Raw genomic sequence first — 540,449 nt, forward strand, 5'->3', positions numbered from 1 at the left:
CTGCATTTTAAAAAGAAGTCTCTGTAGAATATAGAATATTATAATAGCACATAAAATTTCATCACATTTGACAGGAACAAAAAGCCTTACATATACATCTAACTTTCAGGAAAAGTGACTCACCTCCCTTTTTTGCCATACTCTGATTTAAATGTCTATCTAAGTAACAGTAATGTTAAACTAGATCTTACATTTAAAAAGGTAGTCCCCTGTGCAAGCACTGGGTTGTTACCGATGGGGTGACATCACATCAGGACGTTTTCTTGGTAGACTTTTACGGGGTGGTTTGCCATTGCCTTCCCCAGTCATCTACACTTTACCCCCAGCAAGCTGGGCACTAAGTAAAATAACGCAAGCAACATTATAGTTTTCTCTCTTATCAAGCTAAACTTCATTATGAACAATTATGTCAACAATACTTAGTGGTCCCTGTTATTGTAACTTAGATGAGTCTATACACAGATATTGTTGTATTTATATCATTATGTTGCTAAAAATCATGTAAATTGACTTTCCTAATTTGTGCCAGATTTGGGACATTTGTTCACTATAACCAGGGCTTTTTTTGAGCAGGAACACACAGGAATGCAGTTCCGGCTGGCTTGATGTCAGGGTGTGTGGCCTGAAATACAAATGAGTTTCTGCTGGCCTTTTTTTTTTTTTAACAAAAAAAAGCCCTGTGTGAAACAACAGTGATGCCAGGGGGTGTGGCCTATTATGCAAATGAGTTCCTGCCAGGCCTTTTCTACAAATAAAGCCCTTACTATATTCAGCTGTGATTAACCTATTGAAATAAAACTTTAAAATCTGCAAAAGAAAGAAAGAAAGAATCCTCTGTTTGAGAGAACTGATGTACGAATCAGTGGGTGATTTTAAACTTAACCATCCAGCCTCTTGGCCTAACTTGAAGAGTCTGATCAGTGACTTCCCCTCCCAATGGGCACAGTGTTCCCAAGTTGTCTTTCTCTCCTCTCCTTGGTGTGTTGCTTTAAGAGCAGGTGGCCTGGAGAGAATAACTGTCAGAGAAGCTTCCCAGTGCTTCCCCACCCTGCAGTCTAAATATACACACATTAGTTGTCATTACTCTACATCTGTCAACTAAAACTCCTCTCAGAGTAATTCTCTCCTCTCAGATTAAGGCAAACTGCTGTTTAGGAATTTTTGCTGATCAAACTGGTTGATTGGATGTAAGAAATTAACAAGGTAAGATTTGCTCGGTTGTGATTTCTGGCAGGGTAGAGGGCACAGTGTGTGTGTGTGTGTGTAAACATCTAAACTGAATTTGTGGGATGAGGACTGTTACATTTGGAAGGAGAATGGCAATTAATGAGTTGTGAGACAACTCAATTGCAAAGGTCTCTAGCAAATAGTACCAATGAAGATCTATAAATGTAACAAGAAGTTACATTGAGGAAAATTTCCTGGATGTACTTCATGGAACAAAGGAGTGAATATACCAACTAACTAAAATGAGGAAAGAACTGCTAACATTTTTGTTGAGGGGTTTAATACTGGCTGTATTTTGCTGTTTAATATAACATTGGTGTCTACAAGCCCATTTCAGGTCAGACCTTATAGAACATTAAGGAGCAGAGAGGGGAAAGCAAGGAAACAAAGATTCTCCTTCCAATTTCCATGCTGATACTTTTACAAATAACACTCATGATAGAGCAGGAGGGCTACCACAAACCATGCTATTTTATTCTCATACATGAAGGGCTGTCTGCATATCACAATTCTATGTAAGCACAAGAAAGTACAGTATTTTTGCATTAAGTGCAGAATTCTGTATAGCAGGGGTGGCCAACAGTAGCTCTCCAGATGATTTTTGCCTACAACTACCATCAGCACCAGCCAGCATGGCCAATGGCTGGGGCTGATGGGAGTTGTAGGCAAAAAACATCTGGAGGGCTACCGTTGGCCACCCCTGCTGTATAGTCTTGAGAAGTTCAGCTTTCGTTAAAAACAAAAAAAGAATATAAAACTGAGCTTGAAAATTGATTTGCTGCTGCTCCAAAGATTTTTGTTTGGGAGATGGAGATCTTGTAAGATCCTGCTCTCTTTATCCCAAAAGATTCTTTATTGGTTATTATAATATCAGGAAACTCATAACAGTTGACACTCGTTATACTTGTGTCTAGGAAGCAAAGTTTATAGCTAGAATTAGAGATTTGGAGGTATCAGGAACAGACCAAGTAAGCTACAGTTCAGCATTCCTGGTTGTGCGGTGCTTCTAAATACAAAAAGAAGGCTAAAAATACGCCCAAATGACTAAATTGCTAAAATTTTTTGGTAATTCTATGGGGCTTCTTAAATTTGACATAGTTCAGGGCCTCAGCATGTCTTAATTCAGCCCTAGTCAGGACCCATAAGAACACACTTATTTGAAGCAATCTCTAAGGGCTGATTTAATTTTAAATCTCTTAACTGAGATATTTCTTATCTAAAGCATGAGATCTGTTCCCTTCTCTTCTGTAACTAGGATTGAAGAGAGGTTTTCTGTTCATCTAAGGAATCCAAGACTGGAACTTTGTAGAGAACACCACCATGGTGAGGAATGTTGATGACTTCAATTTCAGTCTTCCATCCCATCCTCAGTCCATTCTGGAAGGATTACAGGCCCTGCGCTCTAACCCCAAACTCTCAGATGTTACCTTAATAGTCGGGGGACTTGAATTCCCTTGCCATCGCAGCATCCTGGCCCTTTGCAGTCATTACTTCAAGGCTATGTTTGCTGGTGACTTTCTGGAAAGCTTTTCGGCTCGTGTAGAGATAAAAGAAGTGGACCCCATTGTTATGAAGTATTTGCTTGACTTTGCTTACACTGGAAAAGTTACCATCAACCAAGGGAACGTAGAGGGCTTAATTCAGGCATCAAACCAGCTTCATTTCCCTGTTATCCGGAAAGTCTGTAGCCGGTACCTGAGGCAGCAGATGGATGCAACCAACTGCTTGGGTATTTGTGAGTTTGGGGAAATGCATGGCTGTCCGGAAGTGTCATCCAAGGCTTGGTCTTTTCTGCAGGAGAATTTTGAGCTTGTGTCTCAGCAAGAGGAATTTCTTCAGTTATCCAAAGAGAGGTTGGTTACTTACCTGTCTAACAACCTACTCCAAGTTCAGGAAGATAAGAGTCTGGTTGAAGCTGTGCTTCGGTGGGTGAAGTATGAAAAATCTGCCAGAGCCATGCACCTTCCAGAGCTCCTTGACTTGGTACATCTAGTCACATTGCCAGATCAATATCTGCAGAACCTCTTGTCATCAGAACCATTGATTCAAGAATCGGATGCTTGCAAGACCATTATCACCAAACATCGCAGCACGGTCAGTGCTTAGAGGTATCATCAGGGCTTTTTTTGTAGAAAAAGCCCAGCAGGAATTTATTTGCATATCAGGTGACAGCCCCGGATGCCAAGCCAGCCGGAACTGCGTTCCTGAGCATTCCTGCTAACCCCCCCCCAACAACCCTGGGTATCATAGCAACCTCTTCTTCCTCTCCCTTCAGTCTCAAATCTAAGTGACTATATGGTTCAAGGAATTCTTCCTCTCATTCTCTCTCACATATATCTATGGCTCAAGAGTGTAATAGTATCCCAAAATGTTTTAGATATGCAGCCATTTGCATGTTTGGCTATTGGTCTGAACTGAGAAGCCTTTGAATCTATGTTGGCAAGGAAGTGGCATGCCTGTTTTGAGTCCAATATAAGTGTTTCAAAATTAATCATTTAGCTATAACCTCCTACATTTGATAGGGTCAGGGATGCACTGTATTTGCTGTATTGGCCTCTTTCTGCTCCTCCATCCAACCCATTTATCCATTACCTCAGGCCAAGTAAGGATGGGGCCAGACTTAGACTGATTTTGCACTAGACTTGTTCTGGGTGGAGAGCCCTTTTACTCCTGGTGCTTTTCTCCGTTTTCACACAAGCTGCAGTGGAGCTGCAAGTTGGTACGCCACTTTCCCATGGCAAGCAAGATCCTCTTACAAGCGGTTTCTGCTTGCCATGGGAGAATGGCACGCCAACTCGCAGCTCTGTGGCAGCTTGTGCAAAAACGGAGAGAAGCACCAGGGGCAAAAGGGCTCTCCAACCAGAACAAGCCCTAGTGCAAAATTAGTACTACTTTTTCAGACATGATCATGTCCAGTTTTCCCAAGCTGAAGAGACTCTGAAATCTAAAAATGAATTAACAAATGTTTCCCTCCACCCAAAGTAGAAACTGTATTCCTTCTCCCCAATTTGGCACTTGTTTTATGTGAGAAGTATCAGAAATACACACTGGCCCTTGGAGACTACCCTGGAACTGCCTTCAGAAGAGGTATAACCTCCCTCCCCCAAGAGGGACAGGCATATTTTGGCCCACTACAATGTTGGTTCCAAATACAGAACTTTATTCCTTGCCATAGGAATGGCTAACAGCCATACACTTTTATGGGTGAAGGTATGTACTCATGTACTAAAATATGATGCTCAGTCACACAAATGCTTTCCTTATTTGTTTCTCTATCAGTTGCTGTAAATTCCAATCTGAAGTGGAATATGAATGACTGAGGAGCTTCCTTGTGGGTCACTTTTACCCTAAAATATGTCCACCAGGCTTTTCCCCTCTATGAAGCAGTGGTTTGACCCTCATGGACAGTTGTGAGGATGGGGATTGGATCTGCCATCTTCTGCTGTGCATAGAGAGAGAAGGAGTTTTGTCCATTATATCCCAGACACAGCCTACTGACTGTGCCCAAAAGAACTCAAAGGGAGCTTCAGAGAATGAAGCCACCACTGTTTTCACAGCTTGGTCCTGAATTTTATGTTTGGACATGTCAATAACATTGCTTCAGGCAACAGACTTTCTCAACAGGACATTTTAAACGTACAGTTTTAGCTTTATATTTTAAGAAGTACCCAACTCTAATCAAAGTGCATCTATGTAAAATGGAGGTAAAAAGAACCATGTTAGGGTTGCCAAGTTCAATTCAAGAAATATCTGGGGACTTTGGGGGTGGAGCCAGAGGACTTTGGGGGTGGAGCCAGGACACATTGGGGGTAGGGCCAAGAACAAGGTTGTGACAAGCATAATTGAACTCCAAAGGGAGTTCTGGCCGTCACATTTAAAGGGACTGCACAACTTTTAAAAGCCTTCCCTCCATTGGAAATAATGAAGGATAGGGGCACCTTATTTTGGAGCTCATAGAATTGAACCCCCTGGTCCAATCCTTTTGAAACTTTGAGGATGTTTTGAGGAGAGGCACTGGATGCTATGCTAAAATTTGGTGCCTCTATCTCAAAAACAGCCCCCAGAGCCCCAGATAACCACGGATGAATTCTGTATTATATCCTGTGGGAATCGGTCTCCATAGGGAATAATGGAGTGCCCAGCAGACATTTCCCTCCCCTCCCCCGCTTTCTGATGACCCTGAAGCAGGGGGAGGGCCTCCAAACCAGGGGATCCCCTGCTGCCACCTGGGGATTGGCAACCCTATCCTTGGTGGAACTTTAGGATAAAAATGTGTGTTTGCAGGAGGGAGGGGGAGAGAGAGAGAGAAGCCAGTGTGCCGCTCTAGACTACTTTAGGTTCCCTGCATGCACATGAACCCTTCAAGAGCATTTGGAATTTATACATTGCTGAATTATGTCATACAAGATCAAAGTATTTTATATAAACTGGTGAAAATTAGATAGATAAAGAGGACAAGGCTATTTATTTATTTAATTTAATTTTGATTTTATTTAATTTGATTTTATACTGCCCATTCCCTGTAAACAGGGCACACGTACAACAATAAATAAACAATATATTTTATAGGTTAAAACATTGCAATTAGAATAAATATCAGTCAAATGGTGATCTACATTTCCAGTTATGGTACCATCTTGCAGGGGTGTGTGTGGGAGTGCCAGCCAGATAAACACCGCTGCTGTTCTCAACAGAATGCCTGGCAGAACATCCCTGCCTTACAAGCCCTGAGGAACTGCATCAAGTCCTGCAGGGCATGGATGTTACTCGGCAGAGAGTTTTACCAGGTTGTGGTCAGGGCAGTAAAAGCTGGGTATCACTTGGGTCAGGAATCACAAGCAAGTTCTTATCAGTGGAGCGTAATGCTCTTTGGGGGCTATACTAGGAGAGGCGGTCCCAAAGATAAGTGGATCCCAGATTCCCAGACCATTAAGGGTTTTAAAGGTAAGCATCAAAACCATGAACCTGAGCTAGTGCTCAACTGGTATATGTTCTGAACTTAGTGATATTGTTCTTTCCTCTTTCCAAAGGTGGAGAACAGGCCATTTGTCCAACAGAGACTTCAGGCCCTTCCACAAAAGCTAGAAGAGGTGCTGGTAGTGGTGGGAGGCAGAGCCCTGGAAGACAATGAAGAAGAGGATGGAGAAGCACAACCACCACCAATCTCCAGGAACTTTGCCTTTTATAACACAAAGACAAGTAAGTGTCTTGCCCAAATAATGCCAAAACTGCATGCACATACAGGGAATGTGATTAGTTCAAGGGACACAAGCAGGTGTCAAGTGGCACCTTCAAAGCAAACAGATTTTTATTCCAGTATCAGATTGATGAGGTACACCCTAATCCTCAAATGCTTATCAATTAAAAAAATGTGATAGTTTTGAAGTTGTGACTCCGGCTTGTTTTTGCTGAAACAGACTGACATACAGGGCTGGTTTGCCATCCAAGCAGTCGCTTTGGGCACCTGATTGGCAGTGGGGCACAATGAGGGAGAAAATGAATAGATGTGACTTGAATCTATCATTGCCTCTTGGCTATAATGGGCTACAGAGAGACCTTGTGCTAGAGTGGCACAGGGTGAGGAAACACACATTCTTCTCCACGTGTGCCTCCTGAGTTGGTGGAGCACACAGGAGCAGGCATGGCCCCCCCTAGTGTTAATATAGGGTTTCCATTTACCCCCTTGTGGCAGGTAAACTCCCCTATTAGCCTTGATCTCTTGTTTTGGAGAGACTGGGGAGTGGGGAAAAAAATGGCTACTGTGAAAGCAATGCTGTATGATTTTTTCCTTTTATCACCTGGAGCCAGATGGTCACAACAGGAGAATGATGGAGGTACACCAGTTCCTGTGCATGTCCACTGCTTGGGGTGGCAAAACACATTAAGTGAGCATTGATGACCCAGCTGCCCTTTCAGCTTAATTAGCAAGTTATGAGGATCAGAACACTATGCATTGTAGTGGAATGATCAGTGTGCTCTTGTAGCATTTTTGAGGTGAAAGGAAAAAAATCTACAGCAGGCTCTGAAATAAATTAGCCTTTGCAGGGAAGATGCTTACCTCACTGGTAATAACATTCATCTAGAATGTATTTGAAAGAAATTGTTACCCATTGTGTTAGTATCCTTCCATTCTTCTGTCATGCAACTGAAGGCAATATAGGGAAATATGCAAAACCATCAAAAGGGGAAACTTGGGAGGAGGGCAAAATTCCAGGGCTCTTGGAGCCAAGCAAATAATATGATTTGTTTTCATATGATTGAGTTGTATCTGTGTGGTGTGAGGGGGTTCCAGAGGGAATCTTTATGTGAAGGCCCATCATAACTGGCAGCAGTGTTATTTCCAGAATGTATCTGTCTAAGCATTGACCAGAGACTGGGCTAGTTTCAGGCTGTTACTTCACAAGCTTTCCAGCTGTATTCTGAGAAAATACATGTTTCTTGTCCTTCTTGTTGTGCATAGGAAAGATGATACCCAAACTCTCAAGAACTAGAGAAAGAATGAAAAGAAACAATGTAATTTTAAAAATTATTCTTTAAACTTCAGTTTAATAGTTTTTGAAAATGATGTTGGTGCCAGCAACCTTCTCTACAGAAGAGTTACAACTGGAGGATTGTTCCAAACAGCTCCTATTTCCTTTTGTGAACTTCCTCTGAAATTTGTTGTAAAATCTCCTTTACCATCTTCAGAGTTGCCTTGGTGTTAGCAAATTTATTTGATGCGTTGAATGGCCAATTGCATCTAATCACTTGCTCTGTACCTTATATAGGAAGTGAAAGAGGTATAATACAGGTATATAATCTATCATTTAAATCTACAATAACAAAATAGCTGTTATTATATAAACCCAGCCTGTGAAACAGACACACTCATATAGGCAGAAGTAACTGTACCCTGGACTTCAGCCTAGAATGGTGCAGTCATTGGGAAAGAAGGGATTTCAAGATGATCTAACTGCTCTGTGTCTCTTTGGCATTTGTCACCGCTCAGCAGCTGCATTTCTCCCAGGCTATTGACATAGAAAGCTGTTATGCAGGTCTACAACAGACAGATTGTGTTGAAAAAAGTGTTTTCTAGGAAGGGATGGAACTTGAGAGAGATTTTCTGTAGTCTGAGCATAACCTGAGCACAATGATAGCATCAGAGTGTGTTTTGACTATACTGTGAATGCAGAACACAGAAACCCAGTGTCAATAAAGAGTCTCCTGAATGTCCTTAATTTTCCTTTTTGGGGGGTGGGGATTACTGACATGGAGTTTAATTGATTTATTACCTCTTTTTTAACCCCTGGCCTGCGTCAACTTGAAATCTAATTAGGGTTGCCAGGTCTGTGTTAGAAAATACCTGGAGACTTTGGGGGTGGATCCAGGAGAGGGCAGGGCTTGAGGAGGGGAAGGACCCCAGCATGGTACAAAGCAGCCATTTTTCTCCAGGGGAGCTGATCTCTACCAGCTGGAGACCAGTTGTAAAAGCGGGAGATCTCCAGGCCCCACCTGGAGGCTGGCACCTGATTCTTCTCTTCCTGCTAGGGGATTCACCATATATTGGCATGATGGTCTTGAAATCATGACGTGAAAATTTTGCTTGTACACTTATGTGGTATTGGGCTGATCCTAATAAAATGTAGCATATTCTCAAAGCAGGATCCCAGGAAGAATACTGCTTGCTGGTTTTAACTATTTGATGGCTTCTTACACTTGTGTTTCTCATTTTAGAAGAATGGATTGCTCTTCCTGATTTTCCAGATTACAATAAATGGGGATTTTCTATGATTGCACTAAATAACAATGTTTATATCACAGGTAAGTAGTTCTCTTTTTTATGTAGATCTCCCATGCTTTGATATTCAGGTGGGTCTGTGGGGGTATTTGTTTCCCCACTTTTCAGATATTAAAAAGATAAATTGAATTATGGAAATTATTTTAAAAGAAAACCTTTTAACTATTATTGTAAGCTGTCCTTGAATCATGAGGAAATGTGGGATCTAATTGTTTAAATAAGATAAATAAATAATATTTTAACTTATAATACTGCAAACGCTAGAAAGGTTAAAAAAAAAACTAGGAGCCCTCAGCAAAATGTTATGAAGGTGAGTGGGCCTGAATTCTGTGTTTTAAGTTGGTATAAGGAAAGAACCCCTAACCTTCCATTTGTGATGGATATTTCTGTTTTCAGGTGGCTCCAGGGGTTCACAGAATGACACGTGGTCCACAACCCAGTCATGGTGCTTCTGCTTCAAAAAATGTGCCTGGAAGCCCACTGCTCCAATGCTAAAGCCTCGAACAAACCATGCTACTGCTGTCCTCAATGGAGAGATCTATGCCATTGGTGGTAAGGAATGGGATCTGTCAGACCTCACTCTTCAGGCATGGCATCAGGAAGCATGAGTGGGCATTCACCTGATCCATACAAAAATGTGCCACCTCCTTTTTCCAGAAATGGCTTCTCCACAGGTCAAAAGGGGCAGCAACCAAGAGGCACCTAGAGATATATGGACTACCCCTGGGGAAAGGCAGAAAAGCATGTTACTGGAGATGGCTGATGATGAGTTAAGCAGCTTCTGTTGTGGTTGTACAGACTGCTGAAGGTGCTATAGATCTAGTGGCTCTCTACCTTCTGTCCAAAAGTTAGGGATGGGGAGAAAGATCTGTGACTGGACAGCTGTCAGTGATTAAGAGTAGGCTGGTACAGTATAAAACCCTCAGTGATATCCTAATCAGAACTTTACGCTCTTCAGAGTCCATTGAAGTCATATAGACTTGTGGAATTCATGAAGTGTTGTGACATCATTTCTGGATACACTGGATGCAACATTGATTCTCCCCCCCCCCAATTTTTGCTCCCATTCGAGCTAAGAACTTGGAGCCCAGGAGTAGATGGCATCCTTAGGGCCCAGCCCAGTCTTGCAGCCACTATGCTGTGGCTTAGCTAAAGTTTTCCCAAAGGAGACTCTGCCATAAGGAGAGAAGGAGAGAAAGCTGAAGATGTCAACTGAAGGGTGACAAATGTCAACTGAGGGGAGGCATGATAGAGGTTTACAAGATTATGCATGGGATAGAGAAAGTAGAGAAAGAAGTAGAATCATAGAATAATAGAATCATAGAATCATAGAATTGGAAGGGACCTCCATGCCCATCTAGTCCAACCCCCTGCACAATGCAGGAAACTCACAAATACCTCCCCCTAAATTCACAGGATCTTCGTTGCTGTCAGATGGCCATCTAGCCTCTCTTTAAAAACCTCCAAGGAAGGAGAGCCCACCACCTCCCGAGGAAGCCTGTTCCACTGAGGAACTGCTCTAACGGTCAGGAAGTTCTTCTTAATGTTGAGCCGGAAACTCTTTTGATTTAATTTCAACCCATTGGTTCTGGTCCTACCTTCTGGGGCCACAGAAAACAATTCTACACCATCCTCTATATCAGGGGTTGCCAACGGTAGCTCTCCAGATGTTTTTTGCCTACAACTCCCATCAGCCCCAGCCATTAGCCATTCTGGCCTGGGCTGATGGGAGTTGTAGGCAAAACACATCTAGAGAGCTACCGTTGGCCACCCCTGCTCTATACGACAGCTCTTCAAGTACTTGAAGATGGTAATCATATCACCTCTCAGCTGCCTTCTCTCTTTTTTCCCTTTCTCACAATATGAGAACTCATGGACCTTCAATGAAATTGCTGAGCAGTTGGGTTAGAATGGATAAAAGGAAGTACTTCTTCACCCAAAGGGTGATTAACACATGGAATTCACTGCCACAGGAGGTGGCGGCAGCTACAAGCATAGACAGCTTCAAGAGGGGATTTGATAAACATGGAGCAGAGGTCCATCAGTGGCTATTAGCCACAGCTTATTTTTGGAACTCTCTGTCTGGGGTAGTGATACTCTATATTCTTGGTGCTTGGGGAGGGGCACAGTGGGAGGGCTTCTAGTGTCCTGGCCCCACTGGTGGACCTCCTGATGGCACTTGGGTTTTTTGGCCACTGTGTGACACAGAGTGTTGGAATGGATGGGCCATTGGCCTGATCCAACATGGCTTCTCTTATGTTCTTACAGGGGAGCAGATAAAGGTAGATTGGCAGGTGGTAGAAAGTAGAGAACGAGGCAGGGAAAGAGAAGAAGCTATGAGGGCTGCCTGGGAAGAGAAAGAAGAAACAGCAGCAGAGACGATAGAGAAGAAATGAGATGTCTCCCACAAATCCAAGCTGTGGGTCCCCTGCTTGTAGCAATATAATTCTTTATATGTCAGGTATTGATTTAAAAAAAAACTCAGAAAAATCCTTCCCGCTTACAGTTGTATGTGGAGGAATGGCTTCCATGGGGATTGGAGCAGGAAAAATGTGAGGAAACCCACCATGAGGATGTCCCATTGCAGCAGCACTGCACTAGTAGTCACAGCAACAATGGGGAAACTCCTGAGTGTTAGTGCCATGTGGAACAGACCATATACCCATGTTGCTCAGTGCACATGCTTCATTCCATAGCTGTCTGCTTTACCGAGACAGACTCCTATTCTCTTTTGTAAATCTCCCATTTCATCTATAGGTACTTCTGTGGACATAGTGGAGGTGGAGTGCTATGATCCATATAATGACAGTTGGTGTTTTGTCAGCCCTGCCCTGAAGTATGTCAGCAACTTTTCCATAGCTGGATGCCTTGGGAAGCTGTACCTCATAGGCTCTTGTGCTGTCAAATACAATGCATTAACTCTGCAGTGTTACAACCCAGCTACAGGTAAGAAGGAAGAGAAAAGGCCTTGCTCAATGAAATGTGTGTGGTAAAGTAGCTAAGCCTTGGCTCACTAAGCTGCTGTGCAAAGGGGCAGTCCTTTTTGTTGTGTAAAGCTGAAATGGGTCACTTGAGGAAACAGAATAAGTTCTATGGCTGGTAGTGGTACAGCTGGAAGATCAAAGGTCACAGATAGGGGGGCTGTATTGGTGCGTGAGAGTGGGGAATGGAAGGCCATGGAAGGTTTTTGAAGACAACGATGAATTGTTGTGACCCCAGCCATTGAGAAGCAAGCCACTGAGAACCACTGCCTCTGTTTACAAGAAAGACCTATCCTTGGGTTATGTATCTTGGCCAAATTAAAGTGTCATGGATGGAATGCTGGGAACCAGCTTTTAGATAGTAATCACAGGTCTTGCTCTGAATTGCCTGTGACCTGTTTAACATATTTAGACCCTGTTGTATTGGTATGGCTTTTAATTTTATTTGTGATGCATAAAGAGTAAAAGTTATGAGGTGGAGGGAGAAGGAGTTTATGGTGTGTGACTTCCTGCACTGGCACACAGCCCAGAGGTTTCTTCTTGTTAGCATTACAAATGGTTTGCCTATTTCTGTAGAAGCCACAGACTATCACCTTCCTTATTTTAGCTCTCATGGTTGCTCGAAATGTTTGTTTACCCAGTTGCCTATACCTACACATGATGTCACCATTTAATGACAAAGCTTTCAATTTGAGAAACTCTCAGCTACTGTCAGATTGCTTCTTGTAGTCTTAAGTGCATGTGACTCATGTCTGGACCATCTGAAGACCTTGAATAGGAGTTTTGGGATAGCTGCATGCAGTTGGCTAAACTGCGACACCGCCTGTTTTCATCTCATGTGATGCTATGTTGGAGGAATCATATTCATCAGTATACCATGCAGGACAACCCCCTCCCCCTAATCTCACTGTGGTACATTCCACAACTGATCATACTTCAGGACTTCTGGCATCTCTGACTCTTTACATTAGAGTTTCACACAGTGCCTCTTTAAACCTGTTAGCTGCCAGGCAGCTGCCTATTCTTGTTTCTGTTGCTATCAATGGAAAATACTGAATTACATATAGGGATCTATCATCTGCTTTTCTTATTGATTTCTGGTGGGAGAAGGTAGCGGTGGGAATGGGAATGATGCAACAGCTGTACTAGTTATTTGCTTGAGGAATTATAGTTCATTCATGTCCTGGCTCTTTGCCAGAGCAACTTCCGGCTTGGTATCCTTTGAAAATGCTGGATTCCAGCTGCAGATAGCATGCAATGTAGTGATCATGTTTATAAAATTATGCATGGTGTAGAGAAAGAGCTAGAGGGAATTTTTTCTCCTATAACACAGGAACTCAGGGTACCTCAGGGGACATTGGTGGGCAAAAAATTTAGAATGGACAAAAGAAAGTACTACTTTACTCAGCATCACTGGCTTTAAAAGGAGATTAGACAGATTCCTGGAGGATAACTCCATCGATGACTTCTAGCCTGGTGACTAAAGGTAATCTCCAGATTCAGAGGCAAAGACCCTCTGGATTTCAATGCTAGGAGGTAGCATCAGGAGAAGGCTAGTCTTTAAGGTGCCATTGGGCCCCTGCTTGTTTTGTTGCTACAGACTAACATAGCTATGCATCTGGAATTGCCTTCAAGCAACTGTGATTGAAAAGCTCTTCCAAATCCACCCCAAATCCTTCTCCATTTTCTATGAAATTATTCTGCTGTGCTAAAAATAAATATTTTAAATATGTGACAATGTCATCCTTGCTTAAGGATGGTAAGGCTTTTCATGAAAACAATTTACCTTTTTTTTTAACAGATGTCTGGAGTGTCATTGCCTCTCCTTTTATCCCCAAATACCTCTCTGCTCCCCGATGTGTCTCTTTGCATGGTGTCATCTATCTTATTGGAGACAACACGAAGAAAGTCTATGTGTATGATCCAGATGCTAACATATGGCAGAAGGTAGGTATGACTGGGTAAACTAAAAATGATTTTAATTCAAAATAAAGGGTTGGAGGATCAGGCAGGGGTTCAGATATCCAGCCAGTCACTGGATGGCCTTGAGACACTCATGTTAATCACACACTTCTTCAGCCTAACACTTTTGTAAGGAATTTGTATATTTTAAACAATTTTATTTTGCTTCTCTGTAGCTTGAGGTAGCTTACATAAAAATAAAGGCAAGTACTTCAATATACTAAAAGAGTAAATATTAAAGCAAATTAACAATTGAGTACAAAATAATGAAAACAGAGTTAAAATGGGGGGGGGGGGAGATCATGTACATTTGCCCTGATCATGTACATTTTAACCAAAGAACTTTTTGTTAAAAGGCAGCATAAACATATGATTAAACACACCAACTTTAGTATGAAAAAGTTAAACATAAAATTGAGATTATGCCTGATATGATATGTGTGGCTGTGAATAGTCACATTTCTCTGTTGTATGTTCTTCCCCCTCAAAATACACAAACAACATTTATGTTTCCAAGTAGGTGGTAAGAGACCACAGTATGGGGGAAATTACTGCACAGCTGTACCCCATGGGATGATTGGGGGGAAGGGTTAAAAACCTCATCTCTCCCTTTTCTACTATACTTTCAAAGAAATGTAACAAAATGTGAAATATGAGCAATGTCTTTGTTCACAAGAATAGTCTTTAGTCACCAAAGCAGTCCTTATGGTTTTTGAGGCAGAGACCAATGATCATGTCCCAGAATGGCATGGAGCCCATACCATTGTGAGGGTATCCCAGACAGTGGCACAGCACAGCTCTGCTCCCCTGGCCCTCTTGGCTTTAGCAACAATGTGTGTAATGTTGTTGGAGGGTTGGGTTACGCAGCATCATTCTCAAATCTTGCTGCAGCTGTTCCCATGGCGTCAGTGCTCAGCTGACTGTGTAGCACCCACTCCAGTCCTCAGAACAGGTGCAGAGTGATTCCTGCCAGTATCTCCATCTCCGTAGATTTATGACTCATGGTCAGTGTGCAGTCACTATCCAACCATCCATTGGACACGCTTTCACTGGTGCCCTCTAATGCTTTCATTGTAATTTCTAATTATGAAATGCTTTCTCTGCAGGCAAGTTTTTTTTTTAGGGGGGGGGGGGAGATGCCTGGAGAGGAGGTTGCCTCCAGTTAGAGAGTAGCTCAGTGATAGAATACATGCCTTGCATGCAGAAAGCCCAAATTTTGGTCCTCGGCAGTTGGTGGGAAAAGGTTTTCTGCACTTGAGACCCTGGACAGCCATGAGCTAGATGGATCAACGTTCAGGTTCATAAGATTTCCCACCCAAGTCCACTCACTGATATTTTCATTGTATTCTCTAGGAGAGGTAATATGGACTATACAGGGTCCTATAAATGTTACTATACATTATGGTGAGCTGGTATATAAAGAAAGGACCTTGATTTTTCCAGTTCTTGGGGCTATACCAGTGGAGGACTGTCTTTTTAGCAAGGCTAGTTTTCTTCTAGTGTTCATTGCAGTAATGCTTTGAAATGGGTTTGCCTTTAGTCTATTTAGCTGGGGGAAAAGCAGCAGTGTAGTTATAGAAAAGCAACCTGGGATGCAGAGTGGAGTTGCTTCAGTGCCACCTGCTCCTGTCCAGATGCATCACAGCTGGCTGCTGCAGTGCCATTTGGTGGTACATGTGACTGAGCCACAGGCACCCAAGGGCTACACTATAGCTAGGCTTGAATGCCCCTAGCATTTGAGGACAGGGTTTATGAAAGTGACAGCCTAGTCTATGAGCATTTCTTTCCAATTTGCTAGGCTTAGAAGCTAGAAAACTCTGCTATTTTAGTTTCCTGGGTGCTCAGCTCAAGCTTCTTGTTTTGTGTGCCTGCTCCAGGTATAAAATAGTTTAGCATAACAGTGGATATCCAGATGTTAGGTACTGGTGTTCTGCTAAGGCAGCTGAGTGCACAGTTCCAGCACCATGGCTAGGAGTCAGAAGTCCCAAGTGTCTCTGCATCAATGCTACTCCTGTTGCCTTTTGCGGCACAGTGCCACACTAGGGTGCCCTTTTTCAGGGAAGGATGGGCCTAGGCTAGCCTCCTCCAGCCTAGCAGTATCCTCTAGGCCAGTGTTTCCCAGCCTGTGGCTCCTGAGACTCAAAAGTGGGTTGCAAAGGCTGTGAAAGCGGTCCTAGGACTTTACTGTTGTTTTGATTTGTGCATGCTCTGTTCTTCAGGTGGGTCACTGTACCGACTGAATTTAATCTTGTGAGTCTCCATGCCATATAAAGGGTGGGAACCACTGCTCTTGACTATCCATTGCTGTTTCTTTACAACAGTGCTATTTCTGTGGCTTCCAGTCCTCTGCTTTATTTCACTGTGATCCATGCAGCAACTCAGCTAGAAAATACTGTTTGTATGGATGGGGTAGAACATACCAATCCAGCCCTCAATTATTAATTACTTCAGTCCTGCTGAAAGCTTTCCTTTGATTATTTGTAAGTAAACTGTAAACCTTCTAGAGAGTGTTGTAGTCACAAGGGGGAAGTTACTCTAGAATGCTCCAGTTTAGTTCCCAGTACGCACTTGCAATCCAGGGCTGTGAGTTAAAGCCCAGTACCTCCTCCCTCACCTCATGCAATATCCTCAATTCAACATCACAGATGCCAAGCCTGCTGCTGTCCCTGTTTTTAGCAGTTACACACAAATGCAATTCCTATAAGAACCTGGTTTCAACAACAATAAAATCTTTGCCCCAATGATCAGTTTGTAATTAGAGCTCTAAGTTGGACAGTGTTATCTTTTATTTACTGATACCCCAGTTTTCTTCCCAATGCAGACCCAAAGTGGCTTATAACATTCTCCCCTCCATCATATTATATTTACAACATTCCCATTAGGTAGATTAGGCTGAGATTGTGTGACTGGCTCAACATCACCCAGCAAGCTTCCAGAACAGAGTGGGGATTCAGACCCCCTCCCCTCCAATCCTAGTTTTACACTCTAGCCACAGCGGCTCTCAAGATATTCTTTGACACTTTTCTCCACAGTGGCTTTCAAGATAATTAAGATAGTAACAAGAATACACACTCTGTTCATTGCCACTGCAAAGGCTCTCTTTCAATATGAGAATGGTTCAAGGGTAAGAGAAAACGGTCACACCCCTGTGTTTTATCACATATATGGCCCCATGGCTTGTTCTCTGCTAGAATGGTGGCTGCCAGCGTGAGTAGATTTCACATCCCATGTAGTAAGAAACAGAAGGAAAAATACCCATTTTCAGACACATTGATAAACAGAGTATCAAGAATCAGATGTGTTCCAAATCAAGCTTTCTGTCTCTTATGGAAGTACCCTTATGATCTCATATTCCTGTCAACAGGTTAGTGGGAACCAAAATGCTTGATGATAGTTACATCTTTCCACCACTAGATAGCAGCATCGAGTTTTACAGCCATCATTTGAGTGCTCAAGCAGTGAATAAATGCAAACAATTGTATTCAAAATCGTATGCCAGCCAGGGTAGGCTCATACATACCCAAAAGTGAACAATTAATTAATTAATTCAATAAAACGTTTATATCCCACCTTTTCTTGTGGCTCAAGACAACATATGAATAATAATATAAAACCCCACAATCTGCCTACAGTTTATACTCCATTAAAAGCCCTGGCAAATAAAATAGCCTTGTAATGGTTCCTAAAATTTTCTAAAGACGGTGTCTCCCTTACCTCCACAGGGAGCCCATTCATAGGGTAGGAGATACACTGGAGAAGGTATCAGTTCAATTTTATTAGAGTCAGTGACCAAATCCAACTGACAAGGTATATATACTCCGGCTGATGCCAGGTGGGCTACCTTAACGAGGGCCAGTAGGTGGCAACCTGAGGACCATAGCTGGCAAAGAGGAATACACAATTAGGGGAACTGCAAGGACTTGCAGGGGGCATCTCATTTCCCCTTTCCCACTATTTCTCCTTTTTCTCCCCTGAAAGCTCCCTTATCTTCTGTCCTTTTCTTGCTTCTTTGTGTCATTCCCATCAGCCAGCCAGTCTATTTTATCTGCCCTCCTGTCTTCAGCTTTGCCTCCTACTAGCATCCTCTGCCTGGGGAAGCTATGCCAGGGCTTTTTTTGTAGCAGAAACTCCTTTGCATATTAGGCCACACACCCCTGATGTAGCCAATCCTCCTGGAGCTTAAAGGGCTCTTAGTATAGGGCCTACTGTAAGCTCCAGGAGGACTGGCTACATCAGGGCTGTATGGCCTAATATGCAAAGGAGTTTCTGCTATAAAAGAAGCCCTGGCTATGGCCCGGTTGCACAGTGCCTGCTGCCAGGTTGGGCACACTTGAGTACTGGTGAACCTGTGAGGATTTATGGGAGGCACCTCATCCCTGTTTCCTGTTTCACTCTCCACACTGTTTCCTCTTTCCTTCTTCTTGGCAACTCCCAATAGCCTCACGTTTCCTATTTCCTTCTCTTCTTCCCACCCATCAACTATCCTACCATTATCTGCCCCTCATCTTCAGCTATATTTACTTCACTTATACCTTGCCACTACTTCTTTTCTCCACAATGGAGACCCAAAACAGTTTACATTATTCTCCTCTACTCCATTTTATCCTCACAACAACCCTTTGAGGTTGAGAATGTATGACTGGCTAAAGATCACTCAGTGAGCACTGTGGCAGAATGGGGATTTGAATCTGGGTCTCCCAGACCCTAGTCTGAAACTCTAATCACTACACCATGTGGCTTTCATGGAGTGGCTGCTGTTGAACAGTAGTGAAAACAATGTACTTAATATCTCCAACACACAAGTAATACACAAAACACTAGCATTTAGTGTTTTGTGTATTATGTATGTGTTAAAGATATTAAGTACATTGTTTTCATTATACGAGATAGCTGGTGTTTCCTGGTTGTTTAGTCTTTCTTCCCATCCCTGTTTTTTCATTGTTGAATAGTAGTGAGCAGCTGGGCCTTTGTGAGCCAGACCCCCTTCCTCAGTGGGGGAGCTTTCAGGCCCCACTTCTCTGATGCTGGCAGGTCCAAGGGTCCTGGCAATCCTAGTGAGTCATGAAACTCACAAGGTGTCAACTCAAGTCATTCAGTGATTGCAGCTGGGATGAATATTCCCTCAAAGGCCAAAACAACCCTGGAAAGGGCCTTGCCCCCTTCCCCTGACTTTTACTGACATAAACCAAGGCTTCAATTGGTAAACAATGTGGTTGCCCATCAACAGCCACAGATGCCATTTGTTTCTTAAAGCTAAAGGTACTACTTTTGTTATTAGAGGAGGGTTAACCTCCCAGCATGTGTGTGTGTGTTTTAAAGTTCAAATTTTTCTGCAAACCTCAGGCTTTTCTCAGGTCTGTAGAAAGGTCTGTCTTGTCTATTCATGATCCCAGTCTCCAGAATTAAGTAATAAAACAGATTTGGCCATATTAAAAATTAGATATGTTGATGGATGGAAATGGTCCTTTAGATATATTGGTTCAAAGGCTGTGGTTTTAAGGGTCATAACGATTTATTTCATTTCATTTCATTTCATTGAATGGGACTAAGAAACAATGTAGCTGCTTTAAAGATAGCCAAGATATGTTTCCATTGGCAGTAAGTAGGCTGTGGCCTTCTGAACCAGCTGATATTTATGTGTCTTCAAGAGCAGCAGAGACCAGTCCAACAATAAGATTACAGAAGCTTGGATAAGTCTGGTCAGATCCGCTGTGTGTAAGAAGGGTGAGAGTGTGCAAACTGAATGCAGGTGATAGAAGGCATTCTTGATGATGTCACATCTTTGTTGGCAGGTGCAACAGCTCCACACCCTGCACGAAAATGGAGGGATGGTGTCTCTTGGAAGTAAACTGTTTGTTACAGGTGGACACTGGAAGGGCATGGATGGTGACTATCAGGTGGAGATGGAAATTTATGACTGTTCCAAGGATATCTGGACAAGGGAAGGCCCTCTTCCATGCTTATGGCTTTACCACACTGCCTCTTCTATCTTCATGGACACTTCAAAGTGGAGAGAATCATTCTTGGGAAACTGAGTGTGACAGGGAATATGGGATAAGGCCTCAGAGCTCAGCTGCTCCTTTGAAAAGGACAGAATATTTTCTAGCATCACACTTTTACACTTTCTTTTACATACACCTTCTTGTTTGGACTTTGTTTTCCTACTTCATCCATGTCTGGGATAAACCAATTTGCACAGAGATATAGGATAAATAATACTAACCATAGCTGCTGCATTAAAAAAAATAGTGGTGATTGGAGATGAAGATTTATAAAGCTAGTGAGAAGGAGAGGGCAGTTGGAGTGGAGTTAAAATAATTACCCTACAATAGCGTATAGTCAAAACAAAATGTTTGTATTAACACTAGATTACTAAAGGTAAAGCAATAGAAAACAACACTACCACGGATACATATCACTTGCAACCACTGTCTTCTTGCACGAGAGTATCTACTAACACCAGCAGTAAAATGTGTAAAGCTCAAAAACTTCTTCAGTTTCTAAAATTGCACAATGCACCTTCCAAAAAAAAAAAATTGCTACAGCTAAAATAGGTGAACTTTCAGTATGAACATGGTGCTTATTGTGAAAATGATGCTCTCAGGTAGATGCGTCCTACGGACAAAGTGAAGTATATTTAAGAATATTGATTTCTGGGAGTTTGAGAATTATTCTGAGTTGGATGATGTCCAGCCCTAAGTCAAAACTAGAAGTTTTGAGATGCTTATCGGAGGTCATGGTGAGTAACTTTAATGAATGACATTTGTTATCTAGGCCGAAATTCCTGTTTCTATGCCTATTTTTAATGGTGCTCAGAATATTTCTGTTCTTCATGAAGCATATTTTTACGTTACCTTGTATATTAAATTACCTTGCAGATTAAAGTACTTTACATCTGGCTTTGACGTATTTCATATCCTTCTTCCTGTTCGTCATTGTAACTAGTCACTATAATGGGGGGGGGGTGGACTGAGAATAGTCCCATCTTTCTATAATAAATTATATAATGATTTTAATTGCAGTTGGTGTTTGCTCAAATAATTGTATTTTCTTTTCAGTGCCGAACCTCCACTCCCTTCCCATCCTGATGAACATTATATATACATGAATATTTCTCAACAGATTTGTGACATCACAACTTGCATTAAATGTGTTTTTTCTTAGAAATTATTTTGGGAAGCTGTTGTGTATTCAGGGATAAATACACATAGCAGCTTCTGGATTCAGGCACCATTAGCTAAAATTAGTCTTCTTAATCTCATCTGTTCAAGGTAAGCTTAGTTTGTTAACTGCCCTTGCTGTACATTGGAGCTTGGAAAATCTCTGTTAAAACAGCGACATGTTTGGAGCTGATCTGACATAAACCTGGTTTAAGTTATTTGCTTACCAGACAAGAACTCACCGATTTTACTTCTAACAAGCCAACAGACATAACATTTTCTAGCAAGCCAGCAGAGAAACATTTGATTTTATTAAATTACAGTTTCATTTTGCTTTATTTCGGTCCATGACCAAATACACAGCACAATGCAGGCCAACAACAACCACATTAAAATTGTAAAAATCAAGATGGACCTAAATAGGTGAAACGTAAGATATTTAAAAAATAAATGTGAAAATAAAATATAGGACATTAGTATGAATAACGAGATATGACAAATAATACAGTAGTGGTCAAACATCTTCTAGCTTAATAAATATAGTACATATAATAAAAAAATTAAAAATTATACAGCTCCAGAAAAAATATTAACTAGAATACACTGGTTAAAATTACAATCTGTTACCTCGACATTAACTTGTAAGAACCATAAAATGCAATTTGATTGCAAGGGAACAAAATTTGCCAACTTTATGCATGGTCTCGGTATTTGTATCAGTTTCAGTAGCATTTGTGATGGTATACAGCGTACTCAGGCATTTAAGAAAAGATAAAATACAAGCTTGGAAATATTAAAAAAACAGTCAGTTCAAGACCCCTTCTTTACATAATCCTCACAAATTCTCCTAGCTGGCGCCATAAATTTGGCACAATTAATTGTGAATTGGGGGTTAAAATCTGATAACAGCATATTTCTGATTTTGAAATCAGAAAACCCGAGACATCCCTCCAACAAAGAATAAATGTACCTGGCTTGTATGCCAGGGTATAGGCCACACCCAAACAAAACATGGTCAATCGTTTCAACTTTATCTGCACCACAAGGACAAACCCGCTCAGCCATAGGCACCTTTCTAAAGCGGCCCTCAACGACTGCTGAAGGAAAGATATTGCAACGGGCCATAGAAAAGGCCCTTCTGTGGGATGGTATTGTTAGAGTTGAGAGATAGGGGGCTGGAGCTAACACATATCTCCTTTGAGGGGGAGCTAGATAATCCTGGACCTTGGCAATATCATTCTTCTCTCAATGTCTTGTAGTCTCTGTTTGACTATGGCCCTGGCTTGATCCAGGGCCATTATCTGGAGAGATTCAGGTGAAAAGCCAAGCGTAAACAATTTCTGATGGATGGCTCTAACCCAAGAGGAACAATAACTATCCTTTGAAATCAACGATGTGATATTCGTGGGGCAATGGCTGAGATTAAGCCAAGTGGTGTTTGAAAGTAGGCTCACCCTAGCCTCTATCCTTAGCAAGCCAGTTTCCAAGCGTAGTACTGCATTGGAAACGCAGGTTGGAAAGTGGAAAATGGCTCTCAAGAATTTGGACTGAATTTTCTCAAGGGGTTCAAAACTTGATAAGGATGGACCCAACATAGTTCCATAAGTGAGTTGGGGTATTGTTTTGGCCAAGTAGAGTTTTAATGCAACTGGTATAAAATGCCCCCCTTTCGTGAGAAAAAACCTAATGGTGGCCTGGGTCGATTTGCGACCAGAATTGGCAGCATATTTGTGGTGAGCCTTCTTTGACCCTGAGGACTGAATCATGACCCCCAAATATTTGTAAATTGTTACCTGTTGTAGACTATGGCCATTTATATTCCATCTCCTTAGCCTGGGTTTTGGGCCAAAAGGCATTACTTTTGTTTTCTGATAATTAATCTCTAAGAGGTTATGATCACAATAAAGACCAAATTGAGCTAATGCCCTTCTAAGGCCTACTAGTGTTCTAGACAGCAAGATTGTGTCATCTGCAAAGAGTAAGGCTACCAGTTGCCTATCTGCCAGGGAGGGGGGATGAGTATCGACTAGATGGAGGTTGCTGATCATATCATTAATAAAGATGGCAAAAAGGGAAGAGGCCAGCACGCAGCCTCGCTCGACTCCTTTTAAAGTTGGAATAGGGTCAGTAAGAAGACCTTGCTTATTGCACCTGACCCTAATAGACGTATTGGTATATAATGCCTGGATGAGGAATAAAAGTCCCCTGTCAATTGAGGTGGCACTTAACTTCTCCCATAATTTCCCTCTGGGAATGGAGTCAAAAGCAGATTTTAAGTCAATAAAGGCTGCATAAAGAGAAACCGTTCTGCTGCTTGCATATTTTTCTATCAAATGTGATAGAATCAAATTATGTCCCAACGTGGATCGTCCTTCCCTAAACCCAGCCTGCTCATCTACCAAATACCTTTCTTGTATCAGCCAGCACTGCAATTTCTCTAGAAGATGGCTAGCATATAGTTTGCCCAGAATACTCAAGAGGCTGATTGGCCTATAATTGGCTGGATTATCCTTCTGCCCGGACTTAAAAAAAGGAATGATGATAGCCTCTCTCCAGGCCTCAAGTAAACCCCCTGTCAAATCTATATATGTAAACAATGGGGCCAAGAGAGAGGACCACCAGTCTATATTATCTTTCAATAGATCTGGGGGAATAAAATCAGGGCCTGGAGCTTTGCCTCTCTTGAGTTTACTGATCAAAGATCTAACTTCTCCAGCCATCACTGGAGCCCATGGTGGCAGGTCTGAAAGGGCCTCATGAATCTGGGGAACTGCAGAATGGTGGGGATCAGAGTACAGCACTTGAAAAAATGATTTCCAATTCTTGGGGGTGACAAATGAGTCAATGGGGGAGATGTCTCTGCAGGAGTGGCTTGAGATCAATTTCCAAAAACCTGACAAGATCTTCTCCTTGGATGACTGTATAATGCTATTCCACAGCACTTTCATGGCCTCACGCTTCTTTGTGGCAACGAAATATGGGCCCATCGTAATACTATGAAAAGTCTCTGGAACTAAAGGAACTAGAGTGAGTAATAGAGGAAGATGATCGCTTTCTAGTTCGGGTAGAACTTGTAGGTGAAGAACCTTCGAAAGTAATCTTGGGCTGGCTAGAAAATAGTCGATAGTACTGCATCTAGTGCCGGCTAGAAAGGTGATCTCCCCAGGATAATCACCTACTATGGAGCCATTCAATATGGAGAGGTCAAACCTTCTAGCCATCCTTGCTAAGCAAGCCCCTGCAAAATTTACCCTGGGGTCTTTTGAAAGGCGTCAAAGGAGAGTGGGATGGCAACTCGCCTCATTGATGAAAGTAGGAAATCCAAACTTTCCAATAAGGATCTCATCATGAGGGCCTAGTCGAGCATTAAAGTCCCCTCCCATTAGGATCATATCAGCTGGAGTATCATTCAGAAGATCCTCTAAATGAGATTCTAAATCATTCCAGATTGCAAGAATGTCTGATTGTCTTTGACGGGGAGGTAAATAGATGTTGATTAATAAAATAGTCTCTGTGTTAAAATGAAGGAGAACTGCCAATGTCAATGGGTTTGCATTATTTAAATGTATGCATTTACCTTTAATTGTTGAGGAGATTAGAATTCCCAACCCCCCTTTGAGCCTTCCAGTGCCTTCACCAGGGGTAGCCTTGTTAGTAAAACCATAGTAACCATCCAATAAAAGCTCCCCAGATGTCCAGGTCTCTTGAAGAAATAAAATGTCATATGTCTTAAAAAGTGAGGAATGATCTAGGCTTCTCAGGCAGGCCCAGCCAGCTATGTTCCAGGGGATTATTTTAAAATGGTTTGGCTTCTCTGTTTTACGCTGAATTGGCTGTCATATGTTTGAAGCTTCTGCCAGGGAAACAGGGTCAGTGATTCCTTCGACTCCAGTAGGTTCATCTAAGATCTTATGTAAGACTGGGTTGTCTGGAGGGATAATCAGATTGGTGTTGTTGCCCCTTTTCTTGATTGTTATGATTGGTTCCAGTGGAATGCATCTCAATGGTGCTGGCACTAGAGAACCATCTATGGCAGAGGGGGGGGGGTCCATTAGGTTAATTTTTTTCTGCCAGGGGCTGTCTTAAACCCTTCAGGGTGGATACCAAGAGCTCCAGACGACCAAGTATACAATCTTGTTCTTGAGTTGGTAACATCCTAAAGGAGGTGAGAAGCCTTGCCTCTATCACATCCTCTGCACCTGGGGAATCCGCAGTCTCCATGTGGATCTGACTCCTTTCTGGGATCTTAGGGACAGAGATATCAGTAGGGGGCTGCTGTCCTGAATGGCTGTTGTAAGTTGGAGGGAATAGGCAGGTCTAGGATAATTAGCAGATCCCAAGGGTTGATAGGCGCCTTTTGGGTCCCTGTTGCCCTTGCATTTAAATCTTGAATGGATCTTTCAGATTTTATTGTAGCAAATTCGGGGGCTAGCTCCTGAATTAAGGTGGTTTTGAAATGTCTCTGTACCTGAATGCCCAGAGCAGTTAATTTGGTGGATTGGACAAACAGTCGTGATGGTATTGTCTTAGAGCGAAAATGCAAAAGGAAACGTTCAAACCTGATTGGGCTGCTTAGTCTCTCAATCCAAATAAGATCAATACCTTTATGGTGAAGCTTAAAAATATCAGCCAGATGACCTATTGCTCTGCTTCTCTGGCTCCAATCAATGTGTCTCCCTCTCCATGGGAACACATTAACAAATTACAGTAATAGATTGATGGTGATCAGCATTGAGTTGGCAACTGAAAATTTCTATTAAGTAAGGTCCTCATTACTTAATAGAAATGTGCGACATAAGTGTGGGGGGGTCATTTAATTACAGGGCGCATGGTCCCCAGCAGTGGGACAAACTCATGGCCATTTTTGCTTGTGAAAACTGTGGGGAAAGGGAAGGATGATGCTCCTCCTCCCACCATACCATGTTCTAGAGCAGAACAGGACCACACTGTTTTTAAGATGAGTCACCTATCATATGTGCAGGGCCGGCTCGCCCACTTGGCAAATTAGGCCTAATTGCCGCCCCCCCCCCAGTGCCCAAGACAAATTCCTAATTTTCTCCCCCCCACTGCCACCACCATCCGCTCCCTCCCTTCCCTTCTGCAGTGCAGTGCAGCACTGTGCTGTACCCCCCTCCCCCAGTGCACTCAGAGGAGCGGTACTAGGATCAGCCCTACCCCTTCAACAGGGCTGGGCATCTGAGCATTCTCTTAAGAGAGCACCAGCAGAGGCTTTGTTCCCCCTCCCTTCCGGTTCTGGAAAGGAGGGGGAGAAGTCTCCTCCAGTGCTCCCTTAAAAGAACACTCAGATGCCTGGGACCTGTCGAAGCTGGTAGGGCTGAGCCTAGGCTGGGGGAAGGCCAGCAGGGTGCAAGGTGGTGGGCAGAGAGTTTGCCTGGAGCACCACACACCCTAGGGGTGGTACTGCATATGTGTCACTGCAAGTCAAGCTGAAGAACCCATGATCTGATTTGCATCACATGGACCGAACATGACTAGGGAAACCTATATGGCACAACAAATGTTTCAAAGTCAATCATTCCTGTAACTCTGATTGCATAATAGAGTTGCCAGCTCCAGATTGGAAATTTCTGGAGATTTGGTAGTATCCAGGGAGGGCAGGGTTTCGGGAAGGGAGGGATAGAAATTGCTGCTGTTTAACTGTTAATCTGATTGCATAGGTTTTTATTGAAATGTTTTTATCAAGATGTTATTCACCACCCTGAGCCCTGTGTGCAGGGGAGGGCAGTCTATAAATCAAACAACGACAACAACTCAGCAGGGATGTGATGCCAAATCAGGGCTTTTTTTGTAGCAGGAACTCATTTGCATATTAGGCCACACACGCCTGATGTAGCCAATCCTCCAAGAGCTTATAGGGCTCTTAGTACAGGGCCTACTGTAAGCTCTTGGAGGATTGGCTATATCAGGGGTGCGTGGCCTAATATGCAAATGAGTTCTTGCTACAACCCCCCCCCCTGGATGCCATAAAGTCTGTCCTCCAAAGCTGCTGTTTCCTCTAGGTGAACTGATTTCTGTGGTCTGGAATTGAGAGATCAGTTGTAATTCTGGGAGAATGCCAGGCCCTACATGGAAGTTGTTAGCCCTAATAGTCTTGTGCAGCATGAAGCTATGAAAATTTACACGGTAGTAACTGAGATTAAACTCAATGGGACTTAATTTTTTATGCACATTCAAGCACAGTAAATTTATCAAGAGTTTATAAGTGTACTGGGTTTTAGCATTATGGCTACAATTCAGCAAATGTCAGAGACAAAACAATCAAGATTTTTTTTTTTTTTAGCAAGACAAGTCTGGGGAACCTGGACCCAACTTGTTTCCCACACAGCTTTACAGCAGGTGTAGAGGCCTTGTTCAGCTTGAACTGCAGTGCAGGAGGAGCAAGGGCTTGGGGGTGCTTTCACACATGCTGAATAATGCACTTTCATTCCACATTCATTGCACATTAGTGATTGTTTGCAAGTGGATTTTGCTATTTTACAGTAAAATCCAGTTGCAAAACACATTGAAAGCGAATTGAAAATGCATTACCCAACAGTGGAAAGGGAAATAGTCATGGCTAAAGCGCTATCAGTTTCAGGATAACTGCACTGCAACTAAATGGAATTTGGATCTTCAAATTGCAATTCATACGTAGATCTTAGTGATTTCATTAGGACCTATGTGTAAATGTAGTTGTATTGACAGGATTACATGCTATTGGTTTAATAGCACTTGTTTTTTTCTGGAAAAAGTTTGTAACTAGTACAAAATTATTATTGCTTTAGTACACTTTTTGTTATTTATGTCTACATGTAAGTACAATCTCTATCAGGATGGATAAGCAGGTTGTCATGCAAAAAAGCTAAGCTAATTGCCTGCTTGCATTTAATAGAGGATACATAATAACAATAATAATAATAGATTTTATTTATATCCCACTCTCCCCGCCTAGGCGGCTCAGGGCGGCTAACAACATTTCACACGATTAACATAAATAGATAAAACTTTAAATTTAACAATTAAAAAGAAATTAAACATAAAAACCAGTTAATTAAGTTAGGATACATAATTCAAATTACATTAAATATATCTGGCAGCAATAAAATTGTTTGGCGCTGGTTCTGCCAGTTTAGATAGTTCCGTGATCGTATACAAGATCAGACTTTAACATCATGGCCTGAAAATACTATATCTTAAAATTTTGTAACAGCAAGCCTGACAAAGAGTTCTGATGAGTTTGGAAGCTTGCACAATATCTTGTGTCAATTTGGTTGGTACTAATAAAAGGTATTGAATGGTTTTCATTCTTGTTGGTTATGTCACCATCTGCCTTTGGTTGGTACTAATAAAAGGTTGGTACTAATCAAATTGGTTGGTACTAATAAAAGGTATTGAATGGTTTTCATTCTTGTTGGTTATGTCACCATCTGCCTTTATTAATCAAAAGATTAACCAAGCATTTTTATTTGCCCATCCAGCTCTTGGACTCTGTTGTGGGTAGGAAAATATGACAGTCTGGGCTGCTTGCATTAAACCATATAAGCCTCTTCTGACACAATGTTTGGCACCTTTTTGACCTTTTTGAAGTGGAAAAATTGAGAGCTACTTCACATGTTATGGGGAGGAGGAGTAATCTGAAGCCCATGAATGTAACCAATTGTGGCCCTCAAGTACATGTTTACCACATTTTGACAGAGGAGAATGACCTTCATACATTAAAAAGACCTACTAGAATCCCATGCTAGAATATTGGGCTCCTCTTTTCCATATAAAGTAGCTCTAAGTGGCCAAGTTTGTTTTATTTTCTTCTTTTATTTATATCTTACCTTGCTCTGTAATGGGAACCCAAAGTGGCTTACATGGCTGTCCTCTCCATTTTATCCTATGAAGCAGATTAGGCTAAAAGTATTTTAACTAGCTTCCATAGCAGGGTTTTAATTTAAAACTGGATCACCCAGAGCTAAGCTAACCCTAGCCATTATATCACATTGGCTTTCTAATTCTGTTAGGGAAAACCTTTTTAAGATCCAAAACTTATATCTACACATAGGGATCATTTAATAGAAAAAGAGATGCCGGAACACATCAGCACAGCTCATTTGCATATGCCACACACCCCTGACATCACCAGAAGGTATACTAAATTATATCAGCTCAGCATCTACCTTAACATGATTCTTGAATTATAATTGCCATAAGAAAACCTTATTCCCATCATACTTTTAAAATTATTTTCTCCTATGTGACCACAGTGGCATGATGAAGATTTCCACTTGTCTGCTTTATATGTTTAGGTTATTTTCCAATTTTTTTGTGGGAAAAAATATTAGAAAGTTTGTCAAATCTTAGAGTTCAGCAAAATTCTCACCAGGGGTTTGAACAATGGAGCCCAGAAGCAAGGGATTTTTTTTTGGGGGGGGGGAGGTAAGGAAGAAAGAGCATGGTAAAATTTAGAAGTTCCAGAGCTCTGCTCTTGTGAATTCCTACCCAAAATGAGGCTTGGTTTTAGCCTTCAGGAAGAACATATACCATCCGTTGAACGCATGCACACACAGCCTTCTACCATATGAACCTCAAATGAAACCTGGTCATAACACACACTATTCTATGTAACACAGGTGTGTGTTACATAGAATGAAGGACTCATTCCTATGAAATAAATTAACTTAAAATGGGAAATGATTGAAATTGGGTGGAAAGCACCATAAAATTAATATTGGAATTTCACAAATACTAAGTAAAAATATTCAGGAATAATTTCCAAGAACATTGAGGTCCAGAACAATTCATTTAAGCTCATTCCACTGTTGAAGATGTTATAATACTGAAACGGAGATAATAAATCCTGGGGTCTTCATCTGGAATGGACCTTGAGCTGAACCACTGCTTGGCATCTTTATTCATAATTGCCTAGTGTCGGGTTACTGTTTAAATTTAATCTTTACCGTCACTCCAGTATTTTTTGGCCACTTTCTTCAGAGCCATATATCAGTAAAAGAGCAATGGAGGAGGAAAGCAGAGCTCAGGCTACAGTTGAAAAATCTGTATCCATTCCTGTTTCTAGCTATATCTGAACCTATCAGAGAGAGCCAGTTTGGTGTAGTGGTTAAGTGCATGGACTCTTATCTGGAAGAACCGGGTTTGATTCCTCACTCCTCCACTTGCACCTGCTGGAATGGCCTTGGATTAGCCATGAATTCTGGCAAAGGTTGTCCTTGAATGGGCAGCTGCTGTGAGAGCCCTCTCAGCCCCACCCACCTCACAGGGTGTCTGTTGTGGGGGAGAAGATATAGGAGATTGTAAGTCTCTGATTCAGAGAGAAAGGCGGGGTATAAATCTGCAATTCTTCTTCTTCTTCATCATTCTCATGGGGTCAGTCCAATCCCCTGCCACATCTTTCCTTCATCTTTTACATGAAGCTCTCCATACAGGAGATCCCTTCTGCTGACTCCCCTTTCTCAGCTGGTAGTCTTCCTATGTTTGTAAGAGAATAATTGTGCCTAATTGTGCATGTGGGAGATCCTGGGTCATCCCTTTCAACCAAGAAAAAATACTGTTCTTCCTTTCATGTTCCACTCATCAGCGACTGAGCCCTCTGATCAAGCTGTATGAGATAAGTTAACCGATGTTTCCCTCAAACAGTTTCCAAGTGGTTTTGAAACAGCTGGTGCCCTTTGATAACAGCCCTTGGCAGCCACCTGCCAGCAGCTGCCTTCCAGAGTACCTGGTTGTTGCTGAGTTCTTCCTACAGAAAAGGAAGGGCCAACAGCTCTTGAAGTTTCTGATAGGGAGGAGGCCTGGTATGTCATTCTCTTTTCTCCTGCTATCAAAGGAGAATCAGTTGGATGGACTAGACCTCTTGCTCTGTTGCACTCCACCCTATCTATGCATTTCCAAGTTTAAAATAATACAATGTACCCGAGGAAGAAATGAAGATTCTGTCCATATGTAGAATGTTAAAGGCGGACAGCAACAAAACTATTGAGGCATCATCAAGTTAAAGTTTGATTTTTACTCACTGTTCAGTACCACTGATAGCCAGCTGAGCACTACAAAAAGAGGACACAACATACTGAAACACCACAGCTTACAACTGACTGACATGAATGCAGTGGTTGCTAGGACAAACAATTTCCACCATGCAGGATGGATGCAGGGTCTGTAGGACATACCGCCAAGTATATGGATGAAGTCAGGAAAACTCCCATCCACACAGATCCATTAGCTCCTCTCCCCCCCCCCCCCCTCTGAGGCAACAGTATAGAAATTGTATGGGCCATCTTAGAAATTGTATTGCTGGATTTGTTTTTAATTAATATATTTTAATTTTATTTCTGTTCTTATTTATTATATGTTGGAACCCACTCTAAGCCAGACATTAGTGGGGGAAAGTGGAATATAAACCGAATATAACAACAACAACAACACAATCAATTTTTGAATGGCTGCAATAAAACAATTGAGAGGTTTCTCTATAAGGGAAGGCTAAAAAATTCCAATGTTAAGAAAAATCACAGGGAAATTATGGGATTGTGTAAATTATGCAAAGTATGGGGAAAGTGGCAAAAGATAATATCGTTCTCCCTTTCCCAAAATTCCTGAACTCATGGGCACCAGTGAAATTGACGGGCAGTACAGTCAGGGGAAAAAAGCAAAGAAAACACCAGTGTGTAATTGTGGAACTCAGTGCCACAGCAGGCAATGATGGCCACTAGTACAGGTAGCTTTAAAAGGTGATTAGACAAATTAATGGAACTATGTCTATAACCCATGATGGCTAAATGAAACCTCCATGTATGGAGATACTATACCTCTGAATACTGGCGGTGGAGGAAAGGGCTGTCAAACTACATCAGACTTATAGTGACCTCATAGGGTCTTCAAGGTGAGAGATGAATAGAGGTTGTTTGCCTCTTTGTTGCAACCCTGGATTTTGTTGATGGTTTCCCACCTGCTTAATTTCTGAGAAGGCTGAGCTAGCCTGGGCCATCCAGGTCAAGGACCTCAGAACACTAGTTGCTGACAAAAGGGGGGAAGGCTTTGGCCTCTGGAACCTGCTTGCAAGCCTTCTGAGGAATCTGATTCGCCACTATGGGAATGAGGATGGCTGAGTGCTCTGACCCAGCAGAGTTCTCCTTATGTTCTTAACTTCTTATTGCCTTTAGCTGTTTGATTACTGACAATATCAGTTGCCTGGAGCTTTGGATAAGGCAGGGTATACACTTAAAAATAAGTGAATTAACCAGCTATGCTAGTGGTGGGTTTTAAAAAATTTATTTTGGTTTATGAATTTAACACAACAGAGTGCTTTAATTCAGGAGGGAAGCCATACACAGTGACAGCACTTCTACACTGGTTTGTTTTCAACAACAGATGGGGTTTTTATTCCCATGACTTCATCTACATGGTTCTTCCCTTTGAGGAAATGGGAATGGGTGTGTGTGTGGGGAGGGGGGAGGCGGAGAACAGCTTGGTTGCATCACTCTGCTGCGAACAGTGGGCCAAGGCAATGACATGACAGCACAAACACGAGGCTTAAATTTCACTGGCACATGAAGGAGAGAGGAGTGGAAGAGCTCAATTTTCTTCCCTCTCTTCTCCACTTTGGTTCTGCACATATAGTCATAGATACCCTCATATGTTACTAAAATCTGGTCCCAATATAAAAAGGACACCTCAGGAAAGTAATGAGTATTTCTAGGTACTATACACTATTTACCTTCGTAAGTAAATGCATGTGATGGATAGAGCGAGAGGCCTTGGACTGGGGAGATCTGGATCTTTACTCATATATAAATTTCATTGAATGACTTTGGGCCTGTTAATAATCCTATGAACAATTTATGTCACAGATGTTGTGAGGATAAAGGGAATGTGCAGTAAAAGTATATACACTACCCTAAGCACTTTTGAGAGAAGGTGGCATGAAAATGGAATAAAATACTATAAGTGATTCTCATAACAACCTTAATAGACATATTGTTACTTGCCTCAAATTACCTTATGAACTTTTTTGGATTAGCAGGTATATACATATTTCAAACAATCTTGTCTTGCTCTTTGAACAGCAATAGGATTACTGCTAGATGTACAGAGAGCAAAGACAACCAGGTCACAAGGGGAATTTATACTAGAGTAACAACACTCTTGTACAAATAGGAACTGCCTTATTCTGGCAAAATACTGTTGATGCAAAGGGCAGGCGTGGAACTGAGAGGAACAGGGACATAGAAGGGGAGGAACAGAGCTTGGCAAGAATGCTGTGTTCTTCCAAAGGTTATTCCTGCCTTCTGTAATGGTATATACTTCTGCTAGCAAAACATGTAACATAAATTAGACAGCCTCATATTGACTTTTGGCAAAGGGCAATGCCAGATGATTGTTTCAGTGGTGACTCTCTTGTAAGGACAGTTTGCAAACAGAAACTCACCATAGCAGTCCATGATGGTCCTTGCAGTAAGTGGCAGAGCAGTCTCTGCTACAATACTCAGCCAGGGTTAAGATTCATGCTCTTGCAACCCGTTCTAGCAAGAGTGATGGAGCTGGCTCATTGTCCTCCTGGCTGTATGGTATGCTGAGTCCTTCTGGTGCAATAAAATTAGAATCTGAATGTGGGGCTCAAGAAGAGCACATTGTGAATGGGGGCAGGAGGGTTCTTCATAGGCTGCTTCTTTTTCCTGTTCTGTTCCTAGTTCTGTTTGGACTGCCAAGGGATCCCTAATCCTATGTCTTTTGGAATTTTGAGAAAAAGGAGCAGCACCATAAATTTGGTGTGATAAGGGGCTGTGGCCAATCCCAATATGGCTGCCATGGAGCACCGAGGCCAGTCACAAAATATTGAAAGTCTGCAAGCCAAGTTTCCTCCTATGGTGGGGGTGTCTGTTTCTGGATGGGGTACAAACACAAAGGTGATGCCTCTTGAGCTTTTCTGCCACTTGGGGGCAGGGTCACTCCTGGACAGTTTGTTGCCTCCCCAGTCAGTCACTGGTTGCTGCTTTTCTGTTGAGCAGACCATGGGTGTTTCTTGTTGATGGATACTAAAGATCAGCTCATGTTGGCTGGTGTCTTCCATTCATGGTTAATATGTGAGCATCATTAACCTCCATCAAGACCAGTGAGTGATAGCAGAGTTGCCAAGGATTCCGTGTCTGCCAGTGCTCTTGTATCGTAGTATGTTTCTGTGGCTATTCTTGCACTTCCTGCTTTGCTGCTTGGGAGTGCATGGGATGAAGTGTATGTTACTATAAACTTTGACTCAATAGCTGCTGCCCTAGCAGGATAGTAGGGTTAACCTGCCTATTACTCAAGTCAGTGCACCACACTCCTTGATAACCTCATAGCAGTATTCTTTCATAATAAATATGGGCCTCTATGATGTTTTTGTTTTGACCCCCAGCAAATAGAGGACAACTTCACATTTTCATGGGCTTTCTGAACTCAGAGCAGCTGACCCTTTTGTTGATGCTTCATCCTTGTCTAGGTCTCATTACACATGAATTTGCTGAAGGACTAAACCGATTTGATCTGGCTTGCTGGCAACCTCTATGAAATCATCAGGATCTCGCACTTTTGGAAAGTAATTTTTTCCCCACATGGCACCAAGCCCATGATGTCCACATGAGCTTACATAACAGGCTCTGACTAACTCTTCATTTTGTGACAGTGTCATAGCTGATAAGGCCTGGCATTTTACTCCACCCTTTAGCTGCTAACCAGAAGGAATTGTTTGTTTTTTGACAAACATTATTTATAGTCTGTCTTTCTCACTAGAACTTAAGACAAATTACATGGAATAAAAAAGCACACCAGTAAAATCAAGAGAGTAGGACAATACAATAAGAATTTGACTTGTAGAGATCTGGAAAACCAAACCAACCAGAGGTAAAGTATAAACGAAAACCAACCAGAGGTAAAGTACAATGTTAAACGAACATGTTAAATGAAAACAAACAAGACAGTACAAACAATACACAGTGGTATGGCCTATAGTCTCCAACCCGTTACCCTAAACCTCTCTCTGAATTACATAAATCCATCTCTCCCCACCTCATCAAATTATGGACAATTTATGGTGACCCTGTAGGGCAGGGGTGTCAAACTCATTTGTTATGAGGGCTGGATCTGACATAAATGAGACCTTGTTGAGCCAGGCCATGTCGGGTTGGGCCGAACTATGTCGGACTGGGCCATGACAGTTCAGGTCATGTGTGTATCTATTTAAGATTAGGTAGCAGAGATATAAACTTTGTAAAGGATACAGACAAACACAATTAAATATATATTTTTTAAAAACTCAAAACATGCTTAAAATGTTAGCATGCATTGGTCTTAAAGGTGCTTTCTTTGTATTTCTCCCATGGGAACCAGGGAACTGGGCAAAGCAAGCTGTGGCTCTTTCCTTCCTTTCCCGGGGACTCAGGGGGAGCCTCAGCCAATAGAATGAAGAGGCTTAGTTCAGTAGCTTTGCTGTGTGATTGAGAGAGCCTGGAAAAGCAAGCTCTACCTCCCCGCTTCCTCCCCAAGGGAGGAGCCTCAGCCAATGGAGAAAACAGAGGTTTTGCTCTGTAGCTCCTGTGCAACTGAACAAGCCTTGCAAAGCAAACTGTTATGCAGAACGAAGCAAGATATAGAGAGAAGAAAGCAGCTGACAGCCAGTTGCTCGGGGGCCTGATAGGAGCCCTTTGGAGGCCTGATTCGGCCCCTGAACTGCATGTTTGGCACCCCCGCATAGGGTATTCAACACAAGAGATGTTCAGAGGTGATTTGTCATTATATGCTTCTGTGTAGTGACCCAGGTATTCCTTGGAGGTCTCCCATCCAAATAGGGTTGCCAAGCCCAATTCAAGAAATATCTGGGGACTTTGGGGGCAGAGCCAGGATACTTTGGGGGTGGAGCCAGGAGCAAGGCACTGACAAGCATGATTGAACTCCAAAAGGAGTTCTGGCTATCACATTTAAAGGGACCGCACACCTTTTAAATGCCTTCCCTCCACTGGAAATAATGAAGGATAGGGCACCTTTTGGGGGGGCTCACAGAATTGGACCCCCTGGTCTAATCTTTTTGAAACTTGGAGGGTATTTTGGGGAGAGGCACTGGATGCTATAATGCAAATTTGGTTCCTCTATCTCAAAAAACAGCCTCCCTGGAGCCCCAAATGCCCACGGATCAATTCTCCATTATACCCTATGGAAATCGATCTTCATAGGGAATACTGGAGTGCCCAGCAGACATCCCCCCCCCCCGTTTTCTGATGACTCTGAAGCAAGGGGGAGGGCCTCCAAACTGGGGGATCCTCTGCCCCAACTGGGGATTGCCAGCCCTACATCCAAACACTGACCAGGGCTGACCTGCTGGGTAAGGGCATACTTGTGCAAAAAGCTCTCTTGAATAATTCAGCTTTGCATACCTTGTTGCAGCAAAGAAAACAGGAAAATTGCTTTCTTTGCAAAAAGTGTTGCATCAGTGATAACTGGGAAATAAACGTGTGCATCAGAAAGATATTTAATCAAAAGATTATTTCCATAAGAGACACCAAACGTAAATATCCATATTTTCAGCAGAACGAAGTTTGGGTCCAGTGGCACCTTTAAGATCAATAAAGTTTTATTGAGGGTGTAAGCTTTGGTGTGCATGCACACTTCTGCAAATAATTTGATCAACAAAAATTTATTCTAGGTATAAGCTTTGGTATGAATGCACACTTCATATAATTTGACCAACAAAGTTTATTCTGGGTATAAAATTTCGTGTGCATACACTCTTCTTCAGATAACTCAGTGCATGCACACTCCAGACTTTTCTGCTGCTTCAGACCAACATAGCTAACCCACTTGAATCCATGTTTTGAGCAGTGGAACTCTCTCTAGCGTTCTGACTTGGAACACAAGAACTTCTGAGCAGCAAAATACAGTCGTTTGAGGGTAAGAAGTGAATAACAAATGCACATATATTGATTTTGGAGATATGACCATTGCTAGCATTGCATTAAATCAAGAGCAATACAGGATGAGTCCACACACTCTCTCCGGCTCTTGTGGACAATTTGCATGGGAGAATGAAGCGCTGCACTCTGTTTTGCGCCTGCCTCTCATCACTTTAAACTTGCCCATGCCACATTCTGCCTGTGTGGGTCTCGCACGCTGCCACAGGCTCTCGCATTTCAACATGGGCTAGAAGCCTGAGGTTGTTACAGTTTGCTGCCGCTGCCGGTAGGTGGATCTTCAAACTCGCTTCGACCCGTTGGCTTCCGTAACTTTTCCGTCTGTCACAGCTGTGGATAAAGAATTACATCAGCTGGATACCCAGAAGGAGCGCCTACGAAGGCGGGGAATTCAAGCTTATTAAAGGAAGGGAAGCCGGCAGGGAGAGCAGGCAAGGAGAGAAGGAGACGGTGGCGCATCCCGTTCGGAGGGGTTCCCCTCCGCCCCGCCCCCCGGAACCCCGAGTCCTAGCGCACAAAAAAGGGCACTGCAAAGAGGGGTCCTCAGGCGGCCAAACCGGTGGATGAAAGGAGCCAGTGGAGGATTTTTTGCATTCTTTAAAAAAGATAAAAGTTGGCACTGCATCAACTGGACACTGCTGGGTTTTTTCCTCCAGGATCCCCGACCTTCTCTGACTAAGCTTCCTGAGTTATAAGGGTTTGTCGGTGAGGCCATATTCGGTGCTTATTCCCATCTTTGCCATCCCTTCTCCCCAGCTAAGCCTTACATTTTTTTCATCGCTCTTATGAGCTTAACTAGGAAGGCTTAATTTTTTTTTTATCCCACCTTCCCCTTCTTCCTTTATTATATATATATATATATATATATATATATATATATATATATATATATATATATATATATATATTGCACAACTGTCTTGATTTGGGCTATTATGAAATAGATGCATTGGGTCTTGTTGGATTCTCTCCTTTCCCAGCCCTGCAGTTAATTATCTTTTGTGGAATCTCTTCAGGAATCTTGTCTGTGGAACTCACTCACACTGCCTGTTTGAACATCTATATCCTGCTTTTCTTTTCTGCTTTTGAGAGATCCCTCGCAATGCCTAAACCTGGGGCTCTGTCTCTATAGAAATTTCAGTGCAGTTGTGTGCCAGAGGATGGCAGGACCTCGTCTATCCAGCTGTCCCCTTCTATTCTTGGCCATGGGGCTGCTAGAAATGGCTTCTTGTGCGGGTTCTGTGACAACTGAGAAAAATGGAAGCAGAAGGAGCCATGAGAAGAAATCCCAGTGGAATGAATATCCCACAGGACAAAGAGCAGGCAGCAACCTCCCCTTAGCATCATCCAATGATCCCGTAAGTACACATACTACTCTGTAGATCTGGTTTCGGTGTATCTGATGAAGTGTGCGTGCACATGAAAGCTTATACCTAGAATTAAACTTCATTGGTCTTACAGGTGCCACTGAATTCAAACTTTGTTATACTACTCTGCAACTGGCTTACTTAGGGCTTCAGTCCATCCCTTGGTAATGGTTGAAGTGCACTAATCAAATGTAGCTGTTTTCTGATTCATTCTCCCAATAAGTGTGGCACAAAACTAACACTTGGGTGTGTAGAGAAGTGAAAGCAGTGCCCTATGAGGGGGCTAGAATGTACTTTGGGATGTTATTTAGAAAAAAATATTTGCATGAGGAAGTGTATGTTTCCAACTACAATATCAAATATCCATAGTATAACTATGGGAGGTTCATTGGGCTCATTGCGTTTTATTTCTGAGTGCAATAAACATTGCACAGATCTGTTGTAAATTTAGCTGTAACTCATTTTACTTAAGCACTGTTTACACTGCAATTTTGGTATGGGTCTATTCTGACTACTGTTTTTTTGTAATGCTACTGTCCCACATTCCCTTGTACTGAATAAAGAAGTATGGGAAATGCCATTTGGAAAGGACATGCTATCTAGTTACTTGTGTCAAATAACAGAAGTCATGCTTTGAACTCCCACATGCAAATATTTTGAAGTATAGACTGAGGAATCTGAACACATGTTTTTCAGTACAAAGTAGTTTGGCTGACGGCAATGTGAAGTTAGGGCTGCAGTCTTACACACACTGATGTGCACCCATCAAGTATAATAGGCCTTAGTTCTAAGTAGACCTTGTTTGGGGCAGGAGCTTACAGGAGTGGAGCTCTGGAACCTCTAAATTTTATTGTGATCTTTCTTCCTTAGCCACCCCCCCTAAAACTTGCTTCTGAGCCCCATTGTGAGAATTTTGCTGAATTCTTAAGGTTTGCAAAACTTTCTAATATTTTTCCCCACAAAAAATGGCAAAGTAACCAAAACATATAAATCAGACAGATGGAAATCTTCATCATGCCGCTGTGGGCACAAAGGAGAAAGTAATTTTAGAAGTATGATGGGAATAAGGTTTTATTAAGGACAATTATAATTCAAGAAGCATTTTTAAGGTAGATGCTGATATAATTTAGTACACCTTCTGGTGATGTCAGGGATGTGTGGCATATGCAAATGAGTTATGCAAATGAGTTGTGTTAATGAGCTCTGGCATTTCTTTTTCTACTAAATGACCCCTGGTTCTAAGTAAGCATGCATGACATTGGGCTGTGCATCACTGAAAGCATATGCTAATTTATTTTACTTAAGGCGGAAGCTGGTGTTTGATTTTAACTAAGTTATATCTATCTTTCCATTCACATAAACCTCTGAGGCAGTTTTCATAATTTAAAAACAGTATATGCTTGTTATAACAATCCACAGTGATCAAATAAAAGCAAGTAGCAGTTATAGCAGTTATGATGTAACTTTTAAATCTGTTTATTGTATCTTGCCAATGTCCTTAATAAAATAGTTTTTACCTGCCACCTAAAAGGTACAGGGAAAGTGATTGACAAAAATTCAGGGGGGGGGATATTCCATAAATTGTGTCGTGACAGCAAAAGCTCTTTTAGAAACCCACCTAACCTTTGAAGAAGTATGCACCCAAAGCAAGGGTTCAGATAAAGACCTTAACAAACAGGCAAGTTTATGTGGGAGGAAGTAGTCTTTCAGATTTGTAGTAATTCCTCTGGTAAGAAAAGGCTGAACTGTGAAGTTCACCAGAATCTGCAAAAAGTATACAGTGGGTCCATGAAAAGCTTTACAGATCTTGCAAACTATATAGTGCATCTACGTGGATCTTCACCACTGATGTGACGTGAAGAGGTCATCTTACAAAGTCAGTGCAGTTACAACGTATGTGATGACTGCATCTACCTTTTGTAGCCATCTTGGTATTATCAGTTTGCAATACTTGTGCTTTCAACTCAGTGGACAGAATTCTGAGCAGAGGGTGTGAGTTGAACAACTAACATTTCAGTTTGCTTCCAATTGTTTGACTCAGTGGTCTATTCCATAGCATCTATTGTATGCTACAGCACCAACCCCAAATCAGACTTTTCCCTGCAGCCACTGTGGCCGGATCTGCCTGTCCCGCATTGGTCTTGTCAGCCACCAGCGAGCCTGCAGCAGACGTGGACTACTGCACCCTTCTTAAATCTTCGTTCGCGAAGTCAAGCCGAGAGAGAGAGAGAGAGAGATTGTATTATCAGATTCCTTCATTACTCTTCATTTTGTGATTTTGAAAGGTGTCACATATGTGATGTAAAAGTTCTAACTGGGGCATTAGATCCATGATGGTTTCATTCAGACACCATCATGATGTTGCAGTCCTCAAGTTAAATAAAGATCTATCTGTGAACCAAGTCCAAGATTGTAGTAAAACAAAATTATAGACAATATTCCATTCATGTCCTCCACATACTTCTCTTTTCTCTCAAAATCCCATCAAAACAGCGTTTTTTATAAGATGCTGAAGGTAAATAAGTCAATGCTCTTTTGGATCATAAAGCACTTCCACCGAGAGATGAATTCTGCTTTTCAGTCTAACAGAATTCCTATATCTTGAAGGCACTCCAGCTTTGTCTATACTAATTGTGGGAAACTAGCTATGGAAGATAGTTGAATTTCACTAGCAAGGAAGCAAATAACTATACCATTGCAAGAAGCAAAATCATAATGGCCATTTCAAAACAGAGCTGATCCATCTCCCTCAGATATTTAGGAAATTTCTAGTATTTCTTAATTGGCTTGTATGGCAATTGTATAAAGTATGAGAGCTGTATAAACTAGAGAATATATTTTAAAGGGTTTTTGGCCTTCTCTTCACTGTGTTTTTTTTAAAATAAAACCACTAAGTAGGGGATGCTTGCAAAGTTTGAGGATATCGTTTAGCATATGCCAGCATAAAAAACATTTGGCAAAGCATGCTTCCTGCTTAAGTAATATGCGAAATTGGATGCTTGGAGGCTTTCCCAGGCTTTGTTATCCCAACATTCTGGGTTTTGTGGATGTATTCCTCAGTAGAGCTACTTGTATAATTGAACAGATAAGAGCATCATGTTTGTGGTATGGGGTTTGCAAATCCCTCTTGAATAATGGTAGAGTCCCAAGACAAGATGGTATAGAGGTAAGGCCTGAGTGAGGTAGTAGGCCAGTTGCTGGAAGAAATCCAGTGTACCACATCTACGTTTGGCTGTTGCTTTTCTTAACTGGTTCTGTTGGAGAGAGGGAGAGATAATCCTGTTGGGTTCAGTAGGTAGTGAGTACTTTCTTAAAGGATAGAATATAGTTGGTGTCTTGAAGAAGGCATTTGTGAAATCAGCCTTGAATAAGCTGTCCTTGGATGCAGTTAGCCTTAACTACTGGTAAGTAGGTACTTGAGAATGTGTTGGTGGACCTCCTCCAGTCAGTGAATGAAATTAATTATACAGACCCATTCTGGCCTGTTTTGAGTGTTGAAACTGTTTGATTATCCTAAGTGAACTCAATGGGAAGAATGGAGAAGGCAGTTTCAGTGGGGCACCTCAGTTGCAGAATGGCCCTCACCACAGAGTATTTTTAAAAACCCTTTCTCAAGTATTTTGTTAGAGAATAGTGGGCTAAAAATCTCTCAACTAAAAATATGGCTATTGCTGTGGTTTTATGGTCATTTCTTTTAGGTCTGATGCCACAAAAAATTTCTGTGAACAAAAGGTGGAGCAATTTCACAGACTGTCTTCTTGCTGTTTCAGGGCATGCTTTAAGTTACAGCCCAAGCGGGGAGAAGATCTGCTCCACTGACAGGTCCCTTCTGTTTGCAGAAATGTTCCACTGGATCCAAGTCTCTGTTCAGAATATTTTTATATCCTGCATCTAACTTGAAACAGCTTACAAAATATCTTAACTTACTGTAATAAAATATAAAACGATATAACATTTTCAAAAAGACAGCAGAAGTGTAGTCTAAACATTGGAACAGCAGTATTTAAAGCTGAATCAACATCCCAAATATAGCAGGTATTTCCCAATATAAAAAGGGTCCAGGCAAGTAGGTGTGAAAAACCTCAGCTTGAGACCCTGGAGAGCCGCTGCCAGTCTGAGTAGACAATACTGACTTTGATGGACCAAGGGTCTGATTCAGTATAAGGCAGTTTCATATGTTCCATATCAGAGCATGTTCCAAAGTCCCAAGGCTAGAAAAGGCTCACTGATAGAATTTGTTATTCCCCAGGTTGAGGTACTATCACAGAAAATGCTGGATCTCTAACAGTCATTGCAGACCTCCTGAGGATACCTTACTTTCAGGAGGAAATGCTGGAATGGCCTAATTTGGAAGGCAGGTGTAAATAAAGAAACACTCCTTTATGGGCATAGAACGGTCTTGTGAAGTCAGCGAAATGACAAAGGGACAAAAGATTCTGAACTGGATGCAAAGGATAAAAGGGAGGGATTCCTAGAAACTATCCTAGTTTGTGCTTTGAAGAGCAGGGCTGGATCTAGAAACACCTCTAAGCTCTTTACTTAATCCAAGAGGGTCAATGTAACCCCATCTAGAAAGAGGTCCAACTTATGAGGAACATCATTTTCCCCAACAAATGACATCTCCATTGTATCTGGAATCAGCTACAGATTGTTTATCCTTATCTACTTTACCACAGATTCCAGAGATAGCTGAATCTGGAGGCTTAGATAAAGAAATGAATAATGGGGTATGATCAGCATAATGCAGATTCTCAACTCCAGATGTTCTTAAGATGTTGTTTCAGGTTTTTGAATCACAGTTTTTGTTTTTAATGTCTTGATTATTTTTTATTGTTTTAATTCACTTTCATTATGAGCTAATTTAAGGGGGAAAGCTCATAATAATAAACTAAAATTGAAGCGTGTGAAAGAATGTATGCATATAGAAGGCCTCATGAAGATGCTGAGCCAAGATCATCCTCAAGGAATACTTAAAAAAAAAAGTTAACATTTTGTTTCTGTGTTCTCTGGTTGTGCTTCCACATGTATACCTGAACCATTGATATCTTTATCTTTGTTTGTTTACTTCTCACCACAAAAAGGAAACTATTACAGGAAATGCTCACATTGACCCCCGGGATGCCTGGATGTTCTTTATGAAGCAATCAAATAAAGGGGCAAACAGCAGAAAGAGAAGCAAAAGCAAATCCCAAAAAATCAGGGTAATTCTATTTTATTTGATACTTTAATATAGCACTTTCCTGCCCCTGCATTCAGGGCAATTTACAGTACACAGTAATACCTGATGTGATATACCACAGAAAGGGAAAATGGAAAGTCCAGGTGATCCTATTAAACTATAAAATTATTCCAAAATGATCAGATGAAATGACCACTGCAGGAGATAGCTCTGGAAGGACACAGTGGCAAATAGCATTTGTTCCCAGGCTGATGGCAGAAGCTTGCTGTTTCATCTCTCTCTTCTGAGGTAGTCAGGTAGAATAACCACTGAGAGACACACACTTCTTCCCTTTTGATATTTAACTGTCCCTTTTGCATTGTTTGTTTGCCCATGAAAATCAACCCCTATGTGTGTCTAAGTTTCCCCCAGCAAGGGTAAAAGTAGCTTGTGGGAGGTAGCAGCGGCAGTGATTTTTAGTACAAAAACATCACAAGGGAAAATGCTTTTATAGCATTAGGGTAAGCAAAATAGAATCTGTCTAGACAGTGGGCTCTCAGATTTTGACATAGGAAGCTTCTCTAGCTCTTCATGAAGACTGGTAGAGCCTTCCTACATGTAACCAAAAGTGCATTGTTGGTCTAGCAGTAGATTGGAACCAGATGTGTGCTTTAATAAGTCTAGAAGAATTACAGCAGGGAATAACATTTTTTGTAAAAAAGTTGACCTCAGGTACATAGGATACACTTGAGAGATGAAATTTCTCTATTATCCAGACTGAAAAGGTGGGCTGTCTGTCTTTATATACCTGCAATCAATATATAGATCTCAAAGGCTATGAAATGTTGTGTTTAGAGTGTTGGGCTAGGACCAGGGAGATGCGCCTTCAAATATCCACTTAGATGACTGGGTGACTTTAAGGCAGCTGTGCATTGGGGATAAAATGGAAGAGGGGAGAACTACAAAGATCCCTGAAACTGAAACGCTTTCAGCAGGAAATACAGAAGTTTGGCTATGCAAAATGAGCAGAGCAAATCCACCAATGTAAAAGGAAAATAATTAAAGCGGAACAGTGGCAGGCGATTTGAAGACTCTAAAACTCTGTATCAAACTGAATAATAACTTGTTACTCTGGAACGTACATGTTACAGACAGGCTGAGTCACCAAGTTGTGTGCTTTTAGAAGACTATATATAATGTTTTAATCACTGATTGGTTTTAATGTGTTCTTAATGTTTTATTATTGTATTGTTCATTTTAAATGTTGTAAGCCGCCCTGAGCCTGCTCTGGCGGGGGAGGGCGGGATATAAATAAAATTTTACATTACATTACAACCCTAATAGCTGTTTGTTTTACAAAGATGGGATCAGGGATCAGTTGCACACATGTGTATAGCATGTAGTTAGCTCTTTAATGTACTTACACGATTCTTTCTACATACAAAATGACACCCAGTAAAGGACTAATACTTGTGTATCCACTTCTCAGAATCTTAGCATTCTTGTGTCAGATTGACCGCTAAACAGTCAGAGGAAAATTTGTTTTGACATATGTGCAGTTAATTTGCAAAAAGGCACATTACAGTGTAACACTAAAACTGGAATTTTCAGTTGGTTCAAAGTGCCACATTATTGTCAGCAGCTGGATACAGGGATCATATCTCCCTTGTGTTAAGATCTACATTGACTGCTTGTCTCTTTCCAGGCACAGTTCAAAATGATGGTTCTTATTTTTAAAGTCCTAAATGGCTAGGAGCCAAGGTACTTGAAGGACTCTGTCCACCTATATCGTCTAGCCTGGCAGTTAAGAACCTCGTCTTGAAGCTCTGATCACTGGGCCTGCAGAGGTGAAATGGGTGGTGACCAGAGACAGGGCTTTTTCAGTGGTGGTGCCTCACCTTTGGAATGACTTCCTTCTTCAAGCTCACCAGATGCCCACCTTTCTGTTTCACCCAGGCTTTTAACTAAGTGGCTTTTATCTTCCAAATATTTAATGGTCTGCTTCTGGCCATTTTAGGATGTTCAGCATGTATTTTATGTTGCTGCCTTGATTTGTTTTAATTTTTATAGGGTTCTAATGGTGTTGGCCTTTTTGTTTAATGGTTGAGTTTGAATGGTTGCATTTTAGTTGTAAGCAGCATCAAACAGGTTTCTGGAGAGGTGGCATATACATTTTCCAAATAAATATGTCACTTGGGGAAATATAAGCCATTTCCATTGCCATACTGAAAGACTTACAGAACCCTCTGCCAGCTGGCTTATTTAATGTGTAGCAAACTTATGGCTGATATAGAAGCAGGCTTTAGAGACCAAAGAGGTGGACCCTTGCAAAGTAAGCAATAGGTTTGCTATCTCATTCTATAAAAGGGCACTGATGTAAAATATTCTCCTGTACTTGGGTTCTAGTTTGGCATTCCTGGCCCTCCAGGACCAGCTGGTCCACCAGGACCTCCTGGAGCTGTGATCAGTCAGGAGGAGCTGCTACGGGAATTCCGATTGCTGCTTAAAGGTATGGAACAAACACTGTACACTTTGAGCAGCCTGATTCAGGCATTTATTATGTAATTTATTGTCTTAATGATCTTTCTGGATTCTGTGATGTTAGTTTTTGAGTTTTTACTTTTTTCTTCAGGACTCCAGTGTTTCTAAAAAAAAAATTTGAAATAATTTTTTTGTCCCTAAGTCTCATAAGTGAAGATTTTTCTAACTCCCAAACCTCAGTATACTTATAGTTAAATGTTGGCAAAGCTGACATCCCTCCAAGAATATGGAGTTTGAGATAGAAGGGTCCGTTCTGAGGAGATTCTGGGTAGAACGGTGGTGCATCACACAGTGTTCTTCACTGTTTTTTTCAGGTGGGAAAATATAGATCCATCTATGTAGCCGATTTTTACATCAGTTGGTAAAATTAATTCACCAATACAACTCAAGAATCAACATTCTCTTGAGTATGAGCCATTTCCCACCTATTGCTACCTTATTGGAGAGGTGATAGAAATATTATAAATGTGCAACAAAAATGTACTTATGAATAGATGAATGTCCCATTTTAGAGTGTTTGCCTGGGGCCAATCCCAATAACCTTAGTCTGGAGTACAAATTCAAATTGGTTCCGGGCAAAATTTTCACTTGCATAAATTGAAAAAACAAGAAACAAAAATATGGTGATAGCCACTTGCATCAAGTCAAATGTATTGTATGATCACTTGTGTTTTCACTTTTACAAGGTCTTGTACAATCAGTTTCTGGCACTACAATTTATAGGGAGGAAAGTGCTAGGTGTTGCACAAGATCTTATACTTGCGGAACTGTAATAAGGTAGTTTGTATTTCTTCATACACATTGCTGGATCCACACACATTGTTTTTCACATATAGACTTTCATTTATAACATTCCTCTGGGGTGGAAATCATGTTGGTATCCAAGTCACTGATGGTCATCTGGCAGCTGTCACATCCAAACCTCATTCTGATGCTAACCGTCTCGACATGCTGTTCTGGATTCATGTCTTAGTATCTTCCCACTGCTAAAGAAGAGGATGTGTCAGAGACCTCTGGGTTACTACAGCGGTATCTGGGGGTACAATTTTTTTTGGTACTAGGAGGGAGGCTGGTGAACTGGAGCAAACTTGAGTGTGGTCTGATTCAGTCAAAGCTAGATATGCACCTGGACTTTTCTCTCAGCTGACTGATGTTGCTCTCAGGAGAGTTCCCTGCATTATTTCAGAGATGTATGGCACTTTCTCTTCTCAACACTTTTTTCCATGGGTGACGTGGACCCCCCAGGTGCATTAGTCTGAGTGGATGGTACTAAGTAGTATCATTATTCTGGCACTCTAGCCTACAAGCTGCTTAACTGAAGGTCAGCCCCTCCCCCAAGCTTAACAGGTCAGGCATCCTTGCTGTCAGTGGTAATAAAATATTTTGTGCTGATCTGCCTTATGCTTGCTTGTTGTATGGTGGTGTTTCATTGTAATGATTAGCATTTGAAAACACTGAAGCAAGCTGGATGCTACAAGGATATCTGCCCATGTATCCTGGTTAGTAAATGAGACAGCATAGTGGAATGGCTAGTTGCCCTAGGACCTGGGAGACCTAGGTTCAAATGCCCACTGTGCCACAGATGTTTGCAGGGTAGCATTGGGCCAATCACTGTTTCTCAGGCTTACCAACCTCACAGGGTGGTTATGAGGATAAAATTGAGGGGGTAGAATTATGTTGTAAATTGCTTAGGATCTCCAGTAGAGAGAAAAGCAAGATATAAATATCTAAAATAAATGATGAAGCAAGCTTTGGCAGTGGAGTGAGGACACTCTGAGGATGAAGTTGTTGTATGATATGTTATCTTTTGCTAGAATGTTACCAAGGACAGGCAGGTTAGCAGAAGTCATATGTGTGTTTTAACATGTGGCTTTCACCTGAGGTATAGTTATCAGGAGGTCAAAATTCATTCCTTGCTCTCCTTTCCTTTCAGCTTCAGAAGTGGATACTTTTTCCATTGAACCTTGGTTGTGTAAAAGAGTCCAGATAGACCAACAATTGGGATGGCCTGTGTTAAGATAAAAGTAGTGAGATTACCTAGTCTGCCTAGGTTGACATTGCTATTGTCGAAAGCAAGTGGATTTTGATCTTTACTTCCACAGAAAGCATGATTAGACCTAGCCTTATTGTTTGTGTTTTGGCTGCCCAGGAATAATCAGGGAATGGGAAGAGTTTAATCTGAAAACCTGTGACAACTGCCAGGAAGAGGAGGAAAGGGACAGGAAAGAAGAGAACTTCTTGGCTCAGATAACTGGCTCACTGTTGGCAAGCAGGGAGCAGGGGCAAGTGAAGGCAGCCTTCCACTGCCGGACCCGGAAGAACATTTCCATTGAACGACGGTCCCTTAAAGAACTTCATCTCTACTACATAGTGAGTAGAAAGGGGGTGGGGGTTTTCTTGCAAACTTCAGTAAAAAGGAAGTTTTTACATTCTCAAAATCGCTAAAGCAGGACAGCCAGTAATGTAGACTTGCATGCCATAAGATAAGAGGAATTTTAATGACACTATATTCTAGGGTTGCCAGCCCCACAATGGGAGTGGGAGAACACCCGCTTTTTGCAGGCTCTTGCCTGCTGCCAGCCAGCTGGCCAGCGGGGGAGGGGGGAGAAACCCATCCCCAACTGAGTTTTTCGGGCCGCCTTCTGATTTCAGGCCTACTTCCAGTTGGGGGTGGTGCTCCGGTTTGAAGCCAGATTTATCATAGAGTTTTGCCCCAAAACCAGCATCCCCCAAGTAGAAGTAAATCTGAAACCAGGAGTAGGCCCCCAAATGCCCAACATCATATTTTATTTCTTATCTGAGTGTATGTTACTGAGTGACACAGTCACTTATTTCTCTGATGTAATTACATTCTTTGGGAAATCCTCTTTGGAATTTTACTTATAAACATAATATAGAAAGCTAGACTGATTTTTCTCTTCATTGTTCTTGAGCCTTTATTTTTGCTTGTAGCCTAAAGCAGGGGAGATATTCCATCGTGGCCTAGGACTAAACCTTACCAATGGTCAATACAAAGCACCTCTAAGTGGATACTACATCTTCTCTGCTACACTGCATATTGGTAAGGGCTTAAATTAAGTGGTATGCTAACCCAGGTTCTTCAGCATATAAATACTAGCAATGTGGAACTGTCAGATGATATAAATGAACTGAGTTTCTCCAAAATGTCTAATTCTTTCATGGAGGGGCGGGGAGAGGCCTTGGGGGAGAGCCGCCCCAGGAAAAAAATGTGTTTTCCCCAATGTTTTCTGCATTCTTCCCTTCACATCTTTTGTGAGTAATCTAAGTAAAGCCAGCTTCAAGAGGAGGTTAGATAAAAATATGGAGCAGAGGTCCATCAGTGGCTATTAGCCACAGTGTGTGTGTATAATTTTTTTGGCCACTGTGTGACACAGAGTGTTGGACTGGATGGGCCACTGGCCTGATCAAACCTGGCTTCTCTTATGTTCTTCTATAGGACAGGATCCAGTAAAAGCTAGATGTGCACCTGGACTTTTGTTTGTTTAAAAATGTATATTCCTCCATTGTAAGGACCTTCCCTGGATTTTATGGCACAGTACTGTTGGAGGGTTCAAATTTAGTCTCAATAGAATGTTGTCAATTTAATCTGGTCCTTTAAGCATTTTTGAAAATGATTGTTAAAGAGGTAATTTTTAAAAGATATTGCAGCCAAATCCTGGCATTTGAACTTAGATATCATTTTTTCAAGTGGGTCTTCTATGCTTCAGTTGTCCCTGGAGGGGCTACAGATGGCTGGAGGTGGGCCAAAAGACTGTTTTCATGTAGGGCTTTTAAACACTACGGTGTGAAATAGTTTAAGACAAAAATATAAAATGGAATTGTGCAGTTATTGTGGCCAAGGATTTATTTCTTGCTGCAGGTACCATGTTCTGTGCCTGATGTGTTTCTGCCTATTGCAGCTAACAGGAATCATTCAAACAAAAGCCAGTCACTCACCCAGGATCGCCTGCGCTTGCTTATCTGTGTTGAGTCACTCTGCCAGCAGAATATGTGAGTATGTGTAGCATAAATAGATCTCAGGCAAGAAAATGTAATATTTCTTCTTGACCTGCCCCAACAGTTGAGAGGGTAAAAACCTACAGCAATCCACTCTCAACAGTCCTGTGAGGCTGGTTAGCCTGAACTTGTCCCAGGATGTCTTGTGAATTTACAAGTAGACATTTTAATTGGGTTCTTCTATATCCAAGTCGTATACTCTGTGCTCAAGGACCAGAACCTGTTGTCACCTTGGCCAAGGCTAGAATCAGACTTGGTGACAGCTAAGAACAAAAGAAGGGAAATTTGTGCATAGCCACTGGCTACACTCTCTTCTTTGCAGTAACCTAGTTTCCCCTGCTCATTATAGACATGATGTACTTCACAGCAGCCCCTACTTAGTAACATATAGTAGGTGGGACATCTTAGACACACATGGAAAGTTAGAAGAAGTTTATTGTGTATGAAGGCTGTTCCACATAAGAACTGTAACTTTTGCAAGCCATGTACCATGTGAAGCAGCCATAGTCTCTCTCCATTAGTACAGAACATTGCTAGTGGGTGCCTGCTTAAAACTAGAGTTTCTTATTGTTTTGATAAGGCAGTTATCTCTAGCCCCACTACAAAAAAACATCTCTAATACTCCATGACCACATAACGTAAAAAATTATGACAGCACAACTGCATTCAGTCGGGTTACTGAATTTTATCTTCTGTCCTTGCCCTATACTTTAGGATGTTCCTATTCTGTAAATGATCCTTCCCTATCCAAAAACATGTCTGTCTTTAGCAGGGATGTAGGTAGAAGATAGATGGATATATAAGAGAGAGATGATGGATAAGAGAGAGAGGATAGGAGATAGAGTGAGAGAGATGAGAGAGAGAGGATAGAGGGATAGATAGAATCCAAAGGTCACGAAAATCACACCCTAGGGAAGAGATGGCCAGCAATAGCTCTCCAGATGTTTTTTGCCTACAACTCCCATCAGCCCCAGCCATTGGCCATGCTGGCTGGGGCTGATGGGAGTTGTAGGCAAAAAAACATCTGGCGAGCTACTGTTTGCCACCCCTGCCCTAGGGCATGGTTTGAGCCTCCCCATATTAGTTCGGTTTTGGTTCCCCTCCACATACATCATGACCATTTTGGATTGAAATCTGGTCACATCTCTGATCTTGTTGAAAATTATGGAAAGTCTTCAGGAACTGGTAGACCGTTTTTGCACTAGCGTTTAACTCAAGGTGGCATCCCATTTTTCTCTGGGGCATTTGCTGGATTTTGCACATGTTACTCCGCATCCTCCTTCTGATCTGCGGCTTAACCATTTCCACCGCGTGGTATCTGGGTGCTCATTTTTTGTGGAATTTCCAAAAACCTGTGGATCCAGTCCACAGAATTTGCAGTGGGAAAATCATCCCATTTCGCAGCGACTGCTTTTGGGGGCGTTACCCTCCATTGTCGGTTAGTCCTCCCTCCCACTGCCTCCCCCTTTGACGTCACATGCAAATCATCAGCCAACATGTGCCCATCCTTTTTTTTAGCATTTTTACTTGATTGCGTTACAATGATATTTCAAAGCAGCGGAATTCCACCATCCATTTTATCATAAGGGTTGATCCAAGTGGGCAGCTGTGTTGATCTGAAGCAACAGAATCAGGCGATAGACATTAACACCTTTAATCACGAACACCATTCTTATGCTGGCAGCCTTGCATGGGAGGGGGCGGGAATCTCACCCATTCTCTCCCACATCAGCCGTAGAACTGAGCAGTGCGTTCACGTAAGACTTCTGACATAAAGACCAATAATAAAAATTTCTTCAAATATATTAGAAGCAGGAAACCAGCCAGGGAGGCAGTGGGGCCCTTGGATGACCAAGGGGTCAAAGGATTACTGAAGGAGGATAGGGAAATGGCTGAGAAGCTGAATGCATTTTTTGCCTCTGTCTTCACTGTGGAAGATGAGAAGTGTTTGCCTGCAATAAAAAAGGCCAACGCCATGCTGGGAGTTTTTAGGAAGGGAATTGAAAACAGATCAGCCAGTATCATAATGCCCCTGTATAAATCGATGGTGTGGTCTCATTTGGAATACTGTGTGCAATTCTGGTCACTGCACCTCAAAAAGGATATTATAGCATTGGAAAAAATGCAGAAAAGGGCAACTAAAATGATTAAAGGTTTGGAACACTTTCCCTATGAAGAAAGGTTAAAACGCTTGGGGCTCTTTAGCTTGGAGAAATGTCGACTGCAGGGTGACATGATAGAGGTTTACAAGATTATGCATGGGATGGAGAAGGTAGAGAAAGAAGTCCTTTTCTCCCTTTCTCACAATACAAGAACTCGCGGGCATTCGATGAAATTGCTGAGCAGTCGGGTTAGAACGGATAAAAGGAGGTACTTCTTCACCCAAAGGGTGATTAACATGTGGAATTCACTGCCACAGGAGGTGGCGGTGGCTACAAGCATAGCCAGCTTCAAGAGGGGGTTAGATAAAAATATGGAGCAGAGGTCCATCAGTGGCTATTAGCCACACTGTGTATATATATAAATTTTTTGGCCACTGTGTGACAGAGTGTTGGACTGGATGGGCCATTGGCGTGATCCAACATGGCTTCTCTTATGGCATGTGCCCACCCTTTTAAAAACATTTTTATTTGATTGCGTTACTACGATATTTCAGTGGCGAAATGCCATCCATTAAATGCAACACGTTATCATACATAAGGGTTGATTCAAGTGGGCAGCCATGTTGGTCTGAAGCAATAGAACAAAGTGCTAGACGAGTGCACATTTAAGACCAACTAAGTTTTATACAGATTGTAGGCTTTCGTATGCTCTTAAGCAGACTGAGTTGCCTTGCTGCATGTAGGCAGAAAACCAGCACCTCCATCATGGATTAAAGGCATGCCACACTTTCGGTCTCAATATTCTCCATTGTGAATGCAGATATCACAATAGAAATGGCTGTGGGGGAGTGGGTGGGTTCGTCTTTCAAAACCCCGGCACAGGATGATAAAGCCAATAGTAAAGCTCAAACATCACACATGATGCAGTTAGCCCATGAAAAATGGGGGTTGTTATGTCGTTATGCAATAATGTAACCACGCATGCGCTTAAAAAAGGGGGGGGGGACTCAAATTTGATTGATATGACTTTGATGCCAATCCAACTTTAATGCGAAAACAGTTTGGCGCGGGGCTGCATGCAAAGTGACCTTGCAAAAGAGACTCTGGTGCGAAATCCGCGAAAATGATCTGGAAAGAGTCACTCCGTAGTCTTGGAGCGAGGAAAAGTTTCCCTTTATAGATTACATTTTGAAAGCAGGCAATAAATTTGTTTACTATGCTGGATACTGACTCTTCCATACTATGCACTTGACAAGTTCTAAATTGGCATGCCACCCTCCAAACATACCCAAGGTATCTTGACATATATGCGAATTCTTACCTATTTGCTCTTCTTTGGGCTAGCCAGTTGCCTTTCCAGTATGACATGTTCACTTAGACCAGTAAATTGTCTCCCAACATAAAATATTTGATATTTCTTTAAAAGTACAACAGGCAGAAACAGGCAGTGCCCAGTAGTTGCTGCTGCCACCCTTGAAAAACAGTAGGGACTACATTTTTCAAAAGGGAGGTGCCTGATGTTTTCTGGCAGCCATTACAGTTGTGGAAGATAATGGGTACTTTTTGCTTTCAGTTCATTGGAAACAGTGAGCGGTATGGACAAGCACAGCAAACTTTTCACTATTTCAGTCAATGGAATTCTCTTCCTGCAGGTAAGCATTTGCAAATGCACATTGCCAAAAGCCATAAACAGGGAGCTGGGTATTCCTGACTGCAAGGCTGACTTAGAAAACCTAAGAACTTCCAGTGCAGGGCATTTATCATAACATGAATACAGGAGTAGCTAATTGAATGACATGATTTTGGTCCAGCACTTTTCTCTCTGTATCTATCATGGAAATCAAGGGTCCAAGGGCATACATTGCTTTAAACCCCAGGCAACTAGCAGGTTTTTGGGATAAAAATGAACATTTACTAAGTGGTTCCTATACAGTAGTTTTAAGAGGGGCATATGTATGGGCATTTGTGTGTAATCCTTATGTAATTTAAGCACTATAGAAGGTTGAATTCATTTACTCACCTTTAGCTTCTTTGTTGCAGGCTGGCCAATATGCTTCAGTTTTTGTTGACAATGCAACAGGATCATCTCTCACAATACAAAGAGGGTCAGACTTCAGTGCTGTCTTTTTGGGTCTCTGACTGGCCCACAGGTGCCCATCATTAAGCTAGAACCCAGCCCTAAACTAAGTTTGTCTTCAGTTACATGAGTCTTGATTTCAGAGAGAAGTGTATAGCACCAGAACTATAAAGCAGCAAGATTTGTGTCCATGCAATGCAGGAATACCATACTGCTGCTCCTTGGTCAAGCATTTGAAGTGCAAGAAGAAATGCCCCTCCTGCCCAAAAAAGGAAGGGGCAAGTGTCATTAACCTAGAAATTCCTCGGTTGTTAACTATTGACCTTTTGATGTATGTTTTTCAAAGCGAGTTTATTCTTAAAACCGTATACATAGTCATGTTGAGACATTCCATACTAAAGTGATTCTGACCTATGTCCCAAAGGACTTTTGTTTTAGTATGAAATTTTCCATCTGCTCTTTTACCTCAAAAAGTCAGGAGTCTCTTACTGCCTTCTGTTGCATAGTGCCCAAATGGTCATCATTTGCAATTTTGGAAGTTTTGAGGTTAAGTACTAGGGTGCTTATAGATCCTCAGTGTTGCAGAAACCTTGAGGCCTTAAAAACATCTAACTCTAAACAAAGGAGAGGAATAAGATATTACCTTGTGCCACCCATTTTGAACTCGATTAAGGGTTTATCATAGCAGGTTAAGGGGCTCAGCCATCCAATGCTGACATGATGAAGGAAAGAGAGAATGTCTTATTTCTTAGTAATTTTTTGTTTGGCTGCCAGAATTGCAGAGCGATATCTAAGAATTCTGACATCACTGAGCACCACCCTCCCATGCTACAGTAACTGTGGCACGTAGGCAGGCAGTTGAAGTACTGTTGCATTTTGTTTAATTTTCAGAGGAAAAAAACCCACACCCTTATCTATTAAAGCCTGAAAATATACTTCAGTAACAGATTGCTGTGGCTACTGTTCCATGTATCTATGCTGCTACGTAAAACACAAGAACTTTCTATTAGAACAGCTTTCTTTCTGAAATTGTGCTTCTTGACCCCTGATGTTCTGCATTGCTACCACATAGGAAATCTTACTTCAAATACCAACAGATGTGCATCTGGATCTTTACATTCCACAAAAGAACTACATTTTTGAATATTTCCCCTTGAAAGACTCCCTGTACATAAGAATGCTAGCATGCTACTGTGACTTCCTGCCTTCTATGTGAAAGGGATTTTTGATGTAGGAGAATATTTGGGCAATTCCCCCTCCTTCCATGAAAGCTAAGGCAAATATTTTTGCCCAAAAACAAAAAAATCAATATTGTGTAGTTTGATAGCATGATGGAAAGAACACCAGCAGAAAATGGCTGTAGATTGCTGGCCCAAGCAGATACATTTCAGTTGCTGGGCCCTAACCTCATAGTCTGTGAACTGGGCCAATTCCCAGTAAGCTGAGCACCCACCCTTCTCTCTCTGGCAATACCCTCCAGCCTGATAAGCCCACATTGGTGCCCTGCCTCATGAGCACACTTACTCTTCACTCTTCAGCTGTTTTGTAATGCCTACATTAATATATGATATAGAGTATTTTATGAGAAGCTCTATTTATTGTACTATATTAAGAAATATATATTTATGTACCTAGCTTGTTAAATGCATTGTATTTTATTTTAAAAGGAATACCCTGATACAGGAAGGTGCATCCAAAAAAAGCTCTATATAGACTCTCAAAGACTATAACACAGATCACAAAGCACCATGCCTTTAGGGGCATATGGCACTAACTGTTTTAGACCTGCTGATAAATGAACAAGTAGTTTCATATCACCTTGACTTTTCTGCGTTGTCAGATCACTCATTAACAGGCCAAGTCACATATATACTTGCATGTAAACTATCCTTAAGTCTTAAATTCTCATGTTCATAATTCTAATTTGAAAATCTAATTGTAATATATATAGCCCACAAATTCCCCACATAAGTGCAACTTGTTAATTTTAATGATGCTGGGGTGGGAATGTTCATGTGAAACAGCTAGTTTTCACTTTGCATTCATGTTTTGAACTTTTAAAACGTTGCTTATGTGAAGTGATTCAGTACATCGATGCTTCCCTCTCCAGTCGAAAGTATGTTTTAAAATCAGCATTACTGCGCTCTTATGGATGTCAGAGTCAAAAGTGACCAAGATTCTTGTTTAGTTTCAATATCAATCAACCGTGGCCTATGCTCAATTTGCTATCAGCAACTTATTAGAAGACCCTAGTGGGCTACAGTACTACAAAATATACACTTAATGAGACTGGTTTAGGCTATCAGAACAACTGTTTTCTGTTGGTATCACTGGGACTCTCTTCAGGGAATTTACCTCCATGAACTGGTGTATCCATGCCTCTTAAATCTAACTGCTCTTTCTGTATTCCAGTGCTCATGTGTATTTTAACTAGGCATTTAAACATATGTACACCATTGATAAGTAACATCAGACGAACTTATTTTCTACTTTGGGGATATCAGAATCTAAGGGAACAGTAATTTATGAAAACCCATCAATCAACTTGGCTTCTATGATACAATGAGCTGAAATGAACAGTTTAGAAAAAAACCTCTTTATTTACAAATAATAGCATTCATGGGGAAAAACACAAACCCTTAGACACACACACACACTCACATACTAATTTGTTTCATTAAATTCACTGCATGCTGCTAAGGACACCACGTGCACAAGTTTTCCATTACTGTTCAACCCGGACTACCACAACTGTGACATTATCTGCTGATCCTCGCTGTACTGCTTTGTTGGCCAGCCTGTTACAGGCTGCTTCATACCTAGCATCAACTGTTGATTTGGCCTCTCTGGTTGGGATAGCGTTGTCCTGTGGAAAAGTGAGAAAGACAGAACAGGGTTATTCTCTCTGTTTACCTTAGGAATGATGAAAAATGCAAGTACAAGTAACTCAGGTTTTCAAGAAATTACTCCCATGGTCCCAGGAAACGTATTTCCCACTCACTCTGCAAGGCCAGAACAGTGCTGAACACACGAACACACACGCATAATCTTTCAATAAATTGTAAAATTAAGGTTTTCACTGCTAGAGTTTATGGCAGTGCAGAGGTAGTAACAAAGGCCATAGTGACAGAACAGATAAATCCAGTCTTAGGGCCAGTGCATGTAGAGGAATGTCTCTTTTCAAATTCCTGTCCTAAATGATTGTACTGGATTACACTCAAGTGGGTAAGCCTATGCCACAGTCAATTTCCCCTCACCTCCAGACAAGACATAATGAAGTTCACAGCTTCCTCTGGTGAGAAGACTTTGAAGAGACCATCACAAGCCAACAAGATAAACCTAGAAGAGAAATTGATCACCAGTTTTATCCAGAATCTTGGAAAGACTAGAGGATGATAAAGTCCCAGAGCATCTCTTTTGAGGCCCCTAACAGACATGCCACTGACATTCTTCACACTAGTGGGTCAGATTCAGTTTTACCTGTCATTCTGTGTAAGTTGGCAGCGTTTAATATCTGGCACAGAGATGACCCCAAAGCGCTTGTACTGTCCATCCCCAATGGAGCGAGAGACCTCCAGGACCCCCAGAACACGTCCTTCCCTAAGAGGGTGGGAAAAACTACATCAACATGCCATCAGATTAAACCTCAAATTGTTTTCTCTATCTTCAGAATAGCCAGGCCCAAGAAAGAACATATTTTGAGGAACCTTCCTCCATACAGCTTCATACTACATTCTGATTTAGAATCCTAACTACTAGGAAATAAACCAATTTGTTGATGTGCCCAAATTCAGACACTGCAATAAAATGGTTTGCAGATTTCCTAATCCAGGAATTTGTACTGGAGGAAGGAGGGAGTGCCCAATCCTGAGAATAAACTAAATTTATGCTTGTCACTAGTTCACGCCACCTCAACAGAACCTCAAACCTGATCTCTCTCTCACACACACACACACACCAGATACACTCGCACAACACCAATACATCCTCACAACCATAAGGATTCTAGGCTATATTTAAAATTATGGCTTCTACCAGCAAATCACAAACAATAACTCTAAACAAAGAACTCCAGCGTGCAAATACCAGGTACGTGACCCACTATGAATGAACACATGCACAGGGTGTGAGGGAACAGTGCCATCAACTGCTATTAAAAAACCCACTAGTGTTACCTCCCCACACCCAACAGATTAATCACTCATTCCAAACCCTTCCCTCTGTTCATTACCTGACGTTTCCCCCAGCCTTCTGGATTCTCATCCGCTCATCGTACTGGGTCGGATTATGTTCTTTACTGAGACTTAAGGCTGTATATTTCTGACTCTCTTCATTATAACGACACAGAATCGCCTGCACTGACAGGAGAACCCTTGTGAGCAAGTACTGCAAGCTCAACTGAGTCTCTTGATTTGAAGTATGCAGGATGCAACTGTTTTTGAAGCCAAGCCCTTCACAAATTCTAAGCAGTATACTGCACTGGCAGCTTCCAGCCTCATACACAGATGGCTAGGAGACCAGGGATCCATTCAGAATTAGTTTGGATTCAGAACGAACTTAATTTAACTGGATCCTACAGCTCCATCTAGAGTTCATTATGAAAATCCAGAGAGGGGCACCAAGCTGCTCAAAAGTACATTTTTTTCCTCATTGAGAGACCAAAGGGTTTGGGGAATGACAAAGGGGCATTTGGTGAACAGACTACAAAAAAATGCTTGTAGCTTGCCTGTGTCACGGTAACTTCTGATGAAAAGCATTACTCTTACTCTATGAAAAAGAACCATACCCAAGTTGGATGTATCTACTCAATATGGCTTACCCGGCTGTCTCCAAGGTTGGCAATATACAGAGTGTTATCAATCACCAGAACACAGGTTGCTGTGGAACCATCCTTCCATGCAGGTTTCCTGCAGGCATCAGAAGTTTTATGGCAATGTGTTAGAGGCAATATTCAAAATTCTATTGCACAGTTAATGGGAATCAAAAATACATTGAGAAAGGGGTGGCCAACGGTAGCTCTCCAGATGTTTTTTGCCTACAACTCCCATCAGCCCCAGCCAATGGCCATGCTGATGGGAGTTGTAGGCAAAAAAAAGATCTGGAGAACTGCCGTTGGCCACCCCTGCATTAAGAGATAACCTCCCTGTTCAGAAATACATGGGGTACTGTCCTTGAAATGGTACAGTCCATGTGAAAGACTGTATGTCTGAGTACCAGTCCTGGCCTCCATGTAATTCCTGGCCCATGGAAAGCTAGCATAGTGACTAGAACGCTATGCCAGAACTCTTCTTCATGTACCACATTTGAAAGTGCATATACACAGGAGAACATTCAAACAGGCAACTTCCTCCTTCCTAAAACGATGAGTTTGCAGGAGTGTTACTGCATGCTTTTTCTGAACATGCAGTCAGTTCTGTATATTTGCTGCACACAAACAGGTTTGGTATAGTTTCACTTACTGGCTGGAAGCCTGTCTGAGAAACTCCTCATCTGTGTGTTTGAAGGCATCCAGGAGACATCTTCTTATCGTTTTCTCCACACTGGGTATTTCTCCTGTTAAATAATACCCCCCCCCAAAAAAAAACAGATCACCCATCTTTCCCTCTTGCTGGCATGTATACTGTATACTGAACACATTTACATTCCGGTTCAGGAAAACTCCTTTTGCTCTCAGCACACATTAATTCCACAGTCAAAATAAGTTTTACAATTCAAATCCTATATCAGGCTCAGTCTTGCTTACCACTGGAGTCAGCACTGAAATCCACAACTTGCTGTCTCAGTAAGTAAATTTTCCCAAGTGGCAATAATTGGATCCCTTTCCCCTCTGAAATGCTTCCTTGGCTTAGAATGTAAAACAAAACTCTGCACCTGCAGCAGAAAAGGCTGCTGATGAAACTGCTTCTACTTCCTCCAAGTCCAGTCCCAGGTTTGTGAATACAGGGTAGTAGCCAATCATCAAGCAAAGTACTAGAATGTACGTGAAACATCAGGCAGCAACATTTGGCTGCTTAACCAAGATATCACTTTCCCACCCCTACATTATATTTCCTGAGCAGTACTATAAGAATGAACATGTGTCCCACAAGGGTAGCATGTGTGCAGCAACATTGTGCACCATAAGAGAATTCTGGGAAAAGACAACCTCTCCTACTTCTTGAAGGAAGCTTGTAACTTATGAACTGATTCTGAATCAAGTCAAAAACTTTCCTCACTACTCATTTCCCATATTCATGAATATACACTCAAGAACCAGTTTGCACATTTGAAGAAGCTACTGGATAGCCTTCACGTGCAAGTTCAGAGAATTCTGAGTAATATGCTTTAGGTCAGAAGTTGAGTTTGCAGTAACAGACTTCAAGAGAATGATGTGGATGTCTCTTATCCTCTTACCTTTAGGAAACTTTCTGATCAAATTTTGGTGCAGATTTTGTGCTGCATACTTTGAAGCTCTAACTCCTCCATGGCCATCAAAGACAGCAAAGTACGAGACGCGGGTACTATAAGAGAAGATAGATGAAGATAGATTATCTCTAGTGTGGAATTTGCCACAAAAATAAAGACAAACCAAGTTTACTTCTACTGCTCTTTTCAGTGAAGCAAAAAGCATAATATTAATTTTAACTGGGAAATAATGAAGCTTTCCACTGGTTTTGTAAATAGAGCTCTTCTGTTCCATGCCTGTGAACAAGAGAGGCAGTGAGAGATATCCAGCCTCAACATGACCAAGGATGCACACATAACTCATATTTTTCAGTTCCAGAATCACTCCCTGGAGACCAGCTATGAAATGACTTCAGCACTGAACCCCTTACTCCATTTCACTAGGCCTTCAAAAGATCTAGTACTTTCCCCAGCAAATATTACTAAATTCTGACACTAAAAAGGAATTTAAAAGAAAACCATGAATGTAATGCAAAATAATTCTACTTGCAAATTTTATGTTCTTCCACATGCGGGATCTTCCTGCAGGATCTTAACCAGTTCCATAGGGCTTGTAAAACTGCCCTCTTCCAACTTGCCTTCTAGGGTGGAATCTTGTAATGATATCCAGCCATCTTTATTTATATATGTACTGAAACTGTAGCACCATTAATTTATACCGGTTTTAAATTATTTACTTAACTTAAATTCATGAATTGTATTTTAACTGTATTTTATTGTATTAATTGTATTTTATTGTTATATCATGGTGTATGTATCATATCTTGTAAGCCGCCCTGAGCCTGCCTTGGCGGGGAGGGCGGGATATAAATAAAAATTTATTATTATTATGGAAGAATCTTCTACACAGAAATCTGTCATTGTGAGAAGCCGTATCAACATCAGAAATCCCAGCCAATAAAGAAAAAGTTGCTATTAAAAGCTAGTCTTGTTAGCCTACAAATTCCCAGATTCCTTTCCTCTTGTGGATTGTTGTTCATACCAATTTGGATTTGAGCCCATATCTTTAGTAAAAGGATTCTAAACAAAATCCACTTATTTCTAATGCCTTTTCTTAGATAGTTCAGATCCAATTTTCTGCTACACTTCTTGAAGCAGCACAATCTGGTAGAAACTGTATATTAGAGAGTATGTGTGCATTTGAGTGTGTGCAACTACAAAATTGCAAGGTAGAATCAATGAACAACAGTCCATTATCTAATCAACAGCAACTTCTACATTCTTGGCTACATGGGGCAGTAGAGGACATTCCAACAGAGCCACAGTGCAATCACACACACACACACACACACAAGAGTACAGCCAAATTAAAGACTTACATCTGAGCAGGCAGAGGGCTGCATTCCTCTGTTATATCATTCAGAATGACATGAGCATCCTGCATCTCTTCCCGTTCACCCTTCCTCTCTGCTACATAACCCTTCAGACCAAGAATACCTGAAGAGCCTGAAGGGAAAGAGCAAAGGAATATGCCTGATTAAATCCTTGATGTCCTTTAGTACAAAAATCATCAATGGCCATCTTACATAGGAGGCGACATTTATACAGACACTAACTAGTCCACATGGGGCACTTGCAAGTAGAAATTTAGCCTGTGACACAAATACCAGGAGTGTTTCTTTGATTTAATAAACAACATGTATAGCCTCCTTCAAGCTAATCAGAAGAATAACAAAAGAATTTGAGAACTGGCTAGCTCTAAGGTAGGCACATGTCCAAGAAACATTCATGAAGAGAAAAAGAGGAAGACAGAACACAAAGTACTGAAAATCTATTTGAGCGAGTTAAAACATGCCAGACCTATTCCCTCTGCACTGTTGGATTACAATGAAGTTGAGGCTATTCTATTATAGTTGCATTACAATTCAGGTGGGAAATTCAGATGCCGCTTTGTAGCTCTTGTGCTCCAAATAGGCTCGGATCAACTAAGAAGTCTTATAAAAACACAGTTCTTCTAAAACAGACAAGTAGATGAAATGGAGCCATGTGGCACAGAGAGGGTTGCCAGCCTCCAGGTGGTACCTGGAAATCCCCCCAAATTCCACCTGATCTCCAGACAACAAAAGATCAGTTCCCTTGGAGGAAATGGCTACTCTGGAGAGTGGACTCTGGCATGATATCCCACTGAGCATCTTCCCCTACCCTCCCAAGCTCCACCTTGCAAAATCTCCAGGAATTTCATAACTCAAAGATGGCAATCCTGGTGGCAGATAAAACTCCATGGCAGCTGATGCCAAAAATGAATGGCACAATCCAGAAGTGCAATACTCAGCTTGAGCCAGGAAGACCTGCATTCAAATCACTACTCAGCTGTGATCAATCTAGTTCACTTTTCCCTTCAGAATTTGCAATTACAGATATTATGTTATTCTAAAACATTTTGAATATCCAATTAATAATTTGTTTTTAAAAACAGTGTAGGAACACTTCCAGCCTAACATGATAGCTCTGAAGAGAAAAATGGAATGACCTCTGAGCTTAATAAATTCTGAAATTGATTAATAAAAGGGATGCAAAGTCATGTTTCTTAAGAAAGGAGGGAGCCCAGATATTACAGAAGTGATGAACTGAAGAAACACTCTGCCCACCAACAACTCCCTTTCCTAAATATGACCACAAAGGTAGGATGTCCTGAGGAACCCATTTAACCTGGATTTAAAGCAAAACTAAAGTAGAAATATTTGGCTTCAGATTGTCTGAAAACCTTTACAAACTTTCTTTTCCACAAGTTCTTCACTCCCATTCTTCTCTCCCTCCATGGATTTCCTCTTCACTCCCTTCCCATAGCTCGCTGGAGGAGAAACATACTCTGTGGGATGAGAAGCTGGGGAACAAAATGGCTATTGTTATTACAGGTGCTATTGCTCTCAAATGTATAAAGATTTCCCCCCTTTTCAAGCCCACTGCCTCTTATAGCCTTACTGTTCATGATGCTGCTATTAGGTGAAGACCTGTTCTCTCTGCCACTGCCCCAGTCCGAGTCTCCGTTTAAAGTAAAAGCCAAATGAGACCTTTATACTTTCTGAAATTTTAACCTTCACTCCTACAGCCCCTAAAATCTAGATGCAATTTTTTTCTTTAGAAGGCCTGTATGTTAATACAGGGAAAGCACCTTCAGGAAGAATCAGGATGTAGCATGTGGCCTCTACTAAGGCTATGTTTCTTTAAGACAGGCAATGTCAGAGTTCTGCTGTAGCATTTGCACATATCCTACAGTGAAGCCCATACTTGTGTATCAATCTCACAGAAATTGATAACACTTAAATCCAAATAAAAATATAAGCCAGAAATAGCAGCGAGAAGCTAAGCTCAATCAAAACTGAATTCACTTAGCAAAGTTTCTCTAGGATAACTTCAGAACTCAATGCAACTGTTTAATTTACATGGTTACAAATATGGAAGAAAACTGCATGCACTGATTTCTGGAAGCATATTTGTTTATTATTATATTTGGGAATCATGCCTAACATTTAGCTAATGATTGATTCAGGTGAGTAGCCATGTTGGTCTGAAGCAGCAGAACAAAATTTGAGTCCAGTGGCACCTTTGAGACCAACAGAGCTTTACTGAAGGCTTCCTCAGTGGGTAATGACAGTTCTCTTTCACAAGTACAGGGCAGGCCTTTTCTTGTAAACAGACAGTCCCCCAAACAACTCCTCACCCACAATAATACAACATCTAATTCAAACATGGACACTGGTACCAGTTTTCAATAAACCCAGGTGACAAGTTTGTTGCCACATACACCCAGACAACACAATCACTGGACCTAACAACATCAACTAATATCTTCTAATCATCTTCTAATATTGTTTATGCCATTAAATTCCAACAATACCCTTCAGTTCTCTACAAAGGACAAACAGGTCAAACTCTACAGCAAAGGATAAATGGAAATAAATCTGACATTAAGAATAACATATCTGAGAAACCTCCCAAGTCACTCAATGGGGGACTCAAAGAATTTAAGAAACAGACTGGACCAGGAGATTGCTAAATTACAAGTTACTACAACACTCAGGACAATGGAACCCCCAGGGCTTAACAGAGATATCAGCTTCTTATCTCACTATACATGCTAAGTCACTCCGTTCTCTCTTATACAAAGAAACCAAACTTTGTTAGTCTTCAAGGTGCCACTGGACTCAAACTTAGTTCTCAAATCTCTTGTTAACTCCTTTATTACCTGTATGCCAATTTGCTGCTATTTTCATGTCTTACTTAATGTGTTATTCCAATGTTAGCTGTATTTATTGCTCTATAATTACTATAATTAGCTTTTCCTGGCAACTAACTCCTGTCGGTCACTTCCGGGTTCCTGTCCTGCATCTCGACCTGTGTTATTAGTGACAGGCTGCTTCGGCGGGCCGCTGCGCCGGCCCCCTGGGTCCCACAATGATGGGACCGATGCCACAGGGATGGGCTCGAAACACTCTATAACCCCTCAAAAGAACAGCAGTCTAGCTCGCTTCCCCCGAGCCCTGCCGCCATAAGCCTCAAGGGGGCTCATTTTGCGGCATCTCCCGGCGGGAGGGTGGCACCCGCACGGGACACATATCAAATGAAAGAGGGGGCGCAGGGCTATCAGAAACAGCCGGCGGAGGGAGTCGGGAGACCACCCCACTGGGGGATCCACACCCTGAAAGTGATGAAGGTGGCGCAGATAGAGCCAACAGAGCAAACAGGACAAAATAAATAGGCTGCATTATGCAGCACAGTTGAGAAAGTGCCATATCCCATATACTGATGAAGTATATACAGGATTTGAGAACAAAATTGTTTCCGGCGGTGATATTTGGGGGATTTTTGGGGACGTCACAGGAAGTGCTGTGAAGTCACTTCCTGTTTCCGGCAGTGGCATTTGGGGGAAGTGATGTCACAGGAAGTGATGTCACTTCCCGTTTCCGGCAGGTGACGCGGGGAAATGATGTCACAGGAAGTGGTGTCACTTCCTGTTTCCGGCGGTGGCATGACATCACCGGAAGTGACGTCACTTCCTGTTTCCGGCAGCGCACACGCGCAAACCCCTGCCTCCCCCCTTCCCCCCCAAGGTGTCCCTGGCTGGCCTTCAGACATTATGGTCACCCTACCTTCCTGACAACCAACCTTCCACCTCCTCTCTCTTCCTATAGCTAATGGTTGAAGAAATTCTGTTTCACTGTATCTGAGGAAGTTTGCTTGCACATGAAAGCTTATACCTTGAATAAAACTTTGTTGGTCTTAAAGGTGCCAATGACTCAAACTTTGTTCATTTAGCAATTGATTTGTCAGAGAGGGAACACAATCCACAAAGTTCTGCAAGTCCTCAGGAATCACAGACTGTGAACACAGTCCAAAAAAAGTCAAAACAGTTTAAGTCCAATTGATTTCCAACTATGCTTATGGGCACAGTTAACACTGAACCAAAGAGCAATTTGCACTGAGACCTGTGTCAGCCACGGATTTTTCTGTCCCAGATGGGGATGGTAGAAAGTATGTACAGGATCATAAACATTTGTCCATTATGAACAATGATAGGAATCATTCCCCTCTCTCTGAATCAACTCTGTGAACTCTTGTGCAACCAAATGAGATGGCCAATGGGATGACGCAGCAACATCATGATGCCATCACACTGGCTACATGATGCCTAATCCTTGTATACTCTGGTTTCTCTTCAGATCACATAAATAATTAGCTGGGATGACATAAAGCAGCAGCAACCTTGTTTAAAAGCAACAAAACTGCTAACTACCAGATGGTGAACCACCATCAAGCAGAAGAACTGAGTGGAAGGATGGGGAAAAGATTTCACCTTCTGTACTATTTAAGCACTGAACACATTTGCATGTGAACTATTTGGTTTATCTAAAACTAGTGGGATCCAAGCACACATAAATCCGTTTCAACATAGCCCTAATGTGGCAGTGCATGCTGCAATTGCTCACCTAAGTTGCCACTGCTGGCAGGTGGGAGATCATCAAAAAGCAGAGAGCCTCCTGCACCTGAAACAGAAGAGAACATCTGTTCAGAACTTAGGTCACATCTCACTAATTCCACTCTCAGAGGTTGTAAAAGGTTTAAAAAAAAAAAAGACTTCAAAATGTTAAATGATGAGTTAAAGAAATATTAGTATTTCATAAAGATGTTTGCCAAGGAACATTTTACAGATAAAACAAAACAAAAGGAATAAAAAGATAAAACTTTCCAATTCCCTACTATTGTAGCTTCAGCCCTCAAAATCAGAAATGCCCAGAAATCTTGACCATTTTCTAATTTGATACATCTATTCCGGCTTGGGTGAGTTTTCAAGGGCACTGCTGACCAATCACAACAGACGACAGAGTTGGTAAAAAAATCCCTTTAAAATAGGGATGTCAAATGTCCAGCCTGCAGACCAGAACTGGCCCATCGAGGGCTTTAATCAGGCTCACAGGGCTCTTTTCTTCCCCCTCCTGTGCTGCCAAAGTTCCTTGTTCTTTCTGCCGTCTTTGTTGACTGCAGCAGGAAGCAAAGCTGCAAGAAAGACAGGGCCCAGAGACCTTAATGGAAAATCCATTCCATGTTTTCCTTGCAACTTTGTCTGTGCTGCAATGTGCTTCAATGGAGTGATCAGTTTCACTTTCAGCATTCTTATAGCCAGCTGAAGCTGATGCTTCCTGGTGTCTCTGCAAATAGAGTTGATGCTTTGAGCCAACTTGTCTCTGCTGAATGGATCTCACCTAGTGAGTACTGTAACCTAGGAACCCACAGCCAAAGGGGGATATTACACTGGAGAGCCATTGCCAATCTGAGTAGACCTTGGGGTAGGGGTGGGGGGAGAAGCTGGCAATGCTATTTTGTTGTTTTCCCAGGCTCAGAGCATTTTATATTTTTAGTTTCTGTGATCCTTGTGCTTTTTCTTGATGTTTTATTTTAAAAACTGCAATGCCAAATCCCACTATTCTCCCACCTTTCCATCTAAAACAAAATATTGCAAGCGTTTTAAGCATCTTTGTATTTTAATTTTTTTTAAATTAATACATTTAATTTTGTTTGTGTGTGTCCTTTATAAAGTTTATATCTCTACAACCTCACATTACATTTTATGATACACATGGCCTGGCCCCACAAAATCACATTTGTGTCAATCTGGCCCTCCTAACAAATGAGTTCAACACCCCTGCTTTAAAACTCTTGAGGAACAAGGCAGGCTCAATCCTCTGCCTTCTAACATCCAGTACCAACTTTTATATGATCAATTGTTTTTATGTAAGAAACAGCTTTAAAAACTTGAATGCTCTACAGAATGGATGCTTCTGAATGCAGCTGAAGAACCACAGCAAAAATGAAGTTAAGCCTGTACCCACACATTTTAAGGGAACGTTCACATTGCAAAAGTGTCAGAAATAAATATAATTTTTAAATACATGCAAAGGAAAGATATAGACAATAATCATACCCAAATCAGTACTGCTGGCAGGTGGAAGATCATCAAAAAGCACAGCCTCTCTCTCTCCTTTCTCTAAAACATACCAGAACATAAAGTTAAAAGGTACACTGACAATATGGGATAGGTTAGATGTAATAGCGGGGGGGGGGGGGGGATAGTCCCATAATCTCTGAATAAACTGTGCACTCCTAATGCTGGCAATCTAAATCTAAAGAAGTGCACTTCATACAAAAGCACATACCTTAAGTTGGGCTTAAAGATGCCACTGGACTCAAACTTTGTAATGCTGAGGGCAATCACTGTTAAGTTCATTATTGCACACACAGCATTTCACACGAATACAAAGCAAAGCCGTAACATCACAGCCTGAGGAACTCCCTTCCCTTTATTAGCTACCCAACCTAACAAAGAGTTCTGGAGTACTCGAAAGTGTGCACGTTATTCGTGTGTCATCTGTGTTTGCCCTAACAAAAGCAATTAGGAGGCTTTTGTTTTCAGCTCTTCAGGCGCTCAAGCAGCAGTGCCCATATCCTGCCTGCACGCACATGAATACGAGGACGCTATCCGTGCTGTGCGTGTCATGACCCCTGCTTTTGAACAGGGTCGCCTGCGCATGCGTGTTGACGGGGCGGCTGGCAGCGCGGGGATAATCCATTCCGTGCCCTCCGAGAACTGCAGCCGTCTGGAATCTGTTTTCCTCAGCACGGTCGTGCGAATGTCCCTGCGCGCACTCGTCCGCTCCCTTACGGCCAGGCACAAGCAGAACTCGTTACTTCACGGAAGTCGCATGAGCTCCGACACGGCTCTTTCCAAGCCCCTGAGGCCGACAGCCGAGGCCCAGCAGCGGGAGTCCTAGCGGCCGCTTACCTGTTGCTGCTGCTGTTGTTACCGCCGGAGGCGCCGGCTCCGGAAGGTCCCCGAAGAGATCCATCCGGCCTTAAGCTGGACGGCAGCTGCGGCCGGTTCTAGCCGCTTCCTCCTCCTCCTTTCGCAGAGGCCAATTTACCTGCCAATCATCCCGCCAGGCGGAACTAAGTCTCCTCTTCCGTAATGTGCTCGTCACTCACTTGGCGGTGTTCGGTCGCTCTGATGTATGACAATCACTTCCTAGTGGGGCGGCTACGGCAGCCGAGAAAGATCAAACAGTCATGCGTCTCTTATTGGCCAATCATCTAGGAGGGCGGAACGAAAACGTTCTCTGACCCGGCAGTTCCCGGTCGGAGGAACTCTTTGTGGGGGCGGGCGGAAGGTCTAGGTTACTTAAGTTCCGTGAAAATAAAAAGCGGTCTTGTGGCACGTTAGGGACTTAACTAGATTTTATTTCCAGCCCCATTTTATTATATGCATAGAACCTATAACCGGTTTTGCATTCAGCTGGGTCAGGGCAGCCACAGTTTTCGCAGAGCTATTCTCTCAAGAGCAGTTCTCTGAGAGTGCTCTCAGTCCCACCTACCTTAGAGGGGTCTGTTGTGGGAAAAGGAAGGGAAAGAGATTATAAACTGCTCTGAGACGAGTGAAGGGTGGGATATACATCCAGTTTCTTATTTTATAACCAAAATTGGGAGAGGGAAAGTTCTGACTGTTTTGGTGAAAGGGGTGGGAATGGGTAGTTGTTACATTACACTTCCTTGAAGCTGTAGATTACAAAAAAAGATAATCCCCCTAAGATGCAGGAGGCATATAGGCTGTGAAGACTGCTTTCCTTATATGGCAGTAAAACTTTTGAAAACAAAATTAACACATTGAGCCAGTAGTGGCTACAATCCTGACTTTCCCCAGAGATATCTGGGTTCAGACTATTGCTAAACCATTAAGTTTGCTTGGGCCTGACTTACCTTACAGCAAGTTATAATTGATTAGAACAATATCCTACAGTCATCCGGTAACTGCTACTGTAAATAAGCTTGTTCTGCACACTTAAACTTTGACTGCTTCAAGTTTCACTTAACTGGAAGTTTGGTAGACATCCCCCATTCAAATAAGAATGAAAGGTTGTCTGGTTGGGTTGCCTAAATGGTGGCCTCCCCCAGCAACTGTGTTGAGTTTCAGATGAAAAGGGTAGACAATAAATGAAGAAAAATTAACACTAAACTCTCATGAGACTTCTGAGAATCCTTGTGTTCATTCAGGGCTTCTACTTCTTGCAAAAATAATATAGCCAGGATCTCAGTATCTGTGTGTCACCAGGAACACACGTTTGTCTCCATTCCAGGAGCACTATGATGCTCTAGAGAGCCAGTTTGGTGTAGTGGTTAAGTGTACCATAGCTGATACCTGATGTGTGTGAGGGGGGAATTCATCTCTTACTTGGACCCATTTATTTTACTACTTTAGAGCCACAGCAGTGTGGATTCACAAACTAAGTAAACTACGGGTTATCAAGGGCTTCTAAATATAAAATAATTATTGACTTACTTTTTAAAATAGTCATGCTGTGGGGCCTCTTACACTTGACTTAATTTAGGGCATCAATATGTCTTAAACCAGCCTTGAGAATTACTTGGAATAAGGTAAGATGTTTTTGAGAGCTGTTCTGTTTTCTAGAAAATAGCCCAGGAGCCAGAAGTATATTTTGACACGCAGACTAATCCCTCCATAGTTCATGCCAAGCTTTTAAATAAGCTCAGTGCATTTCAGCAGTAACAACTCTACAATTGCAGAATATGTTTGCTGATTGGCTATGGTGTATGATGACCTAGCCCCATTCCCTCACAGAGGATTTTCCTTTTTTTCTTTCTTTCTTTCTGGCTGAGCAGCCCCTTTATTTTCTATTTTTGTGAAGGCTTATGATTGTCCCACCCTGTCACATAATTGTATTCTGATACTAGCTCAGCCCAGGAACTTGAGGAAAGAGACAAGATCACCCCCTTTTCTGACCCCAATGGGGGCCTTTGCTGATCTTTCTCCGTGCCAACCTTTCCAATACTCTGTCAGTATTAAAACTGTTCTTAGTCAGTGCTCAGTATGAGCTAAGCTCAAACTGAATTCTCTTCAGCAGTCAGTTCCCAAGTCTTTCTACTCAACTGACACTAACCAATCAAATCCCTTTGAGCAGCCTGTCACTCAAGGCACTCTGAGGCATTAACCCTTCATAGTCTTCACATGTTTACACAGCACTGATGCGCTTTTACAGTGCAGTCCGTCACAGGAGCATTTACATACAAAGTGATTATTAAAACATAGTCTCTTGCATGTAGTATTTGAAAACAGCTAGAGGGCAACATATTTCACACCTGAATATTTGGTGGATCAACATGGACAAGATAAAATGGGCTCGTGCATAATGGATAATCTAAAGGCTGACAGTTGACCATCCTTGATATAAGGGGGAAATTCTGATACATAAAATATTTTAGGAACAGCTGCTAATTATGGGCTGAAAAAAGTGTTAAGCTAAGATTTGGGTGACCCATATTTGACTCCTCTGCTACAGAAGCTCACTGACCTTGAATAACTTTATTTTAGTCTACCCTACCATACACCTTGACCTGTATGGCCCAGGCTAGCCCAATCATGTCAGATCTGGGAAACAAAGTGACGGTGGCTCTGGTTAGTGCTTAGATTGGAAACCACCAAAAAATCCAGGGTTGCTCTGCGGAGGCAGGTAATGTTCATCTCTCACTTTGAAAACCCTATGGATTACCACTGACTTTTATAACAGCACTTTCCACCATAAAAATGAAGGAGGGGAGAATGATACTGTAAGCCACTTTTGGGTCCATTTGGGGAGAAAAGAGGGGTATAAAGATCTAAATAAACTATCCATATTTTTTTAAACCCTATTTTGTATTATTTGTATATCAGAGAACTTTTGAAAAAATACTTTGTTTAAGAGAACAATGAAGAGGCCAGGGACGCACTGTCCAGTATTTGCATAAATGCCACATTTATTTCTTTAACTGAACAATGCCTTAAGTGTACACAAACAGTTTAAGACCCTAATTTCCAACACTCATTATTTTAAGACATCAAGAAAACTAGACTTGTTACTTCAGTATTGTTATTTATACAGTGGTAAAGGGTGTGCCCACAGCAATCACATATATACAAAGCAAGAGAATGGTCTCCCAGCATTTGGAGATGATGTCACAGGAAGAACTCATGTGGACAAACTAGACAATGGAAGCACAGGCAAAATAAGGTTAATTTAAACAAATAAAAAGTAACCACAACCTCCTTATACAGTTAAGATCTTGATAATGAGCCATAACTCATGAATGAGAAGAGATCCTTCATACAGATCATTAAATACACAACAGAAAGACAGTAAAAGCATATCAGACATTTCAATGTCTTGTGTTGCACAGTAGGGTTAAGCAAGCACCCCTGTCCCCAGCTAACTGCTGTTTCTACTCTTGTTCATCTGCGTGCATGGAGCTTTCAGTGATTTACAAGAATACTCATCATGCAAACAAAGATCTGCCATCCTTTTGGTAGAAGGCCATTTAGAGATGACCAGATGACCATTTAGAGACACTCTTGAGTGAATTCCTAGTTAACATTCATTAAATGGAATATAGTTGGGTGTAAACAAATGAATTTTGCCCCTTATTCAGTTATGGAACACCAGACTCTAGCCAATACATTTCTTCGATGGAACTTTATAATATTGATGTAAATCATGCTTCTCTTTTGTAAGACCATTTTGTTTCACCTGTCTGCTGAGAGCAACATGATGGTATTATGAAACAGTGCAGAGCTGAAAGTTCATTCTTTTGATATATCATGCTGAATTTAATAAGTGTCTTTATTTGCAGGATTTCCCCAAATATATGTAATTTAAAAACTCTATGAACCTTTTTCCTCCTGATGAAGACTTCAACTCATAATTAAACTAATGATTCCTGTATCAAAAATCTTTCTGTGTCAAATAAAGTAGAGAGGAACAATCAAATTTTTGGAGTCTCTTCCCAGGTATTGCCAGATTTGGTGCTTTAATATTGTGGCAATGAATGAATCAGTAATCTCAGCAATAAAGAGGCAAAGTAAAATGAAACGCAAGATTATAAAAATAACATTGCAATTTGCTAACTTCTGTAACCATTCTTCAAAAAGTATTAAGAGAAGAAATCCTTTAAGGATCTCAATAGTAGAAAGAATTTGTTTTTCTTAACGGTCTTTGGGTCAAGCCTTCGATCCCTACCCCAGTCATGTTGTCTGCAGGTTTGCTGGCCCCAGCAACATGGACCACTAAAATCAGATCAATCCCACAATGCATTACATCAGGAACATGGTCTTCAGGTTGGCTGACCTAAGCCATGCTCCACACAACACAGCCCTTTCAAACTCCTTTCTTATTTCCAATGCAGGAATTAGACACATTTTTTTGTTTTTTGTTCTAAACCAAATAAAAGCAGCCAAGGAAATATACTGACATTACTTTTTCATTCATTATCAACAATAAAGCTAAGAGACTTAAAATAGGTATAAATAAATAAAACATTTTAAAAGTCCTAATTTGGGCTGAAAATTAAAATTTTTATATATGCCTTTATTTTTGGAGCACGAATTGAAAACAGAGACAATATATTAAGAACACCAGCCTACAGGCATAGATCTTCAAAAGGTATAAATATCTCAGTGCCTGATATCCTATTGACCTTTGAAAGCTTTCCTGTATCCAGAGGGGAGTACAAATTAGATTCTTCTGATTATATCTAAAATGTATTTTACTACAGATAGAAATTCAGATACTTTCCTTAAATTGTCTACAGATTTACATGGAGCACATGAAAGCATATCATGGCAAATTACTTGGGACATTTTTAAAAACATGGATTTTGACTGTTAGTTGCTGAATGTCCATGAACGATGTTATAAAAGTGCTATGGTCAGCCAGTCTGATCTAGTGCTCAATGAGGTCAATGGAGCCATTTCCAATTATTTCAGGGAGTGCCAGATGTAAGTATAAAGCAAGAATCAACAGTGTATGTTCACTAGATGACATCTAAATCTTTGGCCTCAGGGTGGAAAGTTGAAATGAATTATGGTTGTCCACCAAGGCCTTTCCCCTCCATTTTGCAGATAGAAAGGGTAGATCAAAGGGATACAAAAAGGAATTAAAAACATTGACAAACTCTTATATGTTCATCTTGAAGATGGATATACAAGCAGGTCCCTCAGATTGTGAGCATTTAATTTGTTAACCTTGAGTTCTTGAAGGAGAAGCTAACAGCAGAAGATGAGTGCATAGGTTAGGTTTGCAACAGCTCATGGGAAGAGAAGAAAACACTCATTCCACCTTTTGATCTGTGAGACAAAATGGAAAAGGAGGAATGCCGTATACAAGAAAAAAGGAAATTGGCAGCCAAGAAATGTCTCCTGGCCAGGAATGAGATAAATGAGCTCGGGATCTTTTCTCTAGAGTTTCTAAATGACCCCCTTCTTTCCATGGTTCTTGCAGGATTATCTGAAGATTACATATATGAATATTGTACTTTGGTCAGCCCACTGAATCTTTGCAGAAGGGATTCTTGGGGCTCCCACCTTTTCACACATATTTCCTGACTACATCAGAAGTAATATGTAATTCAAAAGATAACCCTGCATAGACCATCTCATCTGGGCACTACATAGAGGTCCAAACAAACACAACTGATCAGATGGAAAAATGGAGAAACAACTGAACCAGAGTGCATCCATGCTGTGCAAAATCAGTGCAAGATATAAATTCTAGGCACATACACAGAGAGGACTCAAAATCCTCATGGGTCTGCCTAAGTTTGGATTTAGACACATAACCAAGTTAAAAATGTATAAAAGGAGGTCTGGAATTTAAAAGGGAAAAAAAACACTGGGGTATAAAACATAATTACAGACCTTTGCAGCTGAGGTTACTTTTTGATGCAAATATTGTCCTTAATGATTTGCTACTAGGGAAATTAGCTATTTTTAATTTTACCATGTTTCTGCTTTGGTCAATTTCACCCTCTGACTCTGCCATTCCACTTAGAATAGTACTATTCCACACAAATGAGGAGTGTTGAAGTGCCAGTGTTTTAATATTTGGAATGGCACCTAAAATAGCATTACCAGATACAACAAAGAAAGAATAGTCTATTAACAACTTACTCTTTCAGCTCTACACTAGAATCCTACCTATTCATTCTACATTCCTGTTATCTACTTCAAAGCTATCCTTCTCAATAAAAGAAAGCTATAAAGGGCCTTTTCAGCTGATCAGATTCAAGTGTTATGAACAGCAATTACTCATTTTTTAAGAAAAGTCCAGACCTTCCTTCTGCATTGTACGCAATTGTAGTAGTATTGTATTTTTCCAGTGCTAGATGTATTTATATTTAGTATTTAGAAAACACAGTTCTTCTCTCTGATAATGCAACCATTACAATTTCAATCATTCTGTGGATGGAGCTGTATGCCATAGGCATCTAACTGATACTGTGGGTTACTTGTCAGTAATTTGCAGCACCATTCATAATGCCCATGTCAGTCCCATTCTGCCAATATTTTTAATTTTTTAAAAATGTTTTTATTCTATATTTTAAAAAATTATTTGCAATGTTTTGAATCTTTTATGTTTTGTCTTATTCATTCTTGTTAAATATAAACTCCATTGATGGAGTGCACATTAAACAAATTTAAAACTAAGGACAAAGCTCTCCCTTCCCAGCAATAGGCAGCATGGTTGAAACCAACAAGGATTCCACACTTATATCTGAAACTGACAAATATTACAAATCCTCCCCTTTGCTCTGTCAGTAAGCATATCTTACCTATTTTGTTCCTTGCCTCTGCAAGGGATTGAATATTGTTCCTAGTCTCTCAAGAGACTCCTTGGCAAAAAAATAAAATGTAGGTAGGGTGGATATTAATTTATTGGGTAGAAAAACCTTGAATCATCTGATCACAGACAGGTCTTCACTAAACTATCCATACTAGACATAGTCTGAGAGATAAATGTCTCCCTCAAAAGTTTAATTTAGGATTTTTACAACAACCTACCAGCTGAGAAGAGACTACATCATCTGTGTACACAACCCTTCTATGTAAGTTCTTATCGAAAGAAATGTAGGTCATGATCTCAAGTACTACTCATTAGCCAGAGGGAATTCATACTTCGCATCTTGGGAGTCTACAAGAAATAATCATAGTGTGAATTCATGATACTGATGAATCCTCTGCAAGTTTGTCCAGCCCTGCAGGAAAGGACAAAAGAGTACGCAGCAGAAGAGACAGGTTGGTTCCCTATCTGCATCTGGTGACTAGGAATATAAAGATGGAGTCTTTTAAGGCTAAAGTAAATATGCTCAGGGAAGGAGAGATCTCTGTGGATTTGTTCATATGCCTGTCAGTTCAAATGGGAAATTGTAGGGTCTTTTTTAAAAAACAGGAAAAGCATTCTCCTCTCAGTTTAGATCCATTGCTTTGTGTTTTTTCTTCCAGCCTGGCTTGCTTTGCATTGGAACTGGCCTGGAAAAAGCAAGTTAGGAATGGGAAGTGGACAGCTTTAGCACACCTGCCATCCACATGTTACATTTTCTGTTAAAATCAGACATGGAAATAAATATACATGAATCCCCTTTTCATATCTAGTTTGGCCAGTTCCTCATTCTGAGTTTGTCTATAGCGTATCTAGAATATACATGCCTTTCCCAAACCCCGAAGTGTCTTTTAATAAAATATAATTAAAGTTTCCTTCTTTAAAAAGAATTATTTAGGCAATGACTGCTGTTACTTGGATTCAAGTACTGGGAAGAGTATGTGATTTTTCCTGACAAAAGTCCTCTACTGATTTAATACTGACTGCCAACTATACATAACTCACATATCCATGTAACAGTCCCCTGCTTTTTTAAAAAGTGAAAAACAGTTTGAGGCAGCTACAGGCATCAGAGAAAGAATGATGTGGGAGGGGTGTTTAACTTTTCCATCGCTGGCTATTTTTAAAATCAACCCCCTCACTCCAGCAACTTTGACTCCCATGGTAAAAAGATTTCCCCCACTCCCCAGAAAAGAAATACGTGACTTCACTCCAGATTATAGCCTCCTGAAGCTGCTTTTCTTTTTTTAAGAAAAGGTGGGGGAATGTTACATCTACAGTTGACCCAAGATTGAAATAAAACAGCAGCAGACTAGGTGATTAAAGCTGCAATCCTATGAACGCTTTCCTGGGAATAAGCCCCATTCAGTAACATGGGACTTACATCCAAATTGTGTGATTGCTCCTTAACAGAGCACTATTATGCTGAGTTTCTCCAGTTTAAAGCAAATTGACGTAGACTGGAATAATTCTGCAGAGGATTACACTATAAAAAACAAACAACCAAATGTAAACATCATAAAGGTAACATCTCAAAATGGCAGACAGGGCCCTTTCCTTTTGCTCCACTGGCTAGCTTTTTTCACCTTTTTTCTTTACCAAAAAAATGGGAAGCAGCACAATGTATGTGTGTAAATATGAGAAATAAATATAATGTACATTTTCAGTGACATAATACAAATAAATACTTTATAAATATAATCCCATACTACTCTTTCTTGCTCTAGTAAGTAATTTTGAAAATGTCAATAAGTTATGAATGATCAGTACACAATCCTATAGCTTCCATCTCCTTTCAATAATAATTCCACATGATTTGCACCCTTCAAGCTTAAACAAATTCCTGCCTCTTGAAAATGTTGCCTTAAAAATAAATAATAATAATTAAACAGCTCTTGCTTTGTTACTGGTCATATGTCACCTAGGTCACCCAATACAGAGATGGGTGGAAGATCACATGTGCAGAAGAATTCATCATAGCCAGGGTGTGCCAGGCTTCTAAAGGTACCATAGAATTAGTTTTGCCAATGAAGCTGTAACTTGAGATGGAGCTGTAACGCTGTGGAGCAGGTCTCTGGGAGGACAGGAGAGATCCAAATTTAAGATGGGGACCTTCAGAGAGCACCCATTATCTCAATCCTGTTTGAAAGTTGGGGCGGGGGCATTTTGAGGCTAAATTCTTGTCTGAGCTGTTCTCCGTCTAGACAGTTTGGATCTGTGGAAGCAAATGAGAGAAGAGGGGGAGGGGAAATTAATGTTGGTGGGGGAAGAATAAGATAAGAGGCAAAACTATTCTTCAGACCTCCAACCCATCTTCAGAGAGAGACCCAGAACAGGCCTCTGGGCCAAACCAGGAAGGCTCAGCCTTTTGGGAAGGGAAGTCCAAAGCTGTCTCTTGGTCTTGAATTTTCTCTTGCTACAGAAGAATGGCTGTTAAAATATTCATCTACCTTATTGATCCAGCCAGGAGTGGGTTAAATGCATACAGCCAGTCATGCATATCCTTGTCACTGCTTGCCTGCAACAGGATTCCACGATGCTCTGTGCACACTGCGAATGTGTTGGGTGTCTAAAATGGGGGGGGGGGGGATGGAATTGCAATTAATAGTAATATAGATAAAGGGTACAGTGAAGCATACAATATAAAAACACAATATAGAAATGTGGAGCATACAATATAGTAATACAGAAACAGAATACAGTGGGGCATACAAAATAATTTAATGAACGTAGATGTTACTGTCCAAATCAAATGTCCCCAAAATTTATGTTCAGTTCTGCTTCAAAGCTATACTCTGTGGCTGTTGAGATGTAACTTTATAAGGATGATAAAAGCAATATATACTGAACAAAGTGCAAGGTTGTATATAAACACAGATCTTACAGAAGATATGAAAATTAGCAAAGGCACTAGACAAGGCTGTCCGCTTTCACCATTGTTGTTTATAATGACTCTTGAAATATTATTGATGCAGATCCAAGAAGAAAAATAGAAGGATTAAGAATAAAAGGATTTACTTACAAATATAGAGCTTTTGCTGATGATATAACGTTTATAAATGAAAACCCCATACAAGTTACACCTTTGCTGCTAGCTAAAATACAAGAGTATGGGGAGTTGGCGGGACTTTGTATTAATAGAGAAAAATCAAAAATTCTGTGTAAAAATATGCGGATGAACAAGCAACAAGAATTACAGAGACTTACGGGTTGTGAAGTCACCTCTAAGGTAAAATACCTAGGGGTGGAGATATCAATGAAGAATATTGATCTGTTTAAAAATAATTATGAGAAGTTATGGCGTAAAATGGATGAAGACATGTTAAAATGGAATAAGCTTAATTTGTCATTGTTGGGTAGAATAGCTGCAATCAAAATGAATATCTTACCAAGAATAATGTATTTGTTTCAAACTATTCTGATTGTGAAGGATGGCAAATAATTTGATAAATGGCGAAGGAAAATCTCAGAATTTGTGTGGGCTGGGAAGAAACCAAGGATTAAAATGAAAATTTTGACGGATGCAAAAGAAAGAGGTGGGTTTCAACTGCCGAATTTAAAATTATATCAGGAAGCAGTTTGCTTAGTGTGGATGAAAGAATGGATAACGTTGTTAAACAAAAAACTTTTAGTGTTCGAAGGTCACGGAAATAAATTTGGCTAGCACACATATTTGTATTATGGAAAAAAGAAGATGGATGGTTTTTTCTCTCACCATTATATAAGAAATAATTTGCTAAATACATGGATTAAATACAAGAAATATGGAGATGAGAGAAGACAGTTATGGATAGTGCCAGCTGAAGTAATAAAAATAACAGCTGAGATAGGCGAAGAAAAGTGGTTGTCATATAATCAACTATTAAAAATACAAAGTGGCAAAATAGAACTGAAAACTGCTGAAGAGTTGAATTATAAATATGATTGGTTTCAAATGCAACAAATAAAGAGCTTGGTGGAGAATGATATTAAAACTGAAGGAATAAGGAAAGAGCAAACAGAATTGGAAAAAAGTTCTGCTTGGAGACTATGATAAATTAATTTCAAAAGTATATAAATTACTTCTACAATGGTCTACAGAAGATGAAGTAGTGAAATCTCAAATGATTAAATGGGCAATTAATGTAAATAAAGAAATACAGACGAAAACTTGGGAATATTTGTGGAAGAACTCTATGAAACTTTCAACATGTCAAAGTATTAAAGAAAACTGTTTTAAGATGATGTATAGAAGGTATATGACTCCTAAAAAATTGGCAAAGATAAATAACAAGATGCCAGACAGATGTTGGAAATGCAAAAAGCATGAAGGTTCTTTCTACCATATGTGGTGGACTTGTGAAAGAGCTAAAATCTTTTGGCAGATGATTTAGCAAGAGATTTCTAAGATCTTGGGATATGAGTTTTACAAAGTTGCAGAGACTTTTCTGTTGGGACTACAAATGGAAAAATTTCTAAAAGAAGATAGAACTTTAATCTGGTACTTGCTCTCAGCCGCTAGGACATTGTATGCACAGTTGTGGAAGCAAGAAAAAATACCAGAGAAATGGGATTGGATTATAAAAGTTATGACATGGAGTGAAATGGACAAATTAACAAGAATATTAAGAGGCTATGATTTAGAAGTTTTTAAGATGGAATGGAAAAAGTTTAGAAGATATGTATTAAAAGAGTGGAAAATAAAAGGACATTGGACAATCTTTAATAATGATTAAGTTTTAAAAAGAAGAATATAAATTTTTGTTTTAATAGTTAAGGGTACCTTTAAATATTTCCATTTTAAGTAAATAACACCGGTGGGGATCAAGTAACGGGGGGAGGGGTGGGTAGAAAGTAAATATGGGGTAGATAAAATAAGCTTTTTTAAAAGATGTAAGATATAGATTTATTACCATATGTTACCAATAAAATTGTTTTAAAAGAAATGTAACACTTTGCCTCCAGATCCTAAGTAGCTACACACACAATATTTTGCAAATATGGAACTCTGTGTCCCATTTTAACCAGAACAGCGCCAACCCTCTGCTCTCATCCTGGAGTAAAGGTGATTGCCATAATCATAGCTACTGAAAAAGAACAAAACTCATACAGGGCACACAGCCTGTACTGCTGCAAATACTTATAAAATGATTAAAAATAAATTTTATAAATAAATCAGTGTTTTAATCCATCGTGCTGTCTCAATGAAAATACTTGAAGCGGTACATGAAAAGCACTCGCTTCATTACATGAGGACTCTTAAGGATACATACAAATTAATGGCCATTTAATGATGGCTCCTTAGAGCTTCCAAGACTGAAGTCTTAGTCCAAAAGAATCTCAAAATCCAAAAGTCCCTTGTGTGGAGGTCTTGCGCAACAGGACACCGATAAGAACCCGTTTCCTGGAATCACTTCCTCAGGCACATGCATACTCCAAAATTACATACTTAGAGAGACAAAGCTGCCTTTATAACACTTTCATGAGCTCAGCACAAACCATTGGCGTCTTCAAATGGGGTCTTACCAGTGCCCTGTTGCGCAAGACCTCCACGCAAGTGTTTTCACTGAGACAGCATGATGGATTAAAACATTGATTTATTTATAAAATTAATTTATAAGCATTTTATAAGTATTTGCAGCACTACAGGCTGTGTGCCCTGTATGGGCTTTGTTCTTTTTCGGTGTCTCTTACACAGCCTTCTCTTGTGGTTTTGGAATGATCATAGCTACAGCATAGATGTGTGAGCTGCCTACAAAATTATCTCAGTTGTGTATGCACTCAGTTTTTCCTAAAGCTGCCAGATCTTCCAGTGCAGGCGGGGGGGGGGAGGAGAGGGCTCTGGTTTTGGGTGCTCTTCTCAACCCTCCAAATCACACACACACACCCAACAGGCAAGTAGCTGGAAATAAATGCAACATGCCTATGTGACCCAGAAGTGACACAGGCAAGTCAGAGATGTCAGGGGAATGCACAGGAACGCAGTTCTGGCTGGGGCATCAGGGTGTGTGACTTAATATGCAAATGAGTTCCTGCTGGGCTTTTTCTACAAAAAAACCCTGTGTGAGACAATGATGTCAGGGGGTGTGGCCTAATGTGCAAATGAGTTCCTGCTGGACTTTTTCTACAAAAAAGGTCCTGCTAAGGGCCAAACTAAAAGATACATTCTTCTCTTTATTGCCATTCCTTTCCCTGTACTTCTCATTCTCACTGGCCTTTAGCCATTGCAGTGGTCCCTTCTTTACTAAATCAGCCTTGGGCTCTAGCCATTGCTGTCTCTGAGCCATAATCTTCTTCTTACTTTCAGCATTGCCTGCTGGTCCTCGCTGTATTCCACCTGAGCTGACGAGAGGTTCAGGACAGCCCTTTCCACAGAGTCCTTGTCACTATTGTAGATGTAGACATAAGGGCGCCTCACAACCACATAGCGTTTCACCCAGCCATTTGTGTGGGGCTCCAGGAAATGTATGTAACCTTTTCTGGAGACAATGGGGCTGCAGAGGAGACAACACTGGCATTATACTTTGTAACAGTATAAACATTTTAAATAATATGATACCTTTGCCTTAGGTCCAGATCCACTAATCTATTCAGATTTCCAACACAAAAGTTAAATTCTGAATGGTGGCTTTTGCATTACAGCTCTTGCATAAAAGGTTTTGCATAAAAGGTTTTTGCTTGCTTTATTTCCTTTTGCATGGGAGACCCTGCCAATGCAGAGAGAGGTGCTCATAGGAAGTGAGATTCAGCCAACTTTTAGCAACCTGCTTTCATATGCTTCATCATGGCTGAGGATTCAAATCTCCTTCTTAAGACTCCTCCCACTTTGCTGCTGGTCCTTGGGCAATTTGGAAAGTAGAACTGAGGCCACATCTAGTGCTTCTGCTGTGATGTGAAAGAGCTGCCAATGTGATGTCAAACTAGGATTATTTGGAGTTCTCTTCAGATGTTCACTCAATGCATGCAGAGATGAATAAGATTATGGCTGCTGGCCTTGCCTCCTTATGTTGGTGCATTCAACAAAACATTTGCAGTAAGCCCTTGCATACATGCACAGACTCCTCTATGCAATCATGAATGTTGCAGAAAGTAGGTGCTAAATGTGTGACGACATCTATGTGTGTTAGTATGTATACACAAGGGTCCACTACCAATGTTTAGCTGAATGCATAGAGATGGGATGACAGCACCAGCAGGAATGATCCAACTCTCCTCTGCATGAATTTAATGAAAATAGAGAACAAACACTTGAAGAGAGCGAGAGTCAGATTTGCCTCTGTTGTACTGAGGAAATTCTTGAAAGAGACAAAATAATGGGGTGGGAGTAATTTCTAAAGGAAAACCTGCTGTAATTTGGATGACAACCACAGAATCTTGTGGGGAGGAGAGCAGTTTCCATTCAGGGACTTCACTGCCTAGACCAGAAATCTATGGAAGAGCTCTGGGACAAATAGACTGGAGATTGTGGCTATTTATCCCCTGAAAGCTCCCCATCCTCCCTCTGCACCTTTGTCTTTCAACACAAGGTTGCATGACAGTGGCAGTGAGAACATTAGACCTACCCTTCTATCCTAGCAGTGGGGAACTTTCCTATGCAGTCCCAGTCCAAATTGCAATGGGGTATGCAGGCAAATTATCTTTTAAAGACTGATGAAGATCCCTGAATCTTCATCACATGTTCCACTGTCCCAGTTTTGTTTCTGTGGGCAGTAGGTTCCTTGCTTGTTTCCTCTGAGGTTTATTCAAAATGGAGCTCCGGAAGGAGTTCACAGAGTCTTCATAGAAATGACAGGCATATTCAAGAGAATGTCTGCCCAAACCAGCTCTGGGGAATGACTGTAGAACAGGGCTTCTGTGAAGATCTCATTTACCACCTCCATTTCCAGGTGGATGATGTGGTATTAAGGTGTATAGTGGAATTCACCTGGTTGCACACTTCTATAAGGTTCAAACTAGATGTAACAGCATCCTCATGGCCATCATAGGGATGCTGCCACCTTTTAAAAGTGATTTTAAAATGCTGCGTGGCCGCAGCCTCATCCTGCCCCCTCCATAGCGATGCCTTATAAAGTACAGAAAAAGCTTCCCCACTGTTTTGGCAGTTGATAAGGTGCGGGGTGTGTGTAAAAGTGCCACGCTGTGGGCCCTAATTAGGCCCTCACAGTGTTTTAAAATAGCTTTAAAATTACTGATTTGGTTGTAAGTTCTTTTCTGGTATGCTTTCTCTTCTTCCTCCATAGCTACAAGTTTTTGGAAAGTGTATTGAGAGCCAGTTAGGTGTGGTTAAGTGCGTGGACTCTTATCTGGGAGAACCAGATTTGATTCCCCACTCCTCCACTTACAGCTGCTAGAATGGGTCAGCCATAGCTATCTCAGAGCTGTCCTTGAAAGGGCAGCTTCTATGAGAACTCTCTCAGCCTCACCCACCTCACAGGGTGTCTGTTGTGGGAGGGGGGGAGGTAAAGGAGATTGTAAGCCACTCTGATACTCTAAGATTCAGGATATAGGGTGGGGTATAAATCCAATTTCTTCTACTTCATTAGAGTGTGTGTCTTTTTCAGAGGCAGTAAGATGGGTAGTCTTCTGGGAGTTGGTTTTGACACTGTCTCCTTGGAAGGGACCTTCCTTAAGCAGACTGAAGTGTTGCCTCTGCGATAGAAGGATTCATGTGATTGGCCCTGCCCATGGGGTTCAGGGGGATCTCTTCACAGTGAAGCATACCCACATTGCTTGCAATATGTGTGAATATAGTCTTCTGGGTGTTTTCCCATAATCAGCAGCTTTACAATTTCTCAGAGAAAACTATGCTAAATTCTAAACTGCCACATGCTTCAGCACTGGAATGACTTCCTTCCCAAGGGAAGAGGTATCAAGGAACAGAAAAGCAGTAGTATCTCTGGTCTCTGAAAAGACACTGGACCATTGTCCAAATGCTCAGCTCTATGCCAAACACAGAAGCCTATTCAAAAGCCCATAGCTTGTACCTGACCCGAATCTCTTGAATATCAGGGACCAATAAGCGCTGAGTTTCTTTTTCATCCTCAAGTCCGCAGGTAGGAGATTTCTTCAATTCTCCTTCAATCATAGACTCAAGGTCAGGACTTTCCAACCTGGGAGAGAGCTGGACGGTTCTGCAGGGGAGAAGGCAGGTGCATAACTTCAATGAAACCTAGACAAGTCCCCGTCCCACCCCCCCCCCCGGTGAAGTTAGTACAGGCTCTCAAACTAGGCATATATGTAGGGATGAAAGCTAATTTGAACATCTTAGCTTTGCCACTTCACTTACCTGGCCTCTGTGGCATTGTACCGTCCTTCAACCAGTGACGGGCAGGTGGAGGAGGGGGTCAAAGTAGTACCTCCAAGGGCTGGCATGGAGGGGTCTCTCAACAGAGTCACAGACATTTCAGACAGCTATGTACACAAAAAGGAAAAACATAGCTCAAACTTTGCTTTACAATATACTCTCTACGCTATATAATGCAAGCTAACTGGCAGGATGAATATTGTGTTCAGATCGGGTGAGACTCCATTAATGTCAGGGAATGCTGGAGTTTGGTGCTTGGCTATGTGATCCTGTCTTGATCATGAAGCAGGCATGAACTACTCTTCTCTATTGCACAAAAAATACCACTTCTGTATCAAAAGATTACAGAACCCTCTCATCCCAATGACCTTCAATGGAGATTCCCAACATTTGTATCTAGAAAAACAGTATAAGGACAATAGAAAATGCAGTTCTTGGAAAGAATGTGCAATTAAGGTATCTGCATCCATTGGTTTTCCATGGGTGCCAACCTGGTAAATACTCAAGATTTATATGTACTTGAGCAAGTAGTCTTCAGGGAAAAAGACACTCAGAGAGTTCTCTTTCTTGCTGCAACTTTATTCCCAAGACATCTGGCCTTAACTAACTTTGGATCCAGCCTTCGAATAGTAAGAAACCTGTAGGCCAGGTTATTCTCTCCTCTCCATCCCCAACCAATCCCCATTTCAGCTTCTCTTTCTGAAATGATACACATTTTCATATGCAAATGAAAAAGATCTTACTGAATGAATGAATGAATGAATGAATGAATGAATGAAACTGCCTCTCTTCCTAAAAAAGACAACATCTCTTAGATCCATCCAGAATGAACATGGAGAAATTCAACACTTTGCACCTGTCTCTTCCTGAAGAAAAAGAGCTACGTGCCTGACTTCCAACTGGCTGCTCTAGTACAGTCACGCAGCATCCTTTCCTTCCTTTCTTACCTGTTTCTCTATTAACAGGGGACAGAAGGGAAGTGTGGAGTTTCTCATACCTTGCTCTCACTGGCGCTTACACAAACATGGCTGTGGCTGTACTCTCTGTTGAATGTGTGAGTAAGGAGGCGCAAGCACTGTAGAAAGAAGGGGAAAAAGGAAAAGATCTAGCTTGTGGAACAAATATTTGATCTCACTCAAGAGCCAGTAGCAGGGCAGAATTAACCATTGGCTATGTCTTTTCTTCTCTGAAAAAGCTTTTGCATGGAGAGGGCACCTATCAGGTTCCCCACATTAGGCTCCTTCAGGAATCTATTAATAACAACTTGTTGGCAGTTTTTTTGATCACATGCCAAGAAAACATCAGCCATGCTTGCATATATGAGGGAATTTTTAAACACTAGCAGCTTGATGGTGAGCATAGTCATATTTTTTGTATTTCAAAAACTGGAAAACCCAATATCCTATGTTTCTGTCTCTGCAACAGCATATTTTGTGTGCAAAAAAGCTTTAGCACAACACCCGCATCTTTTAAACCAGTGATTCTCAATAGCACATCCATAGGCATCAAGGTGTCCACTGATGTGTTTTGTGATGCTCAGTTGATTCTTCCTCAAAGTACCCTTTCCTCATATTGGAGAGCTAATCCTGGCATTCCTCCACTTCACTACAGCAGAAGAGGCTCCAAAAGAGCCTAAGAGGCATCCTTTATGTGTTTGCAAGCAGTGTCCTTTATAAAACAGCTGCTCCTATCTTAGAAGGAAGCTTTGGTTGAAACTTTCCAACAGTTGTGATTTCCCTGTCTTTGGCAGCCATTTTTAACTGGTCCTGCTTTCCATAACAACCATTTTGTGTTGGCTGGCAACCAGCAAGAAAAGTGGGGGAGCAGGAACAGAGAGAATGACATCATACCACCTGCATAAGAGATGTCATGGCACTGGGTTGGTGCTGTAGGATTCACCAAAACTCTATGATAAAACTATTTTTCCCCATGGCTCCACCAAGTGGCAGCAAGCAGAGGACAGGGAGCCTGAGAGGTCTCCCTATTCCCACTACCCATTCCAAAATTTCAAAAGACTCAACAAGGTTGGAGACCTCATGGTCTTTCATATGTAAAAGACATCTCTAGAAATGCTGCCATTTGCTTCAACAGAGCCTGGCAATCACAGTGCTGCCTTGTTAGTGATTCTAATGCTATTTGTCTAAAAATTCTGACAAATTGAAACCAACAGCAAGCTTAAAACCTCGTGCAGCTTTTGCTGTCATTCAGGGATGCCCATTTACTTCAGAGCAAAAGACAGTCTTGAGAACTGCTGCCAGTATCCTGCTGTCTCCAATACAGACACTGCAAGACTTACAGGTATAGGCTATCACATCACATACCTATGTTGAAAATGAAGCCAAATGCAACCTTCCCAGAGAATTACTTGATGCTATCCTAGATTCCATACCTTGACTGCAAGTTCTTTCTGCCTCTCACTGGGTGTGTCCAGTGGTAAAGCCCTTCCCTCTGGGGTCCCATCTGCTGAGATGGGAGATGAGACATAAGATGTACTACGGGAATCAGAGTCTTCACTGGAGCTTGGCGACAGGGAATCCAGTCCTGAGCGCTGAGTTGTTTCCAGCTTCTCACGCAGGAGCAGATAGTGTCTTGTTTTCTCAACCTTGAGAAAGAAACCACTGACAGGATTAGGTCACAGATAAAATATGTACAGAGTGAATCTTACACAGAAATTAATGTCTGTCTAAGAAATAAGCTATATATCACATTACAGGAAATGTTCTCTAAATCTATCCACCCTCAGGTCTTTACACCCTGACCCACTGTGGGTCTTGGGGCTTGAGTCTTACTTCCTGCAGAAGGCTGAGCTTCTCCAGTTCCCACTGGTGATCCAAGATAAGACTGTCACTGCGTGGTCTCCAGCCTGCCAGGTTCTCCTCGCCTCGCACGTATGCTACAGATGTGTCAAGTACACGCCTTCGCCTTCTTTGCATCCCTGCAGAGGGAAATATTTCAGCCTTTATAAAACATAGCTCATGCCCAGTCTATGCACCATGTTTAAGAAATTGGTTTTAGACATGTTCCTTCAATGGCTTTGTTAGTTGTGTCTTAGGATTTGCTTGTTTTATTAGAAAATAATATTCCTATGTAAACTGCACATACTGTGCCACTCTCATCCTCAATATGCATTCTTGGTAATGGTACATCATTGACTTTTGCATATTTAGTGGGCCAACATAAAATATCAGGTTATGTAAGAGCCAAGTAGAATAAATGTCAGATGTTTGAGAGCTGAAAGACATAGATATCAGATATTTGAGAGCCACAAGACAGGAAGGAAGGAAGGAAGGAAGAAAGGAAGGAAGGAAGATGGGGGAAGGAGGAGGGAGGGAGAGATGGAAAGAAAGCAACATTTAACTTGAAATGTGTTTTCCAAGCCACCGGCTGGCTTGGAGGAGTGATTTAAAGAGACAAATGTCTTCCCCATGCTGGTCAACAGGGCAGTGGAGGCTTTGAGAGCCATACAATACATACGAAAGAGCCACATGTGGCTCCTGAGCTGCAGTTTGGCTGCCCCTGTGCTATACCCTTTGGATGTTATATCTTCTTCTTTAAGCACAAACTCAACACTCTGTGTAGACCTGTCATGCTGACCAGGCTACCTGAAACCCTTCAGGTGAAGCAGAACACAAAGGATAGCTTCCTACCTGGGCTGCCAGCATCAGCCACCCTGCAAAGGCTGAGCTCATAGACACCAGTCACACGGTTACTGCAAGGAAAAAGAAAAGTTACTGTAAAGTTCAACACACATGACAGAATCAGTAGTATTTTATAACTACTGATATGAAAATCACTCTCCAATGACTTCCTAGTTGGTGATCTGAACACTGCTCCTTTAATGCTAATTCCAAAGTTTCACACCCCATCAATCAGCCCTGAATTAGGAATGTGAACTTCATACATATGAATGCTACTAATCATGTTAAAAGCCACATATGCAGTATAGTGTAGTAGTTAGAGGGCTGCACTAGTATCTGGAAGACCCATAATGATACCTCACTAGCAGTTGTTTTGTCCTCAGGTTTCTGCTTTCCTTGGAGCAAGCAACCAATTCTCCACTAGTCACTGCACGGCTGCATTTTGACTTGTGACTCCCTCTAATTTCCGCTGTGGTGATTTGGTCTTATTTTTTGGAGATCCAGAAGCTGCAAGGGAAATTGGAGGGAGCCGCAAGTCAAAATGTGGCCACGCAGCAACTAGTGGGGAATTGGTCACTTGCTCTGAGAAAAGCAGAAGCCCGGGGGAGCAACTGCTAGTGATGAATCGGTACCAGATTCAAATTCCCACTATGTCATGTAACCTCATTGGCCCTAATAAAAAACTTATACAGGAACACTAAGATCAGAGTGAGAACAGACCCCCAAGGCCATCTTACAGAAGCCATAAATGTAGAAAAAGGAGTCAAACAAGGCTGTATTTTGGCCCCTTCCCTATATAACCTTTTTATTAACTATCTGGGGAATCATCTAAACTGTCCAGAGGTGCACGCTCCTAAAATTACCGAGAAACATATCCCCTTTCTCTTACATGCTGACGATGCGGTGCTGATTTCTAGGACCCCTGTCGGTCTTAAACAAGCTATGAAAATATTAGCTTAGTACAGCCATTCCAATTATACTAAAATCAATTACCAGAAGTCGAAAGTTTTAGTCTTTGCTACCAAACCCAGAACATATCATTGGCGAATCAACTTAGTAGAAGTTGAACAAGTTCGCTGTTTCAAATATTTGGGAGTAGTTTTTCAGTCCTCTGGTTCCAGAAGGACGCATGTGATCATGTCATAATGAATGCGACTATAAGTACTGGGGCAACGGAGAAATTTTTCTGGAACTCAGGGGGACGGAATGTAGCTGCGGCAGTTAAGATCTTTAAGGCCTAATCTCTTGCCCAACTACTATATGGAGCCCCTTTGAGCATATCCCCACATAAGACACACTGGCAAGCATTAGAAAGAGTTCAATCTAAGTTTCTAAGGCATGTTCTTCAAGCCCCACCTGGTGCTTCAAATGCTTTCATACGAGTGGAAACTGGCATGGTCACCTTACAGGCCTGTTTATGGATTATTGTCTTTCTATATTGGTACAAACTAATGACTAACCCTACTGGGCTAACGAGCCTGATCATGAAAGACGCCTTGACACCTTATTGGGTTAGAGAAACCGAGTTTAAATTAGTTTATTATGGGTTCTCTAAACAGTTTATGATGCAGTTGGAAGGTAGTGCAGTTAAACCCTTCCTTAAACAAAGGATTCTAGATACCAAAAGACAACATGGTTTGTCCCAGATTAAATGTTATCCTTCAGGCACAGGAAACCTGAATCGAACAGTTCTGATGCCATACTTGCAGAATTTAGATAAACCTGATTATAGAAGAGCCTTCACACTCATGAGAGCAAATATGCTCCCTTCAGTGGTCACAGAAGGTAAATACAAAAGGCGCCCCTATGAGGAAAGGTTATGTATCTGCGGAGATGGGAGGATAGAGATGAGAGAGCACATTCTCTTTGAATGTAACCTTTATCAGAACATTCGTTCGATTTATATTACTCCTATTTGTGACTAGTTCCCGGGGAGAGATTTTAGCTTTTATCTAGATAAGATTTTAGCGGATAGGAACCAGGAAATTACTATGAAGGCTACAACATTTGCTGTACGAGCCATAAGACTCCGTAAACAACTAATGGATAAAAACATTTAAATGTCTATGAAATATTTTAATTTATGTTTTATAACTAGAAATGTTTTATAACTAGAAATGGAAACTGAAATTTTTATGTATAGTATTTTGTATTGTGCCCAAGTTCAATTGTATTCCTTGGTTTGGGTTTTTTTTCTTTTAATGCCACTTGTTACCTATTTTCTTTTTTTTGGTTGGGTCTCTGACCGTATTAAACTAAACTTGAGAAACCTTGCTGAGTGACCAAGGGCCAATTATTCTCTCTCAGTCTAACCAACCTCACAGAACTGTTGTGAGAATAAAATGGAGGAGAGGAGAACTATGTAAGCCAATTTTAGGGTTCCACAAAAGAGAAAGGCAGGGTACAAATGGAGTAAATAAAGATAAATATATATAAATGTGAAAATGAGTGGCTGCTTTTGTACCTTTCCGAGGCACGTAGACTTCCACTCCCAAAGAGGTTGCGGATGGATCGAGATGCAGGTAGTTTGGCATCTCTGGAGTAGAAAACCATGCAGAAGTCTTTGGTTATCACTGCTGGCTGAGTGCAGTTCTCCATCTGAAATGGAAGGATACTTGCTGTTACATAAACTTGAGATATTCATGGTTGCCAGTGTATGAGGAGCTGTTCTCTGTTGCAAGGTTCTCAGTATGCCTTAAAGCTGCTATCTAAAGCAGTTACCTTCACCTGGGACACAACAGAAGGAAAATCTGTGGGTATTACTCATCTCTGTTAAGAAATCATTTCTATGTCCTTGGTTATTGCCTAAACTCAGCATTCACTTCCTGCTGCCCCATAAAGGGAGGTGAAAACTAGCTCTAGTTGCTCTTTGTGAAGTTTTGTTTCTGCTCCATGAGATCTCCCAAAACACAAAAGATTTTACACAGAAGGAAGAAGAACTGTTTGCTCCAGCTCTATTTGCATGTCCTGTTAAAACATGGGAAGGAGAAGCATTTTCCTGGCTTGAAGATAACGAAATAGAAAGAACTGTGACTAGCCCAACTTCACCTAGGAGTGGGAAATTAAACCCAGTTCTCCAGATTAGAGTTCGCTGCTTTTAACCACACTAGCTCTAGGCCACCATGATTTATCCTTACAATTTACGTGGACATGATGCCACACGTTTAGGGCCCGTACATGCAATATGTGGTTCCATGCAACTTCACCCGAAAATGTCTTTAAATAAACAAACAAAAATGTTGCAGGAAGTTGTCATTTTTCACAAATGACCAGTGGATGGGTCAGAGTTGCTTAACCCTCTTGCCATAGACCATTTCTCTAATGAAAATCAAGTTCTTCTCATCTTCCTTTTTTCACCCATAGAGGAAAATAAACAAGGACCTTATTTCTTTCCTGATTAAAGAAAAACACCAGGAGGATGATCTGGAGTAGGAAACACTCAGAAGGCTGCTTTTCATTACACATGCCAAAAATGGTGGAAGTTACATGCAACTGTGGTTACACAGCAAAAATTCTCTGTTTTGCATTCATTGCTGCTGGAGTATGCAGGGACATGCATTGGCAACACGGTTTCCATATGGGAATTTCCCACACACTTTTCTCAGTCACCATTACTGCTTTCTTCACCTGCTGCACTACCACATAGCTTTTCAGGGCTCAAAATCAGGAATTGTTAGACCACTATTTTGCCCTTAGTAGAATATATGTCAAAAGGTTTGCTTCAGTGCTGTGTTTGTCCTTCAGTGCTATTCTAGTGTTCTATAAGGGTGTTAACTTTAGCTGAATTATACAAATCTCAAGGAAAAACTGGTTAAGACTAGTAGGGGCTGGAGAAGGTGAAGATGAAAGCCTCTGTACCAAGCCCAACTCTGTGGCATTTATGGATGGTGTTACGAAGGCACTGATGGTTCTTGCCTCAATGTATGCTGAGAGTGTCATGTAGATCTTCTCTCTGTATGGAGTCACTCGATTCAACAGAAGAGAGTTGTGCATGGAGCTATCCCATGCTGCTTCAAACTGATAAAATGTCCTGCAAAGAAACAGCAAGAGGCTCATTGAAAACACTCTTATCAACCAGCAAGCTACCTTGAGAGAATTATATCCACAGCAATATGCAAACATGCACACACACAAACATCTTTGTGCTGAATGGATGCAGCCATCCTGGAGTGCTTGGCTCAGAAACACTTGCTTGTTTGTCTCTTTGATGATTTCAGAGGATAGTGAAACCACCTGCAATAATTCTCATGGCAGGCACTTAAGCTATTAACTTCTTTTCAGATGTCACATAGACCGAAATTATTTTGGATATGCTTTCAGCTACCAAAGAGTATGGAATAAGAAGGGCTGGAAAGAGGTAGGAAGCAGCAGAAAAGGAAGTTAAATGCAAGTGACATTCAGCAACATTGATTCTGCAATAAGCAACCAATCAGGGCTTTTGGTTTGTTGAAGCTTGCCTGAAAAAGAAAAACTCATTTCTGTTTAAATAGTCCCAGTAATGGTAAAGCCATAGATCCATTGCCACTTCTTGGGCTGTAATTTAAATATGCCCTTTGAAAGAAAAAGTGGACAAGAAATGGAGCAGGATTGTGTGTATGTGTGTGATGAGGAGAGATCAGGAAAGCAATAAGAAAGAATGGATTTTCTATTGATTAAAAAGGAAATGCAGCTGGTCCTCTGCAAATTTTGCCTCAAGCACTCCAGGGCCATATCTTTTCAGTTGAATACAGTGCAACAGTCTATCCTCCTTCTGTCAGAAGGAGCTGCTAATTTTTGGCAAGCATGTTAAGAAAAGAAAACAAAGAGTGAGGATGCTCAGTGCTACAGTATGTTTGATCTCTCCAGAAGCACCTGGCATTTCACATCTTGAATATTACTTCACCAGATGTTTGCCCATACAAGTTGCTGTTTCAACTATTTATTCTACAGTTTACTTTCTACCTACAGCCAGAGTTGCCAAAATCAATATATCTAAAAGAAACCTATAAAATTTGATCATCTACATTTCCCCTACACCTCCAATTTCTGATTTCAAGGGCACTTTCCTAATCCACGATTACAAGGCAGTCTATTTTCCTCACCCCTAATGCTTTTCTGTTTGGGCACTGATATTCCAGAACCTCTTGCTAGGTGCACCAAGTATCTGGGTAGACTGGGAAGCAAAACACTCAGCAATTCACCTCTTTTGATATGAGATCAAAGCAGTTTTCAGATTCAAGCCAGTACTATGAAAAATACCCAACCTGTCTTCAGGCAACAAAACCCAATATCGTTTATGATGCCACAGCATCCTATGCCATTCCCAAAGTTAGGGTTGCCATAAAGAATATCACACTTGGAACAATCACATGGTCAGTGAATGGGAACTATTCTTTTAGAATGGAAGCCTCTAAAGCAGATATATGTTCTGATGAAATACAGATAACCGTATTTCCCACTTGTTCTTTCCACAGCTATTCTTACTACCCATTGAGGAGCCCACTGGCTTAGATTCAGTGTTTTGAATCCACTAAATTAAAGACTGTTTTAGAAGCTACATGAATAAACTGATTAAAATGTCAGGATTTTCTCTCATTTCTGTCTGAGCATCCTCATGCTTTAAAAAAAAAAATTTCACACGGACATTCCACTATCACAGCTCACTTTATCAACACAGTCAGAAGCCTCTTTTAAAGAGATGTCAGGCCTCTCTCTTGGGAGATTATGCATTACTCTATATTCACCTCTGAAAAACAGATGTTGGATTTTGTTGAAGAGGATCTGACTAGATGTTGATGCACAGTTACCATCCCATTCTAAACATTCCATTTTCACATTAAGAGAGAACTGATTTGGAGCATCTTGCAAAAATCAAAACTAAAAGAGTTGTGAGTAGGATCACCAAGACACAAGCCACTGGAGGACAAGTAACTCCGACAGAGAGGAAGCAAGATTAGGAAAGGAGGACTGTAAAGGGGGGGTGGGGAGAAGAAGAAACATTTCAGAGGAGAAAGAGAGAAAGGCAGAAGGGGAACAGAACAAGCAGGAGTGTGAGAGAAAAGTGAGATAGAAATACCTAGTGTCATTTCCAAGTGAAATGCTACAAGTGAAGGCAACCCAAGACAAACACATGTACACATACACAAAAAAATTAAAATGTCAGCAATCACGGTTTGAGTGGTGTCCTCTGGACAGCTACCTGGGGAGGCAGCTACAATGGGGTGCATAATTTAATGAAGTCCCACCATAGTCATTGTGAATTTGGTGCAGGTGAATAAGCAAATGAGAATCAACAGATATAATTCTCCCTTCATCTTCATGTTAGAAGGGCAGGGTCACAACATGAAATCCAGTATGAACTAGCACATATTGAACATTCCCCTCTTGTGCATTAGAAAAAAGTCCTTCCACTTGGGCTTCCTGTTCCCGCATTATCAGTGGGTAGAAGATCATCAGGAATTTGCAGATAGTGGAGCATGTAGTCTTATCAGGATATGATCCTCTGAATAAAAAAGCCATTACATTGCCCAAAGTGGGGAGGGTTTCTAGCTGAGATTTTAAAGTGCCAAACAGAAGTGCATAACTTAAAACACATTAAGTAGGTAATGTTTGGGCATGTTTTTTAGTTTAAGAGATGCAGGATTCTGGATAGCCAAGAGTTTCAGAGGAAATGCTTCTGAATATGGCTTTCACATTTGGAAGTGTGAGGAGTAGGCAGTGCTGCTTTGGGGAGCTTGTAGAGTTATGGTAATAGAATCTCATGCATGCCTGAACTGAGCACTCAAGCTTAAATATTTTGGTATTAATTCTCCCAGCATCTGCTAACACTGAGACAATCCACACAAAATCATAGCACACTCCATAAATGCTGGCTTCTCTGCACAGATACACAGGCCCTTTTGGCAATATCAGTCAAGGAAACCTATACCCAGCCCAACGATTGAATCCTAGCTCTTCACATGTGCATCTTCCTGGATATTCTATCTTTCTATTTATTAACAACACACTCGTGTTTTTTTTTTTCAAACCAGCTGGCATTATTAATATGTGGGGAAATATAGAAAATGGCAGTTTACACTTCAACTGACAAATTGGCTCATGCATCATATTGCTTAATGGGTCAGCATAAGTCTTTAAACTCTGGGATCAAGTCCAGAATTTGCACTTGAATTTGCACTATATGGAAAATCCTGCAATTGGATCTAGATATTCATTTCTTGCACTATTTGGCACATCTCACTTTCTCCCTTGCAATAAACTTTCTTGTTCTGCCCAGCTGCAAACTAATGAAGAGCTTTTACATACTGCTATCAAATAAGTCATCAGAGAGGCCTCATAACATCAGTATATAAGAAAAAGATAAGACATGAAGCATGATCCTAACTGTGTTTATTCAGAAGTAAATCTCATTGCATCCAATGGAACTAAGGGCCAGTTCCATGTTATGTGGCCACCACAAAGACTTTATATCAGACATGCAATGGAGGGTTTGCACTGCCCAGAATCATTCAGGCCCAGTTCTGATTACAACCACAGTGAACATGGAGACAGGGATTCAGCATCCCCCTCCCCACTGTTTAAGCATCCTGAAATGGCCCCAGAGAGCTGCTATTTGTTCCACTGCAAAAAGTATTTGTAGCCAGGTAAGTTGCATACACTTTGCAACAGAACAAACAACAAGTTAGATCCAGCCATTTCACTTGGCAAAGTAAGTCTTAAGCCTTACTCCAGCCTATGGAGTCTTCCTCTGACTTAAGTAACACTTCTTCTGGTGGAAGAGGAAAGCTCCTTAGGGTTGGGAGCAGGTGGGAGCAGGGGATCCCCCTGATTTTGCGGGCTCTTGCTCACTGCCAGCCAGCTGGTCAGCAGGGGGAAGCCCTGCCGCAACAGCCATCACTTGGTGCAGTGTCCCTGATGTGACTTCATGCAGAAATATTATCATCACACCAGGGGCATCACACTGTGACACTCTGGTATTTTGGGTAAAACTCTATGGTAACCATAGAATTTTGCCCCAAATGTCAGAGCATCACCACACAGTGTCCCCAGTAAGATGACATTTTGCATGACATCATCTTGTTGAGGGTGTTGTGTGCGACAATGTCACCTTGCTCCCCACTCCTGGAAAGCTTCCCCCACCCCTACTGGTGAGAGACTATGACCTGACAATCCTAATTGCCAAGTCCCCCCTGGCCACCTGTGAGGGATGAAGGGTGGGAGACTTTGCTGAACAGAATGGCTGGATCCACCCCAGCAGCTCCCCAGGGCAATTTCAGAACACAAAAGCTGTGCAAGAGGGAAGGCGGAAGCTGCTTCTCCTTACACACCAGAGTTGCAATCACAATGGGACAGCATGCATTAAAAGTGCAGTGCATTTCTGATACCAAGTGTACATGTAATATGTGAACTGGCCTTACTCCCTAACATGCTTAGGATTGCAGCGTTTGGGTGGTTCTTATGGTACCTTTGCTGCAAGGTTGCTGCTTCCACACTATCAACCCCATGCTGTATCAATAACGCTTGAAATGAAGATCTCCTCACTGTCTCCCAGGGAGCTTCAGTACATTTGGTATAGGCAGTGGTCAGATCATTTTCCCATTCCACACAGCTCCCTATTTCAAACTTCACCACTGTGAGTGTTAGCCATATGGAACCATCAGCCTTGCTGACCAGGTAATGCAAAATTCAACCTTTAGTCACCAGACTGAGCCTTTAGTCAATAAACTTTGTGCTTACTGAGCAACTGTGCTTATTTGGAAAAGATCAGCTCACAAGATATGTGTTTTGAACAGAAAGGAGAAGCATGCTAAACTGCCAATCTCAGAATGAGAAATAGGTGTAGTAAATAAGTAAATCCAGATGCCTCAGGAAAATGAGGTGATGTCACAGATTACATGGGAACGATAAACTAAATCTGATCTGGGGGAAATTCCTTCCTAACTTCTGATATGGTTGGTGGGTCAAGTAGTTCCACTGAGAATGCTGCCCAAGCTCATACCCTACAATAAAGCAACTGAAAGAGAACTGAAAAGGACAGAAAACTGTTGGCAGAGGAGCTGAGCTCTGGAACCATGGTGGAAAAGCAGAATCTGAAGATTATATCTACTGGTGACATCATTGTGTCTCTTTAGCACTTGCATCCTAACTGGAATATTGACCATTCTCCCTGACCAGCAGAAATACAGCTGTGATACTGACACCCCAAGAAGCAAATCCAGAATATGATCAGGTTTCATAAGAGAACCTGAAGGATAACTGCATCCCGGTTGCCAGTTTTCCAAGGGTGCGGTCACATGTCACATTAAAAGCGGGTGTGTAGCACTCAAATTTGAACCGCTGAATATTGATTCGATGCAGGGTCGTTCAGACAAGCATCCAAGAATGCTACTCATTCTGTTGTTGAGTGATCAGACATCCAATACTATCACGCTCTTTTCTTGGAGCATGCGTGATCAGGTGGTGATTTCTGGGAGGGGGGGGTCCATTGAACATGCGCCCAACTGTTTGGAGGTGGGAAATCAAACATTGCTTCAGAGGCAGGGGGGAAGGGGGAAAGTTTCCGGAATTAACGTTGCCGATTCAAACTAAGGAACTGCCAGCAATTACTTTCCTAGAAATTGGCAGTGACAATGATATCTGGAAATCCTCCATATTGAAAAAAAAAAAAAAATTTCCTATTCTGAATAGTGGGATAATGTCCCCCCCCACCTCCGATCCTGTGTTGATTGGAGAAGCAGAAGCGTCACCTCAAATTCCCAGATGATCTGGCAATGCGCATGTCTGCTGAGGCTTTTTTTTTTAAAAAAGGTGGGAGGGGCGGTAAACATTCCAAGGGGCAGTATCGTGCGTGAGCTGTCCAAACAGGAAAAAGCCGATATTGTGCTGCTTTTTTGAAAAAGGGTCGTACTTTCTGCGCTGTCAAATTAATGCGGCACTGATCCACAGCAAGTCAGAATGACCCTGGATGACACTCGATTGCCAGATGTGGATGTATGGACAAACATATTTAATCCGTCAGTGAGACAGAGCTGTGTTGCCACTAATGGTACGTGTGACCGTACCCCAAGTATTGAAATTACCATGCTTTTCTGTATCTAACAGGAAAACTGCATGCATTCTTGGGTTGTTCTAATATAAAGAGCATAAGGAATTTTCTGGCTTGCCATATTGCTATAACACATACCAACAAAAATCTGGCATAGCAGCCCAGACAGTGCCTTCATGGCACCTCCTGTTGTGGTAGCCTTAATAAAGGAAATGGTGAAAACAGCTACAGGCCCCAGTTTCTTCCTTGCAGTCCCTTTCTCCCAAATACATTTAAAACATGAAAGGGGTTGCGGGGTGTGCTTGTAAGCACAAACAGGCAAACATAAAACCAGAGCTTGGTACTATGATGTATGTGTACATGGAGGAAGTCACAGCAGCTTGTAAACTCTAGAATGTTTAGCATGTTTTGGCCTATTGTAGCAAATAAATATATGAAAGCAGACCAGACAAAAAGGTAAAACAGATAGTTTAATAGAGCCTAGCACAACGGAAACTGTGTGATGTCATAAGTACAAGCAGTTGAAGGGGAGTTTTATGGATCCCATGGACCACCACAAAGACCAATAAGTAGATCACATTGAACCTGAGTTCTCCCTAGAAATGAAAATGACTAAGCTGAAGTTATCATACTTTGGTCATATCATTAGAAGGCAGGATTCACTGGAAAGGATAATAATGCAAGGAAAAGCTGAAGGCAGTAGAAAAAGAGGAAGACCCAACATAAGATGGATTGACTCAATTAAAGAAGCCACAGCCTTCAGTTTCAAGACCTGAGCAAGACTTTCAATGACAGGATGTTTTTGTGGTCATTAATTTGTAGGGTTGCCGTGTCAGAAGTGACTTGACAGAACATGGCACATACATAAGCAGCAATGAGGTGCCCAAGTTAGAAGGATATTTGTACTGAAAGCCTAAACTAGATGTGATAGTCACAGATCCATGTGATTAAATTTGGATCTGCTCCAATCACATAGAAGGCCATGGATGGAGTCTGATTTAAAGAGCAAACAGGAAATGGGATGCTAAATATTCATACTTCAATTACCACTCTGCAGTTCCATCCGCCATCCCCCACATACTGAAGGCCAAATGAACTTGTGACTAACAAAGTCACATCAGCAGGTGCATGTGGAGGAGTGGGGAATCAAACCCGATTCTCCCACATAAGAGTCTGCACACTTAACCACTACACCAGACTGGCTCTCTTTTCTCTCATAGCCTTGGGGTATCAAAAGGAGTGGGCTTTGATCCCCCCCCCAGAAATATAAAACAATTTGGAACAGGAATAGCTGCTCAGGGTCCACGACACCTCTCACTTCTGCTTCTAGGATGCAGTTTTCTGTAGTGTATAAAAAATGTATAAACCTGTTTGACCAATGTTGACAGTGCACATTTGTATATGTCACAGGGAAGCAATTTTTCCTCTATCGTTTCAGCTATTGTCAAAACTCTGTTATGAAGTTGGATCAATAGTCTATCTATCCTCAACAGCAACCTTAATGGCTGCTCTACAGCAGAGATGGGCAAATTATAGATTGGGAGCCCACAGGAGCTTAACAATTTGATCTGACAGTGACCCACTGGAATATGGCCCTGGCTAAAGGCCTTCTGCTATCAAAAACTTGTTAAACACCCTGTGGGCAAAGTGCCACTAAAAGCCATTAATTGCAGCAGACAGAAAACAGTGCCACATCTGGTTCTTCACCTACTTTTCAGATTGGATGCTGCCTCTTCCTGTTTCACTGAGAAGAAGAATAGCTGCTGTTCAACTTGGAGCCCTCAAAAGCAGGTGAAGACCCAGTTATGGCTGAAATATTGTTCATCCCACTCTAGAGGAGCGAGGGCATTAAGAAAACTCCAGTTTGTCCATTTACTCTAATGCAATTTATTCCACAACCTATGTATACTTTCTTTGAAAAGCAGTTCCTGAGCCAAACCTGGAGATGTAGAAGTTCAAGGGCAGTGACTGTCATGTACTGGGACACAGCCACAGTCTCCACAAACAGCTTTGATTAGTCAAGCATTCATCATTGTACAGTGGCTTGAAATCACAGTAAGTGAGCCACAGCTCTCCCAATTAAAAAGGACACCATTTTACCCCCATGCTGTTTACACTGTTCCATTGTGTCCCCCAAGTTCAACACACTGAAGCAAACTTTAGAGTCTTGAAGATAATTTGTTAGAAAATTAGTACATTATAACCATTTAATGCTAGAAATTCACAATCCTGCTTCCTTAGCATCCTGTCAGTTGGATCTAAATATACAGGAAAAACTCAAGAAGGGTCTAAAAGCAAGAAGGAGCTATGTCTAGATGACAAAAAGGAGCAGAGAGGCAAAGAGGGTTGGATTTTAAAAAAATGGAAGAAGGGATGGAGGTGGTGTGCCACCTGAAGAGCAGCCAAGGCAACCAGGGTTTCAATTAAATTAACTAAAAAAAAGGTCTAAATTTCACATGTTCAGTGTGTATTCTGAACAAAGTACTGGCTCTTTGGCTACTGCTATGGTTATCTCTTTTTCAAATAGCCTGACCTCCTGAATGAGGCAAGCCAATGATTTCTTGTCAGTGGTTTGAGTCAGTACTTGGTGCTTGTCTTAGTCATGTATGGCTCACAGGTTTCCTATGACTGTCTACCATATTTCTCTGGAAGCTGTTCTAAATGTATAATCAGCATCACAGTTAAAATGCTGTGGGCATTCAGTACTTCCTTTCCACAGTATATATTAAATCAGATCTTTTTCCTTCTTTTCTTTCACGCAGTAGCATTTCCCACCACACTTCCCAGCTCAGCCAGCGCAACTTCTCATGCAGCCTGCATCAGCTCACAAACTGCTTTTGTGCCAAAGCTGGGGGTGGGGGGGAAGGGGCTCCAATATGGGCAAGAGTCAGCATGTTTTTGACAGATGTCATCAGAAAAATTACAACAGCAGCAAAAACAGAAAGAAAACCCCACCAAAAGAACAAAGGTTTGTAAAGGTGGAGCTGAGAGAAAGAAAGCTGGGGATTGGGGGGAGGGTATGAAAATAAGAAACCAAAACCCCAAGGAACAAAATAGAACAAAAAAAGAAGACCTGTGATGCAGAAGAGAAAGAGAAAGCCAGTGTACTAGAGCAGGTGAGGGACAGTCCATCTATAGCATTGGTAATTGCAATGCTAACTTGTGTGAGGGTGCGTCAGAAACAGGAGGAGGTCAAAGAAAACAGGGAGGGTAACAAATAATACCTAGGCATATCCGAATCAAGAAACTGCCTGCAAAAACACAAACAATCACATGGTTAGTGTGTGTTCCAATGGGTGGCAACAGCAGCGGCGGCAGCAGCAGCAACAGCAGCAGTTCCATAGTGCAGATCCCAAGGCCTACTACAAACAGCTCTTGCTGGCCCGTTGGCATGCCACTTCAAGCTGCAGCAGAAAATAGCAAAGCTTCAAGATCATTTAGATAAGGGCTGGATGGATCAGATGTTATTAGGGTTGCCAATCCCCAGGTGGGGGCAGGGGATTCCCCGGATGGGAGGCCCTCCCCCCGCTTCAGAGTCATCAGAAAGCAGGGGGAGGGGAAGGAAATGTCTGCTGGGAACTCTATTATTCCCTATGGAGACTTATCCAAGGGTATCTGGGGCTCTAGGGTGGGTCTGTCTTTTGAGACAGAGGTGCCAAATTTTCAATATAGCATCCAGTGCCTCTCCCCAAAATACCCCCCAAGTTTCATAAAGATTGGACCAGGGGGTCCCATTCTATGAGCCCCCAAAGAACGTGCCCCTATCCTTCATTGTTTCCTATGGAAGCAAGGCATTTAAAAAGGTGTGTGGTCTCTTTAAATGTGATGGCCAGAACTCCCTAAGGAGTTCAATTGTGCTTGTCACATCCTTGCTCCTGGTTCCACCCCCAAAGTCTCCTGGCTCCACCCCCAAAGTCCCTAGATATTTCTTGAATTGGACTTGGCAACCCTAGATGTTATGTTTGCTGATCAAATCCCTACATGCGGTGAGAAGCAAGGGAGGACTTGTCTTCTCCCACCTCACCTACTCTGTCTCTGAACACATTCTTCAGGGCTTAATATCTGAATTAGGCATACAGGTCATGTGGTCAATTTCCTAATAAAATGCAAGCATCTATTATGCCATACATACACCAGTTTGGATGCTAGTCCCCAGGCAGATCTTTGGAGGTAGAATAAGTGTCAGGTATGCTGGGCAGGTAGGTGAGCCCTTGCTCCCTACCTCATGTGAAGTGGTAATGAATGTGAGGACTAACACACTGAGAATTTCCATGGTGTAATGGATGAGGAACTGGACCTGCACTATGGAGACAGGAGTTCCGATCCCTGCTCAGTGATAATGCTCTCTGGGTCAAATTTTGCTTAGGCCTAACCTATCTCAAAAGGATCTTGTGAGGATAAAATGACCAAATCTGATATACACCACCTTCCTCACAAATGTGGAAAGTAACAGAACAGTCCTCATATACTGAGATCAAAAGATTGCAATGACAACTTGAATTCCTGGACTAAGTTCTGTCTCAGATCTTTACAACTGCCCAGACTTCAAAAGGTCGCCTTCGATGCAGAGACTATTCCATCAAATCTGAAGAAACCTTAATGTCCAATTTACAGCTGTGTGCTGCCACTGCAGGACTATGCAGGCTTAATGCTATGATAGTAAGGAATTCCAGAGATCTTCTCTTCATTTATAAGAATGAAACTAGTGGAAGTTCTTGTCATTGTCAATATGGGAATATAAAATAAGAGATCCCAAAAGATGGTTGCTTGGGGCTGGTTTCTGGGAAAGCCATAGGATCACACACAAAAGCAAAGCAGGGAGCTAAAGCAACAGGTTCAAAAGGCAGATGGCAAAGATTCCCACCCATAAGCCCTGCTCACTCCAGCAACATCAAGACCCAAAGCAATCCTCAAAAGCCCATGCAAAATTGAAGGATGGGGCATCTGGTAAACAGGGAATTTCCACCCCCTCCCCCTTAACTGCTGCAGTAGCTTTCCCCTTCTTCCTCCTCCTGACGATTACTGGCCATTTTTGATAACTCTGAAGTGTTGATCAAGAAGGAAGACAGTTTTCATTCATGAATGCAGCTAGGAATAATACTCATATACCAGGTAGAGATGCATACAAAGTTTCCTACCTCCCCTTTCCTTAATACAATCATTTTTATCCCCCTTGCTCTCAATGTTTTATAGCTTGACATATTTATTTTAATTGTATATTTTGCTATGGGTGTTTTGCAGAAAGTTTTAGCTAGTAAATGTCATGGATCAATTAAATAATAAAATGTAAACAAACCAATCTGTGCTAAACCCACTAATTCCTATAAAAGTCATGTTTAAATCTCCTGTTCACAGCTGGAGAGTGAGAAAGAACCGTATAAAACTATACCTAGAATATGCAGCTGAGCTTTACTCTAGTCACCAGGGTGAATCTGAGCATTCTGTAACTGGACTGCACAATAAGGGCAGTTTGCTTTCCATTCCTTTAGACCAATTCACCAACCCCCGTGTACTTCCCAGTCACATGGAAAATCTCTATGGACAGAATGGATTTCTGTCAGCAGGACTTCTTGGCCTCCTACCTCTTGCAACAGTGCAAAATACTCTGAAATATTGCTCCTGAGGCATGGGGAACTCCCATAAGCAACATAGGGGGAAGTTGGAGGTCTGCAGCTTCGGCAAAAAACTCCCCACCTATTGCTGTCAGCAGAAATTTTCCACTAGATCTAACCCATCAGCTTCCTTCATTCATCATATGTAAGACATTTTCAAGTAACCGGTATGCTGCTGTCCTGGATACTTGCAAACTAGTTGTTCTTATCCCCATTAGCCAAACACACTACCCAAGATCAAGACAGGAGAAACGCAACAGTTGAGCAACATCAGCAATAACAGCACTAAACATCTGTGTTGTGACAAGAGGTACTTTCCTTACAAGGTTTTTATATTTATTTGGTCAATTTATAGTCCGCCCTTTCCCATACGGGCTCAAAAATTATGTTCCTTTCCTTCCATATTAATCAATGCAACAGCCTCTTAGCTGATTAAAAAATAGTGTAGTTGTGAATAGAAGGTTTTTCTGCATCCTCATTTTACTCTCTGTTAAGTTACGAAGCGGTTTTCCTGTTCCACACATGCTTTGCTCCCTCTAGCGGTTGATTTGATATCAAAGAGTTTTATTTTCAGTATTTCAGAAAGGGCGTTTTCGCACTGACCTTAATCAGCAGCGACGCCCCTCTTCACCACGCAGGATCGGTGCGGATTTCGCACTAATTGCCGCGGAGCACCCGGAAGAGCCGGAAAGTCCCACGGCTTTTGCGGCGCAAACGGAATCCACCAAAAACCAGTTTCCATTTGCGCCGCAAAAGCCGCGGGACTTTCCGGCTCTTCCGGGTGCTCCGCGGCAATTAGTGCAAAATCCGCGCCGATCCTGCGGGGTGAAGAGGGGGTCGCTGCTGATTAAGGTCAGTGCGAAAATGCCCATTGAGAAGCCAGAAAGAAAGCTGTTTGATACTGAATTGGCTGCAAGAAGGAGCAGAACACATACAGAACAGGACACCAACCCGCCCCCCCCCCCCACAACCAAAGAAACAGGAACTTAACAGCAAATAAAATGAAAATGTGGGAAAGCCCAGAGTGACATAGCCTTGCTTTATGAGGTTCTTTGTTTTTATGTATATATTTCTTTATTAGTTTATTGGTTCTTCATTTGAGAGAGGAAAATCCTGTAGAAATTAATAGTAGTAGCAGCTCAGTGGGGGACAATTCTTGCTCCATTTAATACTGCCTCCCTGCAATCCATAATCCTTGGTCCAGGCCAACTCACTTCAAGACACTCCATCTTCCTTTTTAGCTCTTCTTCATCAGCTTCTGCTGTTTATCTCACACACTATCACTTTCCCTCATCCACCTTGCAACTGCCTCAACATTTTTACACTCACCTATATGTCTATAGGTTGTTCGGGTTTTTTTGCCAGAAGTTTGGACCAATGATGTATATTAAGTGTCTAATGAGAAACTAATGCTGAAGGGACAAGCCTGATAAGAGGTACTTGGCCATTTTACTAATGATAAAGTCAACTGTTTGTATATTTATGAGTTGTCTTGTTGTCTTCCTTTATTGCTATATTGGTCTTTGACTGTAATAAATATTGATTGATAATGATAAAGTAGACCTATACAGCAAGATACTTCTACATCCCAGCTTGGATCACACAGAAAATACCCACTGACTGAAAGGATTTCCATCAGCAGACTAGGACTTTTTCACCTTCCCCTCCTGCTTCATGTGAAATGCCCCCTGAAACACTGGTCCTGGGGGACAGTGGACTTCCACAAGCAGCATGGGGAAGCAATCAGAGATCTGCAGCAGGAGGGGGGAATCCTTTCCCTTGGTCCTCCAAAAGGTGAGACAAACCTTGAAATGGAATGCATGTGTGTTGTTGTTGTTATTATTATGCCATACATATTACTAAACTCAGTCTTCCATCTTCTGAATTGTAAATGCCACAACACAATACCATTTTCCAGGATTCATTTCCTGTCATACAGTGTTTGATGGAAGCACTACTACCGAAGTCCCAAGGAGCCTAGAAAAATCTCCAATCAGCTTCTGATATATCCTAGTTCTCTCACATTAACTTTCCCCAGAATATCAGTTCCAACTACATAAGACATGGAAGCAGTAACAGGCCTCTGAGACATCTGCACAAGCACCACTAAATTGTAGAACCATTGTTCAGTCACATTGCAATGATGGACCTGAGATGTATGAGGTTTGTTATTCTAGGCTGCACTGAAGCCTGGCTTTGGACTTACTCAGAAAGACGAGGAGAAACTACTTTGCTCATGCTATCATTTCAAAAGGCTTTTAAAATTCTGCCAGAGCCATTTTAATGTAACAAAAGAAAGTTAGAGTCCAGTGCCATCTTTAATATCAACAAAGTTCTGGTCAAGGTATGAGCTTTTGTGTGCATGCACACTTCTTCACATACACTTGTTCTACCTACCAGGATCTATCTTAATGCAACAAAGCAATTGTTGCCACATTACAAGAAGAGGAGTAATCCAAGAATCCTGTTCAAATGGGTATAGTCTCCTGGCCATTCAATGATAATGTGGCACATGTTCATGGCCGAGACTAAATGACATAAGGAAAATTAGCTTGTATGTCTGGAATATCTGCTACCAGCTTGGTCAGGGAGATGCCTAGAGAAAAAGGATTTAGGACCCAGTGGTCTTTCTCCTTGCTAGTCTAGACATTCAGCTAGTGGCAGCATGGCTTCAGCCTATTTGCTGCCTTGGCATAAGGGGGAGGGGCTTTGGGAATAAAGTCTCCTCCCTCATACTTAAAGCCAAATGACACATTACCTCTGATGTGTCAGGAAGCAAGGCAAATATGGGGGAACCAGTACAGGAGGGAAGGCTGAAGCCCATCCTCCTCCTGTGTCCCTCTCCTAAACCCTGGTATGGCTTGGGAAAGTTTGTTCCACAACATTCTGTTTGTCTGCAAAAAAGGACACAATCAGATTGGTATTCTTGGGATTCCCTTGTGTCACAGGTAACATGTAGTTTGGTTTACAGTCCTTGAAGACCTTCAAGGAGGCCTATTATGCCCCAGGTTATGTGAACATAGCATGCTGGGAGAATGAATGGTCAGACTCACCGATCATCCTGGGAAGGGGGGATGTATCCTGAAGACAGTATATTCAGAGAGAGGATGTTGGGGTCAATGAGGGATTCATCTCCTTCTGGGGTGTTTCTGATCCGACCTGCAAGGAGAAAATAATGCTGTTTATCTTTGCACTGCCTGACAGAAAGCTAGAAAGAGTACGTCTTTAAGCCTCTAAAGTGAAGTGACACCCCTTACACCGGTTTTCTCTTGTCAAACATTTTGAGGTCCAGACATGGCCACACACTACCAATGAATTTAAATGCTTCTCACCATATAGATCCATGCAGGTTGGGAACAAAGAGCAGCAGGAGTGGCCCTATCACATCATGACTATTTCTCATATAATTAGGCAACCTCTCAGAATTTGCCTGCATATGGCAAAGGTAATTACTTCAACCAAGCCTTCTAGCTCTGAGGTTTTAGGGCTAGACTAGCTCTTCATAATGTGCAATGCAGATGGCTTTCACTGTACTATATTCCAACATCACGTCTAAGTACTGCCTGCCTGAATTGACAACCTGAAGGAATTTTCTTACATTGTAGCCAGCAAGAATGCTTAAAACCCGACATCACCTAGGGACCATTGATGCTGTTTTTGACCAGCAGTTGTTAGCCTCTATATTAATATGGCAGCCTCTCAAGTTCTGGTAGAACTTAGGACTATGGCTGCTCTGTCCTGTTCAGGCAACTGTCTGACTTCAGCCATAGCTGAGATTCAGAAAACAGTAGAAACAAAAGGGAGTCAGGCACAGCTTTGCTTACCCACAACCAGCTCTCGTACTTCCTTCCAGCGGATGTGGCTGCCTGTCTCATGCACCAAGGTGACTGTGATTCTCCTTTGGATTCCCTGCCATCCATCATGCCCAGAGAGAAATGGGACAGTTGTTACAACTCTTGTGACTGTTGGTGGGGCTAACACCTTTCACCCTCACCCTCTTTTTGGTAATTTTGAAGAACAAAAATGTTTGTCTCTTTTCTAATGACTGCAAAGAAAGGGGGACGGATGCATTCGCCACTGCAGATCACATCTTTTCAAGTGGTCTTTCAAGGAGATGATCTACAGCATGGTCCATATTCTTCCTCCACTCTCAAATCTTTTTGTGGATTGCTTGCTTTGAAGTCCACCTTGTCAGAGAAGGGGAGGACTGTAGATCATTGTGCCAATCAACTCCAAAGGACCAGTTGTTTGGGGCAAAACATGTTTGTTTTTCATGAGGGATGGTGTTGCCTCCTACATCATCAATTTTCATGTAGAAAAAAACAAAATCCTGTGAAAATTTAGAGTAGCACTAGTGATGGGTCAGTGAGCTAAAGGGATGAGCCAGAAAATACCTGGTGTAACAGGAATGTTCCATGGCAAGGCATTCCTCCACGGTGATCCACAACAGCAGGGATATAGCTGGAAAAGAGAACTTCAGTAAGACCAAATATGGAATGTCTGCCTATATCCTCCAGCCCCAGAAACAGGACAAGCAAATTAGCAAGACTCATCTGGATTGATTCCCAACATTACCATGCTAGAGGCATGTTCACATATTAGTTTGGGATTTTTTTGCACAGGACAGTTGTGTGTTAGCTTTGCACTGATGTGTAATCACCACTGTGATTCCAAACCACAGTCCCATTAAGGGACCTAAATGTCAGAAAGGAATAATTACTACTGCATCACATCAGTATGGTCTGTATGCCTTCAGGCATAATGCTGGAATTGGGATGGATTGCAGCATCCATCCTTTGATTTCAAAGTACAGTAAAAGCTTTGCTATCTCACAGCCATTGGGGATGAAAGTGTTGTGGGTTAATCATATGTGTTGATACTTCACTCTCTTGCCCAAGGGACTGCACCACAACCACATCCCACTCCATTGGGAATGCCATGGTAACAGTCCTCCTGGTCTGGTGGGACCCTTCCCCTTCCTCCCATGCATTCAAACTTACTGAAATGTGAACAGTAAAATACCTTCTCAACTGCAAGGCATTCAGAGTTAAGAATCAGAGGGGAAGAGTTCCTGGTTCTAGAGAAACGTATCCCCAGATAAATTAGTATGATCATATTGTGCAGCACAAAGATAGTACACTGAATTATGCATGATCTCACCTGCTAAGAAATTTATTGATACCTCTTTTTCAGTGGGCAGTATTTCTGCCCCCCCCTCAAGTTTGACTTTTACATACTCAGTATTTATTCATTTAGAAAATTTCTATGCCAGCTCTCCAGCGAATCTGCTCAAAGGGACTTGCAAGGTAAAACATGATTTTTAAAAAGTGCACAATTAATTAAACATTAGTAAACTATTAAAATCCAGTATTAACATACCTTCCAAAATTTCTATGAACCATTTTGAATATGTGGCTTGCTTTCAGCTTGCATTTAAAACATTCATCATTGGATGGAAGGGAAGACTTGCAAATTAAATGTGTGTGTGTGTGTAGGAAACGTTCTGTCTGTGTCATACTTTATGGAGCAAATGGACCACTTGTGAGGTGTCTGGACCCCAATTTAGAACCCCAAGAGGGACAGAATCCCCATGTGTAGTTTAAAAGTGGCTATATTACTTCAACCATGGATTACCAAGGGCCTGATGTCAGTGCCTGAAGAGCTTTAGATCAAGAGAGAAAGAATTAAATCCCTCAGGGGTCCTCTCTTCACAACTAGAGTTGAACCTCACCTTCAGATTACTGGTGACATTTCTTCTTAAGCTTCCTGAAGGCCTGGTTTAAATAGTGAGGAAATAGCACTAGTGCCCTTTTGCACTTAGTTTCACAAGACATCAAGGTCCTGGGAGCCTAGTTGTATTGACAGTATTGCTATAACAACTGGCTGGAGCTCCATCAGCTGCGGCTCTTGCCTTGCTATAGCAGCAGCATGTCTTAAAAGGCTCACATCTGTATCAGCAGTATATGAGGGTGAGATACTGGGCTGTTAGCTTTGGCTCCCCCCACACAACTTCAGGATAGGGTGAGCAAATAACAATGGGGACAGAACTCTTATACCTTTCATATTCACATAGAAGGGGGGAAATGGCAGGAACAGTACCGTTGCATTGTGGAACAGGCTTCCTTAGGAAGTGATGGGCTCTCCTTTGGAAGATTTCAAACAGAGGCTAGATGGGCATCTGACAACAATGCTGATTCTGTGAACTTAGGCAGTTCATGAGAGGGAGGGAGGAAAGGTTGCATCAGTGCTTAGTTCTCATCACCCTTTGCCATTTTGGGGTTAGGAAAAGAGCCAGTTTGGAGTAGTGGTTAAGTGCACAAACTCTAATCTGGGAGAATCGAGTTTGATTCCCCAGTCCTCCACATACACATGCTGAGTGACCTTGAGTCAGTCACAGTCCTTGAAAGAGCTGCTCTCTCAAAAGCAGTTCTTGAAAGAGCTCTCTCAGAAATGAAAGGAGATTGTAACTGACTAAGACTCCAAGTGAAGGGCAGGGTATAAATCCAATCTCTCATCCTCTTCTTCTCCTCCTCCTGGCCAGCTTGGTCAGGGATCCTGGAGAGTTCCCCCCCTCTCTTCTGGGCATGGAGCAGGGGGCAACTGGGTGTGTGTGTGTGGTGGGGTTATTTGTGAATTTCCTGCATTGTGAGGGAGTTGGACTAGATGAGTCTGGAGGTCTCTTCCAGCTCTATGATTCTAAGAAGTATGTGCTAAAATTTCTTTGTCGATATGATTGTTAAAGGTACAGGTGATCAGTGCTTCTTTACCTTTAGTCACTCTACCTTTGAGTAAGAAATAATTTGGTGTAGAGTGCAGCTTTTCATCCCTACATGGGTCTTTCCCACCCCCTGAACCATCTCCAAAGTTTGTGCACAGCTTGCAATTTTCTGCTTTTGCTCAATGGACACATGAAAGCAGGTGAATTGTAGAAAGGCAAAAGGAGGCTTGCAGGGTTCTGAGTGCATTGAATAAATCTCAATCAGACTCCTGCAGAGCTGAATTTGCTTTAGAAGGTGTCATTTTGCCCCATGGTCTCAGACTGGGCCCCTGGGCCCCTATGGGAAGAGGCAGGCTCCCCAAGGTTCCTCCTAGGGATGTTACCAGTAACATGAATGTGAGCAGACTATGTCGACTGAACTTTTAGAACTGGTGTCCCTGCTTGCAAATGACTAAATAGTATTGGGAAACCATGATGCATTGGTTGCTATAACAACCTACAATTGAAAAAGGTGTGACTGAAACCGGTATTGTGGACTACCTTATTGTGGATTTATTTCTTGCTGCATTGATGGACCCTGGATTCAAGTCAAGGAATGACAGCCATTGAGGATTCCATTTTCTACTATTGACTTTTCCATGCATTGACAGTGGGAATTTTGTCTTTTGTGTGGTACTGTATCTTTAAGATTATATGTGTTTGTGCTACTCAGTTTTTGCTGTTTTTTTTCTCATCCATACTAAGTATATGTTTGCTTGTACCCCTATGGGAGGAAGCAGGCTCCCCAAGGTTCCTCCTTGGTCCAGGTGAGAGGGATCATTTTAGAATATTTCCCTCTTTTCTATTGTGGGTTGCTGTACCTCACTGTGGGCCCCTTTAAACCAATGTGTCCTCCTTCTGCGTGTAAGTATCATTTCCCCTTCACTGGTTCCTTCCTGGGCCAACCTTCTAGCCCTTCCCTTAGTCCTGGGTAGGGTTGCCAGGTCCCCCTTGATCACCGTCAGGGAATGGGGGGTAGAGGATAGGGTTGCTATATCCAGGTTGGGGAACTTCTGGAGATTTGGGGATGAAGCCTGAGGAGGACAGTGTAGTACAATGCCACATAGTCCAACTTTCAAAAAATCCATTTTCTCCAGGGGAACTGATCTCTGAAGTCTGGAGATGAGCTGTAATTCCTGGAGATCCCCAGGTCTCTCCTGGTGGCTGGCATTCATAGTCCTGGCAGCCTTTGCAGCTTCCTGATTTGCACCAGGATAGGGTTTATGGCTCTGCCTGAGGGTGCTTGCCACATCATTTGCCCAAGGCTTGCCCTTGCCCTGGATCTGTGTGCCTCTCCACAGAAAGCCTCTAAACCACTTTCTGCTGGCTGTTGGGGACTAGGGATGTGAAAAAAAAAAAATCGGTAGTACATGGATTTGGAAATATACAGGGGGAAAAATATGGAATCCCGTATATTTCTGAATTCCGTAGTCGGAATAGCCACATATACGGTAGATGCGTGGCTATTTCCGAATATATGGCCCCATTATAACCTATGGACCATTAAAATCAATGGCAAATAGGGTATATTTGAAGCCGCCTGGAGAGTAGGGGGTTTGAGGGAGAGCCCCCAAATTTGCAGGGGACCTACAGGGGACTCTCCCCTACAAACCCCCCAAGTCCCAAAAAGATTGGGCCAGGGGGTCTAATTCCTGGGGCACCCAAAGCCAAACCTAACTTCACACCAGAGAATCTCTATAGGACCCAAATGCACTATATACATCTATCTACTCTATGAACCCTGCCACACAAAACACAATCTGCTCAAGGTCTGCTCTGCAGACCTGGCTGCAGCAAACCCAGATGCCAGCTCTCCAGCCATGCCCCAAAGAATGTGGGGAGAGCTGGCCAAGCACAACAAGCCTTCTGGCTCTGGATCTCTCACCCAGGTGCCAGCTTCCCTGCCACAAAACACACAATCTACAGATGCCAGCTCTCCAGCCCTGCCCCAAACAACATGGGGAGAGCTGGCCAAGCACAACAAGCCTGCTGGTTCTGGGTCTCTCACCCAGGTGCCAGCTTCCCTGCCACAGAACACACAATCTACAGATGCCAGCTCTCCAGCCCTGCCCCAAACAACACGGGGAGAGTTGGCCAAGCACAACAAGCCTGCTGGTTCTGGGTCTCTCACCCAGATGCCAGCTTCCCTGCCACAGAACACACAATCTACAGATGCCAGCTCTCCAGCCCTGCCCCAAACACCATGGGGAGAGCTGACCAAGCACAACAAGCCTGCTGGCTCTGGGTCTCTCACCCAGGTGCCAGCTTCTCCCCCCAAAAAACCCCAGAACCAGGAAAAGGGACAACAGGAGAAGGCCAAGAAACTCAACTGTTTAAAAAGTGGCCTTTTCACCAATAAGAAACCTCAGGCCAAATCAGTCAACAACACCCCCCCCCCCCTAAAACCAGAACCAAGAAAAGGGGGACAACAGGACAGGAAGATGCAAAACCTGCAGCAATAGAGAATAGATCCAAACAGAAGGCCAACACAAACTCAACTGTTAAAAAGTGGCCTTTTAAACAATGAAAATTAGGCCAAACAGCACCCCCCCCCCAAGAACCAGAACCAGAAGAGAAAAGGAACAGCAGCAGCACAACACAGCAGCAACAAATCAAACACAGAATCCTTTTAAAACAGTAAAAAACTTAACTTTTAACAATACAGGAACTTTACCAACCCCTCCCCACCAAAAAACCCCCCTTCAACCTAACCCCAAGAAATCCAAGCCACCCAAATCAGGAAAAGTAAAAAGACACTGCACTTTTAAAAGTCCTCTCACTAAAGTAAGATATGGGCAAATTGGCAAAAACCTCCCACCCCAGGCCCCCTCCCCCAGCAGAACCCCCTAACCCCAAATAAGCTACCCACCACCCAAATCTGAATAAGTAAAGGGACTCCAAGTCTTAAAAAGTCCTTTTACCAACTAAAATAAAAACAAGAACCCCACGACTGTCTTACCTTAGACGTCTTCTCTACTCCAGGCAAGTCTGGTAAGGCTGAGAGAGAGCAGCAGCAGCTGAGGCCAAGGGCCAGCACAGCACAATCTCTCTCTCACACCAACACACACCATCACAGCAGCAATGGAGGAGTCCAGCCAGGCAGACTCCTTAAAAAGTTTCTCTGGCCCTACGGAGAGCAGTTTCAAAAAATAGCACTGCTCTGTAATTGGCCAGACAACAGTGCTTACTTGGATACCCAAGTAAGCAAAAGATCAAAAGAACAACAATGTTGCTGATGGCTGGGGGATCAGCTACACAACAGCCCTGCAAAGAATGCATTTGCAATGCATTTTGCAAATGCATGCTTTGGATTGGCTGCTGGGGCTCCTCTTCCCCCTCCCCCCCTCCCTGATCCCAGGGAGGCTATGGGAGAGGCGGGAAAAGGTACCAAAGACGGGAAAGGAGGCAAGCAGCTCCCCTGAGGCTGCAGAAGCCCCTTTCCCACCTTTTCCATGGATTTCCGTATACTTCCGAATATCTATACAGAAGTATACGGGGAGCCATACTTGGCTCCCACATAATGGGCCCCAATTGGATTTGGCTGTATGCGATTCCGTATACAGCCGAATCAGGGGTGATTCGGCAGTTGATTCGGTTCAGCTGAACCGAATGCACACCCCTATTGGGGACATCCTACCACCACCCAGGCCTCATAGTGGCTTTCAGCTGGCCGCACAAGAGCTTGTCATGTGAACCTCCACTTTAATCATTGGCAAAGATACCCTTAGCAAATTCACTAAAGCTTTGGTTAGAGCTGTCTGGTGGGTGAATTTATTAGTGATTGTTTCTGGAACCAAGAGTTAACCACCAACCTCTGCCCTCCCCTCTACAGGCAAAAAGAGTCACTTACTCGCCATTGGCCTCCAGCTCACAGATCTCAAAGAAGACCATCAGGTCGTACTTGCACTGGCAGGGCCCAATGCTGGGCCTTGTCATGGCACTCAGCTTTGTTGCAGGCACTGCAATGGAAAGACATTGGAATTACAGGGAAAAAATAAAGGGAAATGAGCCCTGCTATCTCAGATGGGAGCTTTGTTTTATGGTATCATGCAGAAAGGGTCAGGACAGCCAGATCCATCAGTAGTGGCTTTTTAAGATCAGAAGAGCCAGCGCTAAGATCCAGCCATGAGGCTTTTGGTTTCAAACATATGGCGAGAAAGAAGGATGAGGCTATACTACAACCTGCATCATCACAGAGAAGGTTACATTCTGAAAACACCTCCTCTTGCAGCTTTTGATAAAGTTCCTCATCAAAGGCTCCTAAGTAAGCTCAATAGTCATAGGGTGAAAGGACAAGTCATCTCATGGATCAAAAGCTGGCTAATTAATAGGAAACAGAGAGTGAGTATAAGTGGGCAATTTTCACAGTGGAGGGTGGTAAGCAGTGAGGTACTGCAGGGCTCAGTACTGGGTCCAATGCTTTTTAACTTGTTCATTAATGATTTGGAGTTGCGAGTTAGCAGTGAAATGGCTAAGCTTGTGGATGACACTGAATTGTCCAGGGTGGTGAGAACTAGGGAGGATTTTGAGGCACTCCAAAGGGATCTGTTGAGGCTGGGCGAGTGGGTGTTAACATGGCAAATGAGGTTCAATGTGGCCAAGTGCAAAGTAATACACATTAGGGCCAAAAATCCTAACTATAAAAACATGCTGACGGGGTCCTAACTGCCGGAGACTGACCAAGAGAGAGATCTTGGAGTTATGGTAGAGAACTCACTGAAAATGTCAAGACAGTGTGCCACTGCAATAAAAAAGGCCAATGCAATTCTGAGGATTATTAGGAAGGGAATTGAAAACAAATCAGCCAGTATCATAGTGCCCCTTTTATAAATCGATGGGGCAGCCTCATTTGGAATTCTGGTCATCACACCTCAAAAAAGGTATTCTAGCATTGGAAAAAGTCCAGAAAAGGGCAACTAGAATGATTAAAGGATTGGAACACTTTCCCTATGTAGAAAGATTAAAGTGCTTGGGGCTCTTTAGCTTGGAGAAACATCAACCGAGGGTGACATGATTGAGATTTACAAGATTATGCATGGTATAGAGAAGGCAGAGAAAGAAGTACTTCTCTCCCTTTCTCACAATACAAGAATTTGTGAGCAATCAATGAAATTGCTGAGCAGTTGGATTAGAACAGATAAAAGGAAGCACTTTTTCACCCAAAGGCTGATTAATACATGGAATTCGCTACCACAGGAGGTGGTGGCGGCTACAAGCATAGATGGCTTCAAGAGGGGATTGGATATACATATGGAGCAAAGGTCCATCAGTTGCTATTAGCCAAAGGGTATAGATGGAACTCTCTGTCTGGAGCAAGTGATGCTCTGTATTCTTGGTGCTGAGGGGAGGGGGTCAACAGTGGGAGGACTTCTACTGTCCTGGCTCCACTGATGGACCTCCTGGTGGCACCTGTTTTTTTGGTGACAGAGTGTTGGACTGGATGGACCATTGGCCTGATCCAACATGACTTCTGTTATGTTCTTATGCAGTGAAATGTATTAGGTCTATTAAAGTCAATAGCAACTAAAATCAACAGCACTGAATACTGTATTTCAGTGAGTGCTGAGACACCCTTACAAAAACAGGTCCCTAAAAGTTACTCATAGACAAACAATTTTTTTGTCTTGTCTGCTCGCACCCACATTAGCTGTCTGCTTTTTAAATGAAAGAAGACAATTTTCCTCACCATAGATGAGAAGCTGCTTGCAAGCACAGACTGAGAGAAGAAACATGTGAAGACTTGGAAGGTTATCAGAATTTCTTGGTGATGGAGGCAGACACTTTGGGATGACCCAAGAAGAGGCCAACCTGCCAACCACTTGAGAGTATATGCCAAGAGACTGGGTTATTGAAGCTGCACCCTTGTACTGCAGCTCTCAGGTTTTGTTTTTGTAAGACCTAGAGGATTTCTCTGTAGCAAAACCTGTAATATGTTTTAGTGCCATATTGTAGATAACAATAGAGACCTCATCCATGGTATACCAAAACACAATATTAAGGGGGGGGGGGGTCATTTTCTCTTCCCATCACTTTAAAATGTTTGTGTGTTTTTAAAAGGCTGAGACAAGAGTCCAAAAAGGGTTTAACTGGTTAAATCTCTGCCTATCCCTGCAGCTGAAGAGCCGCATTGGCACCTGACTCATTGTTAAACCTAGAGGGTTAGTGTAGTGAAGGCAGGCTGGGAACATGGCAGGGGAGCAGACAATTGGATGATTATTGGAAGGCTTTGGGCAGGCTTAAACCACCTGAGTGAAATATGAGTTATTTCTCTTCCTATTTTCTAGGGGCAGACAAATCAGTAAAGGTAAATTAATTGAGAGGGAATTGATTTAAGAGGATCTAATAGGAAAAAGCTTTGAGGAAAACAAGCTGAAGGGAATTAAGAAAAAAGGAATATACATTTCTCAAATTGAAAGAACTCAACATTGCTTTGCTAGGCAGGGGATGAATTTTACAGGGACCAATTAAAAGGTGCCCAAGATATTGTAGCCCCTTCCTATGCCAAAATGTAGAGGAATAGTTGATTTTGCTAGCATCAAGCAACTTCAAAATGTGATCTCAGTGCTGGGAAATCAATACAAGCAGTGTTAGCAGGGACACCAGAATTCGCAACTGGTGAATAATCCTCCCTATGAATCTCACTGTCTCTGGGAGCACCCACTCACAACAGCCTTAATTCTCTAACTCTGGAAGTATATACATTCCAGAACTGAAATGATCTTGCTCCAATCTACATGGGATTACAAGGGGACAGCTGCACTCTTTATGAGCACATTAGAATACTAAACCACAGCAGTCTTGTGGGGCCTGTCCTCCATCTCCTGCCCTTCCAGCTCTTAGACCATGCTAAATGAAGAGCAACCTCTTTCCTACCTGGTTTGGACAATGGCATGACCCGTGGAAAATGACGTCGGGATGGTCTTAGGGGGCTGTAAAAACAAAAGGAACACCAATTAAATAAAGGTGACACAAAGAGTATAAGGCTGAAGCAATCCCTGTGGGCCCAGTGTAGACCTCAGTGGCAGCTAGTGTCATTTGAAGGAAAGGGTGCTGGGCTTTGATCAGAGAAAACTGGGTTCAGGTTCTGGTATCTATGAAGCTCATTGGATGAGCTTAGGCCAGTCACTTCTCTCAGTCTAACCTCAGAAACAAGGTTGTTGTGAGGATAAAATCAGGATGAATGCCTCCCTGACACTGGAGAAAGGGCAGAATAAAGAGAGAAAGATAGCTTTCTATCAGCCAGACTTATAAGTGCCAGTTCCTAATCATGGACTGCGAACCCAAGGGGGACAGGGCAGTTACCTTTACCCATCCAAGAATCAAGACTAACCAAGGCTTTTGGTGGCTCATTCACATATAGTCCTGACTAACCACCTGACCAATTTACATCAGGCTCTCATGGTTGCCTTGGTCAGGACCTGCATAATTTTACCAATGTTAAAGCATTATGTGCCCATTACCTAAGTTACATTTAGCTGAACTAGAGCCAGTGAGAAAAGCAATTCTCTGTGGGTACCACTTGTCATGCAGATGATACATACCTGAGGACATCCTTGCAGAGAGGGGGGAAAGGATGCTGCTGGTAGTGTCCAAATACTTCAAAGACAATTGGCTGACTCTTAATGTACTCAATAAAAGATTTAGTCACTTCCACTGCAATCTGAATGACAAGGCAGAAGGTGTTTAAGAACACATCAAAGAAATGTAAGTTGAAACACTGACTAAATAGCCAAAGGTTCCTAGAACAAGTCACACACAACTTACCATTCACTTGAGTTCTAAACTTGAAAAACCAAACACTTAAGTTTGAGTATATGATTTTTATTAGGATGTTAACTGTAGGAAGAGTTATTACTGAATTGTTAATAAATAAGTACATTTATTAGCATCTTCTTCCATTGATTAATAATATTTTTGTACCTAACAGACTCATTTCCCCATTTCCAAATCAAAGCAACATGCCATTATAATCACAGATCTTAAAACAAGCCACTTTCTCTTTCTAAAGTCCTAAATGCAGCATTAAAAGTTTCTGGGCAGAAAACTGTACAGGTAACTGCATCAAGTAAAGGTCAATGTGGTCTTAGAAGAATCCAAACCTCAAACCTGCCACAGAATCAATGTGCAGCTTTAGGCAAGTCTTTCAGTATTACCTGCTTGATGGAAATAATATTGATCAGCTATTGAATGGATTTGTTGTGATGGTACCATAAATAAAAAACCAAATCAAGAAGAAAATAATCAGGTTTCAACAGAGCAAAAGCCTCTTCCAGGAAACCGATCATGAGGAAGGATAAAAGGCAACTCTAATAACACTGAATCAGCAACACTGACTCCTCCCCAACACTGCCTTGGACACATTAATAAATATCAGTATGGGGTGGATTGGTCATTAAGGCCACTGGGATGGCTGGGGGGGAGGGGGGGTTGTACATTCCACTGGGACAGCCCCATGTAAGGTTGCCAGTCTCTAATTAGGGCCTGAAGATTTCCAGAAATACAACTGTTCTCCAGACAACACAGATCAGTTCCCTTGGGGGAAAAATGTTTGTTTTAGAGGGTAGTCTCTATGGCACTATACCCTGCTGAAGTCCCTCTTCTCTCCAAATCCTTCCTTCCGCAGGATCTACCCCAACAAATCTACAGGAATTTCCCAACTTGAAGTTGGCAACCCTAGCCCTCTGTGAAGTAGGCAGAAGCCACTGTGAGCTGGTGGTCCCTGCAAAGGGGGTAGGAGCTGATGCTTCTGCAAGCCCGCAGCCCCAGCCTCATAGGAGCCAGAAGCCACTGCCCAAATCAAAGCAAACAAGTGCATGACAGGCAAGAACCTCCGCAGCCAAAAGCCAGCAGCCCCTGCCCCACGTAATGCAGGCAGGTGCAAGCTGGGTAGTAGTCATGGCAATTCTGCTCTCCAGGGGGCAGGCCCAGGGGCAGAAGGGGGTGTCTTTTCCAATGCTGCTTTTGCCTCCCTGTCCTCTCCTGCAACAGCTGTTAATGCACTTCATCCAGCAAACAATTCAGCACAGTTATGACAACAAAGCAAAAAGTTGAACATCAAGTGACGATCCTGCTGAGAGGACAGTGCCTGGTATATAGTATGAAACAGAAATAGTCAGTCCTTCATACATTTAGGCCTCAGTTTGTGAAGAGCTTTGGAGGTGGTACCAGCACTTTTATATCTATTAGACTATATTATGCATAGGGGCTATCATACAGTTAGCTTCAGAGACAACCATTAATGATGACACTTATTCATGCAGGGTGTATGTGTGTGTACTTGAGACCTATTGTGCCTAAAATTAGGAGTTTGCCAGGCCCCTAGCATAAGGAAGGCTCTTCAAACTCACAGAGATGCACTTTTCTTATCCTCATTACTCATCAAGCAGTTGCAAACACTAACAGTAACAGCCTCCATAGCTATCACAAAGCTGAGCTCCCAATATGGTATTTCTGTCCTGGGTCCAGGCCCTGCATAAGAAGTTATCAAAAATCAGCAGTTTGAGATGCTGTACTAACATTTTGAACATGGTAGAATCCAAGAGGTGGCCCTCGTCCTGTGTTCTTCAAGGGTTCTGTAGAGAAGGCCTCATCATGGCGGTGGATGAAACTGCAAGAAGATACAGATTCTCTTATTGTTGTTAAAGATATTATTCCTATTCCTCTGGTGTTAGATCTGTTTTGCAGATCTTCATTACATATAAAGATTGGTCCAGAATGTTGTTGTAGTCAGTTTCTAATACAGTGAGAACTATTTTCCCATTAGAGAATTTTTATTTATTCACAAAACTAATATCTCACCTTTCCATGTAATCAAACCAATAAAAATACTAAACTGAAACAGCACAAAATACAAAATGCATGACAAAACTGCTAAGACATTAAAACATCAGAGAAAAAACAAAAAGGACAAGATCTCAAAAACACTTAAAACACATCATAAAAGCAGAGAGTAAACCCTTAAAAACTGCGGGATAAAAAGAGGTGACTAATAACCTATCGATTTACAATCCTAGATCATCCAACAAAAATGTAGTCAATAGCACATAGCCTCATTAATTGAACTTTCATGAAACATGGATACTTAAAAAATATTTAACCAAATGCTTTCATATTAAACAGGCCAAAGCACAAAATCTGGCTATTTTAAGAGTGGTTTCATTGGAATAATCTGACAGGAGAATGCACATATAAAATTTGTCATATCTGCCTGGGAAATTGGATAAGACTGAGGCGATGTATCATGCACAAACATCCTTTGAGTTGCATTCAATTAGCAAGAACAAACATGCTGAGCATCAGGAATATGTAAGATGACTAAGAAAATTCCACAAGGCAGTAGAAGATAATTCATTCCAGGAGTACAAGGGAAGGGGATTTTAACCCTACATATCCTGCTCTGTTTTACCTAATTGAGAGTTCATTTCCCTTTTTATTGCCATTTTAAAAGAGAAAAAAATGGGGGTTTAATGTCTTTCCTCCCCTTTAAAATGATAACAGCAGTGCAGGGAGATCAATCTCCATTAGCAAAACCAAGCAGATGCTGGAGTGTTAAATATCATCTCCTCTTCCTTCATGATCACAGTCTAAATCATGGCTGCACATAGACTTTTTATGCCTAGACAGAGATTTGTGCTTATTGTTGTTTCTGAGTGCCACTGTAGCCATTGAAGTTATCCAGCACATTCTGAAGCTATCACATGAAAAACAATGTGAAATTGCATCAGTAGCTAGTCAAATATTACACCAACAAAGCAGGAGTAAAATCATAATAGAAGGTCAAAAGATTCAGTGTAACAGATTTCAGATTGGAATGAACAGGATCCTTGCAGCCATGTATGCTCAGGCATCTGTCTTTAGAGCAAGCAAGCACATGCTCTCTAAGGACAGAGCCAAAGCCTATTCAGTTTCCTCCAGGACCAAGGTTCCTGTTGAGTTTTCTTCCTATGCATAATTTAGGTAGTTTATGTTCCAGACTACACCTTTAAATATTAGAACAATTTTGATGGACCACAAGCCAGGGGAGGATGAGATAGACTAATGAACCATAAAAGGAGGAACAAACCCAGTCTCTTAAGCAACTTGTGTTTCCACCTTGAGATTCTCTGCCTGTCATGGGCCAGTCTGATCAAACTGGCCTCAATGGGAGTGAGGACAAGGAAAGTGATCAGGGAACACCAGATCCGGAGTTCTGCCTGCAACTCATTGACAATGAAAAGGTTTTGGAAATCATGGCTGCCTCTTCAGTGGAGGAGCTGTCACCTGAAGATAGTGTATCCACAACTCAGGCCCAAAGCTCTGGTGAACTCTCCCAGGCCACCTTGGCCTCTCCTTCCCTGGAACTGCAGGAGTGCCAGTGGTGAAGGGTGCAGTCTGAATTGCAGGAATGGAGGCACAGCACACATTTGGCAGCTCAGTAGCATCTGGAGCTAACAAGCCAGGGTGATCATCCACTCATGAGCTCAACACAATCCAGCTGTCCACTAAGCATTAATGCAGAAGTGGAGGGCGGAAACAACAAGTCACTAAACCTCTGACTCAGTAACCATAACTCTGGACTCTGCTCTGCTTCTGCAACCCTTGGACCGGCTCTTGATTCTGGCTGCAGACTCTCCCTCTCTGCATTCGTGAACAATTTCAGATGGTCTAACCTCGCTTCCTGGGCAATGCTCTGAACTGGACTCCACTTCTTTGGTACTGAACTTTGACTCTGAAACTTGGCTTGGACTGAACCTCAACTCTGACACTGCCCTTGATAAATTGCAAAAGAGAAAGAAGGACTGTGTCTTACTTGAACTGGCAGAAGATGTCTGCATATTCCGCTGAGATGCTAGATGCCTGCAGAACAGTCACTCTGAAAGTGAAGATGCTACCCAACTTCAGGTGATCCAAGACTGCCTCTAAAGTCCCATCCATAGCAGATTTTTCTGAACTGTCCAGAAGAAGATCCTCTGGAGTGGCTGAAGAAACATAATCACAAAGGTGTAAGCAATATACATAAGTGCCATGTTTTATATCCTGGGTGGCACAACACAGCACAGTAACCTGCACAGGAAATCCTGGGCACTGATGGGGGAAAACATTGCTCATTCTAACACCATTATATACCAAGTGCTGAACCTCATACTGGAAATACTGCTTTTATCTATATGCGCCCCCTTGCCCAGATTGCCAGGAGGTTTGGGCTGGGTTGCCATCAATATGCAGATGACACCCAGCTCTATCTGCTAATGGACGGCCGGCCCGCCTCCCCCCCGGAAGACCTGGACCGGGCGTTACAGGCTATTGCAACGTGGCTTAGGCTGAGTGGGCTGAAGTTGAATCCGGCAAAGACAGAGGTTCTCTGTGTGGGTCGCGGCGCTCCAGGGGGGGAAATATCTCTCCCGACCTTCGATGGTGTGCAGCTAAAGGCGGCGCAGCAGGTGAAGAGTCTGGGTGTCTTGCTGGAGCCTTCATTATCAATGGAGGCCCAGATAACAGCAACTGCCAAGTCAGCATTCTTCCATCTGAGGCGGGCAAAGCAGTTGGCCCCTTTTCTGGAGCGTCGGGACCTAGCAACGGTGATCCATGCGACGGTCACCTCACGATTGGACTACTGTAACGCCCTCTACATGGGGCTGCCTCTGTGCCGGACCCGGAAGTTGCAGCTAGTGCAGAACGCGGCGGCCAGGCTACTGCTCGGTCTCCCAAGATGGGAGCACGTACGGCCGGGGCTACGCGAACTGCACTGGTTGCCGATTGTATACCGGGTCCAGTACAAAGTGCTGGTTATCACCTTTAAAGCCCTATATGGCCGAGGACCAGCCTACCTGAAGGACCGTCTCTCCCCGTATGAACCCCAGAGAGCACTGAGGTCAATAGGAAAGAACAGACTGACTACCCCTGGGCCAAGACAAATTAAACTACAGAATACCCGCTCTCGGGCCTTCTCGGCCGCAGCCCCACATCTCTGGAACCAACTCCCAGAGGAGGTGCGGGCCCTGCGGAACCTTGCTCAGTTCCGCAGGGCCTGCAAGACCACCCTTTTTAAATTAGCTTTTATGAATGATTGAAGTATAAATCAACAACGAAGAAAATCCGCCATCAGTACTAATCAGATAGCGTCAATGATAGTATTATACTTGTTTTAGTTAATTGATTTAATGGGTTTTAAGGTTAATTAATGCTTAATTTTAATGTTTATAACGTAACTGTTCATAATGTAACTGTTTTATTGCTTGGTGCACCATTGGTCACCGCACTGTTAGCCGCCCTGAGCCTGCTTCGGCAGGGGAGGGCGGGGTACAAATAAAATTTATTATTATTATTATTATTATTATTTTGATAAGCACAATTGAGTTGCCACATCCTAACATTCTTATGTAAAGAAGTTATAAGGATAAAAAGAAACTAGGTAGTAGATTTCTCAGTGCTGAGGCCAGAGCCATATTGCTTTTATTAATATGGAAATCAATCCTCCTGCCTAGAAGCAGCATATAGAACATAATTCATTACTGGTCACAGATGTGCTGTCCCTTTCCCATTACACATACTGGGGAGCCAAAACATGTATTTTTTTTAAAGTAAAAAACTGTTTCCTCAGTCATTTGCTCCACTGCCTCACCATGTAGATAGGAACCAGTCAACAAAATCACATTTCCAGCTTCCACACAGGGAGATCCAGTTAGTGGCTCAAAATGTCTCTTTTCACTACTATGCACACAGCTCCCTATGCCCTTTATGGCCTCAATGACTCTTCACCTGCACAGGTGTTGTTGTTGACTTCGTCTGCTGATGGACCCATGTCAGTTATTTGCCCCTGACCCTCTACAATGCGCAACTCCTCCTGAGAGGTTCCAGAACGAGACATTCCCACTGCTGGACAGGACTCAGACTGAAACTATAAGGAATCAAAGAAAAGGGATAGAATACAAATGAAACCATTAAAGGTATGAATGACATTATTAGAATGGCATCTTTCAGTGGTGTATTTTCCACTTCTCCTTTTTTACCAGTAAATATGAACAATGCAAAGCCAACAGCTGATTCAAGGAGAGAGGATCTTGTATAGAGCTCTATCTACATTAGTGAACAAGAATGATACAGTTGTGCTGCTATATATTTTATTTAAAATGAAGTATCAGCTTCCCCCTGCCTTCTCCAACACAACTAGTGGCTATTCAAGACTGCAGATATTTTTAGAACTGGTTGCCACTTCACACAAATAAAACAAACTAACTCTTATTTCTATATGTTACATATAACCAGCTGCAAATTTAAACTATATATTGCTTAGCATTGGGGATGATCTACAAACAACTGGATTGATGCCAAATAAATGCTCATGGAAGTTTAGAATTGCAGAGATAGGAACACTTATTTTACTGAAAATAATCCCTCCCTGCATTTCACCATACTTCTAATCCTGAATTTGCATAACAAAGAGGTTAATTTATAAGCAGCTGTCATAAATATGCCATGTTAGCAACTCCAGGGGATGAGTTGCAGTCAGTGTTAACTTTCATTCCATACCTTCTCAAAGTGCTGGTCATCAAAGGAAATTTTTGCTGTTCCTGACTGCCGGACTCCAGAGCCATAATCTGGCGCTTCTTCATCCGCTGGAAACAAGAATTCAGTGAGGAATTATAGCTGGGAAAGAAAAGCTCACAGTTCCCAATAGGCTGAGAAGTAAAGTCACAGCCCCTTAGGGCCTGATGTTTTCCAGATGTACCAGTTTGTCTGGTTAGACCTACACCTGGTGCCACCATTGAATGTATATATTTATTTTATTCAAAATGTTTCTATTCCACCTTTCCACACAAACACGGTCTCCAGGGTAACAGACATCTAAACATTAAAATGTTTTAGCATTAAAACATTAAAACATGAAAACAGCAGTTAAAAATATAAGTGCATATAAAATATTTAAACCATTCAATAACACATATAAACATGCGAACACTCATAACAACACAACCAAGGAGCAGGACCAATAACAGGGAGGGAACACCAAACAAAACCAAAAAGTCTTTATTGGCTGGCAGAAGACAACAATAGAGGGAGACAGATTAATCTTCCTGGAAAGAAGATTAATCTTCCAACATTTCAGTGCCACAGCCAATAAGCTCCTTGCTTGGTTGGGTTCCCAGGTCCAAGTTGGGAAATTTGGAGATTTTGCGAGTGGAGCTTGAGGAGGGTGGGGTTTGGGGAAAGGGGTATAATGCCATAAAGCCCACCTTCCAAAGTGGCTATTTTCTCCAGCTGAACTGATTTCCATCACCTGGAGATCAGTTGTAATCCCAGATCTCCAGCTACCACTGGCAATTCTATCTCTTGAGTTGCCACCTATCTAGCCTCAGATGATGGGAGCACCCAAGCAGGGCCTCTAACAATGATCAGGGTGGATGGATAGGTTCTTTTGGAAGTAGGCAGTCCTTAAGGTAAGCTGGTTCCAAGCCATACAGGGCTTTAAAGGTCAACATCAGCATCTTGAATTGGGCTTGGAAGCCAGCACAGATGGAATAAGACTGGAGAAATATGGTCCCTATGACTCACTTCTGACATCAGCCCATAAAGTGAAGTTACATAGTGACTCTTTACCCTCTTGGATGTTAACTAGTAGAAGATGCACATTCAATGGCATCTTGTTGTCTGGTTTGCCCTTTGCTGTCATTGAATGTCCATCTTCTACTAAATATACCTACAAACACATAGTTACTACTGAAGGCCTAACAGACAACCTTTCCATATGCTACTGAGACAATAGGGCAGCACTGAGCAGCCATGCTGGATAAATACAGCCACCCACCATGATCTGGTAGCAGCAAGACTGATACTGACCTCAGATGAGTATGCACATGATTAAACTAATTATCCGGGTGGTTCACCTTGTGTCTAAAAGCATCAGCTGGGCTATGATGAAAGGAATTTAAAAACAGGTCTGTCTGGTGGTCTGTATGCATTTTGAATCATCCAGATAAGGAGGAAATCAGCAAAGGTACCACAAAAACTTATCTGTTTGCATCGTTCAAGTTGAGGGGAAATGCCTCTGCTAAAACTGAGCATGATACAGCAATGTATGGAGACTATAGGTGTGCATTTAGATATTTGCAAGCCAAAATTAAACCCCAAATTAGCTGTTTTTGGCTGGCTTGTGGGGATCCAAAATGACATAAAACATTCCTGAAATTCTGAAAGTGACAAAAAATTGTCTTCTGGAATTTCAGGAGAGATTTGATTCTAGGGAGATACAGGAGCAGGGAAGGAGAAAGAGGAAAATCCAAGCATAAGCTGTTAGTGACCTTCATGCCTTGCTTCAAATTTAAAATGCCATTATTTTCTGCCGGAAGACCTGGTTCCCACTCACTAACAGGTGATGTCTACTGATAGTGGAAGTCAGGTCTTCTGGCCATTATTCCCTATTCCCTTTTAGTTTAAAAGCTAAAGGATGGATTAAACCAGTCCTAGGCTTACCTGGCCAGCTTTGGCCTTGCTGGAGGCCCTGTCTCTCAGTTAGTCCCTGCTGCCAACACTGGAGGCAGCATAGCCTGTCCCCACCACAGGAAAACAGTGACCAAGGTGGACAGATGGGCTTTTAGATTTGTGGAGACTTGGCTATTTCCCAGCAATGAGGGCAGGCTCTGCCACCTTTGATGCCAGCAGCAGGGATTTTTAAAAGGTGAAAGAACTTCATTGTAGTTCAGGAACTGCCAGTGGGGCCAGCATCAGCCAGGTAAGACTGGGGCTGGTTTGGTCCTTCTTTTAGCTTTTAAACTAAAAGGGAGGGGGGCAGACCTAGCCTCCAAAGGCCACAATTGAAAATAACAGCCAAAGGGATGAGAGATACCCAATAACATCTGATGGTGGAGGGGCCACCACCCTCTCTCTCTCCCCTTTTCCTTCCCCATTCCTGCTGTATAAAGGTGGGAGGAAAACTATTTCAATTTGGGATTGGGTTCTTTTTTTAGGGCAAGGGTGCCAAAATTGCAATACCTCAAAGCTGCACCCCCTCAAATTATAAAAACCTCCAGAAATTTCAGCACATCAAAATTTAGGATTTTTTTTTTTTTAAAAACTGACCCAAGATTAAAATGGAGGCAGAAATTCTGCTAATCCAGGTCTTTGCCATCCTGTTGGCCAAGACAGTCTATCCTGGTTTTTCTCCCAACTCCCTATCCTGCCATTTAACTTGGCACAGGTGACTGCACACTCAGGAAATCCAGATGGCTCGAGTTTATTTTATTGTTTGACAGATAAATTCTGCAGCATATGCTTATACAATTGCACTATTCTAGTACAATGGAAATGTGAAAGTATGCATTTTACTAAAAGATACTTAGACAAAAATATAAACAGCAAATAAGCATCTTATAAAATATTAATAAAAAAGCAATCTAAAACCCCTAGCCTAAATATCCACGAAGCTGTCATTGAAAAGAAGACACTCCTAAAGGCTCAGGGCTATCTTTTGGGCATAGGACAACTATTTAGGCATGAGCTCTTTTCTAAAATAGTAGGCAAATGCTTTAATAGTCACACACATACTCAGTACAAGCTCTATGACCTAACAATGTTTAAGTAAGGGTTTTTGTAAACTGCAGCACAGACAAACATCTTTAGTCATTGAATGATACACTGATTGCTGACATCCATCCAGGTACCCATACCAATGGCAGGTTCCATTTATACTTGCCATGCTTGGCACAGAAAATGGAGACTGAATCATATGGACACCAGCTTTCACTATGGAGAAATTGTGGCTGTTGGGTGGAGAATAGATGTAGCAAGGTGAGCTGTGAGACAGCATGATGCCTGCTTGAAACACTTTCAGGAAGTATCAATTGGAGCATCAATTGGAAATCAAATTTGGAACTGTAACAATTCACAATTCCAAAGCATATATATTAATACATTCATTCCTCTAGTTCAAAACAGGTCCAGCTGATGCAAGAATGTAGGGGAAACAAATTCAGAGCAGTGGTTTGTACACTTAGAGAACAAACTGCATACACACCAGTTACATTACACAACTGTATAAGGATCATTTGTTGCAGTGGCTCAGCTGATGCCCAAAACCACTTCCATATTATTGAGAATCAATATGAGGGCAATACTTGTAAGTAACTTACCATCTGGATTGGTCCAATTGTGTGAAAACACCCATTAAAGCACAGAAGTTCTTGGAGGGCAATGGCATGGCTTATGTGGTAAGCTGTTTATAAATGTGCTACACCCCACTCCACTCTACCCCATGCCTGGCATGCAACCTGCATCATTCAGCAGCAGTTTTGGATGAAAATTGTGGCACCTACACTACATGCCACTTGGAACAGCCCCTGTGATAGCAACAAATGCAGAATAAGAACATGTGTGCAAGAGAAATCACTGGAGTGTTGCTAAAGGGAAAACTGATAGCCTAAGCATAGCCTTTTAGTTGTAGAGTATTTTACACATCCTGAAGTGATAAGTGGAGTGATAATATAAGTAGAAAAGGGTACCAGGCATGTCAAACTGCCTCCCAAGAACTTCTCAGCCCCTCAACATTAATTTTGGATCACAAGCATACCCAGTGTTGTATTTCAGATCCCACACACACATAAACAAGACTAGTTCACATGTGCACATTCATGGAAAGAGATGTGCATGTGTGAATAAGCCATCCAGTAATCAACTGTCAAAGACAAACTTTTCATACCACCTCTCCTCATATACAGTGCTATTCAACAGTCACATTCAGCTGTGATCTGTCCAGTGCTGACTAATCAGATACATGTGTTAGTCAATTGTTGATTCACACATCTTCTCTTTCTCTCTGCCATGATCAGTGACAGAAGTTTTGGTAGAGTTTTCCATTTATTATGCACTATAATTGTGTCTTCTGACAATATGTCAAAGGGCTCTCTTAGCTTCATATTAAAAATGAGTTTCTCACCAGGTGACATAGAGAATGCCGGTAGAGGAATGATCAGAACTTCACCTTTCACCACCTTCATCTCTTACCTGAAATAGCCTGAACAGCCACACGCAGGAATCCTTTAACTTCCCCCTTCTCACTGACAATGGCAACACGGTGGACCAGAGGCACAGGATACAACAAGTTGCTGAGATACACAAAGGCTCTGGAAGGAAAAGTAACATAGGAGAGTGGTCACTGCGCCTCATGAATGTGTTTCTCCAAACATACTCCATAGGCGATGGCAGCTGGGACCACAGTTCACCGCTCACATCACAACATGGCGCTGCAAAGCAAAACTAAAGAAAGGCAGCCACGGCCAGCCGGACAGAGAGGGGGACTCAGCGTGCTTAGAGCAGAGTTCCTGTACTGAGCAGTGAAGCGAAAGCATAGCAAGTTAGTGAGCGCTAGCAAAGCATACCTCTCATTCTGTCATCTCCCATGGCTGAAGGGGGGGGAGCTGTGCTGGTACAACAAGGAAACTAGAAAAAGGACCTCTAGCATGAGAGACTAGACAACTAGTACCCCAGGTGCTGTCATTCGTCCAAGGTCCTGCTGCTGAGTAATGGGGGGCAAACAGGACAGAAGAGAGAGGAAGCAAAGAGTAGGGGGTCATAGGATGGGAACAAAGACAAAAATAACGGGGTGGGAAAAGCAGAGGGAAGCAGAGGGAAGTGACCAAGACAGTTGTGTTATTCCTCAAGAATAACTTTCCAAGATTTGAAAGACAAAAGGAGCTGAATTTCAAGCCTGCTCCAAATGAAATGTTTTCTCATTAAACCAATATGTAAGGAATAAATATCCATAAAGATATATGGCAGAGTGCAGACACCTCCTTTCAATCAGATAACCTAAGGGCATGATTGGTATCCCATATGACTCTAATCCAAAACAAATATAATAACAAAACCAGTTACTTGGCGTCTTGTTAATGCAGAAACCAGAGTCACTCCAGCTCTCTCTTTCCCTCCCTTCCTGCCTTCTTAAAGATAAAAAGAGCAATCCTAAACAGGTTTTCTTAGAGTAAATTCCATTTTATTAGTTGGGGGTTATTCCCTGTCCTCCATTCCTCTTGTATAGATGTCTTTTAAATGTAACCTATATTAATGCATAATGTGGTATCATAGCTCCATAGCATGCATTTTAATGGGAATTATACCTGCTTTCTTTCCTTGCAAATCCCCCCCCCCATGTGTACAGATATATCTGCAGACTGAGAATTCACTGCATCTGATGAAACAGATTCTAAACATGAACGCTAAAACTACAATATGTCTGACATTTTTTATGGTGGCACAAGAACAAGAGTTGTTTCTGGTTTTGCCACAGCAGACTAACATGGCTACACATCTAGAATTTGTTTCTTCTAATTACTCAGTTTGTGCCAAGATTTTACTGGTGCTAAGCTCAAGAGTTTTGTTTTCAGAATAAGTTGAATTCTCGAAGAAAATATTTCTGCCTTTTCCTCAGTTTTGAAAAATTACAGTAGCCTTTCTTATCACACACTTTAACAACTCAGTATACTTAAATGTGCAGAGGAAACAATTGGATCACTGAAATATATATTTTAATCCCTCTGTAAATATGAAGGTAGGACAAATATGTGCCCAATTTACTTTTCATATAAATAAAAAAAAGAAGCTTCATGGATTACACCAGAGGTCTCTCTAGTCTAGTGCCCCATTTCCCAAGCTAGCCAGCCAGCTCTTCTGGGAAACCCAGGAGGAGGGAATAAAGAAAACAACTACCCACACAGTTGCCTCTCAAAACTGGCATTCAGGAGTACAGTGCCTCTGAACATGGAGGTTCTATTTGGCCATCATACCCTAAAGACCACTTGTGAGCCTGTCCATCTCTATTCATCAGTCTAATCCCTTTTTAGAGTCTTCTGCCAAACAAGTTCACTGGGGGTACAAAATTCAGGAGGCCCAAGTCAAATTCCTGCTGGATGTCTCCCACCAATCCACTCCCACCAACACTCAGCTGACCAGTGGGAGGAAAATGGCAGGCATAATGTGGAAGGGGGGGGGGCATGATCAGTGTCCCCAGTGTGATTATTCAACCCAGTAGTGACATCATCATGTTGGGGGATGCTCTATCATTTGCCCAAAACTCTATGGTTAAACTAGAGACTTTTGGGGGAATGCTAGACTATTACCCCTGGTGTGAAGAAGTCACTTTTGGCTTGCACCATAAGTTACATCATCATGTCAAGAATTTCTATTGTGCCCCCTCCCTTGTAAGTCCCCACCTCCAAGGTATAACTTCACTTTTCTCTCCCCTCCTTTGCATTCTAATTCTTCTGTATTCATCTCCCCCTTTTATTTTCTACACTCATTTCTTCTCATCCATATCCTAGGTCATGTGGAGTCAGAAAAAAACCTGGCAAAAACAGGGCAAGAGGGAAACTGGAAATTCCTCCCCCACCATCATCTCACATTGCCAAGAGTACAAGTGCCATTGAAGGTGATGTACATCTCACTGTGACTCCAATCATGCGCTGGTTACCTACCACATATTGGACGTATCATGTATTTGAGGAATACATGAAGCATCCCAAGAGGAAGCTTGGGATAGGGATATAATTGGTTAGTGTTCCATTCTAATGACACTCAATTATAACACATTATGAAGCAGGTTGAAATCCAAAAGACTGAAGAAAGAATCATTTGAGCGCTGGAGAGACTGAGAGACAGAAGCAGTAAGAAAGGAGAGGGGGAAAGTGAGTGAAGGGAGGTCAATGAAGTCGAGTACTGGAGAAAGGATTGCAGAAAGAGGCCATGTGTCATTAAAAGAACAGAGTAGGACAGAGGCACTAACCACAAGATTGGTGAGGTGCAAAGACGGCATGCTCAGACCAAAGAAAAGCCTTTTAAAAGGAAGACAAAAGTGAAATAACCCCCAATTTTGCTAAAGCTTTGGAGATAGAGCCAGCAGCTAAAAAAAGAAAAAAGAAAAAAAAATCAAAGACAGGGATCCAATCAAAGCACACTTCACGAGAAATGTGAACGGCACAGCTGCTGCATGGGGGAGTCAATTTTGTGTGATTCAAAAGACCCCCAAGAACAGTTCATAGGATTGGGGGAGAGGGCATTTCCTCATTGAGCTATTTGGTAGTTTGGCCTGTTTTAAAATCTCAAATCCCCCAAAAGGAGAAAAAAAAAAAAGGAAGAAGCCAGCTCTTTCGGTCTGAGACTGCAGGACTCTTTCCCTGTCTCCCTCACTGGCTTTTCTAAGCCCTTTTCCTCCCTCTCCTGCTCCTATTTTCCTGAATCCTACTTGAATGTTAGGGGTTACTACCTCTTGCCTGAATCCCAACGGAAGGAACTTACTGAAAATAAAATAAACTGCTTCTGAGCCATAAACTCTTGCATGTGACCCTGTGAAGGACAGAGGGTTAACAGGTAAGAAATATTTAGTCCTGCCTAAACAGAATGGATTAAACCAGGCCTCCAGCAGAGACAAAGAGCAGCCTGCAGGACAATGCCTCATTAGAGTATGTAGACATTGCCAGAACTGGCCGATTTTCTTCTTTTGTACATAAGGGGAAGGTGTTCTCAATGTATCACTTGTCATGTCAATTTTTCAGTCTCAAAACAGCCAGGATAAAGCCTTTAACTACCATATATGGAAATGGGGTGTGGCCAAATTTACCTTCCCGGAATAATTCATCTCTAAGGATCTCTGTTGAACTGCAGTGTGGCAGAAATATCACCATTCCCTTAGCAAGCAGGACAATTAGAACAATGAAGCTTGAAGGATGTACTAAGTGTCCTCTCAGTTCCGGTGTTCATCTTTGCAAACTAAGTCTCCATAAATGCTACACAAAATGTCCAAAATGCCAGTCTTGCACTGTATGCTATGTAAGTAAGAGATACTTGCCCTACTTCTTCTTGGATTTACTTCCTACTTGTAGGACACACCATCACTCAGTCGATGATACTTTGTACCTGCCCTTTCTCCTTTTTAAGAAGTAACTGTAATGTTCACTATCCTCATGAACTGTATGGTCTCAAAAAGCAACCACTAGCTTTGGTGGAAAGCTCAACAAATATGACATGAGGATATTATTGACCAGTTTATGAGGAAGTTCCTATACAATGTAGTAGGGGAAACTTATATCTGCAGAAACTGGTTCTGCTGACATCCACTTACAAGTGGTTGCCTTTCAAGAAACAAACTCTTGTGTTTACCTTACTGCTAATTATCTCACTGTTGGTTGATCCCCCCTTAGATGTGGTTAGACACATACTTTTTGTCCTCCTAGAATTCATCTGTCCCTGAGTGCCTTCACATGGGAATAGTGTCAGCAAGCAGGTCTCTTATACGAAAGAGCTAGTTCCTTCCCAGCATGCTCTCCTAAGACCTCACCAACCTTCCTACTAAACTGAACAGGGGGGAGCGGTCGTAAAATGGATCCCGGCCATCATACAGTGGGTACTCCGGAAAGATGTCTTCCTCCAGGTCCTCCTCCTCCTCCTCCTTCCCCATGTGCTGCTCGTCAGCAGGCTCGGTGATGTCGGAGTCAGGGTTCGAGAAGGTGGGGGAGGGGGTGAGATCAGCCATGCGCTCGCTCATGCATGTGTTGAAAATAGGAGAGCTGTTGCAGCCAGAGATATCTGAACTAAGGTTAGTACAACAAGATAGGAGACAGGTTAACACCAGCTATTCCAAACACACACAGAGACTAGGCTTGCTTTTCCTTTTCTGTTATACCAAGCAGCAGTGTTAATAAGGAGAGGAAGGGACAAAACCTTCCAGACCAAACACATCTAACAGACGAGCCACCAATGCCATCAGCTGAGAACAAGAAGGATTCAATGCACTCAGCAGGAATCCCCCAAAGATAACCACTGGAACAATTATGTATCTTTGTAAAGTAAGGTTCATCTGGTCCACTAGCATCACCTCACTGTAAATCTTGACAATGAGTCATATCTCAGTTACACCCAAATATGTTAAAATTCAGTGACATGCCCCATCAACCTGCCCTCTAACAATTCCCAACTGATGGCATCACTTTTTTCCAATAGTTGCATGGGAAGCACATGAGAACACACATTATATACTAGGCAGTATATAGGCAGATATTTACACTCCAAATCACACACACATACAGACACACAGAAAAGTACAAATCCTACATCAGAGTTTCTAATCATAACTAAAATATTTTTCCCAACATATTATTCACTCCAGACTAGCTAGGGGGATCTTCTACATGGTAATATGCTAGTAAGGACTACTTACTGGCATGTTACCACAGCATCTGTTGGTAATGGGTCCTAGTCCTACCAATATAAAATGTCATGGCTACAAGAAGTAGTCTTGCTTATAGGACTACAAGTCTGTAGAAGTTTATGCAATGTGGACTATGACAGTCCTCCTGGATCAGAGAGATTACAGGCTAAAACATCTCTTTTGACTTTGCTGTAGGAAATTCCGACCACTGGGGGCAGGGTTTTCAAGGGACTTTGTGTACTATGCAGTTAGACATGGCATAATTGCAAAAAGGTTCGTGTACGTGTCAGTCTGGCAGGTAATAAGCCACAACTCATGTTTTAAAAGGGCCCTTGCAATTATATAAATGGAAGTATGCCAACTCAAGTGTATAAATGTGGAGTGCAACGAAGCTCCTTACAAAGAGTAAGGTGCTATACAGTTGTCTTGATATATGATCTAGTCCTCCAGTTCACAGATATCTCTGCCCACTGAGGAAGCAGCAGTTTCCCTGCATGGAACCATGGAATTCAGCCATGCAGCATTTCCTTCCTTTTGTGTTTGTTTGGCTTAGCACAATATTTAGATGAAGGCAGATCAAAGCTCTCACCTGCCAACCAGCCTGAACCAAGGGAAGCGGTCATAAAAGGGATCTCCGCCTGTCACCACATTGTCACAGTCTTCTATAACACTAGAGGGTACTTCAGCTGCCCGGTCATACATCTCTCGCATCAGGTCCAACCTCTGTCTGTAGTGGTGGAATTGGGAGGGGGGGGGAGAGAAATCAACACAAAAAATGGTGGCCATGAATAATTCTTTTCAATGTACTTGCATCCACATCACTGTCTTACATGCATGCCATCAGAAGCTGATGGTCTGCTCACTAAGGACATACTAATAAAAAGAGAAATCTCCTCCATCCCTTGGTTAGGAAAGAACCCCCAAAATAATTAAGGCTAATTGTTCAGAATTTACAGCAAGGGACTTTCTTCACAGATTTTATACAGGTGCCTCTCATTCAGCATGCACACAAAAAGTATTCACGTGATTGTTCTGACATGTGCAGAAACTAGATTTCAGCCTGTTGTTATGTTAATCAAAACATGGAAACATCAGTGGTATTCCAGGGCTCAGCCTTGCTGTAGCATATGCCAGCATGATCATGTGAGATCTCTGCATAGGATTAAACACCAATGCGGAGAATTAAGGTGGCCATCCTGGCCCACAGAAACATAGGTTAAAACATATGTTTTGATTTTGCTGTAGAAAATACCAGCTATTTGTGGTGACACTGGCATATTTTGAACACTGTGCACAAAAGGCCAGTTTTGCAATCGTGCTAACAAGACTAAAAATATAATCCACACCTGTTTTTTCAAGTCACCAAAAACTGAAGCAGCCATGTGAACAGGCCCTCAAATAACCTACGCTGCAGGTTCCATCCCTCTTTGGCAATACGTCTGTATCAGAACAGTTATAACTTCTGTCAAGGTAAAGTTAAAAATGCTTCCAGCTAGGTGCTGCAATTAAAATATCGCAGTCTACCTGAGTTTCTCCAATGTCCAGTAATGTGTTGCTCCATTCTTCTGATCCTGCACCTCTACAGCCACAATGGTCCTTGGGAAAGGACGTTTCTCACGGTCTTTGGCAGCATCGGGAGGCAACAAGTCCGGAGGCAGAGGGGAGTACAGAGTGTCTGTGAGAAGCACGAATTGAAACTGAACCTGGAAGTGAACAACCATGATTAATATTGATTTATGCCAGAGGTCACAACTTGGGGCATCCTATTCTACTTCAGCTATTATATCAGGAACATCATAAAGTAAATAACAATCTTGAAAACTCATTTTTTGAGCCAGGCTAGTAGCAACTGCATTTGGCTGATCTCCAATCACAGCATTTCTTATTCAGCGTCCTTTAAAAAGACCCTCATTATTCATACAGAAGAACCTTTTACCAATACAAATGCGTTGTTTGAACAATATAGTGTTATGCGTCTTTGATCTTCCTTGCACCAAATTTTAAAGAAGGCAAATATTAGGCAGTTTAAATAACTCTGGCTGTTTTAAGGCCAATAATGCTATGCCAAAATGGTGATATGAGATCTCTTCATAGGATCACACAATAATGTGGAATGGGATGGTCATCCAGAAAGATTTTTTTGATCTTGCTGTAGAAATCCTATGCACATTTACTTGGGTGCAAGCCCTACTGCACACAGTTGAGATGACTTCTAAGTAAAAATGGATAGGATTGGGCTGCACATTCCTTGACACAGTCACACTACAGAATGCCTGTTTGACCTACCTGAAATTAGTTCTTTATTAAGAACAGAAGAATTCCTTTGTTGGGTCAGTCCAAAGTACATGCAAGTAGTGTTCTCATTTTACTTGCAAATCAGATGTCTCTGGACATTAGCAAACAGAGTGTGAAAGTGATGATTTCCCCCTATTTTTGCCCTGATTACATATATTTTGGCTTTATTATAATTACATATATTTTGGCTTTATAGACTAAGGCTCCATTTAATTGTCATGGCTATTTGCCACTGATAAAACTATCCTCCATGAATGCATTTTTTTTAAAAAAAGGATTAAATGGGAGAAGGGAGTTTTACATTATATGGTAACAAATTTTATCATTTAATACTGCATTGGGTGAGGCAATACACTTCCTTTTGTCTGTCCTGAACCCACTGCCAATCAGTTTTATGGGGCTTGGACACCAATCTGCTATTCCAATTTAATTACCTTTCATTGTTTTTTCAGCCCAGTTAACATAAACTAACAAACACCAGACCCCAACTTGTGACTCTTTTAATCTGCTAAAAACATTTCCATGACTCTGCATACTAACTCATTGCCCACTTTCTCTATATTTAGGACTAATTGCCATTCCATACTATTGTCTGATGAAGTTTGCTTCTAGCACACGAAAGCTTACATTCTGAATAAAACTTTGTTGGTCTTAAAGGTACCACTTGACTCTTGCTTTGTTCTATGGTTAGCTATGATACCTCCATCCAGGATCTAAAATTTTTCCTTTTAATAAATTCTTTATCATAAGAGTTGCCAATTTTCCTATAGCTCTAGCAAGTACCAAGCATCAAAGCTTCACAAATGCAACTGGCCCTCCTGGACAAAGACAATGAAATGACCCGTTTATACTAGGGATGTGCATTCGGTTCGGCCGAACCGTATTTACAGCCGAATCAGTGCTGATTCGGCTGTATGCGGAATAGGCTGCAGCCGATTTCCATAGGCGCCCATTATATGGCCGCCGAATACGGCTTGCCGTATACTTACTAATAGCTATTCGTAAGTACACGGCTGTCAATTCAAAAGGCGGCAAAGTAGCTTCTGCAGCTTCAAAGGAGCTGCTTGCCTACTTTGGCGCCTTTAGTGGCCTCTTCCCGCCTCTCCCTTAACCTCCCTGGGATCAGGGAGGGGGGGGGGAAGAGGAGCCCCAGCAGCCAATCCAAAGCATGCATTTGCAAAATGCATTGCAAATGCATGCTTTGAAGGGCTTTTTAAGGAGTCTTCCCTTCCTGGCTGGGCTGACTCCTCCATTGCTGCTGTGTGTGAGAGATTGTGCAAAGGGCTGGCAGTGGCTGGCCCTTAGTTTAAGCTGCTGCCTGCAGCTCTCTCACTCAGACTTCCCTGGACTAGAGAAGACAAGGTAAGACACTCTTGGGGTTCTTGTTTTTATTTATTGTTGGTAAAAGGACCTTTTTTTAAGACTTAGAGTCCCTTTACTTAACCAGATTTGGGTGGTGGTGGTGGTGGGGCTTATTTGGGGGTTTCTGCTTGGGGAGGGGGCCTGGGGTGGGGGGGTTTGCCAATTTGCCCATATCTTAATTTAGTGAGAGGACTTTTAAAAGTGCAGTGTCCTTTTACTTCTCCTGATTTGGGTGGCTTGGATTTCTTGGGGTTAGGGTGAAGGGTTTTTTTGGGGGGAGGGGGTGGCAAAGTTCCTGTATTGTTAAAAGTTATTTTTTTACTGTTTTAAAAAGTATTCAGTGTTTGATTTGTTGCTGCTGTGTTGTGCTGCTGCTGTTACTCTTTTCTTTGGGTTCTTGGGGGGGTGCTGTTTGGCCTAATTTCCATTGTTTAAAAGGCCACTTTTGTCCCCTTTTTCCTGGTTCTGGTTTTAGGGGGGGGGGTGTTGTTGACTTATTTGGCCTGAGCTTTCTTGTTGGTGAAAAGGCCACTTTTTTAACACTTGGCCTTTTGTGATTCTGCTGGTTTTGTTTTGGTTTTTTTAAATTGCCTCTGGTTGGTGTGGGGGTTGGTGAGGGTGTGTGTGGGCTGGGTCACTTTCTTGTTTTTATAGAGTAGATTGTGTGTTTTGTGGCAGGGAAGCTGGCACCTGGGTGAGAGACCCAGAACCAGCAGGTTTTTTGTGGTTGGCCAGCTCTCCCCATGTTGTTTGGGGCAGGGCTGGAGAGCTGGCATCTGTAGATTGTGTGTTCTGTGGCAGGAAAGCTGGCACCTGGGTGAGAGACCCAGAACCAGCAGGTTTGTTGTGGTTGGCCAGCTCTCCCCGTGTTGTTTGGGGCAGGGCTGGAGAGCTGGCATCTGTACATTGTGTGTTCTGTGGCAGGGAAGCTGGCACCTGGGTGAGAGACCCAGAACCAGCAGGTTTGTTGTGGCTGGCCAGGTCTCCCCGTGTTGTTTGGGGCAGGGCTGGAGAGCTGGCATCTGGGTTTGCTGCAGCCAGGTCTGCAGAGCAGACCTTGAGCAGATTGTGTTTTGTGTGGCAGTGACGTTGGCAACTGGGTTTTATATTGCTTCCAGGCCTGCCCTGCAGGGTTAGAGTAGATAGAGGGATGTAGTGCATTTGGGTCCTATGGAGATTCTCTGATGTGGTTAGGTTTGGCTTTGGGTGCCCCAGGAATTGGACCCCCTGGTCCAATTTTTTTTGGCCTTGTGGGTTTTGTGTGGGACAGTGCCCTGAAGCTGCACAGCAGTTTGGGGGGCTCTCCTCAAAACCCCCTGCTCCCCAGAGCCACTTTTCCCACGACAATTACAGTGAGGACGTGGCTAATTGGGCTTTCCCCATCATTGTTAGCAATGGGCCTTTTGGGGAGTCCAAAGACAGGGACCCCCTGGCCCAATCTTTTTGGGACTTGGGGGGGTTGGAGGGGAGAGTCCCCTGCAGGTCCCCTGCAAATTTGGGGGCTCTCCCTCAAACCCCCTGCCCCCCAGTAGCCTCTAATTATGCCCTATGTTGCCATTGATTTCAATGGCCCATAGGGTATAATGATGGAATAGGGGCACCCTCTTTGGGTGCCCCTGGAATGGGATCCCCTGGCCCAATCTTTTTGGGACTTGGGGGGCTTGGAGGGGAGAGTCCCCTGCAGGTCCCCTGCAAATTTGGGGGCTCTATCTCAAACCCCCTCCCCTCCATGCGGCTTCAAATATACCCTATTTGCCATTGATTTCAATGGCCCATAGGGTATAATAGGGCCGTATATTCGGTAATAGCCGTGCATCTACCGTATATGCGGCTATTCCGAATGCGGTATTCAGGAGTATACGGGGATTCCGAATTCCCCCCCCCCCGTATACTTCCGAATCCGTGTCAATCCGAATTTTTTTTTTTTTTGCACATCCCTAGTTTATACCTTAGCAGGAATCTGAAAACTAGAAGTGACACAGAGAGATTTGATGAGGGTGAGAAGCTAGCTGGCACCTTCCTAGAGATTTCAAGAAAAGATTCTTTGACCCATTAAGGGATGGAGAAACAGAAGAGATAAAATCCCTTGGCATAGAGGGAGAGGAGCAGTTTTGGCTAATTCCATCTGCAGGAAAAAGCTCTCACATTTCCATATTGATGGACACCATTGCCATGGGGAGCAGATAAAGGATTGGCTGTCCAAAAACTTCAAGGTAATGGGAAGCTTTTAGAACACTAACTTCTTAGTTAAAGAGGCAGCCTTAGAATAAGACCAGCTAGGGCATATATAGAGCCATGGAACAGAGGAATGTGTGTTTACTCATCTTCTTTGTCTTGCTTTGCTCAATCCTAAGAGGAGGACAGAGAACAGAGGAGAGGACTCATAGTAATGGGTTTAAATGAAGAGTGGGAAGGTACCAGCTGGATATTAGGAAAAACTTTTTTACAGTAAGAGTTGTTCAACAGTGGAATCAACTACTGAGGGAGGTGGTGAGCAATCACGGTTGGACAATCGCTTGTTGGGGATGCTCTAGGTTGATCCTGCATTGAGCAAGGGGTTGGACTAGATCAGGGGTGTCAAACTCATTTGTTATGAGGGCCAGATTTAACATAAATGAGACCTTGTTGGGCCATGTCGGTTTGGGCTGAGCCATGTTGAGCCGGACCATATGTGTATCTATATAAGATTAGGTAGCAGAGACATAAATTTTATAAAGAACACAGACAAACACAAATGTATTTTTTAAAAAAACATAAAACATGCTTAAAACGTTAGCACTCATTGGTCTTAAAGATGCTTTCTTTGTATTTCTCCCATGGGATCCAGGGAACTGGGCAAAGAAACTCTGGCTCTTTCCTTCCTTCCCCAGGGGACGGGGTGGTGGGGGGGGAACCTCAACCAATAGAAAGAAGAGGCTTGGCTCAATAGCTGTGCTATGCAATTGAGAGAGCCTGGCAAAGCAAGCTGTTATGTAGAAGGAAGCAAGAGAGAGGGAGAAGGAAGCAGACGACAGCCAGTTGCTCAGGGGCCTGATAGGAGGCCTCCAGGGGCCTAATTCAGCCCCTGAACTGCATGTTTGACACCCCTGGACTAGACAGTCTGTATGGCCCATTCCAATTCTATGATTTATTGCTGTGCAGAGCATGTGTCTGAAATTTTTCCTTTTAATAAATTCTTTATCATCTTAAGCACTGGTAGCTGTTCGCCAGCTTGTGTTTAATAGATTACAGCAAAGCTTTTGACTGTGTGAATCATGAAAAATAATGGTTGATTTTAAAGGAAATGGATGTGCCACAGCATCTGATTGTTTTGATATGCAACCTATACTCCAGACAATTCAGTTAGGACAGAATATAGAGAAACAGAATGGTTTCCAATTGGCAAAAGTGTCAGTCAAGGATGCATTTGATCTCCTTATGTCTTCATTCCATACCATAAGGAAAGCTAGATTAGATTTAGATGAAGGTGGAGTAAAAATTGGTGGAACAGTAACACTTTGAGATATGCAGATGATACCACATTACTTCCAGAAAACAGTGAATACTTGATATGACTACTGATGAGGGTTGAAACACGATTATAGCTGAACATCAAAAAGTAATAATTCCTGGGGAATTATCGAACTTTAAGGCTGAAAATGAAGAAATTGAAATTGTTAAAAATTTTCTATTCCTTGGGTTCATCATCAACCTAAAGGGAGACTGCACCAAAGAAATCAGGAGACTGAAACTGTGGAGGGCAGCCATGAAGGGGCTAAAAAAGATTCTTAAATGTAAGGATGTGTCATTGGTGACCAGGATCGTTAATTCACACCATAATATTCCCCATTGCTATGTATGAGTGTGAAAGTTGGACAATGAAGAAAGCTGACAGGAATAAAGCAGATTCTTTTGAAATGCTGTGTTGGAAGAGAGTTTTATGGATACCATGGATAGCCAAAAAGACAAATCAAGCCTAAATGCTCCCTAGAAGCTATAATGACTAACCAGAGGCCATTTTACTTATGAGAAGACAAGAGTCACTGGAAAAGACAATAATGCTAGGAAAAGTTGAAGGCAGCAGGAAAAGAGGAAGACCTAACAAGAGACGGATTGACTCAAATCAAGGAAACCACAGCTCTCAGTTTGCAAGACCTGAGAATGGCTAGTAACAATAGGTTGTTTGGGAAGACATTAATTCATAGGGTTGCCATAAGTTGGAAGTGTCAGGGCTCATGACAGGAAGCAACTTGACAGCACTTAACACACAGCTGTTCTCCATACCACTTAGACCTCCACTCTTTGAACATGCTTTTCAAAATGGGCACCAGACCAATTTCCCAAGAGTATGCAAGTGTCCCCCTGGTATCCAGTTGCTGGCTAACAGGAAATGCAGTCATTAAGTGCAGCCTTTAATCAGTACCACAGAATGGAAGCTAGGAGTGCTGGTCCTTTTGGCAAGTAATTGCCAAAATGACCAGCTGGTGGCAGTGCACCAAAGGAAAAGGGAGAGAAATAAAGCCCACTCAGCAGGCCCGTAACCACAGGGAAGGCCGGCCCCCGCATCCGACCCCCCCCTTGGGCCTTTATGGCCCCTCCTTTCCCTGGCCTGCTCTCTCCGCCACCACTTTTCTGGCGAACCCAGATCTCCCCGCAGCTCTGGCAGCCCCCACCCCATTCCACGGGTGCCTCCCTCTCCCTTCCTCCCTCCCACCCACCTGCTGAAGCAGTAAAGAGCGGGCGCTCCCCCCACCCATAGGAAAAAGCCATGGGAAAAGCCGCACCGTGTGGTCAGCTGAAGCAGCCGTGGCTGAGGAGGGCCAGACAGGTAGAAGGAGCCCTGGGGACAGAGGGGAGGAGTGGGAGAGGCTCTAGCGGAATCCGGCAGCAGCGGAGGAGTGTAGGGCTTGGAGAGACTGAGGGGGGCCGGCTCGCTGCATGTCCGCTGGAAGATGGCTCCACTTTGCTTCTTGTCCGGCCCCCTCCTGGGATGGTGGGGGGTTGTCCAGGAAGGGCTCTTTGGCTCCCATCTCTGCCACCCCCTCCCTGCCATCCCTGATGGGAAACAAACCCGCCCACCAGCTCTATGAGCCATGAGTTGGTGGCCGGGGCACTTGGCCCGGGCTGGCGCCAGCAGAAGACAACTTCCAGTCCTGGCCCATCTCTCTCCTTTCAACGTGTTGTCTCAGAAGTGCAGGCTTTGACCACCAGCCTCCCGCATTCTCCCAGTGCGCTCAGCACATTCAGCGGGAGGGTGGGTGGAAGGAAGGGGAAGGTGCCAGCGGAGTGGGGTGCAGGCTGCCAGAGCGGTGGGGAGATCCGGGGCCACCAGAAAAGTGGTGGCAGAGAGAGTGGGGGCTGCCAGAGGGGGGTCCCTCCACTCAAAAAAAATTTTCGTGGACCCCTCCAACTAAAATTTTTTGGCTACGGGCCTGCCTCCCAAGGTCCAGCAGGCTGAGCAAGGAGTTTATTACCGTTTGCAACATTGGGAAATTACTGGTGCCTATTTGCCTGGGAGGGCCAGAATGGAGAAGTGCTTGCAGGTCAGTGTTGCACCACACTGCACCACAACAGTGACAGGCTCCACCTCATCTGGCACTCCCCGCCCCCCCCATCTTCTGCCCACAAGGCTGTGGTGCAATCTGAACTTCTTAGTGCCATCTGGAAATACTGTGTATTATTTTATCTTTTCTGAATTGTTTTTATTAATTTATGAATGTGTTTTATTGTTGTTCACCACCCCAAGCCTTGGGTATACAGGGGAGGGTGGTCTAAAAATTTAATTTATAGATAAATCAAATAAATAAATAAAATGTTATAGTACAATCCGACCACCTTTACAGAAAAGCACTCCTGATGATTTCATATCATGTACAAATGGAATGAGCCCCTTATCCACAATGGCTGTGAAAGACAAAACTCACCTTCTTCTTCAGTTCCACACTGATAGCATTGGCCTCCTTCAAGAAAATGGCATTGCCCCAGAGCAGATCTCGCAAAGATGTAAACTGGTACCATTTCCACTTCCTGAAAGCCCAGAGTGCCAGTTCAAACTCCCGCTCACTCCATTGTACTGGTGACAGACAAAAATTCACAAGGTCACTGTCTTCAAAAAGAAAGTCACAGTACACAGCTCACATTTTCTGCTCAAAGAAAACAGGTACATTAGAAGAGAACAGAAATAAGATTGTCCCTTGGCTTTAAAACAGATATTATGAACTCCTATTTTGAAAAAAAAAATGCTCAAATGATTGGCCTAGACCCAGGCTAGATGTCTCCACAGGCACAAGGATTTCTGCTCATGGAGCACTATTTTTTTTTTGCCTCTTGTGGAAGCCTGAAATGCCCCCTGAACTATTTTTATGGAGAAGAGGGCCCTCCCCCAGATCAAGATTTCAGAGGACATTTCACAATCCTCGGGGAAGGGGGAGGCGGGAAAACCATGGTCTGAGCAGGAAACCTCAATAATAATTGAAAGAAACATCTCACATTAAATCAAAATAATTCATTCTGTGAACTTAGGCAGATCATGAGAGGGAGGGCAGAAAGAACTGCATCAGTGCTATCTTTTTGCCATCTTCTTGGGCATGGAGCGGGTGGGAGGGGAGATGTTTGTAAATTTCCTGCATTGTGCAGAAGCTTTGACACCTTGCTTGATCAACAGACCTTTACTCTGGCATCTGTCTGAGTCTCTGTATCACATATGTTCTTCTTGCTCTGATCTGACTAGCATTGCTTCTGTATTAATCTGTGGACAACACTCACAGCCTAGCTAGATGATTTGTGTCAGGCTCTCCCATCTTAAGCAAAAAGACATAGTTATGGTGTCTCACAGACACACTACAAGCAGCAATCAATGCACACCTTTTACATCACACAGTCACAAGCTATCTCATTCAAAAAATGTGAGGAATAACTAGTCTAACAAGGTAACCCATGAAGCAATGCAATGTGATTGTGATTCTTATATTTGTCTCAGGCAGAACATAAATGTAACTATGATGTACTGCAAAAAAACTACCAGCTCAGTAATCCTTCTCATTGCATCTTCACAGTATTCATCTTCAGGAGGTATTTACACAATGTAAGCTGCAGTGTTACCTGAGGGAGACATTGCTCTCTTACAAAACAGCATTAAAACATAGAGCAGCTTCTCACTCGGGATACCTCAGCACAAGATACGCAAACACTAAGGCAATTGTCAGGGTGTACATGTATATAGTTCATTGTTCATCCCTAAAATACATGGAAGCTAAGGCCTAGTCACTGCTCCCTCATATCTGAAGATACAAACAGCAACAAATATAGGAATGAACATTTCTTGACTATAACACAGTACATCTGTACTTAGATGTGTGCACTTTCTACCTGAACACAAATCATGACATGCCAAGACGTCAATAACAGAATTTTCCTCTTCATAGAATCCATACCTTCATCTTCAGGCTCTTCCTCTTCCTCATTAGCTTCAGGGTAATATCTTGAGTCCATCTGTTTCTGTAAAGCCTCCAATTTACTCTCATAATCCTAAAGGAATAAGAAGTTAAGCATTTTTACTGGCTTCTTTGTGGCTGCTGTGTTTTGATGTTTCATATTTTTGTTAGCATGAATTCATTCACAGAAGTAATCTAATCCTTTTATTTTGTTGGGCATAACCAGTTCAGTTTACTGGACTACCGAGTTGCATGGGATCGTTCTTCATACAGCCTGTGCCTCCTGGAGAGTTGACAAGCAGGCTTTCAAGGTTTCTTTCTCTGAGCTCACAGACAAGCAGGAGGGAGATAAGAAATTAGCCTATGGCATTCCAGAAGCACCTGGGCTACCTCTTAAGAAATGCTAATACATATGGCAGAAGAGATAGTGGAATGAGCCAGCTCCTCCTCCTCCTCCTCCTCCAGGCAGGAAACAGAAGAAAAAACCTGAAGACTGCAGATTTATACCCCACCCTTCTCTCTGAATCAGAGACTCAGAGCAGCTTACAATCTCCTAGAACTTCTCTCCCCGCAACAGACACCCTGTGAGGTGGGTGGGGCTGAGAGGGCTCTCACAGCAGCTGCCCTTTCAAGGACAACTCCTGCGATAGCTATGGCTAACCCAAGGCCATTCCAGCAGCTGTAAGTGCAGGAGTGGGGTATCAAACCCAGTTCTCCCAGATAAGTGTCTGCACATTTATCCACTACACCAAACTGGCTCTCAGAGTGGGGTGTGTATGGGGCTAGACCAGCCCCAGAGACAATCTCCAGGAGGCTCCTGGAGATTTCCCAGAATGCCTTTCAGGAGGGTTCCAGGATGCACCTGTGTGCCCCAGGATGCACCTGAGTGTCCCAGGCCCCACCTATGTGACCTGGATGGTCCAGGTCAAAAGGATTAGAGAGAATGATGTAAAATGGGTGGAGTCAGAGGTTTAATAAAAGTGCTTGCTCCAAGGAGGAAGGCTGTCTTGCAACTTTCTACAGTTTGTGAGAACCTTCTCAGATTTGTGACATCTATTTGGAGTAAGTTTTAGAACCAGGGAAAGAGGATGCTGGCAGTAGACCTCTATGTCACATAGTTCCCCAGTAGACCTCTATGTCACATAGTATGCCTTAGACCACGCTACTGTAAAAGGGGAGTACTGGGTGGGGGGAGGCAGGCAGTTAGCAATAGGCTATTCCCCCAAGGTCATCCAAAACTGTAAAAGTATTCTTGTGGTGACAGAAGACAAGGCCTCAGACTGGGAAGGAAAGCTGAGAGTCCTGCAACTTCCAGCATGCAATCCTTTGCAAACCAGCAGGTGATGGTGGCAGCTATTCTCGAGAGTAAAAGGAGGTGGTAACCCAAGGGACAGGGCAGGCAAAACAGGGCTGTGCAAGACAAAGCAGGCTTGTGCTATGACACAGCCTAGGGCAACACTTCCAGTCTTAAACTATGTGGGATGTTAATGGGGACTATGTAAGGTCCTTGCCCTTTGCTATGGTTCAGACTTATAAAACCATATAAGGATTTGCTTTTTACTCCTTTTTGAAATTAAGTGTAATGGGGCATTTGCAAGGTTTGCCCCATTTTGGAACTAATTATCTCTTCTAATATTTACAGGCATTGCTATCTGCATATTGCTGCTCTGATGAGCTACATTAAAAAGTATTCTCTGCTACATACAAGCCTTTGCTGCTCCAGAAGATAATTAGCCTCCTCTCTTTCCTTTCGATATTGATCTTCCAATTCTTGAAGCCTACATGGAAACAGAAATGAGAAAATAATAAGTCAGCATGGATAAATTACAGAAGTCTTCCACATTCTCTATTTGGTGCCATTTTATCGCAAACATCCTCTTAATTCTCCAACCTGGTCTTAGAATTCTTCTACATACCTCTGTTCCATCTCCTGCTTCATGTCGATGCCTTGTTTCTCCAGCAATTCTCTCTGTGCAAAAGCCCAATCCACTGGTTCAGCAGGAGTCTCTGCACAAGGGGTTCGCTCTCGCTCTTGCCGTGCTTGCTCAGGATGGTTAAATCGGAACACATGGCTCTTCCCCATGATTATACGATTTCCTGTGGGGGCAGACGAGTACACACAGCAGAGAAAATGTGTATATGAGATTTCTTGCTAAGCTGCTACAAAGATAACCCGCAGAAGAGTTTCTACTAAAGGTGTCCCAGATAAATAGAAACATAAAAGGTATCTAACCCTGATGACTTCAGTGTAAACAAAGCTTGACTGCCAGCCTATTCACAATGACAAACCTTTTCCTTAGATAATGGTTCCCATGGACTCCTTCCAATAGCACCTGTCTATATTCCTAAGTCTCCAGTCCTTTCTCCCGGAAACTTACCTGATCTCAAGATGCTAGGTTCTGTTACTTTCTTGCCATTGACATAGGTGTCAGCCCCCTCACAAGGTTCCAGGGTCACCACTGCTGCGGAAAGGGCACAAGTGGAATTGGGAGAGGTAGAGGACAAAACAGCAAGTGAGAGGCAGTATGTATACACAAGGAACAACCATCTTCCATTCACTGAAAATACTGGCTGGGGAACTAAGCTCTCAATCTCATGAGGACACCATTCCTTCTAAATACTGAATTAACTTCAATGGGCAAGGTTAGGCTTTCATTCTAAATATCAGTCTCCATTTGATATAACAGCTTGGTAAGTCATGAATTGCAGACAATAGGTTCCTAACTCACTAAGGCATGACTCACGGAGCAAGCAGGTTTTCTCCCCAGAAGGCAAATAAGAGATAACATCAGAACAGTAATAGATATTGTAGAATATTACGAAAAGCATCCAGAAAGAAAGGTACCATTGTTTTTTGCCGATGCAGAGAAAGCTTTTGACAATCTTAATTGGGACTTTATGTTTGTGGTGATGGAGAAATTGAAATTGGGAAGTGATTTTATAAGAATGGTCAAGGCAATTTATACAGAACAACAAGCTAAACTTTGTGTGAATGCAGACCTGACAGAGCAAATGACAATTAGCAAAGGAACAAGACAAGGTTGCCCTCTATCTCCATTGCTATTTATAATGCCTTTAGAGATTTTGCTGATGCAAATCAAAGAGGATAAAGAAATAGTGGGGCTGAAATTGAAAGGTTTCTCTTATAAATATAGGGCATTTGCAGATGATGTGATGTTTATTAATGAAAACCCATTACAAGTGACGCCTTTGTTGTTAAATAAAATTAAAGAGTACGGAGAGTTGGAGGGCTTCTATGTAAAAAAAAAATTAAAAATTCTAAGTAAGAATCTGCCATTGAGCAAACAGAAAGAACTACAGAGTATAACTGGATGTGAAGTTACCTCGAAGGTGTAGAGATTACGATGAGAATTATGTAATCTCTAGGTGTAGAGATTACGATGAGAAACATTGATTTATATAAAAATAATTATGAAAAGTTTTGGCATAAAATTGAAGAAGATATGTTAAAGTGGAATAAACTGAATATGTCTATGCTGGGTAGGATCTCTGCAATCAAAATGAATGTTCTACCAAGAATTATGTTTCTTTTTCAAACAATTCCAATAGTGAAAGATAACAAGCAATTTAACCATTGGCAAAAAAAGATTTCAGAATTTGTATGGGCGGGTAAAAAGCCAAGAATTAAAATGAAAATTCTGACGGATGCGAAAGAAAGGGGTGGTTTCCAGCTGCCTGACATTAAGTTACCGTATATCATGATGCAGTTTGTTTGGTATGGATTAAGGACTGGATAACTTTGCTTAACAGGAAATTATTGGTATTAGAAGGCCAAGGGAATGTTTTTGGTTGGCATGTTTATATGTATTATGGGAAGGAGAAGATGGATGAATTTTTCTCACATCATTACATAAGAAGGAATCTGTTGAATACTTGGAAAAAATATAATAAATATAGTGATGAGAGAAAGCCATGGATTGTGCCAACAGAAGTCATAAAGTTGTCTTTAGATCCACAGGAGGATAAATGGCTATCATACAAACAACTGCCAAATATACAGGGAGGCAAGGTGGAACTAAAACCGGTGGACAAACTTAATTGGTGTCAACTGCAACAAATTAAAAGCTTGGTGAGCAAGATGTTAGAAATACAGGAATAAGACAAGAGTAAGGACCTGCACACTGAAGAAATAATATGGGAAACGGCCTGCAGTCCTTGAGGATTGCCTGCAAGTACATACATAGGTGCGTCTTATGCTCAGGTGCGTCTTATGGAGCGAAAAATACGGTATTTAATGGAAGAGACTAGAATGTTTCCCCCCAGAATTTAAACCAATCGATCTGCAATATGATTTCACCAAAACCTATATGAAAATGTTTAGGTTTCCTGCTATCTAGGGCAGAAGTGTGTCCTCCATTCACACCTCTTTCCCTGCTGAATCCCCTGCTCCATTCATCCTCCGTCCTGCAGTCCAAAACATCTCTAACAAGAAGTCTGTAAGAGCAGCATCAGTATTTCATGTTTAATTGTGAAGCCATCTTCTTGGCTTCCTACATTGCCTTGTGAAATTTTTCATGTCAATTCGCACATCTCATAAAACTTCCAAGAAGGTGGGGTTATCTTCATATTTCCACTGCTATCGCAAAAGATAAATAGGAATGCTCTTGCTATATGCATCATTGTTAACAAAAAGCTAGAGAGCACTGTAGCAGAGAAATCCAATACTGCAGAACAGAGAGGCAGCTGTGACTGTATTTAAGGTCTGCACTGAGCTGATAAAAGTGGGAGAGGAGAAGGCACCATCTTGTCTGGCAACATTGCTAAATATTCCATATGGAAAGAAAGTGATGCTCTTCATACAGACTGGTAGGAATGGGGGGCATTGACTTAGACTGATTTCACACATGCCATTGAAAGCATTTCTTAGTCCTCCTTCTACTGGTCTGTTGAGCAAGTAGTGGATTGATCTGTGATCACTTTCAGCCTTCCTGACCTTTACAGTGTACATATGATTTGGGTAATTCAGAAGCTTGACCCCAGCTAAAAAGGGAAGGAAGCCTGCTCTATTCCAGCTAAGAAGAGAAAGAAGCCTGTAAGCCGTGAGGCTTTCTATATGGGGATACCTTCACTGCCAGCCTTGGTGTCACTTCGGAAAATGCAGTGCTCTTCTTTGATGAAGTGTCCACTTAGGACAATGTCCTGCCTCCTCTCAGCATCCTCTCGACCAACCCTGTTGGGGACAAAACACACTCATTCAGTGACAGAAAGCATTCTGAGTGTTCCTCCAAAGAGCCAATTAATAACAGCGTTCCCTGAACTCCCCAAACCATTAGGCTCCCCATAAGCAGGAAAACTGGTGGAACGCTGCTACAGGAAGCATAAAACACACATTTTCTTTTTTGCCATGTCTGCTCTTTGTTATATTTGTTTAGTCACATTTGCTGATATCCCCTTATTCCTTTCTTTTATTTTATTTATTTATTTATTTATTTATTTATTTCATTTCATTTATATCCCGCCCTCCCCCACCTTGGCAGGCTCAGGGCGGCTAACAGCAATCCATAAAAACACACCATAATAAATAAAACATTAGAATTACATTATAGAACAATAAAACATTAAAACATTAAATTAAAAACCAGTCTAGTTTTATATGCATCTTCACTGGTTTTACTTGTCATAAGAAAGTTATTTTAATTTGGTTTTGTTTAACAGCCTTATGGACAGCAGAAGTAAAAAAGTGGGATATGCATACTTTAATAATTAAAATACATTTCAGTTCAACCATATCAACTAACAGTTTGCTTCTAATCACAGTTCAAGCTTATATGACTCAAAAGGAGCTGAACATCCCACACCAAACCTATCTTAAAAAGAGCCTTCTCTCATATAGACTTTGGATCCAAAAAGATTATTACAAAAGGCCAAAAAGTAGTAAGCCTGGGAAAGGCTTTAGACTAGGGAGAGATTATACTATCTACTGCAGACCCATTGATTAATTGGCCACACAATGGGAAGGGAGCAGAATTGGCAGATGCTGGAGCATCTCTACTGCTAATGAATGGCACTGTGGGTTGCTGCATGTAGATAAAATTTGAGATGTTTTGCAATTTGGCTTGTGTGAGCTAAATATCCTAGATGGGCTGGATATCCCCATAAGCATGTCAAGGTGATTTCAACGAGGGATGTCTGAATGCACAAGTGTTGGAGTAAACCACATACTAATCACCAATCCTCATTCTTCAACCTGGCAAAACTGTTATGGGTATCATTACCTGGTTATCCCATCTTTAATGTAGTATAGAAGGCACTCAGACATCAGTGGGTCCTCATTTAGATTTACCAGATGTGGTGTCTAAGAGACAAACAAACAAAAGGGAGGTTAGCATTAGAAAAGACAATGTCTGGTATACAAAGAAGAAGATACTGAAGGGGGAGCAAGAAAACAATTATATAGGATAGTGAGGATAGCACCTTATCTCTGTTGTTAAGTGTCACTCTTTGTCTGTCTCTAGATTGCTACTGTTAGGGCAATTTTCTCTTTCTTCTCAGAACTCTCTTTCCCTCACCCCCTCTGCTAGAAATGTAGTTAAGGAACCCATCTCTGTCTCTCCTCTTTCCTATCAAGTATATTAGTTCCTAAATAAACCTTTATTTACTCTTTAATCAGGTTGTGCACCATTACTGAGTTAATTATTCTGCCAACAATTAGTCTTGTCTTCCAAATCAGAGGCCCAGGTATGCCCTTCCAACCCATCGGGTGCATTCATACTACATGAAATAATGCATTTTGCAGCTATCCACACTGTGATAGTTACCCAGCTGTGCCAGAATACTGACCCTACTACCTCCACTATGTCAACACATTCTGATACGCACTTCCAGACACAAACAGAAAGTCATACAGTTTATGCATCTACCACTTAATGCCAAGCCTTCTTTTCCTGATCTAACAAAATGTTTAAAATGAATGCTTAATTCTGAAAGGAAATGTGGTCTTGCCAAAGTTGGTAAAGCTGTTGGTTTACTTGAATATCTGCATAAGCCTAAGGACCTGGCTGGACCAAGAAATGATATTTGCTCACTGCAAAATTAGGATCCCTCACTCTATAGAGGTTTACAAGATAGTGCATGGGATGGAGAAAGTAGAGAAAGAAGTACTTTTCTCCCTTTCTCACAATACAAGAACTCGTGGGCATTCAATGAAATTGCTGAGCAGACAGGTTAAAACGGATAAAAGGAATTCACTGCCATAGGAGGTGGCGGCGGCCACAAGCATAGCCACCTTCAAGAGGGGTTTAGATAAAAATATGGAGCAGAGGTCCATCAGCGGCTATTAGCCACAGTGTGTGTGTTTGTGTGTGTATATATAAATTTTTGGGGCCCACTGTGTGACACAGAGTGTTGGACTGGATGGGCCATTGGCCTGATCCAACATGGCTTCTCTTATGTTCTTATGTTCTACACTGTTTTTTAAAAAACACCAGACAGTTTAAGAAACAACACAGGAGTTCTGATAACGAATTAAAAGATTAAGCCTCCTTTTAGTTGACTTGAAATGCCAGAACATAATGCTTTCAGACTGTCACATCCACTACCCCAACTTCTGTATATGGATAGTTCAATTATTCTTAGCTTTTTGATTCAAACTGTTTTATTGTTATTCTTATGCTTTTTATATATTTTTTTATTTTACCTTAAGTATGCCCAGTGGAAAAACAGTTCATACTTTATAAATAAGTAAAACAAACTAGCAAAACAGAGCAATTAACAGCACATTCAAGAAAGGGGGGGCAGAAAGTCTTTTGGGAGCAGACGAGCCTCTACGTGGGCGCAGGAAGGATTTGCGCTGAGGTATGACCGCCACAGCATGAGGGAGTAAAGTGGGCGGGGGACCGCCCAAGTGCCGCTCCGCCCGAGGGCAGCGGCGCCTGAGGGCTGCGCCTGAGCATGAGGCAGAGTGCGGTGTTCAGGCAGAGGAGAGAGTGAAGTTGGGGGCACGGGCAGTTTGGCTCACCTCCACCACTGCGGAAGCTCGCAAACCCCTTAGGGAGCGGCGTGATTGCCTCGCCAATCCCCTCACGCCTCGGGCTGATGAGCCTCCTCCCCAGCACCCAATCATGGTCTCCCCCCTCCTAGAAATACTTCCGCTCTGGCCTCGCACAACTCAGTTGTTAGGGAGAGGAGCGCGTGGCGGGAAGTTCTGCTGGCGAGCTCCCAGCCATATAGACTTAGAGTGAGGGACAGGCAGGCATGTTGGTGACGGGTTTTGCACCTCACGGTTGCTTTGACAGTATCTTTGACTTGCAAGGGATAAAGAGAGGTCTCTCCTTTGGGGCTAACTGCTCTTGTTTCCAGGTCTTCACAGGTTTCGGGCTCCCGGAGGCTCTGCATGCGAGGACTGTCACCCACAGCTGGGTAAGTTCCACTGTCCCCCCTCCCCCAGCCTCTCCCTCCCCTCGCTCTTGACCACTTGGTGTGTGAGCGTCTCTGGCACTTGAACCAGGCAGTGGGCTCCGGCAGGGGGTATTTGCTGACCCCACTCCCCTGTGCTGCTGCCTGCTCCCTTCCCTTGGTCTGTCCTCTGCTGCGTTCCCAACAGGACAGGGCACAGGGTGTGTGTGTGTGGCAGCTGCCCTATTGCGGGGAGGTGGGTCGGTGGCTGTCCCTTTAAGAGAGCACCTGGCTCAAATGCAGCCCACTCTTCCAGTCGCTGCCCCTGCAGGTGTTCTTGATCTCTAGCTCCATTTTGCAGGTGCGACTCCAACACAGAGGCTTCTGCGTGTGCCGCTCCACGCCCCCCCACTCACTCAGCTGTTTCTGCCTGTGACTCGGAATGCAGCCCCGCCCACGGTGAGACTGCCCAGTGCATGCCAGGGAGACTGTTGCACTCTGTTCCGGAAAAATAAAGTCTGAGCTGTGCGCTCTGTTGTTTCTCCCGCTTGGCATCTGCTGCACGTTCCCTGGGCAACCCCCCCCCCCCCGCTCTGTCAGTGGCCTCTCCAAGAGAATGCCTGGGAGGGTGGGCAGACTTGGGGTGTTTTGGGGGGGGAACCGTCTATGAGCCACCATGCTGCCACCCACATGGCTGGACAGGGGAGGGGAGTGCCGCCCGTCAGCCTGCCCAGGCTGACAGCCTACCCGACCCCACAGGGCTGTTGTGCGCAGGGCACTAAGAGGGGGCTAATGAAGTGGACTCAGAGTTCTGCGGCCCCCGGGGGAGGTGTTCCATGCATATGGCAGGGGGCGTCAGGGCAACACAGGGGGTCTCTGGGTGGGGGGTTGTCTGCTGCTGGGCTGTTCACTCCCAGACACACATTCCAGCTGCTGTCTACAATAGCCAACTCCCGCACTTGGTACTTCCTGCTTATCTGCCTGCCATTGGCAGAGTCTCTGACAGCGGGAGGGTGTGAGGGGATTGATGGCTTCTCCATGGTCCTGTGCGAGTCTGTCTCACCCCCACCCCCGCCTCGCCACCAAGCCACGCTTCTTGTGCACGCATGCCCAGCCTCACTCCTGTTCCCTCCCCGTGTTGATGGTCTGCCCATCATTGGCTTCGTTCTCTGTTTTGAGGCGGGTTGGGGACGGCTATCAGCCTCTCTGGGGCCACCTCTTCCCATCCCTGACTGCCATGAGCTGCGGTGCATGCACCAGGACTGGCCAATGGGGGTGGGGGGTGGGCTGGCCCTCCCCTCCGGCTGCCTCCACCTTCCTTCCATGCCTCCGCCAGTGGCGTTGCCATGGCGACCGTCTTCCTCACGGCAAGCTACGCCTCTCCTCTCCCCACGCTCCAACGTGCCGAAGTCCTCAGGACGTCTACTAGTGGATTGGGCTGTAAGTTACCTTTTCCCTTTGCCATAACAAAAGGGATTATGGTCCAGACCATGGGAAAATTCTTCTAATTTTTCTAATCACTTAGAAACTGGCTGAAGCACATTACCAAGGAAAAGTCTGGGTTCTAGTTTCTGTTTAAGCTTTGGAACAATTGTATTGCTCTAAGAGGTCTCTGAGGTGATCCAAGACTAGATCCCCAGAAATCCTTGGATTTTATTTTAAAGCAAACACTGGGCAGGGGACTATGATTGAGGTCACAATACTAAAGTAGAAACAGTTAGCCCCTTCTCTCATTCAATATACTGAATAGAAGTCCCTCCTCTTAATAATGCCACTTTTAGCCCCAGTACATACCAGGAAATTGCCCTTCCATTCAAAGTTCTAAAACGTGTATCATTCAAGGTGTATGGGAATAACAGTGGCATATTTTATTAAGGATTTTGTGTACTAAACTCAAATTTGAAATATAAAAGATGAATAGGCAAAATGATGCATCCTCCCGAACACAGTGGCCTTGATGACACGTGTAAGCTTTACGCAAGCCTAAAGCTTTTCTTTATTGAAAAAAATATTATTGGACCAAAGGACCATCGCCACACAGCCCGGAAAATCTACAACAATTATTTGATAACATTTATAAAAACATATTACCCTTTATATGATCTTCATTCTTGGTTTTAATACACTACAATTATAGATCAAATAGCTACATAAGGAACACTTCTGCCAACATTTTAATCTCATTTCAAAAGAGTTAATAGCATTGCAACTTTCACATCAATCAGAACACCATGCAAAGAGGACTGGAAATTATCTCATGCAAGTTAACACAGAAAACACTTAAAGGCCATAAGCGCCTGCAGTTTTGTAAAAGGGATGGTAAAAATCTCTGCCTTTGTCTCACAGGATATGTATAGGGTAATGGAATGATAGTGTATCGGATATCAGATATCAGTATCAGATATCATGTATTCTCGATTCAATGATGTATCCTGCATTTAAGGGAAGTGGGTCTCTAAAGTAGATACAAACAGAATACTGCTTCAAGTCTAAATATGCTGTCCCTTTTCTTGATTACTTAATCAACAGTATCTGTTTTAAATTATCACTTTCAATGTCAAAATGTAAGTATATTCTTTAAATACCAATCAATTACTTAGAGGTTAGTTGAAGAAGACACTGGAATTATATCCTGCCCTCCACTCTGAACCTCAGAGTGGCTCACAATCTTCTTTATCTTCCTCCCCCACAACACAGGTGGAATTGAGAGGTGGGTGGGGCTGAGAGAGCTCTTACAGCAGCTGCCCTTTCAAGGACAACCTCTGCGAGAGCTATGACTGACCTAAGGCCATTCCAGAAGCTGCAAGTGTAGGAGTGGGGAATAAAACCCAGTTCTCCCAGATAAGAGTCCACGCACTTAACCACTACATCAAACTGGCTCTTGATTGACAACTCCACTACAATAATGAATATTCAAAGGAGCAGAAACACCCATGACTGAGCTCTACTGTTATGCAGCATTCAAACTGTCAGCGTGAGTCCACTTGGTCAAGGGGAGGCAGTTATGATCAGGGGTCATTTTGTAGAAAACTAGGTGGTGGAGCTCATTAGCATAATTCATTAGCAAATGCTGCCCCCACCACCAGCCAAAAGCAAAAGGTCAGCAAGTCATCCACTGCCCAAAATCACATAAGAAGTGGAGAAAGGGTGTTACGGGCTTCTCCAGGGGTTAATGAGGGCTGCTGGGTGTGTGGCAAAGCTCCTGATGGCTGGCTGTCTGCCTTCTCTCCTAATCCAGGGACTGTTATGCAGCTGAACCTACTATTCAATGGGCAAGGTAGGCAGGGAGGAGGAGGGGGGCCATCAGAAAGGTTCAGGAGCTGTGTTCCTGTAAGCTCCTGCTGAATTCAAGGCCTGGTTATGATGCAGAAATCTCTCCACAAGTGAATAAGAGACAGAGAGACCTCGAAACTCATATGGCTTGTGACATCAGGCAGAATATACAGAGCGATATGATTGAATAAGCAAGATCATTACATCATCCTTGGGACTCATTCGGATTATGTAATTGAAAGAAAGCATGCAGAATGTTACTGTTTCTTCTCTTTTCTTGTATATTGAGGCCCTTGACTTTTAGCTTCTGTGTACAGTTCAGAAAGTTTCTTGACATAGGACAGTACAACCATTATTTGAAAAAAAAAAAAAAGACATGCACAGATCACTCCAAGACAACTATCTGGACAAACCTTCTTGGGAGAATATACTCCTATACTTTCTAGAAAAACATCATGGGGCTTAACTGGTCGTGGCTATATAGCAAAAGTGGAAAGAAAAATGACATGAATGTGCAATGTGCCCCACAAATATATCATTATCCAAACTACAGATTACTCCATTATAGAAGTAAGACTGGGTGTACCACTTGGTGGTGGTGAAAAGTGCAGTCAAGTCACAGCTGACTTATGGTGACCCCATGGGGTTTTCAAGGTAAGAGACGTCAGAGGTGGTTTGCCATTGCCTGCCTTCATATCACCACCCTGATAGTCCAAATACTAACCAGGCCAGCCTTACTTAGTTCTGAGATTCAAGGAGACTGAACTAGCCTGGACTATCCAGGTCAGGGCAGTGTACCACATAAGGTGCCATTTTAGAATTCTCCCCCATTGATAAAACTTCCTGCAATATAAAAACCCAGACCAGACCATTTCTAGCTATGCTCATTTTCAATGTGCAGCAATTTCTTTTGATGTTTTGCCCAAAATACCAGTGTTGCTGCATGACCTCTCCAGCATGATGACATCATTTCTGCACAACACCATCACGTCAGGGATGTCATGCTGGGTCATAGATGTTGGGGGCAAGGCTTCCCCCCACCAGCCACCAGTGGGCAGGAGCCCATGAAATCAAGGAATCCCCCACTCCCACCTGGGGACTGGCAAACCTATAATGCAGCCCACTTCATCCCCAGCCTGCTTCATCCTAAAGGGAGGGGTGCAGCCCCCTGCCTTGACGCCAATGTATCAGTAGTAGCTCGTGCATCCGGGGGATTGACAATGGTGGCCCACCTAAGGAGGCAGGGAGGCAACCACCTGCTGCTACTGGGTTCTACATCCTCATAGTGGCAGCAGTGGCTCCATGCATGCCCATCCAAAACAGTTCCTACAGTAAAAGAGTGGTGAAGTGCTCTTTACAATTCAATTCTGTAAAAGGTGCACCTCACTGACTGCAGTCTGAATGAAGGTTTTCATGGGGGGGGGGGGGGGGAATCATTTTCTGAAATCTCATTTAATTTAATAATATTATCATAAGTGCTAAAATATAATTTAAAAACAACAGTCCCGTGGTTCAGCCTGAAAATACTTAATCCCAATATAAAGACAAATGTCAATTTACATAAATTTTCATGTCCATTTACAAAAATACAGGTTTTCTGAAATCTCATTTCAGAAAAATGAAGAGATGTGTTCCAATCAACATTTACCTTTATTTATTTTTTTAAAAACTACATTAAGTTACGCATAGTGACAGTTGTCATCCACCAGGTGAAGCCTGGAAATCTCCTGGGATTACAATTGATCTCCAGCAACAAAGATCAGGTCACCTGAGAAAAATGATTGCTTCAGAAGGAGGACTCTATGGAACTATACCCTACTGAAGTCCCTCCCATCTCCAGACCTCGCAATCCTCAGTCTCCAGCCCCAGGTACTTACGTACTTGAGTACTCCATTGGAGTTTTGAGTATTTCTGATTGGACCTAAGAAGATCCATGGGCAAAGGAAATACTCTACATCTTGATGAGTTGTCCATGTTGTATCACACGAAAATCTGATACCACTTACTCCACAGGTGAACATTTTAGTGTGAATAAAATCCATTCTGTGTATGTTTGTTTTTATGTATGTTATTGTTAAATCAATGGAGTGCTCAGTTTGATTTATATCACTGAGGAAGGCCAGGTGCTGCAATGTATTTGGAATTGGTTTCTGCATGTGGAGACAATATGTACTTTTAAACCTGTATTTATGTAAATGGACATGAAAATGTATGTAAATTGACATTGTCTTTATATTGGGATTAGGTACTTTCAGGCTGAACCACAGAACTGTTTTTTTTAAATTATATTTTAGCACTTATGACAGTATTAGTAAATTATATACTGATGTTTTGTACATTGTGCATAGTTATATTTTACTTTCTTGTTCTTTGTTCCAACCTTTTTGGTTACCTGTCTTATGCAGGGTTGTACTTTTCTCATCTTTTTCAGTTGTACTCAAAGTCTGAAATAAAATGTGGCTTGAACAACTCCACAGCTTCATAAAGTAGAAGTGTAAAACATGAATTTCTAAATATTATACTGTGAACTATAGAGTTACAGTTTTACATCAACTGCACCAATTGCCCGTTTGATTCTAGGACATAATATATCATAGTTTGACTTTCAAAGCTTAGGACTAGCCAAGGTTGCTAGTCAATGGATGGCACCTAGTGGGAAATGGAGGGATATGAGGATTACCAGTGTTGCACATGATGTGACATCAGCACACATAGGTGAACTTATGGCTTAAACTCCACTTTTATCCAGGTACTGGTTCCCATTTTCATTTGTAAAGTGAGTGTAGATATTTTCATTTGTAAAGTGAGTGTAGATTGGCTGTTTCTCATAAACAGATTTATGCACATATATGCAGGATGTGCATTCTTTTACTGTAACTTTTGAGCAGGAGTAAAGGTGGGGTTGCTGATGTGTAGTACAGGCCTTTCCAGCCCTGTAGCCAGAATTTTTTGGGTGGGGGGGGGGGCCAGGACATAAAATTTCGGGGGGGGGGGGGGCGGGATGGAGTCTTCACTGCTTCTTCCAGCAGCCAGCCTCCAGGCCCCAGCTCTTGCTCTCTCACGCTCTTGGGGGTGGGAAGAAGAGCCCAGGGAGAGCGGCAGCGGTGAAAACAGGGCTGAGGAGAGAGCTTGGGAGGCAGGGAAGAGCCCGAGGAGAGTGGCGGCGGCGAAAACGAGGCTGTGGGGAGAGCGGGGGAGGCAGGGAAGAGCCTGGGGAGAGCGATGGTAGCAAAACGGGGCTGTGGGGAGAGCAGGGGAGGCAGGGAAGAGCTTGGGGAGAGTGGCGGCAGCAAAAACGGGGCTATGGGGAGAGCAGGGGAGGCAGGGAAGAGCCTGGGGAGAGGGTGGCAGCAAAAACGGGGCTGTGGGGAGAGTGGGGGAGGCAGGGATGGGGTGGGAAGAGCCTGGGGAGAGTGGCGACAGCGGCAAAAACAGGGCTGCAGGGAGAGCAGTGGGGAAAGGAGGGTCCACACAGGTGGGAGTGGGGGTTGGGTGGAGGGGCCATGCCCCCCTTGGGTCCCACCATGGCTATGAACCTGGGCCTTTTTCAGTTTCCCAAGACAGTGGAATCTCTACTCCAGAAAGTGCCTGCACACTCCTGGCCATTTGTCAAACACCCTTTAGTAGAGAGGGCTCATGACATTTATAACTCTTGATTTGATGCTTTTTAAATTTGTACTGATGGTTCTATTTTTGACTTCAGATTGACTGTTGCTCTTATTGTTTTTAACTACTGTTTTATCACTGCTCTTACTAAGGTATTTTTGCAGTTGCTAGGTTTCAGATTTCTTAGCTTTTTATATTATACTAATCTATTTTCATCTTCATTTCATGCTGCAAACTTCTTTGAGAGATTTTTAACAGTAGAAAATTGGGTTATAAATATCCTACACAAATAAAATTTAAAAAGAGATAATTTGTAAACTGGTATATGCTGCACAGCTGATATATTCTGAGAGGCATCTGAGTACTGAGTAGGGGAGGAACGGTGGCTCAGTGGTAGAGCATCTGCTTGGGAAGCAGAAGGTCCCAGGTTCAATCCCTGGCATCTCCAAAAAAAAGGGTCCAGGCAAATAGGTGTGAAAAACCTCAGCTTGAGACCCTGGAGAGGCGCTGCCAGTCTGAGAAGACAATACGGACTTTGATGGACCAAAGGTCTGATTCAGTATAAGGCAGCTTCATATGTTCATATGTACTATAAGTGAGGCAGAAAGAGAATCCTACCTTCTTAGGAGAGAACACCCCAAGAGTACCACCATCTTCTCTCATGGCTACTCCCATTTCAGCAAGCAAAGCTTCCCTGAAAAATATCAAAACAAAGAACTAAAACCATGAAAATTCTGCTGAGACCTGCTCTCTATTGTGGTAACAAATGAAGTACTCCAAAAGAGTACACACCATACTATCTGAACACAAATGATATTTCTATATAAGCAGGAATTCTGGGAATGCAGATATGGCAAAAGAAAGGACTAGGCTCAGTGACATATGCTATACCACAAAGATAAGCTAAAAGGTTTTAACAGCAGGTTTCAAGGAACAGAAAGAACTATGATTATAAAAATAGCATGTGGCAATGTGAGAACTGAACCTTCTAGTCTTAGCTTCTTGGTGACTATATTGGGAAAGAGGAAAAAATACATGTATTCACACATTTTACATGCTTTTTGTAGCCTGGGTTAAAGTAAAATAATTTGTGAAGTGCTTCTTATTGGTCCAATTGTTCCCAACCACTCAGGCTGCAAAAGTTGTCAAGAAGGCCATGTAAGGACTGTTTTACATGGCAATTTTAACATGGAACATACATGACTTTCCACCATTGCTTGGAGACTTTTTCTGTCACTACAAGCAAATGCCAGCTCATTCAAGCAGTGGTGTGAACACTCTCCCTGTGATGACATTCTTCCATATGGATTAGGGTTGCCAGCCTCCAGGTGGAGCCTGGAGATCTCCCACTTTTACAACTGATCTCCAGCTGGTAGAGATCAGCTCCCCTGGAGAAAATGGCTGCTTTGAAGGGTGGGCTATATGGCATTGCACCATGTTGAGGCCCCTCCCCTTCCCAAACCTCACCCTCTTCTTGATCCATAAAGACCAACAATAAATTTTTTTTCAAATATATTAGAAGCAGGAAACCAGCCAGGGAGGCAGTGGGGCCCTTGGATGACCAAGAGGTAAAAGGATTACTGAAGGAGGATAGGGAAATGGCTGAGAAGCTGAATGCATTTTTTGCCTCCATCTTCACTGTGGAAGGTGAGAAGTGTTTGCCCGCTCCAGAACCACTAATTTTAGAAGGGGTGTTGAAAGTCCTGAGTCAGATTAAGATGACAAGAGAGGAGGTCCTACAACTGATTGACATTTAAAAACTAATAAGTCACCAGGTCCGGATGGCATACATCCAAGAGTTCTGAAAGAACTCAAGGTTGAACTTGTGGATCTCCTGAAAAAAATATGTAATCTTTCATTGAACTCTGCCTCCGTTCCTGAAGACTGGAAGGTAGCAAATGACACCCCCATCTTTTAAAAGGGTTCCAGAGGAGATATGGGAAATTACAGGCCAGTCAGTCTGACTTCAATACTGGGAAAGTTGGTAGAAACCATTATCAAGGACAGAATGAGTAGGCACATTGATGAACACAAGTTATTGAGGAAGACTCAGCATGGGTTCTGTAAGGGAAGATCTTGCCTCACTAACCTGTTACAGTTCTTTGAGGGGGTGAACAAGCATGTGGACAAAGGGGACCCAATAGATGTTGTTTACCTTGACTTCCAGAAAGCTTTTGATAAAGTTCCTCATCAAAGGCTCCTTAGTACGCTCGAGAGACATGGAGTAAAAGGACAGGTCCTCTTGTGGATCAAAAACTGGCTAATTAATAGGAAGCAAAGAGTATAAATGGGCAGTCTTTGCATCCAAAGATGGTAAGCAGTGGGGTGCCGCAGGGCTCAGTACTGGGTCCCATGCTCTTTATCTTGTTCATTAATGATCTGGAGATGGGAGTAAGCAGTGAAGTGGCCAAGTTTGCAGATGACACTAAATTGTTCAGGGTGGTAAGAACCAGAGAGGATTGTGAGGGAGTCCAAATGGATCTGCTGAGGCTGAGTGAGTGGGCATCAACGTGGCAGATGAGGTTCAATGTGGCCAAGTGCAAAGTAATGCACATTGGGGCCAAGAATCCCAGCTACAAATACAAGTTGATGGGTTGTGAAATGGCAGAGACTGACCAAGAGAGAGATCTTGGGGTCATGGTAGATAACTCACTGAAAATATCAAGACAGTGTGTGACTGCAATAAAAAAGGCCAACACCATGCTGGGAATTATTAGGAAGGGAATTGAAAACAAATCAGCCAGTATCATAATGCCCCTGTATAAATCGATGGTGCGATCTCATTTGGAGTACTGTGTGCAATTCTGGTCACTGCACCTCAAAAAGGAAATTATAGCATTGGAAAAAGTGCAACTAGAATGATTAAAGGGGTTGGAACACTTTCCCTATGCGGAAAGGTTAAAACGCTTGGGCCTCTTTAGCTTGGAGAAACGTTGACTGCGGGGTGGGATGGAGAAAGTAGAGAAAGAAGTCCTTTTCTCCCTTTCTCACAATACAAGAACTCGCAGGCATTCAATGAAATTGCTGAGCAGTCAGGTTAAAACGGATAAAAGGAAGTACTTCTTCACCCAAAGGGTGATTAACATGTGGAATTCACTGCCACAGGAGGTGGCGGCGGCTACAAGCATAGCCAGCTTCAGAGGGGATTAGATAAAAATATGGAGCAGAGGTCCATCAGTGGCTATTAGCTACAGTGTGTGTGTGTGTATAATTTTTTTTGGCCACTGTGTGACACAAAGTGTTGGACTGGATGGGCCATTGGCCTGATCCAACATGGCTTCTCTTATGCTCATCCCCAAAGTCTCCAGATATTTTCCAACACAGACCTGGCAACCTTAATTTGGAAGATTTTTTTTTCCACATAGGGTATTTAACATGTTTTGTGGCCTTCACTCTCTGCCGAAAGAATGGCTAGAGATTCCGATCGGGGGGAGGGCTAAGGGAACAAAATTCTACGAGGCCTAGTCATTCTGCAGATCCATGGAGCTGGGCAAGTCATGTTTTGTTTTTATGTTTGATTGATGTTTAAGTCTTAGTGGTGTAGGGGCATGGTGGGATTTTGTTTGGGGCCTGTAGTAGCTCTTGGCAACCCTGCATAGCAAAACAAAAGGTTAAACCATGTGACATTCTGAAGTGAACTTGTGTTATAAACAACAGCTAGGTTCCTACCTCTCCATACGTATTGCTTCTGTCCTACGCAGTTTTTCTTCCCATGTTTCATTCAGCTCAGCAATGATCTTTTCAGTTTCCTACAAAGTATAAGGTAAACATTAGTGTTTCACAATGGTCACCTGGCTTGACTAAAAATATTTCACCTATAATACATTAGGCTCAATCTACTACTTTTTTTCTATAAGGTCACAATCAGAATGACCGTACTGTCAGTTCCTGATATTTGCATAACATCTATACACAAAATAAAGCTTTGCCTTTGTAGGATGCAGCTCAATTAATTCAGATTTTTTACCAGAATCACAGTATTTAAAGAACACATGTTGGAGACAAAAAATACTAGATTGGCTGCAGTCACCCCTAGGGGTGTGCATTCGGTTCGGATGAACCAAATCAACTGCCGAATCACCCCTGATTCAGCTGTATACGGAATCGCACACAGCCGAATCCAATTGGGGCCCATTATGCGGGAGCCAAGTATGGCTCCCTGTATACTTCCGTACAGATATTCGGAAGTATACGGAATTCAATGCAAAAGGCGGGAAAGGGGCTTCTGCAGCCTCAGGGGAGCTGCTTGCCTCCTTTCCCGCCTTTGGTAGCCTTTTCCCGCCTCTCCCATAGCCTCCCTGGGATCAGGGAGGGGGGGAGGGGGAAGAGGAGCCCCAGCAGCCAATCCAAAGCATGCATTTGCAAAATGCATTGCAAATGCATGCTTTGCAGGGCTGTTGTGTAGCTGATCCCCCAGCCATCAGCAACATTGTTGTTCTTTTGATCTTTTGCTTACTTGGATATCCAAGTAAGCACTGTTGTCTGGCCAATCACAGAGCAGTGCTATTTTTTGAAACTGCTCTCTGTAGGGCCAGAGAACCTTTTTAAGGAGTCTGCCTGGCTGGACTCCTCCATTGCTGCTGTGTTGGTGTGAGAGAGAGATTGTGCTGTGCTGGCCCTTGGCCTCAGCTGCTGCTGCTCTCTCTCAGCCTTACCAGACTTGCCTGGAGTAGAGAAGATATCTAAAGTAAGACAGTCTTGGGGTTCTTGTTTTTATTTTAGTTGGTAAAAGGACTTTTTAAGACTTGGAGTCCCTTTACTTATCCAGATTTGGGTGGTGGGTAGCTTATTTGGGGTTAGAGTTAGGGGGTTCTGCTGGGGGAGGGGGCCTGGGGTGGGGTGTTTTTTGCCAATTTGCCCATATCTTACTATAGTGAGAGGACTTTTAAAAGTGCAGTGTCCTTTTACTTTTCCTGATTTGGGTGGCTTGGATTTCTTGGGGTTAGGGTGAAGGGGTTTTTTGGGGGGGAGGGGTTGGTAAAGTTCCTGTATTGTTAAAAGTTAAGTTTTTTACTGTTTTAAAAGGATTCTGTGTTTGATTTGTTGCTGCTGTGTTGTGCTGCTGTTGTTCTTTTTCTCTTCTGGTTCTGGTTCTTGGGGGGGGGCTGTTTGGCCTAATTTTCATTGTTTAAAAGGCCACTTTTTTAACAGTTGAGTTTCTTGGCCTTCTCCTGTTGTCCCTTTTCCTGATTCTGGTTTTTTTTTTTGGGGGGGGGGGAAGCTGGCACCTGGGTGAGAGAGCCAGAACCAGCAGGCTTGTTGTGCTTGGCCAGCTCTCCCCATGTTGTTTGGGGCAGGGCTGGAGAGCTGGCATCTGTAGATTGTGTGTTCTCTGGCAGGGAAGCTGGCACCTGGGTGAGCGACCCAGAGCCAGCATGCTTGTTGTGCTTGGCCAGCTCTCCCCGCATTCTTTGGGGACAGGGCTGGAGAGCTGGCATCTGGGTTTGCTGCAGCCAGGTCTGCAGAGCAGACCTTGAGCAGACTGTGTTTTGTGTGGCAGGGTTCATAGAGTAGATAGATGTATATAGTACGTTTGGGTTCCATAGAGATTCTCTGGTGTGAAGTTAGGTTTGGCTTTGGGTGCCCCAGGAATTGGACCCCCTGGCGCAATCTTTTTGGGACTTGGGGGGTTTGTAGGGGAGAGTCTCCTGCAGGTCCCCTGCAAATTTGGGGGCTCTCCCTCAAACACCCTCCCCTCCAGGCAGCTTCAAATATACCCTATTTGCCATTGATTTCAATGGCTTATAGGGTATAATGGGGCCGTATATTCGGAAATAGCCGTGCATCTACTGTATAAGCGGCTATTCCGACTACAGAATTCAGAAATATACGGGATTCCGTATTCCCACCCCACCCCCCTGTATATTTTCGAATCCGTGTACTACCGAATTTTTTTTTCCCCATCCCTAGTCACCCCTTGCCAATTCCCTGTTGTGTAGTCACGAAATATACAAATACCCACAGTGGCAATGGAATGTTTAAATGGCTGTGTTCTTGGTGTCCTTTGAGCCCACAACCCCACTCAAGTTGGAGAGCTTTCTGCTGGATTTTTAGAAAACCATGAAGGGATACTGAGGGAAAACAGTACCAATGTGGGCAAAGATGCTTAAAAATCTGCGCCTTCCCACCCACATTATGGCCAAACCTACTCTGAATATGATCTTTTCAGAAAAATCATATTGAAGCAGGTTTGAGAAAGACTGCAGCAGAAGGGAATATGCAGACAGTGGGTGATTGCATGACAATGTTTTGTAGACACTCTTGGGGGAAGAAACCCTCCAGTTTGGGAGGCAAGACTGAGGGATCAGATTGATAGTCTCCATGCTCTCAAGTTGCTTCTCATGCCTCTACATCACAAATGTGGCCTGCAAGATCTTGGTTCTTACCTTCAGCCTCTCAATGGCCTCTTCACTACCCGGAGCAAACATGATCCGTTCATGAAGACTGGAGACTGAAGCAGCTCGGCTGGATAAGGCTGAGAGGGAGGAGGATGGGCTCATTCCTACCAAGGCATTGGTCACTGTGGAGAGATTGTCATGGCGATGACTCATATCTGCCACTCTACGATTATCATTATTGTTCTCAAAGTCGGATATGTCTATGAGGTCCAGGAGGGGAGAAAGAAGAGGAGGAAAGACACAAGACAAGAAGGAAGGAAGGAAGGAAAACATAGAGAAAAGAAATGCAGTTGGGAACAGCAACATGGTGCAATGAGGAGAAAGGTAGAAATTCAACAAAGAGATGCACAGATAATTCAGTAGCAATATATGTTAGGCAGTATCCTCATATCAGCAGAATCAGTCATACTACACCCTGCAGAATTTCTCTATGCAATGGCATAACAGCATCCAAGTGCTTTCAGGCAAATTGACAGCATATTAAAAATCTGGGCTACAAACAGTCAGTGATCTCCAGTAGCACCTCAGAAAGAGAAAAGGGAAATCAAGGCCATAAAGAAGGGAAAAGGGGATTTCAGGAGCTCAGCATCATTTACCCTAGGCATACCAAGTAGTGTGTTCTAAATGGGTCTGCCCTTGAAAAGTGTTCGGAAATTTCAGTTGGTGCAGGATACTGCAGCCAGGTTGTGGACTGGGATGGGTCAAAGGGATGATATCACTCCATTCTAGGCCAACTTACACTGGTTTCTAATGTGTTTCTGGGCACAATTCAAAGAACTGGTCTTGACATTCACAGCTCTATATGGTTTGGGACCAACATACATTAAGGACCACCTAATCCCTTATGAATATGCCCAATTACAGTCATTTCTGGAGGCCCTGCTTTTAGTGCTCCACCTTCTGAAATTAGTAGAGTTGCCAGGTCTGTGTTGGAAAATACCTGGAGACTTTGGGAGTGGATCTGGGAGAGGGAGGGGTTTAGGGAGGGGAGGGGCCTCAGCATGCTACAATGCTGAGAGTTAGGCTTAGAGTTAGGTGGAGAAGCCCCGCCCCAATAGCCATGATGTGCCTTTAAACCTTGGCAAGCTAAAAAGAACCTTGCAAACTGCTTGGGTTTTGGATTGTGCGTGTGCTTTTAAATCTCAGCAGGAGAAAAGCTGCATGGATTAGGCAAGCAAACAGAGCCATGTGGCTCTTCCCAGCAAGTGTGTGATCCATGTAAGAAAGGAAGAGAAATCAGTACAGTTCCTCTGTTTGTTTTGCATTGGTTTTAGAAGTTGTGTATATAGTAAAGTGGAGTTAACTAGAACCTGGTCGTGGGATGGAGGAAAATTTGACCCCCTAGGCTGCTCTCCTTTTATTTTCCTATTAGTTTGAAGAAGTTGGTTGAAATACAGCAGAAGGTTACATTCAGCAATTTCTGTGAATAAATTGCCCCAGTGAGATCACAAAAATGTATGCTTGCAAACTGTTTATTTTGGCTGATTTGTGAGTGTATTTTCACTTTCATTTAGTGGAACTGCAGCTGTGGAGGAGTGAGCAAATGAAGACTGTATTCAGGGAAACTGCACTGCCGTATGTTTATTTGTTTTAGGGACTGGGAAAGTTTCCTGGCTCCACTCCAAAGTCCCCAGGTATTTTCTGAGTTGGACCTGGTCAGTACAGTTCCTGTGTTTGTTTTGCATTGGTTACATAGACTGCCATTTTCTCCAGGCGAGCTGATCTCTGCCAGCTGGAGATCAGTTGTAAAAGCCAGAGATCTCCAGGCCCCACCTGCAGACTCGCAACCCTAGAAATTAGGCAGGTGATAATGCAGGAGAGGGCTTCTTGGTCATGGCATCAAAGCTCTGGAACTCTTTGCCCAGGAAGATTCATCTGTCCCCTTCTGTTGCCATCTTCTGCTGGTGGCTGAAGACTTTTTGGTTTGGTTTGGCATTTCCTCAGTGATCCCTGCTTTCTAACCATGATTTTTACATTTTGTGTGTTTTCACATTTTGTATGTACTCCTCTCCCGGTGTAGTGAACGCTGCGTGGTCACTGTCTGGCTATGCCTGGCAGATGGTCACTGCAATGGCCTCTCCTGCATTACTGCATCCGTAGCAAAAGAGTGTGGAGCAACAAGCATCTGAAAAAAGGCACAAAGATCAATGTTTACAAAGCGGTTGTGATTACAGCCCTCATCTACGGCTCCGAATCATGGGTTTTATACCGTCATCACCTGCGACTTCTTGAGCGCTTTCATCAGCGCTGCCTTCGCACCATCCTCAACATCCACTGGAGTGACTTTGTGACCAACACTGAAGTCCTCAAGCGGGCGGAGGTTACCAGCATCGAGGCACTGCTGTTGAAGACGCAGCTGCGCTGGGCAGGGCATATTTCTAGGATGGAAAACCACCGCCTTCCCAAGATTGCCCTGTATGGCGAACTCTCCACCGGCCATCGAAATAGAGGGGCACCAAAGAAGAGGTACAAGGACTCCTTGAAGAAATCCCTTAGCACCTGTCACATCAACCATCACCAGTGGTCTGACCTAGCCTCAGATCGCAAAGCATGGAGGCACACCATCCACCAGGCTGTCTCTTCCTTTGAGAACGCACGCATATCTGGTCTTGAGGACAAAAGAAGATTGAGGAAGAATCGCACTGCTACGGCGCCAGCCCTAAATCAGACTTTTCCCTGCAGCCGCTGCGGCCGGACCTGCCTGTCCCACATTGGTCTTGTCAGCCACCAGCGAGCCTGCAGCAGACGTGGACTATTGCACCCTTCTTGAATCTTCGTTCGCGAAGCCAAGCCGAGAGAGAGATGGATTTTAACTGTTTTTAACCTCTTTTAAAATTGTTTTAATGGTGGATGTTTTTTATTACAATAATTTTGTAATTTAATTTTATCATATATCTTTTAAACTGTTAGCTGCCTTGGTGGCCCTTGTAAGGGCAGAAAGGCAGGCTTTAAATTTTGTAAATAATAAATAATATAAGCTTCACATACAGAAATATACATAGTTTTTGACAACAGTTTAACATTTAGAGTATTATCTGTTAGCAAATCCTTACAACTTGAATTTAAAAATTATATCCAATGTCAAACTTCTGGGGAACATGACAACCTGATAAGGAGCACTTTAAAAGCTCCAGTCTTTTCTCGCAGTGGGACTAACAAAGCCAGGAAAGGAGGGTATTTACTTCTCTATTCTTACACAACTGACAGGTGAACCCGGCGGGGGGATGGCTTGATGTCAGGTTTCCACCTGGTTCTGGAAATATCAAAGGCAGTTGAGATAAAGAGGGCTTTTTGCCAATAAGATCAGCCAACCCCAACCAATCTTTTTCATTTTGTTCCTTTTTTTCTAAACCAATCTGGATTCAGTAATCTTTGCAATCTTTTGGACTCCCAGAATTATGATATTTTGAATGTTTTTGGACTCCCGGGACTGTGATTGTAATTGAATAGATTGGCCATGTTTGAAGACAGCTTCCAATATATAAAGCTAAGAGGGACCCTCTTCAAACATTGATGACTTTTAGAGCAAGGCTTCTGACAAATTTTGATTTTTAATTACAGCTGTACAACAAAATACTTATGTAATCAGTTTTAAATAACTTTATTGGCAGAACAGCACTTGGCTGCTTTCCAGGAAAATCTCAGTTTCAATAATAGAACAAAAATATTAAGTGAAGCTCTTTTTTATATTATTTACTCTAAGGAATTTATATTTGGTTATAATTCATTTTTTTATATTTTGGTTATTTTCATTCATTCTTATTATTATTTTGGTTATTTTCATTTTCTGTTCTAATGGACATATACTTTAGTTATTTAAATAGTACAGACTTTGATTGTTGTCCATCTGATATACGCATAGAAAACAATAATGTGGGAATAATATATAGAAAGTGTGTACAATATATTTTTTTGAAAGTAGAAGAGTGAAAAGGAAAAGGGCAACAGAAACACATCAAAGAGACAAAGAAAAAAGGAGTACAGGTGAAACAAATGAAAACCAGAGAATTGAAGAAATAGTAGAAAAATTATTGTGAACATTGGTACACCAAATGCAATGATTTAAAGAAAGAATTCAAAAGCCCATTCAAGACTCAGAGGAAAAAAAAACCTTAATGAATATCTTCATTCAAGAATCTGAGGAAAGAACCCAGAAATACATTCAAGAAGTGTGTCAAGAGATATTGACTGGACTATCAGAAATTAATTTGAAATTACAAACAAATACAAAAAAATCAAAGAGAAGCAAAAAGATAGAATTTAGATAGATTTAGAGAGTCGGGATCTTCAGACTAAGAAGGTAGAACTGAAATCCTGGAAATTCAATGCAGATCTAAAATCTGCATTTTAGAGGAATCTCAGAGAATTTTGGGTGGCCAAATGTGGAAAAAAAACATTCATGATTTACTTCAGAATTATGTGGAGCTAGAGGAAGGCTTTCTTAACATTGACCAGATTTTTAGAGTGAATTCAAGATTTGCATTCAAGAATAAGCTACCTCAAGATATACTGGTTCAATTCACCTACAAGAAAACAATAGATGCAATGCTAACAGAGAAATCCTGAAATGGGGGAGCACTCTGGGACCAAACTTACACCTACACTGACATAAATCTTAGATATATTGGTGTAACTGGCACTTATGTAAGTGCAGGCCCACCGAGGTGCCCCATTGTGCTGTCAGTGCAACTGAAGTGAGGGTTCCAATGCTGGCATGGTTGTGGGCAGTGTTGGGGGCACAACCAGAGTTAGCTCCCTGAGCCCTTTCAGCCTGGGAACACCCCTTGTCAGAGGCAGAAGGTTACACCAACAAAAATACATGGTGTAGTCCACAGGCACCCATGGCTATAAAATTAACAACAACAAAACCCCCCCACAAAAATGATAATGACATATTAACACAACAATAAGAAGATAACTCTATGAAGATCACATAGTGCTCAACAGCCACCAACCCTATTAAATATTTGGTAATAAACGTTACTGGGCAAAACTGTAATGTCAGAAAATTTGAAAATCAATTTAAACAGATTTATTAAGATAAAAAAATCCTAAAAATCTCATCTCTACAATTAAAACAAATGTGCTGCCAAAACTACACTTTTTGCTCAAAATGTTATCCATATACATAGAAGAAAAAATATTGAAAGCATAGCAAAGACAGACAAATGAATGTATATGAAATAAGGGGAAAAACAAGAATAAGCTTCAAAATATTACAAGATGAGAGGATGTTTAGCTGTTCCAAATATAAAATTAGATTACCAAACAGCAAGTTTGGTCTGGATTGTGGACTAGAAATGGAAGATGAACAAGTGAAAAAATGATTGAGTGGATATACAACTTTAAAGACCAGATATTTATGCAACAATGGGAATGACTATGGGGGGAAGATATCAAATTTACAGGCAGCTAGACACTAAGAGAAAACTGGTACAAAATGTTTTTAGATGGTATATAACTCTAAAGGTTGCTGAGAAAGCACATAACAACTACAAAGGAAAATGCTAGAAATGTCAAGATGGAATTTTCTTTTATATGTGGCAGACTTGTAAAAAAGCAAAAAGATATTGGAAAGAAATACACCCAAAAATGCAGAACATATTAAAGTTTAAATTCCCAACGGAAGCCAAGAGCATGCTATTAGGTGTTCTGCCTAACAAATTACCAAAACTTTTAGAAGCAAAATAGTAACTACTGTCCATATTTAGAGGAATGGAAAAATAAAACTGCTGAATATGCAAAATTAACAACCTTTTTGAGAAACAAGTCTATTATGAAATTTGAGGAAAGATGGAGTGTGTACTATTTGTATTATACTAGCAGAAGACAAACTTAAAGTGAGAAAATAACCTATACAAATGTATGGTAATAAAATAGAAGTGGAATTAAAATCTGTTTCAAATGTAATATCCTGAATATAAATGGGTTCTCTATACAAGATATAGTAACTTTCTTTTACAAAATAGTATACTGCTTATCTATTAAAGGTTCTAATGAATATGTAGAAGTGGTGAAAAATATGTTATGTTGAATATGTAATAATGATGAAACTAGTAGTCAAAACAAATTAGTTAGGAAGTTTGAAAGTTAAAACTTAAATGATGAATTGTACCCCAATAGAAATAAGAATTATTTTATTTTATAGATAATACCTTCAAATTATAACAAACGGTATTAAAATAGGGTTTCCAACCTTCCACTGGGGCAGGGTTTCCCCCAATTTTGAGGCTCCAACCCACCAGCACAGGATTGGCTAACGGGGAGCTCCACCCCAAAAGAGCTCTGTTGGCACCCGATGTGCCCAATGGCGATGATGTCACTCAGAAGTTAAGTAATCGGATCTAGCATGTCACACAAGGATGCTCTAGCATTTTGATTAAAAACCTATGGCACCCCGCCAGCAGCCAGGTAAAACCTGGCAACCCAAGATGAAAAGAAAATTATTCTCTGTCCTATACTTTATGTACTATATTATTGTCTTTGACAAATGTAATTATGTTGAATAACCCTTTTCCCCCCTTTTTCTCTTTTCTTTTTTGTACCTCACTGTTTGTCTAAAATAATAAACAAATAAATTCAAAAACCAACTATACGCAACCTCCAGTTGCTGGCCAAAGCCTGTTTGGAAGTGCTTAAGAATTCAGACTCTCTGAACTAAGTAATTAAACTATTTCAAATGCTTTTATAGACAATATTATTTTAATGTGAGTACTGGATAAGATCTCCTCACCGTATGTTAACTTCCTTTGGGACTTTTTATTACTTCTCAGTTCTATGAGAACAAAACTCTTCAATAAAAATAAAAAGTAATAAAATGCAAAGCTGTGGACATACAGTTTTCTCAATATGTACAAACACAGCCAACATATCATCATTTAATAGAAAAAGAGGTGCCAGAGCTCATTAGCATAATTTACATATGCCACACACCGCTGATATCGCCAGAAGGTATACTAAATTATATCAGCTCAGCATCTACCTTAAAATGCTTCTTGAATTGTAATTGCCATAATAAAACCTTACTCACATCATACGTTTTAAATTACTTTCTCTTATGTGGCCACAGTGGCATGATGAAGCTTTCTATCTGTCTGCTTTATATGTCTTGGTTATTTTCCCTTTTTTTGTGTAGAAAAATATTAGAAAGTTTGTCAGATCTTAGAGTTCAGCAAAATTTTCACAGGGAGCTTGAACAATGGAGCCCAAAAGCAAGTATTTTGGGGAGGGGGAAGAAAGAAAGAGCACAATAAAATTTAGAGATTCTGGAGTGCCTGAGGTCTGGACGTCAGTTATTTGGTTGAAAGCCATACAGAAGATCTGGGAAAGTGTCAGGCTGGCTATGAGGAACCATTTGAAGTGTGTGTGTGTATGCTAGCACAAGTGTGTGCAGCTTCTGTAGTCCAATACAATATGAACACATGAAGTTGTATTATACTGAATCAAACTCTTGGTCCATCAAGATTACTGTTATCTACTCAGGCAGCTGCTCTCCAGAGTTTCTGGTAGAGATCTTTCATATCACCTACTACCTGATCTTTGTAACTGGAGATGAAACTGGGACCTTTGGCATGCTGATCAGATGCTCTGCTACTAAGCCACAGCCTCTCTTCAATGTCTCTTTAGAAAATGGCATAAAGACCTGAAACTCCAAAATTGTAGCAAAACCTGAGAGGAAACCAGATTCTCTGAAACCCAAACTCTGAATGAGTGGCTTTCTTGCTTGATGAGAGTTCCTTCTAACATGACCTTTCCTTACTTGTCTTTTAAAAACTGGTAAGGAAACAAATAAAAAACAAGCATCTTTTTCATGTTAAGCACATCAGGCCTTTGTACATAATGTGTAAAATTCAAGAGAGAACTCTGAGAACTTTAAGACCTAACTTTTATTTTCTGACTGCTTTCCTAAAAGTTTTTTTTTTAACACAAAGGGACAACCAAGACAGCCCTCATACTCTCCTCGTAAATCTTTTCACAGCAATTAATAAACCCTAGCATTGCAAGAGAAGTGTAAGCCTGCATACAGAACTTGAATGTTGTCTTTCCCTTTGCTGCTTAATTATTCAGTGTCAGTTTTGCGGCTTGGCTGCAGCCTGGCAACGGGGCATTTCTCTCACCATAACAAAACCTTCTGTTTCAAAAAAGCCTTCCAATAATCCCTTGAGGGCCAAGGAGAGCTCTGTCTCTGCTTCCTCCATCACTAACCCTGAAAAAATCTCCTGGAGAATGAAAAACTTTGGCCACTAAGTAAAGCTCAAGGAAAGATTAACAGTTTCTTGGTGTTCAAGGTTTGTAAAAAGATATTAGCCTAACCAAATGGAAAGCCAGTACTACAGCAACTAAACTTAATTATTAAATATTCAGAAATAAAAGCAAATATGAGGTGAACATGATGGCAAACCACGTTAAGTCATCTGGAGTTAGGTAGGATTTCAATTCACTATATTATGCATCTAAAAGCTTTCAGCATCTCAGGCTACACTCTGCAAACTAAGAGGCACAGCCTATGCAGACCCCAAGAGGCAATATGGAACCAGCTGTGCCATGGTATTTGAGTGCTGAGTGACTTCTCTCTGAGAGCTGGATACAGTAAAGCATAACATCCACACTCTGGGCACTGCTGTTTCTCTGTTTGGAAGTGGGTGCTATCTATGTTACTGATTTAAAGAGCACAGGCTGAACCAATCACAAACAAGGCAGAGGCCGCAGGGCCTTCTTCATGCCAGCAAAAGCCAGACGATTTTGGCAAGCTCAACAGCAGATGGTTCTTCCAGCAGCATTCCTACCAGGTACCCATACAACCTACAGGAGAGCCAGGTGGGATCACAAGTACCATTTGTGCCACTTTGGGCCTGAAGCAGATACTTTAGTGCTTCTAGGCAGGCTTTTTCACCCACCCAGTTCCAGCAAATATTAATATTAATTAGAACCAGTCCCAGCAGAAGCAGAAGCAGCAGCAGCACAAAGAGCAGGAAACATAGTTACAGCATAGAGAAAGGAAACCTCAAGAGTGGACCCCACCATGAAGATTTTAGGAGAGCAGGCACCATGGCAAGATTCACCTGATTACTGAAAGGCAAACATCAGTTAAAAAAAAAGAACTGCAGACTTTGTGGAGGGGTAATTTGGCTTCCCTCTGCCAGGGCCTCCAACAAAAGACATAAGCCCAATGGCCTAGAACAGGCTTGCCTTGTGTAGATTACATGGGTATGCAACCTATGTCAATCAAGACCCAGTGAAGATCCCATTTACAGTAGTCTCACAAAGGATAGATAAAATTGGGAAGATCGCCTTGGATTATGAGAAAAAGGCGAACAGATGTATCAGTTTCACATCTGATCCACTTCATAGAGAAAATGGCCATTTTGTGCAAGGGGTTTCCAGTTAAGGTTAATAGCACTGGATCAGGAAATTCCTGGAGATCTGGAGGTGGAGCCTGGGGACTCGAGGTGGAGCCTGTGTGGTTTGGGGAGGGACCTTAGTGGGGTATAATGCCATAGAGTCTACCCTCCTAGCCATTTTCTCCAGGAGAAACAGATCTTTGTAGTCTGGAGATCAGCTGTAATTCTGGGAGATTTCCAGGCCCCACCCAGAGGTTGGCAATCCTAATTCTAGTGCAAGACTACAAACCAATCTCCTATTGTTGCTCCAAGGGTTCTTGAAAATAGTTAGCATCCCTGTTTGGCATTAGATTGGATTATGTCTAATGCTTCTGTTATTTTCTCCCCTCTTTGCATTTTTATGGAGATATTTGTGACTAGCTCAGCCCCTGTCCTGGGCAGCTAGGAAAACAAAGTTATTGCAAACAGCTTTTGCTGAATTGGCTCTTGGGTCTATTTCTCATGCTGTACTCATGTTCCTTTGCTATGACTGAGTCTGTGAGAAGCAGTGAAGCACACAAAATACCAGCAATGGAGAATACACACATTTAGGTCCTCCTGGTACAGCATTGGCTAAGAGAGATAGGAGAAGAATGAAGGGAAAAGACAAAGAAAATAAAAGTAGGTTCATCTTACAGGAATAAGGAAACAGCATCCAAGGGCCTTTCTATGTTTCCAGAAAATCTGGATTTCATTCTTAGCACTACACTAGCACTGCAGAAAGTTATCAGACACCTTCTAAAGAAATTAGGGGAGGGGAAAATTTTAAAAGGCTCTCACAATGGTGAGACTATTGCAGAGAGGAAGAAGCAGCCTTATTGGTGTGCAGTGATAACAATGCACTATCCAGTCCACCCATGAAACCCGTGCCAGCCACATTCCCCACAGTGCCTGCTTTCAGAATGTTGCTCTAGCTGGGAGTGGGGAGTAGATTATATCTTCCTAGGAATAAAATATTGTGTCTTGGGGGCAGGAAGAAGAAAAAGTCCGTAACAGATGTGCTAGAGAGAAAAGGTACTTGGATCCCCTGTAGCAATTGAGTATTATTTCACAGTAAAATCATTAAATAGAAAGGCCCCAAGATACATGTCCTTCAGGCCAAATTCTTTCTCCCCCAATATTGACAGAGGAAACACTCACAAGAAATACAAGATGCCAAGAAAATTCTCCACATTTTTCTGGAGAATCAAAATATTCCTGTGATTGTTCTACTCGTCCAGTAAATAACTCAGCAAATGAGATAAGGAATGCCCACAGCAAGATACAACAGGTAGTCAAGGTGGAGCAATGAGAGCTCTAGGAACATTTAACTATCATGTTCCACATTACAGAGGCACTTGCATGTGACCTTAAGTTGTTCTATGTAGTGATTATTATGGTTCAATGCATGGAGTAGGCAATTTTCACTCTTCTGTTGCAATTTTTTTTTAAGTTTGCGGAGGTGTGATGAAAATATCCTGACATGAGCTCGCATGTACCTAGAAAAGCTATTATGTGGAATAACTTAAAGCAGCTTCCACATGGTAACTATAACATGCAATGGGTCCTTTAGTATCATCCTCACTGTCATTTTTCAGTGGACTGGGAGGGCAGTGAAATAGACAGTGAAACAATGCAGAATGTAGACACTGTTCTGTTAAGGGAGGTGAGAATGACAAGGCATTGGCAAATGTCAACCCCAGCCCAAGGCACAAAGGAAACTTACTGTCAATGATGTCTCCCAAGCCCTGGGCGTACAGGAGGTCTCTCAGACGAGCCACTTCATCCTTCAGTTCTCTAATCAGCTTGTTGTTAGGATCTTCATTAATGACAGCATTGCACCTGATCTGTTTAGCACGGTCAGCATACCTAAGAAAGCAAGGCAGATTCTGGGGAAACTAGAAAGAGTTGCTAAATACCATGCAGTGGGGCACATATAGAAGGGGACCTCTGCATTAGAAAGGAAACATGCTGGGATTCAGCTGGACGGGAATTGCCAGGAGCCCTTCAATGGAAATGCAGAGTGTTTTCATTAGTGTTAAGGAAAATGCAAGCATCTCTTTTGTTCACTTGCTTCTGGACTAGACCTAGCCTCTTCTATAAGGCCAGTGAATCCAGCAATGTGAATGGGTGACAGAATTCAAAAGCAAATGATCAAAACAGTTTTCATCACTCTTACCTACACCAAGTTCATGATAGCTCAGTAAAAGACCTGAGATACTAAACTATATACAAAAAACTTGTTGTGGTACCATAAGATGTTCCAGTGACATAATCATTAGTCAACAGCAAGGAATACTGAAAGCCTTGTATAAGAAGGAAGTGTATTATATTATCACTAAGGAGTTATGGAGAAGTTACAATATGTAATGAAAGCTAGGCAGCTAGGAGAGGAGTGTATAAAGATATGTTTTCAATTAGTTCAATTTTTGTGGCACCTGCAATCAACTTAAGGGCAACTGTCACCATCAGAGAACTCTTCCAGTTTAATATCTCTATTTAAAATATATGGCAAATATGAATACTTTCCCCAAGCTGTCCATAAGATAATTTGCCACTGGAATTAGTGCAAACCCATTTGGGAATAACGCCAAACAGGCTACTAGATTATACAAGCCCAATACTTACTATGGAATTGTCTCACATGAATATTCAACAGAACTCAGGTTTCCAAGCTTAAATGATGCAGATTTTTTTTTCCTTTTTTCAATTTAATTCACTTTATAGGCAGCTTTGCTGCAGCATATCTCCAGTTGGTTCATTAACCAAACACTTTTATGCTTCTCAGAATATTTTGCAAAGAAAGGGTGCAGTCTATCCTTTCCTCATTTACAGTCTGAGAAGCTTTACACAGGTCGTACCTTAAGGTGCTGAGGGTCTCATCATAGTTGATGTCAGCAGGGCTGAGAGCAGCAACCATAGCAGTTCGAGAATTACCACCTGCCCAAAGAACACACAAAAAAATTGGTTGAAACCATGAAAACCACACTGCCTGGCTATCTTCATCATTTCTCTTAACACTCTTCCTCTATATCTTTTCTGTATGTTCACCATATCATTTGTCTTCTGACCTTAGGACATGGGCAGTACACAACCCAAACCCCAACACCACAGTCCCATCTGGATGACCTGAACAAAAGCAGCGTACAAGTATTAACTATTATTGGCTGGGATATGCTGTTACAATTAAAGCAGGCAGCCCTGCAGTTTATTGTATTGTGCAAAAGGGTTGTCATCATGAATACTAGGAAAAATCAAGAATCTGGTGGACCACTGACTATACGTGTGGTCGAATTAAAGGTAGAACTGAAAGGAACAAAGTACCTAGATTTTCTCGGAGAAGCCAAGTAAGTACAGAGTCTCTATATGGAATAAAGTCTGTCTTTTTCTTCTTTTTATTCTGCAGGGAGACAGAACAAAACAGTGGACCTCAGAGTGTGAAAGTATATGCTGATTCAAAGAGGACTATTATACAATTAAATCCCATCATACTTAGCCAATAACACACAGCTCACAGATATTCGTAACAATCACTAGGCAAAGACACATAAATTTTATAATATTGTAACAGACTTCTAAGTAACAGATACTGATCAATATTTGAGACCTAAGAAGAAAAAAAACAAGCTGTTTATGTTGCTGTAGCAAGAACAGTCATGATGTCATTTTATGGAGAAAGGATACGCAGAGCAAGAAAAGATGAAACCAGAGCTATCATGAAACAAGAAAATGCTTTCAGGCTTCAGGAAAAGCTTCATTTCATAATCAGGATTGTTCCAGTAAGAATGAAATAGTATTTTCCCTTAAGCACTATTCCACAGGCAGCTAATTCATGCGCGTGTTCTATTAACAACATTTTTTAAACATTATCCAAAATGTGAAACAGATTCTCAAAACCAAAATGCCATAAAATTTATATTCTGCAGTGGCTAGATGACAATCAAACCATTACTGTATATGCAAAGAAGTTAGTGGAGCTAAAGTTTAGAGATGTCAAGATAGGCAATTTTTATACAATCTAGTACAAAAACAGTGCAATCTTTTAACAGAGTAACACCATTCGATTGGAGGAGATCTGTCCCAGAGGCGCTTACTTAATTGTGGGGTGCCTCAGGGGGCAGTTCTCTCTCCGATGTTGTTTAACATCTTCATGCGCCCCCTTGCCCAGATTGCCTGAAGGTACGGCCTGGGTTGTCAACAGTATGCTGATTGATGGGCGGCCGGACTGGCGACATCCCTGTAAATCTGGACCGGGCGCTGCAAGCCGTGGCAGGGTGGATCAAGTCGAGTGGGCTGAAGTTGAATCCAGCGAAGACAGAGGTCCTTTGCGTGGGTTGCGGCGGGCCAGGAGAGGTGATCTCCCTACCAGCCTTTGACGGTGCGTCACTGATACCAGTGCGCAGGGTCAAGAACTTGGGAGTGCTACTGGAGCCTTCCTTGACAATGGAGGCACAGATAGCAGCCACTGCTAAAGCCACCTTTTTCCATTTTAGGAGGGCGAAGCAGTTGGCCCCCTTCCTGGAACGCGGTGACCTAGCAACAGTGATCCATGCAATGGTCACCTTGAGGTTGGACTACTGTAATGCCCTCTACATGGAGCTGCCCCTGTACCAAACTCGGAAAATGCAGCTAGTGCAGAATGCGGCGGCCAGGCTGTTAGTGGGACTACCTCGGTGGGAACACATGCAGCCTAGGTTGCGGGAGCTGCACTGGCTGCCAATTGTGTTCCGAGTTCGTTACAAGGTGCTGGTTATTAACTTTAAAGCCCTATATGGCCGAGGACCTGCCTACCTTAGGGACCGCCTCTCTCCATACATTCCCCAGAGAGCACTGAGATCAAGCTCCCAAAATCTCCTAAAAATCCCTGGACCAAGGGAGGCCAAACTGAAAACAACGCGAGAGCAGGCCTTCTCAATAATGGCTCCCCATTGGTGGAATCAACTACCAGCGGAGGTTCGAGCCCTGCGGGACCATAATCAGTTCCGCTGGGCCTGTAAAACTGTCCTTTTTCAAATGGCCTACAAGATGGAATCCTGAAGTGATACCTAGCCATCTGATATATACTGTGTTGTACTATAACACCTTTAACTGTTGTGGTTTTAATTACCTTATTTAAATGTATTTTATTGCATTTTATTGTATAATGTATTTATCAAAATCATGGCACATTCCATGTCTTGTGAGCCGCCCTGAGCCTGCCTCGGCGGGGAGGGCGGGATATAAATAAAAGTTTATTATTATTATTATTATTATTATTATTATTATTATTATTATTATTATTATTATTATTATTATTATTATTATTATTCTAAGCCCAATGAATTCTAAACCCATTTACTTCAGTGGGTTTAGGATGAAACTTTATTTAGAATGGCACTGAAATCTCACAGAATCCAAAATCTTATCCTATGATCTAGCACTGTTTATACCCTACTCGTGTTTTTCACAGGTATGGACTTTAGTGGACCTGACCTGGTTAACTCAGGCTAGCCTGATCCCACCAGATCTCAGAAGCTAAGCATGGTCAGCCCTGATTATTCCTTGGATGCAGGGCCAGATTGGGGGGGGGGGGCAGAGGGGGGTGCTTGCCCCGGGCGCCAACAGAATGGGGTGCCAAATTGGGTATGGAGTCCATGGTATTCTATGGGACCATAAGATAGAATGGCCCATAAGGGGGCATCATTTTTTAATTTTGCCCCCCCTCAAAAAACATGTAAATCTGGTCCCACTTGGATGGGAGATCACCAAGGAAGTCCACAGTTCCTATGCAAAGGCAGACAATGACAAACCATCTCGGTTCATCTCTTGCCTTGAAAACTCCACAGCACAACGATAACTCAGCTGTGACTCGATGACATTTTCCTTCATCACTATTTCTCTCAACTGGAGTCTCAAGCTATCCAGCTTTGGGATCATTGGGGCCTTCTTCCTCTTAGCACAACCTTGTTAATTTCACCTCATCATTTATTTTAGCAGAATCTCCAAACCTGGCTATTTTATGATCCCAGGGCCCTTCACTGTCTGCTAGCTAAATCATACCAAGTGGTTTCAGCTACTTAAAAGGCCTTCCTTTCCTAATGATTAAGATCCAAAACATAAACCATCAACACCTTTCTTCTGCTCAATCAAAGGTAATTACCTTATTTGGTCCTGAATCCTGAAACGAAAAGAGAAATAGTGATGAATTTCATTAGTGTGACCAGAAGAGGTTAAAGAAAAAAATTAAGAGACTGAAGAAATAAGAACATAGGACAATATCCTGATTTTTCATAACTCAAGACATTTCAGCTTGGGGAAAGGTATTCATAGGAAGTCTATAAAATAGTGAGGCGCCGCATATCTGTTGGCATAAGCAAACAAGTACGAGGGAATTTTGTCTGTATTAAAATGAAGTAAAAAGCGTTCAAATCTTATAGGACCTGGCAGCCTTTCCATCTGTATGAGGTCAACCAAAGGGGGAGCTATCCCAAGTAAGTTGGCTAAATGTCCTTTTGCTTTCCATTTGGCGCTCCAATCGATAAATCTCCCTTGCAATGGGAAAATATTTACAACAATACTTTTTGGATTGTATACCAATGAAAATAAATTTTCTTTAGCAACCTTTGGTTTCTTTGATGTCGAAGTAGCTTTAATCCCAGTACCTATTGGACCTCTTTTCTTAACAACGTTTGCTTTATTCCCCTCCTGTGCCTGTTCTTTATTTTCTTTTGCATAATCTCCACCCCTCTCCTTTATCAAGGATACTATTTCTCGTAAGTAAGTGAAAATTGTCTGTAAGGCTTCTGCCACCAGGGTTGTTTGCTGTGCTAGCAACTCCAGCCCCTCCGCATGCCTTTTTGATTGTTTGTCACTTAGTTGGCAAGGTATGTTATCATTCAGAGCTTCATTAGTGTTACAAAAGGGCTGGCCCACAGGACAAGCCTCTCTTCCATCTTCTCCTCCACTAGTCAGTTCACCAGTCAGTTCCTCCCTTTCTGCTGGCTCCAACACGTCCTCTAGAGGGGAAAAGCGATTTGATGTTTCAACAGCAAATGACGGCAGAGCAGACTTGGACTTGTTGTTTAAGGTAAAAAAGTCCTCTATCCTGAGCTGTTTGCAAACTGGCAAAGAAGCAGATTCCTCCTCCATTTCTCTTGGGATTAGATTACAAAGACATTTCAAAAATGCTATAATTTCAAAAATAGTTGCAAAAACAAAAGATGTTGGTTCTAAGAAGGACTATAAAAAACAGTCACTGGTGGCAGAACTGGAATCTACCAACACTGTATTGATCTTAGATCAACCAACTCCTTCTAATTTACCCCCTCCTTTGTTGGAATCAGCTCTGAAGCCCTCTATTACCTCTATTAACTCAGACAAAGAGGCACCCCTAACAGGAGATATTGGGATCGGACAGAAAAATCTGGATTCCAGTTGGCCAGAGGAGGAACTCGAGAAACAACTGCTTGCAAAATTTACGTTGTTACAAGACTGTGAGCAAGAGTCCTTGATAGACCGTTTTGAACAATTGACATCTACCCTGAAGGGTCTCAGAGGTTCTACTGATTGTAGGGAGATGGAAACAGAGGGAAGTACTAATGCCTGTGAGCTGAGGAAGAGTGAAGGTGAAGGGACCCATTCTGCAGAGGAGGCCCATCATTTCCCATTAGAACCAACTGTAATAATTAACAAAGGAAAGCATAATTCCAACCTGATTGTGGCAGCTGATGACCCTGAAATATGCGAAATAAGGGATGTCCCCCATGCACCTGATGGAGGAAAATGCAAATGACTGTCCTCAACGCAAGACATGGGGATCACCAACAAACCTGTTGAAATTTTGTCATGGAACGTGGCGGGATGGCTAAGATGTCTTCATTCGTACATAGAGGTTCCTTTTTTCCAGAGAGACTTTGATATTATTTTATTGCAGGAAACGTGGATGGCAGAAACTCTTTTGCTGGACGGTTATTCCTCCTATAGTTTACCAGCAGTTCCAGGAAAAGGTCCAGGGAGGTTAAGGGGAGGCTTGGGCATTTTTATTTCCAATGCCCTTAAGGTTCAATGCGAGTTGAAACCCTCGCTGTCCCATTTAGCTATGGCTATATTGGTGAGATGGGATAGGGGAATCCTGATTATTATAAATGTATACCTCCCACCTCTAACAAAACAGACATCTATAGAAGAAAACTGGGCGTCACTAGACCAATTTATAATAAATCTTTCCCTGGAACACCCGGAAGCTCAAATCTTACTGGCAGGGGATTTCAATGCCCGTATGGGAATGAATGATGCCTTCTTAGCAAATAAATTTAATTCCCTACTAAATGAGCAGGAGCAAGGCCAGAATGGACTTCCCTTCACAAGAGATTTTAAAGATTGTAAGGCAAACTTTGCCGGCCTATGTTTAGCTAAATTAGCAGGCAGAAGAGAGTTCCATATCCTAAATGGGGCATTCTATGGCGATCATCCAGGCGAATATACTTTTATGTCTGGGAATAGAATGAGCACTATTGATTATATGTTGGTATGCAATTCTCTATTACCTCTGATTAAAAATTTCCAAGTACTCCCATACTTGGAGGGTGACCATCTACCTCTATGTCTGCAGATAGCTCTCCCATTAAATTCTAACCAAAATGAGGTATGTTATACAACAAGGATAGGAATTATGGGGAAAAGAGTAAGGTGGGGTGGGGAATTGGATAAAAAAGTGAAAGAAATCTTAACTCCAGAAAATTTGCAGAAGCATGTGTTAGTGTTCACAGCTTTAGAGGAAAACCAAGATCCGTTAATAGTTTACCAAGATATAATCCAGGAGATTTACTCTATTATGACTGTGCCAGCAGGGAATAGATTACATCAGCATCATAGGAAAACAAAACGTTGGTTTGATTCTGAATGTGCCCAAGCAAAAAAAGAACTAAATCGTTTGTATTATCTTGCTATGAGAAGTAGCATAGAAAAAAGGGTAGAGACACAAAGTGCCCTAGTGAGCCATAAAAAAACCTATAAAGGCATTATTCAAAGGAAGAAGAAAGAGTATACTCGGAAACTATGGGAGGAACTTATACAGGCTGTAAAACTAAAAAATTCTGCGCTTTTCTGGAAATTAACAAAGATAGGGGGGTTTAAGATAGCCTCTCCCCTGGACATGTATATTCCAGCGGAAACATGGACTGTTTTCTTCCAGAATTTATATGATGACAATGTCCAACCCTCTTTTCCAGGTAACATAGAGAACTTCCCTCAGTGGCCACCAGTTAGTACGCAAGAAATAAAAGCCCATATAATGCAACTGGAAAATAGGAAGGCTCCAGGTATAGATGGCATACCAGCTGAGATGCTTAAAGAGAATGTAAATTGGTGGGCACAATTTCTGGCATCTTTTTTCACTTATGTTGATCAAACAGGCCGAATCCCAAAGCAGTGGGGGACAGCTATAGTTGTCCCTATTTTTAAAAAAGGCAATCGAAATAATCCCGCCAATTATAGGCCCATAAGTCTTTTAAATATAATAAGTAAGATCTATACAAGACATCTTTTAGAAAAACTAGAAATATGGACGGAACAAGAAGAAATTATTCCCCTGGAACAGGCTGGATTTAGGAAAGAAAGGTCGACAATCGAGCACTGCCTGATATTGCAACAGCTAATTGGGAAGTACTCTGCCAAAGGTACAACTGCTCTATATGCTGCTTTTATTGATTTAAAGGCAGCATTTGATTCCATTTCAAGGCAACGATTGTGGCAAAAACTAGCGGCTTCTAATATTGATAAAAGGCTGCTATTTCTTATTCGTGGACTCCATGAAGAATCATTTCTTAGAGTGAGATGTAATATGCAGGGATTACTTACAGAACCAATAAAAACTCAGAAGGGTGTAAGACAGGGTTGCCTTTTGGCCCCCATCCTATTTAACTACTATATCAGTGATATGGTGGAACATATGACTGATACTAAATTTCACCCCCCAAAGCTGGCTCTTCGCCATCTTTCAGTACTGCTATATGCAGACGATGTGGTACTGTTATCTAGAACACCTATTGGGTTGCGGAGAGCATTAGACAGCTTTGTTAAGTACTGCGAAAATGAACGGTTGGTAATAAACTTTGGAAAAACAAAAGTGATGGCATTTGGCAAAAAAGCCAAGAAGAGGTATTGGACTATGAAAGGGAAGAAAATAGAACAAGTAACAAAATTTACTTATTTGGGAATGGTAATTCAGAATACAGGTGCCTATACTGAACATTGTAATATGAGGGTGGAGAAAGCTGAGAAAACAATGTACGCTATCCTGAGATTTTTTCGCTCTAAGGGGGCCTTCTATGTTCCGGCAGCACTGAAACTGTTCCAATACAAAGTGTTAACACAATTGCTCTATGGTATTAACCTGGGCATTTCGGCTAAAAAACTGAAGGCTCTCGAGAAAGTGCAATCTAAATTTCTTCGTAATGTTTTGCAGCTTCCGCCAGGTGTGTCAAATGCCCTTTTGCGTTTAGAAACTGGGCAAATGAGAATTGAGGCCAGAATTATGTTATCATCGGCATATCAATGGCTAAGGATCCATAAAAACAAAAAAGGCCTCTTCCCTTTAATAACTCAAGACCCCTATAGGCCAAGGTGGCTGCAATTGGTCAGAAGCAACTTAGAAAGTATAGGATTCTCACTTGAAAACCTCTTGGCGCAGAGCTATGCCAAAGCAAAAAGTATTATCAAACAAAGAATCTGCGATATAGAGAGACAAAGGGATCTAGAACAGGCCCCCTCTTTTTTAGCATCTACTGAGACCAAATATGTTATGAGGATGGCCAAGTACTTTTTTTATTTGGAGGTACCAGCACACAGAAGAGCCTTTACGTTGGCTCGATGTGCAGCCATGCCCTCAAAGGTGCTAGAAGGGAAATATAGAAAAGTCCCGTATGAAGACCGATGCTGTCCTTGTGCTATGGGAGAGGTGGAGTCGATGACCCATATGTTTTTTCGATGCCCTTTCCACCAAGTACAGAGGGATAGGTTTGTTTCCCCGTTTGTAGTTAAACCAATGGCAGACGCGGATGAGGCATGTTTGGAGAAACTTTTGGTGGATGCAAGTCCAACTATCTCTAGACAAATAGCCAAATTTTGCCATTATCTTGTGAAGTTCCATACTAAGAAACAAGAAACTGCATGTCTTGTATGATCTCTTGGAATTTTAGTTTATAAATGTTTTTATATACTCTGATTTAAAGGATTTATATAAATTGGAACTGACTTGAATTTTAAAATTGGTTAAATTATATTTTAGTTATCTTGGATTGTATAGGTGGGGAAATGTTTAAGTATTTTATTGTATTTTATGTTTTTCTTAGGAGGGTATTTTATACTATCTTAGGTATTTTAGGAGGGTTTTATATGATGTGTTGTAGTTTTTATATTGGTCTATGACTGTAATAAAGTTCATTCATTCAAAATAGTGAGGGAAAAGAGTTAACCCCCTCCACTCCCATGCTGAAGGTCCATTCTAATGCATAACCTCCAGTGGTTGCTCTTTATTAAGGAGAAACATATGGGAAATCCGATCATGGGTCTTTCAGTACCTTCTCTGGTTTGACTGTGAGAATAACCTCAGTTTCTTGATTAAGCAAAAGGCAGAAAACAAAAAAAACCCCTCTCCATTTTATAACCAGTGTAATGTATCTCAGTGGTGATGGAGTAGATGTTTTTTTGTATGGTCCAATGTCCTTTTCTACCTTTAACTTCTAGGGACTGTGGCTGTGTATGACAGCCACACTGATAATTCCTCCAAAGACCCAGTCTGAAAGTGTTTCAGGCCTTCCAGAGCACATGTCAATCATATTAAATTCTAATTGGAGTTTTCAGAATATTTTTAAACAAAAATATTTTTTTAAAAAATAAAAAAATTGAAATGCAGCATTTAAAAATTATTTTTTTATTTACACAAACTGTGGATTGTTTTGTTTTTATAGCACATTTTTAGTCATTAGCTTAATTTGAGGAAACCAAATGTATTGCAAGACTCCAATTTTAATTCTCAAAACCCAGCCCTTTGGGGAAATGTTTCTACTCACATCAATGGAACTTACCATCTCAGCCAGAGCAGAAATCACCTTCCCCAGGGTTGTTAGTGATTTATTGATGTTTGCTCCCTCCTGTGTGAATGAGATAATTCCAATTCAATCAGTGACATATTTTTTAAAAAGAGAAATCATGTTTACAGCTCACTACATTCCACTTGATGCAACAGCCAGGATTCAGCATTACTCCTGTGTTAACTTCTATTCTCAGTAAGCTGGCTTACCTAAACAAAGACATGCCCCCAACGTTATATGGAAAGAAGATTATAGACATATGATACCCAGTGGTGACATATCTAACTGAACAAGATATTTTATCAAAAAATGTACTGTATCATAACCTGATCTACTTCTAGACGACTTTGTAAATAATTATTTGAGTTAGTTTGTATGTTGTTACAGGAACCATTTATACACGCTATTTTTGAAATAAATAAAAATTAAAAAAAAAACCTTCTATGACACACATTCCATAGTGACAGACAGTTGATTTCTCTCCCTAGAATGAATGAATGAATACTGGCAATATGGGCTGCCAAAACATAACAAGCTAGTATGAGCAAGGCTAGATGGCAGAAGAGGGAAAAAAATAAGAGCAACATAAATAAGAGGAACAAATGGTGAACAAACAACAATTACAAGGATACTTGTTCAAGTTGTCTGCTATACATAATTTTAAAAATCTTATGCTATAAGGTCAGGGCTTAGGGTCTACAATGAAGCTACATGTATAAATGCCTACTTTAATTTGGTCCCTTCTCTTACCTTCAGCCTTGTGCCTTTGGCTCCTGTAGAGTCAGCCCGTTCACTGCCAGCAAGATCCACCAAACTGATTTTGCTGACCTAAAATAGCACCAAAGAAATTAATTTTATATATTTGGTTTTAATAATTGCTTAATGTTTTTTATTATTTTATATCAATATTGTCTTATAATAGATTATTGCAGGCATGTCCAACTTCGAACAGGTCATGATTTATTTTTTTCCAGACAAAAGTGCTGGTGATCTACCACCATGAAAATTAAGTTTCAAATTAGTTTCAAATTAGATTTTAACCCACCAAAGTTGGGTTCCACCGCCCCCCCCTCATTTACAATGCACCTTCTGTCATTTACTGCAAAATAAGCAAAAACAAAACAGAGAGACGAAGATCCAGAAAGAACTGCGAACAGTTTTTCTTAAATTTTTATTTATAACTTTCTTTAACTGTCTTAATAACTTTAACTTTTATTGAGTAATTTGTGTCAAATGTAGGTCACGTATTGATCCAGGCTGATCTTGCGCAATCTTTAAAACTTCGCTCTTGCTTATTAGTGAGACGTCTGAGTCTGCATTTCACCCACCAGCTTTTTGAAGTTGGGTGATTATTGCATGAGAGCCAGTCTCAGGGAATCCTGGAGATGTTCATCTGTCATGTTGGAACGTTGTGTACTCTTTGTCATTTTCAGATGGGAAAACGCAGATTCACACAAATAAGTTGAACCGAAACAGGAGTGTACAGCTTCACTGCATCTTCTCAAGTTGGGAAATTTGTCTCTAGGCACTAGTTTCCAAAATGATTCTTGCTCAGCATGGGTCTTGAGAAATATGTCATTTTTAAGGGTTACTATTTCATTTTCAAGAGATGCCTTGTTCAATGAGTAATTTTTACTGATAGCAGCTGCAGTTTCCTTAATGTCCATATCTGCTTTGAATGGTATGACAAGTACTCCACAACTTTTTCAATTCTTTGGAAGTCACAGAATCTTTTTTCGAATTCCTGGATAACAGAGCAGATTTCTGTCACATACTTCTCGTTCTGTAAAACAAAATTTGGATATTGTCCCAGATGGTCCTGCATATTAGGAAAATTATCAAAAGTGTTGTTTGCAAGGTCAGTCATCATTAGCTCAAATTTGCTCTTGTAGGATGAAACTGTACTCATCATCTCCCCAATGCATTTGTTTTTACCTTGTAGTTCAATGTTCATATCACTTAGTTCGCCTGTAAAGTCAGCGAGAAATGCCAGATCACATAACCACTTCTCATCTTCCAACTCTGCTTTGTCATCTCCCCTCTCCTTCAAAAACCTTCATATTTCATTCAGCAAATCATGAAATCTTTGCAGAAATTTGTGCCTACTTAGCCACCTTACATCTGTGTGCAAAATGATTTCCACTGCCCCTTCTTCAAGAGTAAGATTGAAAAGCTGTCTTTGAAGTGATTTTCCATGAACTGAATTTACAATTTTGAAAGTGATGTCCATGACAGTCTTTGTATTGAATCTCTTGCTTGCCAAAACTTGCTGGTGAATGATGCAGTGGTAAGAAAGGAAATCTGGAAAGTCATCATGCTGTCTACAGAGGCCTATGAAACGGTTAACCTCACCTGCCATTGCTCTTGCTCCATCAGTAGTGATGGAAACAAGTTTATGCAATGGAAGGTTACACTTTGTCACAAAAGAATGGAAAGAGCTGAATATTTCCTGACTGGTAGTTCTCCCTTTTAAAGAAATCATTCCAAGTAGTTCTTCTTTAACACTGAAGTCTTCAAAAACCATCTGGATAAAGATTAGTAAGTGGACTATGTCTCTCATGTCTGTAGATTTATCCAGTTGGAGTGAGAAAGCAACACAAACTGAAACATCCTCCAACAATTGTTCAGTTGTCTCCACACATCTTTTCTATTCGCTGCATAACAGTGTTTCTTGACAACTGTACATCTTGAACAGCAGCTATGATCTTTCTTATTCTAAAATCCTTCAAAAAGATTATCTGTTGCTTCAGAAAACAATCTTTTACAAATTCTCCTTCATTGAAAGGTTTGCATTTCTTTGTGATTAGGTTGCTGACCTTGAAGGATGCCATGGTTGCATTGACAGAATGTGACCTTGGCTTTGCCATCAACTGTTGCTGTGCAGCCAATTTAGATTTAAGTTCTTTGAGCTTCAGTTTACAAATTTCACTTTTAAGTGGAAAATCAGCATCAAACTTATTGCTATGCAGAGCCTTATAATGATGCTCCACAACACCCTTTTTGGGCAAGGATACAGCGGCGTTTCAAAGTAGACAACAATATTTGTCTTTCACCATGATGAAGAAGTAGTCCATTTCCCATTCATCGTGAAAGTGGTAGGTTTTGCTCTTCTTTGGAACACTCATCTTCATTATACTGGGGTGACTGGGGTGCTAAGATAACACTGGCTGAATCTGGTCCAAAACTGTCACTGTCCCAAAGTATTAAAGATCAACAGGAACTGAAAACCACTGGATGATGCCAAAACCACACATGCAGTTCTAAAAGTAAAAATAAGAAATCATACTGGCACCTATAATCAAATACCACCACACCAAACAATCATCAAAAGAACCCAAACACCTGTCCAGCAAACCATGACACCAAGGGGGGCTGGTGATCTACCTCTGACCCCTCCGTGATCTACTGGCATGTTAGGGATTATGTTTGCAATCTACCTGTTGGACATACCCGGATTATTGTATTTTATCATATTACTATGCTGTACCCGCCCTGGCCCCATCACACCTTGGCAAATAGAAGGGGAAGATATGAAAATAGTGACAGACTTCACATTTCTGGGATCCAAGATCACTGCAGATAGTGACTGTAGCCATGAAATTTAAAGACGTTTGCTCCTTGGGAGGACAGCTATGGCGAACCTGGGCAGTATAATAAAAAAGTAGAGACATCACCCTGCTAACAAAAGTTCATATAGTCAAAGTGATGGTATTCCCAGTAGTAATGTATGGCTGTGAGAGCTGGACCATAAGGAAGGCTGAGTGCAGAAGAATAGATGCTTTTGAGATGTGGTGCTGGAGAAGACTCTTGAGAGTCTCTTGGACTGCAAGAAGATCAAATCAGTCAGTCCTAAGGGAAACCAACCCAGACTGTTCACTGGAAGGTCAGATGCTGAAGCTGAAGCTCAAATACTTTGGCTACCAAATGAGGAGGGAGCACTCCCTGGAGAAGTTCCTGATACTAGGAAAGACAGAAGGCAAAAGAAGAAGAGGACGGCAAAAGATGATATAGTTGGATAGTGTTACTGATGTAACAAACACGAATTTGAGCAAACTTCGGAGGATGGCGGAAGACAGGAGGGCCTGGCGTGACTTTGTTCATGGGGTCGCAAAGAGTCGGACTCGACTATGCAACTGAACAACAACAAAAAGTTGATTTATTAGGTGATGCTCACTGGGACAAAAAATTCAGCTTCAAATATAAGGTCTGATATTGCTGAAACTGAGAGGGGAAAAGATCTTGGAGTCATAGTGGATAACCCAATTAAAATGTTAACCCAGTGTGCTGCAGTGGTGATAAAGGCAAATTCTTTGGGTGTGTTCACATACACTAAATAATGTGCTTTGTAACTGGATTTTTTGCTGTGTAAGAACAGAAAAATCCACTTGCAAACAGTTGCTATGTGAGGGCACCCTTTGTTAGGGATTATTAGGAAAGGGACTGAGAATAAAATGGACTATATCAAGGGTGTCAAACATGTGGTTCAGAGGCTGAATCAGGCCCCTGGAGGGCTCCTATCAGGCCCCCGAGTGACTGGCTGTCATCTGCTTCCTTTTCCCTCTCTCTTGCTTCCTTCTACATTACAGCTACTGAGCCAAGCCTCTTTCCTTCTATTGGCTGAGGCTCCTCTCCCTCCTGGTCCCCTGGGGAAGGAAGGAAAAGCCAGAGCTTCTGTTGCCCAGTTCCCTGGATCCCGTGGGAGAAATACAAAGAAAGTACCTTTAAGACAAAGTGCTAAAGTTTTATGCATGTTTTAAGTGGGGTTTTAAAAAAAAATCTTTAATTGTGTTTGTTTGTGTTCTTTATAAAGTTTATATCTCTGTTACCCAATCTTAAATAGGTACACCCAAGGCCAGGCCCGACATGGCTTGGCCCAGCTCGACAAGGTCTTATTTATGTCAGATTCAGCCCTCATAACAAAATGAGTTTGACACCCCTGGTCTATATTGTAATGCTGCTGTATAGATCTATGGGGAGGCCTCATTTGGAATAGTGTACAGTTCTGACCATCATATCTCAAGAAGGACATTGCAGAACTAGGAAAAGTACGGAGGAGGGAAACCAAGATGATTAGGTGGCTGGAGCACCTTCTCTACGAAGAAAGGCTGAAGAGTCTGGGACTTTTCAGTGTAGAAAGCAGACGACCAAAGGGGGACATGATATAGGTTTATAAAATTATTCATGAGATGCAGAGAGTTGACAAAGAGATTTTTTTCTCTTTCTCCTAAATGCTAGAACTCAAGGACAAGCAGTGAAGCTGATGGGCAGTAGGTTTAGGATGGGCAAAAGGAAATAGCACTTTACACAGAGAGTGATTAAAATGTGAAATTAGCTGCCAGAGGATGTTATGATGACAACAGGAATAAATAGCTTTAGATTGATTCATGGAGGATAAGTCTATCAATAGCTACTAGCCAAGATGACTGAACCTCCACATTTAAAGGCACTAAGCCTCTGAATCCCAGAGCCAGGAGGCAACATCAGGCAGTCTCTATGCCCTGTTGCTGGTCATCCAGAGGAACTGTCTGGCCACTGCGTGAGACAGGATGCTGGACTAGATGGACCCTTCAGGGCTCTTCTTATGTTTGGTGTAGTGGTTAAGTGTGCGGACTCTTATCTGGGAGAACCGGGTTTGATTCCCCACTCCTCCACTTGCACCTGCTGAGATGGCCTTGGGTCAGCCATAGCTCTGGCAGAGGTTGTCCTTGAAAGGGCAGCTGCTGTGAGAGCCCTCTCCAGCCCCACCCACCTCACAGGGTGTCTGTTGTGGGGGAGGAAGGTAAAGGAGATTGTGAGCCTCTCTGAGACTCTTCGGAGTGGAGGGCGGGATATAAATCCAGTATCTTATTATTATTATTATTTTATTTGTAAAATCAATTAATCACTTTCCATGTCCAAAAAGAATCTCAAGGGAATGTACAATGAAATATCCAATAAACAATAGTGATATTTGGGTTGTTTGTGGAGTTTGGATGGTCCTGATGACAACAGAGAATAGGACTTTGTTCCAGCTCTGGCACTAATCCACAGAACATACCTTCAGTGGACATTTCCATTATTTATCAAAAATAATTCATCATTATTGGTGGAAACAGTGCTGATAGCACTAAAGCATTACAAGACCCCAATCTCCAGCTTCTATTCTTTTCATACACTCCTCAATGCATGTGAAAGCCAGAATATATGCAAAAGGTAGACTGTCTATGGATAAGCAGGGAAAGTGAATAACAGCAGGTTCATCTTTTAAGCAATTTTCAAAAGCTGTCTTCACCCTATTTGTTGTACAGTAATCATCCCATCAAGTTAGTCCATTCAGGTAAACTGCCACCTCTTAAATGATGCCAGAGGCCACATCAAAGTTCAGAGGGTGCCAGCTGAGCCCCATCCCAATCCCTTTGTTCAGCTGCCCTTACTCACCTTCTCAGTAGTGATGTCAGTTTCAGCATCATGCCGTTTCTGAGTGAAGATTATATTGAAGACAGCATGTGAGCGGCTGCTGGTTTCATTCATGTTGGTGGCAGCCACCGTCCTGTTGAGCAAGAACAGCAGGCAAGAGCTCATTTCTATTTCCCTTCAGACCTGGCAGAAAAATTCAGTGCTGTTGGAAGGCTTTTCTCCAGGAACTCAGTACTCCCACTCAGTTGGAAAGCCTAAGTACAAGCAGGCAACCCATACTCTAGAGCTAACAGTACTCGGGTACAGGAACAATCCTTTACAAGCACCATGGGAAGTGCAAATACACTGGCAGGCTACAAAATAGAAGGTACTAAAGTATTTTTTTTGCCAGCAGAAGAATAAGGCTATATGTGCTGTGCCTCCAGCTTCATGGCTAGAAGGGGACCATGAGGCAGACACTATGTACAAGCACTACAAACTAGATCCTCAAATGGAAGTCTAGATGAAAAATCGTATTTAAAATGTATCAGAAAATACAGAGGCTGTACAGCAAATGGGGGTAGAAGTGAACAATATTAGCATTCTATGCCTAAAGCCTCAACATAGAATTTTTAAATTTTCCGGGGCCAGAAATCATCCTCAGCTACTCCTTTGAACCTAATAATGTCCTCTCATCCACTTTTGGGTTCTTAGGAAGGAATGACTCCTTCATTCCATCCTTCTCAGGTCTTTTACACTTTGTTATATGATCAGAAGGACCAAAGTTCAACATGCTTCTCATTCCTGCAAAACCTTTGAGTCATGACTCCATGGGGAAGCACCATTCTGAGTGCCATTATAGCTGCATTAATAATGGCCATTCCTTGTCTCAATTCTGCTGGGCTCAGCCTTCCCCAAAGATTTTCTAGATCCCCCAGATATCTCAGCACCATCACTCGGCCCTTTTGTATTACATCTGCTCCCTGTCACAGAGAAATAAGGCTGATAGCAATACCTCTGACTGACAACCAAATCCATAATCCACTGGAATATAGGATATGCATTTCTTTTTTTACCTGGCTTTGTTTCCTGAGTCCATCAGGTCCTGGATGTCATTATAGGATGTGACAGCTAGTTTTGATAGATCTTCAACATATGGCCCAAGGAGTGGGTGCTCTCTCACCCTCAGATTTCCTTTATTCTTGGGGTTCAGGAGGTCACGTACACGTTCACAGTATATTTCCATGTAGCTTACCTATGGGAAACAATGTACAGAGTATGAGAATGACACAATAGGAAACCTGGAGCAAACAGCAGCACAGTAGACTTGTGGAGCAAACATAGCATCTTGTGGACACCTCCTTGTAGACACCTCCAGTCTACCACATTTTTAAGACAAAAAAAAAATCTACCACTGACTGTAGCTTGAGTTGCTCCTGAACCATTTTTGCTTCCCAGTCCCCTCTTGATCAATACCTACACATAAGGGTAAAGCAGTAGTCCTCTAAGGCAAGTACAGTTGCACCTGGGGCTAATCTAGCCTAGAAATTAATGCCACACTAATCCAGAGCACGGTTAGCACATTTTAAGTAGTTTTATGTCTCCATAAGTAGATCTTATTTCTATGCATGCTCAATAACTTTATCATAAATTCCCTCTTGTCCCCAGAATACTGTAGATTGTAGACAAGTATTCATTTATACCTCCACTGAGTAGGACATGTTGTCATTCGTTGTGTCATTTATTCGGGAAAAGAGGTCTTCACATAGCTGCAGAACAAAAAAGAAAGGAAGAGAAAAATTGTACATGTCATAACAATAACAAGTATTTATTTAAAGTCCAATACAAACTCCTGCAATCTGATCACTTAGTTTTGCCCATTAAAAAAGTATGTTAATCTGGCAGATCCCTCCCAGGGATCTCAGAGCAGAAATCGAACATCACTTTGGTTTTTTGAACTCAGCTCTTCTTTTATATACATACATACTGATAGTAGCGGACTGGGTCTAAAAATATTGGTTGCCAGGAGACATTGGGGGCCCACACACAACTATAAGGCTATCATTAAATTTTTGTAAGAAAGAAATAATTTTTTAAAAAAATACACAAGTGGGGCAAAGGTACAATTAAAGCTTTTGCAAAATAATTTTTTTTTTAGTAATTACAGTGTACATATACTGTACATATTACTGGCATTATACAGTAGATACTAAATGTAAATACAGATTGCATTTTCTCCAGTGGAGCTGATCACTGTCAGCTGGAGATCAGTTGTAAAAATGGGAGATCCCCAGGCCCCACCTGGAGGCTGGCAACCCTAAATACAATGTAAATTTTAGTTGCATTACAGTAATAATACTGGAACTTCTATTGTATTTTCAAGCTATTAAAAGGTCATTAACATTTTTAACATATTGTCTAATGTTTAAGGGGGCCAACTTGCCATTGGGCAAGCTGATGCCCTGGCCAGTCTGTCACTGCATACTGACAATTTATGGAGCTAGTGAATAGCTGTTTCTATTCAGCAAATTACATCAGCTCAAAGACCTCTTTGCCATTTCAGCACTTCCTGTTGGGACCTTCCTCTTCATTCCCTGCTCTCCATCTGTGTATTTTAGACACATTTCATAAATTGTTCTGACTTTCTATATGGTGATAGTGACTTTAACTCACCACACACTAGGTGGCACCACATCGTTCCCTTCCACCAACGAGTCACTGATTTTCATGCCCATTTTCACCCACCAATTTAACTACTTCGATCACTTCCTGTCTTTCATACAGCAATTACGGTCATGTTTCTGTTTCTCATACTTTGACTCTCTTTCACCCCAAAGGCATCCTTCTTGGTCCTGCATGTATACTGCCAGTTTCTTGTCACAATTACCTGGGGAATGATGCCTTGTTGGTCCTTCTCCTGCCTGCCCATCATTGTATAGGACTTGCCAGCCCCAGTCTGGCCATAAGCAAAGATGCAGACATTATAACCTTCAAATGCATGCTGCAGCATCTCTTCTCCAATATCCTGGTATACCTGCTTTTGAGAGGCATAGTTGATATCCTCAGGCTATAAAGAAAAAAGGAAATGGGGAAGAAAGTAAGGAACAGAAGGTGAGGGACGGAAAATGAAAGAAAACAATGCATTTTCTCCCCTTTCTATAGTACTATCTTCAACCAGAGATTATTCTAAAAGCACAATAAATACATGGATTAAGCTACTGTATACTTTCAACCATTGGACAACTAAATTCAGTATTGCCTGCTCTGATTCTCCAGGGTCTCAAATGGAGGTCTTTCGCATCACCTTTACCATACCATACCAGACCTTTAATGGCATAACAGTTGCAAATAAAAATACACAGAAGCACAGAATATAAAAATTTAAACATTGGAGATAAAATCAAAATGAAACATGGTCAGATTTAAGCATTCATACATGGTCAAATTTAAATTTAAGGATGTCAGCCAAAAATTTTGCTACAGCCTCGCTAACCTCCCCCTCAGAGTCGTTCAATAAATAACAACAGGGTGGCAGAATAGACAAATCTGAGGAGAAAGAAAGCTTGCAGAATAAATCTTTATGGAGATTATGATAAAAGGAACAATCAAGCAATATATACTGAATTGAGTTGGGAATATTCGCTCCACAGGAACAGTCTGTCGCCTAAAGGGAGTTGATGATATCTCCCTTGTAAAACTTTGGAGGGAAACGAATTTAGTCTAGCCAACATAAATGCCCTGCGATGACTTGGAATGGTTAAGTCTGATAGATAATGGGGCATTTTGCCGCAGAAAGCATAAAGACGTAAGAAAGCTGGGGAGGAAATATAAAGGTCTGTTGGATGTAGTTTCGTTTCCTCCAACGAAGTAAAAAAATCATCAACCTCTAACCCCAACTGGTTAAGTTTGGACGTAAGAACTGCTGACCAGGATGAAATATATGGGTCTCTTTTCATACAATCAAGAAGGTTGTTAGGATCTGTTCTAAAGTGAATTTTGCAATTCAGGCTTTTGTCTCCACCAAAGACTGACCCACTTCAGAGCAGAGAGCAAAGTAGGACACACTTTTTGGCATACCAAGAATTTGTCTAAAGAATGAGGCTTGAATGCCCTCCACTTTCCTAGTAAATGCTGAGATCCATATAGGGATACCATAGAGAATTTGGGCTAGCGTTTTAGCTTTGAATACCTTAATTGCTGCCGGAACTAATTGGTTGCCCCTTGCAAAAAAAAAAAAAACTGTTTAATTTGAGCAACTGAACATTTAGCCAAGTTGATTATATTTAGCCAAGATGTGAAACCTGGCTTAATTTGTGATCCCCAAGTATTTAAAAAAAATTGTTTGCTCAACTGTTGTGTTGCCAATAAACCATCTCTGTGGGTGCCATCAATCTGAAAAGACAACTACTTTAGATTTGGCATAATTGACAGAGAGTGAATTACAATTACAGTAGTCATAGAAGGCATTCAACTACCTTTGCAGGCCCACACTTGTGCAAGAGAGGATGGTAAAGTAATAAGGGGACCGCTTGGCCTGCTAGTTTAGGCGGATGACCATTAATAGAGTTCAAAAACTGTACCAGGTCAGTTAAAAATAAATTTAATAGATGCAGGGCCAGCACGCAACCTTGTTTAACCCCTTTTAACACTGGGATTTTGCTAGTCAAGTCACCACTAGAAAAAAATTTCACTTGGCAAAAAGTATTAGAATGAATTTTCCTCAAGAAAAACAGCAGACAAGGGTTCATTTCCAGGTAACCTAGTTTAATCCATAGTTGGGCTCTATCTGTTGAATCAAATGCGCCCTTCAAGTCGATGAAGGCAGCATATAATTTTTTTGTCCCGGTATGCATGTATTTTTCAGCAAGGCAGGTCAGAGTGCAGCAATGGTCCATAGCAGATTTGCCTTTGGAGAAGTCAATTTGTTCAGGACCTATGATGTTGCCTAGGTGTATCCAGTCAGTTAATCGGAGTTCTAAATGTTTGTCATACAATTTGCCCACTATAGATAATAAACTAATGGGACAGAAATTTTCTGGTAACTCCAATTCCCCCTTTTTGTAAATTGGGATAATTATAGAATCAAGCCAAGAGTCTAGGATGGAGCCATGCAGATCAATGAAAGAGAACAATTTTGCAAGGGGCAAGAGCCACCAATCCCCAAACTTTGTGAATACCTCAGCGGGAAGGCCATCAGGGCCTGGTGCTTTACCCGCCTTTCAATCCTTCAATAAATCACTTATTTCCTCTAGAGTTACTGGAGGCCAGACCGGCATATCAGTAACTGTGGGGTTTGTTAAGATAGGAGAGGATACACATGGAGCAGCAAAAATGTTAGAGAAGTAATCAACCCATGTTTGCGCAGAAATATTTGGGTCAGTAACAGAATTGTTTTTTAGATTACCCGAAATGATTCTCCAGAAAGCCTTATTATCATTAGATTTTATCGAGTGGTAAAGTTGGTCCCATTTATTCTAAAAGAAAACTTTCTTTTTGGATGTAATAAGTTCCAGGTAGGCTGTCTTACAAGTAATATAGGTCTTAATTTTTGTTGGGTCTTTGGAGTGACAGGCCTCTTTAAATAGTGCTCTCAGTTCTTGTTTCCAAGCTAAACAGTTTGTATCGAACCAGCTAGAGAAACTGGACCTAGACAAAATCGCAGGTTTAGCTTTAGCACTGCAGTAATCAATTAATAATGAGAATCCTGAAAGGATTGTATCGTCTGAATTGGAATTTATGATTGAATCCCTTAATCTGACCAGTGCTTCAGAGCCAAAGAGGGAAGAAAACTCCCTTTCTAGGGCCAGGGACCACTTGATTTTTTTTTAGAACATTCTCAGAGGCCTTCACAGATTGTGAAGATGATACCATATTAACCTCCAATCCAATCTTAAAGATAGAATTAGGGGCAAGTGGTCACTTTCCATGCGCGAATCAATGTAAAAGTTATCAATAGATGACAGAAGGTTGGGTGAACCCCCCAAAAAATCTATTACACTGCAACCCCATGTGGAAAAAAAAGTAAAATCAGTTGCAGCCGGAAATTTGGAGAGACCATTAAATATTATAGCATTGTGTGCTATGCAGAATTCAATTAATCTTAAGACCCGCTTTATTAGTTAAAGTATCTTTAGAACAATGGGGCAAACATAATTGAAGTGGAAGGGACTCCGCCGCTTCAAAGCCAAAATGAGAGATCCATTTCCGATTATTACTGCCTATCCGAGCATTAAAGTCACCAAAACTCATGAGCTGAGCAATACGGAATTTCCTAGACAAAGTCATCACATAATCAGAAAATTTCTCCCAGACAGCATCAAACTCCAGCTCTCCATTAGAAGGGGCTAAATAAACATTAATCATGATTAGAGTCCGTGCTGGAGAGGACAGCAATAAAGCCTGGGCAAATGGCAGGCAAGGATCCAAGAGGACCAGCTTAAATGGTAAACTGGATTTCACCAAAGCAGCCAGGCCTGCTTTACTGCGACCTTTAGAATGAGTTCTATAAGCAGGGAAATTAAAATTGTCTTTCCTCCACTATTAGAACAACAAAAGTGATAACGGGGAGAACATCTGTGAGAAAATACCAGCCATCTGGGAAATTTTCAGTTTAGAAAATTACAACTATAGGAAAACTGGAGAGAGGGTTATAAAATTATGCAAGTAATATCTATAAAAATTATGGTAAAGATATATTGTTTTTTCTCCTCTCTTACAACACTACAACTTGGTGAAACCCAATAAAATTGATGGGCAGTAGAGTCATGAGGACAAACAAAATAAAACATTTTCTCATACAAATGTAATTGACTTGTGCAATGCACTTCTACAAGATATAATGAGACCCATTTGTGCTGGTGATTTATACAACTGCCCTTATAGACGACCTTTGGAGACAGCTGGATCAAGGCAGGTCAGCACTGCTGTTACTTTTAGATCTTACAGTGGCATTTGACAACGTAAATCATGACCTGTTGACTCACTAGAAGTTTCCCAGAATAAATTTACATGTAGGCTTCTAGCGGTTCCCCCCTCTACACCTTCGCCAATGACTAGACTGGAGCTATCCCTCCCTCATGTTAGAATTTTAGTCCATAAATTGGCTATTAACTTCTGGCTGTAAATTATTTTCCATATGGCATCGGAACTGCTAATTTGGGCATATGGGGAAATGAAGGATAGATCGTGGCGTAGTTTTATTTTAGAAATAGTGGCTAAGCTTGGGTTTTCAGTTGATTCCCTAGGCTCCCTTGGGTTTGATATGGCTAAATCCTTGGTTAAGCAAAGGTTGATAGATCAATCTATCCAAGCCGACAGGGGAATTATAGGTGAACTGAAAACTTCTGTGATCTATAGCCAGCTGCCCTTGTCGCCTCTGTTACCTCTTCCATATTTTGTAAATTTGACAAATTTTAAGCACCGGAAAGCCTTCACGAGGGCTCGCTTTGATTTACTGCCATTACTGGCCAATGAAGGCAGATTTAGGCAGATTCCTTTTCGGAAAGAGTCTGCACTTGTGACTTAACATCCATTGAGGACCTCTACCATTCCCTGTTTTACTGTCCTGATTTTATCATTGAACGGAATAGGTTTCTGGATCGTATTTTGTCTTCTCTTTCTGGTACGTCAAATCAGGAGAAGCTAGTCTTCTTGCTGTCTGACAGAGATAGACACATTACCCTCCAAGTTGCAAGATTTATGACAGGTATTATGGAAAAGAAAATGAAGACGGTACCTCGTTAATTGTTCATTTTGGGTAGTTTTTTTCCCTTTTTCTCTGATGTTTTAAATTTTATATCTGGTTTTTAAAATTGGGTTTTAATGTATCTTATTGTATTAAGGCATGAGGTATTCTGTTTTTTTCCCTTGTACCTCTGTTTTATTGTTGAATTTGGTTGTTTGATGCTATGGCAGTATGTGCTAATGCAATAAATTGATAGACTGACTGACCTGTTGACCCACCACCATGTAGGGATTCGGGGGACTGCCTTAAAATGCCTCTTTCCTCCAAGGACAGGGACAGAGTAGGGTTGCCAAGTCCAATTTATGAAATATCTGGAGACTTTGGATGTGGAGCCAGGAGACATTGGGGGTAGATCCAGATGCAAGGATGTGACAAGCATAACTGAACTCCCAAGGGTGTTCTGGCCATCACATTTAAAGGGACTGCACACCTTTTAAATGCCTTCCTTCCACTGGAAATAATGAAGGATAGGGGCACCTTATTTTGGGGCTCATAGATTTGGACCCCCTTTTGAAACTTTGGGGGTGTTTTGAGGAGAGGTACTGGATGCTATGCTGCAAATTCTGTGCCTATACCTCAAAAAAACAGCCCCCACCCAGAGCCCCAGATAACAGCAGATCAATTCTCCATTATACCCTATGGGAATAATGGAGTGCCCAGCAGACATTTCCGTCCCCTCCCCCCTGCTTTCTAATGACCCTGAAGTGGGGGGAGGGCCTCCAGACTGGGAGATCCCCTGTACCCACCTGGGGATTTATAAACTGAGAGGGAGAAACACTAGAAAGTTGCAAACCATGAGAAAACCGTGTTCCTAAAGAAATACAAAGTCACTCAAAAAATCTAATAAGAAATTATAATTGCACTCACTATCAAGGAATAAGTTTACTCTGTGGAGTGCACTTAAAGTATCACTCATTTAAATAGAACTAATATTATTTCCTAAAATACATTAACAAAAGTTTAAATGATACAAAATTTAAAGTCCACCAGGATGCGTTACTCAAGTGTACCTATGTTGACACGCAGAGCTCTCCATAGAGAAACAACGTCTGTTCAAAGAACTTCCAAAAATGATATTTAGTAGCAAATGTAGTGTAGATTCGGTTGATGAAGAGAAGTATGTTTGATAACACGTATGTTTGATAACACATATGTTTGATAACACGTTTCCTAGGTAGAATTACGTGTTTCGACGCCAACTTTCTCTTGTGCTGCTTTGAGAATTGACTAACTGCGTGTATATTGCCTTTAAGCATTGGTTCCAGATTACTGAAGTATTTTGATCAAAAGAAGTTGCCATCAAAACACATAGTTCTACCTAGGAAATGTGTTATCAAACATATGTATTATCAAACATACTTCTCTCCATCAACCGAATCTACACTACACTTGCTACTAAATATTTAAACAGTTACATTTTTTCTCTACAGAGAGGTCTGCGTGTCAATATAGCTACACTTGAGTAGCACATCCTAGTGGACTTTAAACTGATGGACTCTCAAATTTTGTATCATTTAAACTTTTGTTAATGTATTTTGGGAAATAATATTACTTCTATTTAAATGTGTGATGCTTTAAGTGCACTCCACAGAGCTTTAATTAATTTTCAAGTAAACTTATTCCTTGATAGATAGTGAGGACCTGGGTGGGGAAATCTGACTTCCTAGTCTGGATGGGGTATCATTAGTGCCTGCACCCAGGGTTCAGAGCCTCAGTTGTTTGATGCCTCTTTATCTATGGAGGCCCAGGTCACAACGGTGGCCAAATCTGCATTTTTTCATCTTCAGCAAGTTTGGCCACGAGTTCCCTACCTTTCTTCCAATGACTTTGCTACAGTTACCCATGCAGTGGTCACTTCCAGATTAGACTATTGTGACTCGGTCTATGTGGGCCTACCCTTGCACCTGATTTGGAAGTTGCAGCTGGTGCAGAACGCAGCAACAGGCTTGCTATGATGCCTTTACAGTCACATATTCAGCCGGTCCTCTGTGTACCATACTGGTTGCCAATAGCCAAATCAAGTTCAAGGTTTTAACCTTTAAGGCCCTGAATGGCCAGGGACCGACATACCTCCAAGACCACCTCTCCCCAAATGTTCCATGAAGGCCTTATAATCAGCTGATCAACGTTGGCTAGTAGTCCTCGGTGCAAAAGAGGTCTGTTTGGTCTCTACAGGGGCCACGGCCTTCTTGGCTCTGGTCCCAGCTTGGTGGAATGAGCTCCCCATAGAGATCAGGACCCTGTGGGACCTATTACAGTTCCACAGGGCCTATAAGATGGAGTTCTTCCGCCTAAGGCCATGGACACTTAAATTGAATTAGAGCTAGAATAATGAGTCACAGGGACCTGGGTGGGGAAATCTGACTTCCTAGTCTGGATGGAGTATCATTAGTGACTGCACCTAGGGTTCAGAGCCTCAGCTGTTCAATGCCTCTTTATCTATGGAGGCCCAGGTCACAATGGTGGCCAAATCTGCATTTTTTCATCTTCAGCAAGTTTGGCACTAGTTCCCAACCTTTCTTCCCATGACTTTGCTACAGTGACCCATGCAATGGTCACTTCCAGATTAAAAGTTACTGGCTCTGGCTCCATGAATATCGGTAGAAGCACATGGTCCACACAGTTAGGAGTGTTGCACAGAACAGCTTCCATACAGCTGTATGATAAGGTACCATCTGTTTGCATGTGTGAAGTTCATAAAGCAATGCATGAGCAAGTGTTCTGATTATGGCCAATTTTCAGCAGCCAGGATGTATTGAATCAGTTCCCATCCATCTTGTGAGCCAAAGAACAGCAATATGAAATGGTTGGGAAGTAGCAATCCAAGGACAGCAACTGCAAGTAAGGCAGTAAGAGAAGAACTTCCTTCAGTGCACCATCAAGGACAGCTATCCCCTGGTCCTGAGCGTCCCTCCTCCATTCTGAAACAGTGACCGTATTCGATATCAGTGCCAAGCTGAACTATAGGAGGTGACTAGGATTTGCTAGATGCTGATACTTATTCAAAAGGCCTGCCAGTCTATATTTAGCAGAATTACACAGGATATTGTGTCCTAGATCCAATGAGCTTCAGAGCTTTCACTTTCTTTCATGATGAATTTATATTCTAATTGAAACAATCAAGGAATTTGAAATCCAACTAATACATCTCTGAGAAGCAGCTGTTATACTGAACTCAGCAACCTTTCCCAACTCTTACGTGATGAATAATACAAGGACTCACAAATACAGCTAAACAAATCCAGTTAATCAGCTGAGTCACTTTCTCTCTGTGATTGGCCCATGAACAGCTTTAAAATATTTCCTGTTTGAAATCATAAACTGAACAATTTCCTTGAATTATCTTCACCAGATATTCATTCAGCAGTATCTCACTGTAAATTAATAAATAAAATTCAGGTCTAATCTGTTCAGTGATGTCCCTCCATCAGAAAATACACCCATTCTTATGAGCTGATGTCCACTTACAGTTGTATGAGACCAATAGGAATAGTCAAAGCTGAAACTTTTGGGTGTCTCTTTGGGCTGCTTTGGATTAATGATAGCTGGAAAAAAACAAAAAAAAAATTGTTTTGATGTAGCAATTAAAACATTTACATAACACATTCATCATTTTTCTCCATCAGGCACCTCCTGCCATACAGTCACTGCTCTGGAAATGAGTATTATTTATGAAGATTCAGTCCCTTAATTAACTGGACTAATTTATGGCTTCTAGATCACTCACAGAATATATTGAAATTAGTTCTGAACGCCATCATTTCATTTTATCTTACTTATCATAGAGCGGAATTGCAGAATGGTAGTTAAATTATCATAGTTTTAAAACATCTATCTATCTATCTATCTATCTATCTATCTATCTATCTATCTATCTATCTATCTATCTATCTATCTATCTATCTATCTATCTATCTATCTATCTATCTATCTATCATCACTACATATATGGAATAAACATACTATATGCAATCCTCCCAATACATACAACCCCATTCCTTTAGAAAGGGTCAACACATGGATTTTCCATCTCAGTAATCTGGGATCTGGAATGCATGCTAGAATATATGTGTGCTGCCCAGGGCTCTTTTTGTAGAAAAAGTCCAGCAGGAACTCATTTGCACATTAGGTCACACCCCCTGACATCACCATTGTTTCACATGGGGCTTTTTCTACAAAAAAAGCCCAGCATGAACTCATGGGCATATTAGGTCACACCTCCTGACACCAAGCCAGCAGAAACTGCGTTTCTGTGCATTCCTGATAAAAAAAAACCTCTGGTGCTGCCCCTTTTAGAACAAATATTGTGTGCCTTGAAAGGACTACATATGTCATGTTGGTTTGTCAAGTATGCATGGTCACACATAATGAATGAAAACAGCTACAAAGAATCTTCAAAATATAGATTAGCTGAGAATTGTAGAGGAAGGTCTTTGCTTTTGGATTTAGAAATTAATATATACCTGACTATGAAACAAAGGCTGAAATGCTAAGGATTGCTTCCTTGCATCACCCAAAAACCCAAACCTACATTAATTTAATATATTCAGCAATCAAAGGATTTATAGCAATCCAAAGATCTCCATATTAATAGGTCCCAGGGTATGGTTGAGCCTGTTTTTGGAAAGGGCAGGATAGAAATGCAATGTAGTAAATTAAAATAAAATGGTCAAACAGAGCATTTCCATAACATGTCAACTGACCAATGCATGTCTGGTTTTAGCAGAATCATGTGCCAACTTTTAAACTGAGATATCTGAAGAAAATACTATAACACAAAACCAGAGGCTTCTTCTACCCTAGTAGTTCTAATATTTTCAAGTCTGGTGTTCTTTATGAAAACAGAGCTCTGCTATAAAGGGGCTTCAAAACATTATTACAAAATAACATATTTATGGAGTTGAAGGTGAGGCAAACACCACAGATTCAGCTATGATGTTCTCAAACTATCATTTTTTTTCCAGTTTCTTTTCACCATAAGGACATATAAACTGAGTATTAGAGCACTAACCCTAAAATGTCCTCTACAACTACTAATAGTTCCCATTGTTATTAAATAGTGGTGATTTGTTTGTTCTTTTAAAAGGCTTTGGTCACATGGTTGTCTTTGTATCAAGCCATACTCTCTCTTTAGGCAAGTGAAAGTAGGTGCATTCTGGCATTACAGAACATTAATAAATTATTTTTGTATTTATTTAACTGATTCCTATTCCACCCTTCACAATGAACAGGAAACATGTATACAGCCTCAACAGTGATCAGTACTGCCAACATTTTCATACCTTGGAATATTTGACAGGAAAAAAAAGTTTACTTAAGTAAGTAGACTACTTAATATAAGCAGCCCAGTCCTATGGACTTTAGGTCCATTGGGCTGTGTCCTAACAATTTTCTCACTGGCACAAGAAGGAGAATGGGAGCTCTCATCCGGTTCCCTTCCTCAGTCCAGAATCCTACAGCATAGTTCTTTGCGTATTCAGAAATAATGATCCCTGGCTTTGGGACCCCAGGCTGATAACAACAATAACATCAGTAGTAGTAGTAGTAGTACATGGTACATAATTCTAAAAATAACAGTATTAAAAAAGCAGCAGAAAAACTAAAAATAAAGTCCAACAGAGACCACTGCCTTTCAAGACACACACAGGGCAATCACCTTGAGGAACCAAAGGGCAGGGCTTTTTTTGAGTAGGAGCACACAGGAACGCAGTTCTGGCTGGCTTAGTGCCAGGGAGTCTAGCCTAATATATAAATGAGTTCCTACTGGGCTTTTTCTACAAAAAGCCCTGTGTGGAATGGTGATATCAGGGGTGTGGGCTAATAGGCAAATGAGTTCTTGCTGCGCTTTTCCTACAAAAAAAAAAAAAACCCTGCCAAAGGCTGTTTTACAAGTCCTCCAAAATTGCTAGGGAGATGTAGATGAAGGGTTGCAATGTCTGGGTTGGAAAATTCCTGGAGACTTTGGGGCGGATCAGGCAGAGGGCAGGGTTTGGGGAGGGACCCCCTTTGAAGTAGTTGAAGAGTTCACCCTTCAAAGTAGTCCTTTTCTCCAGGGGAGCTGATCTCTGCCAGCTGGAGATCAGTTGTCAAAGTGGGATATCTCCAGGTCCTGACAACCTGATATAGATATAATTTCCTCTGGGAAACTATTTCTCCTGGTGTGGTCAACAGTTGGAATATTAGTTACAATATTTATATCCCATCTTTTGTTTTCAAAATAAAAACACATCTGAGGTGTGTGTGTGTGTGTGTGTGTGTGTGTGTGTGAAGTAGAAGTAGCCTGTCATTTTAAAGATAGTAATATAAATTCTAGGACCAGCTGGGATTTCTTGGTCTGGAATTTTTATGCTCCCTGTGCCACTTTCACCTCCTTTGACCAAGACATTTCTGAAATCTTTTTAAAATAAATCTCTCTCTCTCTCTCTCTTATATGTGTGTGTGCGTGTGTGTGTGTGCGTAATATATGTGGGTGGGTGGATGGAGAGAGAGAGATGTATAAACACATACACACACACTGTATATACTGTTTGGCATTTTAATTATCCTGCTTTTAATTAGTTGCCTTGTGAGATACAAAAATGATACAATCATTTTAAATTAAAGATAAATTAATAAACCAAGACAGAGGTCCTTCTGACATACCTTGGTAACATGGGGATCATTTCAACACGGTCAATCCCATAACCAACTGATTACCTTGTGAATATTTTAACCATATGGACAGGGCTAGCTGTATGGATCTGTTTGATGCCAGTTCCATTAGATAGAAGCGGCCCCACCCACACACTTATGTTACTCACACCTATGATCCTATCACATGACACATGAGAGGGCTAGTGTATTTATCTTACTTAAATAATTTATATATCATTTTTCCACACTCAAAAATACCCAAATAAAAATCAGAAAAAGATGTTTTAAAATTTAAGCAATACAAAATTAATTAAAACATCCATTAAAATTATAGTTTCAAAGCAATTGTAACAATCTACCAATGAAAACATGACCAAATGCCATCCAGAACAGAAGGGTGTTACATTTCTTACAGAACGCAGAGAAGAAAAAGCAGTTCCTCCTGACCTTCACAGTCTCAAAGTGTAGTAGAAACTGAAGTCTCTATGAACACTTTTTCTACAGTATTAAATGCTGGTTCGTTGAAACTCCTGATTTTCTCGGTGGTTGATCCACAATGAAAGACGAGGACTCAGAGAACATGATTCATCTATCAGTACAACATTATGGGCTTTTCTGCCTTCCCATTTCCTCACTTGTGTGTTCTTTTTGCGTTGAGGTTTTTTTTCTGTTCCACATGTGTTTTGCTCCCTCTAATGGTCAATTCTATATTACAGTGCTTTATGTCTGGCATAAAAACCTGCAGTTTAAATCCACAGGGAGAAATGCTGGACATAATGCACTGTAATATTGAATCAACTACATGTTGGAGCAAAACACACACAGAAAATAAACAAACCCTGAAGCAACAGGAACTCACAGGTGAGGGGGGAAAAGAATGTGTAAAAGCCCTGTATCAATATACAGATATTTTAGTGCCTTCTTTTAAAACAACACAAGAGCACTGGAAAGGCCAGGGAATGGTCTGACTTTGACAACAGTCCAATCAGTGAAAAGTGGACTGGAGGTGAGTGGCTGTGAGCAGAACAAAGAATAGTGATAGAAACATTACACACAAGGAAAAAGATGACTCAAAATTGGCTTCCAGGAAAAAAAAAACTGGGGTAAAAGTGCTCTCAAAAGAATTGGGGGGAGGGAGAGAAAGGGGAACAAAAAAACTCAAAGTGAAAACTAAAGGTGCAAAAAAAATATATGCAGAAATCGGGATAAACAGAAGCAGTATGGGGCTAGAACTACTGCGGGGGGGGACCCATCTGGAAAAGTTTACAATGTTCTTAGTAAGATCACAACAAAACAGGAGTGGTTGCTATGTGGATGAAAAACTACAGATCATTCTTTGTCCCACTCAAAATGATTCCCTTTTTCCTGCCCTAGTGTCCTGTGCTTATTATTTTTTAAAAAATGTATAGCTTATCACATCATTCACCCATCCTCCACCTTATGTGCACAATGGCAACCTTCTGAAGCAGGTTAGGCCAAGAGATTGTGACAGCTGCATAGCTGTAATGCCAGACAATTTCACTGGAGAGTGGGAGCTTTTAAAGAAAACCATAACAGACGTGTTAACAGGTCAATTACAAAACAACAACAACAAAACAAAAGCCCAGTTGTGATGGAGAAAAACAGTCTCCCAGGACCTGGGCAGAAAAAATGTGGGGAAACCTGCCATGTGCAAGCCCTGTTGACTTTGTGCTCAATTAGAAGCCACAGTTGCAGCAGGGAAACCACTGAAAAATGTTCCCAAATGGAAGACCCCCTTCTCTGGAATGGCTCCAAATTCTAGTTGAACTATGCCAAAACAGAGGGTTTCTGAATTTTATATGAGCCATAGAGGCAACTTGCTACAGATAAATGAGGTAACCCTCTTTAGACATTTCCCTCTTTTAATACTTGGGGAGAAACACACAGAAACAATATAGGTCCAAAGGTCTTATGCAAAGCTAACTTTAATAGAAAGGAGTAGAATGAGGAAAAGAGAGCTTTGCTTTTCTAGCAAGATATCCTACCAATGTTAAATCAGGGTCCCTCTCTTCTCAATAGCGCTGCGAAACTCTTCTCTGATGGACTGAGATGTAACTATTGACCAAAGACTAGAAGTTCAGTGGACAACTGCATAAATTACTTGGGTTAGCAACAGACACAGCTATAATGAGTCTCTCACACGTCAGAAACAGCAAATGGCTAAGTGTCCTTAATTTGAGTTACTCATCCTTAATCTCATGGTGGAAAACTATCATGACTCATAGAAGTTTTCAACAATTAGGTAACAGCCCAACTCTCAAAGAAGGCCTGTAGCTCTGCAAAACATTACTACTCCTCTCTCTCTCTGACATGTGAGCACACACACAATATGCTAAAATAATGAGAGCAATGTTTTACCATATGTGTAACTTCATGGATTTAATTCACCTCACTTTCTTAATATGCCACTTTTGTCCTATTACCTGGTCCCGGGGGGATGATTTCGAACAAGGCACAGAGTTTGTACTGATGACACTTGAGTTTTGGATATAAAAAACATTAGCTAGGCCAAACAACCCAGAGCAGATACATTTACTAGCTCACAATGTGGTAATAGGGAAAGAATACTGGCTATTTATTGTCTATAGCCAGTTCAAATGCCCTAGCAAATTTAAAATGACTTGTAAGGCAGCAATTTTGTAGGGAGTCCAATGAAACAGTGCAGAATGTGTACTTCAAACTACTTTGTAATGTTATAAAAGATGCAAGTGTCAGTACAATTGTCAGAATTGTAGTACAATTGTCAGAAGACATTGTACAGTAGCTTGGGGTAGAAAAATCCTCCAGCTGGTCTTGGAAGTCACAAATTCACACATTTTTTTTTTCTTAGTTGAGAGACAGCTCTCTCTGAATCAAGTTGAGTGGAAGAAACACATCGTCTAGATAGGCTGCATCTTAACTCTATGTCAGGCATTTAAAGATCAGTGCATATATTTTCCTTGCCTCAAATGAATAAGGCAGCAAGCAGTGGATTAACACCAATGGGTACTTCTTGACTCAATGGCAGACCATTATAGTTTTCAAGCATATGGATCCAGGTCCAATCTCCACCATCTCCATTTAAAGGATATTGAGAAGCGTGGTTCAGAAGGATAAGTAGGAATACAATGGAACAATCTGAGAACCACTGAGGTGTAGTGGTTAGAATGTTGGCCCCCAGAGCTGGAGATAACCAGATTCCAATCACATCCATCTGTCTATCTATCCATCCATCCTGACAGATCACCAAAGCCCAACCCAAACCCCTGGATGTAGAAACCCAAAATTCCAGGAGTGCTTTCCTTCCATTACATCAATGTCCACTAAGAATGCCTAAGTGGGTGGAAAGGGGTAAAATGTGTTTAACCAACAGGGTAAAGCTTTGCTGTGTGCCTGGTAGACTGCTGCCTGCTTCCACCGCCTCCTCCCCCAATCTCTGATTGGTCAGGTGTGGAGCTCTGTGTTATGTTCTGAAGCGGCAATCAGTTAACAGAGACTGCAGACAGCTGAAGCACACCCCTCTCTCTGATTGCTCAATTGTCCAGCTCTGTTTTCTGAAGTAAAAATCAGTTAATGGAGACTGCAGACAGTTGAACAGGTATCCTGGCTGACATCAACATCCAGCCTAAACCCCTGGACCTGTGTAATAACACTGCTACTGCTGCTGGGAAGGACATAGGGTTGCCAGCTCCATGTTGGAAAATTCCTGGATATTTGAGGGGTGGAGCAACTTAAGGGTGGGGTTTGAGGAGGGGAGACCTCAGACAGCTACAATGCCATAGACTCCACCCTCCAAACCAGCTAGCCTCCTGGGGAACCACTGTTGCCACTTTTCAGGTGAGGACTGGAGATCACTCAAAATTACAACTGCTTTTCAGAACACTGTTACTGCTGGGAAAGAGATAGCAGTGCCAACTCCAGGTTGGAAAATCCCTGGAGATTTGAGGGATGAAGTATGGAAAGGGTGCGGTTTGAGGAGGGGTGGGACCTCAGACAATACAATGTCATAGACTCCACCCTCTAAACCAACCACTTCCTCTTGGGGAACCATTGTTGCCACTCTCCATGTGAGGGCTGGATATCACTCAGCATTACAACTTCTCTCCAGATGGCAGAGATAAGCTCCCCTGGAGAAAATAGCTGCTTTGCAGACTGGACTCTGTGTCATTACTCCCTGCAGAGGTTGCTTGCCTCCTGCTTTGGTCCACACGGTGAGTTCAGACCACTCGCAGACTTTCGGCTTAACCTACTTTACAGGGTTGTTGTGCAGACCAAAAAGGGAAGTCAGCTCTAAACCAGAATAGGCATCTTTTATAACAGTCTGTATGGCAATTGAGTTTCTAAATCTTCCAAAACAAAAACACTCTTCCTACCTAAAACTAGGGCTGCTAAGTCTTCTTCATCCCCCAGCGGGGGACATTCGTGTGCATGATGCACACGTACGATGAAATGACGTCACCTGGAAGTGATGTCATCAAAATGGCGGTGCCTGTGTGGAGCCGCTCTAGGTGTTTCCAGGAAAATTCTATGGTTTTCCTGGGCACTCTAGCCATTTGGGAGTTTTACCTCCCAAATGGCTAGAGCATGTGGGGAAACCATAGAGTTTTCCCGGAAACGCCTAGAGAGGCCCCACACGGGCACTACTATTTTGATGATGTCACTTCTGGGTGACATCATCGCACCAGCAATGCAGGCGGAGGTTCGCCCCGCCAGCCCAATGTGGGCCGGCAGGTTAAGAACCTCCCGGGTGGGAGATTCCCCGCCCAGACCAGGGCCTTGGCAGCCCTACCTAAAACAAACAAAAAAATGTAAAGGTAGTTAAATGCCATAACAAAGCATGGGTTTCAGGCCAATTCCTCTATAAAACTCATTGAGTGATTTTGGATCGGTCATTATCTCCTTGTCTAACATATGCAAACATTATACTTGGGGACAAATCAGCAACTTTGCACCGTATTGAAGAACTGAGATAGACTTGCTCTGTCATGATTCTCCTTTAATCGCTTATTGCATTTTAAAATAGGGGCATCACAGAAGAGAGAAGCACAAAAACAGAATAATGGTACACCTAAGAATAACAGTTACATAATTTTAGGAATCCTTCAATTTACCTTTCACAATAAGAAGTTAGCACTGAGTGGAAAATGAAATTCTTAACAGGCAACTGATGTGCTATGAAAATTACAGCAATTTAAGCATACAGGCTCCTCTGTGCCAATAGTTAATAGTTTGTTAGGTTATACAGAGAATTTAAAAAATGAGAGAGAATACAAAATAAAGGAAGGCTTGCAAAACTCTTCAAAACCTGAGACCTAAAGACAATTGTGGTGACAAGAAAACAGTCTGGTATATAATAACCCAGAAACAGTTTGCCATAGAAGAAGAGTACTGCAACGCAAAATGGCTGCCATTCGCCCAATTGTGTTTCTGTACTTGCTGGCTCTCAATTGCTTCTTTTTTCAGATGTTCTCACTATAACACATTACAGATAGCAACAGCATTCTCACAGCTGAAGATCACATTTTAAAAATCACAAGCACAGTATTCTTTAGCTTCACGTACCTCTGTGTTGGATCCTTATCCTCAAATTATCAGAAAAGGAAAATTGGCTAATTAGACCGTTACTCCAAATTTTAGTCAGATGGGCAGGAAAAGCATATAATTAACCAGTATGTTTGATGCTTTTGAAACCTTCATCAGATGTCACTTACTGCTAGCGCTGCCAAGCCCCCGGTCTGGGCAGGGGTTCCCCCACCCCAGAGGTTCCCAACCCGCCGACCCACATTGGGCCAACGGGGGGAACCTACCCCAGCATCATCGGAAGTGACATCATCATGCTGGCGATGTTGCGCGGTGGCTGCTCTAGGTGTTTCTGGAAAAACTCTATGATTTTCCTGGACACTCTAACCATTTGGGAGGGAAAACCCTATGGTACAATAGGTACCATAGAGTTTTTCCCTCCCAAATGGCTAGCACATCTGGGAAAACCATAGAGTTTTCACAGGAATGCCTAGAGTGGCCACGAGTGCCAGCATGATGATGTCACTTCCGGGTGATGTCACTGCATCGTGCACGCTTTGTGTGCACGCAAATGTCCCCCACCAGGGAGTGGACGGGACTTGGCAACCCTACTTGCTGCTCATGGCATAACATAATTATAACTTTACACATTCAAGGTACCTGGATGGTCCACTGGTCTGATCCAACATGGCTTCTCTTATGTTTTTATGTTCTTTCTTTCCATGTCTTTCTTTTCTTTTCTTTTCTTTTCTTTTCTTTTCTTTTCTTTTCTTTTCTTTTCTTTTCCTTTCCTTTCCTTTCCTTTCCTTTCCTTCCCTTTCTTTCTTTCCTTCCATTTTTACTGGATGAAACATTTCTGTTCATCATACTGTTGTTGCAGACATAGGAGCTCTGTCAATGAAAAATTGGCACACCCAATTGTAGCTGGCTGGCTTTTCTGTGAGATTTCTGTGTGAGTGAGTGAGAGTTAGAAGTGTGGGGCAGAAAGAGATTACTGCTGTATATCTCAACAGCACTGGAAGTGATGGTACTATGAACTTGGCACCATTTTACTGGTCCTGCTTCCCTAGCTAAATATCTGCACAACAGGTTGCTTTTAAAGGCATGGGAAACACAGCCATTAAAAAGCTGCAAGCCCCTCATAAATATCCTTTTTGGGATAACTGCAGAAAAGCTTCTATGAACTGTATATAACTTGAAATTAATTCATTAATTGCAATACAATTCTCTGCTACCTTTCACAGCAATTTCCCAGTGTTTTAGTCAAGGAAAAGTATGAAAAATAGCTGTCAAAAGATTTTCTTGAAACCAAGCAAGCTTGATTGCAGCTTGAGGAAGGGTTCCAGTAGTAGCACCTGAAGGAAGGGCCTACTAAATGTGTCAGCATATTTTGAGGTACAGTAGCTGCCAGGGCCCAGTGTGGGTGGTACACAGAACTGGCATTCCTGATGGCAATGGCAACAGCACTTCCAAATGCATACACTGGCTAGCGCTGTTGAGGAAGGGGTGTGTAGGTGGTGCAGACAATTGAACATGAGCATTAGGAGTACTTGCAAGTTGGAGAAGAACACACAAACAGATAGGTGCATGCAGTTGTGGGGGTGGAAAGAGAGGACCCTGGTAATGTATGAAAAAGTTGCAGACCACGCACTTTCCACCCCCATTTTGGCTTAGCATGAGTTTCAGAGAGATTTTTCTGAAAACAAAGTTACTTCAAAAGAAGAGGCAGGTTTGGGGGAGTGCCCTGGAAGTGCCATCACAGGAAAAGTTGGAGTTTTGGTTTTGGTGGAGTTTTGGTTCAGTGTGCCCTGGAAATGACATCACTTGGCCCTTGACCTGGAAGTGACACCACAGGAAATGACACAATTCCTGTCTCCCGGCTCCACCCCCAAAGTCTCCTAGCTCCACCCCCGAATTTTAGTGGGCCACGATGGAGAAGTGTAAAAATAACCGGGCCACGGGAAAGAAAAGTTTGGGAAACCCTACTTTAGAAAGTCAAACCCATAGGGTTACATAATTCTTTATTTAAAAGGTACACCAAGAAACTGTTGTGTTTGTGCTACAAAATTCATTACAGGAGTGCAGTAAAGAAAGGTAGAGTAAAAATAAATGTAAATAAACAAACTGATCATCTAGTAGTCTGGATCAATAACCCACTTGCAATTTGGGGTCACTGAGCTTTTTGCTTAATGGTGATGTATGTTTTTTTTTTAAACCTGGGTCAAGTTAAGCTATTTTTTTCCCAGTAAAGGAACCAATAAACAATGAGAGGCTTGTGCATTTGCCCTACACAATGCTTTCTTAATTTCATACACATCTATCCTGGATAAAGCAATCTCCCTCAAGCACACAGCTGTGCTACCAAAATACTTCTGCTTATAACAAAAAGTTCTGTAAAGGACAGAAGGAAGGAATCAAACAAACTCTTTCCTAATCTCTTTGTTCATCATCCCCAATATCTAAATTAATGATGAGCTTTCCTGTAAAGAATGACAGCTGGTAGCAAAAGTGCCTAGGGCACTTGAATTGGTGTGCATACCCTTCAAAGCAAAAGCAAACCAAATAGTAACTGAATAGCGTGGGTGCAAGAGACATAGAAGGTTGTGTTTACTCTTTCCTAGATCAAGTAACATTCAAAATGTGGGTTCCAGTTCCTTGAAAAACACAAGATGTTAGATCTGAGCTGTTTTCCTAACTAGAAATACTGGTGAAAATATGGTTCTAACTGTCCTTTCTCCCTTGAAAAACACAAGATGATGGATTTGAGCTGTTTTCTTGTGAAAATACCAAAAGATATCCAGCTGGCTTCAACCAGGGCCAGGGCCATCTCCGCACTGGCCCCAGCCTGGTGGAACTCTCTGCCAACTGACATCTGTGCCCTGCCTGATTTATTAAAATTTTGCATGGCAGACCCTGGAGGTCCCTTCCAACTCTATGATTCTATATAAAGCAGAGATGTTCTGCCAGGCCTTTGGATGAGGCCAGTGACAGTTTTCTACATCTGCCTGGCACCCTCTCACCATGACTGAATGCTAGCACTGCCATCTTGTTTTAAATATTGTGTTTTTATGGTTTTAACTTGTTTTTACATTGTATTGAAGCAAACTGAACAAGCAGGGAAGGGCAGTCAAAAAATCCATCATCAACATCATCATCATCATTTTGCTCAAATTCTAATTAGTTCCTTTGTCAGCAAAATTCAGAAATTTTGCTCTTTACCTTTACAATAATCCTGTAAAGTGGGGTAGGTCAAAAAGTAGAGAACTGTTCGAGGCCTCTCACTGGCATCATGCTAAGCAGGGATTTGAACCTCCATTTACCACATTTAAGTCCAACTGTCCAGTTACCACCATAGTAACCAAGCAGAACATACAGAACTCATAATCCACATAGATATTATGATCAACTTTAAAAAATGGCAAAAGGAGCACTCTATATTATTATTATTATTTTGTCAGGGGCAGACATTTGACTGGCAGATGGTGTTTGGTAATTCAAGATCTAGCCAAGTTCTTGGAAATTGCAACTGTATCTTCACAGGATACTGGCTGTTCCAAGCAACACTGTCTTCTGGAGCTGAGCTGGCATTATTTGTTCAATGGCATCATCATCATCATCATCATCATCATCATCATCATCATCATCATCATCCCTTTTACCATTCATTTAAGAAATTTTGGTACATGAATGCAAATACTTAAAATATCTGCTCTTGTTTGCTTCTCTTTGCCAACGCTATAACTGTGAAAACAAAAAAAGATAAAGACCTCAACATTAGGGGGAGAATCTTATGCCTCCTTTGTTTAGATTCTGAAAAGGCAACAGCTCCCCACTGGGAAACAGAGAGACTGGAATTCAGGAACAGACCAGGTCATAACATGCATCTCACATGGTTTTCCACATCACAGGTTATTCTTTTGCAACTACATCTGATGCAATCCTCCATTTCCCACGTATTTTTCTTAGCTGCAAGGTCCCCTAGGTGCCAAGTATATGAGCCCAAAATAATATATAATTTTATTTTGGTTGTAATTTAGTAGGCATCATGCCCTACACCATTAACAACAGATGTACAGTTTTCAAGATTTTTTTTAAAGGGATGATGCCATTATCACTGCAAACAATGCATTACAGCCAAGCCTCAAGTCAGCCAAGCTTTTTTTCTCCTGTCTCTTTGGCTGTTGGTGCAGCCCCTGAGATTTCATCCAGTAGTGATATTCTTCAACTGCTGTCAAGAAAAACGGAGAGTGGCACTAGATATTGTCTGTACTCTGAGACAGTAATTGTAATGTACTGAGTGACGAGACGTGTTGAAGGCAACATGCTTTATTAGCGAGTACATCACAAGGCAAGGCAACGCAGGCCGGGTCCCAATTATATACATACCCCCGAACAACCCTCAGTCTGGCAAGGTCCAATCCTGGCCAGTTAAACTTCCCGCCACAGATCTAGATTGGCGGAGCGTATTTGCGGAGCTGCATTCGGGGACCAGTGGACTTCCACTGGTCACCTCCGTAGTGTCCGCTGTGTTGTAATTTCAGGACTGAAATGCAAGACACAACACTCCTCCGCCCCTAGTTCAAGACACGAAGTCCTTCAAGTAGGCTGGTGTCCTGCGTTCCTGGGTCGACCTCCTCAGGGTTATTTGGGGAGTTGGAGCAGCCGCCGTGGCTGGCAGGGCAGCTGGTTCCTCATGGTGGGGTGACGCTGGAAAAGGGCTGTCTGTCGCCTGTTGCTGTTCCAGAATCTCCTCTCTGGGGTGGGGGGTGCTCCTTCCGCTGTGGTGCTCTTCCACCCACATAGTTGGTGCGGCTGGCATAGGCTGAGCAGCTTCCAGGGGTGTTGCTGTTACTACTCCCCCGCTCGTTGCGGTTCTTCCAGCAATGCGCGATGGCGCAGCTGGTCAATATGCCTCCTTAGAATCTGGCCCCCCTCCGACAAGACCTCGTAAGAGCAGGACCTGGTGACCCGCAGCACCCGGGCAGCTAACCACTTCGGCCTGCTTGCAAAGTTCTTTGCGTATACCGGATCCCCTGGAAAGGCGGCTTCCCTGGCTTCGGGGAAACTGCGGAGGTCCGTAGCCCAGTCAGGATGCAACCTGTCTAGCCTCGTGATCAACTTCCTCCCCATTAGTAACTCGGCAGGGCTTAACCCGGTGACAGGGTTGGGGGTGATTCTGTTATCAAATAGGAAGACTGCCAGGTGGCGATCCCAATTTCCCTGTACAATGCGACCCAGGGCCTCTTTAATGGTGCGCACCATGCACTCTGCTTGGCCGTTGGTGGCTGGATGGAAAGGGGCGGACTGAATGTGCTGGATGAGGTACTGATTCAAGAACTCCTGGAAATCCTGGGAGGTGAAAGCAGTCCCATTGTCCGTGACGAGGGTCTTGGGAATCCCATGAGTGCAAAAGACCCTTCGCAAGACTCTGACCACCACCGTGGTGGAGGTTGAAGCTACGGGAATCACTTCCAACCACTTGATGTATGCATCGACTAAGATAAAGAATATTTGGCCCTGGTATGGCCCCGCAAAGTCTAGATGTAACTGGGACCACGGCCTCCTGTTGGACTCCCAGCGGTGGACAGTGGCACTGGGCGGATCACGTCGGGACTCTTGGCAGGGTTGGCACCTTCGAACCCACCCTTCTATCTCCTCGTCCATCCCCGGCCACCATACATAGCTATGTGCCAGTGCCTTCATGCGCACTATCCCTGGGTGTGTTTTGTGTAGGGCTTCCAGCACTTGCTTCCGCAATGGGGGAGGGGGGAACCACCACCCTGCTACCCCAGAGAAGGCACCCCTTGTGCATGGACAGTTCTTCTCTGCGTGATGTGAATGCCCTGAATTCTGAGTCCAGTTTGCCTGTGGGCCACCCCCTTCCCACCCAGTTTAAAACGCGTGTGAGGATGCGGTCTCTACCTGTGGCCCTAGCTACCTCAGCGGCGTGGAGGGGCCTCTCTGGTAGAGTCTCTATCAGCATCACATGGTGGGCTGGGGCAGGATCCGGGTCCATAGAGAGCAGCGGCAGGTGGCTGAGGGCGTCCGCGTGTCCCATAGCTTTGCCAGGGCGGTGGACCAGGGTATATGTGTACGAGTTGAGGAACTGGTTCCATCGCAGAACGCACTGTGACAGAATTTTCAGTGTCTGGCGATCTGGGGTGAGGAGGCCCAGTAGTGGTTTATGGTCCGTGGCGATCGTGAAACGCCTACCGTACAGGTAGTCATTGAATTTATGCATACCCGCCACTATTGCCAAGGCCTCCTTGTCTATCTGGCCATAGTTGTGCTCCGCAGGGGTCAGGGTCCTCAAATAATAGGCCACGGGAACCTCCCTCCCGTCCGGGAGTTGCTGCCCCAGAACGGCGCCCACCCCATATGGGGAAGCATCGCAAGCCAGAATCACTGGTAAGGATTGTCAAAATAGTAGAGCACATCATTGGAAACTAGGAGGTCCTTGACTGCCTGAAAAGCGGCGGCCTGCTTCTTTTCCCAGACCCATGGGGTGTTTTTATTGAGGAGCCTATGAAGGGGTTCTGCGATGGCTGCTTTGTGGGGCAAAAATGAATGATAAAAATGTAATAATCCCAAGAAACTTTGTAACTCCATCTTGCACGTGGTGGCCGGGGCGTGGACAATAGCCCTGGTCTTGTCGGCCGTCGGGTAGATTCCCGCGGCGTCTACTGCAAACCCCAAGAACTCTACACTCAACACCCCAAGGGAACACTTCTCTCGCTTTACTTTAAGTCCCGCCGCCTGGAAACGGCAGAGTACCTCACGCAGACGGCTGCTGAACTCCTCAGCGTCCTGGGCGGAGATCAAAACGTCATCAAAAAACGGTGGCACTCCGGGGATCCCTTTGAGAAGAGAATCCATTATGCTCTGAAAAATCCCCGGAGCCACACTAACCACAAATTGCAACCACCGCACCCAAAAAGCTCCCCTGTGAGTCACAATGGTCTGGGCTTCTGCTGTCTCGGCATCCACCAGGAGTTGCTGGTACGCCTGGGCCAAGTCCAGTTTCCCAAAAGCCTTAGAGCCTGCTAGGGCTGCCAGTACGTGGCTGACCACCGGAACGGAGTATGGGTTGTCCTGAAGTGCCTTATTTATTGTGCACTTGTAATCAGCGCATATGCGCACATCTCCATTCGGCTTCATTGGAGTGACTATGGGTGTTTCCCATGCAGCATAGGTCCAGCTCCGCTTCTATTTTTGGTTTAAGAGCTAACAGAACTCGCCTGGCCTTCAGCCTTATTGGTCTCATGCTGGGATCGAGAGGTAAGGTGATGGGAGGCCCCTTGTAGCACCCCAGGGACCCATCAAACAGTTCTGGGAATTCCCGGCATACGTGCTCGAAATTTTGCATTCGCATCTGCTGCACCCCCAATATTTGAATACCCAACGGTCAAAACCAGGCCAGCCCCAGTAATGTGGTGAGCTGGCGTTTGACCACGAGAATGTCCAGCTTGCCCTTAAAGTTCTTAAACTCTAGCCTTTCAGTGGCCCAACCCAAAATCTGTACGGGGTTTTTTTGGAAGTCCCGCAGTATGAAGTTTGCCAGTCGCAGCCGGGGCCGGCCACGGGGACAAAGTTTTCTTAGAGACTCCTCCGAAATTATGGAGTTGGAGGAGCCTGAGTCCAGCTTTATTAGGCATGGAGCGCGCTCGATTAGCACCGACACCCTGACCTTATTTGGGGTGGTGAGGGGCAAGTTCATTACCTGCAGGCTAGTCAATGCGGTCGAGTAGGCATCGGTCGAGTCATGGTTGGTGAACTGGCATCTGCAGGTGGCCTTGGTCCGGCAAGCCCGCGCTATGTGGCCCACTCTTCCATTGTTCCTGCAGTCCACGTTGCGATAGGGGCAGTCCTGGCGCTTGTGTGGATCCCCACAGCTGGCGCACTTGGTGTTGGCTGGTCTCTCTGTCGCTCGTGGCTGTGTGGGCACTCTCAGCCCCATTCCTGGTTGGCGACATAGCTGGTTTGCCTCCTCCTCCTCTGGGTTGCCCGGTGCCATCTCCTCCTGGTGGACGGCTTCCGTTCGCGGGTTGTTGTAAGCTTTGGTTGCTCTCTCGAATGCGGTGGCTTCATTGAAGGTGAGTTGGGGGGTGAGTTCTTCCTTTACGAAGAGCTTTTGCTGCAGTCTTTCATCTCGGAGGCCCCAGTCGAAGCGATCCCTCAGGGCTTCATCCAGCTTGTCAAAGCTACAGTTCCCTGCGATTTGGCGGAGGATGGCCAGGTAGATGGCAGCTGTCTCTCCTACCCCTTGATCTCTCTTGTGGAAGAGGAATCGGCGGGCGATGATGGAAGGCTTGGGCAAGAAGTGCCGGTCAGGAGTCTGACTATCTTCTCGTACGTTTTCTCCGCGATCTTCGCAGGGGCTGAGAGACCCTATGCGAGCTCAAATGTGGCCTCCCCGCATACACTCAGGAGCATGGTCTCTCTTGCGGCTGTCATCTGTAATCATGTTCGCTCGTAGGTAGCAGTCGACCCACTCTGTTTAGGTCTCCCACCTATCGGGGTTGGCGGGGTCAAACTCTGCAAGGGGGCCCATCATCCCACTTGGGTTAGCCATGGTGGCGGCAGTGGTGGGCGCTTCCATCTCCCTTGAATGCGTGCCTTCCTTGTCTCCGGCCAGGTCAGCGAAGTACCGCTTGGGGAGTTACTTGGCTAGAATCCCATCCTCATCACCACTGTAATGTACTGAGTGATGAGACATGTTGAAGGCAACATGCTTTATTACCGAGTACATCACAAGGCAAGGCAACGTGGTCCGGGTCCCGATTATATACATACCCTGGAACAATCCTCAGTCTGGCCAGGTCCAATCCTGGCCAGTTAAACTTCCCGCCACAGATCGGCGGAGCGTATTTGCGGAGCTACATCTGGGGACCAGTGGACTTTCACTGGTCACCTCCATAGCATCCGTTGTGTTGTAATTTCGGGACTGAAATGCAAGACACAACAGTAATGTACAACGTGAAACCAGCTACTAGAATCTTTTTCCTTTTTCTACCAAAAATTGTCACCTCCATTCAGGAAATGTATGTGCATCCATATATTTTCCCTGGCAGGTGGGGAAAAAAAGACTGCTGGGTATGAGTGAATTTTTAGCAGGAAACCTAGGTAGGGCTGCCATTTCCAGGATGAAAAATTCCTGGAGATTTGGAGTGAAACCTGGGGAGGGAGGGAAGGGATCTTAGTAGGGTACAATGTCATAGAGTCCACCCTCCAAAACTTCCATTCTTCTCCAGGGGAACTGATTTTTAAGTAGTAGATTAACTGTAATTTTGAGAGATCTCCAGGCCCCACCTTGAGGATAGCAAACCTAGGAGAAAACAATTAAATAGCCTATCTCCACCATCATCCATTTTGGTCTACTTTTTTGAAACGCTGGGGGAAATAATCACAGAATTATTCTGCCCAAAGAAACAGCAATCAAATACAGACAGGCTTCCATTAATTTGTTTAATCCTTTTTTTAAAAGCCATAACCACATTCTATAGCACTGAAATCAATTTTTTTATGTTAACTGGGTAAGTAGGCATTTTGACTTAAGCTGCACTTTAAGAAATCTGGAATGGCTATTTAAAACTACAATCCTAGAAGCTCAGATAAAATATATACCACAAGTTAGGAAAGGCACAAACAGGTACAAGAGAAGGCCTACATGGTTAACAAACAAAGTAATGGAAGCTGTAAAAGGTAAGAAGGACTCCTTTAAATGGTGGAAAGCTAGTCAAAGTGAGATTAATAAAAGGGAATACAGGCTGTGGCAAATCAAATGCAAAACTGTGATCAGGCAGGCAAAAAGGGACTATGAGGAGCATATTGCAAAAAACATAAAGACCAACAATAAAAATTTCTTCAAATATATTAGAAGCAGGAAACCAGGCAGGGAGGCAGTGGGGCTCTTGGATGACCAAGGGGTCAAAGGATCACTGAAGGAGGATCGGGAAATGGCTGAGAAGCTGAATGCATTTTCTGCCTCCTTCTTCACTGTGGAAGACGAGAAGTGTTTGCCCGCTCCAGAACCACTAATTTTGGAAGGGGTGTTGAAAGACCTGAGTCAGATTAAGGTAAGAGACAAAGTCCTACAATTGATTGACGAATTAAAAACTAATAAGTCACCAGGTTCGGATGGCATACATCCAAGAGTTCTGAAAGAACTCAAGGTTGAACTTGTGGATCTCCTGACAAAAATATGTAATCTTTCATTGAAATCTGCCTCCGTTCCTGAGGACTAGAAGGTAGCAAATGACACCCCCATCTTTAAAAAGGGTTCCAGAGGAGATCCGGGAAATTACAGGCCAGTCAGTCTTACTTCAATACCAGGAAAGTTGGTAGAAACCATTATCAAGGACAGAATGAGTAGGCACATTGATGGACATGGGTTATTGAGGAAGATTCAGAATGGGTTCTGTAAGGGAAAATCTTGCCTCACTAACCTGCTACAGTTCTTTGAAGGGGTGAACAAAAATGTGGGTCCTGACTTCTTCCGGCAACTCATTCCACCATTGTGGAGCCACTACAGAGAAGGCTCTGGCTCAAGTTGTTATGAGCCTGGCCTCCTTAGGGCTGAGGATGGTAAGTAGATTTTGTGATCCAGACCAAAGGGCTCTCCAGGGAACATGTGGGGAAAGGCGGTCCCTAAAATATGCAGGCCTCTGGCCATATAGGGCCTTAAAGGGGAGAACCAACATCTTGAAACAAACCTGGTATGCGATAGGCAACCAGTGCAGCACTTTCAGCACAAGTTGAATGTGTTCCCGTAAAGGAAGTCCCATTAACAACCTGGCTGCTGCATTCTGCACTAGTTGAAGCTTCCAGGTTTAAGACAAGGGCAGCCCCATGTAGAGGTCATTGCAGTAATCCAATCTTGAGGTGACTGTGGCGTGAATCACTGTCACCAAGTCATTGCGTTTGAGGTAGGGGACCAATTGCCTTATCAGCCATAGATGATAGAAGGCTGATCTGGCGGTGGCTGCCACCTGGGCCTCCATAATTAAAGGGGGATCCAGGAGCACCCCTAAGCTTTTGACCTTGGGCACCATTGTAAGTAATGCTCTGTCAAAAGTCGGTAGCAAGACCTTGGTTCCAAGACCACCACGACTTAGGTACAGGACCTCTGTCTTCATCGGATTCAACTTCAGTGAACTCAGCCTGAGCCACCCTGCCACAGCTTGAAGCGCCATGGTAAGATCTTCTATAGAGGAGTTGGACTGGCCGCCCATCATGCTGTTTCCTGATCTTCCTAATAATTTCAGAATATTTTTTTCAGAACCATTTTCTTTGGTGCTGTGAAAAAATCCCATATATATTTGGGGTGCTGGATATACCCCCAAATACTGATAAAGTATTGTTGGGTATATTTTTTGGCTTGAGTGTATCCAAATGCACACCCCTTATTTGGACTAGATGGGTATCCAGATTCCATCATGTGATGAGAGACTCCTTTCAGAAGTGTTGCTAGGTTTCAGAATTACTGTATGAGATCAAAAGACATAGCTTTATATTTGCATGCATGAAATACACACACACATAGCATGGAACAGTCAAGAGAAAACGGAGTCAGAATGATCCTCTGATTTACTACTTTCCCAGAAATATCATTAGGGAGACTCAGCTGTTCTGCACAAAGTAGCCACCAGCTCTCTGATTATAGCATTGGGAGACAGAACAGCCATACAAAACAGCTAATTACAAAAATTACACAGATGGTCTTCACAAGAGCTGCCCAGAGCATTCTTTCTAGACAGCCAGCAAAGCGGGGCTAACATAAAGTCCTGCAACACATGCATTTACAAAAGCTAATCAGCACAGGTAAGTTATAGTAGTATTTTTCAAAAAAGGAAATTTTATTTTTTTACAAAACTCCAGCCTGTAAAGCGGCCGAAACCAGGGACAGCTTCTCCAGGCAAGAATTCCATCCTTCACCCAAAGGCAGACACCAGGAAAACCACTGTGCTTTAGGGCAGGGTTTGCTCATAACAGACTCCTCAGTTCATATGCCAATTTACAATTTAGCGCGCCAACTATTTTTACTGCATCTGCTTGCCACTATTCAGGGATCAGGTCCTGCTCCCAGGATTCTCCAACTGCTGCCACTAGAAACAAGTTGTCCTTCTCAGACCCATCTTCTCAGGATGGTTCGTGACAGATAATCTCAAAACAAATTCTACACATTTTATTCTGCACCCTATCAGGTCACAAAGAGACAGTAGCTGCTGGTGTTTTGAGTTTGCCTGTGGGAAACTCCTGATCAGATTCTCATTTTTCCAACCCACCAGCAGATTGACTACCAGGATCCCAAGAAAGAAAAAGGAAAATTTCATCAATTACAGCTTTTATCAACCCTGAAGAACAAGTTCACTTCCCCCTCTAGACATCATTTAAAGGTACAGAAGCCCCACCGTGGTTTGTGCCTGCTCACCCTGCCTTATGGGTGATGTGTTTGGAGGTATGCTACTACTTAGGTCTATCTAGGTCTCTCAAGTACTGAAAATCCAGCAGTTATAGACTGCTGCTTTCTCTGATTATTACTTTAAATGGCAATTGAGTGATCACCCTTGAACTAGAGAGGCTGTTAGCAGCTCTTTAAAGTTGTCATTAAACCATAGAAGGATTATCAGCATGTTTAGCATTATGCATGGCAAAGAACCTTGTTCAATCAGAGCCCACATTAAAGATTATCTTGAAAAAGTGTTGGAAAGCAGCTTTTTCAAGTGGCAAAAAGAATTAGGGACTGTCAAGTGGTCAAAGCTTCAGGCTTTCCGCTTGCTTGTGTGCTCAGCTATGGGCTTGCTCACTGTAGGGCCCTACCTATCATTTCAGAACAGTAGTCCTCAAAATGGTAAGGTTGCAGGCAAGAACCTGTTCTTTCAGCAGAAAGGAGTCTGGTGTCATCTCCATAGCAACTCTACACATTCCAAAAAACAAACCCTGTAGTAACAAGCAGTTAAACTATAGATCCCTGGAGAAATTCATTAAAAGCCTACCATATATTTGGGCTCCCTTTGTTGGTGTCATGTTTTGCATCATGCCTGCATGTGATGATAGCCACAGTTTTGGCTCTTGCAACAGCCATGTATTAACAATCCCCTACATTATGGAACATCAATTAATTTGAATAATGTTCAGGATCTTAAAAATCAAGTCCAAAGACAAGCAAAGTAAGGTATTTAAATGACAAAGACAACGAAAGACTGAATCAATAACACCAAGTGGCTAGAAGTTTGACACTTGCCAGCAGGACGCATATTCATGACTAGTCAAATGTATAACCCAGAGCACTGTTAACACTGAGAGTGTCTTTCAAAGATTCTGAATTCCTAAATGGTTAAATATTCTAAAAGCATATATAGTTATTTTGAATCATCATTTTAAAAATGACAATTATAAAGTCTTCTGACAAGGCCTGCATTTTTAAAATAGAAAATGTATTTGGGATGTCAGATATAATTGCCCCACATCATATTTTTTGTTTCCAGGGGGAGTGCTGCCTTTGGCTGTATCCTCACATAATTGGATATTGTGCTATGATTGCATTGGAGTGATCATTCACTACAATGTAATCACTGCCTCTTCTGACATGCAATGAAATGTATTCACTGCCTCTTCTGACAAGTCCCCCCCCCCCAAAAAAAAGTTGTGTTCTTCAATTTGCAATTCATTTGTGGTGCCTTGCCCCCAGGACATTCACTTGGCATCCACCAGGGCAAGGACCTTATTTGTGGTAGCCCCATCCTGGTGGAAGCAGATGTCAAACAATATGCAGAGACTTATCTAAGTTTCACAACATCTGCAAAACAGAACTCTTCTTGGCTTTTAGTTTGCTGGGTTTGTTTATATGAGCTGTTTTTTTAGTTTTATTTGTATTGTTTTAAACTGAGATTTCTAAATGTTTTAACTCTTGCTAGCTGCCTTCAAACCACAGGGTGGTCAGAAGTGGCATATACATTTAATAAATAAAATAAATGGATTTTTCTATGCAGACAAACCAAGTCAGTTGCAAATGAGGACTACAGTTCAACAGCCATGCAGGTTCCATTGCATGGGTACAGATTTTGGTACAAACCTGTCTCTATCTAAATTCATAGTTTTTGGTTGTTTAGTCCATCAAAAATTGTCCCAGACCAGCTTGAGAGATTTTTGTGCATTTACAATAGGGATTTATTAACTGGGGGGAGATGGAATACATGGTTTGAAGTTTTAAAAAAGCCAGAGACACAGATACTGACACCAAGTGAAAGGTTCTCTGTTACTTTGTGTGGCACCACTCGCCCACAGTTTTGAGAAAAAGTAACCAGAGCTATTAGCTGGCTGAAGGTGAAGGCCTTGGGTGTTGCAAGGACTTGTTATTGCCAGGATTCTTGCTGTCCTGTGACTAGTAGGGACAGGTATCTGAAAAAAATCAGTAATGCTTAGATTCAGATTTTAGGAAAAGCATAAATACTAGCATTCTGGGTTATTTGGTTCCCCATACTAGGATTTGGGAGAGTGGTTTTTTTGTTGGGGTTGTTTTTTAGAATCCTGAAAATTTTCAGGTCCATTATTCCCTATAAGTGAGTATCTATAGGGGTGGGTGGAGCTGCTGCTTTTTATGCAAATGACACCAAAATTCCAGACAACCTAGCCCACCTGTCCTCTAAAGCCCCCGCCCCCAAGTTTCAAACAGATTGAATCAAGAGGTGCAGTTCTATGGCCCCTGAACAAGGTCTCTATCACCAGCCATCCTACTTGTCTCCATTGATTTCTATGGGGGGGGGGGGGTCCCACACTTTCTCCAGGGCACAGAAGCCAATAGTAAAAGACACTAGCCAAATGCCTCCAAATGCAAACAGAACAAACAACCCTATCAAAATCAATGTCAAACCAGAGAATGTCTGCAGAATCACTAGTAAGCCTAATAGTGAAAAGTTCAAAACAAGCAGAAGACCTTCCAGAGGGGAGACCCACAACCACCTGGCATGAATAAAGGCAAGGAGACTAAGGGGAGGGATGGTGGCTCAGTGGTAGAGCATTTGCTTGGGAAGCGGAAGGTCCCAAGTTCAATTCCTGGCATCTCCAAAAAAGGGTCCAGGCAAATAGGTGTGAAAAAGCCTCAGCTTGAGACCCTGGAGAGCCGCTGCCAATCTGAGAAGACAATACTGACTTTGATGGACCAAAGATCTAATTCAGTATAAGGCAGCCTCAAATGTTCATATGTTCAATAGAACCAATATCAAACTAGAGAATCCAAGCCAAATCAAACTAGCAATACAAAGCGATACAAAGAAAGCACCTTTAAGACCAATGAGTGCTAATGTTTTAAACATGTTTTACATTTTCTTAAAAAAAAATCTTTAATTGTGTTTGTCTGTGTCCTTTATAAAATTTATAGATACACATATGGTCTCATTTATCTGGCCCTCATAACAAATGAGTTCGACACCCCTGCTGTAGTACATAGAAGGTACTTGAAATAGGAATTTATGTTCATCATATACTCTTATCCCACTTGGTAGTCAGGTGCTGTAGATAGTTTTGTTTTTTAAAAAATGAAATTATGCTACACGCACTGTTGGCCACAGGGGCCTTGGCAACCCTACATCTTTCCACGGTTTCAACCCCAAATCTGCAGGAATTTCTTTACCTGGCACTGGCAACCCTAACCAGGGGAACTGATCTCTGTAGTTGGGGATCTGTGTGATTCCAGGAGATCTCCAGGCCCCATTTAGAGGCTGGCAGCCCTAGAAAGAGAGACAGAAGCTAGAAAAGGCTATGGGTGCTTTCAGAAAAGGGAAATAGTGGAAGAGGGGGAAATGAGATGCCACTTGCAAGTGGTTCCCACTTGCTGCTTTCTAATATATAATTTCTTCTAAGTCTTTATTTCTTTTAAAACTTCTGGGTCTTTATGTTGAGTTTGTACTGAATAACAAAATCTATGAAGTCCAGTCTTCCTTGTCTGAATTTCATTTTATTTTTTGCCACTAACTGTAAAAATAATCCTTGTGTATAAGCTTTGAAAGAATCCCAAGCTATTTGCCAAAATACATGTCAGATAATTAAACTGAAAGAAATATTTTAATTTGTCCTTAAGATCTAATACTGCCTTTCCATCTTTAGAAAGTATTTAATTTCAACTGAAATAAAAAAGATCTTTATAAGCCTAAGACCTTTAAATGCTAGATAACCTGTAATTAGATAGTGTTGCATGTTTAAAAAACTGACAAATCTGATAGACTAGAGGCTGAAATGGGATAAAAGAAGCATATGTGTGTGCCCCATGGGCAGCTATTTTTTTTTCATACATTACTTGGTAATGATATCATTTCTAAAGCTTTAAAACAACACACCAGACAAACCTCGCAAACGAATATATTTTTATGGCTGTATTCACTGAGGGGGGGGGGGTCATGTTCTCAACAGAGTTTGCTATTGACCACCATGGGAAACAATTTTAGTGGCTCCAACCCAAGAATACAGTACTGCTAGAAAATAATAACAGACATTATATCTCATCATATTAAAAACTCAGCTCTTTGGATGCTCTTCTTACCTTGATCCAAGAGGAAAGGCAGGATATAAATGTTTCAATAAATAAATATGCAAACAAGAAAACTACAAGGTTGATTTGTTTGGTACAGAGGGAATTTAAGCAGTAGCTTTGTATTGGGAGTCCATAAAGAAGCTGTAATAGACCAGTTAGATTTTGCCTCTTCCAAAGAGTGACCAATGGGAGCTAATGGAATTTTGGTGAGAGGGATAATTGAAAATAGATATTAGTTCAGTTGAGGGAGAGTCAAACTGACTGATTGAAGTGTGTGGTGGTTTAACACTAACTGGGAAAAGAACATCATGTAACAAAGAAGCCCAAATGCCTGAACAGAGAATTAGTTCAAAAAGGTTGATTAAAAAGAAACTTTGGGTATAGTGAGGGGTGATTATTAAAGGGGACTTTGTCTGGTGTTAAGTGTGGAAAGGGTTGCTAGGTCATGCCTGCCAACTGGCAAGAGGCTTGGCGGGGGGGGGGGGGACATCATCTGAGCCACTATGTCACTTCCAGAAAAAAACTGGAAGTGATGTAGTGACACTCTAGCAAAAGCCAGTTTTACCGCAGAGTTTCCGGTGATTCCTAGAGGCACCTAACCTTTTTTTCTCAAGAAGTTATGTAGCAGCAGAGATGACTGCTGCTTTGATCAGTGGGAGGTAACTAGGGCTGCCAGCAGGAGGCCTCTTGCCTTAGCAGGAAGCCTAGCAGCCCTACTTGATGAGTACCAAGGAGTGACGGGGGAGGACATGCTTTTTCCTGGGTGCAAAATATTGTACTCCGGGTTCTTTGGAACCTCATTTCTTTAATAAAAGAGCTACCCTTGATGGAAAGCATCTGGATTTGGCACATCCAATGAATAGCAAAATATTTATTGAGAGAAAAACAGTTAAACAAGAGGGAGTTTCAAAGTTGTAGAGTTCCAGAACAGAGGGATCCAGAGTGAAAAGAAAAGGTTTCTACAGGATCCTCATAACATTCTGTTCCGTTGCATGCTTGCCCTAGCAAAGACCTCGCCCTGGGGAGAGAATGCTAATGCTCCTCTGGAAATAAGACAGTGGCCTTTTTCTGTCAAAGAAATAAAAGCATGCAACATGGAGTGATTGCTTCATGTGTGGTATTTAAAAGAAAAAAACAGCAAATGTGGGCTTGGAGGATGAAGACTATTCAAGTTTCTTTCAGAAGCTGATTGGAAAAGCTTAATTACAGTGTTTGTCCCAAAAATAACAGAAAGGGATGAAGTTGCAGGGATGCAGAAAGAGGCAATGAGTCTTAGAGAGAGTGATTATTCAATGGAAACAAAGGAGTGATGCTGAGAATCAACATGCTGCAGCAGAAACCAACTGGGCAGATAAACAAATTGGGAAGAAATGAATGCAGAAGTATTTACCTTTCCCTTTCCATTTAATTTTTCTTCCCTACTTGTACTTAGCAGTGTTTAATTGATTGTGATTTGTACTATCTATGACTAATTCAATAAAAGTGACACCTTATCCTCACTCACAGCATTGTTTTTGTTGTTGTTTGTTTTTTAAAATCTCTGTAGGAATTTATGATTGGACACTAAGAAATGTGGTCTGACAATTAGGGTTTTGCTGACTTTCCCTGGAAAATTCCCAGAGATATGCAGGTGGAGGGCAGGGTTTGGGGAGGCACTGGACTTCATAGATAGGGTTGCCAGCTCTGAGTTGGAAAATACCTGGAGATTTGGGGGATGGAGATTGGGAAAGGCAGGGTTTCAAGAGAAACCTCAGCAGGGTATAATACTATAGAATCCATCCTCCAATGAAGACATTTTTCCAGGAGACCTGATCTTCATCATCTGGAGATAAACTGTAATAGTGGGAGATCTCCACGTGCCACCTGGAGGTTGACATTCCATTCTCCAGTGCAGCCACTTGCTCCAGAGGAACTGATCTCTGTAGTCTGGGGGTCAATTGTAATTCCATGAGATCTTCAAGCTTCACCTGGAAGCAACCCTAATTTATATATTTGTAGTGGAAATTACTCAGGCCCAACCATATATACAGCACAGCCTATAAAGGGGGGAGAATTTCCATACAAATAAATTTAGAAGAAGCAGTGTGAGAAAAAAGAACAAAAAGAACAGGATGCTTTTCATATTGTAGTTTTTAATTAAAAGAGATTGGTTCAAAACAGGCAAGTGCCTTACTTTCAGAGGCTGGCTCAGCCAAACTCTGCTCTTAGGTTCAGAGGTAACCCAGGCAAAGGCAAATCATGTGTGTTCCAGATCGTGTTAATGAAAGATTACTTACGTTTCACAGGCAAGGTAATGATCACAAAATATAGCAAAAGCAAAGAAAGAACTTAAAACATTCCTTCAGCTCTCTGGAGACTCTTAATGATGGTGCATGGCTCCTGGAGCAGTTTTTTATTACCCAATATTCTTTCCCCATATCTGCACAGACTACTAGAACAATGTTTCATCATGATATTGTGCATAAGGTTGCCAGGCCACAAACCCAAAGATTTTTCTGTCCATTTAAAAATATTTAATAAGTGAAACTCAGCAGCTTCTTTCAGCTTTTCCTCCTCTAGTCTCTGTATCTGGTTCACTCCCCTACTTTTACACTGTTGAAAATGCTGATCTCAAGCCATATGGGAGTTTGGAAAGATCTCCTTTCCCTTGCTTCTGAGTTACCTACTTCTCTCCAGCTGCCGCTTTCTAGTTTCTTCTGCTTAAAGTGCTACTTAAAGGCTCATTGTTACCTCATCTCCTGCTTCACACTCTCCAGCTACTGCAGGAATAAACTAGCTACTAGCACACACTCTTGTGCACTACGGGGGTGAAGGGATCTACAGCCTAACTCTCCCCTTATATTAGTGTGGCTGACTTAGCTGTGCCATTAGTCCAGAGCTCAGGTACCAGCTTTCAAATTGTAAAGAAGTTTAATAAACCAATCAAAGTTCAAAGCAAGCTGAGCAAGGATCACAATGAAAAAATCCTCTTTTGCTGCTTGTGTACATGCCATCTGAGGTGCTTAGACTAAGGATAGGCTGCTTATTCTTGAAGCTGCCGTGTTCTTAGGTTGGAGTTCCTCATCATTGTTCAGCCACATGTGCTCATGATGGTTTCTGTGTCTTAATTAACTGAACAGAGTTTAACAGTAGAGCAGAACAGATCTAAAGACAGCTTCATTTCCATGTCCAAAGATTTTATAAACTTTAATCCAACCTTCCCATTGTGGGTCATTTCATCCCTTCCCAATCTAGCTGTGGGTTCCCAAACCTCTCTCTCCTAGGTATGACATTCTGGTTGAGGTATTCACTGGTAATCATGTATCTTCCTCCTGCCAGAGCCATGATCTGTACATCCATTGTACTGAATTGCCTTGTTCCTAGAGAACTGAATCATTGCCCCATAGCTTTCCCATCACCTGATGCTTACCTACAGAAAGGCCCTTTGAGTACAGACCCAATTATTGCAACTGTATGAATCCTGTGGTCTAGGGCATGTCTCCACACATAGCACTCCTGTAATTCTGCTCACTGAAGGAGACAGACAGTAGGACTGAGAAGAAGGTGGCAAGAGAAACCACAGTTGCCATGTATCCCACTTAATCAGATATTTTATAAGGACAAAATCCCTGAATGGCAAACTGATAGCTATGAAAAATAATGGCCTATGAATCAGCAAATCTTGTGATCACCATAATATTTCTTAATATGCAGGAGTCTTTTTTATACCAAGTATCAATGGGTAGCATTATAACGGCAGACAAGTCAGGTTTAGCAGGAATCACCAAGAAGCACTAAAAAGGCAGCAAATGATGATCAGAGGGACAGAGGTAGAGGGGCTCCACAGGCCCACTATGGCTCATGGTAACCAACTGAGAGATACAAACCAAAGTTCCAATTCAGACAAGAATTCTAAGAGCTGGATATCCAAGTCTAAGGATGCTCAAATACCTACCTGTTTGGCTTACCATTGTCCATCAGTTACAAATAGGGAACTATTTGTCCCTTTATCAGTTTGCTCTTCACAAGCAGTGTGAGCTTGTTCATCTGTTCACTTTTCAAGTATCCAAACAGTGCAGAATAGAATTGTCATTTTTTTCCACTCATGCACATTTTTACAGAGCCCAATGACCATTATAATTTCCCCAAGCCCATATCTTCAAATATATTTTAAATCCACCAATAACAGGACAAGCTATGTTTCTTTACTTGTTCTCTCCAACCTAAGGCCTCGACAGACAGAAATGCTGAGCTGTTATATGCTATACAATCCCGTGCAAATCTAAAAAGAAAAGCTTTCATGTCTAGCTGAGGGGATTAGCAACTCATTTGCTGTTTTGTGCTTCAGTCACTGCCTTTGTCCTACAGGCAATAAAAACCTCATGTCAGCAGGTGTCTGGGGATGTTAGCAGTCCTGACGCCTGCTTCCATTGGTAAAACACCAACAACAGCAGCACAGTCCAGAAAAAGAAGACATGCTCCCAGGAGACACACTGGGAGGACTAGAGCCTCACACCTCTTCAACCCACACCTTGCTGTTATACATTTGAATGCTTGTCAGGGCTAGATATTATGAGGAAAACACAGGGTTTCCAACATGAGTTGCTGTTCTGGCTGTCCATCTAGAATGTCATTGATGCTCTCGCCCTCTGTAGATGGAGGAGGTGAGTTCAAGCTATCAGGAATAGGTTTGCAATCCTTGACAAATCCATACCAAATGCTGTTTTTTTATTATGTTAACCAAATTTATTAAATTTTGCAATATATTGAAATGTATTTCAAATAATAAAAAAGAGAAAAAGAGGGGGAAAGCAATATTTCAATCCTTATCAATACATTATACATTTTCTTTTTTTTTCTCACTTCCCCCACCTCTTTTCTTTGACCTCCGTTGGTGCTTCAAGCTATTGAGAAAAACCAATTAAGGTACCATCCGTTTTAGAATCTTGCACTATAAAACTTACATAAAATCTAATAACATCTCTATATCTCTATTTATAATTCGGTCTTCTAGCTTTCCTTCAGGACATTGTTAGCACATCCTGAACTAATTTATCTCAATATACTAAATCATATCACCTTAACCTTTTAGTTCACCCATAGTATTACACTTATCTTTCATCTATTATCACACCAGTTATAGCTATCAATCTATTATCACATCAATTATAACTGTTTGTTGTAATTATCACTATATTTTCTAACAGCTAATAAAAGAAGCTATCGTATATTGATTCAAAAAATTCTTTCTAATCTTCTGTCTCCCCCATTTTCAGGTTACATTTTCAAAAACCACCAAATGTCTCTTAACTCTCCATTGCTTTTCAATATAGTCCTGAAACTTCTTCCATTCGTCTTTAAATTTTTCTGCATCACTGTCTTTCAAGATTCTACTAAGTCTATCTATTTCACTCCAATGTAAAGTTTTTAAAATCCAGACCCATTTATCTGGTATTTCAGCTTGCTTCCGCCTTTGTGCAAACAATGTTCTTGCAGCTGACAACATATACCACACCAAAGTCCTGTCTTGCTTCGGAAAACTTTCCATTTGTAATCCTACCAGAAAGGTATCTGGTGCCCTTTTAACTGCATATCCCAAAATCTTCGACAACTCTTGTTGAATCATTTGCCAAAATTGTCTCGCTTTTTCACATGTCCACCACATATGGTAAAAAGAGCCTTCATGCTTTTTACATTTCCAACACCGATCAGATACCTGCTTGTTCATTTTTGCTAACTTCTTAGGTATCATATACCACCTGTATTGCATTTTCACACAGTTTTCTTTTATATTATTACATGTCGATATTTTCATAGAATTCTTTCATAGGTGTTCCCATGTCTCCATTGAAATTTCTTTATTCATATTTATTGCCCATTTAATCATTTGAGATTTTACCACTTCATCTTCTGTAGACCATTTCAATAACAATTTATACATCTTTGCAATCAACTTTTCATCTTCCCCTAATCGCACTTTTTCCATTTCTGTCTGATCTTGCCTTATACCTGCAGTCCTGATATCTTTATCCACTTTTAGTTTGTAGCATCTGGAACCAATTAAATTTGTCTTGCAGTTCTTCCTCCGCTTTTAATTCTACTTTGCCACCCTTAATTTTTAGCAATTGTTTGTATGTAACCCATTTGTCTTCCTGTGAGTCAAAAATCCATTTTATAACTTCCATTGGTACAATCCACAGTGGTTTCCTCTCATCACCATATTTAAAATATTTTCCCAAGTATTCAACAAACTTCTTCTTATAAAATGATGCTGGAAGAAACCATCCATCTTCTCCTTCCCATAATACAAATATGCATGCCAACCAAATAGATTTCCATGACTTTCTAACACCAATAACTTCTAGTTGGATAAGGTTATCCAGTCCTTGAGCCATACTAAACATACTGCTTAATGATATAATTTAAGATCCGGCAGTTGAAAACCTCCTCGTTTTTTCGCATCAATTAGTATTTTCCTTTTAATTCTTGTTTTTTTTCCCGCCCTTACAAATTCAGAATTTTTTTTTTGCCATCTATTGAATTGTTTAACATCTTTCACAATTGGAATTGTTTGGAAGAGGAATAACATTCTTGGTAAGATATTCATTTTCACGGCAGCTATCCTGTCCAAAAGAGACAAGTTCAGTTTATTCCATTTCAACATATCAGCTTCAATTTTACGCCAAAGTTTATCGTAGTTATTTTTAAACAGATCTATATTTTTCATCGTGATCTCTACACCCAAATATCTTACTTTTGAGGTGACTTCACATCTAGTTGCATTTTGAAGTTCTTTCTGTTTGCACAATAATAAATTTTTACTTAAAATTTGCAATTTTTCTTTATTTATGTAAAACCCAGCAAGGTCACCATATTCTCTAATTTTTTCCAATAACTATGGTAATACTTGTATGGGATTTTCAGTAATAAACATCACATCATCTGCAAAGGCTCTAAATTTTTAAGTCCATTCTTTCAATTTTAGCCCCTCTGTTTCCTTATCTTCTGTTATTTGCAACAACAAAATCTCTAGAGTCATTATAAATAGCACTGGGGATAGGGGGCAACCTTGTCTTGTACCTTTGCTGATAACCATTTGCTCCGTTAAATCTGAATTAACACATAGCTTAGCTTCCTGTTCAGTATATATCGCCTTCACCATTCTTATAGTCTTTTCCCAATTCTTTTTCCATCACCGCAAACAAAAAGTCCCAATTAAGATTGTCAAAGGCTTTCGCCGCATCAGCAAAAAAGAGTGCCACTTCTTTTTCTGGATGCTTTTCATAATACTCTACAATGTCCACCACTATTCTGATATTGTCTCTAATTTGCCTCTTTGGGAGAATGCATGCTTGCTCCTCACAGATAAACCTATGCAGGTATTGTTTTAGCCTTTCTGCCAAATTTTTTGCAAAGATTTTATAGTCGTTGTTAAGCAATGAAATCGGTCTATAATTTTTCACATTTGTAGCATCTCTGTCTTCTTTTGGTAACAATGAAATAACTGCTTCTTTCCAAGTATTTGGCACTTGCCCAGCCAAACAGATATTATTTATCAATTTTTGGAGCATTGGAACTAATATATTTATAAGAACTTTGTAAAATTTTATTGAAAAGCCATCCAGTCCCGGTGCTTTCTCTATTTTCATTGAACTGATTGCAGCTTCTATTTCACCTTTTTCAATTGGATCATTCAATGTTTCTTTCATCATTTCTATTCTTGGATTTACCTTCACATTTTGTAAATAAGCTTCTATTCTTTCTTTATCAACTCGCTGGCCTTTAAATAAGTTAGCATAGTACTTGTAGAATTCCCTTTTGATGCCCTCCTGGTCTACAATTTCTTTGCCACCGGTTTTAATCTTGTTTATGTGTTTATTTTCCCTTCTTTTCTTCATTTGCCACACCAAATACTTTCCAGGTTTGTTTGCCACTTCAAAAGATTTTTGTTGAGTCTTTTCAAATTCCACTCCACTTCTTTATTCAGTAAATGACTTAACTGACTCTGTAAAATTGTAATTTCTCACAAAATTTTCTTTTTCCCCGGTCTCTTTCTTAATTCAATTTATTTTTTACTTATTTCCTTTTGTAAGTCCAACAATTGCTTTTCATTTGCCCTTCTGTCCTTATTATTCAATGTAATTAATGTTCCTCTCATCACAGCCTTATAGGCATCCCAAACCGTTTGAAATTGTACCTCTTGGTTGTCATTTATTTGGAAAAAATCCACACCAAATGTTGGAGGAGTAATGTTCAAAAACTCTTGAAATGAAGCAAGAGTGTCCCTGCAAATGACAGACAAGGTGTCTCCAAGCCTATCTATCAGCAGTCTGGACTGTGTAAAAATAATGTCTGTACTCTTGTGGGGGGGGGGCGGATTCAGGAGGTCCCTGGTTTGATAATTTCAGGCATACACACAACCCACAAAGATTATGCATGTGGAGTGGTAGATACCAAAGCAGGCTAACTCTTCCTCCTCTTTGAGCTGCAAGTCTCTTGAAAGGTCAAGGCTGACATAGTACAGGTATATCTTGAAAGAGCAACCCACTAGAAGTTCTGCTAGACTGCAACCTGTTATAGCTCCAAGAGTAACATGGCACAATGATTGCTAATGTGATTTTGTGGACCCTGGAGAGTACAGTTTTGACAGCTTAAAGTGTCTTGAGTTTGGCCTGGTTCAGGTCCAGCCATATTGAATGAAATAGTTATCATTCATTCAGTGGAAAATCCTGAGCTTGTGAAATTTTTTTAAAGTGCTGACTGAAAACGGATGAGATTAACATCCAGAAGATATAGGGCTGCCAAGTCTTACCTGGATCTTGGCAGAGGACTCTGTGTGTGCAAAATGCATGCGGCATGATGACATTGCCTGGAAGTGACATCATCATGCCAGGCACATCACACCAGAGACACTCTAGGATTCAGGTAAAGAACTCTACAGTACCATAGAGTTCCTAACCAAATGCTAGAGCATCCTCAGCATGATGGCATCACTTCCGGGTAATGTCATCACATCAGGCATGTCATGCGCTGATGGAGCTTTTGGGGGGTGGGGATTCCTCCACTGGCCAGCTCCATGCTAGCAGGTTGGGGGGTCCAAACTGGGGGAAACCCCACCCCCAGTGGGAGCTTGGCAGCCCTAAACAGATAGCCCAAACAATCTGGGATGAAAGAAAGTGCTCTTGGAGAGCAAGTGCATGCAGTGATTGAAGCTGTCAAGAAACAGAAAGGAAATTGTGGTTGAAGCTGTCAAGAAACAGAAAGGAAATTGCTTGGGAGCAAGACTATGAGGCTGAAAAAAAAATAGCATGGGGGAATGGCAGCAAAGGCAGAGAAAGAGATGTAGGGTTTTTCCCCGTCCTTCCACCTCTGACTGCAGCTCAGTGAGAACTGGTAAAGCCATTACATAGGGGGTGAAACCAAGCATCTGGCACTGCCACCACCACACCAAATGGTGACCATGAGCAGAGTTGGTGCAGAGCAGTGGTTTGTTGATGAAGGGATATCGCTGACGGAGGAGAAAGAAGAAGGAGGGCCAGTGCATGGATTGGGAGGCAACTGGAATGTCTTGTGCATGCCACTCTCAGGGGGAAGACATCCCAGCTTTGGAAGTGAATGGAGGAGCAAAGGGAAAAAGGGGTGCCACTGTTGCTACCACACACCTGAACAGCTATGGAGCTGGGAGGCAGACTGACAGGGAGGGTGGGGAATGGCAACCTCCCTTCTTCCCCACACCTCAGCCCATTAAGGAAAAGAGGTCACATGAAAATAAAAAGCACCATTTGGAGGTTTTGCAAACAGCCTCTCCATCAGGCCTTCCCCTCAGCCCCACAGCTTCTGTCAGAAATGCAGGAGGGATGAGAACTGGTGAGGGGATCTGGGACAGCCAGGTTCAGACCCTAGGGACAGTCACTCAGCCTGTAACACTTCACAGGGGTGGTGAAGTCAAGTCAAGTGTGCCTCCTCAAGATCTTCAGAGGTAGGATGGGAGAATGTCGTGTTTCAATAAACTTTTGGTTTCATTTCCGGAAGCTATTGAATCTGTGTGTTTCTTGACTGGTTCAGCATGGGTCAGTGGGGGACTATAGGACCTCAGTTAACAATGGTGGCAGTGTGAGTGATGCTGCAGCTGGCAAAAGCTTGGGGATCTCTGAAGATTAAGTCTCTGTTGTTCAAAGTGGTGGTGTTTGGCATTCTATGGGTTGCAAACAATAGACAGAGAGCAGCTGCTGAAGTTAGCTACTTCAAGCCATTTTGAGTAAGAATCCACAACAATTTAAAAGTCCTTACTCTGGATGGGGAAATACTAGTTCTTTATGGGGTTATGACACCATAGCTTGACAGATGGTGCATTCTCTCACAACCTTTTTTTTAATATCATTGGCATCACCAGCCAGAACATACAGTTTCTGTCCAGCATCTTAATCTGCCTGGTTATACCAAATACAAATGGTGCTCCATTTATGGATCAGAATTTTCCTGCCTTCCCTTACCACTGCAGACCACCACAGTCTGACAACACTTCCCCCCCCACACACACAGTTTCCAAGAACAGTATTGGGGGCGATGTGTTCATCTAAAGTGGGAGGATGAATTTGTTCAATCAGAAGAGATGGTTAAGGCACAGATTCTAATATAAGGACTTCTACTGGTAGTGGAGCAGCACATCAATTGGAGGCTGATTCAATGCATTGACATTAATAAACATTTTCCTAAGTTTGTTGATATACTCATAAGCATTATGCCCCAGTACTACGCATGCGGAGAGAGATTAAAGCTTTAGACTTATCTCTGGTAAAAAGACCAAGGAATAGCTTGTGATCAAGTCAAATTTCAGATATGCAACCGTAAACATAATTGTGTTCATGTTCTTTTACTAGATACAATGCTAGTAAAACTTTCTTTATCAATTTGGGCTCAGATCCTATTAGTGGACTGTCCTTAAGTAAAAGGCAATAGGTTTTAGTAAATGTGTGATCAATGATAGTTCTAATACCAAAGACACATCACATATAATGGATAGGGATGAGCACAAATCAGGAAAAATGTGGTTTGTTTTAGCTAGTGGTTTGTGGTATGCCTGGTTTGTGAGCCAGGAACTGTCATGAACTTTTAGGAGCTAAATTAACCAGCTCAAGAGGTCCATGATGTGGTAAAATAGGCCTCCCCCCAATGTGCTAGAGTCACCAAATTCACAGGTGATCTCTGACTGACTCTCCTCAACCTGTCCTCCAAGTCTGATGATGACTGGATTTACAGGGACCAAGTTACAGTGCCCCCAAAAAGTGCCCCCAGGAAAGTGCTTTCTGACGAAATAGCTGGTGCTGGTTAAGGAGTGTATAGAATGGATCTTCTGCAAGCTAGGGACACCAAATTCACAACAGATCTCGAGCTGACCTTCCTCAATGGAGGAAAAAATAGCAAAAATTGCAAGATCAACAGAAGCCCAGCTGAACAGAATCAAAGTCCCAGAGAATTTCTCCAGTAAAAACTGAAGGTAGTGAAGCATTTTTGCAAGCCCAGCAGAACCAGTACAATATGCCCAGCAGAACCAGTGCCACTGTGCCAGTGCAAACCCAACTGGACTAAGGTAAAACCAGAGAATCTCTGCAGTAGAAATGGAAGGGGTTTGTTTAAGCCCAGAAGAACTAGTGCACTGTAATAATTCCCTGTAGAACCTAGTGCCATTGTGGCACTATGCCTAGCACAAAATCATACTCCAGACAAGGTTTTCTTTTTTTGCAAGCCCAGCAGAACCTATGTCAAGTCTGCTTTAACTCTGGTCAGGCCTGCACTCAATCTTTGGTTCAGGAGAGAAGCATCCTGGGTAAAGCCATACTGTATGGCAATGCTGCTAGCTTGAACTCTCCTCACCCCCCTCCTTTCCTTTGTTATGTAGTTGTGCTTTGAAATGGGAATATGTGAAAGAGATTATCGGGCCTTCTCAGGCTCGGCATCGGGGGAGGTTGGAGCCGAAGAGATGCTCAAGGCCAAAGCAGGCCTGAGAACGAAATTGTAACATCAATGTGTGAATGTGCCCTGCATAGTACCCCTCCCTCAAGAATCCCTTTGAAGTGTACCTTATATGATTGCATTCTACTGTATGATCTTTAGTCTTTCAATCTCCTCATAGTCGAGAACCATGATATCAATAAACTAGCTACTTTGTTGCCAACGAAGACTCGTTATTGAATCTGCCAACTTGACATTTTGAAAGACTCCCCTTTGAAGCTCAGCCTTTCTGGCAACTTTAAAACCTGATGGCATAAAAGATTCCAAACAACGGAGAGCTTCCCAACGAAGAGGGGGAGACCGAGATGCCGTGGCACATCCTTGACTCCAGGAGAACCGCGGCGTCCCCTCCCCAGTTCCAGTTGGTGATTACGCCCCGGCAGTATCAACCGCGGACCTCAACCACTACCATGGACGAGGCACCGATCCGCCGGGAAGCCATCATGACTTGCCACACACGGAGGGTCTGCATGGCCGAGCAAGAGGCCACCGACCCAGGCACGATCGAGCCAGGGGAAGTGGACAGCATCATCGTCATCCAAGTGCCAGAGGACGAGAGCAAGGGTGCTGAGTGCATGGAAGGCAGCGGAGGGGAACCGCGGCCAAAAGACATGCACGATGAGGACTACCAAATGTTCCGTTCCATGGTGCGCCATGAGGTCGACGGCGCGATGCGGGGCCTGAAGGATGAAATGCAGACCTTAACGGCCCAACTGGGGAGACCGCTGGGGGTGACCGGGTCCCGGAGACCACCACTGGTCCAGCCAACGACCCGAGGCCGCCCGAGCCAACAGGTGCAGGCGACAGCCCCCGCAAGAGGCGCGGCTCCCACAATTCCCCCTGCCCCACACGACAGAGGAAGAGGGTGAGAGCTGGATGCCACCTTCGACGGGGACCCTGAGGAGGTGAACTACTTCGCCATCCAGGCAAACAGCTACATGTACTACTGGGGGAACTCCTTCCCCGACGAATTTAGCAGAGTGGACTACCTGGGGTCGAAGCTACGGGGGGCGGCAAGCGGTAGTACGTGAGCCTGTGCGAGGCGATGAGCCCCGATCTGGACTATGTGCACACTTTTCTGCAGGCCCTGCTGACCCAGTACGAGGACCCCCTTCAGGAGGCCCGCGTGCTGGCGGCCCTCCACAACATGCAACAGGGGGCACGATCCATCCACAAGTACGCGGCCGAGTTCAGGGCGAATGCGGCCAAGATCCGGGGCTGGAGCGAGTTGATGAAGATTGAGCACTTCACCCGGGGGCTCAACGCCAGCAGCCTGGACCCCCTGGTGGGGTGGATCCAGCTGGCGGGGGAGGTAGAGACCAACCTGAAGAGGGTAGCGATGCAGCGCAAACACCAGTCAGGCAAGGGCCAGCCGAAAGCCACCCTGGGGAAAGCCGAAAGCCAGAAATCCAAAAGGCCAGCTGGCGGGGTGCCGGTGGGGCCCTGCAGATGTTTCCGGTGTGGAGACCCGGGCCACCTCGCTTCCAACTGCCCCCAACCCCCGGTCGCCCAAACCTCCCAGGCGGCTCCTAAGCCCGGCACCCCGGGACCCAAGAAGACGACCGGCCGCCCTAAGGATGCGGCGAAGAGCAGTGCGGTCGTGGACGAGGAGTTGCTGGACGAGGAAGTGCTGCTGTCAGCGGAACTAGCCGACCTCGCCTGGGCGGACGAGTCGGCGGGAAACGAGACCGGCCTGCTCTAAACAGTGCCAGCCAGCAGGTGGAGCGAGAAGAGGCACCACTGATGGTGAGAGTAACGGGAATATGTGAAAGAGATTATTGGGCCTTCTCAGGCTGGGCATCGGGGGAGGTTGGAGCCGAAGAGACGCTCAAGGCCAAAGCAGGCCTGAGAACGAAATTGTAACATCAATGTGTGAATGTGCCCTGCATAGCACCCCTCCCTCAAGAATCTCTTTGAAGTGTACCTTATATGATTGCATTCTACTGTATGATCTTTAGTCTTTCAATCTCCTCGTAGTCGAGAACCATGATATCAATAAACTAGCTACTTTGTTATCAACGAAGACTCGTTATTGAATCCGCCGACTTGACAACCAGTGCAATTCACTAGTATCCAGCAGAACGCAGTTCCAAAGTGGCAAAGCCAGCTCAATCACGACCCAAGCAAGGGGGCATTTTTGCAAGCCCAGCAAAACCAGTACAGTGTACAGAGTGCCCAGCAGTATCAGTGCAATCCCAGAGTGCCCGGCAGAACTCAGTGCTACTCATATTGCAAACTTAAAAGGACTAATCTCAAAGCACAGAGTCAAAAATCTAAGCAAGGAGGGTGTGATTTTCCAAGCTCTGTTCAAGAAAATGGGAATTAAACATAAAGGTAGATTTGCAAAAGGGAGGGAACCCTCTTGAAACTGACATAACTGGTTTAAAACTGACAACAGTGTTTCCAAGGCTGGAAAATTCCACCTCCTTATTGGTTTGAAATGTGTTAAATGTTTTATTTGAGTGGAGATAGTTTGTCTGGAAATATATCCAGTCACAAACCAGCAGAAACCTCCATGAACTCCTTGAAAGTTCATGGAAAGGTCATGCCAGTTGACATGCCACAATTTCACCTCACAAGTCATGAACCATCTAAAATTTGTCATGAACTTTAGTTCATGAGCTGGTTTGTGACAATCCCTAGTTATGGTCTTGGTCCATCCCAGACTCCCTAGCTTCTTGATGTTCTTCATGCTAGCAAGTCTACTTCCACTGCACTCCTTTACACATCAATAGGTGAAAAAAAATTCTATGGGATTATATCTTTAAAAAATCTTTGATAAAAGGTGTCATCCTACAAATGCTTGAAGATGCAGCGTGTCTGTCAAACAGGGGCAGCATTTACTGTCCTTACCCTCAGTAGGGTGGATGCTGGATGCAATGTTTCAGTATCCTAGGAAAGCAATATTGGACGATCCAAACTGACATTTATCATTCTTAATTCTGATAGCCTGATTGATTAGAACTCTATAGAACTTCTCAGAGTTACTCTTCAGATAGATCTATGATGAATATACACTAGAAATTCCTGCTAGGAGAGCTACCATAAACTGCAGGAATATTCTAGATGCTGAAGGAATTCCAAACTGGAGATACTTGACAACCTCTGTCATTTGCTGATAAGACCTGAGTGAAGTTCAGTTTAGCAAAAAGCTATTCTCCTGGCACAGCAGACAATAAACTGGATAATGACAAGCTTGCTTCAATGCTTTTTCCATCTCAGGCGGGTGAGACAGTTGGTTACCTTCCTCGAGTGCAGCGACTTGGCAATGGTGATCCATGCAATGGTCACCTCAAGATTGGACTACTGTAATGCCCTCTACATGGGGCTGCCCCTGTCTCAAACCCAGAAACTGCAGCGAGTGCAGAGTGCGACGGCCAGGTTGTTATCGGGGCTCCCCAAATGGGAGCACATACAGCCGGGGCTGTGGGAACTGCACTGGCTGCCAATAGTATACCGAATTCACTAGAAGGTGCTTGTTATTACCTTTAAAGCCTTATATGGCTGAGGACCTGCCATATAAGGGATCGTCTCTCCCCACTCGCTCCCCAGAGGATACTTGGATCTGGGATGAAAAATCTATTAGCGATCCCCAGGCTGAGGGAGGCTAGATTAAAGTCCGCTAGAGAGAGGGCCTTCTCGAGCACTGCCCCCTATTGGTGGAATCAACTGCTGGAAGAAGTTAAGGCCTTGCGGGACCTTGCCCAGTTCCGCAAGGCCTCTAAAACAACTCTATTCCGGCAGGCCATTAATTAACACGGAAGGATTGATATGGTGTGACCGGTATACATCTAATATATACCGAACGCCATCTGAAGCGAGAAAACATCAAATATGATTAGCACCAGACTGTTTTAATTGTTAGGGTTTGTAGAATCTTTCGGGCTCAAGTGCCATGTTCTACTGGAGAAAGTTTTCCTTCCAGACGTTTCGTTCTCAGCTGCGGAGAACATCCTCAGTGGCGTTGCAGTGTTTTAATTGTTCTTAACTGTTTTTAATGTTTAATTTGCTTTAATTGTTTAACTATTTAATTGTTCAATTGTTATGATTTTACTGGTTGTGAGCCACCCTGAGCCTGCTTCAGTGGGGAGGGCGGGATATAAATCCAATAAACCTTAAACCTTTGTTTACTGTGCACTTGCAATCTCCATAGATAGGACAATAGGTATTGCGAAATTTGTACAGATGGCAGGCTCATAGGCTCCTCAAATAAGATTAATCTAGCTCTGGACCAGTCATTGGCTATAGAGAAAAGTGTACATTTTGGGTCTTCATAAAGGTGGTGCTATTGCAGGATCCATATGGAACATAATGGGCAGACATTTGAAAATTTCTAATTTCTCTAATTTCTCACAGGGTACATGAGAAAACTGCAAGCTTTTCCAGTGCAAACAGTATGCACATCTTCAGCAATCATTCCAAAGAGTGTGAATAGTTGTGCTAGTTATTGTCTGTAAGGGAAAATCAGGAACATATTGGGCAACCACATGACAAGTTCCAGTATTTTCAGCACTCTGCATATTGGCACCACAGATATAGTAAGCTAATTTCAGTCATTAGGGTTTGTAGAATCTTTCGGGCTCAAGTGCCGTGTTCTACTGGAGAAAGTTTTCCTTCCAGATGTTTCGTTCATCTGGAAGGAAAACTTTCTCCAGTAGAACATGGCACTTGAGCCCGAAAGATTCTGCAAACCCTAATGATGTTACCAGCCGTGGAAACCTGAAATCTTTGATAATTTCAGTCACATTCAAAGGATAATTCATAACACTAAACCAGAATGAGAGTCAACTTCCATTCTGCTTACATTGTCTTTTGACCTTGCCTAAAAAAACTAAACCTCTGAAGGCTAATAGGTGAGTTTGGGTAAAAGTAGGTCTTGAGGAAGACAGGCTCAGTAAAGGAGCAAAAAATGGTGACTGTTTCAGTCCAAAATACATTACTTAATTTTGTTCTGAACTTGCTATCTCCAAATACTGCCTGACTCATATTAAACTACTCTATGTGGTCCAATTAATCCATTTTAGACACAGCAGCAGCAGAAAACCAAACTTCCCCTTAGTGAAAACTAGAGAGTCTGGCCTCAAAAAATTATCCCGACAATTCCAAAGATTTATCAGCACCAAGCAACCTCTCTGCAACAAGATATATTGCCTTGTGGATACAGCGCAACAATATGACACTCATGCTTAAATGACAATCTATTTACAGTAAAACAAAATATATACAAATTCAGCTAATTTAAAGACAGTCAGGCAATAATAGAATCCAAAGGAGCTAGCTGAGCTCATCTCAGGAGCTGAGAAGGCTATTGTCAAACTGTCTGCAATTTTTAGGAAATAATTCAGTGAAAATGAACTGATCCCAGTATTGTTATGTTCATTCTGCACTCAAATTTAGCACCTCTTGGCAGTTTGAGGTTAGAATAATTTCATGCAAGAAGAAAAAGATATTGGATTTGTATTCCACCCTATACTCTCTAAATCTCAGTCTCAGAGCAGTCACAATCTCCTTTACCTTCCCCCTTTCCCCCACAACAGACACCCTGTGAGGCAGGTGGGGCTGAGAGAGCTCTTACAGCAGCTGCTCTTTCAAGGACAGCTCCTGTGAGAGCTATAGGTGACCCAAGGTCATGCTAGCAGGTGCAAGCGGAGGAGTGGGGAATCAAACCCGGTTCTCCAAGATAAGAGTCCGCACACTTAACCACTACACCATGCTGGCTCCACAAGATGCTAAATGTGGTTCCTTCATCTAATGCAATTATAAAACTTACATTGGCTAGAAAGTATTTACTTATTCAAATAGCATTATCTTCTACATTTCCTCCTGTATTCTATCACAATGACTGTGAAAAAAGGTTCAGATGCATTTTTAAATGTTGTGTGTAGAAAGAAGCACTGATTACTTACTTGTGGTGTTTCCTGTCATCTGTATTATACATTTGGAATCCTTTCCTATTTCTCGAGAGTTGAAAGGACGCACCCGCACCGCCACCTTTACAGAAGCTCCTGCCATCCTGCTGGTCTTGAGGCTTTTTCCTCTTGGTGGGATTTCAGTCCTGGAAATGCCCTGGAGGAGACAGGAAATGGATGTTAGGAATGGCTCTCATGCTGGTGCAGACTAACCAATGAGGGGCTGAAGACACTCCATTACACCTGCCTTGTTAATGGTGCATTCCTACACAAAGTTACTCCAGTTTACTCCCACTGATTTCAGCTTGTTAGGATTGTATTATAAACCTCTTGGTAAACTGCCATCTTTGCTTTAATGAAAAAGTCTCATTATTCCAAAATGGGAGCAATCCCATCATTTAACATTATTTTAATAACTGTCAATATACTACATGACCATTTAGATGCATTTGAATTCAGGGAAGGGCAGTATACAAATCTAAATTGCATCCTTGGAGCAATATTCCTAGCCATCTCTCCCTAGTTATGTAGTTGCAAATAATTCACATTTTTTTCAGAACCTGAGAAGCCACAAAAGCTATGGGATCAGGAGAGTCTTTCTGCAAATCAGGTTGCGGTAGACTTGGGCAATACCTGAAATAACAGATAACAATGGAGAATACAGATATGTTGGGATCCTTAATGAATTATGATTAGATAGTTTAAAGTAACTGCAGTGGTGGGCTGAAGGCTGTTAGGAATGGGCAGTGCTCAGTATGATAGTAGGGCCACAGCCACCCTATCTCATTAGTTGTAGATGCCACATTTCTAGCTAGGGTTTCAGAGAAATTAATGGGAAAATAGCAATTTCTTCTTCTAACCAAACCAACCAACATATGGTGATCTGACCCAATCAAACCCTAAAACACACCACAAAAGTTGACAGATGTGAACTGTAGGATGATGGAAAGGAAGTGGCTGCAATTCATGGGACAAATACTTCTCATGGTGGAACTCATTCCATTCCAGCTTACTCCGCTCTTGTTTTTTTTTTGTAAATATTTTTTTTAATATAACTCATGTTATTTCTCTATTTTACATTCCTACAGTATCTTACATTCATATTACAGATCCATCAATTACCTCCCCCCTCCCAAATTGACCATTATAGAACCCATTTATATTTTCAACCACATGCACACCCTTTGGAGTCTGAGCCTTATTTCATTATTTCTTCAATCTTGTCCTCTCCTTGCTTCCTTGTTTAGTATTGATAATATATCTGACTGAATCCATTCGTATAAATAACTGTTCCATTTATCCAAAGTCCATTTTGTGGCATCTTTCCAACCAAATGCTATGACAGCCTGGGCTGCCAAAATCATAGCCTTATATATCTCCTGGAAAGGCTTATCCACTTTAACGGTAACGGTAGACCCCTGTGCAAGAACCAGTCGTTTCCAACTCTGGGGTGACATTGCTTCAACCACATGCACACCCTTTGGAGTCTGAGCCTTATTTCATTATTTCTTCAATCTTGTCCTCTCCTTGCTTCCTTGTTTAGTATTAATAGTTTTATATACATCTAATTTTAATAAGGCAATTTTTTTTCTTATTATTCCCATGGTATAAAGCATTTATCACATTTCTGATAGGATGCCCTATATATATCTCTCTTTTACGAATTCATATTGGTCTTCTCCTATTAACTTTGGTAATACCTTCTAGGACCTTTGCAAAAATTTTATAATCTTGGTTTGCCAAACTTATTGGTCTATAAGAATTCGGATCTTCTGGATCCCTTTGCTGTTTTTAGATTGTAATAATCTCTGTCTTCCTCCAGGAGTCTGGGGCTTTCCCTTCATTCAAAATTTTATTAAACAACCTTTGTAATTCTGGGGCTATCAAATTTCCCACCAATTTATAAAATTCTGCTGTAAACCCATCTAATCCTGATGACTTCCCATTTTTAAAGTTTTTTATAACATTTAATATTTCTTGTTGTGTGACATCCTCATTTAATTCCATTAATTCCTCCCGACTAACTTCGTTGCTTATAATTTCAACAAATTGCTTACTTACTTCTACTTTAAATAAATTTTGATAGTATTTAGCAAGGACCTCCCTTATCTGATTATCATATATTTTCTCACCTTTTTCATTCTTCATTGACCCTATTCTTTGTTTTTCTCTTCTGTTTTTTTAAATAATTTGCCAATCTTTTCATTGCATTTATATTGGACCTTTGGTATTAATTTTTCACTATTATGTCTCTTTTCCACATGGTTACTAGATCCAGTTCCTGCAATTCCTTTTTCAGCTTAGTCTGGTTTTTTCTCTTATCTTGTCTCTATTTTGGTAGTAATTAAGTTTTATCTCGGTTTCCTTGAAGTGGTTGTATGAGGCATCTATCCTAAGTGATGCATGCGCAGGACTCCCGATTACTCAGCTCTAGTATTCTAACTGGAGATATATATTAAAACATTCAAAAAGATTCATAACAAGTACATCACTGGCTCTTGTTTTAAGACAGAACTGCCACACTGTAAATTTATGCTTGGATTCCCCATAATGTCTCACTAAAGCATTTCCAGCTCTCGAGTACAACTTTTTTACTCCCCCCACCTCCTTCTGCAGCCAAACTGCCCCCCATTCTTCTACTGGAGTACAAGGGATCCTCAGAAGCAACACCAGAGGGGATTTGGGGCAGCAGTGGGAAGGAGAGGCAAGAAAGTTGTGCTTCTTGAGTAGAAACCCTTCCATCTGTGCAAATACTCTAATGGAGTCAAGCCACATTGTTTACTGTATACACTACACCCATATACTGATAAAACACACAGATCAGGCAGTCCTTTGCTAAGTATGCAGCTGGCCACCTGTGTCTCCCAGCATGTCAGCCCAACCTATAAACAGTTGTGAATACATGTCTATGCCTCACTCAAACATTAAGCCTGCAAATAGCTGTCTAGAAGTGGGGCTGACATGGTAAAGAGAAGGATAGACTGGCAAGCCTTTTGTCTCTCTCCACCATGTGTAGAAAGCTACTGAGAAAGAACAGGCATCTTCTTAATAATCATATCTGGTTCCCTTCCATATTAATGAAATTAATGATGAATCACAAGAATTAGCAAGAACAGAATGATACTTTTTGACAAAAACAAGGTTCTGTCCTTGTTAACTGTGTTTCACTTGGATACAGAGAAAGTAACATGTTCTCTTTGCTTTTGTTTGTTTCTAGACACACTTTTTAAGATCCCCCTGGGGCTTGCCCAATATAGTAAAAGTCACCTTGAGGTTGTAGTCTAAGCTTGACAATGATCTTGCAGTTTTGAACTGAAACATCAATCCCAGAAAATTGCATTCACATCTTTATATGTTAGTTACCATAACCACAACTAACCACACCATTATCATCAGAGGAAAAAGAATTGTACACTTCCAAGAGAAATGAAGACTTACACCAGGGGTGGAGAATGTCAGGCCCGAGGGCCGGAAACAGCCCTCAAGATCACTTGGTCTGGCCCTTGGGGATTGCTGGGCCAAGCTGAGCCATGTGGCAGCCTCCCTGGGGCCCGCCTGGCCAGTGAGGATCATGTGGCCCAGCTGCACCATGCAGTGGCCTCCCCAGGGCCCAGCTGGCTGACAGGGATTGTGGGGCCCAGCCACACTGTGCAGCAGCCTCCTGCCAGGATCCCTGTGGAGCAGTGTTCCCTCTAAGCTGAGTTAATGCAAGCTAGCTCACAGATTTTTAGCCTCCAGCTCACAGATTTTTGTTTTAGCTCAGGAAGGATGATCCCAGAGCACACTAATTTATGCAATAGCAATAGCTCACAACTTTATTGCCAGTAGCTCACAACTTTAATGGCAGTAGCTCACGAAGTAGAACGTTTTGCTCATAAGATTCTGCAGCTTAGAGGGCACACTGCTGCAGGGCCTGGAAAAGTCACTGTCACAGTTCAGGTAAGTTTTCCCCTCATTTCTTTATTTCCCTTTTGTTCTATTTCTTCCCCCCATTTCTTTGGTTCCTTAATTCTCCTTTCTTCCCCCATTTCTTTATTTCCCTTTCTTCCAATTTCTTCTCTCCTTTCTCTCCCTTTCTTCCCCCATTTCTTTATTTCCCTTTTGTCCCCTTTCTTCCCCCATTTCTTTCTTCCCCTTTCTTTCCACCATTTCTTTATTTTCCTTTCTTCCCCTTTTCTTCCCTCATTTCTTTATTTCTGTTTATTTCCCTTTCTTCCCCTCATTATTTTCCTTTTTTACCCATTCTTTCCTCCATTTCATTTCCCTTTCCCCCCCCCCCTCATTTCTTTATTTCCATTCCTTCCTCTCTCTCTTTCTCTCTGTGGAGCCTGAGTGGTGGGCATTGTGAACAACTGCTGCTGGAGTATATGGGTGCCTTTAAAGGTCTGCTGAGAGCAGCTGCAGTTTCTGCATGAAGGGAGGGAGGGGTGGCAGGGGTGGGAGCCAGCTACCACCAGTTCAATTTGCAGTTGATTATCCCAGATGGTGTGGCCTAATATGTGGATGAGTGAGTGACCTAATAAGCTAATATTAGGGGATGTGGTCTAATATGCTAATGAGTTCCTGCTGGGCTTTTTCTACAAAAAAGCCCTGGATCTAGGCATTTGCCTAGGGCGGCAGGTCGGGGGGGGGGGGTTGAGCCAAATTAGACTTGCCCCAAGTGACTTCAAATAGAAAAACAATTATTTGCATTAATTTTGCTGGCCTGAATCGTTCTTCCTTGGCAGAGCACTGTTTTTTAAGTTGATAATTTTGTACGGCCTACGAATGATGTTATAAATATCCAAATGGCCCTTAGTAGAAAAAGGTTCCCCACCCTGACTTACACAGTTCATACATCACAATACAGTAGTATCTGGAACTACAATTAATGAATCAGAAAAGATGCATTAGAAGTGAGCTGTTCCACATTGTTGTTTTCAATGGACTGAAACTGATTGACAACTGATCTTCATCAGAAATACAATCAATATTATATGGTCTTTATAAACTCAATGTGATTATTAACAGATCTCGGTATAGTAGCTTCTGGCACTGTCACAGTTTTAAAAACAGGAATTCATAGATATGTAATATTAATGTTCAGAAAAGCTTTCATTGGAGATCCTGAAAAGAAAATATCCTTTAAGATCAAACAGGGTGATGCTTGGAAAGCCTAATGAACAATAGGAGGATAGACTACATAGTTCCTTTCTACTGTATACACATAAACTGTGTACTGACAGGTTTTGGAAAACAAGACTTGGACTCAACAGCTCCATTTAGCTGGTGCTTTCCTCTCACAAATGAAAGTTTTGCTGATACAAGATCTTTTGTATTGATGAAGGGCCCCTTATTTGTTTATTTCCTTCAAAGCCCACCTTGGTCTCAATGGATAGCCCAATCTCAACAGATCTCAGAAGCTAAGCATCATTGGTCCTGGATAATATTTGGATGAGAGACCACCAAGGAAGTCCAGGGTGGTTGTATCGAGGCAGTCAATGGCAAACCACCCCTGTTCATCTGCTGCCTTGTAAATTTTATTCATGACCCTACAGAGTTGCCATAAATTGTTTGCAAGCTGACAGCACTTTCCACCACTAGCCCACCTTTCTTGCTAAAACTTAAAGTGGATTACAAAATATAAAACAGCATAAAACATCCAACAAGCACTGCAATAGGACTGGGATAACAATTTTAGAAAACAATGCACACACAAAAAACCCCTATGAAGTATGACATACCATAATGCAGAAAGTGGGTTACAAAGAGAGAAGACAGTGCAGTACAAGCAAGATGATAAATATGGTAAAACACTGTCAAAACATTCTCCTGAGTGGTTCCCTTATATTACAATTCTATCCTCCTTATAAAAATGCCCTCCTGAACATTTCTGTTTTGCTTATTCTGCAAAGTGATCAATTTGTGGTCCAGAGAAAAACACCCCTGCAAATTCTGAAACACAAGATCAGTCTTTGCATTCCTTAAATTTCAAAAAGTATGCCGTATGATCATTTGTATATATTAACTATTGAACTAATCCAAAGCAAATGTTATGGGTCTTCTTAAAAAGGATGGCTACCAATGTCACTAGTGTGTTAAAAAGCTGGTGCCCGGGCTCATGCGTCTTTGGAAGCAATTTCTGCAAATAAATGGTGGGTGAGTCATTTAGCTGACTGTGATGCCTTAGTAGTAAAGGAAGGATACTTTCTTCATATTCAATTATCCTCTTCTTTCTAGGTGCCACAATTCCAGTTAATGAAGGATATAGAAGCCTCACATTATAGAAAATTTAAAAATGTGCATGTGTGGCATTATATCAAATGAACTGTGGTGGCAATGGTTTCTTTTTTTCCCTGGGAGGTATAGAGCTCTGTCCAATGCATGTGCACTTGTTTATATTCTGTTCTACAAAATTCTCCAGGCAAAAATAACGATACATTCTTCAGGGTTGGGCTCAGATATCAAGTACAGGTTCTAGGGCTGGGCTCAAGTAATCAGTGGCTCAGATGTGCTTTACGTAGGCCAATACAGCAGCACAAAAGTTTAATATGAAGGTGTGAATAGATTTAAATTAGTAAGTACTGATGTTTTACAGGTCTGATGCTAAAGCGAAGAAAGCCAATATGGTAACAGATAAGAATATTTGGCTTGGACTGGGGAAACCTACAGTAATATTCCCACTCCACTTTGACTCTCAATGGGTATCCCTGGGTCGGTCATTATTTCTCAGCCTTACAGTGCAATACAATGCAGAATAATTCCAGTATAAGCGGATTCATGCAACTCCACAAAGCACAGCATTGTAAGCTACCTCATAAGGCTGTTTTGATGAGATGACCTCATGTGGGTCACTGTGCACTTCTTAAACAGAGGAAAGAATATAAACATGATTAAAGAATAAAGTAGTTGAGGAAGTCTTTAAGCTGTCAGCCTCTGTATATGAAAATGCAAGAGAGCAGTAGATGTTCTTACATTTAAACTCCATTTCATTTTCTTCAACTTTAAACCATTTACCTTGGCAAAGGAGATTAGGTTAGTATAGAATTATCTGTTCTTAAATGTTACATTTCTAAAATGGTTAAGCTAGGCAAATTGGACAGTAGTTTCCCTGAAAGTCATCAGGACCTTTTCCTGGCAGATTTATCACAAAGAGACCAGAGACTCTGAAATGTTTTCCCATGGAAAGCTTGTCTGCCCTCATCTTTGCTGAATTTTGTTGGTAGTTTAAGACACTCCTCTTTCAGAGAGCATTAGTTTCTCATAATTGACTTTCTTCATAATTAAGATCATGAGACGGGGCGAAGTTCTTTTTCTTTTTGCCATCCATCTTTTGGGTTTGGAGCAGGGGTCATTGGGTGCGTGTGTAGGGGGAAGATACTTGTGAATTTCCTGCATTGTGCAGGGTTTTGGACTAGATGACCCTGGAGGTCCCTTCCGACTCTATGATTCTGACTTATGATACTATATAATGGTTTAACATCGGGTGTTATTAAATTGTAAACTGTCTGTTGGTTATAGTTGGAAATAAATATATGTGAGTGGGTGTGTACACTCAGGGGAGAAAAATAAATGTCACAGAATGGCCAACAGCCTGACAGCATGGAGTCAATTCTGGGATTAGATCTAGGGTTGTCAGCTCTGGGTTGAGAAATACCTGGAGATTTACAGGGTCAGTCCTGGGGAGGATGGAGTTTGGGAGGGGAGGGACCTCAGTAGGGTACAGTATACTACAGTCTACCCTCCAAAGCCGACATTTTCTCTCATTGGGCTTGCGGACACGCTACATAAAGAGGGAGAAGGACTTGCACACAGGCTACTGAAGAATATTATCTAAGGTGTGAGTATAGAAGTAAGGTTCTGGATAGCCCAAGGCAAAATGGGTAATCATAAACAGAAGAGAACATCAAAGCTAGAGACAATGTCAGGGCAGAGCAATGTTTATGAAGAAAGCTGCTATAACTGGCAAAGTAGGTAATGTGACTCAGTCTGAGAGAAAAGCAAAGCATTCTCCCACACAGCATCTGGCTTTCAATTCTAAATAATATCACCCAGGTTACTGCTCTGGGGGGCGGGGAAAGACCCACCCACCATCTTTCACAGGAGAAATCTAATTCTAGATACAGCTGTGTTGGCGACTTCCATGCCAATCAAAAACAAGCATTTTTGTTTCCTTTCAAATTGTAACAGAGTTTTTGTGAGGAAATAAGATAGCTCTTTCTAGTGGAAGTAATTAAGATTCAAGCTATGTGTTATAAAATACATGGAGCTACCCTCTCATCTCTTTAGGCTCTTTTTGGTAATGCAGAATACAAACAATGCATTATATGGCATGTTGCCCAAAATAATGACATAACACACAATTTGTTAAAGAAAGAGAAGAGACACAGAGCAGTAGCAGCTCAGGGGCTATCTACTGACATACATAATTTGTGTTTTGAACCTGCTGTTGCTCTGCAGTTCCACCTTTCTAAACAAATGTAGCACCTTTACAAGTTTATTGAGCCCAAAAATGATTAGTTCTTTTTGTTTGTAGAACTCAGTTCTGCAGAGCGTTTACTGGCAAGTTCTTTGGCAATGCAAAAACAACCATCTTTCCACATCCCCAGGGTGCTCATTGGTTCTCCCTTGTGACAATCAGAAGCCACACACTCCAATCCCAGAATTTTAAGAAAATAGTTTTTACAAAGGTGTCAGAAAAGTGCTTTTTTAAAAAAAGTGTCAGAAAAACAATTCAATGGATAAATAAGCTGAAAGTCTGGGAGAAAGGCCCACATATGTCTCAATAGGGTTGCCATGTCTGTGTTGGAAAATACCTGGAGACTTTGGGGGTGGATCCAGGAGAGGGAGGGGCCTCCGCATGGTGCAATGCCATATAGTCCACCCTTCAAAGTGGCCATTTTTTCCATGGGAGCTTATCGCTGCCAGCTTGAGATAAGCTGTAAAAGGGAGATCTCCGGGACCCACTTGGAGGCTGGCAATAGGTTTACATAAAAGGTTATACTTTTGTAAAATGAAACAAACTTTAATATGCAAAACAATATCTCTCTAAACCACAAAGAGATAAATCAGATTTGAGGGGGGGAAGTGTCTGTGATATGACTAGAGAGCATCAAGGAAGCTGGAAACACATTTTCAGCATCATGGTGAATTGTGCCATTTTATAGTGTGTGTGTAAAGTGCCAGTAAGCCACAGCCAACTTATGGTGACCCCAGCAGAGGTGGTTTGCCATTGCTTTCCTCTGCAGGATCTTCCTTGGTGGTCTCCCTTCCAAGTACCAACCTTGCTTAGCTTCTGAGATCTGACGAGATTGAGCCATACCATGCCACCTTCTCTCCCCAAGTTTTATCATATGCCTGCAAAACCACCAGCACACCATATGCGGCTCATTTATGATAGTATTTCACAGCTGGTAAATTTACAGGGCTCTCTCTCCTTTGACCATGAGAGCTGGTAATATTTCTCCCCAAGCTATGAATAGATCATTCTCATGTAGGAAGGTAGCTTTTACCAGTCAAAGAAACAAAAGGCCCATGAGAAAAATCACTGATTACTCCCATGGATAAAGTTAATTTAGCAAGGATTATTTAACAAGATTTTCCCTAAATCTATACTGTCTCCTTTGCACGTTTTCTGGGGAGAACTGAGCACTTGATGGCTGACCATCAGCCTCAACAAGTCACAAGTAGAAAGATTTCTAGGGCCAAAATAGATGTGGTGTGGGAGATCTGTGATTGCACACACCCCCTTTTCTTTTAATGCAAGAGCATGTGGGAGTTCTGAGGGGTTTTTTTTACCAAGATAGTTCTCTCTGTACTGATTTCACAATCTAACTCCCACTCCAATGAAAAGTGCTGTACCTGTACCATGTCTATATTTTTTCTGCTTCTGGGCTAATTGCTCCTGGGTGAGGTGATTAACATTAGTTAAATGGTAGAGCAAAAGGGTTAAACACCTACTCTCATAGTACCACTGTGCCCACCAAAATCAGAACCCATGTGGTTGCTTTTCAGTCTTCTTTTCAAAAAATGATGGGAGATCTAATCATAGATCTAAGAATACATGTCTGGTTTATTTATTCCATTTAATATCCTTTTAAAAAAAATCTCTCATGGAATCTGGTATACACAGAATTCCCAGGCACCTTAGAAAAGACCTGGGCAAATTACAGCCTGAAGTTCAAATCTAGCCTGTAAGTTTTTTATCTGCCTCTCAAACTGCTTAATTTGTCGAGCATTGTCTTATTGTACTGCAATATCAGCAAGGGGTAGGGTTGCCAATCCACAGGTGGGGGCAGGGGATTCCTCACTTTGGAGGCCCTCCCCCCACTTCAAGGTAATCAGAAAGCGGGTGGGGGGGGAGGGAAATGTCTGCTGGGCACTACATTATTCCCTATGGAGACCGATTTCCATAGGGTATAATGAAGAATTGATCAGCAAGTATCTAAAGACACCAAAAGAGCCAGTTTGGTGTAGTGGTTAAGTGTGCGGACTCTTATCTGGGAGAACCGGGTTTGATTCCCCACTCCTCCACTTGCACCTGCTAGCATGGCCTTGGGTCAGCCATAGCCCTGGCAGAGGTTGTCCTTGAAAGGGCAGCTGCTGTGAGAGCCCTCTCCAGCCCCACCCACCTCACAGGGTGTCTGTTGTGGGGGAGGAAGGTAAAGGAGATTGTGAGCCGCTCTGAGACTCTTCGGAGTGGAGGGCGGGATATAAATCCAATATCTTCTTCTTCAAATTTGCAGCATAGCATCCAGTGCCTCTTCTCAGAAGCCCCTCCATGTTTCAAAAAGATTGGATCAGGGGGTCCAATTTTATGAGCCCCAAAAGAAGGTGCCCTATACTTCATTATTTTTAATGGAGAGAAGGCATTTAAAAACTGTGCAGTCCCTTTAAACGTGACGGCCAGAACTCCCTTTGGAGTTCAGCTATGTTTGTCACACCCTTGCTCCTGGATCCACCCCCAATGTCTCCCGGCTCCACCCCCAAAGTCCCCAAATATTTCTCAAACTGGATTTGGCAACCCTAGTTAGTGGGATGATGCTTCAATCTAAAAAAAATATTAAACAGATTGAGACCCATTAAGCACATGAGAGTGGGAGAGGGGACCACAACTGGATCTTCACCTGTTTTTGAAGGTCTGTTGGGCAGTTTCCAACACATAAAAAATCCAACACAAACTTAGAATTTTGGCTCTTACAAGCCTCCACCAGAGCTTTTCTCAACCACTCATGATTCACAAAAATGATTGACAAAAAGGTCACTGTAGAGTAGCAGCCAACATTCTGTCTACACAAGGAATCCAACAGTCCTGTCTTTAATTTATTTTGATTGTAAATGTTGAGGGAATAACAGCCATGCTCCAAGTAATCAGAGCAACCAGTGCCTACTAGGCGAAATCCTTATTAAACATGCACATAATAGCCTTAGCTCCAATTCCCTTCTTCCTGCTGCATCATACAATATTACTGTATTCCTTACTGAGTTGAGATAGTTCAAAACGAAGGAAGGAAGGAATTCTGGAAGATTCAAAGTCAAACTGGGAGTGGGAAATTTCTCTCTTCTCATGGGTTCTAAACCTGCAAGCATCCCTTTCAGAGCAATATAAAATCAGTTCAATCTGGCTTCTTTGCACATCTGAGTAACTGGGTTACTCCTGGATCTCCCCCCACCCATCCCAGCATAAATAATTCAGAGAGCTAAGTGCACTGATCAGCTCAGCTATATCCAGGATACTCTGCTTACCCTGGAGGTAGGCTTCCCAAACCTCCCGCTCTGGCGGGAGACTTCTGGGTTCGCAACCTCATCTCCCGCTCTTCAAAACTCTGGAAGCGGGGGTGGGGGATGGAGGGGGGGAACATACCTTTAGGCTTCATGTTGTAGAGCTCCTGAGCCGTTTGCAAAATGTCTGCCCCTTTAAGGCTGGGCAGGAAGCAGGAAGCAGAAAGGGCTTCTGAGAACAGCCCCTCCCTTTCTTTTGCTTTCGTTTTCACAGGAAGTAGAGTTGTCTGGAGGAAGATCTGGTAAGTGTGTGTGTGTGAGAGGGAGGGGGCAGGGGATTCCCTAGTTTGGAGGCCCTCCCCCCCTTTAGAAAGCGTGGGGGGGAGGGAAATGTCTACTAGGCACTCTATTATTCCCTCTGGAGAACGATTCCCATAGGGAATAATAGGAAATTGATCCGTGGGTATTGGGGGCTCTGGGGGGGGCTATTTTTTGAGGTAGAGGCACCAAATTTTTAGTATAGCATCTAGTGCCTCTCCCCAAAATACCCCCCAAGTTTCAAAACGATTGGACCAGAGGGTCCAATTCTATGAGCCCCAAAATATGGTGCCCCTATCCTTAATTATTTCCTATGGAAGAAAGGCATTTTAAAAGGTGTGCTGTCTCTTTAAATGTGATGGCAAGAACTCCCTTGGAGTTCAATTATGCTTGTCACATCCTTGTTCTTGGCTCCACCCCCAATGTCTCCTGGCTCCACCCCCAAAGTCTCCTGGCTCCACCCCCAAAGTTCCCAGATTTTTCTTTAATTGGACTTGGCAACCCTACCTGGAGGACAGCAAGTACCAGAGTAGCAAAGGAGGGAATGAAAGAAGATGTCATCCAAAAATAATTTTCTAAACTTCTCCCCAATGTTATCCAGCAGACCCTGCGTTTGTTTTTCTGGAAACTGAACGAACACCACCCTATTCCACATAGCTATAGTGCTGTAGTATAACCCATCCTAAACTCAGGTGGAGGAACCAACCAGGCCTGCAGCTCCATCACTTGATCCAGCACCACATTTAGGTTTTGTTCATAATGAGGTTGTCAGTTACAGCTTAGAAATTCCTAAAGAATTGGGGAGATATCTAGAGAGAACAGAGTTGGGGGTGAGGGGGAGACAGTTGGGATGTACTAATGACTAGGCTTTCCAACCCTCCCGCCCTGGCGGAGGACCCCAGGATTTCCACCCTCTTCCCCTGCTCCCCAAAAAAACAGAAGTGGGGGGAAGGGGGGAAACAGCGCCGGGGAGCATGGCGAGCCGCCCGATCCTGGAGCGGGCAAGGCCGCTGCGCCGTGCCGCTGCCGCCCCCTCCCTGCCCACCACAGTTGCTCCTCCGAGATGGGCCCAGGCTGAGCCCATCTTGGAGGAGCAGCCAAGAGCAGTGCAGGCAAAACCAGAGAAGGGGAGTGCGAGGCAGGCTAGGAGCATGGCGAGCCGCGAATCCGGGCCCTTCTAGGACCCGGACTTGCGGCTCGCCACACCCCCGGCCCGCCTCCACCCCAGTGTCTCCTGGCTCCACCCCCAAGGTCCCCAGATATTTCTGGGGTTGGACTTGGCAACCCTACTAATGACATAGTGTTTGCGCTTTAAAACTGCCATTTCCTCTTGTGGAACATAGTCTGGAGATCAGTTGTAATTCCTGGAGAACTCCCAGCATCACCTTGAAGTTGGTAACCCTGTCACAAATAGAAGGTAGCTAGACAGAAGGCTCTGTGCCCTACAATAATACTTCAGATAACATGTTCTATTCAACAATCTTTGGAGAATTCTTATAGAATGGCTGTTCCTGTTTAGTTGCACTGACTCTCTACAGAATACATTTTTAAAATCTTGACTCTCCATCCAAGAGCTCAGGGTAGCATACATGGTTCTGCCTTTCCCATTTTATCCTATCAATAATACTGTGACATAGGTGAGTCTGAGAAAGTGTGACTGGCCCAAAGTTGCCCAGACAGCTTCCTTTACACAAGTGGGGATTCAGACCTGGATCTCCCAGATCTTAGTCTAACACTGCACCACACTAGAACAAAGCAGTGGACAAATGCACCTTTAAGACCAACTAAGTTTTATTCAGAATGTAAGCTTTCATATGCTCTTAAGCAGACTTCATCAGACAAAATGGGAATGGCAAGCAGCAATTCTTAATATAAGTGGGCAGTGAGTTGGTATGTGGAATCATGGGAATGTTTTTAGCAGATTAAAAGAATCACAGATAGGGATCTGTGTTTGTTAGTGTTAGAACAAAGCAGGGCTGAAACAACACTGGAGGGTGATAAAAAGCAGACTGCTGTTGTAGGTACAAAGCTCCATAAATCTAGGTAACATTCTGGCTTTGTTATTTTAAATAGATGGCATGGTTTCTCAAGAGGTTATAACATCCATTATAATTTGCCATTAGAAAACAAGGAAGACATTAGCACCGCACTGTCTCCATGATCCTATAAACCAGGGGTGGCCAAAGTTGATTAATGTAAGAGCCACATAGAATAAACGTCAGAAGTTTGAGAGCTGCAAGACATGAATGTCAGATGCGGGAGGGAAGGAAGGAAGGCTAATAGATTGGGGGAGGGAGAAGTGGAAAGAAAGGAACTTTAAATGCATTCTCCAAGATGCCGTTTGGCAAGGCTTGGGAGAAGTGATTTAAAGAGACAAATGCCTTCTCCAAGCCAGCTGATGGGGTGATGGGGGCTTCAAGAGTCACACAATATGTGTGAAAGAGCCACATGTGGTTCCCGAGCCAGTTTGGCCACCCCTGCTATAAACTTTAGCACCACATCAGCTCTGGTTAGTTGTACTAGAACAGTTCATGTATCAAGAATATGCACTGAGGATACTAACAACCTATCTGAAGGGAAAGGACCTAATATGAAAAGAAGCTTTTCCAGATTAGTGGTTCTTATAAAGAAACCACTAAACCAAAGCTACCAGTAAATCAGCATTTTAAAAATGTTGATTCTTTTGAGAAATCAGGATCTTGCAGGAATGGCTTTCCTCTTACAATCTAGAATACCTCAAGTATAAAGGAGGGGACATTTTCAAGATTTTCATTACACAGGCTGTATTTATCCACTTTATTCTGAGAAATTTAGCTAGCCAATGTAGAATGAGCATTAGAAGCTGACATTATAATGGGACTCTTATTCACTGAGTTTCAGCAATAACCTCAAAGCTGAACCATCAAAACATCACATCACACAATATTTAAAAACTGCAAGGAAATTAGTTTCACAGGTTGATATTAAAGATCTAGATCTACACTGCCACTATGCCTTCCCCGCTGTCTTCAGCTCAGAAATGAGTTTTGGAAACAGGCATGACTCAGGGCATTTTTTTAAAACAGAATTCAGCTGCAGTGGTGATTGCAATTTATAGGAGGAAACCACAGCAGACAAGGGCCATTTCTTCTTGAACCACTTTCCTGTGGCAAATTCTCACCCCCCGACCCCCAAGCCAAACTTTCCTGTGGCAAATTCTCACCCCCCCCACCCCCATTTTACATATACTCCAGTTGCTGGATGGTAGGGGAGTATTTATAAATTATATAATTTATATTATATTTACTCCAGTGAGGTGAGGGGCAAGTTAAAGCATTGGAAGGTCAGTGTTTTTGTGGAGAAAAGGCACCTGAGAAAAGAGTTAAATAGCCCTTCTCCCTCTGACCAATATCACCCTTTCAATTACAGCCCCTGCAAGCCAGATTTTGTTAAGGAAAAAAAAGTTGAGAAAACAACTGCAACATGTATAGTTAAGCAGAGGAACGTATTACAAGGAAGCACACAGGCCCCCAATCCTGTATTTTCTTTATAATGCTAACAAAAAGGGGTAGGGGGTTTCAATTACCAGGAGAGATGTTTAACCTTCTCTCTACCAACTAGTTCTTTCCTGCAAACATCCTGTGCCATTTTCAGTCACACCTCACCCTGCAAACCATGCTTGTATATTGCATGAAGTAAGCCTGACTGGGAAGTAAACAATATTGGGGCAGAGGAACAAATCAGCACGTCCATTCTTGCCCAGTAGTCCTAAATGCAGTCCTACCCCCTCCCCATGGTTGATTGTTTGTTTGTTTTGCCATCATGGCTACAATTTTCATGCAGTTTTGTGATTTGTATCCTCACTGAGGAAATCATATCCCTACTCTTCACCCCAGTAGTGGAGAGAAGGATTGGAGATGGCAATTCCACCCCCACCCCGAAAAACAGTCTAAGGGACAGATTAAGCAATCTGTCTTCCCTTACCCCTAGGGTTTCCAACCTCCAGGTGGGGCCTGGAGATCTGCTTTTACAACTGATCTCCAGGTGACAGAGATCAGCTTCCCTGGGGAAAATGGCTGCTGTATAGGGTGGACTCTATGGCATTATACCATGCTGTGGCCCCTCCCCTCCCCAACCCCCCCTCCTGGATCCATCCCCAAAGTCTCCAGGTATTTTCCAACAAAGGCCTGGCAACCCTACTCACCCCCATACCAGTTATCTCTTTTAGAACTCTGCTCCAGATACTGCATTGTACTATGTATTTATTTGAAATCTTTAAAAGAAGTATGAAACTAACTACAAGTTGGGCTCCCAGCTATCACTTGGGAAATTCCTGGAGATTTGGGAGTAAAGTCTGGAGAGGGTGGGGTTTGGGGAGGGCAGGGACGTTGGCAGGGTATAATGCTATAGACCACTTCCTCCAAAGTGGCCTTGTTTCCAAAGAAACTGATCTCTGTAGTTTAAAGATCAGTTGTAATTCCAGGAGATCCTCAGGCCTCACCTGGAAGTTGGCAACCCTATCAATGCAGTATATAGTTATATCTTTTTGAGGTTAGGATAATTCTGACTTTTGTAAGCCACCATGAGCCTCAGTGAGAAAGGCAGATGCTATATGAAACAAAATAAACACCTAAATACCCAGCTTGTTATATCCTGAAAACTAAATCCATATATCCTTTGGAATTGACCCAGTCTGGCTCTCCCATTGGCTGTGATGTGCACTGCATCAACCATTAGCCCAACAAACATCACTCAATTGCACTTGTGTGGCATTGGCTGACTCCACTCCTCTCCCCCGCCCACTGCCAGCCCCAGGACAGATGAGGACTAGGCCACTGGGGAATTGCTAGACAACCAACATTGTTTCTCTTAGTACAAACCAACCAAGCTTGGTTCTATCAGTAAAAGGCCGGGAGGGGGAGTGTGTCTTTCCAGGCCTGTTTTGGCATTTGATGGAGAACTCATTGGACTCAGACCTGCCTAGGGCTGCCAGTTCCAGGTTGGTGGGAAATTCCTGAAGATTTTGTGGTCGAGTTTGAAGAGGGCAGGGTTTGGGGAAGGAAGAGTCCTCAGCTGAATATAATGCCATAGAGTCCACCCTTCAAAGCGGTTATTTTCTCCAGGGGGAGCGAGATCTGTTATCTGGAGTTCAGTTGTAATACGAGGAGATCTTCAGGCCCCACCTGGAAGTTGGCTATCCTAGGCTGGCTGCTTGCTAAGTTCAGCAGCAGCCAACCACCCAGTCCCTCCTGGGGAACCACTGTTGCCAATCTCCATGTGAGGGCTGGAGATCACTCAGAATTGCAACTGCTCTCCAGATGGCAGAAATCAGCTCCCCTGGAGAAAATGGCTGCTTTGCAGATGGACTCTTTGTCATTATATCCTGCTGATATTGCTTTCTTCCTGCTTTGGTCCACACTGTGATTTCAGACCAATCACAGACTTTCAGTCTAACCTACATCACAGGGCTCTTGTGCAGATAAAAAAAGGGAGAGGACAATTATGGAAGCTGCTTTGGTCCCCACTGCGGAGAAAGACTGTACTTTTCCTAGGTAAAGGCTGCAGGTAGGGATGGGAGGAAATAGAAAGTGAAATCAGATCAATCCCCCTACAGAAAATGGCCGTTTGGGTGGGTTGGAAGACAGCAAGGCAGGACACTCATCCAGAGACTCTTTCTAGAGCCCATTGTATTTTTGGCCAGTTTGGTGTAGTGGTTAAGTGTGCGGACTCTTATCTGGAAGAACCGGATTTGATTCTCCACTCCTCCACTTGCACCTGCTAGCATGGCCTTGGGTCAGCCATAGCTTTGGCAGAGGTTGTCCTTGAACGGGCAGCTTCTGTGAGAGCCCTCTCCAGCCCCACCCACCTCACAGGGTGTCTGTTGTGGGAGAGAAAGGAAAAGGATATTGTGAGCAGCTCTGAGACTCTTTGGAGTGGAGGGCAGGATATAAATCCAATATCTTCTTCTTCACAATGGTTTAATAATTTTCCAGAAAATTTCAATAATAGTTTAATAATATTCCAGATAAGACCTCATAAACAAACCCATGCAAAAGGCAGAAAAGAAGTCCTGATTATATAAATGCATATTTATGTCTGCTATTTGACTTCTGCATCAGGATATATTTTAACCTTGCTAATTCACAAGAGTGATATTTCCAAGAAGTAAAAAGGCTAACTGCAATCCTCCTGTGCTATATAAATCCAAGCCAAGTCACTAATACACTGTTTCCCATTTGCAGGATCGGGACCCAGTACCAGGCCATGGAAGCCTCACTACCAGGTCACAAGAAAAGCCAAATCTAGCCCCGCTCCCAGCAAAGCATGACCTCTGCTCTGCTTCCTTCCTTCCCCTGTCTCTGTGTTGTGCAGAGAAAAGCTAGCCTTAAAGACTGACACAGGCTGCAAAGCCTGAGCTCTGTTTGGCTTCCTTCCTTCCCCCATCTCTGTGTTATGCAGAGAGGAGCTGGGCTGCATCTCCTTCCTTCCCCCCCCCCCCCTCTCTGTGTTTGAGAGAAAGGCTGGTGTCCACTGGCACTTTAGATCCATGAAGTGTTCTTCAAGGTATGAGCTTTCATGTGCCTTGCAGTATGTTCTTTTGGGGAGGTTTCCTGGGAGGCCTGGGCAGCAAAGAAGGGGTGTGTGTTTTTTTTTCAGCTGGGAGGGGCAGGGAGTGAGAATTCCAGTAGCTTTTTTTTTTTTTTTAACCAAACGACCCCTGGGCAGAATTGTTACTGGGTGGGGTAATCTGATGATGAGTAAGGCTTTTCCCCCCTTTGTCCCCCACTTCGTTCTTTTTCCGTCTGCAAGGGATGCTCTGTCTGTATTCTTGGTGCTGGGGTTGGGGGGAAGCAACAGTGGGAGGGCTTCTAGTACCCTGTCCCCACTGATGGACATTCTGGTGCTTTTGGGGCATTGTATGAGAGAATTTTGGACTGGATGGTCCACTGGTCTGATTCAACATGGTTTCTCTTATGTTCTTATGTTTTTATGTTCTTTCTTTCCATGTCTTTTTTCCCTTTCCTTTCCTTTCCTTTCCTTTCATTCTTTTCCTTTCTTTCTTCCCTTCCATTTTTACTGGATGAAACTTTTCTGTTCATCATACTGTTGTTGCAGAAATAGGAGCTCTGTCAATGAAAAACTGGCACCCCCAATTGTAGCTGGCTGGCCTTTCTGTGAGATTTCTGTGTGAGTGAGTGAGAGTTAGAGGTGTGGGGCAGAAAGAGATTACTGCTGTATATCTCAACAGCACTGGCTTGGCACCATTTTACTGGTCCTGCTTCACTGGCTAAATATCTGCACAACAGGTTGCTTTTAAAGGCATGGGAAACGCAGCCAGTAAAAAGCTGCAAGCCCCTCATAAATATCCTTTTTGGGATAACTGCAGAAAAGCTTGTATGAACTTTATATAACTTGAAATTAATTCATTAATTGCAATACAATTCTCTGCTACCTTTCACAGCAATTTCCCAGTGTTTTAGTCAAGGAAAAGTATGAAAAATAGCTGTCAAAAGATTTTCTTGAAACCAAGCAAGCTTGGTTGTAGGTTGAGGAAGGGTTCCAGTAGTAGCAGCTGAAGGAAGGGACTACTAAATGTGTCAGCATATTTTGAGGTACAGTAGCTGCCAGGACCCAGTGTGGGTGGTACACAGCACTGGCATTCCTGATGGCAACAGCACTTCCAACTGCATACACTGGCCAATACTGATGAGGAAGGGGTTTGTAGGTGGTGCAGACAACTGAACATGGCATTAGGAGTACCTGCAAGCTGGAGAAGAACACACAAACAGATAGGTGCATGCAGATGTGGGGGTGGAAAGAGAAGACCCTGGGAATGTATGAAAAAGTTGCAGACCACCTACTTTCCACCTCCATTTTGGTTCAGCATGAGTTTCAGAGACATTTTTCTGAAAACGAAGTTACTTCAGAAGAAGAGCCAGCTTTGGGGGAGTGCCCTGAAAGTGACATCACAGGAAAAGATGGGGTTTTGGTGGAGTTTTGGTTCAGTGTGCCCTGGAAGTGACATCACTTGGCCCTTGACCTGGAAGTGACACTACAGGAAATGACATAATTCCTGTCTCCACCCCCAAAGTCTCCTAGCTCCACCCTCAAATTGTAGTGGGCTATGAAAGAGAAGTGTAAAAATAACTGGGCCACGGGAAAGAAAAAGTTTGGGAAACCCTGCACTAATACATTAGATAACAACGCACACAGCATTAGATTATATTGCTCAGGTCTTATGTTGTGCACACTTACAGTACACATGGGGGGACACTGGTGATGGGAACTTCATAGAAAGTGCACTTAGCACCAAAAAGGAATATGAAAGACAAGCACAGGAGCCAGAAAACAAATGCTGTTGCAGTTAGACCCGTGTTGCAGTTAGGAAATGGTGCATGGGGGTCGGAGGACAAAACACCTCTCAGCTATGCTTATGAATCTGTGCAGCCCGCCTCAGAACTCTTTCCATCTGGAGTCCAAAGCAGGAGTTTTGGGTATGCCATATTTGCGCCTTTCCACAGCACAGCACTATGCCTTCCTCTGCAGTCTTCCCTGCCCTGCTTTACATGGCTGGTATCAAACATGGGTGCTGAGAGACACGTAATGCCATCCTATGTTGTGTCCTGAAAGCCTGATCGGGAAAATTGTTAGAGAAAAGCTCTCAAAGGTGCAAGGCATGGGTTCCAGTCCAGCCATTCCCTGCTGTTTGGCTGCTGTTGGGCAAAAGGCGAGGTGAGCTTTGCTTTCTGGCAAGCATCCCCCAACCCCACCCCTCAGTGAGGAATGGGCCATGGCTCCCAATTGTGCCATGGGTTCCTTTCCCATTAAGTTATCAGAGGGTTGACAGGAACGCCTTTGGTGAATGTGCAGTTGTAGATTCTCATGTTTCTGCCCTAATGTCTGTGCTCCCCTGGCCTTGAAAGAGGGAGTTTGGCTGCAGGCTGGGATGCAAAACAAATGTTGCTGTTGCACATGTCTAACACTGCTCTACACAGAACCCTGAAGAAATGAGCTCCCTGCAGAACTTCCTGGAGTATGTCTGCAGCAGGGCCCTGCCAGTTATGCCACAGAGCTCTTTCCACAGAGGGTGCTTTGTTCCTTCCCTTGATGTAATCTGCAAATGGATGGTGGTGCTCCAATGTAAGAGAAGATGCATGAGAACATTAGTGTGGACTGGTTGGCTCCCCCCATCTGCCTAACATGGGGGCATTCTGCTCCATGATCACTAGATGGGGTTGCTGCAGATCCCCATGTCACTCCCACACTCTCTCCAGCTTGCAGAGTGAGCCCAGGACACTCACTAGAAGTGCCTGTACTGCCCAAGTGATGTCAAAGTTTTAAGACTGGGATGTTTGTGTCATAGCAATTTTTAAAGAACAGTGCACTACAAAATGGCAGTATTGTCTGGATATGGTTTCTCCCATTGACTCAGTGACATTTGAGACTGAGAGATGTCAGTGACATTATATTTGTTTCATGGGAACAAACATCATTTGCAGCAGATACACATCTATCTCAGTTCCTTAACTTTTTGTATAATTTGTACAACAGCTAACTGGTGGTTGTGTTTGCGTAGTGTGTTCCATTGTTGGGCACAATGAGACATGGCTGGAGGTGCCTCTAGACTGATGTAATTGTTCTAGACTAAGGTGACAATTTCTAGTCTCTGCAGGGAATTTGTTCTGTCTGATCCACTGTGTTACGAACTGCATCAGCTCTTCAGTTCCTGTCCACTAAACATAAAACAAACCAGCATATATGGAGCTGTGGGAATAGCTTTTGATTTTCATTCACCTTCTTATTTACTGTCATCACATTTCGCTAGACATCCTCCAATGAAACCACTGAACAGAAAACACTATTCAAAAATAAACTTGATTAACAAAGGAAAGTAAAAGAAAACTCATGAAAAATAGATCAGTAGCAATCAGTAATAAATAGTGCATTCCTAATAGGGATGCTAGGCTTAGAGTTGCCAATCCCCAGTTGGGGGCACAGGATCCCTTGGTATGGAGGCCCACCCCTACTTCAGGGTTATCAGAAAGCAGGGCAGGGGGTTGAATGTCCGCTGGGCAATCTATTATACCCTATGGAGACTGGTTCCCATAGAGCAGGGGTGGGGAACATCTGTCCCGAGATCACTTGGTCTGGCCCCTGGGGATTGCTGGGCCAAGCCGAGCCACATGGTGGCCTCCCTGGGCCCCGGCTGACCAGCAAGGATCGTAGGGCAATGGACCAGTTTCCAGGTGATGCTGATTGAATTCATTGGGGAAACCAAATTTTCAGTATAGCATCTGATGCCGCTCCTAAAAAAAAAAGTTCCAAAAAGATTGGACAAGGGAGTTCAATTCTATGAGCCCTAAAAGAAGGTACCCCTATCCTCCATTATTTCCAATGGAGGGAAGGCATTTAAAAGGAGTGCAGTCCCTATACATGTGATGGCCAGAATTCCCTTCAGAGTTCAATCATGCTTCTCACAGCTTTGCTCCTGACTCCACCCCCAAAGTCCCCAGAGTCAAACCTGGCAACCCTATCTAGGCTCCAGGTGGTTCCTGGGGATCCTCTGCAATTGCAGTTCATCTCCAGACTACAGAGATCAGTTCCCCAGGATGCTTTGGAGGGTAGACTCTATGGCATTGTATCCCTGTCCTCCCCAGGCTCCACCCCCCAAATCTCCAGGAGTTTCTCAACCTGGATCTGGCAACACTACCCCACCATCCCCTGCCAGTAGCCATCCTGGCAACCCTAACTCCTAAGTATGTTTACCCTAAGGTGACTTCCACTTTGCTTAGTGGGGTCTACGGCCTAGTAAGTGTGCTTCGGATTGAAGCATCATATACATTTCTAACAGGGCTGCCTTTAGAGTTGCCAGGTCCAACTCAGAAAATACCTGGGGACTTTGGGGGTGGAGCCTGGGGAATTTGAGGGTGGAGCCAGGAGACTTGCCCATTTCCTAAAATAAATAAGTAAGTACAGCAGTCCACTTGCCCTGAATACAGTTATTCTCCAGCAGCTATATTTACAATAAATGAAAGTGAACACATGCACACAAAGCAGCCAAAATAAACAGCTTTCAAGTCCACACTTCTAAGATCTCACTGGAGCAATCACTTTACTCACAGGAGTTGTTGAATATAACAATCTGCTGTATTTCCACCAACTTCTTCAGAGTAACAGGAAAACAAGAGTATAGGGGAAAGAGTTCTACTCTAGGGGGGGGGGTGGAGTTTTCTTCCATCCCATAATCAGGTTCCAATTAACTCTTTACTATCCATACAACTTCTGAAATGAATGCAGGGACTGTGCTGTCTTAATATCTCACAGACTTACCGGGAAGAGCAGTGTGGTTCTGCTGCTTGCCCCTCCCAGTGCAGCTTTGGGTCCTGCTGAGATTTAAAGACACACACTCCTTCCAAAACACAAGGAGTTTTCAGGCTTCTTCTAAACCTGCTGAGATCTAAAGGCACACCCTGGCTGTTGGAGCAGGGGTTTCCTCTGCCAGCCAGCTAGCTGGTGGTGGAGTGGAGCCTGCAAAACTGGGGGATCCCCTGCCAGGGCCTGGGAGATGACAAGCATAGCTGACCTTTAGCTGTCCCACTGTGCAGCTCTCAGAACAGGAAAGCCATTATCTGCTAGACATGTTTTGGGATGCAGAAGCACGTTAGAACTCTGCCTATTTGACTAAGGACCTCTCCTTTCACTGCAAATTCTGTAGCACCAAACTTTTAAATTCTCTGTCATCAAGAGTAAAGTTATACTATAACTCAGAATTGCCAAAGGTCATGACTAAGACCTGTTCCATAGTACCAATAAATTGTTCCATTATAAATTGTTGATGTTTCAAGTCTACAGAATGTATTGATCAATTAACTAAAAAGCCTTATACCTTGCCTTTATTCCTCCATGTGAAAATTGCTTCTTAAGGGATATTCACTGAACAGGCATGATACACAAATAGTATAATCAAGCTCTGGTTCTTTCCTTCCTTCCCCAGGGGACAGGGGAGGAAGGAACCTCAGCCAATAGAAGGGAGAGAGGCTTGGCTCAGTAGCTCTGCTGTATGATTGAGAGAGCCTGGAAAAACAAGCTCTGCCTTCCCCCCTTCCCAGGGCCGGCCCCCCCACTAGGCAAACTAGGTGGTTGCCTAGGGTGCTGGGAGGTTGGGGGCGAAAAATTCGGCTCCCCACCCCCTCCTGGTGCCCCAGTTAAGCACCTAGTTTGCCTGCCTCCTCACCCACCACTGCTGCCCACCGCCCCTTCGCCTTCGCACTGCACTCCCCCCCCTTCCCACCATGCCTCCCCCCCTTCCCGCCGTGCTTCCTCCTCCTCCCTCCCTTCCCCACGTGTAAGTTGCAATGCCAGAACCGGCTCTAACGCAGCGTTCCGGCAATCTAAAGCCCCCACCCTGCCGGCGATGACTCACTCGGCAGGTAAAACCGCACCGCGGGGCCTTGCTTGTACTCTGTCCAGACCGGCATCCTGAAAGGATGGCCTCACTGTCACTGACTCCTCCAATCCAGGAAGTGGGGAGGGGAGGGGAGGAGACAGTGAGGACGCCCTTTCAGGATGCCAGTCCGGACAGAGTGCAAGCGAGGCCCCGCAACACGGTTTTACCCGCCGAGTGAATAATCACTGGGGGGGTGGGTTGGAACATGACTTTAGAGCTGGTTCCGGCATTGCAATTGACACGTGGGGAAAGGAGGGAGGAGGAGGAGGCGAGGTGGGGAGGGGGGAGCCATGGATCCACAGGGGGGGCGCCAGGCAGCAAGTCTGCCTAGGGTGCCCCAGGGCATCAGGCTGGCCCTGCGTCTTCCTCCCCAAGGGAGGAGCCTCAACCAATGGAGAAAACAGAGGCTTTGCTCTGTAGCTCCGGTGTGATTGAGCAAGCTAATTTATGGCCAATGGAACCAGGCATTCATAAGAGGACAAAAGGAAAATATATGATAACGTTTAAGGATATGATGTTTAGAAATGCTATGATCTACGAAAGTCCTTGAGTCCTTGTCAAAGTACAATTGGCTATTACATAGACTATACTACAGCATCTACAGCTTAGTCACACACACACACCCCAGGGGAAAAAAACTCTTTTGGTGATGACATTAATAGTGAAGTAGTCAAATATTCAGAGCAGAGAAACTAGGCCTTAATATAAGGAAACATTAAAAACATCTAAGACCTCAAAGAAGTGATAATGGTAGGTCACAAAAGTCACTGATAAATGTGAACTAAACTGAGAGAAATACTCTGTTTTAAAAATGAAAAGGGGGGGAGATAATAAGGGCTGCAAATCCTGATTTCTCAAGCCTTCCTGGTCTTAAAAGGCAGCCATCAAGGCCACTCTCTTCATAAGGATATGTGTAGCTGAGTGTAGATGACTGGGAAAGGCAATGGCAAACTACCCCGTAAAAAGTCTGCCGTGAAAATGTCGTGATACGACGTCACCCCAGAGTTGGAAATGACTGGTATTTGCACAGGGGACTACCTTGTAACTTTGCCAAAGACAGGCTCCTAAGGATAAGTACATATTTGCATCATTCAAAAGTCTCTGAACACAGTTCAGAAGCATGTGATTTTGTCAATTTTATTTCAGTAGAAGTTTAAAAGGGTTGAAGCAAAAATAGCAATCAAAATTATGAGTATCCAGCTCTGGTAGGATTTGGAGTGAAATTCAGCCAGCACTTTCATCCTGCATTATAAGTTTTATTACAACACTGAGGTTTTTTTCATTGTAAAGGGTCTACTAATGCAGCCAATGCATATTCCTTGCAAGGCTGTTTGTGACTCCTTGTGCCTGAAGGCCTTCCATTACGAAATGCGTGTATTAGAACAGGAGAATAACTCCAAATAAAATTTTCAACTTGCAAAATCAAGTTTTCTTTTCACAGCATAGTATAGCAAGGATATGCTTTGGAAGGACTCTTGCTTATTAGATAGTAACATAAGTAATTGAATTCAGCCAAATTGCCAGCAGTTATGCCATTCCCAAGATGGCCTTAAGTGACTTCACAGTAGGATATGCAAACTGACCCAGAAGCATCACTTCTGTCACATATCTAATGCTAACAGGCACTTTTGTCTTTTCAAGATCATTTGGGAAGATGAATAGATTCTAGCTGACCAACAGATACTATAACGTCATTCTGTACAGTTCCCCTTTGTCTGAAAATGTCAAAGAACTCAGAGATCAGATAAAAGCCCTTTTAGTCTCAAATTGGTTGCTGGTTTGAATCATGGCCCTAGTGGTCATAATTTACACCCTCTACTTTATGCTCCACAAATTCACAAACTCCCAACAAGGACACTGGCATGCCTAAAAGCTAGCAATGCTGCTACTATAGCAAACCTTATAAAATGGCCGACACCTAGCCAAGTCCTCCACCCACGTCAGAACTGGTCATTTTAAAAGGTTCTGAAAGTTTTTCCCTGCTGGATGTCTTCTCCCTCCTCAAATGCATCAAATGGCAAAGGATACACCATTGTTCAGGCAATGAAGGCTTCTTCTGCTACATTTCATGGTAGCATTTTTTTTTGGATGCATACTATGCCAGCCACAGGTTTCTTTGAGAGTTCCTGTGAAGATTTTGTGAGATCCCTCAGCTCATCCATACAGAAAACAAACCTGTGTAATGTGCCTAGAGCCTGTAACACAGGCAAACAGACAGTGAAATAGATCTGCTAAGGAAGACATTTTGAATTCATTCCCTCCCTCCCTTGGCCTTTCAAATGCTCTTTCAATAAAAGGAGCTGGGGCTGAGTTGAAGTGAAAGAAAATGAATCACAATATACTAAAACAACCTGATAATATGGTTTCAACTGATTGCGTGACCAGCCCTCACCCACTCTTCATGACTCTGCATTCTGTCCAGGGCTGTCTTTAACAGCCATTGGCGCAGGGATATGTGGGGTGGGGTGATGTTGATTATTAATGCATGGCTGGACGTCTATCAGAAAGATCATGGTGCAACTGATCTTCCTCAGGGTCTCTTTTCCTTCCCACAAGGCAACAGAGATCCTACAGCTATGCCGAAAGAGAAAGGGTGTCTCCCTTCTTTAGGTTGGATCAGGGAAAATATAAGCAAGTCACAAAATCATAAGAGAGTGATCACACACCACAAGGCCACACCGGCAGGTATTTTGTGTCTCCTGTGTGGCCTTGAAATCTGAAAAGCACACAACTGCCAACAAACAATGTCCTTTTCCAAGAGATATTTCCATTTCTCCTCTCATCATCATGTTCTGATATGATGCTGTTCTTTTTCATGCTGCCATTACTGGCCATGACATCACACAAATACACACCCTGTACCTTGTGTTCTGTGTTCCAGGGAAAAATACACAGAGAAATTTGCAGAGAAACCTCCCTGCTCTTTCCTTACTACCCTGTCACACAACCCTCTTTGGGCAGAAGGGGTGGGGAAAGGGGGTACTGAGAAACAGGGCCCACGATTGGACAGAGGCACACACCCACACCCATGATTGTTTCTCCAGTGAATTCAAGCATTGCCTGGAAACTGGTCCATTGTCCTTTCTTGAAAGCCAGCCAGCCGCGGGGTGGGGGGGGGGAAATGCGCCACCAGCTGCAACTCTATGCAGAATGAATAGGATCCGCGAGAACTGAAACTCCGGAGGCCTCTACCGCGGGCACACAGGCCACTAGGGGGCCAGCACTGCAGCGGGGGATGCTGATTCCCAAGGGCGAGGAATGTGAGGTGAGACGCTACAAGACAATGGAAGGATGCGACTTACCTCCTGTGGGACTTAAAGGCTCTCTGTAACCGGTCCTCGCTCGGGAAAGGCTGGCGCTGGCATCGAGAGACTCTGGCCGCAGCTCCTGCCAGCCTGATGAAGTGAGAAGCCGCGTCTGGCTGCCTCTCGGGCGTTGTGGTGCTGATGCTGCGCTCTCCGGGGATGCTCGGTTCCTGCAGGTTCACTGAGCGCCCCGCCCCTCGGCCCTGGCCGACGGCTGATTGGATGGCGGGCCAGAACAGCCTGTTGACCGCAGCCACCAGGAGGAGGAGCTCCGACAGCGTTGAAGCTCTTGCCGCTGTTGATGCCGCTACAGTAGAAGACTGGGCACGTGACCTCACTGCTCAGAGGCTGGCGGCTCCTCACTGCGGAACTGCGTTGTGTTGGCCCCAGGGGAGAGTCGGGGGAAAGACCCTCTTTTACACTGGTCAGAGGACAAAACGACTCTCCATCTAGCCCCAGGCACGGATCCTCAAATAATAGAACAAGAGGGAGGGGGGGACTCATCCCAGCCACATTTATGCATCTGCCTCGCATTTATACAGAGCCAGCCCCAGACGTTTTGATACCTGCCTGAGGTGGAAAATCTAAATGGCATTCCCACTTTCCCACACAGACTGGTTTTTGAAGAACTGAGCAGTATCTCACAAAAGCACATAACCTGCTGCAAATCTTGTTCATTTTCAAGGTGCTATTGGAATCTTGCTCTTTTCTACTGCTACAGACAGACTTGAACACAGCTGCCCATCTTGATCTATTACAAATACTGTGGCTGGTATGGAGACAATCATTGTCCCACTCCATTTGCAGCACTGAGCACTCATTGTTTTAGCCTAGCATTTTAAAATTATTATTTATTTAGTACATTTTTATTCCATTCTTCATCCAAGGAGATTATGGAACCATAAATCTTCTTCCTTTTATCCTCACAACAACCCTGTGAGGGAGGTCAAGCGGGGCTTCTGATTGGCCATCAGACAGTTGATTTGACTGTGCAGACTTTTACAAACATTGCTTTGGCAGCAGTTGCCACCACAGCACAAGGATTTTCATTAGAAGGAAGGCTGCACCCACCACAGTGTTTCAGAATTCCTAAGGTGTCTGAAGGCTCAGAAAGGCTGGGGGACCACTGTTCTAACCACTACATCACACTGGTTTTTAATTTAATGGGCTTTTAAAATTTGTGACGGAATAGGATTTTTAAAAAGATCAATGGTAACAAATGACACTTTCCACTTTCTACCCACATAACTTGTACAGTTCTCTCCACCAAAGATTCCCTTTGGCTCAGAATGCATTTTTAAAATATCATTATTGCCCTTGGCCTTAAAATTTATTTACATATTCACTTTACTTATAACCTACATTAGTCCCCAGTGGTGATCCAAAGCTGTTAATATAATTCCCCATTTTATCCTTATAACCACCCTATGAGGTAGATTAGGCTGAAAGTGCATGGCTGAAAGGGAAACTGCTAGTGAAACCTATACAATAGCACCAATATATTAATTTTAAAGATTTTATTGATTTTAGAGTTTTAGTAGAATATTAATTAATGTTAATTAGTTATGTTCAAATACCTTGTAAAACTAATGTATTGATTATGTTGTTAGCCGCTCTGAGCCTGCTTCGGCGGGGAGGGCGGGATACAAATAAAAATTGATTGATTGATTGATTGATTGATTGACTGACTGACCCAGAGTCACTCATGGCAGAGTGGGGATTTGAACCTGTGTCTTCCAGATCCTAGCCTGACACTCTAACTACAACACAACACTGGCTCTAAAAGTGATGTTGGTGGGTGGGGAATTTTAAAGTATTATGATAATTTGTATGATAGGGTTTTGAAAGCGGCTATTTTGTCCTGACCTGGATGGCCCAGGCTAGCCCAATCTTGTCCAGTCTCAGAAGCTAAGCAGGGTCGACCCTCATTAGGATTTGGATAGGAGACCACAAATTAAGTCCAGAATCATTATGCAACGGCAGACAATGGGAAACCACCTCTGAATGTCTCTTGCCTTGAAAACCCTACAGGGTCACCATAAGTCAGCTGTGACTCAGCGGTACTTTCTACCACCACCAAGGGGCAATTTAAATGTTGTTTCAAACACACACACACATAGAGGATCAATTCACTAAGAGAGCAATCCTACGCAAGTCTACTCTGAATTCTACTAAGGTCTATTCAATGGGGCTTACTCTCGGAAGAGTGCTCTTAGGATTGCACTGTCAGCCATTTTGTTTTTTTCTTCGTGAGCAACTTGATCAAAACTCTGGAGAAGTAGCATATAAACCTTCTAATTAAATAAATGCAAAAGTTACCAACTCCACTATGCCAAATTGACAAACAGGCTGCATCTATATACCTCCAAGAGAATGATTTCCTAAGGGAAATCAACCCAGACTGTTCCTTGGAAGCTCAGATGCTGAAGCTGAAGCTCAAATACTTTGGCCACCAAATGAGACGGAAGCACTCATTGGAGAAGATCCTGATGCTGGGAAAGACACAAGGCAAAAGAAGAAGGGGACAGCAAAAGATGAGATGGCTGGACAGCATTACTGATGTAACAAACATGAATTTGAGCAAACTTCGGAGGATGGTGGAAGACAGGAAGGCCTGGCATGACTTTGTCCATGGGGTCGCAAAGAGTCAGACTCGACTGTGCTACTGAACAACAACAAAGAGAATGAACAAAAAAATGGGGCATTCCATTTTTTAACACCTTGTCCCCTGCTAAAAATGTGTTCCTTGAAAAAAAGAAAATTAGCACATTAAAAAAGATGTTTCTCTGTCATTCTGCTTTAATCTTCTCCTTGGATTCAGAGGTCTGCTTTGTAGTTTACAATATGTTGATATTGACTTTTACAGCCCCCCCCCCAAAAAAGGGGGATAGTGTACCTGAAGAACCACTTACTTTCATCTGAGGCTAGATGGGCGGCAAACCAAGAAATGCCTTCTTGGTCATGGTACTGAAACTCTGGAATTTAGATTCCAAATAGATTCCTGACTTGTCTTGCTGACAACTTCCTTTTCCAGAAAGTGAAGAAGGAAACAAGGGGATCTGCTGTCTTGGATTTGATTCTCACCAACAAGGAAGAATTGATTGAAAAAGTGGAAATAGTGGGCACTCTGGGCAGTAGTGACCATGTGATTTTGGAATTTACAGTTTTAGTGAAGGGAAAACTTATACGTAGTCAGACTTATAGGTTGGACTTCAGAAAGGCAAACTTTGATAAATTTAGAACTATGCTGGGTAAAATCCCATGGTCAGAAATACTTAGGAGGAAGGGGGTTCAGGAGGGGTGGGAGTTTCTTAAAAAAGCAAAATACTGAAAGCGCAATCAGAGACGATTCCTATGAGAAGAAAAAATGGAAAAAGCTTAAAGAAGCCAAAGTGGCTCCATAAACAGCTCTCTAAAGACTTGAGAAATAAAAGACTCCTTTAGGAATTGGAAGGAGGGCCTTATAACCAAGGATGAATATAAACAAATCACCAGTGCTTGTAGAGAAAAAGTTAGGAAAGCTAAAGCTCAGTATGAACATATAAGGAGGGTATGAAGTTCCAACCTAGGATCAGCATAGGGGTAGTACATAAACACCTAGTTTCTTTAAATGAAACTAAGTCCTCAGGGCCAGATGAATTGCATCCAAGGGTTCTAAAAGAGCTTGCGGATGTAATTTCTGAGTCTTTGCCTATTATTTTTGAAAATTCTTGGAGAACAGGAGAGGTGCTGGAAGATTGGAGGCGGGCGAATGTTGTCCCCATCTTCAAGAAGGGGAAAAAATAGGGTCCGGGTAACTACCGACCCGTCAGCTTGACGTCTATACCTGGAAAAGTTTTAGAACAAATCATCAAACAGTCAGTCCTGGAACATTTAGAAAGAATGAATGTGATTACTAAGAGCCAGCATGGTTTTCTCAAGAACAAGTCATGTCAGACTAACCTGATCTCTTTTTTTGAGAAAATGACTACCTTGCTGGATTGGGGGAATGCTGTAGACATCGTTTATCTTGATTTCAGAAAGGCTTTTGATAAGGTTCCACATACTATCCTTATTGACAAGTTGGTAAAATGTGGTTTGGATCCTGTTACCGTTAGGTGGATCTGTAACTGGTTGACAGGTTGCACCCAAAGAGTGCTTGTGAATGGTTCCTCATCCTCATGGAGAGGAGTGACAAGTGGAGTGCCTCAGGGATCTGTCCTGGGACCTGTTTTGTTCAACATCTTTATCAATGATTTGGATGAAGGAATAGAGGGAATGCTTATTAAATTTGCAGATGATACTAAATTGGGAGGGGTTGCAAACACAGAAGAAGATCGAAACAGGATACAGGATGACCTTGCCAGGCTGGAAAACTGGGCTAAAACCAATAAAATGAATTTTAACAGGGATAAATGTAAAGTTCTGCATTTAGGTAGGAAAAGTCCAATGCATGGTTATAGGATGGGGGAGGCCTGTCTTAGCAGTAGTATGTGCGAAAAGAATCTAGGGGTCTTTGTGGATCATACGCTGAACATGAGTAAATAGTGTGATGTGGTGGATAAAAAGGCAAATGCAATTTTGGGTTGTATCAACATAAGTATAGTGTCCAGATCACGTGATGTGATGGTATCGCTTTACTCTGCTCTGGTAAGACCTCACCTGGAGTATTGTGTTCAGTTTTGGGCACCACATTTTAAGAAGGATATAGACAAGCTGGAACGGGTCCAGAGGAGGGCGATGAAGATGGTGAGGGGTCTGGAGACCAAGTCCTATGAGGAAAGGTTGAAGGAGCTGGGGATGTTTAGCCTGGAGAGGAGGCAGCTGAGAGGTGATATGATCACCACCTTCAAGTACTTGAAGGGCTGTCTATAGAGGATGGTGTGGAATTGTTTTCTGTGACCCCAGAAGGTAGAACCAGAACCAATGGGTTGAAATTTAATCAAAAGAGGTTCCGGTTCAACATTAGGAAGAACTTCCTGACCATTAGAGCAATTCCTCAGTGGAACAGGCTTTCTTGGGAGGTGGTGAGCTCTCCTTCCTTGGAGGTTTTTAAACAGAGGATAGATGGCCATCTGACAGCAATGAAGATCCTGTGAATTTAAGGGGAGGTGTTTGTGACTTTCCTTCATTGTGCAGGGGGTTGGACTAGATGACCCTAGAGGTCCCTTCCAACTCTATAATTCTATGCTTCTACTCCCCAGAGATATTTGTTTGTCTTCTATTATTGTCTTCTGTCAGCAAATGAAGACTTTTTTTGTTTGGTTTGATGTTCCCTCACTAATTCTTATTAGCCCTTTCCCCTGTTTGCATATGTTTGCATGCCACAATCAGAGCTTTTAATGCTAAAACATTATTACAAATTTTGTATGGTATCCCTCTGTGGATTAATGCTCTGAACCAAAAAATAGAAAATATCCAGGCTGCATTTCTGCGACAACTTTTAGGACTCCCAAATTGTGTTCCTTATTTTGTAATTGTTCAGAAACAGGCCAATCTCTGATTGAAACAAAAGCTTGGACTCTAGCTTTTAAATATTGGCTACGAATATTTTATAGGGCTGAACCAGCTAGCTTGCTCAACTATCTAAAACGAGACCCTTATGATGCTGCTTGACAAGATGGAATCATGTCGAAGCTCAAACACATGGGAATTGCAATTGACGACTTATTTTTATCTGATGAATCTTATAATTTTAGATTTATCAAACAGAGAATCTTAGATGGCTTGCATGACTTGCGTGACCGAGACCTGGGTGAGGGATGGGGAGACAGTAGCTCTCTCCCAGATGTCCCCCCCCGGGATACTCGATCTTTCACCAATCATGGATTAGCTGGTGGGGGGGAGGGGTAGCGCTACTCATACGGGAGGATTACTCCTTTCGGGCTCTCCCGGACCCAAAGATTGATGGGATTGAATGCGCCGGTCTGACGTGGGATGTTGGAGAGGGGTTGGCAGTTTGGCTGGTGTACCGTCCGCCTAACGCACCAGCTAACGCCTTACCATCACTATTGGAGGCAGTGGCGGGCTGGGCGTTGGAGTACCCGAGGCTTATGGTCCTGGGTGACTTCAACGTCCATGCCGACGACCCGGCCTCCACTCAGGCGATGGACATTAGACCTGATCTTTGCTTCCGGGATTTTGGTGAACGATATCGCCGTAGAAGCGGTTCCATGGTCGGATCACCTAGCCCTTAAGGCCCGTATGGGGGCGCCGCCTCAACCCTGTATGGGCGGAGAGCCTATTTTGGCTCGCCCTCGGGGCCTGATGGACCCAGAACGGTTCCAAACGGCCCTGAGGGATCCCTGGCCCACTGGCAATTCCCTCGATGACCTGGTGGAAGCCTGGCAAGGCCAGCTGTCCAGGGCTATCGACGAAATTGCACCCCGGCGCCCTCTGCACCCTCATATGAAGCTGGCTCCATGGTATACCTTGGAGCTGCGCCAGCTGAAACAAGGGCTCAGATGACTAGAGAGGCAGTGGAGGCATACTCAGGACGAAGCAACGAGAACATCCTATAGAACGTTTATGAAGTCTTATGAGATGGCAGTCAAGGCCGCAAAGAAAGATTACTTTGCAACCAAGATTGCATCTGCAAACTCGCGCCCAGCACAATTATTTAGAATAATTGGGGATCTTATAACACTACCACAAGGCAAACCAAATGTTAGAGAATTAGAAATAGGCTGTGAGGCATTTGCGAGATATTTTGCAGATAAAATCTCGTTGCTCCGCCAAGACCTGCCTACCACATTGGATACAGTGAGTGAAATTGAGGCTCTGTGCCTGTCTTCGGGCTTAGTGCTGGACCACTTCGACCCACTCAGCCTGGAGGAAGTCAACAGAATCCTCTCTGCTGCTCCCCGACAACATGTGATCTGGACCCTTGCCCCTCTTGGCTGATTAAATCTTGCCAGAGGGAGCTTAGATGTCCTTTACGGGACATCATAAACAGATCCCTCTTAGAGGGGCTTTTTCCAACACCTCTGAAAGAGGCCTTGGTCCGCCCTCTTGAAAAAAGCTACAGCAGACCCGGCCGAATTGGCGAACTATCGTCCGGTGTCCAATTTACTGTTTTTAGGTAAAATTATTGAGAGGGCTGTGGCGTTGCAGCTACAGAGGTTTCTGGATGACGCTTCTGTCCTAGACCCATGCCAGTCTGGCTTCCGGCCGGGCCATGGAACGGAGACGGTGTTGGTCGCCTTGGTGGATGACCTCCAGCGGCAACTGGATCGAGGCGGCGTTGCGGTGCTGATGCTGTTAGATCTGTCAGCTGCATTTGATACAGTCGACCATCGGCTACTGACGCGCCACCTCGCCGACATTGGGGTTGAGGGGTCGGCCTTGCAATGGCTTTCCTCCTTTCTCCTGGGTCGGGGACAGAGGGTGGCTATTGGGAGTGAGCGGTCCCGGAGGCGCACACTGGACTGTGGGGTGCCTCAGGGAGCAGTTCTCTCCCCGATGTTGTTCAATATCTATATGCGCCCCCTTGCCCAGATTGCACGGCGGTTTGGGCTGGGTTGCCATCAATATGCAGATGACACCCAGCTCTATTTACTAATGGACAGCCGGCCCGACTCCGCCCCAGGAAATCTCGACCGGGCTTTACAGGCTGTTGCAACATGGCTTAGGCTGAGTGGGCTGAAGTTGAATCCAGTGAAGACAGAGGTCCTTTGTGTGGGTCGCAGCGCTCTGGGAAGGGAAATAGCTCTCCCGGCCTTCGACGGCGCGCCATTGAAAGCAGCGCGCCAGGTAAAGAGCCTGGGTGTTTTACTGGAGCCTTCATTATCGATGGAGGCCCAGATAGCAGCCACTGCCAAATCAGCATTCTTCCATCTGAAGCGGGCAAGGCAGTTGGCCCCTTTCCTTGAGCGCCGGGACCTCGCAACAGTGATCCACGCAACGGTCACCTCAAGATTGGACTACTGTAACGCCCTCTACTTGGGGCTACCTCTGTGCCGGACTCGGAGACTGCAGCTAGTGCAGAACGCGGCAGCCAGGCTGTTGTTGGGACTCCCGAAATGGGAACATATACGGCCGGGGCTACGTGAACTGCACTGGCTGACGATTATATACCGGGTCCAGTACAAAGTGTTGGTCATTACCTTTAAAGCCTTATATGGCCGAGGACCCGCCTACCTGAGGGACCGTCTTTTCCCATATGAACCCCAGAGAGCACTGAGGTCAGCCGGGAAAAATCTAATGACTATCCCTGGGCCGAAAGAGATTAAATATCAGAATACCAGAACACGGGCCTTTTCAATTGCGGCCCCTGCCCTATGGAACCAACTCCCCGAGGAGGTGCAGGCCCTGCGGAACCTTGATCAGTTCCGCAGGGCCTGCAAGACCGCCCTTTTTAAACTTGCACATTCGGACTGCTAAAGAAGACTGTTAATTAAGGATCCGCCAATGCGGTTTAAAGACCTATACCGCTGTGTATATACTGGCAGAACTAGCGTCAAACACCATCAGCACTGTCAGATGAAGTTATTTAATTGTATATATTGGATTTAATGTTGTTAAGTTTAATGTTTTATATTGTTAAATTTAAAGGTTTTATCTATTATTGTATGTTTTTATGAAATGTTGTTAGCCGCCCTGAGCCTGCCAAGGTGGGGAGGGCGGGAGACAAATAAAATTTATTATTATTATTATATAGATCCAGCATCTCATAAACTGTGTCCTGTCCAATTTTATGCTTGCTCTCCTGCCTCACTTGGACTTGATCAGACGGCCAGGAAAATGGCCAAATGTTTATCTGAACTAGATAATCCGCAACATCGGAAAGCTTTTATGCTGGCTAGGATGAATGCATTTCCCTCCAATGTTCTCTATGGGAGATTTCTTCAAGTCCCCTTTAGTGAGAGACATTGTCTATGTGAGTCAAGCTTGCCAGATTCCATTCAACATATTTTATTGAACTGCCAACTGTATACTAATCTCCGGAAGGTTCTGTTAGTCTTTCCTCACTGTCCTACATTCAAGAAAATAGGAATGATTGCCATTTCCTATTAAATGACAACATAATCGATATCACAAAAGTTGTTGCCAAATTCTTGGCTGAAATTGTTAAAAATTATTCTAAGCAGGTTTTATTGTGATCTTAATCTTGGCCTTTTATGCTTTGAACAGACATATCTGTTGTTTGGAAATAAAACATTTTGCCACTGATTTTTTTTTGTTTACTAAAGAAAGATAACTTTCTATTTGCAAAAGGTCAATCCATTAACGATTAACTCTGACTTTTTTTGTTTGGTTTGATGTTCCCTCACTATTTCTTATTAGCCCTTTCCCCTGTTTGTATATTTTTGTGTGTTTATATTTGTTTCTGTTTCTGTTTTGTTTAAATTATTTTACATTTATATTGTAAATGTTTTTTAAAAAATGTTTTAATGTTTGAAATATTTGTATGTTGAATTGGGTATAAAGGCAACATAGAAATGTCTTGAATAAATAAAAGGAGGGTAGGTAAGCAGCATGAAAGACTGAAGGAAGTTGAGTGGTAAGAGATTTGTGGGGTGGAGAATTAAAACCTGTCCAGTAGGATTATTATTTATGTCCTTTGCAACTTGGTTGCTGCATTGTTTGTCACTAGGAGTCCAAGGAGATAAGGCAGAATGTAAATTAGGGCCTGCAAAACTGCCCTCTTCCAGCTAGCTTTTTAAGACAGAACTCCTGATAAGATCAGTAATACCGAGCCATCTTATACGCCATTCGATTGTATTTTAATGTCATACAGTTTTATTGGTTTTATTGTCTAAATTATTAATTATATTATCTGTTATTTATCTGCATCATGGTTTACTATGTCCTGTTAGCCGCCCTGAGCCTGCCTAGGCTGGGAGGGCGGGGTATAAATAAAAGTTTATTATTATTATTAAATGTTTTAAATTAATCAAAATAAAAAGAGGGAAATGAATGCTACTGAGCTCTGAAAGAAACAGGGCAAAGTAACTGAGAAGTAGCATGCAAAGTCCTGTGATGATGCAGAGAGAGAAAAAGAACATAGCTATGGGATGCAAACAGAACAACAACGGTCAACAGAGATTGAAGGAAACTGTGTATGGGTGACAGGAAAAAGACCTATGGTAGTGCAGAGAGAGGAGATAATGGTTTGGGGTTCAGAGGGCAAAAACGGTACAACTGAGAGATGGGAAACAGAGAAACAAATTTAAATAGTAAAAATGGCTGATTGATTTCAGTGGTAAAGTTAAATATGTGCTGACAACTATTCTCCTACTGAAACAGTTATTCTTGAACAAGTGAAGACCAGCAAGGACTTGCTGTGGGGATCTCATTCTCTGTTCTTCCACCCATTTCCTGAAAGCTCTGATGACCTCTCTATATTCTAACAATGAAGTTGGCTAAACATTATGATACTTAAATCCAGTGGCTGGAGCTGTAGAAGGACAGAACAGATCTTTCTACAAACCTGAAAAGGGCCTCAGATTTGTAGAAAAATGTGGAATCTAAAAAAAAAGGGGAGGTGTTTATAAAATCCAAAAATGATAAAAGGAGTGTCTGTAGCTTTAAGCAACAGATTCCCTCAGAGGCTATTACTAGACGACCACAATATTCCAGGCTGGGTTTCTGTGAGTAAAAAGACAGGGGGAGGGGGCAGGGTCCTTTCCAGGCCTATTTTGCCCTTTGAAGGAGAACTCATTGGGGCCAGGCCATAGGGTTGTCAGGTTGGAGTATACCTGGAGATTTTGTGGTGGAGTGTGATGAGGTTACAGTTTGGAGAGAGGCTTCAGCCATAGTGTCCACCCTCTAAAGTAGTTATTTTCTCCAGAGGGACAGATCTCCTTCATCTGGAGACCTATGTTCAAATCCCCATCTTGTTGTGGAAGCTCATTGGGTGATTTTGGACCAGTCACATACTTTAATAATAAATAATAATAAACTTTTTATTTATACCCCGCCCTTCCCGCCTAGGCAGGCTCAGGGCGGTTTAAGCATAACCTACTTCACAAGAAGAAGATGATGAAGAAGATATTGGATTTATATCCCACCCTCCACTCCGAAGAATCTCAGAGCAGCTCACAATCTCCTTTACCTTCCTCCCCCCACAACAGACACCCTGTGAGGTGGGTGGGGCTGGAGAAGGCTCTTACAGTAGCTGCCCTTTTAAGAACAACCTCTGCCAGAGCTTTGGCTGACCCAAGGCCATTCTAGCAGGTGCAAGTGGAGGAGTGGGGAATCAAACTCGGTTCTCCCAGATAAGAGTCTGCACACTTAACCACTACACCAAACAAGGTTGTTGTGCAGATAAAAAGGAGGAAAAGAGTATAATGTGAGCTGCTTTAGCCTTACTGTGGAGAAAGGTGGTGTATAAATGAAGTAAATCAATAATAAATATAGCTGAAGAAGGGAGGCAGATAAAGGTAGATCGGTGAATGGCTGAGAAGGAGGATGCGGAGAGAGAATATGGGAGTTGCCAGGAAGAAGAAAAGAGAGGATAATGTGGATGGATGGGAAACATGGGAAAGTGAGGTTCCCCCCCCCAAGTTCTTGAGGGTTCCTTACCATGCAAGTGGGCATGGCCCAGTGGCCGGCACCACACAAATGGACCAGTTTTCCTAGATAGAGGCTGCTGAGTGGGAAGAGAAAGTTTAAAACAGGGGGAATAGGGTTGCCAACCCCTAACAGGAGCAGGAAGAGCCCTGTGGTGCAGAGTGGTAAAGCTGCAGTACTGCAGTTGGAGCCCTCTGCTCACAACCTGAATTCGATCCCAGTGGAAGCTGGTTCAGCCTTCCATCCTTCCAAGGTCGGTAAAATGAGTACCCAGCTTGCTGGGGAGAAAGTGTAGATGACTGAGGAAGGCAATGCAAACCACCCTGCAAAAAGTCTGCCATGAAAACTTTGTGAAAGCAACATCACCCCAGAGTCGAAAACGACTGGTGCTTGCACAGGGGACTACCTTTACCTTTAACAGGAGCAGGGGATCCCCTGATTTCACAGGCTCCTGTCCACCGCCAGCCAGCTTGCCGCCAGGGAAGCCCTGCCCCCACAACCACCATTCCCCCAGTTCTGTCCAAAATACCAGAGTATCGCTGTATGATGTCCCCAGTATGATGACACCACTGCTGTGTGCATTGTCCCACAACAGTTCCTGTGCGGCTGTAGGGAGAGTAAATTCCCCAATCCAACTCTTGCCCAATTGCATTGTATAGTTTGGCCCTATGACTGCAATCCTAAGAAAACTTTTAATAAAATGGGAATTACATATAAGTAGACCAACAAAATATTGCTGTTTATATTTCATAAATATTTTTACAATACCCCAAGAATACCATTGTGAATCTGTATCAAACCAAAGGAAGTGGGAATGTATTTTACTGACTGGTCGAGAAATTGGCTGGAATTTTGGGGCATACTGGAAAACAAATTTTATGACTCTATTGATAGATCACTGTTGTAGGATAATGACAGCCAAAAGTTGACAGTGCACAGAATTTCATCAAAGAATAATGAAGGTGGTGTTGTTGCACACACCTCTGAATAGCTGCCAAATTTCACCAAAGAAGTTCTACCTGAGTACTGGAGCCTGTTGAATTGTAAAGTCAAATCACGCAATCACTGTGACTGGGGTCAATGTTCCAATGACACCTACACACCCTCAAAGTTACATAAACATTATGGCAAGAACTCCACTGCCTGCAGTTTTGAGAGTAAACTGGATTGGTTATTGCAGGTTGTTGCTTGCATTCTAAGAGACTTTTCTGATGTCAGTTCAGTGTCCAGAGTTTAGATGTCATGTAAATTTGTAGAAGTACAGAAAAACAAACAAAAGCAGAGATAAGCTAGACAATAGAGTGAGGAGGCTGACTGCTGTCCCAAAAATAACATCCCAATCAACTCTTGATAGGTTAACATGTTGTTTTTACAGTACTCAAACACAAACATGGAAAGGCAGAAGAATTTACATAGGGCAGCTAAAAGCCCTGCAGAGCACACCATTAGCAGCTACTAAAGGGGAAAAAGGAGAAATTCTGAAATCTGTTGGCACAGCATTGAAGTGAGCAGGAAGCAAATCTCTTTCAGAAGGCAGCAGAGGCCACAGATGAAGGTTTTTGGATGAAGTGATGGATAGAGGTTTTTAGATGAAAAAATGCAACACACAATGGATTGCTTAAGCATATATCTTCTTGCAGAAAATTCCTATGAATTGGAGTCATGATCAAATAGGAAATATTCCCCCTTCTCATTTCATATTTCTTTCCTGTCAAGTTCACTTTATTTTCAGAATATGCCTTGTTTAATGTGTCTCCACTATGCCTTCCCCATCCCACCATTCCCCCCCTTTATGAAGTCTCTTCTCTTCCAGTCATTCATTTCTTCCTGTTGTTGCACACACCTCTGATGATGACAATGAAGAAGATAATAGTAAATAACACTATCTATATAAAGAATTCATCTGATATAAGAAAAAAAGATGACACTCAGACTGTCTTCCTTTCCTGGCTTTATGAAAGAATATGAGCCTGTGTCCAGCCCAGCATCTCTTTCACAAATCTAGTAACAATATTATTTTTTCTCCAACTCTTCACTCTGTCATACCAACCCCTTTAATTTCACACTCTGCCTGCTAGATAAAATCTTTGAATATACCTAAGGAATTCTCCAATATTCTTATGAGAACAGACAGTGTTATATCACCTTGGACTTTATGTTTACTTGTTTTAATGGCAACACCTGCTAAAGGTCCATCCTTTTTTAGTCATTGCTGCAGACCAGATTTATGGGTCTACCTCCACTGATCACTTCAGGAATACGCTGATTTAGCCCCAGGTCACATGAGGTCAGGCCTTTATCTGTATAGCTTTATTGCCAGTTTCTTCTGTCTAGAATTTACTAGTCAGAATGTTGACATCCCTGCCAGATGGAAATATTCATTAGCACCAACAAGAAAAGAAGCTTATATCCAAGTTTTGTAGCTACCAGATGTTGAAAGCAACATAAAGGTAATCTCTTGGTTTTAATGCACCCATATAGTTTTTTTCTAATGATCACATGAATATCTACAAGGAAAGATCCTCTCATTCCAAGGATACAAGCCCTGATGCAGATCAGGAATCAAATTTGGGGAGCTGAAAGTTACAGAGTTTCCAGTCATGAAACACCAATATCACGTGTAGTTTGACCTCAAGTAAAGGGTTAAATTTAACCAATTAATTGATTATCAAGTTTACTTTAGGGAGGAAATGAGTGTTTGTGTTAAAGAGAGTAGTTTATTGGAAAAGGATGTTTGCAAAAAAAGTTTATCATTAAAACCTAGGATAATAAATTACAGAAGAGGATATTGGCTTCAGCAGATCTCATGGAATTGTGCTGTGAAAAGGTACTGGATTCTTTGGTTAACCTACATAAGGTGTTGCTGACTAAGGGGGCTCTTAATGGACCTTTGAAGGAAACAGTTATTAGAACTTTGCTTTTAAAAAACTTCACTGACTAAGGATGAGGTGGCCAATTATACAGTGGTCTCCAGTTTACCATTTTGGCTTCTTGAATGACACATCGTCTCACTTTGGAAAGGCACATGGCTAAGAGTGAGGATACTTCCTCTTTCTTCTTGACCTCTGCCTACCTAGGCAAAGAAGTCAACTGACTAACTGACCAATAGCACAAACAAACAAACAGTCCTTTTCCCAGGCTTCTTAAGAACATAAGAGAAGCCATGTTGGATCAGGCCAATGGCCCATCCAGTCCAACACTGTGTGTCACACAGTGGCCAAAAAAAAAATTATACACACACACACACATACACACTGTGGCTAATAGCCAAGGGTGGATCTCTGCTCCATATTTTTATCCAATCCCCTCTTGAAGCTGGCTATGCTTGTAGCCGCCACCACCTCCTGTGGCAGTGAATTCCACATGTTAATCACCCTTTGGCAGGGAGCCAAGTTCCTCTTCCCAGGTCAGGCAGTCAAAAGAGAAACAGGTAAACAGTATTAACCCTATAATGACTGGAACTTAGAACATTGCAAATTCCAACAACATCTGCCAATAACCCATTTCAGTCTGGCTTCAGGCTTGGTATGGAACCAAGATAGCCTTAGTTGCACTGGAGGATGAATTCCATTTAAAGCTGGGTGGGAGAGTTGTTGATACTGTTAGATCTGTTAGCAGCCTTTGATACAGCTGACAACACCATCCTTACACATCAAGTTGAATATGGAGTTGATATTAGGAGAATAGCTCCAACTGGCAATACAGCAGCCACTTCTAGTGAGGCAAGTTAGTTATCAGTCTGCAACTGGGGCACCACAGTATGGTTCTCTGCCTTGCTTACCATGCTTGCCACAGGCCTTGAATTCAGCAGGAACTCACAGGAGCACAGCTCCTGAACCTTTCTGAGGGTTCCCCCTTCTCCTCCCCACCTATCTACCTTGGCCATTGTATAGTAGGTGCAGCTGCATAACAATCCCTGGATTAGGAGAGCAGCCAGCCAGCCAGCCACCAGGAGCTTTGCCACACCCTCAGCAGCCCTCATTAACCCCTGGAGAAGCCCACACCACCTTTTCTCCACTTCTTATGTGATTTTGGGTGGCAGATGGCTTGCTGCCCTTTTGACTGTTGCGGGGGGGGGCAAGGAGAACCCCAGGTGAGCGAGGTCTGCTTGGGCCAGCTGGATCTCTAGCCAGCCTAAGCAGGCCTTGTTCACCCCAGGGCTCTCCTTTCTTGAATTAGGTTGCTTTTGGCTGATGGGGGGGGGGGCAGCATATGCTAATGAGCTCCACCACCTATTTTTCTAGAAAATGACCCCTGCCCCTTTGTAATTACATTAGAGCAAGTTTCTGTGCTATTGCATACAATATAGTTCCCATGGGGATCAACTTGCCCAATACCAGGGAAATATTACTATTATTCAAGTATTTAAAAGCTACCAACAAATAAATACTGTCAAAGTAAAACTTCCTGTAAAAGTACCAGTTTGCAGTTTAGCAAAGGTCCTTTCCTGAGGGAAAAGTATGGGCTACTTTTGCACAGCCATTTTATGAAATTTTAGCAGAAACATTAGACCAAATAATAATAGAAGGGGGAAAATAATAAAAACATTTTGCCACTGATTTTTTTTGTTTGTTTACTAAAGTAAGATAACTTTTTATTTGTAAAAGGTCAATCTATTAACGATTAACTCTGCCAGCATAATCGCTAACCTCCAAGGTCCCTGAATGAAACACAGGAAATTAATTTGTATTATCCATTCATTTTGTACCCTGCCTGACAACATAGACCACACCAGACCCACAACAATCCACTGGGTGCACCAGAAAGGGAGAGAGAACTGAACCACTGAGTGGCAAGCTGCAGTACTTGAGAGATTTGATCTTCACCTCTAGCCTAATATGTCTAAGAAAAGCAGCATCACACCAACAGGTGAGTGAAGGGCTACTGTACTGAGCAGACAGAACATAGCATAATCCATTTAAAAGGCTGTGGACTGAAAGTTCCTTTAGAATAATGAAAGAAATCATATCTGCAAGGAGAGGACTAATCTGGGAAAAGTGGAGTGAACTATCCTGGCGCATGCCTACAGAAGTGGAGTTCTGTGTTGTGGTTAAATTGCTATTATTATAATGGCACCAGCATGCAGCACAAAGCAGCAAATTGAGATAATTTCTTGACAGTCCAAAAGCCAATGGAAATAATTTATAGGAAAAGGAAACGGTAGAAAGAGATAAAAAGTGATGAGGAACAAAGGAGATTCCAGATGGGTAATTGTATTAATCTGTAGCAACATGTCCTATAACTTCCCTTCACTGTTCTTTCTAAATTCTAGGCTGCCATAATATTTAATGAGCTTGTACTCATCAGGAGGAGCCCCATTCCAATCATGATCATTTTGAAACTTACGCATGTCAATTTGGGTACCAATGGTCTAGATTAAATCTCCCCCAACAGGTAATCATTACTATCACCATCTATTTGCCTTTATGTACCAAATATCATGAGGGGAAGCTTGGTGGGTGACCTTGGGCCAGTCACATATTCTCAGTCTAAGCTATTTTATGGGGTGGTGTGAGGATAAGATGGAGGAGAACAACATAAGATGCTTTGAGTACCCACTGAGGAGAAAGGCAGGGTATAATTTAAGCAAATAAATAAGTAAATAAAACACATGCAGTGTCTGACAGTGTTCCATTCCTGATCCAGAGGGGATCCGTACCTGGCTGGAAACCTTCTACATGCAAATTTTTCTTGCTGGATCAAGGCAAAAGGGCATTCAATAAAACTGCATATCTAGTTTGGGTAAATCTATAATCTTATTCCAAATTACCAAGATCAAAAAACAAAGTTTGAGTCCAGTGGTACCTTTAAGACTAATAAAGTTTAATTCTGGGTATAAGCTTTCATATAAGCTTCTTTAGAACATAAATACTGTTATCCTTAGAGACTTCCGAGGTTGGAAAATGCCGAGCCGAATTGCTTCTCAGAAGGGGATCAAGCTGGGGCTTCTGTTCGGGGTAGTGGAAGGCAAATTAATGCCTACTGCCTACTTTTCTCAGTCAGAGATCAGTCCAAGATAAGCACAGGAAACTCTGAGGAGATTTACCTTGGCTAAAAGGGAGTCCCAGGGGGGACTCCTTTGAGGCTTTGAGGGGTCTCCAGAGATGAGTTGCATATTCATCATCTGCAGAAGTTTCCAGAGTCATTTATTTGACATAAGCTCGACAGGATCCTAAGACTTTGAGACTGCTAAACATCTAAAGCTATACAAGACTGGTGTTGGATCTGCAAAGCAAATAGCAAATAGCAAGCCTTTATTGGCATAAAACAGATTTAGCAGTAAAATAGCAATATAAATAATATAAAATCCTAGATTATAAAGTACATAGGGAGCTAAAATACATAAAATAAGTAAAATATATATGAGTCAAGTTTAGCCAAATTAAATAATTAAAAGATAAAATGTGGTCATTCCAGAACCATTCTCTGTCATATTTCCATGGCCTGTTGGAGAAATCTAGCCACCATTAAAGTTACCTCAGCGCAAGTGTCATTTAAAAGTTTGTGGACTTTGCCTGAATCAGCACAGCCCAACATATCTGCTAAGATATCTTTCAAGTATATACAACGAATATCATCATAAAGAGGACAGTTCAGTAGTACATGGGAAATAGTTTCAATACACTTGGAATTACAAAGACAGTGTCTATTAGAGTACTCAATCCTGTTAAATCTACCAAATAGGATAGCAGATGGTAATGCATTACATCTCGTTAACGAGAACGCACGCCATTGCTGTGGAGCTTGCAGAGAGGAGAAATATGACGCTAATTTCCCTACTGAAAGAGGAAGTTCGAAATTCAGTGGGGAGCAGGACTTGTTGGCCAGGCTATATAGCATTTGCATTTCAATATCTAGAATTCTGAGCTTAAGTTTCAAAAAAGCTTCTTTTAAGGATAGCATAAGAAGTGAATCTAAATCAATGCCTATAGATTTTATTTTCCTCTCAATAAATACTAGCCAATTTGACAAACTAGATTCTGAGAGCAGTTGATATAAAAGGCTCTCTTAGTCAGAGTGGAAATGTAGCTGAAGCCAGTATTTAAGTGGCATTAGCCATGCTTGTGTTTCCACAAGATTCGTCCCTGTTTCTAAACACAAAACTGCGTATGGTACGCACTTTGGGAATCCCAGAATTTTCCGTAGGAATTTTGATTGGACACCTTCAATGTTATTATCCAAGGCTGTGATCCACACTGGGACCCCATATAAAAGCTGCGGTATCACTTTAGCCTTAAAGATTTTTAGCACGGCTGGGATAAACTGATTGCCTCTGCTGTAAAAGAAGCGCTGGATAGCTGCAACACTAACATTGACTGACTTAATTATACAGTTACGATGATTAGTCCAAAGTGTGTTATATTGAAAATGAATTCCTAGGTATTTGTAGTATTTTACTTGTTCTATTTCTTTGCCGCCTATTGACCATTTAGTTGGTTTCCAAGATTTGGAAAAAATAACAATTTTAGATTTGTCATACTTCAAAAGGATCTTATTGTTGTTAAGGAAGGTGATACAGCGAACAAGCAAATGCTTTAATCCAATTCTGGAACAAGATAGTAAGACTGTATCGTCCGCATATAACAGTAAGGGAACATGTCTGGCACCAAGTTTTGGACTATGATGGTCAGTATCTGACAAAAAGGGGTGTTGGATCTGTATGTGTAGAAAAAGGTACTGATGACTATCTTCATTCCGGGACTATTTAAAGTTAAACAAAATAAAATCAGAAGGTGGGAAATAGAGATTCAGAAAGCTTGGAAGAAGAAGGGGAGAAGGGGCAAAATTTGAATTTTGTAAATTTAAAGGACAGTGTTAAAAAGGGGAAAGGAATTTATTGTTTTGTCTACTTGCGGTTTTGGTGAAAAAGCCCCATCATCACAGATTTGCAGATCTCACAGTCAACACAGGAAATATGTCAAACATCGTGAGATCTTTTTACCAGTGAAAACGGGATTTGGTGGCAAGAAAAGCAGGAAGTGTCGGATGGAAAAGGGAAATCATGGAAGCAGCTAGTCTAGGACTATAATAGCATAGAAAAATATCGGTGACCATTGCTAGGAGGTCAAAATTTAAACGAAGTTTTTAAAGTGTTCGGAACATTAAAATTGGTGAAGCTGACAGAGGTGACAATTATAAGGTAAATACTATTGGACATTATCGCTGATAATTATTTTAGAAACCTTTTGAAGGAAAATTTTTTAAAGGGAAGCAGAAAGTCGCGACCGCCATTTTGGAAGAAATAAAAACTTTAAAAATTAATATCTGAGCCCAGGAGGCTCTGAGGACGGCGAAATTAGGCTTACTGAAAAGGGCAAAGATTGGACAATTTTTGATAATCATTAAGTCTTAGAAAAAAGAAGAATATTAATTGTTTTTATTAGTTAAGGGTACCTTTAAATATTAGTACTTTAAGTAAATAACACCGGCAGGGGTCAAGTAACGGGGGGTGGGGTGGGTAGAAATATACGGGATAGATAAAAGAAGTTATTAATGATGCAAGAAATATAATTTGTTACCATATGTTACCAAATAAAATAGTTTTAACCCTAAATACTGTTATCCTTAGAAGCACTTACTTAACTTCCTAAAACAATTAATGAAGGCTTATGAATGTGTCCTGAATAAATATAATAATAAATAGTCTCCTAATAACTATTCCACTTACACCTGTTAACATATCCTTGTATGTTAATAACAATTAGGAAACTGTATCCTTTGGGCAGAATATAACTTCTTGCTCTTAAAGAACTGATTGGTGACAATAATATTAGTTATCTCTTTAGAAGTAGTTGCAGAACAATGCAGTGTTACTATCTCCTTCTTGCAGATCAGGCATTTTTGGACTCAGGGATGTTAATGGTCATATCAAGAGAAATAGTTCCTTGCTATCTATTTAAAAAAGGATTATTTTGTAAGATTAATAAATAGACGTGGGAATTGTTTTTAATTAGATTTGATAAGAACATAAGAACATAAGAGAAGCCATGTTAGATCAGGCCAATGGCCCATCCAGTCCAACATTCTGTGTCACACAGCGGCCAAATATATATATATATATATATATATATATATATATATATATACACACACACACACACACACACACTGTGGCTAATAGCCACTGATGGACCTCTGCTCCATATTTTTATCTAACCCCTTCTTGAAGGTGGCTATGCTTGTGGACGCCACCACCTCCTGTGGCAGTGAATTCCACATGTTAATCACCCTTTGGGTGAAGAAGTACTTCCTTTTATCCGTTTTAACTTGTCTGCTCAGCAATTTCATCGAATGCCCACGAGTTCTTGTATTGTGAGAAAGGGAGAAAAGTACTTCTTTCTCTACTTTCTCCATCCCATGCATTATCTTGTAAACTTCCATCATGTCACCCCTCAGTCGACGTTTCTCCAAGCTAAAGAGCCCTAAGCATTTCAACCTTTCTTCATAGGGAAGGTGTTCCAGCCCTTTAATCATTTTAGTTGCCCTTTTCTGAACTTTCTCCAATGCTATAATATCCTTTTTGAGGTGCGGCGACCAGAACTGCACACAGTACTCCAAATGAGACCGCACCATCGATTTATACAGAGGCATTATGATACTGGCTGATTTGTTTTCAATTCCCTTCCTAATAATTCCCAGCATGGCGTTGGCCTTTTTTATTGCAAACGCACACTGTCTTGACATTTTCAGTGAATTATCTACCATGACCCCAAGATCTCTCTCTTGGTCTGTCTCTGCCAGTTCACACCCCATCAACTTGTATTTGTAGCTGGGATTCTTGGCCCCAATGTGCATTACTTTGCACTTGGCCACATTGAACCGCATCTGCCACGTTGACGCCCACTCACCCAGCCTCAACAGATCCCTTTGGAGTTCCTCACAATCCTCTCTGGTTCTCACCACCCTGAACAATTTAGTGTCATCTGCAAATTTGGCCACTTCACTGCTCACTCCCAACTCTAAATCATTTATGAACAAGTTAAAGAGGATGGGACCCAGTACCGAGCCCTGCGGCACCCCACTGCTTACCGTCCTCCACTGCGAAGACTGCCCATTTATAGAACTTAAAGAACTGATTGGTGACAATAATATTAGTTATCTCTTTAGAAGTAGTTGCAGAACAATGCAGTGTTATTTATTATAAGGAAAGGAGGAGCATTGTTTCTGACAGCAGTTGTCATGCATATATAAAATATAAAATACAATATCCCTTCAGACTGATACAGGCGACCAAATGAATCCTTACAATGAGGTTCAGTTATATCTGATTATCCATTATGAGATGAATACATAATGTGAGGATAAAATGGAGAATATGAGAACACTGTAAGATGCTTTGTGTCCCTGAGGTATACATGGATAAATATGGATATGTTGTTAAGCCAAACATACCCTGAAGTTAATCAGTATCTTTAGGACCAAAAGTGCCTGATCTGTGAACTAAATCAACATTAGGCACCTCAAGTTTCTAACAATTTGGATTCTTTAACCACTTAATTTTGTGATTATTTTTGGAAGTCCCAATATATTTTTACTTTATTTATTCAGCACAAATATTTTCATTTTCTGTAATGACTAAATGGATTCAGAAAGGTATTTGCCCTGGCAAGGTGCCTGGCCCTGCCTTTTGCAGTATTGGAAGGCAGATATAACAAAACTCCATACCTGGAAAGGCTCTGCTCCTATGAAGAAGAAGGACTGCAGATTTATACCCTGCCCTTCTCTCTGAATCAGAGACTCAGAATGGCTTACAATCTCCTATATCTTCTCTCCCCACAACAGACACCTTGTGAGGTGGGTGGGGCTGAGAGGGCTCTCACAGCAGCTGCCCTTTCAAGGACAACTCCTGTGATAGCTATGGCTAACCCAAGGCCATTCCAGCAGGTACAAGTGGAGGAGTAGGGAATCAAACCCGGTTCTCCCAGATAAGAGTCCTCACACTTAACCACTACACCAAACTAGCTCTCTATCAGCTAAGAGAGGTTGAAACCATTGAGTACATGCTTTTTAAATGCCCATACTATAAGGAAACACATGATGAGATTATTACTCCATTGCTATTATTCTGTTGCTAGACAAAATCTCTGGTCTCATTGAAAAATACTTTTATTATCTTCTCTCTGATAAGAATGCTAAGATTACTCATCAAGTAGCTAGATTCTGTTTGGTGATTTTTAGGTCTCAGAAATTTTACTGTAATTAGATATTAATTTTAAATTGTTCTATCTGGTTTATTATATGCCTTGAATTTTTAACGTGCAAATGTGTTATATGATTGGACAAATAACCATAATTTAAAAAATGACTGACTGTTTTCTGTAATGTTATTCCATTGTTGAAAAGAGATTTTACTTTATTAAAAACTTACAAGGAAATGAGAGGATACTTGGCAATGACGGACCTTCATGATTCAAAAGCTTTTAATAAGGAAAAACTGCTGGTTTAGCAAATCTTCCTAAGATTCTTCTATAAAAGGGAAGGTCAGTAACAAAGTATACTATACAGATAGTATAATAGGGTGTATAATGTTTATGCAATAGAAAGAGTGAAACTTGGAAGATCAAGTAATTTTTTTTAACTTAATTCTGCCTTTTTACTAATTTCAATAAAGGGCCAGCCAAAGTGGATGTGGAGTCAGAGGTTGTGGCTGTGAGGAGTGACAAGGTAGTGCTGGATGATACCATTGGTCCTGCAGAGATTGTCATCTGTAATGGCAAAATAGTTGATGTTCTACCAAAGAGAAGCTGGGTCCAACCGAGTGGAGAGAAGGCAAGTATGAAAAATATATTAAAAGATGTATGTGAATTCTACACAGTTTGCTACAAAACAAAACTGACAAACTGTATTTAGCCAGATGAAATAAAATCCATAGGATGTGAGGTGCAATTTCTGGACCCTGTATAATGATATAGCCTCATTTGTCTCAAGGACTTTATTCTATTAAAACTGATGAACAGAAAGGTAAAATAATAAAATACATCTGTAATATACTGTTGTTATTTAAAATACTGAGATTTTAAAAGCTGATCATTTTAATTTCCAAGATACATTGAATTATTAAAAGTTCAATGTTTGAGAGTAGCCACATTCCAAAATATTTTACAGAATTTCATTGAAACACGAAATTATCAAAATGTTTCATAATTATTCTATTCTTATGGGAAATACTGAGCCACTTATATTCCTTTCCAGAGTAGAGTTCCTAACTAATAGCAACTGACCTAAGGAGCATAATTTCAGGTATCTCTCAAGGGTTGGATCCAGTAATCCATCATCTTTGCCATGTTCCATCAGTCCCTTGAGGCTTACTGGAAAAGATTTGCTTTGAATGCAGAAGGTCCCAGGTTCAATGCCCAGCATCTACACCTAAAAGGTAGTAAGTGATGTGGAAAATGTCCGCCAGAGGTCCTGGAGAGCTGTTGCCAGTCAGAGTAAACAATACTAACCAGAAGAGACCAATGATCTGATTTACTATAAAGCATATACTATAAAGGATCCAAATAAAGTTGATTCTGAGAGGAGGGGTGACAGGACCCACATGAATTAATAGCCATCTGGGATGAAGAATGTACCAAAATAAGACAAAATCACCCCTTTCTCCATCTTCAGCAAGTGCAGCTCTATAGAAGAGTGAGGGGCAATTTAATCACTTTCTTACTCCTCAATGTAGCCACCTCAACCTGCACAGTTACTAGCCTATGTAGGTTCTATAGCCCTGGGAATTTACTTTCTTGAGGTCTAAAGAGACTGCTGCAGGGTAAAGAATATGCCAAAAACACACGGCATCTACATTCCACTGATGGATCACTGGATCCAACCCCACATTTACCACAAAATAACAATATTCCCACAGTATACAATTTCCACTGGCACTAGCATGAAAAATATTTGACAAAGAGAAAGCTAAAGCAACTTCAGTGCATAGTATTTGGAGAGGCAGCTTGTAGATGGGAACTAAGCCCAGCCCCAAACATTACATTGCTGTGAGCTGATTATTCTCTCAGTTACACAGGTTTTATGCTGCCATGACTCCATTGACTTTTCTCAGAACTGAATGGAGAATGAGGCAAGCCCCGTAGGCATAATGTCAGTGAGGAGGAATGAGGCAATTTATAGCTAGTACACTCTGTATACGTCAGGGTGAGGTGCTCTATTTTTACCAATTTTCTTCTGAGGGCTGAACTTTCAGTTGCCTGACCATCCTTTATCACAGGATTCTGCTGATCATAGTGTCATCCATACTGTTTGGATTATCATTGATTTGTTTTATTTTCAAACTGTCCTCAAGCTACCCATGAGTTTCTCTCACTACTGAATTCATAGGACAGATCTGAATAGGAAAGCTGCTGGGACTCTTCCCTGCAAAAGCAGTCTGTCTATGTGAGTCATCAGTGCAAAACACAACCATACAAGACACTGAAGATATATTAAAATATGAGCAAACAGCTCTGTATAGGACATTCGGTTTCTAAAATGATGGCATAGTTCAAAAGAATTATTCAAATGTAAACTAGAAAACTTGTTTTATATACTTCCATAAAGTAGTTCTAGGTAACTGATCATATACTGGATCTATAGAATGGATAAAGGTGACAGCTAAGACCTGTGCTTCACTAAGTGTTCATTCTGACTGCATCCTCTCTCCTTCTGACAGCTCAGAGCCTGAAAGAATTTTCCACTTATATACTTATCCTCATCACTGATTTAATCCCAAATTTGTTTGTTTGCTAGTTAAGCTCACAGCTTTAATTCAGTGGAATATTTTCCAGAAATGTTTTAGACAAATTCCTGCTTATACTTGCCCCCTCTCCCCCCCCCAAAAAAAATCACATCTGTCCGTTCCTGAAATTACAACAGCTTGATGTGCATGGGAGGGAGGGCTATGGGGGAACAATTAATCAAGTGAGCTCTTACCTTACATGAAGGTGCCTGTTGTGTTCATGAGATATACCTTCAAAAGAGTTTCTAAATGTCCTGGTTGTGTAATTGTGCATTCTTCTTCACTGCAGCGTCAATATCCTTTTCTTCACAGTTATTTGTATACTATCTTCTGATTTTGTCATGGAGGGCCAATCAAAACTGAAGAACAGATCAGCCTACCTCTGTCTTCTTGTACTGTGCCCAGGCTAGAGATGTTGGTGAATCTGGCAGGCAAGCACTGCAGAGACATGAGAAGGAAGAAGCTGCCACTCCATCTGTTTGACTCTTGAATGCCTTTTTCTCCCAGGGCCATCTCCATAAACAGCCCTGGACTGGGCAAGTCTTGAGGGAATGGTATCACAAACCTTGCACAGACACAGGGTGATTCCGCATTAGCCTTTGCTCCAGCCTCGGTGCTTTATTTCCCCCGGGGCAGATGTTGGATTCCACATCTCTTGACTCGGAGTGGCAGTTTGACCCGCCTCTAAAGCAGTGTCACCCTGCATCTAGGAGATCATAATTTTGCGAGAAGTTTATTTTTGATGCGGTTTCGGGGCTCGAAAGTTATGTGCGGAACTCACACCAATGCGCTGTCAAACTTCTCGCATCAGTAGAACACACCCACATAACTCCACGCCCACATAACTCCACCCAGTTATTTCGTCATACTTTCTTAATTTTACTCCCTTTGAACATTATTCAATATTTTCCTGAAATAAAGTAATTTTTTTAAACAAATCACATTTCGTGTTACAACGCGAAAAATATATAACGATGTAACGCGATTTTCTTTTACTGAATACATCCCTTGCTTCCACCCGCCCCCATTCTTTATGGTATTCCACGTGATTTTGATAATGTGTCATTACATTGTAATTACTTTCTTCCCCCCTCCGATCAAAATCACTCCTATTATAATTTTTTTCCCAAATAAGATCGTTACAACGCAACTAAATAAATAGCAATGTTACACGAACTACTTTAAAGATGCGCAATTGCTACCTTTATCGATCCTGCCCCCCCGCCCCCCGGTATGGCCTCAAACAGGAACAGGAATTTGATTATGTTTATAGGTTTATATTTTTGATAGGTTGGGGAAACTTTCTCCCTTAACCCCTCTGCGTAAATCTCCCCCCCCCACACACACACACACCTTCATGCATCTATTTGTAATTTGTTATAGCTTTTAATGGGAAACTGTGTGCTTAACATTCAGCATGTGTGGATAAAAATGGTGGATCGCTGACTCAGATTTCCCAGGGCTTAGATAACCTGCCAATGGCAGGGCGAAAAGAAAACACATGACTTTGCCAGTATTATGCCTCTGGCATTACGTTGTAACGCGAACAAAGACAATTGCATTGTAACGCAAACACGCATGTGTGTTAAAAAAAAAGGGAAACGTATGAGGGAGGGGAAAATTGCTACAATTGTGGGGGAAACTCCGGAAGCAGCAGTAATGTGGAATCAGAACACACGGAACAGATTGGGAATTGAATCCGGGAGAAATCCTCTAGTGCGGAATTGGGAAATCACACCCGCATGGAACAACCCCAGAGCGAAAGGGAGGCAAACGCCAAATGTGGAATCAGCCACAGTTTCATCTTCCTCCAAAAGCTGAAGGCCAAAGCTCAACAGAGCCTCTTTCCAGCTAGCCATGCCCAGACAGGAATGAACATGAAACATTTTCTTAGACACTTCTTGCATTAGTAGCGGGACTCTGCTTCATCCACTGAAAAAAGGTGGGACAGTTTTATGTCTGCCTGAAGTGCATTAGAATGGTACGCCACCACACTACAAATACTGATCCCAATGCACCCCATGAAGCAAAACAACAATTATCATGTCCAGGGCCAGATCTGGGGGGCAGAGGAGGGTACTTGCCCAGGGCACGACGGAGGGGGGGCACCGAATTGGGTATGGAGTCCATTGTATTCTACAGGACCATAAGATAGAATGGCCCATAAGGGGGCGTCATTTTTTAATCCTCCCCCCCCCCCAAAAAAAAACCATGCAGATCCAGTCCTGATCATGACAGAATAAACATTGTTGGTCTTTTACTTGCTATAAGACTCTTTGGGTATACTACACCACAGCCTTAAAGTGGTTTAATAGCATTGTACACAGGGGAGGAAATAAAGAAAACACAGCACAACCAAAATTTAGGGGGGGGGGGGGGAAATTCCCTATGCTTTCAATGTTAATCCTTTTAAAATATTGCTTACCCTAACCAATAAGAACCAATAATCCTTAAGATTTGATGGTTGCTTGAACTCCACTTCCTAGGGAAGATAGTAAAATAGTTTGTTGGCAAACAAGCACCCTCCCACAAAAAAAAGTAAGATTCCTGGTATTTTGGGAAATATAAGCAAATCTCTTTGAGTCTTCTGATCAGCTGCTGTTAATCACAAAATCTAGCCTTGCAACTCTCAATGATCAAATAAATTATGAAATATATTTAGAAACTATAATAAATGTGAGTTATCATCTGCGTTAAGCATGGATATACTCTATTATGTACTGGATGATTGCTGTTGGGTTTTAAAGCATGCTTCCTAATTTCTGGCCCTTTAAAATGTTGTGCCATCATTCTTGCAAGCTTTCCATGGCAACTCTCAAAAGCCACATTCTTACTGTGCTTTGAATTAAAATCCAGAATTCCAATGAGCCTGTACAGAACACAAGTATTTTCTGGTATAACAATATACAACCTGTCATGGTTTCAGTATGGAAGATCAACTTGGCATGTTCTGTAATTATCTTTGAGGCTGCAAACAGATATACATAGTTCAAATTATGAGTCTACTGTGCATCTATCTGCCCCTTTTTGGCAAGGCATACAGCTTTCCTGAGGAATTGTGCTTCTGGTTTCCCACAGAAGCTCACTGTGCAAAATGAGAACTGGCTGGCCCCTGTGGTATTGATGAAAGCACTTCCCACCTTTCCTGCCAAGAGCAAAATCTGAAGGGTTTTTAAAAAGTGGCTCTTTAAAGGCAACAGAAAAATGTTTAACTAGATAAACACATCAGGCCCCTTTAAGCCAAAAGGTTATCCTAGGCATGGGGGTGGTGGTGGCAAAAAAAATTTGCCTTGGATTTGTGGAAATCTGTTATTGCAGGAGGAAAAGCACAGCCTCCTCTGCAGCAGAGAAACTGGCACCGACTCACGTAGGATGGTACAGCTATATGCTGCACTCCTAGGCCCTTCTCTTACAGGTGCTGGATGTTGGAGATCTCATGGTCATGCCAGGGATTATAGACCCTCATGTGCACATGTGAGCCTGGACACTCAGCTTGTGAAGGATTTACATCAGTGACGAAGGCTGCAGCTGCAGGAGGAATCACCACCATTGTTGATATGCCATTGGATGATGCCAAGAGACTGGGGGTGGGGAGGAATGCTGCTATTCCAGGCACAGGCACACTGCAGGCAGAGACAACTGTGAGCCCAGTGTAGTCCACACAGTCAACATAAGAGAGCAATAATTGTTAGCATTGGATTCTTCTTCACCAAATTGTCCTTCCTTTTTTCTTTTTTTTTCATAAGAGCCAGCACAGAAATCCAATGATTTGTCTGTTAAGATGCATCCCTATAGTCCCCTGACCTTGATAGCATCGGCAAGCCCAATCTCATCAGATCTTGGAAGCTAAGCAGGGTCGACTCTGGCAAGTACTTGGATGGGCGACCTCCTTGGAATACCGAAGCCAGAGGGAGGGGTGGGCTTTATTCAGCCACCTCCCTGAATATCCTCCATACTCTCAGTAGGAGTAGTCACCAGAGGTCACCATGACTTCCAGATGTGCGCACACACACTCACACATACATCCACATAAAAATACCCCCCCAAAAGCATCCCTATAGTGATGTACTTGGAGAATCCCCTCCTCAACTCATGAAGCTGTTGTAGCAAAACATCATAGACCCTTTGTTTTGGCCCATTATTGTTGCTTTGTGTATCACTATAGCCTTTCTTTCTGTACCCATATTACAGATTTCAGAAAGTTCCAAACAAGGCTTCTACTCTATCTGTAGAAAACGTGGCTCTGCTAAATGCCATATGTGGTCATGCATTGCCATCTGCTGGTCATATTTAAACACTGTAGGTTCTGACATCTTCCAGGAATGGTGAAGTTGCATGTTCACTTTCCATATAAAAATTAGGGTTTCCAATTCCAGATTGAGAAATTTCATGAGATTTGGAGGTGGAACCTGGAGGTTTGTGGAGTAGAGGAACCTCAGAGGGGTAAAATGTTCCTTCAAATCAGCCATTTTCTCTAGGGAACATATCTCCATAATCTGGAGATCAGTTGTAACTATGGGAGATCTCCAGGTACCACTTGCAGGTTGGCAACCCTAAATTCAAAATCCACTTTCCTCTCTTTTGATTTTTCTCCACAAATATACATATGATGTTAGCATATCATCAATAACCCCCTGACCATTCAGAGCCAGTTTTGTGTAGTGTTTTAAGGACACAAACTCTAATCTGGAAACTGGGTTTGATTTCCTACACCCCCCCCCCCCCACATGCAGCTGCTGGTGTGACCTTGAGTCAGTCACAAGTTCTTTCAGAGTTGTTCTCTCAACAGCAATTTTCGAAATAGTTCTCTCAGCTCCACCTACCTCACAAGGTATCTGTTGTGGGAAGAGGAAGGGAAAGGAGATTGTAAACTGCTCTGAGACTCCGAGTGAAGGGTGGTGTATAAATCCAATCTCTTCTTCTTTTTGCATCATAGGTGATTCACATTTAGTTTAGAAAATTTCTGTCCTGCTTTTCTATTATTATGTTTATGTTTATTTGATTTATATCCCGCCCTCCCCACCAAAGCAGGCATCAGGTAGCTCGCAAAGGGATAAAAAAGGATACACCAACAGAATAGTAATATTTAATAAAAATAACAACATAAAAAAGCAGATTAAAACCAGTGGGTCAGGAAATAATACTATCAGAGATCATCTGAAACAAAATGGCCACAAGCATGGGTAAAGTTATTCTTGCTTAATTAGTAAATGCACATTTATATCTCATAGTCCGGTAAAACAGATTTATCAGCAAAAATTCAAATAAGTGATTCTGGTAACAGGAAAACCTCATATTCAGGAGTCATCACATTAAACAGAACAAATTACAATTAAGGGAAGATTTCTGCTAGAATTAGACTGGGAGGGAGTGTTCTAAAGAAAGGGGAAGAAAATAAAGAGAGGGTTAATACATAGCCTACCTTATTTCTTTAGACTTATGGTGGCTTACAGAGCAACAAAAAGTTTCAAAGATAAAATTTCAAACATAAAGAGTCCATTAACAACAACAAAAAGAACAATGCATAGATTAAAAACACACCGCCTGATCTCCTCAGAGAGTTCACCCTCCCCCAAATGCCCTCTGAAATAGAACTGTCTTGGAACCCTTCCTTATGCTAATGATATTACTCTCAATCAGTCTCTTATTTGAAGCCCTATGATGCAACAGGAACTGTGGCCTAGAATTAATTTAATGATTTAGACATTTTCTTTTTTTTTTCTTTTTTTTTTTTTTTCAGGTTCATAAATTTTATTGAATTATTCCACCTTATAAGGACAAAAACATATAAACATACAAAACATACAAAACATATTTCTGTGCAAATACATATAACTCACAATCATCTCAACACTTTCAATCCCCCTCCACCTCCCAGACATCCTCCCAAGCACACCGGGAGTGACCAGAGTATAATGTTTTACTTTCCTCTTATTCCAACAACATACCTTTACTTTTTACCCAACTAAATATCGGTTCCCAACTCTCTTTACATTTTTGCATGTTTCCATCACATAACCTTGTGGTCATTAAATCAAGTTCCGCAGCTTCTGTAAGCTGAACAATAAACTCTTCCCTGGAAGGTATTTTTGGTAGCTTCCAGTATTTTGCATATAATATTCTTGCAATAGTTACAATATACATTAGCACCTTAGTTGTTTCAGGTGGGAGATTTTCCCTGCAAACATTTAAAAGATAGAGCTCTGGTGAGTGTCTAAGTCTGATTTTCAAAATCTTCTGGGTCCAAATACTAATTAAAGACCAATACTTTTTGGCATGTTCACATTTCCACCATATGTGGAAAATTGACCCCTTAGCCTTTCTGCATTTCCAACACTTGTCTGAGTAACTGGGGTAGGCTTTAGCTAATCGTTCCGGCGTCAAATACCAGCGATAAATCATTTTATACAGATTCTCTTTGTACAAAGCTGGTTTAATCAATTTTATGTTCCGTCTCCATATTTTTTCCCAGTCATCTATTGGTATGCTATAACCGAAATCTCTCAACCATTTAACCCAAGATTCTTTCACCACCTCTCCCTGCATTTTCTCCCTGAGTAGCCACTCATAAATTTTAGAGATTAACTTCTGATCCATTTGGATAATTTGGTCAAGGTCATTTAATTTTCTGGAAAAGCCTATTTCTTTATCTTTCTGATATCTTGATTTTATTTGGCACTTCAACCACCAATCCAGATGGTCCATTTCTTCTGCTCGGAGGTTGTTTTGTCCATCTAATAGATTTTGGTAGCAAATATTGTTCCAAGTGTAGAGATTCGGGTGAGTAGATGCCTCTACCGGTGATAACCATGATGGGGTATAAGAATAGAATTTTCTAATTTCTAACCATGCTCTATAAAGGGATCTTCTGATCTCATGTCTCCAGAAGGAACTGTTTTGCGGGGGACTATGGTACCAAAGGTATCCGTGCCATCCTTTCTCCAGACCTGCCCCTTCTAATACTAGTATTCTTTTATTTTTCAAAGTGATCCAATCCACTAACCAGACTATTCGACTAGCCATATGATAGAGGTTCCATTCTGGCAAAGTAAATCCACCTCTAAGTTTGCTGTCCTGGAGTACCTTAAGTCTAATTCTAGGTTTTTTGTTTTGCCAGATAAACTGTAAGATTATTTTGTTGACCCGTTGAAAAAAAGACTTTGGGAGCAAAATAGGAATCATTTGAAAGAGGAATAATATTCTTGGCAGCACATTCATTTTGACAGTGGCTATCCTGCCCAGGAGTGAGATTTGTAAGTCTTTCCATCTGGATAAATCTTGTTGTATCTCTTTCACTAATTTCTCATAATTGTTTCTATATATATCTTTTAAATCTTTGGTCATTTGAATTCCTAAATATCTTACTTTCTTCCCCTGTAGAAATTCCGACTTTATTTCAAATTGGCTAATTTGCTCATTATTCATATTTTTAGTAAGAAATTTTGTCTTCTGAGCATTAATCTTAAGTCCCGCTACTTGCCCATATTGTTTAAACGTTTCTTTCAAATAAGCAATAGATATATTGGGATCTTCCAGGACACATAACATATCATCTGCGAATGCTTGAATCTTCAATTCCTCTCCCTTGATTTTTATTCCTCTTATTCTGTTTTCGTCTCTTATTCTTTGCAATAATGGCTCTAAAGTTAAGGCAAACAAAAGAGGTGACAACGGGCATCCTTGTCTTGTTCCTTGTGCCATTTCAATCATGTCCGACTTAATGTTGTTAAAGTTGATTCTTGCCTTTTGTTTAGTATAGATGGTTTCCACCAAATCGCAAAAGTTTCCTCCACAGCCCACTGCCTTTAATGATTTTATGATAAATTCCCAGTTCACATTATCGAAGGCTTTCTCTGCATCGACAAAGATAAACGCTACCTGTTTCTCTGGATGTTCTTTGTAAAATTCGATAGCGTTTAATAAAAATCTTACGTTTTGCCTCATCTGTCTACCTGGTATAAAACCTGTTTGGTCTTCATGGACAATAGTTCCTATAACCTTCTTGAGTCTATTTGCCAGAACACTGGCAAAAATCTTGTAATCGACATTCAATAAGGAGATAGGTCTGTAATTTCTCACTTCTGCTGGATCTGTGTCTTCTTTGTGTATCAATGAGATCAACGCCTCCTTCCAGGATGCTGGTATTCTATGATTTTTTTGAATATCCTCAATTACATTTTTGTACGGAATGAGGAGTTCTTCTCCACAGGTTTTATAAAATTCACTTGGTAGTCCATCTGGGCCTGGTGCTTTATTTGGTTTCTGCTGGTTTATCGCCTCCACTATCTCATGCATAGTAATTGGTTTTTCTAATTTTTCTTTTTGTTCTTTAGATAGCTTTCTCATCTTAGTCTTAATTAAATAATCATCTTGCCACTGTTTATCTATATTTTGACCTTTATATAATTTTTGATAGAAATTTTGAATTATTGTTTTCATCTCATCGATTTGTGTTATCTCTTTTCCTTCTTCATCTCTAAGTAGCTTTATGATTCTCTTATTTCTTTCCTTCTTTAATTTATATGCCAGCCATCTACTAGTTTTATTTGCATTTTCAAAGTGGGTTTGTTTCATCCATTTCAACTGTTTTTCCACTTCTTCCATTAGTAGTAAATTAATCTGATGTTGAATAGCGGCAATCTTTAATCTTATCTCTTCTGTGTTTCTTTCCTTTTGCTGTTTTTCTTGATTTCCTAATTTGAGGGTCAGTTCTTTATACGATTTCAGTCGCTCCTTTTTTCTTTCCGCAGTATATCTTATTGCGATACCCCGAAAAAAGGCCTTGAAAGCATCCCAAATAATATCCATGCTAGTGTCTTTGATTACATTATTTTGAAAAAATTCTCTAGTTTCTTTCTTGGCTATTTCCAAAAATTTGTTCTCTTTCAAAATCTGTAAATTGAGGGTCCAACGAAAGCTTTTTGCTGTTTCTAATAGTTTGACCTGTATCGGATTGTGATCAGCGTAGGTTCTGGGTAAAATTTCTGCCTGATGAAGACGTAGCACTAGGTCCGCCGACAACCAACACATATCTATCCTCGACCAGGACTTATGCACGGATGAGTAAAACGTATAATCATTGGTTGTTGGATTCTTGGTTCTCCACGCATCTATTAGGTTTAATTCATCCGCTAATTTTAAAAAAGCTCTAGGCAGATTATTTCGCAGCTTTCTTTTCTTCTGTTCCTCAAATTTTTTATCCTTTTCTGTATCAAAAACCGCATTATAATCGCCTATAATGCAGCAATTCTTTGGGTTAAGTTCTGTCAGTTTTCTGTGTAAAGCCTGGTAGAATTTTTCCAAATTCTCATTAGGGGCATAGATATTGACTAATGTCACTTTGTTGCCATTAAGTTCTATCTCTATTATCACCACTCTTCCTTTTTTATCCGTATAAAGGCAATTTGAGTGAATGGATTTGGATACATAAATGGCTACCCCTCTCTTTTTCTTCTTTGGATCAGATGAATGGTAGAGAACCCCTAGTTTCTCATTTTTCAGATATTTTATGTCTTTTTCTGTAATATGTGTCTCCTGTAAACAAATTATTGATGAGGAAGACTTTCTCAGCTGTTGAAAAGTTCTTCTCCTTTTTCCTGGGTCATTTAAACCATTAACGTTAACCGATATTATTTGCAGCCCAGGCTTAGCACTCATTTTGTCTGATCTATACTATCCGGTATTAATTTCTGGGTTTTTTTAGTTTTAATCTTCGTCTTGATTCTTTCTCTTTGCGGCCTCTGCGGAGCTCTTTCTTCTGAATTACTTTGACCGTCTTCTTCTTCTTGTTCATCCTCCGTTTCCGACTCTCGACTGCTTTTCTCAATATGTTGTTCCCAGAATTCTTCTGCTTTCTCAATCGAGTTTATATTATGTCTTCTAGATTGATACGTAAAAAGTAATCCTTCTGGAACCAACCATCTGAATTGTATCGAGTGACTAATCAGCCATGATGACAATTTCCGATATTTCACTCTTCGTTGTCGAACTTCCCAGGGCACTTCTCTCAAAACCTTAATTTTAGCATCTTTCCATTTCAATTCTCGTTCTTTAGCTTTCCTTTGAATTTTCTCGCATGTTGTGAGATGAACAAATTTGACTTGAACTTCTCTTGCCAAATTATGCTGTCGTGTGTAATTTGATGAGACTCTCTTAACCCATTCGATTTCTCTACTTCCTTCCTCCAAACATTCTACATCCTCAGAAGACAGCATTTCTATTACTTTCTCCATTATGTTTTCATTCTTTTCTTCTGGTATATTTTGAAAGCGTAATATATAAGCTGCTTTCTCCATTTCTAACCTTATTACCCTTTCTTCTAATTGGGCCAAGCTTGCTGCATTGTCCCGAGTTCTGTTGGACATCTCTTTTTCTTTTTCCTCTATCTTGTCCACTTTGGCGGTCAATCTGTGGATCTGTTGAGTGTTCCCCAATAATTGTTTCTGAAATTCTTCAACCTGTTTATTAGTTTTTATTATCTGCCCCAATAAATCAGCTTTCATCGTCTCTAGTGCTTCTTGATTTTGTTGGAAGCCTTCCATCACAATATGTTGTAGCTTTTCAATGGCATCTTGATTTGTTCCCTCTGCCCCTGGTTTTCCCCCTCCCCCAGGGGTGGGTGGGGGGGTCGCTTGTCCAAGTTTTTTTGGGCCCATATCTGCTCCTAAATTAAATAGTTAGTGTTATTTTTAGAAGCTTCTTCCGTTTACAATTTTCAATCCCCTTATCCAGGAGATTCCTTCTATTAAATAATTTAGTATAATTACTTATTTCTAGGCCTCTATAATCAGCAGCAATTCAATTCCTTCAGCATTCAAATATAGTTCACTTCAGTTCATCCAATATTTAAAATCAATTCAATTCATTCCATACAGAAATCAAATAACCTTCTTTGCTAATTATTAAATCAAATTGTTTTCATTACTACTCATTCAATACCTTAATTTAAATTCTATTTATTTCTAATATATAATTACCTTGAATCCTAGTAGCAAATTCACCTTTAAACAGTTAATTTCTATTTCTATTCCAACTACAGCAAAATAGTTTTCTTACCAGTTAGTCACTATACTATTAACAAAAGTGTTCAGTTCAATTCTTTACCCTCTAGTAGAATTCAATTCAGTTTTCTGTCTTCCAGCTCTCTGCAGTCCAGTTCTCTACAGTCTAAATAATTGTCTCTTCTGTAATTTATCTCCTGTTCTGTTCCCCTTTTCCTTTTTATTCCAATTATTTCTATTTGTCCCGTATAGTCCCTTTATTTTTCTTGTATTCTTCTGTTCTTCTGTTCTTCTTCTTGTCTATAATACTGTTTATAATACTCTATGTGTTCACTGTCTATGTCCGCGCCGTTTCTTGCAGTATCCCAATCAGCTCCAAGAGCGCCTAAAAGCCCATCTTCAGTGGGGAGACAGCCGCAACAAAGCGTTGCTAAAAACCGTCTCTCCACTCTTTATCCAGTATGTGATTTTCCAATTTCTATTTCTTGGCCTCAGTTTATCCTCTATCCAGTAAAAAAGCTCACCAGCCTTGTATATTATTATTTTTAGTAGAGGACGCCATTCTCTCCCCGCCTCGTGGTTTCACTTTCAACTACAGCAGAGCCGCCATCACACTGTAATCCACACCGCGTCTTTCATAGCTCCCCTCTTTCGCTTCTATCTTTTCCTGTTTCTCCCTCCTTCCACCTTCAGTATCTTTCCCTTAAACACTTCAAACCACCTTCTCGACTCAACTACTTACTCCAACCATCAGCCTACTTGCTCAGTCCATCAATCTACTTACTCAGTCCATCTCTTCTTTCCCGAATACGACCTCCGCCGCCGCCGCCGCTGCTGTCCGCCGTCTGTCGTCCGTTTCTTTGCCCGGCCGGCTCGGTCTCAATTCTCCTACCTTAGTCTTGGCTTTAGTTTTCCGTCTTCTTCTCCTATCCTTGTACTCTAATTCTAGCCGTCAATAGTTCTCGCCATCAATCAGTCTCAGTTGCCTTTCCATCCCGCTTCTCTCCACTTCCCTCCGCTTCTCCTTCCCTCCATGTTCTTCACCTTCTTTTCCTTCGTTCTACGTCTCTCCGACAGAGCGCTCCCTCCGCGACCCACATGCAAGTTTCAAACTTCGATGAATCCTCTTGGAAGGTACAGTTATGTTTCTTCTTGTTGTTTCATGCGATGGATATGTATGTTATCTCCGTCTGCTCCCTTGTCCGGTGGCCCGGTTAAGCACCAGAGTGTTGCTGGGCATCGGCTTCAGGGGCTCATTGGATCTGAATAGGGAGCCTCCGCTACCCATCCAGTTTCCAAATAGCGCCCCAAACTGCGACGCGTCTTCCGACGCTTCTTTAGGGGGTACTTTCAGGCCGAAAGCCCCCCCAAATGCCCAGCAAATCCAAGCTTCTCCCGGAGCTCGGGAAAATGCTTAGCGACACCACGCCATTACACCGGAAGTCCGATTTAGACATTTTCAAATAACTTTTCAAAACATGTAAACAACTGTTATGAAAATGAGGGGGAAAGTGCAAAAAAAAAATGGAAACTTAAATATAAGTTGTTCCAACTTACTGCTCATAATAATATGCAAAGCTTTGTCATTGCAAAGTTAATGAAAAAGTTTTGTTGTAAATAATGGATTCCTTGACAACAGCATAAACAAAATGTCAGAGCCATTATAGGATTGAACTAGTTCCTATACAAAATGGAAGGAGTTCCTTTTCTTTTCATACTATGTGTAAATTTAAGTCATGCAGACATCAGAGTTGGTTTCTTGGGAAATTTCCGTTAATGTATTAAGAGGCTCAGAAACATTATAGGCTGCATGTGAGTGTGGTCATCACACTGGACCAGAAATGAAATGGGACACACTGCTGAGTAGCCTTCTGGGTAACATCTTCTCTTTCATCTCTCTCCATCACTCAGATATATCTGTCCTCCAACCACAACTTTGATTGGCTTGGATAGCAAGCTGCTGCCTGCCAAGGGGCAGTGCCACATTGATGTTGCCTTTTGGGGTGGCATCATTCCTGGAAATCAGGTTTATATCCAGTTAGTCACAAAGCTATATCAGTCCCTCTGTGGGTGCGGTCACACCTCACATTAAAAGTGTGTGTGTAGCACTCAAATTTGAACAGCTGAATATTGATTCGATGCAGGGCCATTCAGACAAGCATCCAAGAATGTGACTCATTCTGTTGTTGAGAGTTCAGGCATCCAATACTATCACGCTCTTTTCTTGGAGCATGCGTGATCAGGTGGTGATTTCTGGGAGAGGGGGGATTCATTGAACATGCGCCCAACTGTTTGGAGGTGGGAAATCAAACGTTACGGCGGGAAGTTTCCAGAAATCCTCCACGTTGAAAAAAAGAGACTTTTTCCTGTTCTAAATAGTGGGATAATGTCGTCCCCCCCCCCCGATCCTGTGTTGATTGGAGAAGCAGAAGCGTCACCTCAGATTCCCAGATGATCTGGCAATGCGCATGTCTGCTGGGGCTTTTTTTTTTTAAAAGGTGAGAGGCAGTATCGTGCGTGAGCTGTTCAAACAGGGAAAAGCCAATCTTGTGCAGCTTTTTTGAAAAAGGACCGGACTTTATGTGCTGTCAAATTAATGCGCCATAGATGGGTAGCAAGCCGGGATGACATTGGAATACGCTCGATTGCCAGATGTGGATGTCTGAATGAACACATTTAATCCGTCAGCGAGACGGAGCTGTATCGCCACTAATGGTACGTCTGGCTGCACCCCTAGTTTACATATTTGAGGGAAGGCAAAGGGAACAGGGAGGATTCCAGACACAGAGAGTCCTCCAGGCAATAAAACAGAGTGAAAACATGTTATCCCTACTCAAGTTTTTAAGTTTTAAGCTGCTTTTCATATTGCTGTTATATGCATGCAGATGCACTTTGTGAATAAGTATGTGTTTTGTAATGTGACAATGTCTACCAAAATGTCTTTATCTGCTTTTGCTTCCAAATGGGTATGACTGTACCAAAATAGACTAGGTCAGATGGGTCACATGAGTCAGCCAGCAGCAGCTGCACAAGCTGGCTGGCTCTTATTGGAGAGGTTCAGGAGAAGTAGCCCTCTAGCCAGGGCCAGCCCTAGACTGTCTGGCACCCTAGGCAAGGCTAAGTTCCGGTGTCCCCCTGCACTGGTAACGTCACCCAGTCACATGGGGGGTGCCCAATTTGGCATCCCCAGAAGGCCAGCACCCTAGGCAATTGCCTAGTTTGCCTAATGATAGAGCAGGCCCTGCCTCTAGCCATTGGCCCATCGGACTTTTCCTCAAGGCCATAATGACCAATCTACCCCTGGATGGATCCACAGGAGGATTTCTGCCACAGGAAAGGATTTCTGTCTGCAGACAGAAACTTGCCTCCCCCTTCCCACTACAGCCCCAAATACTCTCTGAAATACAGGAGACCCTCAGGAGCAGCATGACGGAGGTCTGCAGCAGGAGAGGGATATTGTCTAAAATCCACTGACACAAATCATCTGTGAGATTCAAGCCAATACTTCAGCATCCTCTCATCCCAAGAGAAGCAGTCCCAAAGGTCACAAATTATCTTAGCCAACTGAGAGGTAATATGTTAGAAACTTCCTTGGCTGCTGAAATTTGTGTGATTTTACCAAAAGTCGCATTCTAAACTCAAGCTTTAAAACATGTTTTATATGTCTTGTGCTGTCTAGCTGTAACAGCAAGTCCTTAATTGATTTAAATCTCTGATTGTTCAAGAATTCTCCCAAAAGTTGCCTCCTTAGATGGATTATCTCAGGACAAATATGGTAATATTTTATATGGAGAAAGGAGAAGGTGTGCAATTAAAAGAACCACTGTGATGACAAAAGTATGCATGTTCTAAAACAGCTATTAGTTATAAGAACAGCACAATCACAGAGACACTTTTGTAGTTAATTGGGAACTACTGATTTACAAAAAATAAACCTACCTGGAAGACCAAAAGCAAGATGAAGAACAACAACAAATCTTTTTTTTCTTTTGATTCCAGCTCATAGATTTCCCAAGTTTCTGCTAGGGGTGGGGCATCCCCTGCCTCTAACAAGCCCTTCCCACCACTGCTTCATTGGGTAGTGGTAGAAAAATAACGGAGAAAATGGGGTGGGCACAAACTACATTTTTGCAGTTCAGCTGTTTAAAGGGGCTTCCTTGGACAGCAAGCCCCAGGGACTAGCTGCCAAAAAAAGCCCTTTAAACAGTTGAGAAACATCGGGTAAATTGCTCAAGGCAGAGCAGTTTGCTGCATGCCTTTCAGATGTTTAAAAGAAGTTTCTAGGACAGACAGCTCAGGGGCTGGCTGGCTAGCAAAGAAAGCCCCCTTTAAACAGCTGAGAAGCACAGAGCAAATTGCTTCATGTGGAGCAGCTTGCTGTGTGCCTCTCAGCTGTTTAAAGGGGGTTCTTGGGCAGGAAGCCCCAGAGACTCGCTGCCTAAGAAAGCCTCTTTAAACAGCTGAACAACATGGAGCAGTTTAAACTTTTAAGGAACTACACCAGAAAGCCTGAAACAGCTGAGAGGCAGGGAGTCCAGCTGTTTTTGTGATTTTCTGATCTGGCCAAGAACTGGCACAAACTCCACAGACTGCCTTAACAGTTCTGTGGAAGTCTGTGATGGTAGACCTGTCATGGACTTCAGTTCCCAAACCATGAACAGGGCAAAATTCATCACGATTTTTTTCTTTGTGGTTTGGTTTGTGCCCATCCCTGGAATCATCATTTAGCTAAGTTTCCAGAAATGTGAGCAAAGATAATTATTCTGGTACTTGTGTACTCAAAAACAGTTTGTACTAATTGTGGCTGGATGGCACAACAGTTTTTAGATACAGAACTTAATATAATCTATGACCATTCCTTCACTGTCCTCATTTTCATTTTGTTATCTTCATCTCACGCTCCCTGAGACTGTATGTGCCTATTCTGTGTTAGGTAGAGCTCCTGCCAATGCTGAAAGCTGGTGTCCCTGGATTCCAGTGCTTCCTGATGGCCACTGGTGTGGAGGATTTTTCCCACGTTTGTCTGCAGGACTTGCATGTGGCAATGAATGAACTGCAAGACACAGCATGTGTGCTCCTGGTAAGGGTCATATTCAGCCATGCCTTAGGACATTGCGGTGAAGTGTTTCACCCTCCATAGTGTTTGGATTCTAGGAAATAGCTTCTCTGTCATATCCCTAGAAAATGTCTAAGCCCTAGAAAAGGAAGTTGTTGTTATGATGGCTGTCTCATCATATGGGCAGTTTGAGATTTGTTTTTAGGGCTTCTGTCCCCTGGTTTATTTAAACTCTCAAGTGATAGTACACTTTGCTTCAAATTTGATGATGGTCAACAAGGAGAGATACTGTATTTTTTTAATCTTTCCTATAGCACCTTTAGAAAGCTTGATGTTAATTATTCTACTGGGACTTTCCCCCCAGTTCCATGCTGAACAGGAGCCAAACAGGTGGATGCCTGTACTAGATGGTATGTATGTTGATAATTCTGGCCCACATTTTTTCTTTTATGCCAGCAGAAAATCAGTTTGTTACCGTACTTTATATATCTCCTTTCAATAAGTCTCCAAAGCAGTTTACAACAGAGTAAAATACAATAAAACCAGTTAAAAGTCATTAAGGTACAATAAAGAGTTTAAAACAGTAATCATTAAAATACAAGATAAATCAATCACACACAATATTCCAGGGTGCCACTTCACCTGCCTCACCATTTCTTTTGCCTCTAACTCAATGACTTTCTGGAAAAGGTAAATCTTAAACCCATCTAGAAGACCTTTTGGGAAGTAGCCATTATCACCCCTTGTGAGATGGAGTCCAGAGTTGGAGAGTAACAACTGAAAGTGTACTCCCTACATGCTCACCAGTTAAACCTCTGCTGTTTCCCAGGGGAAGGCTCCCTGGACCAGCCTCAGATCTCAAACTGGTTGATATGGACAGGGGTGGTCCTTCAGGTACTCCGGGTTTTGCATTGATCTTGAAAAGAGATCAGAGGCCAGTATGGATGATATAACACTGGCTTAATATGACTATTCCAGTGAGTATCTGTAAGGACCCTAGCTGCCACATTTTGAACCAGATGAATGTGCTGAACCTCCTTCAAGGGCATCCAAATGTAGTGTGCTGCAGTAGTCAAGATTTGATGTTACTGTCTAAATGTGACTGTGGCCAGTTAGCTGGGAAGTAGGAATCTACAAAGGGACTTCGATCCCCTTTTTATCCCTTCAGCACGTGTTCCAGATTGTCCCTTGGCATCCCGTGTACTTCTAAACTGAATCTTTCTCCATCAAAGAGATTGATGACGGGGGCGGAGCGTCGCGACTCAAATGGCGGACGCGAATTTAATTAGCTGCTTCCTTCTCCTTCTACAAATCAACTATTAGTCTTCTCCGAGAACTCCGATGTCATCAAAAAGTAAAGGAAAAGCCGGGAGAACGAAAACGAGGCAGGTGACCCAAAGTAAGAACCCGGTCTTGGCTTTCTTTTCACCAGAAAATAATTCAAAGGTGGGTGGCCCGCTCTCGCGCACTTCTGACTGTTTAAACATGGCGCTTAGCCCGACTACTCCGCAATCTGCTGAGGCTACTAACCTCGTTTGCGAAGAGGTGTGCCCACTCAACACAAAAGATCTAGAGCTGCTGCGTCTAGACATACACAAATACTTTAATGAAGCTATTGTTGAACACCTTAAGCCCATTAAAGAGAAGATCGGCGAGCTGTCAGAAGATCTAAATACAACAGCGAGCATGGCGGAGCGCTCCGCAGAGCTGAGTTTGTCCCTTAAAGGGAAGTAGCCGTCATGAAGGAAAAGGAAAATAAACTGCAAAATCGTTTGATTCTTTTAGAAAATAAATGGAGAGCTTTAAATATTAAACTTAGAGGCTTTGAAGAGGGGGCTGAAGGGAAAAGAGACCTTTTGAGTTTTACTGCTGACTGGCTGCAAGAGAAACTCTCACTGTCAGTTGACATGGCGGATAATATTACAAAAGCGCAGCGTTTAGGCTCAATGTCGGCACAGCGCCGTAACTTCGCCCGTGACATCCTTGTCCAATTTACAAATGCCAGAATTAAAGATCTTATTCTGCAAAAAGCTAGGAAGGAAGATGAGGTCACCCACAATGGGAAGAGGATCTTATTTCTACTAGACCTCTCACCGGAAACGCTAGAAAAAAAGGAGAAAATTAAAGATTATAACGAACAAGCTCCATGCAAGTGGCTTAAGATTTAGATGGAGCCCGACCTCAGACCTCCTGCTTTTCAAAAACGGTGCCTTCTACAAGGTGCACGATGCACAATCGGGAATATCGCTAATGAATACCCTTTCTTTGAAGCACACGGTGGAGGAAGAAGAAGAATTGCGGAGGAACTTCCAAGCCCCTGAAGAACCGGTGACGGTTGATGAGACGGTTTGAAAAACGGAGAGACGTGCTCAAGACTTGTTACTGACTTCAGCACCTTACTCACTTATAACCCCATTAGCTTTAATGATAACTTTAGCTTCTTAAGTAATATCTGATCTTAGAGGTCTGTTATAGGGGAGCCAGCACCTTTCCTAGATGCTAGAACCAGTTTTTCACATTTATTTACTTTACCCCAGTCAAAATCCATAGACATAGGGAACCCAATTTACGGCAGCCTTGGCTGTTGTTGTTCTGAGGAACTTACGTCTGTGCAGATCTACTGGGAAAGTTTGAAGCTCCCTTTCTAATGTATTTAACATAGTTAATGGTTATTTCAAGGAACCTTCTTTCTTGATTTCTGCTTATGAAACCCTTAAACAATAACTTACTTAGCTTTTTGGAATTGATAAATGCTTTTTACACAAGTTTTATTATTATAATATAACCTAGTAGTTCTAATAGAAGAAGCTATGCAACAGGAAAACTTGGATATGGATACTATATTAAAGCACTAGTGTGGCCCTGAACAGTATGATTAATGTGGCTATTGTAGTTAGTAGGCAACCACTTAAAGCCAAGACCTGGTTAGAAGTATATCTGGTTATATTATCTCATTATAGAGTTGATGACAATGCATGGAAGCTTGGTTAATACACCTGCTAAAGGTATAAGGATTTAATGATTGATTATATTCTAACAGGAGAAAATATTCCTTTTTTGATTTACGAGATATTGGTTGACAAGTTGCTTAACTACTAACTATTTTTAAATATGTCATTAATTCAGCTAATCTTAGTCGTTTTACTCATTTCATATTGGAAAGTGAACAAACTCATTAATGATACATGCAAACTGCAGGCAAAACACATACACCAAGTTAAGCACTGTTCTGCTTAGAAGTCTATCTTCAGACCTGCAAAAATCTTTATAAAGGAGTTCTCAATGTTAAACTACAATAAAGAAGGAGGAGGTTTGGAAGGTTGAGTATTGTATTTAAAGGTTTAGCCCCTTAGGAGTGTTCAGAGAGTTTCTGTTTAGGGAAACCTAAGGTTTGTTCCCTAGTTTCCTATCTATTGGGAAACGGTGAAACTTTACCCCACGTTGGGTACTCCGTTGGTGTGTTTGTGATTTGCTTATATTTGTTTATTGGTTTGCGTTGTTTGTGTGTTGCGTTGTTCTTTGTCCATTGGTACAAAGACCCCTACCCAACTCATTCTTTCTATTTATTTGATTTCTCATCAGGGCCTAATTGGTAAGTGCCATAGTGCGCACTAATTTTTGTTCTTGTGACTGACCTAATTCACATTTCCTGTAGAACCTGGTTACATCTCATACAACTTGGTGATCTCCAATGACAGGATTTATGATGACTAATAATTTGAAACTTTTGACGTGGAACTGTAGGGGCTTTAAAAATCCAATCAAGCGGACATGTATTGCTAATACCTTAACCAAAGAGCGGCCGCATATAGTCTGCTTGCAGGAAACACACGTTAAGAAAAACTCTCCTTTCGGTCTACGCTCTAAATGGTTCAATCAAATCTTCCATGCACCTGGGTCATCTAAGGCAAGGGGGGTGGCAATCTTAATCTCTAAAGTGACAGCTTTTGATGTACAGGACACGAAATTGGACCCCAAGGGCCGTTATATCTTTGTTAAGGGCACATTAAACAGTAAACCCTTAACGATTGCCTCAGTTTATGCACCTAACAACGGGCAATTAACTTTTTTGAGGGAAACTTTTGCTGAACTAATAGATTTTAAACTTGGTGAAGTCATCCTGAGAGGGGATCTTAACTGCATCATGGATAAGGGTTTAGATAGATCAGGTGCTAGAACTGGCTATACAAAATTAACAGGCTTGAGTAAACTAACGTCAACTTCAAATCTAATAGATATATGGAGATCACTGAACCAGAAAGTACGTGACTACACCTACTTTTCTCAAGTCCACCACACTTATTCTAGAATCAATTACTTTTTAACGTCCCCTGCTCTCCTGGCTTATGCCCACAACGCGGCAATCGGATCCAGAACCATCTCCGACCACTCGTGGGTTTCGATTGAGATATCTATGAAGGAATTAGGCATTAGAAGCCCAACCTGGTCCTTGAATAAATTACTTTTGACCAAGGACAGCATCTGTGAGGAAATACATAAAAAAAATTCTAGAATATTTCCATCATAATGATAACTGTGGAGTTTCCCAGCATATAGTCTGGGATGCCTTCAAGGCAGTTCTAAGGGGTGACCTCATCTCGTTAGCGTCCATATGTCATAAAAACAAAGGTAAAGCTACTCAAGAAATTAAATCTAAAATTGCTGAGCTTGAGAAAAAACACGAGATTTGGAGGGAAAAAAACCTTAAAGAAACTTGCAATGGAGAGAAAGAAACTGGAGTTAATTGAGACCTCAGATATCCAAAAGAAGTTGCTATACCTAAAACAAAATTATACTACTAGAACTACGAAATCCCTAAAATTATTAAAATTTAGAATACAGCAATGATCCACTCAGTCAGAACAGCCCAAGCAATGATCCACTCAGCAATGATCCACTCAGTCAGAACAGCCCAAGGCGAGTTGTGTATCCTACCTCAAGAAATTGTTAAGGCCTTTCAGGACGTCTATTCGACTCTATACAAGACTTCTATTAACAGGAATTTAGACTTTAAAAAATACCTAGAGGATATGAAATTTGATAAAAAGCTCTCACAATGTGATGCAGAGTTCTTAGACAGATCTATTACCGAGCAAGAAATTTTAGAAACAATTAAGTCAATTAAAAGTAATAAAGCGGTTGGCAACGACGGTTTCCCAATCGAATTTTATAAAAAATTTAGCTCTAGTTTAATAACCCCCTTAACTACCACTTGTAATTTAGTAATGAAGGAAGGGATCATCCCTGAAACTTGGAAAGACTCCAAATTAATAGTAGTACATAAGGAAGGTAAAGATAAGCAAGATCCTAGATCTTATAGGCCAATATCGCTCCTAAACCATGATTTTAAAATCTTCTCCACAGTTCTAGCTCGAAGACTCAACAAAATAATAGAGAGATATATCCACCCGGACCAGTCAGGCTTCATCCCTGGTCGTACCATTTCAGGAAACATCAGAAGATCATTGAACTTAATACACTTTGGCAAAATGTCTCAAATCCCATCCCTTATTCTATCGCTAGACGCGGAAAAGGTCTTCGATAGATTAGAGATCCCCTACTTAAAAGCGGTTCTAGAACAGATGGATTTTGGCCAAAATTTTATGAAATCAATATCAGCCATCTATAATTCCCCAAAAACACAATTAAGTATTAATAATTTAAACTCTGAGATTATTACTTTATCTAGAGGCACGAGACAGGGATGTCCACTTTCCCCAATTCTATTTGCTTTATCCCTCGAGCCGCTAGCTCATATGGTGCGAACAGATCCTGAAATTGAAGGAATAACTGTAGATGGTAGTCCCCATAAGATTGGATTATTTGCTGATGATACAGTCGTTTATCTAAGCAACCCAATTTCATCATTGACTAAGTTAATGAAAGTACTGAATACTTTTGGGAAGTTTTCTGGATTCGCTATCAATATATCCAAGTCAGAGATATTCTCGATTAATGTAACTTCAAATATACAGCAAGAAATCATGCTCAATTTTTCCTTCAAATGGGTTAAAACAACGTGGCGTCACTTAGGGGTTCACATCCCCATTGATCTCTCTAATTTATTTAATGTCAATTTCAAACAGCTATTTAAAACAACTAAAATACACCTGAATACATGGAGGAAGCTTCAATTCAATTTGCTGGAAAAGGTAGACCTGATAAAAACCTTTATTTTGCCCAAATTTCTTTTCTTATTTCAGAACCTCCCGATCTCTATCCCAAAAACTGACATGAAAGCATGGCAAAAGTGTATATCATCGTTTTTGTGGCTGGACAAGAGGCCAAGAATTTCATATCACTTACTCGCCAAACCCAACGTCAAAGAGGGATTAGGTGCGGCGATTCTAGAAAAATACTACCTAGCAGCTCAACTACGGAATATTTTATTATATACTAATAAGGATTGCCTCTTACCCTGGCTGCAAATCGAAGCAGCAAGTATTTCACCTACTAATCTTAATGAATTTGTTTGGGTTAGTGCAACTGAGAGGAGGAAAACCAAGATAAACAACCCCTTTCTACAGTGTTCCCTAGAGATCTGGGACAAATACAGAGCTTCAGTGATTCAACCCTCAACACCCATTATGGCCTTTCTGGGACAGGTCTGGTTCCCCCCAGGTGTTTCTAAAACGAACTTTAAAATTTGGAGACGTGAGAAAATTCTTAGAATTTCAGATATCAGCTTAAAAGGGAAAATGCTCACACAGAGCCAACTAGAGACTAAATTCAAAATTGTAATCCCTTGGTACGAATACTATCAATTACACGATGCTTTGCATAAAGTAATTCCTGTAATGCAAACTACTAATCAATTGAACGCCTTTGAGAAATTAATTTATGAGGAAAGCTCGTGTATGAGAGGATTAATATCTAAATTGTATTGTTTGCTAAATCAAAAAAGCTGGTCACAAACTACATCCCAACAAAATGCATGGGTCAAGGATTGTAAGGTGCAATGGTCAGAAGAACAATGGAATGCAATTTGGTCGTCACCTATCTGTAAATCTAGGTGTACCAACTTTAAATTACTACAATATAAATTAATTTCAAGATGGTACTTAACTCCACAAGCATTGAGCTATGCTCATAAAAATACTAGCCCATTATGCTGGAAAGGCTGTGGCGATTTGGGTTCCTTTATTCATTGCTGGTGGTCATGCCAAAAAATACAAGCATTTTGGAACATCCTAATAACCACTAGATAGATAGATGAATTTATTGTCATTGTTCTCAACAAAAAGAGAGCAACGAAATGAGGTGCTCTTCCACAAACATACCAACACATCAAACACACATATTCATAAACCATTTAAATACATCTGAAACCATTAAACCATTTAAACCATTAAAACCATTTAAATACATCTAAAACGGATAAACATTCATAAAACCATTAAAACCATTTAAACCATTAAATAAACATTCATAAAACCATTAAACATTCATAAAACCATTAAAACCATTTAAACCATTAAATACATCTAAAACAGATAATCCTTCATAACCCTGCATTTAACCTAACCACAGCACTTGGATAGAAACTGTCCTTAAATCTGTTTGTCCTAGCCTTCAACACTCTATATCGTCTACCTGACGGTAAGATCTCAAAAAGCAAATGGCCCAGATGTGTATGGTCCCTTAGGATCATTTGTATCTTCCTTTTACATGCCATATTATACAGATCCACCAATGAGGGGAGAGAACATCCACAAATCTTTTGTGCTCTTCTCGTCACTCTTTGGAGCACCCTTCTCTCTGCTTCCGTGCAGCTCCCAAACCACGCGCAGAGGCAATAAGATAAAATGCTCTCAATGGAACTACGATAAAAGGCAACCAGCAGACTCCCTGACAGTTGTAGTGATCTTAAGAGTCTTAAGTAGTATAGTCGTTGCTGGGCCTTTTTCTCTAGAGCTAAAATATTTGCCCCCCATGTTAGATCCTGTTTCATGGTAATTCCCAGAAACTTCCATTCTGTCACCTGTTCTACCATAACACCATCAATAAACAACGGCTGGGTGTCCAAACTATTCAATAACCACTATTGAAGCAATTGTAGGGGAAACCATTCCTCATACCCCAGAAACGATCCTGCTTAATCTAGGGCTAAGGAATAATTTCTCCAAATTAAAATCAGAACTTATTGCTTTATTATTGTTGGCGGGTAAATTACTTCTCGCAAAATATTGGAAAACAACTAAGATACCATCACTAACTTTATGGTTTCATAAAGTATGGGATATCATAATCCAAGACAAAATTGCTTCCCAACTAAGCATTGCGGATAACCCCAAGATGGGAGAACACTTTGTGGAGAAATGGTTTCCCTTTTTGAACTTTGTTAATAATAGTGCTACTAAGAAATGCAAAATGCCAAAGAAATATTTGAACTTTATTTTATATTGACAGGCATACATATAAATTGCAAACGTGTATAATTGGCAATCGTTCCAGAAGCAAGGAAAAGACTAGGCCCCCTTCCCCCCCCCCTTTTTTTCTATTTACTATATATATCAACATTAATTTTACTAGTGTGTTTACGTATTGTAATATTGTTATTTCAAGTCTGTTTATGCAGTATATATATGCATTCAGTTCCATGCTTATGATACATGACTATAATGTATACAATAATTGCTGTTACTATAAAATAATAAACTTTAAGTTTAAAAAAAAGAGAGAGATTGATGACATAGGATGGATGACTTGAAAGACATGCAGTGTTCCAGAGGGCATTTGGTGGAGGGTAAACTAATTTAGCTGTGTTAAGCCTGTACTGGCTTTTAGCTCTGTGTTTTAAATTCTGCATTGGTTTTAACTTATTGGACACTTGTGATGTCAGTGTCCTGCAGCTTCAGCTATTTTGTAAGCCACCTTAAGTTTGCAGAGATAAGGCAGGGTACAATTATTTTAAATAAATTATTTAGAACAATGGAGGACAATATCAAAGTGATATTTGCAAGTGCATTTCTTTTATTCCCCCTCCTCCTGCCCACACAGACACCACAGAGTACAGCACATTCTTGGAGTCACACCCTTATACTATGGAAGTGGAAGCCACCCTCACCATTGCTGAACTCTGTCTCCAGTACAAGTGAGAAAATAGCCTTCTTACCAGTTTGACTTTTTCTCTTTTTTTCATGGAGCTTGGTTTGGGTGTGTGAAGTATCTGTAGAGCTAGCTTATGGCAACCTGTAGGAACCATGATCAGCCGTATTTGGGAAGCAGAAACATGAAAGTAATCAAACGCATATAACTAGTGTTACAAGGAAGGATAAAGGTATCACATGCATGAACCTAAAGAAAGCTTATACTATGGGAATCTTGTTGGTCTTTAAACAAATCTTGGTCTTCTACTGCAGACCAACATGGCTTCCCACCTGAAAAAACCACATGGACTTAGTTTTAAAACATGGACAAAATATTAGAAAACTTCAAATGTTCATAACAAATGTTATTGAAAAAATTATTTTTGATTCTGAATTTTGATTTTGAATCTGATACTGATTCTGAAAAGAAATTTAGTAACAGCTTTTTTTCATTTAGTAAACTGATTTCTTTTGTGTCCTACCCTGTGTTCCTATTTCCTGAAGATGCTTAATCAAATCTGACCATGCTTTGAATACAAAATATTCAACTTGCTAATTTGCCCCAGAAACCACAGACAAAGTGATCCACCAGACTGAGATGTATCAATGAAACCTTAATGATCTTTTGCTTTCAACCTTACAGGGTGCCATGCCACATCATTCACCTGTCCTCTGCTCAAGCCTTGCCCATTATCAGGAACGCTCATCAAAAAGGAGCACCAATCACTGTAGAAACCACCCACCACTACCTCAGCCTGCCATCTGAATGCATTCCTCGAGGAGGCATATACTACAAATGCTGCCCTCCTATCAGAGAGAAGAGTAATCAGGTTAGGAATGTCCATGAAATACATGGGAAATGGAAACATGATGTAGATCAAAGCATATCAACACAAAAGACATACACTTTTGTGTGTCTGAAGATGAATTTGCTATGAAGAAATTGGTAGTAAGACTTCAGAATGAAATAAGCCAGTATTTGTGTGATTATTAATTATGCAAGAATGCAAAATAGAGGACTACATGCCCCCCAAACTTTCCCTTGTCTGGATTTGGTTTATTAATCCTCTTACAGTCTCCAAAAGTTCAAAGAACCAATTGATGCTCCTGGGTTTTATGAAAAAAGAAAACAGAATTGGATATAATCAGCATACTGATGACACTGCACTCGAAAGTGATGAAAAATCTCTCCCAGCAGCTGAATATAGATATTTAATAGCACTGGGAAGACAAGATGAAACTTTACAGTATTAACATGATACATCTCAGAAGATGAGACAAATCATCTGGTACTATCTTACAGGACCAGTTCATCAGGTTAGAACAGAATCACTGCAAAGTAGCGTCTCATGTTCTTAACACAAATCAAAATGATTTGATGACCTACCAAATATAGTTGAGAAGCCAAGAAGAATAAACATGTTCACCATCTTCCTATCTACCAATAGATGCAGAGCCATCAAACAGTTTCTTTTCCACATCCATTCTATTTTGCCTTGAGAAGCCAATATGCAACTCCACTGTTGTCATTATTATATTCATTAGATCCTATCCTGAACTTTTTCATTAGCATGAGGTAAACCTACTGTGTTAACTCTCTGCTAGCTGGCATATCAGTGAGTGAGTCTGCTCTATGTTTACTGGCACTCTCATAGCTTTGTGACTTCATCTTACCCAAAAAGAAAGGTGAAAAAGTTTCCTTAAATTAATTGTCTGCTCTGGTTCTCTCATGTCTTCAGAGGCAGTTATGGACAGCTTTGAAGAAAGAGCAAATAGACATGGTTGTCTCAGCCCATACTTCATGTTCCCCAGAGTTGAAAGATTTGAGCAATAGAGATTTCTTCAAGGCCCAAGGAGGGATTGCCTCACTACAATTTGGTAAGCTGTTTATGAGCACTATCATTTATTGGCATATGCTGCTATTTTGGTTTTCTTCATTCTATGAAGAAATGCTGCTAAAATATGAAGGTCCTTCTTCACTGGCAAAAAAAATCTGACATTCAGTTGTCCCGCATTTCTTTACCATAGCTGGCCAGTGTGCTAATTCAGAGCTTCCTACCCCTTAAAGTACAAATATACATTAGTTCAGTTTTTTAACTGTGTGAGCTCAATGAACTAATTCTTTTAAAAGGAAGATTAAATAAAACAGAACCAGGAATCCAAACATAGTTACTATGAAGTAAATCCTGATACCAGAAAATGTTGGCTCTCCTCTTTAGATGGGGGAATTAGCAAGAGGGAGACTTAGGTAGAGGTATCTTAGAGTGGGGATCTTTCCACCAATAATACGAAGGTATCAGATGGAAGACTCCAAAATTAAAATATTTTAAATGTTTACAAGGAAATTATTTATTTAGTTATTTATTTATTTTATTTTTCATATTTATATCTCGCCCTCCCCGCCGAAGCAGGCTCAGGGCGGCTAACAATATCATAATGTCAACAGTAAAACAATAAAGCAATCACAAATTAAAAGTTAAAACAGGTTACAATTTAAAATTATTAGTACAGTTTTAAAACAACAGTTTGGTGCTGACATCATGCCATTCTTCAGTGGTGTTGGGCATCTACACACTTTGGTTGAAGGCCATTCGAAATAATGTTGTTTTGCAGGCCTTGCAGAACTGGACAAGGTTCAATTATGTAGAAAATACAATCACACACACAAGCAATACAATACACACAATCAAGAAACTAGAAAAATAGTAGTGAGGAATAGCAGTTTTTAGGGATTGTTGATGAGGGCAGTATTTATCTGTTCCTGATGTGCAGAAGTCCATGTAGAGGGGAAATAGAGACAAGGACATGCACAACCAGCGTGACACGTCCAATAGGCCCAGTTACAAAGAGTAACAGGGGTGCAGACTGTATATGGTGTAGAGATGTGCCTGGAAAAAAAAATAGTTAAAAATCAGTTTTAGGTTGATGAAACAAAAAAAAATGTTATTTCCTTGGAAAGCTGAATTTCATATTAGGTGAAGGGAGAAAACCTGAAAAAAATCAGTATTCCCAATTTTTTTTTTTGCTCCATTATACTCTATGGGCCATTTTAGTCAAAGGCAAAATCCCTCAGAGTATCATGGGCTGCAGGGGAGGGGGTTTGAGCTAGAAGCACCAAAATTGATGGGGACCTGCTGGAGCCTCTCTCCAAAAGAACCCCCAAGTTTCAAAAAGGTTGGACCAGGGAGTCCAATCCTATGGACACCCAAAGAGGGTGCCCCTATCCCAATTGAAATCAATGGCTGCAAAAACTGGATTGGTTTCAATTGGGGGTGGGGGGGAATGATTAAGGTCAAATAAGAGAATATCTTACCTAAAAAACAGTGTTTTTTCAGTCCGCAGCAGAACCAGTGCATGTGCACAGCAGAGGCAATGCTACTATGGAATTGCCAAAAAAAACCCCAACAGGACAAAGATCAAATTGGGTAGGAGAGATTTCCTGGGGAACCATTGTTGCCAATCTCCAGGTGAGGGCTGGTGTGCTCTCTAGGTGGCAGAGATCAGCTCCCCCGGAGAAAACAGCTGCTTAAATTAGGGTTCCCAACCTCCAGGTGGGGCCTGGAGATCTCCTGCTTTTAAGATCTTATCTGGCCTACTTACAGGGGAAGTGCTAAAGCTCTATGCCAATGTTACTCAAAGAATTTCCTGTCTCAGATCCTAATTATTTTAAAAAAGCCTACTAATAGCCCTAACTAAGTTGTAAAAACTCAGAAGCACCCACTGAACACCTCTCAGACCAATCAGCTTGCCCCTGAAAAACAACCTTCTGGAAGTCAAAACTATGCCCTCAACAAAGCAATTAAACTTTTTTTTAAAATGCCTAGGCAAGGACAGCCTTCCCCCCAACCCAAAGTAGCCCCCTCTTAACAACCCTCCCTTTAACCCACTAGGCAAATTTAAAAAGACCTAATAGGAAAATATTTTTAAAGCATTGCCAGGCAAACCAGGAGATATCTTCTTCCTGCAGCCAGGGACAGGACAGGAGCCAGGGATATTCCTTCAGAAATGTTCAATGAATTCAGCAGCAGGGTAATGCTCTCTGGCCATGCACAGAAGATTTTCAAAATGCGAAAAATCCCCTATGACTGGCATGTACTTCTTTGGCCCTAATTGGCCAGATTGTCCGTCTCACCCTCCCCACCCCCCTTCCTGCTGGCTGCTAGGCCTTACAAAGGAAAGCAATTTAACTATACTGTATAATTAAAGGAAACATAAAAGCATGATAAATTAGATAAATTACATACTAGCCTTGTTTTTAGCTATTGGTTTATTTCAGAAGTCCATTCCTTTGCCAATCTATTCCTGAGTATGAGTGAAATTATAAATATTAACCTTTCTAGAGCATTTATTCTTATTTGCAGTAAATAGGGTTGCCAAGTCAAACCCCAAAAATATCTGGGAACTTTGGGGGTGGAGCCAGGAGACACTGGGGTGGAGCTAGGGGGAGGGGGGAAACGGCGCCGGGGAGCGTGGCGAGCCGCCCCGCAGCTGCCGCCTCTTCTCCGCTCGCCGTGCTGCTCCTCCGAGATGGGCTCAGCCTGAGCGCCTCTCAGAGGAGCAGCCACGGCGAGCAGAGAAGAGGCGGCAGTGGCGCAGCGGCCTCGCCCACTCCGCCTCTGGGGTGGAAGCAGAGGAGGGTGGAGGCGGGCTGGGGGCGTGGCGAGCTGCAAGTCCGGGTCCTAGAAGAGCCCGGATTCGCGACTCGCCATGCTCCTGGCCTGCCTCGCCCTCCCCTGCGCTGCTGCCGTCTCTTGGCTGCTCCTCCGAGATGGGCTCAGCCTGGGCCCATCTCGGAGGAGCAACTGCGGTGGGCGGGGAGGGGGCGGCTGCGGTGCGGCGCGGCGGCCTCCAGGCGACTCTCCATGCTCCTCGGCACCGTTTCCCCCCTCTCCCCCAGCTTCCATTTTTTGGGGGAGCGGGGGAAGAGGGTGGAAATCCTGCAGATGATGAAAATGCAACTCTTCCCAGAGACCCCTCAAAATCTCAGAGGACCCCCCCCCCCGGGACTCCCTTTTAGCCAAGGTAAATCTCCTCAGTTTCCTGTGCATATCTTGGACTAATCTCTGATTGAGAAAAGTAGGCAGTAGGCATTAAATTGCCTTCCACTACCCCGAACAGAAGTTCCAGCCTGCTCCCGTTATGAGAAGCAGCTCAGCTCGACATTTTCCTCCCCCGGAAGTTCGAAAGGACTTGTGACTACGAACAGCGCTCCGTGTTCCTGGAAGAGAGTCAGCAAGGAAAGCAGATGGTTTCCAGTTGCTTCAGGCGAACGCCATCTCTGTCTTGGAGCTGAAGAAAAGCGCGTCGTTGAGCTATCCAGACCAAGCAGTTTTCAGCCTTGACCATAGAATCCACTTTGGGAGGCTAAAATAGTACTGCTATTTTCCAGCAGTACCAAGACTCCATTTCAGGACAGCGAGAGGCACACGTATGCAACAGATGTGAGCCACCCATGGAACCATCAAGCTTATCCAGGCATGGATCCTGCCTAAGCCTTTGTCTAACGGAACTCTAGACAAAGACTGGTGCCGAGAAGACTAAAGAAGAGGAAGACCATCTTCAGCCAGAGCCAAGTTCCTTTGTGTAAACCGGGTGTTACCTAGGCAATGATTTGGCTCTCTATTGTCACCCTTTTAGATAAGTTTAATAGTCTTAAGCATTTCCCCACTCAGTCTCCCCCATTCTTCTCCCCAACTGTCATTTTGGAGCCTCACCCTGGTCCATTGCAACCTGAAAGTCCAACCAGGTACCCCTGGACCAAGCTTGTTCATTGGTCAGTCATGGGCACCCAATTAGGTGCCACCAATTAACTTGCTATTGGCTACTGCAGAAGTCCAGCCCTTATGGTCACTGCAGAGCCTCCCCTTTCTCCTCCCATGTACCTCCCATCCCCTGAGGGTCTAAGGTAGTCTATTTAACCTCTGACCCAACTCCACTCAGGTGTGAATCTAGCAGTACCCTATCTCCGCTGTCTAGATCCATCCCCGATTCTTGGCCAGTTGAGGGTCCCATTCCCCGTCCTCTATCGTTGCCATTGGAGCCTTCTTGAAGACTACGATCGGTAATTATCACCCTGTTTGTCTACCCATGTGTTGTCTTTATAGCTCTCACTATTTTTCTTAGGACTGTATGAATGATTTTATTAGTATTTTATCTTGTATGTAAGCCTATATTTTTCTGGAATAAATTTTAATTGTTTTACTTAGAGTCCCTAATATTTTTTAAGCATTAATTTCTGGACGTGGAATCCTGTATACACAGGTAAAAGATCCTGATTAAGCCAGATGCCCACCTGACAATTCCCCAACCTCGTTTTGAGGGCATTTTGGCTTACACCAGCAGGAGACAGATTTTGTAACGCAATTGGTGTCAGCCAAATGCCACTTTGGGGTTTTCTATTGAGTGATATTCCTCTCTATGAATCACTAGAGATGCAATGGTTTTACCATATGAACATTGAGGTGCTTATTTTCCTGGAAGTACATCACACTAAGGTTGCTAACCTCCAGGTGGGATGTGGAGATCTCCCAGAATTACAACTGATTTTCAGACTACAGAGATTAGTTCCTCTGGAGAAAATGGCTGGTTTGGAGGGTAAACTGTATGACACTGTACCCTGCAGAGGTCCCAAATCCTGTCCTCCCCAAGCTCCACCCTAAAATCTCCAGGAATTTCACAATCCAGAGTTGACAACCTACATCAAGTCATCACCGACAGCTACCTCTCCATGTCCCCCACCCAAGTCCTGTTCAGCAAAGTTTCTGCTTCACTTTATTTCATCCCTTTTCACATTCTATTTATGCCATTATTTCCTGCTTTCATTCATTCCAACAACATCTGAAACAACTGTTTTTCTCTTTTCTGGAAAACTCACTGTTCATTGCTTTTTTATTTTTCAAGATCATAACTTCATAACTGTGCAATTATGATCATAAAAATAAAAGCAGTCATTAAATCCTCCATTACTTTAGAAAAATTAAAAATTAATTCAAGAATGGCACCCCTGTGATAGGAAATAATGAATTAAGCAGAAGCTGCTTCAACACAGGGAAGAACATAATAATGGGCCAGGGAAGCCTCAGTAATGTTTTTTGTCAGCCCACACATGGAGTTGCTGGAACTGTAATTGTGTTTTGAGTACAAAATGCTATCAAATATGGCATGAAAACAGCCACACAGAAAATGCTGCAGTTCAAAGTGTTGGATCTGGATTAACACATCTGTGGGCATAAGCACTTCCACCTGCATGGCATAAGGAGCATGTTGAGCTGCTGGGGAGGGGACAGCAGGAATATTACAGTCCACAGTCCTTGCTCCCATGGAAATGGTACTCCAGATCCAAGCCAAAGTATTGTCAACAATATTGCCTGAATTATCTGTAAGAGATAAGTAAACAAATGGCTATTTCAAAATAAATGATCAGTGTAGAACAGAGGTCCTCAGCATGGTGCCCATAGGTGCCATGGCACACACTTTCCTTGTGTCTGCCAAGTGTTTTTAGAAAGAAGAAGAGATCATGTGGGTTTTTGCCCAGTAGATTTGATCGGCCATTGGAGATTAAAAGGCATCCTGTTAAACATGGCTTCTGCCTGAAATGTTCAAGTGTTACCATTAATGTATAAACTCAACTCCCTGTCATTTTGTGGTTGGCCCTACCTCCTGTGGGAGCAGTTTTATATTTGTGCCCACCACCCTGTGTCAAAATTCCAAAGCTGCCCTTTCCATTTTTTTCTGCACATTTTGATTCTGCTACCCCTCCTGTTTCGGCAATGCTGGGAAATCTATCTGTATGTAACAATCAGGGAAATCAGAAGAGCCCTTCTAGCCCTTCCCCACTGGAGGCAGAAGATCCCCTGCCCCTGGGGCCCACCCCCACTGCCAATCAGCTGACTAGCAGGGGGACTTAGCAGAAGCAGGAGGGAGGCCCAGGCCACGTGGCTGGCAATGTGGCAATATTACTTCAGGCATGTACTGGAAGTGATGTCATCATGTCAGTAATGTCTAGGTGATGCTCTGGTATTTGGGCAAAAACTCTATGGTAGAAGCCATTTTTTACCATAGAGTTTTTAACCAAATACCAGAGCATTGCCAGGGCATCCCAATGTGATGATGGCATGTACCAGAAGTGACTTTGCCACATTGCCAGTGATGTAGTCTGGACCTTTCTCCTGTTTATATCAAGTTCCCCCCTACCCCCTGCCAGTTGCCAGGAAGACAGGAACCCTACAGAAGACAGATTATTCATCCATGAAGGAAATGAAGGGGACTGAGAGCTTGTCTTTGCAAAGGCAGAGAGGAAGAAATAGCTGAATATGGGGATGTACAGAGAACATGAGGGCTTCTCAACAGCAGGGGAAGTTTCATGAAAATATAGCTTTGTCATTTCAGAGGGAGGTCTCTGTATCAAAAGACTAGCCTCATCCAAATTCATTTTGTTTCTACATGTTTTATGCATTGATCCAAATAGGTATCTGCCACCACAGATATACTGGGGGAGGGTAATTTTAATACCTGACATCTTAGGTTATGGATCTTAAACATCTTAAAAAGACAAATACATAGCCAGGATCTTACATTCTCATTATCTTTACTACTTTTATCACCCTAGCTAATGCCATAATTGGGTTTCCAGCTTCGTGGTGAGGTCTTTGCAACTCTTGTCCGTGGCAGGCTGGCTTACCTGAATGGGAAATTTGCACCCAAACCACAAGGGGATCTGCTTGTAACTCAAAGAAAAATGCCAACAAGAGTCGCTTCTCCTTATTACTAGTGAGTGAAAAAGTGAGAGCAACAAATGTATTGGCCAAACCAAAGTACTCAGGACAGAAGAAAAATGCAGGCTCCAGGAGGAAGTGGCATGGCAAAGAATGACAAGGAACATTAAAAAAAAAATCCTATAACCCATACTGAGGTCAGCTCACAATGAGGACAGTTGTAGAGGACTTAGATATTGCCACAGCTGATAAATAAATAAATGAATCTACAGCTTCAGCTGATGCATCAGGGATATATGAAAATGGAACAGAAAAGAGACATTATTAAATCAAGATGTGGTCATAACCTCATATTTTCTTACTTTCCAGTAAGATAAATAAAAGTCTGCTCTAAAGGATGTGGAATATTTTTTTCTGTTGTTGTGGCTTAATCTCCAGTAAATCCCAGCACTTCCAGTGAGTGGGATAGTAGTCAGCCATGGGGGTGCAATCACTTGTCAATAAAAGGTGTCCACCAATTGCTATCATTTGAAACTACATGATGCAGAAGCTTACGATGAAACATATTTGTCCAAGGAGTGGACTCTTGATCTCCTAGTCAGGGATTTATCAAAATGGGATGTCTGGTTAATATATCTGAATCACGCATCTTCAGAGGTTGGTACTTTTAAATAACCGGGGGGGGAGGGGTGTCTTAATGTTATGCGCTTTCTCAGATAGTGTCAGATAGAGTCTTTGGTGCAGCAAATAGATTTTGGTCTGTGGTCAGTGGGAAAGGTGGCATATACATATTTTAATCAATATAATAAATATTGTAATAAATAAAATAGCCCTGTCTTTGCCAGCTAAGCAACTCCAAATCATTTTGTTTTCCCTTGTAAAACTGTTTGTCTTCACTTGAAAATCCCTGGGTGCAGAGACATGCTGTCAAATGAAAGGATGCCAGACCATTTAGACAACAGTGCTGGTAGCTGGCAAAGGATCATGCAGAGGGGCACTAAATGCAAAATGAAAAAGCTTAATATCAGAAACACTGTGAGATTCTCTGCCAGTAAAAGGAAGGATGCTTGGAACTAAATGACTCACAAATAGCTTTTTAGAAATGTAAAAACCCAAAAGAAAAATGGATGGTAAATGATCCAGCCACTTAAGTCAAGTACTTGCACTTAAGCTAATTTACAGTGCAATTCTAAACAGAGTTACACACTCTTAAACCCATTGAGTTCAATGGTCTTAGAAGGCTGTAACTCTCATTTTTTTCACTTTTCATTTTCATTTTATTTGATTTATATCCTGCCTTACCCCACCAAAGTGGGCTCAGAGCGGCTTAGAGTTACACTGTTAAACCCATTGCTTCCAGTCCAAAACTGATCACAGTTAATTGGTGCCTATACTAGATTTCTTTACCTCAGTATAGGGTTGCCAAGTCCAATCCCAGAAATATCTGAGGACTTTGGGGGTGGAGCCAGGAGACTTTGGGGGTGGAGCCAGGAGACACTGGGGTGGAGCTAGGGGGAAGGGGGGGAAACGGCGCTGGGGAGCGTGGCGAGCTGCCCTGTCTGGGAGCGGGTGACGCCGCTGCGCAGCTGCCGCTTCTTCTCCACTCGCCGTGGCTGCTCCTCCGAGATGGGCTCAGGCTCCGCTCCGCCTCTGGGGTGGAATTGGAGGGGGGGTAGAGGCGGGCCGGGGGCGTGGTGAGCCACGAGTCCAGGTCCTAGAATTCGCGGCTCGCCATGCTCCTGGCCTGTCTCCGCCCTCCCCTTCTCTGGTTTTGCCTGCGCTGCTGCCGCCTCTTGGCTGCTCCTCCGAGATGGGCTCAGCCTGGGCCCATCTCGGAGGAGCAGCTGCGGTGGGTGGTGGGCGGGGAGGGGGTGGGGGCGGCGGCCTCGCCCGCTCCGGGATGGGGTGGCTCGCCATGCTCCCCGGCGCCGTTTCCCCCCTCCCCCTGCTTCCGTTTTTTTGGGGAGCGGGGGAAGAGGGTGGAAATCCTGGGGTCCCCCACCAGGGTGGGAGGGTTGGGAAGCCTACCTCAGTATCACACCACATTGCTTAGTGTGTATGTGAGTGTGTGCGCCATTCAAGTCACTTACAACTTATGATGACTCTATGAATTAATGACCTTGGGAAACATCCTACCATTAACAGCATTGCTCAGATCTTGAAAACTGAGGGCCATGACTTCCTTGATTTAGTCAGTCCATCTCATGTTGGGTCTTCTTTTTTTCCTATTGTCTTCAACTTTTCCTAGCATTATTCTCTTTTCCAGTGACTCGGTTTAGACATTTTAGCTCCTAGGGAGAGCTCAGGATTGATTTGATCTAGAATACACTTAGAATTAGAATCACAGAGTTGGAAGGGATCATGCAGGCCATCTAGTCCAGCCCCCTGCTCAATGCAGAATCAGGCAACAGCATACCTGTCAAGTGTTTGTCCAGCTGCTGCTTAAAGACTGCCAGTGAGGAGGAGCTCACCACCTCCCTCAGTAGCTGATTGCATTGTTGAACACAGGTTCGTAGCTACAAGGGGGCCTGTGGGGGAACAGCCCCCTGACTGCTAGGCAGGGCCCCCTGACTTGAGGCCCCTAATCAGCCTCCAGTGCTCGGCTGCTTCCTTATCCATTCTGCCGTTGTCATACACCATTGCTTCTGCTTGTTTAGGGTCCGGAAGAATTCTCTGACCCCTCAGCAAGCAGAAACAACGGGGCACTTTTGGAGCCCAGGACTGAAAGTTAAGCTCCACCTTGCTTCTGCTTGCTTAGGGGCTGGAAGAAATCTCTGACCCCTCAGCTAGCAGAAACAAGGGGGCACTTTCAGTGCCCAGGACTGAAAGTTAAGCCCCACCTTGCTTCTGCTTGCTTAGGGGCTGGAAGAAATCTCTGACCCCTCAGCAAGCAGAAACAACAGGGCACTTTTGGAGCCCAGGACTAAAAGTTAAGCTCCCTGTTGCTTCTGCTTGCTTAGGAGCTGGAAGAAATCTCTGACCCCTCAGCAAGCAGAAACAACGAAGCACTTTCAGCACACAGAACTGAAAGTTAAGCTCCGTGTTGCTTCTGCTTGCTTAGGGGCTGGAAGAAATCTCAGACCCCTCAGCAAGCAGAAACAACGAAGCACTTTCAGTGCCCAAGACTGAAAGTTAAGCTCCCTGTTGCTTCTGCTTGCTTAGGAGCTGGAAGAAATCTCTGGCCCCTCAGCAAACAGAAATAACGGGGAACTTTCAGCACCCAGGACTGAAAGTTAAGCTCCACGTTGGGCTGATGTTGGGCTAGAGGGTGCCTGCAAGAAGAGGCCATTCTGGCCCTCAAGTGGGGCGGCGGGGGTAGGGGGCGGATGGCTCCATTGCAGACAGGGCAGGATAGGGTAGGCTAGTGCACACAAGTGGAGGTCCCGGCTGCAGTCCGGGGCTGGGGATCAGTGGAGAGGTGATGTTCGCCTGCAGGGTTTTTCTGGCCTGGTCTCACTGGCCACCCAAGTGAGGGTGGGAGCTGCGCTTGGGCAGCCTCGACTCGCCCTCCGACAGGAAGAAATCTGAATTGGAGGTCTTGTAGTCCCAGAAGTCAGTTGCGACTTGGTGACGCCTTCCATCCCCACCCCACCTTGTCTCGCCGAGCTTGCCGAGCTGGGTCATGCTACAGGTAAGGGCAGGAGACCGTACGGCACATATCTAAACCTCTGAGTGGCTCTCCACCAGAGCTGCTGGAAGAGGGGTGGAAAGGGATCACCTTGGGGCAGCTGTGGGGAGGGGGGAGGCTGTATGGCAGCAAGCTGGCAGCTTTCCTCCTCAGTAGTGGAAGGAGAGAAGGCCATGGAGGTGGGGGCCACTATGTGCCCCCTGAAAAAAATCAGGGGCCCTCAATTCTTCAAATCCTGGCTATGGGGCTGGTTGAACAACTCTTAGTGTAAAAAAGGTTTTTTTAATTACACTAATATCCAGATGGTACCTTCCCACCCTTCACTATTGCGAGTCCTATCCTCTGCTGCCAACAGGAACAGCTCCCTACCCTCCTCTAAGTGGCAGCCCTTCAAATACTTAAAGAGAGCAATTACATCCCCCATCAATCTCCTCTTCTCCAGACAGAACATTCCTATGTCCCTCAGCCTTTCCTCATAGTGCTTGGTCTCCATGCCCCAGGCATCCTCATTGCTCTCCTCTGCACCCACTCCATTCTGTACACATCCTTTTTAAAGTGAACTGCACACAATACTCCAGGTGAAGCCTGACCAATGCAGTGTACAGCTGCACTGCAGTTTGGATGTTATGCCTCTGTTGATATATCTCAAGACTGCATTAGTCTTTTTTATCACTGCATCACACTGGCTGCTCATATTTAACTAGCAGTCCAACTGTATCCCAAAATCTTGTTCACACACACTATTTTGTCTTTTTAGCAGTCCACGACACCAATAAAACTCTCCTCCAACACCATATTGCAAATTATTCAACTTTCTTCCTGTTTTGCTGTATTCACTCCACAGCTTTCATACCCATATATAGTAAGAGGAGAGCACAAAAGTAGGCTTGAAACTCAACATCAAAAAAACTAAGATCATGCATCCGGCTCCATAACACCATGGCAAATAGAAGGCGAAGACATGGAAGTAGTGACAGACTTCACATTTCTGGGATCCAAGATCACTGCAGATGGTGACTGTAGCCATGAAATTAAAAGACATTTGCTCATTGGGAGGACAGCTATGGCGAACCTGGGCAGCATAATAAAAAGTAGAGACATCAGCCTGCCAACAAAAGTCCGTATAGTCAAAGTGATGGTATTCCCAGTAGTAATGTATGGCTGTGAGAGCAGAACCTTAAGGAAGGCTTAACACAGAAGAATAGATGCTTTTGAGCTGTGGTGCTGAAGAATCTTGAGAGTCCCTTGGACTGCAAGAAGATCAAATCAGTTTCCAGCTGCAACCACCAGAGAGGGGGAGTTGAGTTCCACTTTCAAAGGGATGCAAGGCAGCACGACTCTGCCACTGCGGGGTGACATGATAGAGGTTTACAAGATTATGCATGGGATGGAGAAAGTAGAGAAAGAAGTCCTTTTCTCCCTTTCTCACAAAACAAGAACTCGTGGGCATTCAATGAAATTGCTGAGCAGTCAGGTTAGAACTGATAAAAGGAAATACTTCTGCAACCAAAGGGTGATTAACATGTGAAATTCACTGCCACAGGACGTAGTGGCGGCTACAAGCATAGCCAGCTTTAAGAGCGGTTTGGATAAAAATATGGAGCAGAGGTCCATGAGTGGCTATTAGCCACAGCATATTATTGGAACTGTCTGGGACAGTGATGCTCTGTATTCTTGGTGCTGGGGGTAGGCAAAGTGGAAGGGCTTCTAGCTCCACTTGTGAACCTCCTTTTTTTTGGCCACTGTGTGACACAGAGTGTTGGACTGGATGGGCCATTGGCCTGATCCAACATGGCTTCTCTTATGTTCTTATGTCATTTCCCCCCTTTAACCCTTTAAGGATCACTTTCTTACCCAGCCACAAGGTACTCTTACAGCATAGCTAAGAGGTGGAAAGTGAGGGGAAAGAGAAAGTCTTGGGCCACAGAGCATAGAATCATAGTGGATTTTCTCTAGTTATATAAAAATATTTTAAAACTGATTGTTTTGTACCCCCTTTCTATTTATTAATTTTTGCTCCACACTATTGTAAATTAATGCCTACTTTATTATTTAGGCTCAGATAATAGAATGTGCAATGGACATAGGATGGACAGATAAGAACTGAAATTTGATTATTCAGAAACAGCAGCAAACACAATTTTAAAAAGAATGAAGGGGAAGAATGGAAGTATAAATTCCTGCAATAATACAAAGGGCAAGCTTCTATTTCTTTGGGACAAGACGGAGTGAATTTTATCAGGGTCTGGAATAACAATAACCAGGCAGGAAAAAGGAGACAAGGGTAGTTATTTATTAGCATACTCTATTAATGTAGGATTTGCTATTGTTAGCTAGCTATTAACAAGGATCACTTAACAGATGGACCCTTAACCACTGCAATGAAGAATAAAACTCATGTAGAATTTATTGAATCTAAATTGAGTTCATTGGTTCAAGATGTAACTGGACTCTTGCAGAATGGTTCTATTCTACTCCTTCTCACCAATCTGCGAAGGAAACAACTTTTGAAGACCCTAGACAAACATATCCAAAGAATGAGGAGGAATGTCATTAGCAGAAAGACTATGTAATGTTGACAATCTCAGTGCCTAACAGCTGTGGAATTCTCAGATGAAAAGGACTGGAACTTGTGTTATTGATTGGCCCTTGGGTGCTTGTGACAGAGCAAGAACCAGTTCAATAGCCACTGATTCACTAGAATTTTTTTTTAGAAGAGGAGGGAAACTTGAGGGAAGTGACCCACGGTTTATCATATCAACAATCTGTTTGTTTTTCTTGCCCTACAAGCCATCTATTAAAAGTCAGGGATGGGCAGTTCATTCCTAGTATTGCAGGCAGCAGGTTGGGCTCATGTTCAGCTGCCTCTGCTTTTGACTAGGTTTTGTCGCACCATGTCTTCTCAAAAACATCTGATGCCACCCCCTGGAACTCTATTAAAGCCACTGTCTATCCCAGACAGGCTATTGCTGGGCCCTGGGCCCTCCAATTGCCCCCCACGGATCTTGTCTGCAGGTGGTCAACAGCTCATAGGACATGTCCACAAAGAGATGATCCAGGTAAGGGCTACAATCTCAATTTCTCCTGAGGCTCCTGATGAAAGTTTCCTATGTAAGCTTTTCTGTACTACTCTCTCAGCTGTTTGCTCCCATGCCTTCAGACGTCACTCAAAAAGGCAACTTAGTTGAGTTTTAGCCCATAGTTCTTTTTCTTTATACATTTTTATTCATCCAGTTGACCAAGAAATGCAATCTAGACTCAACAGCAACAGTTCTCTATTCATTGTATTTACTGATCAAATCAGGAACAAGTCCATTGTTGAGTCAGTATCTGGATTTTCTTCCTTATACATGGGATTATTTTCTTGATGTTTCATCCTTGATTTAGGTGAACCAACATGAGCTGTAGATAGAACAAAGTTGGAGTCTGGTAGCACCTTTAAGACCAACAAAGTTTTATACACAATGTAAGCTTTCATATGCTAAAAGCACACCTAATCAGACAACAGTATAGTGTACAATTAGCAGTTCCTTGGAATATGATCCACTGATATGTAACTCTTTAAAAATGTATTACATTTATTACTGTTTATTTCTTGTGATTTTAATTTCAATGCCCATCAGTCAAGGTTATATTATTTTCAGCTGTTTCAGTCCAGTAAAATAATTGTTAATGCTGGTCAGACTGATCCCAGCACATAAACACGATATAATGAGAGCTGCTCTCCCTTATGCTTAATCTGTCCCAAAGCCAGAAGAATATGGGAATGCCATCTTAAATTTGTATGCCGGGAGCTCTTATACACATACAGGCTCACAGAATTTGGACCCTTCCCATATCCTATATGGCCTGGGACCTGCCTACCTTTGGGACCGCCTCTCCCCATATGTGCCCCAGAGAGCACTCCATTCACGGTCCCAAAACCACCTTAAGATCCCCAGACCGAAAGAGGCTCGACTGTCCAGCACTAGAGCCAGAGTGTTCTCAGTAATAGCCCCTGCTTTGTGGAACACCCTCTCCGAAGGCATCAGGACCCTGTGGGACCTGCCACAGTTTTGCAGGGCTGTAAGACCAAATTATTTAAACTTGCTCTTAACGGTTGAAGGGAGGTAGCTATTACTCCACAGCACCGACAATTCCACTGAATTTTATAACTGAAACAAGAACATCCGAGAAATTAGAAATGCACATCTTGGTTTTAGGATTGTAAATTGTATGAATGATTTTATTATGTGTTTTGTTTTTAATGTTTGTGATTTAATTTGTTGTTTTTAGCCACCCTGAGCCCGTTAGGGAAGAGTGGGATACAAATTTGATAAAATAAATATAAATAAATCTCTCACAAGGAAGACCAAATTTTGTAAAGTGTCACTTTGGTTAAAAAACAAACAAAAACGGTGTTCAGTACAAATATCCCCTTATCAGTTTTGTTTCTGTCTTGGGAAAAATGAACCTCTGAGTCTTTATTATTGTACCAGTTTCTTATTCCTCAAATTATTTTTCTTGTTAAAATTAACACATTTTTAACATTATTATCAATTGCACATAAATGGCATAATATGTCAAGAATGACCAACAAAAATAACTAAAATGGAAACATGTGAAATCAAAAAGTAACAAAAATGGACACATCAGTTAATTTCTAATTGTATCAAGCAACATGATTGTTTTGTATCCTGCCTCTCTGGATGTTCTCAAAGTGACTCACAACAATACAATAAAACCAAGCAGACAATAAAAGCAGATTGTACCAGTACAAAAATATCAATAAAACAATTCAATCACTATAATATGCCAACAAAAGCAAGCCAGAACAGAAAAGTACATGAAACACAGCTGTTTAAATGGCAGATAAAACAATCCTTGAGCTAGAAGACACCATAAAAGAGCTGAAAGAGACAGAACCCCTTAGTTAAAAGCCTGGGTAAAGAAAAATATTTTGGACTTGGTGCCTGAAGGAAAGCAGGCACCAGGCAACCTCAAGAGGGAAGGCGTTATGCAGGCAAGGTGCCCACCTTAGGTTTGCAGGTGGGCGCAAAGAGATAAGGTATTGATAAGAGAATCTCAACCAGCAAACTGGGAGATATATGAGGAGGCAGTGCTGCCATAGAAACAGACTATCAACATGTCTTGTGCTGTAAGGAAATTTAAAACCCAAGTGCAGGAACTCAGTTTCAGCGGGCACTACACTGTTGCAACACTTCCAAATTGCATTCTGCCTCAGCTCAGCCTCTTCAGGCTAGTATCTATGATAGTGAATACATACCCTTTGTAGATATGCAACACCATTATCCTTTTTGCCAGTGTATATAGCTTTCAGGAATCATGGATAAAAATACAGTTCAGCTGCTAACTTTCAAAAGGCTTTTTAAAACACTGAATGTCTTTGCTTCTTGCCCTCAGATAATGGATGAGATCAAGCTAGGAATCCAGTATGCATTCCAGACACAAAACCCACTCACACTGGCTGTCAGTGGTACTGGCCACTGTGCCATGGAAGCTGCCTTCCTGAACATAGTGGAGCATAAAGACAAAGTGCTGATCGCTGTGAATGGATTTTGGGGCGAACGAGCAACTGACATTGCTAAGCGGCTTGGTATGTATGGACCTAATCTATAGTCAGCAGCAGCACCAATGTTGTTATAAGTAGAAGTTGTGAAACTCACATATTTTCTCTCATAGCCATGCCATTCCATCTTGACTAGGGTCTGTCACTGTGCAACAGTTGCAGTAACTCAAGGTATATGTTCAGTGATCCCTTCACATGTAAAGTAGAGCATTTTGCTGCTTCTTTAAGAACTGCCAAGTGCTCCAGTACAGCCTCTCCTGGTTTGCACTTCATACTACTCTTGAAAATAAAATAGGGTACTACAAGTTTACACAAAGGGTTTATTTTAAGCATTCTTTTTCTTTTGACTTTTTAACTGGAAGAAGGAAGTAGTAAATACCCCCCCATGCATTTTAATGAAGGGGGTGTGGCCAGTGACGTCCCTTCCGGCGATGGCATCAGAAGCTGTGGCAACCCTTGCATTTTTAATGAAGGGGCGTGGCCAGTGATGTCACTTCTGGTGATGTCACCGGAAGCTGTGTCAACCCTTGCATGATTAATGAAGGGGCGTGGCCAGTGACGTCACTTCTGCTGACATCACCGAAAACTGCGTCATCAGGGTCATGACCCCAATGACGTCACCCGGATCATGACCCCACCCCCACGTGACCTAGCCCTCGCCAATCGCCATCTATGCCCCACCATGACGTAACTACCCCGCATATTTAATTAATTAAGCACCTCCTCCAGGAAATGACCTTACTGACTCACACCACATTGCATAGCCAGGCCAATCAGCGTCTACGTCCACCCCGCTGTGACCTAGCAACCCTGCATAGTTAATTAATTAAGCACCTCCTCCAGGAAATGACCTTACTGACTCACACCACGTGGCATAGCCAGGCCAATCGGTGTCTACGTCCACCCCGCTGTGACATAGCAACCCTGTATTAATTGAGCAAGCTGGAAATCACATGTGTAGCCCCCTCCCCTGCCCCCTTCTCCAGCGCCACCCACTGCAGCATCATTGAACTTCTGCCTGTGGCACCCCACTCTGGAAATTGGGGGCTGCCACTGACAAGGCCTGAGTAGGTCCGTGTGACCCCTCTAACAGCACGCCCAGTCACCCCTGGTCAATAGCAAATGGGGCTGGGGGCTGGGGCCTACCCCCACCCAGCCCACCCTCAGCATGTTATTCACCATTGTTTCTGTTGCAAATAGCTAACCCAAGATCCCCTGTAAAATAGCCATGAACACTTTTCTCCTATTCTTGCCTTCCATCCAACATTTCTTTGCCTTAAGAAATAACAGATTTAATGATTAGCAGTGGCATTCCCATTCAATTTTAGCCTACTGTGCAGTTTCCCATGGGACCTGAGTGGACTTTGACAGGCTGCTGTTATGTACTAAAGTTAATACATGACTCATTTCAAACAGGAAAAAATGCTGTGGCCTTAATGGAACTGGTTGTGATCTGCTACAAAATCAGAATAAGAGCTGTGTTTATATAGTCTTCCTCCAGGACTGGAAATTGGACTCTCTCTTTTACATTATGAGTTGATTCACCATGTTTCACAGGCTGAAGATCAATGTATTCCTATAGTTCTTAAAGGTGTACAACTAATTTTAGTTTCTGTGAATGTTTAAGTGGTTTCTGTTTTATATATTGTTTTAATTCTTGCGTTTTTAAGCCACCTCAAGCACAATGCTGTGGAGAAATGGGATAAAAATATTTAAACGAGTTATTTTGTTGGATTTTGATGTATTGAAGCGGGCAAGTCAACCTGTACTTAAATGGTAACTTTCTCCAAGAAACTTATGTTACGGTTTCAAGTCCTTATTAGCCACAATACTGCATGTGTATCTGAATGCTAGATGTGCATCTTGGTCTATTTCAACTGTTCTGTTTCAGACCATTAAAAGGGGTCATATATGGTCATTGTTTTCATGCATACAAGACACTAGACAACTTAATAGTGCCCTCCTAAAGTCCAAGGGTGTAGCTCTGTGTAGAATAGTACTGTAAGGGAATCGTTCATGGCTGCGGTAAGCAATGAAACCCATGTTACCTGTCCTGAGAGGGTCCTGATGGAATTTTGGTGAATTTCTATTTAATAATATTCCCCAGGAATTATGAGCAGTTTTTTCTCTTCTTCTCATTCACAGTGTGATATTCAAATAATACAATTTGTCATTTGTCACCTTGTAGGTGCAGATGTTTACCAACTTGTAAAAGCCCCTGGAGAGTATTTTACTCTAGAAGAAATAGAGAGGGTGAGTTTTTTGGCAAATCACATTCCAAGTAAATAAAAAGCATTCTTACTATTCATGAAACATGGTTTCCCCTACAATCCTTGTGCAGGTAGTTAGAAGAAACTGTTCCTAGGAGATACCAGTTAGGAATATATCTCTCTTGACTCCTTTTCAAGTACATGATTTCTCCCCTTGGTTGTCTGTTACAGAGCTTGGTGCAGCACACTCCAATTTTGTTTTTCATCACTCATGGAGAATCATCTACTGGAGTGGTTCAGCCATTAGATGGCCTTGGAGAACTTTGTCACAGGTCAGTAGGACCACAGAGGTCAGACTTCAGTTGCAACAGGTTATCCAGAATCAGGCAGTCAACTCAAACTATAAGTTGATTAGGTTACTGTGTATGCTGTAGCCCACACTTTCATGTGAAGCTGTAACATATGATGGGAAGACAGAGCTCAACTGTTATGAAGATGGACTAGCAAGATGGAGCTCAAAATCCTGGCAAAGCCTAGGAACAGTTCCATTACACCAGATAGAACTGGTTTTACAACTCAGAGAGAAAACTCTGTTTCTAGAGAGAGTAGATATCCCTCTGGTAGACACCACGTCTGGTACTGGAGGAAATAGATATCCATCATGATTGGGAGACATTAATAATCCAGCCCTCCATGAATGCGTCCACTCTGCTTTTGAAGCCTTCCAAGTTGGAGGCCAATGGGTTACCGTTACCCCAGGTTCTCGTATTATGGAAGGAGAACAGTTTCTCCCTATCCACTCTTTATAAACCTCTATCATGTCTCCCCTTTCTCACCTATTTTTTGGTTAAACAGTCCTAAGCATTTTAACTGATCCTCACAGGGTAGCTGCTCTACCCCTTGATCATTCTGGTTGCTCTTTTTTGCACCTTTTCAGGGTCTACAATAGCCTTCTTCAGGAGCAGTGACCAGAACTGTACACAGTATTCTCATCACAGATTAGTATAAGGGTGGTACGATAGCTGCAGTATTATTCTCTATTTTTTTTTTCTAATTATGGCCAGCACAGAATTTGCTTTTTTCACAGCAACCACATAGTGGGCCAGTATTTCCATTGAACTATACACTACCATCCTCAGGTTTCTTTTTTGGTTGTTGCTACCAGCTCAGATCCCATCAGTGTATACCTGAAGCCCCAATATGTATCAGTTTACTTGCTCACATTGAATCTCATTTGCCATTTTAATGCCCATTCTCCCAGTCTGACAAGGTTTTTTTGAGTTCTTCACAATCTTCTATTGTCCTAACTACTCTAAATAAGTTGGTGTCATCTGCAAATTTGGCCACCTCACAACATCCTAACTCCAGGTCATTTTTAAACAAGTTGACAAGCACCAGTCCCAAAACAGATCTCTGAAGGACCTCACTGCTCCCATCTCTTCATTTAGAGAACTGACGATTTATTTCTACCCAAGGCTTTTTTTGAGCAGGAACGCAGTTCCAGCTGACTTGGTGTCAGGGATGTGGTTTGAGATGCAAATTAGTTCCTGCTGGGTCTTTTTTTAAAACAAAAAAGCCCCTTGTGATACAGCGGTGATGTTAAAGGGTGTGGCCTAGTTTGCAAATAAGTCTACAAAAAAAGCCGTTTCTACCTTCTGCTCCCTGTTTTTTTAGCCAATTGCCAATTTAATCACTAATGGAGAATCATCTTGTCCTCTTATCTCCTGACTCTGAAGTTTTCTTGGATGTCTTTGGTGAGGGACTTTGTCAGAAACCTTCTGGAAGTCCAAACAAATGCTGTCTAGTAGCTGATTCCTGTCCACATGCTTATTTACACTTTTAAAGGAGGTTAATGAGACAGAACTTACCTTTGCAGAAGCCAAGTTGGTTTTTATTCAGCAGAGCTCCTCTTCTATAGGCTTGGCAATTTTATCTTTAATAATGCTTTCCATCAGTTTACCTGGAACAGACATTAAGCTAAGTGATCTGTAATTTCCTGGATCCCCCCTGGATCCTTTTTTTAAAAAATGGGAGTTATATTGGCCAGTCTCTAGTTCTCTGGTACACAGGCTGATTGTAGGGACTCGTATATATTAGTTAGAAGATCAGCAATTTCACATTTGAGTTATTGAAGAACTCTAGGATGGATACCATCTGCTCCTGGTGATTCTAGAACTTCCTCCCTTGTCACCACTATTTGCCTAAGCTCCACATCCTCCCCTCCTGAAAAAATTTTTTTTTTAAATATAAAAGCTTTATTGGTATAAAGTTCAAGGTACAAAGGTGGTAGTACATCAGCAGATGCATAGCATATACCAATATATAGTGAGGAAGTGGATACATACAATGTTAACCATTAAAAAACTAATTACAACAGTAGTTGGCATGACATTAATATAGCATGGTGTGAGTCATTAGGGTTTCTGCTGTCTTTTGAGACTATCAATAAAGGGACGCCATTTACACACGAAGTCCGAGGAAGCGGTCTGGGAGGAGCAACGAGGATCTAAGTCATAGGTGAGCTTATCTAAAACAAAATAATCCCATAGTTTCAGCCACCATGCCTGTCTCGAGGGAGGAGTTTGTTGCTTCCAAACCAGGGCAATTGCAAATTTAGCTGCCACGAACATATGTGAAATTAGTTCCTCCGCGTGCTCAGGAATGCGTGAGGTGCCTACAAGGTTCAGGAGAGCGTACTCCGGCGTGAAAGGTGGGGAGTATGAGGTGAGGGCATGTACTTCTTGGTAAATTAGCCTCCAAAAGCTTTGTATAACGGGGCAGAGCCACCAGGAGTGAAAGAATGTGCCTCTCTGGCCGCAGTTCTTAAAACAGAGGGGCGAAGTAGAGAAGGAGTGTGATAATTGCACCGGGGTCTTATACCAGCGCGTGAGAACTTTAATGGCTTGAAGTTGCACGTTCATTGCCTTCGTTTTATATATGGAAGAACTCCAAATAGTCTGCCACTGCTCTTTGGTTAGCTCGGTACCCAGATCTCGGTGCCAGGCCCCTTGATAGGAGTGTGGTTTTGTGTCAATGGAGTGAAGTAGCAGTTTGTAAATTTTCGATATCAAACCTTTAATAGGGGCTGAGTCATTAAACAAAATTTTTTCAAAATCACCAAGATGAATCCGCAAGGGAGGGCTAAAGAGATGAGTATCTAATAAATGTCTGAGTTGCATGTATTCAAACCAAGGAAGTCGAATTTCAGAGTTTGCCTCTAAGGTCACTTTATCTTTCAGTATCCCCTTGGAGAGGACATCAACAAAGCGAGTCAGCCGCAATTGTCTCCATTTTGAGAAAGAGTTTTTATACAAACCTGGAGTAAACCAGGGTTGGCCGACAAATGTGGCTAAGGGGGAAGTTGGAGGGGCTAGCAGATTGCAGTGTTTGCGCCAAACTTGTAGGAGAGAAGCTAGAAAGGGATTCGAGGAAAGAGAAGATTTAACTCGTCTAGAGACACCCCAGAGCTCCTCCTGAAAAGAAGAGGTCTTGAGATAAGAATTTTCAATCAGCTTCCAGTCCGCCACATAGGAAGGCCTGTAATATTTTATCAAGGTAGAGAGAATGATAGCATCGTGATATCTGGAGATGTCAGGGACCGCTAAGCCTCCCATCGACATAGATCGCCTGCAAGACGCAAAGTTGAGCCTTGGTTTCCGGTGTTGCCATACAAATCCGTTCACTTGAGCCTGCCATTTATGTAGCAAAGGGGCCGGGATACATAAAGGGACAGCGCGTAAATAAAACACTATCTTAGGTAAGATCAAAGATTTTACTAGATAAATGCGTTCCAATAAAGTGAAAAATTTTTTGTCAGAGAGGGTTAGAAGGGAGTTGATAGAGTCAGAGATTTCAGTCTGGTTGATGGAAGAAAGGGTATCAAAATTTAGAGGGATGTGAACTCCGAGATGCTTCCAAGATTTTGTGACCCATTTGTATCTATAGTGTTTTCTGATAAAGGCGATAGAAGCAGAGGATAAAGAAATGGGATGTAGAAGGGATTTATCAAAATTTATAGTGAGGCCAGAAGCTGCAGCAAAATCAGACAAGTGAGAGTGGATTGCAGGGAGCGATGAGGAAGGACTGGTAAGGTATAGAGTTATATCGTCTGCGAAGAGGCTTAGCTTAAAAGCTTTAGACATTACCGGGACGCCATAAATTCGAGAGTCATCCCTAATTTTAATAGCAAGGGGCTCAATTGCAAGGGCGAATAGGAGAGGTGAAAGAGGGCACCCTTGGCGAGTACCTCTGGACAATGTAAAGATGTCAGAGTTAAGATTATTAATCCGTAGCAGGGCTGAAGGGGAGAGATAGAAGGAGTCTATAAGATTACGAAATTTGGGACCAAAATTCATTCTCTCAAGTAGGGAGTGGAGATACAGAGGCTCAACCGAGTCGAAGGCCTTCTCTATGTCTATAGATAAGATGCAGGCATCACGGATGGCCTTAGATTTGCAGTGGTGAATTAAATTCAGCGGTTTTTGGGTGACGTCGGTTAGGTCACGATTAGGAATGAAGCCTGACTGATCTGGAGCGATATAACTTGCTATAAAGCTATTTATCCGTTTAGTTAAGATACTAGCAAAAAGCTTGTAGTCAGTATTGAGGAGGGATATCGGTCGGTAGGATGTAGGGTCTAATTCATTCCTTCCCTTCTTGTGCAAAACAATAATCTTGGCAAGGTTCCACGACTGTGGAGTAGAGCCAGTATCCAGGATATGGTTAAAGAGGGACAATAAATATGGGGAAAGTGAGGGGCCATGGGCTTTGTAAAATTCAGAGGTGAAACCATCAAGGCCCGGGGATTTATTTGTACGCAAGGATTTAATGGCTTCAGCAAGTTCCAGTTCATCTATGGGATGGTCTAGATAGCTTCTATGAGGTTCTAGTATTGTGGGGAGAGAGTTGATAGATTGAAAGAAGGTAGAGATCGATTCTGAGGATGGGTTTTTGGATTGGTATAGGGAGGAGTAAAATTGCTTAAAGACTTTCAAAATGGATTTTGAGGAAGTGCATAAAGTACCGTTGCGGTCTCTAAGACCCTTTACATTTAAATTAGCGGCTTGATGCTTGGCTTTCCATGCCAAGAGCCTTTGGAATTTAGGGCCTCTGAAGCAATAAGCCTGTTTAGTGAATAATAAATTGCGTTTGATACCCTGCGTTTCCAAAGCTTCCAGCCGTTTCCTTTCTTCTTGTAGATGAAGGTAGATTTTTTTGTTACACGTCTGCTTATGCTGAAGCTCAAGGTCTCTAATTGTGGCAGTCAGAGTGTTAATAAGACACTGTCTTTTTTTCTTTCGCGCAGCAGTTAATGCAATGATCTTGCCTCGCAAGACAGCTTTACACGCGTCCCAGATCGTTTGAAGAGGGAGATCATCAGAAAGATTATGTCTAAAAAATTCTTTAATTTCGCATTCGATTTGACCAGAGAATTCTTTATCCAACAGAAGGTGATTATCTAGTCTCCAGGAGAAGCTACGGTCATATTGCTCCATTGGCTTTAGGGAACAAAGAACTGGGGCATGATCAGACCAAAGTTTTGGTTCAATAGACGCATCTATAAGGGCATTACAAAGAGAGTTAGAAAGAAAGATGAAATCAATGCGCGTGTGGGTTTGGTGTTGTGATGAAAAGTACGTAAAATCCCGCTCATTTTGGTGGAGGAATCTCCAGGCATCTGTAAGCCCCATGTCTAGCATGATTTTTTGCAGGCCCGTGGGTGAAGAAGGCCGATTAAGAGGGGGGTGAAGAGATGTGCGGTTTGATTTTTTATCCAGTTGGGTGTCCATTAGGAAGTTAAGATCAGCACCGATGATTAAAGGGCCTTCTTGAAAGACTTTTAATTTAGACATCACCTCACGAGTGAAGTCTAATTGCCCCGAATTGGGTGCATATATGGCGGCTAGGGTTATAAGTTCCTCATTGAGTCTGCCCTTAACAAATAGATATCTACCACGGTCATCTCCTTCCGAAGCCTGACAAGAGAATTGGAGGGAGCGTGAAAGTAAAATAGCAACTCCCCGAGCATGAGATGAGCCTGAGGCAGTGAAGGTTATGGGAAAGTAAGGGGAGTGGAACATGAGGTTAGTATCATTTCTCAAGTGGGTCTCTTGCAAAAAGACGATATCTAAAGCCCCCCTTCTTAGACTTGAAAGAATACGTCTGGATTTAATTTTGCTATTGAGCCCCCGGCAGTTTAACGAGAGAATTTTCAGGTCTGGAGCCATTGGAGTCTATGTGGACAGATAGTGTGGAAAGCCCTCCCTTGGGGGCAAAAAACAAGAAAAAAGTAGTGTGGAGGCAAAAAGCGGAAGCTATAATGAAAGAGTATAGTGCAAAGCCTTGCACTAACTCGGCAGGGCTGTGAGCATAGGAATACATGTAATGCGATAAAGAGGAGTACATTCATAGCAACAGTATGATGGAGCACTAGGAGGTGTGGAGATACAGAGGCCGGGCCCAATTGTTGTGAAGTCTTATGCCAATTTATCAGACCAGACCAACAGAAGGGTAACAGGCCTGAAAGCAGAGGGTCCCATATCCCAAAAGACAAGCCTGTAAGGCGAAGAAACAAGGGTAAATTATCTCTAAAACAGTCCAATAGCGATAAAGTCATGCCTAACCATAGAAAACTAGAGGAAAAACAGTAGAATATAACACATGTCAGTAAAAAATCTTGCAATTTCACTTGTTGTCCAGCAGATGGCATACCCGAACAGCAAATCCAACAGTAACCAGAGTGCCTAGCAACAGAAAAAAGATAGTGCCAGCGAATGTAATCTGCTTCCCCCCCTCCCCCCTTTACTGTTTCCCTCACAAACAAATAACAATAATGGGCAATTCGCAAAGGTGAGCGTGGGGGAACAGACCCATTCCCAAACAGATTAAACAGTACAACTAGAAACAAACAAACAGGGAAAACCTGTGGGTCCCAGGGAACTACCCGGGACAGGGGACCTCGTACCCAACCACTACATATCCCCACCATTGTTGGGAGCTGGAGAGTGCGGCCCCATGTTGCCCTCTCTCCCCCACCCTCCCTCCGATAATGTGAAGCATAGAATGCCTTTCTTCAAGAAAGGGCGATGGAATGACACAGGTTTATGAAGAAGTCGCTGGTTGCAGAACTTGCATAGGGTCTGGATCACGAGCTAGCTCAGGAGTGCGGGCCGAGATTTTGCGATCCTTAGGTGGCGATGCAAAGGTCCATTTGCGCTTCTGTGACTTGCGATCCAGCTCCATCGGAACATCTAGGTTAAGTGTTTGCAGTAGATACAAGCCAGCGTCGGGGTCTTCGATAGTCCAGGTTTTCCCTTGGTGATGGACAATGAGTCTGCCAGATGGCGACCACTTGTAGCGAATGTTTGCTGCAGCCAGTTTTTGGGCTATTGGTTTAAGCTGGTGCCTATTCTGCAGAGTTTTCATTCAGGAACAGATATTTGCCTTATATCTTCAGCAGTGAAAATGGATGAGAAGTCATTTAGCTTTTCAGCAATTGTGTTATCCTCCTTTAATACTCTTTTGAATCCATTGTCACCCAATAGTCCAACTGTTTGCCTAGCCTAGGGGTGCCAATGGTAACTCTCCAGATGTTTTTTGCCTACAACTCCCATCAGCCCCAGCCATCAGCCATGCTGGCTGGGGCTGATGGGAGTTGTAGGCAAAAAACATCTGGAGAGCTACTGTTGGCCACCCCTGGCCTAGCCCATTTCCTGTACTGGGAGGGTTGGGCTGGTAGCTCGGTTTTTGAGTCTATAAACAAATGAAAAAGCCTTTGCTGAAGGAAGCTACAGCATTGGCTATATATATTTTTGTAAATGTAGCAAACAATTGACTTCGGCCTTATTTTCACAAATGTATACCATACTTCTAAACTTCTGGAGCCATACTTTTATCTTTGAATGGATAAGTGCATGCATTGCCTAGTCAGCTTACTAAAGCACTTAGAATCATAGAGTTGGAAGGGGCTTCCAGGGTCATCTAGTCCAACCCCCTGCACAATGCAGGAAACTCACAAGTACCTCCCCCTAGAATTCTTTGTTGTTGGTTTTTTAAATGCTTTTAGCAATACATTCCTCAAAATCTTTTTTTTTTTTGCATCCCTAGTTGTCTGATTGCATTTTCTTTGTGCATTTTGTGTTGGTTTTTGTTTGCCTCCTCCAGTTTTTGAAGGAAGCCTTTTCCACCTTTTCACCTCACCCTTTGTACTATCTTTCCTAACCTGTGGTATACATTCTAACTGAGCCTCTAGGATTGAGGTTTTGAGTAACCTCAATATTCAGCAGAGCTCCTCTTCTATAGACTTGGCAATTTTATCTTCAATAATGCTTTCCATCAGTTTACCTGGAACAGACATTAAGCTAAGTGATCTGTAACTTTTAAAGAGATTTGATTCACTTGAATGTTCCTTTCAACTTTTTTTTTTACCAGATTTCTCATTCTAGAGGTTTGCTGTTTTGAAGTCAGATATCATGACTGTGTTGGAGTTTTCTGGCACTTTTCCACATACACATAAATTAAATTTGATGCCACTGTGATCACTATTTCCAATTGGTTTAGCCCCCTCTACATCTCACACTAATTCCTGGGCAGCATCACTGTGGTTATTTTCCCCTTTGGTCAGTTCCATGACCAGTTGCTCTAGAGCAGGGGTGGCCAAACTGTGGCTCGGGAGCCACATGTGGCTCTTTCATACATACTGTGTGACTCTTGAAGCTCCCACCACCCTGTTGGCTGGTCTTAAGAAGGCATTTGTTTATTTTCCAATTCAAGCCAACTCTTCCTCTCTATTTGCCTCCCTCCTTCCCGGGTCTCAAACATCTGACGTTCATGTCATGCGACTCTCAAACATCTGATGTTTATTTCTATGTGGCTCTTATGTTAAGTAAGTTTGGCCACCCTTCCTCTAGAGCAAAAATATTTAGGGTATCAATAAATTTTACCTCTTTGGCATGACTGGAACATGCATTTATCCAATCAATATTAGGTTAGTTAAAGTCACCTATAATTACCTCTCCTTTGGATGCCTCCTGGATTTCATTTTCCATTTCAAGATCACCATCCTTGAAGTACATAGCCACACTTCCTTGAGTACATCCTTCCCTGTCATTCCTATAGAGTTCATACCCAGTGATAACTGTATCTCATTGGTTTTCTCCCTTCCACCAGGTTTTGTTATGTTCACTATATCTGTTTTCCCTAAAAACGAAGCATTCCACCTCCCCCATTTTGGGTCAGGGGCTCCTGGCATTGGCATAGAAATATCTCCACACTGTGTTTCTCTTAGACACTTCTGGCATGCGCATTTTCCACTCTGGTCATTTGACCTCTAGTTGGCCATCTTGCTTTATCTTCACTTTTCTTACCTGCCCCACCATTGTACCCTCTAGACTACTGTAACAAACTCTACCTGGAGCTGTCCTGGAATCCAGAAGCTATCAAGCACTAGTCACTTTCCACAGTTAACAGCTACTTCATAGCATCTTCATTGGTTGCCTTCCAGGCTCAGTTAAAGGTGCTGCTACCTATCTATCAGGCCACTGAAACTCAAGACCCCCCTAACTGAAGGCCTGTATATACCTGGGCACCAGTTGTGCTTATCTAACTGGTATCTGCTCTGCATTCCGTTCCATAGACTATTTTTTTCTGCTGCTGCTGCTCAAGCCCAAGCAATAACTAACTAGGCCAACATAGTGAAAGACCTTGTATGAAGAAAAGTTAAGGGCTCCTTTCTATTTTGTTTTTTAAAAGACTTGTAAAGGGAGAGCTCTTTTACTGGGACTTTTTAAAATTGACAAATTATAGCGCAGGTTGTATTTCTGTGCTTCGATGTTCAGAGTTTTAAATAGCCCGGTGTAATAGACTGTTTAATAGCCCTGTGTAAATTTGGTGTCATGATACAAATACTGCATATATAATTTGGCTTTTATTTCTGCATATTATAAGTTACCATCAGGCTCAGAGAAAAGACACATACAGAGTAGGTGGATTTTATCCTTGCTAGGGCTCAGAACTGCTTTTCTACCTTAAAAAAAATTCCAACTGCTTGGGCAGGTTATAAGGCAGAATGTTGGAAAGATATATCTGGCATATGGCAACTCAAAATTACCTTTGTCTAGCAGCTTTTTTACCAGCTGGGGAGAGAGGAGGATCCTGTGTATATCTGCCTCCCAGCAATGAGAAAGCCATCCGACAAGAATTTTGAAGTGAAAAGCTAGTGGAAAGGAAAGGGCTAAGCAGCCGCTCTTCCTATTCACTTGCTGCATGCTCTGTTTGATTTTTAAACAACCTACACAGGAAAAAATAATAGAATAACACATAATATGCAGCCTATATTCTTTCTTGTTTCATTTTAGACATAATTGTTTGCTGCTAGTGGATGCTGTAGCATCGCTAGGGGGTACTCCAGTTTTCATGGACCGACAAGGTAGGCAATACATAGGAATCCACCATTATAACAAGATTGTGTTTCCATTTTTAATTGTACAGGCCTATACAAAATGGAGTGTATTGACTTCTGAGATTCCAAAGACGACTTGCTAGTCTAAGCATCCTCAGTAAAGGTCCATGCCAGGAGACTGAAGCTCTATTTGGGACTGGGTTCAATTACCTTTTAAGTAGCACCAGCAAGGAAATGAAAAACTCATTAGAAGAGATACTGTGTTCCTATGGTATCTCATATCATATAAGCCTGGTATGCAGGTTGTATAGTATTCCACACCAGCTGCGTGTACCCTATGTATTTATTTTGAATTGACCAGTTTTGCTGACACAGATCCCTCCCAAAAGAATTCTGGGACTCAGCTTTGTGAGGTGGTATCAGAAATTCCTAGTCTCTGTCTCAGAACAATTCCTAGGCTTTTGTTGAAAGAATGAAAGTTATATCAGTTTAAATTTATAGAATGGACATGCCACCCAAATGTAATTTTAAAGTTTTAGACTTTTAAGGTTAATGTTAAGTTTACCAAACTTTCCAAAGATGCTAGGGAGTATCTTAAATCTGACATAGCTTAGTGCCTAAGCATGTCTTAAGCCAGCCCAGGTCATTGTGGTGACAAGATAATAATTTACCCAAACTACCATTGTGGAGACAAGACAATAACTTACCCAAATGATTCTTGAAACTGGTCTCTAGCTCTGCTACCTTACAAAACAACTAAAGTAGCAGCACAGTATTAAATGATCATACTGAAGAACTGGACAGATCACCAGACTAGCTTTTGGTTATCATCAAGTAATAAACTTCTTCCAATGTTAGGAACTCTAACATGTCCCTCCTCCCCCTTTGAACACACAGGAATTGACATTCTGTACTCTGGTTCCCAGAAAGTCTTAAATGCTCCTCCTGGTGCTTCTCCCATCTCTTTCAGCACGAGAGCCAGGTATGGCTAGATTTTTGACATGCCTCATTCTCAACAGCATGATGGATTCAAAGTACCTTATAGGAAAAATAGTGAACATAAAAGAAAATGAACAGGAGGTCTATTGTACTAAATAAGTACCTCCATCTAAATAATAATTTAAAAAATCCAGTTCTGTAGAACTGGCCATGTTGTAGAGAGATCTACAGCCTGCTGCTTGTTTTTATTAAACAGGATTCAGTATGACTTCTTAAAATCCCAAGGAATTTCCAAAACATTGCTAACACATTGCTTAGACCAACGACCCCCAGTGTGACACCAGTGGCCCAAAACAAATATCTAGTTCTGGGTTTCTTCTACCTCTTCAGTACAGAAGCTGGTTCAGAAGAATCCAGGTTATCCACAAGGAGCATTATTCAGAATTGGTTGCATCTATCATTGTAGGATGCTTGGCTTGCAACCTCCCAGCATCCTGTGATAAAGCCCTGGTAGCCCAGTGCCCATTGGCAACCATTTTGTGATTGGCCCTAGATCCCACAATAGCCATTCTGTGGAGGTACCCGCTCCCTGCCCTCAAAAATTCCAGAAGTGCCTGTAGGGTCAGAGAAATTGGCATCCCTGGCTTCGACTCAAGTCAGTTTCCAACTTTGTCACTTGTAACAACTTTTGTCTATTAACTATGCTTGGCTGTGATTTCTCAGTTCAGTCTATGGTTCCGCTTCCAATGCACTGTGCTCTGAGGGAAAAAAAGCAAAGGGTGCTGGAAATTTGTGAAATAGGTCCTCATTTTGTATTTAAATGTTCATGTGAGTGTGTGCAAGAAGCATTATATCCCCAATAAAATATTCAGGCCCACCATAGGCTCCACAGTTAGCAGCTTTCCCATCATTGTTAAGTGTGCTAACTCCAGTATCTAATCAGGGTTATTTACAGCCAAGTCTACAAGTACTTGCAAATTTATTTCCTACTCAGTTCCATTTTCAGAATTGACCCTTGTCATGTAGAATAGTGTCCCCTAACCTCATGCCATCAGAGTGAAAATAAAGTGTGATGTCTAGAATTTATACTTGGGCTGCTGTCAGAAAGGCCATAAATAGATTTTCTGAAATGCTCAATATTTTTCACATTATCAGGAAGAAGATTCACAACAGGAAGACGAAACCAACTTCCTTCTACCTGGATATGGAAGAACTGTCTAAATACTGGGGTTGTGATGACAGCCTAATAAGGCAAGAGGGCTTATCCTGTAGCATTGTCTTCCTTTCTAAACAGTAAAGCAGCTACCTGGTTTCCAGAAAATGGAAGGCCTGCAAAACTGCTACCAAACCCTTACAATACTGCAGTGCCATCCACCACTTGAACCTTAAAGCTAAATCCTCACTATGCATGAAAAAAGCAAATTGGGCAGAGGGAGTCAGATTTTAAAGAAATGGCAGGAGAAGAAAGTGTTACGCAGCCCTTCCAGCCAACTTGCTCCTGCTTTCAGACAGAATACCCAAATTTACTTCACACTCAACACTGATGAGTGTGTGTGGCGGGGTGGGTGGGAAAGAGAGATTCAGAACCATACAGCTTGGCATAATCTGTACTTTCAGACTCAAGACATTTTAAAGCCAGAAGGAACAATGAATAGTCCACAATTTGTTATGAGTCCCTAGCCATAAATAAACATTATCACAATGCTATCACGTGGTTGTCCCATAACATGTTATAAAATGTTTAGACAATCCAGTTTATGTATACTGAGCATCTCTCCCTTGTGTTGCATACATTTTTACAGGTACCATCATACTGCACCTATCAACACATTCTTTGGCCTACGAGAGGGATTAGCAATTCTTGCAGAACAGGTCAGTCACCACAGGCTATCAAAGAGGAGTGGAATAGGTTAAAAAAAAAAGATTGTTGACATAACACTGTGACCAGTTCCGCACTAGACCTTTAATCCTGCTTCAGCCCTATCCCCAAACTGACATTCTATACTAGAATCATAGAAACCAAATCTATGAGTCTGTAAGTCTATGATTCTAATGTAGAAAATCAGTTTGAGGACAGGGCTGAACCAGGACTAAAGATCTATTTAAGTGTGTTGAGTGCCATCAACTTGCCTCTAACCTATGGCAATGCTATGAATTAATGACCTCCAAAATGTCCTATCAATAACAGCGTTGTTCAGGTCTTGCAAACAGGGGGCCATGGCTTCCTTGACTGATCAGCAGGGATGGATGCAAACCTAAAGGCAGTATGGGGCAGCCCACAAATTGAACCCTGAACTGAACCGACCCAAAATGGGCCCTTTCTGAACTGATCTGGAAAGCTTGGTTCTCCCTTTCTCCAAGCCACAGCTTGCTGCAGCTGGGAGAAAGGGGGTGGGGATCTGCCAGCCATTTAACCCTTTTGTTTTGCTTTCCCTCCTTCAAAGGGAGCGAAGCAAAACCAAATGCTTCAATGGCTGCCAGTCAGGTTAGCAGCCAACCCTGTGCCACTCCACTGTTAGGTTTAAATGGCTGGCCCTGAATAGCCAAACAAACCGAAGTCTAGTAAATGTTTGGGGAAAGTGCCTTCCCCAAACATCTGTTCTGGAGCTTCAAACTGGCCGAAGTCCATGCCATGTTTTGACTCATGAGCCAGTTTCTGCCCATCCCTATTGATCAATTCCCTCTTGTGCTTGGTCTTCCTCTTTTCCTGCTGACTTCAACTTTTCCTAGAATTGTTGTCATTTCCAGTGAGTCTTGTCTTTTCATGACATTACCAAAGAACAATAGTTTGATCACTTTAGCTTCCAGGGAGAGTTCAGGCTTGATTTGATCTAAAAATATCACTTACTTCAACAGTATAGTTAAAAATAGAAATTAAGATTAATTTGTGACTGTGGAACTCTGATGTTTACAACAAAAGCATTATATTGACGCTTGCTCACAGTAAATTTGCGAAGTGTAATGGGCAGGTGCAAGTTTAAGGTGCAGTGAACATGGATCAGCTACAAATGGCTAGCTACAGATAAAAATGCCCTTGGGTATAATATACATTCACCCTTCATACATTTTAACTAGAGAAAATTAGTGTGACAGCAGTGCAATTGTTGCAAATGTTTGTTGTCAAGCATGAGGCAACTTAGCCCAAGGGTGTCAAATGTGCAACCTATGGGCCTGATCCAGCCTCCACGGGGCTTGTATGTGGCCTGTGAACAAGTAACCATTGCTTCCTTCTCCCTCTAGAGAGCCAGTTTGGTGTAGTGGTTAAGTGGGGTTGGGGGGTTGGCCCTATAGTGGCTCTCCTCCTTCCTCGAGGATTGGGGACAAAGGGTGGCAATCAGGGGTGAGCTCTCCCAGAGACACACACTACATTGTGGGGTGCCTCAGGGAGCAGTCCTATCGCCGATGCTATTTAATATCTATATGCGCCCCCTTGCCCAGATTGCCAGGAGGTATGGGCTTGGGTGTCACCAGTATGCAGATGACACCCAGCTCTATCTGCTAATGGATGGCCGGCCTGGCTGTGTCCCAGAGAATTTGGACCTGGCACTGCAGGCTGTGGCAACTTGGTTGAGACTGAGTTGGTTGAGACTGAAATTGAATCCAGCGAAGACAGAGGTCCTTTGCCTGGGTCGGGGCACTCTGGGAGGGAAAATACCTCTCCCGGTTTTTGACGGGGCACCACTGAAAGTGGCGTGCCGGGTCAAGCGCCTGGGAGTTCTACTGGAGCCTTCATTATCAACGGAGGCCCAGATAGCAGCCACTGCCAAATCAGCCTTTTTTCACCTGAGGCGGGCGAGGCAGTTGGCTCCCTTCCTAGGGCGTCGGGACCTGGCAACAGTGATCCATGCAACGGTCACCTCGAGATTAGATTACTGTAATGCCCTCTACATGGGGCTGCCTCTGTGCCGAACCCGGAAGCTGCAGCTAGTGCGGAACGCGGCTGCTAGATTGCTGCTGGGGCTCCCAAAGTGGGAGCACATACAGCCGGGGCTGCGTGAACTGCACTGGCTGCCAGTTATATACCGGATTCGTTACAAAATGCTGGTCATTACCTTTAAAGCCCTATATGGCCAAGGACCTGGCTACCTTAGGGACCGTCTCTCCCCGCATGAACCCCAGAGAGCACTGAGGTCAGCAGGGAAGAACCTGCTGACTATCCCCGGGCCAAAAGAGGCAAAACTCCAGAGGACCCGTACTCGGGCTTTCTCTGTCATGGCTCCACAGCTGTGGAATCAGCTTCCAGAAGAGATGCGGGCCCTGCGGGACTTTGAACAGTTCCACAGGGCCTGTAAGACCATCCTGTTCCGAATGGCCTTCACTGAGTAGAACTGCTAAATAAAACTTGCCATCTGGGTAATAGCACAAAAATATTAATTTTATTGTTTTTAGAATTTTAATGGATTTTAATTAATTGTAGTTAAAATGTTATATTATACAATGTATGTATTGAATTCTTCCTGTTAGCCGCCCTGAGCCTGCTTCGGCGGGGAGGGCGGGATACAAATAAAATGTGATGATGATGATGATGAGTGTGCACACTCTTATCTGGGAGAACTGGGTTTGATTCCCCACTTCTTCACATGTGCCTGATGTGACCTTGAGTCAGTCACGAGTTCTCACAGAGCTGTTCCTCTCAAGAGCAGTTTCTGTTAGAGCTCTTTCAGCTCCACCTACTTCACAGGGCGTCTGTTGTGGGGAGGGGAAGGGAAAAGAGATTATAAGCCACTCTAAGACTCCTTTGGGTAGTGAAGGGTAGAATATAAATCCAATCTTCTCTTCTTCCTTTGTCCCAGTGCTTTTTGTATTTCTCCATGCAATGCAGCCAAACAAAGCAGCTTCTCACTCTTTCCCTCTCCCCCACTCCCTTTTCCCCAAGGAAGGAGAGAAGAGGAGCCTCAGCCAATAGAGGAGCTTGGCTCTTTAGCTCTGCTGTGCAATTGAGAGAGCCTGGGGTACAAGACTCTCTCCACTCAGCAGAGCTACGGAGCTAAGCTCCTCCATTGGCTGAGGCTCCTCCTCCCTTTGAAAAGAGGGAGGGAGAAGTAAATAGCCAGAAGCCGCTTTGCTTGACTGCCTCAATTCCATGGGAGAAACACAGAAAGCACCTTTAAAACCAACACAGTTTTATTCAAGGTAAGAGCTTTTTGCCTTACTGTAATGTGTATGTATGTGTTATTAAGCTCATTTTGCCAGCGCTCTCCTGGGTCCAAGTGGGTTCCTTCCACCTTTTCACTGTATTCATTACCTCATGATCCAGTCTTTCTCAGCAGGAAAACAATGTAAACTATTTAGATGAGGAATAACAAGCCAGTGAGGTGGATTCAGTTGGGAGTGTGTATCCAGCACATTTCCTTTGTAGACTGCAGGATTTTGAACACAGGCTTCCCAGATAGTGACCACTAAACATTGCTGTCTTCCTATTCTTTGCACTGCCTGATAGGCACTGCAGCTATTTTTCCGGAGAAGACTATAGTTTCATGTCATGGTGCCTTCACATCTTCTTGACCAGCACAAAAAGCAACATGTACAAAAGCTCACAATGTCTAGCCATTTCATATTTCTCTTGGGTCCCTTGGGCACAGAGCACTGACCATGAAATTTCTTTAAAGAATGTCAATAAATCACAAGTTTTACTTATTTTAAGTAAAAAAAAAACATTGTGTTTGTGTCCTTTATAAAGTTTATAACTCCACTACCTGGCATTTATGATACACATGGCCTGGGCCCGACAAGGTCTCATTTATGTCAGATCTGGCGCTCATGAGTTTGACACCCCTGCCTTAGCCTTACAGATGGTGTCAAAACCAAAACAATACAGGCTTAAGCCCAGCTATGCATCCCAAAGACTGAAGGATACTTGTTTCTTCAGCTGGAAGCAGAATAAGGAATCTTGAAGGCTGATTCACTATGAGAATAGCATAGGCAACCCTTATTTGGCAAGCAGGATGCATTGTTGAAAATATTTTTTATGATGTGAAAACTGAAGTGTGTGTCTTACTAATTTCACAGAAATTCATCAGCTACCAACTGGTAAAATACTTGTTAAAGTCAGTCTTCGTCCTGGTTCCAAACTTTGACATTTCTAAAGATAAAAATTGTCACTATTTAATTTAAAATATGATGAGATGCTTTTATTTTCCACACAGGGACTTGAGAACTTCTGGAAGCATCACAAGGAGACTAGTTTGTATCTGTGTGAAGGGCTGAAGAAACTAGGTCTTCAACTCTTTGTAAAGGAACCGGTATGAGTGGTCAACCTACAATCTCATGTGCAAGGTCTGGGGAGGGTAAATGAAAAAATGACGATCTTCCTAACAAATGACCAAGAACAAATGAGTTAAAGCTCTAGGTGCCATCAGTTAAGAGGAAATAATGGGACAAGGAGAAGTCAGTATCAGAGGCAGGCAGAAGCTCATAGAAACACAGGAAGTAAACTCTTTGGTTTATCAAGGGCAACACTGTCTACTGATTGGCCGCAGTTCTCCAAGGTCTCAGGTGGAGGCCTTTTATATCACCTACTATTTGATTAACTTGACAAACCAGGTATTGCACATGTTACCTTCTGCATCTGAGGCAGATACTATTAAAATATACTATCACCTTTTCTTATAGTTTAGTCTGGCTAAAGCGTAACAGTAATTTGCAAGAGGGAGAGCTGTTCCTATTATGACATTTTTCCTAGTTTCAGCTCTAGTAAAGAGATTTTAAAAAAAATCTGCAAATCTATTTGACTAGTGGGACAGGTAGTGAGTATTCATGATGGAAAGTGAAAATTCTCTGGACTCACTTTTAAATATTAAAAATTATCATCTGCCTCTAGCTATACATTGCATTTTGTTGACCAGCCTACTGGACATTTTGGTCAACAGACTCTATTACAAATCAGCCAAGTGTTATTTTTCAAGTCAGAGATCTTACCCAAGCAAGGAAGAACATCTGAAGGTGGGGACACCTGTATGGTTGGGTGTGATGGCTAGAAAGAAACACCTTTCACATGGATGGTGCAGTTTACCACAATTCCTAGAGAGCACACAATTTTTTACACAACTCTTTGACACATTATTTTCATGTTTCAGGAGGCAAGGCTTCCCACAATCACCACTATTTCTGTACCTAAAGGATATGACTGGAAGGAAATCACTGAATACATCATGAAAAATCATAGGATTGAAGTTTCAGGAGGCCTGGGCCCCTCAGCAGGCAAGGTAAATAAATCATGGGGACAAAAACAAAAAAATTGTATGACACCTGCTTTCATGATTTATTGTTTGTTGCATATTAAAGCCTAGTGGATCAGAGGCGATCAACCCTCTTCCCCTAGGGCATTTAGGTCAGAAGATGTTTCAGAATAATGACCCCACCCCTTCCCTCAAGCATTGCTGTTCCAATTTAAGCCCCAATTATTGGTATTATACATCAAAACATCATGAGATCTGATTGTATATCTCTGAAATGCCACCAAAGAATATCCAAATGAAAGACATGCCAAATGAAAGAATATCCAGAAATTGTAAGGAGTCCCCAAAATTTGAGATGAAAAGAATACCCTCCCTCCAAAAAGATCCAAAATTGAGCTGAATTTTTTTGATGTGCACACCCCAGAGGGTTCTCAAGAGAATAATTTGCAGAACATTTACAATTCCACTTTTGTATATTTCTCTTGTCAGGTTTTTCGAATAGGACTGATGGGCTACAACTGCACTAAATTCAATGTTGACAGAGTTCTTCATGCCCTGGAAGATGCCTTTCAACACTGTTTGAAGAACAAACTGTGAGACCTCCACCTTTATCTCTATTCTCATCCAGTGCACTTAGTGCTATATCATCAAGCATTTATTCCATTCCACCACAGTTCACAGCACTAATAATTGATATCTTCTGTGCAGAAGAGAAAAACTACATTAAACAAGCAACAAAACTGATTTTCTAAGTCTTGTAAAAAGATCACACAAGAATACTCCTCAAATCACTCAAGAATACTCCTCAGATCTGTTTTAATCTTTCATTAACTGTGGTGTGACCATAGCTTACAACTGACATGGCAATCCTAGAAGTGTGCAAGGGAAAAAATTGTTATTATTTTGATTTGGGTGTTTGGGACCCGAAAATATTTGGGATTCTCAAATACCAGTATTAGTATTGTACTAGTATTTGGGTTAGTATTCGGGAAACCCAAATATATTCAGCTCTAATATACCCTATGGGGACTGTCCCCATAGGGTATAATGGAGAATTTCAATAACTTGTGCAGAGCAGACTCGGTGAATGAAGTGATTTAGACTTTAAACCCCTCCCCTCCCGGAGTCAGGAGGCAGCATGACTCCAGAGAGAAGGAAAGGGACTTAAACTTTAAAGCTTGATTCCAGGGACACTCAACTCCAGGGAGGGGATGGAATGGGTTTAAAGTTTAAACCTGGGCTTGCACTGCAACTGCGACCCAACTCCAGGAGGGGAGGAGTTTAAACCCCTTCCCTTAACTCAGGACACCTTAAATCAGCTTTTATTTGGGCAGGTAGCTTCAGTAGCTCAATACAGATCTAACAGAAAACATTCAAATCTTTCCCACAAGGATTTTTGCCTCTGGCCATACTATGGTGCTGAGATTTGTTCTTACCTCTTTTGCCTTGGAGTAGCAGCTAGAAGGAGGTGTTCATTCCAGCAACTTACTACATGCTTCTGTACAATCATACCCTGAACACATCTTTTACCCACACCCTAGCAAGTCTTCTGTCAATACCAGCAGTTGGATGGGGAAAGATAAACAGGGCTCACTCCAGACTTTCTGTGCAAAACCGTTGGTCACAAACATATCCAAATATGCAAGAATCACCCAAGTTTTCCCACTGTACCTTCTGCCACCTCCCACTCCTTGGATGACTTCCTGTAAACCCAACAGGATCACTGGAGTGAGGTAAAGGACAGCCTCCAAGCTATTTTTTAATGGAATGTGCAGCAGGTATTTGAACTCTGATGATGCTAGGGAAACTAGAGACCAATGGCTTACACATAATTCACACACTTTAGAGAACTTGCAGTAGAATGCTGACTGGGGCAAGAGCTGCACAGTGTCAAAACGTTCGTGTTTTCAATACCAGTCAGCATCTATATCCTCATTTAGAGAGACTGATGAAGAAACACTGAAGTCATAGTCACAGAGCTGAAGTATCAGAGTCATTATTTCCTGTGTCATGCATACACCATTGTTCTCCAGAAAACTGTCACGGACACACCATAAGCAATTTTCACTCTATGACTTGTCAGTCTTCAGCCTATTCACTGAAAGCCTAAAGAAAATCAAACCCAGCTGACAGTAGCTTTAGATAAAGCTATATTCTACATTGTGGTGACTCATACCTTTAGGGACTGAAACAAATGTTTTACAAGAAGGTTGAAGGAGAATGTGACCCTTACCTAGTAGAAGCACTGCCAAAGAAGAATGAATTATTTCAACAGTCCTGAACCAATTCAAGAATAAAGGAGATTGCTCCAAAATATACTCTTGTTCCACCTATTCCTTTGCATTCTTGTGGAAGATCAAATGCCACCAGCGGGGCCAGAACTCCAGAAACCCTCCCACTGTTGCTCCTCCAGCACCAAGAATATCACTGCCCCAGACACAGTGTACCATCTATAAAACTGTGACATTTTATAAACTCCAGTTATTTGTGACTTCTGTAGGGGCCAACAACCCAGACTTTGTCAGCACCAAATCAGAATTTTGCTAGGATTTATAGTTGATTTGCCAACCAGAGTTTGTAGTAACATCTGAAAACACAAATTACAGGTTATTGCACAGCAGTGCCCCTTGAAAATGTCTGCCCACGCTGGCAGGGAAGATGTCCACCCTTCCTAAGAGATGGAAGAGGTAAAAGCAGCAGAAGAAAACTGGAGTTTATACACAAACTGCTGTTATGTTATCAATGTCTGACAGTGGTCCTAGATTCTCAATAATCAGAAGAACTGGGAAAATGACATTATGAGGATTCACAGTGTAAGCAAACTTCCAGTTAAAATTACTACCACAAAGCTACCCACCTGAATCTACCATAACACTGAGAAGGAGTTAGAAGATTAACTTCTGTCCTCTGAGAGACTAACAGATTGTAGCTAGTTGTATAGAGGCTGGATTTTCATAGGCTAAAATTAAGAATATTCAAATTATGAATCTTTTCATCACGAAAGCAAAAAATATCAATTGGGCCAAGTCATTTTAAATATGTTCTCCAGAAAAGCTCATCTTTTTATTTACAGTGTTTTCTATTTGTACATATTTATAGCAACATCAAAAAGTATTCACAAAGCTTCACTGAGTGCAAAATGCCACTTCAAAAACCACCTATCATCCTAATATTTCACCAACCTGTTTCCCAAGCATTACCCAGATTGTCTTAGCATAGTTTCTATCTGCCTTTACATTGAGGGCCACGCTACTAAAAAGCAACCTCCAAGTGTGAAGATGAAAATTTGCACATCTCAGCTGTATTCAACACAGTTTTAGGCATATCTGTATTTTAAAGTAAATGGATATGCATATGGCTGATGTAGGCATCACAACAACATCAGAAGTGCATGTGTAATAATAATCCAGAGTGCAAAAGCAGCAGCCAGGCTGAGGGAGTCCTCCCCTCTTCCCACCCCTTGCGCTGGGGAGTGGATTTGGACAAATCTGACAAGTAAGTGATTTTTCTCAGTATTATTAAGGCTACAATCACTTTAAATGATTTAAATAAGGCTTTATTTCTGAGGTACTAGGTTAGCAGGTGGGCACACAATGTGCAGACCAACAGAAGTCCAACCCCAACAAGCGTGTAGCAATGACACTGAGAAATGACATCACTTTTTACTATCCCTGAATCACTATTACTTGCCTTTCAGAGTAAAACAATAGAAAACTTATATATAAAACTCTTTTTTTTTGTTTTGCAGCTCATTAATATTTATCATCAAGGGTCCAATTCTATCATCTTAACATAATCAATGAGATCTGACTAAATATGTGAATGGTTAATTATATAAACAGTCTATGGATGACTAATGAGTGAAATGTAACCCACTGCCTCTGACTGGGGTCCTTGTCCTTTCATGCAAAGACCTGTGGGCACAAGCCGCAGAAAACCCACTTGATGAACCAGAAGGTGTGAGACAGACAGCAAGTGGTTTGCAGAATCAAAATCCACTGTCATCATGCATGTCTGGAATCCTACAGAAACCAAACAAAAGCAGAGACTCATTTATAACCTATTCTTTGACAGGGCTTCCTAGTATTCTTTTCTACCACCGTGCAGTTCCAAAAACTGCACTCAGTTTTCTCCCCACTATAATCCATGCATCACAGGTTCAAGTCATCTAAGAACAATGCAGAGTTTTATAATAAGTGTAGTTTCTGAGGCAGCAGTGGCACTGGCACAGGGAACTATATATTTTTTTTGCTGGCATTAGGAAACCCATCAGGTATGATATCCACAAGTTCAACCTTCCAATGTACTTAACTGAAAAAGACTCCACCTTGGGTTCTGTGAATTCTGTTGCCCCAAGTCCAGGGAGCTGGAGCTTGCAACACATGGCAGTAAGAGGCTAACTTTAGTCGTATTACATGTGCTACCAGTTATCTAGATCTCATCTCATGTTGTTTCAAAAGAGAAATATAAGTACATTGACGTGAGGTTAACAAATGCATATATTTTACTTAAAAACATTCATCTGTTCAAAATAAACTTCATGGGACAAAACTTTTTAAATAACATTTCAATTCAAATTGTATATAATTCTTTAAAGATTTCATACAGCGAAGAATGGTTAACCCTTGAAAATCTGTAGAAAAAACACAAAGAGGAAAACAAAGCTCTGAGGTATCACACCCACCCAGACACAGCCGTACCAAGGCTGCAGTATAAGCAGAAAACTGTAGGCCCAAAGGGGAAAAAGATGATTGATTGTTCTATTGGAGTCCAGGTAGCTCGGGGGGGGGGGATCCCAGAATAGTCCTCTGAGTAAAGGAACTACCTCAATAAAGTCCTCAAGTGCATTGGAGACCTGATCACTTAAACTGCTCCTGCCAAGCAGCTCCCTGCACCTGAGAGAAATGCAGCCCAAGGTGCCTTGTGCAAAAGATAAGGAATTAGGCGCGGCTATTTCCCATTATTCCTTATAATATAGCTTTGAGAGTTGTACAAAAGTTCAACTTGTCTTTGATCATGCAAGATACTGCTGGAGTGCTGTCTTTGCCCTGTAAAGAGAAATATTCTGTCAGATTTTATTTCTGAGAAAACACATGGATAGTTAGAATGCTTTCTTTAAGATCAATAAACAGCAGACTGAAATAAGGTTAACTGGACACACCTGAAGTATCTCACAAAATCAGAAAACAGCTATTCAAATCAGAAATGACTTAAAAAAAACCAGGAAGTTAAACATGTGATTTGTAGTTTGTTGGGAAGAACCAAAGCAATACTACAAGAAACCTGCTAGTATACCATTTTAGCTATGCCTCTGGTTTAAGCAAAAGGAAGAACCCTACTCCCATGAAGTGCTAATCCCTATGCTCTATAAAAAGAAACTTTTTTTTCAAATATATCTCAAGATATCAGTCAAGCAAGCTAGCCATATATATTCTAGATATCCTGATTATTTCAGACACTCAAAATAATAGGAGAGATTCAGAAGTTTGGGGAAAATTAAACAGCATCTAACTTTATGATGTTGTAAGCCGCCCTGAGTCCGCTTGCGGAGAGGGCGGGATATAAATGGAAAGTAATAAATAATAATAATAGTAATAAATAAATAATTATCTATGTACACTACTGCAATGAACATACATATTTTAATACAAATCAAGCTCTTTTAAATCTGGTTATGGAGTCTTTTTGTACTTACTTGTCACAAAGATTTGGATCTGATGACTGACTCAATTTGTGTAGAATATCTACTATTCCAATATCTCTGAGTTTATCCTGACGTTCTTGGGAACCTAATACAATAATATGGCATAGTGTTAATAGTACTATTTTATGAGATAGATTTAAAGAGTTACAGGATGGGTAGTAAAAGGTTATACACAGAAACTTAGATCAGAATGCCAGTTAGCTTCAGATGCTGTGAATGCTCTTTTCCCATGTATATACTACCAGCCTAAATTAAGAACAGAAGGTGAGCTTTTTCTTAGTGGTAGATCCTATATTTTGGAAGTCCTGCCAAAAAGGGTTTTTTTAATGTAACCACCAGAGAAGAAGCATGTGCACTTGCAACTCTAACCAAAAAAATGCTGACCAATCAGCATTACAAATGGACATTTAAAAAAAAGAACGAGCAAGAGAACAGGAAGAAAACAATGGCAGGAGAACATAGCAATGATGGGAGAATGAAGGGGGGGAGCAAAGCAATACTGACAGAAGTAGGGTGGGAAAAGGAGGAGGTAGGCAGGAGTGGTACAAAAGGCAGTGACAAAAACAGCAGTAGGGGTTGGCAGCAGCAGCAGTGTGGGGAGAGGATGCAGGGATCAGAGTAGGTAGCTTGGAATAGAAAGCATAAAACATGAACTTTTCACTCTAAGCCTCCATCCCTCAGCCATGGGGGAAGTCTGAGCCTGGAACACAAAATATATCCACCTGCCACCCCCCATGATCAGTTGGCCAGATGGACTGGAGCTAAAGAACTCCCTATATTTTCACCTTCTGTCCCACCATTTGCTAGTGGAGTGGGGATGCACTTGAACTGAAACAGTAATGTGCTTTCAGTTCTAAGCCCCTCCCCCCCTAACACAACCCAAGCCACTAGTTAGCTAAGTGGGGAAAGCGTGAAGTGTGCCCCCCCCCCCAAAAAAAATAGCTGGCTGGTGGGGCAAGCTGGCTGGTTTCATTAGTTCTTTTCCCAGAAAAGTGTAGCTGGTGGGGAAAGGCATTTCACTGCCCTGCAAATTCTTCTGGATCTGGTTTTGCATTATCAAGTTCCATACTAACTCAACAGTTGATAATAGTAAGTTTATGACAAAAGTACACCTTTCTACAAACAGTAATTTCCAACAAGCAATAACTTCTTTTTTAGTTCTTCTACAGTGTAGTAGTCTAGACATAACAGTACATATATCTTCTGGCCCATTCTGTTACTGTAAATACTTCTTTTTCCCCCATTGCCAATATCTAACATACATGATTCTTACTACTATCTACTCCTATCTAATACTTTATGTAAGTCATTAGGAATAGCCAATGGCCCAATTCACGTATATTTTAATAATGCTATACGTTACATTTTTAATATTTGAGCACTATTTTTCTTTGCAACTGAATATTTCACTATTGATAGTAAGATATTTTTACACTACCAGAGGATTACACCATTGAACTTTAAGTGCTAACTAAAGTTTGTTTATTAGAAACTAGTCAGTAGGGATGGGCACAAACCAAAACACAAAGCAGAACTCATCACAAATTTTGCCCTGTTCATGGTTTTTGATCTTGAAGTTTGTGGATGAAGAAGAAGGCAGGGATATAAAGAGACTCCAAGTCCCTTTAAACCTCTGCTTTCTGTTCTCTGCAAAAGCTGCAAAAACAGCTGAGTGACTGGGAGTGCTACTCAGCTACTTTCTGGGGGATTCTTGTGCAGTCCCTTTAAAGAGATTGCCCAAGACAGCCCGAAAGAGCTGAACAGAAGAAAGCAGGCAGCTCCCCACCACTTTGCTGTTTTTCAGGCTTTCTTTAAAGGTTAAAGAAGGGGTGGTTAAACTTGTTGAACATAAGAGCCACACAGAATAAATGTCAGATGTTTGAGAGCCTCAAGACATAGTCATTGAGGGAGGAAGCAAGGCAAACAGATGGGGGAGAGAGGTGGAAAGAAAGCAACTTTAACTTTAAATGCATTTTCCAAGCTGCCAGCTGGCTTGGCTTGGAGAAATGATTTAAAGGGACAAATGCCTTGTTCCAAGCTGGCTGATGGGGTGATGGGGGCTTCATGAACCACACAATGTGTGTGAAGGAGCCATATGTGTCTCCCAAGCAACCATTTGGCCACCCCTGGGTTAAAGGGACTGTACAAGACAGCCCAAAACAGCTGAGCAGAGTGAAGCAGGCTGCCCCCTACCACAGCCAAGTTGGATCAGGCCAATGGCCCATCCAGTCCAACACTCTGTGTCACACAGTGGCAAAAAAAATTATACACACACACACATATATATACATACACACTGTGGCTAATAACCACTGATGAACCTCTGCTCCATATTTTTATCTAGCCCCCTCTTGAAGCTGGCTATGCTTGTAGCCACCACAACATTCTGTGGCAATGAATTCCACATGTTTATCACCCTTTGGGTGAAGAAGTACTTCCTTTTATCCGTTTTAACCCGACTGATCAGAAATTTCATTGAATGCCCATTAGTTCGTGTATTGTGAGAAAGGGAGAAAAGTACTTCTTTCTCTACTTTCCCCATCTCATGCATAATCTTGTAAACCTCTATCATGTCACCCCGCAGTCGATGTTTCTCCAAACTAAAGAGCCCCAAGCGTTTCAACCTTTCTTCATAGGGAAAGTGTTCCAACCCTTTAATCATTCTAGTTGCCCCTTTCTGGACTTTTTCCAATGCTATAATATCCTTTTTGAGGTGCGGTGACTAGAATTGTACATAGTATTCCAAATGAGATTGCACCATCGATTTTTACAGGGGCATTATGATACTAGCTGATTTGTTTTCAGTTCCCTTCCTAATAATTCCTAACATGGCGTCGGCCTTTTTTTATTGCAATCGCACACTGTCTTGACATTTTCAGTGAGTTATCCACCATGACCCCAAGATCTCTCTCTTGGTCATTCTCTGCCAGTTCACACCCCATCAACTTGTATTTGTAGAAGAGATTCTTGGCCCCAATGTGCATTACTTTGCACTTGGCCACACTGAACCTCATCTGCCACGTTGACGCCCACTCACCCAGCCTCAACAGATCCCTTTGGAGTGCCTCACAATCCTCTCTGGTTCTCACCACCCTCAACAATTTAGTGTCATCTGCAAACTTGGCCACTTCACTGCTTACTCCCAACTCCAAATCATTAATGAACAAGTTAAAGAGCATGGGACCCAGTACTGAGCCCTGCGGCACCCCACTGCTTACCGTTCTCCACTGCGAAGACTAGTCATTTACACTCACTCTCTGTTTCCTAATAATTAGTCAGTTTTTGATCTACAAGAGGACATGTCCTTTTACTCCATGACTCTTGAGCTTACTAAGGAGCCTTTGATGAGGAACTTTATCAAAAGCTTTCTGGAAGTCAAGGTAAACAACATATAAAGCTGCCTTATACTGAATCAGACCCTTGGTCCATTAAAGTCAGTATTGTCTTCTCAGACTGGCAGGGTCTCAAGCTGAGGTTTTTCACACCTATTTGCCTGGACCCTTTTTTGGAGATGCCAGGGACTGAACCTGGGACCTTCTGCTTCCCAAGCACATGCTCTACCACTGAGCCACCGTCCCTCCCCCATCTATTGGGTCTCCTTGTCCACATGTTTGTTCACCCCCTCAATGGAATTATAAACACTCAGGGACTATGGTCCCTTTCAATGGGGTTTGTAGAGCCACAAACCAGTTTGGTTTGCGAATGAACCTTCTGGTTCATTGCATTTTTCTGGTTCATGTCCATTCTTAGCAGTCAGTACTAGCAAGGAAACTGAAAAGGAACAATGCATGTGAAATTTGTGGCAGAGGGGAGCACATAAATTCACAGCTTGTTTACAGCTTCTTTCTGACTACCTTAGTTCAGCCAGCCAATGATAATTTTCTTTTCCTTGTTAGTTCCTGGACTACTTGTAGTTTCTATTGTGTATTTCTTTGAGAACTCTTCTATGGTGCTTCTTAAGTAATCTTTCAAGGAGAGGATTCAGACTATATTTTTACACAGCTTTTCCTGTGTTTATAATTTCATTATAATATTTATATTATAGTGTTTATAATTCCATTAATGGATATGGATAGTAATTAATGGAATTATAAAGTATGAGTGGGAAAACGTAGTTTTTTATTTGTTAGGTCTTCATAAAAAACAGGACTCCCAAATTCATATAACTAATGCCATTTGCAGCAGAAAGACAATAAATGTTAAGTCAATGGAGCTCCTAGGTGGAAAGGGTTTATAGATGTTAGATTAACACTAGTCATGGTAGTAGACGGTTGCTACAGAAGGAGGAAACTGAGAGCCAATATGTAACTATTGTTTCAAAGCCACAGGCTGGCTTTCCTAAAGGATATGGGAAGTAACTATGGCTAGCAAAATGTCGTCAGTCCTGTTTGCGTATGTTCTGAATGAACCAAGAAAAGTAGACTTGTGATATACCTGTAATGTTTAGTGGTGGATATCAATGGGAAACTCATCCAATGCATTTATACTTTTTCACCAACATTATGTCTTCCTATACACCTTCCTTAGTGGGCAAAGATAATTATATGGCCCTTCCTCCACCCCGCCCCCAGGCCTCTTTTTTTAAAATTCCATTCCCCATATCTAACATTGTAATGGGTTCTATACAGTGCCCTTTATTTCACAATTAACAGGTTCAATAAGAGGTTCCTTTCTTAAATTAGGGCAGTCATACAGCCTCTGGACTTCCCATAAGAATCACACCATCTTACCTTCTTCTTCATTCCATATAAGATTAGACACACAAAACATGGCAGCAAGCTGAAGTTTAGCATTCGAGTGACTCTAAATTTGAACAAAAAGCCATTTAGTTATACACATTCTTAAACAATTATAATTATCTGACCGTTTCTCTTAAATTATCAACCTTGAAGCATACCAGAAGGTGCTCATTGCACAAATCACAAGAGGCAACTGAATAACTGACATGACAAGAGTCATTAGGCATTACATTATAAAACCAGAATTTCAGTACATGTTATGCTACATTATAAAGCCACTGTTTCATTCCAGCTTGGTTCAGATATCACATGAAACCATGGTTTAATTAAATTAACAATGGTTGGTATAGTTATGTAAATGTGTGATGGACTGCACATGAAAAACAGGTTTTAAAATGCTGCTAGTTCAGAGAGTGTGTGAGGTATGGAGTTAAGCTTCCCTGGCGTGGAGAGCTTGTTTGATAGGCTGTTATACACACTCAGATTGGCCAGTGGCAGCTAAGAGAAAATATATGATCAGCTGTGTACTGGAGGAAAAAAACCTTTCGCCTGGAATCAGGAAGCCACTGAGTTGGCTTCTGACAGAAAGATGGCTGGAGTCAGTGGTTCTGACAAAATTAGTCAGACAGGTTCTTCTTCTGAGAAAAGAGACTCCTTTTCCCTATTCAAGTAGGAACTTACCTGAGAGAATTGTGATTCTAAGTCTAGAGACCTAAAACTGCTTTAGACAGACATCAGTACTGAAAGAGAGATCTGGCAAAGCTGACTGGGTTGTTAGGCTGTAACTTCCAATCAAGCCAAACAGAAAAGGGTTATTGCTTCTTATGAGAAAGAAGAATAATTTCTGCAAATTAAAAAGAGCTGAGCTCTGAAGAGAACTCTGGTCTGTGGTGAAAGGAATAAGCTTTACACACCTCAGGAGCAACACTCCCTCTAAACTGTGGAGTCCTGTGAGCAAAAATTCTACTTTGCAAGCTATTGGCATTAAAGTTGTGAACTCCTGCATAAATTAGTTTGCTCTGGAGCCATTTTTCCTGAGCTAAGTCAAAAATGTGAGATCCTGAAGTTAAAAAACTAGCTAGCTCACACTAACATAGCTTAGAGGGTACACTGCTCAGGAGTTAGTAGAAATCTGTGATTTCAAAAAGGAGAAAGTTAGATACTCAAGAAAGAGCAAATCTTCAAGAAACTCTGTGAAGTAATTTTGAAACTGCTGAAATGTACTAAGCAAAATACCTCCCCCTGAAAAGATCTAGAAATCTCTGAAAATAAGCTACATACTCTTGTTGGTTTTAAGAATTCATTCCTGTTCAAAATGTAATTTTTACCTTAGCATTTCTAAACCTTGACTTCTCCTATATAGCCCCTTCCTGTTAAATAAAAACCTTTTATCTCTTTTGAAAGTTATACAGTCTCAAGTGCCATTTCAAAGGATTTAAAACAAGAAGGCTCCTGTTTTTCTCTCAAGTTCTTCTGCTGGTCAAAAGCCAAATTAAATCTCTGACAAAGGGTGGGACAGTCAAGATTTGTATGGCAAAGAAGAAATTCACACTAATAAGGGGTGGCTCAGAGACAAAGGGGAACTAAGTTTTGGCAGGAAATATTTGCCTGGGAGTTCTATAGTGACAAAGGTCCACTACAGAAGGCTACTCCACTAACCAATGCTCCCTCTAAGCTGTGGAGCCTTGTGAGCAAAAATTCTACTTCATGAGCTACTGGCATTAAAGTTGTGAGCTGCTGCATAAATTAGCTTGCTCTGGGGCCATCCATCCTGAGCTAAGACAAAAATGTGTAAGCCAGAGGCTAAAAAGCTGTGAGCTAGCTCACACTAACTCAGCTTAGAGGGAACACTGCCACTAACTACTGTTAGAGTCCATCAAGCCAGGATTAATAGTTGTTGCCAATTGATTAACCACAGTTAGCCTTAACTACAGTTTGGCACATGAATGTGGACAGCATGGCTTGTGGACATCTGGCATCTCTCTCAGCACAATGCTAGCAATGGTATCAGATGAACCAGCATACCAGGTGATGTAACCAGCATTTGTCAAGGTAGAACAGAACGATCATCTGTGAACTGAATCCTGGTTCATACACAAGCAGGAAAAATAAACCATGGTTTCCCATTATGGTTGACCTGAGAGTGAGGATATCTACTCTCCTAACAAGAGGGTGATAGCAGGATCAATATATGTATCCCAATTCACATATCAGCTGTGACTTCCATTTGCCCAGGCACTTGCATTTGAACACCAGCACAACAGAGACTGAAGGCTTCCAAGATAGGAGGCTTCCAAATGAACTCCAGACACAAGGAAGCACGGCATGATGTGTTTGTGCTCATTGTAAGAGGTTTGCTGTAAATATTTGGCTGAAATGTGAGAACATTTTGTGAGAACATCCTTGCTGTGTGACCTGTAATCAAAATATCAACTGTTCAAGAAAAACAAAGTTTGACCACAAAGTCTTAACATGATAGTTACTCAGGGTTTTCTCCCTGTTCCTTTTGTGTATAAAACACATACAATGTTTGGAGAAACTCTCTAGCAATGTTCTCATTGCAGCAGCAAAAAATAACTGAGAAGGGAGGCATGCTCTTCCTCCTCTCAACGTGATGTAAGTATGGGTATAATCATTAGAACTGGCAAAGGAGAGTGCACCTTGTGCTCTGGAACAACTGCACACCTGGGCCTATGCACATTGTTTTCATAATAAGACTGCATAAAAGCAATGAAGAACAATAATCTGGAATTATATAGCTATCTATACTTAATGTCTTTTTATTGAACTTATCTGCCATTCACCAAATCAGCTCACTGGTGCATCTATCCCACTGACTGGACACTTCTATTTATAAAAGCACTCAGGGCAACTAACAGAGACAAATAAAGTTGATAAATAAAAACAAACTAAAATAATAAAAAGAACAACAAAATTAATAAAACAGCAGTAGTTCAAATCCTTCCCACAACCCTTCAAATTCTGTCTTTAAAACCTTGGAGCCATGGAAAACCGGCATAATAAAAACAGCAGCACTGATAAAAATAGAAAATATAGTGTCAAAAAAAGTTTAATTTAGCCCCTTTTTGAAAGACTTCCAGTGAAGAAACTGTCTGAAATAGTCTCTTAAGGGTTATCAAAGAAAGTGTCAATTTAATTTATAAGAGGAGAGGGTTCCAGAGGGCAACCATGGTCATGCCCCTCTCCAATGTACCCACCAGTTATATCCTGCAAGGCTGACACCAGAAAAGGTTAACTTTTGAATATCTCAAGCTATGGGCAGATTCCTCCTGGCACCTGATACCTGAAATCCTTTCATAATTGAACCACGGACTGAGTCAGAGATCCACATACAAAGGACATGCTTTACCACTGAACTACAGCACCTTCCTAATGCGTTATGTATAAAAAAGCAATAAAAATATCAATAAAATAAAATTACTTACCATGTAATACTTAATTTTTTGCAAGATATCATCATTTGTCATAATTAATTCTTTTGCTGTTGTTCCATCTGCTATGTTGGCAAGTATACATAATGTCTGAAAAGGAGGAGGAGGAATACAGAAGAACAGTAATCCATGACACTCAGAGAACAGTCCAGACACTGGAGAGTCTAGTTTTCTCTCCTTTTAGAAGAAGATGATATTGGATTTATATCCCGCCCTCCACTCCGAAGAGTCTCAGAGCGGCTCACAATCTCCTTTACCTTCCTCCCCCACAACAGATACCCTGTGAGGTGGGTGGGGCTGGAGAGGGCTCTCACAGCACTTGCCCTTTCAAGGACAACCTCTGCCAGAGCTATGGCTGACCCAAGGCCATGCTAGCAGGTGCAAGTGGAGGAGTGGGGAATCAAACCCAGTTCTCCCAGGTAAGAGTCCGCACACTTAACCACTACACCAAACTGGCTCTTTAGGACACTATTCTTTGTGCAGACCCAAAAAGATAAAGGTCAAAGGGTGGGGAGGACATTTACCAGGTGTCAGGAGGAACTCTGTCCTGAGGTGATCTTCCAAGATTGTTTTAGGCTACAAAGTATTCCTGTCATGCCCAAGGAGTTGCAGACTACATGGTAAACAACCTCTCAGCTTTTACTGGTTTTTCTTTGCCCTCTCAAACTTCCAACCACAGCCAGTAGAGGGCTGCACCTGAAAGCCTCTCTGATGCCTGGGATATCTCCTGGCAACATACGGGTAGTATGTTTGGCACAATCCTAAACTTGCAACAGGGTTTGCTTCTAGAAGGCTTTTTGATTATTCGTATTTTTCTGGAAGTGAGGAGAAAGTCCCTAACTGTGGGCAGGCACATTGTAGAATCCCCACTCAATTTGCATCTTTAATGACTACATCATCCAATGGGAAATCACAAAAAAATTAAAATATTTATATAACAATATACCTAATCACTCAAAATCTATAGGTTAAATGAGTAGAATCATAGAAACATAGAGTTGGAAGGGATCTCTAGGGTCATCTAGTCCAACCCCCTGCACAATGCAGGAAACTCAGGAACACCTCTCCTTAAATTCACAGGATCTTCATTGCTGTCAGATGGCTATCTAGCCTTTGTTTAAAACCTCCAAGGAAGGAGAGCCCACCACCTCCCGAAGAAGCCTGTTCCACTGAGGAATTGCTCTAACTGTCAGGAAGTTCTTCCTAATGTTGAGCCGGAACCTCTTTTGATTTTATTTCGACCCATTGGTTCTGGTCCTACCTTCTGGGCCACAGAAAACAATCCCACACCATCCTCTATATGACAGCCCTTCAAGTACTTGAAGATGGTGATCATATCACCTCTCAGCCACCTCCTCTCCAGGCTAAACATCCCCAGCTCCTTAAGCCTTTCCTCATAGGACTTGGTCTCCAGACCCCTCACCATCTTTGTCGCCCTCCTCTGGACCTGTTCCAGCTTGTCTATATCCATCTTAAAATGTGGTGCCCAAAACTGAACACAATACTCCAGGTGAGGTCTTACCAGAGCAGAGTAAAGTGATACCATCACATCACGTGATCTGGACACTATACTTACGTTGATACAGCCCAAAATTGCATTTGCCTTTTTATCCACCACATCACACTATTGACTCATGTTCATCATATGATCCACGAAGACCCCTTAATTCTTTTCGCACATACTACTGCTAAGACAAGTCTCCCCCATCCTATAACCATGCATTGGATTTTTCTTACCTAAATGCAGAACTTTACATTTATTACTGTTAAAATTCATTTTATTGATTTTAGCCCAATTTTCGAGCCTGTCAAGTCCTCCTGTATCCTGCTTCTGTCTTCTTCTGTGTTTGCAACCCCTCCCAATTTAGTATCATCTGCAAATTTAATAAGCATTCCCTCTATTCCTTCATCCAAATCATCGAGTAGTATCATCTAAATAAGTAAGAACTATATCTAATTCCCTAGCCCTAGATGCAGCTCCTTAAATCCATAAATTAAGGGCCTGTATTGATAAAAGGGATATTTCCTTTTATCCTGGAAATATCCTGGGGGATATCCAAGGTCTGTAAAAAAAAAATATATATATATATATATATATATATATATATATATATATATATATATATATATATATATATATATATATATATATCAAAGTTTTAGAAGAAAAACTGGAGATTTTGTAAAGCTCCCAAATCCAAGTGAACTTGTGCTTGCACAGACATCACAACTTGAATACAGCATATCCTACCACAATAATGTTAGCAATTTCATTTATTTATTTATATATTTATCTTATTAGATTGATATCCTACCCTCCCCCTTAATGCCACCAAGTGGCTGGAAGATGATGCCACTAGACCAGGGGTGGCCAAACTTGCTTAATGTGAGAGCCATATAGAATAAATATCAGATGTTAGAGAGCCACAAGGCATGAACCTCAGATGTTAAAGAGCTGCAGGACAAGGAAGAAAGGAAGGAAAGAAGACATGAAAGAAGGCGAACAGATTGGGGAGGGAGAAGTGGAAAGAAAGCAACTGTAAATGCATTCTCCAAGCTGCCGCTTGGAAGAAGTGATTTAAAGAGACAAATGCTCCAAGTCAGCTGATGGGGTGATGAAGGCTTCGAGAGCCACACAATATGTGTGAAAGAACCACATATGGCTCCCAAGCCACAGTTTGGATACCCTTGCACTAGACAGAAGGAGGAAAGGGGGGGGATGAGGTAAAGCCAGCACCACCACCGCTACTAGAGCAGTAGCCACCACTACCAGAGCTACCACATGAGCCCAGCAGGCAGACGCAGCAGCACTGCAGGCATGCTCACCAGCTACTGCTGAACAAGTGGACAGCCCAAGTGAAGAAGTAGGGAGCATGAAAGAAGCAACAGGCAGGATGGCTAGCAGGCTGTGAGCAGGACAACAGAAACAAGGAACACGAAGCAGCAGCAGTAATGGCAGGGGGAACAAAACAGTGGGATGGACCAGAAAAGGAGGGGCCAGGAAGGGAAAGTGCTCACACAGGAGCAAGAGAAAATGAGGTAGGGGAAAGTGGGATTCCATCCCTGCAAGTCTCTTAGATCTCCTGTTCATATGTGCACAGGCTTTGTTACACAGGCTACAAAACTGAGGTTTTCTAGCTACAGAATTTTGATTATTTTTCACAGAATTCATTATTTTTGTTTAGCACAGAACTATGTACAATCCTACTTGTACCGATACATATGTATGACAACTGTATACAATACCTGTTCTTTGACCTCTACATTGTGCTCTCCTTCCAAAATGAGGGTCACTGCTTGCATGATTTGTTTGCCATGAGTACTTATGATCTGATCTATATGCTGTCAAAAGTTATAAATGTGAAATTAGTAAACCACTTATTTCAAAAGGTTAAGAGACTGAAAAACAAAATTTACTGAACAATTTCTTGAGCAGAAATCTCAATTTAGCATTTGATGACTGTTGCTACCCACCTAAACTAGCTGGGACTTTTGTCCTACTTTACATGGATGATGCTGTTTTGTCATGAACCAGGATTGGTCTGCAAAGGGCTTTGCAATCTTTCTTCAGTTACTGTTTCCAAGAAAGTTTGGTGATTTAATGACCTAAAATCTAAGATCTTAGTTTTCACCAAGACCAGTAAATGGAACCTGCTTCAATGGTCAATTAAAAGGTCCAATATGGAGCAGGTTAAGGCTTTCTCCTATTTGGGGGTCCTGTTCATGGCAGATTTATCTTGGACTCCACAGCTTAGAGGAGCATTCAGCAAAGCAAAACCATGTGCAAATGTTATAAATAGGTTCTTCCATAATAAGCGGGGGGTGGGGAGATATATATTTCTGGAGCTGTGCAAGCCTTCAGCCTTAAGAAGATGATGAAGAAGATATTGGATTTGTATCCCGCCCTCCACTCTGAAGAGTCTCAGAGCGGCTCACAATCTCCTTTACCTTCCTCCCCCACAACAGACACCCTGTGAGGTGGGTGGGGCTAGAGAGGGCTCTCATAGCAGCTGCCCTTTCAAGGACAACCGCTGCCAGAGCTATGGCTGACCCAAGGCCATTTCAGCAGCTGCAAGTGGAGGAGTGGGGAATCAAACCCGGTTCTCCCAGATGAGAGTCTGCACATTTAACCACTACACCAAACTGGCTCTCCTCTTATTAATGTGGTCCTCTTATTCTTTATGGCTTACCGATTTGGATCAGAGCTATCTCTGATAATACTGATCAACCTCTGGCCCAGTTTTTAAGAAAAATACTAAACGCCCTCTGCTGTGTATCAAATATTGTATTGTAAGCAGAATTTGGACAAATATCCTTGGAAGCAGGAGCATGGCTCTATGCCTTCAAACTGAGACTAAAATTGTTCTAGGCTGAAAATGGTTTTCTAGCCACTCTGAAATGGGATGAGCAGGAACAGAGTTACAAACCAAATTTTGTGACAAACTAGGCTGGTTAGTTGGATTGTGAACTATGATTTGGGGGAAACACATTCTTAATAGTGGCACCAAAACTCTGGAACTGTCCTCCCAGGGAGATGTCTGTTCCCTTCTGTTGCCATCTTCCACCCGTGGGTGAAGACTTTTTTGTTTTTACATTCCCTGAGTGATTGTATTCCTTCCTGCCCACAGCATCAATTGCAGTTTCTATATGTATTTTTGCTCTGGTTTTAATTGTTTTAATGATGATTAGTTTTAATAATTTTAAAATTTGATTTTATTACATACGTTTTAATTTGTTAGCTGTTTTGATGGCCCTTGTGAGGGCAAAAAGGCAGGGAAGAAATTTTGTAAAATAGATTGGTAATTTTTGTTTACTTATGAATGTCCTTATGTTACAACCTGATCAATACTATCCTATATATAGCAATCTCACCCTACCCCCACTAGACAGTCAAAATGTCCTAAAGACTGTGTATGTAGTTGATCCCGTGGGCGTCGGGAAACCTGCAAATGCGCAGGCATGTACAACACAGTATGCCCCCGTCTTTTTGCGCAGGTCTTCAGTACCAATGCTTAAGCAAACCTTAGCCTAAGCAATAGCTGATGGTCATGGTTATGGTCCAGTTCCATTATCAGAACCGCAGTGCATAATTATACAAAGTGCAGCAGATTGTAGGATCAGGATGTTTCATATTTTGAATGCAACTGTTTCAGAAGAATGATTGATGATTTTACTTACTGGACGAGTAGACAACAGGTTTCTAAGTAGTCCCAATGTCTTCATTAGTACATTTACATCAGAATCTGACAATAATTGGAATAGTTGCTCTGTACTCAAGCCTCGTAAAATATCTGCTTTGATCTTTTGTTCTGCTTGAAATGCCATATTCTAAAGGACAGAGAAAACCAATCTTGTATTTGCTGTCATCCCAATATTTTTCACAAAAGGCCAAGTTTCATTACACAAGCTGTCACCATCTGTTGTATATAAACATGTAAACCAATTGCAGTGTGCAATGAAGATTTCTGAGCAGCAAGTTTCTACACAGTCCTGGAAGCCTTCCCAGGGGCTCTACAAATTGACAATTTTAAAATGTATTGACTTAATATTTTTAAAATTACTTACAGTATAGGTAATTTACAGTGCAATACTAAGCAGTTACATCCTTCATTGAGGTAAAAGGATTTAAAGGGGTGTAATTCTGCATAGCATGGCCCTGCTAACAATTTAGTGTTTACTAAACATTACAACATTACAATACAGTTTATTACCCTGAAATTTCTGTCAGGGAGTTGCATGCATGCACAAAATAACATGAACTCTGCCAATTTTAATAAGTGGTTTTAAACTCTCCTTAAGAACATTTTTATCATTTCATTTTCAATACTACTGTAGTACTATTTTGCAGAGGGTGTAATATGTATGCAAAAACTATCCATTTAACAAGTATGCTTACCATTAAAGCCCAAACTCCATTCACTCGCAAGGCAAGATTGTCACTCTGGGTTAAACTACAGAGGAGTTCTATGGCTCCTGATTCTAGAATAGGCTATATTGAAAAAAACAACTCAATTAGTATGAAAAATCTCAACTGCAAATTGACAAATTTACACATGCACAAAAATAGTAGCTAGTTAAGTGCTCAGATCACAAAATACATAATTAGAACCTGTTTAAGCTACCTGCAGTTTGGAATTTAACACATACATAAGAAAAATTAAATATATTTTTAAAGGCCAAGTCAGGTAGCTCTGATGATCTTTAAGGTGCCAATTGTTTTTTTTTTTCCTTTGTGGTAACAGAGTAATAGATTTACTATGTCAAAATCATTCATGGACTTCCATCAGATGCAAGCTGCGTATCCTACATTCTTTCAGAGAAAGCAAATCTGTAAACAATGCAGTAAAAGGCCACAAAATGCAAACAATTGAGGCTATGATATCTGTCTGAAAAGCACACATGTGACACAGAAAATAACCTCTCAACACAGATTTAGCTAAGGAAGCTCTGCTACAGGTAGAAATCCACCCAGAGGCATAACTAGATTTTACAAGAAGCACAGTCTTCTCAATAGCTATCCTAGAGTGCTGATATGCTTCCAGGAGGTTTTCATTACTTCTTGGTGTTGTGAAGGAACATGAAAATATTTCTCTTTCAGCTGGCCTTTAGAAGTTAAAAAAAAAGGTAAAGGTAGTCCCCTGTGCAAGCACCAGCCGTTTCTGACTCTGGGGTGATGTCGCATCACGACGTTTTCACGGCAGACTTTTTAAGGGGTGGTTTGCCATTGCCTTCCCCAGTCATCTATGCTTTCCCCCCAGCAAGCTGGGTACTCATTTTACTGACCTTAGAAGGATGGAAGGCTGAGTCAACCTTGAGGTGGCTACCTGAACCCGGCTTCCGCCAGGATCGAACTCAGGTCGTGAGCAGAGAGCTCAGACTGCAGTACTGCAGCTTTACCACTCTGCGCTACGGGGCTCCTAATTTAGAAGTTACTAACTTGTTCTTCTATATAATGTATATTGTATTGTATTTGTTTCTCTATATCTTGGATATAATATAGTATTACTTTTCGGATGAATTGTTTAATATATTTTAAAGTAGTTTTAATTTTTACCATGTGCTGTGTTCACTCCTGATGTAAACTGCCCTGAGTGCTCCTTGCAGGGAAGGGCGGCCTAGTAAATCAAATGTATTTATTTGGTTGATTTCTATTCCGCCCTTTCCCATACAGGCTCAGGATGGATCACAGTCATAATAAAACAGTTAAAATACAGCAATGACTCAATAATATACAAGTAAAACAAAGCTCAAAAAATATACAAAGGCAGGCAGGCACATATTTCAGATGAAAAAAAAAATATTTCGGCTTGTTGTAGTTTTTATAGCCCATTGTGGGGAAGGGCAATAGATAGTATAAGCAGTAGAATGAAAGGATGTCTGCTTGCCTCAACCAAAGGCCTGGCGAAACAGCTCCATCTTGCAGGCCCTATGAAATGGAAGTAAATCCGGTAGGGCCCGAATCTCCACAGGGAGTTGATTCCATCAAGTTGGGGCCAGGGCTGAAAAAGCCATGGCCCTGGCCGAGGCAAGGCGGACGTCCCTTGGGCCCAGGATGGCTAGAAGATATTGGTTGGCCGATCACAGCAGTCTTCGGGGCTCGTATGGGGATGTATGTAATAGTTGTAATAGTATGTAATAGTTGTTTTTACACAGTTCAACAACAAGCTACTTTTAAATGTCAAGAATTAATTTCTTTCATTTATTTATGTCCTTTATACCCTGCCTTTCCCCACAAAGAGGATGCAAAGTGGCTTACAACATTCTCCTCTCCTCACAACCCTATGAGGTGAGTAAGACTGAGAGTCTGTGACTAGCCCAAGGTCATCCATCAAGCTTCCAAGGCAGAATGAGTATCTGAATATCAGTCTCCCAGATCCTAGTCCAGGACCCTAACCACTATACCAGGATTGTGCTGGTACACTTTGCATTCCATACCACCAGTGCAGTCACTGACTTACACGGGACTGAAAACAACTGAAGACAGACAGTAGACAGACAGACAGCTCACAAGTAACACCCACAAGTAACACTCAACACACCAGCAGCTAAATGGTGATCTGAAGGTTTTGGGCAAGAAATGGGCTTTCTAGTCAAGGGAAGATTTTGGTGAGTTCATCACTATTTTGAAAGAAAAAAACTGCCGAAAGTTATGAAAATCAGAAGGCTGGAAAGCATTAGAAGAATTTGAAATCCAAGGCAGAACTCCTAAGTAGCAGCCAACAAAGCCTCCAATTTGATCCTGAAAAAAAGTCAAAAGTACACTTTCTGATTAAAAAAAAGCAAACCTCTTTGCTTGGAGAAAACTCTAAGAGAAGATTGCATAGGGTTGAAGATGCTACCACTAGGATTTCATCTGGAGCGTTCTGTAAAACCTAAGGAGAAATTAAAAGGATTACAAACTATAAATATTATAACGAAGGGACAATGCATTTATACCAAATGCTTAACCAAACTTCCTATGCTGCCTACCACTGTTCACAACTTGAATACTCCATTTCAGCTCACCTTGTCCCCAAGATTGTGTATGTAGTTGATTACATGGGTGTCATGTTTTTCCACTTCCAAAAAAGGGTTCACTCCAGCTATACTGGGATAGCTGGAGCGAGGAAAGACAAAATAAACCCTCTAAATCAGTGATCCCCAACCTTTTTGGCCTTGGGGACTGGCCCCAGGGCCGGCTTGCTGACCATGGCCCCAGGGCCAGCAGGGTGGGGGACCCAATTCAGCCTCCACCCGCCCTCCCACGGCATTTCCTCCTCCCTCCTTTGCCCCCCCGTGCAGCCTCGCCCCCCCCTTTTCACCATTTTAGGGCCAGGGAAGGGGCCGTGAAATGCCTCCCAAGCTGACACCCACCCCCGATCAGCTGATGGGCTGGAAAACCGCCACCACAGCAAGCGATGCTGCCCTTGCCTCCTTCCCTTCCCCAGCCTTAAAATGGTGAAAACAGGGGGAAGAGGAGGTGCCGCGGGGGGTGGCGAGCCTGCACGACCCATTTCAAACAGGCCACGGCCCAGTACCAGTCCCCGGCCCGGGGGTTGGGAACCCCTCCTCTAAATGATGTAGCAACATATCATGGCTGTTGTGTTGGGGAAATCAGAATGTACATAAGATGGAAACTCCTACTCCTCAATCCATACACTGAGCTGAAGTACATTTCATCTTAATGATCATGGACAGACTGATTTTCAAGACAGTACAATTATTCTTCTGTTCTCTCCAAGTTATTTCATCTGCAAATTGGTGACAGCTCAATACAGGGAGTCTGCTATTAGGAAGAGCCTGCAGACACATAAAAGTCACTCATGCCTAAATACCGCTGCAGGAAAGCTTTTGTTATACACTATGATAGTGAAGGACTCCTTCACCATTGTCACCACAATAGCATTTTTAAAAAACCCAATGCCGCATCCATGATCTTCAAATCTACCTACAGAAGCAATCTGTAAGCCTCCATGGTGTTTGTCTGTGTGTTTCCCTCTTGAGTTTTCAGAATAAAATAAAATTAAAAAATTGAAATTGGGATTGGGAAGTGGGAAACTTCATGTCACTTTATCAACTGACTGGCTAGCCAATCTCATTCTGTCAGGCATGTCACAGCTGTGCACCCTCTACTTGGTCAGAGGCACAGCCTGTGTCATGGGCGACGACAATGGTGACGACCATACTGGGCCCCCATCCAAGTTGGTAGCAAAGCCTGCAGCTGGTCCCTCTAATGCTATAGGAACTAACAGCTTGTTGTGCCGCCTAAGTCAGCATTCCCCACACCTGACCCAGCAGCAATGGAAGAGGCACAGCTGCAAGCAGAAAGCCTGCCAGACTCACCCCCATGAGTAGCTCTGCTGAGGGAGCGACTCCGCTGAGACTTAGCGACCCGTCAGAGGGACGCACGCCTGTGAAGAAGACGGTTGCTGAGTTCTGACAGAAGCTTCACCACGTGCTAATGGGGACATCACCGGAGGCCCATTTAGCCCCCTGCTTGGGGCTTGGCTCCTCGTAGAAGCAACAAGTCACCCCCATGACTATACACATCCACCCCGGCTCTCACGCTCTTGATCAAACTTCTTAGCTTCTTGACTCTTGGCTATAGATGACCTTGCTTTCCACCCCATCTAGGCTACCTGACTCGGCCTTAGTTAGAACTCCCTGGCTTGACCACGGACAGGACTTGGACTTTGCTCCTGACTGCACCCAGCCTGTGACAGCCTGGTTTATTTATCTCTCTGGGCTTGCAAATCTCCCTCTGTGACTGCTCAAGGAGCAAGCCCTCCCATTTCTGTGAAAACTGAAGCCAAACAGAATCTCTTCTCCAAACATAACCAATAATCCCAGCTTTCCTCTGTCTCTTCAGTATAGGGAGGTACAAAGTGACAAATGGATTATAAACTCCAAACATTGTTTCACTGGCCCCACCCCCACAGTAGATTCTTCTGGTGCTATTTACTGCCTTCCAGAATTTTAAGAAACATACAGACACCAAGGTCAAGGACCCCTGATTTTCAGCAAACTTAAACAATTATTAGCTGCTTGGTATTAAGAATCTGAGTTGTAAGGTGCCAGTGGCACAATGGTAATTTTACCATTTCCTGACCCAAATCAGATTTTTAAAGTTTTTTAGATTATGGAGTATGTTCTTACATCTTTGTGACAAATGTCAGGACATCCAGGTGATCATATCACTGAAAAACCAAAGGCACATGTAGTCACTTCCCCAACACGCCCATTGTTTAGAATTTACCCAGAATGCAATTCTACCAAGGTTTATGAATCATAAAGTAGCATACACTTAGGCATCACATTTTGTGAACAGAAATTAATCGCTTTAGCAGACAAGCCACCATAGGGATGAGTATTTTTCATAAGGCAATGACCTGAATGCTCTCTCACCCCACAGAGGCAATACATACATGACTGATTATCTTCTGGAAAATTTTCAAATATGGAGGAAAATCAGGATGAAAGGAACTGAATCATGCCTCTTAACTATGGTATTAGGAGGGCAGACTGAAATGATTACCTTGTTCAACAACTAATGTGAACATCAGTCAGCCTGTGGCTAGTAGCAATATAAAAGTTTGAAATTTTGCATATTTGTGTTAAAAAGAATATGTATTGTAATTTATACCATAACGGTTCAACTCCAAGTGAAACTGCTGGTTTACCTTCATTAAGGGTTTCCATACAGCATGGTCTTGGAAACTTGTTCGAAGCTGCTGCACAGATCGTGACAAACTGTGCAAACATCTGCAAAGAAAAACAAGTATGAGATGCTCTAAATATTGCTAAGTATTTTCTGAAAAGCTAATTTTAATGCAGTTAAGTGACAATGTTAAGGGCTTTTTACATCCCTCTTTAAAAGCCACTGGTTTTGCCCAAAATGATTTATAGTGCCATCCCAAGCAGAGTCAATTAGCTTAGAAGGGTATTTGTGCTCAGGATGTCACTGTTAGAATCTTATGAACAGATTACTGTATTCTAGCAAATAAAGTGCAAAACAGTCTAGTTACACATACTACATTAAATACTATTCAGTACGTCAATTCATACCTGACAGCAGCTAAGCGCACCTTGATGCTAGATTCAGACAAGCCATTCACAATCCGATCCATCATATTTTCAGTTTCAATTATCTGAGGAAAAAGATAATGGCATAAAAGTAAGTTCCTGAAAGTGTTGCTCTTCTAGAATACTTAGGGGTGAGTTGAAGTTCACACCAAGGAAAGAAGAAAAAAACGTTCAGCAAAACCTCCTCCTTTTCACAGTTCCATTTAAAATCACCTGAGAACCACTTCCTTCACCCTGTTTCAGACTCTGCAGAGCAGAGGTTTTGGTTTAGTCCTAAGAATAATGAAAACCCTCAAACAAGCCAAGACATCTACCATACTGACCTCATTGACTAAAAACTACAATGGAGCAATATGAACTAAATGAGATGATGTTTTTGCAAGATAGAACCTTTTTTTCTCCACTGTTCATATTTGTATGATGTTTCCAATAAAATTTAAACATGCAGAACATTCTTACATTTTTAAAAAGACTGCACTCATCTGTTAGGAATATTACCTTTAATAAGGAGGCTCCAATACTGTGCTTCTCTTTGGCAAAAGTGACAGCATCTAACATACATCCTTATGCAATTTGCATGTTCATACAAATTATAACACATCAAATCGTTCTAAAGATTACTGCACATATTACTTGCTATCTTAACCATACTCACATTTTCAAATTCATTTTTTCATGAGTACTTTGGACCCAGAGAAAATGTCTCATTTGTTGCACATGGACCATGCATCATCCTTCATATCAGACTTTAATTTTACCAATGAGAGCATATCTGCCAATAAGCTGCTGAGAACAATTATCCTTATTCTGAGGCTGCCTATCTATGGCTGCCTATTAAAGATACTGAAACTTAAAACAGCAAAAGTCTCTAGACTCTATAAACTAGGAGAAACTAGCTTTGTCTTGCACAAGTTCCTGAATGTTACTCTGTCTGACCAAAACAAGGAAAAGAAGTTCAGTAGATCATGAACTTAATCATGGGCAGGAATAGAAAGAATCAAAATCCTGCAGCTTAAAGATACAAAATGTTTGTGACAGAAAGGGAATTTTAGTATTGATTTTATTTACTTAGGAAGGCCAGCAAGAATGGCTTTATCACTTCCAGGAATAAGCAGACATTTCACTTAAATACTCACCTTCTTACGTATGTCTTCATCATTAGCTCCTAGAGCAGCATACAACTTAAATGCAGCCTGGCGCAATTCATGTGCATGCTTTAAGTCATGGTCAAGCTACAAGAAAACAATCTAATTCAGGTTATCCTTAACTTAGAAACTACTGTTGAGATAGCAGAGATAATTTTCATACTAGAGAGAAAGCAAACAGAAAAACAAGAGACTCTATTTGCAAACAATATGCTTTTTTGGGGAGGCGGGTACTTCTATCATCCCTTTTAATGGGAATTTTCAACCCCTAGGACAAAACCTAATCTCAGTTTAAATTCAAGGATCTGTCTGCATTCAGACATCAGAGTTGGCTCAATATTTTCGTCTGCAGTCTCAATATCCTGTATGAGATGAGATGGGCAGAAAGAGGAGGGAGGGGAGGAATTAACTAGACAACCAACTATGTTTGTGCCTGTTACAAATACACTTAGGTTTGTTCATGACATCTAATTGAGCCTCAACATTGAGCCAGAATGGTACTTCAGTGTTTTACCTAGCATGGCACTGAAAAGAAACAATTATTACAAAAAAGATAGCATTGTGATGAGAAAGCCACTGTGTTGAAGGCCTCACAAATTTCTATTTCTTCAGTAGAAAGTGGATCTGGAACTAACTTGTCTTCAATTAAAAATAATTCAAGCTCCAAATACTTGTATGATACATTTCATACTTTAGCCACTGTTTTATTGTGCTTTTGGGAAGTTCTGTATTTAATGAGAAAAACTTACCCTTTTTATATCAGTGATGGCACTCACTGAACTAGGGTATTTGAAGTAGTCCGCAAGCATTGCAATAAGGTGGTCAGTAATACTGGCAATTCTTTGTAGTTCGACATCTGTTTCAATCAGATAGGCAAGAGTTTCTGCTCCGTCTACTCTCTCTTCCAGAAGCCTCTCTTTACAACACATCCGTACCAAACACGGTAGTGTCTGGAGGTACAAAATGACAGTTTTCAATTTGTTTTTCACCCATCTCTAAGCCTTAGATTTATGATGTTCAGGCTTTTTCTAAACAAACAGTTTTTCAAAAATCTATACAACAGGGGTGGCCAACAGTAGCTCTCCAGATGTTTTATGCCTACAACTTCCATCAGCCCCAGCCATTGGCCATGCTGGCTGGGGCTGATGGGAGTTGTAGGCAAAAAACATCTGGAGAGCTACCGCTGGCCACCCGCTATACAAGCATCTGTACAACAGTTAATATTTATAAATAACCAATGCTACATATGTTCCTTTGATGTTGTTGTGACAGTCTATATAAATTGACTCAATCAAATCAAGGAAGCCACAGCCTGAGCATGGCTTGTTAACAATGGGATGCTTGGGAGATCATTAATTCATAGGGTCGCTATGAGTTAGAAATGACTTGATCACACTTAACACACACACACACCAAACAGGATCTTATCTAACCCAGAACAAAACATCCAGATGAGAATATATAGTTATACCAAAGAAAAAAAGAGAAAGGGTCTTTCTAAAAATGCAGGTGTAAAGCAAATAATTCTTCACTGAGTCCTTATAACCAGTGCAATGATATTAGAGATAAGCAGTGTCAGAATGATGGAAATGCAGAGGAGCAGACATAGTTTGGTCAAATTAGCACATCCACAAATGGACTAGTATTCCAAAGGGAAGAGAACACCGCTCCTAATCTAACAGCAGAAGAGAATCTGCAATTCTTTCAAAGGACTAACTTGACCTGCCTCACTGAGAAAAGAGCATGAAATCCCTTCCAGCTGCCTTTCATTCCATCCATAATATTCAGTTCCTCAGTTTGACACCAAGACCACATCATCTCCATGATCATCTTGTACCCAAGATATTATTCAATTGAACTTTCTGCAAAGATATTTTAATTAAATGTAATGATTTAATGACAACACATTCTTTAGGCAATGTACATCCATTGTACACCAACTGCAGGCTCTATTTTAAAAGGGATCTTCACACAGAGCATATTAGTGCTGACTTTGCATTTAACAAAAAAAAGCGCCAATGGTAATCCAGAGAGAAAAGAGTGCAGCTTCCATAAACACAGACTCAGCAACCTCTAGTTACCATTACTGCCATGAAGAGCAGTTTTATTATCTGCTTTTCAAATCCTGAGTAGAAACACAGATTTTAATGACAGAGCACATGACCCTGTGCGCACCCTGGTAACTTCCGTTCCACTGGTGAAGCAGGAGCTCCTCCAATGGAACTGTGTTTTCATTTGCGGAGTAGAAGGAGGGAGTGTTTTTGCCAGTTCAGCCTTCCTATTGCAGACCCCCAATTTGCCCTCACCCTTTCTTCAGGTCTGCTGACCCATAGGAAGACAATTCTGGGTTTCAATGAGAGGGAGGAAGTAAGGGAGCTACCATAAGAACATAAGAAGAGCCCTGCTGGATCAGAGCACCAGTCCACATAGTCCACATTTTAATCATTCTCTGTGTAACGTAGTATTTCCTTTTGTCTGTCCTGAACCTACTGCCCATCAGCTTTATTGGATGCCTTTGAGTTCTAGTATTTAGGGAGAGGGAGAAAGAGTTCTTTGCCAACTCTCTCCACTCCCTGCAAAATTTTATAAATATCTATCACAGAGGTGTCAAACTCATTTGTTATGAGGGCTGCCTCTAACATAAATGTCACTTTGTTGGGCTGGGCCATGTGTGCCATTAAATGTAACATCAGGTAACAGAGATATAAACTTTATAAAGGTGATTTCAAATGCCGAATGGTAATAGCAGGTGAATGACAATAGCAAGCTAGATTGGATTAGGTGTGATATGCAGAGGGGCAGTAGATGTGGATACTTCCCTTTTACACCTTGGATTTACACCTGTCCCCACATGGCTTTTGATCCTATGTACAGGAATGCTTCCTCTCAGACAGCCCCGCCACCCCCCATTCACCCCTGCCAGCTAGAGTGAAACAGGAGATGCCCTTCACTTGCTGCTCCTACACTGCAGCTTCGGGGGGGGAGGGGGAAGCTTGACTTTGAATCTCCAGCGGGAAGCAGATATGCCAGTGGGGTTTTTAATAAGTGAGGGAAGGATGAGTGTTTATGTGACTGCTTATGTTTGCTTCCTGGGAAGTAAGTTTCTTGGATCTCTGCTCTGGGACTTCTCCCAAGTAAGTCAAAGGTATTGGGGATGGGTGCAAGGAAATAGCTGTTCTGAGTTTTTCCTCTTTAGGGAAATATGAGCACAAAACACGCAATGAGGTAGTCTCATGTCTGGCAAGCCGCCTTTTCCCTGCTCAATGAAAATACCTCTCCTGTAATCGCCTCCTTTCTCTTGTAAAGCTCTGGCTGTATGTTAAAAGTTGAGAAGCAGACTGGGAGTCTCCTTGGGGACAGCTTTGTGTGCATGCAAACTCAAACCTCCCCCCTGCCCCCATCCACAAGTGCATGCATTGTCTAGTCAGCTTACTAAAGCACTTAGAATCATAAGAGTTGGAAGGGACCTCCAGGGTCATCTAGTTCAACCCATCGCACAATGCAGGAAATTCACGAATACCTCCCTCCCCACATGTACCCAGTGACCCCTGCTCCATGCCCAGAAGACTGCAAAAAACAACAACAACAAACCCTCAAGGATCCCTCGCCAAACTGGTCTGGAGAAAGATTGCTGCCTGCCCCAAAGTGGCAAACAGCATTTCCCTGGATATGTAAGAAAGGGGCACAAGAACTAAGCACTGCCCATCCTTCCTGTCCTCATGACCTGCCTAAGTTCACAAAATCAGCATTGCTGTCATATGGCCATCTAGCCTCTCTTTAAAAACCTCCAAAGAAGTAGATCCCACCATCTCCTGAGGAAGCCTGTTCCACTGAAGAACCTAGTTTCAAAGAATTATTTAAGTAATACAAATGTAAGTAGGTTTCATATAAATTTGACATTAGAAACCACAACATTCAGTTGTAGACCTAAGAGTAGCAGTGCTCTTACAAAGGAATTTCATAATGAAACTCAAGACAATGCATCTTCCTGGACTAAATTGAGAGCTTGTTTTGAAAGAAAATAAATCTAGACAAGAACAGAGAAATCCAATCTTTAAAAAAAAACCAACACACACACCACTTTTCAGAATAAGCCAAAATAATTTCCTTAGTGTAAATTTTGCTTGTCAGAAGAATCCATCCATCCACCCACCCACCCTCACTCCCTCTCAAGAAGAAGTAGTGTGCTTGTACACAAAAGCTTATACTTGGAATAAAACATTGCTGGTCTTGAAACTGCAACGGGATTCCTAACTTTGTTTTCTCTTTCTCTCTTTTTCCTCCCTTTCCCTTCCTCTCCAAAAGAAGAGGAGCAGCCCCCAAGAATGAAGCAGAAGCTCTGTGAGTTTGTGTGTGTGTGAGCGGGGTGGGGGACGAGTTTTTGTAGCTCTCTTGCAGGAAACAGCCACGGATCTCTGAGGGGGAAAAGGAGGGAGACAAGATGCAGAGAGGGAGACAAGATGCAGGAAACAGAGAGGGAGACAAGATGCAGGAAACAGGAAGCAAAGAGCCACTAGGGAGCTGGGGTGGGGGGTGGGGAACAAGCTATGGTACAAGCAGCAGCTCTGAAAAAGGGAGCAGAAATCTCACAAAAGAGTAATAAGCCCATTACTCTAACAATTAAATTCCGTTTTAGTGAAGATAAAAAAGAACAAAGCCATGGGAAGAGATTGATTCCCAGTAGAATTTTATAAAAAATTTAAAGTATTGATGGAACCATTATTAAAAGCCTGCAATCACGTCATGTCTACAGGGAATCTCCTCAAAACATGGCAGGATTCTAAGGTAATTGTTTTAGCTCTCTTGCAGGACAGCTAAAACAAGGCAAAGACAAATTATCCCCTGCATCTTATCACCCCATATCTACCCTTAACCATGATTTAATTTTTTTTCTTTTGATCTAGCAGAGCGTCTCAACATAATTATAGCAAACTACGTACATAAGGATCAGGCAGGCTTTATTCCAGGTAGGACAATATCAGATAATATATGCAAGACACTCAATTTAATCAACTACAGTAGAGTCACAAAATTACATTCAATTATTTTTTCTTTGGATGCTGAAAAAGAGTTTGGTAAGGGGGGAATAGTACTTAAAATCAGTCTTAATTTTTTTGCAATTTGGCCCAAATTTTTAAAGATCTATAGATGACATATATCAAAGTTCCCGAGCTCAAATTACCATAAACCAACATAGAGCTGATGATTTACAGCTGGCATGGGAACCTGACAGGGTTGCCTTTAATTCCTATTTTGTCTGCGTTATCTATAGAACCTATGGCATACACAGTACATCAAGACCCTGAAATTAAAGGTATTGTTACAAATCAAGAATTCCACAAACTTATGGTTTTTTGCTGACAATACTGTCTTTTATCTTAGTAACCCAATTTTGTCATTAAATAAACTGATTAAACTAGTTGACCAGTTCAGTAAATACTCTGGATTTACAATTAATTTTTCAAAGTCCAAAGTCTATCCTATTTTTGCCCCCTCTGAAATGAAACAGACCATTATGGAAACTCTTCCCTTTAAATGGGTAGAAGTCACTTGGAGACACTTGGGGATCTATATTCCTTTAGACTTGAAACATTTATTTTTGTGTAATTATAGCCCACTTTTCAATTTTTATTAAATCATCATTTATCAGATAGGTCAACATTAAATCTGTCCCTAACGGAAAAAATTGATTTAATAAAAACTTTTTTATTACCAGTTTTTTTTATTTCTCTTCCAAAATCTTCCCATTCCGATTTCTAATACAGTTTTGTTGAAATGACAATCTCAACCAACTAAATTCATTTGGAACAATAACCCCCACACCCCAGTCTCTTTTTGTCTAATATCCAAGCTTCCTGAATATGGAGGTTTGAGTGAAAAATTACTCGAGAAAAATTACATAGCATCTCAATTGAAAAACATCCTTTTATATGCCTCATCTACATCCAATTTAGCATGGGTACAAATTGAAAAAAATATCTTTACCCAATTTGTTGTTAAATGAGGCCATTTGGAATAGGAAAGCTGAGAGAAAGATGGCTCCACCCTATAACTCATATTAGCAATACACACAAGTTATAGGACAAATACAGAAAAATATTACCTCCACTCACCTCACTAGTAATGGCCTTTTTGGGCCAAGACTGATTTGTTCCAGGCAAATCAGTTAATGACTTTAAAATTTGGAGAGACCATGGCATTTATCAGTTAATAGCTAGAACTACAGATGGAAAGATGAGCACGTTATCCCAATTGGAAAAGAAATACAAGATTAAAATTCCTTGGTTACAATACCACCAGTTGCATCATGATCTTTACAGTATCATACCAGTTATTAATTCTAATAGATCCTTGAATCGTTTTGAACGAATGATACAAGCTGGTAATGCAACTACTAAAGGGGCAATCTCATTTATTTATGTACTTTCAAATCATCCAGTGTGGTTGCCACAAACATGCCAACAAAATGCCTGGGAGAAGACTATAACATCCAAATCTCAGAGGAGCAGTGGAAGAAGTTATGGAAATCTCCATTATTTAAATCCAGATCTACCACTACAAAGATTCAGCATTTTAAAATCATGTCTAGATGGTATCTTATCCCTTATAAATTATCTTGTAGCAGGCTACTTCCTAAGGCAGACTATTGGAAGGAATGTGATCAAACTGGCAATTTTTTGCACTACATTATGACAACAGTTTGAAAAAAATTGAGACATTTTGGTTCTGGACAAAATTGCAGCGCAGCTTCTCCAGACTGACACTCCATCATCATCTAATACATTTGTTGAAAAATGGTATTTTTAAAAATACATAAATGAAAACTCTTCTACTGTATATTTGATACTGGCGAAATATATAGATTTTTGTGCTATATTGATAAGCTACTTAAAAATCAGTATGATATATGTGAAAGAATTTTCTGTATATCATTGTTTGTATCAAACAAAAAGAAAACTTTAATAAAATCTGTTATAAAAATTAAAAGGAAGCAGAATTTGCTGAGGGACCAGATCTGTCCCACAGGCCGCATATTTGACACCCCTGCTCTACCATGTCCCACATCTCTTTTCGAAACTGAAAAGTCTAAGATTCTTCAACCTTTCCTCATAGGGAAGGTGCTCCAACCCCCTAATCATCTTGGTTATCCTCCTCTATATTTTTCCCAACTCTGCAAATGTACTTTTTGAGATATGGTGACCAGAACTGTATACAGTATTCCAATTGAGGCCACAGCTATACAAGGGCATTACAATATTGGTCGTTTTAGTCTTTATTCTCAGTCCCTTTTTTGAATAATCCCAAATACAGAGTTTGCCTTTTTCACCACTGAAGCACATTGGCTTGACACAGTCATTGTACTATCCACTATGGCTCCAAAATCTTTTTCCTTTTCAGTCTCAGCAAGTTTAGATCCCATTAGTCTATACCTGAAGTTGGGATTTTTTTGTCCAATGTGCAACACTTTATATTTACCAACACTGAAATCCATTTGCCACATTGTCACCCACTCACCCAGTTTGTGGAGGTCCTCTTGAAGCTCTTCACAGTGAGCTTTAGTTTTCGCCATCCTGAATAATTTTGTGTCATCTGCTCACCATTTTGAATTTTGTGACATCCGCATCCTGTAGCACAACTCAGCTCTAACAGCTTACAAGGTCATTGTGATTACTGCTTCTTTTACAAATGAAGAACATTTAATCACCTTACCTTTAATACAATGCAGGTATCATCAGTGCTGATTGCTCCAGCTCTGCACATGTAAGTAAGGCTACAATAAAACATCAATACTGTTAATTTTCATATATTCAGATAATAAAGCGCTTAGAAGACTAGACTAAACCAAAGAGAAATACCGTATTTTTCGCTCCATAAGACGCACCTGAGCATAAGACGCACCTAGTTTTTAGAGCTGTTTGTGTGAATTTAGAGGCATTTGTGTGAATTTTTTGCAGTATTCGCTCCTTAAGACGCACACACTTTTCCCTCCACTTTTTTTTTTTGGGGGGGGGGAAGTGAGTCTTATGGTGCAAAAAATACGGTACTTCATACAATTACCCAATAGTCAAGAAGTAGATTTTGCTATAACATACTAAGAATTCCTCATGCAGCCAGAGAATCTACATTTTCCATTACAAAAAAGATCCACATATAAACTGGAAATTTTTATTTAGCACAGAATTTGACATGAGCCTCTCTAGCTCTCACAGCAGCAAAGAACAGCATGCTTAAGCTGCATTTGCTTAGGTTTCAGACTATCTCATGAGGCCTCAAAGTAGGGTCTGTGTACTTTAGAATGCATTTTATCCCTCTCTCAAGGCAACTAGTGCCAGTGTTCTTGATCTCTGCTGCTAAATGCAGTCACTTTCCTTCACACTGTGTTCCAATGTATTTCTCTTTTAGAACAGTGTATTAGAATAATGGGGGGTTTTTTGTGTTGACATGCTCAAATGAGGGATGTGGGCTGTTTGTCTCATTACATATACTAACCCACCTTCCACTATACTTTACTGCACCCTGTTTTTTCTAAGGGCTAACTTATATTATTTCTCTTTTAGAACAATGTATCAGATTATTTGGGGGTTTTTTGCTTTTGTTTTTTTGTGTTGACATACTCAAATGGGGGATATTGGCTGTTTGTCTTATTGCATATACCAACCCATCCTATGGCAAACTATATGGATGTTATAATCGCTTGAGAAACCATGACCGCTATTTAAACTAACAAAGCCATAATGTTACCTAGATTTATGGCACCCCTATGACAGCAGTCTGTTTTTTATCATCCTTGAGTGTTTTTTCAGCCCTGTTTTGTCCTAACACTAACACAGATCCCTATTTGTGATTCTTTTAATCTGCTAAAAACATTCCCATAATTCCACACTGCCCACTTATATTAAGAATTGTTGCTTCCATTCCCATTTGTCTGATGAAGTCTGCTGAAGAGCACACGAAAGCTTACATTCTGAATAAAACTTAGTTGGTCTTAAAGGTGACTTGTCTACTGCTTTGTTCTATTGCTTCAAACCAACACGACTGCCTACTGGGATCTGTACCATGCAGTGACCTTGAAAAGTGTAACTGAAGCCCCCACCAACTTCAGTTAGCCCTACTTGTATCTACTTCTATTATGTCATTACTGAAAAGTTTAAGAACAATATTTCTCCTAGTGCCTATTTCCTCCTTCCACAAAGCACAGTTAGCCAACCCTGGCTTTCCTCCACCTCATTGCAGCAGGAGAACCCAGAAGCAACTGACTTCATGGCAGAAGGATGCTTGACTTGCATCTTCCCAACATTTTAAGATTAACCCTATACCCCATGGCAGTCATTTTGGGTGATGCCCTTTCCTGGTTCTCAAAATTCTAAAAGTGCCCATTAGTTTGATAAGATTGCGGACCCCTGTACTAGATGGATGAGGGGAAAAGATCTGGTAACTCACTATGCTTTTACAATTTGTGAAGAAACAAAATGGGATCAGCGTATTCAGTTGATGGAAGTGGACAGTTGTACTTAAGTGTGCATGTACACTGTTTCTATTATATGTTTGTACAACCACTAATAGACTAAGGAAGGGACTAAGAAAAAGACTAAAGCAAAAACTGTCGAAGTTGATAAAAAGAATATTGTAGTTGACCTGGCTTATTGGCCTACCATGTTTATAACTTTTTGCAAGTCAATATTAATACGAACAATTAAATCCATTAAACAACTATGATTCTATCTCATTCTAAAGAAGATTACCATTTGGCTGATGTGAGCTGCATTTCAATAGGCTTGTCTCTCTGTAACATCTTCACAAAAATCTGTGGTAATAATTCTCCATCAACCAACACTGCAAACCCAGAAAAAAAAATCAGGAAATAATTCAGTTACAACTACGCTGTGGATCTACATATTATCATATTGCCAGTGAAATTTTTGGCTTACCATTTACAAGAGTCATTGATACCTGGGGGTTTTCAAAGGCTAGAACCAAGAAGCATTTCAGTGACTGCATTCGAACCTGTAGATTACAATTTATGTATATTTATGTTTTATGCATACTCAATGAAAGCTACAATACCACTTTTCATTTACAATTTGTTTGAAGTTCATGAGAAAGCCCACGTATAAAATCCTTAAGAAACAAGGGGATTAGACTCATGCTTCTCAAAAGGGAGGGGAGAAGTCAGAGAAATGTTAGAGCAGACGTGACTTTCTCTATTATTGCATGACCCCCTTTTAAACCATTTGATAACATTTTAAAGTGGAGGCCTGTAAGGACTCATATGGGAGGGGATAATCCCGTTTCCCCCCCTCCATTTGCCACTAGCTTCAGCTTTTCCTCATCTGCTGCTAGATCTCTTTTTCACACCAACCCACCATCTCCCACCCCCACTCCCACTCCCAGCTCCTGCTGGTGTTCACATGCCAATTTAGGTAGCTATGGTTATTTAAATTGCTATTGAACTTTTAACAGGGGTGGGGGTTGTTTTGCACATGCACAGATACAGTCTTTTGTGAAGGTAGAGTAAAAATTTTAAAGAGCCAAAACATAAAAACATCATTGCAGCTGGTTTGCACAGCTATGTCTATCTTCACTGGGATCAGCACTTGACTATTAGATGTGGGGGGAAATATGACTAACTCCTTCTACCTACAGTACTGCAGACCTTGACAATCAGCGCCTTTTCTCTGATTTTGATTCCTCTGCCCTCGAGTCAGAATAGGCATAATCAAGCAGTCTGCCTTTGATGATATTTAAAAAGTTATTTTCCCCTACAACTTAGAAAGGATCAGTACATCTCATTCTGAGAACTCCTGGAATGATGCTTAAATTTAGAGACTAGTGAGCCAAAATAATGGAACCTAGGGCTTCCCACTGCCATTTAATAAAATAATAAGCACATGGGAAACATCCACTTTTCTGAGCCAACAATAGGAAACCCCATTTGCATCCACTTAGATTTTGCTTGTCAACATTTAAATATAGAGACCACAATAATGCAACAAGAACATAATCATGGAAGAAAGCAACTGGAATATTCATATTTTGTAGTTGCAGAACATTTCTATCCAGTGAATCATCTAGTGTACAATCATTACACAGTTTCAAATATACGATCTGTGACAAGTTGTTGTTGTTGCATAGTGAAATGATAAGGGACTTAGAAAGGGATGGGAGATTCAATATCTCTCTTCCTGCATGATGTGTTGGGAGACTGAGGAGGTGAGATTTTTGCAGTCCCTCAATATACTATATTATGAGTATTTGCTCTCAGTTCTTTTCCCCTCTCAGCCCAAAAATTTAAGCATTATGACTAATAAAATATAAACCTTATATCTCAGTTCTCTCAGAGCCATTCAGAAATTCAGGTTCTTATTACTTCGAGCTGGTGTACAGATCAAATGCCCAATGAAGACAGAAACTGAGCATCTCAGTATGATCTTGTTTTGGAGCATGTTATTGTTTTATCTAATTTCCCCCCTGACATAATTCAAAATACAAATTGATTCAGTAAAAAAATTATCAGATGCAAATTTCATGTCATTACGTTTTAAAAGCGTGTGCCAATGTTGAATATTACTACTTAAAAAATATGATGCTGTCCTGGAAGAGATGTTCCTTTTCCCTTCACTCTTCTATGATGTGCCACTTCCATTTATCTTTCACTGCCCACACAAAAAAATCCTTTATAGGAAGTCTCCCACACTGGAAATACCTGCAGTTCCCTCACCAATGGAATAAAATGCATGCCAATAAATTAAATCTTCTCTCAGTCTATGTTGCTGCATTGAGATTTCAAAACAGCTTACTTAAAAAAAAAAGAAATTATATTAAAGCCTTACTTTATAAGATGCAGAGTTTAACAGATGAGCAATATTTTGCACTGCTCCATGGTTAAATAGGACTGTCTGATGATCAGGACCCTATAAAAATAATAAGTCATTTCAAAGAGGGAACACAAATATCATTGTACCTTAAACACAATTAGAAGCTTATTACTTTTCATTATACCTCTCATACTTGACCAGCAATTTTAGTTACTTTATGATGAAATCTGATACCTAGTACATTTCAGTTTGCTTCATGAATCAAAATAATCTTTTTATACCTGTCTTCCAGCAATGTATTTAAATATGTATCAACATGAATGATACTCAATCCCAGTTCCATTCATAATCATTTAAAAATATAACCAAATGTCATATAATACTATGCACTGGTTGTTCTGCATCCTGTAGCAAAAACACAAACATAGCAGCCCATTTTCTTTGACTGAAGACACCTTGGGAGGTAGGTTTGAATAAAGAACCTCATTTTTTACTTATATTTTAATAACTTATTTTGGCAATGCTAGGATGGTCTGACAGCTGTAAAATTAGGTAAGTGCCTTGAACACTTGCTGATGTGCACATCTTGAAGTGACAACTACTCACTCCCACTTCCTCGTAGATTAATAAAGTGCATCTGAATTTTAAGAACTATTTCTCCAGTGCAAACTGTTGTTTGTACATGACAACTGATAGACTCTCATCTTCTGACTGGGATAAAAGGACTCAGAGATCTCCATTCCAAATCTTAAGGGAGCTTTGGCTCTCAAAAACCTATACCCTGGAAATCTTGCTGGTCTCTAAGGTGATGGTGGAGAAAAGTGCCATCAAGCTGTAGCTGACATATGGTGACCTTTTCTTTGCATACAATCCCAGACTTCTTTGATGGTCTCCTAATCAAATACTAACCAGGGCCAACTCTGTTTAGCTTCTGAGATCTGACGAGATCAGGACAGACTGGTCCATCCAGATCTAAGGTGCTACTGGACTTGAATCTAGCTGCTTAATACTAGACTCAGTAAACGTATGAAAGAAGCAGAGACAATTGTTTGGTGAAGGAAGAAGGCAAGATAAATTCATGTTCCCAAATTTTGACTATGAACCTTATAGTAATGTGAAGGAAAATACAGGATATGAATTTACAGAGCAAAGGGAAAGGTACGTATTTATTGGGGCATACCAAAGCATCTAGCAAACAGACTACTAGATTTAATCTGCTCAAATGAATATATTTGTAAAAATAAGAATCTGGAAGATTCAAGTCCAATCATTTTTTAATTTTTTGTTGCTAATGTGCTGCTTTTGAATGAGTTGAATCTCTCTTCTTAAATTGTCATTATTCTTTCTCCTTGGTTGCTCTCTGCCTCTGGAATTACTGAAACCCAGATGCCTGCCCTCTTCCCATCAGACATCTCTTTTTAAAAGATCTGGAAGTCCACTTGGGGAAATAATCTTTTGTCACTGTGAACTATTCAGTGAATTTGACTCTCTATTCTCTATTCCCTTCTCTTCCCCATCCAGCAGAATATAAAGCATAAACTTAAAGCTAGCCCAAATCAAAGTCATACAAGAAGTGCTATGATTTCATATTTCAGAAACCTTGGAAAAAGCATTTACTCTATCAGAACTCCAGTTATTATGTACATTCTCTTTTCTTTTAAATGGTTCCACAGAAATATAGTATGTAAATTCTTCTTTATTCTAGTATGATAGCTGCCAGAATCAGTTAGACATGTGCAGATCCAACATGTTGTAAATTATAGGTTGCATGTAAACCCCCACAAATTTCTCCACATTCCCTGCAAAACTGCTGCTGGAGATTGAGGGATACTCCTCTCCAATATGCCATACTGCATAGGGAGGCAGGACCTCTGCGAGCACAAGAACAAGTGATGTGTGATTGTGCTTAATTCCTTCTATTCTCTGGAGTCTATGCCACGTGATGTATTACTCAAGAGAAGCCCCCAACCCACACAAGTGACTTTTATGGGGAGGGAGGAAGGACTGGGGAGGGAAAGAGAAAGCAGGGGAGATCTGCTTCTTCAAACTACTTCCATCATGTGTGTTTGTAACCAGCAGTATGTAATATTGCCCTAAAGATTAACACATGCCGGTACAATGCGAAGACAGGTTTTACTTTGTGCTCAGGTTCTACTGAATTATCATATTTAATAATAGTTGGAAATGAAAGCTTATACTCTGAAAATCTTGTTGGTTTCTAAGGTGCTACTGGATTCCAATCTAATACCATATTTAAGACAAGGGAAGAATTCCATATATTTCCTCAAGCATGCAGTTAATCAGCTAACAGTGATCTAGACCAGTTCTGCACACACATCTACAGTGTGATCAGGGAAACACACCATTCACTTTTGCTCATCTGCGACACACTTGGAAAGCTGACAGGATTCCCTACCTATCTTAGGATATGTGACATGCACTTTATGACCTTTCCAGTTCATCTGGCTTTATACATTTCAAAATACAGATTACAATAGTTGCCCTACTCTGTTTACTGCTCCACATTGTTACTTTTGCCTTGGTCTTCAGCTGATGGCTCCAAATCAGAGCAACAGAACACATCTTGGTTTCTTTTAAAATTATTGTATTAGTAAATCACAACTGTACACTTGTTCAAGCAAAAAGTCTGATGCTATGTTACAAGAGCTTAACTTAGTAAAACATGAAAAGAATTTAAACTCTGGAGGGTTACTCCAGTGACAACCACCGACAATTTTTCTAGTTAAAATGCAATTGATATACTTTTATATATAAAAACTTACATTGGCACATAGAAGTGGCTGAGGCGAGGATTTAAAGCCGCAGCTATGCCAGTGTCGGAGCTGAAGGACAGATATTAAGAGATGTAAAAATAAAATTAAAGTCAAGTATAATTTCAAGTTTGCCTATTTTTACCCTACCATTTTGTGGATCGACTCTCTCTGCAGTGCCACCATCCCTCCCCCACAAACTTTCCCAAACATGAGAGTGACTTAGAAACTGAACTCTAGCCTATCATGTTCTATATTTTAATATAATGGGCAGTACATGTCCCCATTGCGCATTAGCAAGCATGCACAAGACAGATCCACATTTCTGTAACAAAGTACTATATACATTTTAAACATACACATATACTTGACTAAGAGCTACTGTAGAATAATGGATTCTACATATGAAACAGATATGGCAATCATGAAGCCATAGGAGTTCAAATTTAATTTTTGCCACAAACTTTACAGACAAATCATTGTCTTCTCTGCCTCAACCCACCACCAGCAGTACACAAAGAACACTGACCTAACAACAATCCTGTAGTAAGAATTAGTCGAATGTGTATATGAAAAGCTTTGGAAACTACTTAGCATTTGGTTATGATAAACCAAGTATTTACCAAAGCAATTTCTGGTCAATCAGCACAGCAGAACATACACAATTCATAATGCAAAACCAGGTATTTCAGAAAATGCCTTTCAATTAGCTGGTAGGTAAGATAAAAATGCTTGATGCAGGTCACTTGCAATTACCAATTTTTTAAAATATATAAAGGTCCCCTGTGCAAGCACTGGGCACTGAGTCATCACCCATGGGGTGATGTCACATCACGTTTTCTTGGAAGACTTATTTTGTTATGGGGTTGTTTACCATTATCTTCCCCTATATATATATATATGACGTATATTTCTAAACTGACATGATCCCTGACAAAGTTATTGCTTATGTTTCATTCTTGTTTGTCGTCAACTGTTACAGATCATTCCAAATTTGTAATATTTGCATCTTGACCTACAATTGCTCAAACCCCTAATCACTTTGTATTTGTAGCATAAAGTGGGCTAATGCAAACATACAGCATGTGAGTCATATTTTTCTGAGACTGCAGATCTCAGATCACAAGTTTGAATGTCCCTTCCTTGCAAAAGATTTTCTGCACACAGAAAGCAGACTCAGTTCCACAAACCAAACATGAACACTTGCCTTTTATCAAGTCAGTCCACTGATCTCTCAAGGTCAATATGGTTTATTCTGACTGGCAAAGGGTTCCTGGTAGAAAACCTACTACTTCCTGATCCTTTCTTAAATGGAGATCACCAGGATACTCTACTTCTAAACAGTGGCCCAATCTTATGCTTAAAAAAATGGTAAAGGTAGTCAGTCCCCTGTGCAAGTGCCAGTCATTTCCGACTCTGGGGTGATGCTGCATCATGACATTTTCACAGCAGATTTTTTTACGGGGTGGTTTGCCATTGCCTTCCCCAGTCAATCTATACTTTCCCCCCAGCAAGCTGGGTACTCATTTTACCGACCTCAGAAGGATGGAAGGCTGAGTCGTGAGCAGAGCTTAGGACTGCAGTATTGCAACTTTGCCACTCTGAGCCACGGGGCTGCATCTTATGCATAGCCTGTCCTAATTTCCAACGCAGCAGAAAGATACAAAATTGCAGGCTGAACTCAAAGGCATCACAGCCTTCATAAGGTGATATACAAAACCATTTTTAAAAGCTTCTTAACCTATTTTTCAGGGACAATTTCCAATATTTGCAACAGAACCTGGGTTCATGAGAAGCTCTCTTATGCACATGACCCAAGGCCCAGCTTAAAACAACAAGACAGGATAGTCTGAAAATAACATCAAAGAACAGTTTTAAAGACATCCTTTTTAAAACTTTAGAGGACAACAAAAGTCCAAGAACATCTCATTGCTTTTTAAAATAATTTTATTTTATTCAAGAACCTGGGAAATGTGCTATGACAAACCTGTCCAATACACGTAGCTAAATACTGGATATATAGATAAGAACACAACACATTGCACAAGAGCAGACAGAGCAGGAACAATGTATGACACTATTCTGCAAACTCAGATTTTTTCTCCTTGTATTTTGGACTGGGGCTTGGGAAAAGTACAACACGGGTTTTACAAGTGATGACCACCAATTGCTAGCCAACCAATTGCCCCAAAGACAAAAAAAGCCGTAAAAAATTGCAAACTTCAGTTGTCCAACTTGAAGATCTCTCTTTTATTCAAAGTTGTCTCTCAAGTACAATGACAAATTTTGTGAAGGTAAACTGCCTCACAGAACAAATTATCTGTTCTGCAGATTATAACAAAAAACCCAATATTCATGTTGCTCTGATTTGAGCATTTCAATTAGAAGCTCATTAAAACTCCTACACTGCTGTTTTGCTGTGATATTTCTGGCTAAATTAATCATATGTCTATCCTCACACCATTTTCACCTCTTGATTTTCCTTAATGAGAAAAAACCACATTTAAATGAAAAAACGCATTTAATGCATTTAAATGAAATGCATTAATGCATTTAATGCATTTAAATGAAAAAACAGACTACACTGCAGCTGACCTACTGTTTCAATTAAAGGTAACAACAACTATCTTAAGAATATTATGAAAGCCAAAAGGGAAGACCCGTGTAGAGAATAGTCATGCTCCTTTCTTACTTTGCAGCAATGTGAGAAGATCTGGCATACGTATTCTTGAGTATATCGAGACCTACTGAGCAGTGCCATGAGGTGGGGAATAACTGTAGCATCCTAGAAAGTCAGGAAAGAAAACTGAACATTAAAACTAAAATTTAAAAAAACCCAGCAAACAGTTATATTTGAAACATGCTGTTTTCTAGCCTTTCGGCAAGGAAACAACTTGGAGCTTTAAACTGGGAGGCTTAAATTATGCCTAAAGTTTAATTAGAGATTTTAGAATTATACTCAGAAGTCACATTTTCAGAACAAAGGCTTAGCTCATACTACAATACAAAGCAGAATTATCTGAAAATGAAGAACTTCATTGTTGCTCATCACAGATTTTGGACTTCAGTATTGCTAAATAACACTTTGGAAACAAATGACAGCATTTGCTAAATGCTTAAAAGCCAGCAGAGACTCCAAACAGAACTTACTTTCATTGCCTTCCTTTTTCCACAATTTCATGTATCAGCATCACCACTATTTGCTACTTAAATAGCATCATTAAAGCACAGAACTATTTACCCAGTAACATAAGCAAAAGTGGTCTCTGCCATGTTGGCAGCTCAACTAATCTACCTCCCCAGGACTTTGCCCCTTTCTACCAAACATTCTGAAATTCTACAAAATGTTATTTCTGAAAAGCAAAATAAAATATGCAGAGAAATACAAAAATCACAAATATTCTGGGTTTACATAACTGATGACCCACTAAGACAAACAAACAACCTACTAACCACATATGACAGCCCATCAGAGCTTGATAAGTGTACAGCTTTCGTTGCCTGCCCAAGATTGCAAAGTCAGATGGGACTGTCAAGCACCGGAGCAAGCTACAACAATGGTTTATTCTGGTTTAGTGTGATGATTTTGGCCTTGTTTATTTATTTCTATCCTGCCCTCCCTGAAAGCAGGCTCAGGGGAGGTCACAACATATATAAATACTAACACAGATCAATCAACTTTAAAATTTTAGAAAGATGTTAAAAACAACAAAAAAGGGTTCTTTTCTTATGTTCAGAGTAAGAAAAAGAGCAAGGACACGGCAGCCCCATTGCGAGGGCAGGAAAGTGAAATTGTAGCAGATAATGAAGAGAGGGCGGAACTGTTTGATTCCTACTCTTCCTCAGTCTTCTCTTCTGAGGGAAACAGTGCTTAACATAGCAAAAACAGAACATATAAATGAGAGTATGGAGTTCCAACCAAGAATGAGCATAGGGGTAGTACATAAACACCTAGTTTCTTTAAATGAGACTAAGGGCCAGATGAACTGCATCCAAGGGTTCTAAAAGATCTTGCGGATGTAATTTCTGAGCCTCTGGCTATTATTTTTGAGAATTCTTGGAGAACAAGAGATGTGCTGGAAGATTGGAGGCAGGCCAATGTTGTCCCCATTTTCAAGAAGAGGGAAAAGGAGGATCCGGGTAATTACCAACCAGTCAGCTTGACATCTATACCTGGAAAAGTTTTAGAACAAATCATCAGCCAGTCAGTCCAGAAAGGATGGCTGTGATTACTAAGAGCCAGCATGGGTTTCTCAAGAACAAGTCATGTCAGACTAACCTGATCTCTTTTTTTGAGAAAGTGACTATCTTGCTGGATCAGGGGAATGCTGTAGACATAGTTAATCTTGATTTTGGTAAGGCTTTTGATAAGGTTCCACACACTATCCTTGTTAACAAGTTGGTAAAAATGTGATTTGGATCCTGTTACCATAAGGTGGATCTGTAACTGGTTGACAGATCACACCCAAAGAGTGCTTGTGAATGGTTCCTCATCCTCATGGAGAGAAGTGACGAGTGCCTCAAGGATCTCTACTGAACCTGCTTTGTTCAACATCTTTATAAATGATCTGGATGAAGGAATAGAGGGAATGCTTATTAAATTTGCAGATGATACTAAATTGGGAGGGGTTGCAAATACAGTAGAAGACAGATTCAGGATGATCTTGACAGGCTGGAAAACTGGGCTCAAACCAATAAAATGAATTTTAATGGATAAATATAAAGTTCTGCATTGAGGTAGGAAAAATCCAAGGCATGGTTATAGGATGGGAGAGACTTGTCTTAGCAGTAGTATGTGCAAAAAGGATCTAAGGGTCTTAGTGGATAATATGCTGAACATGAGTCAACAGTGTGATGCAGTGGCTAAAAAGGCAAATGCAATTTTGGGCTGTATCAGCAAAAGTATAGTGTCCAGATCATGTGAAGTGATGGTATCGCTCTACTCTGCTCTGGTAAGATGAGCTTGTGCCTATTGTGAATGTTAGAAGTCTTAGTTTTGGCGTCAAAAGACTGAATTTGCAGAATGGCTCTGTGATCAAGCATCTCTGCAAAATGTGACCCATAAAGTCAACAGGCAAATAAGGAGAAAACTGGAGCCTTTGGAGCCAATATTCTAGGGGACTTGGATTTGCTTCAACAACGAGAAGGACTATCAACCTATGCTCTAAAAGGAAGCTTCAACAAGGAACTTCTCTCTAAAAATTTTATGGAGCAGGGGTGATAAAATTGGTTAGAAATTTGTGTTGTGGAATCCACCCCCTTTGAAAAAATTTCTGTACTGTGTATAAGGTATCTTTGTAAAATAAGAAAAGACTCTTCAGGTTTATAAATTCTTTATTGTTTACATACACAGTGATGTTGATTTTAGCCTGGAGAGGAGGCAGCTGAGAGGGGATATGATCACCATCTTCAACCCATATAGAGGATGGTGTGGAAGTTTTCTCTGTGGCCTTAGCAGATAGAACCAGAACCAATGGGATGAAATTAAATCAAGAGTTTCTGGCTCAGCATTAGGAAGAACTTCCTGACTGTTAGAGCGATTCCTCAGTGGAACAGGCTTCCTCAGCAGGTGGTGGGCTCTCCTTTCTTGGAGGTTTTAAAATAGAGGCTAGGTGGCCAACAGCAACGAAGATCCTGTGAATTTAGGGGAAGGTATTTGTGAGTTTCCTGCATTGTGCAGGCGGTTGGACTAGATGACCCTAGATTCCAACTCTATGATTCTAGAAACAACCGTTCCAAATTTCCTAATAATCAAAATGACATCTGAAAAACTTGTGGTGTCCTGGTCCTGCTTCTATCAGAGTGAATATGGACCTGACTGGTATGGGTTCTCAGAAATATAAATTCTATGCCATTAAGATCAAGGGCAGCTTGAGCAGGAGAGCCCAAACTGGTTAGACATCCACCACCTCAGCCAAAGGTCTGGTACAACAGTTCCATTTTACATGCCCTGCGGAACTGTAATAGATCCTGCAGGGCCCTGATCGCTATTGGGACCCTGTTCCACCAGGTTAGTCACAGCTTTTTTGTGTGTGTGTGTGTGCGCGCGCTCACAATAAAAAATTTGTATTCCTGTCTGCAAATAATTTGCAGAGCAAAATTACCAGCAGACAGAATTCGCTGGTAGCATCTTTGTATAGCCACTTTTGCATCACTCTTTTTTATTATTTTTGTGTGTGGTGGGTGTCTGTGTCTGCACCTGGAAGTCATGTCAACCTCTGGTGACAGACTCTTACTGGGGGCCTGGAGGATATTCAGAGGTGGCTGAATAAAGCCTGCCCCTGTCCTCCCAATTTGGTATTTCAAGGAGGTCTCCCAAGTACTTTCCAGAATCCACTATGCTCAGCATCTGAAATCTGACAAGATCAGGATTGCCTGGGCTATCCAAGTCAGGGCCACATTTCCATCGCTCTTGACATGGTGATCCTTTCTCATTCCTAACTCTGAAGACTTAGAGGACAAGATAGAGTGACATGCTAATGAAGACAATAAAAACACTGCTTTATTAAAAACACAAGGAAAAAACCCTATGTTACATTTACCATGCATACGCTTCAAGACAAGTAATTTTCTCTATTTGAAAGAGAATAAATGTGTGCATGCGTGGGCGAACACAATAATGAAATTTTCTTAGAGACAAAACTAATATAAAGGAATTGCATGGGCTGCTTTAGGAAACAAAAGAAAAAGAGTTGATTTTATACCTCACTTTTCTCTACCATAAGGAATTTCAAAGCAGCTTACAATAGCCTTCCCTTCCTCTTCCCACAACAGGCACCTTGTGAGATAGGTGAGGCTGGGAGAGTTCTGAGAGAACTGTTACTGGCCCAAGGTCACCCAGCAGGCTTCATGTGAAAAAGTGGGAAAACAAACCCAGTTCTCCAGATTAGAGTTCGATACTCTTAACAACTACAATACGCTGGCTTTAGGGGATAGGAGTCTATACTTGTACTCAAGGACACCTTGAATGAAAGGGATTAATATCCAGTATAGAAACTGGCATTATGAGCATCTTATAAATAAATTTAAATTCATAAGTCTACATCTAGATACCTCATTGTTCAATATTCAATTTAAAATCTTTAAACAGATTAATATGCTTCGCTGTACAGCTATCATTCATTTAAAGAAATCTTAGTCAAATATTCATGTTTTAATTACATCTCCATAAGTGTTTTGTATAAGTAAAGTGCATTTGTTGTATTTTCATGTAAGTAAAGTGTATTGTTCTGTATGAAAGGCAGGCTTTGTTTTAGACACATGCGCAAGCAGAAGGCACCATTTCAGAAGTAGCATTATGTCCTCTGTCAAGGAGAATGCCTCTAAGATTGAGAGACACCTCTCAACTGAACTTTGTATACCTATCTCTAGCTGTAAAAACACTCTCAACTACCATGACTGACAACAATCAGTATTTAGTCACTAAATAACCAAAAGGAGGTTAAACCAAGTTTCTTGTTATTTTCTTATATGTTCTTAACCTCCCCCTCCTGCTATAGCCCATCAAAGACTCCAAAGTTCTATTCTTGGGATCCTCGAGAACAACATGGCAGTCAGGATTAAGGAACTAGCAAAAGTCAGTTTTCTACTAAAGGAAATGCCATTATGCTGGTGTAAGAGCACCTTCAAATACAATCCCAAACATCCTTTCTTATTTCTATCAGGAATGGGATGCTGGCTACAATAAAACTGTCATCTAGTTGAACAAGATGTTCCAGGAGTAGGGATAACTTCATGAACCTCTTTTTAAAAAAAAAAAAAAACAGTGAGCACAGTATATTGGTAGAAATTTCTTTTTGGGAAAAGTTTAGTGTATTAACTCTAAGAAATTTCATTTAAAAATGGAAACTTTTTGTCTTATAGTGAGATAGCAGAAGTAATGAATGATAAAAAAACAGCTCTTCTGGTATTTTCATTTAAAGTAGAATCCTAACTCTTCTAAGAAATCCAAGGAGAGTAAGACAAAATCCCACCATGACAGGATTACAGAGGCTAAATTTTTAAACCCACCATGAAGAGATTGATGGTGGAAAGTACTGTCAAGTCACAGCCAATTTATGGTGACCCCCTTGGGATTTCAAAGACAAGAGACGTTCAGAGGTGTTTGTCACTGCCTATCTCTGTTTAACAACCCTGGACTTCCTTGGTGGTCTCCCATCCAAATACCAACCAGGGCAGACAATAATTTTTTTAAGAGGCTTTAGTATAATAGGTACAGGTGGAATTAGAAATAAGTAGGATGAAGACATAAATCAGAACATTTCCAAAATAGCTTGGATATGGAAAAATGTCTCCTCTAATTTCTGTGGAAATGAAAGAGAATTTCACTAGACTTCAATATCAGTGGTATTTAACTCCATGTAAATTACATTCAATGTACAACAGGGCAATGGATAGTTGTCGAAAATGCTGATTTTATGCATACATTCTAGCATATAATATTTTGAACAGAATGCTTGAAATGACTGGTAATAGACGATTAATGGGTAAATAATCCTGTTGTGCTATTTCAAAGGAAATCTGATGGAAACAGATCTTGAGATTATCATGAATTTATTGACAGCAGCAAAAATATGCACAGTAACCAATCAGAAGAATAAAGAATGTTTGCTGGTATACTGATGGTTCAATAAAATATGAAAAAACAAATTTAATAATTAAAATAACATTTTGTTTGCACTCAAGTCAGATAAAATTGCGTGGCAAACACATAAGTGGTACAAGTGTACTGGAATTCAAAGTATTAAAACAGAACACATCCTCATGTATTTTAATATGTTGTGAGGAACAGTGGTTTGCATAAATTTGATACAATTATCTGTATCTGAACTCTCAACAATAAATAAAATTATCAAATTAAAAGAAAGATGTTCTGGGAGTAGAACAGAAGTAGAATAGAACAGAATCCTGAAAAATGCCTCTCACACACTCCTTTAGCAGCTGACAGCCAAATTCAGAAACACTAGCACAAGACAATTTTTGACTCCTTGAAATACACTTGGTCTAGCCTAGTCAAGATCAGCCTAGCACCAGAGGAAGTACATTCCCTGTGTTTGTAGCAGACAAAAAAGATGCATAAACAGAACAAAGGCACAGGATACAAGCCCATTTCTCTTTAACTGAACTGATTCCTAGCTAAAGAATACCTAATCACATAAACAATTATTTAACAGCAAACATCTTTTCAAGATTTAACTAATGAAAAATTGTCGACCATTAGGCTGAAACTATTCTAGCCCATTATTTACACCGGTATGTTTCCTGTATTATAATTTTTACTTACAATATCTTGCGATAATGTTGATATTCACGGAATTTACAGGGAGGTGAAAGACAGCCTTACTTGTTTCTGTCCCAGCAAACAATTGTATCATGCACTTCTTAATGGGTGACAAAATTCTCAATGATTTGCTTTAGTATCTTAGAAACACATTAATGGTGCTCAAAGCTGAAAGTGCTCTAGTGAACACAAGAGACTTAGAATGTTTTCCTTTTCTAAAAGCCAGCCTTCCTTTAACTACGGTCTTTATGATAGCCATATGAAAAATGCAATTATAGTGTCAGCAATACGCTAACTTGCACAACACATTAGCAACTAGTACTGCACAAGAGTGAAAAAATGGATCTAGTGTCTATAAACTTACCGTGTACAACAGTTCTTCAGGAGTTACAGGGCTGGTAAAAATGGTGCGAAGACACCTGAGGCAAGCTTCTATAAATTTAAGATCTGGTGACAGTAATCCTGTGAACACAAGTTGAGATACTTTTTCTAGATCTTACAATGTATACACAAGTGGCCAACACAGAAATAAAAGTAAAGGTACCTTGTAGTAAGGCTGGTATGATATGGCAGTCCAGAAGAGATTTAACATTATTTTCTGTACCCATTGCAAGGCTTCCCAGCACCACTGCACATTCAGTTTTCAACTCTGTGCTGGAGGTCTCTTGCTGAAGCAAGTACAGCAACCTACACACAGAAACAGAAAGGGACAGCTTCACCTCACAGCACAGCTTGAACAAATAAATTATCTGTATTCTCTACCTTAAAAGGAAAGGGATTCCACCATCCAAATGGACAAAAATTCTGTCTCTTTACCATCCCTTGTGTGTCTTGCATTTAGATTGAGCAAGATATCACAAATAACACTAAAAAGCGAAAATATTCCATATTTATCACAAATATTAAAAAGGGAAACTATTCCATATTTATTTAATTTCCTGCACTAAATGCCATACCAAATGCAGAATACACATGGTCCTTCCTCAGAGATTTTTAAATCTGCATTAGATGGATGAAAAGAGAAACAGGCAACAATAGCCAAGACATACAATGAAGAAAATAGATGAAGGGGGCATAAAGTAGTGAAAAACAAGACAGGACAATATCAGGAAGGTTCAAGCAATCTTGAAGCAGCACATAGAACAGAAAGAAGGTAGCCTGAAAGAGAAGTAGAGAGGCTATTCCATGGATAGAAGTGGCATGACAGAAGGGAGATACATGAATCAAAGGAGGAGACACAGAGAGGTTACAGGAAGGAAGAGAGATAATTTCAGAGTATCTTCTGTGACAACTCCAACACTTTTAAACAGACCACTTACAAGGCAACTTGTGTGGCAAAGCTGACAAAAGCTGAGATGCATATGGGTCAGAAAGTTGGGGGATTTGGGGGGGGGGGGAAGTGGAGATGAGCTGATTATTCTATGCACATAAACTGAAGACAGGATAAAAGAGAACTACCACTCACTGACAGACAGCTGGAAAGAGACAGAGGGATGATACATAGAGGGTCTATATTCAGAAGAAAACAAAGCTGGAATAATGGAAACCTGGTGGAATAGTAACATGTTATAGATCAAGTTTCTTAGAAAAGCAACTTACAAATTCACCTGCTCTCAAAAAGTGAGGAAATTTTGTTAAGCATTGGTTCAAACTTTAATGCTGCATAAACCTTGTCTGACATACTGTGCATGTTTACAGAACAGGCTCACCCTCCCCCACACATACACATTTTGCCGCAGTCTTTTCATGGGACATCAAGCTTAAAACTGTTTTCAGGAAAAATTCAGTGATGAGCTTTCCTAAACACTTGTTGTATACATGCCTAATGAATTTCTGTCTGGCATATGCTGCACTGAATGGCAGCCCTAACAATGAATGCTCATGCTACTAGATATTGCTAGAATTATGTGCGGTGTATAACTTTATATTCCCAACTTAAAAAGCATGAGCCCCGTGAAGTCATACTATGAGCCCAGCAAAGTCATACTATGAGCCCAGCAAAGCCATACTATTACAAATAGTAATTCAGCACTATCATACAAAACAGGAGTGGACAGACAATCAGAAGAGTCTGTAAGGAGAAACTAATTTGTCTGCTTGATTTCTAAAACAACTACTTACGAAGTGATAAATAAAATAATAAAAGCACAATAAAATTAAAAGCAATGGAAGCTACGTTAAAAGGAAATTGAGTCAGGAGAATTAAATCCTTTTATGTTTTGAGATTAGTTAAAACTCCTATTTACTTGCAAGATTTATATCCAACTATTTGGTCCAAACAGGATCACAAAGGTGCCTAGCAATTAAAACCAGAATATTATAAAACACATCAAATCTGTTAAAACTACAAGCAAAATATGTATAAAAATCAGCAATTAAAACAATGGGAAAGAAGGAATGAAAAATAAGAAACACCATTACTAAACTAAAAAGTCTTCACCCACCAGTGGAAGACAGTGATAGGACACTTAAATATCTCAAGGGACAGAATTCCACAGTTTTAGTACCATAAGGCCCCTCCCCCCCTCAGGTTTTCATATACCTAAACTCAGAAACTGGAACAGCTGAAGCAGAGAATCAGAACATGACTGCAGTGTCATGTAGGCCTATATGGGAGGAGGTTCTTCAGGTATGCTGGTCCCAAAGTGTATAAGGCTTTAAAGGATAGCACCAGCACCTTGAATTAGGTCTGGAAACAGACTGGCAGCCAGTAAAAATGGACCAAGACTGGGGCAGTATAGTTCCTACAATGCACTCCAGTCAGCATCCTGGCTGCAGCTGAACTTTTTAACAGCAGCCCCACATAGAGTACATTGTAGTTATCTGATCCAGATTTTACCAAGATATGCATCACTGTGGCTACTGTACTACAACAGACTAACACCTTGAAGCGGACCTGGTATTCTATGGGCAACCAGTGCAGGTCACGGAGTGCCAGCCATATACTCATGTGTACAGGTGATGCAGTCAGCAGGTGCGCTGCCACATTTTGCACCCACTTCAGTTTCCATATCAGCTTCAAAGGCAAGTCAGCAAAGAGCGAGTTACAGTAGTCCAACCTGGAAGTGACCATTGCATGGATCACTGTAGCCAGGTCTTGGGAGGATAGATATGGTGCTAGCTGCCTGATCTGCCATATATGGTAGAAGGAAGACCTGGCAGCCACCGTGACCTGGGCCTCCATGGAAAGAGAGGCATCCAGAATCACTCCCAAACTCTTCATCTGTTGGGCCGGCACTAAAACAGCACCATCCTTTCCAGTATTAAAGTTGAAAATGAGTTCCTGGTTTTTGTAATTGCTCTTTTCTGGCATTTTATTCTGAATTTAAGCAACACTGCAACATGCCATGATCTTTTTGTAGGGAGACTTGGGCTAGAAGAGTCATACGATACCCTTAATTGGGAAAAAAACCAGAGCTCATATCAGCATTACTACAGATTCCAGCAAATATATTTTCCTATCTTCCAGTTTTCAAAAAATAGTTTAAAGAAATGCCTAGGGGGAAAAATAAGGAAGATTCAGTTCTGAAAGACTGACAAATTCTTGGAAGCACTTATCACTCTGAAAAATCAGCAAAGAAGCAGGGCTGCAGATTTAAGGCTGGATCCAGCTAGCTTCGCAGATGATGGGGTGTGGGGAGAATCCCTTTCAACTATCAGAAGGACCTGCATGGGTAAAAGCAATGTGGAGATGTGGTATGGAAGGAACTGGCCAAAACTTTGTTAAACAGTTGGAATGATCCAATCCTAGAGTTTTGCAAATCACTGTCATTTATGGTGTTTTCTGAAAATTAGTGGTTTAGGATTTGGATTATCAAGCCTCAGATCTAATTCTCCGAAGAAATGAGAGCTAAGTGGCCCTACTGCATTTTCTTCTTGCATGTAAGCTGGCACTAAGTTTTACATAGATCCTTGGCATTAAATTGTATTTTATTTTCTTGCATCCTATTTCCAACACCTTAGGAACACATAAGTCTCAACCATTCCTAGTTATCCCAGTATTAAGGTTTATAAAAGCCATCATTCATGTGAAAATCACTAATGGTTTATTTATCACATATTCAGCAGTTTACTGAGACCATGAAAAGATCTGATCCAAAAAGCCTCTGATCTGAAGTAACTTCATATGCTCCAATTTTCATTACACTATCCATTTGATTATTTCATTTCCCTGTATTGATTCTTTGGGTGTTTTGAGGGGGAGGTATGGTTAAACAAAACTATTTTTAGGGGGAGCAACAGACAAATTCATAGGAAATAAGAAGAGCAGATCAAATAATAAGTACAAAATGTATTAACAAAGACAATAATGGGGAGTTTCTGGTTTTGGCGCAGCAGCAACAGTTGCATTTTCAAATGCTCTCGCAGGGAATGGGCCGATCACACATTTTTTGGGGGTCTCCTAAAGCAGGAAGGCCTGGTAGAGCCCTGGTTGGGGGGTTCTTGAGGCGGGGGGGGGGCAAGAGGAGGGAAGAATGGGAACTGTGTGTTCTCTTCCGAGCTCCTGAAACCCTGAAGCCCAGATTGTTGCAGACACCTTTGGATGGAGAAGCTGTGAATGCTGGAGAGGAGGAGAAGGGGCGGTGAAAACATTCAAACAACGAAAAAGACAACCAAAAAAACTCTCTCAGCAAGATAAACTTAGACTTTCTGATATCCATTTCAGTGACGATAACAGGGCTCAGAAGTGATGACCAGCTGAGTGGAATATCAAGAGTTAAAGGTGGAGACGGTGCAGACAAGAGGAGAGAAGGGATGGAGGACAACAGCTCAGCAGACTCTGTTTAAAGGCTTGGTGCAAACAGACTGACCTTGCAGGCAAGTTGCAAACTGTGGAATTTGGATGGACTGATATTATTCATGGCTAAGGCGACTTCCGTAAGTCAGTGCTTTGATTTGCTCTGAACTGGGATGGATGTGTTAGTTGATTTCTCAGGAATAGACTGCTTGCATGCGAAAGTAAAATAAACTGATGAATTGGGAGTTACAGCGGAGTGAGAAGATGGGAAGGAGAAGAATCAGAGGAGGAAGAGGAGAGAAGGCAGAAGAGAAGACAGAAGACAGAATATCTAGGGAGCTTTAAGAAAATTCTAGGAGATATATTAGACTGTAAAGAAAAGTTTTGTAGGTGGCTGTATTAGAATGTAAAATAGAGAATAACAACAGAGTGGGGGTCTATGTGGGAGATAAGGACTGGATGTGGGAGTGTTTGGATCTATATGGATGAGTGATTGGAATAGCTAGAAATAGTATAGTATAGGTGAAGAGGGGTGAGTGTGAGAGATATAGTGAATGGGTATGAGTGCTCAATCATTACAAAATAGAAGCAATTAATTATTATAAAACAGAAGCAATCAATTTAAGCTGATTTGAGTTGATCTTATGAAGTAATTAATTAATTTAGTAGTCTAATTTGAATCTGAACAGGGAAAGGGAAAATATAAAATTAATAACAAATAGAACAAATAATAGTTTACAGTAATTAACATTAGGTCATTGGTCTTTAGGATAAAATACAAAATTTAAAATAGTATGCCAGCAAAGTTAGCACCCTCACCAGAGATCCCAAAATTAGTGGGGGCCTCAATATTTCAGGATGTCATCAAAGAATTAAAAAATAACATGCAAATCTATTTCAGGACAATACTAAACCAGGTACAGGCTAATCTAACAGACCAGACTGGGGGGCTGAACTCAAAGGTGGACGGTTTACAGGTACAAATAATAGAAACTAAAGAAGAAATGCAGGGCTTAACCCAATCTGCAGAATTCTTCGATATTAAAATGAAGGCTGCTAAGCAAGAACTGGAAGTTACTGAGACAACTCAACTGAGAGAATGTTAGTTAGACTTGAGTCGGAGCAGACAGTGTATAAATTGAGACCTCAAGATGCTCCAGAACAGAAACAAGAAGATGCATTACAAATATTAGATGAAGCACCAATAGTAGAAAGGGAAATAGAGCCCTCGGATATAGAGCCCTTGGATATAGAGAAGGAAACAGATGAGCTGCATAGGGATAACTTAGCCTATAGCAGGAAATATTTGTTACAGAGGGATGTCTACAGTAGCTCCAATAGAAGATTGTTTATATAGTTAAGGTGGAAAGTGTCAATTGATCAATCATTAAAAATTACTGAACAAAAAATGATGGTTTTAAGAGAAACTCCATGGCTGGTGAGGAAGAAAAGACTAAAATCAATCTTAGCCTATATAGATAGTTTCAAGCCTCCAAAAGAAAGAGAGAGAGAGGGGGGGAGGGAGAGGGAGGGAGAGAGGGATACTCTGTCAAATATGCTGAGAATAGAACAGAACTAATATGAAGTATGGAATTGGTCACCACTTGATTAGATGTGTAAATAATGGAATGTGAATTACTTTAGAGAATAATGCCGGTTAAGAGGCCAGTAAGGTAATATTGTAGAGTAAAGAGGGGTCAAAAATAACTGGGAAAAATTGTATATGGTTGTGCATTATTGTATTGTTAACTATGGAAACCGCATTCTCCGTTCCTTTTTTTTTTTTTAATTTGTCTCTGTGTGTGTGTGTGTTTTTGGAGAAAATAAAACGATTGGGAAAAAACCCCGAAGACAATAATGACACATTTTAAAAACTAGTCATTTTGTCTATACAAATACAGAATTGGCTGCCATGAATCAATCAGTAGGATTCCACAGGTCATTCTATGAGCATCACAAAGGAAACCTAAGAAACATCCAATGGTAACCTGAGCCACTTGTAAAAAAGCTTGACCCAACAACCACAGAAAGGTTTTTAATATTTTATTCCACTTTTCTCCTGCAAGGCAGGACTCAAAGTTGTCTACAAAACTAAAACCATGAACAACACAAGAGTAAAACAACAACAGAAGCCATGGATACGGATGAACAGATGGAAAAACTTAGCCTTTGATTAAACAGTCGCCCATGAGAAAGAACACTCAGGTAGCTCTAGGTAGCAGCTCTTTTTTCAGGATTCAGCAGCCAAGGGGTAGGACTGAGCAGGTGGAAGAAGTCAGCCATTGGTGGAATAGTCTCCCAGGGAGGATATTTTTAAAAGAAGGATATCAAGAACTATTTCTAGATAAAATGAGAAAAACTAAGCATATCAAAACAGGCCAAGTAATCTCTGCTGCAAACTAGGAAGATTTATACAAGGCAACAGACAGGTAAGAGTAAGTAGTGTGCCATTTAGATTATCAAGTCTCAGATCTAATTCTCAGAAGAAATGAGCTAAGTGGCCCTACTGCGTTTTCTTTTTGCATGTAAGCGGGCACTAAGTTTTACAGATACCCTCTGTCTAGTGCTTTAACTGCCTCATGAAGACCTGTGACATGATTTGGAATGTGACTAATCTTCCCAAGGGTTATCTCTTATGAGGATAGATAGTTATATCATTGTTAGATTTGTAGATCAAAAAAGTCTACTAATTCCTGCGCTCAAAACAAAGTGAAAAAAACCCTAACTTTCTACACACTTGAGCAATTTTCAAATATTCAGTAACTCTTTAACAGTAATTTCAGAAAAGCATTTTGCCCAGTTTCTACAGCACTTTGGATTTGCTGTTGCCAAGAACCATCTGTATTCATTTTCCCCAGAGGCAGAATTAGAAATTGCATCACAATTTAGTGCTTTTTGCTTTGATAAGAGGTTATCTCCAATACTGACAAAGCCATGCAATGAAAAAAAGCTAGAATATTACATATACTTTTTGAACCATAGATCAGTAAGGGACTTTCCATTCTCCTCTACAAAAGGTAAAATATAAGTAATCTCCAATGTTTTAAAGGAACACACCTTTCTGGTTTCTATGGCCTATAGGTTACAAATGTTGCAATAACTAACCCTTCTGAAGGCTTTTCCCAATACCATTCAATACCGCAACAATTAAATAAAAGCTACAGGAAGTTATAGTTGAATTAGATTAGGTTTAAGACAGGCAGCATTTTTATTATAAGTTGAGTAAACATAAAATATTGGAACAATTTCATTTGAACATACCTAGAGATCCAAAGAAATTGAGCAGTATTGGTCACCTGCACATAAATATTTGCGGATGGGAGACTTAATAAATTATTAGATCTGACAACTGGGTTTTATTAAATTTAACATTAGGTATGTTGGAAAAGTTAATATTTTTATAACAATAAAAACACATTTACGTTTCAAACCTTCTCAAGAAAGTCACTCTCTAAGCCACAGCCCCCCACCTACTTGGGCGAGAAACCTCCCCTGGCGCCCAGCCTGAGAAGGCACCATAATCTCTTTCACATATTCCCATTTCAAAGCAGAACTACATAACAAAGGAAGGGAGGGGGGAAAGGAGAGCTCGAGCTAGCAGCATTGGCATACAGTGTGGCTTTTACCCAGAATGCTTCCCCCTGAACCAGAGATGGGATACAGACTTGACCAGAGTTGAAGCAGACTTGACATACTGCCCCCCCTAAGCCCCCGCCACCGCTTGTGGTCGCAGGAGAGGCAAATGGTTTTTAGAGTCCTGGACCTCGCAGCCTGAAAGGCCCTGTTCCCCCTTCCGAATGGGAGGGGGTCCTGGTGGTGGAGGATGCCAGTCCGAAGAGCCAGGGTCTCGACGCAGCAGGCTGCAATGAAATACAGGGTGTATTGTACCAAGGGCAGGAGGTAGATCTAATTCCACAGTCACTGGGTTGATAACGCTTTTGATTCTAAAGGGTCCCACGAACTTATATGCCAGTTTCCTGGAGGGTTGAGCGAGAGGCAGGTTCTTGGTTGATAGATACACAGAGTCCCCGGCCTTGAAATCCCAAGCGGGGACATGGGACTTGTCATACTGCTTTTTATAAGTCTCTTTGGCAGCCTCTAGGTTTTCTTGGATGGCTGGCCAACTCTTACTCGGACCATGCCACCACTGTTCAAAGGCTGAGGGGACCTCCTGACTTCCCCCCCCCCGGTAGGAGGGGGATTGGTTTTCCCTCATACCCAAAGACCGTGGCGAAGGGAGAGGCTTTGGTGGAGCTGTGTGCACTGTTATTGTAGCAATATTCTGCAAAGGGGAGGAGGTCCACCCAATCGGACTGGCGTTGATTTATGAAACACCTTAGATACTGCTCTAGGACCCCGTTTACCCTCTCCGTCTGTCCGTCCGTTTCGGGGTGGTAGGCTGAACTCAGACCCTGCTCCATACCCACCAATTTACAAAACTCCCACCAGAAGGTGGCAACGAACTGCGGCCCGCGGTCGCTAATGACCTTATCGGGGAACGGGTGTAGTTTTACCGTGTGATAAAAAAAGAGGGCCGCCAATTTTTTAGCTGTGGGCAATTGAGCACACGGGATGAAGTGGGCTTGCTTTGAGAATGCGTCCACCACCACTAGAATTACCGTTTTGCCCCGGGAGGGGGGGAGCTCCACTATGAAATCCATTGACACTACCGACCATGGCCGCTTAGCCGTCTCTATTGGGTGTAGGAGCCCTGGCGGTTTCCCCCCCCTCCGTTTGGCCATAATGCACACAGGGCAGCTGGTCACAAATTCAGACACTTCCTTCCGCAGGGACGGCCACCAGAACTGCCGGTTGACCAAGTGCAGGGTTTTCACATAGCCAAAGTGCCCAGCCAGTTTGGAGGAGTGGCACAGTTGTAATACTTCCCTCCGGAGGCCCTCTGGGATGTACAGCTTCTCCCCCTTATACCAGAGCCCGTCTTTCCCCTTCAGCACCCCTCCAGGCCGGTCTTTTCCCTCCCGCTCGGTTTCCGTGGCAATCCGCTCCCGACTGATCCCCTCCAGCTCCCTCCTTTTCTGAGACCGGGTAGTGACCACGGCCGCTACTTGGGAGGGTGAGATTAGCGAGTCTACCACCTCTTCCCGCTGACTCTCGTGCTGCGGGAGGCGGGAGAGGGCATTGGCTAAGAAGTTCCTCGTCCCCGGGATGTGCCTCAGGGTGAAATCGAACTTAGAAAAGAAGCCCGCCCATCGGATCTGCTTCTCGCTTAGCCTTCTTTTCCATGTCAGAGCTTCCAGATTTTTGTGGCCCGTCCACACTTCGAACGGCACCTTGGCCCCCTCTAACCACGATCTCCAGGTTTTCAGGGCAAACATGATTGCGAACGCCTCCTTGTCCCAGACTGACCAGTTCCTTCGGTCATCTGAGAATTTTCGGGAGATGTACGCGCATGGCCGTAGTTTCCCCTCCCCGTCCCTCTGCATGAGAATGGCTCCTACGGCCACGTCGGAGGCATCGCATTGAACCACGAAGGCCCTTTGCTCGTCAGGGTGGCTCAGGACCAGTTCGCTGGTAAATAGGCGTTTTAGTTGGTCGAAGGCCGCCTGGCACTTAGGAGTCCAGTGTAACCGAGCTCCCGGCCGCTTGGCTTCTGGCCCCTTCCCTTTCGTCTTTAGGAGCTCGGTCAGGGGCAGGGCGATCTGGGCGAACCCCTCTATGAACGCCCTGTAGAAATTTGCGAACCCGAGAAAAGATTGGAGCTGTCTACGTGTTCTCAGGGGGGGTCACTCAAGTACTGCCTGCACCTTAGCGGGATCCATGGCCAACCCCTGGCCCGACACCCGGAAGCCCAAATAGTCTAGCTCGCTCCAGTGGAACTCACACTTGGATAGCTTAGCGTACAGTTGGTGCTCTAGCAAGGTACTAAGCACCCTCCTCACCAGTTTCACATGGGACTTTTCGTCCTGGGAGTAAATAATGATGTCATCCAGGTACACCACCACCCCCTTGTACAGGAATTTTCGGAGCTCATCGTTTATGAAATTCATGAACACCCCCGGCGCCCCCTGCAACCCGAACAGCATGACCAGGTATTCGAACTGGCCCATCGGGGTGTTAAACGCCGTTTTCCACTCATCCCCCTCCTTGATGCGCACTCAGAAGTACGCGTCTCTCAAGTCCAACTTAGTAAAAATTTTCCCCCCAGATACTGTGTTCAACAAGTCCCGGATGAGAGGGATGGGGTAGGCATTGGACATCGAAATCGCGTTTATCCCATGAAAATCTGTGCAAAGTCTAAGCGAGCCGTCCTTTTTCTTGTGGAACAGCACGGGGGCGGCGTGGGGGGCCGTGGCTGATCTAATGAATCCCCGCTCCAGGTTTTGGTCTAGGAACTTGTGCAGTTCCTTCTTCTCGGCCCACCCCATCTGGTAGAGTTTGGCTTTGGGCAAGCTCTCCCCTGGAATCAGTTCTATGGCACAGTCTGTGCTCCGATTGGGGGGCAGCTGGTTGGCTTCCTGCTCGCTAAACACCCCCATCAGGTCGCGGTAGGCACTAGGGACGGGGTGTACCTCCTCCACCGACACACACGCTCTCTCTTTAGCCACGGGAGCCCGCGGCCCCCACGCCGTGTCCCACAGGTGGGTCTTACACAGCGGGTCCAGAAATCTGATTGTCTGGGCTCTCCACCGGATGAGGGGTTTGTGCTTCTCCAGCCAACCCACCCCCAATACCACCGGGTAGGAGCACGAGGGGGCAATAACAAAGATCTCGTGGTCCTAGTGTTCCTCGATTCCCATGGGGCAGGCCTGCGTCTCCCGGGTGCACGGCTCCCCACACATCACGGACCCGTCCATTGGCTCAAACAGCGAGGGGTGAGGCAGCTGCGAGCTCTCTAGCCCCAGGGCTTCCACTACTTTGGGGGAAATCAATTCTCAGTTGCACCCCGAGTCTATTAGGGCCCGAATCTGCAGGAACCTCCTCAGTTTTGGGTTTAAAAGCTTCACTGTGACAAAGTATAATCGTCCCGTTACTCTCACCATCAGTGGTGCCTCTTCCCGCTCGACCTGCTGGTTGGCACTGTTCAGAGCAGGCCGGACTCGTTTCCCGCCGGTTCCTCGGCCCAGGTCAGGTCGGCCAGCTCCACAGAGAGCAGAACTTCCTCGTCCAGGGGTTCCTCCGGCACCACCGTACTGCTTTTCGCCGCATCCTTAGGGCGACCGGTCGCTTTCTTCAGCCCCGGGGTACTGGGTTTCGCTGCCGGCAGGGGAGCCTGGGCGGGGGCCGGCTGCGGGCAGCTGGAAGCAAGATGGTTTGGGTCCCCACACCGGAAGCATCGGCGGGGCCCCACGGGCACCGCTGTGGGTGGTCTCTTGGCTTTTGGGGGCTTGACTTTTCCCAGGGCGCCCCTCGCCTGACTCTTCCCCGACTGGTGTTGGCGTAGCATCGCCACTCTTTTCAGGTTAGTCTCCACTTCGCCCGCCAGTTGGATCCACCCCACCAGGGTGTCTGGGCTCACTTGGGTGAGGGCCCAATCCAGAATGCTGGCGTTCAGCCCATTAGAGAAATGCTCGATCTTCATTAGCTCGCTCCAGCCCTGGACTCTGGCTGCGTTCGCCTGGAAATCCGCCGCATACGGATGGAGCAGGACTCTTGTTGCATGTTGCAGAGGGCTCACAGCGCGCAGGTCTCCTGCAGGGGGTCTTCATACTGGGTTAACAGGGCTTGGAGGAAGGTGTGCATATAGTCCAGGTCAGGGCTTATACTTTCGCACAGGCTCACGTACCAGCGCTTGGCTGCCCCTCTCAGCTTCGAGCCCAGGTAGTCCACCCTGCTGAACTCATCTGGGAAGGAGTTCCCCCAATAATACATGAAGCTGTTCGCTTGAATGGCGAAGTAGTTCACCTCCTCCGGATCCCCGTCGAAGGTAGCATCCAGCTCCCGGCCTCTGCCTGCGTCGCGGGGAGCCGCCGGTGCCTGGGGTGCCGCCGGTATCTGGGGGGCTGCGTTTCTTGTGGGGGCTGCCGCCTGGGCCGGTTGGTTGGGCGGCCTCGGGCCGCCGGCTGAGCGGGTTGTTGCCGGCGGGACCCGGTCACCCCCAGCGCCCTCCCCAGTTGGGCCGTCAGGGTGTGCATCTCATCCTTCAGGCCCCAGATCGCTCCGTCGACCTCCCGTCGGACCATCGAGCGGAACATCTGATAGTCCTCACCGTGCATGTCTTTGGGCCTCAGTTCCCCGCTCTCGGCTTCTCTGCACTCCGCATCCGCGTTCTCGTCCCGTGGGACTTGGACGATGACGATGCTGTCCGCCTCTCCCGACTTGATGGGACCCGGGTTGGCGGCTTCTGCTCCGGCGATCCGGACTTGCTTGGTGTGGCGAGTCGGGATGGCTTCCCGGCGGATCGGGGCCTGTTCCATGGTGATGGTAGAGGTCCGCGGTTGATACTGCCGGGGTGTAATCACCAGCTGGAACCGGGGGGGGGGGGGGACTCCACGGCTCTCCTGGAGTCGAGGACGTGCCACGGCGCCTCTGCCCCTTCCAGATCCACGTTGATAGGAAGTTCTCCATTGTCCGGAATCTGGTCAGCCAAAAGGCTTTAAAGTTGCTGGAAAGGTTGAACTTCGAAGGGGAGTCTTTTAAAATGTCAAGTCGGCTGATTCAATAACGAGACCTTCTTGATAAAAAGTTTCTAGTTTATTGATATCATTGTTCTCGACTACTCAGAGAGATTGAAAGACTGAAGACCATACAGTAAAGTGTAATCATATAAGGTATACTTCAAAGGGATTCTTTAGGGAGGGGGTACTATGCAGGGCACATTCACACATTGATGTTACAAATTCATTCTCAGGCCTGTTGGCCTTGGGCGAGAAACCTCCCCCGGCGCCCAGCCTGAGAAGGCACCATAATCTCTTTCACATATTCCCATTTCAAAGCAGAACTACATAACAAAGGAAGGGAGGGGGGAAAGGAGAGCTCGAGCTAGCAGCATTGACATACAGTGTGGCTTTTACCCAGAATGCTTACGCCTGAACCAGAGATGGGATACAGACTTGACCAGAGTTGAAGCAGACTTGACAATTAGGCCATGCCCCCCTAATGTAGCCAATCCTCCAAGAGCTTAGAGGGCTCTTAGTACAGGGCCTACTATAAACTCCAGGATTGACTACATCAGAGGGGCGTGGCCTAATATGCAGAGGAGCTCCTGCTAGAAAAAGATAATGATATTGGATTTATATCTTGCCCTATACTCTGAATCTCAGAGCAGTCACAATCTCCTCGACCTCCCCCCCACACACAACAAACACCCTGTGAGGTAGGTGGGCTGAGAGAGTTTTTACAGCAGCTGCCCTTTCAAGAACAACTCCTGTGAAAGCTATGGCTGACCCAAGGCCATTCCAGCAGGTGCAAGTGGAGGAGTGGGGAATCAAACCCGGTTCTCCCAGATAAGAGCCCACGCACTTAACTACTACACCAAACTGCCTATTGCCCTGAAGGAGGTGGCAGGCAGAATTTTGCCAAATGAAAGTCATTCTTTGTTCCATCCATCTCAGCAGAAGTACTGGCACTGCCATGAAAGCGAAAAGATAAGACAAAGTGAAATGAACCACAGTTGTGCCCACTATGCTATTTCTGACAACTTGCTAAAGGAGACTGCTTTAGTGTCTCCCTTTATTTGAAGTTTATAGTACTCTGGTTGACTTGGATTAACCTGATTTTTATCATTGTTTCTTCCCTCCCCCTCCTCCCATATTCTGTTTTTGAGTCCCCTCTCCTCCTGCCCAGAAAATGGCCAGGTAAGTCCAGAATTGGGACAGAAAATTTATAGGATGCTATATTGGATCTCTTTTATTCTGGGTTTTTCTTAGTATTTATCACATTGTGTAACAAATTTTAATAATTTTTGGTTGTTTTATGGCATTATGCCCCCTTGTACATCACCCAGAGTCTCACATAAGCTGAGATAGTAGTAGTAGTAGTAGTAGTAGTAGTAGTAGTAGTAAATTGCCATTATAATAGTAATAGTAATAATAACAACAACAGCAATATATTTATGGCTGCTGATTCTAAGCAGCTTTTCAAACTAACTTTTATGTGGTCAATCTGATTTTGATTGTGTTTCATTATATCTCTCTGAAATACTGAGAAACCTGTAAAGAGTATAGTACATAAATACATCAAATAAATAAAACCTGAGATAATAACACAGCAAGACAGTATTAAGAATACACCTGAGATAAAAAGAATATTTGTGTTAATACAGTCTCTTTGGACTGGATTTCTTAATAGTTAAAGTAGTTCAGTGGACAACCTTCTACAGGCAGCACAGGTATTAAGAAATAAATTGCACTATCTGTCATGATTGACTGAAATCAGCCAAGGCTTTTTCCAGCCATGAAAGAAGCTGCTTATGACAATATTTTTAAAGGTGAACTCAGGTGCCTCCTGCACATCCAAACACCTTGAAGCACAGAGAGAAAGAACAAGCTTAACAGGATAGGCTTAATGAAACAAGTAATCATTTTATCACTATGATTATAGTTTATCATGCTTAGTGATCAGGTAGAGTCTTGGGTAATAGCAAGATTATGATTTTGGTCACCATTATTACATTAACTGAAGTAATTAAAACTAAGGAAACTAGAGCTAAACAACCACTTTCACTCTAACCTTCTTGTCTCTCTAGGCCTCCCATTAAGTACTCTTCTTGATATTAAATGTAGACATTCTGATCTTAAAACAGTGTCATTTAATTACTTAAAGACAAATGACCAAGATTATATATGTACTACAGAAGTAATCAATCTACCTTCTGATCAAAGTTAAATATAGATAGTTAAGGAACTGACAACCAACTGCAACAGTGACAGAACACAGCCTGTGCCATTGTCATGACCTATCTTTACACACACTTGCCCCCATGACTCAGGTGATGTTAACTGGGAAAATCCAGGAACACAGAACTAGTCCCTTAATACTTCATCACCCAGATCAAAAGAAAGGACTTAAGAATTAATAAAAAAGTGCAACCTCTAGGAGGCATAATTGTACAGACAGATGTTTAGTCAGTCTTCCCTCAGATCTTCTATTGGTGAACTACTTTAATTCACAGTTTAGATTGATGTAGGAAAGGAGAGGTAGTAATAAAGATTATTCCTTCCTGGTCCCATGATTTTTGGCAGAAACTGGTAATATAACACAAAAGCAGTTCCTGCCCAGCAATACTTATGAGTAAGGCACCTGCTGTTCTTCATTTGTAAATGCAATATAGATGCTTATATAAAAAATCATAGGTACCTTTGTCATGAAAGTGACATTTCAGAAGCAGTCTAATCAGTAGGTATACTGGAGAAGTTTGAATTAATACCACTATCAGCTAGACCACGTGTTGAACTCATTTGTTATGAGAGTCAGATCTATGATAATTGTCAATTTGTTGGGCCGGACCAGACCATGCATGCCATAAAATACAACACAAAGTACCAGAGATAGAAACTTTGCATCCTCCAGGACTGAACTGAGACCTAGGTTTCCTGTCTCATTGCCAATGCTATTCTCATTTGGCATCTGAAATCTTTCCATTCTCCAAGATATAAGGACTAGCAGCTTCACATTCTAGATGTATCTGAAGAAATGAGCAGTGACTCATGAAAGCTCAAGTCTGTCACAAATTTTGTTAGTTGTCAAGATGTAATTTGACTCTTGCCCCTTTCCACTAATAAAGACTGCAAACTGTGTTTCTTTCTTTTTCTTCATCCATTTCAATTGGAGAGGGGTATCTCGCCAAGTGAAATAATGTGCTAATTTCAAACTGGGCAAAATTTTGGAGCATAAGCACCCAACAGACCAAAGGGGCCAAAGGGCAGGTAGGGTTCCTCTAAAGCAGTAATCAAGGGCACCTTCATAGGACTGAAATAGGTGAGCCAGGCCTGGATTAGATGACCTTTAGGTCCCTCTCAGCGTCATTATCAAGGCAGTTGCCATTGCACAGCTGGCCTCAATAAAGGGCAAAGACGAGAGAGACACAAGCCCACAGCAGCCCCACCTGAAACCCACCAAATGCAACTTTCAGGTGCCAAGCAACAGTGTCAGCAAAAATGCTGAGCATGGAGGAAGGAAAGAGGACATGGACTCCAAAGGCATTTCAAATCAGCATAGATGCCATCTGCCTCCACTTGAAAGAAAGGGAAGATTTTTCTTACTTCCCTTGGTGGAGTTGAAGTCACCTTGCTGCTGATCCCTTCCCAGTGGCTACCCAAGTCCAGAAGAGGGAGGACAGAAAGGTGCAGAAGGGGGGGGGGGACAGGTAAAACAAAATCTTTGATGGTCATTGGTAAGAGGAACACTAAGTCAGGGAGCCCTTTCTCATACATACAACCCCCAGTAGGGCCCATACCAGTAAGGCATCCCCAGAGCCAAGGCTAGAACAAGGAAACCTCACTGCTCTTGGGTCTCACCTGCCCAGGGTCCTGGGGCAAAGCAGACTATGAGGGAGTCAGCGGGCAACAGCAGCTCCAGGCAAGCCCCTGGCAGGAATCAATACCAGCCAGGTGTCCCTGCTACCCATGACATGGGGTCAGAAAGCTGGCCTGCAGTCCAGAAGCAGGCAGTGTAAAGCTTAACAGTCCACAGACTGCCTGAAGCCTGGGAGGATGGGTCAGACCTGCCCCCGGAATAGGAACAAGGTAGACACTGTTGATCGAAGAGAGAGGGAGGAACAGGAATGAGATTGGTGAGATAGAAGAGAAACAAGGAGGCAGAGACACAAGTAAATGGGGAAGGAAAGTGGGTCAAAAGGAAGCTGGGAAAGGATAAAAGGAGCAGAAGACAGAGGTCAGGGAGGAGACACTGAGGTGCCTGCCCATTCTGGAAAGGACCCAGCAGGTAACAGCAGTGGTGGTGAACTAACCATATTCTGGGACCTCTATTTGCTCCCAAGGGTGGAGTCAAGGACTGGGGTATAGATTACCTGCTCTTGACAGGGTGTCACTGACTCTGGCACAATCTGTCAAGAGATTGGGAGCGATCTTGGATGCCTCCTTGGATATGGAGACCTGTATAACACATACTGCCTGGCTGGCATTCTTCCATCTGCACCAGGCCCAGCAACTGGTCTCTTTCCTGTTGCTCCTAGTCACTGTAATCCATGCAACAGTCACCTCCAGACTAGACTACTGTAACTCATTTTGTGCTGGCCAGTCCTTGAGGTGGACCCAGAAATTCCAACTGGTCCAGAATGTAGGGGTGCGAGTCCTGCTGGGAACGTCACGGATGGCACATATACATCCAGAGCTGTGCCAGCTATTCTGGCTTCCACTGGACTCAGTATTCCACTGGCTGAGTAAAATTCAAGGTTTTGGTGTTGACCTATAAGACCTTGAGTGGTCACAGACCAATGTATCTGCAGATGTGTCCCCTCCATTATGTCCCAGGGAGGACACTGCACTCTTTGGACAGTAACCTGCTGGCGATCCCTGACCCCAAAGACATCCAACTGTCCTCAACTAGGGCTAGGACATTCTCGGTCCTGGCCCCAACCTAGAGGAATTCTCTGCAATTCCACAGGACCTGCAAGACCTTATGTAATTTCACAGGGCCTGCAAGGCAGATATGTTCTACCAGGCTTTTGGTTGAGGACGGTAATGGTTTCCATTTTGGCTGGCACCCTCTTCTGTTCTTCGAGCTCACTTTGCCCCCTCCTCCCCAGTCCATGAAGTGGCCAGCAGTCTGCAAACCTGGATAATTAATGTATTATTGACCATCTGTTTTTACAATGTATTTCTAATTTCACTTTCTGTATTTTTCTAGCAAATATTTTTAATGCCTCTGTTCATCACCTGGACCCCTGCAGTAGCAGTGATTGGGCAATTTATAAATCAAATAAACAAACAACTTCTAGAAAAAAAATGACTGCAAAATCTGCATATTCATAAGTATTTAATCTATCTTATTTAAAGTATCATCTATCATACAAATCTATACTTGATGCCATGAAATGACCCTGTATGTTTGAACCAACCATGAGTCACTGGGAAACTTTGGGAGTTTTTTGTATACATTCTGACTTCTTTCTCCCCCCTCACACCCCCCCCCCCAGATTTACACTTCCAATTTGCAACTTGCAGGGAAAAAACTCAAATATTTCCTTGGAAAACCGTCAACAACATTGCCTATTCAAACAAGCTGAGAAATCTCAACTTGGATGAAGGAAGCAAAAATGATACATTTGTTTAAGGTCTGTTCCAAGTGACATTCTGAATTCATCAGGACCCAAAAGCTAAATGTTGCACTTTCATTCCCAGGCCAGTTCAGCAATGCAGCTGTGATAGCGCTTCATAGTATCAGAAGAGTAATTTCTAGATTTCTGTGCAGAGGGAAGCCTCAGAGAAGGAAGCAGGAGAGAGCCAACTACATGCTTGCAGGATGCATACAAGGCGTGCAGGTGCCAGTTCCATTCCACCCCTGAGTTAGACAGACTGGAATACAACTAATCTGTTGTATTGTTGGGAAAGCAGATTTGTTCTTTATTCTCTCACCATATACAATGTAAGGACAGAACATTCAGCTTCAGACAGACTATTCAGTTTGTGTTACATCTATTTTACAATTAGCAGGCCTTGGAATCCTTATGTTTAATCAAGGTAATAAGTAATCTTGATGCCTAATACCATCTATAAAAGACATTAGCTTTGCAGTCCAAAATTAAGCTTGCAAATTTGATTTCCTCTTCCGCACGCTGCTACTTGTTTTGCCTTGTTCCTTTCTTGTTCTCATTGTTCTATGCAACCCAAAGAATTGCCTTTAGTGGTTTCTAATGGCAAAGTTTCTTAGAGACTTTGCCAACCATGCCTATTTTGGCACTGGAGACATACACATACAAACAGGAGTGTAAAAGCAAAATATATTCCAATTTTTGAAGCATCTATCTACATATTTTTTCTATAATAGCTAGATATACTAAGTCTCAGTTATAGTCAAGACAAGGTAGAGTCAAAAGTCAAACCAAAGTGCCAGAATTTCAAAAACTTGCGCTTCAGACCTACTGTGAATTAGTGAAAAGGAGAGTAGCAGAGGACATACCTTGGAACTGCTCCCAAAACAATCAAGTTGGCTTTTTGTTTGTTGTTTCCAATTACAGCATTTTTCATATCTCTGTAAATCCAGAAAGAGAAAAACCCTAGTAAATTATGCTGAGATACTAAGGGCTCAGTTCTGCAGAATTTAGTTCCAGTGAGATCAAACAGCTTGCCACACTGTATCTAAGCAGCAAAAAAGACACCAGCAACACTTTCCATTAAGGCTGTCCATATTTCTCTATGACCCAGCCATTCAGATAACAAACATTTTCCTCTCACATATTAGGGGACAGCAAAGGAACCAGTGACAGTGATTATTGTTCTGGCCATCTGCAGAAACACTAATTCTCATATTATGGTAAAGTTATGAAATTTTGCTAACAATGAATATGGAGAGAAAGGATGTATGTTAACCTCAAGTCATTTTGAGTTCATGGTCACAGAGTCCAAGTACTTAAGTATTTACAGTATTATCCCTTTTTTCAATATTAGAATACTGGAACAAATTGAGTTCTACTATGACTACAGACTAATTCGGCTACCTTCTAGATTACTGCACAGTCTGGACAGTTAAGAGATCTAAAATTTCCAGAAGGTACAAAAACAAACTCCTTTTCTAGGGCTTTTTATTACAGGAAAAAAATGGGGGGGATTGAAATATATGCAATATTTATTGTCCTACCTAAACTAAACTAATTTTACTGCTTTAAAACATAAAACACAACTAACTTATAGAATTGCACATATAGAATTGCAATATTTGACGTATTCACATAATCTAAATACCTTCATTTTATACAAGTAAAGTTGCCAGTATACTCAACATGTGAGAGGAAACTAAATTAATACAGCCAATGCTACCTTAATACCTTAATTTTTGGTATATGGGAAGTAGAAAAAATTGAGGATAAAACAGAAAAATAAGTGTCATGGTAAAGAATATTAAGAATAATCTGGTCATTAAAACGGTCACACAGAGGGTCAATAATAATACCTGCACAGCTGGATTTAGTTCCAGTTAGATGCTGTCTTCTTCCTTCTGTGGCTACTCGTTAAGAGAGCTCAGTTTTCAATGAAACTTTCAGTTTTCCCCTGAGGTTTTAGTGCAGTTTCTGCCAAACCTTCTTCTGATCTCCACCCCCACCCCCCGCCACCTTCCAGCAAGGTAGGGTAGTAAGCTACTTGTTACCAGTCTGTGGGTATGTGTGCCACAGTGGTTTGAGTGAGAGGCAAACCACAAGGGAAGAGTCAGGTCAAAAGGACAGCAAAAGGCATACAACAGGTGAAAAGCAATGTAAGCTCTGCATGCTTCCCTCATGAAGATTAGGCGCAGAAATTCACTTGGATTTAAGAGCTGTATATACCCCACAGCACACCCAACCTGTCTTTTTCACACACTCCAAAAGAGAAAATATTTCATTGGAGTTTTTTTTCCAGAACTCCCCAAAATTTCCAAATTTTGTTGGAAAACCTAAGAGAAAGAAAAAATGAGGGAAAGTGGTATTTCCACAAATTTCCCTTTTCTCACCAGGGCTTTTATATCTCTACTGTCAGCATATCATGGGACACTCAATTTAGCTTGCTTCTGGCTCCAAAGCAACAGCCTACCAGGAACGTTCCCAGTAAGTTTAAGGGTCAATCTACCCCTGAATGAGGGTTATGGTATATCATCTACATTAATGCAGTAATCCTTGCAATCATGCTATAAAGTAGACCAATACTATTACAGACTTAATAACTGGAATTTAGACTGGATTTTCACAATTTGCTTACATGTCATCCTTAAAGGTTGAAGGAAGATTCAAACTGGGAGTTCTCAGGTCATTATGGCAATGTAAAACCTAAGTGTATTGGCAAAAAAGTAATCCAAGAATGGAAGAAACTATTGTTGTGGACATATGGGCTAAACTGCAATATAGGTAGCGGCAGATTCAGGAAGCAGATTCAGGTGTACAGATGGCCCAGTAACTAGAAGCAATCACAACAAGTCCTTGGCTACTGCCCTGCCCAGCATACAGTACAATATTCCTTCCCATGAAGTTATTTAGATATCAGAGAATTTGGAGGTGAGAAAGCCTTTCTTGTTGCCAGATGAGGTCGAGGGACCCTACCCTTTTCTGAGTTTACAAGGAATGAGAGTGGACAGCTTCACTTCAGACTTGGAGATATCCAGGCAGCAAGAATGCCTCTTGCTGCACTTACAACTCATTATCTTCTTTGAGTTTCCAAAGCTTGGCATGAAGTAAATGATGTCAAGCCCTCCTCCCTCAAATGTTCTATGTGTTAGAGAAATGCTAGGGAAAAGTGGGTTCACTGGTGGTGCTTCTGCTCCTCAATATAGGAAGAGGGAGGTGGTGGTGATTGGAGTCTCCTTGCTCAGAGGGGTGGAGCCCAAAGTGTGCCGACCGGACTTGTCATCCAGAGAGAGATCTGCTGTCTGCCGGATGCACGCATCCAGCATGTGACAGAAAGGACTGGAAGGCTTATCAAGCCCACAGATTACTATCCTTTCTTGCTGATCCACCTGGGAACTGCCTGTCATAGCCCTGAACATATTAGAAAAGACTATGTGGCTCTGGGTCAGAAGGTGAAGGAGCTGGGTGCACAGGTTGCATTCTCGTCAGTGCTTCCTGTTGAAGGCCGTGGCTTAGACTGAGAAAGAAGAATACTTCAAATAAACAACTGGCTACGTCAATGGTGTTGTTAGGAAAGATTCGGATTTCTGGACCATGGCTTACGGTTTTTAGATGATGGTCTTCTATCGGGAGACCTTACGGCAGTAGGAAAAAGGGTGTTTGGTAACAGCCTTGCTAACCTAATAAGGAGGGCTTTAAACTAAATTGTATGGGGGAGTGAGACAATAATTCAAAGCCTTGTATGATGTCAGAAACTGGGGATAAGAACATTAAAGATTTGCAGAGAGTGGCACATACACTAGGTAATGTTAACTTGCAGGTTTGTACAGAAACTAAAACCTCGGGACGCATAAAACATGAATTCCGATGTCTCTACACTAATGCACAGAGTATGGGAAACAAACAGGAGGAACTGGAAGTCCTAATACACGAAGGAGAGTATGACATAAATAGGCCTTACTGAAACTTGGTGGGATGACACTCACAACTGGAATATTAGGATTCAGCGGTACAACTTATTTAAAAGGGACAGGCAAATGAAAAAGGGTGGCAGAGTAGCAGTATATGTGAAGGAGGTATATACTTTGAGGAAATATGTGAATCTGAGCATGGCAGCCCAGCTGAGAGTCTCTGGGTAAAAATAAAAGGAGTAAGAAATAACAGTGATATTGAGGCGGGGGTCTGCTACAGACCACCAAGCCAGGCCGAGGACTTGGATGAGATGCTCCTACAGCAGATTGCAAAGTTCTCCAAGAGAAGGGACACAGTGATCATGGAAGATTTCAATTACCCGGACATCTGCTGGAAGTCTAACTCTGCTAAAAATGAAAAGTCAAACAGATTCCTGACTTGTCTTGCTGACAACTTCCTTTTCCAGAAAGTTAAGAAGGAAACAAGGGGATCTGCTATCTTGGATTGGATTCTCACCAACAAGGAAGAATTGATTGAAGAAGTGGAAATAGTGGGCACCCTGGGCAGTAGTGACCATGTGATTTTGGAAGGGAAAAGCTATACGTAATCAGACTTAGAGGTTGGACTCCAGAAAGGCAAACTTCGATAAACTTAGAACTATGCTAAGTAAAATCCCATGGTCAGAAATACTTAGGAAGAAGGGGGTTCAAGAGGGGTGGGAATCTCTTAAAAGCGAAATACTGAAAGCACGATCACAGACAATTCCTATGAGAAGAAAAAATGGAAAAAGCCTAAAGAAGCTGAGTTGGCTCCATAAACACCTCTCTAAAGATGTGAGAAATAAAAAAGACTCCTTTAGGAATTGGAAGAAGGGCTTTCTAGCCAAGGATGAACATAAACAAATCACCAGTGCTTGTAGAAAAAAAGTTAGGAAAGCTAAAGCTCAGTATGAGCTTAGGCTGGCCAAAGATGCTAAAAACAACAAAAAAGGATTCTTTTCTTATGTTCAGAGTAAGAAAAAGAGCAAGGACATGGTAGGCCCACTGCGAGGGCAAGAAAGTGAAATTATAACAGGTAATGAAGAGAGGGCGGACCTGCTCAATTCCTACTTTTCCTCAGTCTTCTCTTCTGAGGGAAACGGTGCTCAACATGGCAAAAACAAAACATATAAGGAGGGTATGAATTTCCAACCTAGGATCAGCATAGGGGTAGTACATAAACACCTCGTTTCTTTAAATGAAACTAAGTCCTTAGGGCCAGAGGAACTGCATCCAAGGGTTCTAAAAGAGCTTGCGGATGTAATTTCTGAGCCTCTGGCTATTATTTTTGAGAATTCTTGGAAAACAGGAGAGGTGCCGGAAGATTGGAGGCAGGTGAATGTTGTTCCCATCTTCAAGAAGGGGAAAAAAGACGATCTGGGTAACTACCAACCCCGTCTGCTTGACGTCTATACCTGGAAAAGTTTTAGAACAAATCATCAGTCAGTCAGTCCTGGAACATTTAAAAAGGATGGCTGTGATTACTAAGAGCCAGCATGGGTTTTTCAAGAACAAGTCATGTCAGACTAACCTGATCTCTTTTTTTTTAGAAAGTGACTACCTTGCTGGATCAGGAGTATGCTGTAGACATCGCTTATCTTGATTTCAGTAAGGCTTTTGATAAGGTTCCACATACTATCCTTATTGACAAGTTGGTAAAAATGTGGTTTGGATCCTGTTACCATTAGGTGGATCTGTAACTGGTTGACAGATTGCACCCAAAAAAGTGCTTGTGAATTGGTTCCTCATCCTCTTGGTGAGGTGTGACAAGTGGAGTGCCTCAAGGATCTGTCCTGGAACCTGTTTCGTTTAACATCTTTATAAATGATTTGGATGAAGGAATAGAGGGAATGCTTATTAAATTTGCCAATGATACTAAATTAGAAGGGGTTGCAAATACAGTAGAAAACAGAAACAGGATACAGGGGGATCTTGACAGGCTGGAAAACTGGGCTAAAACTAATAAAATGAATTTTAACAGGGATAAATGTAAAGTTCTGCATTTAGGTACGAAAAATCCAAGGCATGGTTATAGGATGGGGGAGACTTGTCTTAGCGGTAGTATGTGCAAAAAGGATCTAGGAGTCTTAGTGGATAATACGCTGAATATGAGTCAACAGTGTAATGTGGTGGCTAAAAAGGCAAATGCAATTTTGGGTATCAACAGTAGTGTCCAGATCACGTGAAGTGATGGTATCGTTTTACTCTGCTCTGGTAAGACCTCACCTGGAGTACTGTGTTCAGTTTTGGGCACCACATTTTAAGAAGGATATAGACAAGCTGGAATGGGTCCAGAGGAGGGCGACGAAGATGGTGAGGGGTCTGGAGACCAGGTCCTATGAAGAAAATCTGAAGGAGCTGGGGATGTTTAGCCTGGAGAGGAAGTGGCTGAGAGGTGATATGATCACCATCTTCAAGTACTTGAAGGGCTGTTATATAGAGGATGGTGTGGAATTGTTTTCTGTGTCCTCAAAAGGTAGGACCAGAACCAATGGGTTGAAATTAAATCAAAAGGGTTTCCAACTCAACATTAAGAATAACTTCCTGACAGTTAGAGCGATTCCTCAGTGGAACACGCTTCCTCAGAAGGTGGTGGGCTCTCCTTCCTTGGAGGTTTTTAAACAGAGGCTAGATGGCCATCTGATAGCAATGAAGATTCTGTGAATTTAGAGGGAGGTGTTGGTGAGTTTCCTGCATTGTGCAGGGTGTTGGACAAGATGACCCTGAAGGTCCTTTCCAACTCTGACTATATGATTCTATACCAATTCTGGTGGACTCCCATCAAAGTAGTCCCATCCAAGGGCCAACCCTGTTTAGCTACTGAGATCTGATGAGATTGGGCCATCTAGGTCAGGGGAGTACATTCACTAGGAACTCTAAATTATGCCTTGATACCACACATTTGGGCATGAATTAGATGCTTAAACCCCACTTACAAATTTCAGATACAAGGGTAGATGCATATCTTTCACACATCCTCTTCCACTACCAGCCTTATAAGATGCACAAAAAGCTGTAACTGAGTCATGGGAGTCCTGTAAAAATATGTCATGGGGCAGCTGCTGTAAAGACAGGAAATGAGGTGATGTTGTCCCTCCTTTCTCTTCAGCTGGCAGAGTTTCCACTGATGCTCCATCAGCACAGAAAAGAAATAGGAACATTACTCCATTCCCCTTCTTCACAATAGTCCTTCTTTGCAATTTGCTCATGGGGCTCCTGTGATCCAAAGTATCAGCTTTTTCCCCATCTCAACCTGTTGTTGGAGATGGGAAAGAACTGCAACTTCCTTCTTTTCATGGGTTGCAAATTGAGCCTAAGGAGATTACAGAAAGAGAAAATGGGTATATAATACATACTAGATGTAGACATCTATTCACCAACATTCTTAGGTAATAGAAGTTTACCTGCTCCTGCATCCAGAGTACAATACGTACCACTACAACTCCTACTTACAATAGCCCTTCCTAGTTCAATTCTATCCTTTTAATCATTCTGATCTCTCCCGCAGCACCCCCATTAAAAAAACAGACTACTGTGTCAGTGCTTTAAAAGCTCCTAAGTATTGTATAAACATGTGATGGACTATGATGGGTTAAAGTCTCACCAAGCCAGAAAGCCTGAGTGACAGACTGCTCAAAGGGATTTGATTGGTTAGCATCAGTTGAGCAGAAAGACTTGTGAACTGACTAATGAGAATTCAGTTTAACACTGACTGAGGACTGGGAAGGATCAGAGGGAGGATCAGTGAAAACCCTATTCAGGCCAGGAAAAGGGATAGATCTTCAAGGTAGTTCCCTGCCCAGTTGATAAGGGAGACAGCCAAGAGTGGCTGAAGCGTTTAAAAAACACAGAAACCAAAGTCTGTGATCTCAAATATTTTAAGACTTTGTTTAAAGCTTTACATTCCCACCTGCTAGAAACAAATATTATACCAAGCTACCTCAGAGTTGTATTTGATTTACCGTGGACATTTTAGCCCTGTTTCACCTGACCTTTTCCCCTGTGCATTGAATAAAATATTTTGTTTATTATGGAACTTTTAAAACCCTCTCATGTGTCATTTTCAGAAGTTTAAGTTAAAGGGATGATCTTTTCTTTTCCCTAAAGTTCCTGGGCTGAGCCAGTATCAAAATACAATAAAGTGACAGGGTGAGACAGCCATAAGCCTTCAGAAAATAAGAAAATAAAGAAGCTGCTCAGCCAAGAAGAAAGTAAAAACACAGGGAAAATCCTGCATGTGATGGAGGGAAGAGGGTGAGGTCATCATAACAACTTAAGCTTAAGTAAAGATACCATAACAGTACTCAGACAAAGCATTTTCCATCCCTGAAACATGTGAACTCATGTTCTTACACAGTACATAGTTATATAGCTTCTGAGAAAGCTCACAACTGAAAAACTCTACAGCAAGAGCTCTAGGCTGATTACAGGAAAACATTTGTTTCAAACATGACATAATGGTGGAGTTCCACGAACTTGTACACAATCCTAGCTATGACAATAGCCACCAAGCTATTCTAGCTTGTTTCAAAATGAAAGGGTTTTAATGAAAAGTCACCTCTATTTAGAAGGCTGACCTCTGTTTTCTCCAGCCACAAAAAGCCCACACTGAGACATAGTAACAATGGAGCTGAAAAACTGTCCTTCTACTATTATAAAACTGAAATATAAATAAATGGTTGTGGAAAGCACAGTCAAGTCACAGCTGCACAACCCTAGGGTATTCAAGGTAAAAGACATTCGGAGGTGGTTTGCCATTGCCTGCTTCTACGCAGTGGCCCCCTGTCTTCCTCGGTGGTCTCCCATCCAAATACTAACCAGATCCAACCCTGCTCAACTCCCAAGATCTGATTAGATCTGGCTAACCTGAAAATAAATACAGTTCAACAAGGTCATCTTTGAATTTAAGACCATAGCATCAAAATGTGAAATTTTTATGACTTAAACAGTTTTATGGCTTTTATGTTTTTACATGTTTTACACTCATGCATATGCATGAGCATGTAAGCAGCCCTGAGCCCGCCTCGGCAGGGAGGGCGGGATATAAATAGAATTAAATAAATCTTTGAAGTGATTGTTTTCCCCCATTATTGCATTTCTGCAGCGATCCCTCATATAACTTTAATAAGCAACTAGCTATCATTTTTGACCATCAGTGTTTAGGACATTTTTACAACCTCCAATCAAAAACTAACACAATACGTGAGACTAACAGTGCAATCCTAAAGAGAGTTACACCAGTCTAAGCCTATTCATTTTAATGGGCTAAGACTGGAGTAAGTCTCTTTAGGATTGTACTGTAAGTAATATTTGAGCTGTTTACCATATTGAGAGTTTTGGAGGGATCAGGAAAGGAGTCAGAAGAAGTTTGAAGAGTTTTGCTAACTTAAAAGTTATGAGTCAAGCATTTTTGAGGATACAAAGTTGGATCCAAAGATGCCCAATAGAAAGATGCTTCTCAGAATGAGCCTTTATAGAATGACCCTTCTGGTAATTAAAGTTTTTCTATGAACACAAAGCCACCAAAGAATTCAACCCATATGATTCTTTATATCATACATACTATACATATATCCACCTCGTAAGAGAAAAATGTTCTGGCAAAGGAGGAGTGACATCTTATGGTTGGATCTCATGCAAAGCTTTTACTGACCAAAGGAAATTCCATCAGCAAAGCAGGAGTTCTTTGCCTCCATCCTCTTGAGGAGCCTCCAATGCATCCCAAAATACTGCTCATGAGGAACAACAGATGCCCAAAAAACAACATGAGAGGGGAATAGGCAAAAACTGCCCTCCCTTTGATCAGCATAAGTTTTCCACTGGATCTATTTTTATTTATTTATTTCATTCGATTTATATCCCGCCCTACCCCACCAAAGTGGGCTCAGGGCGGCTCACAACATAAAAATTCTAACAATAAAATTAAGAATTAAAATACATTAATAATTTACACAATAAAATAAACGCAATTCATCAGTGTGCTATCCCACAGTCTTCCTTAAAATATTCAGATGCCGGTCAGTTGTATGCCAACCGGAAGAGGACTGTCTTACAGGCCCTGCGGAACTGCCCAAGATTCCGCAGGGCCCTCACCTTTTCCGGCAGCTGGTTCCACCAGCAAGGGGCTGTGATCGAAAAAGCCCCTCTACCACACTGAACAATGAAGCCCCAAATTGAGAATGGTATGCACCTCTGAAACAGAGCAATTTTAGCTTATGCCTTGGCTTCAAATCCACAGAAGCATAGATATAAGCAGCAACAGTCCAGGATGGACAGATTTGAAATGGAAATTTGCCGTAATTTCAAGTTCGTATGATTTCTGAACAAGCATACAACTAGTTGCTACAAACAATGGTCACTGGTTTGCGAGGTAAACAGAGACCAAATATAACCAAGAAACAGTTCAAAACCCTTTAGTCATGTAGTCTATTTGCACTGCAAAATGTTAGCTGCTTAGACACAGAAAATCTATTTGAGTCTCTCAGTACATATGCAAAGATAATAAGATAAATGCACAGAACATATCAGAATCCAGAGATTACTTACTAGACAACACAGTATTACTTCCAGAATCCTAGCACAATGTCTTACTAGTTCTTGATTTTGACAGGAAAACCACATTAACTCATAATGGTGTATAACTTAGAATCCCCACCATCCTTTAGACATTAAAAAGTCAATTTTTAATCCAATAGCTTGGTTCACACAAACAGCAAACCAAGGCTTTTTCTTTCATTTACTTGGATTGTTCCCCTCATCTCCTTCTTTAAGCACAAATCTGCTGTTGCATCTGAACCAAACAAACTGATTAAGTGCAAAAGAAAAGAACATGAAGTAAGGGAGAACACAAAGCCTGAAGCTCATTGATAACATGATGAAGTTATTTGAAATTATATCTGAACCATGTTTCAACATTACTAGATTAAAAGTGTATGTTCTAATTTATTTGAATTAATCCATAGCACATGTAAATTTATTATCTTTAAAACAAACACTTAGTTTTACTGATTTTTTAAAAAGAAATGTAAATTTAAGAAGTAATTCTTAAAATGTAAGAAACAATTCTTTAAAAGTCACTGACTTCATCCAGAGACTGTTTCAAGTACAGGAATGAACAAGACAGGCAAAAATAAAACAGCAAGAAAGGCAAAAATAAAAACCGTTGATACCTACCGGTATTAGGCAGCAATCTAGGTACTTTCACACAGTCAAATGTCAGAAAGTATATGTTTATGGGTAAGGGTGCTACCCATGATATATACAAGATGATATTTACCTAATATACTTTGCTGAATGAAGGGGGGAAATCACACAGTGGGGCAGCTATGCATATATATTGAAGAAGCTGGGGGGTGGGGGAGTCCAAACAAACATGAATGACACCAAGGCTAAAGAAGGGCATTTATTACTTACATGACTCCTTGCAGGACTTTCTGGGGATCAGGATCAAATAACCTGTCAACATAATGGCGACTGCTAGCCGTGACTTCCTGTAGAAAAATGACATTTTATGGTTTGTCAGTTTGGCTAAAATAGTGTGAAATATCCAAGAAAGCAAAAAAATAACATACATTTATGAATTCAACACTGAGAAACTGCAAAACCATTTCTACAGCCAATTTAATCAGATCTTGGATGCTAAGCAGGGCCAACCCTGACAAGTACGGTACTTAGATGGGAGACCTCCAAGGAATACCAGGGCCAGGATGCAGAGGAAGGCAGCAAGCCAACTCTCTGAATGTTCTTGCCTCCCAGTCCCATTAGGGATCACCAGAAGTCAGTGATGACTTCCAAGCATGCGCGTGCACACACATAAACAGAAAATACACCCCCCCCCCAAAAAAAGGATGCTGCAAGTGCCTATATGAAAGCATTCCCAGACTAAGCAATATCAAGATTACTTTTAGCAGTTATACACCAAATTAAACACTACAGCATACCACAATATTAATAACTTCTGTAGAGTAAACGATGTTTTAAAAATATAACAAACATGCAGGAACAACACATAACCATAACTACACCAAGAAACAGCAGTCCTATCATATTGCTTTCAGAATTCTTAGGCATATAAAATTAAGACCACGATTTTACTGTTGTACAACAGGATAGTTAAAAACTCCTTTACATGTGCTGAACTTCATACAATTGATAAGAATTTGAAAGTAAACATTTTCAAAATTTGTATTTGTAAACCAACACTAATTTTGCCATATTTTAGGTTCAGAAGCTTGTTTTTTCCCCTCAAAATTTATATATCTTTTCAGTCAGTCAAACCCTAACCATGTTTACTTGGATTTTAATGGTAATTACTCCAAAGGATGCACAGAATTGATCTTAGGTCCCACCCTGCTCCCCCCAAAGTTCCCAGGTTTTCTTCACTTGAATTATATCATATTACATTATATACTTCATGTTTATAGCTGCTTCAAGCCACCCAGATAGATAATGCAGCAACATTTTGGACCGGTTTTCTTTTAAATATACATTTCTTCTGTTCAACCAATATAGTAGTGTTAACTTGCAGAAAAGGCTTTCAAATCTAATGCTCTACTTCTCATTTCATTCCTTCTTCCAAAATTATATTATACTAGGATTATATTATTTCAATATACCAAAGTAGATTTCTATCCACATTATAGTAACTACCCCAAGCAACCACTGCATGCATTACTCCTGAACCAGTTTCTATATTCACTTAGGCAAGAACAGTGGTTTTCAAACTTTCTGTTTTTAGGGAACCCTTTCCACATTGACTTCAATTCATGTGAAGCTCTGGCCCTTAAATGTGGGGTGGAAAATCTTCCAGTGCCTTCTTTCTAAATAGCTGTTGTTTCATGAAATCAGCAACAGCAAAGTGATGCAACCATCAATACAATGTTAGACAAGCCTGGCAGTTGTAATTAACTGTGTGAGAATACATTAATATTTTATTAGTTACAATGTTAGAATGGGAAACACAATCACAAATATATGTCATGACCCACGTAAAAAAGAATTCACTGGACAAATTGAGCAGGTAAAATCAAACTCAGAGCTAAAATTCCCATTTATATGCCTTCCAATCCAGTATAGCCAAATGACTAGAGTTCTCGATTTGGATATCAGATTTGTTTGCTAAATATAAGCCAAAGTAATCATGATAAATCAGATCATACTCAGTTTGAGGCATCAGCATTTTTCTGTTTTAATTATCTGGAAAACCTACATCACTACTGGCCAGGTCTACTAGGCCAGATGCTGTTCCACAGAAGTCAGAAGTATAACACAAAACATACGCTTTTAGAACTGTACACTGATGGGGAAGATTGGTAGTAGCAACAAACTGCAGACAAAGTGTTTTTCAGAGAAGCTTGTACTCCATCACAGATCTTCTCTTCAAGAAGTTCCTGATAAGTGTCAGATGAACAGTTCTGAAGAACAACTTGAAAACACTAGACTATGGCACAGTAGCATAGTGACCATATTCCAGCTTCACTTGAAATGAAGTCACTGTCTAATTTAAATAACTGGACAGACAGCAAGACTGGGAATGCAGAAACAATAATAATAATATGTGCAAGAGGAAGCAGATTTCCTCCAAATCTTAAAAACAGAAAGCACTTTCTCTATTTGGATGGCAGAGTTTGTTGCAGTAAGGAGAAACAGCTAGTAAACTCAATTACTTATTAACAGGCCTTACTCTGAAATGTAAAAATAAAACTGGAAATAAAGAAACCAAAAAACCACTCTCAACACAAGTAAGAATTTCATCTTAAATGCAAAGATTATCTCAAAACTAAGCAGCATGGTTAAAACAGATTATCTACAGCTCAATTAAGTTCTCTACAATTCTGAGACTTACATATAAGATTAGTTACAGGAAAGTATAAACTATACATCTGCAACTTCTTTCTACATCCCACATCGTATAGTATTGTTGGATAAAGGTTTCTGGAACCATCACATAGGTAGCCAGATTGGTAAGAACCCTAAAGAATACTAAAGTACAGACAAAAAGTGACAAGAGAAATTTGAAACAAGTACCACTATCATCTTAGAGAATACACAACCTTACTGCAGGAGAGAAACATGGAAAACTGTTCATGATGCTTTTATGTCAAAGTTCTACTAGATGGATAAAGCTTTACAAAAGATTGCTCAACTTGATTGCCCCAGTTTCACACTACTAGATTGAGATACCAAGCAGAGACCCATCAATCTCATCTAAATGAGACACATCGATCTCATCCAGATGAAGCTAGGATTATAATTATTTACCATACTCAAATATTTCCCTCATCCCATCTTTCACAACTAAAATCAAGAAAAAAATACTTAAGAGATATTTCACTCTTTTGCCAATATGGGAAGTCTTTTGGTAGGGATTAGAATCTGGTGTTGCACTCATCCCAGACTCTGCAGGATCTTGTTTTGTACTCAAACTCTGACATGCAAACAGAGAACAAATTAATGTGAACCAGCAAAGAAGGGTAGTGAAACAAGATAACAGAAAAGATATAAGTCTGGCAAATTAAATGCAAGTTTACATGCACTCACAATAAGGACTCCTCAAGTAACATCAGCCAAAAAAAATGAATTAGGAAGAGAATAAAATAGCTTGAGAGTAAGCAATCATGAAAGTTTGTACAGCAGATTTAAAGCTGGAAGTTAAAGAAGAAGGAGAAGGAGAAGAATTGCAGATTTATATCCCGCCCTTCTCCCTGAATCAGAGACTCAGAGCGGCTTACAATCTCCTATGTCTTCTCCCCTCACAACAGACACCCTGTGAGGTGGGTGGGGCTGGAGAGGGCTCTCACAGCAGCTGCCCTTTCAAGGACAACCTCTGCCAGAGCTATGGCTGACCCAAGGCCATTCCAGCAGGTGCAAGTGGAGGAGTGGGGAATCAAACCTGGTTCTCCCAGATAAGAGTCCGCACACTTAACCACTACACCAAACTGGCTCTACGAATCATAGAATCACAGAGTTGAAAGGGACCATACAGGCTATCCAATCAAGCCCCCTGAGGATAACATTAATTAGAAATGGAACCACGGCTGAAAGTCACAAGGTGGGCAGAAGAACACACACCAATGGGAATATGAGTCGCTCCCTCTCAATACACAAGAGCCTTCTGTTGTCAAAGAAGGGCTGATGCCATCCTGCCCCTGTGGCATCTGGCTAGCCACCATAATGAAGAGAACTGAATTACATCCATCAGTAGTCTGTCGTTAGACGGTAATTCACTCTACTTTGTTAGAGAGGACCCCACACACATACAGGCCAACGCCTTCATGTCACTCTGGTTATAAAATCCCTAAAGAGATTTCCTATGCCACATGCATCTGACGAAGTGAGCTCTAACTCATGAAAGCGTTTCTGAAATAAACTTGGGTTGTCTTAAAGGTGCCACTTGATATATGTTTTAGACTATCCAAGGAAAAGGAAGCCAGCGCAAGAAAAGGCCCCAGTGTCACCCGCCGGGGAGCTCTTGTGCTGGAGGGAAAGACCGGGAGGAGGGCGGGACCCACTCCAAGCAGCCTCAGTAGGCAGTCCCTCACTCGCCCCGCCGGCCACCGCAGAGGTAGACCTGCTGCCTCCGCTCCGAGGTAAAAGGAAGCTGCCCAACGGAAGCCCTGCCGACTTCCTCCACCAGGACCCACAGCTGCTGCTGTTGCCGCCTCCTCTGCCGCCGCCCCAGGCCTCCACTCACCGACAGGACACTCATGCGGAGTGGTGTCTCCAGCACACACGCCATCTTGGTGCGCGCCAGTGCTAGCCGTTCAACCCCACGCAAGAGCCGGCGCCACCACCGCTACTACCGTCGCCGATAAGCGAGGCCACATCGCCGGGAAGGAGGGGGAAGGGAAGGAGGGAGGGAGGGTTCCCGTTCAAGATCGAATCGGCTAACGAAAAAACTAAACTGCTTCGCCTTACAGCTAACAACGCGCATGCGTCGTAAGAACTTGTCTGAGGGAGGGATTATTGCCGGAAGTTGGTGGATTTATTCCCACCTGTTTACGGAATTCAGAGTACGAAGAGCACGGCGCGAGCTCTACTTTTAGACATTTGGGTGTCAGCCAATGGGAAGCGGAATGGGGGATCAGCAGCCACCCTGTTAAGCGCATGTGCAGCGGCCAAAGCCACCTGTCTAAATCTGTCCTTGGCCGTATAGGGAGGAGAGACTTAAGCGAGCATTATGATTGCGTTTGCATGAAGTCCTAGCACGCCATCTACTGGGAAAATATGTTTTGGGGAAAGCACTTGGAAATATTAATTTTGTTGTTGGAGAGTTGTACGTTTAGTGGACCATGTATAACAAGAACATTATACTTAAAATTGTATATATTTATGTGAGATTTATATGCCACTAGTATTTAGAGTTATGTTTCCTTGATGAAAGTTATTTAAAATAACATTTTATGTATAAAATAACTTGTATGGAACTCCTGCATCATTTAAAAGAGGTATACCTGTGACATATTAAATAATCCACATTATTTTATAAAACCTCCAACATACGTTGGTTTAATGTTTGCATATTTTTGTATGTTTTTATTGTATTTTATTGTTTTATTATATGTTGTACTCCGCTCAGAGCCGTATGAGGAATGGGCAGAATAGAAATATACTAAATAAAAATATATTTTTTAATTATACCATAAATAACTATTAGAAAGTATAGTGTGTATAGATTGTGGAAAAGTAGGAATTCAGCAGTTCAGCTCTCTCTTCATTACCTGTTACAATTTGACTTTCCTGCCCTAGCAATGGGCCTACCATGTCCTTGCTCTTTTTATTACTCTGAACATAAGAAAATAATTCTTGTTGTTTTTAGCATCTTTGGCCAGCCTAAGTTCATACTGAGATTTAGCTTTCCTAACATTTTCTTACAAGCAATGATGAGTTGTTTATATTTAGCCTTGGTTATCAGGCCCTCCTTCCAATTCCTAAAGGAGTCTTTTTTATTTATTAAGTCTTCAGAGAGCTGTTTATGGAGCCAACTCAACTTCTTTAGGCTTTTTCCATTTTTTCTTCTCATAGGAATTGTCTGTGATTGTGATTTCAGTATTTCACTTTTAAGAAATTCCCACCTCTCTTGAACCATCTTCTTCCTAAGTATTTCTGACCATGAGATTTTACCCAGCGTAGTTCTAAGTTTGTCAAAGTTTACCTTTCTGAAGGTAAATCTGACTACGTATAGCTTTTTCCTTCCCTAAGACTGTAAATTCCAAAATCACATGGTCACTACTACCAGTGTGCCCACTTTTTTCACTTCTTCAATCAATTCTTCCTTGTTGGTGAGATAAAGTCCAAGATAGCAGATCCCCTTGATTCCTTCTACACTTTCTGGAAAAGGGAGTTATCAGCAAAACAAGTCAGGAATCTATTTGACCTTTTGTTTTTAGCAGAGTTGGACTTCCAACAGATGTCCGGGTAATTGAAATCTCCCATGATCACTGTGTCCCTTCTCTTGGAGAACTTTGCAATCTGCTGTAGGAGTATCTCATCCAAGTCCTCTGTCTGGTTGGTGGTCTATAGCAGACCCCCACCATAATATCACTGTTATTTCTTACTCCTTTTATTTTTTCTCAGAGACTCTCAGCTGAGCTGCCATGCTCAGATTCACATATTTCCTCACAAGTATATACCTTTTTCACATATACTGCTATGCCTCTAACCTTTCTCATTTGTCTGTCACTTTTAAATAAGTTGTACCCCTGAATCCTAATATTCCAGTTGTGAGTGTCATCCCACCAAGTTTCAGTAAAGCCTATTATGTCATAATCTCCTTCGTGTATTAGGACTTCCAGTTCCTCCTGTTTGTTTCCTATACTCTGCATTAGCGTAGAGACATCGGTATCCATGTTTTATGCATCCTGAGGGTCTCGTTTCCATACATACCTGCAAGTTAACATTATCTAGTGTATGTGCCACTCTCTGCAAAGCTTTAGTGTTCTTACCCCCCGTTTCTGGCATCATACGAGACTTTGAATTATTGTCTCGCTCTATATAGTCTTGACGATATAGAGGGATGAATTCTAAGAGGGTGGTAGCAATTTAGTTCTCTGAGGTCTGCTATAGAAGTAATGTGGTGTGATTGCTTGAATGCCACACTAAAATGTGTGAGACAGCTTCAGTTCACCATTCAGGTGATTCATTTTTCAGCCTCTCCATTGTCGCTCCCTTCGCCAGGAGAGAAGACCTCCAGGTTGGGAAATTGGGGGATGTAATCCTCAGGAGATTCAGCCTGCTCCAGGAACGCGGTTAAAAGTGGGCTCACCATTTCCCTTCTCAGGAACCTCGGGAGGGGGGGGGATTTCTGGACCGGGCTCTCTCTCTCTCTCTCCCATCTTCACTTCTTCTCGCTCCTGAGTTGTTCCTTATCTCCACACCATTTTCCTCTCTATTTACCCTTGTTCCTGGGTTTTCTCCCCCAAACCAATCCCCCCCCCTTCTTTGGTTTAGTGCATGCAGCTGGGATCTTCCCCAGCGAACTCCTGCCGATCTTGCTGGCACTGGGACAATCCAGGCTTGGCTGGAGGCAGCCAGTTATGGCCAGTTCTCTGGTGGACCTTTCTGCCCTGGTTACCCTGATCTTTCCCCTACTCAATGAAGACCACACCTGGACACTTTGCTCTTCACCAACCACCCTTTCTCCATCCTCAGGCAAACAGGTTTTGGACAGCCAGAGGTCTGAGCCAGTACTTGGCTCTCCTGCAATAGATGCTGGTCTTGAGGGGCAGCTTGGTGATAGGTGTGAGGTGGTGAAATCCAGCTGCTGGGCCTGTGTGATATGGTGGCTAAAAAGGCTGGACACCACTTTACAAAGTCCATGTGACAGACATATGGTCATCACAAGGATCTGGGGTCAAATGGGATTTGTGGAAACTCAATTCCCAGCAATGTACGGGTCAAACTAGATCAAGACCATGATAGATGAGAAGGGGCTATAGCATTTTCCACCACACTGTTTTATCCAGCGAGACACTCTGCTCCATTAGGGAAATTTACATGTAGCCATCAGTAAGTCTTCCTTAAAAGGCAAATAGTAGAACTTCATTGTTGCTTCATTGTTGATTTCTGGACTTCGGTATTGCTAAATAACAGTTTGGAAACAAATGACAGCATTTGCTAAATGCTTAAAAGCCAGCAGAGACACCAAACAGAACTTACTTTCATTGCCTTCCTTTTCCACAATTTCATGTATCAGCATCACTACTATTTGCTACTTAAATAGCATCGTTAAAGCACAGAACTATTTACCAAGTAACATAAGCAAAAGTGGTCTCTGCCATGTTGGCAGCTCAACTAATCTACCTCCCCAGGACTTTGCCCCTTTCTACCAAACATTCTGAAGTTCTACAAAATGTTCTACAAAACATTCTGAAAAGCAAAATAAAATATGCAGAGAAATACAAAAATCACAAATATTCTGGGTTTACGTAACTGATGACCCACTAAGACAAACAAACAACCTACTAACCACGTATGACAGCCCATCAGAGCTTGATAAGCATACAGCTTTTGTTGCCTGCCCAAGATTGTAAAGTCAGATGGGGCTGTCAAACACCAAGCAAGCTACAACAATGGTTTATTCTGGTTTAGTGTGATGATTTTGGCCTTGTTTATTTATTTATTTCTATCCTGCCCTCCCTAAAAACAGGCTCAGGGAAGGTCACCACATATATAAATACTAACACAGATCAATCAACATTAAAACTTTAGAAAGATGTTAAAAACAACAAAAAAGGGTTCTTTTCTTATGTTCAGAGTAAGAAAAAGAGCAAGGACACGGCAGCCCTATTGCGAGGGCAGGAAAGTGTTGGTGTAACAGGTAATGAAGAGAGGTGCCGGAAGATTGGAGGCTGGCGAATGTTGTTCCCAGAGGTTGTTTTGTAGAAAAAAGAGTGCTGGAGCTCATCCAGGGATTGTTATGCAGCTGCACCTACTGTTCAATAGACAAGTTGGGAAGGAGGAGGTGGAACTGTAAGAAAGGTTCAGGAGCTGTGCTCCTGTGAGCTCCCGCTGAATCCGAGACCTGGCTGTCCCCATCTTCAAGAAGGCGGGAAAAAACGATCCGGGTAAGTACCGACCCGTCAGCTTGACGTCTATACCTGGAAAAGTTTTAGAACAAATCATCCGTCAGTCAGTCCTGGAACATTTAGAAAGGATGGCTGTGATTACTAAGAACCAGCATGGGTTTCTCAGGAACAAGTTATGTCAGAAAGTGACTACTTTGCTGGATCAGGAGCATGCTGTAGACATCGATTATCTTGATTTCAGTAAGGCTTTTGATAAAGTTCCACATACTATCCTTGTTGTTAAGTTGGTAAAAATGTGGTTTGGATTCTGTTACCGTTAGATGGATCTGTAACTGGTTGACAGATTGTACCCAAAGAGTGCTTGTGAATTGGTTCCTCATCCTCTTGGAGAGGTGTGACAAGTGGAGTGCCTCAAGGATCTGTCCTTGGACCTGTTTCGTTTAACATCTTTATAAATGATTTGGATGAAGGAATAGAGGGAATGCTTATTAAATTTGCCGATGATACTCAATTGGGAGGGGTTGCAAATACAGTAGAAAACAGAAACAGGATACAGGGTTATCTTGACAGGCTGGAAAACTGCGCTAAAACCAATAAAATGAATTTTAACAGGGATAAATGTAAAGTTCTGCATTTAGATATGAAAAATCCAAGGCATGGTTATAGGAATGGGGAGACTTGTCTTAGCAGTAGTATGTGCGAAAAGGATCTAGGGGTCTTAGTGGATAATACGCTGAATATGAGTTAACAGTGTGATGTGGTGGCTAAAAAGGCAAATGCAATTTTGGGTATCAACAGTAGTGTCCAGATCATGTGAAGCTATGGTATCGTTTTACTCTGCTTTGGTAAGACCTCACCTGGAGTACTGTGTTCAGTTTTGGGCACCACATTTTAAGAAGGATATAGACAAGCTGGAATGGGTCCAGAGGAGGGCGATGAAGATGGTGAGGGGTCTGGAGACCAAGTCCTATGAAGAAAGTCTGAAGGAGCTGGGGATGTTTAGCCTGGAGAGGAAGTGGTTGAGAGGTGATATGATCACCATCTTCAAGTACTTGAAGGGCTGTCATGTAGAGGATGGTGTGGAATTGTTTTCTGTGGCCCCAGAAGGTAGGACCAGAACCAGTGGGTTGAAATTAAATCAAAAGAGTTTTTGGCTCAACATTAGGAATAACCTCCTGACTGTTAAAGTGGTTCCTCAGTGGAACAGGCTTCCTCGGGAGGTGGTGGGCTCTCCTTCCTTGGAGGTTTTTAAACAGAGGCTAGATGGCCATCTGACAGCAATGAAGATCCTGTGAATTGTGGGGAAGGTATTTGTGAGTTTCCTGCATTGTGCAGGGGGTTGGACTAGATGACTCTAGAGATCCCTTCCAACTCTATGATTCCTCCCTCCCCCCCACCCCGGTCTGCAAGCCCTACATCCAAAGTCTCTGAGATGTGCAGGCCTGCATCACTCTCGCATCAAGCGCCAGAGTGTGGGGGTTGGTGTAGCAGCGGCCGGTGCATGTCCAGACCCTGTGGCTTCCAGAGCAATGAGCAGAGGGGCTGGGGATGCCTGCATGTCTGTAGGAGGTGACTGGGCCTCTGGTGAAGTAAACTCATCTGACAGGAGAAGAGCTGGTTCCCCAGCTGGGCCTGCTCAGTCGGTGGCTGCTGCGGAATTTCAGGCTGATCGTTGGGGCTGTGACTGATGTTGACATCCTCTGGAGGGGTGCGGGGTCACAGCTGGTCTATTTGGGACCAGAGGTTGAGGCCGTTTTCCATTTTGACCTCGCACAACACAGCCCCCATTACTTTTGTAATCCAAGTGGGAACCCAGGCCAGGCCACCTGCAAAGTTCTGGGCATATATCAGGTCCCTCGGGGAGGCCATAGCACTTCTGGGAAAAACTGTAGGTCCAGCACTCTGTCAGGGTGTAACTGGTCTAGGAGAGTGGACAGTCGCCAGCCCATGAGAAGTTCAGCCGGGCTGTGGCACATGGTGGTGCATGGGAAGGCCCGCTGACCCGGTAGGAACTCTGCAAGGTGGTTGTCTGCAACCAAATGCAAGCCGGGACCTCCTTCACCTGCCTGGACTGTCACAGAAATATCAGTTAGTCAAAATACATTAAATATAAATGAAAGGATTATATCTTTCAGAATTCTGATATTTCCTATGATTAATTTTTTTTCCAAAGGAAGAAATGAGGGACACAATTTTAAGTCTAATTTCTGTGAAAAAGCATTCATTTTCCATGCCTAAGTTGCACAATCTAACAAATTTGTAGTGTTTTGGCTGACCCAAACCTGCATTTACCATACATGAAATGCAGTAGTGTAGCCTATAATGGAGATAATGTACATTTGATTCAATATTTGTTCTCTTCCATTTTTTATCCAATATTATAAATGTTAATATGCATGTGAAGAAATACCATAACAGAGACTCACTGGCATTTAAAATACAGTCCTGTACCAACAACCTGGGACCCTCATACTTTTGGGACTGCCTCTCCTCCCCATCTTTAAATTATGTAGCTGTTTTAAGGTGTTTAACTGTTTTTAACTTTGTTGTTACCTGCCCTGAGCCCGTTTGTGGGGAGGGTGGGATAGAAATCCAAAATTATAAAGTCCTCATCATTTATTAAAGGTCCCTGGTCCATGAACTTCCTACCTTGTTTCAACTGCCTGCCTTCTCAGTAGAAGATATTGGATTTATATCCCACCCTATACTCTGAATCTCAGAGTCTCAGAGCGGTCACAATCTCCTTTCCACAACAAACACCCTGTGAAGTAAGTGGGGCTGGGAGAGCTCTTACAGCAGCTGCCTTTTCAAGGCAACTCCTAAAAGAGCTATGGCTGACCCAGGGCCATTCCAGCAGCTGCAAGTGGAGGAATAGGGAATCAAACCCGGTTCTCTCAGATAAAGAGTCCACACACTTAACCACTACACCAAACTGGCTCACAGTTTTTTAGCCACCAGCTCACACATTTTTGTCTTAACTCAGGAAGGATGGCCCCAGAGCAAAGTAATTTAAGCATAGCTCATAACTTTCATGGCAGTAGCTCACAGGACTTCACAGCTTAGAAGCTTCTGTCCTGTGAAACCAGCTGCCCGGTGTGTGCTTTGTGGGACTTCCCTAGGTTCTGCAGGGCACACAGGGCTGCTCTTTTTCAGGTGGCCTTTGGGTGACAGTGATCCACCAGGCAACTGGTATACTTCAGTTGTGTCTTCACCATCCATGCATCCTACCTGACTTGATAGTGGATAGGTTTCAATGGGGAAAGCTTTATATTTTAACCATTTTATATTTTAAATTATTATTTTCATAGCTTTGTGTTGCTTTTATTGCTGAATTTTAAATGCGGTTAGCCACCTTGAATCCCTTTCATGGGAGCACAAGAACACAAGAGAAGCCATGTTGGATCAGGCCAATGGCCCATCCAGTCCAACACTTTGTGTCACACAGTGGTCCAAAAAAAACCAGGCACCATCAGGAGGTTCATCAGTGAGGCCAGGACACTAGAAGCCTTTCCACTGTGCCCCTCCCCAAGCACCAAGAATACAGAGCATCACTGCCCCCGGCAGAGAGCAGGATATAAATTTGATAAATAAAGTATGTCATAACTTTCATGGCAGTAGCTCACAAAGTAGAATATTTGCTCACAGGACTCCACAGCTTAGAGGGAGCATTGCTCACAAGAGCATAACTTCTCAGGTGACATAATATTCAGATTTATAACAATGCATGAGACTGGTATAAACACATAATTCTATTATGCCTGAACTAAAAAAAAATAAGTATCAAGGAAGCATACTGGGGCTTTCTGAAATCCAACAGATTTATGTTGCAATAACAGAAATACAGACTGTGTTCTAGATCTGGACATGTAGCAATTTCCAGCAACTGATAAGAATGGCACAAGCATGCCCTATGCTGCTTGGCCATGCCCGAAGTGGTGGAGAACAAGTTAATAGATAGCCAGGACATTCTAGCAAACAGAATTTTTACAGATGGGGAAAATGTAATAGTTCGGTATGCATGGACCAGAAACTATCCCATGATATCTGACGTAGCAATATCTGACTGCTCATTAAACTGGAAAAAGTACATCATATTTTGCTGTTTCTTAGTGTAAAATAGTGTGCAGAACAGATAGATCATGACAAGCAGAATTGCTTGGAACTTACTATCATATTATTTTGCAAACAGTGATCCTGGTAAAAGATTCTGTCACATCATTTTCTGACAAACTATTCTCTCTCTACAATTGCTGCCACTCCTGGACTAGAGGAGGAAATCCTGAAACGTGGTATTTCAGCAACCATCATGATGTTATGAGTTTTTCCTGCCTTTCTAGTTGAATTGGTTGATCACTATAGTTTTGCCTAAAGTGTTACTTGACAGAAGTCAGAAACTTGATGAAAGTATGCCAGTGTTTCTTAATTAGTGTGGTTGTTTTCCTTAACAGCTTGGAATCCAGCCTTCAAAGCCAAAAGGAAGGGCAGAGAGATAGCCAAAGGGAGTTTTGCATTTTGAAAGATGAAGAAGACAAAGATGAAGAAAAAGTTGTAAATTGTCAGAAGCCAGAGCTTCCTTAGGGTGCAGCTCTGGGAATTTACTGTTTGGGGGAAGAGTGCCTATTTGCGTCCACTGTGTTCTGCTTCAATATTTGTGGTTAAAATGAATATTACAGAGGAACCATACATTTCCAGTACTCATAGAAGAGTAACATTGTAGTGCTGCCCCCTGAGTGCATGGTCACTCAGGCAGTTGGGGGCACATAAGTAGTATTTTGCTGTCCTGAGATCAAATCAGTGTAGATATAAACACTGCCTAACCTACAGCAATGAAAGCCCCTGAAATGTGCATGGGACCTGCCTAATAAGCTCTATTTAATTTTGATTTTGGAAATAATTTTTGAATTTTTTGAATGCGTATTATTAAATGTAAAATATTTAGGGTGAATAGTAGGGACAAGCTTCCTGGTGGCAAGGAAATATAACTTGCAGGGGCCAAATGTTATTTTGGAGCACAAGGTGTTTTTAAAGAATCATTGATTTTGTATAAGCTTATCGAGGGCATGAGTCCGAGTCCTTTGTGGCAAACCAGATTTTGGCTTAGCACACTGTAAGGTGTGTCCTAGTAATATCGATGTTTGATCCAAGAGTTATGCTAGTATGCAGACCTGTTTAAAATCCTTGCTCTATCTGCATACATTACCGAATTGATCTAAGAGTCAACTTCAACCCTCTGGAGACGGAGTTGATTAGTGCAAGATGGGTGCGGTGAGAGCAAGCCAGAGCGAAAATGAGCGAAGCGGCTGTTTCGTATGCGAAAACAAATGAAACAACCCTGGAGTCAAAAGTGACAGGAAACGGCAGCTGGCATTTCATATACGCCAAAAGCTTGAGTTAAGCTGCACAGTCATGTGCTTCATAAAGTGGATAATAAAACGTCGAATTGTTTTTCTTTCGAGTCTTTCAAGAACGTCTATAATCCTTGCAAAACTTTCCTTAGCAGAGCGTGCTTCAAGCCGAACTCCTGATTTCTGCTAAGGAGGGCGTTGGCCTTTTGTTTTAAACGCCCACCTAATGCGCCTGAACTCCAAAAGAACTGCCTGCCTGATTCGCAGGGTCCCGAAAGGGCGACGGCCGTGACCGCTCCCTCGGTCAGGACAGCCGACGAAGACGGGATAGAATTAAGATCCCATTTGTCATTACACCCTTTTTCCGCCTGGGCCTTAAGGCGCGAGCAGTCCCGGGACGCTGAAGGCAGAGTTTGCCCTAAAATTAGGAGTTGGCCCTAAAATGAAAAGGTCCCGCCTCGGAGTTAGACAGAGCGCTCTCTGCTGCGCTGTACTAGCAGCCCGGCCCTCTTCTGTTGGCAAGGATCCGCCGCAGCCTCGACTTTTCTCCTCCCCTCCCCATTTTCACTTGAACGCGTTCTTCGGGCGCCCCCTTCGTTGTGCGGAAGGGACAGGAAAAGAGGCAGAGCCGCCTTCAGCCCAGAGGCTGCAGGAGGAAAGTCGACTCTGAAGAGCGCCCCAGGATGGGAGAGGGAGTCGTCCCGGCATCGGGTAGGTGTTGCGCTGCTGTCCCGGCCGCCTTATTTGTTATCCATTGCCCCTGAGCGAGAAACTGGCGCGAACGAGGCAGCAGCCCCTTCCCCCAGTCCTCTCGCGGGCTGACTGGAACCACGCTGTGTCTTGGCTTGGCCAGGGGGCGGAGAAGACAGAGGACGAAAGGGGGGAAGAGGGAGCGGCCGGGGACGAAAGCACGGGCGCCTCAAGAATGTTGACCTCCTTCGGGGCACTTGGACGCTCCAGCTGTCTCCACGAAGGTCACAGCCGAGGCTGAGGAAAGGAAACAGTGCTTCTTTTGGGAAGTAGCGAAGCCGACAACAAACCCGGGGTTGTGGGGGGGGGGGGGGAGAATCTGTTCCTCGGTATGCTTATTTCAGGGTTCAGCCACCCCAGATGACCGCCGCCCGCAGCTTCACCTCAGTACTGTCGGACATTACAGGCAGTTGCTGAGATCAAGATGCGTATAAATACACACACCAATTAGAAACTGTGGCAAAGTGGGTGCCACCCTCCTGGGAAAGGACCTGCGCCCCGACTCCAGACACTTGTAGCACTTAACTTATTGTTGCATGGCGTTGAATTAATGAGGTGATAGACATAAATGAGGGGAATAAACAATACGAACCCTCCTGTAGTCCAGACTGACTTTTGCTGGAGTGGTTCTACTGGCTGTGGGGTTCTCTTGGTTTTCAGACCTCTCTTGTAATAGGTACTTAGAAAGAACTGCTGCTGGGGAGAGGAAGATGCTGGACACTGTACAATGTAGGAGAGGCCTTCCAGAATTCTGGAAGGCCTCTCCTACATTGGATTAGCCAGCTAAAATGAAGCCAGAAGGGTGACTGAAAAAAAACAAGAATTAGGAAATGTATAACAGGAACTTAAGAGGCACTGTGGTCTAGCGCAAGATCCAAAGCTAGAAGGAAGGGCAGAGTAAAAGTTACTCTTAGGCCTTGGACAAGTAACTTTCTCAGGTTTTACTTTCCATCTGTAAAACAGAAATAATTATGACCTATCTGTTATGAGGCATTACAGTACAAACTATAAATTAAAGGTTACAAGTGAAACACAGGATTAACAAGTGTTAGTGGCAAAAAGTAGTAGCAATCACTCTGGAGCTAGAGGCACTTGTTGTGGAGTTGAAGCAGCAACATATGTTTGCAGACAGAGTGTTCCAGAATTGGAAAGTATTAGCCCGCCACACGTTTCACATTAGAACATCAGTTCACAAGATAAGTTTCTTTTTAAGGTCTCCTGTGCAGTTGCCAACAGCCTTTCTTCTGGAAATGGCTTTTGTCAAAACAGTTTAAATGTAAAAATGTCTTGCAGCTGCAATTACCACCTTACTAAACTTTAAAGTGGGTCAGATGATATTAGTAGACAAACACAACTGACTAGTAATTTTAGCCCTACCACTCAGTATTTTATTCTGTGAAATGTTTGGTTTTGGATATAGACTGAAATGTGGCAGGAATTCCATGGCAGGAAACAGGTAGTTTTACCAGCTTCATGCTGGAGTTATATGACTGTAGGTTTATAACTCCTGTAGTATGTTTTGCACCAATGAATTGTTGAGTTCAGACTATTATTTAACTAAATCAGTGCAGTTCTGTAGAGAGAAAAACCTGATAATTTTTCTTCTAAGTTAACTTTATTAAAATGTGAAACCCAGCATGGCATTTCAAAAATTGTAATTTGAGATTCTGGGAAGAACAGTATGGTAGTATCCCAGAAGTGATGTATAAGTGATGTATCCTGGGCAGGTGTATAACAGCTGTTTCCAGTCCTGACAGTCTTTTATGAATGCTTAGGTGAAGCTGAAGGGAGCTGACTTAAATTAACCCAATTCAGGATACATTTGGTTAAGTTGATAAGCCTATTTATTATATTTTATAGGCAGCTATATCTCATGGGCTATTTTTGTGCAGGATGCTATGGAATTACATGAAGTGAAAACTGTTCTTAGCCTGGGGTCCTCCTCATAAATTTGAGAACATGTAGAAATAAATTGTGTGCTTTTCAGCACTAATTTTGGTTGAGACACATACCTACATTTTATAAAACAAGAAGATAGTTATTTCACTTTTATTTTGTTACAGTATAAGTGAAATAAGGAAGAAATGTCATATCTGAAATCATGTAAGTAAGCCCATTGCAGACATTTTTTTCCTGATCTCATGAAGGAACCTATGCGTGTATGCATAAGAGCTTGATGCAGATGTTTGGTTGAACATGCTGGCTAATGGATGTGATTCTACTCCATTCTGCACATATTTAGTAGAAAGAAGATGCATGAAGAGTGTATAAAATTATGGAATTAAGGAGAAAAAGCATGGTCATCAAAATGTCCAACCCCTACAACATGATGCTCCATAACACTCCTAGCATATTCTCCCTTTATTTGCAACTGTCACATCTCACAAAATACATTTGATCATTTGGAAATCAGTACAGGAACAGTATATTGTTTACAGAGATAAATTATATATAAATTATTGTTTACAGAGATACATTTGAGATAAATTATAACAATACAGAAGAAACTGTAATATATCTCAAAATACAAGCAATAGCAGAAGCCATCTAGCATTGGGGTGGGTTCAAACTTTTCCCCGCTCCCCTTGTGCAATCCACTTTAATTAGTTAATTCCTGTTTAGCACAAAGTGTAGTTTGTTGACTCATCTAAACCAGCAAACTACAGTTGGTTCTTGCTCTCCAAATCAGGATTGTAAATCAGCTTAAACCATGTTTTGCAATCCAGGGTTGAAGGGCAAGTATAAACTATAATTTGCCAGTTCAGATGTAATGCTAAACAATAAGTAATTGAAGGAGAGTGCACAGAAGGAGGACAGACTATCATGGTTTGCTATTCCATGACTGGTTTTTAATTTTTTAACTCTTTCTTTTTTAAAAATTGCCCTCAGTTGAATTGCTTTGTGCCGTGGTATGTATTTGATCAACAGATCTGTGTATTTCTGGTTTGTGTATTTCCTTTGTGAATATCCTGATGCGATATACAAATATTCTTTTTTTAAACTTACGATTGCCCTGTTCTTGGAAGTAACAAAAATTAAAACGCGAACTAAGCAAAGAGCTTCTTTCAAAACATAACCTTCCTTATCTGTTAATGCATAGTTTTTATCTCATAATTTCTGCTTACAAATTAAATATAAAAGGTACTGAAAGTAATGTACAAAACAAAGTGCCAGAATCCAGAAAATGCCAAAATTAAGGCTACCCATAAACCTTTAATTCAAGTTTCTTATCCTAGTGATGTTTTAGAATTGCTTTTCTCTCCCTCTCTTGAATTTGTGCCTTAGTTAGCTGTAATTTAGAAAAGCACAAAGGTTGATGTTAGGGTGTGCACTAAAATGTTCACAATGAATCTAGCAGCTGGCTCAAGAATTGGTGCTTCGTATCTTACAGAAACTGGAATATATGAAACAAATTCAAGAGGAATAGTAAAAAGAAAATATGGTGTCTGGGTCCAGGTCAAGAAGGAGTAGTCATTTGTTCTGAGTCTGGAAAGAAGTGCCTGAGTCAGGCTAGGAAACTAATAGCTGTATCACAGCTAGGAAACAAGCCAAGGTCCAGCAGTGGTTTTAAACTGTATTTTTACTGTCTTCGCCCTGAATTGTTCAGCACTGCTGCATGGGCATTTATGACACACTGCAAAAAATGTAGGAGTATAGTACACATGGACACATGAAACTGCCTCAGACCCTTGGTCTGTTGCCTTCAGTGTTGTTTTCTTAGACTGGTAGCAGCTGGTCAGGGTCTTAGGTACAGGTCTTTTATATCACCTATTAGGGAGGGGCCATGGCTTGGTGGAAGACCATCTGCTTGGCATGCTGAAAGTCTCAGGTTCAGTCTCCAGCCTCTCAGGTTTAAAAGACCAAGTAGAAAGTGATATAAAAGACCTGTGCCTAAGGCCCTGGAAAGTTGCTGCCAGCCTCAGTAGAAAATACTGACCTTGATGGACCAGTGATCTGATTCATCAGCTTTGTGTGTATCACTTGATCCTGCCAAGGAGTGAACCTTGTACCTTTGTCAAGCAGTTGCTCCCATTGAGCTCCTGATAGCTAAACAAACTGTGTATCCTTGAATACACCCCTGAATCTTCTTCAAGACCTGGAGATTCTGTAACAAACAAAATTATATGGGATTCATTTTCTAAAGATCAGAAGCTTGACATTTATAGAGGAGATTGAACCCTTCAGCCATGACAGTAAGCCAGCTCTTGCTTATGAAGCTTGCAGTGACCAAGCAGATAAGCACTATATCTCTTCTATGGCTAGTGTTCATGTGCCCATTTATGTACTCTGTAGATAGATCCAAGAGAGCAGCCGTGTTGGTCTGAAATAGTTGAACAAAGCAGGAGTCAAGTGCACCTTTAAGACAACAAAGTTTTATTCAGAATGTAAGCTTTCGTGTGCTCTCTAAGCACACTTCATCAGACAAGGGGATCAGGTATTGTGGGCTGAAATACATGCAGTTTGTTGTTTAAGAGTGCAAACTGGCTGTGGTCACATGATAAAACAGTGTGGCTTGGCCATTTGGCTGGCTAGCCATAAAAGGTAATAAAGTTCCCTGCCAATTGGTGTTTTTGCAGATCACAGAAGGACATGTATTTCCTAGTTGTAGGCTAGCTAATTTACTTCAGCATCAATCTATACATTATAAACATCATTCTAGTCTGCCATTAGAAAACAAGAATACATAAAATGAAAATGGGTCAGGTGTATGTAATGAGATTAATAGCCAATATCCTTATGTACTCTGTAATAACTTTCCACAAGTACTTGTTTTGACAATATGGAAAATCAATTTACTGTAGGAGTGTCATGCTCCCGAATTAAGTTTGCTCTTTAGATTACTTGTCCTGGGAGTTGAATGTGCCTTATGTGGAAGGAAAGAAGGAATATCAGAGACCCAGGAATATCCTTTTTGGTCATTTTGTGGACATCCAGTGTACTTAGTTGGGTCATTAATTTATTTCAGACCATTAAATACAGTGGTGAGAGTAGTAGTTGCAGACCCACAGCCAGTTAAATGAAGAAAGATAAAAGCAGAAAGATCCTCTTATAGGAATCCACCCACCTTGCAAGAACAGATATGGCAAAGGCAGCAATTAATGGCAGTGAATTTGATGCAGTTCTTTGTTAGGGTACTTCTGATTACTTATAGCAGCTTGTGGAAATTTGTCTCCCCAAGTAAAAGCAAATAATCTATATATCCTAAAATATAAACTTGCATTCCCGCCTAGGACCTTAGAACAAGATTTAGTAAACACTACCAACTATATATAATGAAAATGAAGCTTGTAGTTCATGTCAGTTTACATCTGCCTTTCTGGGCAAGGATAGCAACAACTCCATCTCTGCTTCATGCCTAGGTGGAAAAAAACCTAGCTTATCTGAAACTGCCTAAAGAAAAAAGGTTACATGTTAATAGCTGTATGGAGAGGTAGAGAGGCTAAATATTTAATCTTTGTTGCCAGGACAATCAGTACAAACATGGTATTTCCGGTCTCAGAATTTACACATCGCATATAATGATGTAATACTGTTATGTTTCCATTTCCATCTCCGTTTTCCTTTCTTTTGCTCCTTCTGTGGTTCATATTTAACTTGGCAGAAAGAGTTGAGAATTAAAAAGTGGTAGAAGAAGCATCATGCTCTCCAGAATCATTGCCAAAAGAGCTCCCATTGAATGCCTATGTAGCCTGGACTGGGAGAGGTTCCTCCTTCCTGCCTGTGAGCACCATTCCAAAACATTCCTTCCTATGCTTACTGCATCTCCATCACTTTGCTTTAACCTAACTCTCTGCCTCCTTCTCCGTTACTTTGTATACCTCCCTTGCTGTCACCTTTCCTTGCCATCAGGCTCTATATTATTTATTAGTAGTAGTAGTAGTATTCCTTTGTAAACCAGTTTGTATACACAAAATCAAAGGTTCAGATATAACAAATAAAACACAATTGTTGTTGAGTCTTTTCCATACTATTGCCTAGATGGAACTTTCTGTCTGGGGCAGTGATGCTCTGTATTTGTGGTGCTTGGTGTGTGTTGGGGGAACAATGGGAGGGCTGCTAATGTCCTGGCCCCACTGGTGGACCTCCTGATGGCACCTGGTTTTTTTTTGGCCACTGTGTGACACAGAGTATTGGACTGGATGGGCCATTAGCGTGATCCAACATGGCTTCCCTTATGTTTCCATCTCTCATACCCCTATCTTACTCACTCTCTTTGTTTCTATATCTTGTGTGAAAGTCATCTCATTTATGTGTGTATGTTTCAATACCAGTTTGTTGTAGTGGTTAAGTGTGTGAACTCTTATCTGGGAGAAAGTAGAGAATGAAGTACTTTTCTCCCTTTCTCACAATACAAGAACTCGTGGGCATTCAATGAAGTTGCTGAGCAATCAGGTTAGAACGGATAAAAGGAAGTATTTTTTCACCCAAGGGGTGATTAACATGTGAAATTCACTGCCACAGGAGGTGGTGGCTACAAGCATAGACAACTTCAGGAGGGGACTGGATAAAATATGGAGCAGAGGTCCATCAGTGGTTATTAGCTACAGCATATTATTGGAACTGTCTGGGGCAGTGATGATCTGTATTCTTGGTGCTTGGGGGGGGGGGGCGCAAATTGGCTTCTAGCCCAACTTGTGAACCTCCTGATGGCACTTGAGTTTTTTTTTTGTTGGCTACTGTGTGACACAGAGTGTTGGACTGGATGGGCCACTGGCCTGATCCAACATGGCTTCTCTTATGTTCTTAACTAGGTTTGATTCCCCACTCCTCCACTTGCACCTGCTGGAATGGCCTTGGGTCAACCATAGCTTTCACAGGAGTTGTCCTTGAAAGGGCAGCTGCTGTAAAAAGCTCTCTCAGCCCCACCTACCTCACAAGGTGTCTATTGTGGGGTGGGGGAAAGGTAGTGAAGATTGTGACCACTCTGAGATTCAGAGTATAGGGTGGGATATAAATCCAATATAATCTTTTATAAATCTCATTTTATTTGACTACTTGGCCTGGTTATTGGCTCTAATAAGAGCGTCTATTTTGGACTATCTTCGTAAACATAGATAAAAGATGCTTGCTTTGCCCCACCTCTTGCTGTGCTCTGCCTTTTAACGCTAATTTCCCCCAATAAAGATCAAAGACAAATATTTATAATTCTGTCTGGGGTAACAGGAAGAAATGTTAAATATGGGACATGGTAGCCAACTGGAGATTGATTACTTTGCTTGTGTTCTGTTTTATATTGTATTCCAATAGTCTCTGCATGCTTTTTGACAACCAATCAGTATGGTAGATACTACATTTAGTGGCAACTCTGTAGCACCAGTGTAACTATCAAAATCTTGGGGTGGGAGCAAGATTTAGAGAGTAGCACACAGGTCCTCCTTAGTGAGTAGCTTAAAAGTGTGCTTTATGTTTATTTGGTACACATGAGATGCAGACTAAATTGTGGCTGATCACTGTTACACAAACAGCCTGAATCAGTAATGTTTCAGTTAGCTGTGAAGGACAATTATTAAGTGTATGGAGCTCACTGCATGCTTTGAAGATAACTGTTCATGTAATTACGCTCTGGAACACTTTTCTTCTTTCAAATATGATTCATATTTTATGACAAACAGGAAAGATCTGATGTATTATATGAGTGCACAAAAGAACCCTGTTCATTTGCAGTTCATTCTATGAAACCAATTCCCTGCCCTTAAGGTTGGAGCTAGTTGCATGGCAGCAGTTAAAACAAAGTCCATATAAAGTACATTTACAATAGTTCATGCTACCACAAGCCCAACTGGAAAACAACTGCAGGCTTAGAGAAATAAAAGCTGATTTATTCTTACCAGGCTTTTATTTCTGGTCAGAATTGATGATCCTTGACCACTTATTTTCAAAAAAAGCCTCTTCAAGCATAATTTGATTAGATTTCTGCATCTAATAAAACAGGCATATTTGTTGAAAATGACACAAATATTTAACATTATTTTAGGGAATTTTTGAGAAAGGGGGTACGCTATCTAATTTACACAGAAGTAGTTGTGAGAAATCACTTAATAAAGACACATTTCACTGTGTCTGGACCTCTAGAATATCCTAGACCCAATGCATCTACATAAGTGCAGATGTGCTGTCCTGCCCAGTAAAAATATTCAAATATATGACATATAAGACTGGACCCTGCATGAATTATTGTGTCCATTGTTGTTTTACCATCCACTTGTGATCACAGCGGCAGATTGCTCTCAGATCACGTAGTCGGCCTTATGTCATGCACAGTTAGAGACAATCTGCACTGGCCAATCTATGCCATTATTGTTTGTAATAGTCATCATGTAAAGATTGCATTATTTTGAATGTAGATAAAATATAAATGGTTACAGGTGGCAAATCCATGAAGGTAGCTGAGTTAGTCTGTTGCTGTAGCATGAACAAAACTCATCTTTTACTTTCACTGCTGGGTGTAGACACTTAGCAGCAGTACACTAAATAACCAGGGTGGGAAACGAGTCAAATTTGGGTGGTCAAATAAATGTGTATTAGGTATTTTTGTGTCTAAGAAGCTAACAATATATGCTAACAATATATGGCTAACAATATATGGCAGTAACCTTTGTTTGCACTGTTTCCATGTCTCTGCAAAGATAAAAGGAAGAGATCTGTGTTAATTACAATGTAGCAGTCAGATTACCTACTGTACATTCCAGTCCTTATTTTAGCACACTTGGCTGCCTTATGTATTTGTAACTGTAGTGGTGTATAGGAAGGCTGCACTCTTGTTTCTACTGAAACTTGCAGTTGTCCCATATTAGGCCTCCAGGTACATGTGCCTTGGGAAGGAATCTTTACAGTGTGATGTGGACATTTTGCCATCTACTGGTCATGTGTTGCAACTTACCACCAGTCATCCGTGGTTTTATCAGTGTATCTTATCAAAGCTATTTATTAGTAGGAGTGATAAAGGGAAGTCTGTATTGAAGCAAAAGTTACATATGCTTATTAGAAACAGGCCTCGGATTCAGCAGGAGCTCAGAGGAGCACAGCTCCTGAACCTTTCTGAGGGTTCCCCTTCCTCCTCCCCACCTTGTCCATTGAATAGTAGGTACAGCTGCATAACAATCCCTGGATGAGCTCCAACAACTATTTTTCTACAAAATGACCCCTGATTAGGAATGTCTCATGAGTCCATTGCTGCACAGTTGATGAAAATACTGGCAATATTGCTTTTAAAAATTATAAATAAGACTGAAATACCTTTTTTAAAAGGTCATTAAAATGACTGTTAAATAAGTTTAAGTAAGCAAACACATGAAACTGTTTAAGTAAGCAAACACATGAAACTGCCTTACACTGAAGCAGACCCATTGTTGAAGCTAGTATTGCCTACTCAGACAGCAGCAGCTCTTCAGAGTCTCAGGCAAAGGTCTTTCACATCACTTACTGCTTGGCCCATTTAACTGGAGATGCCGGGGATTGAACCTGGGACCTTCTGCATGCCAAGCAGATGAGCCACAGCCCCTCCCAGAATCAGACTGTTAGTCCATCAAAGTCAGTATTGTCCCCTCAGACAGGCAGCAGCTATTCAGGGACTCAGGCAGAGCTTTTTCACATCACTTCCTACCTTTAACTGAAGCCGCTGGGGCTGAATCTGACTTTTCCACTGAGCCAAAGCCACATAGCTAAGTTTTCTATGCTACATTTCTATTCTTCTGTTATTACTGTAATATAATAAAGCTTTAAATTAACTCTTTTGTCAGTAATTAACAATGCAGTAGTAATATGTTTTATTTAAATATTTATAACTTGCTTTTCTTCCCATTGGGGACTCAAAGCAGCTTAAACATACTTCTTCCTTTTTATTCTCACAACAATAGCTCTGTGAAGTAGGGAAAACTGAGACAGAATAACTGGCCAGGATCACCTAGCAAGCTTCCATTGTACAGTATGAACCTGTGTTTCTTCCATTGCTAACCTTCTACTATACTTGCAAAAGATGTTCCCATAAGATTTTTTTAAAAGCGTTAATGTAAGGAACAATGGGTCAAACAGAGATCAATCGTTTTAACTGATTTTGTTATATGGTACTGGGGAAGGCAATGGCAAAACACCCTGTAAAAATATCCTAGAATATCCATGGTAAAAAGTCTGCCATGAAAACGTTGTGAAAGCAATGTCACCCCAGAGTCGAAAACGACTGGTGCTTGCACAGGGGACTACCTTTACCTTACTACTGTTGTTTATATTCACTCACTGTAAGCCACCCTGAGCCCATCTCAGGATAGGGCAGGATATAATAAATAAATGAATAATTGCAGAAGTAGTTACTTTGACATACTTGGGTAAATGGTGTATTGGTTTTGCAGGGCCATTATATGCAAAAAAATGCTAATTAAGTGTGTTTAAAGTATCTCAGGAAACATATCAAACTACACCAAAGTCAGAATAAAGGCTTAACTGTGGGGATTTTAAAATTATTGCATAAAATATGAAGAAATAGCTGAAAGTTTAGCTGCAATTGAACATTCTATTTACTGGTAGTATTTGTAATTGCAGGTATCTCCCTCATCAGTGGCGCAATTTGATCATTCAAGTGTCTGACATCCTTTTTGCTTCTAAATGGCATCTGAAAATCAAAGCAGCAAATTAGCACAAAGTACTCAAGAGAAAACCAGTCCTTCACTTTTTTTCAAGTAAACTAAAGTTCTACAATTCTACCTCTAACATTTACTTGGACTGAGAGAAGGGGGACAGTTTTTAATCAGAACACTACTCTGGGTGTGAATATAGTTTTTCAGTGTTCAATTAATAAATAAATTGTAACCAGTGTGCCTTAATTTTTTCATACTATACCTGTTTTGTTAATCTTTAACAGGTATCTGCCTTAGCCCACTTAACTGTGGAGTCTTGACAATGAATTGCTTTTCCAAGGTTTCAGATTACATTAATAGTTAATGAAATCACCCTGGAATATATAAAATATTATTAAATTTTAAAGCAGGCTGTTTAGAGAGAAGAAGTAATGGGATAGTTATCTTAATTCATAGTGCAGTCAATTAGAATTCACATTATGGCGGCAACCTATAGGCGCGTTGTAACAACAGCGAATAGTTATAGCAGTGTTGTGATAGATCGGAGACTCCAACAAGCTGTTCATTACTGCACTGGAGCATGTCAGGTATTAAAGCAAGGAGTTCTGTGTGTAGTGGCACACCACAGTGTTTGTGCAGAGCTAGTGAAGGTTCCTACTCCAGATCTCAGATGTTCAGATCTGACCCGTAGGTTTTCAATGCCTGAACATTCCCTTTCCTTGACTGGGGATGAAGATTATCACCAAATTCTCCCTAATAATCCAAGAGTCAAAAAGGGGTCTTCAGTTCAAAGCACTGGAAGCCTGAAGAATATCACTGGAGAAGCTATAAATCTTGCTAGTGGAAAAATAAAAGAATTCTCATTTGAAAAGCTGAGAAGTTCTTCCAATCACGTGACCTACAGAAAAGGAAGAAAAGTTAAGTCAGACCCATTCAACCGAAGGTCACTGGATTTTGACTTGATCTATGGACATTTCAGCAATGATGAAAATTCCCCCCCTACCTTTGGCCTATCACAGGTTTCCTCACCTGAGGAGAAATGGCAGATCAGCAGGACTTCACTAGAGGGAAATGTGAATTCTACTTTCCCCACGCTTTTACAAACTTTCTCTGAGGACAGCTTTATCACACAGATCTTGGAAAAGCACAAGTTGGATGGTTCTTCCAGTGGAGATATTAAGATGTGCTTGGACATTTTGCTCAAATGCTCAGAGGACTTGAAGAAGTGTACTGATATAATAAAGCAGTGCATCAGGAAGAAATCTTCAGGTAGTGTCAGTGGAGGTAACAGTAATGATCACTTAGTAAACTCTGAAATTATCTATATGAATTTAATGACAAGGTTTTCTTCTTATCTTAAAAAACTGCCTTTTGAATTTAGACAGCCTGGACTCACTGAGCCTGGTGACATGGTAGAACTGATTAATAGTTTATCTGCTTTGCAACAGGCTCATTTCCCCCCAATATTTGGCAATGAGCAGCCACCTAGATATGAGGATGTTGTACGCTCTCCATCCTCCATGACAAAGCAGTCTCTTAAGATGGACTTGCGAGGTAGCCAGAACACCACTGATACCACTGCCTTATCAAAACCTACCCAGATCCTCAATGTACATTTTCCTTTAACTGATTTACATGACAACAACCAACAAGACAACTTAGGATATAAAAATGATGCTTGTTCACTACCTCAGTTACAATCTGTAAGCCTGTCGAACAGCATATCTTCCATGGAAACTCTGTACATTGTGGAAGAATCAGATAGGGAAAAGGACTTAGGTGGTGCATCAAATGCTAAGAGTAGAGGAAGTTGGGAGAATTCAGAGAGCAATCAGCAGAGAGCTGAGAGGGAAGTCCCTGCTATGGACTCTACTAAAAAAATGCCTGTTTTAGGACAATCTGTAACACCGGCTCAAACTTTTACCCAAGCAACCTCTGTCAAAAGCCTTGATGCTACTGCTCAGATTTCTAAGGAAGAACGTAGAAAGAACAACCAAGAAGAGATAGACAAGCTTCTGTTGGACTTGGAGCATTTTTCACAGAAAATGGAAACTACCCTGAGAGAGACTTCCAGTAAGGATACTGATACTGTATGTTTGAAAGATAATGATCTGTCTCAGACTCTTGAAAACAACAGTAAAGCTTGCTCACTCACAGACAAAAGTGCTTCTCCTTCTTTATCAAAACTCATAGAAACCAATGGCCATAAAATGGAGGAAGAAGACAAAACCCTTCTATTGCGCATCCTGGAAAGCATTGAAGACTTTGCCCAGGAACTAGTAGAATTTCGAATGGGCAAGGGAAGCTTATCAAAAGAAAAAGAAGTGATGTACATTCTTCAGGAAACTCTGGCCACTCCCTCTGTTTCAGCTGTCCAGCAGAGCCACCCAGGTGCTGCAACCAAAGAACCTACTGCAGCGCTAATTCAACTGACACCAGAGGTTATTAAGGTAAGAGTACAGATCTTTTCACTGAATATTCACGTTTTTTTGTCATATAATGAATTGCTTTAGATGATGATAATTTCTTTGTAGAAAACCAAGTGTCCCATATATGGAGTTTTGTGGTACTTTCAGACTAACACAAAAGTAGAATTTTTGCTCACAAGACTCCACATCGTGGAGGGAACTTTGGTGTGCACCATCTGGGGCTTCTTGCTGGGTTCACATAGCAAAAAAGAAGGGTTGACTTACTGGCCGGGGTTGGGTGGGGGTTGTCTCTTGACATCTTTCTAGGAGACCGGAAGTTATTTCGGGTATTTTGGGGCCTACCTCCATTTTTGGTAGGATTGCCAAGTTCTCTTCATCCCCCAGTGGGGAACATTCGCATGCACACAAGACAAAATGACATCACCCAGAAGTGACATCATCAAAATGGTGGCACCCATGCGGGGCTGATCTAGGTGTTTCTGGGGAAACTCTATGGTTTTCCCGGATGCTCTAGCTATTTGGGAGGTTAAAACTCTATGGTGTCTATTGTACCATTGAGTTTTACCTCCCAAATGGCTAGAGCGTCCGGGAAAACCATTGAGTGTTCCTGGAAATGCCTAGAGTGGCCCCGCACGGGTGCCACAATTTTGATGACGTCACTTCCAGGTGACATCATTGCACACATTGGACCCGAGCAGGAGATTCCCCGCCCGGGCCGGGGACTTGGCAGCCCTAATTTTTGGACCTACTTCTAGTATGGGGTGACATTCTGTTTTTTGGGGGGGCAAAACTCTATAGTAAATTTGGCTTCAAATCCAAAAACCATAGTGTAATCCCCTACTGGAAGTTGTCCTGAAACTGGAAGTAGACCCCAAAAGGTCAGTTGAATTTCCCCCACCTGTGAAAGCAAGGTTTCCCCTGTTCCTACTGGGGGGGGGGTGGTGACCCTACAAAAAAGACCTAGGCATTTGTCACCTTTGAAACCACACATTAGAGCTGTGTGTAGATAATGGTTTTCAGAGATTTGGAGGTTTTATGTAGAACTGTCATTCCTCCATGATACAAATGCTAATGTTTTGTGCCCTGCCATAATCTCCAGTCAAACCAGTTTTACATGTTTTGTAGTACTTCAATCTGTACCCTAGAAAATTCAAAAGCACCTCCTTGAATTGTGACTATCACTGCCACAGTGGATACGCATACAGTTTTGTGTGAATGTCGCACACACCTTCTGGATAATATCTGTGATGAGCCCCTTCCTCTTGATCATTTTTGGAACAGTTTATAATACTAATTTTAATATATGAAAAGGCAAGTGAATTTAAAAAGAAAATACAGTTTCAGTAAAAGTTGGAGTTGACTAAATCCAAAAGCTGTTTGCTAGGTTGTGATATAATTGTTCTAGCTTAAATTGTCTGGAACTAGACACACTGAGTAAATAATATTTCTCCCTGGAATGGCTTCCCTCTCCCATTACATCCATGACAACTGTGTAGAGATCAAACTAATAGTGCTGGATCAGGGCTAGTGCTACAGTAGCAGTAAGAAAATGATTATTTCTATAGATATATTTCTATAGCTATATAGAAATATTTCTCTGTAGCTAACCACAGTTTCCTGTATAGAAGTAAAATCAGTTTTTGGGAAATAATATGACACAGTTACAAAGAGATGTTTGAGAGATATATAAAATGAAATTGGTATATATGAAAACTGCATTATTAAAAGCTGCAGCTTTGGGGGAATATTTTTTCAGTGTCATTGCCTATATTGTGGTAATCTTGTAGGATAGTCTGTTAAGGTGTCCGTCCATACTATCGATTTTACCAGTTGTAGTTCAGCTATGCCTGTATGTGAAAGAAGATTCTGCTTGAATGCAGTTTTGAGGGGGGTTTTTTAAATAGTTTTAATGTAGTTTTAATATGAAACCATGTTTGCATTTTAAAATTAAACAGAAGTCCAATGGTACCTTAAACACTAATAAAATATATTCCAGTCTAAGCTTTCATGATTCAGAGTTCATTCACATCATAATTTTTCTCTTGTTTTAGATAAGGTTTTGCTGGTGGTATCAGAATATCCACTAGGGTTTGTAGAGTCTTTCGGGATCAAGTGCCTTGTTCTACTGGAGAAAGTTTTCCTTCCAGACGTTTCGTTCTCAGCTGCGGAGAACATCCTCAGTGGCGTTGCAGCCGGAGCAGGCGCTCAGACCTTCTTGGCTGCTGTGCTGCAACGCCACTGAGGATGTTCTCCGCAGCTGAGAACGAAACATCTGGAAGGAAAACTTTCTCCAGTAGAACACGGCACTTGATCCCGAAAGACTCTGCAAACCCTAATGATGTTACCAACTGTGAAAACCTGAAATCCACTATTTCTAGCTTTCTATATTTAACTGGAAGGTGTAATATTTGCACTGTTAAGCATAACATTTAGGATTTCTAGGTGAGACACTGTGGTGGAGTAGTTGGACTAGGATTGGGGAGATAAATCACCTCAGCCTTGAAGCTCATGGAATGACACTGGACCAGTCATTCTTTCTCAGGTTAATTTACCTCACCAAGTTACTGGGAGGATAAAATGTGGGAAGGAGAGAACCATACATGCTACCCTGAACTTTTGTGGATTAAGGAATGGATAGATATGTAATAGAATCTTTAAAATCTGCTCGTTGCCAAACTTGTAAGAAACTAAACAAATTTGTTAAGGAGACAGAATTCCACCCCACCCCCACCCCATACCTAATAATAAAGAAAGGCAAAAGAAAGAGCCCCCTTGGTATTTTAGTTTACAGTTCAAACTAGAAAATCTGTGTTATTTGGGACATTTCTTAACACAGTTTTTGTACAGGCTTGTACTACAGCATATGTTTAGTTCCTGCTGAGAGTGATCACTGTTAAGTTTGCACCTCAGATTTCACCTCTGAAGCTCATAAAATAAGAACTGTGAAGGTGATATATTTAGCTACTTCTGCAGTATATCTAACTTTAGCACCACTGGTAGTAGTTGTGGGTGCTTCCTTTCCCACAATACCTCTGCTCTATTACAAGCCAAGGACAGCTTGTCTGTCTGTCATGTAGCCAGCAGGGACATAGATTCTGGTGTAGATCATGCCTCTTGATAAAGAATTGCAAAGAGGCATCCGGAGATACACATGCTCAGGGATTATTTGAATGTCAGAAAAAAAGTTATTTGGCCTTGGGGGTGAGGTACAGTGATTGAACATTATTGCTGTGAGTAAGAAGACGACAAGGTATGTTTCACATAGAACTTTTTGACCATAAAAAAACAAAACCAAGAAAATAGTGGCTGAACTGATCTCCCAGAAGGACTTTTTATCTCTGCTGGGAAGATAAGACGCTTGGTCAGGAACCAGCCAAGATGATGATCAAGGAAACATCTCTGCGAAGGGACCCAGATTTACGAGGAGAGTTAGCTTTCCTTGCAAAAGGCTGTGACTTTGTTCTTCCATCCAGATTCAAGAAGAGATTAAAATCATTCCAGCAGGCCCAGGTTTGAATGTGCTTTTTCTTTTTCTACCTCTTTGTATCTTTTTATTGGACCAGGGGTTGGAACTGTCTCCCCTCCTCAGGCTTTTCTATTTGCAGAAAGTTATTTGTACCAGATACCAATAGGTTTAAAAATAGGCCTTCCAGGCTTAGCACACAAAATGTCCTATTGGTAAACAAGGGGAAAGAACCAAAAGGATAAGATTAATAACATTTACCTCCCCAGAATAATAATGTTAATAAAGTTATTAGTTGAAAATGATTACTGCTCTTTGCTGAAGAGAAGAAATGCTTGTGTGTTTCTCTTTATTGACATATTTCATGCTTCATTCTTTAATCAGTAACCCCAAATGTCAGTTTCATTGGGGAAGCTTTGTTCTACTCTTCTGTTGAAAATATGCTTTAAATGGCTGCAGAAGGGGGCTTGTATGATCGCCATTTAATATTCCTCTCACTGTCACTGAGACCAAAGTGCCTTTTGTTAGTAAGTGGAAGAAAAATGCTTCTAATTTGTGCTCAAGGTGTACTTTGGCATTCTGAAACTGCAAGTGTGTTTTAATGAGCCCATTTTAACAATGCATTCACACCCGCACTTTTTGACTAGCCTTCTGCTGAAATTCATGCAAATTCCTATAACCAGTTAATATTTTAATATGATTTCCTTATTTTCTCAAGAAATATCACTCTAAACTGGTCACTCAGGTTTGTTCCTCTTCCTGGCTATTATTCTATCCTTCCTTGTTTGATGTCAGCATCTTTTGGAAGGAACAAATTTGTACCACTGCAGATGTTTACCCTGCCTAACTTAATCTAGTAGTGCAAAGCAAACCTCAGCTACTTAATTATTTGGAACCCAGATGCTTTATTACCCTTAGAATTTCACTTCCAGTTTCTTTTCCTATGAGCCTGTATAAAAATAATGAAAAATCAAGTTATTTGTGAACATGTTAGCACATTGGTTTGGTTTGGGTGCCGTAACAGTAAACAAGTTGGGACATATTGGACATAACATGGGTCTTCACGACCCTCAATGTCTCTGCTACTGCAAGTAACTATACTGAAATAAAGATATGTAAAACTGAATTATGAAGCAGAGATGGAGAATTCCAAAGAGAGTGAGAGACCAAATTCTCTGACTATTAGAAATGGTATTTGGGATAGCACTGAGAAGAGTGAAGCCAAGAATCTGTCACCAGAGTAACCAGAAATATGCTCTCAATAGGAGCAAAAAGCAGTCAAAACAACTGTCAACAGAAAACATAGTACTCTACCCAATGTTAGATGTTCAGCATTATAATACAGATGATAGGAAGAAGGTCAAAATAAGGACATAGGCAGGTATGCTTCTGGTAAGCACATTCCAGCCTAGATGAGAAGTAAGGAGCATGGAGTTCTGAAGTGAAAGGGGTAATTCAGCATCTTAATGATGGAATGATAACATTCTCCCATCAAGTTGACTGCTAGAATCCAGTAGTGCCAGCAACATTGCCGTTTCTCAGAGAGTGTTTCTATTTCAAAGGGGGTACTATTTTTCTTACATTTTTAACCTTTATTAGTAAGAGACTTAATTTCATGCAATATCTTTTTAGGTCCAAAATAAACAAGAGAAAAAACCTGTAACTCCATCCCCTGCTCCTACAAATTCAACCATCAACCCGCCATCTCTTCTGTCTGCAAATAAAGTGATCATTGGTGCCCCTTTGTCCATAAACATTCCACGTTTCTACTTCCCCAACGGACTCCCTAATGTCTACAGCAGTCATGAGGAGACCATTGCCAAGATTGAGGCAGCCTTTTCAGAGTTTGAAGATGAGAGAGCTACCATTAATGAAATGGGGAAAATTGCTAAGGTGAGTATCATTACTGCCCAGATTTTAGCACTACTCAAAGCTGAAGTGCTACTAAAAAGTTAACAAATAATTCTGTGCAAAGATACAGTTAACTTTCAGAGAGGGAGGGTATCTAGTTGAAGTTAGTAAAACTTTCCCAAGCCAAAGCAATATCTCATACATAACAATTTTACAGTGTAAAAGCAGATTATTGATGGGTGTCACAGACATGAGTTTATTCCACACAGGAGCAGGATATTGTGGCTTCCCTGTTGCTGGTGTGGCTGCAGATTAAGCAAAGCAGCAGTGTGGATTCCATGTGGCTGTTTCCCCAGTTTCCCTACTCCACTCTCCCAGGAGTTGCTGCCTCCTGCCCCCCGGCCAGGCTAACAGGGATTTTGCAAGTTGCAAAACATTAGCCATGGAGTACCGTTATATCTGCTTGCCATTGTACCCGTAGGTGTAGCAGGTTCTCTCAATTTTCTACTGTCATCTTTTTTTTTTCAATGTCTCTAGCTGCTTCCTTTGTGAATTCTTTTTCCTTGTATCTGCTCAAAGGGGCTAGAAACATAATTGTTTTATTTTTCAAATGAAAGCTGGGAACTGGGAGAACTTGTTGCACATCTAATTTTATTTATATATAATGCCTATTTTTTTAAAAAAAATAGAAGCCTGTTAGGGGAGGAAATGACTACAAGATCAGGGGAAATGGTGGCCATTTGAGCTGGAAAATCCAAATTTACCCGCACATATACCAGCTATCGGATTTTACTGAAGTCTTTCCCAAAACTTCAAAGCAAAACATATTGCTGTTGCCTGCTTCAAAAGGGGCAGCAGTCATGTAGCTGTAAATGTACCTTCCTGCATAAACAACTACAGATTTAAAAAACCTGACACAAGCACATTTAAAACTGGCTTTCTGTCTTTCTCACATGCACACTAGTACCAGGATAGAGATGCAAAGGCAGTTTAAGCAGCATACAAAACATAGATTTTTCTAGGGAATAAGAGCCATTGAAATTGATGGTATTTACTTCAAAGTAAACATATGTAGAATTAAACTAAGTATGTATTATATTGTGGTTTTTCTGTCTTGTATTGCTCCCAGATATGCTGCTGCCCTCTGTACTGGAAAGCTCCCATGTTCATTGCATCTGGAGGAGAGAGAACGGGATTTGTATCTGTACATTCATTTGTGGCTATGTGGAGAAAGTGAGTATACTCCAGTCACCTAGCACCACAATATCTTTCGTTTACAGTCCCCCACCCCCATGCACCTTTCCATGGTCATTTTAAATCACATATATCTTTTTTACTGTGTTTTCAGTTTTCTTCCTTTGAACTTACTCAGAATTTTTTTATATTTTTAAATTTGGTATATCTTGAGTTCAGAAGCTGCTTGTGAATTCATACCTTTCAAGGTCAGAAAAACATACTCTGGTACCGTTAGATCATTACCTAATAAGGGATTGCAAGCTTTCACCTAATAATTTCTTCACTTGAAAGTATTGGGTGACATATAGAGTTCTTGAAAGTAGCAAAGGCTGTGTTATTGGGTTCCATAGGATATTTAATGACTTGTCCAAATTGTTTTGCTTTAATTTCCGCCCAAGATAAAACCAGCTGCAGTCTTTCATCCAGTCAGTGCCTTCAGATTTAATAGATCTTTACAGTGATCAATGAGGATCAGTCTGAGAGTTGTGTACATGATTGATATTTGCATATCAAAAAGATAATCAGTTTTTTAAGAATTAAAAGTACATAAAATCAATACATTAAAAAGTCATTTTATGAAGTTGATGTGATCCAGTGTACATGCTACTTTATAAGCAAAACCCAGACTAGTCCATAATCCCAGAAGTTTATACAGATACAGGGAATGACAACAATGGGGCAATTTTAAATTGGTCTACTCAGAAATAAGTCCCAATTTGTTTGGATGGTTTTACTTCCAGAAAAATGTATTCAGGGTTGCAACCTAAGAGTTGGGAAGAAGATACAAGGATAAGAAGAGCTATGAATAATATGAACAAATGTGCAGTTACATCTACTTACACTCAGCTGGGGTTGGGAGAGTAGGTGAAGAAGCTAAACCAAAGCACACAGACAGAGCTCTTCTAAGCAGATCTGCTCAGAATTCTACTGTTTTATTCAGTGGGACATTTCCCACACCTCAATGTTGCTGCATTTCCTGGCGAGTTCAATCTCCAGCCAGTGCTTCAATTTTGCCAGGCCCATAGACAGGAAATTTTCGGGGGGGGGCCACTGGGGAAACTAGTGGGGCATGACATCACAAGATTAAAATAAAAAATACAATAATAAAAGGGCTCACTCACTCACCCAGCTGCTTTGAACCACCACTTCTTCGGCACTAGATCCTCCTGAATGGCATAGTGCCACTTTTTGCATGCCAACACATCTCCGCATTCTCCTCCTCTCCTGCCACAGGTCTTTCCCAAGAAGCAACAGCCTTTTGCTCTGTGGACTGGCTGCCCACTCCCTCCTGGGCATTGCACCACTGCTTTGTCTCTGGGGAGGAGCTGGCTGCTGGCTGCTGACTAGCAGCTTGAGTGCCACTGGTGGTTGCATGGCAGCTGCGTCCTCCTTGCAGCCACTGACCACCAGGCAGTCAAAGCGGTTCTCTTCCTTTCAAACACATCCTCACCCCAGCTGGGCTGAGAAGCAGAAGGTCAGGGAGGAAGGGCAGCTGCTGCTGTCAGCTATGAAGGTGGAGGGCTGGCTGGGAGATATCACTGGGTAGTAGCCCCAGGGAAACAAGTGGATGTGAGGCAACTTAGCTTTTCTTTTGGTGGGAACCTGCTAGGAGCCTTTAGAGGCAGAGAGGTGGCTGGGAGGGCAGGCTGAAGGAAAGCATCCTTCTCATCTCAATCCCATTTCTCTTCATCTGCTCCCACCCCCCGGCTAGGAGGCATCGCCACCAGCAGGTGAAGGGACCAATAAAAACTTGTGGGGTGTGGATGGAAAGTCAGGGGCATGGCCACAAAATGCCCCACTGTGGCTACGGGCAAGGTGGCACTCCTTCTGCAAAAGGGCATTTATTTCAGGGAATTTTTTTTTCTTGAATTCTGATCTGGCCCTTCCCCAATGTTCCTCATTTCTTTTGAAAAGAGGTTGCGTGGCTGCGTCATCATGTACTTCATCACTGATGGTGCCTCTTTTTGCACATGTGCAGTAATGTTACAGAGGTGTTGAACTCCTTTGTTATGAGGGCCAGATCTGACATAAATGTCCTTTTGTTGGGCTGAGCCATGCGTGCCATAATATGTAACATGAGGTACTGGAGATATAAACTTTATAAAGGTGATTTCAGTTGTCAAATGGCAATAGCAGCTAGTTGATTGGATTAGGTGTGATATGCAGAGGGGTAGTAGGTGTGGAGATACCAGTGTTGGTAATTTATTTATTTAGGATTTATATTCCGCCCTTCCCACGAAGTGGCTCAGGGTGGCTTACAACAAGAGTCAAACATAGAATTAGACTAACATTAAATATATAAGCATTTAAAATATTTAAAACATTTAAAACCTTAAAAACATTAAACATCACGGCAGAATATATAACAGGAGTCTGGCAAAGCTACGTTTGGTTTCTCATCAGTTAGGTGTGGGCTAGCCGGAAGAGAGTTGTCTTGCAGGCCCTGCGGAAATGAACGAGGTCCCGCTGGGCCCTCACCTCCTCCGGCAGCTGATTCCACTATATAGGGGCCATAACAGAGAAGGCCCTATCCCTGGTGGATTTTAGGCGGGCTTCTTTTGGCCCGGGGATAGCGAGAAGGTTTTGGGTTCCCGATCTCAGTACTCTCTGGGGAACATGTGGGGAGAGACGGTCCCTCAGGTAGGCAGGTCCCAGGCCATATAGGGCTTTAAAGGTAATGACCAGCACCTTATACCGAACTCGGTACACTACTGGAAGCCAGTGCGGAGTCCGAAGACTCGGCTGTATGTGCCCCCATCTTGGGAGGCCCAGTAACAGCCAGGCCGCGGCGTTCTGCACCAGCTGCAATTTCCGAGTTCGACACAGGGGCAGCCCAATGTAGAGGGCATTGCAGTAGTCCAACCTCAAGGTGACCGTAGCATGGATCACTGTTGCTAGGTCGTCGCGATCCAGGAAGGGAGCCAACTGCCTTGCCCGCCTAAGATGAAAAAACGCAGACTTGGCAGTGGCTGCTATCTGAGCCTCCATCTTTAAGGAAGGCTCCAATAGTACCCCCAGGCTCTTGACCTAGGTCTCAAGAAACCTAGGTCTCAATTCCATCCAGGAGGATTCAGTCCAGGATCATGCAAAGAATAAATGGGAACAAGTCTGACATTAGAAACCACAGCATTCAGTTGCTGATGTAAAAGTAGCAGTGCTCTTACAAAGGAATTTCAAAGGGAGATTAGAAAGAGAGAGTGCTGAATTGCAACAGATAATGAAGCTCAAGACAATGCATCCTCCTGGACTGAATTGAGAGCTTGTTTTCCTGTCTTATTACCAATGTGTATTATTATCATTTGGCATCTGAAATCACTCCACAAAATGTAAGGACCAATCCAAGCCTTCTAATTTATAATCAGGGTCTTTTTGAAATAAAATAGATTCAGATAGGGACAGAGAAATCCAATCTTTTTTATATATATATATATATGAAAAGCAAGAATTTTTCAGAATAAGCCAGAATAATTTCCTCAGTGTATATTGTGCTTGTCGGAAGTATCCATCTACCCAAACCCAAGAAGTGTGCTTGCACACCAAAGCTTATACTTGGAATAAAATGTTGTTGGTCTTAAGTTGCCATGATGGGACTCCAAATTTGTTTCCTCTGTCTCTTTCCTTCCCAAAAAGAGGAGGAGCAGCACCAGAGAAGGAAGTATAAACACTAAATGTGTCATCATATACAGAACTACTTTATTGCATATGCAGTAATGTAATAACCTCATAAATTTGTAAAAAAAGAAAAGAAAACACTCCAGGTGCTATAGGGCAGTGCCCCCCAACCTTTTTGGACCAGGGACTGGTTTTGTGGAAGATAGTTTTTCTATGGATCGGTGGGGGGTGAGGACGGCGCTGGGGTTTTTGCCACCCCAGGCTGCCCTTTCCCACCCATGCCACATTCCTGCCCCCCATGGGGGTCTTTAAATGTGGGGAGAATGATGCTATTTCTGCCTCCCCCTCCTATTTAAAGACTCCCACTGATCAGCTGATCGGTGGAGGTCTATAAATGAGGGGTAGACTTAAGGTCACAGCAGCGCTGCCCCTTCTGCTGGTCCAGAACCGTGCAAAGGAAGGCAGCCTTTGAGTGAGGCCACGCTGCCTCTTTAGTCTGGGGTTGCTCTGCCTCACTCTGTGGCCCGGTTGCTAGCAGGCCACAGACTGGTACCAGTCCATGGCCTGGTGGTTGGGGAACCCTGCTATTGGGGAAGAGAAGGGGAAGGAGAAGGAAGAAATAACGTGTGTGGCATCAAAACTTACCCACCACCCAAAAAAAAGAAAGGAAAAGAACTTCAAGGACAAGTAATTACACAAAGAAGGCTACATGAGTCCTCACTGCCTGTTTTGTTCCAATGTTATAACATTGCTACATTATAATTTTTAAAGGTTTGCATCATAATACAATCAACATTACACTTAAAAACTAGCAAATTGTTCAGGGAAAGCCTGAGGGGGGCAGGAGGATGGGAGGGGGTGAACATGCGACACTGATGACACAAAAGGGTAGCAGTAAACAAAATTTGAAATCGGAAATTCCTCACTGGAGAACAGCGAGTTTAGATATGAAGGGGGGAAATTGTGGGGAAAGTGGATTTGGAAAACGCAGGGTGCCAGGGCACTAAATTCAAATCTACTCCTGGGGAGGCAAAATGTTGTGCATAAAGTTTTACAAACTTTGATTATTTAAGAACTCCAATGCAGAGGTTTGCACTTGTGCAAAAATGGTCTGGGGCTTACTCCAGGTAATTGTCATTAGGATTGCCCTGTAAGTAGTATTCTTTGGGAATTGTTAGGAGTTCTTTTACACTATTATGTGTTTGGTTTTTCTTGCAGGATAGTACAAAACTGTCATGATGATGCATCCAAGTTCATTTGTCTTCTTGCAAAACCCAACTATAACTTTTTGGAACAAGAAGATTTCATCCCATTACTGCAGGTATGTATGACTTGCTAATAAATTTTCTAAGATATTTTTTAAAAAATAAAATATTTATTATTTGTGGTATCTAAGAACACCATTGATGCACGATCAAGAACAATAAAGTAAAAAAATTTCCATGCCTGCAGATTTTTATTCTAATGTGTATGTTTCAGTCTAGTTGCCAAAAACACTATTAAATAGGACTTTGGAGCAAAAGTCCATAGCTTCAACTAAGCAGGGGACCCCAAAATGCAGCAGATTGCAATTAGCTATAGTGGCAGCCATTGGCCATGTTTATACACACACAGAATATCATGCGTGCACACTGCCTGAGGAGCTTGGCTGTGCATGGTTTGTGTGGAGAAACAAAGCCAGTAAAGTTTAGGGTGTTAGCTATGGGAGCAATACCCTACCCAGAAATATGAAATGCCCCACCACTGAATTCACTGATCCAGAACATCAGCTGGCTCATGTCAGTCGATGTACATGTCACACCTAGCCAGCTGGCTTGAGTGGAGAACTGCAGGATGGCAGGTTGCAGGAGCCCACACAGATGAGTGCCTCTCAGTGGTATCCCCTGCCATCTGCTTGCAAGGACAACCACTGGCAGTCCCGGACCAAGCTTGCTCCACTAAGCCCTCATACTGAGACCCTATAAGGGAGTCCCCATATCCAGGAAATGGCATGCAGGCCAATTTCCATAAATGGATCTGGCCCCTTGCTGTTCTGCCAAAAATTGTGACAAGGAATAAAGTAGAGAAAAAAACAGCAAGCGATATAATTTGGCTAACAATATCAAACTACAAACTACCATTAAAATAGATTCCCCTAAATCACTACATACTTTGCAGACTGGCAATGCCATGAAGCTCAAACTCTTGGGTGGGATGGGTGGGCAAACTTCACTGTGGTTGGACAAAGGATGGGGCTAGGAGGCCAGTGGCCAGCCCTTTCTCCCTTCACAGCCCACTCCCAAGGACCCTGAGACCTAGCAATTGGTCCCTGGAAGGGAGGGAAGACACAGTTTTCCCACCTGGTCTGCAAAACTCGGGCCACGCTAGGTGTCATGAGCCCTGACAAGGAGGAGCTGGAAGGGTTAACAGACCTGGAAGAGTTGCCAGCCAGCTCCTCAGCTGAACAAACAGCAGCTGGCCCATCAATTGCTCTCCAGGCACCAGTGTCAGCTGTTGATGATCAATCTCCTCCAGCTCTCCTCCTCCTATCTCAAGAGTTCGAAGCAGGTTCCGGAAAGAACTTTCAGAGCGAAGACATGAGGCAAGCCGATGCTTCAGATCCCTCATCCCTGAGTTCTAGCAGAGTCACTGCCACCCAAAAAGCAGGCTGATTGAGACTCCCATATAGCTCCCACCTAGGACCTGGTAACCTTGTGGAAGCAACAAGTCTATTCTCTGGCTTGCATCCACGCTCCTTCCTGATCCTGACCTGCTTGATTTCCTTGGCACCCTGACCTTTTGGCTTTTGGACATTGACTTCTGATTCTGGTTTGTGATTCTGCATTGGTGACTTGGCTCCTGCTTGACTTCCTGGACTTTGACCTTGGACTGGCTTTGGACTCCTGCCTGCCTGCACCCTGAGAACATGACAGATTGCTTCCACCCACACACTCACTCCACAAGATGGATGAGGAGGCAAGCAGAGGCTCTGGGCAGCTAGCAGCCTTGCTCACTCAGGTACAGTACCTCACTCAAATGGTGGCTCACCTGCAATAGCAGCAGCAAGCCACTGTTGCTGCCCCACCCAAGTGCCCGGTGCTTCCCCAAGAGAAGTTCACTGGGAAGGTGGAGGAGTTTTCTGCATTCCTGGCACACTGCAAACTATATATTGAATTACGTGCCAGAGACTTTCACAACGACAAGACCAAGGTAAGCTTCATTATCAGCCTCTTAAAGGGGCAGGCAGCTAAATGGGCTACCCTCTTGCTTCTAGCCCCATCGCCCCTGCTGACTGACTATCAGGGCTTTCTGGATCATATGGCGGTAGCCTTTGCTAACCCCCAGCAAGCAGCCACCACCAGTCAGAAGATCCGGACCCTGAAGCAGGGTAGGGACTCGGTTTCCCAGTACTCCACCGAGTTCAAGCTTCTGGCCCAAGACCTGGCCTGGAATGAGGCTGTCCTCATGGACCAGTATACGGAGGGGCTGGCTGACGAAGTCCTTGATGAGCTGGCATGAGTAGACTGACCGCCCACACTGCAAGGCCTAATCATGCTGTGTCTCAGCATCAATGGCCACCTGGAAAGTTGCCACAAAGCGCGAAGCAGCACCGATCCCTCTCAGCTGCCCTGCCACCTAGTGATGGTGACAACCCCGATGCACACAGTCCCGAGACTGACAACCTCGAGCTCATGCAACTCAGGGCTGCACAACCGCGGCTCACCCCTGAGGAAAAAGCATGGTGCCACTCACAGAATCTCTGCCTGTACTGTGGAGGACACTTCTCCTCCCGCTGTCCCGCAAGTGCACCCAGCCCAGTACCATGCCACCGCCGCCAGTAAAAGACCAGCCCCAAGTCTGAGTGGACCCCCAACTTGGGGCACCTAGCCGGGTTCCCTGAACCCTAAATTACCGGCCAGGGCCCATTCCTCGTACCGGTCACATTCGGCTTGCTGGATGGGCGCTGGCTATTCGTCTATGCCATGGTCAACTCCGGGGCTACCTGCTGTTTCGTCAACGTGGCCTTTGTGAAGCAACACCAGATCCCGCTGCAGGACAAAGACACCCCAACCCTGGTCAAAGCCATCGATGGGCACCTCCTCCGCTCTGGTCTGGTGACCCAGGAGACCCACCCAGTCACGCTCCAGATCCAACACCACCATGAGCAAGTATAATTCGATGTTGCTCGCATGCCCTGCTTTCCCCTTATTCTGGGACTCTTCTGGCTCATAAAGCACAACCCCCTCGTGGACTGGGCACAGGGAAAGCTGAGTTTCAAGGACCCTGCTGCTTGTCCTCTACTTCCCCCAGCCTACACAGACTTTGCCAATGTCTCTGAGGAAAAGGGGGCTGACCAGCTCCCCCCACACTGGCCTTATGACTGCGCCATCAATTTGGTACCAGGGGCACCCCTGCCTATGGGGCAGCTCTACCCCATGTCCAAACCGGAGCTAGCAGCCCTGCGGGACTTCCTTGCCAAAAACCTGCAATGGGGTTTCATCTGGCCATCCACATACCTGCTGTCCGCCCCTGTTCTCTTTGTCAAGAAGAAAGGCGGTGAGCTCTGGCCCTACAATGACTACCAGGCCCTGAACAAAATCATCGTCCGGGACCGCTACCCTTTGCCACTGATCCCAGAACTACTGGATCACCTTAAGGGGGCCCAGGTCTATACCAAACTGGACCTCTGGGGCATGTACATCTTGGTGTGGATCCGTGCAGGAGACAGATGGACAATGGCTTTCGGGACCTGCTATGGCCAGTACGAGTATCTCGTGATGCCCTTCAGCCTGACAAATGCCCCTGCTGTCTTCCAAAGGCTGATGAACATCTTCCGCGACCTGCTTGACCACTTTGTGATCAGTTATTTAGATGACATTTTAATTCATTCCCAAAGCCCTGCCCAGCATGCAGGGCACGTCTGTCAGGTCCTGCAACGCCTGCGCAAGCATAGTCTCTACGCCAAGCTAGAGAAGTGTGCCTTCGACTTAACAGCAGTCGAGTTCCTTGGCCACATTGTCTCCCCCCATGGGACTTGGATGGACACGAACAAAGTCAAGGCGGTCCTGACCTGGCAGACGCCGCGGAACTGCAAGGACGTACAGTGGTTCCTTGGCTTTTCCAATTATTACCGCCAGTTCATCCCTTTCCAATTATACCGCCAGGCCACGCCTCTGACCCAGCTCCTCTGGCCCAAAGAGCCATTTCACTGAACTCCAGAGGCAGACCATGCCTTCACCACCCTGAAAACCTGCTTCACCATCGAGCCGCTCCTGTGTTACCCAGACCCGCAGCTTCCATTCACAGTAGAGACCAACACCTCCAGCATGGCCCTCGCCGCTATCCCAGCAGGAGGACCCCTCCCAGCCACTACAACGCTGCAAATACTACTCGAGGCAGCTGATGCCTGCAGAGAGCAACTACACCATCTGGGAGCGGGAACTCCTGGCCATCAAGACCGCCTTCGAGGTTTGGAGGCATCACCTTGAAGGGGCCCGTCACCCTGTTCTGGTCCTGACTGACCACTGGAGAATGCTCAACGCCTTACCCAGGGTCAGATCCGGTGGTCCCTCTTCTTTTCCCTTTTTGACTTCCATATCACCTACATCCCGCAGAACCAGAAAGCGGACGCCCTCTCCCGAAAACCGGAGTACGCTGTGCCTCTAACGGAGGAGATCCCAACTAGGCTCATCCTTTCACCCTCGGTCTTCTCTGCCACCACGACTCACCCAATGTTGACTGCAGACATCCAGGCCAGCCAGGCCCAAGACCCCTGGACTCAGCAACGCCTCCTGAAAGTGCAAGATGGCCTGGCCGGGGACCTCTCTACCCGCCAAGGTCTCCTGCACCATGGGTGCCTATACGTGCCTCTGTTTAAGTTTCAGTTCAGTTTATTTCTATTTATATCCCACTCTTCCCACCGAAGTGGCTCAGGGCGGCTCACAACATATAAGATCTAGCATAAATTTTAGATTTAAAATACATCAAGTTACAGCAGTTAAAACAGTAAAATAATAAAACATATAAAACAAGCGATCTATCAGAATACTATACTACAACCTTCTATAGAGTTTCCAATGCCAGTTAGTTATAGGCCAGCCGGAAGAGGGCTGTCTTACAAGCCCTACGGAACTGGCCAAGGTCCCGCAGGGCCCTCACCTCTTCCGGCAGCTGGTTCCACCAGTAAGGAGCCATTACAGAAAAGGCCCTGTCCCTGGTGGATTTCAGACGGGCCTCCTTTGGCCCAGGGATAACAAGCAGATTTTGGGAGCCCAATCTCAGTACTCTCTGGGGAACATGTGGGGAGAGACTGTCCCTAAGGTAGGCAGGTCCTAGGCCATATAGGGCTTTAAAGGTAATAACCAGCAACTTGTACTGGACTTGGTATATTATTGGGGCCCCTCTGAGCTGACGTGCGCCGCCTGATCCACGACTCCCCTCCTGCGGGGCACTTCAGCCAACACAAGACCCTGCACCTGCACACGCAGGAGTTCTGGTGGCCTAGCGTTCGTGCCGACATGGCCCGCTATGTCGGTTCCTGTGAGGTATGCTGGTGGGCCAAGGATGTACCGGCCAAGCCCCCAGGGCTTTTGCATCCCATACCCATGCCTGCAGGACCCTGGGACATTGTCTCCCTGGACTATCACCAAGCTCCCCAGGTCCAAGGGGCACACTTGCATCCTGGTGATGGTGGACCTCTTCACCAAGATGGCTCACTTTGTTCCATGTCCCAAGCCGCCCATGGCTCCTGAAAAAGCCCAGCTCTACCTCTAGCATTTCTTTCGCCTGCACGGGCTCCTGGCACACTTGATCTCAGACCGAGGCCCCCAGTTCACCTCCCGATTCTGGCAAGCCCTGCACTCCAACTTAGGCACCCAGGTGCATTCGTCCTCAGCGTACCATCCCCAAACGGATGGGCAGACCAACACACCAATGCCACGCTGGAACAATACCTGCGTTGTTACACCAGCAACCAGCAGGATGACTGGGCCGCCTGACTGAGTTTGCCTTCAACAACACCGTACATGCATCCATGCAACAGATCCCATTTGCTGCCACCTATGGGTACCACCCTCGCTTCTTCCCTGCAGTCCTGCCCCCCACAGCAGTCGCTAATGCACACCTGCAGGAACTCCGGGCTCTCCAGGATTTACTCTGAGAGCAGCTTCAGCAGGCTAAAGAGGCCTACAAGACACCTGCCGCCTGAAAGCGAAAGGTGGGACCCTCACTGAAGCCCGGGGACCACGTCTGGCTCTCCACCCGTTACCTGCATCAGCCTGGCCGGTCTCGCAAGCTGGACCCTCACTTTGCGGGGTCTTACCTGATCACGGACCAAATCAACCCCATTGCTTTCCAGCTACAGCTGCTGGCCACCCTCTGCATCCAGCTGGTCTTCCACCTGTCCCTCCTTGTTCCTGCTACACCACCGGATCCCATCCGACTGCCGCCTCCAGCACCGCTGCCTCCTGTCCTGGTCGATGACAAGGAGGTATATGAGGTCTACCAGCTCCTGGAGTCCCGAATCCACTGTGGGGACCTCCAGTACCTCATGGACTGGGAAGGCTATGGCCCCGAGGACCATTCATGGGAACCCGCGGACAACCTACATGCCCCTGATCTCATGCAGCAGTTCCACACGGCCTACCCTGACCGGCCTGGCCCGTAAATGGGGGAGGGCCCTGCGGGGGGAGATAGTGTCATGAGCCCTGATGAGGAGGAGCTGGAAGGGTTAACAGACCTGGAAGAGTTGCCAGCCAGTTCCTCAGCTGAACAAACAGCAGCTGGCCCATCAATCACTCTCCAGGCACCAGTGTCAACTGTTGACAATCAATCTCCTCCGAGCTCTCCTTCTCCTATCTCAAGAGTTTGAAGCAGGCTCCAGAAAGAACTTTCAGAGCGAAGACATGAGGCACGCCGATGCTTCAGGTCTCTCAGCCTTGAGTTCTAGCACCCAGGGAGCAGGCTGCCACCCAGGGAGCAGGCTGATTGAGACTTCCATATAGCTCCCACCCAGGACCTGGTAACCTTGTGGAAGCAACAAGTCTGTTCTCTGGGTTGCATCCACACTTCTTCCTGATCCTGATCTGCTTGATTTTCTTGGCACACTGACCTTTTGGCTTTTGGACATTGACTTCTGATTCCAGTTTGTGATTCTGCATTGGTGATTTGGCCCCTGCTTGACTTCCTGGACTTTGACCTTGGACTGGCTTTGGACTCCTGCCTGCCTGCACCCTGAGAATGTGACACTAGGTCTGGCTCTTTTCACTTCTGGTTTTAATCATTAATTGCCTGGGTGAAGGAATGCCTTACCAACAAACTACTGTCAATTTCCTGTCTTTATCCTCCTCTTTAAAAAAAACACCTGGAATTAAAGGATAGAAGAGGAAGAATACTCAGGTGGGTTTGAGCTCTAGAACCTTTCTCTACTGAAAATGAAATTCATCACAGGAAAAGGATGGAAAGGGCATAAGAATAGCCACATAAACTCCTTCACCATCCAGTACAGAAAAGCAAGGTCTTTGGGGAGATCTAAATAAATTTGAGCCAAGAATGATCACTTCTATGAATGCAAATATCTGGATACCATTCTGGCTTTGTTAATCTGGTTATTGACTTAATCAGGTGGATATTTTAGTTCCAAAAAGATTTGTTGTAGATTCCTTAGGTGAAAATCTCTGTAGGATTGGGACAGATGTGGCTGTAGCATAGAGAGTCTGGCTGTATACAGTGGATTGTTTGGTATGTTTAGGATGGTAGCTGGAGGCATGAAGATATGTTTGTTGGTCAGTAGGTTTCCAGTATAAGGTGGTGTCCCTGCATCCATTGAGTATTTTTACAATAGTATCCAGAAAATATATTTCCTGTATAGAGTGGTTCATTGTTAGGTTGATGATAGGGTCTTATTTTTTATCTTTAAAACCTTGCAAATAGCCTGTATATTCAAAGATATAGCATTGTGATTATACATAGATACCACTAGGGTGAGAATGTACTATTAATACAATAATTTAACGCAGCATCAGTGGGCTCTACCTCTGTGTAATGGTGGGAAGACTTCTCCATGTTCTTTGCAGCTGTAAGGAACAGTTTTTTAGGAGGCATAGGAGCTGTTGTGGGAAGAGAGAAGGGTAAAAATGTATTCTGTAGTGGAACAAGGATTTGGACTGAACTCTTAAAAATATTTCTTTTACACTAGTAAGTGGGGGATGAGAAAATGCTCTGAGGAGAAAACATGCCTGTACACTTTACTTTAATATATTTATCTAAAGTTTGGGTGTTTTTCTGTCTTTAAAAGTAAAATGGCCGGCAGGTGCATATTGCCTGTACTTTCTAAAGGTTTAATTAAGTGAGATAGTAGCTTTTATAATGCTAGAGCTGCCTGCCAAAACCACAGCATAGTAATTTTGTGAACTCAACTTTTGTATATTAAACAAATGGGTTATGTCTTTCAGGATGTAGTAGAAACTCACCCTGGCCTGACATTTCTAAAGGATGCTCCAGAATTCCATTCCCGCTACATTACTACGGTAAGTCGGCTGCAAATTCAGTATGACAGCATTCCCATAATGATTCCGTTTGAGCTATGGTTACAAGGAGAAGAAATCTGAAAATTGTCTAATAGTATTATGGTTATTTGTGTTGCCATTCCATTCTCTAGGGGTGTCAAACATGCAGCCTGTGGGCCAGATCAGGCCCCCAGAGGCCTGCAAACAAGTCTGCTTCCTTGTTCCTCTCTCTTGCTTCTTTCTGTGTCATAGCTTGCTTTGTCAGGATTTCTCAATTGCACAGAAGCTACAGAGCAAAGCCTCTATTTTCCCCATTGGCTGAGTCTCCTCTCTTGGGGAGGAAGTGGGGGGGGGAGAGTTTTCTTTGATACTGACCGCGAGAGTGCTTATATTTTAACAATATTTTTATTTTAGGGTTTTGGTTTTTTAAAAAATTGTTAATTGTGTTTGTGTATGTCATTTATAATGTTTATATCTCTGCTACCTGGCATTACATTTTATGACACACATGGGCCGGTCCAACAAGTTATAATTTATGTCAGATCATAACAAATGAGTTCAATACCCCTGTCTGTAAATGTTAGCTTTTTTTGTTTGCTTGCTTGTCTTCAGTGTCTGCTCACCTTCACTGTGATGGTCAACTAAGAGTTGATTTCTGAGATGGTTTACAGGGTAGATTCCATGGGCCAAACCTGTAAACAGTTTCAGGGTCATATGTGTGACTTGCGTGTTGCCCTTAATTCCTGTGCGGGTAGTTTCTGTGAGATCACAGCACACATGCAGAAGGAGCTGCAGCCTTTCCCTTCATGCTGTTATCCTAGCCAGAAATAATCAGGGGGGAGAAACTATTGAGCCTGTCGCAGAAGACCATGTGTCATCAGTTTCTTGGACTGTTTCCATTCAGGGTAACAGTGTTAAGTAAGGGGTGGGGGGAGGGGAGGCTGAAGTCCTTCTGAATGTTTGCTGCAATCCTAAACTAAACCAGGAACCACACATGTAGGCACTGAAAACAATAAGGTCACATATGATTTTGACTGTTTACATGCTGGGTCTGTGAACCCAACCCTGTGAACTCCATCTCATGGAAATTGAACCTTGTGCTGATATTTCAGTTTCCTTGTAATGTTGTATGTTTCTTTGTTCCTCATGCATTAGTTTGCTTTTTTTTTGTTTTAAATACTGGTATTGGCTTTTGTCAAGAATACAGTGCAAGTCTTCCGTGGCTTAGAGCATTTTTTAAATCCACAGTAGAAATCCCCTTTTGATACTGATGTTTCATGTTTCTAGGTTATTCAAAGAATATTTTACACAGTCAATAGGTCCTGGTCTGGGAAAATCTCACTAACAGAGTTAAGGAAAAGTAACTTCCTGCAGGTAAGTTAATTTGTTGGAATCTTATGGGTAACACGTACTTTTATTCTTACATCCTATTTAGAGATTTCAGTTTTGAAGTTTAGATTTAGCAGGAATGTATTAAAGCACAGTAGCAGTGTTGATGCTTGGCAAAGTTGTGGAGCAGCAAATTGAACAACTATAGCTAAGCCACAATGCAGTTTGCAGTTGCTATGCAAGCATCAGTGGTGAAAATATCCAGTTATGCTTTTCTTTAGCTTAACCCCCCCCCCCCCCCCCGTATTTGTTGGCTTTCTTAATCCTTTCATGTTTTTCTAGAACAGAACAAGTTAACTGAGCTGAGAACTTCTAGATTAGATAGCAGGTCCCTAAAAAAGAGAAGGATCAATTGATGATCTTCCATAGTATTGCATTTCAGATGAACAACTGTAGTACATTTTGGGCAAACCATGGTGGGGGGTGGGGTTTCTTCTGACTCAGAAGTCATCATTCTGTTGGGTGGGTATTTGCTATTTACTCAACACCTTCAATTCAGAATTAACTAATTCTTCCCTTTTCAGACCCTAGCCCTCTTAGAGGAAGAAGAAGACATAAATCAGATCACAGATTATTTTTCCTATGAACATTTTTATGTAATTTACTGTAAATTCTGGGAACTGGACACTGACCATGACCTCTATATCAACCAGAGAGATCTGGCTAGATACAATGATCAAGGTATGTAGAGTCGAGAGCAAGAGCACCACAGATGGTTGTTAATACTAATATAAATTAAGTATTGTTGGGAGATGGAAGCAGAATCCATATAAACTGTTAATGCAGCACAACCAAGCTGTGCAATTGTGATAAGAACTAGATCAGCAGCATCAGTGGCTCCTATGTTGATGCTTGGGGTGATCACAGTGATGGTGCAAGGGTGCTTAGCTAAGCCCTACACTTAATCCCACAAAAATACTTGTGCCGAGAGTCAGGCTGTAAATACATATATAAACAACAGTGCAGTCAAAGAGGACATGGGATAAATGTAATTAAATTGCAATGATATGCAAAAGCTTTACAATATAAGCTGATATCTGCATATTTTCCCAAGCAGTAGGGCAGACAGCATGTTAGATTTAGATTTATTGGATTTATATCCTGCACTCCCCACCAAAGCAGGCTCAGGGCAGCTCACAGCAGTAAACAGTTATAACAATTCAATTCAATAAATACTGAGTAAACACAAACAATTCATAAAATCAACAAGTTAAGCAATTAAAACAATTAACAATTAAAAGCAGCTTAGTGCTAATATCATTTGATTATGTTGAACTACACTGCATACTGTCAGTTGCAGACCTGTGCTTTGTCAAGGTGATTTTCTGATTCCCTGTAATACCACTTAGTAACTAGTAAAACTAGTTACACAGGTTGCCTAAAAAAATGCAAGCTCAAACAGGGAAAGTTTTTTGAAAGGTCACTAAAATATTTGTTACATATTGATTATTTGAAGACCTCTGCAGATTGATCTGTGAATATTCCATAGTACCTCGTGCAATGTGAGGTGCGCTATAAAGAAGACGATGAAGAATACTAGTTGTTAATTCCCACATCTCTTACATTTCTACGTACCTTGGATGTTTTTAAACAGAGGCTAGATGGCCATCTGAGAGCAATGAAGATCCTGTGTATTTGTGAATTTCCTGCATTGTGCAGGGGGTTGGACTAGATGAACCTGGAGGTCCCTTCCAACTCTATGATTCCATGATTCTATATCTACTCATTTGCTGTTTGTTTATTTACAGTTGTTATATCCTACCTGTTTATCTGAAGGGTTCTCAAAGCAGCATACAATAATACCCAAAGATAGTAAAAACAAAATAAATAACACTCATAAAATAGTAAAAATACAATACTCCCCCAAGTAACTCAGCACAAACTATCAGCAGAATACTCATCATCAGAATTGCTCAAGGAGCAGTAGAAGACAGATTTAAAATACTGGGCTACATTTATCTAGCCCCATTTGACCGCTCCACATTATCGAAGAGCCTTTATTTTAGCACTTGTGATGGTAACGAAATAGAAAGCCTGAATCATATTATTTTGCATTGTACCTGTTATTGTGATCTCTGAACCTTGTTTTTGGAGCTGTTACTGAGAGACCAAGAATATCAACCTGATGAGAGGAAGACACTTTTTCTGCTCTCTAACTGTCATGTAGTGACTATGGAAATGGTGGCCAAATTTTTGTATCTGGCCACTAAGAGGAGAGACTGTATTAATAAGTGTCAATTATTTATTATTGGTATTTCTTTGCCTGTCTGTGATGCTGTCATATGCCATTAAAGGTTGTTGTTGTTAAAAATATGTAGCCCCATATTTAAATTTGGCTTCTACTTCTCCTTGATAAATCCAATGTTTTTAACTGGTACGTAAAACCTACCTATGCAAATGATGTGGCGAGAGAGTTCTATAGAAGAAGGTGCCACAACTACTTTTCTTCCAGAGATGGGAACCAGATAAATTCAGACCAGATTAGTCAGAGATTTAACCATAAAGTCAGTTTTTGTAGCATTGTCAGTAAGGTAAACAAATGAAGGGCAGGAGGGTGAAGGTCAAGAATACCAACAGAAACCTTGCTTATAAAGGACAGGGGAATATGATAGAATATATGAGTATGAAAATGCATTACTTCTTACAAACAAAACTTTTTACAAAGAAGCTGTTGATTCCACCAACTTTTATCAACTACTTAAGGAAAGCTGAGTTTTTAATAATTCATAGTGTTCATTTTGGGGAGTTTTTGTTTTATTGCTGCATTGCCACACATCCAGTGGCCTAGTATAAGAAGTCTGGGTTGAATCTAAAGGGCCACAAATGCAGTTCTGTTCACAGATCTTTCCTGTCTCCCCTTTTCCACTTCGAGCTGTTATGTTCTCTGAAATGCATTTTGTGGAGATTGGGGAGATGGAAATCTTAGAAATAAAACAGGGTGGACTGCGGAGATCTGCAGTAGGAGGGGGAATTGGCAAAAAACACTTTTACCTTTGCACAGATGGAAATGGAATAAAACTAATCCAACCCTTTGCCAGCTTGAAAATTGATACCCTGTTTTTGCTCAATTCTTCACTGAACAATACAGATGCGCATACTTACAATAGTTAACTAAAAAGCCATTTCCTTCTGCTTCAATATATACAGCACATTGTACATACCACGTAGACCTTGCCACATAATCAGAATGATTCTTAGTAGATTTTGAGGAGTTGTAAGGAACTTGCAGAATGATTAGATGAAACATATTCAAAAATTGCTGTTACATGTCAGTAAACTGGATATATAGAAAAGCCACATTTAGTCAGAGGGAAGTGTTTTGTTGTTGGATTTTACACAACTCAAAATCATTTTACATATGGAGATTTTTCTACATTACTTTGTTGTTGTTAATGTAATTTATAGCCCACCTTTCTCACTGATATGGAAGGTGGATTACAAAATATGAAAAGCAATTCAATTAGGCCTCCAATAAACAATGCAATAGAACTAGGATTACAGAACTGGAAAACAATGCAGAGAAAGGAAAACACTTTTGCTTTGGAAAAAATGCCATTTTTAACAGAACTATAGCATACTGTGCTAGTCAAGAGACTGAATATTGCTAACACCTGTTTCTTCATCTACAGCTCTGTCAAGCAGAATTATAGAGAGAATATTCTCTGGCGCTGTGCTTAGGTAAGGCAGTAGGAAACAAGGCTAAAGAAAAATGTTATCTTGAGAGAATGAGGTTCAGAAAGGTTAATGCTGCATGGTTAAAACATGTTTGCTTTGGCTGTGTTGACTCCTGAAGTAACTGATTTCTCGTGTATAAACAATTTTATTGGTAACACATGGTAGCAAATCTATATCAATCTCTTACCACTTAAAAAGAAAAAATTATCTACCCCATATCTTACTTTTCTCCCACCCTCCCCCCGTTATTTGACCCCCGCCAGATTTATTTACTTAAAAAAACCCCAAATATTAAAGGTACCCTTAACTATTAAAAAAACAAAAGTTATATTCTTCTTTTAAAACTTAATCATTATCACAAATTGTCCAATGTCCTTTTATTTTCCACTCTTTCTCTACATATCTTCTGAACGTCTTCCACTCCATCTTAAAAACTTCCAAATCATAGCCTCTTAATATTCTTGTTAATTTGTCCATTTCACTCCATGTCATAACTTTTATAATCCAATCCTATTTCTCTGGTATTTTTTCTTGCTTCCACAACTGTGCATACAATGTCCTAGTGGCTGAGAGCAAGTACCAGATTAAAGTTCTATCTTCTTTTGGAAATGTTTCCATTTGTAGTCCCAACAAAAAAGTCTCTGCAACTTTGTTAAACTCATATCCCAAAATCTTAGAAATCTCTTGCTGAATCATCTGCCAAAACATTTTAGCTCTTTCACAAGTCCACCACATATGGTAGAAAGAACCTTCATGCTTTTTACATTTCCAACATCTGTCTGGCATCTTATTATTCATCTTTGCCAATTTTTTAGGAGTTATATACCATCTATACATATCTTAAAACAATTTTCTTTAATACTTTGACATGTTGCGAGTTTCATAGAATTCTTCCACAGATATTCCCAAGATTTCATCTTTATTTATTTATTTACATTAATTGCCCATTTAATCATTTGAGATTTCACTACTTCATCTTCTGTAGACCATTGTAAAAGTAATTTGTATACTTTTGAAATTAGTTTTTCATTGTCTCCAAGCAGAACTTTTTCCATTTCTGTTTGCTCTTTCCTTATTCCTTCAGTTTTAATATCATTCTCTACCAAGCTCTTTATTTGTTGCATTTGAAACCAATCATATTTGTGACTCAATTCTTCAGCAGTTTTCAATTCTATTTTTCCACTTTGTATTTTTAACAATTGATTATATGACAACCACTTTTCTTCACCTATCTCAGCTGTTATCTTTATTACTTCAGCTGGCACTATCCATAAAGGTCTTCTCTCATCTCCATATTTCTTGTATTTTGTCCATGTATTTAATAAATTGCTTCTTATGTAATGGTGAGAGAAAAGACCATCCATCCTCTTTTTTCCATAATACAAATATGCGTGCCAACCAAATTTATTTCCGTGACCTTCCAACACTAGAAGTTTTTTGTTTAACAGCATTATCCATTCTTTCATCCACACTAAGCAAACTGCTTCATGATATAATTTTAAATCTGGTAGTTGAAATCCGCCTCTCTCTTTTGCATCTGACAGAATTTTCATTTTAATCCTTGGCTTCTTCCCAGCCCACACAAATTCTGAAATTTTCCTACGCCATTTATGAAATTGTTTAGCATCCTTCACAATAGGAATAATTTGAAACAAATACATTATCCTTGGTAGAATATTCATTTTAATTGCAGCCATTCCGCCCAGCAATGACAAATTAAGCTTATTCCATTTTAGCATATCTTCATCCATTTTATGCCGTAACTTCTCATAATTATTTTTAAACAGATCATTATTTTTCATTGTAATCACCACCCCTAGATACTTTACCTTGGAGGTGACTTCACAACCTGTTAATTTCTGTAATTCTTGTTGTCTATTCATCTGCATATTTTTACTCAGAATTTTAGATTTTTCTCTATTTATAGAGAGTCCCGCCAACTCCCCATATTCTTGTATTTTAGTTAACAGCAAAGGTGTAACTTGTATGGGATTTTCATTTAAAAACATTATATCATCAGCAAACGCTCTGTATTTGTAAGTACATCTTTTTATTCGTAAACCTTGTATATTTTTTTCTTCTTGAATCTGCATCAATAAAATTTCAAGAGTCATTATAAACAACAGTGGTGAAAGTGGACAACCTTGCCTAGTACCTTTGCTAATTTTCATTTCTCCTGTAAGATCTGCATTAACACACAACCTTGCCCTTTGTTCGGAGTATATTGCTTTTATCATTCTTATAAAACTTTCTCCCAGCTTCATTTTTTCCATTACCGCGAACATAAAGTCCCAGCTTAAATTGTCAAATGCTTTCTCTGCATCTGCAAAGAATAATGCTACTTCTTTTTCTGAATGTCTTTCATAATATTCTACAATATTTACAACAGTGATAAGTCAGATGCTGTATTATAGCCCAGCCCAAGATTTGTGTTTGTTTGGTTACTGGGTTTTTAAAAAATCAAATAGTTATTATTATTGTAATCCTGTTTGGGTCCCTTCTGGGGGAAAAGCAGGATATAAATATTTAAATTAACACTTTTTGTCTTACAGAGGAAATCAAGTACACAAAGAAAACCAGATGAGCTATGCAGATTTTGTATGGCTTTTGATCTCTGAAGAAGACAAAAGAAGTCCCACAAGGTAAGACTCTAAAATGTTTAGATGAAGTAAAGGAACATTTCTGTAAAGGCAACAGGACCATATTATAGTGGAAAAGTTCAGGAGAGAATGGGAACTATACCACCAGATATAGCATATATTATCTGCTTGCTGTATGTACTAATCCTACTCTCAGTGCCTTGTTTTTGTACCTATGTAATACATGTACCTATGTAATACATTCAACTTATTACACCTAATGTTACACTTTGTCTCAGATTGCTGTAATCTCAGTCCTAGTACAGTGCTTATTATATGCCACATCTGATTGATTGTATTGATTTACACTGTGTAATCCACCTTCAGTCTTAGTGATAAAGACACACTATAAATAATACAATTTAAAAATACTATCATAGATAGCTTACATTATATATAAAAGAGCTAGAAACTATGGAGTTCCACAGCTAGAAACTATGGAGTTCCATTTTAATGTATGGATCACTTTGCATTTGTTTTTGTAATTCTTTGAGGAATTTGAAGAAATTAGAGCAGATTTTGGCCTTCTGGGAAGAAGCCTCTTCTATGAATATAAAAAAGCCAGTGGCTAATCAAATATCTCTCTAGTACCCAAAATATTGCAGAGCAAACCACTACATACACATCGATGTTTGCAGGCCCTCTCCAACATTATCACTGTGGCATGGAAGCTGCTGGCATGCTGAATGTATAGCAGTTAGAGTTTCTTCCTGGATCTTGGGGTGTCTATTATTACCTTCACAGTGTTGGAAACTGAAGAAAACTGGGGAAACCATTAGGCCATTCAGGTTTGACCTTGATCACATCCCTTATGAATATACAGTGGAGGTGAAGAATAGGTTTAAGGAACTAGAGTTGATAGAGTGCCTGAAGAACTATGGATGGAGGGTCATGACACTGTACAGAAGGCAGCAATCAGCACCATCCCAAAGAAAAAGAAATGCAAGAAAGAGAAGTGGCTGTCTGATGAGGCTTTACAAATAGCTGAGGATAGAAGGAAAGTGAAAGGCCAAGGTGAAAAGGGAAGATTCACCCAACTGAATGCAGATTTCCAGAGAACAGCAAGGAGAGATAAGGAGGCCTTCTTGAAGGAACAATGCAAGGCAATAGAGGAAAATAATAGAATGGGAAGGACAAGATATCTCTTCAAGAAAATTGGAGAAATCAAAGGAACATTTTGTGCAAAGATGGCCATGATAAAGGACAATAACAGTAGGGACCTAACAGAAGTAGAAGAGATCAGGAAGAGGTGGCAATAATACGCAGAAGAATTATACAAGAAGGAATTCTATGTCCTTTACAACCATGACAGTGAAATCGCTGACCTTGAGTCAGACATCCTGGAATGTGAAGTCAAATGGGCCTTAGAAAGCATTACTAACAACGAGTGGAGAAGCGAGTGGAGATGACGGTATCCAGTTGAGCTATTCAAAGTCCTAAAAGATGATGTTGTTAAAGTGATGCACACATTATGTCAGCAAATTTGGAAAAGGCAACAGTGGCCACAGGATTGGAAAAAGTCAGTTTATATTCAAATCCCAAAGCAGGATAATATCAAGGAATGTTCAAACTATCACACCATTGCACTCATTTCACATGCCAGCAAGGTCATGTTATAGATCAGGAACTACTAGATCAAATTGCCAACATTTGCTGGATTATGGAGAAAGCACGGGAGTATCAGAAAAACGTCTGTTTCTGCTTCATTGACTACACTAAAGCCTTTGATTGTGTGGATCACAACAAACTGTGGCAAGTCCTTTAAGAGATGGGAGTACCAGCCCACCTCACATGTCTCCTGAGAAACCTGTATAAGGGTCAAGAAGCAACTCTCAGGATGGGATATGGAACAACTGATTGGTTTAGAATAGGAAAAGTTCAACAAGGATGTATATTGTCACCCTGCTTATTTAATTTATATGCAGAGTACATCATGCAGAATGCTGGCCTGGATGAAGCACAAGCTGGAATTAAAATTGCCAGGAAAAACATCAACAACGTCAGATATGCAGATGACACCACTCTAATGGCAGAAAGTGAGGATGACCTAAAGAATCTCTTGTTGAGGGTGAAAGAAGAGAGCATAAAAGTAGGCTTGAAGCTCAACATAAAAAAACTAAGATCATGACATCCGGCCCCATCACACCTTGGCAAGGGGAAGACATGGAAGTAGTGACAGACTTCACATTTCTGGGATCCAAGATCTCTGCAGATGGTGACTGTAGCCATGAAATTAAAAGATGCTTGCTCCTTGGGAGGACAGCTATGGTGAACCTAAGCAGTATAATAAAAAGTAGAGACATCACCTTGTCAACAAAAGTCTGTATAGTTAAAGTGATGGTATTCCCAGTAGTAATGTATGGCTGTGAGAGTTGGACCATAAGGAAGGCCGAGCGCAGAAGAATAGATGATTTCAAGCTGTGGTGTTGGGGAAGAATCTTGAGAGTCCCTTGGACTGCAAGAAGATCAAATCAGTTAGTCCTAATCCTGACTGTTCTCTGGAAGGTCTGATGCTGAAGCTGAAGCTCAAATCCTTTGGCCACCAAATGAGAAGGGAGCACGCACTGGAGAAGATCCTGAAGCTGGGAAAGAAGAAGGCAAAAGAAGAAGGGGATGGCAAAAGATGAGATGGCTGGACAGCATTACTGATGTAACTAACACAAGTTTGAGCAGACTTCAGAGGATGGTTGAAGTCAGGAGGGCCTGGTGTGACTTTGTCCATGGGGTCACAAAGAGTCAGACTCAACTGTGCAGCTGAACGGCTCCCATGCCTCCAAAGAAACGTGAGAAATGTCTCTAAGTCAGGAGTGTCAAACATGGCACACGAGCCAGAACTGTCCTGCAAGCAACTGGCTCTCTTCTGCATTTTCCAGAGCTAGTTGTCTCTTCCCCTCCTCTTTTGGGGAAGAAGAGAGAGTGATTGAGAGGGAGCAAAAGTAAAGTCCAAGTTGTCCCACAGCACCTTTAAGAGACCCAAGTTTTATTCTAGGTATAAGCTTTTGTGTGCATGCACACTTCTTCTCTGGGATGGCTGCTGCATTGCAGCCTGCTGCTCTCAGTCCTGCCAGAGAGATAAAACACCTTCCCTTTCCTCCCTTATCTGCCGCCTCCCCATCTCCTTTAAGTAGGGCTGTGAGAGTTGGACCATAGGGAAGGCTAAGCACAGAAGAATAGATGCTTTCAGATTGTGGTGCTGAAGAAGACTCTTGAGAGTCCTTCAAGAAGATCCAATCAGTCAGTCCTAAGGGAAATCAACCCTGACTGTTCCCTGCAAATTCTGATGCTGAAACTCAAATACTTTGGCCACCAAATGAGAAGGGAGCACTCACTGGAGAAGATCCTGATGCTGGGAAAGACAGAAGGCAAAAGAAGGGAATAGCAAAAGATGAGATGGCTGGACTGCATTACTGATGTAACTAACATGATTTTGAGCAGACTTCGGAGGATAGTGGGAGGGCCTGGCATGACTTGGTCCATGGGGTCGCAAAGAGTTGGACTTGACTGTGCAATTGAACAACAACAAGTAGAGGGGAGGGAATGAGAGACAGCATACACTTGAGAGGGAGCAAAAGCAAAGTCTAAGTTGTCCCATAACACCTTTAAGAGACCATCCAAGGTTTTTTTTCCATGTGTGCCTCCAGACTTTTTCTGCAGCCCAGCTTTCTCAGTCCCACAGGAGAGAGAAAACAGCTTCCCTTTCCTCCACTGGCTGTCTCCTCCCGCCCCCCCCCCCCCCCATCCCTTAGGACACTTCTTCTCTGGGGAGGCTGCAGCCTGGCTTTCTCAGTCCCATGGGAAAGATTTTTTAAAAGATCAGCTTCTCTTTCCTCCTTTGGGTCCCAAGGCACCTTTAAATTAAGACCAATGAACTTTTATTTCAGGCATCTGAAAACTCATTTGTAATAACATTCAGTTGGCTTTGAGCTGCTGTTTGTGGTTGCTTTTCCCTTGTGTTATACTGCAAAATTAAGGTTCCTGGGATGGTTGCTGAGGGAAGGAATTTCTCCGCTTTGGGCTTATTGTTTGGCATATTAAACAGCCTTACTTTTGTTTATTAACTCTGAAGGTTATGCGTGGGGCTTGACCTGGAGTTTTTGGGACACGGAGCCTAGGGAGGGCAGGTTTGGGGTGGAGAAGAACTTCAGTATAGTATATACCCTATATACTCGAGTATAAGCCTAGTTTTTCTGCCCAAATTTTGGGCAGAAAAAAACCCTCCTCGGCTTATACTCGAGTCACTATTCCGCCCGCATCCCCGGAATTCCAAGGACAGCTAAAGCTGCCCCCTGCTCTCCTCTCCTCAGTGAAGGGGGAGGGGTCATGCTGGGACTGGTGTTTTCAGTCTGACCAGAAATGACTTCTGCCTTGGTATTGTTGATTTGTGTTCTGCACCACCATTCTCCTCATCTTTCATTGCAAGCAGCATTGTGGCCTTACCTGCCACAGGAATAGTAACTGCTGCGTTTCCCACCCTCGGCTTATACTCGAGTCAATAAGTTTTCCCAGATTTTTGGGGTAAAATTAGAAGCCTCGGCTTATATTCGGGTCGACTTATACTCGAGTATATACGGTAGTTCACCTCCCAAAGTGACTATTTTCTCCAAGTAAACTGATCTCTGTCACCTGGAGATCAGTTGTAATCACAGGAGATCTCCAGCCATCACCTGGAGGTTGAACTGAAAACCAGGGACAGAATCAGTGTGAATGGACCACTCAATGACACATTGACTGTAAACTGATAAAACTATGCAAGAATATTATGGTCTCATTTATCATTCCAAACTACTGTATAATTTCTGTAACAAACTTTCTAAAGTCAATATAGGCTCACAAAAATATAGATAATAATAGATTACATCTACAATGAAAACCACACTTGCATGGTGTTACTTGCTTCCTCGTGGCTGCAATGGCTCCTGTAGAGACTTATGCAAGGAGATACTGTATCTAAATTGCACGTACAGACTTTAACAGCTGGAGCTCTAAACTGAATAGTCTGTATACAAAGACAAAGAGTCACCTGGAGGTTGGCAAGCCTTGTTTTGGACCCCTGCAAAACTTTTCTTAAGCCGATTCCCCACCACCACCAGCTTAAAAATACTAGCACTATCACTTCTCTGCATATCACACCTAATCTGATCAAGCCTGCTATTGCCATTTGGCATCTGAAATCACCTTTATATCTCAGGTACCTCATGTTACATTTTATGGCATCCACATCGAACTGACTTTTATGTCAGATCTGGCCCTTGTAACAAATTAGTTCAACACCTCTGCCCTAAGTGCCATGGAGATTTCCTAGGAAGACAGATTGTTCTAGCAATTAAATATCCTATCTGTTACAATCTCACTTCTACTTTGTATCTGAATACTGCTATATAGTGGACTAAATTTCTCTACTAAATATAAGATTATTTCCCATGACCAATGTCTCCCTCAAGCTATGGAAGATTGAAGGGAACATTTTGGATGGAAGAGTTTGATGTCCTAAACAACTGAGGGTATTTTCTGTTTCAGCTCATGTTCTGAATTTCTAGATAGCACTTTCCAATGTGAGGCATTATACAGAAAGACTTTCAGACAAAGCTGCCCTGTGTGCTTGAAAGTGATTCTAATAAAGGTTCTTTGTTAGAAAATATTTCTTGTCCCAAACTGCAAACCGGGCTACAGACAAGCCTGACTGATTTCTCTTTCTCTTCCTAGCATTGAATACTGGTTCAGATGCATGGATTTGGATGGGGATGGCATGCTGTCCATGTATGAACTGGAGTATTTTTATGAGGAACAGTGTGAGAGGATGGAATCCATGGGCATTGAGCCATTGCCATTCCATGATTTGCTGTGCCAGATGCTTGATCTAGTAAAGCCAGAATGTGATGGTAAGGCCAATGTTTACAGTTCCTCTACTGCTGCTGATCAGTTATTATGTGAAATATTACTTGAACTCTGTGCTGCTTTTTAAGAATTGTTGCATCTATCCAATCACTTACTTGTGTTTGTGGCTGTTAGTTCACAAAAACAATCACATGTGCATTTAATCTCAGTAGATAAAACTATCTCCATGTAAGGGAGACTAGGAATCAAACTGGTGTCTACAATATCCTAGACTTTGCACTTTCAAGTAGTATTTTTTAATCACTAAAATTATAGCTATATACTCCTGCCACCCCCAAATAGGCTTTGTTTTTTAGCCCTCTGGGCAGCTGGGAGATACTTAATTTTCTCAATTTAAAGTATCTGTTTATGGGTAAAACACAGAATACAGATCATTATATAGGCATAGTTAAGTACAGAGGTTCAACTTCACATTCTTGAATTCAGTTAAAAATAGGTTACTAGAAAATCAGCTCATAGAATTCGAAACATGAAACACAACATTCATCTAAATGTCATTTAAAAGTTACTGTAGTGGTTGGAGTGTAGTGTAACTTGCAAAGTTACAGCAGTGAAAATCTTTGTTAAATAGTGGGTTTGATCAGTGCTGGATTAAGCCCTGTGGAGACCCCTAGGCAAAATCTCAGGGGGCCCCTTGCAAATTATCTTAGAGTAAGAGCACCCACCCTGACACCCGCAATCCCCACTGCAGGAACCTTCTCAAAAGCCCCTTTGACAAAGTTGCAGGGGAGAGGCAAACTTGGTGATGACACCAGCAGCAGCAGCACCAGGCAAGTCAGGCAAAGAGCGGTTCACTTGCTGGCTGCACATGCAGGCTGGGAGGACTGCAAGCAGGGGGGAAACTGGGGGGGAGGGGGAGCCGCTTGGGAGCAGTGACCATAATGTTATTGATTTCACCGTTTGTATAAATAGGGAGTTGCCCAAAAAGACCGCCACAACCACGTTTAACTTTAAAAGGGGTAAATTCACTGAGATGAGGAGGCATGTGAGGAGGAAACTGAAAGGAAAGGTAAATACGGTCAAAACCCTTGGAGACTATTTAAAACTTTAATCCTAGAAGCTCCTATAAAATACATACCATAAGTTAGGAAAGGCACAAACAGGCATAAGAAAAGGCCTGCATGGTTAACAAACAAAGTAATGGAAGCTGTAAAAGGTAAGAAGGACTCCTTTAAGCGGTGGAAAACCAGTCCAAGTGAGATTAGTAAAAGGGAACACAGGCTGTGGCAAATCAAATGCAAGACTGTGATCAGGCAGGCAAAAAGGGACTATGAGGAGCATATTGCAAAAAACATAAAGACCAACCATAAAAATTTCTTCAAATATATTAGAAGTAGGAAACCAGCCAGGGAGGCAGTGGGGCCCTTGGATGACCATGGGGTAAAAGGATTACTGAAGGAGGATAGGGAAATGGCTGAGAAGCTGAATGCATTTTTTGCCTCTGTCTTCATTGTGGAAGATGAGAAAGACAGGTTGCTTACCTGTAACTGTAGATCTTCGAGTGGTCATCTGTGCAGTCACACTTGTGGGATACTGCGCCTGCGCGGGTCCCCGATCGGTATCTGTAAGAAGCCCGGGAATTTTCCGCGGTCGGCGCCACTGGGCATGCGCAGGCGTCCCATTGCGCACGCCCAACGGCGCCACCGCGGTAATCCCGCCAGTTCCTTCATGACCGCTGAAAAAAGCCCCCCATAAGAGGGAGACCGTCAGCAGTGGGGAAGGAGGGCGGGTAGTGTGACTGCACAGATGACCACTCGAAGATCTACAGTTACAGGTAAGCAACCTGTCTATCTTCTTCGTGGTCTCTGTGCATCACACTTGTGGGAGATTAGCAAGCAAGGCATTCCTGGAGGTGGGAAGACGGTCAACCGGAGACGACAGATTGCAGCACCGCAGTCCCCAACCGAGTCCTCTGCTGAGCATGCACGTCCAGCGCGTACTGCTTCATGAAGGCATGCGGGGAGGACCAGGTGGCAGCTTTGCAGACGTCCGCCAAGGAGACGCCTTTCAGGAACGCCACCGATGTCGCCATTGCTCTGGTGGAGTGTCCGCGAACAGGTCCTGGCAGCGGCCTCTTTGCTAGGAGGTAACAGGTCTTGATGGTCTCCGTCAGCCACTTCGAGAATCGCTGTGAAGAGATCCTAGACCCTAGCCTGGGCGAAGTATATGAGACGAACAGCTGTTGGTCCCTGCGAAAGGCTTTAGAGCGCTTTAGGTAAAAGAGTAAGGCACGCCTGACGTCTAGGGAGTGCAGCCTCCGCTCCTTGTCCGAGGAGGGGTTAGGGAAGAAGGTGGGTAGGCAAACCTCAAGATTGAGGTGGAATTGGGAGGGTACCTTGGGGAGGAAGTTGATATCTGGGGCCAGGGAGACACCAGATTCTATAAAAGCTAGGTAGGGGTAGTCACAGCGCATCGCCGTGAGTTCCCCCACGCGACGAGCAGAGGTGATGGCCACGAGGAAGGCAGTCTTCCAGGACAGGAGCTGCAGAGAGCACGTGGCCATAGGTTCAAAGGGACGCCTGGTTAGCATGTCTAGGACCAGAGTCAAGTCCCACAGCTGAGTGGGAGGTCTAGATGGTGGATGTAGTCTAAATAGTCCCCTCATAAACTTTTTGGACTGAGGGTGGGCGAAAACTGAGTATCCGCCCACAGGGTCGTGAAAGGCAGATATTGCTGCCAAGTAGACCCTGATGGACAAGAAGACTAGGCCTGCGTCGACTAGAGACAATAGGAAGTCGAAGATTGCCGGCAGGCCTGCCCTCTGTGGTGTGCCTGGCCGGTCGGCCAGAAAGTTGGAGAATTTCTTCCACTTTCTATCGTAGGAAGCCCTGGTAGAGGGTTTTCTGCTATTTAGTAGGACTTCCTGGACCCTGCTGGAGAAGTCTAGGGGTCTATGAGCCACGCTGTCAGTTTCAGGTGTGGCACATTGTGGTGCAGCACTAGCCCCCCTTGAGATGACAGGAGGTCTGGGTCCGCTGGGAAGTGGTAGAAGTTCCTCCCTGCCATGCGTAGTAGGGAGGAGAACCAGTTCTGACGTGGCCACCAGGGGGCCACTAGGATGCAGCGTGGCCTGTCCCTGGCTATCTTGTTGAGTACCCTCGTCAAAAGGGGGAGGGGCGGAAAGAGATAGAGGAAGCGGCCCTCCCAGGAGATGAGAAGGCCGTCCCCGAGGGATGCCGGGTCGGCACCCCCTCTGGAGCAGAACCTGGGACACTTCTTGTTGTGTGCTGTGGCGAAGGCGTCCAGCTGAGGGTAACCCCACAGCTGGAAGACTGGCTGCAGGAAGCGCCACTGGAGTTCCCACTCGTGCGGTGAGGCCCCCCCTCTGCTCAGGGAGTCCGCCTGTATGTTGAGGACCCCTGGGAGGTGCGCGGCCTTGACGAAGATGTCGTGCTGGATGCATTCCGCCCATAAGTCCATTGCCAGTGCGCAAAGGCGACGGGACACTGTTCCACCCTGTCTGTTGATGTATGCCAGGGCGGTGGTGTTGTCTGTGAGCAGAGCCACCGTCTTCCCTGTCAGCTTCGGGCGGAATGAACGCAGAGCAAAGTGGATTGCTAACAGTTCCAGGTAGTTTATGTGTTGCAGGGCCAGCTTGGGTGGCCACTGGCCCCCCACGCACAGTCCTTCCATGTGAGCGCCCCATCCCCACTGGGAAGCATCCGTGGTGATGGTCACTGTGGGGGCCGGAAGGTGGAAGGGCGCTCCTTGGCAGATGTTGTCCTTTGACCCCCACCAGTGAAGCGAGTGGAGCGCCATGGGGGGAATAGTGAACCTCTTTCGAGGTGAGTCCCTGGTTGGGCGGAACTGACGTAGGAACCATAGCTGCATGTTCCTCATCCTCAGTTTCGCGAAGAGAAGCACGCTTGTCGTCGCCGCCATCAGGCCCAGCATCCGCTGGATCTGTTTGACTGTGCCCCATCCCTGCCTCTGGAGCAATTGTACAGAGCTGGTAATGTCTTTTGCCCTTTGGGCGGGTAAGAACGCTCGGTGCAGGTTTGTATCCAGCACTGCTCCTATAAACTGCACTGACCTTGATGGGGTGAGTTTCGATTTTTCTAGGTTGACCTGTAGGCCCAGGGCATCCAGGAGGCGTAGCGTGGACGTGATGTGAGCAGATAGGCTTTCCCTTGAACTGGCTACCAGGAGCCAGTCGTCTATGTATGGGAAGACCATCACCCCTTGTAGCCTGAGGTGGGCAGCCACTACGCTCATCATTTTTGTAAACACCCTGGGTGCTGTGGAAAGTCCGAATGGTAGGGCCGTGAACTGGAAGTGCTGCGGGCCTACCGCAAACCTTAGAAACCGTCTGAACTCTGGGTGGATGCTGATGTGGAAATAGGCATCCTTGAGATCTAGGGTGGCCATCCAATCGCCTTGGTTGATGAGGGGCAGGATGGATTGCAGTGTGGACATCCGGAACTTGCGGTATAGGATGAACTTGTTCAGATTCCGAAGGTCCATGATGGGTCTCAGTCCCCCGTCCCTCTTGGGAACCAGGAAGTAACGGGAGTAGAAACCCCCGGGACTGTCCTCTGGAGGTACTTCCTCTATGGCTTGTTTCTGTAGGAGGGTGGCCACCTCTGCCAGCAGCGGTGGGGAGGGGGGGGTGGTAACCACCACGGACTGGTTTGGAATCTGAGCAAAGTCTAATTTGTAGCCCTCTTTGATGATGGAGAGAGCCCACCTGTCTGAGGAGACCTGCTCCCAGGCAGGGAGGAAGGGGCGGAGGCGGATGGTGCAGCGGGCAGGGGCGACGATGCGTGGGACAGAAAAGTCAAAGTCCCTGCTTGGAGGGGCGGGCACCCTTAGGTTTGCCTGAATGCTGGGTGGTGTAGCGCCCCCTGTTAGTGTTATTGCCCGAATAGGCCTGCTTGTCGGGCTGCGAAGGGCGTGGGCGCCACTGTTGGTCTGTGGACGACTTGTGGGAGGGTTTCCTAGTCCAGGATCTACTCCACTGTCTAGCCCTGGGCTGTCTGGAGGGTGCCTGCACTCCCAGGCTCTTGGAGATCTTAAGGTTCTTATCTAGTTCCTGCAGGGCGTTATCTGTAGTGGAACTAAAGAGCCCGTCCCCCTCAAACGGCAGGTCCTCGATAAGTGCCCTGGTGTCCTGCTGCAGGGCGGTGGACCTCAGCCAGGAGTGCCTGCGGATGGCGATAGCGGACATGATGTGTGAGGCAGAGACGTCCACTAGGTGCTTTGCAGTTGTCAATTGCTGCTTGGCCACCTTCAGGCCCTCCTGCTGCAGTTTCTTGGCAGCCGCTTTTTTGTCCTCAGGCAGGGCGGATAGGAGCGGGGACAACTGTTCCCACATGGCGTATTGATATCTCGCCATGCAGGCTGTGTAGTTGGAGGCCTTGGCACCCAAGGATGCTGCAGAATAGATCTTCCTGCCCATGGAGTCTAGTTTCTTCCCCTCCTTGTCAGGGGGGGCAGAATGCACCTTGCGCGACCTCGAGGAAGACGAGACGATGGCTGAGTTGGGTGTTGGATGAGTGAATAAAAACTCAGCCCCCGCCTCCTGGATCTTGTATATGTGATCCAACTTCCTCGAGGACACCGGTGCCGATGATGGCTTTTTCCATGGGTCCTTGAGTGCCTGCAACATGACCCTGGTCATCGGTAGGGCTATGGGTGTGGAGGCGTCGCGTTGGACGATATCGAAGACGCTATCGTCCACCACTGGCTTGGGTTGCGAGATGGGTAAAGCGATGGTCGATGCCATCCTCTTGATCATCTCCGCATAGGAGCTCAGGTCCTCGGAGGGTGAAACCGGGAGGTCCTCCGCAGTATTTGGGTCGGGCGAGGGTTCCCAGGTCCTCCCCTCGTCGCTCTCCGAACCCGATGGCTCGGACTCTTCACAGTCCGAGTGTGTCGACAGAGGTGGTGTTGGCTCCCTCTGCTGGATCGGCGTCAGCGGTCGGGTCGGGGGGTCTGTCGCGGCGGCGCGTTCCTCCGGCGGGATCGAGCGTGATGCCGATGGTTGCCTGGGTCGGTGTGATGTCCTAGAGAAGGAGGACGTATCGGACCGACGCTCCCATTCCTGGTGTTCCGGTGGCTGGTACCAGTGGTAAGGCGGGCAGCAGGGATACGAAGGCTGCCATCTGTGCTGTTCCCAGGGGGGCATAGATGGGAAGCGGCGCGGGTCGGCCGATGGGTCCCTTCGTCTCACGCGCTCGACCGATGGGTCGGTTCGCCTCACGCGCTCGACCGACGGGTCCCCTTGTCTCGGTCGCTTGGGCGCTGCAGGCGTCGCCTCGTCAGCCGATGGTAGGGGCTCGACGTCCGATGCCGAGTCGATGCTCCTCCGACGAGAGGCCACCGAAGGGGATCGACGGGTTAGGTCGATCTCCGCTTCTGGTGCTGGAATGTGCTGCCCCTTAGCGCTCGGGTCGAGGATCGGCGAGGTGTGCTGCCGATGAGCGCTAGCCCTCGGAGTTGAGGGGCTGCGCGGCCGATGGACGCTAGCCCGCTGAGTTGTAGGGCTGTGCGACGTATGCGCGCCGACCGCTGGAGTCGAGGGGCTGCGGAGCGGAGAGGGAGGAACCCTTCTGCGCGGCTCAGTGGCGGTCGATGCCGCCGTGTCCGGTGGCGGAGGAGAGGAGCGAGGTCGCTTTTTCTTTTCTTTACTCTTCTCCTTCTTGGAGGACTCGCGGCCCGCTTCCTCGCGTCGCTTCTTCGACGGCTTCTCGGTCGACAGCTCGAGGGACCGTTTCGCCGAGTGCTGATCTCTCGGCGTTCCCGTGTCGACTACGGGGGCATCGACCGATGGACCCGTCGACAGTTGGGCATTTGCCATTTTCGGTACCGAAGCCGAAACTGGAGGTCTCAGTGCCGAGGCGGTTAGCGCTGCCGAAAGTCTTGCCGCCCTGTTCTTCCTTGTCTGTTTGGAGAAGTGCTGGCAGTGTGGGCAGGTCTCCACGCGGTGCGCCTCTCCCAAACAAAGAAGACACAGGGAATGGCCGTCGGGAGGGGCGATCTTCTTCCCGCAGGCCTGGCACCTCTTGAAGAAACCCCAGCGACTGTCCATAGACAGTGGTCGCTAGGAGGGTCCTCTCAGAGTCCTCTGAGAGGAGAAAAAATTTTAGGGAGCAGGGGAGGGGGGGGAGTCCCGGAGGACAAACCCCGCGACACGCACCCTGAGAAAAAACAGTTTTTTTTTTTTTTTTTTCTAACTAGCTAACTACTAAGAACTAACTACTATTCTAAGAAAAACAATAAACAGGCTAATATATATACAGAGGCTAAGGGGGAAAAAAGGGTGAAAAACCCCGAAGCTCACCGACCGGGAACACGATGAACACGCAGCTTCTTCGCGCAGCGGTCAGAAAGGAACTGGCGGGATTACCGCGGTGGCGCCGTTGGGCGTGCGCAATGGGACGCCTGCGCATGCCCAGTGGCGCCGACCGCGGAAAATTCCCGGGCTTCTTACAGATACCGATCGGGGACCCGCGCAGGCGCAGTATCCCACAAGTGTGATGCACAGAGACCACGAAGAAGATCTTTTTGCCTGCCCCAGAACCACTCATTTTGGAAGGGGTGTTGAAAGACCTGAGTCAGATTCAGGTGACAAAAGAGGAGGTCCTACAACTGATAGACAAATTAAAAACCAATAAGTCACCGGGTCTGGATGGCATACATCCGAGAGTTCTGAAAGAACTCAAAGTTGAACTTGTGGATCTTCTAACAAAAATCTGTAATCTTTCATTGAAATCTGCCTCTGTTCCTGAGGACTGGAAGGTAGCAAATGTCACCCCCATCTTTAAAAAGGGTTCCAGAGGAGATCCAGGAAATTACAGGGCAGTCAGTCTGACTTCAATACCGGGAAAGTTGGTAGAAAGCATTATCAAGGACAGAATGAGTAGGCACATTGATGGACATGGGTTATTGAGGAAGACTCAGCATGGGTTCTGTAAGGGAAGATTTTGCCTCACTAACCTGTTACATTTCTTTGAGGGGGTGAACAAAGCATGTGGACAAAGGAGACCAGATAGATGTTGTTTACCTTGACTTCCAGAAAGCTTTTGATAAAGTTCCTCATCAAAGGCTCCTTAGAAAGCTTGAGAGTCATGGAGTAAAAGGACAGGTCCTCTTGTGGATCAAAAACAGGCTGAGTAATAGGAAGCAGAGAGTGAGTATAAATGGGCAGTCTTCGCAGTGGAGGACGGCAAGCAGTGGGGTGCCACAGGGCTCGGTACTGGGTCCCATGATCTTTAACTTGTTCATAAATGATTTAGAGTTGGGAGTAAGCAGTGAAGTGGCCAAGTTTGCGGATGACACTAATTTGTTCAGGGTGGTGAGAACCAGAGAGGATTGTGAGGAACTCCAAAGGGATCTGTTGAGGCTGGGTGAGTGGGCGTCAACGTGGCAGATGTGGTTCAATGTGGCCAAGTGCAAAGTGATGCACATTGGGGCCAAGAATCCCAGCTACAAATACAAGTTGATGGAGTGTGAACTGGCAGAGACTGACCAAGAGAGAGATCTTGGGGTCATGGTAGATAACTCACTGAAAATGTCAAGACAGTGTGCGTTTGCAATAAAAAAGGCCAACGCCATGCTGGGAATTATTAGGAAGGGAATTGAAAACAAATCAGCCAGTATCATAATGCCCCTGTATAAATCGATGGTGCGGTCTCATTTGGAGTATTGTGTGCAGTTCTGGTCGCCGCACCTCGAAAAGGATATTATAGCATTGGAGAAAGTCCAGAAAAGGGCAACTAGAATGATTAAAGGGCTGGAACACTTTCCCCATGAAGAAAGGTTGAAACGCTTGGGACTCTTTAGCTTGGAGAAACGTTGACTGCGGCGTAACATGATAGAGGTTTACAAGATAATGCATGGGATGGAGAAAGTAGAGAAAGAAGTACTTTTCTCCCTTTCTCACAATACAAGAACTCGTGGGCATTCGATGAAATTGCTGAGCAGACAGGTTAAAACGGATAAAAGGAAGTACTTCTTCACCCAAAGGGTGATTAAGATGTGGAATTCACTGCCACAGGAGGTGGCGGCAGCCACAAGCATAGCCACCTTCAAGAGGGGTTTAGATAAAAATATGGAGCAGAGGTCCATCAGTGGCTATTAGCCACAGTGTGTGTGTGTGTGTGTGTGTGTGTATATATGTATGTATGTATGTATGTACATAGTGTTGGACTGGATGGGCCATTGGCCTGATCTAACATGGCTTCTCTTATGTTCTTATGAGCCAGCCCAGGGGCCCAAAAGGTGTGGGGGCCTGTTACATATAGGACTGAAGTATAAGATTTCTGCTGGCTCATTGGAGCCAGGAGAGTAGAGCTTGGGGATTTGGGAACAATGGACAGTAGGATCCAAATACCTGCTTCCTACTCCAATCACAAGCCGTTCCTATTGTAGTCTTGTATAATATGTCTGTCTGAATGAACCAATGACATGCTTGCACGGGAACAGAGAGTTGTATATAGGTTTGGCCAGTAGGCCCTTTCCCCAGTCTTGTTGGAGCGGCCCTCACCATGCTGCTTCTAATAAAGAGCTGTTATTACTGCTATCTCGTCTCCTCGATGCTTTGAAACTACTATATTATAGTGATGATGAAGGTGGGATCTTGATAGGCGATCCAGCAACTGGTACTGCACCGCACCTCGCAGCAGCTGCACCAGCTCTGCGCATTGCATCACCAGGATCGGCAAGCCAGGATCGAAGATGAGTCAGGACCAAGCATCCAGCTGCTCTGGCACTGCCGCACTAGCAACGGATCCTCCGAGGCCCAACCCTGACCAGGCCACGGCGCCCGGGTCCCATGGGCACTTTCCCGAGTTCAATCCCACTCAACCGGAACGGTGGGAGAGATGGGAGAAGAGGCTAAACTTCTACCTCCTCTACCACGCCATCACAAATGAGCTAAAGAAGAAACAGCTACTGCTCAGCCTCTGCAGAGAGGGCACGCTGTAGTTGGCAGAGAACCTGATGTTGCCTGTGAAGCTAACCGGCAAGAATGCCACCTACCAGGCCATCACGGAGAAGCTTACAGAGCACTTCTCACTCCGGCCAATGCAGATGTCCAGGCAGTTAGAATTCCACAAACGGGACTAAAAGGCCGGTGACCACAAACAAGACCAAAAGGCTGCGCTTTGTCCAAGACTGTACCTTCGCTAGCCTAGATGAAGCTCTTCTGGACCATTTTGTGGCTGGCCTCTGGGACGAGAAGTTACAGGCAAAACTGACAAGACACCAGACCCTCAAACTGGCTGATGCCCTGGATAGGCAGCTACCTACAAGAAATCACACACAAAGCAGCGCACAACAGGAGGACACCAGGTCGCCAGCGGGTCCAACGCAGAAGACTCAGGTGAGGAGATGCGCTAAAGACACACCAGGACCCGAAGTGCCAACTGCCAAGAGCAGCCAAGCCGGCCCCGTTGGGAGGATGTGTCAGCTGTGGAGAAGCTCACGAGCGTCATTCCCGCAAGTTCCGGAACGCTGCGTGCCATACCTGTGGGAAGACGGGACACCTAGCTCGGGTGTGTCGGTCAAAGTTGCTTTGCCAAGGGGGCAGCCTGCGACAGAAAGATGGCCACCGCCATGAGGTCGCCTTCTTGGAAGATGTCCAGGCACTCACCATGGCGGGGGATCAGGTATGCCAGCTTCCCATGCTCTCCCTTGACAAATACAAGGTACTAATAGAGGGCAGGCCATGTAAGATGGAGATAGACTCCAGGGCGCGCCAGATGGTCATCTTGGTCCGCACCTTCAGGGAGCAGTGCCCGGGGAGCAAGTTCCAGTTACACGCATCCCCATTCGTGGTTCGCGACTTCCAGAAAAGGGAGGTCGCCATCATGAGTGTGGGAAAGGTCCATGTTCGATATGGCCAGTTCTCACGCAAGCGTCCCCTTATTGTAGTAGAGGGGAATCTGTGTAGCCTACTAGGGTGGTCCTGGTTCAAGGCGTTGGGAATCTGGGTAATGGGAATACATCAGGCCCCCACCTGGAAAGACTTCCTGAAGGTGTGTGAAGAATTCCCTACTGGCACCTTGGGAATGTACACCAGACCCCCCATGATCTTACAACTAGACACGACTGCGCATCCCATAAGGCTGAAGGCTCGACGCATGCCCATAGCTCTGAGACCTAAGATTGAACTAGACCGCCTCGTGGACCAAGATGTCCTGGAGCCGGTGGCAAATGCCAAATGGGAAACCCCGATTGTCACCCGGGTCAAGCCCAACGGGAGCGTGTGCATTGGTGTAGATTACAAATGCACAATTAACAAGGCATTACAAGGCCACGCTTATCTGGTCACAGTGGTCAGTCACATGCTGGCCTCGCTCGCAGGATCTAAGATTTTCAGGAAGCTGGATCTGGCCCAGGTGTACCAGCAGCTTCCGGTGAATGCCACCACAGCATAGGCACAGACAATTGTAACGCACGGTGGGCTTTTTGGATTAAACAGATAGTTTGGCATCAGCGTGGTCCCAGGGATCTTTCAGAACTTAATGGACTCTCTCCTTAAAGGGATTCCTGGGGTCCAGCTGTTCTTCGATGATGTGATTGCCGCAGCCACGGAAGAAGAGTTCTCGTCCAGCCTCAGGGCCGTTTTGCAGTGTTTCGACAGGGCAGGGTTGAAAGTAAAAAGGGAAAAGTATGAGTTGGGGGTTTCCACCATTGACTTCCTGGGGTACACGGTGGATGTGGCTGGAATTCACCCAGCAAAGGATAAAATCAGGGCGATATGTGAGGTGCTGGGCCCCAAGAACAAGGTGGAACTCCAATCATTTCTGGGGCTCCTCAGTTTTTACCATGCCTTCCTTCCTCACAAGGCGGCGGTAGCAGAACCATTGCATCACCTTTGGACAAGAGGGCCCTGTGGGTTTGGGGTCACAGGCAAGCTGCTGCCTTTTAGGCAGTAAAAGACATTTTAACTTCCAATAGCTTGTTGGCACACTTCCACGAGCATCTGCCCATCGTCTTGGCCTGCAATGCATCGCCATACAGGGTGGGGGCAGTCTTGGCACACGTGCTTCCAGATGGTCATGAGGTTCTGGTAGCACACTATTCCCGGACTTTGCAAAAACCAGAGCACAATTATGTGCAGATTGACAAGGAAGGTCTGGCCATTGTAGCATGGGTAAAAAAAATTCACAATTATTTGTACGGCCAGCCCTTCACCATCCACACGGACCATAAGCCTCTTCTGGGTCTGTTTGCTCCCAACCACCAAACACCAAAAATGCTCTCCCCGCGGGTCTTACGGTCCATCTTCCTTGTGAGGTACCTGTACGACCGCCAATATTGACTGGGGAAGGCGATGGGCCATGCGGATGCATTGAGCCGGCTGCCACTGCTCTCCATGGACCCTGATCCTGCTCCGGCATACCAGATCATGTCATTGGAATCTCTTCCAGGCTGCCGGCTGTACGCCACAGACATTGCCCGCTGCTCCAGGAAAGAGAAGACACTCTTGCGGGTTCTGGACTGGATGTGGAGGGGATGGCCTACTAGCCGGGTGGAATCAGAATTTTCTGCGTTTGTATCCCGCTGGGATGAATTATCTGTACACAAGGGGTGTCTGTTGTGGGGAAACCAGGTGGTGGTACCCCCCGTACTAAGGCAACAGGTCCTCAATGCGCTGCATAACACCCATCATGGTGTAATACGCATGAAGGCGCTGGCCCACAGTTATGTCTGATGGCTGGGGATAGATGATGTCATTGAGTCCCGGGTAGCTTGATGCCAGCTTTGTCAGGAGACTCGTCCAGCCCCACCTAGAGCCCCACCTAGATTTTGCGGGGCCTTTCCAGGGGCAGATATTCTTCTTAATAGTAGACTCCCACTCCAAGTGGTTAGAGGTAATCCCAGTATCCTCCACATCCACCCGGGTTGCGCTAGGGGCACTCCAAAGGGTTTTTGCCACACACGGCTTGCCTGACACCCTTGTCTTGGAAAACAGGACAGCATTCACTTTGGCTGAGTTCCAAGACTTTTGCAGCAGCAATGTAATAAAACATATAAGGTCAGCCCCCTTCCATCCAGCCCCAATGGCCAAGCAGAACAGATGGTGCGGGCAACCAAAGAATCACTCCGCCTCATCATTCAGGGTGACTGGGAAGTCTGCCTAGCAGAATGCCTACTAGCCCAGCATTGCACCCCTAGTATGTTTACCGGCTGAAGTCCAGCGGAGGTACTCATGGGTAGGCGGCTTAACATACTACTTGACCGCCTGCACCCAGACAGGGCCCCAAACCTACAGGAGGTACCCGAGACAGTCCAGGCACCTAGAGGTTTCGACATAGGGGACCTGGTGTTTGCTAAAAACTTTGTGGGGGAGGGACCATCATGGATACCAGCCGGAGTCTCCAAGGTACTGGGGGCGGTAATGTATGAGGTCACCTCGGCGGGGGGTTCACATTTGGGGGGGACCAGCCGCACTTTAGCAGGGGGCCTGATGCATTCGAGGGGCCCAGCTGCACTTCAGCGGTGGCCTGACGCTTTTGGAGGGCCCAGGAGGGAGGGGTGGCAGGTGGGGTGTGGGTGGGAGCCAGCTACCACCAGTTCCATTTGCACATGATTATCCCAGCTGGCCTAATATGCTACTGAGTGTGTGGCCTAATATGCTAATGAATCAATATACTAATATTAGGGGTGTGGTTTAATATGCTAATGAGTTCCTGCTGGGATTTTTCCTACAAAAAAGCCCTGATTCTACTGATCCAGACTCAAACTTTGCTTTGCTGATTCAGACTAACATAGATATCCAGGCTTAGTTTGCCTATATTGGATTTGGAATGCTCCTGTAGGGGCCTGAAAAGAAAACTCATATCCAGTTTCCAAGAATAATCTGACATTGCAAATAGAAACTTGAATCAACAAAAATGTTCCAGTGTAAAAAAAATGACAATGTTCACACATACCAGTTTTGGTCTCCTAGAGTAGGGAAATACTTCAGCAACTATGAAGGAAATAAGAGCACAGTATGCAAAAATCTAGGAAGGGCTCATTTGTTGATTCCATCCAGGTTTCAGTTCATTACCCATTATGAAATAACTGTCTGATCATATTCTTAGACAGTTGTTTCCTGCACATTTAGCACATTGCTGCAAAGTTTCCAAAAGTGAGTTAAATAGCAGCATCTCCTGAAATGTTTTGCAGACCACATTCTGGATGTGTAAGAAAATCAAATGGTTATTCACAGACTAGATTTGAACTATGGTGTAAATCCGGATAAGGTGCATCTCACCACACAAAAAGGAATTGTGGGAAAACCTATTTCACAGATACAGAGATGTAATTCAGAATGCTTTGGCCTTTTATTTTATCTGCTGCTTTGAATTAACTGTTGTTGATCAGCTTTGCAGATATATTTTCTGAGTACTCAGTCTGATAGTGTCTGTTGTGGCAGAGCCAGTACATGCAGTAACTGTGCGCATTGTAAGCTTCCTACTGAGGAGGCTCCCTGCTTGTAGCAACTACAGGTCACCTGGCTTGCTTGCATTGATGAGCCCACATAGAAAGACCTTGTGGCACACATTCACATGACCAGTTGTCACACACTTATTCAAATTGAGCTGGGAAGGATGTTGGAATCTGAAGTGAAAGGCAGCCCCTGTCATCTACATCATGGAATACTAATTGCTGTGTACTATGGAAGCCAGATATTGTATCCATATTGAGAAACAGTTGTATTACAACATATGCTTGTTCCACAGGTAGAGTTACTCTGCGAGACTTGAAGAGATGCAGAATGGCTCATGTTTTTTACAACACTTTCTTTAACCTTGAGAAGTATCTAGACAATGAACAACGGGATCCCTTTGCTGTGCAAAAGGTACAAAGTCATTATACTTTCATGATTGCTCTGAAGGAAAAAAGATTTCACAGTAAAAAAAAGGTGAAAACCTATATGAAACTCCCCTGAAGTTTTTAGTGACAGATGAACACAGGAACCTAATAAACTGCTCTTTCCATAAGTGTATCCCAGATCATTCTCTAAGAGATATGGGAAAATAATAAAGGATCGGCTAAATCAGGATGGTGTCTGCTGGCATGGAACACCAGTATGCTATAATACACATTTTATTCTGTTCCTTAGGACAAGGGATAGTTTGCCAGCTTATAAGTGCTATGGCTAGACATTTCTTCATCTTGTGCCACATTTAAATATAACTGTGTGTTTGGTATCCTTAGTCTGTTGCACATTTCTCTTTCTTAGCTCTTAAAACGCCATTGGTAAATGAACTATCAGATAACATAGGAGACTGGTCTCATGAACCTCCCATGTGGCCTTTTGTGTTTATCCAATTCAGTTAAAAGTATTAACTAAAACGTTTTGTTTTTGTTTTTGCCATCAAGTCATAGCTGATTTATGGCAACCCTATAGGGTTTTCAAAGCAAGAGATTCAGAGGTGGTTTGCCATTGCCTTCCTCTGTGTTTTCTGGAGGTCTCTCATCCAAATACTTGCCTAGGCTATCTAACTCAGGGGCAAGTAAAATGTATAGTTTACATAAATTTAGGCCAATCAGGTACTATCTTCTGAGCTTAAATATTTGCTACTGAAAGCTACAGAACTGGAAGAGACAGCAAAAGATATAGGCCCATCACACACACAAAGCTTGCTGCATAGAATCTGAGCAGTCAAGCCTTTAAGTTTGACTTTAGATCTTTGTGCCTGCTGTACACACCATTCTTTCTTCTGTGTTGCATTTATTCATAGTATTTTGTATTTATTCTGCAGCTACAACCAAAAACCAGTTTTTCTTAATTGGGGTGGGAATGTCACTTGTAATGTGTGTAGGGGAGGGGATGGCACCCAAAAGACTGTACAGATTCCCTTGGATTTCCCTCCGCCACTTTCTTGTCCTTAGAAGGTCACTCCCACACCCACATGGAGGTTGTTCCGCCCACTCTGCCTCTTCTGCCATTCATTGGTGACTCATTCATTTGTCTCTCATTGTTTTGCATTTAATTTTTTTTACAAGTAGGGTGTCTAGTGTTACTCTCCTAACTCTAGACTCATGCCACTTGTAGAAAAAAATTAAAATGCAAAACAACAAAGGGGAAAATGAAACACACCAATGAATGTCAGAACTAGCAGAGTGGGCAGAATGACTTCCTCTGCCCTCCCTCCCTTTCTGCTGCCCCCCTCCCCCCTCTGCTAGGCACAGTGAGGCTGGGACTCTCCCAGGTAGCCATTCAGCTCCAGGGCTCAAGGTGATGCTGAAAATCTCCTGTTCTGTGCCTCTCTCTGGGTGCAGAGCTGCTCCTGGTGGAGAAGGGTGAGAGACCAGACCTTCAGCCCATTGCGGGGGGGAGGGGTAACAAAGCCAGCTGAGGCTGGGCTTGGTTGGGCTGGGGGAGGAGGGAAAAGGGCAGATGGGATTGAAATCTCACTCTGCATGTCACCTCATCTGCCTTCTACTCCCTCTGCCTACAGCAGGTTGTCCGAGGAGCCAGTCAAGTCAGATAGGTTCTCTTTGTTCAAAGTCATGCTCCTTAAGACCCTGGGAGAGTTATAGCAGAAAAAAGCCAAGAAATATCTTCTTCTGCTTGCTTGCCCCAAACAGTTCAAATCACAATCATCCTTTCCAGTTGACTTGGAACTAGGACTCCAGACATACTGATGTACAACACACATGTAAGGTGCAGTCCTCCCCTCTAAAGGGCTCTCCTCCCAACAAGCCAGTGACTTTGGTAGGGCTGTGGGAGGAATGCATCACTGCTGGCAGGTCACCTCCCCACCCCCACTGCAGTCCTACAGTTCCTGGGTCAGGGGATGCCTGAGCTCTCAGGCAGGAAACAGCAGTCAGTCCTTCCCTCCCCCACTCCAATCCCTCCCTTCCCCCTTTTACAACTTGCAAAGAGGCTCCTCATTCCACTTTAAAAATATTTTAAATGTAAAACAACTAGGGGAAAAGTGGAGCTTGCACATCAATGAATGGCAGAGGAAGCAGAGTGGGAGGAATGACCTCCATGAGTGAGGGAGTGACCTTCTGGGGGCAGAAAAGGGGGGGGGAAGGAAAATCCAAGGGAATTTGTATGCTTTAGAATTATCTTCAGCTTGGAAAGCAAAGCAAGGGAAAATTGGCACAAAATACTCTCAGAAACCCCAGGGAAACAGTGACTGGAAAGTGAACTATGCACTGAAGAGGGGGAAATCAATGCAGAATGGAAAGAAAATCTGATTGATGTGCATGGTGAAAGCAAGAGAAGACACCTGTGCATAATAGACCAATGTCTACCTGTCGCTTGTACCATAGATGGACACTATCATCCTTGGCAGAGTTCTACCCTTCTAAGCTTCTTAACTTCAGTGGACTTAGAAGAGCTTAGAAAGATATAACTCTGCTTAGGACAAGACTGGAAATCACTTTAAACAAACTCTTTTATATGGCTAGTTATTGAACTGATTCTGTAAATCATTCCAGCGCTGAAGAATCTGGAGGTTTATACCATTTAAACAGTTACAAATGACAGGGCTGTAGATGCTCTAGTGTACTTCTAATATAAATGAACTGAAACATATTACCGCCAGGGCTTTTTTTGTAGAAAAAGCCCAGCAGGAACTCCTTTGCATATTAGACCACACCCCCTGGTATCACCATTGTTTCACATACCTGCTGGGCTTTTCTACAAAAAAGCCCAGCAGGTATTCATTTACATATTAGGCCACACCCCCTGACACCAAGCCAGCCGGAGCTGCGTTCCTGCTCAAAAAAAGCCCTGCTTACCACAATACCATACAATTGTATATTGCATTTCATGGGAGGGGACCTTTTTTGCATTCATTTGTGCCCTTGAATTGGATGTTTCAGTTGAAATGAATGGTGATCTTTCGATGCAAATAAGAAATCTATGGATCTATGTGAATACATGCATGCATAATGAACATACACCTAGATGTGACACATGACACATACTGTTCATTTTTCTTTCCGTAGTCTTCAGTCACTTGGTGTAGAGTAACTAGATGTTCTCTTTTTAGAGGACAGGTCTTCTTTTCTTGGTGTTGTCCTCTTCTGGGCTTTCATCATCACATTTTATTTGTATCCCGCCCTCCCCGCCGAAGCGGCTCAGGGCGGCTAACAACAAAAACTTAATGCATACATTGTACAGTATATAACAATTTAACTACAATTGATTAAAATCTATTAAAATTCTAAAAACAAAAACATTAATATATTGGTGCTATAATCGCTGGCAAGTTTACTTAGCAGTTTAGCAGTTTCAGTCGGTGAAGGCCATTCGGAACAAGGTGGTCTTGCAGGCCCTGCAGAACTGTTCAAAGTCCCGCATTTCTTCTGGAAGCTTTTTTAAAAGAACTGAAAAAAATGTGTACAAAAAGAAATAGTATTTGGGAGGTTTGGGTATAGCAAACCTGAAAAATATTGGTATTTGCCGATATTTCCAAATCTCAGTATCAGTATGACACTGGGGTTCAGGAATTAACAGTACTGCTGAATTTATTTTCTCAATCTATTTGGCTCAATTGCTCAGTATTTATTTCTCTTGTAATTGATTATTGTGCCTTTGAATTTAGCCATATAAATGACACAATCATTTATATTCAATAGTAGCCGTGACACCTGGGCTCGTATAGTTAGCAATTCCATATTTTAATTAGCCTTCCCTTCAATGATAGGAGCCTGCTGACCCCCTGCACAACTTCAAAGGGGGGGTTATTATAACCTATGGGGACAGTCCCCAATTTGCCTTTCCTTCAATGATAGAAGCCTGCTGTCCTTCACAAGACTTCAAGGGGGGGGGTGTTAAATGCCTCCACAATTATTTCTCCTTTCTCCAGCTGGCCAGTGGGATAAGGTTGGAGACATCAGGGAGGCATTTTTAAATGCCTCCCTGTGCCTTCTCCTGCCCACCCACCACAGCAGGCAGGCTGGGGGAAGCTGGAAAGATTGGGGAGGCATTTAAAGATGCCTCCCCCAAAGCACCCACCACAGCAAGACAGCTGGGAAAGGCTGAAGCCATTGGGGAGCCATCTTTAAATGCCTCCTTGTGCCTTCCCCAGTGTAATGTACTGAGTCCGGAGACGTTCAGCCGCAAAGATACTTTATTGTGGAGCACATTACAAGGACAACATGGTGGGGCCAGGTCCCCATTTACATACTATCACCTGGAACAACCCACTTCCATGGCAGGTCCAATCCTGCCCGGTTAAAGTTCCTGCCACAGATCTTAATTGGTGGTCACCCTCAATCCCTTACAGTCAGGTGACCCATGGTTTCCCGAGGCTCACTTCAGCGCACGTAGTCGTGCTGTGTTGGAAATTCAGGGACCGAACTGCAAGACACAACACCCAGCATGCCCACTGCAGCAGGCAGGCTGGGGAAAGCTGGAGAGATCAAGGAGGCATTTAAAGATGCCTCCCCCAGTATACCTGCAGATACAATGGAGAGATCATGCTGCAGCTTCTCTGGAGTTGCTCCACATGGCAGCACAATCTCTTCATTGGACCCTGTGGCCTCATAGGGTACAATGGAGAGATTGTCCTTGGTTTTGCTGGAGAAAGGAGTGAATGGCATCTAATGCCTCCCCCTTCCTCCCCCACCCATGCCGCTGCTGCCTTCCCTTCTGCAGCCAGCCTGCCACTGCTTCTAGGGAGCCCAAATAATGATGTACAGGCATTATATGGGGAGGGATGCGTTTCAGTTCAGCTGAGCCAGATGTAGATCCCAAGTTGGAAGCTTAGGAATATTCACAGCTTAAATCATAGCTGTATTTAAAATGAGATTTGTTGGAGTAGTCAGGAAACACGTCCTTTTTTTTTTACTTTTCAAAATATGGTAACCCTACTTGATAAGTTTCAGTACTTGAATTTAACATAATGTTTACAGACTATTCCATGTGAAGCTTGTGGAGAAAGGTTTCCATCAAGGAAAAAAATACTGTTTGTAGTAATTTTGGAATATATATTATTGTTGTTGTATGGGTAGTGATTTTGTTACAGGATAGCAGAGGCTTCCATATTGTTACAGTGTATTTTCAGTTGGTGAAGCAAGTGACTGTTGCAAAGAGGAAGTTAAAAGGCCAGTAAAGAGGAGCTTTCAAATTCAGAATAGGATTTGAAATACCATGGATGCTTTGAGGACGCTCCCAAAGTCAGAATTCCAGACTCAGTAAGAACAAGGCTTGACCAAGTGTCAGCAGTCGATTCAATGGAACCTTTGGGGGAAGGTAGAGAAGCATCAGTTGAGAGGAGCAGCAGGGTGGTAGGGTGGGGGAAGGCAGTGGAGAAGCTGTTGGAAAGCAGCTGGAAGGCAAAAGATCTTCAGCCAAAGCCTACTAAGAGCCAGGTGAGTGAGAGGCTGAAGGCAAGGAAGGTTTGCCATTGAGAAGGTGGAAGAAAAAGCATAGGTAGCCTAGGAAGAGGCTCAAAGATCTCCGGCTGAGTCTGCCTGACAAAATGGGAAAGGTGGCTCAGCATGGCTAGAGGAAAGACTACAAAGTAGCCTGAGGAAGTCCTATCCCAGCATCAACAGGAAACTGCCAGGCCAGTTAGGATATTCTCCTGCAGTAAGCATAAGAAGTATTGGCTGTGGAAAGTATTGGCTAGGGAGAGTAACTGTTACAGCTTCATCTTGGCATCCTTTAATAAGGGACAGAGTGGCATAAACATTTGATCTGCAATTTAAAGAAATAATTGCGGGTTTCTTCCAATTGAAGATTTACATCTTTGTTTCCCAGGGATTTGACTGACAACCTGATGAGGCTTGTAAGCCTTTAAGTTCTTATCAGGGTATCACAGAGCTAAGTGCCACAACAGTTTATAACTTAGTCTGAAACTAAAAACCTATAAATATAAAGCTGCCCTAGAGAGTACAGATATATAAAAAAGGTAAAAGTAGTCCCCTGTGCAAGCACGAGTCGTTTCCGACTCTGGGGTGACGTTGCGTCACGACATTTTCATGGCAGCTTTTTTATGGGGTGGTTTGCCATTGCCTTCCCCAGTCATCTACACTCCCCCCCCCCCCCAGCAAGCTGGGCACTCATTTTACCGACCTTGGAAGGATGGAAGGCTGAAAGTTGAATTCAACCTTGAGCCTGCTACCTGAATCCAGCTTCTGCCGCGATCGAACTCAGGCAGTACTGCAGCTTTACCACTCTTCACCACAGAGCTCCTACAGATCTGTAACATCTGTTTAACTTAGTTTTGATACTGAACTTGACTTTAGTCTTATCTGTTTCTTTCTTGTATATTTATTTAGGATGTTGAGAATGATGGCCCCGAGCCCTCTGACTGGGATAGATATGCTGCTGAGGAGTATGAAATTCTTGTTGCTGAAGAATCTGGCAATGAACACTTACAAGAAGGGTGGGTGTTGATAACCTGCAAAAACTGATTGTTATCACTAGTCCCCAAAATGTAAAAATTCACATGTCAAGTAATTTTGAACACAAGCCAAGATTAACAGAGCAACATTATTTAACAATAAAAACTTGACAATTACTGAGTAACCCAACTAACTGGAATCCTAAGTAGAGTTACACCATTCTAAGTCTACTCTAGCCAGTGGGTTTAGGAGAGTGTAGCTTGATTTAGGATTGAACTGATAGTATAGAATGTAAGTGAAAGTGAAAGTCACTATGCACACAGTGATGAAGCGCTGGCAACAAGTCACTCCAGATGTTGATACATCTGGTATATCATGATCAGCTGCATAATAATGATAGAATAATGTGTACAATATGTAAGCATCTTCATTTGATTTGAACCAAAGGATTCCTCTTTGAGCAATGTGTGGAAAGTTCATATTGTTGACTGCATGTTGATGGAACATTGAAAACATCCTAATCTGTATGCTCTCTGAGAGTTCAGTAGTGGAAGAAGATGGAGAAAAGCCTTTGTTTTCTAACAGTTCACTCAGCCAGGTTTTGAGCTGAAAAAAATTATTTCCATTTAAGTTAAGGAAGACAGTTTTGGCATTGTTACAACTGAATGTTGCCTTCCATGCAGATTTGATTAGCAAAACTGAGTAAAGACAAGACTGATTTGGAAGGACACTCACTGTGCTCCAGCCAAACTTGGGTTTTCTCTCCAGGGCTTGAGCTTGAATAGTTCTGCAAGTCTGAAAGTTGAATTCACAATAAATTTTCAATCAGTGGAACAGAACTTTCCAGCCTCCCCCCTCCCACTTCACTCATCTCCACAAAATGCTACTTTTGACAGATAGCAGATCCTGAATAACAACATGAAAGGGATTGTATCGGTGGAAATGGCTAATTTAGTTTTGTCCAGCCCTGTAGCAGAAACTGGCTGTGTATGCCCTGTGACATCACCAAGGGATCTCCTGTCATTCAAATCCTCAGAGCAGTTTTGCTTTTTAAAAAAGTTGACTCCCTCCAAGTAAAATCTGACCCAAATATGTGGGCATGCTGCATACCTAAATGGCAGCAGAATAAGGACCAAAGTGTGTCAATACCAGTCTAGTGACCCCTGAGAAACACAGGAAAATTCCATCTGTACCAAATCCCAAGCACTAGCCCTGTCAAGGAACTGTGTATGAGTATTTTTCTGTGCCATTAAACAGTATCTCTGAAAAGAGTACAGCACACTGGTACTAATTTTGGTCAGGGAAAATGAGAATAAACTGACCACAGATGAGCCAATATAATTAAGCTCAGAGGCCAGATACTCCTTGGTAGGCTGTCCTGAACCCCAAAACTCTGCCAAATTCCACCTGAGCCTTGCAGGATTTCTATTTTTCCACATGGCCTGTGAGGCAGAGGTGTTCCACCAGGCACTCGGTTGAGGGCAGCAATGGTTCAGTTTGGCACCCCCACTTGCATCCCTCCCCCACAAGATAGCAGCACCACTGGGATTTAGATAATGCTGTGAGATGGCAGCATTATTGGGACTTTGATACCATCTGCTTTCTAAGGAATCTGATGTTTTACTGTTTTTATGTTGGTTTAAATTGTTTTTGTGTGTACCTGATATAAACTGTCTTGAGCCTCACCATCAGGAAGGGTGGATGACAGCAACACCAACCCCCCACCACTTCCATCTCAGAAGCAAAGGGAGGCTGGGTTCTTCTTTCCTTATTTAAGCAAAAGCTTGGACAGGGGTTTATGGAGAAATTGGCATGCTGTCTTTCAGCCCAAGTACCTCCCCACAGAGACCACTTTGAAAGCAAAGTGAGGTTGAGCCCTCTCTTTCCTTCCAAAGTGACAGGTGTGGAAAGGGATTGCCCTCATAAATTTCATGAAGTGGGTGTACTAATCAGGTAATAAAAATATAGACAACTATTATTATTATTTAAGAAAAGGGCTGTTAACCCCGCTAGTAAGTTGACCTGAGGGACAAAACTGTTGACTTTGTTGGTTTGAATGTCAGGCATTTCAGTTACAATACTGGGAGAAAGCTGCACTCATATCACATCACATGTAACACAGCTGCTTTGAATTTTAGGTATATTTTATCTGTCTTCACTCACTATAAAATTGGTAAAAATGTAAATAGTAGATATTTAACTCCATGTAAACCATCTTTGTTTATTTTTTGCAGATCCTTTGACGATGACTACGAAGCAGATGAACTCTTATCTTTACCTGAAATTGGAGAAAAGTCAGACAAATTAGTTATCTCAGACCTTTCAGCTTAGTACTGAATACTGATAGGTCACTAGGGCCTGTTAGTATTAATTGAAAGAGTCCTTAATGTTTCAGGATTTTTTTTTCTTGAAGCAACAACCAACACATTTGATACAATAACATTGTTTTTAATGAATGGCAAGCTTCTGCATTATGGTAACTTCCAAAAACATGGTGATTAAGTGTGACAATATTTTTATAAACTGTAAAAAAACTAAGATAGGCTGTACCCTACAAAGGAATACTGAAGTGGAAGGGGTGAGCATGCTGCGGGTGTAGAAGAACAAAGAATTTAAAACAAGTTCAAATTTTTTTTTTATTTTCCCACACTGCAGATTTTATTCTTTTTATATTTAGAAACTGTACCTTCAGTTTTCTTATATCTTATTAGATAATTGTGCAGTAACGTATAAATTTTAATGCATACAAAAACTATGTGTTATTTCCAGAAATATTTCCGTATTACTTCAGCATCCTATTAACATTGTTGGATAAACAATCACAAGAAGACTCTTGAATGACACTGAGTTCAATCCCATTTCATTTTTTGGTTTTAAAACAGATTCCTCCCCCTCCCCCCCCCCGCACTGCTGGAGTCCACAACCTTTTTGAGCCTGCATGCAGTTTTGAAACTCTGATAAAGCACAATGGGTCCTGCCACAAAATAACTACTGCAGGAGGTTGAGCCAGACATAAAATGGCTGCTGCAGCTTAACTTCAGTCATACAGTGAAGGTCCTTGTGCTGTGGTGGCTGCTGCTGCTAAAGCAACATTTGAAAAAATCTGCAGCCAATCAAATTGCCAGTGGCCAATCAGAAGCCTTGCTGGGCATCCCTTCCAGCCCACACCACTTTCAAGGAACACTTGATGAGTGACAGGATAGTTGTTGGCAGTCACCATGGTAGCCACAGGCACCACAGTGGAGACCCCTGCCATGGAAATAGACAACCCATTTGTTATTTATTGTTGGTTTTCATGAAGGCAGCTTTCCTTTCACTTAGTGCTTCTCAGAAAAATCCACAAAAGTGAGTCTTTATGACATATATATAGTCTAAGTTAGCATGGAACTCCTGCCAGTCTCTTTAGAAAGATAGACTCATTATATCCTGTGCCAGCATAATCAAGCAGATAAAGCAAAGGAAAGTCCCCAGATACTGCTTCAAACCACAGAACAGCTATTCCCTATTGTTCACCTTTTTTTTTTTTGTTTGGCAAAAGGCTGGATGAATAGTCTAGTGCTGTGTATGTGTACAGTCTTCCTAACTCCCCCCCCAGCCCATAGAGCAGGAAAACAGCCTAAATATACTCAGAAGACTGCAGTAAAATTATCCTTGCAAGTTGTCTTTACATTTTAAAAAATGGGGTGCTAGTGGTAAATCAGAATCTCCACTTGTACAGCAGAACTTAAGATACCCAAGACCTTAAACATACATTTTAAAAATAGCACAGGTGTGTGTTTGTGTGTGTAGAGTTCTAATTGTACAACATGAATCACATCACAAGCAATATCCCACAGCACACTTGCAGTACAGGATTCCACATCAGGATCACAAAATTAATGTCCACTTTCCTCAGGGAAGAAGCAAATATTCCCAGTGATGATGAATTGCAGTTTGAATGGTAGGAAAATGTGCCATCCACAACAAAGCACAACGTTGAGGAAAGAGATGTGGACTGTGCATTACAAATGTCACCAAACTGTGTATTATGTAAAAGCAAATGTTTGTATAAAAAATCCTTCTTATGTAGGACTCTGGATGACTGCTGCTTAGCAGATAACTGTTAAAGACATCTGTCACTGCACTGCTGAACACCTAACACTTGTGTGACTGACCTTAATGCTGTACTCACAGCTCCCAGAGTATCATCATAATTGTTGTGTTCAGATGTCCCTACTGGTATGTTACTCTCCATCCTTAGCACTTATGCACTGGCAAAGCAATTTTTAGAACTAGGCAATTCAGTGTCTTTCTTTGAAAGTACCTGAGGCTTGTATCACTGTCTTCAAAGCTCTGTTCAGTTCAAGCCCCTTCAGTAGAAATGCAATTTGTGTGAGATGAAAAGCCTTCATATGCAAAGTTAACCCAGTCTAAACCCACTAATTTCACACTGGAGTAACTTAGTATTGTATTTCACTGTAAATTTTGTAAGCTTAGTCTGGGAAGTATCAGTCCTTTCACTAAATTGTCAGAAGCACACTACAGAAATCTCATTTCCACCTTGTTTTTATGTAAAGTTTAAACGTAACAATACCAACATGCCCAAGTTAACTTGTTGTTAACAGGTATATTAACTATTAATTATAGAATTATATTAACTTGATTATAGATATAACTATAGGTTAACTATTAATAGTTAATCTATGTCAATTAAGTATATATGAGCCCTTGCAGGCTGTCTTTTCCACACCACAAAGTATGTCCAGCAAATCCAGCTAATGGAAGAAAGGATTTCTATCAAAAGCTATGACTTGCAAGCAAATTTGCACCCCAAGTTTCTCTTTAGTTAGATATGAAATACTGCCCTCTTGTGATGTTTTCTGTACTTAAATTCAAGTTGGCAAGTGCACTTTACAAAATTGTTTGCCTTTAATAGTTGCATAAAAAAGTTATATAAATCTAAATAGGAGTTACTGATGCACAACTTGAAAGTGGAAAACTCTTGCAGGTTTAAAAATAATTCCAGCTATATTTAATTTCAGTGCAGGTATTATAATAAGAAGAAGAAGATATTGGATTTATAAACAGATGTGTTCTGGAATTGGATGAAAATATATGTTTGCTGCAGTGATAAACAGTTTTTCCTATAAATGTATGTAGGGAACAACATTAAGTATTCTCATCTCCATATAAGGGGATGGTAGATGAAAGTGAAAGAATCAAAAGCTGAAAACAGCCTGACCCATCACGAAGCTGTTGCATATAATGGGGTTTTATGTAAGTGAAACATAGTCCTAGGATAGGGTGTCAAACTCATTTGTTATGAGGGCCGAATCTGACACATATGAGACCTCATCAGACTGGGCCATATGTGTCATAAAATGTAATGCTAGGTAGTGGAGCTATAAGCTTTATAAAGGACACAAACACAAAAGTGTTTTTTTAAAAAAAAACCCTTAAAATAAAACATGCTTAATAGATTAGCACTTTTGATAGTTTGTTTATTTAAACCGTCTCTAATAACTGACACCTCTTGCTCTAAATTATTGCATCAAAATCTGGAGAGAATGTCTGTGCTTTAGCAATCTTGAGTATGCTATTCAGGTGTTGTTCAGGTGTGTATCTCTAAGTTGCAAACCTACTCTTCATTTATTGACATTCTGAATCTTATGGTCAATGCTTTGAGCCTAAGACCCAGAGGAGGTGGCTGGGCATTGTGAGATTTTGTACATAAATTGCTTCATGTGCTGGTCAAGAACATGTGAAGGCACCATGACATAGACTGAGGCCTAGGTGTTCATCTACAAAACTACAGTCTTCCTCAGAGAAATAACTACAACTCTTATGAGGCAGTACAAGAATAGAGATAGCAATGTATAGTGGTCACTATTAGCCTACTTGGTGCTTGGGGGCAGTGGGAGAGTTTCTAGTGTCCTGGCCCCACTGATGGACCTTCTGATGGCACCTGGGTTTTTTTGGCCACTGTATGGCACAGAGTGCTGGACTGGATGGGCCATTGGCCTGATCCAACATGGCTTCTCTTATGTTCTTCTTATATGGGAAGCTTAGGTTAAAATCCCCAGTCTGCAAAGGAAATGTGCTGGGTGGTCTGAACACACTCTCTGTAATATAGGTTTGTTGTTATCCTTCATCTAAATTTAGTTCACGTTGCTTTCATGCTGAAACTCAATCATGAAAGCATGAATACAGAGAAAAGGAGTAGGCAAACCCAGTCGCACCTAGGAGAGCCATGTCATAACAAGCCAATAAAACTCTGTGTGTGTATGTGTGTGTAGCATAGCAAAAAGCTCATAGTTTGAATACAACTTTGTTGGTCTTAAATGTGCTTTCTATCGATCTGTCCCATGGGATTGAGGGAACTGGGCAAAGTAAGCTCTGGCTTTTTTCCTTCTTCCCAAGAGATGAGGGGGAGGAACCTCAGACAATAGAAGGAAGAGTGGCTTGGCTCAGTAGCTTTGTTGTGGGATTGAGAGAGCCTAGCAAAGCAAGCTCTGCCTCTCCCCCCCCTTTCTTCCCAAGGGAGAAAACCAGCCAATGGAGAAAATAGAGGCTTTGCTCTTTAGTTCCTGTGCAATTGAGCAAACTGGCTGAGATGCAGAAAAAAGCAAGAGGAAAAAGGAAGCAGATGGCAGTGAGTCGCTTGCAGGCCTGATAGGAGACCTCCATGGGCCTGATCTGGCCCCCAGGCTGCATGTTTGACACCCCTGGTCTAGGAAATAGTATCATGATCAATAATAACTGTATGAATCCTTTTAAAGGAGGCTGTTATTGGTAGATAATATTTAACAAAAATACTTTGATTCATGTTATCTATACCCTTCCACCATCTAAATTTTTTTTGTTAATGTGGATATCTGCATTCTATGATCCTCAAAGGAACTTGTATACATCTGTGATTTTAGGAGCCTTCGGCTCACATAGTATATCCCTGAGCTGTTCAAAAAATGATTATAATGTAATCATTTTGCCATTATATTGGCTTTTATGCCATAACACCTCTGCTAGATTTAGTTCTCTACCAAAGATTTTGCAGATGTTATTGCTAAATTTCACTCCATCAATTCATCAGTGATGCATTGTGTATGTAAAATGCTGCCAAATTGCAGCTGACTTATGGAGACCCCTTAGAGTTTTCAAACCAAGAGGCTAATAGAGATGATTTGCCATTGTCTTCCTCTGCATAGCAACCCTGGACTTCCTTGGAAGTCTCTTATCCAAATAGCCAGAGCCAACCCTGCTTAGCTTCCAAGATCTGATGGAAGTGGGCTAGCCTGGGTCATTCAGGTCATGGCAGTGGTGGATTAGCTGGCATTATTTACTTCAGGTGTTTGCCTATTTTATAGTGATTGGGTACAACTTAAGCTGTATTTTTAATGACACCAATAATGCATTTTGTGAACTAAAGCTAATTTCATCAGATACAACACTACACTACTAGATCCTTTGGAGTTGATTAACAGCCATTTACTAGGCCATCAAGTTACCACTTATATGCAAATTGCATCTGGCTAGGAGAAATGTATGTGACTTAATATTCAAATCACTCCAAAAATAGAATGAATATTCTGTATTATAAAAATGCTCATATGGATATTTTATCCTCACTTGAACATAATTGGAGCCATAATCTCTACATTTTATTTCCAGTCCTGCAATGCACCAGTTATTAGTACAGCCTGATGAACTTATTTTTGCAAAATATTTTTAATTTTAGATGATAATCTGTAGAGATGTTTTGAAAGTTTAATTTTTATCTGCTCTTATTGCTGTATATCAGTTTTCTTGTCTGAAGAGTGGACATACCACCTACCTCATAAGAAAGGGGTTAAGATAATACAGTAATATTGTAAAATTCCTTTCAATACAGGGCTCAAGCAATACTTTATTAGTAATGCATGTCCTTTTGTGCCTGTTTGGGAGAATATCTTTATTCCATTTGGAAAAGTAGGATGAGAGAGAGGCATTGCTAGGAAAAATGCATACTATAACTGGTATACTATAAATGTATGCCCAGTATTGTTTTTGAAGATCTCGGCTGTTTTTACACTGGCAGTTTGTTTCTCTCTGTCTTCACATTGGAAACTCACATTTTACATTACAGACCATGTCCACTTCTGTCTTGCATTGGAGCTTCCTGAAACATCTACATTTGTTTAGGTGAAATGGGTGCTGACTCTGCATTTGCCTCAATCTTCTTGAAACTAGTTTTGGTCCAGACAATAGATTGTTTTGGACTGCCACTAAGAGGCAGTATTGTGCAAAAGACAAAACAGCTGGGCTGAATTCCAAACAGTATCAGGTTTATTGATAAGAGTAAATTTTTATAGAATTTGACAGAAAATAACCATCTGGAATAAACATCAGAGCTATTCCAAGAGAGCTCCAAGAGCTCCTTATGTTTTAGCTTAAAATATAGAACCTTAAAAGACCAAAAAGACCACCCACAATGCCAAAGTGGCTTTAAAAAAATCTTTTAAAGTCACAGTAAGTCTATGCAAAAATGAGTTTAGAGCATAACTAAATGATATGAAGCAATGCTTGTAATTATAGTTTATTCATGTATTTTAACTTGCTTTGTTATATTATGTATTAAGGTTTGGAGGAATTATGAGATGTACAAAAAAAAGTTGTGAAATATGATTGAAGCAATTATTCAGTGATTACTTGTGCTGGGCATGGCTTTGCCTTAGCTATTTTACTTTGTATTTCCCTTTTTTGAAATTAAATTTTTTCAAAGTGTTGAGTTGTACTACAGATCTCATTACTCCCCCCCCCCCCTCACACTCATTAGAAAAATATTCTGCATTTCAGAAATAGGAACATTTTTTTAAAAAATGCATTACGGGAGTAACACGCCATGTATCACAGCTATAGGAAACTTTGCTATCTATTTCACAGAATTTGGAAGCAGTGGGCAGTCAAATCTGAACAGTACTTCCTTTCAATACAGGGCTCAAGCAATACTTTATTAGTAATGCATGTCCTTTTGTGCCTGTTTGGGAGAATATCTTTATTCCATTTGGAAAAGTAGGATGAGAGAGAGGCATCCAGGATACTTCCCAGGAATTTAAGACATTAGGAAGTCACTCCAGTCTTGGCCACTGGGAGGCTGTATCGATTCTCCTGGGAAGAGCAAAATTTCAAGGGGAAGGCTAGCCTGGACCCACCAATCAGCCTGAGAATGAGTATCGACATTCAGTTTGCCAGAAATGGCAGAAGGAAAAGAAAAGACACACTGAGTTCTGCCACCACCACAGATCCAGGAGCCATGGGGAGATTTTACTGCCTTGCCCTAAGCAAATACACTTTGTTTTGACAGCATTAGACTGATCTCCTTCCTCAGCCTTTTCAGCTTTTTTTTTTTCAGGGGGGTTGTGTTGTATTGTGTGTGTGTGTGCCTGCACCTGGAAATCATGTCAACCTCTGGTGACTGATCCCTACTGGGGGGCTGGAGGATATTCAAAGCTTGCCCCTGTTTTCCAAACTTGGTATTCCAAGGAGGTCTCCCATCCAAATACTTGCCAGAGTCAGCCCTGCTTAGCTTCCAAGATCAGACTTGTTTGGTCTATCCAGGTCGGGCTCTTTTTGTGTATCTTCTTTTTTAAAGCTGTAAACCCAAGAGCATGAGTGTGTATATCTTGGTAGATGTGCCTCACTTTGGAAGATAACTGTCTGAAGAGCATAATATAAATATATTTAATATTTCTACTTGATTGGATAGGAAAGATTTATTTTGTCAGATTTAATTTAGTAAAATAAAAGGTGGAGGTTGCCAACCTTTACCTATTGATCTGATGCACAACCAGGGCTTTTTTTTTTTAGCAGGAACTCCTTTGCATATTAGACCACACCCCCTGATGTAGCCAATCTTCCAAGAGCTTGCAGTAGGCCCTGTAATAACAGCCCTGTAAGCTCTTGGAGGATTGGCTACATCAACAGTGTGTGGTCTAATATGCAAAGGAGTTCCTGCTACAAAAAAAGCTCTGTGCACAATAGGTCAGTTACTTAAATGCAACTTCATGTAACTTTCCATCATTGACTTCTACAGAACAGATCACGTATTATCACAACTATGGAATGACGTTTCAAAGCAGCACAATAATGGTGCCTACTATATTGTGAGAAGCTACAATTAAGTTTTCTACAGCGTCAGACACAAATTCAAGCTTTGTTTAATGCACAAAGAGAACTTTGAATATGAAGTTTCATGTATTTGCATGAATTCTAGTTTAGGAAAGGTCCATACAGAGATAGTTAAAACAGGTTGCTTACCTGTAACTGATGAGCTTCAAGTAGTCATCTGTGCAGTCACACTTGGTTTTGGCACCTGCACTCGAACCCAACCTCAGAGTATACAAGCTAGTATTCCCTGAGGTCAGGTTTGAGTGCAGGTGCCAAACCCAAGTGTGGGATTGACCACAAAGAAGATTAAGAAGAAATGTTTTAAGCATTTGCATCTTGTGCTCTCAACAACAAAAAAAGTTTAAGGCTGCTTGCA

General features: G+C 42.3%; 8 protein-coding genes across 33 annotated transcripts; 5 read left to right on the top strand and 3 right to left on the bottom strand.

The window, feature by feature from the left end:
* Positions 1-2,523: 2,523 nt before the first annotated feature.
* KLHL30 (kelch like family member 30) lies at positions 2,524-20,070 on the top strand. 2 transcript variants are annotated; one of them, XM_060241962.1, is made up of 7 exons: positions 2,524-3,321; positions 6,258-6,426; positions 8,941-9,027; positions 9,401-9,556; positions 11,762-11,950; positions 13,787-13,932; positions 19,740-20,070. In XM_060241962.1, exons 1-7 carry the CDS (start codon positions 2,548-2,550, stop codon positions 19,980-19,982), a joined length of 1,764 nt encoding a protein of 587 aa, XP_060097945.1. In that variant the 5' UTR covers positions 2,524-2,547; the 3' UTR covers positions 19,983-20,070. The 2 variants fall into 2 exon arrangements, with proteins under 2 accessions (XP_060097945.1, XP_060097946.1); XM_060241963.1 differs by lacking the exon at positions 13,787-13,932 and having other exon boundaries at positions 19,740-19,936.
* Positions 20,071-37,399: 17,329 nt separating this feature from the next.
* ERFE (erythroferrone) lies at positions 37,400-55,944 on the top strand. Of its 2 annotated transcripts, none has more exons than XM_060240865.1 (9): positions 37,400-37,753; positions 38,181-38,406; positions 43,497-43,616; positions 45,980-46,082; positions 48,264-48,484; positions 49,067-49,175; positions 50,035-50,125; positions 53,807-53,885; positions 54,274-55,944. In XM_060240865.1, exons 2-9 carry the CDS (start codon positions 38,209-38,211, stop codon positions 54,370-54,372), a joined length of 1,020 nt encoding a protein of 339 aa, XP_060096848.1. In that variant the 5' UTR covers positions 37,400-37,753; positions 38,181-38,208; the 3' UTR covers positions 54,373-55,944. The 2 variants fall into 2 exon arrangements, with proteins under 2 accessions (XP_060096848.1, XP_060096847.1); XM_060240864.1 differs by having other exon boundaries at positions 37,577-37,607.
* A 946-nt stretch (positions 55,945-56,890) lies between these two features.
* On the bottom strand, positions 56,891-69,261 carry ILKAP (ILK associated serine/threonine phosphatase). Its single transcript, XM_060241964.1, has 12 exons — positions 69,033-69,261; positions 68,175-68,237; positions 66,682-66,738; positions 63,459-63,578; positions 62,074-62,200; positions 60,704-60,810; positions 59,770-59,863; positions 59,130-59,217; positions 58,542-58,663; positions 57,791-57,910; positions 57,568-57,649; positions 56,891-57,176 (listed from the first exon to the last, which is right to left on the bottom strand). Exons 1-12 carry the CDS (start codon positions 69,094-69,096, stop codon positions 57,036-57,038), a joined length of 1,185 nt encoding a protein of 394 aa, XP_060097947.1. The 5' UTR covers positions 69,097-69,261; the 3' UTR covers positions 56,891-57,035.
* A 7,890-nt stretch (positions 69,262-77,151) lies between these two features.
* Positions 77,152-278,071, bottom strand: KIF1A (kinesin family member 1A). 20 transcript variants are annotated; one of them, XM_060241986.1, is made up of 50 exons: positions 278,007-278,071; positions 250,257-250,416; positions 207,147-207,223; positions 198,822-199,001; positions 197,638-197,703; positions 197,011-197,189; positions 195,977-196,088; positions 190,310-190,387; positions 189,554-189,619; positions 183,628-183,645; positions 180,813-180,888; positions 180,350-180,428; positions 179,215-179,357; positions 178,056-178,082; positions 168,118-168,251; positions 165,401-165,480; positions 162,350-162,425; positions 152,734-152,813; positions 151,582-151,688; positions 148,876-148,959; positions 148,414-148,594; positions 148,203-148,275; positions 146,498-146,591; positions 144,989-145,137; positions 136,953-137,131; positions 136,018-136,155; positions 134,563-134,811; positions 130,235-130,353; positions 125,768-125,853; positions 124,997-125,135; positions 123,048-123,216; positions 120,776-120,866; positions 118,801-118,919; positions 118,133-118,188; positions 115,110-115,218; positions 108,897-108,963; positions 108,327-108,411; positions 107,556-107,661; positions 102,115-102,141; positions 92,782-92,896; positions 91,331-91,464; positions 88,876-88,937; positions 88,018-88,163; positions 87,618-87,830; positions 86,226-86,303; positions 85,211-85,335; positions 84,909-85,055; positions 82,226-82,418; positions 78,396-78,514; positions 77,152-78,160 (listed from the first exon to the last, which is right to left on the bottom strand). In XM_060241986.1, the coding sequence occupies exons 2-50, from the start codon at positions 250,360-250,362 to the stop codon at positions 78,118-78,120; spliced, it is 5,379 nt and encodes a 1,792-aa protein (XP_060097969.1). In that variant the 5' UTR covers positions 250,363-250,416; positions 278,007-278,071; the 3' UTR covers positions 77,152-78,117. The 20 variants fall into 20 exon arrangements, with proteins under 20 accessions (XP_060097969.1, XP_060097966.1, XP_060097967.1 ...); XM_060241988.1 differs by having other exon boundaries at positions 77,153-78,160; positions 148,876-148,956; XM_060241983.1 differs by lacking the exons at positions 102,115-102,141; positions 178,056-178,082 and adding an exon at positions 94,922-94,945 and having other exon boundaries at positions 168,118-168,329.
* Positions 278,072-294,198: 16,127 nt separating this feature from the next.
* On the top strand, positions 294,199-337,407 carry LOC132574324 (allantoinase, mitochondrial-like). The gene is given in 11 exon segments (XM_060242686.1): positions 294,199-294,371; positions 301,114-301,271; positions 306,638-306,693; positions 306,695-306,787; positions 316,134-316,248; positions 319,156-319,302; positions 319,643-319,688; positions 328,279-328,372; positions 329,011-329,197; positions 330,107-330,349; positions 336,994-337,407. Coding segments are annotated over 11 exon segments (1,314 nt in total). The 5' UTR covers positions 294,199-294,340; the 3' UTR covers positions 337,138-337,407.
* A 5,941-nt stretch (positions 337,408-343,348) lies between these two features.
* AGXT (alanine--glyoxylate aminotransferase) lies at positions 343,349-367,748 on the top strand. The gene is made up of 11 exons (XM_060241974.1): positions 343,349-343,768; positions 346,113-346,305; positions 348,467-348,531; positions 348,720-348,820; positions 358,844-358,914; positions 359,785-359,869; positions 360,982-361,077; positions 361,629-361,698; positions 365,973-366,068; positions 366,903-367,031; positions 367,494-367,748. Exons 1-11 carry the CDS (start codon positions 343,520-343,522, stop codon positions 367,599-367,601), a joined length of 1,263 nt encoding a protein of 420 aa, XP_060097957.1. The 5' UTR covers positions 343,349-343,519; the 3' UTR covers positions 367,602-367,748.
* A 2,293-nt stretch (positions 367,749-370,041) lies between these two features.
* Positions 370,042-452,344, bottom strand: ARMC8 (armadillo repeat containing 8). 4 transcript variants are annotated; one of them, XM_060241970.1, is made up of 23 exons: positions 452,024-452,344; positions 447,745-447,821; positions 437,251-437,322; positions 418,018-418,160; positions 417,838-417,935; positions 410,886-410,978; positions 408,206-408,265; positions 405,438-405,518; positions 403,536-403,611; positions 403,350-403,440; positions 401,317-401,377; positions 394,356-394,556; positions 393,598-393,693; positions 392,444-392,526; positions 392,059-392,140; positions 389,185-389,271; positions 386,796-386,888; positions 386,078-386,227; positions 384,146-384,241; positions 380,894-380,989; positions 377,439-377,511; positions 372,700-372,793; positions 370,042-372,052 (listed from the first exon to the last, which is right to left on the bottom strand). In XM_060241970.1, the coding sequence occupies exons 1-23, from the start codon at positions 452,066-452,068 to the stop codon at positions 372,019-372,021; spliced, it is 2,082 nt and encodes a 693-aa protein (XP_060097953.1). In that variant the 5' UTR covers positions 452,069-452,344; the 3' UTR covers positions 370,042-372,018. The 4 variants fall into 4 exon arrangements, with proteins under 4 accessions (XP_060097953.1, XP_060097956.1, XP_060097955.1 ...); XM_060241973.1 differs by having other exon boundaries at positions 452,248-452,318; XM_060241972.1 differs by lacking the exon at positions 437,251-437,322 and having other exon boundaries at positions 452,024-452,240.
* A 9,915-nt stretch (positions 452,345-462,259) lies between these two features.
* On the top strand, positions 462,260-538,692 carry PPP2R3A (protein phosphatase 2 regulatory subunit B''alpha). Of its 2 annotated transcripts, XM_060241967.1 has the most exons (14): positions 462,260-462,412; positions 472,988-475,472; positions 480,547-480,807; positions 481,895-481,998; positions 486,832-486,934; positions 495,045-495,119; positions 496,386-496,472; positions 497,012-497,168; positions 500,117-500,165; positions 502,715-502,804; positions 508,505-508,680; positions 523,375-523,493; positions 529,886-529,992; positions 532,186-538,692. In XM_060241967.1, exons 2-14 carry the CDS (start codon positions 473,502-473,504, stop codon positions 532,280-532,282), a joined length of 3,396 nt encoding a protein of 1,131 aa, XP_060097950.1. In that variant the 5' UTR covers positions 462,260-462,412; positions 472,988-473,501; the 3' UTR covers positions 532,283-538,692. The 2 variants fall into 2 exon arrangements, with proteins under 2 accessions (XP_060097950.1, XP_060097952.1); XM_060241969.1 differs by lacking the exons at positions 462,260-462,412; positions 472,988-475,472 and adding an exon at positions 478,425-478,961.
* Positions 538,693-540,449: the final 1,757 nt, after the last annotated feature.

The sequence above is a fragment of the Heteronotia binoei genome, chromosome 6 (assembly GCF_032191835.1).
Source record: "Heteronotia binoei isolate CCM8104 ecotype False Entrance Well chromosome 6, APGP_CSIRO_Hbin_v1, whole genome shotgun sequence".
Taxonomy (NCBI): domain Eukaryota; kingdom Metazoa; phylum Chordata; class Lepidosauria; order Squamata; family Gekkonidae; genus Heteronotia; species Heteronotia binoei.

Excerpts from the sequence above, each read along its gene's own strand:
- PPP2R3A (XM_060241967.1), top strand. The coding sequence starts at position 473,502 with ATGGCGGCAACCTATAGGCGCGTTGTAACAACAGCGAATAGTTATAGC. Across the intron at positions 481,999-486,831 it reads TTTGTGGCTATGTGGAGAAA|GATAGTACAAAACTGTCATG; the intron begins GTGAGTATACTC and ends TTTTTCTTGCAG. Across the intron at positions 523,494-529,885 it reads ATCCCTTTGCTGTGCAAAAG|GATGTTGAGAATGATGGCCC; the intron begins GTACAAAGTCAT and ends ATATTTATTTAG.
- ARMC8 (XM_060241970.1), bottom strand. The coding sequence starts at position 452,068 with ATGGCGTGTGTGCTGGAGACACCACTCCGCATGAGTGTCCTGTCG. Across the intron at positions 410,979-417,837 it reads CTGAAGAACTGTTGTACACG|GATGCTACAGTTATTCCCCA; the intron begins GTAAGTTTATAG and ends CTGACTTTCTAG. Across the intron at positions 389,272-392,058 it reads TATGGAAACCCTTAATGAAG|GTTTTACAGAACGCTCCAGA; the intron begins GTAAACCAGCAG and ends ATTTCTCCTTAG.
- KIF1A (XM_060241981.1), bottom strand. The coding sequence starts at position 250,362 with ATGGCAGGAGCTTCTGTAAAGGTGGCGGTGCGGGTGCGTCCTTTCAAC. Across the intron at positions 165,481-168,117 it reads AGGCCATTGAGAGGCTGAAG|GAAACTGAAAAGATCATTGC; the intron begins GTAAGAACCAAG and ends TATACTTTGTAG. Across the intron at positions 137,132-144,988 it reads GTGTGGAACTGAAGAAGAAG|GTTCAGTTTCAATTCGTGCT; the intron begins GTGAGTTTTGTC and ends GTTCACTTCCAG.
- ERFE (XM_060240865.1), top strand. The coding sequence starts at position 38,209 with ATGGCAGGACCTCGTCTATCCAGCTGTCCCCTTCTATTCTTGGCCATG. Across the intron at positions 46,083-48,263 it reads ATTCCGATTGCTGCTTAAAG|GAATAATCAGGGAATGGGAA; the intron begins GTATGGAACAAA and ends TTGGCTGCCCAG. Across the intron at positions 48,485-49,066 it reads AACTTCATCTCTACTACATA|CCTAAAGCAGGGGAGATATT; the intron begins GTGAGTAGAAAG and ends TTTTGCTTGTAG.
- KLHL30 (XM_060241962.1), top strand. The coding sequence starts at position 2,548 with ATGGTGAGGAATGTTGATGACTTCAATTTCAGTCTTCCATCCCATCCT. Across the intron at positions 3,322-6,257 it reads TCACCAAACATCGCAGCACG|GTGGAGAACAGGCCATTTGT; the intron begins GTCAGTGCTTAG and ends CTCTTTCCAAAG. Across the intron at positions 6,427-8,940 it reads CTTTTATAACACAAAGACAA|AAGAATGGATTGCTCTTCCT; the intron begins GTAAGTGTCTTG and ends TTCTCATTTTAG.
- ILKAP (XM_060241964.1), bottom strand. The coding sequence starts at position 69,096 with ATGGATCTCTTCGGGGACCTTCCGGAGCCGGCGCCTCCGGCGGTAACA. Across the intron at positions 62,201-63,458 it reads GGAAAAGAAAGTTTGTAAAG|GCTCTTCAGGTATTCTTGGT; the intron begins GTTTTCAGACAA and ends CTTTCCCTTCAG. Across the intron at positions 57,177-57,567 it reads TCATTATGTCTTGTCTGGAG|GACAACGCTATCCCAACCAG; the intron begins GTGAGGGGAAAT and ends ACTTTTCCACAG.
- AGXT (XM_060241974.1), top strand. The coding sequence starts at position 343,520 with ATGGGCAGTTCATTCCTAGTATTGCAGGCAGCAGGTTGGGCTCATGTT. Across the intron at positions 343,769-346,112 it reads TCCACAAAGAGATGATCCAG|ATAATGGATGAGATCAAGCT; the intron begins GTAAGGGCTACA and ends TCTTGCCCTCAG. Across the intron at positions 366,069-366,902 it reads AACTCTTTGTAAAGGAACCG|GAGGCAAGGCTTCCCACAAT; the intron begins GTATGAGTGGTC and ends TTCATGTTTCAG.